This window comes from Mirounga angustirostris, unplaced genomic scaffold (assembly GCF_029215605.1).
Source record: "Mirounga angustirostris isolate CCGP_5_RB_7025 unplaced genomic scaffold, mMirAng1.0.hap1 SCAF_1, whole genome shotgun sequence".
Lineage (NCBI taxonomy): Eukaryota > Metazoa > Chordata > Mammalia > Carnivora > Phocidae > Mirounga > Mirounga angustirostris.
In genome coordinates, this window is record NW_026991709.1 from 105,724,173 (window position 1) to 106,263,888 (window position 539,716).

The following is a 539,716-nucleotide window of genomic DNA, read 5'->3' on the forward strand; positions in this document are numbered from 1 at the left end:
TCATGACCTGAGCCGAAGGCAGACACCTAACCATCTGAGCCACCCAGGCACCCTCCTCTCCTCTATTTTTTGAAGGACTTTATGTAGAACTGATCATATTTTTCCTTAAATTTTTGATGAAATTAACTAGTAGAGCTCTCTGGGTCTAGACTTGGGCTCAGATTAGGACTTCAATTTTTAAAATAGATACTAGGAAGTTAATTTCTTTAATAGATATGAAGCTAAGCAGGTTTTCTATTTCTTTTTGAATCAATGTTGTGTCTTTTAAGAAATTTGTTCAAGTTGTCAAATTTATTGATAAATTTATTGTACTTTTAATATTTATAGAATCTGTAGTGATGTCCTTTCTTTGATTTATAATATTGGTGTCTTCTTTCTTCTTGTCTCTTGATTTTATTGATCTTTTCAAAGAACCAACTTTTGGTTTCATTCATTTTCTCTTTTGTCTGTGTTTATTTTATTGATTTTTGCTCTTATTATTTGTTTCCTTCTGCTTGCTTTGGTTTAAAGTCTCTTCTTTTCGGGGCACCTGGGTGGCTCAGTTGGTTAAGCGACTGCCTTCGGCTCAGGTCATGATCCTGGAGTCCCTGGATCGAGTCCCTGGATCGAGTCCCTGGATCGAGTCCCGCATCGGGCTCCCTGCTCGGCAGGGAGTCTGCTTCTCTCTCTGACCCTCCCCCCTCTCATGTGCTCTCTCTCATTCTCAAATAAATAAATAGAATCTTTAAAAAAAATAAAAAAATAAAGTCTTTTCTTTTCACAGCTTCTTAAGTTGAAAGCTTTGATTCTTGATTTTGGACCTTCTTTTTTAATACAAGATTTTAAGGTATAGCTCTTCTAAGCATGGCTTTTGCTGCACCCCACAAATTTTGCTGCATTGTGCTTTCATTTTCATACTGTTTGAGATGTTTTCTAGTTTTCCTGTTTCTTCGTTGGTACACAGGTATAGAATTGTGTAGTGTAATTTCCAAATATTTAGGGATTTTCCAGATATCTTTCTCTTACTGATTTATAATTCCTTTGTAGTCAGAGAATGTACTCTGAATGATTTCAATTAAGACTTATTAAATGGCCTAGAATATAGTTTATCTTGATGATTGCTTTGTATGCACTTGAAAAGAATGTGTGTTTCGCTATTGTTGGATGGAATAGTCTATAAATGTCAAACAGATCAAATTGGTTGTTGTTCAAATATTCTATGTCCTTATTGATTTTCTATTTGTTCAGTTGATTGTTGGGATAGAAGTATTGAAATCTCTGACTATAATTGTGGATTTGCCTATTTTTCCTTGCAGTTCTATTAGTTCTAACTTCATGTATTTTGAAGCTGTTACTATGTGTGATCAAGGACACTCCTTTCTGGCTGGTCAGAACTCAAATGTTTTTTATGCCTATCTGAGCACTGGACCTTGGCTAAGAGCTCACCAGTCATTATATAAGCTAAATATGCCAGATACTGTGTTTATAAATCAATATAGGCTAGGTTATGCTGTGATAACAAACAACCCCCAAAGCTCAGTGGTTTATAACTTGTAACAAAGGTTTTTTTTGCTTGCCCATGCTACATGCCCACTGCATGTTGACTGTGACTATTCTACATCCTCTTCACTTTGAGACTCAGAGTGATAGAACAGTTTCTGGCTGGAACATTGTTGGTCATTACAGCAGAGGGAAAAGAAAACATGGCAAACTGTGTACTGGCTCTTAAATTTTCTGCCTCAAAGTGTCATATGTCACCTCTATTCATATTTCATTGACTAAATCAAGACTCATGGCCAGGGCTGACATCAGTAGGATTGGAGAATCTAATCCTCCTCCAGGTGGGAGCATCAAATATTTGTGAATAAAGTAGTCTACCACATTGTGTTAAGCATTTAAACACTATCTTCTTTAATCTTCATGGAAGCCTTCTAGAAATAGGTACTATTATTGTCTCCATTTTACAGATGAGGAAACTGAGACTCAAAAAGTAACCTGGCAAAAGTCAAGTAATAATCAAATGGTAGCAGGGAGCCTGGGTGGCTCAGTCAGTTAAGCATCTGACTCTTGGATTCGGTTCAGGTCATTATCTCAGGGTCTTGAAATGGAGCCCCACATTGGGCTCCACGCTCAGCGTGGAGTCTGCTTGATATCATCTTTCTCTCTGTCCCTCTCTCTCAAATAAATAAATCTTAAAAAAAAATCAAATGATAGGGCCTGGATCCAGATTGTCTGACTCCACTGTCTTGCCATAAGACGAGGAAAAGGAGTAAGGGAGTTTGGGAAGAGAGGAAGAGAGAAAGGAAATGAAGGGAGACACTAAAACTATTTGTAAACTACGTCCTATGGATATCTGATCTGGTGATCAGAAAGGGGTTGGAGAAGAGAATGTAGAAAGACAGAAAAGAGAAACTCCTCATAACTCAGTTCTTCCCAGTCCACATGTCATCTGTCCATCCCAAACCACATGACTTTATCTCATGTCATCCCAGGAAGGCCCAGCTCCTGTCTCTCCACATTCCCAAGCCCCAACCCCATGACCTACATTGAGGTTCCCTCAAGTTCCAGCCTATGTTAATTGATTATTCTGTTTATATGATACAAAAAAAAAAAAAAAAGAGTTACTACATAAATTTAGCATTGACCAAAGATATTTCCATCATTTAATCCTGGCTTGTTATAAAAATCCCAACACTTGACAATTTTGTGTTATTGTCTCTGAAAACATGTATGTTAGTGATTTACACAAATTAAATTGCCCTTTGAACCAAAGTCTATATCCAAAGCTTTCTGAAGCAATACTATGAGAATTGGAGGTGGATATAGCTTATTAATACAATGTTAGAATTATATTAAAAAAATAAACTGGAAAATATTAGCACATATTTAAAAGGCTTAAAATCTTTATTATATAAAATGTTTATACAAAAATAGTAGATTCTTACCAGTAAATGAGCTGGGGAAAGAAAGAGACATTTTATTCAAGAAGAAATAACTAGTAAATATATGAAAACTAGTTCAATCTCACTAATATAAAAGAAATGCAAATTTTACAGTTATTGATGGGGCATACAACTTTCTAAATGACACTCCTTGGTCACTTTTTTTTTTCAGCAAAATTATTATAATCTGAAAGTGCTGGTGTTACTTTTTGTTGAGAATCATGTGGTAGCAACATAAAGCAAGCTTATATGGGTTAAAGGTCATAATATTTAAGCCTATATTTTTCTGAAATTGACTCTGAGATTGTCCTAGCATTCTAGTAGGGGACTGCAGCCACTTGATAAACCTCTGATAGAGGATTGTCTGTCTCTGATGGAAAAGGTGGGAGGCCATGTGCAGAGCCCTCAAACCCGTTGGTCACTGAGTGAAATAAAAACCTCTTCACATCTAGGGCCTTGACCTTTATTTAATCCTACTTCCTAGAATGCTCTAAAGAAATAATTCATAAGGGAAAAAAGCTAAATAAATGAAGAATTAGCCACAGTGTTAATTATTGTGGAAAAGATCATAAAATAAATGCCCAACAACTGGGGAATAATTAAAAATATGGTATAGGTATTGAAATTCAAATTACAAAGACTACATAGCTACATGGAACACACTTCTGAGATAGTATTAATTGAAAATGGGAGACTGTACTCATTGCAATTACTCACCAGAGCTAGAAGTGTCAAACGAAAAGTTAGCTCTGCTGAGGTGACAAGATTCTGAGCACAAGTTCTCTCTCACTTATTTAGATTTATTGTGTAATACAGATAGAATATTTATGTAAAAGGAATTCTATTTTTAGAGAAAAATAGAAATAGGACACTGTGACCCTTTTCTACTTGGCTTCTCATTGGAGTCTCTAGGATTTCATTAAAATGCAAAATTCAAAATCATCTTTATTTTTGGTATATCCTGATAAATATATTATAAACATACTCTGAATTTGAATTGGTCATCCTCATGGGAGGATTTATGTGTAGATAAATGTCTCTTATGTTAATCCATTTAGCTCCAAAGACTATATGGGGAATGGGTGCTAATCATATTGTCCACTTGTTAAGTTTTCTTAATCACATGGAAATATGCAGGGTGTTTGTAATGTCAGACAGCACAGGAGAAACTTATATTTCTGTTTTCAATTACAACTACATTTCAGGTGAGGAATCGCTTCATTTAAAATAGTGGGCTTAATCTAAACAAGTACCATGAATACACAATTTTATCTATGTTTCCAGATTTTTGGATACTCTTATAGTGTTGTTTTTTTTTTTTGTCACCACCATATCAAATTTATTATTCTAATGGTACTAATACAGCTGGAGGTGCTCATGGTGACAACACACAAAGTTTCCTGCCTTCTACCTTCTGTCCAAAGAGAAAGGTCTACCCGCTTGTTCCTTCCCCCTTTCTGGGAAAAAAAAATCCACTATGGGCCATTTACCCAAAATAAACCTCTTAGTGCATTAATATTTCTTTTTCTTTCATTTCTTTCTTTTTTTTTTTTTTTTTTTGGACATTTGAGTTTCTGAAATGAAAAAAAAAGTGTTGAGTGTCTCATCCCACTTCCCCACTGGCCAAATAAGTCCCTGCTGTCAGGGCATTTCTGTTGCTTCTGAAATCTTGAAATAAATATCAAAAGAAATGGCATCAAGAGTTCATGTTGAGTGATGGCACTGAGTGTGTCCCAGCACCTGTCAGGTGGAGCATCAGTGTCTGGACAGTCTCAAGGTGTCATGGAGAATGTGAGGGCTTGTTGCTATGGTCAATTGTCAGCCGTGTGCAGGGGCTGTGCTCAGTCCCATCCAGGGTGGTGGGCTGCAGGGGAGGGCTGCCTACAAATTGTCCAGGAAGTTATCCAGGGCTAGGATGCCTTCCTTCAGGCCTTCTCACTTGCGTGTTTTGGCCACCACCTGGCTGGGGTGGCTGCTGTTGTGGAAGGGATCCCTGGGCAGGATCTGCCAGTGGTCAAAAATGCACTGGGGGGAGGTATTACCACCAGTGTTGGACATCAGGTCAGCAGTGAAGGCAAAGGATTCATTCACAGGTGGGTAGGCCTTCACAACAAAGATGGGGGTGCCAGCCACCTGGGACTTGTCAAAGACATGACCCCACTTCCTGTTCAGGACTCCATAGATGCCACCAATTTCACTTGTTGCAGACACTGAGTCTCCACAAGGTAGATAGGCTCCATAAGCCAGGGCTGGGTGGTCAGCCTCTTAGTGTAAAGGCAGCACCGGGCAGTGGGGATGATCGGGCCACTCCCACAGTGGATGGCGTCCTCATGCAGGATCACATCAAAGTGCACGTCATGCATGTTTTCCTCATACAGAGCCTGCTCTTTGGCGGCCCACTGAAAGCCAGCTACCACACTATCCTTGATCTTGTTGAGATACTGTACACCCTTGGTGATGTCAATGAGGACACTGGGGCTGGTGAAATTGGGCCAAAGCACCAGATCTTGCAGGCCTTGGCCATATTCCACTTCTACTTCTTGGCTAGATAGTGGGCCCGCTGCTTGAGCTCCTGGCAGGTGGACACCTCGCCCTTTTCAAGGTCTGGCCATCAGGGAAGGGCCGTGCCTTCATGTACAGCTGGTTGTGCTTGTTGGAGAAATTGGACAGAGTTCTCCAGATAGGCAGAGCGCATTCAACTCCTGACAGTCTCATGGTATGAGACTACGGGGTCAGCTTTCTTGATGGGAATGCATGCATGGTCCTCCTCCAGGTCCTTCAGACAGATCTCCAGGTGCAGCTCCTCAGTGCCTGCAATGGTATCCTCCCTTGATTCCTCAATGACACACTGCACCATAGGGTCTAACTTGGCTAGCTGTTTGAGCCCCTCCACTAGCTTGGGAAGGTCGGCTGGATTCTTGGCCTCCACAGCAACCTGGACAATGGGGTTCAGGCTGAACTTCATCACCTGCATGTTTTGGGCATGCTCAAAGTTGGGGATGGTGCCAGTCTTCACCAGGAACTGTTCCATGCCCACCAGACCCACCATGTTCCCACAAGGCACATCTTCAGTCAGCTCCACGTAACAGCACGTCATCAATATTGTTCTCTGGATGGGCTTCAGGTACATGTCCTCCTTCTTCCCAGAGGTGTAGTTGGGCCCCATGATCCTGACCTTCAGGCCAGTGGACACCAGACCTAAGAACACATGGCCAATGGCATAGTCAACTTTGCTGTCTCCTCTTTCTTGAAATTCATGAATCTCATCAAACACCTTGAAAATAGGGCCTAAGATGAGCTGGCAGGATATCTGTGGTAGTTCTTGCCATCAGGGTTGGTGGTTGACTTGCTGAATTTGCTGTTGGCTGGATCAAAATACAGGTCAGCTCACAGCTTCTTCATCATGTCCTCCACTTTCTTGGCCTGCCTAGCAGGCGCCAGCTGGCCCTTGCCCTTAGCAGCAAATTTGGCCACATACATCTCTACAAACTCCTTCAAGGTGAAGACCCAACTATGGAGTCCAGACCCAAAGCTGACAGTCCTAAGTAGAGGGTCGATTATGATGTTGTCCATGGGCCACTCTCACCCTCCCCGTAGGTGGAAATGATGACAGTGACATTCTCCACAATGTGCTGGAAGGTCTGGTAAGCTCCTCAGGCTCCAGCTGCAGCTCGAGCAGAGCCCGGTCCATCTTATTCATCATCAGCACAGGCTTGCTACGCTCAGCAGTGGCCTGCCACAGCACCGTCTCTCTCTGTCTGCACGCACACACCAGATACACAATCCACCACCACCAAGGCACCGTCAGTGACACAGAGGGCAACAGTCACCTCCGAGGAGAAGTCCACATGCCTGGGGGAGCTGATGAGGTTGATGAGAAAGCCGTAACCATCCTTGTTCTACTTGACATAGTTCAAGTCATTCTCTGAGAGCTCATAGAAGAGGGAGATAGCTATTGACTTGATGGTGATGCAGCGTTCCTGCTCATCCTTCCAGGTGTTGGTGAAGCGGGTCTCCCCAGTACCAGCGGAGACAATGACAATGGCCTTGCACACCAGCGAGTCCATCAGCATGGACTTGCCATGGTCCACGTGGGCAATGATGGACATGTTTCGGATATTGGCCTTCTTCTCCATGATGGCCCCGATCTGGTCTACTGTGAAGTTCGTCATGGTGGTGTATGGCAGTGGATTCTCCCAGGAAGATCCAAGCAAGGTGAGTTGTGCCAAGGATGGTGGTAGCAATGGCAGAAGAGCTCTCGTTGTGTTTTTATTGTACTTTTCAGATTAACAATTGGATCCGTTGCATTATATTTAGAGATGCTTCACCTGAGGAGGGGTTTGGAGGTTGAAGAAAATCATTTAGCATATTATTTGGATAGTAACTAAAATACTGTTTACAAACAAATGTATCTGACTTTTTGACCACCCTGTGGTGTCTTACTGTTAGCTTTGTATCTCACCAATGGGAAAAATAGAAAAACCAGTACAGTCTCCCTAACTAGGGGGATAGGAGAGTGGAGCAAAGGGTGGGGTGGGGGGGGAGGAAAAGGAGCTCAAAGTTTTTGTGGCTGTCTTTGACTGAAGAAAGTTAGGTTTAAAAGAAGGCTTGAAATGAGTGATGGGCTCAGTGATTGATGGGAGGATTGGAGGAGAGTGAACAGGGTTGGGGAAAGAGCAATGTTCCCTCCAACATTTCTGGGAATAGCTTTCTTGGTATTCACACATTGAGGCTGAGACCAAATTGAGGTAGATGAAGCTCTAGAAATGCTCCTCTCTTCTCAGTAACTCTCCTAGCCCTCAGAGGTAACAGCGGAAACTGTGTGTGTGTGTGTGTGTGTGTGTGTGTGTGTGTGTGTGGTGGGGGTGGCAGCAGAAGCAGTGGTATGAGGAAGGAGAGAAAAATCTCAGAGATGATAATGAGGCTGTGGAGTGTGGGAGCACAGAGCAGAAAATATTCTGGTGCTTGAGAGAACAGGAAGGCGTATATATAAATGTGTGTGTATCTCTTTTTAGATCCTTTCATTCAGGAGGCATCTCCCTGGAGACTGAGAAAATGGTAGGAGTCCCCTGGGGTGCTGTCAGCTCCACTTGCTGAACTTATGGAGAAAGAGTGAAATACTAGGTAAAGGAAATGCCTCCAGCCTGCTCCTGGGGAGAGACAGGACTGGGAGGAGTAGGGAGTTGAGAGGGACCCTTGACCTAAATAAGTTAGAGACATTTCCAGATGTGCGTCCCTGCCCACTCTCAACCTCACTCAACCTCACTGCACTAGCACCCTTGCCAGGAAAGAAAATGGCCTTGTCCTCCGGCCCCTATCAGCTCCAGGACAGCTGGAAGAATGTTCCCCACATTCGTGCTCTTACCTTCTTTACTTCGAGCCAAACCCTAAAGCCCCCAGCCTCAAAGCCTTTATATATATATATAATATATATATAATGAATATATTATATATATAATATATATATAATGAATATATTATATATAATATATATATAATGAATATATTATATATATAATATATATATAATGAATATATTATATATATAATATATATATAATGAATATATTATATATATAATATATATAATGAATATATTATATATATAATATATATAATGAATATATTATATATAATATATATAATGAATATATTATATATATAATATATATATAATGAATATATTATATATATATAAAAGCCTCCATCCAAGGCTTTTATTTATTTATACACACACACATACACACACACATATATATCTCCAAGGCTTTTAATATATATATATAATCCAACATTTAAAACTCCAGAAATTTTGCCTAAAAACCTAGATTTCTAGTTTCTGTGGAATAATCAGAACATCTGGCGATCCTAGGCTCAAATTTCTTCATGCCAAGAGCTGGCCCTCCTCTTTAAACAGGACACAGGCTCTCCAGTTTGCCACAGTCTCCACCACTCCTTATGTTATACAGGACCCATATATTATTCACTCCCGTTGCCTTTCCAGCCCCTTTAAGCATTTGTATCTTAGGCCTATTTTAGGAATTCTATGGCTAAAAAATGTAGACCACAGTCTACACATGTGGCCCAACCTCCCACCAGCCACCCCAAAGGGCCCCTAGACTGCAGAAATTATGGGTGCTGCTCTCACCTGAGGCAGTGCTCTCTTGCTTATAAGCTCTTCCAGGTAGCTTAGGAAAGCCCCCCTTACCAGTCATTTTACATAACAGCTGCATGAGCAGAACAGCTGACCCCTCCACTCTCCTAATTTGTGTGCTTACTCCTAGCTATAAGGACCTTGTTTCACACCAGACCTCCTCATTTTGGTTCTCTTTAACTATTTATCACCATGAAATTACCCCAAAACTGTGACCTGTACCTAGCCATCCAAATAACTTGGCACAACAGACTCCTAATCCCCCAACAGCCATTTCACTGGTAGAATATGAAAGAACCACTACCATTACTTAATTCAGCTGTCCCCCAACTAGGCTGCAATGCAGAATCTGCTGTAGAAGTTTCCTGGGTGGTTCCCCCACAGCCTTGGGAATGCTGTTGTACTCTCCGCCCTCATAACTGAGGACTCTGAGGTCAGAGCACTTGGCCATCTGGTCCAAGGTCATGGTGCTGGTGTTGATAACACTTCCTTAACACTTCACAAGGTACCTTATTTCATATGGTCCTCCAATAACCCACAAGGCTGGTGTTATTACAGGATCATCCCAGGTTTACAGAGGAAGGAAAGAAGCTCCAGAGCAAGCAATTTATGTAAGGTCTCATTGTTAATGAACAAACCAAAATTGCATCCAGATTTCTTGAGCCCCAGTCCTGACATCTTTTCACTGCAAAATGAGGGTCCTGAGCACAGGCTGGGGGTTGTTGGGGTTGGGTAGAAAAGAAATCCAAATCAGATTCCACATAGTGTGGCTCCCTATTTCTTGCTGTCCTCTCAAAGATGTGGGTAGTATGCAAAGTTATGCATAGACTTATTGCAAGATTTATGAGTTTTGTAATGATCAATTTAACTTTTTAAACAGATTTAACTTTGAAAGTGTTCAAATATTCAAAATTAGAAAGAATAGCACAATAAATCCCTATTCATCGAATATCGTGATTCAATAATACAATTTTGCCACATTTCATCCAGCCCCTTGTATCACTTTTTTTTTCTTTGAAGTTCTTATATTTAAATATTTGTAAAGCAAATCCCAGACATTATGTCATTTCTTCCCTTCATACTTCAGGATGCATCTCGTAAAAACACCCAATCTTTGTATTTGAAGAAGTGGGACTTTGCGGGCCGAGCCCCCTGGGACTTCCCTATAGCAGGAGCATAGATTCCAGTGAGCGCCACAGATCTGTCCAAGTACGCTGGCAGGTCTATGTTGCACTCTGGCACCAGGTGTGGGTTCTTAATCATCCTGGCTGGCAAACACATTTTGGACTCCATCCAAACTTTCTGACACATTTGGGTGTTGATTTAATCCAGTCCTGGGTTGCCAGCTGCTGCCGGGTCCCACCTTACCCGCATAAAGACCGTTAGAAAAGGAAGTAGGGCAGCAGCCTTAAGACAACTACTCAATTCTTGGTTCAGAGGTAGGACCATAACCAATCCCCTCCCTGCAGTAAGGTACAGGACATAGAGTCCTGCTGCCATAAATATGAGACAATCACAGAGAAAGAAGGAGTCAGTTGGAGTGTCTAGCCCACATCAGGCAGGAAAGAGTAGTCATTATTTTTAGCAACTACTTGTTAAATATTTGCCTAATCAATGCTGGAGTGCCCATAAGCCATACTAAGATGAGAAGTGCTCTAATACCACCTCTGCAGCCAGGAGGAAGGTGTGACAAGAGGGTCCTTTTATAGGTCACTTGGTTGAGGTTGTCCTCCTGCTACTAGCCACAAGCTGTTTCTAGCAATACTACACATAAAAAAGCAAAAGTCAGAGTCATGAAACGTGGAGTGAAACAGGTCCATCTAAAGCTTTAGTCCTAACTGTTAGCATTGCCTCAACGTGCAGACTTCCTTCGTCTGCCTGGCCAGCACCCCTACTTCCCTGCCAGCCCTAACAAGGCATTCTTAGGAAGCTTCAGAATGTCAGCCCACTGAGATTCCTCCCCATTCATTCTGCTGACGCACCATCCAACACAGGCTGGACACAGGAACCACCCTTTGGGTTAAGTTACCCACACTTCTATTTCTGGGAGACCACTGCATATGTGTGTCCTAAAATGCTTTTGGGAAACAGGAATAGCCAAGCTCAAAACATTTTTACAAACACCTACTAGTTTCCACTTTTAATTCGAGTAACAGATACTTGACTACTTAGTAGTTACATGAGGATCTTAGTCCTGGATTCTGCCACCACCATGCTATCTGACACCCATTGACTCACCTAATTAAATTCTTTCCTCACAGGATCACATTCCAGTTTTCATGTGGGTGAACAGGGACTGAGACAATCAGTGCTGTAGTTATTTTTTAATTCAGAGGGATATTGATGTCATCTGATACCAAGATGCATACCCAAAATTGAAATTAAACTGTATGTGGCATCATTTCTAGGTAAATGTGTTTGGCTTTATGATACCTAGAACCACCACTGAAACATTAACTATTCCAGTTGTCTAACTGATTTTTTTTGTATAAAGGATGATTTGACAGGTACTACCTGTTAAATTTTATCTGAATCAGAGTGGAGGCTAGGGTGAGGCTAGATGAGGTGCCTAGGGCAAAAAAATGTAAGGAGGCCTTTACTCTCAGGGTCATGCAACTGTCGAACCTATACTTGCACAATGCTAAGAGTAAAAAACTCTTTAAATTTTGCACCTTACTTTCACTTACTTTGACCTGATCTTAGCTATGCTGTAGACTGGGGCAGGTGGGGGCATAAGTAGTTACTTATAGTGTCTCCCAGTCCAAATCTGGGAGATTCCAATTCAGTACATCTCGGGTGAGGTTCACAAATCATTTTAAATAGCTCCCTCATGTAAATCTTGATTTATAGCCATGTTGGGATCCACAGATGTAGTATTTAGAATACCTCAATTAGAAGGTGACATTTCCTTAAATTCAGCATGATTAGCTCCAAATATAACTATTCTATTCCATTCTGAGTTTCCTCCATGTTTAAAAAGTACTTGAAGATCTGATTTTCTATCGGTTAAGATTGTGTTATGCAGCAAACCAACATAAAACCTTACTGGCAATGGCTTAAACAAATAGGGATTTATTTTTCCCATAACTAGAAGTCTGGAAGTAGGTTACTGCTGGTATTGGTCAACAGTGTGCTAACATCAGGGTCAGTATCTCTGTGACTCTCTTGGGCTTTGCCTCATGCCTCCCAAATGGCAGCTGTAGTTCCAGGGATCACCTACCTTCAAGATGGCAAAGGAGGAAGAAGCAGAAGCACACTACCAGCCTTGTCTGTTCTCTTGTATCAAGAAAGTAAAAACCTGCTCCCTTCCTTTGTGCTGCCTGCAGAGGTGTCAGCCATCTCCTACTCGGCATCATGGCCGTGCTCAGACCTCTGGTGAAGCCCAAGATTGTTAAAAAGAGGACCAAGAAGTTCATTTAACACCAGTCAGACTAATATGTCAAAATTAAGCACAACTGGTAGAAACCCAGAGGCATTGACAATAGGTTGTGCAGAAGATTCAAGGGCCAGATCTTGATGTCCAACACTGGTTACAGGAACAACAAGAAAACAAAGCACGTACTGTCCAGTGGCTTCTGGAAGTTCCTAGTCCACAACGTCAAGGAGCTTGAAGTGCTCCTGATACGCAACAAATCTTACTGTGCAGAGATTGCCCACAGTGCCCCCTCCAAGAACCGCAAAGCCATGTGGAAAGAGCAGCCCAGCGGGCCATCAGTCACCAATCCCAATGCCATGCTGTGCAGCGAAGAAAATGAATAGACAGCTTATATGCTTGTCGTATTTGTGTTAATAAAATCATAAAACTACAAAAAAAAAAAGAAGGAAGTAAGTAAAAGCCTTCTCAGAAACCACCTCTTCCCAGACCTCTATTAGGTCTCACTGGCCGGCACTGGGTCACATGGCAACCTGTTGTTGAAAGGGAGACTGGGAAAGCAGGAACAAAACTAGTCAAAATAGGCTTAGACTAGTATGTCTCAAATTTTAGTAGGCATTGGAATCACTTGGAAGGCTTGTTATAAAGCAGATTGTTGTATGCTCCACCCCGAAAGATTCTGATTCAGTGGGCCTGGATTAGGACCTGAGGATCTGTGTTACTTCAAGTTCCCAGCTGATGCTGATGCTGCTGATTTTAGGAAAACACTTTAAAACAGATTTCCCACCAATGGCTTCCAACCCGGTGGTGGATTAAAAATATCTGGAGAGCACTCTTTAAAGGCACAGTTTCTCTGGGTCCCACTCCTAGATGTTCTTTTTTTTTTTTTTTTTTTTTTTTTGACAGAGAGAGAACATAAGCAGGGGGAGTGGGAGAGGGAGAGGCAGGCTTCCCGCCAAGCAGGGAGCCCGATGCGGGGCTCGATCCCAGGACCCGGGGATCATGACCTGAGCCGTAAGGCAGACACTTAGTGACTGAGCCACCCAGGGGCCCCCTAGATGTTCTGATATAATTTGTTGGTGGGGTCCGGGCATTCCTATTGTCAAAGCTCTACAGGTGATTCTAATGTAGCCAGGCCAGGAACCACTGTTTGGGCCAATCACGATCCCTTATCTGGGACTGTTATTGAAGTTCCATTAGCAAGGAAGAAGGAGGGGAGGGTAAGAGGGTGGGTTCAGATAGTGGTTCCCAAACTTGTCTGCAATTTTGAATTACTTAGGAATTGTCTAAAAACTCCAAAGTTCAGGACATACTCCAGACAATTAAATCACATCTGTGGAGATGGGACATAGGCATCAGTAGACATTGAAGTTCCTCAGGTGATTCCAAATGCAGACAATTTGGGGAACCCCACGGTTAAGAGAAGATTGCCATGAAGGTGATTACAATTGAAAACTGTAAGAGGAGGGTATGGAGGGAGGTTATTCAGATTAGAAAAGAGAAACCTGGAGACTTATTTAATTATAGTTTCCGAGTGTGTGAGAAAATTTCACAAAGAATGCTGTTGTCCATTTGAATTGAAGACTGGCAAGGAGAAAATGGATTTAACTTGGCCAGAGCCCTTGGGTTCAATGCAAAGAAGTATTTCCTAGCTGCAAATTGTTACAATGAAATGTAGTGCGGTAAGAGCAGGGTTGTGCAATCCTGTCATTTAAGAGCTATAAAAATAGTATAGATTCTCATCTGTTTAGTGTTTTAATGTCATTCTTTCTGAAGGTGAAGAGGTGGATGAAATGACCTGTCTAGATGTCTTCTTTGAAAATTTTCTATTTTATTCCTCTTCTCCTCATTTTATATCTCAACTTAAAAGACAGACCTTGCATTAACAATTCAAAGAAAACATAACCTTTGCCCACTATCTGCTTGAATGGATAAAATATCTGACAGCTAGTAATAGTTTGAGATGCCACTAGCTCAAACTGTTTGGATCTCTAAAAGGCTATTTGGAGCTTCTAAATGACAAGCATACTGCCAAATAGAGAGGGCCCTCTGAATTTGAATTGAATAGGTTCTTGGGTTTGAAATATAAATGTTGTGCTCAAGGATGATTCACCATCAGGTCTGAGCCTGGCAACACACACACACAACCAGAATAGCTATTTCCATGCCACATAGCGATAATGCATGTGTTTAAATACAGCTACAATTAAAATGTGTTCTCCTCTGTACATAAAAATGTCACTGGCTATTGTCAGAAGAACATGCCCTCTGAATTGTCTTTTGCAATAGATTTACCCTGATCATACCTAACCTTAATACCAGGAACATGTACTAGTCCAACTGCTGGGGTTTGGGTTCAGAGAAAGGCCATTGATGGAATAAATCCATATTCAATGTATCTTAGGTTGAAGATCCTCAAAATTTAGGAGTGTTGTTCCTGAACATTGCTGCACATTAGAATCACCATGGGAGCTTTTAAATACCTGATGCCCAGGTTCCATTCTATACCAATTAAACCAGAATGATTGGGCAAGGAAGCCAGGCATCGGTAGCTTTTAAGATCCCCAGGTGATTCCCATGTGCAGCAAAGTTTGAGAGCCACTGCCTTAGTCATCTTCACTATGGGATCTAAAAATCTCTTATAGAGAGGATTTCTCATAGGTCTCATGTCAGAAGTAGGAATAGGAATCAGGTAAAATTTCCTCCTTCCTGGGTATGGTGGAGACTAACTGTCCCAAATATTCACCCCTCCTCATTTCTCCATCATAAGAGAACCTCTAATAGTTTGCTGACCACATAGCCACTCAGAAAAAAAGATTACTTTTCCAGCCTCCTTTGTATCAGGGCATGGCATTATGTCTCAATTCTGGGCCAATGGAATTAAGTGGAAATGGTGCATGTATATTCCTGGTCAATCCTTAAAGGAAAAGTGTGTATTTTTTTTATCTTCTACCTTCTTGCTGGTTGGAATGCAGATATAATAGTTGAAGCTCCAACAGCCAATTGGACAATAAGATGATTTTGGAAAAAACTGAAGCCATACAAAACAAAGAAACAAGGTAGAAGGAGCCTGGTTCCCAACACCATAGAGGTTGGTATCAACCCTAGAGTGACCAACTATCTCTGGGCTTCTTAATGGGTAAGAAAAATAAACTTCTATCTTGTTTATGGTAACATTTCTATTAATTGCAGCTGAACTTAAATCTAACAGACTCAGTGTTTCTCAAGTTTTGTAAATATGTGAGACACACCTACAAAGCTAATGAAGCATATTGAAGTAGGTGATTCTGATACCTAAATTTGAAAACAACTATATAGATATCCTGGGAGCTAGAGACGATGCATGGTGAGGGTAAAACTTTGAAAACAATGATTGGTTATATTCATTTTGGAAAAGTAAATCTACTGAATAAAATATCTAGCAGTATGGTGTAGCAGTTAAAGACTTCAGCAGGAGACAGACCTATACTTAAATCCCGGATTTGCCACTTATCAACCACTAGTAACTTAACTTCTCTAAACTGGTCTCCTCATTTATAAAATGGGCCAGTAACAGTACCTGTTGAGGGTGGTATGATGAGAGTTAAAGGAGGTAATCTAAGACAACCCTTTGTATAGTAACTGCCACATAGTAAAAGCTCAGTAAGTGTTGGCTTGAAAAAAAAATGGTGGAAGAATTTATGATCTGACTTTGAATTCCATTTTAGTCCCTGACTAGTTCTACTCTGTCCATTATGGAGGCCACTAACCACATATGTCACCACTTCACACTTACTAGGATGGCTATAATTTTAAAAAGATAATAAGTATTGGCTAGACTGTGGAGAAATTGGAACCTGTAACATTGCTGGTAGGATTGTAAAATGATGTAACCACTTTGGAAATCATTTTGGCAGTTCCTCATAATGTTAAACATAGAGCTGTCACATGACCCAGCAAGTCTCCTGGGTGTATAGCAAGAGAAATGAAAACCTATATCCACACAAAAACTTGTACACAAGTGTTCATAGCATTATTATTCATAGTGGTCAACAAAAGGAAAACGCCCAAATGTTCATCCACTGATGAATAGGTAACCAAACATTCGACACAATGGGATCTTATTTGGCAATGAAAAGGAAGTATTGATACATGCTAAGTTCATCCATCATGGATGAACTTTGAAAACAATATTCTAAGTGAAAGAAGCCAGTCACCAAAAAACAGCATACTGTGTAATTCCATTTATATGAAAATGCCCAGAGTAGACAAATCCATAGAAATAGAAAGTAGATTAGTGGCTGCCTAGGGATGGGGGGGGGGGGGAATGGGAATGACTGCTAATAGGTACAAGGTTTCCTTCTGGGGTGATAAAATGTTCTAAAATTATATGGTGGTGATGGTTGTGCAATTCTGAATATGCTAAAAACCATTGATTGTACACTTTAAATGGTTGAATATTATGGAATATGAATGAAAAACAAAACATGATGCACTCTATCCCCCTCCCCAAAAATTTAAGAAACTAGCTTTGCAGGAAAATATAAAAGGCAACATCATATAATGGAAAGAAAATTGGCTAATAGTCAACACCTAGATTCTAGTCCTGCATTCACTACTTACTACTAACAACAAGGCCTAGGGCAAGTCTCTTTATTTCTATCTTTGGCCTTTTCATTTATTAAAGGATGAGGGTTCCATTTCTAGTATTTGGTGGCAATGATGTTTTTCTTGTTAGCCGGATAGAGTGGCTGTTGCATCAGATTCTCAAGGGGCTTCGTGATCCAACACGTGTAAGAGCTGCTGCTTTTGGCTTCAGCCCTGGACTCTCCTTAGGGGAGAAAATCTGATGAAATACCTACAGGAGATCCCCAGGTCACAAGACCAATGAAACTTCCCTTTCTCAACAGGAATTGCATAGTATATTCCCCAAGGAATCCTGCAAAGAGAGAGGGGATCATGTTCCAACTCAGTTTTGATTGAAGCATTTGGTTCAGGCTATATCCTTCTCTTGCAGACCAAAAGGAGTGTGAGGAAGAGAATTAAAATACTATCTCTGCTCAAAATTATTTTCCTTATACTATATCAAGAACAAAATAAGAAACCTACCAAGTACAGACTCATCTCAAAAATGTTAACATTAATATGGAAGGTGACTGAATTTTTGTTTCAATCCTCTAGTCTCACTGATGTGGGAATCAATGACTAGAGGTTTATATGACTTGTTCACAGTCCCATTATCTAGAGAACTGGGACTAGAACGCTTGTCTGTAGATTCCAATTCTGATGCCTTTTTCTTTGACCTTGTGTAATACATCTTCTCAGGTGAATTTCACGGAGTGAGTGAGGGAAGATCAAGCCTTATATACACCTTAGTTTCATTTAATTTAACAATCATAATGATCAAATTACAAGTGAATGCTAAAGGAATTAAATCTCAGCCTTTATATGAAAGAATTACATCAATAAAATATAAGGCCAGTGTTTCCAAACCCTTGTTGAAAAGTTGGTATGCCTCCTGCCTCAGAACTTGGCCCTCTTCCCTTCTCTAGGCTCACTTTGTTGGTGATCCCATGCTGTCTCACTACTTTATGTACTCCTCTCTCTTCTTCATAACTCATATCTGATCCATCAGGAAATCCTGTTGTTTTGACCTTCAAAATATATCAAGAATCCAACCCCTTCTCCATTTTCATTGCTGCCATACTGATCCAAGCCACCTTTCTCCACTGGATTATTGCCATGGCCTCCCAACCATTCCCTTACTTCGGCTTGCTCTCTTAGATCTGATCTCAATATACCAGGCAAAGCAGTGCTTTAAAATGTAAGTCATATCATGTCAAAACTTTACTCAAAACCCAAAATGACTTCCTATAAAAGCTGAAGTTCCTTGGAGTGGCCTCCAACACCTATATGATCTATCTCTTCTGCTCATTCTGTTCCTGCCATGGTGATCTCCTCTCTATTCCTTGAGCAAGTCAGGTGTGCTTACCTTAGAGCCTTTGCTCTAACTGGTTCTTCTGCTGGCAATACTTTTCTGCAGGGGTAAATACTGATGTGTATGCAAGTTTGTGAAACTTCATCAAGAAATCACAAATACAAAATTAGAAGCAAGTCCTTGAAGGGGCATCTGCAAGTTAGGGATCTTGAAATTTAAGCTACATTAGCTTCATAGTAAATCTACTTCTTTTCTTTCTCAGATGTCTGCTTGGCTAACTTCCTTTCTTCCTTCAGAGTTTTTTTTTCCTAATCTTATCTTCTCAATGAGGCCTGCCATCACTTCTCTGTATAATACTGACACTTGTTCCTCCACTCCTCTACTTTTTAACCCCCATAGCACTTATTATCTCTTAACATACTATATAATTAACTTGTTTATTATATTTACTGCTCCTCCCCCACCACCTTGCTAGAATGTAAGCTCTAGGATCCCAAGTCCCTATAACAGTCTTGACACAGACTCGGTATTCAATAAATATTTGTGGAAGGAATGAATATCAATTTCTTTAATGCCATTTTCAGAGCAATTAGAAAGAAGTAAAACTGTCACTATTTGCAGATGACATGATACTATATATAGAAAAGCCTAAAGAGGGGCGCCTGGGTGGCTCAGTCATTAAGCGCCTGCCTTTGGCTCAGGTCATGATCCCAGGGTCCTGGGATTGAACCCTGCATCGGGCTCCCTACTCAGTGGGAAGCCTGCTTCTCCCTCTCCCAATCCCCCTGCTTTGTATTCCCTCTCTCACTGTGTCTCTCTCTCTGTCAAATAAATAAATAAAATCTTAAAAAAAAAAAGAAAAGCCTAAAGACTCAACCAAAAAACTAGTAAAACCAATAAATGAATTCAGTAAGGTAGCAGAATGCAAAATTAATATACAGAAATGTGTTTCATTTCTATACACTAATAATGAAAAAGAAATTAAAAAAACAGTCCCTTTTACAACTGCATCAAAAAGAAAGTACCTAGGAATAAATTTAATTAAGGAGGTGAAAGACCTGTCCTCTGAAAACTGTTAAGACATTGATGAAAGAAATTGAAGATAATATAAACAAATGGAAAGGTATACCATGGTCATGGTTTGGAAGAATTTATATTGTTAAAATGTCCACACTACCTAAAGCAATTTATAGATTCAGTGTGATCCCCATCAAAATACCAACAACATTTTTCACAAAATTAGAACAAATAATCCTGAAATTTGTATGGAATCACGAAAGACACTGAATAACCAAAGCAATCTTGAGAAAGAAGAACAAAACTGGAAGCATCACAATCCCAGATTTCAAAATATACTACAAAGCTGTAGTAATCAAAACAGTGTGGTACTGGCATAAAACTACACATATTGTTTAATGGAACAGAATAGAAAGCTCAGAAATAAACCCATATGCAAGTGGTCAATTAATCTACAAAAAAGGAGGCAAGAATAGACAATGGGGAAAAGACAATTTCTTCAATAAATGGTGTTGGGAAAACTGGACAGCTGTATGCAAAAAAAAAAAAGAAAAATGGTGTAAAAAATGATCACGTTTTTACACTATACACAACAATAAACTCGAAATGTACTAAAGATCTAAATGTGAGACATGAAGCCATAAAACTCTTAATAGAAAACATAGGCAATAACTCTTGAACATTGACCTTAGCCATATTTTTCTGGAAACGTCTTCTTAGGTGAGGGAAACAAAACTATTGGGACTACATCAAATCTTTGCAGAGCAAAAGAAACCATCAACAAAACAAAAAAGCAGCCTATTGAATAGGAGAAGATATCTACAAATTATATATCTGATAAAGGGTTAATATCCAAAATATATAAAGAACTTATTTAACTCAACACCAAAAAAAACAAATAATCTGATTTAAAAATGGGCAGAGGACCGAATAGTCATTTTTCCAAAGAAAACATAGCTGACGACAGATCCATGAAAAGATGTTCAACATCACTAATCATCAGGGAAATGCAAATCAAAACCACAGAGCTATCACCTCACACTAGCCAGAATGGCTAGCATCAAAAAGACAAGAAATAAGATACGGAGAAAAGGGAACCCTTGTGCATTGTTAGTGGAAATATAAATTGGTTCATCCAATTTATGGATGGGGAAACAGGATGGGGAAAACAGGATGGGGTTTCCTCAAAAAATTAAAAATGGAAATACCGTTAATTCAGTAATTCCACTCATCCAAGAAAACAAAAACACTAATTAAAAAAGATATATTCATGCCTATGTTTATTGCCACATTACTTACAATAGCCAAAATATGGAAGTACCCCAGTGTCTACTGATGGATGAATGGATGGATAAAGAAGATGTGGTGTGTGTGTGTGTGTGTGTGTGTATATTACTCAGGAATAAAACAGAATGAAATCTTGCCATTTGTGACAACATAGATGGACCTAAAGTGTATTATGCTAAGTGAAATAAGCCAGTCAAAGAGAAAGACAAATATCATATGATTTCACTTACACGTGGAATCTAAAAAACAAAACAAATGAACAAATGAAAACAGAAACAGACTCTTAAATACAGAGAACAACTGGTGGGGGGGGGATGGGTGAAATAGGTGAAGGCAATTAAGAGGTAGAAACTTCCGGTTGTAAAATAAGTAAGTCACAGGGATCAAAAGTACAGCATAGGGACTATAGTCAATAATATTGTAATAACATTGTATGGTGACAGATGGTAGCTACATTTATTGTGATGGGCATTATGTAATGTATAGAATTGTTGGATCACTATATTGTACACCTGAAACTAATATAACACTGTATATCCACTAAGCTTCAATTTTTAAAAAATAATTTTAAAACATCAAAGCAATTGGAACTCCTAGACCTGGCATATGCTAAATGCTTAGTCATCATCTTGAAGGTTAAATTAATTTTTAAAAAAGGTTAAATGAGTAAATACTGTTCATCTGGTATCTAGCATGTGCCAAGCTCTTTTTCACATTCCCTTGACAATCCCACTAGGTATCTACTATTATTATTCCCATTTTACAGATGAGAGAACCAAGTTTAAATATATTGCCCTTGCTCACATAGCTCAGAAATAACCAAATGGAATTAAACACAGGTATGTCTGATTCCAAAGACTGTGATCTTTCCATTCTGCTGGTAGCCAGTGCCATTGATTAACCCAGTTTCTTCCTGGCATGGCTGAGAGAAACAGTAGAAAAAAACTGTGTGAATTTGAGATTAATGCAGAGCTCCAAAAAGTATTTGCTGTGGAACCCTGAGTTTCCATTTTCTCATCTGTAAAATGAGTCTCACAGAGCCTACTTTGAAGGAGAGATAAGAGAAGTAAAAAAGGTAGTGTTTAAGAAAGGGGCTTTAATAAGCATTTAATAAATATTCCCTTCAAAGGATTTGAAAGGGCTTATAATTAAACACACATTCATAAATAGCATTTGGAGGAGCGTGTGAGCCAGTTGCTATGGGGAAGCCAGTGGCAGGGCTTTTGTGGAGCCAAGCACACAGAGGCTGAGCTCAAGAGAACAATGTAGGAGTGGGGCAGAGAAGACCTGCAAACCACAACGGAATGAAAGAAACACTTTTCTGAAGTTACATTTTGTCCTTGCCTCCTACAAGCTGGCTTGCTCATATCTTTCAGTAAGACCCTGGAGTGGGTCTTTTTTCAACACTTCACTGAACAAGTGTCACAGGATACCTGGAGTTTCCTGGAATTGAGTCATCTTATACAATTTCAAATATTTAAAGTGCTAAATGAAAAAGAAAACTCTAACTTCTTGTGATATTTCTGCCAAGCTTCTTTGGGAACAACAGATGAGGAAAGCCAATCTGGCAGCATTTAATGTAGGAGAGGTTGAGCCAAAGGCTAGGAGGGTCCATAGGTGAGGAGTGACTGGCTAGTACTCACTAGACTCTAGTGAACTGGGCTGAGGGCCCAGAGCTTGCCTCATGTACCCCTGCAGCCAACCTCTTATGCTGATACTGGCATGGGGCAAGCAGCATTGATTCATGTTATTTTATTTTCTTCTTAAGGCTACCTGGGGACATTCTGGATTTTTTTTTTAAAGGATTTTATTTATTTATTTATTTGACAGAGGGAGAAAGGGAGAGAGAGAGCATGAGCAGAGGGAGGGGCAGAGGGAGAAGCAGGCTCCCTACTCAGCCGGGAGCCCGACTCACGGCTCTATGGCAGACGCTTAACTAACTGAGCCACCAAGGCGCCCCTGCATGTTCTTTAAATAATTTAATCTTATGATTAGATAAATTGGCATCTGTAAAATATTATAAAAGAAAAATTTTAATACTCATAAACCTACAATCTTGATATGGCAACAACTAAAAAGTGTTTTATAAAGCCTGTGCCCATATATCTAATATATGTGACATTCTTGATTTTCTAGCTCCATAATACACAGTTCTGATATTGAGGAAGGTGGGACAGTAAGATAAATAAGACATGTGTCAGGATTAAGTTCAGTTGTGAGGAATAGAGCCCTCAAAAATAGCAGCTTAAACAAGGTAGAACGTTGTCTTTCTTTCACTTAAAAGAAATCTATAGGTCAGTACAGAAGTAGCATGGTGCTCCATGATCCTCAGGGACTAGAACTCCTTACAGCTTTCTCTATTTGCCATCCTTGGGCTGTGGCACTTGATGACTGCTGGAGCTCCCCTCCTGAAGCAACTGGAAAATGAAAGGGAAGTTGAAGGCTTCACCTCTTCCTTTTTAGGAGACTTCCTGTAATTTTCACAGTTGCACCTTTTTTTTTCTGCTTACATCTGATTGGCCAGAACTTAGTCACATGGCTGTACCCAGCTGCAAAGGAGGCAGGGAAATGTAGTCTATTAAGGTTTTGTTATAAGGAACGACCAATATTCACAATCTGCCTCTACTTGCTTTTGACTTTGAAAAACCTCTGATGAACAACTGATTATCTCTGGTGTTCTGAATACTAGATAAGAATGTTTATTTATCATATTTAATTTTCATATAGTCAATAAGATGCCATAGGGTGAGAGTCAATAGCTATCTAAAATCATGAAACAAAATGGGATGCAATAACAACTCAAGATATGGGTTTAAAATCTCATTCATTTTCCAAGGAGTTGCCTCAGCTGACCTATGATGGCAGGTGAGAAAATCCCAGAAAACTATTTAAAATTTTTGTACTGAGGTAGTAATATCTTTGTGTAAATTGTGTAGTAGGAAGTTTTCTTAATCATTAGGTAGTTTAATATATATATATATAATTTTTAGAAGACATTATATGCTTAAGAAATATGATTAAATTCTTAAGTCTGATCTATTAGATGGAAAATTGTTTAAACTTGCAAAGATTTTTTGTGAGATAAGTCTGCATCATTAAGTGTTTGAGAGAATAAGATAAGGTAAACTCATAATTGTGGTTTGAAATGTCTAAAGGAATCTGATTATGTACAAAGTATTTACTGTTTAAAAAATTCTCATTCATTAAATTTATGAATGAGCAGAAGGTGTTCCATTTGATTTATAAAAGATATGATCTAATATGTAGTAGCATAAAATACAATATAAAAATAATATCTGTGTATTGCATTTCATGGCTTAAAAGACATGAGCTTTACAAATGAAAAGCTTTATCATAATGGATATTAATTAAAAAGCAAGTAATTGGGGGTGCCTGGGTGGCGCAGTCAGTTGAGCACCTAACTCTTGGTTTCTGTTCAGATCGTGATCTCAGGGTCGTGATCTCAGGGTGGTGAGATGGAGCCCTGAGTTGTGATCCCTGCTCAGTGGGGAATCTGCTTGAGATTCTCTCTCCCTCTCCCTCTGTCCCTCCCACTTGTGCTCTCTCTCTCTCTCTTTCTCTCAACTAAATAAATAAATCTTTGAGAAAAAAAAAGCAAGTAACTGGGAGTCCTCCTTTCAACATACAGAAGCCCTCTCTGTCATTAAAAAGCCACCAATGGGCATTATTTTCTCCATTTCATAGATGAAGAAATTAAGCCTCAGAGTGGTTAAGTAATTTCCCTTTCCCACAATGAGTCACACAGCTGGGATTCAAACTGAACTTTCCTCACCTTTCCTCAGGTAAGCCTAAATTCTGTTTCTAGAAGGGAGCTCTGGGCTGTCCCAGCCTAGCAGTAGGTAGGAAGCCAAGGGTCAGGTAAATTGTATTTCACTCTGGTTAAAATTGAGGTACCCTGGCTAAATGCCTCTGCAGTGAGAGCTTCAAGGACCCCTCACATGAGTGATAAAAACAAAAGCTGTTGGGACTTCATCAAGATAAAAAGCTTCCGCACAGCAAAGGAAATAGTCAACAAAACAAAGAGGCAATCCACGGAATGGGAGAAGATATTTGCAAATGACGCTACAGATAAAGGGCTGGTATCCAGGATCTATAAAGAACTTCTCAAACTCAACACCCAAAAAGCAAATAATCAAGTAAAAAAATGGGCAGAAGACATGAACAGACACTTCTCCAAAGAAGACATATGAATGGCTAACAGACACAGGAAAAAATGTTCAACATAATTAGCCATCAGGGAAATTCAAATCAAAACCACATTGCGAGGGCGCCTGGGTGGCTCAGTTGGTTAAGCGACTGCCTTCGGCTCAGGTCATGATCCTGGAGTCCCTGGATCGAGTCCCGCATCAGGCTCCCTGCTCGGCAGGGAGTCTGCTTCTCCCTCTGACCCTCCCCCCTCTCATGCTCTCTCTATCTCATTCTCTCAAATAAATAAATAAAATCTTTAAAAAACAAAAAAAAACCAAAAAAAAACCACATTGCGATACCACCTTACACCAGTTAGAATGGCAAAAATTGACAAGGCAAGAAACAACAAATGTTGGAGAGGATGTGGAGAAAGGGGAACCCTCTTACACTGGTGGGGATGCAAGTTGGTACAGTCACTTTGGAAAACAATGTGGAGGTTCCTCAAAAAGTTAAAAATAGAGCTACCCTATGACTCAGCAATTGCACTACTGGGTATTTACCCCAAAGATAGAGATGTAGTAAAAAAAAGGGCCACATGCACCCCAGTGTTCATAGCAGCAATGTCCACAGTAGCCAAACTGTGGAAGGAGCTGAGATGCCTTTCAACAGACAAATGGATAAAGAAGATGTGGTCCATATATACAATGGAATATTACTCAGCCATCAAAAGGGATGAATACCCACCATTTGCATCGACATGAATGGAACTGGAGGGGATTATGCTAAGTGAAATAAGTCAAGCAGAGAAAGACAATTATATGGTTTCACTTTTATGTGGAACATAAGGAATAGCATGGAGGACATTAGGAGAAGGAAGGGGAAAATGAAGGGGGTGGAATTGGAGGGAGAGACGAACCATGAGAGACTATGGACTCCTGGAGACAATCTGAGGGTTTCAGAGGGGAGGGGGATGGAGGATGGGTTAGCCCGGTGATGGGTATTAAGGAGGGCATGTATTACATGGAGCACTGGGTGTTATATGCAAATAATGAATCATGGAACACTACATCAAAAACTAATGATGTACTGTATGGTAACTAACATAACATAATTTAATTAATTAATTAATTAAAAATAAAAAATAAAAAAAGCTATATTTGTGTTTTTAATTAATTTGTTTTAATTGAAAATTTAATATATACACATAATAAACAAGTCCAATAAAAAATTTCAGAAAATACAAAAGAGTCTGTGAAAAGTAAGTTGTTCTGCTTTCCTTACTTCAGAACCCAGTAGTTCCCTAGAGGCAACCACTGTAAATAATTTCTTGTGCATGTTTCCAGAAGTATTCCAAGCATATGCTAGTACATTTGTAGCCAGGTGTATTTACTTCCCCTCTTTAAACTTTTCACTGTATGCTCTCTTCATACTGTTTGCATTTTTTTTTTTAACTAGGTATATATTACTTTTTCAAAAACAAGTAAGTAATTTTGCTCAGTTTTTTCAGTTGGGTGGGAAAGCATCTTTCAAACTCTGTTCCTTGGATCACAAGTTTGTACACTGGTCATGGAGGTTCTCTCAGCACATCTGGAATCACACCATAGCTAACTGAACTGCTCACTGATAATACCAATCCCAGAGCAACAGGTGCTGTGATTGAGGAGATTGTGCCTGGATGTGCCCTCAAGGCAGTTTATCTGTGATTGTTCATCCTTCTCTCCGGTTCCCCGTTCTCTGCACACAGTTGAATTATTGCTGAGGGCTGGGATATCTCTGATTTGCTTCAGGATTTCAGACTTTTCTGAGATGAGTTCCTCTAAGTTCTGTCAAAATAATAGGTGTGCAGTAACTTTGCAACTATGAAACACTGTACCCAGTCTTGATTACCAGGGAGCAGAGAAGTCTCTGTTGAAGAATCAGTGGGAGAATGCTTAGTATTATTTAAACAGTTCAGGAAAATAGCTAATCATAAGAGAATCTTATGCAAGAATGTACAGTTGCCTAGATACTAGCAATAACCAGTGAAGCCAGTGTTTCCCCACACTTTGGGCATTAAAACACTATCTTCACCGTTTTTTGTTTTGTTTTGTTTTGTTTTGTTTTGTTTTGTTTTTGCTATATCCAAGTATACTTCTGCTATTTACTTATTTTTTAATAGAAGCATTTTTATTTAAATTAAATGTATTAAACAATTCCCTACACAGTAGCTAGAGTGATATTTGTAAAATGTCAATCAGATCACATCACCCCTCTGCTCAGAATCTTCCAATAGCTTTCATCTGATTTAGAATATAAACTGTCTACAAGGATCTGTATGACCTGTGCCCTCTAAATGGCCTTATCACCTCCTCTACACTCACCATCACCATCAATTAGCCTCATCCACAATGGCCTCCTTGATATTTCCCCAATATGTCAAGCTCATTCCCATTACAAAGTCTTTGCATTCTCAGGGGGCTCTGCCTAAAATGCTCCTCTTCTAGATATCTCCTTGTTCCACAACCTTAATACATTTATGTCTCAGATATCTATCTCTTCCTCAGAGAGGTCGATCTGACCAACCTACTCAAAATGGCACTTTCTCATCATTATATGCCCCTTACCCAGCTTTACTGTCCTTCTTGGCTTTTATCAACACCCAAAATATTATACAATTATTTATTTAATTATTATCTACCTTCCCCAACTGGAATATAAGCTCTAAGAATTTGGGGCCCTTATTTTTAGTTGGCTGTTGAATTCCCAGAGCCTAGAATAATGCCTGGCATGTAGTAAAGTACTTAATAAGTAATTGTCAAATGGATGGACAGATAAATGAAACAGATTTGATTGACTGGGAATAGACTCTCTTATTTAATAAGGGAGGCTTCACAAATAAATGGGATGGATGGATTAGTCAGTAAAGGTTACAGAGAAAGCTGCCTAGCCTTTTCTTTTTTCAAGTGAATAAAGATACTACCATCCTTTAACTAACTAATGTGCCCAGATGGATCTAAAATGTGGATAATTTGGAGCAAATCCTTAAAAAGAAAACCCTGAAAATGTAGATGATATATTTTTTTTTTGATTTCTCATTGGGAAAGAAATTTTCCACACAGTGAAAAAATAAAAAATAAAAAGATCAATACATTTGAATTCACAAACACTCTTAATTTCATTAGAATAATTACTGTATTAAGCATTTTTTGTTTTTGCACTCCTCAGAGAAATGCAAATTGAAATCACAATAAATTATCATTACACATCTATTACAATGGCTAAAAACCAAAATAAAATAACAGAAACAAAACTGGCAATACAAAGGAGCAGTAAAGATGTGGGACAACTGAAATTTTCATACAGTCTTGGTAGGAATACAAAATGGTAGAGCTATTTTGGAAAATAATCTGGCAGCTTCTTATGAAGTTAAATATACACTTACCATATAATCCAGAGGTTCCACTTTGAGGTATTTACCCAAGAGAGATTAAAATTTATGTTCAAATACTTGTATGTACACGTCCATGGTGGCTTTATTCATTATTGAGAAAAGCTGGAAATAACCCAAATGTGCTTCACATTGATAAACAAAATGTGGGATTCTATATACAATAGAATACTACTCAGCCACAAAAAAGGAACAAAGTATTAACATACACAATAACATGGATGAATTTCTCAAATGCTTTATGCTAACTGGAAGAAGCCAGACTCAAAAGCCTATATTCTGTATAATTTCATTTATATGACATTCTGGAAAAGCAAAAGTATAGGGACAAAAAACAGGCGGTTGCCAGTTGCTGGAGGTGGGAGAAGGGTTAACTACATAAGAGCATGGGGAAACTCTTTGGAAGTGATGGAAATATTCTATATTTGATTGTAATAGTGGTCACCTGACTGCATGTGTTTATGGAAATTCATAGAACTTTACACTAAAAAGGGCAAATTTTACTATATGTAAAATATACCACAGTAAACCTGGCTTTTTTTTAAAAAAGAATAAGATTAAAAGATAAGCAACTGGAAAATATTTTTTAAAAGCATGATAAAGTATATTGTTCGTACATAAATAGTACATAAAATTGATAAGAGAAACACTGGTTGCTAAATAGCAAAGGAAAATTTATTCTAACTAGTAATCAAAATTAAAGCACATCGAGATACCATTTCCTATGTTTATTCTCTTCCTCCGTTGCCTTTTTTGAAAAGTTAATACAGAATCCTGGTAACAGTGTGAAGGGCTATATATGCTCACACAATTTTGGTGAGAGTGTAAATTGTTTCAGATCTTCCTGAGAAGCAGTTTGGCAAATCTCTATCAAGAGATTAAGAAGTGTTCATACTTCCTGTCCCAGTAATTTTACCTCTGTGAATTTATCCTCAGGAAATAAACCAAGTTGTGAGGATAGTTTTATGTGTGAAGATGGTTGGTACAAATTATTTACAACAGTAAAAGTTTGGAACAACCTAAGTGGCTACATTAAGATAATGTTTAAATCCTATTCATCCTTCGGCTCAACTAAAACATTGCCAATTAACGAGGTTTTCTTCATTAATTAGGAATCCTATTCCGCTGTGTGCAATAGAAACCACAGATAGATACCTCAGATAGGTGTCTCTCTTTCTCGTTTATCCAGAGGTCTACCCATGGGGCATCAGTTCCCTGACACCAGCAGGTTCCAAGCTCTTTCTGCCCTTCTGTTTCACCTTCCTCCGTGTGGGGCTTCTCTATTCATGGTAACCTCGTTGTCACAAGATGGCTGACCCACCTCCAGCCATGCATCTGCATTCCAGATAGGGAGAGAAAAAGAAAGCAATAAGGAAAGGAGATATCTATAATGGGAAAGCAGACTTTTTCAGAAATCCAGGAGACTTTCACTTGAATCTCATTGGCCAGTATTATGTCAAATAGCACCGTTTGCAAGAGACAGAGCAAACTGTAGTTCTTTTTGGTTTTGCTGTTGGTGGTCGTGGTGTTGGTGGTTTTTGGGTTCTGGTTTTTGTTGTACATAGTACAATAAGGATATATTAGTAAGGAAAAGAGAACTAGTGGTGCCTGCCCACATCTTTGATTTTACTAGTCAAATTTATTTCCCTGGATTGTGCCAGATACACACTGGGAATTTTTACTATTTTTGTTCCCCCCTTCCTAGCTTCCAGAGGGACTCTAATCCCATAAACATAGTTTTTCTTTAGGCAAAGAACACAAAAGTTTGTCACATTTTGTATTTTCTTAATTACCATCACCTTTTATATTGCTTCTGGGGCCTTTCATGCAGTGTGCACAATGCCTGGAGTCTAAGAGCATTTTCCCCCCCAGGGGCCTGAATATTTGAAACCTGAAAAAATCACATTGGTTTTTAAAAGCACACAAAAAAATGGTGATATCAAAAATCATTAAATATTTAGTTAAATGTCTACAAAATATATAGCCATGTTAAATACATTAATTGCTATATTTAGTATTCACAAAAATGTTATTACATTTGAAATATATTTGCAGGTTATGTTCTTATTTTCCTGCATATGCATAATGATTATACAGAAATCATAGCCAACCAGAAACTAAACAATTTTCTCCTAGCTTTAGCAGACATTACAGTTGCCTCCCCATATCCTTTCCAGCTAGATTATAGCTCCAGCCCTTTCACAGTACCTGTAATTCTAAGTCAGTGATTGAGTTAGGAATAGAGAGGTCAAAGCCATTCAGGTCAATGAAACATGAGTTTGTGTGTGCTAGGGAAGCTCTATGTTCTTTTTAGTGCCAACCTCATTAGAAATGAATGACCTATTTAAGGTTTAAGAATTGTGCAGATCTCATAATCTCACTCCCTAGTTTATTTGAAGGGCACTGAGGCTCATGGATTTAGGAAATGTACTCAAAGTTTGCCATAATAAAATACCACAGACTGGATAGTTTAAACAACAGCAACTTTTGACAGTTTTGGAAGCTGGAAGTCCAAAATCAAAGATGTCAACAAGTTTGGTTTCTTCTGAGGCCTCTGTCCTTGGCTAGCAGATGGCTGCCTTCTTTCTGGGTACTCACATGGTCCTTCTTCCATGCTTGTGTACCTCTGGTGGTGTCTCTCTCTGCATCCAAATGTCCTTGTCTTATAAGGACACCAGTAAGATTGGATTAAGGCCCACCCTAAGGACTTCATTTTAACTTAATCACCTCTTTAAAGGGCCTGTTTCCAAACGCAGTCATGTTTTCAGGTATTGGGGATTAGCGTTTCAACATACGAACTTTAGGGAGGGAGACACAATTTGTCCATAATAGTTGCATTGTACTTTCTTACCACAGTGCTAGAGGTCAGACTAGGACACCACATTTCCTGATTCCCAGCTATGCTTTCTTACCACAACGAAAGGAATATTGGGAATTTCTGTGTAATATCTGTATGGATTATGATGAAAATTTTTAGAAGAAATTAAGGGAGCATTTAGAAGGAGGGGGATGTGAAGGTTCATCAGCAGTAAAGCTGGAAGAAATGTGGAAGCTGCAAAAAGCCTGTCTGAGCTGTCAGTTCTAGAACCCAATTATACAGAAAGGGCATTTTTATTTTATGATCCAGAAAACTGGAACATATCTACACTATCCAGTAATAGAGGATCAATTGGGTAAGTTATGGTGTATCTATCCACTTAGAATAATATGTAGCCTTAAAAATTATGAAGTAAATATGTATTTCTTAACATAAAAAGATAAGCATGACAAAATTTAAAAATTAAAAAAATAGATTACATAACTATATAATCTGGTTTAAAAACATACATATGTGTATACATGTAATTACTGGCAGTATACACATAAAACTATTAGTACTGGATAAGTGGATTATGAAAAATACTTTCTCCTCTTTGATTACTGTTTTCCTAAAAAAAAAAATTAAACCTGGAAAGTTTGTGTATGGAATACTGAGAAAGGCCTCCATATCCAGGGATCAAATGTAGGGATTTTTTTTTCTTTTCCTTTGGCTCATCAAGCCAGCAGCAATCAGCAACAAAGTAGGCAAACTCTGGACAAAACCCTGCAAACCAGCTGCTGCCCTGGTGGATCTCCCTCCATTCGATGCAGAATTCTTAGTTCAGGAGGTAGTGTTCCTGCTTTTCCTTAGGGGCTTGGCATCCTGCCTGCCCCCTCCCTGTGTCGGAAAAGTTACTTTATTTTGTACTTCTCTCCACCGTTTCCAGCCACTGTGGGGGGCAAAGCTCATCTTCCCTTTGCCCATTTTGAAGGCAAAGGCCATGAGCTACATAAACCTGGAGAGCCTCCCCTGGAACTTCACCATGAGTGGTGCACAGCCAACAGATCTCCTAAGCACATGCAGGCCTGGTCCACCTGGCTCCTTCCTCATGCCTAGTGAAATGATTAGTCCCAGTAGCAAGCCCTTTGAGTTGTTTGGAACTATCTTTTCCTTGCCTGCTCTCAACTCTGAACACGTACACTTGCCTCTGTATGTGTATGAACACATGCAGTAGCCTTTTAGTTATCACATGATCAGCACAAAACACAGTACTTACCAAGTGTTACATCCTACCATCCATTCTGGGAGAACGAGCATTAGAGAGGCTCCATGCAGCATGATTTCAGGTACTGGCCAGGCATTTAGAAAAGGGCCTTGTGGGCGCCTGGGTGGCTCAGTTGGTTAAGCGACTGCCTTCGCCTCAGGTCATGATCCTGGAGTCCCTGGATCGAGTCCCGCATCGGGCTCCCTGCTTGGCAGGGAGCCTGCTTCTCCCTCTGACCCTCCCCCCTCTCATGTGCTCTCTCTCTCTCATTCTCTCTGTCTCAAATGAATAAATAAAATCTTTAAAAAAAAAAAAAAAAAGAAAAGGGCCTTGTGCCTGGCTTCTGGTCTGGAGCTTGCTAGAATTATTTAATGACCATTTTCTGCTAACTTTAGCCTCCTGGAATTTCCCTCTTGGAGAGCTGAGGCTAGAAAGCAAGTCCTTAGATTCCCCGTGTGATGGAAGAGTGGTACCAGAGTCAACCTAAGGTTTTATCAGCAATCCGGATCCCCTCCTCCTTCTCAGAGCCTTGGTCTCTAACTCACCAGCACCAAGGAGAAGGGAGAAGTGGCAGGGCACTGGCAAGAAGGTGGTCCACGTAAAAATGATTGTGATTTGGAAACTGGACAGGAGACTTGCTGGTTGTTGTACATTTTTTACCTGCTATTTTAGAATAAAGAAGTAAAAACGTGGCTGGTTTTTTTTTTCTCCAACCTTGGGAAACCAACTGATAAAATAGAGTAATGCCAATGAAACTCTCTCTGAAGCCCCAGTAAGCTTAATACTAATCACAGACTCCAGGAATATTCTATATGATTTTTAGTGCCTTCAGTTGCCATTTTTCCTTGCAAAGAAATGAGATAAATGGAGGCAATGAAACATATTAAGTAAATTCTTGTGTGGGAAAAAGTCTGAGTTCTCATATGCTTTCTGTTAGTTTAGTCTCTTGATTATATTGACTGATAATAGTGTCTTGTTTTCATAAGTGGACAGTGTTACAATTTATTTCTATTGGCAATTAGGAATTACAATGTAAATGCCAGATCAGTAGTATAGAAATTAAGTACAGATTTGCCTTGAGGCAACTTCACTTTTATTGGTCAACAGCATCGTGAGTAGTAAAAAGATTGCTTGAGATATAACTATGTGAGTGGAAGCCATTGATACATGATTCACATGGATTCTTTGTAGGAAAATAAATCTGTTGTCATCCACGGCAAATATTTATTTAATTTTCAGTCTCCTACTGGTGTCTAGGACCTTCACAGAAGGGAGATTATAGAATCAACATAAATATATCCCTCTGTGTAGGATACCGTTCTGTTCACCTCCTAATAACCTCATTGTTGAAAGAGGGATTCCCCACCCTAAATAGTACAAGATGGCCAAACATACCACACCTGATGCAGGACAGATGAGATTGACAGCAGTTATTCGTCATATGTACTCACAGCCTATTGGAGGACATCACACACTGTGCAGGGTCACAAGGGGATTGTACTTGGGAGTTGAGTGAACCAGCAGGAGATGTGGGAGGCAGGCTTTGTAGTAAGAAGAAGGTGGGGTGCTTCCTGGTTCCCATGAGAGAAAGTGATTGGCTTGCTTGAATAATTTCACAGGCTGACAGGAAAGTAAGATACATTAGGTTGAGGTCCAGGTAGAGCGTAGCTGGTCCAGCTATTAGGAGAACCAGCCAAGTGGGGAGCCTTTCTTACCTGGTGGGGGACATACTTGGCAAAAGCAGGAATACTCATGGTTAGGCCTTTGGGGCCCCATGAGGCTCAAAGATGTCCAGGTAGTGCATGGAATTTAGGCCTTACACTATAGGTACAAAAGAAGAGTAAGACATGGTTCCTGACTGCGAAGAGCTTGAATTTTCCAGGCTGAGATAGAAGTGGGGGTCGGAGATGTGGGAGAGTCAGACTATTATAAATGGTTCTGACTAAGTGCAGGAGCACAACTGAGCATGTAGAGGTAATTGGGTACAATAATTGGAACAGACAGACTTCATAAAAACATGGTGTTTGGCTAGAACTTCAGAGGTAGGTAGAATGCACGGTTGCAGGGGGAGTCAAGTAGGGGACATATCAGAAAACGAATGAGGTGGTAAAGTTCTTGGTTATGTTTAAAGAACACCTAATTCCTTTCTTCAACATACACTTTTCGAGGGCCTACTCAGGGCACAGGCCACACAGGGTGTAGGGTAAAAAAGAAGCTCTAAGGACAGCATGGGCCTTGCCTGTTGGGCTGTCTTGTCTGGGTTGGGGGTGAACTATGGGGCAGTGGCATCCCAGGAAGGCACTTGGCTGAGGCCTGCATTCACTGAGGGCCCCAAGTATGGATTTTGGACATAATCTCCTATGAGATAAAAATAACCACACAAATACACCAATGGGAGAAGAAGCTACTCTATTTGTAATTTTAAATGTTGTAAAAACTTAAACTATACTACAATTTTAATACCTTCTCTATCATTTATGTTTTAATATATCAGGACCATTAAAATAAATGGAAGTAGTCCTGGGGTCCCCTACCTTCAGTGAGGCCCTGCTAGCAAGATGGCTCCCTGTGGTCCCCATCCCACCACAATCTGCTGGGTCTTCAGGGCTCACCTCTGGACTCTTTCCTCTTCAGTCCATGCTGAGCATTCCCAGCTCAGTGCCCCCGGAGCAATCTGGGCTTGTTCTCTCCTGTGGAGCAGTTGGTACTTAATGCTCCAGCCAACTGAGCTACTCAGCAAGTACAGGCAGCCACAAACAGAGAAAGAAGCCTCTAAATTACTGAAGGGAGCGCTATGTTCTTTCCAGTACAGGGCAGTCATTTCTGGGTTGTCCAGTACAAGTGTGTACCTCCTAAGATATTTATCGGAGACTTATTTCACCTCTTGTACTTGGCAACCAAAACACATAGATGCATACCAACATGTCCTCAGGTTTGTTCTAATTTTATATCCCAAATACGCTCTGAGAGAGAAGATAAAGATGTGTTCTCTGGCTCCAGGAAATTTATTGTGAACTTAACTTTCTCTTCCTTAATGAATGACTAATGCGCTATGTATTATTTATTTATGATACACCAAATAGTTTAGCTCGTAAGATATAAAGAGAAAGGAAGCTCACCATCTCTTCAGGAATCAACAATGACAACAACAAAAAAACTGTAAAAAAAGAGAGAGAGAGAAGGAAAAAACCTTTCCTGGATACAATTATCTCTGTTAGCAATTAAGTCCAAAAGCTGTAATATAAAATGGCTAAAATTCTTATGGCAAGAAATGAACTTGTCCCAAAATAAATGGATGTACAGATGAGCCCAGAGAGTACAGCCAAATTAAGAGTCAGATTTTGGGGGTGGGGTGGGGTGGATGTGCACAAACATCACATTAGCCATTCTGAGAACTGTTTGCAGATTTTAAAGACAGCTGTGACTACCTTCACAATGACTCCATGGGTGATGATGTTCTAGATCTGGACATCAGGAAATCTCTAAGTATGTATGAAATCAGTTAGAAGGAAGCCATGCTGACCCTAAATGCAATTATGGGTTCAGTTAACACCTTAGTAGGAAAAGAAAATACCCAATGTCTGTTAAAGACTCACTAAAGCATATAATGTCCTGGAACAGGGAATCATTGTACTGTACATTCTTGCAGGAAGTGTAACATTTCAGATGTGTTCTTTCAGACTGGAGGTTATTTGGGAAATGAGTGTATAAGAGTCATAAGACTGAGACAAATCACCACTCACATCCTGAAGAAATTCTAACTTCATCTTTGGACTGTGGTTTTCTTTGGACCCCTGAGTTGCTTTTTGAACCATAATGTATGTGTAAAACCAACCAAAGAGGCTCTCACATGAATCTTGGGGAGGTATAAACGTGAGATTACAAGATGCTAGACACTGAACTAATGTGGGCATTGCTAAAACACTAATTTTAGCCCAGGATCTCTTAGTGTTATTGCTTTGCTCCTGATCGGCTCAGTGAGCATTCAGTCGGGAAGGTTCTCGCATCTTGGCCCACTTTACCAGGCTTGGGAGGTAATATAATTTCTCTGTTTACTCTCACTCATAAAAATGTACTGACTGGGATCTAAGGCAGCTATATGAAAAAGTAATTACATGAACAAATGCACACATAGCTTCATTTTGTCTTACACTCAAGCTGCCTCATCACCTAACTTAGCCACTGTGCACTGTTGCCAGGTCCACCTCAGGGCGGGGACTAAGGGGAGGGGAGTGAGGCACTTACCTTGGGCACAGACTTTACGGGGATGCCAAAAAAATTCAGCAGTCAAGATAAATGGTATATATTTTTTTGATTTTCCCATTTTTTTAAACATTTTTTATTTAAATTCAATTAATTAACATATAATGTATTATTGGTCTCAGAGGTACAGGCCTGTGATTCATCAGTCTTATATAATACCCAGTGCTCATTACATCACATGCTCTACTTACTGTCCATCACCCAGTTACCCCATCCCTCCACGCCCCTCCCCTCAGCAACCCTCAGTTTGTTTCCTAGGATTAAGAGTTTCTTATGATTTGTCTCCCTCTATAGTTTCATCTTGTTTTAAGGATAAATGATATTTTATTTTATTTATTTATTTTTAAAAGATTTTATTTATTTATTTATTTGAGAGAGAGAATGAGAGAGAGAGAGAGAGAGAGCACATGAGACGGGGGAGGGTCAGAGGGAGAAGCAGACTCCCTGCCGAGCAGGGAGCCCGATGCGGGACTCGATTCCGGGACTCCAGGATCATGACCTGAGCCGAAGGCAGTCGCTTAACCAACTGAGCCACCCAGGCGCCCCAGGATAAATGATATTTTAATACAATGTTCTTAAAACCAAAGTGACAAACCATGGCTCACAGGCCAGCTGCCTATTTTTTTAAATTAATTTATTTATTTGAGAGAGAGAGCAGGGGGAGGGGCAGAGGGAGAGGGAGAGAAACAGACTCCCCACTGAGTGAGGAGTCTGACACTGGGCTCGATCTCCTAACCCTGAGATCATGACCTGAGCCAAAATCAAGAGTCAGACGCTTAACCAACTTAGCCACCCAGGCACTCCACCTATTTTTATAAATAGAGTTTTATTGGAACCAGGGCCAGGATTAGGCAAGAAATGAGTGAGACAGGATTATGCAAATGCAGCATCAAATCCTGTCTGTATTTCAATTTTTATTATTTCAAATCATGGATTTTTTTTCCCATTAATCCTGGCTTCTAAAAATTTTGCCATAGATCTAAATTCCAACCTATCTCCCACTCCCATCAATCCTGGCCAAATCATCCTATATTAATAGCATCAGCTGGTGTTTAGTGCACAAAGCTGGCCACACCCCACTGGTGTTTTCTTTCCTCCTTCTTAGAGATGTTTCTGTGTTGTCCTGTTTTTTCCAGCTCACAGTTGGGTTAATCCCACCACAGACTGTCATTTTCTTATTCATATGTATGTAGTTCTTTTTTTCTTTCTTTTTTTTTTAAGATTTATTTATTTGAGAGAGAGAGAGAGTGGAGGAGGGAGGGGCAGAGGGAGAGAATCTCAAGCAGACTCCTCACTGAGCTCAGAGCCCCACGCAGGGCTCGATCTCATGACCCTAAGATCATGACCTACCTGAGCCACCCAGGGAACCCAGTTATTTTTCAACATCCTTTTCTTCCTCTCTTCAAATTACCAGGGTGAATTTTGACTTAGAATATTTAAAAAATAACTCGTTTGGCGCGGGAAGCCTGCTTCTCCCTCTCCTACTGCTTCCCCCTGCTTGTGCTCTCTCACTCTCTCTGTCAAATAAATAAAATCTTAAAAAAAAAATAACTCGTTTGGAAGTGAAAGAAAGCAAAGTAAAAAACCTTCTAGGGCTGGGGAGGGGGGGACTGTCAACAGCGTGACAAGTTCCTTAGCTTTGATGGAGCTGGCTGTCTCCATTTGCAAAGTAGGTGGGTTCCATTGACCGATCTTTAGCTTTTCTTCCAGCTGTACAAATTTTGGGTGAGTGATTATACAACCTGAACTGCTAAAGGTCTTGAGAGTACATGAAGGTTCAGGTAATCTATTTGTAAATTCGGTACTTGTATCTCACATGCGTGTGCACACACACACATGCAAACTCATTTTTTAAATTAGAGTACTACATTGTTGAAATGCATTTGTTTTAAATCCAAGTGTCTTATTTATTTAATGGCCTGTAAATGGCGACTATAGTATGTGTGATAAAAAATTCAGAACCATACCTGAAGAAGCTTACATCAGTAAAGAACCAGACTACTGGGGCGCCTGGGTGGCTCAGTCGGTTAAGCGTCTGCCTTAGGCTCAGGTCGTGATCCCAGGGTCCTGGGATCGAGTCCCGCATCGGGCTCCCTGCTCAGCGGGAAGCCTGCTTCTCCCTCTCCCTCTCCCCCCGCGCTCATGCTCTCTGTCAAATAAATAAAGTGTTTAAAAAAAAAAAGAACCCACACTACTGACAGAGCATTATCCTGTGTATATGTATTTAAAGCACATAAACAGATATACTTTAAAGAGGTTATTTTTATTAAAATTGTTTATTGAGTAAGTGGAGACAGCTCAAAAGAAATATAAAAAATTGAAGGCTTGCAGCTATGATACAGACACACTACAGATCATCTATATTCAATTCAGTTTTTTAAAAAGGCTGATCTTTGTTGGCAATATTTAATTTTAATATGGAAAATTCCTTGAATTTTGACAGCATGCCTGAGAATGTGCAAATTATGCACACTCCCCATGGAAATGACCCTGTGACCCCTGCATTTTATTTAGGTCACTGTGGGCAGCGGTGACCACCTCCTCCTCCTCTATGCAAATGATGTTAAGAGAAGAAAACTGACCGCAGCAACAGGAACTGGGGGTGGGGAAGTAGGAGAAGCTGAGAAGGGCAGAGAGCCAGGAAGGCCTGCCCTGGGGAGCCCACGGTGGTGAGGGCAGCCCCGGAAAAGCCATTTTTAAATCGTCTGCATGCCTAGTGCAACAGGGTGGATCCCCGGAGCGACCGCATCCTTCCCGGACTCCAAGTTGGTGGTGAATGCTTTGTTTTTACAGACAGTGTGCATTCACCAAGTTGATAGAGAATTAGAGTTTTCTCAGATGAGGGCTATTTAAGGTGATCTTATCTCCCCTGCTCTCTGTTTTGCCCCGCTCCAGTTCTCTTTCTACGCAGATGATGCTGACTGAGCTTTCAACACTCCAAAGCAATCACGTCACTTCTTCAAGAGGCCCCGGGGTTCCTGAATAAAGGGCAAGCCCTTAGCTTGACATGCAAGCCAAGCCCTGCTGTAAGCCGGTCCCTGCCTTCGGCTCTGGGTGCAGATCCCACCATGCATTTGGAGCTCCATGGTCTTCTATGTAAGTACTTTTCATTTTTTTATTAAGGTATAATATGCATCAAGTGAACTAATCGCAAGTGTACAACTTTATGATCTGTAGACCTATATATATCCCTATGTAACCACACCTAGATCAAGAAGTAAAACAGTTTCCCCACCCCAGGTTCGGCCTGTTCTTCAGCTTTACATGAACAAAACTATGCAGTATATATTACTTGATGGCTGTCCCCTTTCAGCAAAAATGCCTGTGAAATTCATCCATGTTGTGCATACGTTTAGTTCATTCTTTTCCTTGCAGAGTAGTATTCTGCGGTATGAATGTGTCACTGTTTATCCCTTGTGTTGCTTCTTCTTCAAATTCCTCTCATGGCATTTAGGAGAGTAGAAAGTTTGAGGGAAAAGGCCCATGGAGGCCTAGCCACCGCCGGGGATGTGGTTTCCTGAGGCCTCAGGGGGGATGCGCTCCTGGTGTGGAATCTTACTGTTAGCCCCAGAGCCTCAGCAGCCTATGCTGTGAGATTGTGCAGAGTGCCCCAGAACAGCTACAGCCTCGGGACTTGGTGCGAAAGTCAGCACCCATTCCTTGATTTATAGTAAGAAATTCAACCGTCATATTTTCAGGTGAATACATTTCATACATTTTTTAATCGTTCTGTAATATTTATGTAGCCTTTCTTCCAAGTTCCAGGGAACTATGAATACATTTAAATAATGAGTTGCACCCCAAAGATACAAATGTAGGGATCCGAAGGGGCACCTGCACCCCAAAGTTTATAGCAGCAATGTCCACAATAGCCAAACTATGGAAAGAGCCCAGATGTCCATCAACAGATGAACGGATAAAGAAGATGTGGCATATGTGTGTGTGTGTATACACACACACACACACACACACACACAATGGAATATTATGCAGCCATCAAAAAAATGAAATCTTGCCATTTGCAACGATGTGGATGGAACTAGAGGGTATTATGCTGGCGAAATAAGTCAATCAGAAAGACATGTATCATATGATCTCACTGATATGAGGAATTTGAGAAACAAGACAGAGGATCAGAGGGTAACGAAGGGAAAAATGAAACAAGACCAAACTGGAGAGGGAGACAAACCATAAGAGACTCTTAATCTCAGGAAACAAACTGAGGGTTGCTGGAGTGGTGGGGGGTGGGAGGGATGGGGTGGCTGGATGATGGACACTGGGGAGGGTATGTGCTATGGTGAGCGCTGTGAATTGTGTAAGACTGATGAATCACAGACCTGTGCCTCTGAAACAAATAATACATTATATGTTAAAAAAAAAGAAGAAGATAGCAGAAGGGAAAAATGAAGGGGGTGAAATCGGAGGGGGAGATGAACCATGAGAGACTATGGACTCTGAGAAACAAACTGAGGGTTCTGGGGGAAGGGATGGGTTAGCCTGGTGATGGGTATTAAAGAGGGCACATACTGAATGGAGCACTGGGTGTTATACGCAAACAATGAATCATGGAACACTACATCAAAAACTAATGATGTAATGTATGGTGATTAACATAATAAAATAAAATTATTAAAAAAAATACAGTTGGCAAAGGAGCAGGGGGAAAAAGAGACACAGAAAGAAATTTTGTGTCAGGGAAAGGGATATTTTATGTGCAGGAACAACAGAAGGCAATAAGATGCTGGGTAGTATTTCTCCATCGTTCGAAGAAATGTCATAAAATGTGTTACTCATTAAAGGAGCCAAACACTTTTAGATACCTCATTCATGTGTTATCTTTAAATAAATCTGAAGCTGGTGAAAAAAAATAATGAGTTGCACAATATCTTGGTAAATATACTGTTGGAATTTACAAATGAGGAATTTGGGGCAAATGGAAGAACTAAAGCTAGGCAAGGCAAACATATAAGGGAAAAAACATCAACTTTAATCATATCTCTGCTCTGGTTCTCCTTGTGCCCAGGAGGCAGGGCAGACAAGAGGTTAAGGCTGCAGGCTCCCGGGCCAGAGGGCGTGGGTTCGAATAGTGCCCACTCTGTGACCTTGGGTGAGTTACACTGCCTCTCCGTGCCTCAGCTATGCCACCTAGAAGAATGGGATGATAATAGGAGTTCAATAAGCTGACTGAGGCAGAGTGATCTGAACAATGCTGGCACGTAGCAAGCAATTAAAAAATGTTAAAAAGGCCACCTGTTATTTTTGTCTTGGATTCCGTAGTTACTTTCCTCATTCTCAGAAAATTAGATCACATTTAGGTATTACTAACTACTGAGGCCTCTGTTTGAAGTCGTGATGATGAAATGATCATTTTTAAATACCTGAGAGACAGGTATTTCCAGAGAAGAATCAGGGTTGGCTATACTCAACACATATTCTTTTGGTGGCAACTATAAGGAGATTTAAAAAAAAAAAAAAAAAGATCAAACATTAGTCAAAGCATCCCAAGGTGATTAAAATCTTATGAATAAATATCCCAAGGTTATTAAAATGTTTTAAAGAAATATATTGTGTTAGGGACACTGGTTTATGTATCTGTTCTGCTTTTGCTTTTTACGATACAGTTCTAGAAGAGCTGGGAATCTGAAGCATGCTTAAAGTTGAAGCCTCTTCTGGGATGTTGCTAAGGAAAATCCACAATCCAGGATTGCTAATTAAAATTAATTCTACTTATGTGCATAAATTAAGTCCTAATGAGGTGAGAAACTGTGGTAAAATAATTAAAGATTGAAAATATCTTCCCTGAATAAAAATGAAGCCAGGGAGGCTTTTATACTCTCAATTCTATTGTTTTCTCTTTAACTGCAGTTGAATAAAAAGAAAGCAGCTCTGAGGACAGGGAGATGGAAAATCAAAACAAAATCTTTTATGTAATTAGCTTATACAATCAAGGCAGGGCAAATAGAACACCTGTGAATGATAGAGAATGAAGTCTTTGTAGGCATTGAAAGATAAGGCACTCATGGGCTTTTTAGCTCAAGTCCAGTCCAGAAGTAAGAGACGAGTGCCCAGGAGAGGATTTTTATTCCAAGCCAGAATGACGTGAATATGAAAAGTTAAGGATTATTGTCAGAAGCACCAAATTATGTTATTATATATATCTTACAAAGAGTACTCTTAAAGAATAACTTGTATTTGAGATCTACTCTTTAATGAAAATAAGTATTATAGATAAAATAGTAGAGAGAGAGAGAGAAATATTGAAAAAGAGAGAAAGATCCAGGAAGTCTGAATATTTCCCTGTGTTGGATTTTCAAAAACATGAGCGGCCCAACAGGACTTCCTGGAAAAGGCAAATTCCAGGTTGCTAGTTCTTGGTTAAGATTCCCTGTTAAATGTAATGAGGGGGTGCAGGGGGTCTCCTGGAATCAGAGATCACAGTCTGGGGACCGCCTAACTGAAACCTGCCTGCGACCCCATTTTTGGTGATCAAACCCTAACTCTCAAAAAGACGTTACACTAAATAAATTACAATGTCTGGCTTCTCTCACAAACCCTGACATTCTGGCAACACTGGGGCAGCATTTCTGGCTCCCAACAGTTGGCAGTACCTGAGTAGTGACCACTCCTCTGCAGTTCACCACAGTGCTTTGGGTTGGCTCCTGCCCTGCCCTGGACGTTTCTGAGTCCTCACTCTTGCCAAGGGTATCTATGTTGGTTGGAGGTGTGTTATGGGTGAGGGAAAGGAAGACCTTTGGAAAATCAAGGCAAATATACCTGTGTCTGTTGGGAAGCAAACAGATGGGAATATTGTGGGGTCTCTTTGGGGACCCTGATGGACAGGTCTTTGCTCCACAGGTAAGATGGCACCAATCACTACTCAAGTCACTGTCAGGATATAAATATTTGGATAACTACCTTCAGGCTGAACTTTTACAGAGCAGAGGACCCAGTCTCATTCACCATTGTGTCCCCAGTTTGGCACAGGGTGTGGCAACAAAGTTGGTGCTTAATAAATAGTTACTGAATTAATACAAAGCCAGATGATTGTAATATTCTCCATCCTCTAAATTGGTCAAGTTGAAAAGTGAAAAAGTAAATTGAAAAAGTACTTGCTTTTTTAAAGACAGTAATTCAATTCTCTGTGGATATCATCTCCCCACCATACATGAAAATCTCTCTTCATTCTATTGACTCTTAGGACCCTCAGGAAGTTCACCTCCTACTAACCAGCAAACTAGGTGAAAACATTATTGGGCCACTTCCAGAGTCACTTCTAGTGCTTAAAATGAGCTTCAGAGAAAATGAGCCAAGAGTGTAACAACTGACAACCAGCTGTGCCACAGGTGGGAACATGGGAGATTTGTCACTTGCATAGCTGAGTAATATACAGTGTTTAAATCAGGGCACACTGGCTTCCACAAACTCAATGAATAATTCCTGTGTGAACCAGCTGATTTCACTTTGTTAAAAGGAAACTGTTTTTCAGTGTTCCAACATACCTGGCCAGATTTTCCCCAGGATAATGATGAGCAAATGTTGGCTGTTTATAAACCCTGCTTGTGAACCAGGAATTCCAAACTCAAAAGCCTACAGGGCCAGGCAGGTAATGGACATGAGTGAAACTTGCTGAGACAGTCAAGTGGGACAGCCACTCCTCTACTACAAATAGCTGAAGTGAATGCAAAAATCTAGGTCCAGTGTTGCCAAGTCTTCCCATTTTTCAAGAAAAGTCAGGTATCTGCTCTTATATGGACATTTCCAAATTAGACAACAACAGAAAAGCCAGGCCAGATTGAGCCTAAGCCCTCAGGTTTCTGGAATCTACTGTTTAGACAGATAGAGAATAAAGTTCCCCTTTGAAGGCACCTAAGGCACGTTGATGGTCTGTGGTCTGTGACTAACAGCAGATCTCCTCCTCCACTAACTCAAAGGGCCCTGGGACCCTCTGAAAAAGAAACCTTGGTTTTATTGTTTGTTTTTTCTTGGATTTATTCTTAATGGGGTGCTTTGGAATCTTTACGATAGATAGATGGATAGATAGATGGATGGGTAGATAGATAGATATGTATTTATCTCACAGAGTACTTCTGTGGGAATACATTAGTAATTTCAACTCCCCTAAAGGCAGCTGAAACCATTGTACATATTAGCATGCGTATGCATGTGTGTGTATTTCTTTTACCATAGGTAATTGATATTTGTTTTAAGAATGCTTTTTATTCCTGGGCCCCTGGGTGGCTCAGTTGTTAAGCATCTGCCTTCGGCTCAGGTCATGATCCCAGAGTCCTGGGATCAAGACCCACATCGGGTTCCCTCCTCGGCGGGAAGCCTGCTCTCCCTCTCCCACTCCCGCTGCTTGTGTTCCTGCTCTCGCTATCTCTGTCTCTGTCAAATAAATAAATAAAATCTTTAAAAAAAAAAAAAAAGAATGCTTTTTATTCCAAATTGTGTTTTAGTAGGTTTTTTTTTTTTTTTTTTTTTTTTGGTCTTCATCAAATAACCATGGGACGGAAGTGCATCCCTTGCCCAGAGCTGTTTTGTTTTGAATGCAGGGAAGGAAATGGGAAAACGTTTCAGGCTTTGATCCCTGGACCAGATTACTTTCTGACTCACAATGAGGCCATAGAGAGGACATGTGAATAGAACAAGCACTGAGAACCTGCACTGGCCAAAGCCGAGCAATGGTTTAGGTCCCTCTAGTTTGATTGATTCTGTTTTATAGCAATGATGAAAATAAGGACAATGATAGTACTTTCTTTTGGCCTGTGTCTTATTTTGTGGGGAAAAAAAATGATGACTAAAACTTGAACCAATTCTGATTTTTACATTTTCATTTGTAAAGTGGAGATATTAGTAGCTACCGTACAGGACTTTTGTGAACATTGATAAATTTAACATCTACAAAATACCTACAAGAGTACCCAGTGCATAGAACTGAAGAGGTAGTAGGTAGCATTATTGCTATTACTTTATATTTTCATTTATGCTTTATAACCTTGCCTCTCCGAGTGTGATCTGGCACCAGCAGCGTCAGCATCCCCTGGGTGCTCGTTAAAAATGCAGATCTCAGGGGCACCAGGGTGGCTCAGTAGATTAAGCATCTGCCTTCGGCCCAGGTCATGATCCCAGGGTCATAGGATCGAGCACCCTGTCAGGCTCCCTGCTCGTGGGGAGCCTGCTTCTCCCTCTCCCACTCCCCCTGCTTGTGTTCCCTCTCTCTCTGTGTCTCTCTCTGTCAAATAAATAAATAAAATCTTTTTAAAAAAATGCAGGATCTCAGACACCACTGTACACCTACCTGCTTAGTCCAATTAGGAGTGCTATAACAAATTACCATAGACTGCATGGCTTAAACGGCAAATACTTATTTCTCACAGCTCTGAAGTCTGGAAGCCTGAGCTAGGGTGCCAGCCAGTCATGCTCTTGGTGATGCCGTCTTCCTGGCTTATAGGGCTGTCTTCTTGCTGTGTCCTCACTTGGTGGAAAGAGCACAAGCTCACTCGCTGGCCTCTTCTTATAAGATCACTAATCCCATTCATGAGGCTCCACCCTCAGCACCTCTCAAAGTCCTCACCTCCAAACACTGTTACACTGGGGATTCCATTTCAACATAGGAGTTGGGGGTGGGGTGGGGGGTGGAGACACAAACATTCATATTTATTTGATCAAATCTGCATTTTTAGCAAGATCACATGTGATCTGTGTGCCCAGTCAAACTGAAGGAAGCACAACTTTATAAAATGTACTTTGTATTTCAAACTTTTCATATTTTGAACTTCCTCAAATAGTGTTCTAAAACTTGAATTCTTTTGTACCATCTATATAATATTTGCTGTATCTGTGATCTATCTGTACCATTACTTACTTAATATTTTCTTTGACTAGTCTTCATTTAAAAAAAAGATTTTAGCCTGCTTCTAAACAATGATATAATCTAATATATTTTGAAATAAATAATTAACCGTTAAGTTAAAAATGTCCCTTGTGTATCACTAAAAGCAACCCGGGTATTTCTGGGCAGACACACCACCTTTTGGGCATCAGTCTCCCAAGGGGACTCACTATTTATAAGAAGTTTGTGTTAAGTGATTTAGTAAAGTGAAGACTCTTTTTCCGATATGAATAATACTCCCTGGTTTTTCTATTTTGTCATTTCAAACTGCATGGTGTGACAAACAAGATTTTACCGGTCTGATAGACCACTTTCTAGCATGTATCTAGGCCCTTCTTTCTTTCTTTTTCTTTCTTTTTAAGATTTTATTTATTTATTTGACAGAGAGAGAGAGCATGAGCAGCAGAGGGAGAGGGAGGCGCAGACTCCCCATGGAACAAGGAGTCCAATGTGGGACTCGATCCCAGGACCCTGGGATCATGACCTAAGCTGAAGGCAGACGCTTAACTGACTGAGCCACCCACGCGTCCCTGGGCCCTTCTTTCTTAATTTCAACATCAGTTCAGCCACCACTTCATACCAGGCCTTGTGTTGGCATGGAAGACAAAGTTGAGGACAGCACCCCTTCCCTAGGGTCCTGCCGTTATAAATGTAGTGGAATATGACAAAGGTAATAGTAAAGCAATGCTCAGGATGTTATGCAAGCACAGAGCAAAGCGCCTGGCCCAGCCATGGAGTCCAAGCAGGTCTTCCGGGCAAGAGGTAGAGCCTTAGTTCAAACCCAAAGGATTGGCAAGGGACAGATAGGAGGGCATGCTAAAAAAAAAAAAAAAAAAGATATAGTGTAGGCAAAGCTACAGACCAAGAAACAGTAAGGCAAATCTCTCAAAATCTCAGTTTCTTCATTTGTAGTGTAAAATAGGAAGGGTACTTATTAAGTTATATAGAACAAAAATGCTAAGGTATATGTTTATCTGTGAGAACTATGGATCTGCCTATTCAGAAATAAATACACACAGAGAGAGGTCATGCCAAGTACTAGCTGTAATCCCACTCCTACTGATATACCCAAGGGACATGGAAACATATGTCCACACATATTCATAGCATCACAATTCATAATAGCCAAAAAGTAGAAACAGCCCCAATGTCCGTCAACTGATGAATGGATAAATAAAATGTGACCTATCTCTACAATGCAATATTATTTGGCTATTAAAAGAAATGAAGTATTGATGCATGCCACAACATGTATGAAACTTGAAACCTACTAAGTGAGAGAGGCCAGAAACAAATGGTCACATATTGTATGATTCCATTTACATGAAATGTCCAGAATGGGCAATATATAGTCAATAGATTCTTATAGATCTATAAACCTAGAAAGATAGAAAGTAGGCTCGTGGTTGCTTAGGGCTGGAGGTGGGTGGGTGTGGCAAGTGATTGCTAATGGGTCCTGGCTTTCTTTTTGGGGTGATGAAATGTTCTCAGATTGATTGTGGTGATGGTTGTACAATTTCCTGAATATGCCATAAACCATGGGATTGTACACTTTAAATGTTTGAATGATATGGTATGCGAATTATATCTTAATAAAGCTATTATTTTAAAAAAAATAATAGCTAACCATCTCATAGCATAAACCAGGCCCAGTTCTAAGTGCTCTATATATGTTAACTATTTAATCCTTACACTAGCCAATGAGATAGGTAACATGATGGTCTCCCATCAGACAGGGGAGTGCCAGTAAGTGGTAGGGCTGTGATGTGAACCCAGGAGGCTGGCTCTGGCACACTTTATTTTTATTATTATTATTTTTAAAAGATTTTATTTATTTATTTGACAGAGAGACAGAACCAGAGAGCACAAGCGGAGGGAATGGCAGAGGAGAGGGAGAAGCAGGCTCTGCACTGAGCAGGGAGCCCAACGCAGGGCTCGATCCCAGATCCCTGGGATCATGACCTGAGCCAAAGGCAGATGCTGAACCATCTAAGCCACCTAGGCGCCCCACACCCTCACACTTTAATTTCCACTCTACGCTGCTCTAGTTTGGGAGCCATTCAAAGCTCCAGTTTTCAACTCAGATAAACATGGGTTCTGATCTCGGCCCCATCGCTTACTAGCCAAATGATCCTGGGCAAGTTACTGAAGTTAGTTTCCTCATGTGTTAAATGGAGATAATAGAGCCTACCTCATAGGACTGGTGTCTAGCACAGGGACTATTTGTTGTCAGCTGGGAGGTCCTTCTTTGATGCAGTATTGTCACAGGTTTAAGGACTGAAAAGCACTACACACATCGCAGCAGCAGGCTGACTGATGGCATAGAGACAGGAAGAGTCAGCTTATTATTTCTGCAAGTACGGAATTTTGTTTTCCACATAGAAATGGCCTGGTAAACCAGTGGCCTGGCATTCTACCTATTACATAACATAACTTAAAATTAAAGGTTCAAATGAGGAGAAAAATAGTTGCCACAGGCACTGAACATTTGAAATGTTAGGGATTTGCTTTTTATTGCATGAAAATAAGAAGTGTGGGACAGAGAAAGAAATGTGTCACTTCCCCAGCACTGACCTGCAAGGGCAGAGTGACCTTACACAAGAAGAAAAATGCCAGTAATTTCCAAACTAATTTAATTTTAAATTTCTGGATTTGTTTTTGTTTTTTTTTTTTAATTTCATCTGGTAAAGACATACTTATTCTTGGAAGAAAAAAAAAAGCAACAACATTAGTGATAAATGAAGTTATATAAGCTTTGCTGGCAAATGCACACAGCACAGCGCTACAGAGCTCATTTGCAAGGCAAGGAAGCAAATCAAAGTTCACCACAGCATTCTCAGTGCCCAGAATGTTTCTTTGAGCAGTTTGTGACTGGAATTTGTTTGCTTTCGGGTTGTTTTTTTTGTGTGTGAGGCAGGCGGGTGGGGGGGGGGGGGGGGTCAGTTTGCTACAGTGTGATTCAATCTCTCCTTTCATCTCCTATAACTTTCCTACTAACACGTAAGAAACCACTCCTCACCCAAATTTCGACACTGTGGGAGATGTACCACCATTCTATCCGGTGTTCAGATCATCTTTGACCCCTCCTTTTCTCTCCCATGTGCGATCCATGCATACAGTCAGTAGGCTTCCTGCAAGGTTTATCCAGAGTCTTTTCGCTTCTTTCTGACTCCTTTGCCACTACTCATCCAAACCACCTCCAGCTCCTGCCTGGGCCACTGTGATAGTCTTCTAGTGTTCCCTCCGCCTCCGCTCCGCTCTGCTCCCCATAGTTGGTCCTCCACAGAGGGACCGGAGGGCTCTTTTAAAAATACAGGTGAATCTGCCTAAAACCTACCAAAAGTCAAAATCTAAACATACAGTTGGAATATGAAACGGTGTTCAACATCATTAATCTTCGGGGAAAGTAAAAGTAAAGCTACAATGAGATATGACTATACACCTGCCAGAATGGCTAACATTTTTTTAAAAATTAAAATGTCTGACAATACCCCATATTGCTGAGGGTGTAAAGGAACTAGAACTCTCACACACCACTAGCAGGAGGGAATATATGGTGAGCCCGAGAGACTGTTGGCAATAACTAATAAAGCTCAACATATGCTTACTCTATGACCTAGCAACTTCACTCCTAGGCATGTGCACGGGACGAGTGTCTGTGTCCACTAAAAGATGTTCAAGGGTATTTAGAACAGCTTGATTGATAAGAAACAAAACTGGCAACAAACTAAACGGTCATCAGTAGTACAGTAGATAAACGATGATGTATTTCTATAACAGAATACAAGTAATAAAAAAAAGTGAGGGAACTCCTGGCTCATGCAACAACATAGATGAATCTCTCAGATAAAGCAAATGAAGACCGACCAAAGTTTGGACAGTATGATTCTATGTAGAAGAAGTTCAAGAGAGGGGCGCCTGGGTGGCTCAGTAGGTTAAGCGTCGCCTTTGGCTCGGGTCATGGTCCCAGGGTCCTGGGATCGAGCCCCGCATCGGGCTCCCTGCTCCGTGGGGAGCCTGCTTCTCCCTCTCCCACTCCCCCTGCTTGTGTTCCCTCTCTCGCTGTGTCTCTCTCTGTCAAATAAATAAATAAAATCTTAAAAAAAAAAAAAAAAAGAAGTTCAAGAGTAAGAAAAACAACTTTGCAGTGATAGAAGGCCAGCTAGAGATTAGTGGGACTGTATCTTTGCTAGGGACTGGGGTTGAGGGACTGTGAAGTGGCATGAGGGAAACTTCTGAGGTTTGGAAATGTTCTGTATCTTGAACTGGGTGGTTGTTTCATGAGGGGTGTGTGTGTGTGTGTGTGTGTGTGTGTTGTCAAGTTGTACACTTTCTATGCATCTTACAATGTTATTTTATTTCAGTTTTAAAAAGCCAGTGGCATGCCAGTGCCATAACAACCAAATCTACATGTGATGTCACGGTCTGCCTCCTGCTCTCCTTTCCTCACCTCATCCTTCCTTCCCCCTGTTCTTTAGGCTTTTGTCACACCTACTTTCTTGTTTTTCCTCAACATGCCACTCCCCATCCATGATTCCATTTTATTTTCTTCATACCCCCTGCCATTTGAAATTATTTTATTTGATTACTTATTTATATCCTGCTTTCCTCCCCCAGAATGTCAGCTACATGAGGGTGGGGTCCTTGACTATTTTATTCGCTCTCTATCCCCAGTGCCTATAATAGGGCAAGTGTAGGAACTCAGATATTTGTTATATGAATTCACGATGTGATCTTCAAATATTTGTGGAAAGTTACACTTCTGAGTGTGTGCAATATCTTGATATTCTTTTTTTATCTTTTTTTAAAAGATTTTATTTATTTATTTATTTATTTATTTATTTATTTATTATTATTATTTTTTAAAGATTTTATTTATTTATTTGACAGAGAAAGACACAGCGAGAGAGGGAACACAAGCAGGGGGAGTGGGAGAGGGAGAAGCAGACTCCCTGCCGAGCAGGAAGCCCGATGCGGGACTCGATCCAGGGACTCCAGGATCATGACCTGAGCCGAAGGCAGTCGCTTAACCAACTGAGCCACCCAGGCGCCCCAAAGATTTTATTTATTTATTTGACAGAGAGAGACATAGCAAGAGAGGGGAACACAAGCAGGGGGAGTGGGAGAGGGAGCAGCAGGCTCCCTGCTGAGCAGGGAGCCCAATGTGGTGCTTGATCCCAGGACCCTGGGATCATGACCTGAGCCGAAGGCAGACGCTTAATGACTGAGCCACCCAGACGCCCCAATATCTTGATATTCTTAACAATGTCTCAGATGAAAGACAGCGATTATGGCCATTTTGTAAATACCATATTAACCAATTTATTCATTTATGTACTCTATAAATATGTATTAAATGTTCATTAGAAGCAAGGTTGATTTAGCTAGTATTGTCTGGTGGTGCAATGAGGGATTAGTGAGAGAGAATTAAAAATACAGGAGACAGGAGTAGGAATTGAGGGACTACATCTGAAAGCTGGCCTAGGGGCAGAAGAAGAGCATTGTTTCAAGTGAAGCTGAGAGGAAAATGTGAGTGGGGATAGAGATGAATTTATTGGTGAGGAAGTGAAAATTGTTGATGGCTTCTATATCCCCTGAAGTAAGAGGTGGGGTCATGAGCTGAAAAAGAGAAGGGTAGGAATAGGCAAGGGAGCTTAAGAAACTGCAGTGGTTTCGAGTTCTTCACACTCAGGGCACATGTTGTTCAGCATATAAGCACCTGCTTGCCTCTCCCAGGTGGAGGATTCACAGGACGGTGGGGTGGTAAGGCAAGGAGTGAGGGAGCTGTGGGACTTTATAAGCAGTGTGGGGAGGCAGGAAAGGAGGTGAAAGGCTGTGGAGTTGGGAGGAATTTGGAAAAAGGAAGAGATCGAATGGCTGTCATAACCTCTAGATCAAGATGGATGAGTGATCACCTGGAGAAACTTCTTTCCAAGAACAGACAAAAACATTCTGAGCCAAAATCTAGACAGTAATAACATGGGCATTCATGTAGTGTGGTGAGTCAGGAGGGAAGTTATGTTATTCTAAATGTCTTGTCCAGGAGGAGGCTAGACATATAGTTTAACTATTGACTTTGTTAGGAAAGTATAAACTTAAGTCTGTTAAAGCCCCTAAATGATTAGAAATAGAATATGTAATTTCCAAACTTGTTGAAGAAAAAGAAGGTGAATTAGAAAAACCTGACAATCCAAAAGAAGACAGAAAAGGGAAAAAAAGAAAAACCTTCATAAATTTGCAAATATAAAATGTCAGAGATAAGTTATTAGATTCCTAATCATATTAAATAAATATTTAAACTCACATATTAAAGGATAGGACTGTTAGATTGTTTTTTTAAAATCCAGTTACCCATACTGCTTACAAGTTATGTACCTCAAACAAAATAGCATAGAAAGAGTATAAATAAGGGGATAGGAAAAAATATGTCAGGAAATTAGTACCCAAAAGAAAGCTAGCTTAGCTTGTAATTCGCTTGATATTAGTATTGACTAATATCAGATAAAATGGATGTTAAATTAAAAATATTTCTGGAAACAAAGATTTCATACAGATTATGAAACTATATACCAAGACAGTATGAACACCATAACTTTGTACACCTTTAATAACACAGCTTTTGTGGAAGATACTAGAAATTGGCTCATTCCGTACTATTCCAACCCTCAGTTTATTGTGATAAAGACTAAATTTCCCAGTTTCCTTTGCAGCTAGATTCTCTATGTGACCAGGCTTCTGCCAAGCAGAGATTTAGAAGGTAAAAGTAAATACTGTGATGTGGCAGCCACAAGGTCTCTCAGGTAGGAAGGGTGGTGGAGGTGCTTGGCTTTTATGACGGTTGTTGCAGGGGTTCTCGAAACCTGTTTCTAGCGTTGGAGGGGCTAAGTGGCTATGAAGTTTCTATAGGATATTGGATGTTTCTCCTAATTGTGTTGCTCACAGGCTGATTAATAACCAAGCTTGGCTCCCTAGCCTCTCTGAAATTCTGTAAGGTTCCTTGAACCCTGTAATAAATAAATTTCTGCTTAAATGAGCTGGAGTGTATCCCAATATGATGTGATATGTGTTATGCTAGGAGGAAGCCCCGAACACCATAAGCCCTTTCAGGATTCTAACTCTAATTGGGGGGAAGTATGGAATCCTTGTAGACTTCCTAGAGGAGGTGACAACTGCACTATATGCTGAAGTTGAGTTGGAATTAGCTAGGTAGAGGGCTTAGATGAAGAAGGAGTGGCTCATGCAAAGGGGAGCCCAGGAGATGCAGAGCTCAGTGGAAGTTCAGTGTCCCTAACAGGATGAGACGTACAGAGTCACAAAAACAAAATGGAGGCTGGAGCTGTGTCAGGGGAAATCACAAATGGCCTTGCCTGCCAATTTGTAGACTGTAACAGTTGCTTTTGTCTACTCAGCACGTTGGCGGCTTCTCCTGCAATCTTCCCCATCCCTCTTCCCACGCCAATACACACACATTTCCTTTGGGGAGCAACTTGTTCTCCACTCAGGTGAAGGGATTTGGGTGAGACTACTAATCACATTAGTCCTTCTCCCCAATGACAGGGAAAGCCTTGCTCCAGGTCTGACCATCAAGGTAGACATTCCTATGATCATGGCAATGGGTCTAAGATGAGCCTGTGAGTTAGTCCATACCTGTCAGAGTCCTTCCCAAGGATTTTTAAAATTTAGAACGGGCTCAGAGTTGTAGATTCTAGTGGTCATTATCTGCCCCCCAGAATTTTATTATTTTTTATTTTTTAAGATTTTATGTATTTATTTGACAGAGAGAGAGAGATCACAAGCAGGCAGACCAGCAGGCAGGCAGGCAGAGGGAGAGAAAGAAGCAGGCTCCCTGCTGAGCTCGGAGCCCGATGCAGGGCTTGATCCCAGGATGCCGTGATCATGACCTGAGCTGGAGGCAGACCATTAACTGACTGAGCCACCCAGGAGCCCCCATCATAGCCTTTTAAATAATCAACAGGGTCACCTGGCTAGTTCAGTTGAGAGAACATGTGACTTGTGATCTCAGGGATCATGGGTTTGAGCCCCACATTAAGTGTAGTGATTATATTAAAAAAACTTTTAAAAAAATATCAACAGCAGCTATCATTTATTGAATGCTTACTAACAGGACAGGCACTGTGCAAAGCAGCAAATAATTTTAACCCCCAAAACAACCAATAAAATACATATGATTATCTTCGGTTTAAAGATAAGATTTAGAGAGACCCACTGAACTTACTGAGTTCTCAAAAGCACAAAGGGTGGTTCTCTGGAACTCCATCACTCTATCAGTGAACCAAATGTGTCAAGGGGACTAGTAAAATAAGAGCAACAAAAAAAGAAAAAAAAATTAATACAGTTTGAAATTTGATATTCAAAAATATAAAATCATTAAAGTAGTCATCACAGGGAAACACTTATTCATTAGCCTCTTTCACAACCTATTTTCAGCTGGGTGTTTTATTAACTTTAAGCTACCTTTTGCAGGGGACAGAAGAGCAGATGGCACCCTACTCCCTCATCATTGGTGAGGACCTCTAAGAGCCTCACTCCAGCCCATGGAGCTGGGGTTCAACTCGGAGATGACTCTAAAGCCTCTGCTGAAAACAAAGATTATTGGGACCCAACTTAGAGAGCAATTCAATAAATTAAATCAATAGTGTCAAAAACATTCATATTTCTTAATCTATTAAATTAAATATTGTGACAAATTGCAAAAACATTAATAAATGTGTTAAAGGCAGAGTTCCTTATAATAATAAAAAATTAGAAATTAATACAAATGTTTAACCATATGGGCCTTGTTAAATCAAATATGTAATGCAATCATTGAAAATAATCTTTATGAGGACTTTGAAGTGGGAAACTAATTGTATTATAGCATGTCAAGTGGAGAGAAAACAACACATAAAACTGTAATAGAACTATGGTAGTCATAACTGTAAAAAAGAAAATTTTAAATGTGTAGAAAAAAGATGGAAAAGAAACACACTTAAAAATGTTAACAGAGGGGCGCCTGGGTGGTTCAGTTGGTTAAGCATCTGCCTTTGGCTCAGGTCATGATCCCAGGGTCCTGGGATCGAGCCCCGTGTCGGGCTCCCTGCTTCTCCCTCTCCCTCTCCCCTTGCTTGTGTTTCCTCTCTTGCTGTCTCCCTCTCTCTGTCAAATAAATAAATAAAATCTTTAAAAAAAATGTTAACAGAGACTGGATTTTGGTAAAATGAGTGGTTTTCTCCAATTTCTTATATTTTTTGTAATTAGAATTTTCTCTAATGAGTCTTACTTCTAGAATAGAAATAATCTTAATAATATTTATTTTGAGAGGCGCCTGGGCAGCTCGGTCAGGTAAGTTTTCAATTCTTGATTTCAGCTCAGGTCATGATCTCAGGGTTGTGAGATCGAGCCCTGCATTGGGCTCTATGCTGGGTGTGGAACCTACTTAAGATTCTCTTTCTCCCAACTCATTTTAGACCCAAACACACCTCCAGATTGAAAGTGATGGGGTGGACTGTCAAAAAAAAAAAAAAAGAAAGTGATGGGTGGAGAGCGATTTACCATGCTAATGGACACCAAAAGAAAGGTGGAGCAGCCATCCCTATATCAGACAAACTAGATTTTAAACCAAAGACTATAATAAGAGATGAAGAAGGGCACTATATCATAATAAAGGGGTCTAAAGAAGATCTAACAATTATAAATATTTATGTCCCTAACTTGGGAGCAGCCAAATATATAAATCAAGTAATGACAAAATAAAAGAAACTCATTGATAATAATACAGTAATAGTACCAGACTTTAACACCTCGCTCACAGCAATGGACAGATCATCTAAGCAGAAGATCAACAAGGAAACAAGGGCTTTGAATGACACACTGGACCAGATATACTTAAGAGATATATAACCATGAGAGACTATGGACCTGAGAAACAAACAGGGTTTTAGAGGGGAGGGGGGAGGGAGGATTGGTTAGCCCAGTGATGGGTATTAAGGAGGGCACATACTGCATGGAGCACTGGGTGTTATACGAAAACAATGGATCGTGGATCACTACATCAAAAACTAATGATGTAATGTATGGTGACTAACATAACATAATAAAATTAAAAAAAAAAAAAGAGATATATACACAGCATTTCATCCTAAAGCATCAGAATACACATTCTTTTCAAGTGCACATGGAACATTCTCCAGAATAGGTCACATACTGGGTCACAAATCAGGATTCAACTGGTACAAAAGATTGAGATCATACCATGCATATTTTCAGACCACAATTCTATGAAACTTGAAGTCAACCACAAGGAGAAATTTGGAAGGACCACAAATACATGGAGGTTAAAAAACATCCTAGTAAAGAATGAATGGGTCAACCAGGAAATTAAAGAAGAATTAAAAAATACATGGGAGGAAATGAAAATGAAAACATGAGGGCACCTGAGTGGCTCAGTCAGTTAACCATCTGCCTTCTGCTCAGGTCATAATCCCAGGGTCCTGGGATAGAGTCCCATATGGGGCTTCTTGCTCAGCTTCTCCCTCTCTCTCTTCCCCTCCCCCCACCTGTTCTCTCTCTCTCAGATAAATAAATAAAATCTTAAAAAAAAAAAAAAAAGGGAGCACCTGGGTGGCTCAGTTGGTTAAGCATCTGCCTTTGGCTCAGGTCATGATCCTGGGGTCCTGGGATCAAGCCCCACATTGGGCTCCCTGCTCAGCGGGGAGTCTCTCTCTCTCTTCCTCTGCCCCTCCCCACCGCTCATTTTCTCTCTCTCAAGTAAATAAATAAAATCTTTAAAAATAAATAAATAAAAATTAAAAAAAAAAAGACCACAGCAAATATCATCCTCAACATCCTCAACAAGGGAAAACCTGAGAGCTTTTCCCCTAAGGTCAGGAACATGACAGGGATGTCCACTCTCACCACTGTTGTTCAACATAGTACTAGAAGTCCTAGCCTCAGCAATTACACAACAAAGAGAAATAAAAGACATCCAAATTGGCAAAGAAGAAGTCAAACTTTCATTCTTCACGGACAACATGAAAGAGTCCACCAAAAAAATTGCTAGAACTGATACAGAAATTCAGCAAAGTGGCAGGATATAAAATCAATGCAGAGAAGTCTGTTGCATTTCTATCCACTAACAAAGAAGGAGCAGAAAGAGAAATTAAGGAATTGATCCTGTTCATGATTGCACCCCAAACCATAAGTTAGCTAGGAATAAACCTAACCAAAGAGGTAAGGGATCTATACTCTGAAAATATAGAACACTTATGAAAGAAGTTGTAGAAGACACAAAGAAATGGAAAAACATTCCATGCTCATGGATTGGAAGAAAAAACATTTTTAAAATGTCTATGCTACCCAAAGCAGTCTATACATTCAAAGCTGTCCCTATCAAAATACTACCAGCATTTTTCACAGAGCTGGAACAAAGAATTCTAAAATTTGTATGGAACCAGAAAAGTTCCCAAATAGCCAAAGTAATGTCGAAAAAGAAAACTAAAGCTGGAGGCATCATAATTCCAGACTTCAAGCTCTATTACAAAGCTGTAATCATCAAGATAGTATGATAGTGGTTCAAAAACAGACATATAGGTCAATGGAACAGCATAGAGAACCGAGAAATGGACCCTCAACTCTATGGTCAACTAATCATCAACAGAGCAGGAAAGAATGTCCAACGGAAAAAAGAGAGTCTCTTCAACAAATGGTGTTGGGAAAATTGGACAGCCACAGGCAGCATAATGAAACTGGACCACTTTCTTACACCATACACAAAAATAAACTCAAAATGGATGAAAGACCTAAATGTAAGACAGGAATCCATCAAAATCCTAGAGGAGAACACAGGCAGCAACTTCTTTGACCTCAGTTGCAGCAACTTCTTGTTAGACACATCTCCAAGGGCAAGGGAAACAAAAGCAAAAATGAACTATTGGGACCTCATCAGGATAAAAAGCTTTTGCACAGCAAAGGAAACAATGAACAAAACTAAAAGGCAGAGGAGAAGATATTCACAAATGACATGTCAGATAAAGGGTTAGTATCCAAAATCTATAAAGAACTTATCAAACTCAACACCCAAAAGACAAAAAATCTAGTCAAGAAATGGGCAGAAGACATGAACAGACATTTCTCCAAAGAAGACATACAGATGGCCAACAGACACATGCAAAAATGCTCAAAATGACTCATCATCAGGCAAATGCAAATCAAAACCACAATGAAATATCACCTCACACTGGTTAGAATGGCTAAAATTAACTCAGGAAACAACAGATGTTGGTGAGAATGTAGAGAAAGGGGAGCCTTCTGAGAGTGCTGGTGGGAATGCAAGCTGGTATAGCCACTCTGGAAAACAGTATGGAGGTTCCTCAAAAAGTTGAAAATAGAGCTACCCTACGACCCAGCAATTGCACTACTAGGTATTTATCCAAAGGATATAAAAACAGTGATTCAAAGGGGCACATGCACCCCAATGTTTGTAACAGCAATGTCCACAATAGCCGAAATATGGAAAGACCCCAGATGTCCATCAAAGAAGAATGGATAAAGAAGATGTGGTGTACACACACACACACACACACACACACACGATGGAATATTACTCAGCCATTTGCAATGACATGGATGGAACTAGAGGGTATTATGCTAAGTGAGATAAGCCAATCAGAGAAAAAAACAAATACCATATGATTTCACTCATATGTAGAATATGTAGAATTTAAGAAACAAAACAGATGAATGTCGGGGAAGAGAAGGAAAAATAAAATATAAAAAAACCAGGGAGGCAAACCATAAGAGACTCTTAACTATAAGAAAAAAACTTGAGGACTGCTGGAGGGGAGGTGGGTGGGGGGATGCGGTAATTGGGTGACAGGCATTAAGGAGGACACTTGAAGGAATGAGCACTGGTTATTATATGCACTGATGAATCACCAAATTCTACCCCTAAAACTAATAATACGCTCTCTGTTAACTATATTGAATTTAAATAAAAAATTTTAAAAAAGAAAAGATCAAAAACTAATGATGTAATGTATGGTGATTAACATAACAATAAAATTTTTTTTAAAGTTAAGAAAAAAGAATAAAATGACTCTTCTATGGACTGCAAAAAAAAAAGAAAAGAAAAGAAATAGCATGGAGCAGATAATAGCCTCTCAATTAAAAAAAAAAAAAGAATCTCTCTCCCCTCTCCCTCTTCCTTCCTCCACCAACAGCCCCCCTACCCCTGCTCATGTGCACATGTGCACGTGCTGGCTCTTTTTCTGGAAAAAAAAAGTTTCATTGGAGAAAATATTATTTTAAAAAATAATATTTATTTTTTAAAAAGGTGTAACAGTCTTGGAAAAAGTCTTTATTTAGATAGTAAAAAATACTGAGGGATGAAGAGGCTTCACAGGAAGATATTATAATTGTGATTTCTCAGTGCTTAAGTCAAAGGCTAAGAGGAAACACCCATGGCTTTTCTCTACAAGAGTTTTCCATTACAACCTGATGTCAAATTTTTGCCCCACTGTCAGCTCATGTGACTCAGTATTGGATTCAGGAAGCATGATCATGGTAGACTTATTCAAAGCGTATATACTTAATGAAACATCTGGGTAGGTTACATACATTTCTGGATCACTAACCCCAGAAACATCCAGGTAGGTACAGAACTCTGATGCTTGAAGGAGCTAAATAGACAAAGAAAATACCATCATGGAATAAATCTACAAAGCTCATTATTATAATTTATTAAAACTTACTCCTTTGCTTTGGAAACACTTTCTTCTCTTGGTGTCTATATCACCCAGTGACCTCTCCTGGTTTTCCTCTGGTTATCCCTGACTGTTCCTTCTGTCTCCTTTGAGGCTATTCATTCGGCACTTCTCCAAAATGCACATGCCCACGTGTCTGTTCTAGGCCCTTTGCTCTCTCTCTCTCTCTCTGCACCCTCACCTGAACAGCCTCATCTGCTCTATTGGTGCCTGCTCCCCTCGTGTAGCAGTCATCCTCTGACAGCCCCTAAAAGCTACTACTTAATAACTTAGAAATGGGCTCAATATAAAAGCTCATTAGCCTTCATTTCTTAATAACAGATAATTCTCAGAAATGGTTATCAAGGAACAAATGTCTAAACCAATATGTTATCCTTTGATCGCCTTTTCCACCAATTTCTCTGACCACTGATGTTTCTGTGTTGGGATGAATAGATCACCTCTTACTTTGAATGTGCTTCTTCTGAAGTTATTTCACCATAGCCCAAACAAATCTCAATTTAATGTAGTACTTTAAAAAATTCATCTGAGAGATGCAGAAGTTGAAGAAAGCACCCAGGAGGGGGTACAGCCACTCCATGTCTTCCCAGCTGGCCATGCCTCAGTGAGGGACCAGAAGGACACCTGCTGAGTAGGATGTCCACTCCTGGAATGAATTCATGTATAAATGGATAACACAATAACCCCCGAATTGTCCTTCCCAAACAAGCTCCACCTTTCCTTGTAAGTGGCTTAGGTCATGTTTGATTCTCACTGCTTTGCATTGTCTGAGAACCAAGGCATTTGTGTTTTTATCCCATTAAATATTTGTTCCAAGGCCTGTCAGCCATTCTCCTTCCCCTTTCCCTCCCTCAAAGGTCACTCTTGACTGTAAAGCAATTCTCTCCCAACTGCACAAGCTCAGATAAGTGTTGTTACGTCCCTACCTGCTACCCTTATTGTGCTTGCCCAGGAGGTAGCAGTCATTGCCAACTATTTGCAAGGAGCTGCACTAGGCACTGTGGAGTGCAAGTTAAATGGAACACGAATCTTCAAAAGTAAATCCAATTCTTTTTTTTTTTCTTTTGTAAATCGCAATTCTGTCCCCTTCCTCTGACCTGAGCTCAGCCACTGAACCCAAATACAATTGCTTTGTGGCTAGAGCTCAGAGTCAAAACCAATCAGGGGCTGTTGCTGTTTATGTTGGTCTTTGTTGCAACTTTTATTGCAGACTTTAACTCATCAGTAAAAACTCAGGTGTAAAAAACCTGAATTCAAAATGAGACATTCCAAATGCTCCCCAGCTATCCCAACTTAATATTTTACATATTCTTTGTTAGACCAAATACTCCTTCTGCTCTCTCTTCCCATCTAGGAGCCTCCTTGGGAAGTAACATGACTTAAAGGCACACAAAGCATTACTTTCGCTAGACAATTGCTTTCTGTGGCACTAGTGAAAAAGATCAAGACACCTCCAAGATCATAGTTAGCCTATTATTTGTTTTCTCTTTCACAGCAAATTAAAGAGTTTGATGACCACTATTATTATTCTTCATTATTATCAAACACTGATACTGGTTTTAGCCTTTAGAGCAATTATTTTTTTCTCCAAGTTGCAAACAAAGAAGCGTAGACATTATTCTGCATTCATTAAAAATAGCCTTGCATTTATCCTCCATGAATTTCATACTTAGTGCCTTGTGCAAGCCCCTCATAAATAGTAAATGCACAGAGCCAGTGCCATCCATTCAAGAGCCCCGAGTTCTGAGGAGCAAGGCAGACTGATCAGAGCTGTGAACTAACCCCCTTCCACATCACAGCAGCGCCATCTGCAGCGTGTGGCTGGACCCCCTCCAAGTACTCACCACCTCCTTTAGAACTTTTATGAGCCTGCTTTTTTAAAGCATACTCATTCCATATGCAAAGGCTTGGATACATATGCACACCAACAGCCCGTACGCATGCAAAATGTGCAGATGGGCAAAGGAAAATGAAGCCAGGGGTTTGGCACTAAGACAAATTATTAACCCCGGGAATTCTTAAAAGCCACATAGGGGTCCTATGGAAAAACAGCCTCTCTTAGAACTGATAATTGGAACTTAATTTTAGATTTCAAAAACTGTAGCTTAATAAAAGTGTAAGAACAGCTTTTACAACTTCAGGTTTTTTTGTTTTGTTTTGTTTGGCATTGTTCCCTTGGAAAACAAACATCTGAAATGTTGCAGAATTTCAACCAGCAGCGCCATCACCAGATTTGATCTTTTTCTCCACGGCTTCCTACCACATACGAATGACGTCATTCTGAGCAGATACAGTGCAAGGGAATGATAGAAGAATAGACTTCCTTAAATTAACTAACAGCTGCATGATTCTTTTTAGGACGGGAAGGTGGGTAGAATTTGGGGGCAAGTACTGTGCAATAAATTATAATGCATGTGCAAATATTTAATATGCCCACGATATTTATAAATACAGACTAGATCTTGCAACAGGTTAAGATCATTTATTTCAGACTAGTTTATAGATTTAAAACACAAGATTTTCAGACTATATTTAGGTCTAAGGGTTCCAGAATTAGAGTCAGCATTTCTCTTTTTTTATCTTCCCTTTTTTTATTGAGATATAATTAATATATAATATCATGTGAATTTCAGCTGTACAACATAATGATTTGACAAATGTATACTTGCAAAATGATCACCACGGTAAGTTAACATCCATCAACTCACATAGTTATAAGAACTTTTAAGATCTCCTCTCTCAGCAACTTTCAAATATACAACACAGTATTGTTAACTATTAGAGTCAGCATTTCTAAATGAAGATATATGCAATTTATTCTATTCTCCCCAAAGAATTCACTTGGAATCAACTCAGCCGGCCCACTTAATTTGTGAGGTGCTGGACTGCAATAAGGAGAATCCACCTCCTCCACAACACATCAGCTTGTCCCCTCAAGTCATCTATGAATAGTCATAACTCAAGCAGTCCTTAAACAGAATATTGAGAGCCTTCCACATACCCATGCATTTTTCTGTTTCTATGGCAATGATCAATATTCTTCCTTGGAAGAAATGAGGCATCGGAAGGCAGAGAGGGAGTAGAGGGTGCAGAGGCCAGATGACGCTGCTAGAGGCATGAATGAGGGTGTCAGAGAAAGGAGGTGGCAAGTCAAATTTGACAGTGAATGAGGACAGATGGGGGTAGCTGGAGGGATTGTTAAGTTAGACCAGTGTTTCTCAATCCTGCTTGCACAATGGAATCACCTGGAGAGCTCTAAAAACATTCTGACACCTGGGCCCCACCCCTGCCACTTCTGACTTGTTACGAGGTGCAGCCTGGGCACCGTAAAGTTTTTGCAGCTCCCCATGTGATTCTAATGAATTGCCAGCACTGAGAACAATTGGGATAGAGAAATAATGTCTTTTAAAGATGGCAGCAAGGAGCGCCTGGGTGGCTCAGTCGGTTAAGCCACTGCCTTCGGCTCAGGTCATGATCCCGGGGTCCTGGGATCGAGCCCTGCATCAGGCTCCCCGCTCAGCGGGAAGCCTGCTTCTCCCTCTCCCTCTGCCTGCCTCTCTGCCTACTTGTTCTCTCTCTCTCTCTGTCAAATAAATGAATAAAATCTTTAAAAATAAATAAATAAATAAAGATGGCAGCAAGTTAAGCACCTATACGTGCTGAAGAATGGCGCCATAGAAGAGAAGCCACTGACTCCACATAAGGAGGCAGAGGTGATGATAATTGACATCCCGGGAGGGAGGTGAGGATGGACTCAGCAAGGTAGAAGATGAGCTTAGAAATAAGAAGTACTTCTTTCATTATGGCAAGAGAAAGGGAGAAGCAGAGGGTTGTGGATGGAGTCAGGGTTGAGGTTCTGCTGGCAGGATGGCAAGGGGGCAGGCTTCTCATGAGCCTGTGTTCTCTGTAAATCAGAGGAAAGAGAGTGGGGGTGGCGAGCTTAGCATTTGGAGAATGGAAAGGACTCGGCAATGCTGGGTGCCTAGTTTATTGGAGGAGCTGAACTTACAGTGTCAGCGATATGTCAGGCTGATGGTTCTCAGCAGAACATTAAGAAACGTGAAAAGAGTACTTGCCTCAGCATGAGGTTTACATTCTTCATACCATGTTGTTAGAAGGATTCACAGTTGAGCAGCTCTGGGAAGCACTGGGCGGCGGGGGGGGGGGGGGGCATAGTTGCAAATTAACCAATGAAATCCCTTGTAAAGACATCCTCTAAATCCAAAACAAATCAAACAAAAACTTCCATTGCTATAAAAACATTAACACTAAAGAGACTATTAAATGCATTCTACATATTTTATACATAAATTCTCTATACTCTTACCACTGTTTGCTTCCTAAAAATGTTGCAGGATCGCCGTCCCCATATTTGCAGTGAGATGTTTACAGATGTGTTCCACAGCCTGAGATTCTCCCCATTACCCACAGTCGTCTAGTCCCACACTGACTGCCTTTCTGGTTTTATAATCGACTGACTCGGTATTTGTGAAGGCGCAATCTGAACATTCTGGGAAGTTGTGAGAAAAAGTTGCAAGGAATGGAGGGATTTCCCAGGAAGTAGGAATGTTAGTGCTAAAACCTGGGGTCCCAGGCAATCGGGGAGGGCTGGTCACTCTGCTGCTCTCTCCCTCACAACAATCCCTTACCGTTTTATTGGTGACAAGTGCTTGCTCTCACATGGCCTGAGAGACTAGCAGAGTGCCAGGCTCAAGGTGGGAAGGCAATATGGTGGAAGGAGACACCAGGACTCATTTGATGACCACAGATTCTTCTGTTAGCTTCCTTCTGCTCCATCTGGCTTCTTACTACTGTGGAGTGGAGCACCCTCAAAGGGTTAACTCCTAAGACTCCTGTCCGTTTTTTCTTTGATACCATTGTTCTTTTGACATATATATTCTTGACTTCTTTTTTTGTCTTGGGGCTAGTGGCCTGAGAAGACTTCCTCCCTTCCCAAACCACATTTCTTTTCTCCTTTCATCCTCAGAGAAGATAAACTAAATTATATACATACCTTAAATTATCAGGCCAAAGCACTTTTTTGATTAAAGAACTTTAAACAGGGCCGCCTGGGTGGCTCAGCCTGTTAAGTGTCCACACTCAGCTCAGGTCATGATCCCAGGATCCTGGAATCGAGTTCCACATCGGGTTCCTTGCTCAGTGGGGAGCCTGCTTCTCCCTCTTCCTGCCACTGCCCCTGCTTGTGGTCTCTCTCTCTCTCCCTCTTTCTGACAAATAAATAAAATCTAAAAAAAAAAAAAAAAGAATTTTAAACATCTCAATACAAAAAGGGTGCTTTGCTCTTTAGAAATGAAGACCACCACCTGACCTCTTCTGCCATTTGACAGTAGAAGCCAGGTCTTTATCAGGAAGAAACTCTCCTCTTTCTTCTTTATTCTACATTGTGCTTTGCTTAGAAGCAATTTTAAAATGATCTTCAGATGAAAAGTCACATTCTTAAGGGAGAACAAAAAACACTTTGTACAACAGGCTGAAGAAATGAGTTTTTCTTTGTAGTAAACCACCCATGTTTGTTGATTTGATGAATAAATGAAGACAAAGGAGACTTTTTAATGATTGAAAGGTTTATCCTTGCAACCCCATTATTTTTTCTGCCTTCACTGAAATTTGGCAAGTATGTATATTGTATCACTAGGTGTAAAGCTCTGATCAAGACTATGGAGTGTATCAGGACAAGTAAAGCAAGGCCTTGGCCATAATAATCAGCTATACTCAATTAGGAGAATGTGGTAAGGTGAGGAAAGAAAATTACAGAGCAGAGAGAAGATCAGAACTTACTCCAGAATACCTTTTCCACAACAACGTGGCGAGTCAATCCAATTATAAAATGGAGAGGTATTAAACATTTGTGTGAAGGCTCAGGGAAAAAAAAAATGGAGTGAATAAATTCTGCAGATCTTGTAGATTCTCCTGTAGGATCTACAGATTCCTTTCTAGGGAAAATATGGTGACTCATATTTTGGTTGCTTTTGAAAGTTTTTCCTAGGTTTCATGTAGCCCATCCTCTGCGCAGAGTCACATGCAAAAGAAACATGAATCCGTCTCTGGAAGCCTTGAAGATTCATGCATATCTCTGACGCTGGTGTTTTTAGAGCCAGACCAAATACATGGCACCTTACAGAAAGCATCCCTGAATCCTCCTTGGCCATAGTTCTTTTTTCCTAAAGCTCTGTATTCATGACAGCCCCTAAAAATCTCTGCTACTCACTCTGCTCCCCAGAGTGGTCCTTCTCCAATGCCTCCTTCCCCACCTTGCTCTTTCCCAGCTGTACAAACCTTTCAGGACTCCTGCTCCTAATCCCCGGGTCTGCCAGGTTGCTCTACGATGCTGGAGAACTCCACTTATTCTCATTTCTGTAGAGTCCTCTGGGAAGTGTTGTTCACTCTCTCTGACTGATATGGGGAAAAAGACTATGGAACATTTCTGGCCAACAAAATTCTCTACTTTGTTCTACTTGGCATTCCTTAGTGGCGAGAATTCTCTCTGGGACAGTTTAGGCAGCTGGGGGCAGGTGGGGCTCAAGCCAGAGTGGAAGTGAAATGGAGGTAAGGGGTGAAGGGGGGTTTGTTTTCCCATCAGTCCATCCACTAGTGACAGCTGTGTAAGTTAAAATGTGAACCCCCACATCATCTATGTTAAGATTTGATCTTGGTGACTGGCTACCTAAACAAATCTTGTCTTTGTCCCATGAGGCCAGTGTTACTCATGTTCAAATTAGTTCTTGGCTTCCCACCATCCCCATTCTGACGGTCTTGGGCCTTACAGAATGTTGTCATCTCCCCCTCACCTTAAACCTTGATATAGTTGACCCCGGGGGCAGTTTGTGTGACTGTACTCATAAGGGTGTGCACATGCTTTGGCCCAGTATCTCCACTTCCAGGGCTCTGCCAGAAGAAATAATCAGAGATGCAGATGAGTATTTATACCTAATATAGATTTACTTATAATAGTGAAAAAATAGGTACAACCTAAATGCCTACAAATCAAGAAATGGGTAAAATTTTTTGATAAGTTATGTGATGAAATATGTCTCTATCAAGATGTTAATATCGAAGGATATTTAACAACATAAATTGTTTCTAATTTAGCTTTAACTAAAAATCATGAATGAGGGGCGCCTGTGTGGCTCAGTCGGTTAAGTGTCACCTTCAGCTCAGGTCATGATCCCAGGGTCCTGGGATTGAGCCCCGCATCGGGCTCCCTGCTCAGTGGGAAAGCCTGCTTCTCCCTCTCCCACTCCCCCTTGCTTGTGTTCCCTCTCTCGCTCTGTCTCTCTCTGTCAAATAAATAAATAAAAATCTTTAAAAAAAAAATCATGAATGAAAATTCTACTTGAAGTACAATATCAATTTTGTATGTGCATATATATGTATATATGTGCATGTGTTTCTATACAACACACAAATATAACCACCACACACACAATTTGGTTGCCTCTGGGTAGTAGAAATACAGGTATTATTTATTTATCTTTCTGCATTTTTTCATGAACTTATATTTGTTTTACATCATAAGGGAATAAATATTATTGTAACATAAATGAAAAACTAAAGTGGTTCTTAGCATAGCAACTGATGAAAAAGGAAGCTGGAAGAATGTAAATAGTTAACAATATGGGAATGGTTAAATAAATGAAGGTACATTCATAGGTCTGGCCCCAGGCTCCACTGATGGCCACACCTCCATCCAGCTCCTGGTTCCTGAATATGTAGGAATGTACCTCAGGCCCCAAAGCACTCCCAGACTGCTCCTCTCTGCCCTCTCCTGATCCGGCTGCCTGTGATGATGTGACCATTGACCTCTTTCTTACCTGCTTGGACGTGACTGCTGGCATTTCTTCTTTGTTTGGAGAACCCTACTTCTCCTGCCCTGCATTTCAGCGGAGCGGCCCTCCCGCACTCCATCAGGTGTGGTCCTCAGATACCAACTTTGCCAATCAGCGACTCTATCGCCCAGGGCCGCGGCGGCTGGTTCAGCGGAGACAACCAGAATCCCTGCTGATCATGTTCTTCAGAAGCCACCAGGAAAACTGCTATCTCCTCCTTTGGGATCAAGATCTGTAAAGATATGCCAGAGAGTCTTATGACCAGCTTTCTTTCAAGAAAATCCCCAGATTGTCCATAGTGGAGAGAATGATACCAACACATGAATAGAGAGGAGAGATAACTAATAAATAAGTCCTAAAGACATTGTTTGAGCCTCTGGATGCAGCAGTGACGGAAATTATTTTTGTTTTCCTCAGTTAATAAATTTCTCCCTTTCCTCCCTCCCTTCCTACTTCCCTTATCTCTCTTTAAAAACAAATTTTTTTTTCTGTTGTTAATTTTTTTTTTCTTGAACTTGTTTGAGAAAGGGCTCTGTCACTTGTGACTAAAGAGTTCTGACTCTGTTACCCTACCTTGGATTTGATGACTGGCTTTTGGAAGCAACCACTTGCCTTTTGCATGCCAAGCAAGTCAGGACTCTTTCTAGAGAAACTCTTAGATGGCCTGGCTTTATATAGAACTTTCCCCTCTATTTCTGGATATTTTCTGTCCTTAGTGGCTAGAAATTTCTTTCCTCCCTACCAGTAAGAGTGAGATCAGATATATATCATTTAATATTTTAAAAGCACTAAAAATTGTTTTGAAAGCATTGTTATTGGCATGGAAAGATTCTTGTAATATATGACTTCAATTATTTCAAGTATGTAATAGCTAGTCACAGAAAAATACTGGAAGGAAATATATCAAAATATTAACTTAGTGATTATATCTGAGCAGTAAGATTATAGGTGATTTATACATTACATTTTCTAATTTTATAAATGGATATGCAATTTATTTTGAGATTAGAAAATAACAGGAGTGATTAAAATAAATACATAAATTATAATATATTCATCCAAAGGACTATTTTTAGTCATTAGAAAGAATATTTTGAAAACATTTCAGTGACATTGAAAAATGCTCACAATAGAACAGTTAGAAAGGTGGACAAAACTGTATATAGCCCTGATCGCAACAATTTTAATTATATTAAATTAAATTATATTAATTATAATTAATTATTAATCGTTAATTTAATTATATTAAATCATATTATAATTATATTAAAAGATTTTTTGAATTCTAAAAAAAATTTTTTATATTTTTAAAAGATTTTTATTTTTAAATAATCTTGACAACCAATGTGGGGCTCAAATTTACAACCCTGAGTTCAAGAGTGGAATGATCAAATTGATCCAGTCAGGTGCCCCTCAACTATTTCAATTCTAGATGTGTAAATAGATGCATAGGAAACAACTGAAGAAATCATTTCAACATATTAATAGTTGTTATCTCTGAGTTTTGAAATCATGGTTTTTGGTTTCTTCTCCAACTTTTAGAATCAGAATTCTTTTATAATTATACTAAAATAGGGATGCCTGGCTGGCTCAGTCGGGAGAGCATGCAGCTCTTGATCTCAGGATCATGAGTGCAAGCCCCATGTTGGGTGTGGAGATTACTAAAAAAAAAAAATTAAAAATAAAAACTTAAAAGAATTGCAATAAAATAGTAGAAGGTTACTCTGGTGGAGAAGAGGTTTGAGAAGGCAACTAACTCTTCCTCACTCCTGCCCCTTTGATATTGGAAGCTCTAGACCTTTCCCTCCTTTTCCCAGGTCAAGAGCTGAAGTCCCCCATCTTTGCTGAAGGAAGTAGTGAATGGGAGTCAATTTCTTTTCTGGGCAGAAACTGAGGCCCCGTAAACTTCACAGAGATGATTCTCTCTACATACAGCCAAGTTTCCCCTGCTTTATCTCCCAGTTTAGCTATACAACACACACACATTTATTTACCAGCAATTAAAGCAGAATTTCTCAGAAAGGAAGGAGCTAAATCTGGGAATGTAGCAAAAGAAAAATATTTACATAACGTATCTCAAATGCAAACCACGTTTTACATTGTGCTAAGTACTTTTTGTACATTTTTCTCATTTAATCTTGTCAAAATCCCTGTGGGGGAAAAAAAAATACCATCACTTCCCCCTGATTAATAGATCAGCCAAACAGAGTCTTAGAGAACTTTGAAATAACTTTACCAGTTCACACAGTCAAGAAGTGGTAGAAGTAGAATTTGAAGCAAGGCAGTCGTACTCTAGGGCTTGTGCTGTTAACCAATATGTATATGGCAAACTGTGGTAATATACACCATGATTTTTGTATTAACTCTAATGCTTGCTTAGTTGAGAATTGGTGAAGCCCTTGCAAAGGGTGGTTAGGGAGAAGTTTCCATTCTTTTTCTGTGTTCATTATTAGCTGATTCTGTACCATTTTTTGATGTTCATCTGTAGAAGATTCATAGCTTATATACAACAGAATGAAGATTCCTTTGGATCCAGGATTTTAAAAATAATTGTAGGAAAAGCTCAACTTATCTGTAATTGATTAGCACTCAGACTTTAAATATAGTGTTAAGCAGTTATGTGTGTAGTTTTAGATATTTCTGCTCCTACCAGCTACTGTATAGATCTGTGTAGGCAAAGAAGACAAGGAAGAATATTCTCTACTGTGCTCTCTGTAGAGCTCTAGACATATTTTCTGGTTTCCCCTCACTTTGTTCTGTGTTGCTGGGGTATGGAGCAGTTTAAGGATCACCTCAGGTTTTTGTTTGTTTTTGGTTAGGGAGCAAACATTTAATTTAAGACTTACCTGAATAAGTGATCTCCCTTTTGCCAAAATTGTTGCTAGTGTGGTGCTATATTTGAGGGCTCTGACTGGCGTTACCATGGTTCTACCTTTGACTTTTTCATATCCATATGAGCGGGAAACCTGTTCCAAGGAGCAGGAAGAAGCAGTGGAGTCAGTGCAGAGCCAAAGAAGGAGCTGTCAGAGAAGTTGGGGAAGCAGTGGTGGGGGGAGAAGTAGGGACTCCTCCAGTTGCCTGGAGACTAGAGAAGGGGAATTTCTAGAGGTTCTAGATGTATCTCCAATGGTGCTAAATGTTGAAGACAGGTTAAGTGGTTAAAAACTAACGAGGGGAGCCTGGGTGGCTCAGTTGGTTAAGCATCCAACTCTTGGTTTCAGCTCAGGTCGTGATTTCAGGGTGGTGAGATCGAGCCCCGAGTTGGGCACCATGCTGGGTGTGGAGCCGGCTTAAGATTCTCGCTCTTCTTCTCCCTCTGCTCCTCCCCCTGCTCACATGCATGTTCTCTCATTCTCTCAAATAAATAAAATCTAAAAAACGAAACAAAACAACAACAACAACAACTTAAGGAGGGGATGCCTGGGCGGCTTAGTAGGTTAAGCGTTTGCCTTTGGCTCAGGTCATGATCCCAGGGTCCTGGGATCGAGCCCTGTATCGGGCTCCTTGCTCAGTGGGGAGTCTGCTTCTCCCTCTCTCTCTGCTCCTACCCCCAATCATGCTCTCTCTCTCTTTGTCTCTCTCTCTCGGTCTCTCTCTCCCTCTCTCTCAAATAAATAAAATCTTTAAAAAAAAACAACAACTAAGGAAAGAATGTTGGCTTGGGCAATAGAGTAGGCCATTTCTGGAGCAAATTCAGAAGAGATGTGGAAGTAGAATTCAGGCTGCAATGTGGCTAGGAATGAGTGGGAAGTAAGGACCTGAATGACTCCACGCAGACTCCTTCTTTGGCGGTGAAGGGCAGGTGGGAAGTTTAAGAATGTAATGGAGTTGAGGCAAAGTGTGCATGCACATGAGCATGCAGGAAAGGAGACAGCTGGGCAGGTTTATAAGTTGAGCAGGAAGCAACACATCAAGAGAGAAGGGAGGAGGGAAGAATAATTATCCTTATTGAGAGCTGGCTCTGTTCCAGGCACAGTGCTAGGTGATGGGACCTATGAATGTGCCTTCATATTATTTGTTTCATTTAATGCACACAGCAACCTTGGGAGGAAAATGAGTTTCAGAGAAAGTGAGTAATTTGCCCAAGATCACACAGCTATTATTTTGGCAGATGAAACAGACAGATCTTTCTGACTCAAAAGGCACATAAGTTCTATTCATGAAAGAGGGAAAAGAGGAAAGGATATTTAGTGCAGAGAGGTCATAGAAGAGGTAGCTGGAGTTGGAATAAAAAACATGGGTTAGTAAGACAGAGGGTTACATTTACCCCAGAGGCAAAGGAAGACGGAACCACAAAATACTGTAAAAGGGATGAGAACGTAATTTCATTTTATTTCCTGGGTAAAAATAGCCTCGGTAGCTGGCATATGTATTCAGCTAGGTTCCTAGGAGACCATTGATGATTCCCTTAAGCTTATAGTGACAGAGGCATATCTCCTCTTCTTTTTTATCCCCTTATTGTGTCTGGTTTTGGTCATCCCACAAATGATCTCAAATAGTATCCTCTGCCCTTGAATGACTGTATACTCCTATAGCTCTTCCTTTACCTGGAATTCCCTTCTTTATCTATTTATGAGTATGGAAATGGACACTACTACTTAATTGGCAAACCATATGAAATAAATACTGAGATTGAATAAATTCCAGTCAAGGATTTGGTCTTTCAATTTTTATCTACTAGATTGTTGTTAGTTTACATTGGCTGGGGCATGTGAAATACAAGAATTTTTAAATAAAGACTCCTAAAAGATGAGCAACAAATTACAGCTGAGCTTTTATTTCATCTAAACCATTTTAGTTGAAATTCGTGACCTACTTTATCTCATGATCTGTTGCCATAGTGCTTAGGTTAAATGTGTAACTAAAGAAAATTGATTTCCAGTGCAAATCTTAATTTTTATTGTGCCCTGCAGTGCTGTATGGATGATGTATGTATGAGAAGTCTCACATTTAGAAGATTCCACGGGGAGTTTTGAGAGTCAAAGTATTATGGCCTCTGTCTGTGGATATTAAGATAATATATTTTCTGTAGATGTGTATCATTTAAAAAAAATAAGTGACTTTATGAATATCCTTAGGCACAAAAGAAACGGGATTTTCTGACTGCTTCAGAAGCAGTCTCCAATTTACATGGGTCAATCAGTATTTGCTAAAAAGGAAAACAGTATTTGTCTTGGAAATTATAAACCTCAAGCTCAAAGACAAATGCTTTTCCCTCAAATGTTTTAATGCCTCATTTGATTTAAAAATCTATTCTACAGTCAAGTGAGCATTTAGAGTTCTCAAGACCTTATCTTTGTTGAAAAAAAAAAAAATAATAACCTAGCTGGCAAACGTCTGTCAATGGCAGAGTATGTGTTTGGTGGGTGGGAGAAGAGGCCTGGCCAAGTCTATGGGGCCAACATTCCCTAGCACTCTCTGTAAATGGGCACATTTCTTTCTGAATGGTGAGGCTTTTTTCATTACACCTGTGATATCAGAATTTCCTAAGTGTTGAGAGCAATAAAAGTGCCTTTTGTTATGTTAACGACTTTTGGAAAGCTGCTAGGTAAACCAAGAATGGGGGCTGCTTGCCAGGGGAACCAATCATGATTAGAGGGTTAGACCTTTCAGTCCCACCCCCCTGACCTCCGAGAGGGGAGAGGGGCTGGAAGTTGAATCAATCACCAGTGGCCAATGATTTAATCAATCAAGCCTCTGTAATGGAGCCTGCATAAAAATCCAAAAGGAGGGGGTTTGAAAAGCTTCCAGGTTGGTGAACTGGAACACTTCCATGCGCCAGCCCCAAAGTCCATGGGGACTGAAGCTCCCGTGTTCAGGATCTTGCCCTAGGTATCTCTTCATCGCTTTCCTTTGTATCCTTTACTGTCCTTTGTAATAAACTGGTAAGCTAGTGAGTATACTGGTTTCCTGAGTTCTGTGAGCTGCTCTGGCAGATTAATCAAACCTGAGGAGGGAGTCAGGAAAGCCTCCAATTTATAGCTGGTTTGGCATCTGAAGTGGGAGCAGTCTCGTGGGGCTGAGCCCTTAACCTGGGGGATCTGACACACTAGCTTCAGGTAGGTAGTGTCAGAACTGAGTTCAGGTTGTGGAACACCTTGGTCAGTGTCGGAGGATTAATTGCTTGGTGGTGTGGAAAAACACACACTGCAACACCTTGAACACTTTTTCCTATATTGAATACATTCAAGTCTCTATAAATCTGGGAATTTATGGGGCAGATTAAACCCCAAATGTATTGTGTTTGGCTTACATAATTCACTTATTGCAGTTCTAAAAGGAAAAGCAAACCTATTTCCTTCTACTCTCAACACTTCTGACACCAACATGTGGGTTTTCCACCCTAAGCTGTTCTTTAATTTTCAGTGGACACCAACGGGGTGTCCCAGAGTTTCACTCAATGCTTAGACCTCACAGGTTCAGGGTTCAGTCCCACAAGACTAAAGCCCACATCAGATGCTAATCTCAAATCCCAAATTGTCATCGGTGCTTCTGACCAACTGGCTAAAATCGAGGGTTTCCATAACCCCCTCCTCCGGTTTGATAATTTGTGGCAACAGCTCCCAGAATCAGGAAAGTGCTTTACTTAAGACTAGCCACTGGTGATTTAGTCTCCAGCCCCTCTCTACTCTCTTCTCCCCAGAGGTGGTGGTGGAGTGGGGTTGAAGTTCCAACCCTCTCTAATCCCAAGGTTGGTTCCTAGTGGAACAAGTCCCCCATCCTGCACAAGCCAGTTCATTAACAAACTCAGGTGTGCTTGGCAGGGGCTTATAAAAAAAAACAAAAAAACAAGAGATGCTCCTCTCATTCCTATCACTCAGGCAATTCCAAGGATTTTAGGAGTTCTGTGTCAGGAAGCTGGGTGGAGACCAAGTACGTATTTTTTATTATGTCACAGGTTACTTGTCTGGATCATGTATGCATTTGATTTTGTTCCTTTTGCCTTAAACATTTTGGGGGGAAGAGGTGATAAATTGCTAAGTTATGTTGAACACAATTATTCATCTTTTTCATTTGTATGTAAAATATATTTGTATGTAAAAAATGTTTATATTTATTTCCCTCTATTTCTAACTTGTTTTGTTTTCATTTTTGTTTTTCATTTTTGAAGTGTTTTTGCTTCATTGCAGGTGTTGTTCAGGCTTAGAGAGGGAAATGAGAAAGCCTTGAGGCCCTTTGAGCATCTAATCTCCCTTTCTTTAATTTCTGGCTGCTGGTGAGTTATGGTTTATGGTTTCCACCTCTTAGTTGGCTCTGTTTCTGTGCATCTCTAACAACTGTGTTTCTTTCTGACATCTTATTTTCACACTCTTTGAGACAGACTCCACTGTGAGAGTCCAGGCTTCCTCACTGAGGTTTGCCTATGGGTTTAGTGCAGGATCCTAGCTGTGCAATGTTGTGCCGGCCAGAGCCGCAGTGTGGCAACTGGCACACAAGAAACTACCCTCGGCTGTTTGCTCAAAATTGGGCTTCCGGGGCAGGCACTTAGATCTTGAGACTCTGCTGGTACAGAGGAGACCAGAACCCACGTGTAGTTAAGAGCTCACATCCTAGAGTCTGATTGCCTAGGGTTTATAACTTGACTCCACCAATTACTGGTTGGGGGATCGTAGGTGAGCTACTTTACTAATCTATGCCTCTGTTTCTTCATCTGAGAAATGGGGATAATACATATCTCATAGTGTTGCTGTAAGAATTAAATTAGATGATATATCAAGAGCCTAGCATAGACCTGGATGTATAACAAAGACTCAATAAACTTTGGTTATTATAATCATAATTATGATTGTTATTTGGATATTTCCAAGGCTCTAGCACAGTACCTTTTACATAGTAGCTTCTCAATAAATCTCAGCTGAATGAAGAGATGAACCAATGAATTAATCACATACCAGTGCCTGAAATATGTAGTTTGGCTGAGTAAATCATCTCTCAGATGGGACTTTAAAATATTATATCTAGAAACTAAAAGAAGTGTTTAATCTCTTCTTTCAAAAATCATTTCCATAATGAGATTTGCATTTCAAATGGACTTTGTATAACGAAGAGCTTTTCCTCTCCCCTCCTACCCAAGAGTAGTCCATGATGATTCATTTGTTATTTTTCTTTTCTTTACTTTTTAAAGATTTTATTTATTTGAGAGAGAGAGAGACCAAGCACAAGGCTGGGGGAGGGGCAGAGGGAGAGGGAAGAGCAGACTCCCAGCTGAGCAGGGGGCCCGTTGTGGGACTCCATCCCAGGACCTGGGGATCATGACCTGCGCTGAAGGCAGACACTTACCCGGCTAAGCCACCCAGGCGCCCTCATCTGTTATTTTTATAGGGCCCCAGTAAAAAGCTGTGTTTTTCTTTACTGGCTAGGCAATTTGCAGTGTGTGTCACAAGAAAGGTGTATTAATTTTTACCCTGTTGGATTTTCTTCCACAAAGCCATCAGCAGTGGATGAGAGAAATTTGTTATCCTTGTCCCTGCCAGTAATAAATATTATTTCTTTAAATTCCCCCCCCCCCTTTTTTTCTGCAATCTAGGTATGAAGTGATGGAAATGTTTTTTGGGTTTTTTTTTTAAGATTTTATTTATCTGACAGAGAGAGACACAGCGAGAGAGAGAACACAAGGAGGGGGAGTGGGAGAGGGAGAAGCAGGCTCTCCACTGAGCAGGGAGCCCGATGCGGGGCTGGATCACAGGACCCTGGGATCATGACCTGAGCCGAAGGCAGACGCTTAACGACTGAGCCACCCAGGCGGCCCTGAAGTGATGGAAATGTTAAGCCTTAAATTCACAGATCAGAATCAAGCTGGGATGGACTCAAGTCCATCTGGTTCCTTCACAGAGTTAAACTATATTGAAATAGCCAAAATATATTGCAGTCTTTGCATAGAATCTATTGCCTACCCTTCCTTCTGTTTTTTCAGCACACCTTTTACTCTGCTTGTCTAATGTGCCATGGCCACATATGCCACATATAGATGATCCTTAGATTTTGCGGTTCTTCAAAAGGAACTAGATTGCATTTGGTATAAGAAAACACTGTTCTAGTATTTCTAGTGTGCTATCTTCATGTCTTCATTGTTACCATCACCAAAAAACCTTCTCTGTCGTTAACATCATCGGTTACATATTTCTTTATCTTACCCTATAAAGAATTTAAATTCCTACTATTTTAGATTCTCTTCTGTTTATCTTTAATGTCTTTTTTTTTAGGTTTTATTTATTTGACAGAGAGAGACACAGCGAGAGAGGGAACACAAGCAGGGGGAGTGGGAGAGGGAGAAGCAGGCTTCCCGCTGGGCAGATAGCCTGATGCGGGGCTCTATCCCAGGACCCTGGGATCATGACCTGAGCTGAAGGCAGACGCTTAAAGACTGAGCCACCCAAGCGCCCCTATCTTTATTGTCTTTAGTTTTTATTCTTGGTTTGCAAAGCTACCTCCTTTGATCATTTCAATTTTAATGTTTTTATAATCTACACTCAACATTTCAAACTTTTATCTTTGCTATTTTGTTTAAATACTTTTCTCAGGTATAATTCTTTCATCATTGTTTCTTACTTTTAACTATCTCGATTTTGATCTTACAGTTTTCTGATTTTATCTTTTTATATCCTTGGTTTGTAAAGAGTAAACAAGAAATCTAGGTATAAAGACAGATCCAAAAGGTTTTGCTGATGAATTGGTCACAGATGGAGAGGGAAAGAAAGGCATTAGTGTTGACAACTAGCACTGTAGTCTGAACAAATGGGTAAAAAATGGTGTGATCTACTGTAGAAAAAACTGAGAGGGGAGTATGTTGGAAGAGAAAGTAAGAGTTTCTTCTCTCTCACCACCATTGCAGAATAGAAGAGCATTGTACCATTTTAAAAGGACGTATTGCAGATATTTTTAAATGAATACTTAAGTTTCTGGAAAAGAATCACTAGTCTATTTTTTCTTATTTTGCTGTTATTGATAAAGACTTCTGGCATTTATATGAAAGACCTATTTTAGGAACACTCACTATGGTACCTAGATAGAGAATAGACTGAAAAGTTGCAGACAGGAAGCTCCATAAGAATGGAAACACTGGAAGTCAATTGCAATTTGGATGAAATTAAGATGAAAGCTCTACTAATCTGTTGATAGGGAAGCTGAAGTTTGGAGAAGTTTGCCTGATGCCAATAATGTAGATGAAAGAAGTTTTTGCTATGAATGAAGTGGTTGAGTTTTTTTTTTTTTTAAAGAAAAAGTGATAATGCAATGAGTTAAGAATTATTATATCTAGTTGTTTTAACAGGCATATTCAATTTTCTGAGCTTCAGAGGAGGCCTGTCTAGCCAACATGTTCTTTACTTAGTATTATGCTTTTTTAGCATGGCTATGGAGTCCACATTACTCTAAAGATTGAGTTGAAATAAAGTAATTGTGATTTGTAAATGTATTAGACTCATGTTAAATATTCATCAATTAGACCAGAGCCAAAGTGCCTTCGTTTTCTTGAAAAGGTAGACTGTTATTTTGTTGAAAACAGTCAACGCCCGGGACACTAGCTCGGCTGGGCTCTCGCCCTCAGGGTCTTCATCTGCAAAATAGGGACAACGATGTGCATCTCAAAGGATTTCGAGGATATTTAATGCGATAATGGATGTGTAAAGGAGAAAGGACTTTACACGGGCTTGTTTAGCTATACTTTTCCTCACTTCCTCCTCAAATGCCCCAGTGCTGGGTACACGCAGAGGGTATTAACCGTTCTCTCGTTGAATGACCGACTGCATGACTCGAGGCCAGAACAGCTTCCTATTTTGGAATTCCAACGACTTGGAAAGCGTGACGGCACCTGTGAAGTGGAATGTCAATAAAGTTTTCTTTATTAAAAACAAACAAACAGCATCCACGAAACTACAAATCCCCGCCTTCCTGAAGCCCACTAGCCAAGGGGCTGGCCAGGAACCCGGAAGTCTGGCCGGCTGGCCGAATCACGCCGGGAAACGTACATAGCGGGGGCCAATCCTGGGCAAGCTTGCTCCCGCGCCGCGCCGAGTCCCGCCTCCGCGCGTAGCGCTGACGGGGCGTTAGCGGGTACGGCGGCCGCGGGGGTGGCGCCCCGGCGTTTACCTAGCTCGGCCTTCTAGGCTCGAGGCTCCGTTCCACCATGGCTCCCAAAGGCGGCTCCAAACAGCAGTCCGAGGAGGACTTGCTTCTGCAGGATTTCAGCCGCAACCTCTCGGCCAAGTCCTCCGCGCTCTTCTTCGGGAATGCCTTCATCGTGTCCGCCATCCCCATCTGTGAGCGCCGGGAGCAGGCGGACGGCGGAGGCCGCCGGCGGGCCGGGCTGGGCGGGGACGTGGCAGGGCCCGGCCGACTGGCGGGAGTTGGGGCCGTCGGCCCGCGGCTGTCCCCACCTCGTCCTGAGCACGGGGATAGCACCTAGCTTCTGTGGGCCTCAGAGTGCTCAACGGGGATAGTGGTGGGCGGCATCACAGGAAACTCACTTGTGGCCCCACTCCGGGAGATTGTGATTTCCTAGTTCTGGGATGGCGGCCCCTAATCTGCGAACAATCGGGTTAAGATTTTGTGCTAACACTCACGCATATGTAATCTGCTGTCTGTTTTTTTACCCACAATTGTTTGCCATTACCAGCTTTAAAACTTTATCGTTTCCTTATTTTGGAAAAACTAATGAATTAGGCCAGAGTCAAATTCCCATTAACCCTCGGACTGAATTAGAAGTGTAGCTTTAGGTGAAGCCCTTCACCCTGCTGAACATTGTTTTCCTAATTGGATGAGAGAGGTTGCACCAGTGCCAAGAGCCGGCGCTCTCACTTGTTTAAACTCTTTCATGCTATTAGGACAATTCTAGAATTCTCATTTGGATGGAAGAACTTTGCAGACTTGAGCAAAGTTGTTGTAGCTCAGGTTTCCTGGATTTGAATCTCCTGCCTCACACTGCTGCACGTTTGTTGGGCAGTTAAGTCGAGATTCATTTTCTTTTGGCCTTTTAAAACCTCGCTGGCCGTTGATTTCAGATAGCCACGTCAGCATGTAAACTATGGCTTGGGACTGCACGTGGCTGTGGAACAGCCTGTACTTAGCTTAATAGTACCCTGATGAATGAAACCTGAAGTCTGAATTGATTTTTTTGGTGGGGGGAGCGGGATTCAGAGTTTATTCTCATTTTAGAAGAAGCAGAAATCTCATCTGGACTAGTAATGGGAAGGTTCTGTTTTTCAAGTTTTCTGAGCTGGGGAAGTTTGAGACTGTAACTTTATCACTTCTGAAGATCCTCTTATACTGTGTTAGATTTTCTAACCTGGGCTGTATTTTATAGGCTTAGCTACAATTAATTGAGCATGCCTTTGTAACTGGGTGGTAATGTTTTGTTCCTTTTTGTATCCTCCTCTCCCCCTTCTGTCTCAATTCAGGGTTATATTGGCGAATATGGCATATGGATCTTATTCAGTCTGCTGTTCTCTATAGTGTGATGACCCTAGTAAGCACTTACTTGGTAGCCTTTGCATACAAAAATGTGAAATTTGTTCTCAAACACAAGTAAGTATATTTCTCAAGGGAAAGTATGTATTACATGTTGCACTTTTATATAGAAGGATGTCTTAAAAGACCATTTGTGTGTCTTGTTTTCAATAAGCATCAATTTGATCTGTATATGTATATAGGCATATTAATGCTATAAAGAATTATTAACTAAGTGAAGCAGAGACAGTGCTTCTGACACTTATAGAAGTAGGTTTTGAGGGTGAAATTAGAACAGTTGAGCACTAGCCTTAATCATGGGGTTTATCAGAAAAACAAACCACCAAGTAAATTAACATTGCTGAAGCCAAATGAAATTCTTTCTGGAAAGAACAGTTCTGGTTCTCCATGTACTATTTTTGGACATGAAATAAGTGGTCTTTTTTTTTTTTTTTTTAACTCTGACATTTTTAATGCTAATTACATTTTTTCTTATAAGTATGTAAAAATGTAAAAGATTATTGTATTTCCTCTAAGGTTACACATTATATAAATCCTTTCTAAGTTTGTTGTTTCTATGTTAGGCTCTTTGTGGTGACAGGGAATAGAAACATGTTGAGATGAGGGGCACCTGGGTGGTGCAGTTGGTTAAGTGGCCAACTTTTGGTTTTGGCTCAAGTCATGATATCAGGATCCTGCGAGCCTGTGTCAGGCTCCACATTCAGTGGGAGTCCATTTGGGTATTCTCTCCCTCTGTCCCTTCCCCCGCTCACATGCGCTCTCTCTCTCTCAAATACATAGATCTTTAAAAGAATAAAAGAAACATGGTGAGATGATCTTAGTTAACAGGGATTTATTATATAAAGACCAGAAATGGCCTCAGTGGCTGAAAGTGGCCTCAGCATCTTCTCTGCTGTTGTCTTGGACCCATAGGAGCTCAGGTTTGTGTGACTGCCTTTCTGCTAGACCAGCAGAGTGATCATCTTTATCATCTTTCTGCTTGGCAGCCCTCTTCACCAACTGCCATTCCGGTTTCAGCCTGTCTTGGACTCTCCTGTTCTGGGCTGGCTTTCTTGTGAGGTGTGGCCAACTGTGGGTAGTGAAGCCTTCAGATGTGGGCACCTTGTACGACCCATCCTTTGTGATATCCTCAGAACTCACTCCCTTTGAGACTTGGATGTTTTTTGACTTGTTCTGCATATTATTTTTCATTAACCTTTTTGGAATTAAAATTACGGTTTTTTGCCTTCTCATTTCTACTCTAGGCTTCTTGAGGGCCACTGCCATGTCTTTTGTCCCTCACAACAGTTAACGGTACATTTAGTTGAGTAAAATTTCAGTTACTTACTGACTTGATTTAATAGGTTCTCCCAGAGTGGAATTTTTTTTTAATTATAGTTTCGATTTAATATTAAATACTGCCACTCATATCGAAGCTTCTACAGATTTACAAGATGTGTTAAAGCTCAAAGACCCAGGAAGATGCAGAGTATGGGTAGGTGTTCATAGTAGAGGGAAGTTGGCTTATGTGTTGACAGTCTGGATTCCAGTCTAAGCTCTGCTTTGCTTAAATGTATAGCTTTGGGCACACATTTCATCTTTTGAGACATCACATTTCTGAGCTGTAAAGTGGGGATACTAATGGTACCTCATAGATGGTGAGGATTAAATAAGATAATATGGGTGACATGTTAAGCATAGTGTCCGGCACATAGTGTTTATTTGCAGTGTTGGAGACATTGGGGGTGAGAGAACCCGTAGGAATTTTTTTAAGGTTGCGTGACTTTTAAAAAATGTTTTTCTTTAAGAAATTAAATAAATGGGGGTGCCTGGATGGCTCACTTTGTTAAGTAACTGCCGTCAGCTCAGGTCATGGTCCCGGAATCCTGGGATCAGTCCAGCACGGGCTTCCGGCTCAGCGGGGAACCTGCTTCCCCCTCTGACCCTCTCCCTTCTCATGCTGTTTCTCTCTCTCTCTCTTTCTCAAATAAATAAATACAGTCTTAAAAAGAAATTAAATAGATGGTATTTTTCTTTTTCTGGAAAGGTTCTGAAATATGTTAAAAAAATAATAGGTAAACAGTTGATTTTGTGGGTTATCTCATTTGGCTGAGTGCTGGGCCACTGGAGTAACCTATGTCTTGTTTTAGAGCATTCAGCACTGAGACTTACTTAAGAGCCCTATGAGGGTAGGAGTTGTTGAGTTGTAATAAGCCTGATAGGTTGTTATGGGTCTGTTAGGTGAAGATAGAATTTTAGATCTAGAAGAGAAATTAACTAGTTAATCTGGTTTGGTCTATTCAGGAAGATTTGTCCTGTGAACAGATGATTGACTATTTGTCTTAAAGATACTTGGAGATAGCCAACTCTTTTGAAAATAGTTTATTCCTGTGTCCTACCATTCTGACGGGCTGTGGGGGTGGGTGTATATATGTATATTTTCTTCCCTCTGTTCAGCTCAGAAATGTTTCTGCTGTAAACCACATTCATTTCTTATCAGCTGGCCTTTCTTAGAAAAAAGTGGTCTTATGCTAAGTTCAAGAAACCTTTGCCTGGTCTGCTAGAGAGGTTCAGAAATAAGAGTCTGCCCTTAAGAACAGAACTTTTACATAATAAAATGAATCAGTCGAAGTTGGATCTTTGGGAATTTGTGTTTAATTTGTATCCCAGAAGCTCTTGTGGTTAAAGAAAGGTTGAAAACTATGGACTTGAATGATCTTGGGCTTTCTTTTCAGGAATCTATCCTGATTTCTCCACACCTTTTCTTGGTACACTGACCAAAACTAAATATAGCATAATAATGAGGGATTAATTAATTGAACATAGAGTGAACAGATTTCCACGTTCCATATTTTCTTGCTTTTAATATATCTCAATATTGTGTTGAACATTTTCATAGTGGGACTGTGTAGATAATTGTTAGATTTTGCTTATATCTGTTATTTTTCTTCTATAATTATGGCTAACCAGTCTCTCCTCCTATATTATGAAAAATACACCATGTTGAATTTAAATGTCATGAACTTTGGGAGGCTTTTTATATTTTGTCGTAGGTTAAATTTCATACTCTCTTTCACTAGCAGTCTCATCTGATAAAATTCACCTTATAGATTATCTGATGAAGGTACTTTTTTTTTTTTAATTTGATCACTGAAGATTCTGATCTGGTCTCTTGAATAACACTTTTAGTTTTTCTGGCTGATTCCATACAGTGGTTCATTTAGTTAAAAGTTGTATGGTTGATCCCTGACCTTGTGGTATTACTTATTTTTAGTAAAATTGTTCTTTGAGTGGAGTTAAAGTATTACTTTAATATGTTACAGCTGTTAATTCCCTTTTTATTTTTATTTTTTTATGATTCTGCTTTGTAATTTTTTAAAACATTTAAATTTAATTAATTAACATATAATGTATTCTTGGTTTCAGAGGTACAGGCCTGTGATTCATCAGTCTTATACCCAGTGCTCATTACATCACGTGCCCTCCCCAGTGTCCCTCACCCAGCCACCCCATCCCTTGCCTCCCTCCCCTCCAGCAACCCTCAGTTTGTTTCCTGTGATTAAGAGTCTTATGGTTTGTCTCCCTCTCTGGTTTCGTCTTGTTTTATTTTTTTCTCTCTTCCTGTATGATTCTCTGTTTTGTTTCTTAAATTCCACATATCAGTGAGATCATATGAAACTTGTCTTTCTCTGACTTATTTCATTTAGCATAATAGCCTCTAGTTCCATCTATGTCATTGCAAATGGCAAGATTTCTTTTCCTTTTTTTGATGGCTGTGTAATATTCCATTGTGTATATATAGGCACACCACATCTTCTTTATCCGTTCATCTGTTGATGGACATCTGGGCTCTTTCCATGGTTTGGCTATTGTGGACATTGCTACCATAAACATCGGGGTGCGTGTACCCCTTCAGATCACTACATTTGTATCTTTGGGGTAAATACCCAGTAGTGCAATTGCTGGGTCTTAGGGTAGCTCTGTTTTCAACTTTTTGAGGAACCTCCATACTGTTTTCCAGAATGGCTGCACCAGCTTGCACTCCCACCAACAGTGTAGGCGGGTTCCCCTTTCTCCGCATCCTTGCCAACAATTCCCTTTTTTAAAATAAAGATTTTATTTGCCAGAGAGTGCGCGCATGCATGCGCAACCGTGTACATGTGCAAGCAGGGAGAGCAGCCGGCAGAGGGAGAAGCAGGCTGCCCACTGAGCAGGGAGCCCGATGTGGGACTCGATCCCAGGACCCTAGGATCATGACCCGAGCCGAAGGCAGACGCTTAACCGACTGAGCCACCCAGGTGTCCCTCCCCTTTTGTTTTTTAAGTCTAGTTTACTTTTATTTACTGGAATTGAGATCCTATATCATTTGCCAGTGCCTTATCAAATTTATTTATAGAAACAACTAGGCTAAAACAAAATGGAGTTAAAATGATTTTTAACTAAGTTGTGCTAAAAGCATTTGACTTATTTCCATATTAAATACCTAAACTTTGGAAAATTACCCCTTTTAAGCAGAAGTCAAAGCTTATAACTAATAAACTCCATCTTGGAAGTTCCTGAACTCTTTTTTTGGCTATTACAGTATAATAAACTTGGAATTTTCTGTCAAGATTATTTCTTGAAATGTAAAGTATCATATAGTTGCCAATACAAAATATGAGTACAGAGTGTTTCAGATAGTGTGATATTCATTCGTGGAGCATGCGGAAACTTTTTTCTTTTTTTTTCCCCCCCCAGAGTAGCACAGAAGAGGGAGGATGCTGTTTCCAAAGAAGTGACTCGAAAACTTTCTGAAGCTGATAACAGAAAGATGTCTCGAAAGGAAAAAGATGAAAGGTTGGACTTCTAAAGTGTTAGTGATAATCAAAAAGGGAATACTTTGTAGAAAATTAAGTTTTTGGTTTGTGCCTGGAGAATGTGGATAATGGAATTGCCTGAGGTTAAATGTTGATATTGTAGAAGACAATAACAATCACACTGACATTTTGAGTTTTTACCACCACCAGATGCTTTTCTTTGTGTTATACACAGTTCATTTGTTTCTTTAAAGAGCCCTATGAGGTAGGGCTAATATTTCCAATTTACATCTGAAGAAACGGAGGTACAGAAAGCTTGGGTAACTTGCCCAAGGGCATAGATTCCTGTGCGTTGGTCAATCCACAATAAGAACAATAAGAACTCGGGCAGTATGGCTCGAGAACTTGTTCTCCTTAAATGCTGCACTGGAGTTCAGGAGCCTACGAGCTTTATCCAGTGGTGGCTCTGCCACTTGATAGCTATGCAGCCTTGAGCATATTACCTCACCCCTCTGGGTCTGAAGAGTTTACATTGTGTTGGTGTTAGCATTTTTGGGTGGTGGTATTTCCATTCCGGAGCTTCCCTAAGGACAGCCAGTTCTTGGTTATCTGCGTTGGTTGGGAAAAAGAAAACAACTTGGTTTCTCTCCTGTTGCCCAAATCTCTGCCACATTTGTTAGCCCTTACCCCTCAATTTTTCCTGCCAAGTGCTCTTAAAAGACTTAATAGTGTAATATCTGAGTAGCAGAAGTCTCTGAATGATTGAATAAACCTGTGCTTTAGAGTTGTTACGTGGGTTTAGTACAGTCACGAGTTGAGGTGGTTTTCATAGATCTTAAGTTTTAGTATCTACAAAGTGCTTTGTGAAATGGAATTTTTAACCCACTTTACCTCCAGAAAGACTTTGTGGAGACTTGCCATATTAAAGTGCATATGAAATCAGTACAATTTTGAAAGATCAGAAACCTTTAAAAGTAAGAAAAGCTGGGTAAACAAGAACTCAGAGTTAGTTACAGCAGTTGAGCATTGAACTTAACTCTGAGCTTCCAAGTGTCAGGGGAAGCATCTGAGGTCATACACTTTCATTGTCTGATGAGAAGCAGCATGTAAATCCTTCTGAAAAGAAACTTTCCTGGCACTGAATCTTGGAAGGACTTTATCAAGTAGATCCTTATTTAAGGGACACTGAGTAACTTAATAAACAATGTCTTGTACAGTGGTTTTGAAAAGGCACTAAAACGTTATAAAAATGGTAATCTCCTGTGGATCCTTTATAAAAACTGAAGGATACAATATTTTTTTTTTTTAAGATTTTATTTATTTTTTTAAGTAATCTCTGTACCCAGTGTGGGGCTCAAAGTCAACACCCAGAGATCAAGAGTTGCATGCTCTACCGACTGAGCCAGCCAGGTGCTTCCTGAAGGGTACAATATTAAAATAGTGACAGTGAAGGCAGCTTTAATGAGGTCTGGTTGCATAGCTTCCTGATTGTAAATTTTTTTTTTTTTTTTAAGATTTTATTTATTTATTTGACAGAGACACAGAGAGAGAGCACAAGCAGGGGGAGTGGGAGAGGGAGAAGCAGGCTTCCCGCCGAGCAGGGAGCCCGATGCGGGGCTCGATCCCAGGACTCTGGGATCATGACCTGAGCTGAAGGCAGACGCTTAACGACTGAGCCACCCAGGCGCCCCCTAATTGTAAATTTTTGCATGGTGATAGAGATAGGGAATCTAGGACATTTTTTTAAAAAATCTTTTTACTGGGTGCCTGGGTGGCTCAGTCGTTAAGCATCTGCCTTCGGCTCAGGTCATGATCCCAGGGTCCTGGGATTGACCCTCGCATTGGGCTCCCCACTCTGTGGGAAGCCTGCTTCTCCCTCTCCCCCTGCTTGTGTCTCTCTCTGTCAAATAAATAAATAAAATCTGGGCACCTGGGTGGCTCAGTTGGTTAAGCGACTGCCTTCAGCTCAGGTCATGATCCTGGAGTCCCTGGATCGAGTCCCGTGTCGGGCTCCCTGGCTCAGCGGGGAGTCTGCTTCTCCTTCAGACCCTAACCCCTCTCATGTGCTCTCTCTCATTCTCTCTCAAATAAAGAAATAAAATCTTTAAAAAATAATAATCTTTAAAAAAAATCTTTTTACTAAATTATAGTATTTATTAGAAAAGTGGTTCTTAAATTGGAGTGTACATCACAGTTACCCAGTTTCAAAATGCTTGTTACAGCTCTGTAGGTTTTAGGTGATGAATTGTAGCAGAGATGGCAAATGTGGTCTGGCACATGTTCTTGATTCTGGGATATGTCTCAGGATTTTTCTCAGCATGGTATTCAGGTAGTCACTACTACTGGATCAGAGTTGGAATTGGAAATGAAATATCTTTGCCATTGGCTGAATCAGTATTTCAAAGAATGAAGTGTAGGTTTTGTGAATACATAAAATGTAGAGTGTCAGAAGATTATAAAATTTCTATTCTTATCATCAGAAGTTTGTGCTGTTACCATTTCACAAAAACCACACTGGATAAAGTTGTATCCAGGTGTATACTCATGATTGACTCTGCTGAGATCAGGACTCTCATTAAGATGTAGTATTTACAAAAAAAGAAATCTAGTATTTTTCTCCCTCAAAAGAGTTGCTTCAAGAGATTTCAGAGAAGGCTTAGCAACACCTCTTTGCCTAGATACATGTGGCTCAAAGCTCCCACCTACAGTCATTTGGAATATGTGCCCCATGCGACTTTGAAACTGCTTTGCTCTCCATTCAGGGTTGGAAATTAGCTGAGGAAAATCAGAGAGTCATTAATATTTATCCCAGGGTGTGAGTGTTATTTCTTCTTGACTTACCAATGGTCTGTCATTTAGTATTAATGTGATTATAACAGTTCTTGAGTTTGATCTCAGTCTTTGCCCTGTAGGAAATGCTCCTTGGAAAAATGACTCCTTGGGCGTGAAAAATGACTCCTTGGGCGTGCTCTCCCAAACTAAGTTTCTTACCAGTGAAGCTTTGGCAGAACTATTGCTGATGAGGGCATTTGGGGGTCTTCATTTTTTTCTAAAACCAGGATATCATTGGGCTAGAGAAAATTCTGAAAGCTGTCCAAGATAGTCCTGTGTATACACTGATGTAACACTTGGACATATCGGGAGCTGGAGTAACCTAAAGGATTGAGCCACTTGTTTTATCACAGCTGTTTTGAAGATGGTTCTAATTCAGGCATGACAAGGAGTTAGGAGAAGTGCTTCTATGGAGGTGGGATAATCTAAGCAACCATAATGGAGGCATGCTAATAGCCTGTTTAAGGAACCTGTCTCCACTGGGTCTTGTACCAGTCTTAAAAACAAATACTTGTTCTGAATGTTTTCTAGCATTAAACCATGTTGGGGCTATGCATCTTTTTGAGATGGTGTTTTCTTTCATCAGTGTTAAACTGGTATAATTATTTCCTCCAATTCCAAGTCACATGTTTTTTAAATTTACATTTAAACTTCTCGTACATCAGGAGCTGTTTTTAGTTGATGGCTGCATTTAATGTAGTATCTTTTACTTATCCCAAACTTACAGTAAATAGAAGTTTTATTAAGTTGATGGTATCCATAGAATCAAGGACCTATGGCATTTATATTAGAGAACACAAACTTCTTGTGATGAGGTTAAGTTCATTTCATTTAGCTCCTTTACAGTCAAGCTTGTTGACTTTGGATTAAAACATTTGGTGAGTAAAATGTAGCAATTGCCAATGACATTAGCCATAGTGCTGTCCTTAGAGGATTGGTGGAGGGGATCATCTGGCCCCAGGGTAGTGTATCTTTGGGGAGGACAAAGCATCAGTGGTGATGGCTTTCAACCTTTTTGATAATAATCACAGTAAAGTACTTCGCCTTTCGACCAAATACACTCAGACATGCACACATGCAAACGTTTCACAAAACAATAATTATCCTACTGTGGGTGATACACTCGATATTTTTCTTTTCTTTTTTTAAGATTTTATTTATTTGTCAGAGAGAGAGAGAGTGCAAGCACGTAAGCAGGGGGAGCACCAGGCAGAGGGAGAAGCAGACTCCCCACCGGGCCAGCCAGGAACCCAATGTGGGGCTCGATCCTAGGACCCTGGGATCACGACCTGAGCCAAAGGCAGATGCTTAACTGACTGAGCCACCCAGGCACCCTCAATATTTTTCTATTTAAAAAAATGCTGGTCTCATTCCACTCAGTTACTTTCCCTGAGCGTTGAATCCGCCCAGTTGATTTCACGTCCCGCTAGTGGGTCACAACCTACTCTTCTAAAAACTGCCTTACAAAGTTAATTAATGAAATGGAATAAAGGCTACCTTATTCATAGGCATCCTGGAACTTCCTGCTGCCCGTGTGAAGAGGTAAAAGAAAAGGCTGATAAAGTTTTAGTTAATAAAACATAATGAGTAAAGTGGATTAAATAAAAAGTAAATGGGTTTTACAGAAGTTAAAAAATCCTCCTAATATTGAAGCACATTCTTTGTTTGAATTATGTAAAGGCAGATAAAGATAGTTGCAGACAAGTCTGCTTCTGTGAGCCACGGCTAGGTTTTGTTTTTGGGATTGTCTTCAGGTGTAATATTGAAGGCTGAGATCTGGAGGCTATTGAGAGTCTTAAGCCAGCACAGCCAGGAAAGCTTCATCTGGCTACTGATCATGGAGTTTGTTTTAGGTGAGGACCTAGAGAACGATGTCTCTTTAGGCTGCTGGTGAAGCCAAGCCAATTGCAATTAATCTGTCCCTTCCTCCAAAGCTCTGACTGCCTGGGAAAAAAGGTAATATACCGAGCAGCTATTTTTATCAGTAGAGTAAAATATCTTTTTCAGCAGGAAAAAAGGGCACAGTGCTGATTAAATTTAATGTTAAAAACACATTCTGTCCAGAATACGTAAGGAAAAACTTACCTTATAGTGGACTAGAGCCATGTGGTATTTAAAATATTTTAATACATATTTATAAACTTGATCAATTTGTCTGTCTACAGAATCTTGTGGAAGAAGAACGAAGTTGCTGATTATGAAGCTACAACATTTTCCATCTTCTATAACAACACCCTATTCCTGGTCTTGGTCATTGTTGCTTCCTTCTTTATATTGAAGAACTTCAACCCTACAGTGTATCCTTTTAAATGTTGATTAGCATTTTTTGAAGTCTAGAATCAATAGTTTGTTTCGGTTTTTGATTTATCCCAAGTATTTTACTGTGAAGAAAACTGCCCAGGGAATCAGTTCACTAAATAGCACTGTGACCTCAGGCAAGTTTCTGGACATTTTATTTTATTTTATTTTTTAAAGATTTTATTTGTTTGACAGAGAGAGACACAGCGAGAGAGGGAACACAAGCAGGGGGAGTGGGAGAGGGAGAAGCAGGCTTCCTGCCAAGCAGGGAGCCCGATGCGGGGCTCGATCCCAGGACCCTGGGATCATGACCTGAGCTGAAGGCAGACGCTTAACGACTGAGCCACCCAGGCGCCCCAAGTTTCTGGACATTTTAAATAAGGGCTTTGGGTTTGACTTAAAGTTCTTTGAAGTTTATAACTCCATGATAAATCACTCTTACATATATGATCATGTGTATCTTCCTATTTAAAAATAAGTTCTGAGGATCAAAAGCAACTTGTCTTCTTTGATAGCTCCTGGCATAAGCCCATGTGGCTGCTTTGGAATTGGGTGGATAGCCAGTGTAGTTATTTAGGCAGATTTCATAATATCTTAACAGTGTTTTAAGCTGCTCTTAAATTGAGCTTGTGGGCAAGAATCAGTCTTCTCTTTTTAGGTAATTTTAATTAAAGGTGTTAGGTAGGGATGTGCAGCCATACTTTTAAGTGGAGATTTTATGTAATAAAATAGACTCCTCCAACTTGTGTCTTCTGAGAATACTAGAGTGGTTTGCCCTCAATAGTCCCATTCTGAGGCTGAGAGTAGCTGTGAACTTTCAGAGCCTCCTTGCTTTTACAGGCCAACTGTAGCCAAAACACTGATGGACAGGGGAGACTTATTTTTCCTTTGCTCTTGGCTGGAGGCAGGGAAGCTAAGTTTCTTCTTCCTGTTCATAATCTTGATTAGCTCTTCTCCTTTAGGTTAAATGGAATTCAGATGTCTTCTTTGTGATCATGTGTTCTAGGTTTCTGTCTCAAGTGTTTTCTTTTTAAAATTGGAACACATTTCCTGTGAATGCTCTTCATTCTTTATAGCCTTCTGTCTTGTAAATTGCATTTGCAGACGATGGGACTGCACATCATTGTCATTTTACAGTGTCAGACGGGAAACAGTGCATTTCAAAGAGATGGGCTCTTTTTATTTTGTTGAAGAACTACTTTTGGGCTTTTAATCTTTCCTTAACGTTAAATTTTTACAGGAACTATATTTTATCCATAAGTGCTTCATCAGGCCTCATCGCCCTCCTGTCTACTGGCTCCAAGTAGACCGTGCCGGCTTTGCCCCCTGGCTTTGTATCTACGGGTGGCCTGTGGTATATGGAAACGTAGCAGGGTGGTCAGGGTGAGAGACACACAAGATGTTTTTATAGTCTGCAGTTGGAGGTTTTGAAAAACCCAACAAAATGTAATTCAGTATTTGTTTATTGGCTCTTTTTTGACAGATTGTTGAAATTAAATGAATTGAAAGGGAAACTCAGTGCCAGGACATTTTTTAAAAGGTAAAAAGTGTCTCGCAATGTGCTTAAATCACAAGAGGAGAAAATAACTTGTTTCCTTGATCTGTCAGAGGTCACAGTAACCTGGACTGAGCTGTTATTTATAATAGTAGCAAGAAGTTAATAAGTGGTTCTTTGTGTTCTAACTACAATATTGCAACTTTTGTGAACCATAAATATCAGAATGAAGAATCCTTTCCCCCTGGGGATTGAACAGAAGCCTCATGTTTACAAATCTCTGAATTTGTGATTTGAAATAACTCAAAAACAAGGTCTCCAATTTGGGGAGAGAAACTTGTGGAAAAGTGTTCTTTTGTTTTTTTAACAGAAGCGAGGCAGCCAGGGTAATAACCTAAAATTAGTGGCCAGGCATATGAGAGTTGTCCCGTGGGGTTAAAGCACATACTGTTCATCTGTATAGCCCTGCCTTGGGTGGCCAGGGAGGTCAGCTCAACCCTACCATGTTGGTTTGACCTGACCGAGAGACTGGAATCATTGTTTTCCTTGCCTAGGGTCTCACACCACTAGAGGAATATTCAATAGAGAACCTCCTTCCTGAATATTGATGTGTAAGAGATTAGAATAATGTTTATGATCTTAGTTCCAGAATTCTAAGAACTCTCCGAGGAATTGCAGTGGTTTTAGTGTTTCTATAGCATTTAGTGCAGCCTTTTTCCATCAGGACTTTCATAAATTTGACCTTTTTTTTTTTTTTTTTAAGATTTTATTTGTTTGAGAGAGCACAAGTGGGAGGGGCAGAGGGAGAGAGAATTTCACACAGACTTAGCACTCAGTGCAGGGCCTGACGTGGGACTCGATCCCAGGACCCTGAGATCATGACCTGCGCTGAAGGCAGATGCTTAAGCTGCTGAGCCACCCAGGCGCCCCAAATTTGACCCACAAGTTCCCATTGATTGTGAACAAAATTTCTTCATATTAACCTCTTTAGCCCCTAGAGTTCAGCCAAGAACATTGTCTTGCATTTCTTAATGTGTGCAGAGATAATTATCATTTTTTGGTGCAAAAAGTTGGGGAAGCTTTTTAGCTTGTATTATTTAAAGGGTTATGGAATAGGGGCACCTGGGTGGCTCAGTCATTAAGCATCTGCTTTCAGCTCAGGTCATGATTCCAGGGTCCTGGGATCGACCCTCGCATTGGGCTCCCTGCTCAGTGGGAAGCCTGCTTCTCCCTCTCACACTCCCCCTGCTTGTGTTCCCTCTCTCGCTGTGTCTGTCAAATAAATAAATAAAATCTTTAAAAAAAAAAAAATGGTTATGGAATAACAGTACTTCAAAAGAAATATTCTATTCCTAATTCCTAATCTTAACTTTAATCTTTAGTTTCCACTTCTAAATTTAAGGTGAATGTTGTAAATAATATTTGCTGTTTTGTTTATAACTTTATAGAAAGGTGTTCATCAGTTTATCTTCTATGGGCATGCCCAAGAACTTGGAAACCGGGGCAAGAGCACATTTGTATAGTGGTTTAGTGTCTTTAATTTAGGATTGTATTTACTCATTGTTAGGAGTTTGCAATTTACTTTTCTTTGGTGCATTATTATCCATGTGCCATCATTGGATAATATGGAATGAATGAGGAAGTCACAAGAAGAGTCACTGCAAAATATGTTAATACGTAAGAGGTTTTTCTTACTGTGTTAACTTTTTTTTGTAGATAACTAGTCAGTAGTTTGGTGGCATGGAGTTTGTGTACCAAATGCATTTACTTATTTGACAAACCATTAGGATCTATTTGTTAGCAGAGCTGGGCCTAGTGTTTTTTGGTTTGTTGTTTTTAATTGCTGGTAAAAAAACGCCACTAGATGGCAGTGCCTGTGTTGAAAGGGGGTGGGGGGGCAATTGCCACCATTCTTAACAATACGTGTACCTGAGATGGAGTGGTGAAAAAGGGGCATCAGCTTAATATTCTTCATAGAATGTCCCTTGAATTCATAAACTGAATAATTTGTAGAAAAGCAAATAAGCAAAATTTGATTTTGGTCCTGAATTTTACCTAGAGCACTTTTTGGTTCTGATAATGGTTTCTAACTTTCTATACTGTTGAATTTCTGTGCATACGTTTGTAAGGCATATACTCAGTTTTCATTCAGAATTTACTATACCACTACTTGGGAATTACAGAACTTTTCCCCCAGAACTCTCTCCATCATCGAAAATGGCTATGTGGTACATAGAATTATGATGTGCTGTATCTGGTTTAGTTACTAAAAACCTGTTGAAGAATTTATATCTTAAAAAGACCCCGTATCCAACACCAGTAAAATAAAAAGGGGATCTTTAAAAGTGATTAAATAACCTCCCCCCTTGTGGTAAGTAGAGGCTTAAAGTGTTGGCTCATTTCACATTTTCCTGTTTTTAGTTTCTCCTTTACAGCTTCATAAAAATCTGTTGGTTGTCCTGTTTGGTAAATTATTCTAACTTGGAAAGAATAACTTACAACAAGGTTTGAAGTTCACTGAAATGTGGAGGTTGGATTCCTACTCGAAAATCTTGTGAAAGGTCTTATTAAGTATGATTAAACTTTGTTTTTTAAATTTATGTTTTTCTTAGATATCTTTATGAGAGCCATGTGAATAAGTATGTCATCTTTATTACATTATTTGCCATTACCATTTAAATTTCCCACGCATGTAAATGCGCATTTTTGTAGTTGCTGATCAGATGTCTGCAGCAGTGATGGGCGTAATATGGTTGTGTGACAGAGCAGCGTGTCAGGCCTCTTTGCCAACATATGCCTGCTGTGCTTGTCCTGCCCACTGAACTTCTGGGTTTTCGGTGTGTGTGCCAGTCACTGCTGTTTCTGGAGACATAAAGGATACAGAGACATAGCACTGATCTACAGATCCATCTGTTTGGGCTCAAGGGGATTAGATCCCACCTCTTTGGACTCCCAGGTAGGGGAATGAATTGAAGATTAGGAGGGTTTTTTGAGTGGTTGGTTTAGATTTTCATGGATGTGGTTAGAGACTCACTTCTCATTGGCTTTCATGAGTTTTCATGACATCTCTTTGACCTTTGCCTCTTAACCAATTCTGAATTTGGATTCTTAACCCAAGCTTTTTTAACTTAAAAATTTACCTACAGAATTCATAAAATTCATCCTTAAAACACTGGTCTGGAACACTGAATACTTGGGTTTTAGGCCTGGTTTCCTCATTTGCCAAGGAGTGGTGGCCCTGGCTGATGTGAAGCTGTGACATCTGATGACAGATGGTATACTATTGTTGAGGAGTTCTTCAAGTGGGAAGCCAGGCACACAGCGTCTAGTTTGCATTTCCACTGGCTGAGATTACAGTATGTGGATGACTGCTAACCAGGTTACCCTTTGGAGTGGTATGCTCTCTGCTACAAAATTCTTTCCAGAAAAGAGTATGGGAGTACGTGGAAATTTTTCTTAAGGATATAACGGACATTTTTTTTTTTTTAAAGATTTTATTTATTTGAGAGAATGAGATAGCATGAGAGGGGGGAGGATCAGAGGGCGAAGCAGGCTCCCTGCTGAGGGAGTCCCTGCAGAACTCGATCCCAGGACTCCAGGATCATGACCTGAGCCGAAGGCAGCTTAACCAACTGAGCCACCCAAGCGCCCCATGACATTTCTAATCTAGTATGTTTACCATGGCGGATGATTTGTCTGTTAAAAAACTAGTTCCCGGGCACCTGGGATATATATTCCCTTATAATGAAAGATCAGATAAAAACCTCTACTTGAGATTAAATGCACAAAATGCTTTTATTACTCTAAGCAAATAAGTTAAATCGCAGTTCCAATTATACAACTTCAGCTCATTTATGCATACAGTAGTTCACTGGTTTAATACACAACAACTGAAGGATGATCCATCATTACTCTGGTACTCCTGGGCAAAAAAACCCAAACTGTTTCCTTATTAGAATACAGGTAGTAGTAACAAAAAAGAAAATTTAATGGTATTTCACACTAACAATTTAAGATTTAGAATTTAATCATGAAATACATATTTGGAAATGGTGGCAGAAAATAGCATTTTAAGCTGATAGTCTATTCTTTAAATCTTAAAGTGATTTCTGTATGGGGGTACTTGCTAGCCAGAAAATCGGTATTTTGTACATGCTCAGGTATCCAAATAGAGAAATAGGACTCCCCCCGCCCCCCCACCAGGTTTTCCCTCCTTACAGGTACACACAATATATTGTTAAAGTTTTTTTCAAGTGGAATATTCATGAGGGTAGGTAACCAGTCCGTAGTGGCAAGGTTAGCCCTCAGCTTGTGTGTGCAACAGGGCTAGGTCCCTTTGATCCATGCAGAGAGCTTTCATGCATTTAGTTTAGTGCATATAATGTGGTTATAGAATCAGGAAATATTTTAACATTTGCTTTTTACTAGGCAAGTTAATTCACCCAGCATAAGTTGAACAGTGACAGCATTTTTCACAAAGTCCATGATTCACTTTCATGTTAACTCCTCAAAAACAAGCATCCTATTGTAAAGTCCCAGTGCTAATTAAACAGTAAACAAACATTTGCCTTTATGGGTATTTTACAGGTTTACTTACAAAACTGAGCATGTGTATATTTTTAAAACTCAAATATTTAAACTTGCAGAAGCTGTGCCTACAAGCAGTTAAATATATAAAGCAGGTTTTAATAAAATGTAGTCAAAAATGAACACTGCAATTGTAGATACTACATTTTATTCAAGGCCTAAGCTTCCAAAGCAGTGTAATCCTCCCTTTCATAAATTAGGCATAATGTTTCAAGTTAAAGATTGGGTGTTCATCCTTTCACCATCTCTATGTGTGAATGGACATAATGTTAATAGAATCCTAATGGATACCTCAGGTAAATTACAATACAGGACATTCTTGGGGCCAGGCAACAGTGAATATTTTTAAAAGGTAATGAAAGCAAATACCTTGGAATTTTAGTTTTGTTGAATGACCGGTGAAACAACTCTTGCTAACCTTAATGTGGAACTAGAAACAAACAATGTGAAGTTGTTTCTGCTTATTCTCCCACGACTTCTGAGTTAACGTAGCCTGTTTCCGATGCAATCCACATTGCATCTGTGGATTTTATGCATTTTGGAAAAAATACATCTGTACAGCCTTAAGTTACTAAATGCCTGAAGGTAATCTGTCCTCCCCTCATACACTTCCTGTGGCATAAGCATGAGGTGTACAGAGCAATGCAAGAAGAGGTGACTCCAGTCCAAGATAAGAAAATAGAATGGATTTCCTTGGTTGTGAGTTTTCAGATGTGCTCGTAATTCAGGTGCACAGTGGTAGCGACAGCAGATACCTCAGAATCCGGGAATACTAGAGGTTGAGCAGCAGGCTGCTAAGTGACTCAAAAGGCTGGCTAGTGACCCCATTCTGTACCAGTAGAGACTGCAGTTTGAACCGTGCACATCCCGTGGCTCATGCACTGCCTTATGATCGGTAGTCCTTTTTGCTGTAGGGCTTGTTTCGCAATATGTTATCAATCTCATTTACCACATGTGATGTCATCTTCGGGAGAACCTGAGGAGCAGAAGTACAGAGGATATGGTTAGTACTTGATGGTCATTTGTTCATTGTGTAATATTAAGCAGAGTCGTCTAGACTTGTATACATTTATAATCCACAACTAGATGTAAGCCCGCCACCCAGACTGTAAGCTCCTTGAGGTCAGGGACCTTGTTTTTTTCACCATTGCATCTCCTGTGATAAGAGTGCTTGGCTCATAGTTGGTGCTTAGAAGTATTGCTGAACTGAATAAAGGCATAATGTATAAATGAAGGCTCATAGAAATACAATGAGTCACAGAATTTCAAATTTTCCAACGGCCACATAAAAGTGGAAAGAAACGTGAAATTAACATTTTTATTCCATTTATCTAAAACATTTCAACATGTCAGCACAGAAAATTAAAATGCCCTACATATTTTAAGTACTAAGTCTTTCAAATCCAGTACATTTAACACTTACAGTGCATCTCCATTCTGATAAGCTGGTTTCATGCACTAAAAGGCCATTTGTGGCTAGAGGCTAGGGTTGTGGACAGCACAGGTCTAGAGACTTAAGGAGAGATTCTCTGCCCCTGGTGGTCACAACCCTGGTGAAGGGTGGCCAGGGGTTAACAGGCATCCCTCGTAGCTGGACTGGCTTGGAAAACTGAGCAGTCTGAGATGGAGGGAAGAAAGTGTAGAGGGTGGTGATGGTAGAAATTAGGGGGAAAGGGAAGTTGGGGTCATCAGCATGGAAGGCCTCGAACGCCACTGTTTGGAGTTGGGACTTGATTCTTGGCAGCGGGGAACCTCTCAGGACTTCTGAGCTGGGAGCAACCCCGTCAGACACCTAGAGGTAGCTTGAAGGAGGAGATGGAAAGGGAACCCAGATGTTAGACATTTCTTGCTGCTGGAGCCAGAGATGATAAAAGCAGTAGCTAGTTAGTGGCAGTGGAGTAGAAAAGGAGAGTGGCTGGGAGAGACACTTTGGAGGCCGAGGAGGATTTCAAGACTGAAGGACTGGAAGGATGGCGATGTTGATCGTTGAGCCTGGGAACCACAGGAGGAGTGTGGAGTGCGAGAGGTTTTTGAAGTAGGAGGTGTTGAGATGAAGGTGCCTGGGGGATATCCGCGTCGGCACGGCTTGTAGGGAGCCGGGGGGAGCTGTGGATTGGTGCTGGCAGGAGGGCTGGAGTGGAGGGCTTGCGAGTTGCTTGCCACGGACACGCCTACCCACTGAAGCCTTGGGAGAGGACGAGCTCACCCAAGGCTAGAATTTATCCTGAGAAGGGACATTACACCATAAGGCAAGGGACAAAGGCAGACTTCTTCCTAGGAATAGACTGACCCTGTGTGGAGACTGTGGCAAAAGACAACGATGGTGGCCAGTTTTGAGGTTTCGGCCTTGCCCTTCCTCTGCTGCTGTCGTGTTGGCCGGGGTCTCCACTCCACCTAGTCTCCACTCAAGTGCTAGTCTCAAAAGCCTGAGGGTTTGGCAGAATAGTAGAGCTATGCCGCCTGAGAAACTAGTTCTGGGTAACGGTTTCCTAGCTGGAGCGAAAGCGGGAGAGTTTAATTTCCCACCAGCTTAGGAGTCTCAGAGAATTGAAATGAATATGTTCTTTTAAATGAGACTGCAACAAAGAGAACCAAATCTAGAAAGTAGATTTGTGGGAAGTTTTGTCTAAAATACAGTGGGTTAGCCGTGTGAGGAGAAAAAAATTCTTCATTCATTACGCCAAAGTAAATTTCAGATAGATTTAAACATTAAAAAAAGAAACCATAAAACGACTTGAATAAAACATGAAAAATGTATATATAGTGTTGTAAGACTTAAATTTTTAAGAAGCCATACATCCAGAATTTTACGTGAAGTCGCCCAATTTTTTAATGCTGGCAACTGTTGTAAAACATTTTCATCCACTACAGATTACACAGACATCCCACAGGCTACCAGTCTGGCAACCTTGCTGTTCTACTGACTGGAATAACTGGTGGGCTGAGGACACCAGGGAAGGAGTGGTGAGGGGAGATGAGCCCTGGATGTGAGAAGGGCCTGACCACTGAGAAGCCTGGATTTCTCTGAGCAGGTGATGGGGAGCCTCAGGGTGCGGAGAGAATTGCTTGTCTACTTTTTAGGTTTTTTTAGGGTGGGGGCATGTGCAGGTGATGGCAGGCTTCCTGCAGCTGTGGGGTCTCCTCTCCAGTCTTGCCCACTTAACTGAGGCTCTGATTTCTGTGTCCCTCCAATTGATGCATGTCTTCGGCACGTTCCATCCCTTGGAGCAGCTGACTCTGAAATTTCCTTTTTTTGACAACTGTTGGCACACTTTATCCTGCATCCAGTCCCACCACTGCTGGGTGCCCCTGGCTGCCCAGCCACAACTTGCCTAGGGTGGAATTTTCGGTGCTGGGCTGGCCGGAGGTAGGAGTGGAAAGGGGGAGGGGATGATAAAGCCTCCAAGGTAGCAGCCTCCCAGCTTGGGTAATGGTCCCTTTTCCCTTGACCGTTGGAGCATCTCTTCCCCCCCCATCCTGCTATCAGCCTGAGCCTTGCTAGGGGGCAAATGCTTTGGGAAGATGATGGACTCAGAGTTTTCCTCTGAAATATATATTTTTTAATTTTTTAAAAAATGTTATTTAATTTGCTACCTGGAATACTCCCCCAGCCATGGAGGTTTTTTTTGTTTTTTTAACCATTCCCAGGTAGTAGTAACTCCTCCTGGGATGGCAGTGGTCACTCTGTTAGCATGATAGGAATCCCAGTTTCTCCCTCTTGGCTAAGCCATCAGCAAGTCATGGTGTCTGTGTGCAAAGCCTGTGGAATCCATCCACTTCACCTCCACGGCCACCATCCTCGCTAGCCCCAGCCACCATCTCCTGTCACCTGGGCAACTGCCTTTGCCTTTCTTCATTCCACTTTCTACACAGCAGCCAGCACCATCTTTAAAAGTTCAAATAACAGCATGTCCCTCTTAAAATGCTCCCAAGGATTTGTGGCATGTACAACAAGACTAACCTGTTCAGCGTCCTGTGAAATCTGTCTCCTGCCTGCGTCCACTTCAGTGCACCCACTGCCCCTTGTGTTCACGACACGTTGGCCACATTAGCCTTAGGCTGGCGGTTTCTGGAAAAAGCCAAGTTCCTTCCCCTCTCCAGGCCTCTGCACTGTTCCCCACTGTGTCTGGAATGCTCATGCTTGGGTGTTGCACATTTCTCCTCTTCCCTGAGCTTTAGAATATGCATATCCCAGAGAGGCCTGGGGCAAAAACATCACCTAAAGTAGGCCCACCCCCTTCTCAATTAGTCTCTATCACAGAATCCTCTTCAGTTACTTAATAGTCCTCACATTTTGAAATTATTTCATGTTTATTACGTGCCTCTCCCACTGGAATGTAAACTCTTTGAAGCTCGGACAGTATCATTCTTGTTTCCTATGGTGTCTCCAGTGCCTGGTACGTAGTAGGTGCTCAAAAGATGTGAATGAACTAAGGGACAGATTTCTGAATTCACTCTCAGCCAGCCTGTGAGCTCGTGAGGGCAGAGGCCTGTTTTTTTCCTCAGTACTCTGCCTAGCGTGGTGCCAAACGTCTAATACATAAGAACTATGAATGGAATTGAAATCATTGGATTTTCCATTGTGTACAGACTGTACCTTTATTTCCTCCATTGTCATCCCTCCTTGTCTTTTCCCAGACCATAAGTGAAAATAAGGTAGGGGTGGTTTTCATAAGAGGGAGCATTCCCCACGCAGGGATGGAAGCCCACAGAATCCAGGAGGAGTTGGGGGCCTGCAAGGGGTTCTTTGTGGCAGGGGCAGAGGTGATTACCCTGCTGCAGAGCCCTAAGAAAGTGATGGGGGGAGGGAGGTTGGCACCATTTCTCTCCCAGCATATCCTGGGCTATTTGCCAAAAGGGTTTTAAACATTTCAAAAAGTTCAATGACGTTTGTTGCCATGTCCATGGGTTTCCTTTTGGGAGGGTTCACAAGGCTTGCTTCAGGGACAGGTGGGCGGGGGAGACCGTTCTGTTCCCCTAGGAGCAATAGGAAACTACACATCCATGCCGGTTTTGGTAGGTGGTGGCTGTGGCACGAGTAGTGGGCAGGCTCCTCCTCAGGACCCTCGGGCTGCGAGTGGCACAGGCTCAGGACTGAGGTGTGGCCCTCGGGGGTAGGGGATGGTCACAGTAGCCACCAGCCCCACCGTCTCCACAGATGGAATTCCCAGGAACATCGCAATCCCACTTCCCCTCTCACTGCCCTTACGGGCTCCCCAGAGCACAGCTGCAGGCTCCTACCAGTTCCTGTCCGTGCGGAGGAAAGAGTGGGTGGTTAGTCCTGAATTGGCTGCTAGGGAAGATGTGATCCTGGAAGTCCAAAATAGAATTTTGAGCCTAGTTCCTCTTTCAAATGCGGGAAACATTCATTCCACAGGTATTTGATGGCTGACTAAGGGATATGTAGTTTGCTGGGAACTGGAAAAGCAGTGGCGATGTGAGAAAGACACAGGTCTCTGACCTCAGGGAGCTTCCTGTCCGGCAGGGAAGACGGGTAATTCTATCACACGGTCGTAAATGCTGTGATGGAGGGGGAGGAACACAGGATGCTGTGGGAGCAGAAGGGGGCGGTTGGCACGATGTAGGTTGGCAGATATTTGGGGAAAGAACTAATGAATAAATGATGTACATACATTGTCCTGTGGCTATTACATTTCAAGCAGGTTTTTATGGTAAGTCCTGGGAACCCCGTCGCCCAGTGTCCCATTGCTTGGGTCTTGGAATGCACTATCCCACAACCCATCCTGAAGAATGAGCTTTGAGAACATCGCCTCTTCATAAGAGGACACCCTTGGATCCATGTACACTAAAGGTTCTATTGCTTCTTGTGCCTTTGCCCCCTGCACCCCCATCCTCTCCACCCCCCATCTAGGAACAGGTAGTCTTTGGGAAGCCATGACGCAATGAAGGACAGAGGTGGAGAGAGATGGGACACTGCCTGGGGACATCTTCTGAGGACCATGATACCCCTGGAGTTTGGTGGGAAGGGCCGTAGTACTTGCCTGAATGGCACCGAGGTTTTCAATGAGTTGTTCAGGAGTGGAGGACCCCAGGAGCACGGAACTCACACCTTCATTTCTCAGGCACCATGCTGGGAAGAAAGAACACATGGTCAGGATGTCAAAACACTTCTGCTTATTGATTAGCTTCTAAACACCACCTGTAACCCCCACTGTTGCAACCGAAACTTAGTAACTGGGGGGGGAGGATAGACCATGCTCTCTAGGATTAAAGACCTCAGCAGCAACCCCTATCCTGCAGAGGGTTTAGTAGAATCTGTGCGTTTGAGTTGAGGGCTTGGGGCTCACACACTTTTTGCATGAGGACTTGCCTCAACAGCTGGGGTATCCAGTTGAGCTGTCTACCCCAGGACCATGTTCTTGCTCCTGAAAACACCTGACCCTGCTCCCCGGCAGACGTCTGCATTCCTGTTTCCATCTTGGCCCACAGTCTGTCTTTCTCCATCTTATTCATGCTCTTGTTCCTCATCTGTTTTAGAGTCCTGTAGACCCTGGGTATCTTGTTCTTTGATTCTATCCAACTGTCAAACTCAGGATTTCCCTTTATTCCTAGTCTAAGATTCAACATGCCAGCCTTCAACCCTTTACTTCTCTCCTTCTGCCTCTCTAGCAACCTCCACCCTTAAACCCTCTATCCAGCCCCGTCCCCTCACTCTTGGCAGATGACCTGGCTTCCTACTGTATGTAGAAAATTAAGTCTATCAGGTGGTATATTCCTCAATAACCCACAAGCGCACATCCACACCCTCCAGTTTCAGAAGATGATGTGTCTGGTTTCTGTTCAAGGGCTTAAGTCTGCCCTGGATTGAATTCCTGTTGCCTTTTCTTGGACTTGATTGGTCATTGTTTCTCACTTTCTCTCCTGAATTTTAAATTTCTTACCACTTCCTTTATCAAATTTGTCCCATTCTAAAATTAGCCTACCTAACTTCTAAACGGCTAGTTTAGACTCCCTGAGAGGACTCCTTTGCCCTCTAGTCCCCTTCTTACCGTGTCAGAAGCCAAGTTCCTTAGGAACCTCCTTGTGATTACTGTAGATGTCTGCAACTAGAGGTGTCTGTAGACGCCTAGATGCAATGTCTGCTGGACACCCTGCTAGGTGTCCCATGGGCACTGCACACGGCTTACTACTTACTACTAAGCCTGTCTTTCTTGTGTTCCCAGTCTCATTTTGGGGCCATTACCCAGCAACTTGGCCTTCTAATCCCCAAACCGGGGTGTTATCCTTAGGAACTGTCCTTTTTCTGAGCCTGCATTCCCTTTTAATTGCCACATTTAGTTGATTATTCCTCTTAAATATTTCTGTGATCCAGCATGCATCAGAATCACCTGGAGGGCTCGAAAAACAACAGGGTGCCACCCCTGAGTTTCTCACTGAGAAGGGCTAGAGTGGGGCCCAGGGATCTGCATGTCAAACAAGCTTCCAGGTGCTGCTGATGCTGCTGGTCCAGGGACGATGCTTTTTCTGAAAACAACTTTGTTGGGGTAAAATTCCCCCATTTAATCATTCAATGATTTTTCATAAGTTTATCAAATGTGCAACCATCACCACTTACAGTTAATCCCATTTCTACCCCCAGTCCCAGGAAACCACTCATCTACTTTGTACCCCTATAAATTTTATTACTTCTGGACATTGAATTTAAATGGAATCCTATAACCTGGATCCTTTCTGTCTGACTTCTTTCACTCAGCATGATGTCGGTAAGGTTCACCCATGTTAATAGCATTTATTAGTAAATATTTCTGTTACTGCTGAATAGCAGCATTCTATCATGTGGATGTGGCCCACACTTGGAGAATCACTGCTCTGGTTCCACTGCCCACTGTCCTCATTCAGGACCTCACTGTCTCTCTCCTGCACAGCTGGTTTTCCCACCTCTTGACTGGATTTCCCCCTCCTTTTTCCCCATAATCTGTCACAGGAGTGACAAGAACAGCACATTTCCCAGGTACAAATCCGATCATGTCATGCCTGGTTAAAAGTTCTTCAACATGTATCTCACATAATCATTGTCTTATAAGATGAAGCTCTCATTTCTCATCCTGGCAAACTTACTAGAAAGCCTGCCTCTCCAGCTTCGTGTCTTCTCACTCCCTGCCTTGAACTTTGGGCTTCAGCAGCACTGAACTGTTGGTAAATCCTTTCCATCCCCAAACATCATGCTGTTTTTCTCCTCAAGTCCTCTGTTGAAGTGTACCCTTGGCCTGGAATGTCCCTCTGCCTCAGTAATCCCTCCTCGGTCATTTGAGACACCTCATGGGTACTGTCTTCTCCCACAGCCCTTCCCTGAATCCCAGGCTGGGTTGGGAGCCCCTACACTTTACTTAACTTCCATAATCCTCTGTGTCCTTGTCAGTTTATTACAACACTGTATTAAAGTTATCTATTTTATTTTCTTGTCTTGCCCATCAGGCTGTGAGATAGGTGGTGTTTGCACTTGGATGCTCAGCACCCAGCCTAGTACCTGCACATAGTAGGTGCTTATTACATGTTTGTTGAATAAACACAGGTGTGAATGATTGATGGGTGTCCCCAAGTATTCCTTCTGCCCCGTTTGCTCAGGCCCTGCAACAGATCCTCTTAAGCTGTTACCAGGCTCTGGCCTTTTGAGGCAATCACTAAATCTTTCCACATGGGCAAAATAATACTCTATATAGGCAAAACGGCAAGGGACCCAGGACCTTTTTTTTTTCCCCCTGGCTGCATTGTTTCCTGCTTTGCACTTAGAGAACTCTTTTGGCCTTGGTGTTAAGTATTGAGGTCAAAGCTGGGCACTGGGAAAATTCTTGCCCATAAACTACCCGATGTCAGCAATAGCGAATTTTCTCCATGGGCTGTAGGGCATAGGAGAACCAACTGGGCAGAACTGGCCAGCGTGATAACACATGCAGATGATTCTAGCTTCTAAGCAAGCGTCAGCAACAGCCCCGTCCAGAAAGCCTAGGAGCAAAGTGTGAAGGCTGGCTCCAGTGCAGGTGTGTGACATGGGAGGCAGCCCACACTTGAGTTCAAGCGGTTTGTTTCCTGCCAAAGGATCCTCCCTCCCCCTACTCCCTTCTAGCTGATCAAAGGTAATATGCCTGGAAATAATTTCCCTCTTGGTTTGAGAGTCCTGCGCTTAAAAGTGAAACTACTTGTTTATAAAGAAGGAAAAAAAAATGACAGGCAAGCAAGACATCTGGGGGCACAGAGGGAGGAAAGGGAGAATCAAAGCGTGTTTTAACTTAGACTCAGACTATAACTCTGAGTCTTTCATGCATATCTAACATCCAGTGAAAGTTTAAATCTGGTCAAGATTTCCTCTTGAGAAGGACACTTCTTCTCTTTCAGAGCTAAATTCAAAACTCACTGTCCTGTTACCACCTAAAACTGTATTTTGAACCAACCGTATTTCAAGAAGAGATGTTTCCCTGCTTGTCACGCTGACCACACACCATGGCTAGGAATGGACGGAGTTGTAGTTCCGAGGTGTCTCATTCTTTGCAAACAGAGCTTACTGAGCTTACTGAGCACCTACTCTTTGCTTTATATATATAATTTCCCTTTACTCAACAAATTTGTAAGACCTGTGTTACACGCATTTTATAGATGAGAAAATTGATAGGTTAAATAACTTGCTTATGGTCAAATGGCCAATACTTTTTTCAACAAGCTATAGGGATGCTAATAGTCACATTATTCTTTGACTTTTTTTTTGGAAGGACTAAAACAAGTCCTGTATGTATGTACCTGGGTAAATGATATTCCCCACCCTCTCCCCAGCTACCTCCCGTTTCTGTCTCCAGCTGCAGCCATTCCCTGCCTTCCAACCACAGAAGGATCTTGCATCTAACAATTACTGTGTCACGTTGTTTTGTTTTCATAGAACTTGAGTTTTTTGTGTCCTTATTTCACTGTATTGGAATAGCCCCAGTTCCTGCTGTTTCTTAACCCTTGGGAATTTTTTCTAGAATCTACAACCATTTTAGTCTTTTCTCATAGCTACCCTGTGGATTTTTTTTTTTTTTTTGTAACTTTCAGTTTCTTCATTTGTGAGGTGGAGATAATGATTGCAAATACTCCCTTAACATCTGTAAGGTAGGGCAAGTGACAGCATACGGCTCAAGGGATTGTTCTGATGCTTAAGGAGACCGTGAGCATGAAGCGCTGCTGTGGAGCAAGGGAGCTGAAAGTCTACAGGCTTTGCTGTTCGGTACCTAGCCTCTAAGCTACCTGTGACTATTGGAGATGTGAATTGAAATGTACTGTAGGTATAAAATACATTCTGGATTTTGAAGACTTAGTATGAAAAAAAGAATATAAAATATCTCAATAACTTTTTATAGTCATTGTGTGTTAAAATGATAATGTTTGGGCCATTACTGGGTTAAATAAAATCTGTCATTAAAATGAAGTTCACCTATTTCCTTTTTTTTAGTATGGCCACTAGAAAATTTAAATCTGTGGTTCACATTCTGTTTCTGTTGGACAGCACTGGTACATGTGGTTTTCAGCCATACGAGTGACCATGATGGTTCCTCAACTCCACAGTTAGAGCACTTTTCATGGCCCCTCAGGAAGTTGCAGAGTGAAGCTGCTCCTCTAGGATAGGCTTCCATGGGGGGTAGTAGCCTTGGGCCCCTGGCACCCCCAGCCCTGCATCTGGCCTGTCACCAGCCCCACCTTAGCTTCCACAGGGAGGGAAAATTAAGCCAGAAGAAATGGATGTCACTACACAATTGAGGGCCACTCATGTCAGACACCATGGGGATGTATGTGTTTTCACTTAGTCTCATTTAAACGGCGTTCTAAGGGCTAGAAGAAGGAAATGTTTTAACATGTAGAAAATTCTAGGGAACTTTGAAAACTTTGTTTTAGATAATATTAACCAGGAGCTTATGCTTCAGAGATCAGTCTGCCCCTTACACTAGATACTTTATCATGATAGGGATGTGAAAACTATTTTCTGTGATCTAGCAAAGCCTCCCCCCCCCCCCCGCCCCGGTCATTTTCTTACCAACAGCTAGCTGAGGTAGTGTGCATCCCAGACGCTCAGCAATTGGGGAAAGGTCTTTTAGTTTGTTTTGCTGTTTTCGGCCTTCTTCACTTACAATTCTTTCCTTCAGCCACTGGTAGCACTAGGGAGAAGAAGATCATTTAAATGTCAATGGCTGGTAAGGGTTTGAGGCAAAGATTGTTAAATCGGTAAAATAGGAGGCCCTCATGGTGAATTCCTGAATCTTCTTCCCTAAACTTTGTTTTGTGGTGACCAGATGCCTGTGCTTTTAGGCAAAGAGATGTTCCCCATGGTCTCACTCCTTGTTTATTGGTTCAAGACAGATTGATTTTGACTAATAGTCACCATTCAAATCCATCAACATGCATGGAAGTTACTAAAATCCTGACATACAATTATATATAGTCTGCTAAGTGGAGGAAATGATGTTTCTTATTGCAATAGCCCAACTTTAGAATGTAGCAAAAAAAAAAAAAATACTGACATTTCAGCAAGGTCTGTTAGGTTTCCTTTCTGTTGGACAGCACTGGTACTGCTGGGTGAAGGCTGGGTGCCAAGCTTTCTGTTCAAAGAAAGCCATTATCTTAACATTCTTTTGTAATTATCTTTCTCCCTCTTGCTAGTCTCCTATTTTTTTTTTTTTTTTTAAGATTGTATTTATTTGAGAGAGAGGGAGCACACACGAGCTGGGTGAGGGGCAGGGGGAGAAGCAGACTCCTCGCTGAGCAGGGAGCCCAATGTGGGGCTCGATCCCAGGACCCTGGGATCATGACCTGAGCCAAAGGCAGCCACTTAACCAACTGAGCCACCCAGGTGTCCTGCCAGTCTCCTATTCTTACAGCAGGGTTTTCTTTTTCTTGTTAAGATTTTAATAGAGAGAGAACAAGCACAAGTAGGCAGAGCGGCAGGCAGAGGGAGAGGGAGAAGCAGGCTCCCTGGGAGCCCGCTGCGGGGCTCGATCCCAGGGCTCTGGGATCATGACCTGAGCCGAAGGCAGACGCTTAACACACTGAGCCACCCAGGTGCCCCACAGCAGGGCTTTCTTGTGAGCTCTCTCAGCTCCTTCCTCAAAGCAGACAAGCATAACTAAAAGGTACCCAAGTACATTTTAAAAATTTTGAAGTTGATAAAGACTATCCCAAAAGTGTATTATCTTTTGTATAGTGATTGAAACTTTAAAAGGTAAGGAAACTCAGAACAGGAAACTCTCTGTAAAACCTCTGAGAAGAGACTGACTCTCATTGGTAGCCTATAAAGTGAGCTAACTTCCTAAATAGAAGGAGACAAATCTTTTAGAACTTCTCAATGCCTTGCTTCCCCAAAGGTTCTGCTCTTATTAAGAAATGAGGGACAATAGGATGTTCTCTACAAAACACTAAGCAGCAACATCCAAAAGTAACAAATATTTGTAAGAATGTGTTTTAGTGAAAATAATAGAAAACATCCTCCTGTGTGGCAATGTGGACTTTATCCGCTGTGTTTGCGAAATAGTTGTCACCGCAGACCTTTACCTTCCCAAAGGCAGCCAATCATCACAGACACTCCACCCACATCATTTCAATAAGGCTGCTTGCTTTTGTTTTTTAAGTACTTTTTTCTTCATTCTAAGACAGTATTTCCAAAGAAAAAGGGTAACCACATTACGTTTTATTATGATTTTTGAAATGATTTTGCAGATGTGAAAAAGAGAAAGGGCAAGCTGCCCCAGTTCTGTTTGCTTTCTAGATCTCAAAGGCGTATGGTCTGGCTCCTCACTTGAGAGTTTGCTTAGGGAGATGGCCAAGAGTCTTCCCAGCTTCAGCTCTGGGAAACCTCAGCTTCTTCCAGGACGAACGGTAGCCTGGAGCACCTTTCCAGAGACGACAGCTGGTGCTAGGGGTAATGAGTTGGGCCTTGAGACAATGAACACTGCCATCAGGGCCCTGGAGCCTTCCCTGACCAGACCTGTGTGCTGGGTAGAGAGTGTGCTGGGTCAGAGCGCCCCTGAACTTAACTTCCCCTGTCCTAGTGGAGAAACATTAAAACGTTACCAGCCCTCACTTTAGTTTCATAACACCTTTCAGGGGACCGGTAGCCCTGAGCGTTCTTCAAAGGAAAAAATAAAAGGGTTGAAAACCAATCGCTGAATGATTGCTTTTCATTGTAACTAGGAGCGTTCTTGAAGTTTCAATATATACCACACACATAAGGAATGGTTGTTGTTGTTGTTTTTTTTTTTTTAAAGATTTTATTTATTTGACAGAGAGAGATACACAGCGAGAGAGAGAACACAAGCAGGGGGAGTGGGAGAGGGAGAAGCAGGCTTCCCGCAGAGCAGGGAGCCTGATGCGGGGCTTGATCCCAGGACCCTGGGATCATGACCTGAGCTGAAGGCAGACGCTTAACGACTGAGCCACCCAGGCGCCACCAGGAATGGTTGTTTTATCAATCACTTACAGAACTCCATTTTTGAAACCTTATCATGTGGAGTGCATTTGTACGCTTAGGGTCGAGTTACAAGTTTGTGTGTATGTGTGTGTGCATGTCCACACACGCGCACATACAACATACTGAGAGACAGACTTGTAAAAGTAACAAACATCAGACATTCATTTATTGAGTCACTCTCTCCCTACACTCAACACTATAAATCTTGTTGCTTTAATCATTGGAAAACATAAGCAGGCTAAGGTTTATAAAAAGTAGACACATAGTATTTATACTGCTTTTCCTCATACCAAAGGGAACAAAAGTGTTTTTGGAAATAAATAGCTTTAACTGCTTTGCAAGTGGGAAATGTTAGCATAGAGAGGAGATGAGGCTTAATTAAAATATAAATATGGAAGCGAACCAGTGTTTTTTGTAAGAAGATTGGTGGTGAGTGTGGTTGGGTGCGACAATACACCCAGCTTGTTGGCTGGGCAGTCCTCCACGAGTCAAAGCTGATTTTTTCCCTTCCAACCCTGTTATCCTGCTCACCCCATTGCTGCAGTGACTTGCTCACGTGTTGATCTTTCTTTCTAACTAAATGGAGGAGGGCAGGGACAGGCTTCTTGTTCATCTCAACATCTCCGGTCCTGACACAGTGCTTGCCACAGAGCAGGGCCTCCGCCAGTATGACCGTGAGGGAGGAATCTGAGCAACCAGGGCTCCACAGGGTAAAAAATAGATCTCTTCAATGTTTCCGATGAGCACAGACACCCCCTCCTTATTCCAGTACAACTTTGCGGACAGTCCAGTGTGACTCTGTAGTGCTTGTGGATTCCACACTGTTTCATAATTCACCCCTTCCCATATCTAATAAGTCCCCAAGTTACCCCTTGAAGGTGGGGACTGTCGCCTTCTTCCCTGTATCCTAAGCACTCAACACAGAGCCCAGCACTGACTAGATACTCCGTAAGTATTTGCCAAAGAAAACATGAGCTTTTCTGCACAGTTTAGGGGGCTATTGGTTTTATACAGAAGTCACAAAATTCTCTCATTTTTCCTAAAGCCTATTGATTTGCCATCTCCCAGTGCTGTGACCACTGAACAGGTAATGCTGGGGGTGGGAGCAGTCTGCGGGACTGGCCCTGAAGCCTCCAGTTGGCTGGTTGCTAATAATGGATTGAAACTCAGGCAGCATCTATAAAGCCATGGACAGAGTAAGTCACGTTTCATCTCTGGACTTTGTCTTGGAATAATTTAGCATCCAAGATCACTGACTCTTATAATTTAAACTTCAAAATCTTTGGCTCAAAAGAGCAGCACAGTCTTTTGATATTGAGGTTGAAATCTCTAGGTAAACTGCTGAAGCTAAAAAATTTCCTTCTGAAACTACACCGTGATGTGCAATACTTTTAGTTGCTTAAAGTGAACACCTAGAGTACTCGAACTGCCACTCTTCCCCCACCTTGATTCACCTAAGTTTGCATCGTCCTGTTTTCATTTGACAGAGGGGGTACATATTTTTATGATTTTTCTATAAGGCATTTTGCTAGCAACAAGAAAGAGCTGCCCGTAAATTTTATTGCACTTTTCATTTCTATTTAAAATGTCTATTTAAAAGCCACACACCTGGTCCGTTGATCAGACTTTGTTGATCTTCCGTTATGGCTCATTTCACCCATTCAACAAACATTTACTGAGTACCTGTCATGTGCCAGGCTCTGTGATGAGCTACCTGAGTTTCAGTGTCTGTCCTAGAGACATTCACAAATCACCGTCTGGTAGCTTGAGGATTGTTTTGTAGTTGGGGTGCCTCCCTCAGAAGCCGTGTTTGTACTGCCTCCTTATGGAAAATGCCTCTCCTGATGGTGCATGACAGGAGTGGTCATAGCACTTTACTGTTTGGGTCACTGTCATTGGTCTTACAAGTTGGCACATGACCCAAGTTTGGCCAGTCTTCCCTGGACGGAAGTCATAAGGAAAGCTAGCTCTCTACTCTCTCACATTACATGTCTGTAAGGATGTAAACCTGCAAAGCAGTTTTCCCACTCCTGACCTCATGGAGAGGACCCGTTTGCAGTAGAAGACAACATCCACATTCAGAGAGAAATAGAGGAGATGGAGAGTCCTAACAATGTACAAGTCTATGGTTGGAGTCAACCCTGAGACCATCTCCATTCCATCCTTCCCAGCAAGTATTTATATGTTCCCCTTCTTTGATTAAATTAGTTGAATTAAATTCTTTTGCTTGCAACAGGAGAATTCTAAGACTCTGTAAGAAGTGTTAATGGAATAATAGAGGAAGATGCAAATAATTCAGTTTTATAAAGTGAGGACAGGCTTCATAGAGGTGAAGATAGCCAAGCTTTGTCTTTAGTAATGAGGGCTTCCATCACAAGATGAAAAGAAGGGCATTTCTGGGAGGCAAAGGAGAGTACAGGGCTTTTGGATGAACAATACAGTGATGTAACATGGGGAAAGACAAGAACGGAAAAGTGGGCACAACTTAGATCCCAAGGGTATTTCCTTGAATGCTTTTCTGTGGGTTTTGGGTTTTGTCCTATAAGCAATGACTGGGAAGTGAGTAACAGACTTTAAGCAGGGTTATGATATGGTCAGATTAGTCTCTCAGAAAGATAATTGGTTGCAGTGATGGGTAGTTGACAAAAGGGGGAAAAAAATTAGGGAATGCAGACAGGAGGTTACTGCAGCAAAGCAGGGAAGAAATGATGATGGTCTGAACTGAACAAGGGCTGTGCAGGGATGGGCCATGGTCAGGAAGTGGCCTGGAGGAGTGGGGGCCCCACTAGACAAGAGTGAGGGAGGAGAGGGGGCAGTCTGACATAACCCTTGGCTTCTGACTGGGATGGCCAGATGGAGGGTGGAGGCACGGTTAACCATGAAGGAAGGGTAAGTTCTGGGGGGTGATGACAGATTCCACTAGGCATGACTAATGCCCACGGGAGATGTCTAACAGCCACGTGAGGAAGTGGTAGTGTACAGCTGAGCAGTGAAGACGAGGTGGTGACAAAAGATTTTAGAAGTCACTGTTAGAGCAGCGGACCAGATGCAGCCTTCCAGAAAACCCCCAGGTTGTGTTACTTTCTAAAAGACCCCCACCAGATAGGTATTTTTCACACTGCGTTCTCTTTCAAATACAAGTTCAGTACTTACAACAGCATGAAATGTCAGTGTCTGTTTTATTGGTATAACTTAGACTAGCTAATGTGAAACACCAGCCATTTATTCTGTTTGGGGTAGGGGTAGGTAAAAGCTGCTAACTTATTTATCTTCTTGCCTAGCATTCAATCTTTAATTTTTTGTTTGTTTGTTCCAGTTACTCTATTCAAGTTTCCCCTTTTTTTTAAAGCAATTTTATTTTTCATTTTAAGTTGACTCCATGCCCAGTATGGGGTTCGAACTCACGACTTTGAGACCAAGAGCTGCATCCTCTACTAACTGAGCCAGCCAGGTGCCCCATAAGTGGCATTTCCAAGTGCACATATATTAGTATGGAAAACACTGGGGGCTAATGATTTAGGAAGGCTTGAGAGTCTATGGAGCTCTAAAGAAGCTGCTTTGTGATCAGAAAGAGGCCTTTAACCTGTTGAGAGCCCTTCATGTTTATTGTTAAGGATGTTTCAATAGATGTTGACTTTATCAAAGTCAACAATAGAAATATTTTTGAGTTGCTTTTGGACTTAGCCACCTTCAAGTATTTTGTATCTCCTTATTTTATTATTATTTTTTTACTTTCTCTTTTTGTTAATGCATTTGTGAAATTTTTTTTTTTAGCTGTTTGTAAGCTTTTTCCAAATAATGATGGAGGTCAGCCAATCTTACACTCCAAATACAGTACGGCTACTTCTTCCTCCATTAGAAACCTGGGTTTGCAGGGAGACAAAAATGTCTTTGGGGGAGATAAACAGAGCCAGGAAACCTGAGTTCTAGTATAAACTCTCTCTATTATGAGTTTATGCTCTTGGATTATTATTTGACCTCTTTGTGCTCAGTTTCTACATCTGGAAAGGTTTACCCTCTTATAAGGATAGTCACTACTCAGCACATGTGGAAGTACTTTGAGTTTTTAAAAACATCTCTGACGGGGGCGCCTGGGTGGCTCAGTCAGTTAAGTGTCTGCCTTCAGCTCAGGTCATGATCCCGGGGGTCCTAGGATCGAGTCCCACATCAGGCTCCCTCCTCAGCAGGGAGTCTGCTTCTGCCTCTTCTGTGTGCTTGTGCTTGTGTGCGCATGCATGCTCTCTCACCCTCTCTCAAATAAATAGTCTTAAAAAAAAAGTCTCTGAAAGAATGTAAGGCAACATGCTTAGCTACACCTGATTAAGAGTCATCTGTATCCATTTATCTTTGTGTGGATTAAAGGAGATGAATAAAAATGCTTAGCCCAATGCTTGGCACGGAGTAGATGCTCAGTAAAATCGCAATTTTCAGTGCTTCCCTTTCTTCTTTGCTCTTTTTGCCTTTCGCCGTTCATACCTTCTTCCCTAAGATGCTTTTAGTTTTTCCTTGCTAACTTATTTAAACTGGGTTCAGAACAATGCACAATTTTCAGAAGCAAGACCACAATTAATATTCTAAGATAATTATATTTTGTGATAATGCCAAGCTAGAAATAGGCATGTCACCATGCTTTAGGAGATATTTATATTATTTTAGACAACAAACTAATAGGTCAACTGTAACAAGCAGAAAGAGTGGGAGACCTAGAGCCTTGAGACGGTTCTGATTAGCGAAGCATGCAGTCGTCCCAGCAAGTTGATTACAGGGTTGGTGGTTTGGGCCTAACTTGGGCTGTCCTTCAGCTAACTTTGTGCTTATGGAAGCAAGAGGTTGTGTCAGACTTCTACTTCTTAGGGGCCTCTGCCATGTCTGAATTTTAAAAATGCCAATATTCTCTCTCCCTTGACATTACCATTTATGATTCTAATGTTATTACACATTGTCTCAAGTTTTTAAAAACAGGTTGTTAATGAGGGCTGTCTGGAGTACTCTCAAATAAATTAATCATCAAGATGTTCTGAATGGAAGTTATTTTATGTCAGTGATGTCAAATATCTTTATGCTTCAGAGAAGAATTTAAACTGTAAGACTACGTGGCCAGTTGATCTCTGCGAAAAACACCAGCCTTGAGCCTGGGTGACAGGCTTGCCTGGCTATGTATCTTGCTTCCCGAACCCTCCCTCTTACCCCACACCCCCACACAGTAAACAACATCAATCCACCTCGAGCCCCACTCAGCTACAGTTGGTTTACCCCAATTGTTTTGTCAAGAAAAGTAAAAATAGATCCTCTCATAAAGGAAAGGGATTTTACATTTCATCAATTTCCAGGGAGGGATGAAATGCCTTCTTTAACATAAGAATAAATAACGGTAGGGATTTGAGCCCTATAAACCTAACCAGGGCACTGGGCATTTCCCCCCAGGCCCCAGAGGAGGAGAATTTTCTGTGCGGACAGACATGGCTGCTGACTGATGCCGGCCCGGAGCAGAGGTCTCCTGGGGGCTTGAGGGAGCCTGCCTGAGGACACTGGCCAAGCCGCGCACTGCCTGAGCCAGGAAGCACAGGCTGCTGTGGAGCTGTCCTGTTCAGTCTTCTTCCGTCCCTCTCTCCCATCCCCAGACGCTTTTCTAGAAGTGGGGGAAAATACCTTCAGTGAAGCCCTAGAACTCTCAGGCACTCCATTTCCATATTTTCCTGAGATGATTCCACAGGCAAGTGGAGACCATGTCATTGCTCCAACTCCTACAGAAGAAAAAAACTGAGTAAGTTGCTTGTGCAAAGGGAGATTAAAAGTGTGGGAGTGTTTAAAATAGGACTTGGTTAGTTACAGGAAAACGGCTAGTCAGATAAGTAAGTTAATACCAGCAGATGTCTTTTCATTAATATTTATTTATTTAATATAAAAAACAATTTATTTATTTGAGAGAGAGAGAGAGAAAAGAGAGATCACGAGTGGTGGGGAGGGGCAGAAGGAGAAGCAGGCTCCCCGCTGAGCAGGGACCCTGCTCCATCCCAGGACCCTGGGATCATGACCCGAGCTGAAGACAGACGCTTAACCGACTGAGCCACCCAGGCGCCCCTAAAATTGAGTTATTTATAGGTTGTGCTTCATTTTTATGAATCAATTGAACATGTACTGTCAGTTATACGGAGCGGGCCTTGTTTTCAAGCCAAACAAGCCTAAAAATGTGGCTCACTCTTAATTTGCTGATGTCCAAAATGGATGTTTCTTTTTATACTCAGAGACAAACACTGACTTGCACAGGCGAACGCTCCAGTGTTCCACTCGTCCCCTGAGTGCCTATTTAGAGCTTGGTTCATAGCGGCACCGTGCCTACCGCAGAGGAAACATATAGCCAGTGCCAGCAATTATGAGGGTTACTGCTGTTGGCTTTTGTAATCTTTTTTCTCCTTACTCAGCATTTTCCTGCTCTATTTCTTAGGAACCTCTATTTTTTAGGAAGAAAGTTATCTCTGGACACTGTTGTGATACATGAGGCTGAAAATGTGGCTTATTCATGTTTTTTGTATGTCCAAAATTCTTATGTATATGTTATATACATAAGAATGTATATATACACACACATATACATACACACACATATATGTGTGTGTGTGTATATATATATACACATATACATACATACATTTCTTTCCTTTCTTTGAAATTATTACATCTACCTACACAGACATGTAGTGCTAGGCCTGTCAGGCAGTCTTTTTTTTTTCTAAAAATCATGCTTCATTATCTCCCTCAGACAGACTGTCGCATAACACCACCCCATCCCTCCCACCCCACCCCCCACTCCAGCAACCCTCAGTTTGTTTCCTGCAATTAAGAATTCCTCATATCAGTGAGATCATATGATACATGTCTTTCTCTGTTTGACTTATTTCACTCAACATAATACCTTTCAGTTCCATCCACGTTGTTGCAAATGGCAAGATCTCATTCCTTTTGATGGCTGCATAATATTCCATTGTGTATGTATGTATGTATGTATGTATGTGTATATATATACACATACATACACACACACCACATCTTCTTTATCCATTCATCTGTCGATGGACATCTTGGCTCTTTCCACAGTTTGGCTATTATGGACATTGCTGCTATAAACATTGGGGTGCACGTACCCTTTCGGATCCCTACTTTTGTATCTTTGGGATAAATACCCAGTAGTGCAATTGCTGGGTCATAGGGTAGCTCTATTTTCAACTTTTTGAGGAACCTCCATACTGTTTTCCAGAGTGGCTGCACCAGCTTGCATTCCCACCAACAGTGTAGGAGGCTCCCCTTTCTCCGCATCCCCGAGTCAGGCAGTCTTAAACTCCCCATGTCTAGCTTAGTTCCAGGCACAGAGTAGAAGATATAGATGTATAGATCCATAATTGTCTTTGGAAAGACAGTTATAATCTACTCAAAGACGCATGCTTGGTTAGAGAAGCACCCTACAGAAAAAAATGAGTTTACTCATCGTTTCTACCCTTCTTTCTACACGCATTTTCGAACACCTCCTGAGTACAGCTTGTACACCAGTCACAATTTACAACTGCTTGGATTTCATCAGTAATACCCTACAGACTACCCTGTAGGCACATTTGATTATTCTGTAGTCAGAAATGGATAGTTCTCACAATCTCTCTGTTAGTTAGGAACATTAAGGAAAGCATTTTGGTAACACTTGTTTCTGGATCACTGATACTCCTATTGTTAAAAGTAATCAGTAAATTTGATTGTGAAGATTACCTATTTTATGGTAGAGCTCTGGTAGCTGAACCTCCACTTTCTCTCTCTGAAAAAGATGGTACTCAGCTTGTTCACAGACCGGTGGGATCATATTGAACTGCCTTGCTACAGAATAGGCTTCCTAGGAAGAAATAAGATTGTAACTGAATTTATACTCATGAGAAATAAGGCTGCTCTATGATTCATGTGCATGAGAAAACTTCGTTTCAATGAAATCAGTACAAACCAAGAAACATGTAGGATGGCAAATAATAAGCAAAGTTGTGACCATCAATCTCACTAAGAGAAATATCAAACACAGGAAATCCTTATTATTCTTTGGGAGGGTCTGGATTGAGTAAAGTCCAGGGCAAATTAGTCAACATGAGAACCATAATAGCCCATGACAAATCCATAATTTTTATTCCTAAAGAAATAAAACTCAGACTAACATATACAAATGATGTGTCATTAGTGTGTTATAAACAGTATAGTTATTTAATACAGTTTTTAAAAAAGGAAGCCAGACTATTTTGTTCATGTATCTCATTAGCTGGGAAATTCATTGTATCCTCTTGTCACCGAAGAACATGCAAGAATATGATTCCTGCTAGAGACCTGCACCTTCCCTGTTGTATTCTGAGCTGATGAGATCCAGCCCCCGTATCTATCTCTGGAATGACAGAATTGATCATAGCATTCTAGTGTCATGGTGATTATTAGGAAAATTTGCAAAAGGTCTTATAATTTACACATAGTATCTGAAAAACAATAATAAAGTATTTAACGGCCATTTGAGAACAGAAATGAAATTACCATGATCTCCATAGCACTCCACCGCGAGGTCCCCCAATACATCGCCATTCCTTGGTTTATCACATGTGTCATGGCTCGAACAATTTCTATAGAAGGCCAAACAGTATTTAATTAGTTTCTCTACTTTTCAGAGTTATGTGATCTTTTTTTTTCCCTGCCCAAAGCTTAGAAGTTTAATGCAATTATTTGTCTTATTAATATAATTACTTTGACATTGGTGACTACATAATAGTCTAACATGAAATATTGATAGTTTGGAGGCTGCTGGTACTTTTGGGTAAACTGACTTTCCATTTTCAGTTTGCAGCACTACTACTAAATGATACTAAAGACATAATGACAACTTTAAGTTCTTCCTTTACTTTTATTACTTCATGGTTGCTGCCCTGTAAAAGAACATATGATTAACCTTTCTCAAAGCCTGGGTACCTTACTAAAGTGAGAAGTAAGAGGAAGCATTGATTTTGACTTTGTAGAACGTAAGGTCACTGATGATAGAAGGCCTCTCTTTGTGTGTTGAATTTGCAGAGCTGGGCCTCACACAGGGTGTCTGTGTAATAGAGATGACTCAACAACAATATGTTTAGCAGAAAGATAAACATATTAAATGCTGCACAAACAGCTGAGCCACAGTGGCTCCCAGCCCACAATGGCACACCCTGTCCTTGACCACTTCGAACTAAACTTTATTCTGAGACATCCATGTAATGCACTTCATCAGGGGCTGCTTTATGGCCCCATGGAGTTTGCTCATCAGCTTCTTTCAGCTTGACATCACATTGCCTAAACAGGAGAATGAATCCTTTCCACGGAGAGCTGGAGTTGAGCTAATCCTCTTGGCACCAGCTAGATGTGATACAAAACCAGAGAGCATGGAGAGCCTCAAGTTCAGTGGCGTGAAAAGTCAAAGGCATGGCTGGATTTCTTCCACAAATCAGGTCAAATACCCAAGATGCCGGGTCGTTTGACATTTTCAAGGGGTTGCAGGCCTCAGACTTCTCTGTGTCCTACTAATACCTGTAGGGTACATGTCCTTCAGAAAAATCAAATCCTTGTCTCAAAGTTGAGTTGAGGTGGATGTATTCTTATTTCTCACGAGCAAGCACTATCTAAATTGGTAGGTGACAGGATATAGAGTGAGACAGCCAGGGTTAGGGACTTGGCTTCCTTGCTTACTTGGCTTTTAAATTGCCCTTGGTTTCTTTGTTTGGAAGATAGGAACGCTTTTCCTCACCATTATCTACTCAACAGAGGTAGAATTTGGCTTTTAAGAAAAATATTTTTCTTTCTTGGAGAAAGACTCCCAAATATCAGGCTATTCCTCCGCAACTAAAACTACAAGTTCCTTTTCCCTTAATAAAGCGAATGAGATACAGAAAAGTTCTATGAAACATTTTCCTTTTATCATACAACTGGAAATGAGTGCCTATGGAAGTAGAACATTTCTGGAAGTAGAGAGCCATTATTTAAACCTCTTCCCAGAAGCACTCGCTCTGTTTGGACCCCTCCATGGTCACACCAGCCCCCTTCCCTTCACACCGTGTTTCATTCAGAGCTAAGGAGTCCATTCCATCAGCAGTATTTATTAAGTGTCTGCTGCGCTAGATGCTGGGGTTATTGTGGTCAATCAAACATGCTGGTAACCGCTGGTGAGGTTAACAGAGAATAAATGGAACCCGAGCCCCCCGACCCCCTGCCCTGTCTCTATTCTGCAATCAGTAAGATGAGCACTGGACAGTTGAGTGGCTGGTCGGCACTGAGGCTTTGACAAGAGCAGTTAAGATGAAATGGCGGTTGTGGCTCTTTCTGTACCTTCATTCACTTATTCAACACTCACATACTAAAAACCTAGTATTTGCCAGGGACTATGCCAGTTGCTGGGTTCATCTGTGAGCAAAACAAATACGGAGCTTCTGGGCTCAGGGAGTTGAAAGGGGGAGATGAGGATGTACACAAGGAAGTAATTACAAAATGTGAAGTGTTGTGAAGAAAACAAACAGGGTCTGAGATAAGGAATGAGGTCAAGGAAGATCTCCCTGAGGAGTAATGTTTAGGCATCAAGAATAAAGGAGCCAGCCGTGTGAAGAACAAGGAAAGAGCATTCATTCTAGGCAGATGGAACAGCATGTACAGGACAGGGCTTAGTGAGTTCTGGCAATCAGAAGGCAGCCCATTGTGGCAGGAGATGAGTGAGGAAGGAGGATGGGGGTAGAAGGTACAGTTGGCAGAGGGCAAACCATGTTGTTTGTATGTTATTCAAAGTTTAGTGGGAAGGCAACAAGAGGATGTAGTTTACATTTTATAACACTCTTTCTGACTCAGCCGTAGGGAATCAGTTGGGAGGGGGAGGGCTGGAGGGAGCAGGAAGAACTTTAGGAAGGAATCGTAGTATTCCAGGCAGGAGATGAGAGTGGTGGTAGTAAAGACAGACAGATACGGATGGATTCAAAATGTATTTTGGTAGAATCCACCAGGCTTGAGGATGGACTGAATGTAGCAAGTGAGGAAAAGGAAGGAATCAAGACAATCTCCCAGATATCTGGCCATTTACAGGGTTGAGGAAACTGAGGGAGCAACAGGTTTGGGGAGAAAAATCAAGGGTTCCTCTTTGAATGTGCGACGAATGGAGATGCCTGCAAGATACTAAGGGGGAGATGTTGAGTAGAAAGCAGTGGACGAATGTCATGGTCAGCAACCCAGGCTGGAGATGACATATTTATCACCGATCAGTCTATTAGTTGTCTTGAAATTCACAGCAGCAGATGAGACTATGTAAGGGGAGTCTGCCGAGGACACAGAAAAGGTTCTACAAGCCAGCCCAGGAGTCAGAGAGAGCACATGGCAAGGTTCTGGTTTATCCGTGGCCAGAGGAGCAGGAAGGAAGCCAGGTCATGGGATGTTGCAGAATCAAGAGCAGAGAGTGCTTGGAGAAGGAGCGGTGCCCACAGAGTGGAACACTCTGAGCATTCAGATCAGAGGGTACAACGCAGTGTCCGCTGGCTTTGGCACATGCCAGGGAGGTCCTTGCAGGCCATGAAGAGAGCCGTTTCAGTGTCAGTGGTGCCATGGGACGACAGCCGGGTGCGAGCAGATGGGAGAAGGGGGTGGCCGTGGGGGGGACGGGCTTTAGACACAACCTGAGTAGACTCTTCCCAAGTTTGGAAGTGAATGGAGCAGACAAATGGCGCAGTAGCTGAAGGGGTACTTAGGGCCAAAGGAGAGTTTTATTTTAAAGATGGGAGACATAAAAATAAGCCTGTATGCCATTGGGAGTGATTTAAAAAGAGGGAGTTGGTGATGATCTTGGCTGGAGGCTGGGGCCGGAGGGAGAGGGAGACTCGATCAAGTGAGATGGAGGGTGGGCGGGTACCTGTGAGGTGCAGAGGACTGCATCCAGATGGCAGAACACCGAAAGGTGTGTTGAACTCATCGTGGGAGGACATGGGAGCTCCCGTGTGATGATTCTATTCTTTTTAAAAAAATTTTTTTATTAACATATAATGTGTTATTTGTTTCAGAGGTACAGATCTGTGATTCATCAGTCTTACACAATTCACAACGCTCACCATAGCACATACCCTCCCCGATGTCTATCACCCAGCCACCCCATCCCTCCCACCCCCCACCACTCCAGCAACCCTCAGTTTGTTTCCTGAGATTAAGAGTCTCTTATGGTTTGTCTGCCTCTCTGGTTTCGTCTTGTTTAATAAGCTATCAATCAAGTGAAGAAGAGGTGGGTGTGGTGAGAACGAATGGTTCTGAGTATGGATGAGAGTATGCGAGACCCTCCAATGCCCAAATACTTTAGTTGGTGGTAATTTCTTGCTCCCTGATTGGTTGTGCTTCTGGCTCTGCAGAGAAGGGTTTGGTGGAATGAAGAAAAAAACCCGAGTAGTTCTTATCCTTGGAGGAGGCTGAAGCACTGAATGCAGGGAAAAATGGTGGGAGAAGCAAGGGGCTGCTGTTGGAGATACATGTTGCCACAGATTAAAAATTAGGCTTAATGGATGTTAAATTTGTTGGGTTTTTTTTTACATCAAAGAAAAATCCCCCAAGTTGTTTAGCTCTGTAGCAGGAAGTGAAATGGGCTTTTACACAATTCTACTATTTAAGGACACAAGAGGGCAGCATTGTTGAAAGAAAAAAATCAATGGAGTCTAGCTGGTTTTACTCCTGTCTCATGGAAATGCATTTAAAAAGTATTCTCTTATATATGAAAACAATGGATCGTGGATCACCACATCAAAAACCAATGATGTATTGTATGGTGACTAACATAACATAATAAAATTAAAAAAAAAAAAAAAAGCATCCTCATCAGAGCATCAGAGCATCGATTCCAGGTGGGAAAAGGATGTTAGGAAGATTATTATGCACATTGCATGCACCGGCCTTTGGGCAAAAGACATGCAGACAAACATGATTAAATCAGGTAACCCAGGACTGAATGTGACTCCCTCCGCTTTTCCAAGAAGCCTTAGGACCCGTAGTTCTCAACTGGGACTGCACATTAAAACACCTGGGAGCTTTAAAAACTACGCTATCTGACCTCCACTGAAATTCTATTATAGCAGAATCTCTAGGGCTGAGGCCCCATCATCTGTACTTTAAAAACTCATTCCAGACTTTTCTAGAGTGCAGCCAGGGTTTAGAACTACTGTGCTTGTCTATACCAATTGTCCCCAAGTATGGCCCCTGGGCCAGCAGCATCAGCAGCACCTGGAAACTTGTTAGAAATGTAAATTCTAGGGTCTTACTCTACACCTACTGAATTACAGATTGGTGGGGAGGGGTGTGGGCAGCCTTCCAAGAATTTCTGGTGTGTTTTGAGAACCACTGCTTTATACCATTCCCAAGTAAGCCATTTCAGGCTGTATAAACTTCCTCTTACATTTCCTCTTCTACTCTTTCATCTAAATGCTTCATGCTGTAATTTAACCTTTAATTATTTGTGTTAGTAGATATGCAAACAGTCACTATTGCATGCATGGGTACATGCACGCACACACACATATATACACACACTTTGGTATGAATTGAAATCACCTGAGGAATTTGATGAAAGCAGAGGTCCAGATCCTAGCCTACTCCAATGAGCCTAGGCCTTTGTGTTATTTTCATTGGCTCTAAAATCCCAAAGTTTGAGAAACACTATCTGAACTATTGAAAAACTTCGGTAAATCTTCCCTATGCACTCCTTTCCAGGTTGAAATAATCATTACTCTGTGACCCACAGGCCACAGGAAGCTCTCTCTCATTCTCTGTATCCTTAGCACACAGCCAGCCCTCCATAAATGCTTCAGGTCAATTTCGTTCCTGTTGAGTATGCCATTTCCTCATTTGTAAAGTGAGGGCGATATTGATCCTGTGGAATTCTTCAAAGCTTGACATGAGATGATGTGTGTAGATCAATTTGTGAATCTAAAATTGTAACACAAACTGAGTAATAAGCAAGCAGGATGTGGCCCTGGTTGTTTCTTCCCAAATAGGCTGTTTTTAACATTTTAGTTACAAAAAAGAAAAGTTGACATTCTTCTTTTAGTAATGTAGGTCATCTTTGTTTTCAAATGTGCATTTTATGCTAAAGGACTTCATAAAACATTATTTTGAGTGCAAAAAAATGTGTTGATAAACATGTTTTTTTTAATTGGCCCCCATACAAAGAAGATAGTTGCTAACAAACTGTTTTTCATGGGAAATGTTCCTTTGAGCTTTGAAAGTTGTAAGCAAATAGTTATACTGCATGAACAATAAACCATAAGAACTTCAGATAAAAATATGCAGAAATTAGTATTTTGATCAAAGAAAATGGGCTTAATCCGGCCATAGTGACACAGAATGATAAAAACAAAAGAAACCTTAGAGATAATCCAGTTTCCTGGAAATTCCTGTAACTGTGTTATCATACTTTTATAATATAAAAAAGAAGAAGAAAGAAAATTCCCTATCAAGCAAAGGTGCCACTTTAAAACATGAACATTTACAGCTTAATTCACAAATATTTTTAACCAAATGAAATTGTCATCTATAGAGTTCAGAAATGATTGACTATTGACAATGTCATTCACATGGTTCAACCTAACTGCCAGTGGATCCTTTCTTTTTTCAGAGGAGAGGACCATGGTGGAGGCTGAGGCACTGGTAAAATGTGGGGACTTGGTTTCCTCCAAGGAGTTACAGACACTAAGAAAAAATAGGTCTAAACCTGGACACAGTTTTCCCTCCAAACGAGCTGTTTGTTTATTTAACTTCCATCATTTATTTGCTTATTTAACTTCAGGAACTTGGGTTTATAATGGGGCCTCTTTGTGGCTTAGCAGTTTCTCCTTGCTTTATCCATCCTTTATCCTGGCGGTGGAGAATCCTCTCTCAGCACTCAGCGGAGTGTCTGGAGACTGAGAACTATCCTTTTTCATGGGAATGGAAACTCCTACCTATAAAAGGAGTACGTCACATTTAGCCTTAAGGCTTTGCTGAGCATCTGAGGAAAGCCTGACTTCCTTTGCGTCACAGAGCACACACCAGGATTCGGGAGACCTTGGTTTTTGTCCCATCACTATCACTTCTTTGGGAGCATCCCTCAACCTTGCTGGATCTCAGTTTCTTCAACATGAGTGAGCAGATTGATATTAATTGAGCATATAGGTAATCTTTCTAAAAACGGTTTTGGTGGATAATATTTTACCCCCCATTTCACGGGTGAAGAAGCTGAGGCTCGGCGTCACTTGGGCAAGTTCTCAGCAGATAGCCTATAAGGCCACCTCTGGCTTTGAAGTTCTAGAAGACTTTGTATATTGTGCACTGTGGGAGAAAATGGCTTGGGGACAGAAAAATAACAGGGCATTTACTTAGTCCCACTGTGCATTTGTGAACATGAAATGACTTGTGTGTGGTTATATCCATCCGTCTGCATTTAATACATGATGACTATAGTTGATGATGTATATGAATGACTTGGGAAATGTAAGCTATCTTTTTGCTTCCTTGAAGAAAGACTTCAAATTTGATGACTCTTTGAAAAAAAGAGCCCAAAAAAGGATTGTGTCTGCATCTGACCTGTTGAAGCTCAGAGAAAAAGTGGTCTTCACAAGATAGTTTACAAAGAATAAGCTTTCTGGATTAGGACATAGGCCAAAATGATCAGAACAGACTAGATTCAAGAGACTAGGAAGCAATACGTGGAATGAGCCAAGTCAGTAAAACCTTTCAAATGAAACCTTGTTCAAAACTCTGACCCCAGAATGGAGCTGTAGGTCTCCAAGGACAGTGCATTGTCTTCACCCTACAGCTCAACCTCTCTGCTTTGGTCCACAAACTCTGTGCTTTGCCATGCACTGTATATTCTGGACCCTAGTCACTTTGAACTGAGCCTCTGAGATTGCCCAGATGTGATTTCTGAACCTGATCCTGAAATGTGGAATACGTTTTTGAAAGGGAACACTTTCAGTTTCTCTTTGACCTGAAGTCCGAAGGCCCTAAACAAAAACAGTAGTAAGTACCCCTAAGTTCCAAAGTAAGTTATTGGACCACCTCTGTAGGACTGGGAAAAAGGTTTGGCCATCTTTAGCTTCACCCTCACCTTGAAAGAATAAATGGGTGGAGGTGGAGGTTGAGAGATAATTTAATTGGGTTTGAGTTCTGTGGCATTTCCCTACCTCCCTCTGTGATGCCTCCCTCCCCCTCTACCTTTCACCTCATCGCAAACTGAATAAAACTCCAGAACCAAAAAATCCCATTTGCAGAACGTGCAAATAAGAGCAGCTCCCCGAAGTAAGAGACTGAAATTCCTGTGACTTTTCCTGAACAGACAGACACTGCTGTTCTGGGGACTCTGCTCATTCCTTATCAGCTCCTCCCTACAGAGCGGGGAGGCTATGTGATGCTGTATACTTTTAATTTTATTTCTTCCACCACCAGACATATGCTCTTTAACCCTAGCAAAAGAGCAACTGTTCATTTTACACCTTGGTAAGAATGGCCAAGTGACTTGCTTAAGGCAATGACATAGCTTTCTTATCTTTCAGTAGAGCTCTCTCCTCATTATTTCCCTGTAACTGTCTTTTACCACCACCTCCAATCTTTCCACTATTGCCTGCTGATACTCTCCAAGAAATAATTATGTAGAATATAGATCATAAAATCACACCTCTTCCTTAAATAGAATCTAAATGTGGTCCCACTATTTCCTACTGAAACTAGGTGATTCCAAACTATCAGCTTGTAATATCTATATTTGGTTAATACTATATGGTAGTAAAGAGATGATCTCTGTCCTGATGAAAAAGGCAGCATCTATGATGAGTATAGAGTATAATGCTGTTCTTCTTTTGAAAGGTTTTTTAATTTTTTATTATTTTATTTTTTTAAAATTTTATTTACTGGGGGAGGGCAGGAGAGGGAGAGAGAATCTCAAGCAGACTCCTCACTGAGTGAAGAGCCCAATTCGGGGCCCAATCCGACAACCTGAGATCATGACCTCAGCCAAAATCAGGAGCTGGACGCCTAACTGACTGAGCCACCCAGGTGCCCCATGATTGTTCTTTTTTTTTTTTTTTTTTTTTTTTTAAGATTTTATTTATTTATTTGAGAGAGAGAATGAGACAGAGAGACATGAGAGGGGGAAGGGTCAGAGGGAGAAGCAGACTCCCTGCCGAGCAGGGAGCCCGACGCGGGACTCGATCCAGGGACTCCAGGATCATGACCTGAGCCGAAGGCAGTCGCCCAACCAACTGAGCCACCCAGGCGCCCCCCATGATTGTTCTTATGTATGTCAAATTCTGTAGGATTTGTGAACAGTGGAATGAATTCTGATTCACTTAAAAATATTAAAAATGAGAATAGATAAACCCATTGCCTTAAATTTTGTTTGGAGCAAGGCAACAAATAAACAGACTTAAATAAATCTAAGTAAACTGAAATTTCAGGGTTGTGCAAATTTTCTAGATACCTGACTTATTTATCTTCATCTGTGAAACTAAAAGTTACACCATCAGTGGATTATTGTAGGAAACTGGTCCTGTAAGGTAGCATCCTGGGGTTTCCTTTAACAATGTTACTAGTCAGCCTTAAAAAAGGAGTTTTTATAGTTTGAACATGGGTCTTCTCCCAATATGGGATATCTCTCTGATACCAATGAAGACATTTAAATTAGAAAAAAGATTTTCTTCCTTCTGCCAAAACTTTTAAAGTTTTGCTCTTGTCAATTAAGCCCCACCAATTTTATCATAGAACATGGCTGTCTTATTCTGTTCAGGTTGTTATAACAGAAATACCATAAACATATAACAAACATACCATAGGGGGCTTAAACAACATTCATTTCTCACAGTCTGAGACTGGGAAGGACAGGATCAAGGCTCTGGCAGATTCAGTGTCTGCTGAGATCTCACTTCCTGGTCTGTAGACAGACATCTTTTTGCTGTGCCCTCACAGGTGTGAGGGAGATTGCTAGGGTCTCTTTATCAGGGCACTAATCCCATTCATGAGGACTTCACCCTCATGACCTAATTACCTCCCAAAGGCCCTACCTCCTAACACCATCACACTAGGGATTTGGTTTCAACATATGACTTTTAGGGTGACACAACCTTAGTTTATAGCAAAGGCCAAGATAATTTTGGCTTAGAAAATTCTCAAAGCAAGTGTTACCAGCTTTTCATCACTGTCATAGATGACATACCTATGACATACCTGATTTTGAATAACTGTGTTTTTCCCCCAGTGAATATAGCAGGATGAATGATTTAAAAAATGTATGCAGAATAAGGAAATTAACCTGCCATGTAGATTTATTTGCTAGAACCAACTTATTCTAATTTTAAATAGTTAAGCGAAACCTTTCTTATATATCAGGAATAATTATGGTAGAAGGTAATTCTGGTGTATGACAGTAAAACCTAATCAGCAACACATAGAAAGATAAGACAGATGTTATAGAGACCCCTCATTTAACCATAATATATAAAAGATCTAAAGAATGACTATCTTTGTATTTGTAATCCTTTTGAGCTTTAGGTTGCAGTTTTTCTTACTGAGAAATGAGGATGTAAATAGCTTCTTGGTCTATCAGTTAGGTTTTTGTTTTTTTTTAATGAAGTTATTAAAAACTCAATGGAAAGTTCTTAAATTGTAAAAGAGATTTATCGGCTCTAGTCACTGGAAGTGTAGAGGTCATATATCGTCAGAATTGATTGTTCCAGCAAGTCACTGCGGACCAACTTTTTTCTAACTCTGCCCTCCCCATGCTGGCTTCCTCTGTGGCATTAAGGTGCATCTATGGCAATGTGCTTCCTTGTCCATGCTCACCAGGACCCTTTGGCCTCAGTGTTCTGACTCCCGAGACACTGATTAGGCTGCTTTAGTCACATGAACCAGTGATTCTAGGCAAGGGTAAAAAAGGGACTGATTGGTTTAACATGACCCAGAGCCCACATTGGAAGTGAGGACCAGCAAGGGGAGAGGAAGTGACTTTCCTATGGGTCACTTGGTGGTGTGGGGGCAGGGTCATGGCCCACATGAAAACCTGGGTATCTGAGAAGAGGGAGATGACTGCTCAGCAGACAACCCACGATTTCCACTGTGCTCAGACCGGGTCTGGTTGGGCACATCAACAGAGGGACAGGAAGAAAGCTAACTACTGAGTACTTACTGTGCACTGGGCTCTGTCCTGGGTGCGTTACCAGCATTACTGCATTTAAGTTCTCCTGCAGCCCTATGAGGCGGTATTACTACATTTCTATTTTATAGTTGAAGAAATTGAGAAAATGATGAAAAACTTGGTGAAGCCAGGTTTGCACTTTTTCTCCAGAGCCACTTTCACCCACTGATCCTCATACTCAAACAAAACAAAGTGAAATATCTCCTTCCCTTTGTCCTCCTCCATATTTATGTATTTCATGTCTGTCCTTTTGGTTTTGCTATTTGAAGTGCATAGAGGGTTAAGAACTGTATCAACCGAGGAAATAAGCCTTTAGGCATGTTGAAAGCAAATGTATTATCAAAACACTAAGGAATAGTTTTCCAAATGTTCATTGAGATACTAAAAAGTAAATGTAACTAAACTCTACCCATCCTACATGGCGCCTAAAATTTCTATATTTATTATTAGTGGAATAGTTATTTTTATACCAGGGAGCATCTGCCATTGCATTGCAGATATCTGACTCAAGCCTTGAATTTCTGATCTTTTCAATTGTGGAATGTCATCCTCACTGGCCAGACAGACAGATGTGGAATCCTGACATGTAGCTTCTTATTCTATTATCCTGTCTGGAGCTTTTTATTTATACAACTGCCTGTCTGTGTATCAGCTTCTTGGGACAGGCTTTTAACTTTATTTTTAAAGGAATTCTATCTTGTGGATATAAGACTAAAGCAAGCAACTTGGCAGGGGATTGATAAGAGTAAAAAAAATATTTATCCTAATGAGATTTTCTACTGGCAAATCCAGTTTTTTTTGCTGTAACAGGAAGCAATTTTTATTGCTTCTTTAAAAATGTAGAGCTGGCCTTATTTCCTGGTTCTGCCATGGGAGACAGCTGAAAGAAGATGCTATCTTAATCTTAGTGATATTAAACCTGCTATTCCAACAGCAGATGCAGCTCACTGGCAGCCCCACATCCATGTTGGCTCTGCAGAGCTTATCTATATTTGTCAGGTACCTGGTAACTAACCAAAGGCAACTAACTAAAAGGCAACTTTTAAACTTGATATGGTGGAGTGGAATGGTTTTCTCAGCTTTTCAACAGTGAACTACCTGGTAAAGAAGGAATACTAACTCTGTTCATGTTTGAAATGAGGCACCTGTGGCTCTGTATGTTAAAATATAAGGCAGGCCCAGTGGTGGCTGTGCCACTTTCACTACTAGAACCCTTTAGAAGGAGGCTAGTCTTTCCCCCTGGGTCTGCCCTGGGATGCTCCCATTCTTTTCCTTGTACCTATTTCACTGTCCCACATGTTGTCTGCTTGTATCTGGAGCCCTTAATCTCTTTCTTTGGGACTTTTCCTTCCCATTTTTCACCTTCTTCCCCATTCCCCACCCAAAGATGGCAGTTTCCCCTTATTTTCTTTATTAGAATCTTCTGCTAAGAAAGGATTTACCAAGGTTTTTCATGGAAAGACAATGCTTCTTAAACGTTTCTACCACATGAGCCACTAAAGTGGCTACAAAAGCAAATGTTATTTAGACAGATTTGGCTTTAGCATGAAAATTTATGCAAATGGCTGTCCCACACCTCAATAAAGCATTTGCTTTAAAGCAATAGTAACATTTTTCTTTATGCATCTTTGAGTAAAACTGACACAGAAGGAAAATGTTTCATGTTTACTCTGTGGCTTGTCCAGCTCTAATCACACCGACCCCCCCCCGCCCCCCCCCCCCCCCCCCCGCCAATATCCACCTTTTCCACACAGAGCACACTTCCTTGTGCTTCAGGGGAAAGGCATGCCTAGTTGTAAGGCAAAGAGCAGCAAGAATGGGGACAGTGACTGAAAAGGTGTAATGAATTGTCCCTCTCGGGGTCTGGTCTTTAATTAGACACAAAACCCTAGTTTGACCTAATCCTTTTTGCCGTGAACTTTTGTATATTTCCATGCCACATTTTGTGAGGCTCCCTGACATAAATATAAGGGCCTTTGTCTTCTGAAGTATTAAGAATAACCATTAACAGCAATTTAGCACTTTTAATACACCTGGCCTTGTTCTAAACACTATATATATATATATAAACTCACTTAATCACCAAAACAATCTCACAGAAAAGGTCTATGGTTGTTATTCTTATTTTGCACATGAGAAAACTGGGCCACAAGGAAGGTGAGTAAATTGCTCAAGGATACCCAGCTAGTAAGTGAAAGCAAGCACTCTGGTTCTAGTCTGCTCTTCAACACAGAGAACATTTCAGCATTTTAGAAATTGGCAGACTTGTGCTAGCCGAGTGGACCAGGAAGTCCTGATAGAGTATGACAGGTTACACTAAAGGGATGAGATGCTAACTGCAGAACTCTTTTGGGAGCCGACAGGAGCCATTTTGTTCCCCGGGATCACTCACTTCCTCTGGGGACCTGCCCATTGTATATGTGTGAACGCAGGGTGTTTCTCTGTGACACAGCAACATGGACCATTTCTCTTCCCTACTTGGCCTTCATTGCCTGGCAACTTTTACACATGAACCTCTTTCAATATAAGAAGCTGACAGGATAGAGAACGATGAAGAAAGAGACCATGAGTTCCCGGGGTTGTTCTTCACTCATGAACTACCATCTCCGACATAAGGCAGGAAAAGGTAAGTGCAAAATAGAGGAAGTATCAAGCTGTACACGTGAAAAAGGAGGGGTGGGTAATTCCAACTCAGGGGATCAAGATGTCTTCCTTGGGAACATTTCAGGCTAAGGAAACAATGAGCAGTGCTTCTTGAGGCTAAAAGCAGTGATTTCAAAAATGTTTTGCTTCCCAATCAGTTAAAAAAAAAAAAAAGTATATTGGTTAAAATAAGTACCTGTACCACAAAGCTAGTATGTTATAAAAAAAAATGTGTAATGGCATCCAGATCCTGGCTCAAAATGCTGCGCTCCATTAAAGGACCAGGGCTCCTTGGGAGAAATGGCTGATTACAGGGCTGGGGAAAGCACAGGTGAGCTTGGAACATCTTGTGCTGGGAAAGCAAAAAAGTCCTCCAAAAAAAGAGAAAAAAAAAAAAAGATGGAGACATGCCGTGAGAACACAGAAGACATGTCAAAGATAGTCAGAATGGACATGTTGGGGATAGTTGTGGTAACAAAATAAATAATGATAGTAATGATTTATAAATCATAAAATAAAATCAGAATCTATGAGATCATATTGATGTAAATAATTGAATAAATTAATTGAATAAAGAAATATAAGGGGAGGAGGGAAAGCTCTTCCTTACAGCAGAATGCCAACCAAAAACTGTAGTAGGTATGATAAATATAGAAAATCACCATTTGGCAAACACCATAGTACTTGTTTCAGGTGAGAATCATTGTGGAATACTAAAATTAAGTAGGCAAAAGTGTGATGAAAAACAGTTTCTAAATATTTTCCCTCAAACATACTCATTGGGTATATACCATATATACTTAATGCCATATAATACAGGACATACTAAAGGAAAAAAAGTAACTTTACAGAGGAGAAACCTAGTAGACATCACCTTAACCAAGTAACCAAAGTTAACATTATTAGTAACAGGAAAAATAAACATTATACACCCTTCCCCCCCACTAGGAAGCACCGAAGAGGACACAACATCATTTCTGTGGTATTCTTGACCCAAATGCCTAACATGAATTTAACCACTGGCAAATAATCTGAAGAGCATCAATTGAGGGACATTCTACAAAAGAACTGGCTAATACTTTAAAATGTCAAAATTATGAAAGACAAAGAAAGGCCAAGGAACTGATCCAGCTTAAAGGAGACCAAAGACACATGAAGATGAGCTGCAGTGTGTGATCTTAAAGTAGATATGGAGTAGAAGGGACTATCAGTGAGACAATCAGAGAAATACGAATACAATCTATAGATTATACATTATTGTGTCAATGTTAATTTCTAGATTTTAATAATAGTACAATGGTTATGTAAGATGTTAACACTTGAGGGAATATGGGTGAGGGTTTTATATGAATTTTTGTACTATTTTTACTACTTTTTAATTTTTTACAACTTTTACAAAAATTTTATCTATTTATTTGAGAGAGAGAGAGAGAGCATGAGTCGGGGGGGGGGGAGGGGGAGAGGGAGAGGGAGAAGACGACTCCCCCTGAGCAGGGAGCTCGGCTGGGGGCTGGATCCTAGGGTCCTGGGATCACTACCTGAACTGAAGGCAGATGCCTGACTGAGCCACCCAGGCTCCTCTATTTTTACTTCTTTTTATGTTTGAAATTGTATCAGTGGATAGTTTAAAATAGAAAAAATATATACAATAAATAGAAACTTGAAAAATCATAAAATATAAGAGCAGTGGAAATTATGTTTTCTTCTCATCCTGCCGTGGATCATATAGCACGCCCTGCCTTAGAGGACTCCACGGGAAGGAGTCCGGCTCGGCACAGCTTGTTTAGAAGTGGCGGATCGGTCTCTGGTGCTGGCATGTTTCTGGAGGGATGCAGTGAGAGATGGGTTGGCTTCTGATCCTGGACTCTGGGCTAGGAAAATGTGATTATTTCTAAACCCCAAGGACTGTGCCTGGACTTCGACAGCCACGAGATCATAGGTAATACTGACAACTCAATACCACTAGCATTTTTATCTCATTTGTGTGTGTATGTGTGCAGGTATTGACTGAATCCTCAGTTTTCTCAAAGTAACACATGTGCATCACTTAAAGAGCCAATGCCTAAAGGCTTATAACCAAAAGCAGCAGACCTTCAACTCTTTGCCTCTATACACCACAGAGGTAACCACTTCCAATATATGTTGCTTATTCTAGTATTACTCTCTACGTTTCTCAATAATATTTCTGCATTGCGCCCTTGATCCAGCCTTTTTAGACACTATCTGTTGACCTCCCTTGGAGGTCAGGGTTTTAGCTCCCGCTCATACAGCCTTCTATCTTCACCATCTTCCCAGTCTGTTCACAACTCAGTTTAGGGTTAAGTTCCTATTCCGTGTCTTCATATTAATGACTCCCTATTTAGTGACCACTGCGGAGCAAAATAGTTTACAGTGATCATCTTGCCTTCCTTCTATAACTTCTCCTTTCTTCTTCAGTTGACAGCTTCTTCATTAACAGTTTTATTTGGAGCTTTACTCAATCTTCCCATACGTTGTGCAACTGTCTCTTTCCACATGGTCAAGCTGGTGAGAAACTCAGTTCCGTTTATCTTTTTCCTGGCAGCGCCCCACCTGGAGGCTGCCATCCTCGGGCTGCAGCCCACACTGCGCACGCTCTGTGCCGCTGTCCAGCTGTTGGGCTGGCGCTTCCCTTCCCCTTCACCCTGGAAATTCCCTTCTTCCTCTAATTGGAGTTGGATCCCGCAGCTTCCTCTTTGTGGCTTTATTCTCTCCGTTTGGTGGAGCATATTTCCCAGTAGCTTTTGAGGCGTTGTGTTTGGGAGATAGGAACGTCAAAAGGTTCTTATTTCCTCCACCTTGGTTGGGAGATTTGCCCACCATCTTTTGGCCTCGAATTTTGAAGGCTGGCTCCCTGGCCTTCTAGTTCTCAATTTTGCTGTTGAAAACTCCGAGGCAATCCTTATTCTCAATCCTTCATATGTGTACTCTATCAAGCCTCTGGAATATTTTATTTATTTTTTAAGATTTCATTTATATATTTGAGAGAGAGAACACAAACAGGGGGAGGAATGTCAGGCAGAGGGAGAGGGAGAAGCAGGCTCCCCACCGAGCAGGGAGCCTGATGTGGGACTCAATCCCAGGACTCTGGGATCATGACCTGTGCCAAAGGCAGACACCTAACCTACTGAGCCACCCGGTGCCCCAAGTCTCTGGAACATTTTAGGATGTTTTCCTTTATCTTTTCAGTTGTGAAATTTCATTATGATTTTCCTTTGTGTGGGACTTTATTCATTCATTGTCCTGGGTACTTGGTGGGCACTTTCAATCTGGAGTCTCGTGTTCTTCAAATCCGGAAATTTTCCCGTATTACCTCTTCTCCATTTTATCTGTTCCCTCAAGTTGAATAGATGTTGGACTTCCAGGACAAAACCTGAATTTTGTTATTTTTTCACTTGTATCGTCCATTCCCTGCCCCCTTCTTTCTGGAATATTTCCTCAACTTTAATATCCAACATCTTTATTGACTTTTAAAATGTTAAAGTTTTTTAGCCATTATATTTTCCAATCTCTACATTTTTTAAATTCTAATTCTGTGTTGTTGTTGATCTTTCATTCTGTTCTTCTTCCAGTGATGCAGTATCTTTTCTTACCAAGTATGTTAACTATAGTTCCTTTGGAATTTTCTGTATCTTTGCATTACTCTCTTTTGCATTACTTTCTTCTATTTACTTGAGCTTTTTTTTAAAAAAAAATCGTATTTTGTTTTTCAGAGTCCATCGTCTCATGGTTCATCTCCCCCTCTGATTTCTCCCTTCATTCTTCCTCTCCTGCTATCTTCTTTTTTTCTTAACATTATTTGTTTCAGAGGTACAGATCTGTGATTCAACAGTCTTGTACAATTCACAGCGCTCACCATAGCACATACCCTCCCCAATGTCTATCACCCAGCCACCCCATCCCTCCCACCCCCCACAAAAAAAAAATAAAAATAAAAAAAATTCATATTAGGGGCTCTCTTTGAATGTCAGGTGATTCTTGGGTGTCTGTTCATGGTTACAAATAAAGCACTAAAATTGTGTTCAGTTGGCACTTGTCAACTAGTGCGAGTCCCTGTGGGAACAATGAGTGGACTTGCCACTTTTTCCCACTGGGGTTTTCTCCCACAACAATGTCCATATCTGTTAAGATTTTTTCCTTGAAAAAATATTCTCCAGAGAAATATTCTCTTATATTCTACCTGGGGAAAGTGTAACCTTGCTGTAGTGACCCAGAAGTAAGTGAGAGGAGAGGTATGGGGTCTCACTCCATAATCTTTTTTTTTTCCAGTGTAGCCCCACCTTCCTTTGTGTCCAGTATCTCTTGGACTACAGCCCCTCAACCAGTTTATGTACCTTTTGCTTTCCTTCATTGCCTACAGACCTGGGGACATAGAACGTTCATAGCTCTGTTGTTCTTTTAAACAACTACCTTGTTTACAGTTCCCACCCCACCCCCATCCTCTGTGATGCTGGTGCATCTAATGCTCTAACCATTCTGAGATTGCACAGTGGAGATTGATTTGCTTCTCACCTGTGGGCACTTCCAATAAATCTTCCCTCAGTTCTGCTAAGTTGTTTACAATTCTTCCATCCTTTTTTCCACTTTCATATATAAGGGTCTGGCTTTCCAGTTGTCTTCTACTTTTATCAGAAAGGAAGTTTCTATTTCTGTTGCTTGCCCTGTATGTTATTTATTGGGTGATTTTTTTTTTTTTAAGAGAAAGAGGCAGAAATATTTTACTGTGTGATCTTAAACCAAGAGGTTTCCCTGTTTTCCAAATGAGGAAACTGGGACTCAAAGATTGGGTGGCTTTCACTCACCCACTCCCTATTTCACCAAAGCTGCTTTTGTCAAGGTTACTGATTGTCTTCTCACCATTAACACTGATGGACAATTCCCAGTCCTCATCCGTCTTGACCCATCAGTAGCACTGATACAGTCAATCACATCTTCCTCCTTGATATGTTTTTTTTTTTTTTTAAACTGTTCTTTTTCCCTCCTCCCAGCCTTGAATATTGGAGAGCTCCAGGGCTCAGTCCTTGGTCCTTTCTTTCTATATCCTTTTCCTGCCTTTTCTGTTTTTATTCCCTGTGTGATTTACCAATTTTCAATGCTTTAAATATCTTTAACATGCAGACAACTCCCTCATTTACATCTCCATCCCAGGCCTGTCTCCTGAGTTTCAGATTCAGTGTCCAACTGCACACTCAACATTTCTACTTGGATGTCTAATGAACATCTCAAATTCAAGCCCTCTGGTCTTCCCCCACAAACCAGCTCCACCTATAGTATTCACCATATTAGTTAATGGCAGCTTCTGGTAGCTTCCATCCTTCTGGTGACTCAGGCCTAACACCTTGGAGTCATTCCCCACTCCCCTCTTTCTGTTACACCCACATCCAACCCATCAGGAGCTCTTCTGGCTCTACATTCAGTATTTATTCAAACTCTACACTTCCATAGCTTGCACCTTCATCTGAGCCATCTTATCTCTCAGCTAGATTGCTACAATTATTTCCTTGCATTTCCTTGCTCCTACATGTGCCCCTTTATAATTCACTTTAATTCCAAGACAGAGGGATCCTTTTGAAATGTAAGTCATGTCACTGCTTTGTTCAAAATTCAGAGGGCTGCCAAATGTCTCTGTAATCCCTCTAAACTCTTCTCTACTCTTCCTTCTTCACTCTCTGCAGTCACATTGGTGTCCATGATGTTCCTCAAACACAACAGGCTTCTCCCATCTCAGGGTCTTTGCACCAGAAACAATGTCCTTATCTCCCTCCTAGTTACTCACTTTACCCCTTTGGGTCTTTGCTGGCATATTACCTTCTCAGTGACCACTTTCAACTCCCTGGGCATCCCCACCCTCACTCTTCTGCTCTACCTTTTCCTTTGTTGCCTAACACTTGATCATCTTCTAATCAGTCTACATAACTTAATTTTTTGTTTCATTGTTTATTCCATGTCTCTCCCGTAAAACCAAATGTATCTCACAAGGGTGGGAATCTTTGTCTATTTTGTTCTCTTATATATCCCAGGCATTAAGAACAATGCCTAGTGTATAGCAGGCACTCAATAATATTAACAGAATATAAATAAATGAATGAGCCCAATTTTAGACCTGACTATTTTTAGTATACCATGTTCTTCTCTGGGTCGTTGTGAGTGCTATAAGATGACATTTAAAATGCATCCTGTCAGTTTTTTGAGAAAGGGACTTGCAATATTTGTCTTGTGCTTGGGAAGAGAGTAGGGAAATGGATGGGAGAAAAAAATTTCACCATTTTTTCCTTCCCCAGTTTTCCCTTTTGGTCTCCATATCCCCCTCCACCTTTTTTTTTTGTTTCTGTTAAGCTTTGTGTGAATTTTTATGTAAGTTTGTTCTTTCCTCTTATTAGAAAAAGCACTCATTTCTAGGCAGTAATTAGGTTCATTCCATTACCAAATATATTTCCAGTTTCCATGTTAATGATACAACACTTTCCTTCTTTCTCCAAGTAAAAGAGAGTTCTGCTGATACTAAATTTTTTTTCTTTCCCTTTCTACTGCTTCCCTGTATCCATCCCTTCCATCCACTAGCCATTTAGAAAACAAAAACAAATGTTCTTATATAAGTAAGTTCTGGCTTGACTGTACTAGGGTTTCAAAAGTTGTTTAAAACTATCTCATCTAATTACCACTAATTTTGTATGATTGGATTCATTGAAGCTAGTCACAACACAAGCTCACCTTTCAGAATTTAAAATAGAACAAAACCTAAAATAGGGATGCATTTAGAAAGGATGGATAAATTCCAAACTGCAGAGGCTGAAGTTTAGTAGCTTATAATTTTTCAGGATTTGAACCTTTAACAAATAATTAGTTGCCAAAGTAGAAATGAACTTTCAAAAGTCTTCAGATTCCTGGGGAGATTTTGTGGGGAAGGGCCCTGGTGGGGTATGGGAGGTGTCTGTGCATAAAGGATACATTTTATACAGGTGGCCAGATGCTTTATTTTGTAATTTGTGGAGACCTGAATTTTAAGCACACAAGGTTTTCCTAAGCTTCCTGTTATATTGAACATAATGGTATTTTCTTGTAAAGCAAACAAATTCGTTTTCTGAAACTAAAGAAAGAGTCAATTTTTTTTCATTTTTAATTTAAGTCAGATCGATTTAAATTAGGTAAACATATGTAACTAGTATGTGGAACAAGCATGACTCATGATAATGTAATCACAATCTTCCACTAGCCCTTTACATTCAGTGGGAACGAGTATCCCTTGGCCCCGATGAGAATTCAGGCTGGTCCCACATCATTTAAAATCATAAATACAGCCTCCATAGATCTCAATCAAAACTCCAAACTCAAATACTTTTCCTTTTCCTAGCTGGAACCTGCTTAGAGTAGCAGTCTGCAGGAAGGGGCGGTGAAATGGGACATGGCTGGTCTCTCTATTCCTCTACTTCCTGCTTCTCTTCTGGGCCCTTCTTCTGCCAGATCTGGGTGTTCAGCTCCAGCCCCCATCTCCCACTCCCTGCCCTCCAGGAGGCTGTCCTCCTAGAGGACAGACCCCAAAAGAATCCCACATAGGAAGCATTCACAGATGCCCTCTCTATCACCCCCAGGGAAGGCGCACTCTCCTGCTGTACCACTAGAGAGAACGCGCCCACTTCTCCACATCTAGGTTTGTCAGACATGAGTCAGCTCCCAAGCCACTAGACTCCCTAACTGTAAGACTCATGTTTTAAACAATCTAAGTAGCCTTGTAACTCCTCACCCCTAACCAGGGTTGAAATGAAGGGGCCGTCCTCTCCTTCTGCTGAGGTGGGTTGGTACTCATGGCATAGTTTTCTTCAGATGTGCCCTTCTCACTAGATCCTCTCTCCTCCTCTCACTCAACCTTTATATTCTTGAAGCAAGTGAGGGAGCTCCAGAGTGATGGCAATGAGAGTTGGGGAGGAGAAGGGAAAGCTCCTCTTTACTGAAGAATATCTACTTATAAATGGAGATGGGTGGCAACCCTGTTGTAATAACTGATGCAAGCAGGGATCCTTAGCAGAGGCTAAACTCAGGTTGTGGAGGACCCAGTGATTCATGTGGTCTCAGAGAATTGCACACCCAGGTTACTTATTAGTTACCAAGTCAAAGAAGTACCATCATGGTGGGGAAAGCTGGAAGATACTGTCTCAACCAAGTGATCAACCTTAACCTGACCCATAATGGGATACAGTGACACTCCTGGGTCTTCTGAGGGACACACTGAGAAGAACCCAACATCACCTATGTAATCTTGCCAAAAATGCTTCATCTAATCATGAGAAAAATGATCAGACAATCCAGACTGAGAGACATTTTCGAAAACAATTGGCTTGGAATTTTTTCAAATGTCACTGTTATTAAAGAGGAAAAAAAGTGGAGGAACTGCTTTAGACTAAAAAATATTAAAAAGCCATGAAACTAAATACAGTGTGGGACTCTTAATTAAATCATGGATCCAGGTAGAGGAAGAGAAGATGGCAGCAGAGTAGGAGGACCATAGGCTTGCCTCATCCCATGAATACAACTAGCTAGAGATCATATCGTCCTAAATACCCCAGAAATCTATCTGAAACTCTACAACTAAAGGTAGAGAAGAGGCCACACTCTAGAAGGTAGGAAGTGTGGAGATGCAACTTGGGAGAGAAATGGACTGTAGCTGCTGCAAAGAGGAGGGAGCCGTGGTCACCGATAAGGGTGAACAACAGACCAACACACAGGGGAATGCACAGGGAAAACAAATCCCCATAGCAACTGGCTTGGAAACTGAGAGGGCCCAAATTTTGTGAAGAGGGCTTAAAGCCTGGAGTTTTAAAGGGTGGTGTGGTTGGCTCTGGGAGAGCTTGGAGGACTTTGGGGCTGCTCTTAGAGAAAAGGCAGGGCAAACAGTCCATGGATATACAGCATGAAAACAGTGATCTGAAGAGCAACTGGGGCACACAGAGGGGAGGCTATTTGCTCATCTTGGAGCTGTCCCAGAGAAGCAGTTTCATGGAGAGACCCCTCCAAGAACAAAGGAACTGGCAGGCACCACTTCCCTCCCCTGCCCCTCAGCATAAGCACAGGGCTACCTGTGGAAACCAGGCAGAACTGACAATTGCTACCTACCTTGCTTACACCAAGCCCCACCCCCTGTGCTCTGGAAGAACCACCCTTCCCAGTCACACTTACCTCAGTCCCACCAGTGGGCCCCTACATCAGAACACCATCCCAAACCCCTGCCAACACGTCTCTCAACCCAGGAGTTTTGTGAGACTTCAGTTCCAGTTGCAGCAGCAACATGTCTTATTTCACAAGCAGACCAGAGCACCTAGTTTAACCTAGTTAAAACATGCCACATTCAGACCAGGGACCACACACTGCCCACAAAGGGCAAAGAGAATCTCTGCAGATAACTGGCCTGAAAGATAAAGTGGCCAGGACACAATAGCAGAGCACATGCAGCACACATTGGAGACACTCCCAGAAGCACCAGGACCTGGGGAACAGAGGACACTACACTGCAGAGCACTACAGGACCTCTTCTTCATAAAGCCATTACTCTCAAGAATAGGAGATGTAGTTTACTTACTTAACACACAGAAACAGGCCCAGAGACTTAGACAAGAAGACAGAGGAATTTGTCCCAAATGAAAGAATGGGGCAAGGCCACGGCTGGAGATCTAAGTGAAACAGATATAAGTAACATGCCTGATGGGGAATTTAAAGCAATGATCATAAGGATACTTATTAGAATGGAGAAAAGAGTGGATGACATCAGTGAGAGCATTAACACAGAGATAAAAATAACATAGCAGAGACAAAGGGCTCAATAAACAAAATAAAAAACATGCTTGATGGAATGAACAGTAGGATGGAAGAAGCAGAGGAATGAATTAATCACTTAGAGGACAGAATAATGGAAACTAATCAAGCTGAACAAAAGAGAGAAAAACAGAATTATGCAAAACAATAACAGACTTAGCAAACTCAGTGACTCCATCAAATGTAATAACATTTGCATTACAGGAGTCCTGGAAGAAGAGAGAGAGAAAAGGGGGCAGAGAATTTATTTGAAGAAATGATAGCTGAAAACTTCCCTAATCTGGGGAAGGAAACAGATATCCAGACCCAGGAGGCACAGAGAACTCCCAAGAAAATCAACAAAAGCACATCTATTCCAAGATATCCTGTCATTAAAATGGCAAAACATAGTGATAAAGAAAAAAAATATTAAAGGCAGCAAGACAAAAGAAGACAGTTATATACAAAGGAAACCCCATAAGGCTATCAGTGTATTTTTCAGCAGAAATTTTCCAAGCCAGAAAGGAGTGGCATGATATATTCAAAGTGCCGAATGGGAAAAACCTGCAGCCAAGAATACTCTATCCAGCAAGGCTGTCATTCATAATAGAATGAGAGATAAGGAGTTTCCCAAACAAAAACTAAAAGAGTTCATGACCACTAAACCAGCCCTGCAAGAAATATTAAAGGGGACTCTTGGAGTCAATAGGAAAGACCAAAAATGACAGTATGAAGGTAGGAAACACAAAAGCAGTAGAAGTGAATATTTCTATAAAAAAATCAGTCAAGGAATTCACAAAATAAAAGGATATAAAAAATGACACCATACACCTAAAACATGGGGAGGAGAGAAGAATGGGTTCAAATATAAATAACCATCAACTTAATATTGCTATATGCAGAAGATGTTATATACAAACCTAGTGGTAACCATAAATAAAAAACTACTAATAAATATGGAAAGAATAAAGAGAAAGAAACCCAAATATATCACTAAAGAAAAACCACAAACCATGAAAGATAAGGATCAGAGAAAATCTTCAGAAATGACCACAAAACAATTAATAAAATGGCAATAAATACATATCTATCAATAATTACTTTCAATGCAAATGGACTAAATACTCCACAATCAAAAGATACAGGGTGACAGAATGGATAGAAAAACAAGACCCATCTATTTGCTGCGTATAAGAGACTCATTTTAGACCTAAAGACACCTGCAGGTTGAAAGTGAGAAGATAGAGAAATATTTATTATGCAAATGGGTGTCAAAAGAAAGCAGGAGTAGCAACACTTATATTGGACAAAATAGACTTTAAAACAAAGAAGTTATATAATCATATAACTTTATATAATATATATTATATATATATATATATAACTATATATATATATAACATTATATAATCATAAAGGGGACAGTCCAATAAAAAGATATAACAATCAGAAATGTTTATGCAATCAACATGAGAGTACCCAAATACACAAAACTATTAATAACAAACATAAAGGAACTAATCAATACAAATACAGTAATAACAGAGGAATTTAACATCCCACTTATGTCAATGGACACATCATCTAAACAGAAAATCAACAAGGAAACAATGGCTTTGAATGATACACTGGACCAGATGGATCTAACAGATATATTCAGAACATTCCATCCTAAAACAGCAGAATACACATTCTTTTCAAGTGCATGCAGAACAGTCTGCAGAACAGATCACATATTAGGCCACAAAACAAGCCTCAACAAATTCCAAAAGATCAAAGTCATACCATGCATCGTTTCTGACCACAACCCTATGAAATTAGAATTCAACCACAAGAAAACATCTGCAAAGACCACAAATATATGGAGGTTAAATAACCTGCTACTAAACAATGAATGGGCCAACCAGGAAATCAAAAAAGAAGTTAAAAAGTACATGGAAACAAACGAAAATGAAAACAACAATTCACACACCAAAAGTAGTTCTAAGAGGGAAGTTTATAGCAATACAGGCCCACCTTGAGAAGGAAGAAAAATCTCAAATTAACAATCTAAACTTATGTGTAAAGGAGCTAAAAAAAGAACAATGAATGAAGCCTAAAGCCAGCAGAAGGAAGCAAATAATAAAGAATAGAGCAGAAATAAATGATATAGAAACTAAAAGCAATAGAACAGATCAATGAAACCAGGAGCTGGTTCTTTGAAAACATCAATAGAATTGATAAACCTCTAGCCAGACATATCGAGAAAAAAAGAAGGACCCAAATAAGTAAAACCACAAAGGAGAGAGGAGAAATAACCACAGAAATACAAAGGATTATAACATAATATTATGAAAAACTATATGCCAATAAATTGGACAACCTAGAAGAAAGGGATACATTCCTAGGAACAAAGAACCTTCCAAAACTGAAACAGGAAGAAATAGAACATTTGAACAGACTGATTACCAGCAAAGAAATTGAGTCAGTAATCAAAAAACTCCCAACCAACAATAGTGCAGGACCAGATGGCTTCATAGGTGAATTCTACCAATCACTTAAAGAAGAGTTAATACCTATTCTTGTCAAACTCTTCCAAAAGACAGAAAAGGAAAACTTCCAAATTCATTCTATGAGGCCAGCATTACCCCGATACCAAAACCAGGTAAAGACACATAAAATGAGAACTATAGGCCAATAACTCTGATGAACACAGATTCAAAAATCCTCAAGAAAATATTCGCAAACTGAATTCAACAATACATTAAAAATATCATTTACTATGATCAAGTGGGATTTATTCCTGGGTTGCAAGAGTGGTTCAATATTTGCACATCAATCAACATGATATATCACATCAGTTGGAGAAAGGATAAGAACCATATGATCATTTCAATAGATGCAGAAAAAGCATTTGACAAAGTACAACAAAATAGGTTTAGAGGGAACATACCTAAACATAATAAAGGTCATATATGAAAAACCCACAGCAAAGATCATCCTTAATGCAGAAAAACAGAGCCTTTCTCCTGAAGTCAGGAATAAGACAAAGATGTCCACTCTCACCACATTTATTCAACATAGTACTGGAAGTCCTCGCACAGCAATCAGACTACAAAAAGAAATAAAAGGCATCCAAATCTGCAGTGATCATAAAACTGTCACTATTTGCAGGTGACATGAACTCCATGTAGAGTTCCACAAAAAAATTGCTGGAACTGATAAACAAATTCAATAAAGTCACAGGATACGAAATCAATGTACAGAAATCTGTTGCAAATCTATATACCAATAATGAAGCAGCAGAAAGAGAAATTAAGAAAACTCCATTTACAATTGCACCAGAAATAGTAAGATATCTAGGCATAAATCTAACCAAAGAGATGAAAGACCTGTACTCTGAGAACTATAAAATACCGATGAAAGAAATTGAAGATGACACAAAGAAATGCAAAGACATTCCATGCTCTCGGATTGGAAGAACAAATATTGTTACAGTGTCTAAACTACCCAAAGCCATGTACACATTTAATGGAATCTCTATCAAAACACCAACAGCATTTTTCATATAACTAGAACAAACAATCCTAAAATTTGTACGGAACCACAAAAGACCTCAAATAGCCAAAGCAATCTTGAAAAAGAAAAGCAAAGCTGGAGGCATCACAATTTCAGACTTCAAGTTATATTACAAAGCTGCAGTAATCAAAATAGTAGGGTACTGGCACAAAAATAGACATATAGATCAATGGAACAGAATAGAAAAATCCAGAAATAAACCCACAATTATATGGTCAATTAATCTTCAACAAAGCAGAAAAGAATATCTAATGGGAAAAAGACAGTCTCTTCAACAAATGTGTTAGGAAAACTGGACAACAACATGCAGAAGAATGAAACTGGACCACTTTCTTATACCATACACAAAAATAAATTCAAAATGGACTAAAGACCTAAATATGAGACCTGAAACCATAAAAAATCCTAGAAGGGAACACAGGCAATAACTTCTTTGACATCAGCTATAGCCACATTTTTCCTAGATATGTCACCTTTGGCAAGGGAAACAAAAGCAAAAAAAAATTGGGGGGGTTATATAAAAATAAAAATCTTCTTCACAGTAAAGGAAATAATCAACAAAACTAAAAAGCAACCTATGGAATGGGAGAAGATATTTGCAAATGACATATCCAGTAAGGGGTTAGTATCCAAAATATATAAAGAACTTGTACAATTCAACACCTAAAAAACAAGTAATCCAATTTAAAAATGGGCATAAGACATGAACAGACATTTCCCCAAAGAAGACATCCAGATGCATAAAAAGATGCTCATCATAACTTATCATCAGGGAAAGCAAATCAAAACCACAATGAGATATCACCTCACACCTGTCAGAATGGCTAAAATCAACAAAACAAGAAACAAGTGTTGATGAGGATGTGGAGAAAAAGGGACCCTTATGCACTGTTGGTGCAGCCACTTTGGGAAAGAGTATGGAGGTTTCTTAAAAAGTTAAGAATAGAACTACCTTCAGATTCAGCAATCATATTGCTGGGTGTTTACCCAAAGAATACAAAAACACTAATTCAAAGGGATACATGCATCCCTATGTTTATAGCGGCATTGTTTACAATAACCAAGATGTGGAAGCAGCCCAAGTATCCACTGACTGATGAATGGATAAAGAAAATGTGATATATGTATATAATATATATAATGGGATATTATTCAGTCATAAAAAAGAATGAAATTTTGCCATTTGCAATGACATGGATGGAGCTAGAGAGTATAATGCTAAGTGAAAAAAGTCAGAGAAAGACAAATACCATATGATTTCACTCATATGTGAAATTTAAGAAACAAAACAAATAAGCAAAGGGAAAAAAGAGAGAGAGAGACACACCAAGAAACAGGTTCTTAACTGTAGAGAACAAACTGATGGTTACCAGAGAGGTGTGGGCATGGGTGAAATAGGTGATGGGGATTAAATTAAGAAGCATGATGAACACCAGGTGATTAAAATAGAAACTTAAAAAAGAGGAATAACTAACACATATTGAGCACCTTTATGTACTATCCACTGTGTTTTTGTAATTATTATACCATTTAGTCTGCACTAACACATGCTGATGTTCGTCTTTTCTTCAGTATTAGAGATGAGGACAAGCAGAACCAGAAATTCATATTAACTTTCTTAAAGCACAGGATTTCTATGAGTTACTGTCAGGACAGAGAGCTGTCTATCCATTTTCAAAGTCTTTGCATTGTTCAGTATATCACATTGACCTATGATCTATTTCAGTTCTCTTTTTCAATGTCATATGTACAAGAGGGCTTTGGTCTTAAAATCTTGACTGTAAGAAAAACTGTAATAGGATGTAATAATACTGGAACTGGAAAAATGATTTGGATTTTGCTGATGTAGTAGAAAAAACAGTTTTGATTTTAAAATAAAACATTAATTTGAAAAAACATCATGGATACACTTCCCTCTCAAAAACAAACGACAATAAGAACAACTAAATCCTATAAATGACATTTCAGGAAACAGGAATATGGCTTGCATATTAGATACGGTGGTGTATCAATGGTAAAGTTCTCGAGTGTGCTGATTGTGTTATGGTTGTATAGAAGAATGCCTTGTTCTCAGGAGATAGAAGTATGTATGGGCAAAATGTCATAATGAAAGGGCAAAATAGAGGCAAAATACAGCACAATTTGGCAAATCGAGGTGAAGAATATTGGGTGTTTATTTTTTCAACTTTTCCATAGGTTTTTAATTTCTCAAAATAAAACACGGGGAGAAAAAAGACATGGAATTAGCTCTTGCTCATTTCCTCTGCAAGTATGCAAATAGAGATTTGGCACCTCTCTTTGAAATTTCTTTTCAATCGTGTCTTAGTGTCTGGTTGAAACTTCAATTATTATACCTTGTTATGCATCTGTATTCCTAAAACTGTAAATTTATGTAACAACAACAACCTCAAAATATTTGTACAGGGCATTACAGTGTATGAAACATTTCCATTTATATTACCTCATGTTAGCGTCACAAGAATCCTGGAAATGTCCCGGCAAGGTAATGTTTTCCTTCTTGCCATTTTCCAAGTGAAAAACTGAGAAACAGGAAGTCTGAGCTACTCAACCAAATTCCCGCACCTAAGACCAGCACCATCTTCCTCTGATTGCAGACCCCATATTTTTTCACAACACATATTCAACACCCCAAGGGGGGAGGTGGGTTAACAAAGCCATTTACCCTCTCATTACTTTGGTGTTTTTTTTTCCCCAGAAGTAAGAGAGAGACTGAAGCGTATTTGTTTATCCCCACCGTCTGAGAATGCCAGATTAGCAAGGCCACAAGGGGCTCTGCTCACCCGAATGAAGCAGCATGCAGCCAAACCCTGAGTGAGATGCTGCGAAGTGACCGGCTGCTAAAATCCACCGCCCTACCTGCCTGGGCTGGGGCACTGGCTAATGTTAGTCTCTGAATCCTCCGCATGTGACTATGGATCAGCTGCAGCACAATAAGGAACTTAGGGAGATGAATTCCCCTGAGACTGAGTTGACATCCCCTCAGAATATGGAGGTAATTCTTGTCACAACTCTAGGGAGATGATAAAGCACACAGAAGGAAGTTCACATGAGTCACAAACCCACAGCTCCAGAATACTAAGCAGCTCTGTCTCCACCTGACAGCTGGGGTACGCAGAAGCCATGTCTGTTTTCTCTCAATCTCCCTTTCCCTTTCTTGACTAAAAACAACTTAAGAAAAAAGAAAACCAAAAAGTCACCCTTTCTGAGCTTGGTGAGGGCCACAGATTTGTGGTGAAGAGGTACAACAGGCCTCCAGACATGGCCCACATTCTCTTTTTGTATCTTCCTAATGATAGGGGTTGCATCTCTTCTGCCTTCACTTAAGTCTCAAAGAAAGGGCAAAGAAAGGGAGACAACAGAGGAAGTAGCTAAACTGCATAGAATATAAGCATACTCTTCTTTAGCATCTTCCCTTCTAACCAGGACTTTATGAATGAGGCTGGGAATCTTTGACATCCAAAGAAAGCACAACATATGGTACTAGATGATCACAAATTATTTGGAATATAATTTCTTTAAAGCCAGCTAATCATATATTTTCTGCAGCCTTGGCCCTCTTAATTTCTCAGTATGCTCTAGCAAAGGTAGTTTTTGTAAAGCTCCTGTTCTATGGAACCCAGGTGGAAAAGATAATTTGTTAACTGGGGCTCTGATGCATATCAGATTGATCCACGTTTAGGACCCTTGGGCGGGGGGTGGGGGGGCGGCTCTGTTAACTCTGGACAATTTTTCGACGCCCCTACAAGACTACACATCTGAAGCAGCATGTCACCAACTAAGAGTGGTGACCTCTGTAACATGCCTTTGCAGTGTTACTTAAGGTTATTCAGTCCTGTTCAACAAAGTAAGAGAAATAAGGAGGATAAATGGAACTGGGTAGAGAAACAAGTAGCTTGTGAGACACAGGCAGAATTCACATAATGAATATGGTATGACTCAGGGGATTAGTAACCTCTGAGTCACAGTAGTCATAGATAAAGTAGGAAATGTGTGTGTGTGTGTGCTGAGTATAGAGGTAGAAGGATGGAAAAATGTGATATTCACAATGTCTCCAATGTATAAGACACCAAACATTCAAGGTATACTAAATACACATGAAATATATGAAGACTCAAATAAAGTCTTAAATCAGCCCGATTGGTGAGCCCATTATGGCTTTGAAAATCCTGTGCACAAGAAATGCAGAGTCCATGGCTGTGCATCAGGCTACCTGGTGAGCTACAGCTAATGGCCAGGTGATTTTGTCCTTGAGGCTTTCCAAGAGAGCGAGTGTATGATTGACCCAGGCACCTGCTATCTACTGAACGTCCTTGCCCAAATCTTGAATCTGATCATTATAACCACACCCCCATTGGGAAGGCCAATGTGGCAGAGAGAGAGAAAACAGGCCATACAAACACTGCATGCCCCTAGATTCCGGTCGTTGGGTCCCTCTATCTGCTTATACTCTATCCTAATTGTTTTAATTGCCCCCGTCTCTCCCCTCTTGCTTCTCACTATGCTTTTTACTTGACTTAATCAGCCATGTGATTCATGCATCTTAACTTGTTGTGTGAGCCTTTCTCTTTTGGGATCTCTAGGATTGCCTGGTAGTGGACTTGGAGGCTACTAGGACATCAAGGTCATTCCCCACATGACAAATTTACAGCAGGACCATGCACACGGGAACAACAAAAAAAGATAGCTTTAACTTTTTTAGTAATTACTGTGTACTAAGCAACATTCTATGCATTTTGTACATATCATTCCAAAAAATCTTCATAACTCTATAAAGTAGAAATACTTTCATTTTATAAATAAGGAAACTTATCTGTAAGGATAAGAGTGGTTAAATAAAAAAAAAAGAGTGGTTAAATAATGTGTCTAAAGTGATACAACTGGGAAGAAATAGACAGATGATCTGAATTAGGGTCTGACTCCAAAGTTATACCCTTCCCATTTTGTGGAGGCCAGGCTATTCCCCCCATATCCTTCTCAGACCTCCCTTGGACACCCTATCTAAAATCTACCCCCCCATACTTCCCATCCTCCTCCCAGGACTTATTTTTTCTTCATACTATTATCTAATGTAACTTTCTTACTAACTTATTGTCTGTCTCCCCCACAAGAATGTAATTTCTATAAGGCAGGATGTTTGCCTAATTTATTAACTTCTGCTTCTCCCAGTGAACAGAAAAGTGCTTGAAACATGGTAGATATTCAGTGGATTTCAACTGAATGAATAAGTAGATCCTATTATTGAATTTTTTCTAGATATACTTTTGAAAATAAAATCACAGTCTCAAGATTGCCTTTCAACTGAATTGATGAACCCTGGAAAATCTATGATTACACTAATTGCAAAGGACGTGGAGGATTTCAGAACAAAATTCCAGGGAGAAATGATGGGCTAGAAGAAAATTTCACTGCCAAGACTGTGCCTTGATTTCCACTTGGCCTCACTGAAGACCCTGGTTGCCTTTGCAGCCTGGCCACCTTTATTTTATTTTCATCACATTATAATTTCAGGGCCTTGGATTTCTCCTATGGTAACCTCTGAGAAGAAATTAAGAAAAAGTGGAGTTTTATATGTATATGTGTTACAAGGGACATTCTAGAAAAGGGGCTTGTTTGCTTCACCCTCCTGTGCCCACACTGTTAACTCAGTCAGAAGTCACTTTCTGTGTTGCCTCTATTTTTAGGTGAGGAACCTGAGCCTCAGTGGGGTAGTAACTTGCGCTGGTATACAGTACAGTAAGTGGTAAAGCCAGGATTTGAAGCTGTGCCCCCCATCTAAGATTCCCCCAGTCCACTTTGCAGAAATAACTGTCCCAATGAGGAGGCCCACAGTGAACAGCAACATGAGATTTTCTAAAAAGCCATACTAGAGACCGAAAGAACCCAAAGGGAATCCAACCATCTCCAATGCTGTTTCTTAGAACAGATGAAAGAAATATCTCTTTTTGTTCAATGACTTGTTGTTTTGTAAAGGATAAGACATCAGATGAATAGGTCTAAAGTAGCAGTCCAGTTTTTGGTGAATTTGCAGTTAAAATGCAAATAAAACTGATGTAACAAAATCGGAATGCTCTTTTTTTTTTTTTTTTTTTTGCCACAGAGTTGGTAGGTTTTGGCTCATCTTCTTGGATATGAAAATCATTTTCTCCAAATTAATTTCTTGAAAACTCAGCTGTCCCGGCCTTTCAAACCAGAAGGTTAAATTGATCTGATGGGCATTAGAGACTCTCAGGAGCATCCTGGCCAGGGTCATAAATGAAATGCATTAGATAATTTTAATTTGAAATAGTAATCCTCAGGTTCAGCTGAACTGCCAAAGAATCATCCCTCCATTCATTTCTGCTCATTTAGGTATCAGTCAGATTTCTGGAGAAAGACCTGGCATCTGGAGGCTACTGTTGTTGCTGATGAGGAGAAACAGAATGTAAGAGTGTGTTGGGGATGTTTGCCAGCAACCTGTCCTCAACATCACCCCGAAATATGTTGAACCAGATCAGGTGCCAGAATGTTTGTAGATATTAGGAAACCAAAATAGGTTTTCAAGTAGAGAAAAATAAAGTTGGATCTATTTCACTTTAGAGCTTCACTCCTTCAATTGCTCAACACTTATTCATTCATTCATCCAATCATTCATCCATCCATCTATCCATCTATCCACATAATAAATATTTACTGAGCACCTACTATGTGTCTGTTGCTCTGCTAGACTGGAAATAGAGTTTATAGACCTGCGTATGATCAAATTCAGTTGTCAGTAGCCACATGTGGCTATGAAGCATTTGAAATGTGGCTGATCCAAATTAAGACGTGCTATAAGCATGAAAAGCACAACAGATTTCAAAGACTTAGTGTGAAAATAATCTCATTAATAATTTTTATATTGGGGCACCTGGGTGGCTCAGTTGGTTAAGCAACTGCCTTCGGCTCAGGTCATGATCTCAGGGTCCTGGGATCAAGCCCCGCATTGGGCTCCTTGCTCAGCAGGGAACCTGCTTCTCCCTCTCCCTCTACCTGCTACTCCACCTGCTTGTGCTCTGTCAAGTAAATAAATAAAAAATCTTTAAAAAATAATTTTTATATTAATTACATGTTGAAATAATATTTTTATATATCCGGTTAAATTGAAAATATATATATGTATTTTTTTAAGATTTTTTTTATTTTTAAGTAATCTCTACACCCAATGTGGGCATTGAACTTACAACCCTGAGATCAAAAGTTGCATGCTCTGAGCCAGCCATCACCCCTAAAATATATTTTTACAATTATTTTCATCTGTTTCTTTTTACCTTTTGAAAGTAACTAATAGAAAATTCAAAATACACATATGACTTGCATAATAATTAGTGCTGCTAATGACTATTTGCAGAAGATTTCTGCCTGGTATCATTATGTCTTGGGGGAAAGATTGAGAGTGTCTTTCAGGGAAGATAATAAAATATAAAGGCAGAGGGAATGATCCATTGTGCTTAGGTGACATTTCTAGTTTTTAGGTCATTAAATTTTTGTTCTGAAAACTTTGCTTTGGATCTAAATATCTAGATCCAGTGTTCTGGAATTGAAAAACGGAGAAAATTTGGGATGCTGAAATGTGTGTTACTTTCTGGTATTTTTTTAGCTGTCATTGGATATCCTAGATACCTGAATATCTATGGATTCCTGCTTGCATATGGGGACACCAAACAAGATGGCTTAGCAGGAAGTAAATACTTATGGAATGGGCTGTTTGACATGATGATATTGTGGGAACTAAGTGAAGCTAATTTGATATTGTCTCTCTTATTTTAAAAAGACATCTGGGGGTACCAGGGTGACTCTGTCAGTTAAGCGTCTGCCTTCAGCTCAGGTCATGATCCCAGGGTTCTGGGATCGAGCCCCTCAGGGCTCCCTGCTCAGTGGGGAGTCTGCTTCTCCCTCTACTTGTCCCCCTGCTTGTGCGCTTTCTCTCTCCCTGTCAAATAAATCTTAAAAAATAAGTAAAAAAGACAATCTGTGTTGTTTATGTCTGCATTGACTTGCTAGCAGGAAAAAAAAAATGGAACTGTAATTAGGTTGGGAAAACACCTAATGACTAAGAGAGTCTGTGAGATTAACTAGTTTTGGCAAAAAGCTCTAAATAAAAGTTAGAAGGCTGAATTCCAAATGTTTTTTAAATTAAAATATGATTTCATTAAAAAATCATCATATTCTCAGATCAACACATTGGTGGGATTTCTCTTTTCCTTTTTAAAAAGCTATGCAAACTGGGCACCTGGGTTGCTCAGTCGGTTGAGTGTCTGCCTTCGGCTCAGGTCATGATCCCAGGGTCCTGGGATCGATTCTCATCCCCACTCTGTGGGGAGCCCGCTTCTCCCTCTGCCTGCCGCTCCCCCTGCTTTCTCTCTGTCAAATAAATAAAATCTTAAAAAAAATTAAAAAGCTATGCAAACAAAAACAGTTCCCCTCTTTTTTTCTGTTATTCACAAGTAGTCCATGCTTTGTAGACTCCTGCCCTCTAGTAATGCTCACTCACTCACTCTCTGGAACAATGAGAAGGATATATAGAGAGAAATTAGCCTGACACTTGGGAATGACAGAACACCAAACCAAAAAACCTCTAATACAGGTCCTCAGACACACAAATGCTCTGTGTCTATCCCTTTCGAGGCTGACTTATGTTGGAATGAAGTTTCTTTTTATTTATTTATTTATTTATTTTTAAAGATTTTATTTATTCATTTGAGAGAGAATGAGATAGAGAGAGCATGAGAGGGGGGAGGGTCAGAGGGAGAAGCAGACTCCCTGCTGAGCAGGGAGCCCGATGCGGGACTCAATCCCGGGACTCCAGGATCATGACCTGAGCCGAAGGCAGTCGCTTAACCAACTGAGCCACCCAGGCGCCCTGAAGTTTCTTTTGTATGAGCTCAGGAGAAGATTCTGAAATACACAGTGGGATTTATGGAAATGAGAGAATTAAGAATATGAGTAGCAGAGAGCACAAGGAACTGTCAGTGACTCTGGTAAGAACACAGCAGCGTAAGAAAGAAGAAATGGGATACGGGGCTGATTTTTTTTTTTTTTTCCTTTCTTTCTGGGATTGAAACACACACCATCGATGCCAGATATTGTAGAAGAGACAGATGGTATGGCAGATGCTGTGAAAGAAAAATGACTTCCTACTAGGTGAACCAGAAAAAATAAACAAGAAGGACAGAGGGAAAAGTACAAGAGTTCCCCTCTGTTGTCAGGAACATCGTCCCATGCTGTAAAATGTAATTGCACTGCATAGGCTTGCAGATTGCAAATTAAGCATCTTAACCATGTTCTCCACTGATGGCACATTTGGAATTTACAGCCATTCTTTTGAGAGGGCTCACTTTTTGTCTACTGGTTTTCTAAAGAAGAAGGGAAGACACCAACTAATTGGATATATGATGCCTATATATTATGAAGAAGATGCCACTGCTCATCTTTTTCTGGCTCAGTTGGTTGCCATAGAATATGGAGAAACTGAATGAAACTCATCTTGGTTTATTTTAGAAACATTCCCAATTAACATCCTTTCAAGGTGCAAATCAAATGAATGGGTTGGCATTTTAATAAACTTAAATCAAAGTTTAAAACGTGTCTCAGAAAGCTGCGCTGGGCTCTCTCATTAGGTCCCTGGGGTTTAAACCAGGTGCCTCACCAAAATTATAGCTTAGCATGTGCCGTGGCTCCACGGAGTTGATAGGAATGGTTGAAACCAATAAAAATGATTTTCAAAGGCTAAGGGTCTAATATGAGATACCCAGACACACACACGCAGTACAGTGCCAACATATGTAGATTTAATATATGAAACTTCATCTCTATGCACTTGGCAGCCACAGTTACATCACTTATATTAGACAGGAATGGATGCAGTCGAACCTAAAATTGCCAATGTGAGTTGCTGAAATAAAGAAAAGTATGTGAACGATATTAAGGGTTTTCTGACCATTACAAAAATTAGAAAAGGGGGGGTTGGGGGGCTGGGCAAGTATCCAGTCATGGTTTTGTCACTATATTTGCAGAGGAAATTGAAAACTAATTAAAGACTATAGAGTAACATTGACTAACAAAGAACTACTGTAGGCTTTTGAAGGGTAATTCTGATTATATATAATATTTAGTTTCTTGCTGTTTTTAGAAACACTAATAGCCCTCTGAGGTAGACCCCATTGTACATGTACAACCTTCACTCACACACAACTTATGACTTAGAAACTCATGGCAGAAATGAATCTTAATAACAACATGGAATCCAGAAATAGCTTAGATGCCATATTCTTCCATTTTTTAAAAGATTTTATTTATTTATTTGAGAGAGAGAGAATGAGAGACAGAGAGCATGAGAGGGAGGAGGGTCAGAGGGAGAAGCAGACTCCCTGCTGAGCAGGGAGCCCGATGCGGGACTCGATCCCGGGACTCCAGGATCTTGACCTGAGCCGAAGGCAGTCGCTTAACCAACTGAGCCACCCAGGCGCCCCATATTCTTCCATTTTTAAGGGAGCAAATGCACCCAAGGCCTCCTGGCAATCCCTGTCTAGTTCTCATTTTCTTTTTATTTCCTGTTTCTTCTTCTCTCTATTGCCCAGATCAGTGCTGCCCTCTGCTACAGTAAAGTAGAAGACACAAAAAGCAGAGAATAAGTTTCCAGAGACTAGTATCACACCAGCATCTCCACCAGGCCCACCTTGGAACAAATTAGCATACTAAGTTTGAGGATACACATTTTCTGAAAGCCAGGGAGAAATTACAGGGAAGCGATTTCAATCTGGAACAAGTCCTACTTGAGGAATTTCTTTGGTATGTCCCTGCTAAATCCTCCCAGAGGAATAAGCCTTAGAGCCTGATGGGCCAGCTAGGAGTGGATCCCTTTGGTGGAGGGTGGGGAGAGCCGACTACATTCCAGCATTGAAATGGTGGATGGCCACAGAGCCACAAAATGCCATGTTCCTTGATCTTATCATCAAGTGCAAATTTCTATTGTTTGGCCTCCTTCATTAGACTTCTGAACTTGGACAGTGACTCTTGACAAAATAGCTTGATAAAATTTTCTGCTCTGTGGAATTTTATATGAGAAATGCGGGGAAAATGAACATGTTCTCCAATTCTAGCAAAGGCCGGACAATGCTGCAGTTACAAATTCTATTGGGCAGCAATCTGGTGTTTCGAATGTTGTTGCCGTTGGTTTGTTTAGCACTCTGAAGCTCCCTTCTACTAAACTTCAGCACATCATGTTCACACACAAGACACCATTATCTTATCAAAATCACATAGCTTAGACCCTAACTGAGAACTTCCTCCTTCTAAAGGTATAGAATGCAAATTATAATGTTTTCTGTTTGAGAGATTCCTGAATTACAGCTCTAAAATTAGACATGGGGCAGGATGCGCAAAATGGGCAAAAAAAAAAAAAAAAAAAAAAAAGACCCGGGAAAATCCCAAATGTTTTTCTATCCTGTACATGGTGTAATTGCAAAGGATTCTTTTCCAAAGAGGAAAATAGTGGCACTAGGCACTTGGAAGCAATTTCAGTCTTTCACAGTCCCCACCAAATGGCATTTTATTTGACACTTTTGTTTATCAGATAGTTTTAGCATTCTCTTTCAATGTGTCATTGAGGAGAGTGTGACATCATGTTATCCTTGCAATAAGCACTTCTTACACTAATAAGATGTTTATGACTACTTTATGAAATACCTATTCTTCGCCTTGATAAAAATAGGCATTTTTATGTCATTTCCATGGATAATTCTTATTACGAATTTCCAACACTGATATTGTTCTATGATAAACTCCTGATTTACTCAGAATCAAGAAAGCAGAAGGCTCTAAGAGAAAATTAGATATATAAAAATATATTTTTAACATATCTCTGTAGTTAAGAGATAAATGGCAAGGAAAATAATTTCCATAATATTTTGTCAGAAATGCAACCTATAGAAAAATTCATATATACTTTCCTATGTACAATCATTTGTACTTCTATAACTTCTATAACCCTATAGCAAGAATAAACCTTTATAGAACCTGATTTATTATAAGATCCTGGACCACCTTTTGAATCATCAAGGACAAATTTATCTTCAGTATAATTTTGAATAGTTAATAGAATTTGCCCTATTCTAATTCCTTGAAAATGTGTAACTGTGTGTCATATTATAAGCCTTAAATGACAGAACATTCTTTTTTCCTCTTATCCCCCAGATATCTTTGTTCTTATTCACCTAAGGTAAGTCTAATCCATAAGACTGTAAATCTCAATTAAGTAAAACATGCTAATATGTCCCCCCCAAACTATCTTCTTTCTCAATCATCTTAGGTAGACTCCATAAATAAATGTAAATTGAAGAAAATTTAGTTTTAGGAACATTCTCAAAGTTTCCACAGGAAGATGCCTATTGTCTTCAAACAGTTGTAACAAAAAGGGACTAAAATGTTGCAGCTCCTTGAAAATCAAAACCCAAATTGCAATGAAGAGTCTCATTTTGAAGTAGTCACTCCTATAAACCTCTGCTCATGGTACCACTTAGCACCTGTTACCACAGATTGGAAGCTAATCAGACCTAGTCATTACAAAAGAGGAAGATCATCAAGGGACTTACTCCTAAATAATGATGGCTGGGTTATAAACTCCCCTTCCAATTAATTTTATTCTTTCAGTTGATGAAATTGCAGAAGTGAGATGAACCTGGAAAAAGGGAGCACTGTAACCAGCAGGAGCCACAGTCCCAATGCCTGTGGGCGCTTCAAAAAGGAATGAAGATGCAGGATGCAGAGCTCTGGCCTTGAGGGTAAATGCTGAGATTGAAAGACATTGACTGGAAAGGTGTTCATTTTCCCCATTCAACCAAATCAGTCTGAATGTATTTCATTTCCTACTAGTAGTGAAATGAGTCATCCAGTTAGAATCAATAACTTCATCAAATTTCTTCACTCACCTTCCATGGGGGTGTTGCTGTCCGGTCGGTTTGCAAAGACTACGTCCACATACTCGAGCTGCAGCCTCTGGAGGGAGCCCTTCAGCCCTGGCAACCAAGGCAGGAAAAACCCAAAAAGTACAAATGTAAGCACTATTAGAAATAGTTAAAGTTGGGGGCGCCTGGGTGGCTCAGTCGGTTAGGCGTCTGCCTTCGGCTCAGGTCATGATTCCAGGGTCCTGGGATCAAGCCCCGCATCGGGATCCCTGCTCGGTGGGAAACCTGCTTCTCCCTCTCCCACTCTCCCTGCTTGTGTTCCCTCTCTTGATGTGTCTCTCTCTGTCAAATAAATAAATAAATCTTAAAAAAAAAAAAAAAAGAAATAGTTAAAGTTTAAGAGACTCTTAACCCTAGGAAACAAACTGAGGGTTGCTGGAGGGGAGGTGGACGGGGGGATGGGGTAACTGGGTGAGGGGCATTAAGGAGGGCACGTGATATGATGAGCACTGGGTGTTCTACGCAACTGAAGAATCACTGAACTCTACCTCTGAAACTAATAATACACCATATGTTAATTAATTGAATTTAAATAAAATAAAATAGAAATAGTTCAAGTTTGGTTTCCTTCAAACATTTACTTTAAAAAAAGCACTGTATTAGTTTCAAAAAGACACTGAATACAATGATATATTAACTGGCCCCTAGAACCTTTAAAAAATATATCAAAGGCTGTCTTTGTCCTCAACAAAGAAAAGTCTTATAGGGTGGCACAGTTCAGTTAAGCATGTGACTCATGGTTTCAGCTCAGGTCATGATCTCAAGGATTGCGATCTCAGGGTTGTGAGATTAAGCCTTGCATCAGGCTCTACACTCAGTGTGGAGTCTGCTTAAGACTCTCTCTCTCTCCATCTGCCCCTACCCCCATGCTTTTTTTTTCTTTCTCTCTCTAAAATAGATAAATCTTTAAAAAAAAGTCTTGTAACTTTGTCAATAATTTCAGTACTCCTACCTCACCAGAAAACACATACCCAGTAATGATCTTTCACGGTGACTCATTTGTGGCCGTATCCAGGAGCAAAGTTTAGAATAAAAAGTCGCCCAAGAGTTTAACTTCTTTCTTCTTGAAAAAATGCAAATCACTGTCATGTTATGAATAACTTAACAGGCTTACAGTGGGATGGGATATATTTATTGCACATCAAAAACATTAAAATGGTATGTCAGAAATAAATGATTGCCAAGCCCATCTTAATGTACACATGTGTTGTAACAGGAATAAAAGGATTGGCAAATGAAGGTTTTGCTCAACCTTTTACTGATTGAAACAAAGTTTGAAGAACCTTAAATATAGCTGAGTTCTACCATTTCTATTATTCCCTGTTCTTTGGGGGAAGAAACGAAAACACTAGAAGCTATAAAGACTTAGGTAATATAAAGGAGAGAGAGAACTTAAAAAAAAATCTGGAACCAATAATCTAAGTTTTAGCCCTAACCATTTGGTCACATTCCTAGGAGTACTCAGAAAAAATGATTTAATTTCAGTAAAATTAACACTTCCCTGAAATAGAATGTATTGTATATAATATTATGCAACCAAAAGGATGACAGTTCAAGAACAAATTTATCTCATTTCCATGAGGCACAGCATTTCCTTATCAGCCTATTTAATTCCTCAGGAAGACCGGTGGTTTTTCTCTTTTTATTATAGGCATAAAATTAATTGCATGTTAAATGAGGCTCTTATAAATTTAAATTTGGCTCATTTAAATTTGATTTTTCAAACTGGTATACCAGCCAGCCACAATTACTTTTCTGACAGGAAAATGAAGTGCTTGGATATAGTTCCGGAAATATTTTTCATTCATTGAGAAAGGATTGTTTGTGATAGTAGCTTGTTAAAAGAAGCACTGATGAAGAGATTAGGGCAGAGGGGTGTTACAAGGTCCAATGCTTGCTCTCGAAAAACTGCAGTGACTTTCAGGCCTGGGGTATTGCCAGCTCTCTCGAGGGGCAGCTTGAAATTAAATTAACCTTAAAAAGCACTATGATATGAGCCACTTTTTGGAAGCAAGTATATGTATTGGAGGAAGTAAGGGGAGGACAGAATAACCAAACGAACAAATAATAGGGTATCACAGGTTGGAAAGGTTGGAAATCTGTCCTCTAGCATGCTCTGTGTTTCCACTTGGGTTATTTGAACCCCCCCCCTTTTTTTTTGGTGACTCAGGTCTCTGATCTGCAGTGGAGATAACAATACATACTACCTTCAGGATCACTGCTCCGGGAGAGCAACTAAAACCAGCTGTCAAGCACTTTGTAAGCACAGTAATCTATAGAAATGTGGTGATTATCACAGTGGTGCTAACATCTGGAAAGGTTCAGAATGAGAGGTGCCAAAGACTCAATGCTAAGGATTTTCACTGGACCTCCTGGTTTTGGAGGGAGGCATTTAGTGACAGTTCTGGCCCTTCCTGGCACTGAAAGCAAGTGTCCCCCTTTCTGATAATGGCCCTATCGCTCGGTGTCTCTTCTAAACAGCTCAGCATGGGCAGAGAGTAACTACGAGAAAAAGCTGCAGCTGGCTCGGCCCGTTTGTAGTGCTGTGTGGTCGGCCAGGACTTGAGTCATTCACTCTCCCATGTCCTAAGCATGGGCTAAATCCCAGTATGATGCCCAAACTGTGCTGGGCTCCCGGGGTATAGAGATGCATGGACACCGTATTTATCCCCGAGGAGCAAACAGTGCAGTGAGAGCATGTTGGGCACAGGTCACCGCTCAAGGTAGTAATGTGTACCCGTAAATAATGGCAAGCCCTCCATATGAAGGTCAGTCTTATTGTAAGTGATCATTCCGTGCCTCTCCATTCTTTCTCAGGAAGGCATTTTTTCCCTGGATATTTAGGCTGAGATTCAGGTGTATTCATGCGAGAATATAAGAAATCATGTGTTACGTCACATCAGTGACCCACCTGAACCCCCACGCTGACTCTGAAATGAAGTAGAAGGAGATTGTGCCTCTAAGAGACCCTGTCCCTAACTTTGAAAATCTCAATCACATCAAGCCTTGAAATCCATGGTGGAAATTCTGGGTTTTACTCTCTGTGAGATGGAAAATCACTGGGCAGGGGTGGTGGGGGGGAGGGCTGGGAAGGGAGGAGTTAAACAGGGGAAATTACTTTATCGGATTTCCAATCTGAGCTGGTCACGGGTCTGCTGAGGATGACCTGGAGGAGGCAGGAGTGAAAGCAGGGAGGGTGGCCATTGAGAGGTCACGACAGCAGGGAAAGTGGGCCAAGTTGGGACGAAGTGTTCAAAATCGGGACAAGTTGCATAAGTAGAAATAAGGGGACTGGTAGGTGTGCTGGGTACAGAGTGTGGAGGTCAAGGAATCGAGGATGACTCTCAGATATTTGGCCTGAAAAGTGAAGGGACTCTTAGTAAGACAGGGAAGTCAGGGGGAAAGCAGACTGGTGGGAGCCACAGAAGTCTGAGCCACACGTTAGTCAAGCACACGGAGCTCTTGGCTGGTGGACGGAGCAGCCTGGCATTCAGAGGCGAGGTCTATGTGCAGGCGAGGCAAAGGGTTTGGGATGCAGGGTACTGATTTGGGCCTTGCTGACATTGTCTCAGCATCTTTGGGCCCTGGTTTCCTCATTTATCCAAAGACAAACTAGAGTTAAATGATCTTTATGCTTTAATCTTTCATGTGACTACAAACCAAATCAGGCACTCCTGCCCTTTCCCATTTGGATGCTTTAATCTTATAGAAATAGTTAAATTGTAGCAACATAAAGACATGCTCAACAAAGCCATTCAGGGTTTATCTCCAATGAGCAAATAGTCATGTTGTAGCCCCACTTAGCAAATGTTTGTTGAGCATTGGCTTGGAACCAGGTATTGTTTTAAGTTTAAGTAGACGTGCGAAAAGGCATTAACCTTGGCTGCAGAGGGGCATCCGGGCTGCTAATCATAACCTAAGGTAGGCAAGTGCGCTGCTGCAGTGAATGCACTTGCTAAAGGCACTTTGGACTTCAGCCTGTCCCTCGGCACTAACCCAGTATCTGTGGGCGTGAATATAGGAGAAGCAGGAAAAAAGCTCCCTGTCCTTGAGAAGATGTCTGCAAGCTAATTGGCAATTCCTCAAAAGTCCACAGGATACTAAATGATGTTATGTAAAGAAAATAGCTTTTTTTTTTTTTTTAAAGGAACACATGTGCCAAAGGTTTGGGGGGTGGGAGGGATGGGGTGGCTGGGTGATAAGAAAATAGCTTTCAAGTGACTGTAGTAAAAAGAAATCGAAGTTGATTTTTCTTTTAGGTTCTTAAGATGAACAGGAATTGTATTGTTTATAAGGTAAACTTTAATTCAATGTAAGCCAACTTCACAGGCATCTAAAGAAATACGCCCATTTCAGAAGTTAAGCAGACTGGCATGGTCAGAGATGGTTCAGGTGTTCCGTATTGTCTGTTGAACTGTGTAGAAATAAGGAAATCAGTAGTCTGGAGATTCTGTGAGGGTTCTATTCAAACATGCGGTGTCCACACATTTGCTTTCCTTTCCAGCTTGAAAAAAAAATGTTGCCTTAAATGATGGGCAATTTTTCCGTATATAATTTTCCGCCTTCTTCTTGGCAGACCTCTCAGTCATGACTTAAGACAGGTCTGCTTGTTTTTATAAAACTGTGCTGTGGGACGCCTGGGTGGCTCAGACGGTTAAGCATCTGCCTTCGGCTCAGGTCATGATCCCAGGGTCCTGGGATCGAGCCTCACATGGGGCTCTGTGCTCAGCAGGGAGCCTGCTTCTCCCTCTCCCTCTGCCTGCCTGTCTGCCTACTTGTGATCTCTCTGTCAAATAAATAAATGAAATCTTTAAAAAAAATAAAAAAAAATAAAACTGTGCTGTATTAGAATAAGGTCTGTGGCTACCCCTCCCATGATGAAACATGGTTATCCTGAGTGGGTGATTTCAGTTAAGTATGAACATGGAACACTGGGAAGAAATTGTGGTGAAGCCATCTGTTAAGAAATTTCCTCTTTCATTGAAAAAATCATAAATTAATTTTTTTAAATAAAAGTTCAGAGAAGTTGGGTTTGACATTTGCCATTCATTAAAAAGGTCTAAGCAGCTTCTCAGATTATTTTCCTCTCCTACTCCTCAAATCATGATAATGAGTTTGTGGTTTGAATCACATAACAAAAGTGTCATTCACCTGAAAGACAAATATACACTCAGACACAGCCTTTGCCTATAAAAGCACAGTTTACTTTAGTCTTACAATTTGACTTACCAAACTATTTCTATTCTTACCTGTAAGATACTAAGGAAACTTGATCTGCTAAATTTTAACACTGGCAAAATTGGGACTTAAAGAATGTTTGTGGAATGGCTGAATGAATAGACTTTCAGAGCTTGAAAGGACCTTGGGATTCTAAATGGATACAATAAACCTCCCATTGTGAAATTTCTATCTCCCTCTTGTGAATCCAAGGAGCATGTTGTTCCTAACTGGATCTAACTAAAGGAACTTGGGCTCACTGAAAAGGTCTTTCATATGAATTTTTTGAAAACTGCATTATGTACAAGTCAAGCTCATTTTACACTCTGTAAACCAGCTCAGGTGGCCAAAGTCACCAGCACTCAAGTGGCCTGAACTCTACACGAATTGGACTTCTGTCTATCCTCTAAGAACACTTTCTAAATATAACATGCATAAGAATCTCCAATGTTCAGTAAGGTCACCTTCGTCACAAAACAAGTATCAATGAAACCCAAGGACAATGATTTATAAACCTCTTCAAACTTTATTTTGGGTCTAGAAATCTCATGTCCCCTCCCCTCCCACTTTCTTTCCCTGAAAATTCACTCAATTCCCTAATTTCAGCCTGCCTAGAAATATCCTTTTAGCTGATGCTCTTGGACTCATGAATATCTTTGTCTTTGGCTAAAACTATGAACTACAAAATAAACAGTAACAACATACTAATAAATGATCTCAATTCTTCAGTCCCAGAAGTTTGAAATTTTGTGTTAAAGTTTGAACCTGGGTCAATTTGAATTTCAGTTGAACTGATTTATCCATCCTGAGAGATTAGTTCCTAAGAGAATTCCTTGACTTATTTAAAGGGACAGAGAATTTAAGGTATTTCTGTTAAGTTGTTTGAGGCTTGAAGAAAACTGATTTAAAAGAGAGAATTTTGAAATGACGTGCACACCGGTAAGTATTAAAGCAACGGCGATTCAGTAAAAAGCACAGCAACTTTCTCCATTCTTTCTCTCCTCGATTTTATGTTCTCTGTTGATTGCCATCCTGAACCATTTCTTGAATCTTTTTTAATCAACTAGATTAAAAAGAAAAGAGGGACAAGAACTTTCTAGGCAGCATACTGCTGCCTTGTTTTTCAGCTTGGTACAACAAGCTTACATAGATTATTTCTTTTTGGGGGGGCGGTTATTTCTCATGGTACATCACTCAAATCACACGGGCAAGTGCTAGGGCAGGAATGGTAAGAGTTTTAAGAGGCAGGCTGGGTTTTACTCGTGTTTTACAAATTGGACATGAAGGCCTGAGAAGGGATTTTTTGGGGGTAGGAATTTGGGGTAGCTTTCTCTAGTGCTAGAATGTGCTTATTCATTGTGGTGGCCTTAGAATGTTACTTAGTAAAGGCTGCCCTTATCTAGGGTATGGAGACTAACAGTTGCACTACTAAGAATGATGATGATAATGACAAAAATAACATTTATTAAGTGCTTATTATGTGACAGATACTGTGCTCAACGTGAATTATCTAATTTCAGTCTCTGTATAGTAATGTTGCGAGGTAGGAATATTTATAGCCCATCGTATAATCAAGGAGATGGAGGTTTAGTGAGGTTAAATAACTTGCGCAAAGAGTCCTAGCTCATAAATGACACAGTTGAAACTTGAAGCACCGTTTGTTTGGCTTCAAAGGCCAGTGCTTACAAATATATTAAAAATCAGTTAATGAGAAATACCAAACTCATACAAAAACTTTGGAAACTGACTGATATAATTATCACTGTTAAAAAATTACATATATGTGAAATATTAATATAAATATATTCTCTATGATCTGGCATTTTATTTTAGTTTTAAATTTTTTTAATTTTTAAAAAATAATCTCTATGTCCAGTATGGGGCTCAAACTCACAACCCCAAGATTAAGAGTCATATGCTCTATGGACTGAGCCAGCCAGGTGCCCCTTTTAAAAGTCTCTATTTTGAATTAAATGATTGAACACCAAAATTATTTTTTTTTCCAGTGGAAGTCTAAGATCTTTCCAAGTTTTCTTTATAGGTTAATAAAGATCTCTAACTTCTAAACTGCAATGAATGTCTTCAAATTCAACATTATCTTTTTTCTAAAAGACTTTTATTCATTTATTTGAGAGAGAGTGAGTGAGCATACAAGTGGAGGGAGGTACAGAGGGAGAGGCACAAGTAGACTCTCCCCCCCAACCCCTGCTGAGCAGGGAGCCCAACTGAGGCGCGGTCCCAGGACCCTGAGATCATGACCTGAGCTGAAGTCAGATGTTTAACCAGCTGAGCCACCCAGGCACCTCTCAACATTATCTTTCAGATTAGGTTCTGAAAAAAACTTCACAATGAAATGACAGCCTGGAAGAACATTTTTGCAACACGTGTAACTGACAAAGAGTGAACATTATTAATATACAAAGAGCTCCTGAAAAATTAATAAGATTAAGACAAACAACTCAAAAGAAAAATAGCTTAAGAACATGAAAAGCTGGTTCCCAGAAAAAGCACAAAATTATAAAAAGTAGCTAAAACGCATTACTAAATAAATGTATAACTAAACAAATAAAACCAGCTCATCCATCAGATTGGTATATTCCTTTTTAGAAAATAATTTAAAAAAATATGCATTATTTTTTGACCTAACAATGCTGCTCCAGTATCTATCACATTTACATAAGGATGGCCATTTGTATAATTCTTTATAATACTAAGACCAAGAAATAACCTACAAATCATGTGTATGTCTAAAATTATTTTAATTGCAAAAAAAGTAGATTTTAAGTTAATATGTACAGCTTGATTCCCCTGGTTTCATACTTATGTTTTTGTACTTACAAGTAAATGTGGATAGATAGATAGATAGATAGATAGATAGATAGATAGATAGATAGATAGAACAATTTAACTGTGGGGACTAGTTGGGAAGGACATGCCCCATATTGTCACACTGTGAAATGAGAGAAGATAAGCAAAGGGAGGATTTGTTTATTTTTATTTTTAAAGTGGTGAGATTAGAGTACATTTCATGTTTTTTATTGACTTTGGTATTTCATAAATAAAACTAGTTTTAAAAAGAAGAAAAATCATCTGTCTTAATGATTAATCATGAATCTAAAGTTATAAAAATCTCGGATCTGTTTAGTCCCATTTAACATTTTTCCTTTATTACAATAGGTGCAGGTGCAACATTTTTGTTATATATAAACAAATAAGAAATACATAAAAATTCCTCATAATTCTCATAATCCTCCCAATGAAGTAGAGTAGTACTCTACTACATAATGGTTCTAGAAGACTGTACTATTTCCTGTTTATTTCTAGGCTCTACAAAGTTTTGAGTACCATCACAAAAGCAATAGTCCCATGAATCAGTTACTGAGTGGTAATTTTCTACAATTTTTTAAAATGCATGTGATGCTCTTTAAAAACTATAATAGTCTTGAAAAATTATGTGCCAAAAAAAATGGACAACCTAGATGAAATGGATAAATTCCTAGAAACATATAACCTCACAAAACTGAATCAGGAGGAAATAGACAATTTGAACATACTGATTAATAGCAATGAAATTGAATAAGTAACCAACAAACTCCCCAAAACAAAAGTCCAAGACCAGATGGTTTCATAGGTGAATTCTACCAAACATTTAACTCTTCTGTTACTACCTATTCTTTTCAAACTCTTCCAAAAAACAGAAGAGTAAGGAAAACTTCCAAATTCATTCTATGAGGCCAGCATTACCCTGATACCAAAACCAGAAGACACCACTGAAAAAGAGAACTACAGACCAATATCTCTGATGAACACAGATGCAAAAATCCTCAAGAAAATATTAGCAAACTGAATCCAACAATACATTAAAAAAAAAAAACATTTACTACAATCAAGCAGGATTGATTCCTGGGATGCAAAGGTGGTTCAATATTTGCAAATCAATCAACATGATATATCATATCAACAAGAGAAAGGATAAAAACCATATAATCATTTCAGTAGATGAAGAAAAAGCACTGGACAAAATACAACATCCATTCATGATAAAAACTCTCAACAAAATAGGTTTAGAGGGAATATACCCCCAACATAATAAAGGCCATATATGAAAAACCCAGAACATCCTATTCAATGGTGAAAAACTGAGAGTTTTTCTCCTAAGCTCAGGGACAAGACAAGGATGTTCATTCTTATCACTTTTATTCAACACAATACTGGAAATCCCAGCTACAGCACTCAGACAAGAAAAGGGAATAAAAAGCATCTGAATTGGTAAGGAAGAAGTAAAACTGTCACTATTTGCAGATGACATATGTAGAAAACCCTAAATACTCCACCAAAAAACTACTAGAGTTGAAAAATGAATTCAATAAAGTTTCAAGATACAAAATCAATATACAGAAATCAGCTGCATTTCTATATGATGATGAAGTAGCAGAAAGAGAAATTAAGAAAACAATCCCATTTACAAATACACTAAAAATAATAAAGTATCTAGGAGTCAATTTAACTAAGGAGGTGAAAGACCTGTACTCTGAAAACCATAAAACATTGATGAAAGAAAGTGAAGATGACACAAACAAATGTAAAGATATTCCATGCTCACTGACTGGGAGAAAAATTTTGTTAAAACGTCCATACTACCCAAACAATCAACAGATTCAATGCAATCCCTATCAAAATACCAATGGCATTTTTCACAGAACTAGAACAAATAATCCTAAAACTTGTATGGAACAAAATATCCTTAAATAGCCAAAACAATCTTGAAAAAGGACAAAGCTGGAGGTATCCCAATCCCAGATTTCAAGATATACTACAAAGCTGTAGTAATCAAAACAGTATGGTACTGACACAGAAATAGACACATAGATTGATGGAACAAAATAGCCCAGAAATATACCCACAATTATATGGTCAATTAATCTATGACAAAGAGGGAAAATGCAATGGAAAAAAAAGACAGTCTCTTCAACAAATAGTTTTGGGAAAACTGGACAGCTACATGCGAAGGAACGGAATTGGACTTTCTTACCCCATACACAAAAATAAACTCAAAATGGATTAAAGACCTAAATGTGAGACCTGAAACTCCAAAATTCTTAGAAGAAAACATAAGCAGTAATCTCTTTGACATCAGCCACAGAAACATTTTTCTACATATGTTACCTTTGGCAAAGGAAACAAAAGCAAAAATAAACTATTAGGACTACACCAAAATAAAAAGCTTTTGCACAGTGAAAAACCATCACCAAAACAAAAAGACAAACTATTAAATGGGAGAAGATATTTGCAAATGATATATCCAATAAAGAGTTAATATTCAAAATATATAAAGAACTTATACAACTCGGCACCAAAAAAGATAAATAATCCAATTTAAAAATGGGCAGAAGACATGGACATTTTTCCAAAGAATATATGCAGATGGCCAACAGACACATGAAAAGATGCTCAACATCACTCATCATCAAGGAAATGTAAACTAAAACCACAATGAGATATCACCTCACACCTATGAGAATGGCAAAAATAAAAAACACAAGGAACAAGTGTTAGTGTGGATGTGGACAGAAAGGAACCCTTTCGCACTGTTGGTGGGAATACAAACTGGTGCAGCCACTGTGGAAAACAGTATGGAGGTTCCTCAAAAAATTAAAAATAGAATTACCATATGATCTAGTAATTCCACGCCTGGGTATTCATCCAAAGAATACAGAAATGCTAATTCAAAAAATAAAATGCACCTCTATGTGTATTACAGCATTATTTACAATGGCCACCATATGGAAGCAACCCGAATGTTCCTTCATAGATGAATGGATTAAGAAGAGGTTAGATACACACACACACACACACACGTACGTACGTATATATATCAAATGGAATACTACTCAGCTATAAAGAATGAAATCTCACCATTTGCAACAACATGGATGGATCTAGAAAGTATAATGCTAAGTGAAATAAGTCAGAGAAGGACAAATACCATATGATTTTACTCATATGGGGAATTTAAGAAACAAAACAAAGGAACAAAGAAAAAAGAGACAAACCAAAAAACAGACTCTTAAATACAGAGAACAAACTGGTGACTACCAGAAGAGAGGTGGGTGGGGGGATGGGTGAAACAGGTGAAGGGGATTTTTTTTTTTTTAAGATTTTATTTATTTATTTGACAGAGAGAGAGACACAGCGAGAGAGGGAACACAAGCAGGGAGAGTGGGAGAGGGAGAAGCAGGCTTCCTGCTGAGCAGGGAGCCCGATGCGGGGCTTGATCCCAGGACCCTGGGATCATGACCTGAGCCGAAGGCAGATGCTTAACGACTGAGCCACCCAGGTGCCCCAGGTGAAGGGAATTAAAAGTACACTTATTGTGATGAGCACTGAGCAATGTATGGAAGTGCTGAATCACTATACTGTACATCTGAAATTAATATAATACTGTATGTTAATTGTATTGGAATTAAAAAAATTAAAATTTTAAATAAAACTATGGTAGTCTTAGCATACGTCCACACAAAACTTGTATACAGATATTCATAGCACTATTATTTATAAGTCAAAAAATGAAAACAACCCAAAGGTACATCAACTGATGAATGAATAAACAAGATGTGGTCTATCCACACAATGGAATTTTATTTGGCAGTAAAAAGGAATGATACTGATACATGTTACAACATGGATGAACATTATGCTATGCAAAAAAAGCCAGTCACAAAGTATTACATACTGTACGATCTCATTCATATGAAATATCCAGAGTTGCCCAATTTATAGAGACAAAAGTAGATTAGTGGTTGCTTAGGGCTGTGGAAGAGGGTAGGGAGAAGGTGGGAAGTGACTCCTAGTGGGTACTAGGTTTCTTTTTGGAGTGATGAGAATGTTTTAAAATTGAATTTATGGTGATGATCGTACAACTCTGTTATTATACTCAGAACCAATGAATTGTGTACTTTAAATGGGTAAACTTTTATGGTATGTAAATTATATCTCAATAAAGCTTTTTTAAAAATGTCTTAGGGAAGTGTTTTATTAATGCTAGTACAGCTGTAAATGAGAAGAGTTTTAAAGAATTTGTCCTTTTTCTTTTGTGTTCCCAATTGTCTTCTCCATATCACCACACTCCTACATTAAAACCCAGAGAGATTGTGGTTGATTGTGATCCTCTTTATAGAGAATTTTCCCCCTCCCAGTGGGTTTTGAACCTATTTGGTTGATACGTTTCTTGAATCAGTAGCCCACAAATGAAGATAAAATGGAAGTGCCGTACCTACCTTCAATAATATGTTTTCTTGACAAACCTCTTTCCGTTTCAGCTCTAACAAGAAAAAGAAGCAAATGACTTTGAGTGGGGGTGTGCTTTTTTTTTTTTTAATTGCTGTTTTAAAAGTACAGAGGAATAATCATTCTAGATTGAATTGCTAATTTTATACCCTGTTCTTGGCAAATTCCATGCCACAGGTTGAGGAGAGAAGGCTGGTGAGCAACATACCGAGCCCCTTTTCTTTGGAGACCCCAGGTGATTAATTAACCATGACTCTCCTCACACAATATTAATAACAACTCAGCCACACACACCCCGTCCATATATAATGTGACATATGGCTCAACCATCCCACCTTGATTTTAACTAATCCCAGACTGCCCCCCACCCCCAAAAAAGCCTTGACATAAGTTTGTGAGCTGTTGATAACACTCACTTTTTGACAGAGGAAGCAAATTTGGAAGTGCCTTTTGACTTGCAAAAGAAATTTAACAATTACTTTCTGTTAAAATGTGATATAAGTCTTTCTTACATTAGTATCCTAAGAAGACAAACATTTAACTAGGACTTTTGTCTTTCCAAACCATCCTCAAGCACTGGACAGTTAGAAAGAAATATGGTCCTCAAGTTTTGTTTTGTTTTTTTATTATGTTATGTTAATCACCATGCATTACATCATTAGTTTTTGATGTAGTGTTCCATGATTCATTGTATGCATATAACACCCAGTGCTCCATTCAATACGTGCCCTCTTTAATACCCATCACCAGGCTAACCCCTCCCCCAACCCCCTCCCCTCTAGAACCCTCAGTTTGTTTCTCAGAGTCCATAGTCTCTCATGGTTCGTCTCCCCCTCCGATTTCTCCCCCTTCATTCTTTCCCTCCTGCTATCTTCTTCTTTTTTTTTTTTTTTTAACATATAATGTATTATTTGTTTCAGAGGTACTCAAGTTTTAAAGTCTTCATGAAATGTTTCTTCAACATCACTACCTGTGGCAACCTCTTTTTAAAACATAGTAGTTTACCATTTGCCTTTGGTGATTTTGAATCTTTTATAAAAACATCAGATAATATTGTATGTAGTACTCCGCTACATAATGGTTCTTGAGGATTGTCTTCTTCCCTGTTTATTTCTAAAGTATAGGCAAGGCTTTAAGTACCATCACCAACGCACTGAGCAACAACACCATGAATCAGAGCACAGACAAAGTAAATCTACATTTCTCACAAGCACCATGTTGCTTGATTTTTATATAGGCGATAGTAGGAATAAAAATCTGAATTCCATCTTTCTGTCTTCATAGTCATCATAAAAAGGCTCAAAAATAGGAATAAAATATGAGTGTGTATGTGTAGGGGCTATTTGTATACATATACATTTTGATTTGAAGACTCCTAAGGAACTGTCCTCTGTCTCCAATTTTGTTTTTAACTGTTCCCTCTCAATTATAGGGAGGTAAATAAGGTTTTGTTTTTGTTTTTGTTAAGATTGCATGGAAATATTTGTGATTTCCATGAAAAGGTATGTGGAATAGCTAGCCAGACTTCTAAGTTCTGCTGAATCATGTAAGTACCAGTTCAAACACCAGTAGGCTTATCAGAGGCCAATTCATCCTGTGAAGTTTTGTTTGCATCCCACAACAGACAGAGGACTTCTCTTTCATTTGCCTGCCAGTGAGTGATATGGTAGCTTCCTGTTATTCTCCAAAAGGTGGTCCTTTTGATCAACATTTTCAATGCCTTCTGCAGAAATGATCAGAGACTCACACATGGGGCCAGACAAGATATTTTTATCTTTGCATTCCATGGAAGTCTCTGAGTTTTGGCAGATTCGAATAGTTTTTCTTCTGTGATGCTATGTGCTTGTTTTCTTTTCCTAAAATTTGAACTCTATTTTGGAAATGGTTCTAAGCATGAGGCTGGTATTTGAAAATCTCCATGAATTACTTACTAACAAGTGACCACATGCTTTACACTACATTTCTTTGGGGCATCTTGCTAAAATTGAATCCTAGGCTAATTGCTATTTCCTTCAAGGCAGAAAAAAATAATCTTTTTCCCCAAATCAATTAATTTTAGTACATTAGATGTAAAATGGTTGCCCAAAAGGATAAAAGTATGAAGTACTAGTTGTTTCCTGTCAAGTAGGGAAAAGAAAAGGTATTTAACTTACTTTCCACCCCAGTAGAGTTTGGTTGTTATGACCAAGCTGGACCTCCTGTATGTTAGACAAACAGAGAGAAATATTAAATAAATTGTTGGTTTTTGTAGTCATATTATTATAGCACCAGAAAGAATTTATTGTACCTCCCATTAAAAAAAAAGAACTGGTAAAGAGATAAATTTGTTAATTCATGTCACTGAAATATTGGGACAAAGGGAAGCTGGTGAGTGGGGACGTGAAGTCAGATCCTAGATAAAGAGGTTGAAGGGGATTGACCTGTACCTGGAGGGTCAGGTGGAGGAGGTTGTGGCAGTGAGCAGCTGATGGGGGTTGGCAAAGAGCATGAGCGGTAGGCACGGAGGGGCAGGAATGGTAAGCGAGAGGGTAAGTGAGTGGATTTAAAGGATGAACTGCTTTAGTAGCACTCACTAACGCTTATTTAGCATCTGCCATAATGTTGATTGAGTGTGAGCTTTCCTGGGGCTCAGTCCACCCTCTGCCAAGGACCACGGGCCCTAGCGGCTCTGAGTTATTATGCTTTCCAGCAGGCAGTAACTGACTGCATGGAGATATGAATGATAGAGTAGTCAATCAATAGGAATACATTTTGAGTGTTTTATTAAATGGAAACATTATTTTAGGAAAACAGTCTTAAAATCTGTAACTCAAGGTTTTAACCACTTTACTCCTAAGGGAATAAAAGGTGGAAATCTAGTCAGCAAACTTATTGCCTTCTCCAAACCACACCCAAGGGCAGGAAATGGCAATGGTATCACCATGATGATGGAATAGGAAACGCGTCTTGAGAATTACGGTCACATAATTTACAATCAGGAGGCAGATCTCAGTATAATTTAGTTTCTCCAGGTACATAATTCAATTGAACTGGCCTAGGGGGAAAAAAATCATCTGAGATTCAAAGGTTAAGACTAAACTTTGGGAGTATTTGAAATAAGACATTTATAATTCCATCAGCTGTAGAGCCGATGCCTTGGGGCCCGAGATAGAAGAGCCTCACAAGATTAATGATAACCAAATGAGGAATAAGGGTGACAATTCTGACAGCCTAGCTGCAACAAGAAAAATCTGTAGAAAATGCCAGCAACCCCATCCCACTGAAGTTAATTCCCTGAACAGTGATTGGAATCACTGTAATGGAAGCCCTACAGATATGTGCATCTGGAGATTACACACTGCGGAAGGGCTGATGCACTTTCCAGGTTAATCCATCAACCTCACGATACCCAGTGTAACAGCAATCTGCCACAGGGGAGCCAGGTCTCCTCGAGTAAACCTTTTCACAGCTTCAACCAGACGCCAGATAGAATATCATAAAAAATGAATGCAGTCCTCTCGATTATTCAGAGCGGCTGGGTCCACCAGAGCTGCATATCCTCTCCAAATACTATCATAGACTTTTTTTTCCCCCCCCAAAGTTAGGCTTTCCGGAAAATGTCTGAGCTCCGTCGGTGTGCACACTAACATGTATGTTCAAAGGGCAAGAGTAGCCAGCCAGCAACCTGGCCAATTACCACTGACCGTCGTGGAGGCATCTCCAGCAACTCTTCCGATTGGCTGGAGACTGATAATATGAGCATTCTACACTGATAGAGCACAGCTTTCAAAATACTTTTGCACACATCTCCCTTTATCAGCACGACACTTCATGAACAGTTAGGCCGTCCATTTTACAGATGGGGAAATGGAGACTCAGACAAGTGAAGTAACCTGCCCTGGAAAGCACAGCAGGCAAGGGGTCGTGCTGGGACTAGAAGGTAAATATGCTAGTTGAAACTTCTTGTAGAGACTCTGTGCTATGGTCTATCTTTTCATCAGTCTTGTAGGGGCAGCCATGTACTGATATCAATATTCTGGAGCATGGTGACAGCTTGGGTTTTTATCTGCAAGATGGAAAGCCAGTTTGTAGAAGACGCATGTTAATCTGGTTTCTTGTAGGTGTGTAACAGGCTCTGCAAACCATGGAGAGTGATGGTTAGAGGTTGTCTGGGTGCTAAGGGGAAAGAGCACTGATGGTGCTCCCCTCCTTCCTCAGGTGTCCTCTGTCAGCCCGCACCTTGTTGCGCAGTCCACAGGGCTGTGAGTGGGCTCATCTCCAGGGGCTCTGTTATGGGCTCAACTATGTCCCCTAAAAAGACATGGTCAAGTTCTAACCCCCGGTACCTCAGAATGGGAGCTTATTTGGAAATGGGGTCATTACAGATGTAATTAATTAAATTAAGATGAGGTCATACTAGAGTAGGGTGAGTCCTTAATCCAATATGACCAGTGTCCTTTTTTATTTTTCCAAAGATTTTATTTATTTATTTGACAGAGAGAGAGAGCACAAGTAGGCAGAGTGTGGGGCAGAGGGAGAGGGAGAAGCAGGCTCTCTGCTGAGCAGGGAGCTGGACGTGGGGCTCAATCCCAGGACCCCAGGACCATGACGTGAGCCGAAGGCAGCCGCTTAACCGACTGAGCCACACAGGCGCCCCTGACCAGTGTCTTTGAAGAAGACACATAGACACACACGAGGGGAGAAGGCCATCTGATGGCAGAGGCAAAGGCTGAGTGCAGCCCTGGCTGAGGAATGCCCAAGATTGCCAGCAAAAGCCAAAACCTAGGAAGAGGCAAGGAAGGATTCTACTCAGAGTTTCAGAAAGAGCACGGCTTGGCCCAAACCTTGATTTTGTACTTCTGGCCTCCAGAACTGTGAGAGAATAACTTCTATTGTCTGAAGCCACATAGTTTGCAGCACTTGATTCCAGGAGCCCTAAGGAGTGGTGCAGTCCCTATTTGGGCGGTGATGGATAGTTCTGAGTGGGAACAAAACTCCTGCAAGGTGGAGGACTGGGCAGGGATGTGAATATTTTTCCATATTTAAGGTTGAATATAGTTTTCTCTGAATAACCTTATAATCCCTGGAGTAGGGGAGGAGGAGCAGGGAGAAGGAGAAAGTGGGTCACCAAACTTTATTTGTTCATCTCTCCATAAATTTCTAAAAAGTTTCCATTTCCACTAATACTACAGAGCTCTTGTTTATCTGGCCAACAGCCGATCTTCTACCAGAGCAGAAGAGGATCCCAAACCTGTCCTGTGGTCTTGGCCTGATTCTCTACTCATGCTGGGAAAGGAGGGGCTGTCGTGGTTGACATGCTCAGTGAAGTGGAGGGGGATTGCCTCCCCACCCCCCACAGGTGAGGCATTCCTCTTTACCACTGGTGTTGGCTACAGCCCGCGATGGAATGGGATGTGACCCCCTCAAGGACAGCAGATGAAGCACTTCCTGAATGCCCAGATTAATAGGGCTCCCTGCACACGGCAGAGGTGCTGGCTAATTGCGTTCAGATAAGAGAACTTTGGGGCATTGATCACAAGGACCTCTTTCTTCATCATTTCTTTGCATCCAAAGTTGTCAGTAAAATGAACAGTGAACATAAATACGTGTTTATAGATATTCAGCTTCCTATCAGCTGCCTTCCTTTGCCAAATTACCACAAATGGCAGTGAGGAACCATGAAAATGCCACTTTCTTTTATGCATGACTATCTCATGACCATCCCCTCCTTCTCTGCTAAACCCTGTGGTAATTCATTGCGATCAATGACTCATCAATACTTTTTGAAGCACAAGTAATGAACTTGTTGGTATTTATTTTCAAACCACTATAAATCATCTCTTTACCAAGAATTGCCTTCTTTTTTGAGAGCCTTTTGTTCAGCTGTCATGCAATTTTATTTTCCCTTCTTTGGTACAAAATAATAATAGTCTTTTTAAAGGCAAGTACACGATTCTCGTGAATGCATTACCTCCAGCCTTTCTTCTTGATGATGCTCCCCAGAATCACTTCAGCCCTGGAAGGGAAACAGAAAATGGCTTAGGATACAGTGTCCCAGAAACGCAAGAGTCAATCCAAAACCACGAGAGCCATTCCTTGTTTGAACTCTCAGTGCCTACATGTCCCGAAAATAGAAGCCACTCTTGGCTAGTAGCACAGTTTCCGCTGTTTCTGCTTGTGCCTGCAGAATCCGGCTCCTGGAGCATTCCAGAAGCACCTGCCAAATCCTGACACGCTGGCAGGAGACCACCTATGGTCCTGATATTAAGAAACAACAGAGTCATTTGGCAGTTTGATGTTTTTGAGCCACTCATCCCATATATAAATATCCTACTTGGCAGAATCCAATGGGAGTCAAGGTTTCCCTCCTAGTTACCATGGTCTTTGATTGTGACTAGGGAGGACAATGTGAACTTGCACTGTTTAGACAGAACATACTGACTCCCAGGTGATCTTGCAGGATGAAAAAAAAAAAAACAAAAAAAAAACAGGTGGGGGTTTAGCCATCCCAAAGGCTAGGGCTGCAGATGCAGTGGCCCACATCAAGGTCCTGGGTCCTAGGGACAAGTGTTGCCATAGCAGCAAGCTGCAAGGAGATGTAGAGAAGTGTTCTTCCTGCCCCTAAGGGTGGGTGGTGGAGAGGTATACTGAAGACATTCTCCACTGTCTTCTCCCCTCCACCTACCTGAGCTGGGACCCAAGGTAAGGAGACTAAAACTTTCTTGTAGGTCCCTCCCAGGCCGACTGATGCTGTGAGAAACCACTGGGCTCTCAGAGGCTTTCTGAGTGGGGACATCAGTGGAATTAGCACTTTGTGCATTAGAGTCTTATGGATGCAGAATCGTCACTGACCATTGTCTGTCTTGGCTGAAAGTTCTGTCTTTGTTGGAGTGTCCAGCCTGGCAAGAAATCATGCTGCAGGGCAGCTACGGAGCATGCCCCAGACAGACCCGCAGGGGATGTCACCCCAGCCTCCCCTGCCCGGCCCCCTCTGGCTCTGAGGTCGCCTTTTGCAACCTTGTGTTTCATGGCAGGAACCTAGCTCAGGTGCACGCTGACAGTAAGTAGCCAGGACTGACTATCCTTCATAGTAGGAATACAGACCACCTGAGCAGGATGCAACAGGAGAAGAGAACCGAGAAAGGCTGGGATGTGGGAAGGAGCGAGGCCGTATCAATTTTATTTCCTCTCCTTGGACTCAACAGAAAACATCAGACACATGGGCTCTGAACCTCCCCGCTGGTCCTTAAACATAGCCGTGCCCTTGAGAAGGAGGAGACCCATGTGAGGAAAATGCACTGAGACCAGGCCACCACAAACTGGAGTTTGACTGTGATTCTCACCCGGGAGGGGGCGGTGAGGAGTTAGGTCTGCAGGTGATTAGGCGCCACAGTCCTGTTAGAAAATTGCATTGCTGCTCAAGCACCTGCCAGTTACTTAGTTTCTTTCTGTTCTGGGGGCTCCGTCAGTCTGTCCGTGTGGACAGCAGGTGGCCAAGGTGCTCTGGTTTTGTTTTTGTTTTTGTTTTTTAAAGATTTTATTTATTTATTTGACAGAGAGATACACAGCGAGAGAGGGAACACAAGCAGGGGGAGTGGGAGAGGCAGAAGCAGGCTTCCCGCCGAGCAGGGAGCCCGATGTGGGACTCGATCCCAGGACCCTGGGATCAAGGTGCTCTGGTTTTGTTCCACAATGTGCGTGTTGTGCTGGCGCATGGGAGGCATGGACCTTGAGGCATCCCCAAGGGCACGTTCCCCACACGGTCTGACCAAGCCGTGAGTCCTGTCTCAGAGCCCCACACCCGCTCTGGGGTCCATGAGAAGGTTGGAGCTGGTGTGACTTCTCTAGAAAAGCAGCAAGGCCCTCCTACAGTTCTCTCTGTCCTCTGCCCTCCTATAAAACAGACTACATCTCTTGGCATTTCTGAGGACCCCTCTTTTAATCTGTTCTCCTTGTCATGCTAGATGGAAGGATGGGCCTGCCAATGGGAAAAGCAGTCCCTGGTCCCTGCAGTTTCCCTCGGGGGAGTAAGGAACTATGAGATGTGGTTATGAAACTATGAGGGCGAGCTTCGGAACCACCACGCTGGAATCTGCTCATTTACTTCCTCACTCATGTAGTCAACTAACACTTCTTGATCTGCCCTGCCACCACTCTGGTCCCAGCTACCTGGGCCCCTCAGGTAGCCTGTGGCGATGTTTTCAGTCCATTCCTCATACAGGGACCAGGGGCAGGAAGGGCCAGAGGCGGGCAATAAATACCCCCAACTCTGGGGATGGGGATAGAGAAAGGGCGAAAGGCAGCGCCACCAGAGTGTGTGGGAAGGGCAGACCCTTCCCACCAGCATGTCAGCAATGGTCCGGGCACTCTTGGTACCACAAATGCCACTTGAGGGACACAGACGGGCACTGACTTACTTTCCAGCAGCATAGACTTCGGCAGTATCAAAGAGATTCACTCCACTTTCGTAGGCAATTGTCATCAGCCGTTCAGCAACCTGCAAGAGGATGTGGAGGTCACTCAGAAAAGCCAAATGGTTTCCGAACCCAGGAAGCAAGTTTGTAATCCTCCTCTGGTCTTTAGTCTTTAAGAACACTGAAATCTCACTATAACCACTCCTTGTTTTTATCAGTTGTATTACAGAATGAAAAAAAAGAAGATTCAACCAGCATATATAGGGGAAAAGTATCACCGGGCCCTAAGGGATTTCCTTCAGCGCTGGGACAGGTCAGCCCTCAGGAGCATGGTGAGGGAGGTGGATCGATTTGTGTTTCTCACTCTGCTTGGAAGATCTGGTTTGACGACAGTCTCTGCAGCATCATAATCTCTCTGACAAAGAGGGTCAGTTGTACCACTGGTGACTCCATTTCCCTTCTTCTCCTTTCTCCAAGCCAATAGGTTTTGGCAGCTGGGTGACTCCTGACCTAAAAGCCTGTGCCTTTTTTCCTCGAGGCTCAGTGCACTGTGCTGATGAACCAGAGGTTGGACAGAGCCCTGACTGCTGTCAATCTCATACCACCCGTAGCTCAGCAAAACCCCAGCCACTGTCACAGAGCCACCAGCCAGCAGAGAGGAGGGACGGAGCTTGTGCGCTGGCTCACGGGGATCCCGCTCCCCACCGGTCAGCCTGCAGATACATGCCCCCCGCCCCTTGCCCCTTCCTTTGTGCTGCCAGACCCGAGGGGCAAGTGTGCAGGACTACCAAGAGTACCAGCGTCTCTAGAAACAACAGCTTGAGGGAGCACTTTAGAGGGACAGTGATAAGCAACAGGGGAGAGGACATTTTTTCATTTTGCTGATAGATTTACTGGTCAACTGAAAAATAACACACCTCACAAATAATTAAAATGGATTTTTCCATTACGCCTTTGATTGCGGGCTGAGGTTGCTTCATCAGCATTTCCAAGATAAACTCTTTCCCTGTTGTTTTTAAAATCGGCATATCAAGAAAATTATTAGGCTAACAAAAGGGGGTCCAGGCCAATCCTTTAGAATAATAGCAGTAAAAATGCGATTACTGCTTTTAATTTGCGACCATTATGACATTTATCCTAAGTAGAAATTAAAAGTTAAGTATAGTTTTTCCCATCACGCCTGCCCTATGTTTAAGAAATTACTGTGCTCGCACCGTATGTTTTCCTTGTGTTATGTCACGTCACATACTAGTGGATCCTTATTGGGAAATGTGCATAATATCATCTAGAGAGAAATTTTAAGATAAGATGGAGAATCCTGGATGGAGAGTTGGACTACGTGATCGCTGAAATGTTCCCCAACCATAAAATTTAAACACCTGAATGTGGAATAGTGAAGTCGCTGACCTAAGACGACTGTTTTCTGGCCTTGAGCGTACTGCTCACTGGATAAATGAACTTGGGAGGTCATCTGACCTCTCAGCATTTTTGCTTTTTCATCTGCAAACCGAGGACGATTCCATTCAGGTCCCCCAGGTAGACAGACAGGCTTCCGTGGAAGCGGACCCCGCCCCCCGCCTCCCGCCTCCCGCCCCCCGCCTCCCGCCTCCAACCGCCAGCCTGGCAGGTGGAAAAGTAAGTGGCTTGGGGAAGGTCATGTGACACCTTTGGGCCAATGAGATGCAAGGACAGATTCGCACAGGCCTCTGGGAACCTCTTTCCTTGTTCTTCTTACAAAATTTCTAGAAGCAACACCCTTTCCCTGGAACTGCTGTTCTGAGCAAGGCTTAGAATTCCTGCAGCTAGGGCGCCTGGGTGGCTCAGTCGGTTGAGCGACTGCCTTCGGCTCGGGTCATGATCCCGGAGTCCCGGGATCGAGTCCCGCATCGGGCTCCCTGCTCGGCGGGGAGTCTGCTTCTCCCTCTGACCCTCCTCCCTCTCATGCTGTCTCTCATTCTCTCTCTCTCAAATAAAAATAAATAAAATCTTTAAAAAAGGGCGCCTGGGTGGCTCAGTCGGTTGAGCGACTGCCTTCGGCTCAGGTCACGATCCTGGAGTCCCGGGATCAAGTCCCGCATCGGGCTCCCTGCTCGGCAGGGAGTCTGCTTCTCCCTCTGACCCTCCTCCTTCTTGTGCTCTCTGTCTCTCAAATAAATAAATAAAATCTTTAAAAAAAAAAATTCCACATACGAGGGCGCCTGGGTGGCTCAGTCGGTTGAGCGACTGCCTTCGGCTCAGGTCATGATCCCAGAGTCCCGGGATCGAGTCCCGCATCGGGCTCCCTGCTCGGCGGGGAGTCTGCTTCTCCCTCTGGCCCTCCCCCCTCCCATGTGCTCTCTCTCTCTCATTCTCTCTCTCTCAAATAAATAAATAAAATCTTTAAAAAAAAAAAAAAAAGAATTCCTGCAGCTAGCCTGCTGTCTGAGGATGAGGTCGCTGTACGGAGGAACACAGGGCCACGGGCATCCCTGGGAAACGGAGTGGGGCCACTGATGGGAGTCCACCCTGAAGCCTGCTCCACGTCTGCACTTCTAGTTGGAAAATCTAGCTGGAAAGTCAAGGTAACTTTTCCTGTACTGATCAAGCCAGTGTGACTTGAGTTTATTGTTATGCGCAATTCAAGGAACCCTAGCTACCTTACAGGTAAGAAAATGTAGATAAAACTCTGAAAAGTAAGTGCTAGAAGACAGTGATACAGATATACTTATTGTAGTTAAAAATATTATTCACATGAGTAACATCTGTCTTGGCTCTATGATGAAGCCAAAACATGTGGGCGGCACCTCACAGAGTTATCTCCTGGGGTATTTGGGTCCTTCTGCTGTTACCCCTGTCAAGTGGCTGTTTGGTATATGGTCGGAGTCTCCCAGGAATGGGGACATCACCACCTCCCGAGGCAGCACTGCTGGTTGTGCCACTCAGCACGTCACAGGTGTGGTCATCCTGGGATTCACAGTTTGTACCTGCTTTGTGCTGAGCTCGTCCAAAGCAGAGGGAAGGCAGAGAAAAACTGGGAAGGTGAATTTGTTGCTACTGGCCTGCATTTTTCCCTCATGGAAATGGTCGAGCTCGGGCGATTCAGCTGCTGGGGGTACCGTGGTCTCCCTGTGGCTTCCTTGCCTCCCCCTTGCTGCCATTCTCTCCGCAGGGACCGGGGGGAAAGTCAACAGTAGCTGTTTGTCTGGTCTGCATCTGAGGTGAGAGCCTCTGCAGCCATTCACGACAGCTTTATTGTGCAGTTTTTAGACTCGTGCTTTTGAAATGATGTATTTCAGAGGCCAGCCTTGCACACTGTGACCTGGGCAAGCTGGGCGCGTTGCAGCAGAGAGCAGATACTGTAAAGAGGAGAGCAAACATGAAAGGGGAGATGGTGCCCTTAACAGCTGGCCCTTCTGCTCCTAAAGCGAAGGTGTATTCGTCTTTTTCTCCTCCAGCTACCGTAACAGGCAGTAGAAGGTTATGCATTTGCTAGATACAGTAGATTATTAATTCTAGATCTCCCTCCCGGTCACCTGCTTTGTGTCTGACTTAAGTTTGTGGCCATGGTTTTGATATTTGTAGATTTGCCTCTGTGCCTCCTCCACACACCCTACCTGATACTCATCAGAGGGCCCTGTAATGAACCCTGTGAAGACCCCCCAGATCCTCCTTCAGAACTGTAGGACCTAGTCCCCTAGTTGCTGGGAAATTGCACTTGGCTAAAGACAGTTGCCTCGCCCAAGGTGAGACCCACCCTCCCAGGGCAGCCTCTCTCCGATGACTGGTCATACAAAGGATATAAATACTCAGTCCTTTTGCCCCAATCCTGGACAACTCTGCAGGGCCATCTCAGCTTTGGAGCTCCCCATGGGGTCAGCCGTGGTCATTGTTGAGACTGCACCATGGCCCGATTTTCTAATAACTGTTCTGCACGCTAATCTCCAGCACAGTCTACTTTCCAAGGAATCCCCCATGTGACAAACTCTCTGGTGACCTATGCCCAATACCAGGAACAGGCATTCAGATAGATGAGAATGTGCAGATAAGACTCCTATCCCCAGGATCAATTAAATAACACTGGTGACCTTGGGAGCGGTGAAAAAGACCATCTATTCCCCCGAGCTTCTCCTTAGGAATGATAGTAAGGACTACCTTTATGAAGGGCTTGTTCTGGGCCAGGCATGGGGCTGAGCACTTCATAGGATCATCTCATTAATCTTAATCGTGATCCTGCTGAGTAGGGGCTATCACCTGCATTTTGCTGATGTGGCAACTGTTAGTAAATGTTAGTAAATCTAGTGGCAGAGTGGGCTGGATCCCACTGAGTGTATCCACTCAGACATACTATCCAGACTCCTCAATGGTGTTGCAGGTAAGCAAAAAGAGATTGGAGGGACTTGAGGACTTTGTCCTTGGGGGGTTATTGATGCTCAATGCCTGCATGACTCACTTATGCCATGAAGATATTCCTTAAAGGCAATGATAAGAATATCACTTTGGTAAGCACTGTTTTGAATGAATAAACAAAGATTTAGAGGAATTTTACAGTAAATAAATTATTATAGCTGCCATTATTGGGTGTCTGCTACCTACCAGTGAAAGGGTTGCATAAACATCTCACATGTTAAACATGGTTAACCCTTTCAACAGACCTCCAAGGTAAACTTTATCATCCCATTTCACATCAGAAGAACTGAGGCTCTGAAAGATTGGAACAACTTGCCCAAACCGAGGTGACCAGCTGGGACTGAGAATCCCATGCTAGAAATGAAAAGTCCCTGGAAACTAGGACCAGTTGGTCACTCTAGGTGGAGCCAACACACACACACACACACACACATCCCAGCAATGAAATCTTTCCATAAAGCAACTAAATATTAATGCCAAGTTGGTTTTTCTGTAACAATTGCACCCGCACAAATAATAGATTGACAACCTCATGGGCTGTTAGTAGTCAAAATGTGAAAAATACAGGAAACAGAATAAAACTGAAAATAATCTTTGATTCAATCTTAACCATTTTCCATGATTTATCCTTATAAAATTCCAGGACCCCCAAGAAGACTACTCCCACTGCTCAGCTTTACATTTTCTTTGATCACCAAAATGGAAGCCAAGAGTGACTTACCTCATCTGAAATCTGACCTCCGAATGTCACCCATGTTCCTAGAAAAGAATAAATATTTGCACATTATTCATAATTATTTTTCTAATATTATGGATAATGAAACACGTTTTCTTACAACAGGGCTCCCTCACTAGGTTGTTCACAAAGGTGTCCAGATAAGGGGCACATGGGGTGTCTGGATGATGTCCAGCCTTCCTCCCCTCCTCAGTAAATACTCCGCAGCGGTCTGCATCCCTCCTCACTCAAAGGGCTCATATATGCTAATGGCAGCCCTGTCCTACAAAATGCTTTTTCTTCTGATGTAGGACCATGAATGATCGTGTGCAAGAGTGCGTTCTCCCAAGCCCATTGTGGCTACACATGCATTTTGGTGAAGCCACTAGTTTTGAAGGTACAAGAGAAAAGGTACATGAAGCCACCATTTCTGAACATGAAGGTAAGACCCTGTGTTGTGGTTTTTACCTCCAATAAGGTACTCTGCTTTGTATTCCCTGTGACCTTTCAAAAGGAAGCCTCTCAGGTGTCCTTCCAGTCCCCACTTTCAAGCCCCAGGAGGTGACACTTAGGCACCTCCTCTGTTACAACCTGCTACTCCGGAATGGAAATTTCCATTGGTTTAGAGATGGAGGCAAGAACTGGAGTGAGGGTTGGGAAGGCAGGGGGAGAGATGCACAACCAGCAGCCAAAGATTTGCATTTGTAAAGCAAGAGGGAAGCAGACACTGGCTCTTGCCAGGCCAGTCTATAGTCACTGCAATCATTCATTGCCTCCTTGATCCTTTTTTGCTTGTTTGTTTTTATCCAAATGACATGCCTGGCAATGGCACTGCACCCAGGTGCTAGGGACAGTGACCTAGTCCCTCCCTCCCAGGGGCTCACAGTTTACAATACTACAAAGCCAGACTGAGGCAAACACAAAGCAGTAAGGGAGGGAGAGCTCTACCTAGGCTGGAGGGAGGTGGCCCTCCCGAAAGACTTCTTGGAAGAGGTGACACTTTGGTTGCATTGCAAAGGAGGTAACCTAATGATGAAGGAAGGGACAGGCATTCCAGGTACAGATAGGAGCCCGGACGAGGTAAGAGGGTGGCAAACATCAGCGGGTGCTGACAAGCTGTGGTGGGCCACGGAGAAGAGTGAGGAGATGTGTTGCAGAAAGGCGGGGAGGGGGCGGGGAGGGGGTGCAGGAGAGAGAGCCAGGACGCAATCCATGCTTGTGGCACATACAAAGAAATGTGTTTGGAGTTGTATGTTTTGCGTTTCATAACGGTCATAGTTAGCATTTATGGAACACCTCACAAATGCTGATAGTATGCTGAGAAACGTGTATACTTTTATCTCTAATCATCTTAGCAAACTTACAAGCCAACTGTATTATCCCTCCTTCCAGATGAGGAATCTAATGTCAACCAACCTAATAAGTGAAATACCCAGGATTCCCCAAACAGGCCCGGCTTCAAGAAGGATATCCTTTTCACTGCATCTCACTGCCTCGTTAGAATATTTCCAAATTAGTTATGGCATTTGGATTCCATAATCCCTAGAAACAGGCTGATATAATTGTGCCTTTTCTCTTCTTAGTTTTTCAGGGACTATAACAAAATAGGATACAAATTATTTTACTGTTCCACTCGACATCCCCGGGAGTTACAGATGGGCAGCCCATACTTGCAGACCTGTGTCACCTGGCTAGAACAATGCTGACCCTCTTGGTATTTTAATAAATTTTGAATAAGGTACCATTATTTAAATAATTAGGAAATTTTTCTTTAAAATGTCTGATTTCCAGCTTCTCTTAGCAAGAGAGGGCTGGTGTCCCCCACAAGGTAGACATGCCTTGAATCGGAGGGGCAGTGCCCTCTGGGTAAGGGTTATGCCCTCCCTAGTTAGCGAAAGCCTGCGCATGTTCCTTTGGATTCAACACTGGAATCAAATAGCAGTTGTTAGTTACTGCTGTTTTTCTTATTGTAAAGTTAAGAAAAAGGTGAACTTGTGCATCTCCTAAAAAAGAGAAATGAGTATCAAAAAAAAAAAAAAAGAGAGAGAGAGAGAGAGAAATAGGAGGGCACTTTTGAGGGGTTTGGGGGGTTGGGGGGGAATACTGTCCAAACAAAGAATGTGTGCACAGAAAAATGACAACTTAAGGCACCATAAAAAACCAGCCACGACTGGTGTACAGAAAAGATGGGCATTGAAAAACTTAATGGACTGAAAAAATGGTAGCGTTTGTTTTTGAATGAGAATAAAATAAGCGATCTCCTGTGAAATGTAGTTCTCTATTAAAAAAAAAAAATTGCCTGGGCATCAAAACCTTTTTACAGACAATGCTTTTTATAAGAGTTTCTTTTGAATGCAGCAGAAATTATGTGTCCAGAGCATAAACAAGCATTTGCGACGTTAGGGTAACCAGAAACATTGTAGCTCAGCATGTTAAAAGTACGGTTGAGAACTTTCAGGATAAGTTATTGATAGCACTTTCTCTTGCAGCAAATGAGAACATGGATGTAAATCATAGCAGACCATTAGCTATATTTATTTGTGATGTGGAGAGAATTTTGGAGGGGTCAAAGAACTTTTAGACAAGGAGTCCCTGAAAGGCAAAACATCAGGAAAATGGCTTACTTTGTGATGAGAAAGTTCTCAGACCATTGGATGGAGAACGCACTGTTCCAAATTGTAAGGGCTACTACAGGTTGGCTCTCACAGAGGGTAGGGTTGATGTTGGATTTGTCAAGCAACAGATCTGGAGTGGCATTACTTTGTAGGGGCACTATGCCTAAGTCCATTAATTTCATCACTCATTAGGAATCGCTTTGGGCTAAAAAGCTGAAATGGGACAAGTAATTAGTACCACGAATTAGCTATTCTTCCGTATCTTGGAGCAAAATCAGGTCAGTGTTTGGTTGATAAATTTCCTGGCTTACTTGTGCTGTGATACTGAAGAGATTTCTTTTAACTGTTCATGTCATCAGAGGAAATGGTCTTATCTCCACTTAACAGCAAAGATTGGCTCAAAGTTGCAAGCTTCTTACTGATAATACAACTCATTTACAGCTTTTGAATATTTTTCTATAGGGCATTTGCAAGTATTTGTACAAATGTCTCATTGGCTTCTCTCAGTCCTGACAAATCTGGAAATCTTTGGGAAATTCATTTGTTTAGGAATAATGTGATCCAGTTTCTTATGTTGAAATCAGTTTCCAGAAATGAAAAAAATAGCCTGAAATTCATTCTCCAAAACTAGGCCATTGAATACTGGATTTCAAACTTTATGAAAAGAAACTAGCGTTATGTAGCTTACCTTTCTTAGTTAAAAAAAAAAAAAAAAGGTAAAAATTAAGTAGGCTCCACACCCAATGTGGACCCCAGTGTGTGTGGGGCTTGAACCCTGAGATCAAGACCTGAGCTGAGATCAAGAGTCAGACACTTAACTGAGCCACCCAGGCACGCCAGTTAATTTTTGATAGTACAAATGAAGGGCTATGATTTAAAGTTATTGAACAGTAATACAAAATGGTATTGAAGACTGAATACGATAATGTTGAAAGCTGGGATTATACACACATCTTGGAGGAATCACCTTACTGGTAAGAACCATTTACAAAGATGTGATCCATGTTGGGAAAGCCTTTGTTTAGGGGAAGCTATATTCCAAAATCAATCTGAAAAAAACTACCTCCCACCCCCAGTTTAAGTATTTAACGCTATATTCTGTACCTTACAGTGAAAAAATGCAGAGCCTGAGTGACATTTTGGTTCAGAAGAAATAGATGTCAGGCTTCTGATTTCAAATCAAAGCAGTAATGAATTATGAAAAAAAAAACAACCACCCAGGAAATAATTGCTTTTCTTTTTCAGTTAAAAAATTTTAATATAAATAGAATATGTGTATTATATATATATTTACATTAAGTCACATGCCTACACTAAAACTTAGCAAAAATAAAGAATTTGGTGCCATTTCTGGAACTTTGTTATTCTTACATTCAGCTCACGTTGTTCAGGTCTGCTACCTCCCTGGTCCTTCTGACATTTCCTACTCATTTATCTTACAGTTATTTGCTGATAAACTTTTACATCTTTTACCAGGGAGTAAGCTGTCTGAGGGTTAAGATTTTATTCCTCTTACATCCACAGTCCTAGAATAGAAATAAGTCCTTAGTGGATGGTCGATACATTTTGGTTAAATTGTATTGAATTGCCTTTTTGACTGTTAATCTAAAAAACACTGGGATACTTTCTCACCAAACAAACATGTTTATTTTGACTTACAGAAACGTGAGTAATGCTCCTCAACAGTTCTTCTAGTCCCTAGGTGATTGACGTGTTCCTCCCTGTCCCCAGGGGCCCACCCAGCCAAACCCCCTCCCAGAGAAGGACAAGGGAAGGTCCTTCTCGTTGGCTGCAAGGCCTCCCGTGGGGGTGTGGGGGGGGCAGTGTAGGCATCGTTCCCCAGCCACCCCCAGCGAAGAGCTACCACTTACAAATAGGACACGTACCCTTCTGACGGTGAAAGATGGGGCAGCAGCTTTCCAGACAGGAGAACTTGGCTTGAATGATTTTACTCTTTACCGCACCCCTCCAGAAGATATAAGGTGGTTTGCTAGTTAATAGGATTCTTAAATCCCCTCTGTGACATGTTTCCTAATCATTTTTCTGCCTTTAATGAGAACATGCCTTCTTGAGATCTAGAACGGTGTATGATTATTTCACTGTGAAATCTCCAATTAGTGGGATGTTACTTAGAAGGTAATTTTACTAAACTGACACTTGTTATTTCTAGCCTTTTAAAAGCAGAGTAGAAAGAGAACTTTGAATTGTTATTGTGTCTTCTGATAAAATTCCTTTATACAGCAAGGAACATATGCTTTGAAAATCTGTTTATATCCGGTGCATACAGCTACCATGGCATAGAAAAGTGATTGAAATGTAAAAAAAAGAAAACTGCTTTGCACATGCATGCGTGTGCACGTGTGCACACACACATCCACCCTATCTCAGTTACTTAATTGCCTTATTGGTGGTTTATAGGGTAATTGCTTCTTGTTATTCATTCAGGAAGCATGTTTATCACTTAAGTAACCTCCTTGTTTGAGTACGAAGAGACATTTATTTATTATTAAATTCAATTAGCCAACATATAGTACATCATTAGTTTTTGATATAGTGTTCAACGATTCATCAGTTGCATATAACACCCAGTACTCATCACATCACGTGCCCCCTTTAATACCCATCACCCAGTCACCTCAGCCCCCAACCCCCCTCCCTTCTGTAACCCTCAGTTTGTTTCCTGGAGTCCAGAGTCTCTCATGGTTTGTCTCCCTCTCTGATTTTGAAGAGATATTTAGATATTTGGATGTAATAATGTTTGTTCAAGTAGGCTACCTCCCTGGCCCTTGAACATCTACATCATCATAGCACGGTTATCAAAACCAGGATATTAAAAAAAAAAAAAAAGCAGGATATTAACATTGGTATAGTATTATTAACTACATTGCAGATCCTTTCTGAATTCCAGTGGCTTTTTTCTGTCCCAGCATCCTATACAGGATCCAACGTTGCATTTAGTTATCATGTCTCCTTGGGCTCCTCTGATCTGTGACCATTCCTGAGTCTTCCCCTTGTCTTTCCTGACCTTGACACTTCTGAAGAGTAGCAATCAAGTACATTGTAGAATGTCCCTCAATTTGGGTTTCAGTCATTTTAAGGTTATAGATTTGGTGATATCTTTTTCTATATTGCAGTTTGACCTGCTTATGGTGTGGATTTTTTTTTTAATAACTATCAAGAAGGGAATGTATAAGTGCGGTTGTAATATTTATTATGCCACAGGTAAGTTTTCTATTTCCTTTCATTCAACTAGTATTTATTGAGTACACCATGTGCCAGGCATTGTACTTAAATTATCAGGATACACCAGTGAACAAACCCAAAAATTATTTCTGGAGCAGATTTATGAGGAAAGACAAAATAATAAGAAAAATTAAAAATACAGTACTTATTGATGAATGTTAATATTTTATAAGTCAATAAAATATAAAATACATAGTGCTTACAGACGAGTGTTAAAGAGAGTCATTTTTATAAGGCAAGGATAAGGTATGTGAAATGTAAGGGGGTGAGTGTTGAGATTTTAGATAGGGTAGCCGGAGAAAGTTCACAAAGAAAGTGGCTTTTGAGAAAAGACCCAAAGAAAGTAGAAGAGCTCACAATGCAGCCATCTGGAGGAAGGGTGTTCCAATTTCAGGGTGAACTATGGGGAGGGGGGCGTTGCTTGCATGTTCAAGGTCAATGAGGAGGACCGTGTGGTCAGAGAAGAAAAAGTGAGGTCTGAGGAGCCATAGAGAACTGATCATATGGGGTCATGTCAGTCATACGAAGGACCCTGGACAGGCCAACAAGTTTTGAATCGAGAAGAGACACAGCCTGACACTCTTCGAAATGGAACATCTGTGGAGTGGAGGACACACCTCTGAGGCTGAGTCCGACATGTGAGCCCTAGTTAGGAGGCTGCTGTGATAATCCAGGTGACACAGGACAATGGTTTGGTTGGAGACAGTAGTAGTGAGGATGGTGAGAAGTACCTGAATTTTGGATAGCTTTTGAAGGTGAGCCAATAGGATTTGCTGATTAAAAGGACATGGGGTATGAGAGAAGGTGAAACTTTAAGGACAACACCATGGTCAGAGGAAGGGGAGAATGGAGAACAAATTCAACACATTTCATTATGGATTTAACAATTCTTGTTTTGCAAGTAGAGCACATGTCAACTCTAGGTGGTCAAGGCTGACCAAATGGTCAAAGGGTATTTAATCTAGGGGTGTGCAGAGTTATTAATCTGTTATATCACTGAAAGTTTAAGGTTAGACATTCAAGCCCCAGATCTCATTGAACTTAGACAACTCAAGGGGTAAAACTAATGTATTTACTATCTCATTTGAATAGAATTATTCCTAGAGGGAGGTGGAGCTGGAGGTGGGAGCATCCCCTCAAAATGCGTTGGAAAGCAAGAAACCATGTAAGCCCAGGACCAGTGCTGATTTGGAGGAGGGGGCACCAAGCTGTTGGCCACCACCTGAGATCAGGTCCAGGGCATTACCCTGTGTGCACTTTCCTGCCTGAGCTTCAGGCTGAGCCTTCTGGGAATGGAACCCTTTCTCATGTCCTTGCACCCAATAAATCCTACTTATTCTTCAACACCCAGCCTCTGAATTCAGTGCTGTGGGACACAGTTCTATAACACTTCCTCTGGTGAGTCAGAGTGAGTATTTTAGTGTTTTAGGCCCCGTGCCAACCTCTTGATTTCTAGTTTCCTTACACACAAAATTTGGAACCTCAAGCTTCCTTCATCTCTATGATTTCATGATTCTGTGGTTGGACTTTGAGGGAAGAAGAAGTTACCCCTTCTTTGAACAAACCACTATTATTGTACTAACCATATTCCTTTGTAGCTAGGTAATTTATTTTCTCATTTGACTTCCCCATCAACCATCCCGAGGGCAAGGCCAAGACTAATTTAATTTTTAATCCTAGCCCCTGAAGTGGAGCCTGCACACAGTAGGTCCCTAATAATCATTTGCTGAATCAGTAAATAAATGTTTTCAAACCATGGACATTCCAGCCCTAACAAGAAGGGGTGTCTAACCCAGAACATGTGCAGCATGTCGGTTATTTCCCTCACTCACTACCTCGGATGAGTGGTCTTCAGCTCTGGCTGCACGTTTATACACCCTTGGGAGCTTTAAATGGTAGCTTTTAACAGTCCCTCACCAGACCAGTTAAATCAGAATCTCTGGGGACAGGACCTTGGCATCAGAACTTCTAAAAGATGCTAAGATAATTCCAATTGCAGCCAGGGTTGAGGACCATAGACTCTTCCCATGCTGAGATTTTAGTATCTCCTCCTTTTCTTTATACCTGTGTGGTCGCCACTGATCAACTAAGTACGGATCTATGTCTGTGTGCCTGGAAGATAGCTCAAGGTTCTGTCTTTTTCCAATGGTGCAGACAAAATGTTCTTCCTTGTTCTGGTTTTGCATCTGTTGATGTTTTCCACAGAGCCTGGCCCTTATTTTTGGATCCAAGCTGCAGCCTGGTTTTTCATTTCTGGCTTCTAGTGTATTGCTAATGAGCATCTGGCCCGAGTTAACAAATATGATAACAACTTAGCCTTTTCTTTTTTACTTTGATTACCTCTTCTTGCAAGAACCAGTAATGTCACCCCAGCTCTGGGGAAGGGGGAGGTGAAGGGGGTACTTTCACACCTGCACTTCAATAAAAGAGCTTGAAATAGCAATGAAAGTAGGTAAGGGAGTGATAAAGGCCATGTGGAATAAAAGTGTGCTTTCAGACAGGTAAAGTGCAAGTAGTATTCCCATTTATGGGCAAATCTGGAAAATCTGAAGCATTCCCATATTTTGTAGATGAGGAAGTAGAATGGTAGAGAAGTATCTTTCCACAGTTGGTTAGTTGTGGGGTCTCCAAGGCCACGGTCTCTCCCAGCCCCTTGCTGCTTTCTGGTAATGAGGCCTCCCCCCAGGCCCCACCACTCTGCTCCAGACAAGTGATATGCATAGTGTTTGTTTTTAATGCTTGTAATAATACCCTGCTTTCACAAAACTTCCTATGTGCTTCCCTCTGCCAAATGCCTCCTCCCCTGAACGTTCCTCGTGATAAGCTTTACACCAGTTTCTGCCCCCAAATTGCCTCCTCTGTGAAGAATGGCACATACTTGCCCCCAATCTTCTGAGCCACCTCCATGCTCCCACATTCTCTCAACTCAACCTGGGGACAGGTTTTAACTTGTCTTCCCATAAAATGTCATGCACAGAACCATCCTGGCCTTTAAGCTCTTAAACCCTTATGAACCCTGGAGCCAAGGCTAAGGGCCGGGCAATAATGAGGTGTGCCGGTCTTTGAAGGAATTCTGGGGCACAGTGTACCAGTGGGCAAGGCAGTGGCAAAGGGGAGCCGGTCTTAGATTAGGCCAGGCTTCTTAGATTAGGCCAGGCTGGGGTGGAGCTGGCTGGACCTCCCAGAAAAACCTGTGCAGAGTTGAACCCTGGACCTTCTTCTAATGCCTGTGTGTAGCCTTGAAGTTTTGAGGATTAAATGGCTGGGACTGACATTAGGTTCTTCATGATCCTGATGGAGAATATATAAATATTTGATATTTTCCTTCTTTCTTTGATTTAAAGTTTCATGTACTTCAGTGTCAAGGGATACTGCCAGATCCATTTTATTTTAAAATTTGTTCCAGGGCAAATCTGCCTGGAACCATTTTGTTTTGTTTCCCCATGAAGCTAATCAGTAAAAGTTTAAAGACTAGGACATAGTGATGGAAGTATTGGAGGCAGGGTTGGGGCATGACTTTTAGAAGAGGCAGCTTGGTGTTAAAAAGCCGAACTGTGGGGGTTGACATTACTCAACAGGGACTGTTGTGAACATAACATAGGAATGAAATTTCACAGCTCTCCATCTTGCACTAGGAAACAATGACCCACTCCCCACATTTAGATGTTAGATTTAGTGATACATAGTAAGAAAACAGTATGGAGGTTCCTCAAAAAGTTAAAAATAGAGCTACCCTACAACCTAGCAATTGCACTACTAGGTATTTACCCCAAAGATACAAGTATAGTGATCCAAAGGGGCACCTGCACCCCGATGTTTATAGCAGCAATGTCCACAATAGCCAAACTATGGAAAGAGCCCAGATGTCCTTCAACAGATGAATGGGTAAAGAAGATGTGATACACACCCACCCACCCCCCCACACCCCCCCCACACACAGGAATATTACGCAGCCATCAAAAAATGAAATCTTGCCATTTACAATGACATGGATGGAACTAGAGGGTATTATGCTAAGCAAAATAAATCAGAGAAAGACAAGTATCATATGATCTCACTCATATGTGGAATTTAAGAAACAAAACAGGAGCATAGAGGAAGGGAAGGAAAAATAAAACAAGACGAAATCAGAGAGGAAGACAAACCATAAGAGACTCTTAACCATAGGAAATAAAATGAGGGTTGCTGGAGGGGTGGGGGGTGGGGGAATGGGGTAACTGGGTGATAGACATTAAGGAGGGCATGTGATGTAATGAGCACTGGATATTATATAAGACTGATGAATCACTGACCTCTACCTCAGAAACTAATAATACACCATATGTTAATTAATTGAATTAAAATAAAATTAAAAAAATAAATCCATAGCTTAAGCTCCTTAAATTTCCTTATGTAGATAGGATTCTCAAATTGACTGATTTAGCACCTCGAGCCTATTATGAAAAGTTAGAATAAAGCCAAAAAGATTCTTAGATGAATTTTTTTCTCAGTGTATTTTAATTTTGTGCCCACACTATTGAAATAAATATTACAATTTTTATAACCAGAAGCATTTTTTTAAAAATCATTATTATTTCACTGGGAAATCCACTCATAAACAAGGGTTTCAATAAATTATAGTTCCTACTTCCTGAACATGAAAAAAAGGCAGTGATGGGGCGCCTGGGTGGCTCAGTCATTAAACGTCTGCCTTCAGCTCAGGTCATGGTCCCAGGGTCCTGGGATCGAGCCCCACATTGGGCTCCCTGCTCCGCGGGAAGCCTGCTTCTCCCTCTCCCACTCCCCCTGCTTGTGTTCCCTCTCTCGCTGTCTCTCTCTGTCAAATAAATAAATAAAATCTTTAAAAAAAAAAGGCAGTGTTTATATTTTGTTAGTATTATGTATTAAGTTTCTTGGTTAAAATTCCTCATTCCTCATATTTTTTCATATTGATAATTACATGCTGAAAAGATTTCTTACAGTGAAGTTTCCAGGGCACTTATAACCACCTTATTCATTTTGTTCTTTGGAAGAACTCCTATAAGAGATGTACAGACTAGTTATTGTAGGTGAAATAAAATGGGATACCACGGCTAAATGGAAATTGCTGTTTTGTTTTTATTTTAAACATATTAAAGTATTTTCAATATCTTTTTTTAAAATGGGATCTGCTGTTAAGATTGAAAGTCCTTTTTTCTTTCTTTCTTTCTTTTTTCTGTGAACTCCTAGCACAGGACCTGGAACATAGTATATGCTCAAGTATATATATATTTTGATTTATCTTTTGCCTTTCCACAGAAGTTACTGTGAATGAGAACTCTCTAAAGAACACTGCCATCAAGAAGTCTGAAAGTTGTGGCCTCCTTTATGTTTTCTTTTAGTTCTGAAAATTTCATACCAAATCTTTATCTTTGTGTAGGGATGTATTTTCTTGATGGTTCAGTGAGTTCTTGTCTCCCCAAACAGTAAAAGTTTTGAATAACTCTGGTGTGTCTGCACATAAAAACCACTGGGTACGTTCATAGGAGTATCAGGATATGCTGAGAAATAAATTTTAATTGCATAGCGAGGCAAAGGAACTTAGTGAAAACACGATGAGGGTAATACACTGTAATAGAGAATGAAAAATATTTTCTGACAGTCTTCAAATTTTCCCTGTTGGACTCTGAGCTTAATGATTTTATAGTATTAAATATTGCTAATGAAAGGAGAAAGCAAAATGATGCACATATTTTTTGACTAACAAGTTTTTGAAATGTAGAGAAATTAAAACTGAGGAAATATATAAGGGATAATTTAGGAAAAATCTAAAGATTAAAAAGTCCCCAACCCTAATTTACACTCAAATTAACCCAGCTCCATAGATTTATGGATTTATACATATAAAAATTAGCTTATTTTATCTATGCCTGCTGGTTACCAAGTGTTAATGACCTCAGGTTTTTTTTTTTTCCTTCAACCTGTAACATCCTTTTCCTAATGGAAAATTCATAGCTGTATCAAGTGGATGGGGTATTTTTGCATTTCCCATGGAACTATGCATGGAAGTTTTTTAACTTGAATTAAAATAAAAGAATTTCTAAGTGACAGAGATCTTCCCTTTGCAGAAATTATGCAGAGAAATGTATCATGTTAAAGAAGAAAATGAAGCAATATTAAATCAAAAGCATATTGATATATTTGTAATCTTAGGAGATCCTATTTAATTTCTACTCTACATAGAGTCATTCGCCTTTGAGATGGCATTTTATACACTACTGAAAAAGGAACTAAGATATGGGAGAAGCCTGATCTGGGCCTGGCTGTTCGCAGCCAGGCTTTGGCTTTGGGTGCTGACAGTACAACCACATAGTCCCGATTTTACAGGAATGGGAGGAGATTTCCTAAAACACTGTATGAAAAGTTATCTAGAAATGTAGGCAACCAGAGATATCAAAGAAGGTAAAAGTAATATTTCTGTGTCAACAGTATTTTGGATTATTGTCAAACACAGAAGACAGGCCTTCTTGAGACATTTCCAAAACTACTAACATTTTCAAGACTAGGATCATCTCTGTCTCCCAAGAGACCATATAATACCTGGTACATAGGAGGGGCTTTTAAGTGTTTTATGACTGAATGAATTTAAGAACAGTGGACAGGAAATGATCAGCATAGAAGTAATGTTCAATAAACTTTTTTATTCCCTGCTTATCTTCTTTTCATTAATTCCTTGCTTGGAAACAAATTAATCTACATGACTCCATCTATGGCCTTTGTGAGTTAGTCGTCTGGGTATCCACTAATCACTACCCTGATATGTATATGAAAGAACATTCCAGAAGGGGGCTGGGAGGTTGGCATGGATCTGAGAATCACTGTGGTAGAATAACACCGGCATTTTCCCTCTTAAAGTACTGAGAGTCTCTTTTTACTCCTTCTGCTAGCACTGGGGGCCCTGGTTTCAGGAAATAGGGAGAGTGTCCCCAGAAGAAACTGGTGGGGGAGCAAAAATATCTACTTGGTGACTCTCCATCTTTGATCATTTTGTGATTAGTCAAGAACCTTAGGGACCACTTACTATGAGGGACTAGAACTATCTATTAACTAGGGAAGAATACATAATCATGGTGAAGAATGTGCCACCAAAAGATCTGATGCATACGGTGCCTCATGGTTCCTGAAGGTCAGGCGGAGAAGTCTGCCCACTCTCAACAAGGATAGGGAACTGTCCAGCTTACTTACCAGTGTCACTCCGACACCGAGAACAGAGCTCACTTTTGCAGGTCAACTATCTCTTAGGTCCTGAAATTACTTCTCTTATTTGTCAACAATTCTAAGTGGTAGGTGTTCTCATTTTCTCTCAGTTACACCTGAGATTGAGTGTGTCCATGGAGAAATAGGTTCACCTTGGAGACTTTGCTCATCTCTACAGTGAATGATGATACCCACTCCAGGGTGGCCGGGAGAACTCAATGAGACTGATGACAAAGCCAGCCGGTGCTTTTTTGGGAACTCCGCGTTGTGCCAAGCACTGTGCTACGTACTTTATAGACATTATGTCACTTGAACCTTGTGACCACTCTGTGATTTGAGTTTATTTGCTGGAATATTTGAGACAGGATGTGAGCCCAGGCACTCTGGCTCCACAGCCCACGCTCTTAATTAATTCAACAGCATGTATCAAGTGTCTAATATAGCGCTACAAATACAACAGAGGCTCACTAAGCGTTACTTTCCTTCTTATCTTCCAAAGAGATAATATCTGAAGCACCAGAAGTTCCAAAGAAGGTAAACGACTTTTCCAGAGACCACAGTGAAAGCTAAAGTCAACATTAGAATGTACCAGTTCTAACCATATCCCCATCTTAACAAAGCTTGGGAAAGCTAATTATTTACTTTGGATTATTCGGAAGTGACCCATGGAGAATGGTGAATAGACTAAAACATTCAAAAATGCCACAAAATTCTGAATTTTAATTGGAGACCAAAGCTAAATGAAAAACAAACACCACACCTGGCACTTGCTTCTTGGGCACCAAAAGTGGCAGCCGCCCTGCTCTCTGGCTGCATCTCCTGCACACAGCCTGGGAAGTGGAGTTTCTTGGGTCCTAAAAGCTTCCATGCTAAAGGCAGCCACCTGATGAGCAAAGAACTTGGACATTAAGCTGGGATGGCCTCCTCAACTGTCCAGAAGTAGAGTTTGGAGCTCCTTGTCCAGGCCAGTGATCCTCAACTCTGATCCAATGAATAGGACCACTTGGGAGCTGATGCCCTGCTCCTCCCAAGAGAGGCTGGTTTAGTTGGTCTGAGGAAGAGCCCAGGCACAGATATTTTTTAACAACTCCTATGTGACTATAATGGCTGCCAGAGTAAAAAACTGGTCCAGGCAGCAGCTGGGACATTGTTGGAATGGACTCGATCTCTCTATAAGACCCCAGTATGACATTAAGTGCTGGGCCCAGAGAGTGCAGAACAACTCAACAAAGAAGGCTGAAGGTGGCCTTGATCCCAAACTCGAGACTGTAATGTCCTGCAGGGTTTTTAGCCCTGACCAAATAAAGGGTTACAGGCTATTCTTTCAAGATTCTCTCTTTGGTGCTTTGTCCTTCGTGTTATTAGTACTATTAACCTTGTGCAAAAATCCCAGTGGCAGTAAATGACTGTAGCAAAAATAGCTTAGTGGAAATAAAAAACGGGTGGAATAAAAAAGAGCATCAGCAGTCTTGTTTTCTGGGACAAGATGACAAGGGACACCAATTCTGATGGAGCATGGTGCAAGTGAGACACATCAGTTTGATGGGGTCACGGCGGAATTTCTCCCACTGGTGCCGTGTAGAATGATTAATTCAATATGGAGCTCTAAAAGCTTACCAGAAGCCTAGGCAGAGATGGGCTACTGGGTCATTATACCATTCCTGCATATTTTATTAAGTCTAGACAACTCTTGATTTCCCTCGAATAGGTTTTTATGCCTATGGAACCCATATTCAAACAGAAATAAAAAATTCATTCCAAAGACAAACATAAACACATTTTCAATATTCCGTGTCACTGTTCCCAGCAGAGGTAATTGAGAATCCACTGTCCTCTTCATATGGCTCAGTGGGGCAATTGGAGACCGACGCCACAGCCACTGATCTATGTAACTAAAATGCCAAGACTTTTTTTTTTTTTCAAGATTTTATTTATTTGACAGAGAGAGACACAGCGAGAGAGGGAACACAAGCAGGGGGAGTGGGAGAGGGAGAAGCAGGCTTCCCGCCGAGCAGGGAGCCCGATGCAGGGCTCGATCCCAGGACCCTGGGATCATGACCTGAGCCGAAGGCAGACGCTTAACGACTGAGCCACCCAGGCGCCCCTAAAATGCCAAGACTTCTTAAAGTTACACTGGTATAGGAACTATATACATTTAGCACACCTTGGATATTGTAAACTCCCAAGTATAAACCTCAATTTTAAAAAAAAAATGTATGCATGACAGGCCATGACTATTAGATGAAACAGTAGAAAATGTTGATGGAGTGGCAACCACAAAGGTGCCATGAGATACAGAACTGAACTTGCACACAAGAGAACTTGGGTAGAGGTGTGCCTCATTCATATTCCAAGTATATATAATAAAGATCTGGTGATTAGCCTTTGTGTGCTAGAATTTCTCACTCTTGCAGATCTTATACAGTTACCTTTCCCTACACACTCTGTCCTTAAAGTCTTTACTTTCTTCCAGTCTGATCTGTCTTCAATTCCTTCCTTGACCTGGAAGTTTAGGATGTCTGAATGATGAGATTCAGTATTCAAAAGATTTTCTTACCCTATTCTCAACTCCATTGCCTCCCTGTTCCTTCATTGTGGTTGCCTGGCAGAACCCCCCACCGGGATAAGTCTGTCTGGCTGTTCATCCCCCATAACCAAGATGCTGAGCTGTGCTGAAGATAATCACAGAATACAGAGACAGATGCATTGTAAATTCTCGGTCTATAGTAACGATGCACAGAGTCACCAGTGCTCTGGTTTCTAGTCATTTTTCTCCACTGTTTGGATTTCAGAGATGCCCTACTTTTCTCAACCTCAGGCCCCACTTCCTCTTCCTCCAACATCAGCAGATAATCACACTTCCTGCTTCACAGAGAACATAGAAGAAGACAAACTATAATCCTCTCTACGTCTCACTCCCAAACCCAGCAACCAATACAGATGCAGTTGATGTCCTGCCATTTCCTTGTGGCCTGCAGCTGCCCAGCGACTTCCTCTGGTATGCAGACCCCTCATCTCTTTCACCCTCAGCTGGTGTGTACTCGACACTGGCTCCCGAGTCAAGGGACCATAAACTAAGATCACACCTGTCCTTTCCCCTTCTCTTCCTGTCCCTGTTGAAGAGAGTTCCTTCTATCCAAGACTTGTTTCTCCACAGATCCCCTGGGCCTTAGCCCCTTGCTCCTTCTTAGGGACCTCAGTCCACCGATTATCAGCTCTTGTTACTCTATCTTTTCTTTGCCTGAATTCTACTTTGTTTATTGAATATGAATTTCACATCACCACTTCACTTCCTTTTTGTTCATATTTGTCTGATTTTTATTCACCCATTTCTTTTTTTTTTTTTTTAAAGATTTTATTTATTTATTTGACAGAGAGAGAGACACAGCAAGAGGGAACACAAGCAGGGGGAGTGGGAGAGGGAGAAGCAGGCTTCCCGCGGAGCAGGGAGCCCGATGTGGGGCTCGATCCCAGGACCTGGAATCATGACCTGAGCCTAAGGCAGACGCTTAACGACTGAGCCACCCAGGCACCCCTATTCACCCATTTCTTTATTTTCCATTTCTTTTTGTCCTCTAACATAAAGAACATATCTAGAAACTAGTACTTTTTTAAAATCCCATCTCTAAAACGTGTAATTTGTTATGCTGACACCTATAGTAGGTCATTTTTCTGGTATTTTATTTTTTGCCTTTAAAAACATCTCCTTTTGTATTACCTTTACCCATCTTTTGCTAATCTGATCAAGCCTCATTTACTCACAATCTCCTTATGTATTCTGTACAGGTTCTCTATATATGCACACAGTACGATGAACTGGGCTCACAGTTAGTGAGCAATTAACTGATTGTTACATTTCATCTTCTGTAAAAGCAAGAACATTTGAGTCCTGTGCAGTCTCTCTCCTTGCTTCGATTCCCAGTCCTTTCTAATTTGACCTTGCTGTGACCACTGTGTGACTCCCCATCACAGAACAGATCAATTCCAAGCTTTGTGGCATGGGCTCTGGTATTCTTCCTAATCCTCCCAAAGTCCTCTCTCATCCCCTATAGCTGGAGACAAGCTTTCCCCTATAGCTTTCCCCCTGTCTCTCCCCTATAGCTCCTTCTCCAGGTCATGCTTATTTGGATTCCCATGCTTCTCCTCCTGAATTTATCACTTCATTTAGGAAGTATTTATTGAGGCCCCATCATTTCCCTAGAACCATGCCAAGGTGGTGGGGGCAAAATGGCAAACAATAATATGGTCTCTGTTTCCTGGAGCCCCCAGTGCTCTGGGGCATCTTTTCTCCCCTTTCCCCAGCACAGCGTCAGGCACAGCTTTGTGCGATCTATGAACATGAGAATGAACGAGAAGAGTGCCAGACTCCGTGCTTGACAGGGATGATCAAATCTGTCCCGGTTCCTGGCCCCCTAAGAGCTCACAACCTAAGGCCCAGGTGGTGTCTGAGGCATCAGACCCACAAGCAGGGCCACGGCAGCCAACCACCCCTCCCAGGAAGGTGCTGAAAGGGAGGGGGACTGCTTTGCTTGTCCCGCTTGACCCTGGCAATGCTGTGAGGGGTGACAAAGTCAGACAGAGAGCCACTTCCCGAACTGTCTCAGAACCAGCCCTGTCTCCTCTTTTAGCCAGGTGGGAGTTACAGGTACCAGCTGAGGCTGAGCGGGCTAGGATTTCTGCCCAGTCAGGACCAAGGGAAAGGGAATAGAGCCGCAGGTGGACACTTGGGAGGGGAGGAGAGTGAGTGACTAAGAAGAAAAATGACAAAGTCCCACAGAAAGCTTGTCTCCAGTCACCATGAGCAGGGATCCCCAGCACACCTCATCCTCCTGTTTCCTTCCGCACAGCCTGAAGCGAGCCCCATGGATAGACTGTCAGCTCTAATTCAGCTACTGCTCATTACCTCATCACCCATTTTTTATAATTACATGTTGGGTAGCCTCTTCCTCCTATCTTAATTAGTTGTCAGATATAAAATGAACATTGGCGGTATTTTCTGCTTTGCTTTCGTGGAGGTCCTCCTTTGCGTATTTTCATCACCCAGGTGTTAGGATGAAGCTTTTATTTGTAAATGAGCCTGGGGCTCACTGATCCTTCAACATTTGGGGGGAAAATGTGAAGGAAAGTATATTAAAAAGACAAAGCTACATGTTGCTCCTCCAGAGGAGAGTTTTGGTGATTAGGCAAACTGAGGTTGCAAGAAGTCAATGTGAGCTGAGCCACCAAACTCTGAGCATACCTCACACTGTAGAAAAGGCTGGGGCAATTTTAATTTTCAACCTTGGCCACCAAAGACCTAGAGAAAGCTCAGATAAGCGAAAATAAGGGGCGAAGGGTTTTCAGGCTCCAGGGATATCTTCTTTTCTTAGAGCAGAGGAATGTGGAGCTCTTTAGGCAGGAGCACTTTAAATTTCCTTTGGGAATGTGCATTCTGTGGCTGAGGTAGATTTAAACCCTTCCACAGCTTTAGGGTTGGCTCTTGATTGACTGAATTTCTTCGGTAATTGGTTCAGGGATGGATACACAAGCCAGTCAGAGCCAGTAAGATAGGAGGCTTGGAGCTGCTGCAGCCATATTGTTACTGAGGGCAGGCTGAGAATGAAACCTCCCGCTTGCAGAGTTCATAGTCTGATCCCTGCATCAAGCCAGAAGTATCTACTGTCCATGTGAGTCTAGAAATTTCTGCTTTGGCTTAAGCTGATGTTTTCATTTTGCTTTGGCTGGATTTTCTGTTCGCTTACTCAAGAAGGTTTCGGATTGATTCACACTCAACATCTGTAAAAAGAACTAGGATTTCCTGATTCCAACCAGCTGAGGCCTCTAAGGCATAGGTACGAATCTCCACACACTTCCCCTCCGTGTGTTGACCCATAGCTGGTCACCCCTCAGGCATTCATGCTGCCCTCCCAGAGGTGGCTCCCCATAGCCCTGCACCCTCTTAACCTGAGCACCCCATTTCACAGGAGGACAGCACCCCAACTGATTCCCTTGAGTTTTTAGTCTCATGATTAGAGGAACTCAGCTGTGTTGCTGATTGAAACTCTGAAACTTTCTCAAACTTCCATTTGGGTTTTGACACTGCCTAGGTTTAAGAAAATACTCTGATGAATGTGATCTTTATAAAGTTAGTGTGCGGGGCAAAGCTCAAGGCAACACAATGAACAGACTTGCATGTATACAACGTGTGCCTCAATCGGACTTCTATGAGTCCGGGAGCTATGGGCAGGACTGCGTGACGTCTTTAGGGCAATATTCACAGAAGGGAATGTCGGGAGTTCAGGACTTCATTCGGGGCATCCACGCGAAAACAAAACGTCTGCACTCAGTTGCAGTCTTACTTTGAAATCTCTCCCAGGGAAAGCACTCTGGATCATGGGCCACGAGACGTGGATTCTGGTCTCCATTCTGTCTGTGGAGCTGATTGCTACCCTAACTTGAGAGTGATTCCAGGGAGCCATTCAGCCTCCCACATTTTCTGGTTCTAAAGTAGAGTGAAGGCATTTTCACCCAGCTGCCACCCTGGAGTCATGCTGAACTTGATCACTGCCTGTATCATGACTGTGAGAGGTAGGAGGAGCCTTCCATGCCTGGTTCTCCAGGAGGAAGCTGAGGCTGGGAAGAGGCTGTGGGCATTTGGAGGCTGGAGGCCGATGAGGCAGCGGGAGTCAGGCGGCTGGTGGAGGGCCAGAGGCAGGAGATGTGGGCTCTGCTGTCCCTACCACTGGTCTTGGCCAAGACCTTTCCCCTTTTCCTACCTCTATTTTTCTCATTTGTATAGGGGGTGGTGACTGCAAGGACTAATTCCCCCTCTCCTAAGTGTGAGACCATGTGTATATATAAATGATCCATTCCATCTAATTGCCCACATCTGGGTCTCTGGAGGGCCTTCTCTCCCCTGCTACTTGGCTTCATTTTTGAATCACGGGTAGCAGGTGAGGGCTACTCATCCTTTTACAGCCGTACTGAGGGAGATGAGGGGTGTGTGCATGGGGGTGTTAGAGACCCCTCTGCATTCTCTTCCCCAGCTCTCCCCTGGCCCTGGCTCTGACAACGTGTGGAACATCAGGCATGCTGCTCTCCCAGGCTGGCTGTATCTTAGCTCCTAATGCACTCCAGGAGGGAAGGCAAATGCACACGGCCAGCAGTCACTGGCAATTCAGGGTGCAGCCAGGTCATCAGCAACTCCGAAGGATTTAATTCATGAAAGTAGGAAATGAGGAAGCAGTATTTTAAAACAATATTGTAAAAATACAAATGCCTGTTCAGTTTTAATGTGTATGCGCCATGGGAATTATTCAAGGTAGACGTCCCAGGAAAGGTGACAAGCCTAAAATTCTCGTTTTATGTTTAATATTCATGCAGTATTTAAAATTTTGTGGGTATTTTGGTCTTAAGATAATTCACTCTGTATTATACAGCAAAATTGGTAAACTCTCTAGGGGAAGACATTGTACTTTTTAAATGGTTTCTCAAGTGTCTTAGAGGCACTTTATAAATACTTGTCATGTTGTTAGAATGACAGGTGAAGGGGCTAGTTTACATTGGCCTTGGCAATAAGAATTAGACTCAAGAAGGGTGTCACAAAAATAATATCATGCATGTTAAATATTTAATGTCCTGTTCTCCTAGTGTAAAAATGTTTAGTTCAGTGAGAGCATCTCTAAGGTAGAGGAAGACGAGCCAGGAGTACATTCTGCACATACGCAACACATTAAAAAAGAAGCTCACACGGTTTATTCTTATAACTCATTGCTTTTGCTCTGGAAGCTTCCCTTGATTAGAGAAGGGCATAAGGCAAGACAGGCCCAGGTGGCAGGTGCTGAATGGAAGGGGAAGTGAGCTCAATCTGCTTGCCCCAGGAGCTTTCCACTCCTGAGAAGCCCCAAGGCCAGTCCTCAGCTAGGCAGATTCTCCTCTGAGAGCCTGCCTTAGGTGGAGATGCCTCAGGCCAGCTCCAGGGGCTAGCAGAAGGGGATCCTCGATGCTGGCTCGCCAGCACCTGTTCAGACAAGCAGCCATCTGTTTCCAATGGCTTCTAACCCCGTCACCACCTCAGAATCATCAGGGCAGCCTTTTAAGAACACCTGCATTTTGAGTGGGCCTTGAGAGCTTCTCACTCAAGAGGTCTGGATGGACCCTGGTTACCTGTATTTTTATTTTATTTTTATTTTTTGAAAGATTATTTGTGCTGCCAGAGCTGAGAAGAAACACCTCTTGAGAGACTTAGTTCAGGCTCTCCAAGGTGTTAAATATTTTACTCTAGGACTTCATTCCTTCAAGAATGAAGTGTGAACGGGCTGCCTAAAGAAGGCAGCCCAGGATGGCAGGAAAGGCAGTTTGCACTGCCAAGGAGTTACAGCCTCGAGGCTTATGTCAAACAGGGCCCTGGAGGCATGTGTTTCTTCTTTTCCCTGCTCAATCAAATCCCAAACCCTGTCTGGTAGCACTGTATAAAATGCCCTTCCTGGCCAGAGAAGAGCCTAGACCTCCTTTGGGATAATGGCATTCTATAGGAGCTTCAATATGTGCTCTGCTGAAAAATGAGCACGTGACCACACATCCCTTCATCTGGGTTCCCCCCTCCCCCTATATCGTGTGTCACTTCCTAGAAATATCTGGCTGCTCGGCTTGCCACATGCACCTATGTGATGTTTTAAAAAACTAGGAAATGCTTTTATTAGTCTGGGTTCTCGGGAGAAACAGAATCTTATATTTTTAAATAAAATTCCTTATTATATATCTTTTTATATGTAAATATTTATATATTTTATATTTAATTATAATACATATTTTAAAATAGAATATAAAATCTATATTTATAGACTTGTTATATATAAAAATATACATGTAGGTACTTATATATATAAAGAGATTTATTATAAGGAATCGGCTCACATCATTGTGAAGGCTGAGAAGTCCCAAGATCTGCCATCTGTAAGCTGGAGACCAAGAGAACTGATGTGTAGGTTCAGTCCAAGTCTGAAGGCTTGAGAACTAGAAAAACCCAAGGTTTAAGTTGTAGTCCAAAAGCCAGAAGACGTGAGAGCAGAGAAAAAAAGGATATTTCTGTTCAAATCTAAAAGTAAAAAAAGTCTGATGTTCCAGCTCAAGGCAGAGAGGCAGAAGGACTTCTCTCTTACTCAGAGAGGGTCAGCCTTTTTGTACTATTCCGGCCTTCAACTGATTGAATGAGGACCACCCACCCACATTAGCGAGAACACTACCAGAGTGAACAGTGCAGGGTGAAGTCAGCCTCTTTCAAACATCTATAGGGGAAGCTGCCCACTGTGGTGTGTCACCTCCCATGGCATGAATCAGGCAGGCCTTCTGCTGCTAACGTGAGACCTTGTGGGCTAACTCAGTGTGGGCAGATAGCCCTCTTGACTGCAGGAGGGAGAGCCCAGAGGATACAGCTCCGAGCCCCACTCCAGCCTAGACTCTGAGTCACAGTGTATGCAGTGGACCCCCTGGTCCCTAACCCACTCTGGGGACAATCTGTGATGTTGGACCTCTTTCTGTGTCCTCTCCCCACTCCCCACCTCCCGCCTCCCGCCTCCATTTGGCCTTCACTGTGTCTGCACTGATAAGCTGCTGGAAAAAAACAAAGAACTGGGCTGGCTGGACCCCAGCTATTCATGATTTCTAACTTCAGCTGGATCTTCACTAGGACTCCATGTGCTTTTGGCCATTCCTTAGCCATTGATTCATCTAGCCTGTCATTCAATCAATCAATATTTTTGGGTGCCTACTACTGCTTACAGGACAGTGTGTTCTGCTAAAGGTACAACAGGGGTGGAGAAAAAAAAAAGATGGTTTCTGCTCTCAGGGAGCATACAGCCTGGCACACTCTACCAGGCAGGTGCCCTAAACCTGCCCAAATAGTTCAATCCTCTGTATTTGCATGTGACCTCAATGGTAAGCATGGGTTTGCCGTTGCTAGAAGTTCCTGGGTCTCTATTTTTAGCCAAGAGCTCTCTCCAGCACTCCCCATGCCTGCTAGATCTCTGAAGCCAGAAGTTGACAGGCTCTCTGGTCATCGCCCCCACAACGCTCCTGCTTCTTTGAGCCCTCCTTCCTCTTACTGTTCCTCCTGCATTTCATCCTTCTGCGATGTTAGCTCGTCCACCCTGATGCCCCATCCAGGAACCAAGGCATCCTCCTCTGCTCAGGGAGACTTCTCATTCTGTATCCCCAGGTTGCCAAGTCCTGTTTGTTCTTCCTCCTAAATAATCACCTCCTTCTTGTAGATCTTTAATGCCTCCTGCACTACCTCTTCGTCGTCTGACTCCTAATTCATCTGTGTCCAGTCTCAACCCCTTCCCTCAATCTAGCCTTCATATAGCTGTCAGAAACAAGTCTACTACATTTGATGATGTCCTGCTCCTGATCCAAGTGTTGAAATGGCTTTTCACGAGGTAGAATGGTGTTTTTAAAGACTTTTTTTTTGTTTTTTGTGTGTGTTTTTTGGCAGAAGGATACTTTTATCCATCCCTTCAAAATGGAATAAGAAGCACTAAAAAGAAATCAACTATTAAGCTGTGAAAAGATATAGGGGAACCTTAAACACATATTGTTAAGTGGAAGAAGCCAATCTGACAAGGCTACATGCTGTGTGATTTCTACACTGTATGAAATTCTGGAACTCACAACACTATGAAGATAGTAAAAGAATCAGTGGTTCCCAGGGGTTAGGGGGAGGGAGAGATAAATAGGCAGAGCACAGAGGACTTTCAGGGTAAGGAGATTATCTGTGTGATTCTGTAATGATGACTACATGTCATTACACATTTGTCCAAACCCACAGAACATACGACACCAGGAGATACACATACACCTAATGTAAACCATAGTTTGGGTGATAATGATGTGTCAGTGTAGGACTGTAACAAATGTGCTGCTAGGGTGTGGGATGTCGGTTGTTGGGGAAGCTGTGTGTATGTGGGGTAAGGGAACGATCTCTCCATTCTGCTTAATTTCACAGTGAACCTAAAACTACTCTGAAAGACAAAGTCATTTATTACATATTATATCAAAAATATCTTTATATTAAAAAATTTACTCTAAAAATTTTACATCAAAATTTACATTTAAAATTTTTATATTTACATTTATGTTTAGAAAAAGTTGAGCTCCTTTGATAGAAGCTGTGGCAATAGAAAGAAGAGGGCAGGGTGAGGTGGGTAAGCCCTGAGCCTCACCCCTGAGTGTTCCCTTGGGACCTGGGGACCTCAGGACTTGGAGGAACACCAGAGACCTAGAGGATGCAAGCCAAATGACTTAGCAAGTCAAACAAGGGCTCTCATGATCAGGCTCGGCTTTCCTTCCAGGCGTATTCCTTGAGGTTCACAGACACCTTGTGTTCGCAATATTCTACACATACCCTAGAGTTTCCCCAAGCACCTCCTGTTCCATGTAGTCTCCCAGGCTCACGCTGCTCCCTCTGTCTGGAATCCTTCACCCTCTCTCCATTTGATGACTTCAAGTCTCAACTCAAGCAGCACATTCCCTGTGAAGTTGTCCCAAGTTCTTCAGGAGACTGTCCTCCCACTTGGTTCATCTTGTTTTCTCCATTACGGTATGTGCTAAATGTAGTGTTTGTTTCCACATGCTGAACTCCTACTACTGTGGGAACAATCTGAGAGCAGAATCCTTGCTGCTTTCATCTTGGTATCCCCTGTAACCAGCAAAAGGCCTCACTTTCTAAATGTTTGCTGAGAATGAATGAATGAATGAACAAATGAATAAATGAACACTACTCTTTCTGTCTCAGAAGATGATCCCATATCCCAGTAGATGATTTTCAGTCACTCTTTGGTAGATTTACTTTTTTCCCATAAGTTTCTTTGACTTTGGGGCTTGATAGCAGTGGGCACTTAATCTCCCATCCACCCACCCGCCATTTTGCTAGTTGGCAGAGCCATGTTCCTTCAGAGGTATCTTCAGTGTATCCTCAAGTTATTTCAACTTTCTGTTCCCATGTACACATGCTCTTAGTTACCAAAAGGAAGCTTGGCAGGTCAAGAAGGTCCCAGTCTGTCCTTATCTGGTAGGGCAGAACATCAGGATTGTTAGCTTTAATTATGACCTTTCGAGTATTTCAGTAAAAGACATCTGTAATGGTGTGATTGCTTGGTACATTTATTTATTTTTTTTAAGATTTTATTTATTTGAGAGAGAGAGCATGAGCAGGGCAGAGAGAGGGAGAAGCAGACTCCCCGCTGAGCAGGGAGCCCAATGCGGGGCTCAATCCCAGGACCCCAAGATCACGACCTGAGCAGAAGACAGACGCTTAACCGACTGAGTCACCCAGGTGCCCTGCTTAGTACATTCAATACTTAATCTCCAAAGCCTTAGTTGAACATGGGCTATAACTGAGCTGACAACCTAAGCCCGAAGCGGTAAACCCGGCTCCACCTGGATTTGGTAGCTGGGGTCTGCAGGGCCTGACAGATTATCTAAGGCTGGTGCATTATTCCTTTCTATGATGTTCTTCATCTCCTCTGGCTAACAGAGGCAGCTCAGAAAAGTTCTCAAAAAATGCTTATTCAACCAAGCTTTGTTACCTGTTTTGAATGAAGTCGGTCAACCCCATGAGTTTCTTTGTTTCCTCCTATTTTTCACACAACGTCTTATCACAAGTGTTCAGGTTCTCAGAAAAATGTGAAGCTCAAATCAGGACTTCCTACCCTTGAATCAAAGTTTTGTTTGAAAGTTCACCAAAATACCTACAGAGTGCGTGCGCATGCGCACGCACACACACACACACACACACACAGACACTGGGGTTTTAAAAAACTGCAGTCCTCCCTCTGGAGACTCATTTACATGTGGGACTTAATAGACACCTGATTTTTTTTTTAGTTTTAAGCGCTTTTGCTTGAGTTTTCTATGTACATTTGACTAAATTATTTTTCTGACATAGATACTATGAGATAGTTGATCTATGATTTTTCACTATACTTCCTAATTAATATTTTCTTAGATTACTCTATTTTTTTAAAAAAATTTTTTTAAAGATTTACTTATTTTAGAGAAGAAGAGAGAGCACAAGTGGGAGAGGCAGAGAGAATCTCAAACAGACTCTGTGCTGAGTGCAGAGCCCAATGAGGGCTCCATCTCACGACCCTGAGATCATGGACCTGAGCTGAAACCAAGAGTCAGATGCTTAACCAACTGCATCACTCAGGTGCCCCTAGTCTATTTCTTAGTTTATATTTATAGGTAATTTCTTTCAATAATAAATAGTGAATAATTGTTTACCATAAAGCACATTCTCAAAAAAACTAAGGTCAGATTATCTCTGATAATGAACCTCCAGAGTCTTTCAAATATAAGTAAATGATAACAAGATCAGAGCCATCAATTAAGCAAATGTCCCATTCCCTTAGATTTATGGTGAACAAAGACCACCCTCACCTCCCAAATCATCATTCAGGAGAGTCAGAAAAACTCAGGCATCAATAGCCTTCAATATCTTTGAAATACAGTGAAAGGTGGCACAATTAGTTGCTACTACCTTTAATTCATTTACTACTGTCCCTTCCCTGGTCTCCACACTTTCATTCAATAGGAGCCAAGAAATCCTCCTCCCAGCCCTTCCCCAGTGTCTGCCCACCACTCTGAATCCCACATCAACAGGCCCCCATGTTACAATCACTTAACCACCCCTAGTAATTCTCATGCTTTGAAAATTTTAACTCTGGCTCACTGTCTCTCTCTTCAATATTAGTTTTTCTTTTTTCTTTTTAAGATCTTATTTATTTATATGAGAGAGAGTGTGTGCACGAACTGGGGGAGTGGGGAGAGGGAGAGGGAGAAGCCAACTTCCCACTGAGTGCAGAGCCTGAGATGGGCTGGATCCCAGGACCCTGAGATCATGACCTGAGCTGAAATCAAGAGTCGGCCACTTAACTGACTGAGCCACCCCAGGCACCCCCTCAATATTAGTTTTGTTACACTTTTTAGTGATTTCAGTGACCCCGAAGATCATCCTTCCCTGCACTTTATCTCTCAGTTTCTTGACCTCCACCTCTCAACTTATCTTGTCTTCAACACAACCTCAGCCACCCTCTGCCAATGGACACACCTTAGACTTGTCACTACCCAACACCCAATGCCCCAAACCTCAATTTCAAGCATTTCCCTTTCTAACTACCACTTTCTATCCTTTAATCTTACTGTCTCTACTGCTTTTATTCCAACAATCTTTTGGTCCCTCTGTTTGCACGATTCATCAATCCTACCCATTTTCCACTGTCCCTCCACCTCCTCATTTTACTCATGGATCATTTTCCTGGCTCTAGTGCTCATTTTTCTCTTTGCTCAGTTTAAACTCTGAGGCCCACCATTATAATCACCCCTTTCCCTAAACTCTCAGCTTCTTGGCTTCTCTTTTTCATCATATGCCCTTGGAAAACCCCATCTGCACAGCTGAACATGGCTGCAGGAAAAACACCCAACCATGGAGATGGTCTCACTTTAAATTTATTAGCATGCATCTCAAGCAGATGCATAATGCTCTCTGACCCCTCTGACGCATCCCTCGGTCTATTTACCCTTCTGCTGTCCTGGATATCCTCTTTCTCATCCAACTTTCAACACCTCCTTCCCATCCTCACTAACAGCTGATGACCTTGCTTCTGATTTCCACTGACAATAGAGAAGGAATAGAAGAGAACTTCTATGAGATACCACCACCCAGTCAACCCACCTACCAGCCTCAGAGCCTATGTACTCAGCCTGCTTTCATGTTACTCTCTTCTTGTGTCCTCGAGAAATCATTCTAGGTATTTTTTTTGTCTTCTCCTACATCATTTTTTTTTTTTCCTTCTCAAAAGGACTTCCTCATCAGCATATAGGATATGCTGTCATTTCTTCCATGGGTAAAAGCACTCTCCACCTATCCAGCTGCCCCTCCATTCTCTGCTTCCTTTTATAGAAATTGTCATCAAAAGAGTAGCCGCCAGCTATTCTCTTGAACCCAGTATGCTCTCTTGGACCCACTCTAATCATGCATGAGCTCTCTACCCCCCAAAAATTATCTTTTCAAAGTCATCAATGACCTCCCTCCTGCTACATGATCAATTCTTGACCCTCATCTTGCTTGACCTATGAGCCGCATTTAATAGGGTTGGTCACTTCATCCTCCTATAAATATTTTCTTCACCTAGATTCCAGGCCTCCATGTTCTCCTGCTTCTCTGCCTACCACACTGACTGCTTCTTTTCAGTTTTCTTTATTGGCTCTTGCTCATTTTCCTGATTTCTTAATGTTGGACTTCACAGGTTTCAGACCATGTGCTCCCATGTTTTATCTCTACTCACTCCCATAGTGCTCTCAACCAGTCTTGTGGCTTAAACAGCATCTACATGTTGAGGACTTTCAAGTCCTCATGCACCTCACCAACATCTCTCTTCTGAAGTCGAGATTCATTTACCTATCCATTTACCTATTTGACCTATTTGTCTTGGATATCTAACAGGTATCTGAAACTTAATACATCCAAAAATCAATCTCCTCATCTCCCCCTTCCTAAAGCTCTCCTTCTTCACTCTTCCACATCTCATTTACTGACAACTCCATCATTTCTGCTGTTCAAGCAAAAAACCCCTAGTTATCTTTGCCTCTTCTCTTTTGCTCTCCATTCCACACAGAATCAGAGAACCTGCCAGGCTCTACCTCCAAACCAGAGCCATAATCTGACCACTTCTCATCATGCCTCAGCTATCATCATGGTCTAGACTCTCTCAGGTTACAGGAATAGCTCTCATGGTGTTGAAGGGCCCAAACACCAAGGCTGCTTTTTCCCATATCTGGGGGAAACCCGGAAGCCTTACACCTACCCAAGTCTCCCACTCAGATTTCACCGTTTCAGACTCATCCTCATGCTGTTACCATTGCCATCTCAACTTAGTCTTCTTTAAATATTTACATTTTCTGGGAGGAAATATATATATTTCTTTCTATATAATTTGTATGTGTGTGTGTGTGTGTGTGTGGTGTGTGTATATGTATATACATATACACACACCACACACACACACCACTTTGTCCCGAGAGTATTTAAGGTACATTATACAAGTACATAAAAAGTACATAAAATACACAACAGTATAGAAAAATTCGTGAGTAAATTAGGCAAAGGGAAAATAAGGATAGAAAAAAAACTCAGATGAAGCTATAGGTAAGGTGAGCATACACATGCATACAATGAGGTTCTTCGCATTTGCTACACATGAGTAACACATAAATTTCTTCCTCTAAGGTGTGCTTTAATATCAGATTTATTTCTGCTTGATGGGCCCCATAAGGCATCATGAGCACAGTGGCTCTTTGGGCATAGAGAGGGAGAGGGCTGTGTTGGGCAGGAAAGGCTCAGAAGGAGAAGTGGGCCCATGCTGGTCAGGAAGCCCCTCCTCACCTGAGACTGGGTCTCAACCTGATCCCAGTCACTACCTTGGTGTTCTCCCCAATCTCCCATCTCCCAATCCACCCCCACGTGATACCCCTGGTACTTACCAAGACCCAAGCAAGAAACTCTGAGTCCTGATTTTCCAAGATTCCTAGAATAAAAATAAAGCAGCATATGGTCATGACTTTCTCAGGTGAAACTATACACACTTAAATATGAGAACCATCTCTCACTTTTGACATTGTTCTTGACTAGAGTCGTGGTAGAGACAGAGCTGCAGGTGCAGGTCTGTCGTCTTGGGAAGAGTCTCATCTCCATTTGGGCGCTAGGAGGCTCCAGATGTGCTCAGGCTCAGCACAAGATGAAAATGTCCCCCACGACATTCAGCTTTTCAGCCTTGAATAATCTTTTTTTTTAAGATTTTATTTATTTGAGACAGAGAATGAGAGAGAGAGAGGGGGGAGGGTCAGAGGGAGAAGCAGACTCCCTGCCGAGCAGGGAGCCCGATGCGGGACTCGATCCAGGGACTCCAGGACCATGACCTGAGCTGAAAGCAGTCGCTCAACCAACTGAGCCACCCAGGCGCCCTCAGCCTTGAATAATCTTTACTAATTTGTTTACAAATTTATTTTCTTTCTCTTTCTAGAATGGGAGTTCTTTGGAGGGCAAAATCTGTATCTTATTCATCAACCAGTCATTCCTTATTCATTTATTATTCATCCACAGAGCCTGACACACAGTGGATCCTTAATATTTGTTGGCTGAGTAACTGACTGACTTCTAAAACAGAATATTATTATGGATGGTTGGAGATTATTATAAGAATAAATTCAAAATGATCCTTTAGGCTGTTTAAACTATATTATAGATATCCCTTGACTTAGAGTAAGGTTATGTCCTGAGAAACCCATCCTAGTTGAAAATATCATAAGTTGAAAATGCATTTAATTCATCTAACCACCAAACATCATAGCTTAGCCTAGCCTACCTTAAACATGCTCAGAACACTTATATTAACCTACAATTGGGCAGAATCATCTAACAAAAAGCCTATTTTATAATAAGGTGTTGAATATCTCACGTAATTTATTGACTACTATACTGAAAGTAAAGAAAAAAAATAAAATAAAGAATGGTTGAATGGGTCTAGAGTGGTTGTAAGTGTATTGGCTGTTTACCCTCCTGATGGCGGGGCTGCCTGGGAGCCGTGGCCTCCTGCCCAGCATCATGAGAGAGTATCCTACCATATATTGCTAGCCTGGGAAAAGATTCAAATTCAAAGTTTAAAGTATGGCTTCTACTGAATGCACATGGCTTCCCCACCATCACAAAGTCAAAAGACCTTAGGTCATACTGTTAGAAGTAGGGGACCGTCATATTATTTTTTATAAAAGGCTACATAAAATTGCTACAAGAAGGTCAGATAATCCTTTTGAAATAATTTTTTCCCTCATCAATCCCTTTGCTTTTCACCCATAAAAGCGTATTGAGAAGAGGAAATATATTTCCACTCTTTAAATAGAGAACTAGATGCTCTAGTATACATTGTGTTCTGTGGGGACCCACCCCCACCCCATCTTCCTGCCATCTGCCTCAGAGCTGTCAGAGAAGAGATCAAATTCTTAGAGAGAGAACGCCTCCTAGAATTTTGTGGGTCTAATGTGAGGAGGTGAAGCTTAAATAATCGAAACATGGTAGAAAAGTGCATCCTTTACTCTCTGATGAGATGCTCTTATGAGAACACAATCCCGCCCCCCCCCCCGCCCCCCGCCCCCGCCTCTGCTCCAAGCGAAACAGCACTAACTTTTCCAACTGCCATACAGCTCAGTTCTTCCAGGTGCTTTCTCGATGCTTCCACAGTCTGGTGTCTTTAGAGGTAGTAACTATAGTGCTCTCATTTTTGCATCTGTTTCTTCCCTCTGTTTATTATTCTTGTCTATAAAATGCCACCGAAGCAACACATTGAGTTTCATAGCATCGTCCAAAGTGCATCACATTGCAAAGAGGTGAAAGATGCAGGTTGCTGACCTATTGTTGAAATTAGCCAGGTAAGCTTGGAGAAATCCCTTCCTTCCTCTTGGATTTGATTTCTTCACTAGTGAGATAAGCTACTGTACATGCCTGGGCAATTCATCTAACATCATGTCTGTGGGACTGGAACATGATAATGTATGCTAAGGTGGCACACGGCAGACAAATGCAAAGCATAATTATTCAGGTGCTGACTCTGCTCCCCCTCTCACAGACCTAGTGCTACATTTTCCCATTTGAAGTGGGTTAAGTCCACCTGGAAGGAAACTATTGCATAAAGGAATGTGTGAAAAATATTTTGAACTACCAAAGAGGAGAAAAATAACTGGACTTCTCCCATGAAAATCATTTGCATAAGAAATTTTTCTTTTAGTGGTTTCTCAGAAAACCACAGGATATAAAATCCAAAGATTTCTCTTATAGTGTAAAAGTCTACTGATTCTAAAGGTCAGGAATCTAGAACAAAAGCTATATAGTAAGGAGAAGAAAAAAAAGACTATACCAAAACAAAAACAAAGTAAATATGAAATATAAAATAAATATTAAAAAAGTAAAATATAAAAAGTAAAAAAAATAAGTACCATTGACCCTTGAACAACACAGATTTGAACTACATGCATCCACTATACATGGATTTTTAAAATATAGTACTGTAAATGTATTTTCTCTTCCTTATGATTTTAACATTTTCTTTAGCTTGCTTTATTGTAAGGATACAGTATATAATGCATATAATATACAAAATATGTGCTATGTTATCAGTAAGGCTTCCAACCAACAATAGGCTATTAGTAGTTAAGTTTTCGGGGAATCAAAAGTTATACATGGATTTTCAATTGCATAGGGGGTCTGTGCCCCTGACCCTCATGTTGTTCAAGGGTCAACCATTTATATGTGAATAACAGTCTTCCAGGTAGAGATATTCAATATCGATGCATCAGTAAAGACTTACTGAGAGACTACCATGTTCCAGGCGATGTGCAGGTCATGGGGATACAGAGGGGAACCCATTATGGTTCTCTACCTCCAAGGAGTTTTCTATCCCCTACCTTTTCTTTTTTTCTTTTTTCTTTTTTTTTTTTTTAAGATTTTACTTATTTGACAGAGAGAGAGAGCACAAGCAGGGAGAGCTGCAGAGGGAGAGGGAGAAGCAGGCTTCTGCTTCTGAATACGGGGCTTCATCCCAGGACCCTGGGATCATGACCTGAGCCCAAGGCAGATGTTTAACTGACTGAGCCACCCAGGGGTCTGAGGGGCACAGAAAAGCAACCATGTAATTACAATACAGTGGGGCGTGTCCTCCCCTGGAAGTCTTTGGGGAAAATATGAAGGGGCTATCTCAGACCTGTATTTGTGTCACTATGTAAGTGTCATGGGGAAAAAAATATCTCAGTAAGGATTTTCATGTAATTTTAATCTTTCCATGATTTTGAGAACAATGGGGAGTGCAGAAAACTATGCAGAGCAAGACATTTTTCTAACAAACTCAAATAGGGCAAGGTTATGTCACTGGGTACCTAGCAAGCAATGTCCCAGCACCAAGGTGGGGAGACCTGCCCTATTTTCCTTATGACAGTGACTCAGGAAGATAATGATCACTCTGCTATGGGGTTTGGAAGACCAAACTTGCAAAACTTGAGAATTGTCAGCAAAAATAAACTGCAAAGTAGCAAGTACTAAATGTGGTCCATTTTCTTTTTTCTTTTCTTTTTTTTTTAAAGATTTTATTTATTTATTTGAGAGAGAGAATGAGAGAGAGAGAGAGAACATGAGAGGGGGGAGGGTCAGAGGGCGAAGCAGGCTCCCCGCTGAGCAGGGAGCCCGATGCGGGACTCGATCCTGGGACTCCAGGATCATGACCTGAGCTGAAGGCAGTGGCTTAACCAACTGAGCCACCCAGGCGCCCTGTGGTCCATTTTCTTGCCTCTGATGTTTAAACACTCAGGCCACCTTTTCTGGAATAAAAGCCTGAAGGTTTTACACTATTGAAAAGTTCCATTACAGACAAATATTGATACAGGGATGATAGATCCTTCCTTGAGCCTTGCTATTTTTATTTTAACTCTCTCTAAATATCTTCACCCTCTAGAGGGAATGTATCACCAATAACCAAACTCAGTTGGTTATTTTGTTTTTGGGTTTTTTTTTAAGATTTTATTTATTTATTTGTCAGACGGGGGGAGGGGGGTGAGTCTGGGTGGCTCAGTTGGTTAAGCGACTGCCTTCAGCTCAGGTCATGATCCTGGAGTCCCAAGATCGAGTCCTGCACCAGGCTCCCTGCTCAGCGGGGAGTCTGCTTCTCCCTCTGATCCTCCCCCCACCGCCATGGGCTCTCTCTCTCTCATTCTCTTTCTCTCAAATAAATAAAATCTTTAAAAGAGAGAGAGAGAGAGCCCAAGCAGGGGAAGTGGCAGGCAGAGGGAGAAGCAGGCTCCCCACTGAGCAGGGAGCCTGATGCGGGACTTGATCCCAGGACCCCGGGATCATGACCTGAGCTGAAGGCAGACCCTTAGCTGACTGAGCCACCCAGGCGTCCCTCAGTTGGTTGTTTTTAAAGTGAGAGGCATTTCTGTTATGAACCATATCTGGTCAAGTCCACGCCTTTACTTTGTCCAGGGGTGAGTCTCTGTGAGACTCCTACCATGTAAGACATTCTCAACACATGATGGTGCTTCTCACTCTGCAGATGTAGAAGGGTGGGAGGAACTAGCTCCCTCCAGCTCAGGTTATAGAATTCCAACACAATTTCTGTGATTACCCATGGTGCATCTGCATCCTTCTGCCTCTGTCCATGTCTACACAACACTAAATGGAGATGTGGCAATGGTCCAGCTATTCTGATCCATTTAAGGTCCGCTGGATGATAGATAGATAGATAGACAGACAGACAGACAGACAGAAGTCCAAATACAGGACATATTTGATCTAGTGAGTACAAACTATATCATTAAAAGCTTGTTTGTGTGGTTATAACCCCAAATAATGGCTGAGTTTACATATCATGCTAAGCTATAACAGATGCCTTGGAACCTTCTCCATCCCATGTATGGAATTTTCATCACTACTTCATGATCTTGCATGACTGTGTACAACAAAACAACTTTCTAGAATTTCATTTTGTTTAATTCCTCAGCATTCACACAATTGAGGCTACATAAATTCTGTAAGCACATCAAATTTCTAATTAGATTGAATTCCTCTCCATTTTGATTCAAAATAGTCTCATTGCACTGGTTTACCTATTTTATCTGTGTCAGATATGCCAGAAGGAAGTCTCACTGTGTTCATTTTTAGTATCTGCTCCTGTTCAACTCAAAATAAAAGCTCCCCTTTCCCAGGTGAACCCGGGCTGCTCTGATGCTAATATTAGAAATGAATGACATCAATATGGGGGCACAGGACACTTAGCTTTGTCAGTCAAATTTTGGAAACCCTGAATCTTAAATCAAAGCTTCAGTGAAGAGTTATCTGGAAAAGAGATACAGCTTCTTGAGAACACCAAGGTTGCATGTCTCTCTCTTTTTTTTTCCCTCTGTGGGCAGGATTGTTCCCTCCGTGAATACATGGCAGGATTTATTTTAGGCCAATGGTTAGTTCTATGACAGAGGCATTCAATAGAATTCCTAGGGTCATTTTGTGAAGCATCCATCAGGCTCCTTTTGATTTTAAGGCAATAATGTTGAGAACTGAAATCAAGCATCAGGCCCAGTATCACAAGCCACTGTGAGGTTCCTTTACAAATCACAGATGCTAAAAGCAGAAATCAGGAGCCCAAATGTCTTGTCTTAAATTGTTTGCTCCTGAATAGGTGTGTCTTAGACATTATCCACAGTTGTAAACTCCTCAGAAAAGAGGAGAAGCTAACTGAAACACACACCTTGAACTTGACCAAGAAAGCAGCATACTGCCTGGGACAAGGGGCATGACTAAAATCACGTGAGTTGTTTGACCTGTTTTCATGTGCTCAGGTCATTTTGTCACCTGCTGTCTCATCTGTTGGAATGGTCTTACCGATCCCTCTAAATCATACTCTGCTGTTCTGCGGTGCCTTACCTGGAAATTACTAGTCAAATCTGGGGTATGGATTTTTTTTTAAGGTTTTATTTATTTATTTGAGATAGAGCAAGAGTGAAAGAGAGAGAACACAAGCAGGGGGAGCAGCAGAGGGAGAGAGAGAAGCAGGCTCCCCACTGAGCAGGGAGCCTGATGTGGGGCTCAATCCCAGGACTCCGAGATCATAACCTGAGCTGAAGGCAGACGCTCAACCGACTGAGCCACCCAGGCGCCCTGGATTTTTTTTTTTTTTTTAAAGAAATGTACATTTAACCTTCTTTGAAAAATCCAGAGCCAAAGGCATGTTCATCTGTCAGTCAGCTAGTTTTGATGGTTGCATAAGAACACACATTTTGACAGCCATGAAGGTGACTACAAATGGTAATAACACTTTCTTAGGAGGGCACCATTCATCACTCTTGATAAGTGAATAATGACTCATTTGGAAACCACCAGGCACAAAAATGATGTAGCCATGCATTTTGATAACAGACATTGACAAGTAGTACAATGAAACTTTGTTTCATTCTTACTTTCACTTAAGTAGCAACAAAATAGAATGGGATTCATCAGATTCTTTGATTTAACTGGTTAGGTCATTTGTCAGTTGTAAATTTCAGTTAGATTCTTATTTTCACTGAATATACAAAATCACCTGCTGACCTGCAGATTCTAGAAAAAGTCTAGAGAAGTATGGCAAAAAGAGACCCCTATAATTACTTAATTAGTTCAATAGTGATATACCAAGTTTTAACTATACACCAAGCCTTGTATTAGGGGTGGGGATGGGCTGAGGAGCAAATAGGTGCTGTTCTCATGGAGCTTCCATAACAGAAGGGGAAACAGATATTAAATAGTAAGTTAATTATTTGATTGTAATGCTAAATAAAAGAACACTATGTCCTCAGTATAAAATTGGGATGTTGGAGCAGCTGACCTGATCTGGAAGGTTAGGAAGAGCTTTTCTAGTGAAGGAGCATTTAACCTGAGATCCAAAGGAGGACTAGAAAGAAACTTAAAGAAAAGACCAGGGATTCGCATTCTAAGCAGAGTGAACAACATGTGCAAATGCTCAGAGGCTGGAGGAAGCAAAGGTCATTGAAGAACTAAAAGAAGTAGAGGGCAGTAGAAGAGTAGAGTGCAGAGTGACTCCAGGTGGCTGCTGGGGGTCACAGGAGGAAGATCTAACAGGGTCTGGCAGGTTAGATTATGTTACAGATTTTGGTCTGAATATGAAGGAGTTACGGAAAACCACTGAAAAACTTAAACACAGGAGAGGGGTTAAAGGAAGGCAAGAAGAGGAGCTAAGAGGCTACTTTGTTAACCTGATGAAAAATGACGGTATGGGGCTCCTGGGTGGCTCAGTCGTAAAGCGTCTGCCTTCGGCTCAGGTCATGATCCCAGCATCCTGAGATCGAGCCCCACATCGGGCTCCCTGCTCGGCGGGAAGCCTGCTTCTCCCTCTCCCACTCCCCCTGCTTGTGTTCGCTCTCTTGCTGTGCCTCTCTCTGTCAAATAAATAAATAAAATCTTAAAAAAAAGAAGAAAAGAAAAGAAAAGAAAAATGACGGTAGATTGAATTCTGATTCGGCAGAGATAGGAGAATTGGGGAAGATTCCAGATATTCTTAGCAGGCAAAAATCTAGGGGACCCGGTGTTTGATTGAATATGAGGGTAAAAGAGAAGTAATGGGCCATTCTTGGATTTCTGACTTGGGCAGCTAGGTGAAGAGGGGTGCTTTTCACTGAAGTAGGGTTCATTCAAGAAATAGAGGGGTTTGACTCACCTTTGGGCATTTGGACAAAGAGATATATGCACGAGATATCCAAGCTTGTTGCCTGGAGCTCCGAATAGGGAGAGGGTGTTCTGGTTATGGAAGTTAATAGGTGCCAAGGGCTGGGGCCAGCTGCCAAGGGAGAGAGTGGTTAGAGAAGACGGCCAAGGTCCAGCCTTGAGAAGCTCCATCACTCTAGGTGGCAGAGAGGAAGCATGTGGACAAAGGAGACAAAGGAGGAAGAGTGGCAGAGATGTAGAAAAACAAAGTGTGGGTGTAGGAGCCCAAGGTGGAGCCGGTTTCAGTAGGGCAGGAGTGGCCCACAGTGCAGAAGGCTGCAGAGAGTTCCAGTCCCTGGAGGACCGAGGAATGCCCTTTCCCGTTCAGCCCCAAGGGACAGTTGTGAGCCCGCAGCAGTCATTTCAGTGGCCCTGGGGGTGGGAGTCAGGCTGGCAGCCCCCGCCCCCCACCCTGGGGAGGCGCAGAGTGATGCTGGCTATCTGCCCGTGACCTTGTGCAGGTTACTTAGCCTTTTTTAAGCCTCTTTCCTCTGTCATGTGTACAGATATTAATAGCCTACTACTTTTTTATTTTTGATGATTAAGTGAGAAAATAGAGATGCAGCGCCAGTCCCAGCATGTTTCAGTGTTCAAGAAATGCCAGGTGCTTTCTGCCCTGATTTCCTAGGAGAAGTGGTGCCTCAAACACGGACTCCGGTGGGGTCCTGGTTCTGGTGCTGAAGCTGGTAGGAGGCCACCTCTGTGACTGGCAAGACCCACTTCCCCAACCTTATGAACCTCTTTGTGCTTAGACATTGTGATCAGACACGGCAACCATCCTAAATCTATTATATGCAAATTGTGAGTCATTTCGCAAGAATCATTAGGAAAGTGGGAAGCAGGGGATAAAGATAGGTAAGGGAGACAAAGGAGAAGGTGGCACTTTGTCGGCAAAGGCAGTTTGGAGAAGTCATGTGAATCTGAGGAATTTCCAACGGTTCTTCTGGGATCCCCAGGAGCGGGGAAATGGAGATGGGACAGAAGGTTGTGTGGACGGGGCTACACAAACTTAGGTGTTCTGAACTGGTGGTGGTGGTGGGGGGGTGGATTGAGAAATGTTCACCCAGGTCTAGTTACTGCTTAACTAAAAGTTACTCTGCTTTTACTGTCTCAAGGACCCAAGACATCCAAATAGCTGGAAATCAAGAACTCAGAGTTTCAAATCAGAAGAATCTAGAACCTTTATCTCAAGGGCATATAATTTGGAGGTTCATGAACTTGGAATGGAAAAAATACATTTCTCTTTTTCACTAACTTCTTACTGAAACTGAGCATCTCTTGCAATTATGAATGTAGGCGACAAACCACAGAAGTACAAGTACTCACGTTACCTGTGACTTTGCCCCCAGTAGAAATTACAGGCACATTTATGTCATACCACAGTTGTTTCAGAGAGCTCAAAAAATGATTTGCATTCACCATTTACACTCATCATTCTTGGAAATTGTGGGATTTGATCTGTCCTTAGAGCTGGTTAATATATTAGTAAGGAAATGCATGTTTTACTAGGCTACAGATTTGGATTTTAGATATTTTGAATTGTATTTCAATTTAATTGGAATCCTGTGTATTTTAGTTTATGTACTTAAAAGCTCTTCTTCTGAGGAGTCTGTAGGCTTCACCGGACTGCTGGAGGGGTCTCTGTGTCAAGAATCTTGGATGCAGATAAAAGATAAAGGTTGTTAAAAATGCCTTTGGGCATTCATCTGCCACAAAGTAATGTGAGTTTGTAAGCATCTCTTTCAAACTGGGAGCGAGGACATTCCTGAGAAATATTTGAAAGCAAAATTAAATATGCCAAACCCCACTGCTCCTATTTCAAATGTGTGTAATTTGTTGAAAGTGTTGATGTTTTAGTATCTCTATTTATTTAATTTTAGTAAGTTAAAAAATATTTCTTAGGCTCTTACTGGATTTACTTCCAAATTCAGGCTCGCTGCTTGTGTTATCTCTGCTTGGATATAAATCCTTGACTCTGAGGTCTTGCATTACATGCTTCACCTACCCACCTGCGGAGGTGGGGACTGCTGTGCTGACCCACTGGGGAAGGAGAGAGCGGAGAGGACTTGCCAGCCTTGGGGCTCTGGGGTCTTAGCAAGAAGTGGCTTGTCTCATGCACAATATTTCTTGTATAATAATTTACTTTACTGTGATTCATTCATTCTACCATTTCATATTCCATTTCATGCATTTGTGCTTATTGTAATATACAATGATGTTTCTTCCTAAATCTTCAAGATGGCCTGTTGTCTCAGAGATGTGCCATGTTGGTCCCATGGATTTACTGGGTGCCCCGGGCACTCTCTGCTGCCCGGGTTTAAAAGGCCTGGCTATAAACTATTGCCAGTCATTTACACCTTAGTGTGAAAAAGATTCAAACCTTTTTGCCACATCACTTTGGAGAGATTTAAAGGAACAATCAAGAAATAAAGCACTAAATAACAAGAGAGATGGAAGGGGGAATGAAGGGGGTAGGGAAGGAAGGAAGCCTGATGAAGGAAGCAGACACCCCAAAGGGGAGAACACACTTTGTCCCTTCCAAATTTCATCCGGGATCACATCTCTCCTCATGACAAAGTAGTCATACTTTCTTATGAAAATATCATACACATTCTTGCCATTTTCAAAGCTAAGAAGAGAAAATTGAAATATTTCAAAGTTTTCTTCACCCAGTGGTGATGATTTATTTGCAAAGAAATTCCATGAGATGAAGCAAAGGTAAAGCTATCCCTGGCATCCACTTTGTGAGGAGAGCTATGACTGGTTTCCACTGTAATGAGCTATGCAGCTTTCAAAGGCAAAATGAAACAAAAAAGCATCTGAGGTAGGAGCTGCACAGCTCCACATCTTTGCAATTCCCTTTACTGTGGGTGCTTTTGTGGCTTTCTCAAGAGAAAGCAAAGTCAGCAACATGATGGAGACTGAGGCATGAACCTGACTGAGGGGCATGCTGATGTTTAGATATGCACTTAATCAAAAGTAAATGCTTTCAGCCACAATGCATGAGTTTGCCTTTCACTTTCCTTGACAGAGGAGTGGAAAATTAATGCCTGTTTTCTCTGTATGCTCGCGTCTTTTCCATCTGCTGTCGGGGTGATGCCATACATCACAGGGTATATTATACTCATTCTGTACAAGGTTGTTTCTCCTTCCAGACTGAGATCTGCGAGGGCAGGGACTGCGTCTAATGCATTTGTTACTTCCAGCAGTCAGCAGTAGGCTGCGTGCAGAGTAGGTACTGAGGGCTGCGCATGGTGGGGGCTCTGATGCCATTCATTGCTGGTGCTGGTGGCAGGATGCGTTGTCATGTGTTCGCTGCACTCCTGTCGGCTAGGGAGGTGCTCTGGTTGACTGGGAAACACTGGCCAGCACAGCGCGGTGGCGGGATACAGTACGGAGCACAAGCGCCTCTCCCACCTTCCTATTGCTGAGACCTGGGGAAAGTTACGGAATCTCTCCATGCCCCATCTGTTCCTGGTGATAAGAATAGCAACTACCTCAGAGGGTTGTTGTGAGGATTAAAGCATTTAAGGCAGTGCTTGGCACATGGTAAATGCTCTCGAAGTGCAAGCTGTTATCCCACAGACGCAGGCTTGAATTCGAGCTCTGGTCCTGGGTCTCTGGTTTCACCTCATACAGGTTCCCTCTTCCATACGCCCTCCCGGAGTGGAGGGACACAGTCAATAGTGAGGGCTTTCACTCTTCTTTTAACCAGTGTAGGTGTTAGGACTGCTTCTTCTAATGTCACATGAGGCTGGTGGTTAGGAACTTGCTTGGCAGGATGCATTCTATCCCCACCCATACCTTTCCTCTTCTCCCCCTCCATCTCCGCCTCCAGCTAACCTGTGGTCACTCTTGCAATGGGAGGGCCAAGTCCTGTCCTCTGGTATTTACAGTCACAGAGCCTGGAGCTGGGGCTAAAGGGAGAGTCATGATCAAGGTCCACTTTTTTTTTTTTTTTTTAGATTTATTTATTTATTTATTTGACAGACAGAGAGAAAGAACGCAAGCAGGGGAAGCAGTAGAAGGAGAGGGAGAAGCAGGCTCCCAGCCGAGCAGGGAGCCCAATGCGGGGCTCGATCCTAGGACCCTGGAATCATGACCTGAGCTGAAGGCAGATGGTTAATCATCTGAGCCACCCAGGTGCCCCAAGGTCTACTTCTGTGTTCAGTCTTAATCTTACTCTTTCTTCCACTCAGCCCATCATTTTAAACCACCTCCATCCTAAGTACTCCATAGCCACTACCAGGTCAGATCCTTATGCCTCATGGCTTCCTACCCGCTCTTCGATCACCCTTATCACCTTCTTATTTGTATGCAGTAACTATTGTTCATGTCTTATTACCTTTCCTCAGTTACAAAGTACTTGGTAGAATCCAAGGCTGATTTCTGTTTGACTTCCTCATAATGCTTTGCACCATGAGGTACAAATAAATATTTCATTGACTAAATGAATGTTCAAATGACTAAGGCTAACAAGCCTTTTTTACCTCCTTGATGTGAACTTCCAGAGTTAGATATTATTTTAGTCCTAATTGTTTTGTGTTTAGAGTGACTATTAAGATTCAATTGTCCTATTCAATGTCACAAACATGTTTGTCTCTGGAGAAAAATCCCAAGGAATTTACCAAAAGCCTCCTAGAACTAATAAGTGAATTTAGCAAGTTTGCAGGATATAAGCTCAATGAATAAAAGTCAAGTGTATTCCTAGCAATGAACAATTGGAATTTGGGATTTTTTAAAAAGCAACACTATTTACAATAGCAGCCTAAAAATGAAATACTTATTTACACAACTATTAAAACATGGACAGTATCTATATGCTAAAAATGACAAAACACTGAAGAAATGAAAGAGGACCTAACTAAATGGAGAGATATACCATGTTGATGGATTGCAAGACAATACTGTTAAGATGTCAATTCCTGTCAATTTGATGTCTGAAGTAAATATAAGCCCAATTCAAATCCTAGCAATACATTTCATAGATATCAAGGTGATTCTCAAATATATATGGCAAGGTGAAGAAACTGGAATATGCAAAACAATTTAAAAAGAGCAAAGCTGGGGGTGCCTGGGCAGCTCAGTCAGTTAAGTGTCTGCCTTTGGCTCAGGTCATGATCTCAGGATCCTGGAATCGGGCCCCACATCAGGCTCCCTGCTCAGTAGGGAGTCTGCTTCTCCCTCTGCCCCTCACCTGGCTCATGCTCTCTCTTTCTCTCTCTCTACCCCCCATCAAATAAATAAATAAATAATCTTTAAAAAAATGAAAAGAGCAAAGTTGGAATGACTCACACTATCTGAGTTCAAGATTTAACATAAAGCTATAGTGATCAAAGTGGCGTGGTCTTGCTAAAAGGAAGGAAGCATATATAAATGGAACAGAATAGACAGTAAGTGGAGCGGAATAAACAGGCCAGAAATAGCCCCACCTAAGTATAGGCAACTGATTTTTGACAAAGGCAAACACAATTCAATAAAGAAAGGATAGTCTTTGCAAGAAATCGTGCTGGAACAATTGTCTATATATAAGAAAATGAACAATGATACAAACCTCATGCCTTGTACAAAAATTAAAATGGATCATATAGCTAAATGTAAAACTTAAAACTCCAAAACTTTTAGGAAAAAAAAAAATGAGAAAACCAATGAGACTTTAGTTTTGGCAGAAGTTTTTAGATGTAGTACCAAAAGGAGAATCCATTAAAAAATTGAAAAATTGGGCTTCATAAAAATTTAAAACTCTTGCTCTGTGAAAGAAACCATTAGGAGAATGAAAAGATGAACTGCAGATTGCAAGAAAATCTCTGGAAAAACCCACCAAAAGATGGCCCAAGTCCTGAACAGACTCTTCACCAAGATATTTGGATGGCAAATAAGCACATGAAAAATGCTCACATCATTAGACATTGGAGAAATACAAATTAAAACCATAATGAGATACCACTACACACTTATTAGAATAGATAAGATACAAACAAAATGAAAACAAACACAATGCCAAGTACTGCTGGTGGATGTACTGTTGGTGGAAATGCAAAATGAAATAGCCCTCTTTAGAAAACATCTTGAGAGTTTCTTACAGAGTTAAACATACCCATAACAAACTGTGGAGTATTTACCCAGGTGAACTGAAAATTTAGGTTCAAACAGGTATCGGCGAACGTTCATAGCAGCTTTATTCATAATCACCCAAAACTGGAAGCCACCCAGATGCTTGTCAAGCGATGAATTGATAAACAAACCAGGGTACATTCACACAGTGGAATATTACTCAGCAATAAAAAGAAATGAACTATTGATTCATGATTCATACAATAATATGAATGCATTCTAAGTGCATTTTGCTCCATGAAAGAAGCTAGGTTTCCCTAAGGCTTCCAATGTTACATAAATAGAAGCATAGGCTTCCAATGTTATATAATATGTATAACATGTTACATAAATAGAATATATTTATGTAACATTCTGGAAAAGAGTATAAGGACAGAAAGCAGATGAGTAATTACTAGGGGTTGGAGGTAAGTGGAGAGGTTGACTGCAAAGAGGCGGTCTGAGGAAATTTGGGGGCTTATGGAATTGTCCGGTACGGTACTGTGGTGGCATGACCGCACTTACCAAAACCCATACAACTGTGAAAACACAAAAAGTGAATTTTACTCTATGCAAATTAAAAAAAATCTACCAGGATGTCGGAGGAACCCAAGAGGACACAGCACACTGTGAAAAATGAATCTAACTGTATTACAAATGAATGACAAACCATATACCACCATGCCTCTGGGAACAAAAAAACTGACTTCAATAACTTTGGAAAGTCTTTTGACTGGATACCATAAGGCTAAGAATAAAAGGAACTGTGTACAAACCCTGAACTCTAGTCAGCAAATTTGTTTCTCATAGGGGTAAGAGTAATTTTGAAGCGAGGGTTGACTAATGAGAAATGCAGTGAGTGAACAGTAGACCCGGAAATGAAACAAAAACAGGGGAAAACGGAGGACCCCTGGAAGCCAACATCCCTGTATCATTTAATTTCATTTTATCTGTAAACATCCTCACGTTGCCAGAATATTGGTTTTTGTGTGTTTGCTTGCCTTTTTATTTTCTAATTCAGGAAATATTTACTCAGGAGCTGCTAGGATGCATCAAGAGCTGGTAACCGGCTTTGAGGTTAATGAATGCTCTTTCTCTTCAGAAGAATAACAGATGAGGAATTGGCCTGGTGGCTGCGGAAAGTGAATGCACTTGGCCCACGCACGACTTTACTTTGACTCCTGTTATAAATGGCTAATGATTAGTCAGGCTTGTGTTCTGGTTTCAGTTTATCTTCATTCTTCAACCTCTATGTTGGTCTTTTTATTCTTCTTGATATCTTCATTTATTATGTCTCCAAAGCGGGGAAATTGCATCTCATTTGGGAGTGAGGGCCGTGAAGTGGCTCTGGCAGGAAACTGAGGTTCTTGGGGTGACTCGGAGACCACTCCCTACTGCCATGAGAAGTGCTCTCTGTGCCATTCCTTTTTCATGTTGCTTCCTACACAGGGAAAGCTCTTTTCTACAGACCCGTGAAGGGGAGGAAGGGGGAGAAGACCACCCCCCTCTCGTGAAACTGTAAGGGATCAGAATATATTCTTTAGGACCCTAAGACAAAAATCTTATTGACATCCTCTTGAAAATGGAATCAAAACTACCTTTCCTTGGGCTTGGCTAAAGTTTTACTAATGCAAATAATGTCTAAAAATTGACTTCAGGCATTTTAAATTAATCGCTGGATGGCAGCTACGGAATCCTGTGAAATAACTTGAACTTCTGCTTTCGTGAATTAAGCCATCTTAGGAAATTAAAATAATTAATTTCAGTTGGTTAAACTCAATAGCGGTACTTCATTCAAGTTGACTGACTTACCTGGTTCTAAGCAAGATTTAGAGAACAGGGGTTCAGAGGATAGTGCCGATACCAATGGCAAAGTCACGGGGGATCCGGTGGTTCTTTGATGGGATCCCGAAGATGTCAATTTCCAACTTTAGAATCACCATCATATGACAAGAAGGGAAATCATGACGGAAAGTAAGAGCAGTGGCAGTCGAACAGGTGGTGATTTTCGTGAAAATTCCAATTAAGCCTAATTGTTTGACAATTCAGCGTCGTCAGACAATAGAGTAAAGCTTTGAATCCACTGTGAATCCTCTTGGGTATTTGATATCTATACGCATGTCTTTGACTTTTAAAATGGAAAAGCGCAACTAATTATATTTCATTTCTCACTTACTAGGTAAACCGAAACACACTTTAGTTATGTTCCCCATACCTGAACTCAGCTTCTTAATAATAGCAAATATCTTTAGAGTGTTTGTCACATGCCAACATCATCACTCTAGGTGCTTGTATACGTAATTCAAGCATATCAAGGCATGTAGTCTCTCCAGGTAGACATTCTTGTGCCTGCTTCACCCATGAGGAAGCGGAGGTTGAGTGAGGTTAAACAAGGAGCCGAGGTCCCACAAGTGTAGTGCAGCCGAGCTGGGGCCAAATTCTGTCGGCTGCTGAGCTGTGTGCTCTTCCATGGCCCCTTGCTGCCTTCATCTGGCCCGTCCAAAGGAAATGCCCCAATCATCCCCTATTCCCTAGAGGGCTTAGCAGCCATAGGGCCCCTGCCTGGCTTTGGTCATTTGTGGAGGCCGAGAGAAGAGAAAAAATGAGTTTCTGCAGCTCTTGCTAAGCATCCACACCAGCTCCTAACATCTGTGTGGGATCCCCCAGCCCTTGACCGTGATTTCCCACCATCTCTCTGGGGTGGATGTTCTGGCAGCAGTGGGAGCCGGTGAACCACCACTCAGCTCACTCTTCTCCTGATCAGCCTTCACACACAGACAGCAGGGGAAGAAAACAGGCAGAAGAACGTGTACAACTCACATGGTCTCAAAATGCAACACAACTGGTTTCATCCTGTTTTTTGCTCTTTTGAAAAGAGAAAAGTCATTTGCATGCTTCGCTGCCAGGAGATGGGAGGACTTGTGGAGTGTGGGGATAAGGGCTTGGAAAGGGGAGTGGAAAGGTCAGTTTGGAAGAGCTGATGTTGCCTCGCTTGAAAGAGAAGATTGGACCAAGAGTGATTTTTGGCGTCCCTCAGTCCAGCAAACACTATGGAGCTACTGTGGGCAAGGGGGCTCAAGACATAAACTTGAATGAATCAGATCTCCAAACTGGATTCTTCATTTACCCAGTGGATGTTTATTGAGCACCTACTGTGAAGGCAGACGCAGTTCTAGGGTTGAGTGCTATGGCAGTGAACACAACAGATCAAGTGCCTGACCCCATAAAGCTTACACTCTAGTGGGATGGTCCGTGGTGAACAAGTGGCACAGAAATAACTTCAGTGAATGAGAGGCGCTTTTACAACATGAAGCTGGAGAATGGTATGGGTGAGGTAGGCGGGGGCAGCCTCCGAGAGGGGACCTCTGAGCAGGGACTTGAAGAAGGGGAAGGAGCCAGCCTCTAAAAGATCTCGGGGAAGAGTTCTAGGCAGAGAAAGAAGGAAAGATCCTGAGGTAGGAACAAGCTTAAGGAGCAGAAGGGAGGTGAGGGCAGCAGAGGGGGGTGTGTGTGTGAATGACACAAGATGTACAGGATGGGGTTAGAGAGGGATGAAAGCCAGGACTTATAAGGCTGCTTATAACTGCTCTCTATCCAGGCACAGGAGAGAGAAATGGTCCAAAAATTGCTCTGGGCTGTATACTAAGAGGTATGTTATTGAAATAGAGCTGTTAACAGAGAGCAGACGAACCTACCCTGGAGAACTTTTGGAAGAGGACTGAGGAATTGTGGACCAGGGTAGGGGAGCTCCAACAAGGGGCCGGACCAGGGTCGGGGAGTTCCAACAAGGGGCCGAGCCATGCCTCCCCTCACTGGGGAGATTTTGGTGTTTGGAAGCTAGGGTTGCCTCATTGCACAACTCTGGGGACACATTGTATGCTACGTGCAGAACCCCCTTTTCCCGATGGTACAGTTCAGTGGTCCTGCCGTGGGCTCCCAGCTTCCCCTTTTCATACCTCTTTCCTTTCCAGTATTCTCTCTTGCCCCTCTGGTCCCAAGTATCTTCAGTTCTCAGGCTCTGTCTCCTTTTTTTTTTTTTTAATTTTATTATGTTATGTTAATCACCATTAATGTGATTGATGTAATGATGTAATCACATTACATCATTAGTTTTTGATGTAGTGTTCCATGATTCATTGTTTGCGTATAACACCCAGTGCTGCATTCAATACGTGCCCTCTTTAATACCCATCACCAGGCCCCCCTCCCCTCTAGAACCCTGTTTGTTTCTGAGTCCATAGTCTCTCATGGTTCGTCTCCCCCTCTGATTTCGCTTCCTTCATTTTTCCCTTCCTACTATCTTTTTTTTGTTTTTAACATGTAATGTATTATTTGTTTCAGAAGTACAGGTCTCCTTTCTTTTTATCAAGTTCTGCACTCAGGAAAGTCAGACAACTCAGACCAACTGGATGAAGTACTGCCTGGGGTGCGGGAAGGGGAGCTTAGTACCCTGTGGGTCTCAGGAATTAGGAAGAATGGCTCCTTGCATTTGCATCCATTTGGAATGCTTTTCTCACATATTCTCACTCAAGTCCCAGCCCCCAAATTCCTGCCCAAGGAGACTTCCCCAGGAAGAGCTAGCTACTTCTTTCACCGAGCCTGTGGCTCAACTTTGCCCTTCCCGTGCTACTTATGTGTTGTCTGGATGATCTGTCTCCCCATAGGCTCGTGGACTTGTTGAGGACAGACTCCATGTTTCATGAGTCTGTTCCCAGGCCTTGGCATGATGCCAGGCTCACTGCAACCAACTGACCAAAGAGCCAGGATGGGTCATAAAAGCTGGTGACTTGGATCATAGTAGCTATGGTCTTCACAGGGTTACATTGAATTAAGACTTTTTAGAAAATCTTCCTTCCTTGAGAGTCCTGCATTTACAATTTTTATTTCTCCAATATTATAAATATTGCTGCCTAGATTTCTACCGATTTATGACACTTCTGTTGATAAATTTCCTCTTTTAAAATGCAAATACTCCAAACGGGATTGAGTCCCTTTGTTTATACACATTTATTCTGTCACTGCTCTGTGCTACATCTTGTCCTATCACCCACACCAAAATACTAAGGAGTTTACCAGGAACTGCTTTTCTTCCATATTATGAATCAGAAGTCCCAACTCAAGACCTGATAATCCTACTTTAAGTTTTATTTATTTAAGTAATCTCTACACCCAACGTGGGGCTCAAACTCATGACCCTGAGATCAAGAGTCACATGCTGTTCTGACTGAGCCAGCCAGGTGCCCCCTGATAATCCTACTTTTAGGAACCCATCTAAAAGAAAAATATAGACATCTGCAATTAGGTTTAAGTACAAAAATATTGATTATAGTCATTATGATTATTTTAAAAATATCCAATAAGAGGAGGAGAATCAAATTAAGTTTCATCAATATGATGGATTATTATGTAGCCATTTAAAAATTATATTACATGGGCGCCTGGGTGGCTCAGTCTTTAAGCATCTGCTTTTGGCTCAGGTCATGATCCCGGGGTCCTGGGCTCGAGCCCCGCATTGGGCTCCCTGCTCGGTGGGAGGCCTGCTTCTCCTTCTCTCACTCCCCCTGCTTGTGTTCCCTCTCTTGCTGTCTCTGTCAAATAAATAAATAAAATCTTTAAAAAAAAATAAAAACTATATTTCGAAAAGTTTTATTAACATAAGAAAATGCTTGTGTTACTATGCTAAATGAAAAAAGCAGGATGTACAGTTTGTTGAAATATGATCTTAAAAAATACAAAGAAGAAAGTCTAGAAGAAAATTCACTAAAAGTACAGATAGTGGTGGTTCTTCTAGGTGATAATGATTGGTCTTCCATTTCTGTATATTTATATTGTCTAAACTTTTTGTACTAAGCATTTATTGCTTTTATGATGGAAAAAAGCAGGTGACTGTACTGTAAAAACAGAACCACCTCCCCCTAGTTGCTAAGATCGCCACAGAAAGGGATGGGGACAACTTGATGGGCAAGATGAGGCCAAGTGCGTGTTCAGACAGGCACGGAGGGCCAGGCTGGCAGTCTGGGGGTGCTGGCCCCTGCAAGTGATTACTGGCAGAGTGGCTACCAGGAGATGGGAGGGTATAGAAGACACATTTTAAGGTGGCTCTATCTTGCCAAGGCCAAGCCTAATATAGAATAGTGACTTCTCCATGTTTGGGCAAGTAGAACAAAGGCTCTGGTCCCAGACTGGCTCACAGCGAGTGAGAGCTGCCTCACTGGGTATATTTCCCCACAGGTGTAGTAAGCTTCTAACCTCAGTACGGTTCACTTTGCTTTGGCCATTTTTGCAGCTTAAGACTCATTAGTGTAGTTTATCACCATCCAACAATGTTTATTAACCATTACCAGGAGCTGAACCTCTGAGGCCTAACTAAAGTTTATAGCAGGTCTCCAAAGGCAACAGAAACTCAACCCTGATCCTGACCCAGAACAAATCACCCACCTACAGCTTGGGACTCCCAGTGAGCTCTCTTGAGCTTTGCTCCTGAACCTCAAGTTCAAATCTTTTACGGCCGATACCTTCCTATCTCATTCTCCCCAGACACACTTAGTAACAGCAAAACCACTAAATTGTTTTGTGTGGAGTCATTTCTGACCAATCTCCTCCTCCCCTCTATTATCCAAAAAAAAAAAAAAGATTGCAAGTGAAAGTGGAGACAGGGACACAGGGAGGTGCAGTGTTGTAAGGCTAGAATCAGCAGCCAGGACCTCTGGCTTTAAGGCTGGGGTCCACCCCTCACTAGATGAGGATGTAGCACTAGTCACTTAACCTCCCCAAGCCTAAATGTTTTCCTCTGTTACACAGTGCCTGCCCTAACCTGCTTACAGTAGTTGCAAGGAGCAAACGAGATAAAGTATGTGAAAGGGCTTAGAAAGCTTTAGAGTTCTTTACAAATGTTATTGCCATGATAATGACCGTTGGGATTAATAGTTTTGGGAGTAGCAGCATAAGCCAAAACGAGTGGGGAAAAACATCCATCATTTGCGTGCTCTCAAGAGGAACAAGGGCCTTAGGTTCCATGGGCTGATGGGCAGACTTTGTAGCAAAATCAAACCATTCCCACTGTTAAGAACTCTGCTGAAATGTTCTGTGTAGCCAGTTACACAGGAAAAAAGGATTAAGAAATTATTCTGAACAGAAGTGAAGACAAATATCTTGTGGGGGAAAAATTTTTCTTAGTCTTTGTTCATTGAGATCTGCACTCAAATTCAGGCCAAGAAATTAGAAAGTGATTTCACTTAAACGATACAGGTAATAAATAATGTGTGCTGTGGGGAGACAGGAAAAACAGGATTGAGGAAGAAATTAGGAAGAAAAAACAAAATAGCATATTTAGATTGAACTGAAGCTTCTTTGTGCAAATGCAGATTGTTTTATGAATAGTTCTGAGACTCCTTATTCCATTCTTTTATGCAACAAATATGTGTTCAACATCCCTGGTGTGCAGGGGCTGACAAGGTAGTAAAAAAGAGAGATACAATCCTTGACCTTAGGGTCTTTAAATCCAGTTGGGGAGATAAGTATTACACAAATAATTATGTCATTACATTGTGTTATTACAAAGGAAAAGAATAGGGTATAATGAACACATGTCCTGTATTGTCAAAGGTATGGTGGATCAAGCCCAAAGAATCCCCGTTATAAAACCCCTTAAGAAGTTACTGTGAGACCTTAGACCCCAAAAGGGGTGAATTTATTCTGAGCATTTAAGATGGAGAGCTAGGGCTCCTTAGAGAGTCCTTTGGCCACCTATTCTCGTTAAGCCTTAGTTTCCACATCTATAATGTGGGTATTTCTTAGTTTTGGTCTCTTAGGATTCCTGGGGGGACTTAAAAAGTTATTCATGTAGGAAGCCTAACTCAGTGCCCAACAAACAGTAAGCACTCAATAAGTGTTATAATTATTATATTAGGTATTATCTGATGGACATGAACTTGTGTAACTTGCAAGAGATTTTTCTGGTTGGTTCCTAGAAAGCTTAGAATCAAATCTGTGGCCCACAGGACATCAATTTGTATGTCATTATAGTGTGCATATTCCATCTTGTTCTTGGCTCCAATTGTGGTCACACTTTTTTCCCTTGACCGAAATAATGCATGGTGTGGATGAATGGACAGATGGAGGAATGGAGGATTGGATGGATAAATGAATTAAATCTCTCTCAACTAATTCAAGAAATAGCTCTTTCAGCTAGATAAATAGTGCTCAGGAGTTGGACATTCGCTCCACAATTTCACAGAATAAGGAGAACTATGACTCATACTAATTCATTCCTTGACTTTTATATACACTCAGACATGAGTGAACATATTGATTCCAAGTTAACAATGAATGGATCTAAATGCTACAAACAACAAGATTCACGTAAACAACCAACCCACTAGGTAGGTTTAGAAAATGTTACAGATCAAAATCTGCATGTGCTCCTGCTCTCTTTTGTGTCTTTCTTTCTGTAGATATAGTACCAAAGAAGCTGCCAAGATAACTGCATTATTGAGTTCAGCCAATGGCTACTTATGTTAACAGACTATTGGATACACATACATACAGGGGATCTTTCCTTTAAGAACTCTAGTATACAGCTCTTGCTATATTGCTGTGCATTGTTATTTAGGAAGAACCATTATAACACAGAGCAAAGAATCCTAAATCTGGAAAGGAATCCATGAATTTGGTCCCATTTAACTAGACAGCGTACATCTTGGTTAACCCAGATTGGGTTCTGATTATATCTGCTGCTTGATACACAGTTATTCATGGGAAACCCTCCCCCTTTTTACTTTCAGAAGTGTCCTACTTTGACTGATAAATTAGGTGGTCACCCTAACCTAATTCAGTTGCTAATATGTGACCTTAAGCCTCACACTGGAAGGAAAATAGAATCCTCTTCTGCCAGAGAGAAGAGAAGAGAAGAACTAAGTCAGAAGTACGTGCCTAGGCTCACTGCTTCCCACTTCCCCTGACCTGCCCACTGTGGTTAAGACTCTCCAGAGGGTCAGGAAAGATTAGAGATAACCAGAGAGGTCTGTGGAAATTTCAGACCCCGTACTTGTTCCTTGGGCCCCAGGGTTCCCAACAGAATTCCAAGTCCTGGTGGGATGCTTCACAAGAACCTCATGTAGCCAGCCCAGCAGGACAGCATGGTGGCCTGGAAGTTGGCTAAGCTGCTTCTCACTCACAAAGAAGGAAGAGGGATCCCTGGTAGAAAGTTTATTTTTTCAACCAGAAGAGACAGAATTAGCTTTGAACGGGAGATCCTAAGTGCCCCCCTCCCCTGCCATCAGCAAGAAATGGAGACTTCAGAGAAAAATAAGGTCAGTTATAGGAAACAAAGACTTTTTTTTTTTTCCTCCCCACATCTAAGCAGTAGGGGCAAATGTCATCCCATCTATATTTAGATCCTCAGAGCTCAGCACAAGGCCAGGGACAGGGTAGACCCTCAACAAATGCTCATTAAATGGAGATGCTAACTTCAAATCACAAAAAATGGACAATAAAACCCTGGACTCTGAGTATAATCCTGCAGAAATACAGAAAAGACGTTGTGAAATAATATTCATAGCTATAGTTACCATAATAGGGAGGAGAAAGAAAACAACCAAAGAATTTAGAGAATCATCTCTGTCAACTACTGAGGCTTAGACAGCACTATGTCTCCCCATGGTATCATACTCCAAGCTGCTCTCCAAAATTACAAGGAATTAGCCTGCCTTTACGGCACTTTACATGGGCTACTGCCAGAGGCAAGCTAATAGAATATAGTCTCTATTGATCTTACTCAGATAAGGAAATCCCAGCATTCCAGCCTTTACCATTTTAACAAAGCACATTCTGAATAATTACATATCATTGCTTTGTTTGTTCTGCAAAGGGAGAAAAAAAAAATACTCTAGATTTATCATTACAATAGTGGGTGTTGGAGGAATGTGGATTCAATGATTGAGAACCTATTTCTTTAACTCTGGGCATTTTGAGGATAATTACGTCCAAATTCCCTACAATAAATATTTTCAATGACTATATTGGTAGTCCAAAAGGATAATTTTACAAAGAGAGCTTGTGTGAAATTTGGGAATAAACCCATTTCTTTTCTCTTAGTGAACAGAAAAATATACCCCTTAGATTAACCTGTACATATATTGTTTCTGTATCTAGAGCATTAGATTCTGGTAGTACTTAATATTAGTCTCAAGGGATTATGAAAAACTACGATTATTGCTTTTCATAATATGCTTCCACCCACACTTTTTCTTTTCTTTTTTTTTTAGCCAAAATGCGATTCGCTTTCCCAAATTCTTTTCTAACTAGTGTAAAAAATAAAGTTGAAAATCTTTGGGGAGACTTTGCTCTTCTCTCTTAATAGTGCCTTGCCAAGCAGCCATTCTTTTACAAATGTGGAGAGGGACTGTTCTGGATTAGTTTTAAATTTCATTTGGCTCATTTTGGAGAGAGTACTTTGGAAAACTGGCTATCTGCCTTTGTTGCTGTTCCGCAAAAAATGCAGATTCCACTGGGTGGCGGGGGGCCTTGGTGTAGTGAATCGTCAGCCAAAGGGAAAGTGGACTCTAATTGTTAGATAAAGAGAATGGAAATCTGGACTCAGACTTTCCTGGTGGCTTTTCTGTGGATTAAATGAACGAACTTGACATCAATGGGTCCAAGTAGCCTCATTTCAACGCCAAGATGCATCCCTTAGCTGAGGCACCCTTAACTTAGATTTTACTGCCTCCCCCTAAAAATAGAAAAAGACAATCAAAACCCGATTCAGTGACCCATTAAATACATTTTCAATGTTGAGGGCTGGTCCAATCACGGGACATCAGATGCAGAACTGCTGGTGAAATCCAACTTGCAGCTGGTCCATCCAGGATTTATGTGGTCTGCACATAGACATATGCATAAAGCAGAACTAACATCTAAAAAGTAGCCAATATCTGTAATGGCGAAGAAGAGTTAGCACTGAAGGACGCCTTTTGAATATTGTTTCTGTTTCTGTTCTATTTCAGCTTGAGATTTTCTGTCTATTCACAGCAAGTCCTTTAGTTTGATTCAAGGTGTTTATAGAAAAGTGGTGGTTGAGTCAGAGGTCCTCTGCATCCAGACCTGGGGATTGGGCCGCCTACAAACGAGAATTATATAAGCCCCTTGGGAAGATTTCCTTACTAGGAAACCTGAAAGATCCATAATTTCCTTCTGGGCAGCCATTCCTGGAGGATTTATCGAGTAGCCCTTGGGTATCACTGTGTTGGGTTCTGGGGGTATAGAGGCAGGGAGGCCACCAAGTAGACAAGAATCCATTTGTGACGATGGCAGCACACAACAGAGCTGAGGAGGAGGTGGGATGGGAGCAGAGAAGTGGGTGGGGACCTCTGCTTGGTGCTCTTTAAAGAAGCTTCCCAGGAAGGAAGGAGCTGAGCTAAGACTCGAGGAGGGAGGAGGTGTTCAGCAGGTGAAGAAGTGGGGAAAGGTGTTCCCAGCAGAGATGCACCTAAGCAAGAAGGTACATGGTGTAGTTAACAGATGAACAATGGGTCAAAGTAGAACCGGGGACCTTGAAAGGGCTAGAAAGGTTGATTGGGACTAGGGTGAGAAGGGCTTGAAGGCCATGTTTAATTAATTTGAGCTGTAACCTGTGGGTGACATGGAGCTATTAGTATTTAAGCAAGGATAAAATATCATCCAATTTGCATTTCAGAAAGATACTGACAGCAGTGTGGAGGATGGACTGGAGGAGGCAGTTCGGAGGGAGGGAGATCAATTAGGAGGTGATTTTAGTAGTCTGAAGAAGAAAGCATCAGAATCTAAACTAGAGCAGCTGCCTTCGACTGACAAGAGGTCTGTAAGGGACCTGGAGTGCAGCACCTGTTATCTTTGCAGACCGCAGAGCCCTACAGGCTCACAAAACCATTGCCTATGTCCTTGGTGAATGAGGGGAGCCAACCCAGGAAACATCCCCAGGAGATCTAAGCATTCTTTAGTATTAACATCAAACCTTTGGAATTTTTTCTCCTCCTCCCTGTCATTGATAGGTAACTTATTTTTCCTCCCTAAGGGGCATTGAAAACAAATGAAAAGCTCACATTTGAGAATCGTGTGAATAATTACTTATGGATACATCTTGACTGTCAAGTGCTTAGTACCGTAGCCATCCCAAAGGCCCCCCCTTAATCATGGAAGTGTTGCCTCTGTGGGGTAGAGAGAATAACAACCAATGACGGTAATTGGGCTGGATGTTGGAGGGCGAATGCCTGAAGGAAGAGTTATGGACGAGAAGGTGGTGCAGTGATACGGTATTGCTTCTGAAGTGGATGACTGCAGGCTGTTTTACAACTGACTGAGTTTTATTTTTCTGCTCCTGATGATGGAGAATTTTCCCAGTGATAAGACCTGCCCTCCTCTTAAATTTTACTTTGTGGTCTGCCTTTTCTAGGCAGATTCTTATTCATCAAAAAATGGCTTCCGGCACCATTGGAAGGTTGTGTTCAGTACTCCATGCAGTGTGTGTTTCCATCTCTAGACAATTTGGGCATCTCTTTGGGGCGGTCATGGTCTCATAGGCTGTGTTGGCAGGACTCAGGACACACAGACCTTTCTCTCGATGACTTTGCCATGTCCTGTCATTACCAACGGCTTGCAGTATAACTTAGTTTCTCCAGTGAGAACTCCCTGAAGACACCAACCCTATCTTAGAGTTCTCAGCCTATAATAGGGCTTCAGCACATGTTTGGTGAGAGAGCTCTTATGTGGGCTCCCACAAGATGGCCCAGGTTCTACTGTCACACATGCCCCAGACTATCCCACCACTCCCTACCACACCACCATCTGCATCCCAGCATGAAAAGCAGGATTGCTTCTGCAAAGAATTTTCCCACAGTTTTTGTGGGTGGCCATCCCATACGGCACACCCAACGTGACGGAAACACCAGGCAGACTGTAGGATCCTTGCAAATAAGCAGCCTCCAGGGCCTTCTTATATTTATTAGCAAGAAGGGAAAATGCAGGCTGCTGGTGCACCTTTTACATCCAGGAAAATAATCATGGAAAACTTGAGTGTAAGCTAAATAAGAAATTGTTTACCCAAATGTCCGCCCAGATACCTACAGAGTCAATGCGTATGGGGGAGGGGAGCAATGAAGAAAGAAAGCATGGTGGGCTGGAGACTGATGTAAAGAAGGAACCCAGAATACATGTCTGGATCCCGGCCAGTGTGACTGTTCAGTTGTAAAGCAAATCAGCCCATCACCCAGTGCTATGGGCAGCCATCTCCAAAATGGATGTATGTGCCCCACAAGACAGCCCATTGCCGTTTTCAAGGGCCTACATTCTAGGGAGCTGAACAGACACATATACCAAAACACAAACTCAGGAGTTGTTTTTCTGCAGCTAAACACATACACTCAATGAGCATGGCAATGGTTCTCAAAGATCAGGACAGATTAGGAAAAAGAATTAGAACAGAGATGAAGAACTAAAAGCATCCCTCTTGCAAAGTAATAGGATGGGTCTCTCTCAGAGTTGAGATTGTTATTTGTGTGGGGATGGGATTCTTCACATACCAAAGGAAAGGCATTGTTAATGTCCCTATGAAAGGAAACTAGAAGGAAACACAGGCGTCTCTATATGCGCTGTCAGGAGCCAAGCCATCACAGGTCCCCAGGAGGCGGGGAATGCTCTTGTAAAGGAGAAAAGAAAGGCAATGAAAACTCTGATCTTTCCATTTCTTCACAAAGGCAGCTTGGTTTCCCATGGGAACCGTTCTGAAGCTCTTTCTTCAAGTTGGTCCAAACTACACATGGAGACATTTCAGAAGTTTGCAGAGCAGAGAAATCCATATCGGCACAGCAGGTAGCCAGGTGCTCATAGTAATGGTCTCTTCACAGAGAACTTGTGCCAACCTTTACATATACCACCTCATTTACTCCTTCTAAGTAACAACCGTGAAGTGGTATCTCTCCCACTTTTCAGAGAACACTGAGTCACAGTTTCAGTGACTGACATAAGGTCTCTCAGCTAGCAAAGTTAAAGTGAGAATTCCACCCAACCCCATCTGATTCTGCCATGTCATGCACCTCTCAAAATGCTTTCTAAAATGGCGCCTACCTTCCAATTACCCAGTGTGGTTCCTGGTAGCCAGAGTGTATTACTTCTCTTGCCTCAAGCCACAGTGGCGATTCCTACTCTTAAGCACAATATTTTTACATGTACACATCAATGTATTCTAGTAAATACCACCAGATTAGCAGCCAGCAGTCATCCCAAATGTTTTATGAATCTACCATATGTGTTTGATTGTGTCATTACGTCGCCTGTCCTAATTAAGATGAACGGAATCTGAATTGAAGTAACTGGTTATGCCAGAGCCACTAAAATAGAATCACCGTGAACCTCAGTCTCCAGGCCCAGGGCTGCTTGTATAAACTTCTTGAGTGATTACATGTCTGCTGTCCACCCCCACTTTTAGAATAATTGGCATTGAAAATGTCAAAAAATGAGTATTCCTGTCAAATATATTCCTGGGCAGATAAGGCTTACCCAGAGAACTTGGGGGCAGTAGAAATCCTGTTTTATTAAATTGTGTATTTGCCAGGAAGCTTTAGACCTTTCTACAATGTTCTTTTGGTCCTGTAATCGGTGGGAGGGCCTGAAGTCATGGAAGGCACAGAAAACTAAGTAGAAATATTGAACATTTTATCTGATTGATTGATTGTGCTGTGTTGTGACTGAGCTCTTGGGTAACTGAGGCCACCTCTAAGCAAACCTTGGTGAGAAATATTTGCCTTGCTCCAGCAGGAAAGACACGTGTTAACAACAGAAGAAAAGTGGTTTCCCTCTTTGATATTTATATTTTGTATTTTAATTTTATAGTTTGGTAGGGTTTTTTTTTTCAACAAAATTAAACAAAAGAGAGTTTTGAACTGCTTTTTAGAATTTGCATAGTCCACATGTTGAAAGGGAATCATCTGAGTTAGCTCTTCCTGCCTACAAACAGCAAGATTAGTGCCAGCCATGCATGAAAAATCAAGTAGCGCCAATAAACGTATTAAAATGATTAGAGCTCCCTTGAGAAGAAAAACGAACCAGCCCAGTCCAAACAAGAATGCTCTTCAGCCTTTCAAAATCACCTAAAACAAGGTTTACATAGCCAGATGATTTCACCAGAACCTTCTGGGTTCACTGTATTACCTCTCTCATTACTAATCCTTAGCACACCATCCCTAATCTTCAAAGCACTAATAATTTAGTTTGCTTTGACTGTCCTTTACAGGCACCAGAGCTTGGGCAGGACTGAGTAGGTGTTTTCCAGATGCGGCAGTACGGAACACAATAAAGTATAGAGGGAAGAAGGCTGCTTTTCTTTGGGTGCTTGAGCATTCGACTCTACAGTCATGCAGTTTGTCCTTTCCTGCCTGCCTGCTTCCTAGGTGTCCACGCACACCACTGGTAGTATACGTATGTAAGTCTGCAAAGAGAGAGCTTCCTAAAGTGAAGCACTCCCTTCACTTCGCTGTCTTCACTGCTCTGGGAATGTTTATCTGAAGTCCATAATCTATTGTTTCCTTAGGAGAAAAAGAAAATAATAAAACTTTTAAAACTAACTTCCTTTTGAAAACAGTTGGTTGGAACCAATGTTTTTCACAAATTAAAACTCCTGGTTTTGGGACTGCAAGTCACAACATGGCTGAAAATTTATTAAGTACACAATAAGAAGAATGAGGCATTTGTTTTGATTAATGAAAATCGGACTGTGTCTAGCGAGCATTTTTATCTGGAAAGAATGATCACAACACTCTTAAGATTAAAGAGTGCAAGTCCATTACTTCGGCATTTTGAGCAAAGAAGCTGAAGGAAACGAATTTAGGGAAGTTCTACTTTATATCTGAATGTTATGTGAAGTAGGATGGCAGAATACTAACGATAGCTCGCATGTATAACAGCCCACAAAATCGCCATCTTTGGTTCTTTAAGACTATTTTGATGTTTGCAATGAGCAGCTTTCAATAACACTGGATGATTGACATAAAATTATGATGTTCATTTATATCCTGGGCCATTTTCAAGTTTCATTGAACACCGGAGCGGGAACTCTTACTGTATTCTTTCTTGGACTTGAACAGAATAAAACTGGTAAACAAAAATATGAAGAAACTGGAAAATAATTGGTAGTTACAAGAATGCATGCAGAAACTGTGCTCGGGATCTGGGCTGAGGGGCAGTGTGGTGGGTGAACAGCTTTGCATGAGGCAAATATGTCAAATTCCTCTATGTGATTTGATCTCAAATGTTTTTGTTTTGTTTTGTTTTGTTTTGTTTGTTTCCTCTCTAGCCTCACAGGGCTTGCCTTCACTGTGTCCAGCAGCACCAGGTCAGAAGTTGGCAAATGGTTGTGGAGGCAGTTCCTTGCCTTGCACAAATCAGCCAAAGAAGTTTCTCTTCACCTCTCGTCTGCCCAGAATCAACATTGTGCAATATCCCCGAGGGTTAAAATACCTCCGCAGCTTTTTATTCCTATCTTAGCCCAACTGCCCCCGCCACTTCTGGTCTCTACCTTTGAAAATAGACTTCACCCTTGTGGGCTCATTTTTAGAACATGGTAGAATCAACATTTGTCTCATTCGAGCTCCTTCACTACTGCTGAGCTCCACTCTAGATGCTTCTAGGAGAGAGCGTGAGGCTAATAAAAATGGAGTGTTGATTCCCAATTTTTTCTCTCCCAGCATAAGCCAAATCCTGCCTCCGGAAAACAGCCAACTGTGCATCTGTACAACACTGTCTCATTTGAACCCAGTACATTCGGTGTTCTCACTTAACGTGGGCAGGGTAGGTATTGTTCTTGCCTCACGGATGTCTAATGAACACTCCAGAGGTTAACTGATGCTGCAGAGAAGGAATGGAGGCATGGAGGCTGGCCTCCAATCTGACTCAGGGATTCCTGGACTTGCGCTCTCTCCCTATGCCGTGGTGTGGCTCTTGGCTGGTGAAGGAAAGGTGTTAAAGATCAGAAAAAGCCTTTCCTCTTTAGCATCTTCTTCCTGGTGCTGCTGTGGTAACCACTTTCCACTTGGCAACTTAGGGCAGATTCCAATTCGTGCAGATGAATAGACTAATCGCCTGTCCCTTAACTCAATCAAGCAATTTCCTTTCGAACACCCGGTCTTTAACCCTGCCTAGAATGAGGGAATGGGGGCAGAAAGAAGATCTCAGCACTTAAACTCTGTCACACACCAGCTGTCAGTATTTCATTCAGGGGCATTTACTGAGAACACAGTAGGTAGCCTCTGCCGTAACTCTCCAGGATGGGAAGCTTGAACTTTGCATTGAAAAACGTTGCCCTAGGGCACCTGGGTGGCTCAGTCAGTTAAGCGGCTGCCTTCAGCTCAGGTCATGATCCCAAGGTCCTGGGATCGAGCCCCGTGTCAGGCTCCTTGCTCAGCAGGGAGCCTACTTCTCCCTCTTTCTCTGCCTCTCCCCCTGCTTGTGCTCACTCTCTGTCAAATAAATGAATAAAATCTTTAAAAAAATAAAGAAATAAAAACTCTTTCTCTTTAAAAAAAATAAATAAATAAAAAAGGTTGCCCTGAGGGTAGACAGACCTGGACAATGGCTTGGAATAATTACTGCAGCAAAGCAAATCCAGAGGGAACAGAATGCTGAGGTGGGCAGTGGGGTTGCTGGGGCAATGAGGAAGGGGGTAGAGGCTGCATTAGTGAGAGGAGGGTCCACAGAGGAGGTGGGACCTGGCAGGAAGGTGGGATTTGAGAAGCCACGTAGGGGAGAAGGAGGGCATCCCCGGAGAGAGGGTGAGGCCCCCAAAGTGCAGAAGTGGAGATGAACAGGGTGTGGGATTGCTCCGAGGAATGGGATGTGTCTGAGAGACAAACACACCAGAGAGACCATAAAGTAATGTCTTATTAGAAATAAGTTCAAGTCGTCTTGGCAGATGAACTACTCTGAGGTAAGTAAAGGGCCTGTTGAGAGAACCATCACTAACAGTTGCCACATCTCCACTGGGGGAAAGATCAAAATGTGCCCTACCAAATGTTCTATGCAACCTAAAGCATGCACTTTCACCATCATTCTAGCTTAAGAGTAAATCAACAGCACAGTTTAAGGTAGGTTAATTGGAAAAGAAGCCTGAAAAAAATGAAAAGCCTAAGTATCGCCAAGACATGCACAATCCAATGATAGTCACTCACCACATGCCTTTAGTGACCACTCGAAATGTGACTACTCTAAGATGACAAAATCCATATTAAATTTCAAAGACTTAGTATAAAAAAGGAATATATAACATCTCCTTGAATATTTTTACACAGTTTACATGTTGAAATATTTTTTTTAAAGATTTTATTTATTTGACAGAGAGAGAGAAAGAGTAGGAGCTGAGAGGAGGGGCAGAGGCAGAAGGAGGAGCAGGCTCCCCTATGAGCAAGGAGCCCAACATGGGACTCGATCCCAAGACCCTGGGATCATGACCTGAGCCGAAGGCAGACGCTTAACTGACTGAGCCACTCAGGCAGCCGACATGTTGAAATATTTTTGATACATTGGGTTAAACGAAATATTTTATTAAAATTTTAAAAATAAATAAGTTCAGCCTTGTCCATCCAGATGAGTGTCATCTCCTGCAAAGTAATCTCCTTGGGAGTCTTACCACTAATTCTCATAATCGTGCCTGGTGCATGTTGGTCTTGGGACTCCTCTTCAGGGGGGACCCTCCCACTCCCTTCCATGTCCTTCCAACCCTGACATAACTTTTTGATTATTCCCAATAGTGCTCTAGTTTTTTTTTTTTTTAATCGCCAGATAAAATGAATGAGAACAAAATCTGGTTTTCCTATTCCTTGTTATCCCCTTCCTCTACATCATATGCTCCAATAATTTATCGAGTGTTTGTTAGGTACTAAATATTGTTTTATGCACTTTACAGGTGACATTTAATTAAGCTGTCTTATGAGGCAGAAAATGGCATTATCCCTAATTTACTGAAGTGGTAACAGAGGCTTAGAAGGTTAATTTGCCCAAGTGAGGGTCCCCTGTTGTCTTTCCACTTGTTCCTCTTTTCTCTTTGTACTTGCTTTCTCTCTCCCTGGAATGACCATTCCTCCTTTTCTTTACTGCTAAATTTCTGCTCCTCCTCTAGAGCCCAGACTAAAATGTATACAACCTACTAACCAGCTCCTCTAGGCAGAATCAGTGTGTTGTCTGTCCTCTCTGTGTAGAGAACTTTCTTTCCTGTCTCTGTCACAGTACCTGCCTTTTGCTGTAATTTTTCTGCCCAGATGCTCATCTCCTTGGTGGATTGAGACCTCTCTGTTATTCAGCTCTGTATTCATAGTTCCTTGGGTGGAGTGTCTGGTACCAGTAAAAACTCAAGCCTGACCCCAAAGATGATGCTAATGAAGAGTTTCTTGACAGCGTATTTGGAATAAGTAGGTGGACCATCATAAGTGATTATTTTGAAAGACTTCATTTGGGTACACAGGTTCTAGTTTGCTTTTTTATTTGAGGAAGACAAAAAACCTAATGATAGTGTCGTGAGAGTTGACTAGGTCATTCAGGAAAGCTGTCCCACGGAAGAGGATAAAAAAGTTGGACAGAATAAAAGCACATATGTTTGAGGGCATCAGAGAATAAGTCAGTGTGGAATTTCTGAACCAGGATCTGGGAAAGGCTGGAAACCCAGAGCAATAAGCTTGGACTTGGCAGCTGCTCCCTGCCCTCTCCACCACCCCCCAACCCCCCCCCCCCCGCCCCGGGCTTCCGCGGGTTAGCACAGAAAATGGCTGATAAGCTGCACAGCGCTTCGGACATCCTTCCCGGGCTTCGGGACAAATCAGGAGGCCTAGATGTGCACAAGTGTTTGGTAAACGCTCTCCAATTTGGTTTGGGACCCTGAAGAGCCAAACCCCAGAAAGAAAAGTGAATTGGAAGTAGACTGGTCCTCAAAGAGACAGCAGCTCAGCTTTGCATCCTCCCAAGCCCTGAAACTGGATTAATATGATTTGGCACTTCCCTAAAACCTGCGAAGCATGGAAAACTCTAGGCCTAGATGGCTTCATTAGTGAGTTCTATCAAATATTGCAGGATTTGAGAAACAAGACCCATTGCACATAAACTTCCAGAAAGCAGAAAAGGGGAACATTCCTACTTCATCTTCTGAGACTAACACAACCTTGATATCGGTACTGGACAAAGACATTATGAGAAAGGAAAATTACTGGCCAGTCTCACTCATGAACATGGATGCCATGATCCTAAACAAAATATTAGCAAATTAAGTCCAGCAAAACATGGAAAGGATAATATATCATGACCCAGCTGAGTTTGTATCAGGGATATAAGGATGATTTAACATTTGATGATACAAGAGTAAAATCCTATGATCATTCCAAATAGGCCCACCAAAGATATTTATTTATATTATCATCCATATTGGATTAAGAAAAAAAAAACTTAGCAAACTGGGAATAGAAGGGAACTTCCCTAATCTGATATAGGGCATCTCAAAAATTCTATAGCAAGTATTATACTTATTGTTGAAATATTGAAAGCTTTCCCTTGGAGATTGGGAATAAGGAAATGATTCCTATTATTATGACTATATTCAGTATCATTTTGATGAAATCATACAGTAAGGCTAGAAATAAAAGGTATAAGGATCAGAAATGAGAGAGTGAATGAAACCATGAGCCCAGAGATAGAAGAGTGTCTTTCTGAAACAAGAGACCACTGAATCAGTTTAGTTTGAAACTGTCCTTTTACAATGGGACACAAAATCTAAGTAGAATTAAAAAAAAATTGTTTTGGGGGAGAATTAATCCAATACATGCCTATTGTGTATCTGTCAGATACTGCTCTGGGCCCTGAGGATACAACAAGGGGTAAGGCAAAGGCCTTTTCATTTGGTTGAAGAGACAGAAGATAAACAAGTAATCAGATAAATATACCATAGCATTTCATATAACAATACAGGGCAGGGGGCTATGGCTAGGGCTGCGGCTGGAGAGAGAGATCACTTTTTTTTTTTTTTTTAAAGATTTATTTAAGAGAGAGAGAGAGCATGAGTGGGGAGGAGGAGCAGAGGCAGAGGGAGCAGCAGGCTCCCCACTGAGCAGGGAGTCTGATGTGGGGCTCGATCCCAGGACCCTGAGATTATGACCTGAGCCAAAGGCCAACGCTTAACTGACCGAACCACCCAGGGGCCCCGAGAGAGATCACTTTAGACTGGTGGATGGAAGTTCCTCTCTGAGGGGGTGAATGTGAGCAGTGACCTGAATATGAATTCCTGGTGAATAGCAAAAACATGTCAGTTCTTTTCTCTAAACGAAATAATTTATTCCTTGTGAGAATGGCGGGTACAGGCTTTCATAACAAAACAACTATTGACAAGGTATTTTTATTTCTGGAGATCATAAAGATTCTCCTTTTGACGATCCATAAGTTCTTGGGCACCTGCAAACTACAGAGGCTATATAATAATAATTATATAATTATTATATAATTATATATAATTATATATAATTATAATAATAATTATTATTATTGGTTAATAATAATTACCTTCGTAGTGCTCTTTCTCTTCTTCCTTGTGCTGCTGCCCTCCACTGCCCATTACCCACATCGAAGTCACATGCCTCTTTGAAAAAGATAAATGCTGTGGGGAAGGGGGCTACCATAGTCTCAGGGAGCTCTGGAGTAAAACCGACTTGATTTGTCAATGTCTGAGGCAGGTCTAGAACCCCTTGCCTTTAGGATCATCTTTCCACTTAGGATTTTTTTGCCCCCTAGGTGTTAGGAGGTGCCCAGAATTATTCTTCTCCAGAGGGGAATTCCTCCTCCAGCATCTTGCACAGAGATGTTTAACCCAGAGCTAAGCCATTTCAAAGACAGCTACTCAGGAGAGATGAATAGATGAAGCCCTTCTCTCAAATTAGAGAAGTGCTTTGAGCCAACGTTCCTCTCTTTTCCCAGTTCTAAAATTTCTGAAATTACAAAACAAAGAAATCCTAAAAGATAAAAACAAAATTTCTATCAGCAGGCCAGGGGAACAAATGAGTGCCCCTGTACCATGATACAAACTTATCAAGTTTAAGTTAATCTTCCCTCTAGATGTGATTTTTTTTTTTTTCTTAAAGATTTTATTTATTTGAGAGAGAGAGAGACACACAGCGAGAGAGGGATCAGAAGCAGGGGAGAGGGAGAAGCAGGCTTCCCGCTGAGCAGGGAGCCTGAGGCGGGGCTCGATCCCAGGACCCTGGGATCATGACCTGAGCCGAAGGCAGATGCTTAACTGACTGAGCCACCCAGCGCCCCTAGACGTGATTATTCTAATTCTATAGCTGAGCAAACACGTTCAGAGAGATTAAGTAACTTGTCCAAAGGCACCCCAGTAGAGAATTACAAGATGGAGATTCTACTCTGGGCATTTCAGTTCTAGCCGAATTCCAGCAGCTTCTTCTTGCCCCTCTGCCACACTGCTGTCTTGACCTTCAGAGATTGTGGTCTCAAAATGGCTATCCCCATTTTCCCACTGTATTTATTTTATTTTTTTTAAATTTTATTATGTTAGTCACCATACATCATTAGTTTTTGATGTGGTGATCCATGATCCATTGTTTTCCTATAACACCCAGTGCTCCATGCAGTACATGCCCTCCTTAATACCCATCACCAGGCTCACCCATCCCCCCACCCTCCTCCCCTCTAAAACCCTGTTTGTTTCTCAGAGTCCATAGTCTCTCATGGCTCATCTCTCCCTCCAATTCCCACCCCCCTCATTTTTCCCTTCCTTCTCCTAATGTCCTCCATGCTACCATTGTATTTATTAAGAAAAGGTAAAAATATCCTCTTTCCAAGTCAGAGGATCTCCTCCTCTGCCCCATGAGTATCAAAGGCTGAAGCACACATCTAAATTGGAGGCCTGGCTTAATGGCATACTCCAGCTTTAGACATTTACAGATTGCTCTTGTTCTGGAAAAGCTTGCAACAGGGAAGTGGAGGGAAAGCATTTTCAATCACTGTAGGGCGAATCAACAAAGAAAAATGGAGTTCCTTCGATGCCAAGGGAAAGAGTTCAAATACCCTCTTTTTTTTTTTTCTTTGAATCCAAACTAATCAAATATCCCTTTAGTATAGAAACTTTTCATTTTATAGACATGTTGCTCTGAAAGAGTCATGAGCATGCTGCCTTTCAAAATCTGTAATTTCTTTTTAAGTCAAGAAATGCTTAGACTCCTAAAAATTAGCCTCTTCTCTACACAGCTGACAGCCCAGCATACCCAACCTTCCATTCCTGCGCACCTGCAAATTCAGCCAGTGGACTAGCCCTCAGTCCTGTGGTGGCCAAGGGAGCACTACCAGCAACAGCCTCTACCAGAGACTTCTGATCTTAACTGGATTTGCTTTCTTGGGTTTGGATGGGGAAAAAAAAAACAAAACTAGCATGTGCCCAGTTCTCCACTGTGTCGTGATTGTTACTGTCTTTGCCTCTACTCCATTTGGCAAGTGGCCAGATTTGTCCCAAAGAAGACATGTCTGGGTAGGGCAGGGGTTAACAACCTTTTTACTCTAAATATTTTCAGCTTTGCATGCAGGCCATTAGTCTCTGTTGCAACTCTTCAACTCTGCTGCTGTAGCATGAAAGCAGCCATAAATAATATGCAAAGTATGGGGTGGCTATGTTTCAATAACACTTAATTTACAAAACAGATGGTGGGCTGGATTTGGACCCCCCACCCCCATAATTTGCAAAACACTGGTAGAGAATCATTATTTCCCTAAGCCCACAAATAGGTGGTTCTCAACGTGTGGCCCCGAGACAAGCAGCATCAGCATTACGGGGAAATCTGGTAGGAATAAAAATGATCAAACTTTGGCATGTATCAGGCTTGCTAAACAGAGAACGCTGGGCTCCAATCCCAGTACTTCTGATTCAGTAGGTCTGGGTTGGGGCCTGAGCATTTGCCTTTTTCCCAAGTTCCCAGATGATAAAATGCTGTAGGTCTGGGGCCACACTCCAAGAACCACTGCAAGAAATAGAGGTCTTCCAGAAAAGAAAAGAAAAAGATGTCTTCCTACACATAGGATCTGGGGAGGGGGCATGTGGTCATCAGAATGCAGTGGTATCAGGAGCTAGAGGGGCAGGAGCAGCTGGGAGATTCAGACCTGCCTGTTCTTCTAATCAACTTCCCGCTGGGGAGAGTAGGACAGCCAAGGAAGCTGAAGGAGCCAAGGTCACAGCAAGATGAGGAGCTTCTGAAGCTGGTGCTGCCAGGAAGTGCTGCAGAGAGAAAAGCCGTGGGAGGTGAAGTGTCCCCTTTCCCTGCAGCTGTAGTGGCCTGGCTGATTGCTTTTGCTTGCGTCCAGGCACAGGAGAGAAGTAGGGACCTTGCTGAGCCAAGTGAGGAATACACAGGGAGAATTTGCAAAGACTTAGCTTGCCCAGAGGGAGCTGCGGCACAGCCAGGCCCCTGTCACTTTCTGTGGTATCAGATGGCATACCTTCACGCTGGAACTTACTAGACACACAGTCGTGGGACTGCAGGCTATCATGAAACATCTGGGTAGGGGAGGGAACACCCCATCAGACCAGCTCTAGTCTCTCTTTTTTGCCAAGGAGAACGGAGATTCCTTCCATCATTAAATGCCCCTGATGTGAAAGGACAGACTTATCAAAGCCAGAGGCTGGTGTGTCATGAGCTTGGATCCCGAGCCCTCTACTCTTGTGAGCTTGTCAAGGGATTTGCAGGCCAGCTGGTGAGCAGATGCTGGAGATGGTGAGACCTGGCCCGCATGATGTGAGGCGTGCTGCATGCTCTTGGGCTTCTGCCAGTAAGAATGTGAAGGGGTAGAACGGTTTCCATGGCCACTTGCTCAAATGTGTATTAGGGAATTCACCTTTGCACCACTGGGATGCTGGCTGGGTTGAGCCCCACACTAGAACTGCCCAAAGTACAGCCTGAAGAGAATCAGCTCAAAGTCACAAAGTGTGGGGATAGACAGTGTTGGAAAATCATTAGGATGTCCAGAGCTTCATGTCGGAACCACACGATCTCTGAACCCACTTCTACTCCTGGTTCCTATTGAAGGCCTGCCTCAAATCTCAGCACAAAAACTCCAGATAGAAGGTTGTACCTCCCACACTTTTTGCTGGCTCACAGAGTTCTAGCACTGGTTACCCATGCCTGGATTTCAGTCAGCAGTTACCAGGTGACGGGTAGTACCTCCTTGGGCTTCACGCCCAAATCGACTAGACTTTTCCCAGGCACGGTCAGCAGGGAGCAACACTTTGACCATACATAAGTCACTTACGCCTTTTCCACAAAAACAAAACTCGGTATAAATAGCACTCAAATGTTTTTAAAATTTACAGGTAGAACCTGAATTTAGAGCAAATTAAAAGAAAAATACAACAGATCTGAGGTAAATCTTCTTCACCATTTAATTTTTTCCTGACTTTATTTATTCTTCACTAGGAAAAGTCTCTTTTTTTCACCTATAATGCTTTAGGTTAAAAAAAAAAAAAAAAAACAAAGACTCCATATCTTACATATATCTCCAAGATCTCACCTACTCATTCACTACCTATTTCAGAGTTCAGAGGTGCTTGGTGTCTAAACACTGATTCACCCTACTGGCTTCCAGATGTCCCCGCTTCTTAAATATATCTATATTGTTAGTAGTTAACATCTACAATTTTCTTCCTAAATTGGTGAATCCACATCTATCTAGTAATTTCCCTTTTAATTTTAAAACATATGAAAAATGAGAATTAATCTTAAAAAATCACTGTAATTAAAAAAAAATCACTGTAATGTAACATTAGGAAAATGGTTAAGGATCTCATACTACAGCTCTATGGTGGAATATATGCGGCCATCAAAAATGTTTTAAAATACTAAGTAATGTAGGAACAGCACACAGTGGATCAAAAGGCAGGAGTCTGCATTTTCAGCTGAGAACATGGAGCCATCTTGAACCTCCTGAGTCACTCTCCCTTGCTCCTGGTCTCCATTCCATCCCTGGCCTACTTGGTTTCTAACCTTTAGGCTTGCCTCTCATTCTAGCTCTGTGCTCACCTCCTGGGATTTCATCACAACATTCAGCTCCCCCAGATTCATCCCCTGGCATTTTCTGTCCTGGGCTGCTTCAGTCCCCACTCAGCTCCATGGGCTTCAGACCCCTGGGACCTCAGCTTTGCACCAACCACCCACGTGCCCAGCACACTGACCACATTTGCCCTGGCCCAGTCAACCTCTTAAAACACAAGAACACATAGAAACTTTCATTTTTTTTTTCCCCCTAAGAGAGAGTGCATGTGCAGGTGAGCCGAGGGGAGGGGCAGAGGGAGGGAGAGAGAGAGAATCTTAAGCAGGCTCCACGCTCAGTGTGGCGCCTAACATGGGGCTCAATCTCACAACCCTGAGATCATGACCTGAGCCGAAATCAAGAGTCAGACGCTTAATGGACTGAGCCACCCAGGCGCCCCAAACCTTTCACCTTCAAGAAGAATTTATAGTTTCCTGAAGATTGTAGAGCAGCATGCTGGCTTTCTTAAAAAGAAAAAAAAAAGGCCAGGTTCAGATTCTCCAAGGTCAGCAAACGATGAGACTTGACATGGAAGGGAAGCTGAGCTTTGTGGCCATGAATCTTGTTCTCCAAGATTCATTTTTCCTTTGGGATGTCTCTCATTTGCTCTTAGAATGGTGGTAGCCGCCTTTCATTCGTAGGAAGTCTTAGGGATCCAGGCTCAATTTGGTAAAGGAGTTAATAGATGTCCTCACAGAAGTGAGGTAACTTTAACTAATGCTCTGCTTCTAATGAGTAAATTGGGTCTGATTTGACTCTGATATTGACAGTAATAGTTGAATCATTTGAACCCATTACTTGGAAGCTTGGAGGCTGCAGAAAGGGCCCGGTTATCTTTTTTTTTAAAGATTTTTTATTTATTTATTTGAGAGAGAGAGAATGAGAGACAGAGAGCATGAGAGGGAGAAGCAGACTCCCTGCCGAGCAGGGAGCCGATGTGGGACTCGATCCCGGGACTCCAGGATCATGACCTGAGCCGAAGGCAGTCGCTCAACCAACTGAGCCACCCAGGCGCCCCCGGTCATCTTTTAAGGTCCCTTCTTAGAGGCCTAAGGAAGTGATCAAATCTTTACTGATTTTACAACTGGCAAAACTACTTAAAAAAATTCTAATTCAAATTTAAATTACAATACAAATTCTGTAGAATAAAACAAATACAAAACAAATTCTGTACAAAGACAATACAAATTCTGTAGCATAAAACAAATACACAAAATAGGAAGTGTTCATTTTAATTTATAGATATACTTAATTCGCTCATCATTGTAGGGAAACTGTTGCTTATGAGAATGAATACACCTCTGAAAGATTCTAATATTCTCAAAAATTTAGCATTTACTTTGCTATGCTTATTTTTAAACTATGTAAATTAAACTTTATTTTCTGCTCTTATGTGAAATAATATTCTGTTAAGTTTCCTTCACTATACTTTATTATTTACTTTTTTAAAATTTTATTTATTTATTTGACAGAGAAAGAGAGCACAAGCAGTGGGAGCCACAGAGGGAGAGGGAGAAGCAGGCTCCCCGCTGAGCAGGGAGCCCGATGCAGTTCTCGATCCCCAGGACCTAGGGATCATGACTTGAGCCAAAGGCAGACGCTTAATGAACTGAGCCACCCGGGTGCCCCCACTATACTTTATTTTTACCTTCATTTCCTCTCATGTTAGATAGCTGCATCATTTCTGACTTTTTATCTAATTTCAAAACAATTTTTAAGACATGCTCTTTTGAAAAATGCTTTCAAATAATTTTTATTTAAGACAATATCTGTACCTTCAACTTAGAAGTTTCTCTTTCTCCTCCATTCAGCCAGATCCTTCTTTTGTCTACAGCAGAAGGCAAACTTATTCTTCCTCTGATAAACTCTTTTCTAGAGTAATAAAGGCCTTGACGGCATTGGAGTCCGTTTGGTCCACATGTCACATGGCCTACTGGTCAGACGAGATTCCCCCGGGGAGCTTCTGTCTCATCCTTCGTGTCATTAGCTTCTTCTGGTCACACGTTTCTCAACACTGGCGTCTCCCTCCAAGCACGACTTGGAAAGCCATGAAGGCAGGCTGACTGGCACCTTGGCAGTGGCAAGAAGAGCCAAAGTCTTACAGAAATTAAAGATGTTAAGGCACGATCTACTTCCACGAATCTTACCAAGATGAAATGCATGAGGAGGCTGGGGAGACGAGAAGCCCAGTGCAAACAAGTGGAGGCTTTCTTGTTTCCTTTTCATTCCACAGGGTCAGCGATTGTGAAAGTGTGGCAGGAGGATTGTGGCACCCCACACTTGTTCTTATATATTTTAGCCTTCCAGATCCCCCTACCCTCAGGGCCCATGCTATACAGAATAAAATCTGTGGGATAAATCCATTCATTTGTACAGGTTATCCCATTCCAAGGGAGATTTCCATAGAATGGCATTTTCTGAGGAGCACTGAATTTATTCTAGAGGAAGAAAGCGTAGAACTTCTACTGTGGTTCCTGTGCAGGAGGGAGCATATGAAGCAAGAGGCCTGTCCCAGCATTTCTCAGGCTATATTCCTTGGCACCCAGTGCCCCTGCCTCCCCCACGGGCCATCCCTACCTCAGGAAAGGTCCTCATTTCCCTGCTTCCCTTTCTACTCATGGCATTTAGCATCCTGTGTTCTCATTTGTAAGTATGTCTCCATGGAAGTAGGTTTTCCCGATTGCCCTCTATTTCTCTGTTATGCATTGCTCCAGGAGCAGGTTGTTTCTATACCAACCTCTGGTCTGGGACCCAGAACCTTTTGAGAATGAAAGGAAGGCAATAAAGCTGGAGGCAATCTCTCGCCTTTCTTGTTCCTTTCTTTTCTGTTGGGCTGCAGGAAGGATGGACGTTCGGGCAAACAGTTGACTTCAGAAGTATTTTCTTAAAGTTAAATATAATCTTCTTAGGCACTTTCTAATACCTTGTATAAGCCAGAGGTCAAGCAAATGTTGCATCAGCTGTCACTGTTCAGGATTTCAGCCATTTTCCGACAGGTCCCCATTTCGTTCTTCAATACCTAGTTTTTCATTACCATTTTCAGCAAAAGGTCAGTGCGGTTATTGCAGAACCAAAAGTGTCTGACTTGTAACCCTTTAAGCAGACTCTTCAAACAGGATACAGACCAGTCTCCAGCATTTGATATTTTCTGAAGCAAATTTGGTCGAGGGCTCGTCTATCTTGAAAACCAACCGCCCAAGTCCTAAACACCCTTCAAAAGACATCTTGTCTAGTTGTCAGAACGGGAAAATTCAACGCTGCCCTGATGGTGACAGACTGTGGCATCCCTGCCAACGTCTGGAAACCTGGATGCTGTCAAGTGGCAGAGCTGCGAGGTTTAAAACCAGCTCAGAAGCGAAAAACTCCGTTGGAAACCACCCATCTCTGCCATTGCCTATCAAGCTGGCAAAAGAATCAAGCTGAGAATATTTTTTCTTTTTGGCTGGCATATTGAAATCTGTAAACCTCTTTCTGTAGAACAGAAGCTGTTGAGGGTTTATTTTTTTCCTGACTTGAGCTAGAGCACATGGAAAGAGCTTGCAGTCTAATTTTGCCAACTATCAGAGTGGCGGGGTGGGGGGTGGGGGGTTGGGCAGTGAGCGTTTCTCTTCGTAGTGACGTTTCTGGCCACACTGGTAACTGCCTTCTATCACTGGTACACCGCACCAGAGAGATGAGACATTCTGTAAATGTCTCCGAGGAGCCTATTAGGGAACTCTGCCCTCAGCTTCTCCCTGCCTGTGTGTCTCCTAGGAGGGCATCCACGTAAGAATGCCTGTGTGTGAGAAACGTGAGCCCCAACATGGGGACTGAGGGAATGCTCTTGTTCTCTTGGACACTGGAGGCTTCACCCTCTTCACCACACTGTCCTGGCCCACCTCCCCATCTCCTCAGTATCACTAAGGCCCCCTCAGTGTCAGCCCCGGGGGCTGTTCTCTGAAACTGTTGCATACTTTGGTAGATCTCCTGCTGTTCCTTCAGTCTGAAGTGCTCTTCCCCCTTTTGCTGAAATCTCCACTCTTTAGCCAACCAGCTCAAGTATAACCTCCTCACTGCAAATTCCCCAATCCCCTCACGCAGTATTAAATAGTTCGTTCTCTAAGGTCTAATGGCTTTTCATTTCCGCTCTTCTCAGAAACTGTTTTTTTCTTCCCTGTTATTAGCCGTGGAGGCCAATGTCTCCCTCAGCCGAGTATGCCTCTCGAGGGCAGGGATTGGGTCTGTTTTGTGTGTTTGTATACCTAACATCTTGCATTATTCTGACAGTATTTGACATTGAATACGTTTCAGGAAGGAAGGGAGGGAGAGAGGGATGGAGGGAAGGAGGAAAGAGGGGAGGTTATTTTATCTTTCTCCCTAGATGCCAATCTCTCTAAGGCTGTCTTTTATTTACCTTTGAATTTACACCTCATCCCTGACCTCACTCAGTTTAGCAATGATTTCATATAAGCGCTCTAGGATTTCGTTTGACCTGAAGACGGAGATCTAATCCTGGTTTTCTATGAACTAGTTGTGCTGTTTTGAAGGCTCATAGGCCCTAGTTTTCTTAAATCTAACTCAAAAGGGATTCAAAATATCATTCAGAGCTTCCCAAATGAATGCTAAGTACCAAAAGGAATGCATATCACTTCCCAGAATAAATATTGGCCATGTATAGAATATGTGATTCACAAACCAAATCGAGGCACTCTGAAGGAGAATGGTGGTACTTCTCTATAATCCAAACCAGCTGAGAAACCGAAGCTGCTACACTGTGTTGCCTTGGTTTTCGGTTCTCCTTGCTGGCTGGCATGGAGGAGAAGACTCTGGAGAAAGGACTAAATGTGTTTAGAGACCTCAGCTGATGGGAAGGTGTCAGGAAGCAGAAAGTCATCTTGCTGCAACGTGACTGTTCAGCGGCTGACGTACTTGCAGTGACAACCCCCGTATCTAGAATCACGAGGCATAAAAAAGGAACCTGCTAGAAATGTGACTTGGAGCAACCATATTCTTCCAGGCACTCCAGCTAAAACCTTGGCCTTTGCTATGCTGTGAGGGTTTCGCCCCCTCCAGTTTCACATGTTGACATTCTGATGCCCAATATGATGGTGTTACTAGGTGGGGTCTTTGCTCCGGAGGCTCTCATGACCTAATGAGGGTAATGCCCTTATAAAAGAAATGGCAGAGAGCTCCTTGCCCCCTTCCACCATGTGAGAACACAGCGTGAAGGCTGCGACTCAGGGGAGAGCCCTCACCTGACTGCGCTGGCGCCACGACCTTGGACTTCCAGCCTTCTGTGAAGAAATAAGTGTCCACTGTTTACAAGCTGTCCTGTGTGTGGTTTTTGGTGATGGCAGCCCGAATGCACTAATATGGCATCAACCCTGATTCTTCCCTTCTCACTCCTCCACAGCCAACCCATCGTGGAGTAATTCCCATCTGCTTTACCTTCAAAACCCACCCAGGGCCGAATCGTTTCTCATTACCTCCACATTCTGGGCACGCTCCTACTCTGGACACTTGCACGGGCCATTCCCTCTACCTGGTGCTCTTCCCCAAATGATGGGGGGCGACTCCCTCACTTCCTTCAGCTCATGAGTCACCTTCCCAAGGGTGCCTTCCCTGACTACCCTGTTAAAAACGTTTCCGCACCAACACCCCATCCACCTTCCTTGTCATGCACTTACCACTACCTCACGGAGGACACATTTTCCTCATCTTATTTTATTTTGTTCTCCCCCAGATAAAATGTGAGGCTTATGAGGGCAGGGACTTTTGTTGGATTTCTTTTTTTGCCATATCCCCAGTTCCTGGAACAGGGCTGGCAGGCGTCCTAGGGGCCCAGTAACTGGCAAGTGAATGAATGGCTCGAGGGTAGCTCACAGAACTGACAGGGGGCCATTAGGACCCAGGTTAGAAGAGATGGGCGACCTGGCTTCTCCAAGCAGGCGCGTCACCTGACTCCACAGCACTGCTATGGGACACTCACACAGAGTTCTCAGAGGGGTTAAAACCAATGAGTCAGCAAGGCTCCCTCGAGCCCTTCCTGGTGAGTGACTGGCTAGAAATCCCACAGGAAGCGTGATCCCCACAGGCAGGGGCTCCCCAGCTCTGGGGATTTTCAGCAGAAACTGTCAGAGACAGCCTTTGACTCTGGGATGGCCCCCGACGCTGCTTGAGGTGTTGGGGATGTTCTGTCTTTTCCTCCCTGCCTCCCTCCTTCTGTCCTGGGTCCTCTACTCCTGGCTTTGGTGGAGGCTGGCTTGGCTATCCTGGTTCCTGGGCTGGGAGCCACTTGAAGCACGTGTTCTGAGCATCAACTATCAGCCAGGCACTGTGCTGGGTTCTAGGGACTCCAAAAGGAACCAGTCAAGGACCATGCTCTCTAGGACTCTATGGCTTCCTTTGGGCACATGAGGTGAATGCACACAGAAGAGAAACAGCGGAGCAGGGCCCCTTGCCCCCTGCCCCCCAGGACAGGGATGTCCAAAGAAGGGTTCATGGAGGGGACAGGCTTTAAACTGGCCTGAAGGGCTGAGAGGAGACAGATCAGCCCGAAGGAGCAGGTTTTCTGGAAAACCCAGACACCCATAGTTCAACACCCAAAGGCAAGGGGCAAAATTCTGGCGTGAGTGAGGTCAGGGGGACCTCCTCCCAACTGTGGGCTGGAAGCATTTGCCTTCCTCCTGTGCGGACTCTACTCAGACCTGTGGCTCCCACTCCCACTTCCTCCACCTTATGTTCCGGGATCAGGGCGTGACCTCTTTGGCAGACCCAAACATATATAATCTCCACTTCTAAGCTCTGGGACATTCAGATTCTGAAGACTTTGTAGCCTTTACTTCTCTCCTGAGTGTGTTCCTACAACTTGGTTCCAGAAAATCAATTTTCCTCATAATCTGCTTTGTTTTTTTTATTTCTGAAGTATGTCCTGAAGATAAAGCCTCTCTGCAAGTCCACATGCACATTAATCATCCTTGTTTAGAAAGCCAGCTGAACTGCTCACCAGCATCTCCCTGGAGACTCTCCCATGAATATTTACACTGACAGTGTCTCTCTCCATGCACCACTACCGGGACCAACCACTCCCGCCTGAAGCAAAGTTGAGGTAAGTTATAAAAATAGGGAGACACACCGAGAATAAACCAGCTTTTCTCAGCACTTTCCATGAGCTTAGCTTGTTCTTCTGGAATCTTTACTGGGCCATTCTTAAGTAATGAGCCTGAAGAGCTCTTTTCCCAGACTGGCATGGCCTGGCTTTCTTTGCTTCTCTGTCTCCTACACCTTCAGGTGCTTCCACCTCTGCACGGGACCTCTTTTCGTCTCATGACAGGCATTTCTTTCATTCGCTGTCAATTTGCCTTGTCAACTTTCATTCCCCCTCAATTCTGAGGGGGCAGGAAAAAGGGGAGTTGAGGGCGGAAGTGCTGAGCTCTGTGGAGGCTGTTGCTGCGAGGCAGGTCAGGCCTCCTACCTCACATGCAGAACAGAGACCGCCCGTCTGGACTTCCTCGGGGTTCCCTCCTCAAAAGTAGCCTCACCTCTTTGTTGTTTTGTCTGTGTGTTCTGCTGACCCAGCATCCTTCCCCACTTTTTGGGTAACGGCACCCTGGTTTTCCTCAAGCACTCTTTGACTCTCGGTTCACGTGGCTTAGGAGGGGCTCATCCCACCACTAACTGGCGATGGGCATGTGACCAGCCAACGCCAATCCGTTCTCCTTTCCCTCTAACTGGAAGCATTGGTCAGGAATGGACATGCAACCCCGTTTGGCTAATAAGAATTCGTTCTGAACACTGTATTCAAATGAGAAGAGAATGCCTCCTGAGAGCCTCCATACCTGATGGTGCCAACAGAGAAATACAGAGCTCAGAAAGGCAGTGAGAGTAAGTCCTAATCCTCTTGATCCAGCTGCTCTTAAAACTAGATCCATCCTTAGACATTGCAGTTATTGAGCCAATTAACTTCCCTTATGTGTTTAAGCAGCTTGTTTCATTCTGCAAGTTTGTGATTAATTTCTGTTATTTGCAACAAAACAAGAGTCCTGCCCCTTTCTGGGGAAAATGTGTCCTTCCTTCTACCCACCAGTGTCTTGGATCACATCTCCTCCTATCTGCTTGGGTCCTTACTCTGTTTTCTCCTTCCTCACCTCCAGGTGTTTTCCTCAGGTCTCTCATTCTCTTCAAACACACTTGCCTCAATTGTATCCTTAGCCCTCCCATTGCCCTTGGCTACCCCCAGGTTCTCCCTTATCTTCCCAGCCAAGCTTACTGAGAGTCATCTGATCTCAAGAAGCTTTCCTTCTTTGCCTTGCATTACTTTTCAACCAACAGCTGTCTAGCTTCTTCCCCTGCACTTCATTAAGACTGTGTTCATTAGAACCAGACGTGACCTGCCAACAGTCCTTTCCTGTAACTGACTCTTTGTCTTTAAAAAAAAAAAAAAAAAGATTTTATTTATTTAAGAGAGAGAGAGAGCACGAGTGAGAAACAGAGGCAGAAGCAGACTCCCTGCTGAGCAGGGAGCCCAATGTGGGACTCCATCCCAGGACCCTGGGATCATGACTTGAGCCAAAGGCAGACGCTTAACCGACTGACCCACCCAGGTGCCCCTCATCTTTGTCTTCTTTAACTTCCCATGGAGGTTACAGTGCTGGCCTCCCCGCCTGTTTGTCCTCTTTCCTGATTGTCCTCTGCAGTCTCTGACCTTTGCTTTCTTTTTCTTATCTCTGCTGACCTTACCTCTCCTGTTCCCCTCTTCAAGGTTGGAGTCCAAGGCCTGTCCTCAACTCTCCTCCCCTCTCTCACCACTCTCTCCTCTTGGGTGTGACGTCATCTACTCCAGTGCCTTCTACTATTACTCACACACTGTCTCTACTGCTCAGTTCCATTTGGGCATTTCCAACTGCCTGTGGATACCCTGCAGACGTTACAGGGACCTCAAGCTTACACAGGCCCTCACATAGTAGATGCTCAATAAAGAACTGTTAAAAGAATAAATGAAAGCATCCTCAAAATGTAAGACACTAAATTCAAGGCCTATAGAATTTTCTGCCTAAGCAGCAAAATTATTTCAAGTTTCTGTTCTTTGCATTTGGTTTCCCTACTACCTACTTTTCCTTCAAATATCAATTCAAGTATTACTTCTTCTGGGAAATCTTCTCTGGATAATACATACCTATACATGCACACACATGCAGATACAATATTTTCTTTTGCCCCTGGACCCCCACAACATTTTATTTTGAGAGAGAGAGAGAGGGAGGGAGAAAGCAGGGGGGTGTGGGGGAGTGGACAGGGGCAGAGGGAAAGAGAGACCCTTAAGCAGGCTCCATGCCCACGGGGCTCAATCTCACGACCCTGAGATCAGGACCTGAGCCTAAATCAAGAGTCAGACGCTTAACTGACTGAGCCACCCAGGTGCCCCATCCCTCAACATTTTATAGTTCACTTTAAAAAGGAATATACCATTTATTATTTTGTTTTGATTTGGTTATCCCGTTTCTGTTTGTGTCAGGAGATGATGAGCAGGTTCTGGTCTTGTCTCTGCCCCTCACCAGCCATGTGATGCTGGAAAAGTCATGTGACTTCCGAGGCATCAATTTCCTCACCTAACAAGTGGAGGAAATGACCCAGCCCAGCTTCCATCACGGAGTGGCTGGGAATGAGAGGCTGCATATGGATGAGCTTTGTAAGCTCTGCAGAAAAGGGTGTGGCCTTCTGCAAGGAAGGGAGGGTCAGGAAACTGCATTTTATTCCCTACTCTGCCCCTCAGCAGCTTTGCAACCTAGAGTAGAAATTCAGGTTCTTGAATATGGAAGATAATGCACATGAAATTGCTTTGTGAACTGTGAGGGTCTTAATGCAAGGCATCGCTACCTTAGTACTATTTTGCCTTATCTGACTGACTCTGAACACAAAACTAGGTTGCACTGTATCCGCACAACAGTCCACAGAGGGAGAAGCGAGGGAGACGTACATACTGAATATAATCCTTGTATATCTATATCACAGGAATGATACCGGTTGGACATTTTTAACTTATGTTGCCTATCACTTTTATTGAACACTTACTCTGAACGTCAATCTAAGCACTTAGCCTACATTAAAAAAAAAAAAAATCTAACCTTTACAAACCTTAGAAGTAGTTAATACTCCCACTTTGCACCTAAGGACAGTGAGGCTTAGCACAGTTGAGCAACTGCCATGAAGGGCCGAGCGGGGCATGGGACCCACATCGGTTTTCGCGGGACCAAAGTCTGGGCCGTCCACCACGCACTGCACCACCCGCCTCTAGTAAGAAGGGCAAAGGGCCACCGGCACCCCGAAGCCAGCGACACTAACAGCTTGCCTCTAGGTTTTCTTCCCACTCGACCACAAAGGCTGTTACTTCTGCTGCAGTTTCTCCCACAGAAAGCTTTTGGGCTGGAACTGTCTCGTGCTAGGAATTAAACCTCTATATTGCTCTGCCTTCTAAAAAAAGGGAAGTTTGACAAATAAGCATTGCTATGAACAAGTTGTCATGAACAAATCAAGTTTCCCAAGGCAAATAAAATGTCCTCAGAGTGCGGTTCAAACTCTCAAGCAGCTCAGGAACTCATGGCCAAAATTAGTGAGGGGAGGAGGCCAAGTCAGTCTGTGCTCCTATCTATCCCCTTGTTCCTCTTCCTACTTAAGGGCAGCAAATTCACAACAGAGTCACACAGTCAAGGAGTTTAAGAACAGGACATGTCTCAGAGATAAACTCATCCTACCTCCTCATTTCCTGAGAAAACTGAGGCCCAGAGAGGTTAAGTGAATTTCCTAAGGCCACACAGCTGGCAAGCATGTCATCACTGCCTATCAGGTGGGTGACATATAAGACCCAACCCATCTCATGTCTGCTACAACTCTGTAAGATAGGTTCTGTTATCACCCCCATTTTAGAAGTGAAGAAACTGAGGTATAGAGAGGTTGGGTGGCTTACCCAGTGAAGGCACAGCCAAGAGACAGCCAAGAGACAGCACAGCCAAGACAAATGGCCTGGGATAGACCATTTGTCTCCTCTTGACTGTTTCCTCCTTCTGGTTCTTCAACAACCCACTCCATAGTCACATGGGACACACAGAGCCAGGGAGCCCATTTTGACTGGCCAGTACAGATCAGACAGAAGCCTTTAAGACCTCCTCTTCTGATCAAACCGGAGGCAAGTTACCTTCTTTTTAATTTTGCTCATCAACACCTACCACAGTGGGGACAAGAAAGGCCACATGGACCAGGGCCAATGACCATAAAAGGTCATATTTAGATCTTTGACATTCCTCTTACAGTCTCAGAAAAGATGGACAGAAATTATCTTCATCACATAGCCTAGCAACATAGCTTTATATTTATTTTTTTTATATATTTTTAAAGATTTTTATTTATTTATTTGAGAGAGAATGAGAGAAAGCACATGAGAGGGGGGAGGGTCAGAGGGAGAAGCAGACTCCCTGCTGAGCAGGGAGCCCGATGTGAGACTCGATCCTGGGACTCCAGGATCATGACCTGAGCTGAAGGCAGTCGCTTAACCAACTGAGCCACCCAGGCGCCCATAGCTTTATCTTTAAAACAGTGTTCTTTTTTAATATAAATTCTTCCACTATTCCATGACTGACAATTATTTTATGGTTATATTTTATGTTAACAGGGCAGACATATAGGACATAAACATTTAAAAGCACTCAGCTTTTGTAACCTTTGTTTTGCACTTCTTCCTTTATTTCTTTGCAGTGGGGTCCCCCTTGAACTCTAAGCGGCTTTGATGCTCACTTGCCTGAAGCCTCTCCAAATTCTTCTTCACGGAATATAAAAATGAGATTAAGCTCTCCATTTAAGGATAGGCTGCGACAAGGGAGATTAAATCTGCCCAGATATCATATACCATGGCTCTCAGGAAATTTCCAAGGCTTTTTTGTGGTGTTCTCCCCCCGCCAACAGTAATTGTTTTTCAGCAGATAAAATTGCTTTGTGGATTTGCTCTGTCCTGTTGGGATCAAATAATGAGAGAAGACAGTCTCAGCTGCTTAGTTGCCTTGAAATCTTGTGCTTGGCCTAGAAGCTGAGGCCTGCCTGTGTTTTCCAAATTAGGAAGTTGCTAACTGGTCAGCCGCTGCCCTGTGAAATCCACACAGATTTCACCTTTGTGCTAATGAACACGCAACCCAGGGGCACTTAGTGAAGTCTCGCCATGTGCCTGGCAGGGGCTAACATCTCAGGCCTGCCCTCCAGTAGCTGATGCCGTGGAAGAGAGGTAAGGCTGGAGAGAGAACTGATAGGAGGGGCTCATCAAGTCATGATTTGAGGTCTCTGTAGGCACGGACAGGCATTCACAAACTATTCTTTAGTGTTCTCAGCCTTATCCTGGCACTCCCCAACCCCAAGACAGCCTATGTTCTAGCTATACCAAATCTCTAATTTCTCCCTGAAAAATGGTGCTATTTCTTTTGCCTCGAGTGTCCTTGGATTAGAGAGTCCCTGTTGTCGGAGGGTCTTCCTCCACCTGGCAAACTCCTACTCATCCTTTTAAACCCAGCTCAAAAGCTCCTACTTACTATAACTCACACTTACTGTTTGCTGCATGCCAGGAGTTGTTCTGAGACCCTCACTCATGTTAATTCAGTGGTTTTCAAAGTGTAGCATCCTGTGCCAGCATCAGCATCAGCATCACCTGGGAGCTTGCTAGAAAGGCAAATTCTACAGGCTTATCCTAGACCGACTGGATCAGAAACCGATTCACAGCCATCTGTCTTCACAAGCCCTTCCTGTGATTCTGATGCACACTCACGTGTGAGAACCAGTAGCTTAACTCACTTTATCCTCACAACAGTCTTATGAAATAAATACTTTAATCCTCATTTTACAGCTGAGTCCACTGAGGCACAGAGAGTTTAAATAGCTTACCCAGGGCCATACTCTTAACCACCCAACATCCTACTATTCAGTGTGTTCATCTCTCTGAATTTTTTTTTCCTCTATGAAGAAATTCCTCTGTCCTCTACATTGCTCTCCTCTGTGTTCCCCAGGATATTGTATTCAATCTGTAACCTCTATTTTCACATTCTACTATTGTAATAAATAACTGTAAGTGTGGTTTGCTAGAGACCAGTGAGGTCCTCCAGGACAGGGATGCTACAAGTCATTCATCTTAAACCTTGTGCCTTGCCTGGCATAGATGGTCGATGAATATTTGTTTAATGAAGGGAAAAATGAAACAAAAAAACCACAAGGTTTTATCAACACTTTGGGGCAATAAAATCAGTTTGAAGCCATTTTGAGTATTCTCTAAGGAGCAAAGATTTATAGATGCACCATCCTTGTTTCATTGCCTCCTGGTTGTCAAGGATAGTTTTTGTGAAGAAAATCGGCTTGGGCTCTGTTGATGTTGCATGCAGAGTCAGAATGACCATTATAATTCATTTCAACACCTATTGGCTATGCTGAGTATTTATCATACACAAAATACCGTGAAAACTGAGGGGCAGATTTAATTGGTTCTTACTAAAAGTGATTCACACTGCAATTAATTTAAGCTCCAATTCCCTTGGCTTCTTTATCAAATGGGAAAAATCTCCCCAGAATTCCGCCCACCCACGCCCTGCCCCTTTTCAAATTGTAATTTTTTTTAAAAGATTTTATTTATTTATTTGATAGAGAAACAGAGAAAGAGAGAATGCGAGCAAGCAGGGGGAGCAGCAGGCCGAGGGGGAGGAAGAAGCAGGCTCCCTGCTGAGCAGAGAGCCGGCTGGACATGGGGTTCTGGGGCTTGATCCCAGACCCTGGGATCATGACCTGAGCCAAAGGCAGACATTTAACTGACTGAGACACCCAGGCACCCCCTCAAATTATAATTCTTGTAAGCTGTTGTAGACCCTAGTCTGGGGTATCCTATTTTTCTCTAAATAGATTCACGTCTCAGGAAGTGAAACAACAGTATCAGCATGTGAGACAATCTCCAGAGGAAGGAATGATGTACTGACCTGCTCAGGGTATTTGAGCAGAGAAATAGCTGGGGGATAAGGAACCAATGTTTGTTGAATTTCACATTTGACCTGACCCTCACAGTGATCCTGTGGTGGCCACTGTTGATCCCACCTTGTTCAACTAAGGAAACTCAAGCTCAAAAGATTCCTATTTGCCAAGTTGCAGAGCTGGTAAGTGGCAACGCGGAGATTTGAACCTGAGTCTGCTGCCTTCCAGGCCATGCTGTTCTCTAACCAATATTCTTGACCTCTTGATGGGGATGGTGGGAGAGGCACAATTCACGGAGTGCTTTCTCGCTAAATCCTACCGGTCAGGGACCAACACATTGGCTTCTTTTGTTTCATGTCTCCCTCCCTGTCCAAGGACCTGTTCAGTGCAGCACACCAGTTTCTACCAGATAGGATTTGAATGAATTCCATTCCAGAACCCTCATCCCTCCTAGTGCTCTGTAACACTATAAACATATCCTCCGAGTGCTTCATCTTATAGCCCTGGCACTGGGCTTTGGGTACTGATTGTTTCAGTGCTAAAGAAATATTTTCAGGCAGGATAATACATTTCACAACAATTTACAAATGACTGCCCTTTACAACCAATTCTTAACTTCATGGAGCCTTCTTTAAAAGACCTCTTGTTTTGGTGGCTCTGTTTCTTCTCCCTGACGTGGTCCCATAAGTCTCCTTCCCTGAGGAGCTTCTAGAGTGGAAGGCCCAGACCTGTGGGGTTCAGTACTGACCTCAGAGGAGGATGAGTGCAAGAGGTGATTCAGCTTCATGGTCAAGTACTCCCCCTTTCCTAGGGCCCAATGCAGCTGTACTCACTGTCCTGACACAGGAGGGAGAATCTGAGCCCGAGGCTGGCAAATCAGTCAGAAGCATAAACTGCTCAAAAGGGAATTCAAGGTGGAATCACTACTTTGTCCCTGTTCATGAAAACTTTATTTTGCATAAAATTCAATATATTTTCTTTCTTTCCCAAATGGAAACAACTTTAATGACATCTAGTACAACTTTGGCCTTTCGACCTGACTTTTCTATGAAGCATTTTTATATTTCTAAGGTTAATCTACTACGGTACGATGGAGCAACTTGAGAATTGACAAAAATATTAAGATTGATGTAAGGCAAATGAATGTGAAGGTTTGAACATAAATTATATGTAAGACAAAACTACCTTTTTTTTTCTTAAATCAAATGATAATTGTTAATAGATAAATTCCCTATATCACTAATGCATGACTAAGTGTATAAGGCCCCAGGTCCTCTGTGGATTCTGTTCTCTGAACCTTGTTGGAGAAGCTCTCCCTCTCATTTCGGGGGCTTCTCCTACAGTAAAATGTGAGCTGAAATATGTATCTATGTATGCCGAGGTTTGGTGAAGGAGTTGGGCTAGCAGTTCCTTCCTTTTCCCCTTATTTAATTCTGTTCTACCTCCTTTAAAAAAAAAAAACATATTTGCAAGTTTACAATGCAAGCCATGCACTTCTGTTCCACCTGGAGTTGGAGAGAGAACTTAGATATCCTAGGACCCAGCTATTCGCTCCTGTGCATTTAAGAAAAACAAATACATGCTCACAAAAAAGATATGAACGAGAACATTCATGGTGGCCTGATTACTGAGAACTCCAACTAGAAACAACCCTAATGTCCAACAGATGCATAAACCACGGAATATTCATATAGTGAAATATCAGACCGAAATAAAAACATCAAACTGCTGATATACTCAGTAACATCAATGAGTCTCGAACATGACATGTTCAGTTTCACATACGGGAACTGTAAGAGCAGGGAAAACTCTTCTCTGGTCACCGCAGTCCGAAGGCTGCTGTGGGGAGATGGAAATGTTTTCAGATCTTGACCTGAGTACATACGTGAGAAACAATTGATCAAGTTGTACACTGAGTGTTTGTGCACTTCACCATATAGAAATTATATATCGGTATTAAAGAAAGAAGCACAGAGAGAGCTGCTCTGAGAAAACCCACCCATCGATGCTTTACCAAGAAGGTTGGGGATATGGTCATTCCAGCATTTCCATTGCCAACAGGCAAACTGTGGGCCCCACTGACCGTTGTTTTATATACTGGGCATTGTGTTGGTAGCTTTGGTTTTCCTTTCAATTCTCACTCCAGTCTGGGAGGTATACAGAACAGGTATTTATCATTCCTGGTAGCAAATGTAGATTAATTAGTCTGAGGTCACACTGCAAATAGACATTAGAGTTGGAATGACATCCCAGACATGTGGGGGCCAAAGTGGGTTCTCTGTTCACTCTACTGAGCTGCTTTCCAAGGCAAACTTTATTTGCAAGTAAAGGTAAACAAAGGGTGAACCTCTCTCCAAACACCACCACCAACAAAGGATAAAATTGTTTTTCATCTGAAGACACTCTGGCCCACTTTGGGTAGCTTACGAGGTCCATTTCATGAATAGATGCATTCACTGAGATTTCAAGGGCACAGGAAACTGCTCCCTACCCAGGAAACCCCCTCTGAGGGTTGCCAGATAAAATATAGGACACCCAGTTAATTTTGAATTTCAGACAAACAACGGATAATTTTTTAATATACGTGTGTCTGAAGTTTGCATGGAGCATCACTATACTGAAAAATTATTCGTGAGTTTTCTAAGGTCCACATCAAACTGGGAAATAGTGTTTTTATTTGTGAAATTTGGCATCCTTACCCAGCCCCTATTCCACTTTTTTCATGATACTTGCGAGTTCTAGAGCCTTTCATTTCACAACCAGAATTGGGGTGTAATTGCAAAAAGCCAAGCACACACACAACCTAGAAAGCAGCTTGGATGAGAGCATCGGGGTTTGGGGGTGCAGAAAGGGACCCTGTAGGGAAATTCTGTCACCAAAAATTCTATCTTGTTCATTTTTTGTGCTAAAAGATCTTCAAATCTGAGAAGTGTGGGGGAGGGGAGGTCTCCCATGTTTGTAAATGAATTACAACCGAGTTCCTTTGCATTTCCGGTTTATCTGTCCGTGGTGCTAGAGGCTGGGGGATGGGGGGTGGTTTACACCACAGGCCCCTCTCAAGCCTTCATGACCCTGTTGCTATAGCCATTTCCATTTGGCAGTTTAAGGGAAATAGTCTCCTCAAAATTTCCAGCTACTAAAATAGCACTAGCTACAATTTTTGAATTATCAATTTCTTTCTTTCTTTTTTTTTTTTGGAGTGGGGAGGATTGCTTGTTCATGTTCTCTAGAAACAGCTCCTTCTATAAACAAATACTTTGTGTAAAGGTAGTCAAATAACTCCAAGATCCCACTTACTGGGAAGGGGAATTGTTAAAGGTAGTAATCATTCATGCAAAGGACTTTTACGAACTACGGAAATCTCTGAAATTTTTCCATTTCAATTCAAGAATCGAATCAACCTGCCCAGGTAGTGGATTAGCCACAGTGAGACAACGGACTTTCTCCTTCTTTTGAGGTTTCCTGCAACACCTTGGGGACCAGATCCTTTCCTTCTGCTCACTACATATTTATTCTCAGTAGCTAAATAATAATATTCGTGGGAGTTAGTGGTTTAAATTTAAACACAGTAAGACTTTAAAATGAGACACGCACAGTCCATATACTACACAAGAGGTTACAGTGAGCAAAACAGTTTCCTATTTGAATGTTATTAAGACAAAATTAAGATGCAGAGATACTGGGTTCCCCTTCCAATTGGGTAAGGAGTCCAAATTATAGCTCTGAACACAGGCTCAGGTGGCGATGCGGCAGGCTTTGCTGCAAGCTGGAGTGTTACTCCTGTTAATTTGAGGAATGAGATGCTGGCAACCCTCACTTCCTGATGTGGAGTTCTCCCCCAGATGACCTCAGGAGCTCATGGCTGCTGAGAGCTGGATGTGCCACCATTAGGCCTGCCACCCCAAGGGGGCCATCATGCCCGACTTTATCAACCTCGCAACCCTGGGAGGTCGAAATTCTATGGTCTCTTTTCTTATTATTTAATGCGTGTTTATCGAGCACCTACTGTGCACCGGCCCCTTGTAGGTGCTATGGATACCGCAGTGACCTTGAAGTGGCCCACAGCGTCCCTACTGTTAAGGGGTGCATGTTTCAGCAGAGGAGACAAACAGCAAATCAGTGACTACATGCACAATTCCAGATTTTCTCCCCCTACACCATCTGCTAATATCATCCTTCTGCACTTTCCACTTCTGCTCAATCATTCAAAGTCCACTCTCTTTCCACACTGTCATTGGTGTTAAACACAATAGGAGAGAAGGAGAGAACACAGAGCCTCCAGAGAGAAACAATAGACCATAAATGTTTGTTGTGTTCTGTCTTCAGTATTCAGGAGAATGTCACATTGCATGCATAATGCACATACCCTGCTAGGTGTACATCAGTTCTGATGCTTTTTATCAACTTTTTAGAGGGCCAACAACTTCTTTCTTTTATTAACTTTTATGTCAGAGGGCCAAGTATAGGACAAAAACCGAAGTGTTCAATAGAGAGAAAGGCTGCGGAGAAAACCTTCCCCCCCACCACTCCCAGGGCTGCTAACCAGTGAGCCTACCTGCCAGACCATCCGTGTATTCACCCCTTATGCTTTCCCAGCCTGCACAATTTAATTTCTGCAATTTTCCAAAACTTGTTGGCCTGGGTTATGTCTGGTCTGTATCCGTTTGGATGGGAGGAGATTGCAAACTCTTGGAGGCGGGGACCCTGTCTATTTTCATTCAATTTGGAAAGGGCAAAGCTGGGGCTAAATGCCCTGCAAGATAATGAGCAATTGGGAGTAGAAATTCAAGATGAAAAGGCTCAGGCCCTTCCTGACAAAATGATTTGATTGGCCCTCGTCCAAGGTCCTGCCGAATGGCGGCAGACAGAAGAGCACGCACGATGCGCGGCCCAGCGGGAGCCCAGACTCAAAGGAAAATGAAAAGAAAATATGTGGATCTGAAAGGACGCAATCACTATGATTGCAATTGTGAAAAATGCGGGGGCATGAGAGAGAGCATCAGAGGGGGTGCAAAGCTCTGAGGACTGCTGTCCTGGAAAGGGAGAGTCTGAGGAGAGGAAAATGCCTTCCTTATGTTCCTAACATTTTCTGGGGCCGAGGGAACTTTAGCGGCCTCCCGGTCTCCTTAGGTCAGGAGGAGGAGGAGTCCTATTCTACTCTGCATAGAGCAGAGAAACTCAAGCTGTTGACAGTATGTGCCAGGCACCACACACATGTTCTATCTTTAAGTATCTCAACCCCTTTATAATGTAGGTAGCACTGTTACCACCATCTTCATTTTTCCCACTTTATAACTGGGAAACCAACAGGTTCAGCGAACTGACTGGGGTCCACAGTAATTTACTGGGGTCACACAGAATTTACACCCAGGCCTTGTTAGTCCAAAGCCCTTTTAACTTTCTTACTTCCCAGCCTAGATTTGGGGTGAGCTTCCTGTCTTTGGAACAAAAGCACTAGAAAAACCCTGAATTGCCTCTTCCTTTGCCCAGCTCAGGTCTGGCCCCTCAGGTAACAATGTAATACTTCATTTCTGGAGAAGACACCGTATCTTCAACAGCAATGGACTGTGTTTGATATTTAGCTCTGACTTACCCCTTTCCTGACATCCTGCCCTGCTCCCCTGCCATGATCTCTCTTTTAACACCCTTCCCTGACTGCATTATAAAGGTACTTTTAATGAAAAAGATTTTGAATCTTGCCTCTTTCCCCATTTGGATGGCTAGGTTTGTTTGTGCCGCAGCTTTAACCCACACAGAGGCATTCTGTTTCTGTGATGAGGGCACCAGCTCCGGATTAATTCCTAATATGCATTGTCATGAGCTGATGATCATTGGATATTCATCAAAGGACCCGGTTTCCTGCTCAGCTGAGGCCCGAGGGGAGAATTCCTGACATGAAGAATGGACCGAGCTTAACTAGCACTAAGCACTCTACCCTGGTGTTCAAACACACCTCATTTATCACGCCTACATCTCAATTTCTCGGACAGGGTAGAGGACTGTGCTGGTTCGGACTCTTAAGTGTATAATTCAGCCTGAAGCCAGATGAGCGGAGCAGACTGTTTCTAATACTGTCTTCGGACTGGGGGCGCTGGGCCCCTCTGGCATGCTACCCTGCTGTCTCGCTCAGAATCACAAGAGGTGAGCAGGTAGTGACGAAAGATTTTGAATGCTAAGTATCTGGTGGAACAGAGAGAGAAGGAGAAGTATTCAAATGTCAAATGTGGAAGCAAAGAGCACCTAAGCTACCACACCCCATTTGTAGTCTGTCACATCTGTTTAGCTGCTGAAATGGAAACAGAATCGTGGAGTCTTGCCTTCCAGCATTCTGGTGTGCAGTCTTGGAGCGCATGGGTTAATGGGGAGATTCTGCAGCATTCTAGGTAGCTGCCTGGAAAACATCCCAGCTAGAAGAAATACAGCTGCTGAAGTGTAGACTTCACAGATGTCTTACTGCTTATTCTTGCATTCAGCAATATACTTGATCAGATTTCATTGAACTATTTGTAAATGACTATGATAAAATACTAAATGCAAGCATTTTCGATTAATAATGTCATTGGTTTGGGCTGGACATACAGTCAGAGAAGGAAAAAGGAAAAAAAAAAGGACAAATAAGTAACCACCCAGTACTAAAACCTTGCAGGTTGAATTTGGTAAAGCACAGCCACTTGCCAGACTAGAGCATTTGGATACAGTTTTCAAGGAATTACATATGTTTACCTAATGCATAATAGTGTTATTAATTTTAAATGTGATCTGGAGCTAAATTAACTATTTTTCTGAGACAATGTAATGGTTTCTCTAGTTAACGTAATTAACTTCACATCGGGCATCCAGGCGTTCACACTGGAGTGCCAATTACACAAATTCATTTTCAATGCTCAGGAGGCAATACCCTGACTCTCTACTCACTCGGCCAGAAAATCGGCTCCCACGGACCACATTGGAGACCATTGTGAGAACTGAGCTGGGCTTCTCAGGGTGGACTGCTCCTGTTCCCAGGACTGGTCTTTAATTCCTGGTGAATTTACCAACAGAGGCCCTTCCTATAAATAAGCCATTAAAATTTATGTGCAAGAGTAAAATTCTGAATAGGCGCCAGCAAATGCATAATTAAAAGTAATGGTTCAGAGAATAAATTGTTCCCCTCTTTCATTCAATGATAATAAAGATAACTATAATGCCAACAGAAACAATAATGGGACTTATCGCCGATTGAGTATTAGTTCTGTGCCCCGCACTGTTAAAAGCACTTTACGTGTATTAACTCAAACCTTACACCAGCCCATGAAGAAGATGCTCTTATAAATAAGCTCCAATTTTCAGATGAGGAAACTGAGCTACAGGGAGAAGTTAATTAAGGTCACGTAACCAGGAAGGATTAAAACCCAGGCAATTTGTTTCCAGCAATCTAACTCTTAAAGTCAATGCCTCACTGCCTCAATAAGAACAGGGATATCAAGGTTTAATATGTGATTATATGTTTGACTGAGTCCACATGAATTCATAAATGTCAAGGTTTCCCTTTACATTTCACTGTTTCTTTGTCCTCTTTCCTATCTGCATAGTTGCTTCTGTTTACAACAGTAATCATATGTCAATTTAGAAAATTTAGACAGCATGGAAGAGCACAAATATGGAAGATCACCCATCATCCCAACACAATACACTTTCCCATGTTTTGATAGATAGATAAATAGGTAAGTAGATAGACATATAAAGATATAGACATAGGTGTACATGGAGATAGGGATAGAGATGTAAATAAGGCTCTATAAGAATAATGTCTTTGTCTGTTTTATGTACTGTGGTATGTCAAGTTTCTAGAACGATGCTTGGCTTAGTGTGGGGGTTCCATAACATTTGTTGAATGAATATAAATAACCCACTTCCTTATTCCAAAAATACATACTGAGAACCTCCTCTGTGCTAGCCACTTCTCTGGACAGTGGGGGCTAGAAGCAGTGATAAACAGAAATTCCAGCCCTATGGAGGGTAGTGGGGAGTCGCTAACGATAAACAAGGAAATAAATTACAAATATGCTTGTGTTTCTGTGTATATGTTTGTGTGCACATACATACCCACATAGGCACATCAAGCGATAATAATATCAAATGATAAGCTTCACGAAGAAAAATAAAGCAAGGAGGGGGTGAGGTCGCAATATGAAGTAGGGAGCCAGCAAAGACCTCACTGAGAAGGGGCCATTTGAGATGAGATGTGACACTGATTAAGAGGGGGTCACATGAATGGCAGGGGAGGGACATCAGGAAGATGCCAGTGCAAAGGTGTTAGAGCAGGACTGAGTTTAGTCTGTTGCAGGAACATCCAGGAGGCTGATGTGGCAGAAGCAGAGTGAGCAGAGGTGGGAAGAATGATGAGAGCCAGGACTTACTGGGGAACTGGGGATGTCAGATCATGAAGGGCTTTGTTGGCTTTGGTTTTGACGCTGAATGGATGGGAAGTCACTGGAGGGTTCTGCATGGAGCAGTGGAGCAGGCGAGAAAAAGGAGAGTCAAAAATGATTCTAAAGTTTTGGCTCTTATGACTGGAAGGATGGAGATGGAGAATTAATTGAGACAGGTGGGCAGATGCTGGAGGAAAGGCAGGTTGGGTGGGAGTAGGGGGAGATCAGGAGTTTGGTTCTGGATATATAAAATCTGAGGTCCAAGTACAGATGTCAGGTGGGCAGTTGCACATACAAATCTAGAGTCTGAGGGAGATTTTCAGGCTGGATACAATGATGTGAATATCTAATTACAAAATTTAGAATTAGTTTATGAATACTATGGTAATCTACTATTTTCATATAATAATAGATTATGAACATTCTCTGCTGTGGTTAAAGTTACATATATTTAAAATGAATTCAATCTTATACTTAAGAACAGCCCTAGAAAACCACATTTGTTATCTTGTTTAACCCTCCACACAAACACCACGGTGAAAATATTTTGATGCTCATTTACAAATGAGTAAAATGAGGCTTGAATGGCATAAACTGACTTGCTCAAGGTCACCACCAGCACGTGGGAGGATAGGATACAAATTTGGATTTCCTAGGGCTTTTTCTACCACACTATGTTTGCCTCTAAGGTGACATTCCTATTTTCACTTTTCTCAAACTATGACAAATCTATAGAAAGTTTATTGCAGTTAAATATCCGTTAAGTGTCTCAGGATGTTGGTCAAAAATAGAATCTATAATGACACACTACATATTGCATAACATGGTGCTGTGCATCTTCTATCTAATCCGATCATTTGCAGATGGCATAAATTCACATAATGATGCACACACACCACGGTGATCATTTCCTCACTGTTACATAAGCAGATCGCTCATTGCTCTCCTAGTGTCCTTGCTCATTTTTGTCCTCTTGGATCCTGGCTGAAGGTCACTGACCTTTCTAATCCAGAGACAATAAGAGTCCACTGATCTGAGCTGATGAGCTAGAAGGAAATCATTGCTTATGCACAGGGCTTCACCTGTGCATCACCAATGGCAATGTGTTATGGGAGAGGACCGACAAGGTGTAAGGTCATTACAAATTCTCTTAGAGTCACAGAAGCTTGGCTTCTGATGTCCCTTCTGAGCCATAGCCTGAGGCTTGTGATATCATAGGATGCTGAGAGGGAAAACTGGGCAAAGTAAAAGGAAGAAGTCATGAGTTCATACAGAAAAGTAGATGAGCGACCACTGGCAGAGTTTGTATTTTTCCACCGTGTAGGAGTTTGTATTCATTTTTCAACAGAATGACTCAAATGATCCAATTTGAAAGGAGGTCTGAAGGTAATGTATACTCCTCTTCAAAGTAGGCCTGGGACATTCACAGGAAACAAGCCCAAGATTCATTTATTTCAAAATAAATACCTTCCCCTCCCACCCCCGACCAAATCATGCAAGGAATGTTTCTCTCTTGAGTACTGTAAGATATTCTGCCTTTAAAATACTCTTTTTTTTTATGCCTAGTGATTACAAAGTTCTTTGTTGATAAACTTTAATGAGCTCATAGTCTAAAACAACAGTGATAAGTTCCATGGTTTCTTGAGGACTTTTTATCCACCAGACACCCAGAGGAATGTTTTCAAACAAACTCATTTCATCCTCATTGAAATGGTGTCTCGCTGAAGGGGAACTGAGCCTTCTTTTCTGAGGCCACACAAGTGGAAAGAGGTTGAGCTGGAAGCATAACTCAAAGGGCAGCCCAGGTTCTCTCTTCAAAAAAAAAAAAAAAAGGAAAAAAGCCGAGGAACATGGAGTGTAATCTTTTCCACGGGTATATGCGGTGTTTTCTAATTTGCTTGAAAAAACAGCCTTTTCCAAGGTTCTTCCAAAGAAATTCCAGAGATCCAAGTTGTTGCAAGTCAGTCTGTAGTGTCTGGGAGGTAACATGAGGGAGAGGAATGGAAGGGCATGGTAGGAAGTGAGAACACGGGGAATGGGGCCTCAGCTTCCTCTGGGCTCCCCCTCTTGTCTCCCCCTCTGGTTTCTCTGTTGGCCTTCTCCCAGAAGGAACCAGAATACAATTCCCTCTTTTTCTACCTCTTTCCCATAGAAGGAATGGAACTTTCATCAACCTGGACAGCTGCCGATGGAGGGACAGAAATGACCAACCAAAATTATGTCATGACTTTAGGGGTCTTTGTTTTGTTTTGTTTTTTTGTTGTTGTTGGTTTAAGTGAAGGGATGATGTGGAATATTCAAGAAAAATGCTCAAGCCTCACTTTGCCAAAAATTCTAATCCTTTCAAATAAATCCATCTAAGACTTTTGGGGAAGATGGCAGAGCAGGAGGAACATAAGCTCACCTCCTCCCACAGATACAACTAGATAACACCTACATCAATGTGCATAACCCAGAAAATGCCCTGAAAACTGGCAGAACAGATTCTCCACAGCTAAGTGTAGACAAAAGGCCACGTTGAAGAGAATAGGAAGGGTGGTGATGAGGTCAGGAGCTAAATGGACCTGTGGGACTGTCCATGGGATGGAGGGACTCTGTAAGCTCAGAGAAGGGAGAGAAACAGACCCTCACACCAAAAACCCCAGGCAAAGGGAACCTGCATGGGGAAGATGAATCCCCATAACATTTGACTTTCAAAACCAGAGGGGCAGAATTTTGTGAGTTCTTACAATCAGCAGGGCCTTGCACTTGCAACTTTAAAAAAATCAGCTGGCTCAGCTCTAGAAAAGCTGAAAGGGTGAGAGGACACTGAGCCCCTGGCCCTTAAAAAGACAGCAAAACAAACAGCCCTGGAGCAGTTTGAAAACCACTTGAGGTATATGGGAAGGAGATTTATTTACTAATCTCAGAGTGTGTACTTAGAGGGGCTGGGATCAATGGGAGACTTTTCCAGGAACAAAGAATTTGGTGGTCCCTGTTTCCCTCCCCTGCCCCCCAGCCTAGACACACAGACACCTGTGGATACCAGCACAAGGCCAACACTCACCTAATCTGCTAACAGTGCACCCTACCCCCATGATCTCCTGTGGACATGCCCCCTCCAGCCAGGCCTCCACTCCCACAGGTAACCTGTGCAAACCTTGCTAACACTGCCACCACCCTCCCCCCACATCATTCTACAAACCTGACCCCTCCAATATGCCCTTGGCTGGAGCCCATCCAAAGCAGTGCCAGGAGCCTGGCAGTATGCAAGTAGCCCCAACAAGGCCCAGGACCACTCCAAAGTGACTCCTGCCTGTGGAGAGGGAAAGATAACCACACACACTAGTCTGACTGCAGGCCCCACCCACCAACAAACCTCAGGGGACAGCACAGGGGCAGCACCCTGTGGTTCAGTGCTACTGCATCTCTGGAAAACACCTGGTCTGACTCAACTCAAGCCCAAAGCAGCCCCAGATTGGCCCACTAACAACATAGGAAATAAACCCTGCCTATAACAGGAGACACTGCAGACTACTGGACTGAAGGCAAACATGGCTCAGACACAGCAGTAGGGAACATGCAGCACACATAGGAGACACTTATGAAGCACTGGGTTCTGGCAAACAGAGGACATTGCACTGCAGGGCACTACAGGGCCCCTTCTTTATAAAGCCACTACTTTCAAGAGCAGGAGACATAGCTGACTTTCCTAACACAGATCAACAGACAGAGAGAGACAAAATGAGGAGACAGAGGAATATGTCCCAAATGAAAGCACAGGACAAAATCATAGCAAGAGAGCTAAATGAAACAGAAATAAGCAATATGTCTGTGAAAGAATTTAGAGTAATGGTCATAATGATACTCACTGAATTTGAGAAAAGAGTGGAGGACCTCATTGAGATGCTTAACAGAGAGACAGAATAAATAAAAAAGAACCAATTACAGATGAAGAACTCAATAACCAAAATTTCAAAAAATACAAGAAAGAAAGCAGAAGAATGGATCAGCGATCTAGAGGACAGAGTAATGGAAAGCAATCAAGCTGAACAGAAGAGAGAAAAAAATAAGAATGAAAATAGACTTAAGGAACTCAGTGTCAGCATCAAGCATAATAACAGTCACATTATAAGGATCCCAAAAGGAGAAGAGAGAGAAAAGGGGGCTGAATATTTATTTGAAGAAATAAAAACTGACAACTTCCTGAATCTATGGAACAGAATCCAGATCTAAGAGGCACAGAGAGCCCCCTGACAAAATCAACTCAAGAAGGCCCACACCAAGTCACATAGTAAGTGATTAAAATGGTAAAAAGTAGTAGTAAAGAGAGAATCTTAAAAGTAACAAGAGAAAATAAAAGTTACATACAAGGGAAACCCCATAAGGCTATCAGTGGATATTTCAGCAGAAACTCTGCAGGCCAGAAGGGAGTGGCATGATATATTCAAAGTGCTGAATGGGAAAAATCTGCAGCCAAGAGTACTTTATTCAGTAAGGCTATCATTCAGAATAGAAGAAGAGATAAAGAGTTTCCCAGAAAAGCAAGGTTAAAGAAATTCATGACCACTAAACCAGACCTACAGGAAATGTTAAAAGCACTCTTTGAGTGGAAAGGAAAAACCATAAGTAGGAGTAAGAAAAGTAGGAAGCACAAAAGCGGTAAAATTAAGTATATTTATAAAAATCAATCAAGGGATTCACAAAATAAAGGGATATATAGTATGATACCAGATACCTAAAACACTGGAGAGGGGGAGAGGAGTAAAGAATGAGTTCAAACTTAAGCAACATCAAGTTAATATAGACTGCTCTATGCAGACAATGTTATATACAAACCTAATAGTAACCACAAATCAAAAACCAGTAATATATATGCAAAAAATAGAAAGCAAGGAACCCAAATATATCACTAAAGAAAGCCAGCAAACCATGAGAGAAGAGAGCAAGAGAAGAAAGGAACAGAGAAGAACTACAAAAACAACCATAAAGCAAGTAACAAAATGGCAGTAAATACATACTTATCAGTAATTACTTTGAATGTAGATGGACTAAACACTTCAATCAAAAGACATAGGTTGATGGAATGTATAAAAAACAAGACTCATCTATATGCTGCCTACAAGAGACTCATTTCAGAACTAGGGACATAAGCAGATTGAAAGTGAAGGGATGGAAAAGCATTTATCATGCAAATGGAAGTTAAAAAAAAAAGACAGGGTAGCAATACTTCTATTGGAAAAAATAGACCTTAAGACAAAGACTATAACAAAAGATGAAGACAGTCACTGTAAAATCATAAATGGAACACTCCAACAAGAAGATATAACAATTATAAATATTTATGCAGCCAACATGGGAGCACCCAAATACATAATGCAGCTATTAACAAACATGAAAGAAATAATAGATAGTAACATAATAATATTAGGGAACTTTAACACCTTACATTAATGGACAGGTCATCCAAACAGAAAATCAACAAGGAAAGAGTGGCTTTCAATGATACATTGGTCTAACAGGTATATTAAAAACATTCCATCCTAAAACAGAAGAATACACATTTTTTTCAAGTGCACATGAAACAGTCTCCAGAAGAGATCACATATTAAGCCACAAAACAAGTCTCAAAAATCCAAAAAGATTTAAGTCACACCATGCATCTTTTCCAACCATAATGCTATGAAACTAGAAATTGACCACAAGAAAAAAATCTGGAAAGAACACAGATACATGGAGGTGAAATAACATACTATTAAACAATGAATGGGTCAACCAATAAATCAAAGAGGTAATCAAAAGATACATGGAGATAAATGAAAATGAAAGCATAATGGTCCAAAATCTTTGGGAAGCAGCAAAAGTGGTTCTAAGAGGGAAGTTTATAGCAATACAGGCCTACCTCAAGAAGCAAGAAAATTCTCAAACAACCTAACCTTACACCTAAAGGAGCTAGAAAAAGAAGAACAAACAAAACCCAAAACCAGCAGGAGAAAGTAAATAATAAAGATTAAAGCAAAAACAATATAGATACTAAAAAAACAACAGAACTGGTCAATGAAACCAGGAGCTGGTTCTTTGAAAAGATCAACAAAATTTATTAACCTTTAGCTGGACTCATAAAAAAAAGAGAGAGAGAGAGAGAAGACACAAATAAAATCAGAAAAAGGAGAAATAACAACTGACACAACAGAAACACAAAGGATTATAGAATAATATTATGAAAAATCATACGCCAACAAATTGGACAACCTAAAAAAAATGGATAAATTCCTAGAAACATAGAACCTCCCAAAACTGAATCAGGAAGAAATAAAAAATTTGAACAGACTGATTACCAGCAAAGAAATGGACTCAATAATCAAAAAAATCCCAACAAACCCAAGTTCAGAACCAGATGACTTACAGGTCAATTCTACCAAACATCTAAAGAAGAATTAATACCTCATCTTCTCAAACTATTCCAAAAAAATAGAAGAGAAAGGAAATTTTCCAAATTCATTCTATGAGGCCAGCATTTCCTTGATACCAAAACCAGATAAAGACACTACAAGAAAAGAGAACTACAGACCAATATCTCAGATGAACATAGATGCAAAAATCTTCAAAAAAATATTAGCAAACTGAATCCAACAATACGTTAAAAAAAATCATTCATCATGATCAAGTGGCATTTGTTCCTGGGATACAAGGGTGGTTCAATATTTGCACATAAACAAGATAAAAACCATATGATCATTTCAATAGATGCAGAAAAAGCATTTGACAAAATACAACATCCATTCATGATAAAAAAAAAAAACCCTCAACAAAGTAGGTTTAGAGGGAACATACCTCAAAATATTAAAGGCCATATATAAAAAACCCACAGGTAACCTCACACTCAATGGTAAAAAACTGAGAACTTTTCCCCTAAGATCAGGAACAAGATAAGAATGCCTACTCTCACTGGGTGCCGGGGTGGCTCAGTCAATTGAGCATCCAACTCATGGTTTCCGCTCAGGTCGTGACCTCGCGGTTGTGGGATAGGGCCCCACGTCAGGCTCTGTGCTCAGCACAGAGTCTGCTTCAGATTCTCTCTACCTCTCCCTCTCTCTCTCACTCACTCATTCTCTAATAAAATCTTTAAAAAAAAAAAAAGAAAAGAATGTCTACTCTCACCACTTTTATTCAAGATAATACTGGAAGTTCTAGCCACAGCAATATGACAAGCAAAAAAAAAGGCATCCAGATTGATAAGTAAAAACTGTCACTATTTACAGATTATATGATACAATATATAGAAAACCCTAAAGACTCCACCAAAAAACTACTAGAACTGATAAATGACTTTAGTAAGGTCACAGGATACAAAATCAATATATAGAAATCCATTGCATTCCTATCCACTAATAACGAAGTCTCAGAAAGAGAAATTAAGAAAACAATTCTATTTACAATTGCACCAAAAATAATAAAATACTTAGGCATAAATTTAACCAAGGAGGTGAAATACCTGTACTCTGAAAACCTTAGAACACTGATGGAAGAAATTGAAGATGATACAAACAAATGGAAAGATACTCCATGCTCATGGATTAGAAGAACAAATATTGTTAAAATGTCCATGCCACCCAACGCAATCTACAGGTTTAATGCAATCCCTATCAAAGTACCAACAGCATTTTTCACAGAACTAGAATGAATAATCCTAATATTTATATGGAACCACAAAAGATCCTGAATAGCCAAAGCAGTCTTGAGAAAGAAGAACAAAACTGGAGGTATTACAATCCCAGATTTCAAGATACACTACAAAATTGTAGTATACACATAGATCAATGGAACAGAATAGAGTGCCCAGAAATAAACCCATGATTATAATATGGTCAGTTCATCTTCAGCAAAGCAGGCAAGAATATGCAATGGGAAAAAGACAGTTTCTTCAACAAATGATCCTGGGAAAACTGGACAGCAACATGCAAAACAATCAAACTGGACCACTTTCTTATATCACACACAATAATAAACACAAACTGGTTTAAGGACCTAAATATGAGACCTGAAACCATAAAAATCCTAGAAGAGAACACAGGCAGTAACTTCCCTGACATTTGTTGTAGCAACATTTTTCTAGATATGTCTCCTGAGGCAAGGGAAACAAAAGCAAAAATAAACTATTGGGACTACATCAAAATAAAAAGCTTCCACAGAGCAAAGGAAACAATCAACAGAACTAAAAGACAACCTATTGAATGGGAGAAAATGTTTACAAATGATGTATCATATAAAAGGTTAGTATCCAAATTATATAGAGCTTATACAACTCAACACCAAAAACCAAACAATGCAATTAACAAATGGGCACAAGATATGAACAGGCATTTCTCCAAAGAGAACATCCAGATGGCCAACAGACACATGAAAAGATGCTCAACATCACTCATCAGCAGCGAAATGCATATCAAAACCACAATGAGATACCACCACACACCTGGCAGAATGGCTAGAATCAACAACCCAGGAAACAACAAGCGCTGGCAAGAATGTGGGAAAAAGGAACCCTTTTGCACTGTCGGTTGGAATGCAAACTGGTGCAGCCACTGTGGAAAATTTTGAAGTTCCTCAAAAAATTACAAATAGAATTACCATATGATCCAGTAATTCCACTACTAGGTATTTACCCAAAGAATACAAAAACACTAATTTGAAAAGATATATGCACCTCTATGTTTATTGCAGCATTATTTACAACAGCCAAATGATGGAGGCAGCCCAGGTGTCTGTCAATAGATAAATGGATTAAGAAGAGGTTGTACATATACACAATGGATTATTCTTCAGCCATAGAAAGGAATGGAATCTTGCCATTTGCAACAACATGGATAGATCTAGAGGGTATGATGCTAAGCGATATTAGTCAGAGAATGACAAATACCATATGATTTCACTCATATGTGGAATTTAAGAAACAAAACAAATGAACAAAATAAAATGAACAAACTGAAAAACACACACTTTAGAGAACAACCTGATGGTTACCAAAGGGGAGTTGGGTTGGGGGATGGGTGAACTAGGTGAAAGGGATTAGGAATATACTTATCATGATGAGCACTGAGTAATGTATATAACTGTTGAATCACTATATTATACACCTGAAAGTAGTATAAAACTGTATGTTCACTATACTGGGATTAAAATAAAATAAAATTTTAAAAAATGTTCAAGACCAATTTCACACAACCTTGGTGTCCTTCATTAAAAAAGATACTAGGAGGGTAACAAATATCAAACAAGTAGAGATTATTTGGCAAGGTAAAAAAAATAATAAATCCATCTGTAGGGAGATTCACGGTGGCTCAAAGGATGAAAAGTTTTTTATTCTAAGCCTGTTCCATCTAATATGATAGCTACTAGACACGTGTGGCTATTGTTCACTTGAAATGTAGCTAGTGCAACTGAGAAACTAAATTTTTAATATTAATTTTTATTAATTTAAATTTAAAAATTGGTACTCAATTCAGCTATCTTAAGTATGTCTGGAACAACTTGCAAATGTGAACTTTTTCAAATGTAAATTTTATTAAAATTAAATACAGATTAAAGATTTCTGATAAAAATTTAACATCCAGGAGCACCTGGGTGGCTCATTGGTTAAGCATCTGCCTTCTGCTCGGGTCATGATCCCAGGGTTCTGGGATCCCGCCCCACATCGAGCTCCCTGCTCCGTGGGAGCCTGCTTCTCCCCCTCCCACTCCCCCTGCTTGTGTTCCCTCTCTCATTGTCTCTCTCTCTGACAAATAAAATCTTAAAAAAAAAAAAAATTTAACATCCAAATGGAGTGTTTTTTTTTTAAAAGTAGGCTCCATGCCCAACATGGGACTTGAACTCACAACCCGAGAGCGAGTGTCATGTGCTCTCACTGCGCCAGCAAGCGGCCCCAAACACCCACCAGATTTTGAAGACTCAGTATGAAAAAATAACATAAAATATCTCATTAATAATTTTTATATTCGTTATATATCAAAATAGTAGTATTATGGATAGAGTGGATTAAATAAATTATTCAAATGAATATCATCTACTTCTTTTTACATTTTTTTAACATGGTCTTAGAAAATTTTCAATTACACATGTAGTTTCATTATATTTCTATTGAAGAATATTAGTCTAAAACTTCCTACAATTTATTAAAACATATCAAGTGGTATTGTGAGCATCAAATATGTTTTGGTGATTTTTTTAAAGAAGTTGTATGAATGAGAAAATAGTGAATATCTCGTACTACACACAATGCAGTGACACTAGGTTTGTGAAACATTGCACAGTCATGCAGAAAACAAGAAATGGAATTCTTAAGTTTCTCATAAAAACAATATTTCTCCCGATAGCGCAAATATTATGACTTTCTTTTCTACCTGTCTCTTTTCAAAGTTCCTACTCATTGCACAATGAGCCTCTTCTCATACTGGCCAAAGGATTCGCTGTGGCAACATGCATCTATTCAAGCCTGGTAACAGAATCCAGTCTTCAGAACAAGGGTGTGTGTGTGTGTGTGTGTGTGTGTGTGAGTGTGTGTGTGTGTGTGTGTGAGAGAGAGAGAGAGAGAGAGAGAGAGAGAGACAGACAGACAGACAGACAGATGGATCGACAGACAGGGAGGTGTGAGTACATGCTCATGAAACATTCCTATTTCATGACTTCGGCCATGGAGACTTTGTTTCTTCCACTTTACCATCTCAAATAAAACACCCACCACATCACAACACACCAGAGGCGTTATGCCAACTGAGTGGGCAGTTCAAGGAACTCCCTAGTGCTGTAAATTGGGAAGACAATCCCAGAGGCATTCTTCCTGGGAGCCACGTCAGAAGCCACAATCCCTCTCCTGTAACCTCCTCCTGTGTCTGTAGGATTTCATCATTGCTGGAAAAGCCAGAGAAATGTTGCTCTTTGAGCCCTTCTTTTTTAAGCTGGTAAAAGACATCTCTGCAGAAACTTGTGCAGCCACGGAGGGAAATGTACTCAGAGCCATGTGTGCTTTGTGGGGCCGGTAATGATAAATCCCCAAGTTAATTGCAGATTTGACTTGTGCTGCATTTTGCTGTATTGTTTTCATGGAAGCTCAGAGATGGGGAGCTCTGAGAGTTGCTTAATTTCTACATTTGAAAAACAGGAGCCTCTTGGGTTTACAAAAGGCAGTGAGTGAAAATCAGAAAGCTTGGATTTAATTAGTGCCTGATTGCTGGTGTTACCCAGCCTCTCTGGGACTCTGTTGTCCCATTGGCAACCTGGGCAAATTATCCCTGCCTATGGACAAGGGAATAATAGAAACAACTTTAAATGAGCTCTGAAAGATATTATCATATTTGAAAAAAGAAGGCAGAATTTAATTTTTGTAGTCACCACCTTAACCTTACCTGATGCATTGTGGGAAGGGGTTTTGCTGTGTGAAAAGTGTTCAAGCTCACTTTCACGCCCTTTATATGTGATGTATTAAGACAGGTTTCTATGTTTTTCTCCAGTGAATTCTAACTTGCAGTCACATTTTTTGCAGTATGAAATTCCATGCAGTTGAGAATAACAAAATAATAATGTCTGAGGTTCTAAGGGTTCAAAATCAAATCCCCCAATGTGACTGTAAGTAAATATCAAAAAACATGTGCATTATATGGAATCCTCCTAAATTTTGATCATGGAGACAAATTTACTCCTTGACAAAATTAGCAATAAAATCCTAAGTTTTGAGTCATAGAGTATTTTTATTTTATTTTTGTACTAAAGAAAACGTCACCATCAATTTGCTGCAGTATTTCGATGAACAAGGACTTTTAAGGTAGTCAAAATAGGCAGAGCTAATTGTTTCATAAGGCGGCAAGTGGAGCATTGAACGTGAATGAGGAAGCGGTCTAGGCAGCATGAACACCTCCATTACCTCCATCACTGCCTGTGACCTACCTCTCAGAGGGTTTTCAAGGGCCACTGCATTAATGTTTATGAGACTGAGTTAGAATCGAAGGACGTGGGTCTCATTTCAATGCTAGCAATGTGTATAAATTAAAATAGTAGATTCTTTGGTGATGTATCATGCATTCTGTCGAAAATATTTAGATATTTCCAATCTGCATTCGTTCCTTCAAAAATGATGACATGAGTGTGAATATACTCTCTTAAAAATCTTAAGTTGCACTGCAGGATCCATTTGTATGATATATTATTAATCTTCTAGACTGAAACATGAGTCGTTATAACTCAGGTCTAGCAGACACTGAAATATCAATCGACTTCATCTCAAATGTGTTATCCCAAGGCAGCCAATTAGGGGTGCCTTCAGACTTTCTCTCATCTGACACTATAAATGAATAATAACTGGGCTCATAGGCTAGATTCTTGAATGGAAATCTCTTATTTGGATATTGCATGTGAGCTATATTCTTAAAGTTGCAGGTTTTGCTGGTTGGAAGTCTGATCAAAAACATAGTGAGTCAAGTAGATACATCACAAGTTATAATGCCTTAGTTTCTCTGGAACTAAATAGGGATGCATACTGAGCTGAATATTGGCTATTCAGTTGACTATACTCTACTTGCCTGCCTGGAACCGGTCTTTCTGGGGCATGGATCGGAGGATATGCATAAGCAGGATTGGTAAGGGTATCTCAATTCTCCATCAGAGACGGAAACAGATGTAACTTCTGGCGAAGTTGGAAAACAGGAAGAATGAACTACCTTTATTCTGTCTTTGGGGCTTTATTCTAATGCTCCTTAAATTTCTTCACCTGCCTTCCTAACTGCATCTTTAGGAAAGGGTAATTGATGTGTTTGGGCCAGATGATTTGAGGTGGGAGTGTTTTAAAAGACACAGGGCAACACCTCCATGGTAGGCAGCCTCTATGAGCATCCCCCAGTGATCCGTGCCTCCCAGTGTTCACACTCTGTCATCAATACCCTCCCTTTGAGTGTAGACTGGACCCAGAGACTGGTTCCTAGAAAGCAGAATACAGTGAAGTGATAACTTCTTTCTACCCTTTCTTGCTTGCTCACTCTGACAGAAGCCAGCCTCCATGTCATGATCAGCTCTGTAGACAGGCCCACGTGGCAAGGAAATGAAGGAAGGCCAGCAAGCAGCCATCAAATGTTCAAGCCTGCCAAGAGTAACATGAGTGAGTCTGGAAGGGGATCTTCTGCCAGCCGAGCCTTGAGATGGCTGATGGCTAGGCCTACACCTTGTCTGTCAGCTCCTAAGATGCCCTGAGCCAGAGGACCCACCTAAGCTGCACCTGGATTCTTGATCCCCAGAAACTGTGAGATAATAAATGTGTTTTTAAGTCACTAAATTTTGGAGTAATTTGTTACACAGCAAGACAATTAAGGCAACCTACAACACTTAACCATGATCATGTACTGACTTGACTGTGAGCTTCTTGAGGCTGGGTCTGGGTCTGATTCATCCTTGGATGATTGGAACCTAGCACAGCACCTGGCACATAGCAGGAGCTCAATAAATGTTTGAGAAAAGAAAAAAGGAAGTAAACAGAAAAAGGAGAGAGAAAGGGAGAAAGGATGGGATAAAAGATAGGTGTCCATGAAAGGAAGGAAACTCAAGCTGACAGAAAGCTGAGAATGAACAGCTGACCACCTGAAGAATAGCTACTCAGTTGGCAGATTTTTACCTCACTTCTAATTAGTTTTATATTTGGTGAACGACTTGACGATTGCTTGGAGCAGAGTTCTCCCAGTGGGTCTGTGCTAGAATCATCTGAGGAGCTTTTTGTCAACCATGGGAGTGCAGAATGCCAGATCCACTATCTCGGCACAGGGGGTAGCCAGGCATGCGTGCTGCTCCTGGCTGAGATGCCCACCCCCCCACCCCCGCCCCAGCAGCGCCAAGGCAGTCCACAGCCAGCCTGGAGAACACGCAGCCAGTCCCACTCCCATGGTCTTAGGTGTCTTTGGGGGAATCCCTGAGGCAGGAGCTTGTCAGAATCGTGTAGAGAGCAGAAAGGGGCCAGTTGGATTCTGGTGGGGCTATAGCCTTTCCCTGCCCAGTACCCACCAAAGCCTCTCTCCTGTGGGTGGGGGTTGCTTTTCAGGCTGCCCCCCTTGGGGCCTGGACATCAAGGAGCATTAAGGGAACATGGAACAGATCTGTTGAACATGACCCCGAAGGCAGAAGACCGAGGTATGGATATTACTGGGAGACTTGGTAAAGAGGAGACAGCAGCAATGGAGGGGGTTTTCCTGGGGTTTAGTGGGCTTCCTGCCACTGAAGTATTAGATACAGTAGAAAGGTCCAAGCTGAGGTGAGGACTTGGGGTGAATTCTGTGTGGACAGAATATTATTACATATTCACTGAAGTGTCTTTTCCTTCTATTTCCTGTTACCTCAACCCCCTGCCTTTCCCATGACCCATCCCATTTAAGAAGCTGGAGCTACAGGATTCACTGTGACTGTGACACCACAGAATGCAGATATTCATCTCCAGAGAAGCAGAAAAACTCTGGGCACAAATAAAGCTTTGGAAGAATCTGTGATGAGGCATAGCCCATATCCTCCCAGCCTATGGACAACAATAATCTCTGAAAAGGGAAGAGAGAGACCTAGACATTGATGGGGGTCCCCAAGAGGAGCCCTCAGGAGAAGTGTTATTGGCAGATACTCAGATAGGTCAGGATGATGGGGAGTCTGAGGGCAGAAGTGTAACCCCAGCCCCTTGGCCTCATTCTGGACTTGAACTGGAATGGCTGCTAGGAAGCCTGGACAGATAAGCCTGAGCCACTTCACCGAGCTCCTCGGTGGATGGAGACTCTAGGCCCAGCCCATGCTCTCCCTGACACTGTGCCAGTCCCCCAGAACAGAGGCACAGTCCAGAAGAAAAGCAGGGAGAGACCCTAACTTGCCTGAGATTGCTTCACAACACACATACTGGGATGGGGGACAAAATCAATAGAATGAAGCACAGTTACAGAGAAGTCAAGAATGTCACAGATCTCACACAGCTTAGCTCACAGGGTGACACTCATCCACCTTAGAGCCTTCCATTTATTGGGAGGGCAGATCAGAGAATTTATGGAATGAGGGGAGCTTCTGGCCGTAACCCACTCCCCCGTATCTTTGGCCCCTCCATCTTTGAACAGGCTAGAGGAAATTCTCTGTGCGGGTCCAGAAGTGTGTATTACCAGTGAAACCCTAGATGAGGATTAACAAGGAAAAGGAAACCAGGGGGCCAGTGAACAACAGGACAGTAAGTGCTGAATTAGACATAAAGAGGAATTTAATGAACTGACGTCAGGTGGATGCTGAGAGATGGTGGACTGAGCCCAGTACACCACCCAGCATGACAGAAAGCCTGCATCTGTTCATGCACACCTCGTCCTCAGAATCCCACGCACTCCTGTGACATAGAGCTTTCCTTTGTTATCCCAGAGCTGTCTGCTTAGCCCTGACTCTTCTGTGCAGGAGAATTCTGTTTGCTTTCTTTGCTCACCTTTCCCAACTTACATAGCACAAGATAGCTCCGTGTTGCCAACTAGGAGAATAACAACAGCGTTGTTGTGTCTGCTCTGAGATTTCTCGAGAAACTTCAAAGAGATTTCTTAGGAGAGCTTCCAGATTGGAAAGGAAATGAAAAACCTGAACCATACTAGATGATTTAAAAATTAGGCTGTTCCCCGACACAACCACCTACCCATTTGTGTGATTCCATTCCTTCGCTGAGTGCCTGCTTTGGCACCCCATACGTACGCTCTCAGAACCTTTAACACGCAGTGTTCCAACAGTGGAGTCCCTGTTCTGCTCCCCTCCGCTGGGGGAGGGCAGAGGCTGCATCTGTCAACAGCTCCCCCAGGACCTACCCTGTGCCAAGGACACAGCGCGAATGAGGAATTCTCTCTAAGTCAGCCAGGTCTTACTGAATACTTCAGTAGAATTTGTGGTACAGGATCTCTGGCACTACACACATGTTTTCTTTCCGGGGAATTTTGGTGAATAAAAACCTGTATCTTCATGGGCTTATGTCTTAACTTCTGAAATGCTTTGTTTTTTTATTCTTTGCTCATCCTCAGGAGTCAATGGCTATGAAGTAATTTAGAATTCCAGTTTGTGGTTTTTTTTTTTTTTTCCACTCAATCTCCAAGTAAAATGCTACATAAACAAAAGCCTAAATGTATTGAGAACACTCCTTTCCCAGGAAGAATTTTTTCCCATGAAGAAAGCCGCCTTTCTTAACTGATCTGTTGGATGAATTCACCTTTTTATCTTATTTTAAATTAAAAACAAATGAACTTGCATTCCTGTATGCTCAGAATGAACCAAAGTTTAATTATCCCGACATGGGCATAGTCTACTAAGGCCTTGTAGGACAAAATGATGGCAGACACAGGTAACATTAACATAAAAATAACAAGATAAGCATCCAAATGTTGGCCCATGTCAAACAGAACATTTAGCTCTGCCTTTTGAAATTAGTTCAAAAAAGATAAAATTCCAAGTGATCTCTGCCATAACAAGTTCAGAAATTGTTTAGCTAACTGCAGTAGGGCTTAGTCTATGCAGGGAGTAATAGGGAGACAAAGAAATTATAGAGAAGAGGAAAGAACTCAGTAGGAACTAAAAATAAAGGAAGAAAAGCAGCAGCTGGAAAACGTGGAGTAGAAGTAGTGGGGTAGACGGTCACCAACTCCTTCAATGCCACTATCTCCCTCTTTAGAAGGTACTTGTGACACCAACATCTGTTTAAACAGGGGACTTCGCTCTGACTTCCTGTGCAGTTTGAATGGGGCCCCTCATGGCTTGGTGGTCCATACAGTGCTGGACTAGAGACAGCAAAGGTAATTAAAAGCAATTGGCTGGAACATGACATGAATGCATTACTTCAAGATTTCTCTTTCTGTTTTTCTTCCGCTTGCCACCAGATAATCTCACAAGGACAAATTTGTGCCTCTAGAACAGATTACCATTTCCATTAGTCAATGTAGTATAATGAAATGTTTAAGAGTTCAGGGGCTGTATAACCAAGCACAAGGTACTTGAACTCCCTGTGCCTCAATTTCCTCATCTGTGAAATGGGGAAGTTAGCAGCTACCTCACAGGGTCATTGGGTCCTTATGAGCAGACACGAAGAGCTCAGAACGGCGTCTGACATAGAGTGCTCAATACATGTAGACAGTCATCACCACCATCCTCACCATGCTATCATCAAGATCACCATCATCATCATCCTTATCCTTGTCACCATACTGTGCAAAGGTTGGGGCAGCAAACTCAAATGCTGCCTCTACAGGGCCAGGAAGGTAACAAAAATGAGAAAAGCATCCAGGCATTCCATAGGGAGTAGAGACAACTGTGCCTATTTAGAGAACACATGCTTGTCTAGTATAAATAATACAATTAAAATATTTAAAATCCCTATGCTTGCCTAAATAAAATGGATCTTAAGTCTAGATGCTAGTTTATGCCCACTGGTGTGATATAATCAACAAGACCCTCCACAACATCCTTGTGTTAAACACCAGGATGAAGTCCTTATACGGTTTCTCATCAAGTGCTTCAGTGCAGGCTGACAGCATCATCTAGTAAAAGTTGTTCTGCTTCAGTCCAGAGAAGAGTTTTGGAGGGCTGAGGGGCATAGAAGGACTCTCCATAAAACTAATTTTTAAGCTGAGCTTTTGAAATGAAGAGGCTCATCAAAGATGAATACCATAAAAGGAAGCTCCTTTACTTTCACTCAGTGGAGGCCCCAATCTAACTACATGCCTCATAGGGAATCACATCCATTCCCGTGGATTCCATAACAATATCGAATTTATGTTGATGACTCCCGAAGTTATTTCTTCAGATCAGAGCACTCCTCTGAGCTTCAGACACAAGTGTATAGTTCCTTATAGTTCCACTTGTCATGCAGATTTCTCGACCTCACATGTCCAAAATGCAACTCTGAATTTTTTTCCCTAAAACCTGTTCCTCAGCTCAGTAAGTGACACCATCCTCCTCCTAGTGACTCAGACCAGAAAGCAGGGAAGACTATCTCATGCCCTACTGGCCAGCAAGAAATGTCATTCCATGTCCGATCTAAGTCTCCATTCCAACAGCTGCCCTGAATCCCTGCTGCCACTACCCTAATCTAATCGCTAGTATCTCTTGCCTGGACTGCAGCAATAGTCCCTCGTCTGGTCTGCTTCTCCTCCTGCACCCCTCCAAGCCATTCTCCCAAGCCAACTTCTTTCTCCACTCATGATCTTCACATATACTGTTTCCACTATCTGGATGTTCTTCCTCCCCCTCTTGACTATCTCATTTTTAGACCTCAGCTTAAATGTCACAGCTTCAAAAAGCCCACCCTGAGCACCCTATCTTAAAATAAGTCTCCTCCTGTGACTTTTTCTCTCTGCCCCTTATGTTTTTTTTTCCTGGTAGAGTCTTACTACTCCCTACATTCTTTTATTAATGTATTTGTTTTTGCTTACTTGTACCTTGGGAACAGGGGCCCTGTGTACCCTATTCTGTCTCCCCAGTGTCTAGAACAATGTCTGGCTCCTTGGTAGATAGATGGTCCTGATATGTTTCCTGAATACAAGGAGGAGGAGGAGGAGGAGGATGACGAATGGGAGGAGGAGGAGGAGGTGGAAAAGGAGGAGGAGGAGGAGGAGGAGGATGACGAATGGGAGGAGGAGGAGGAGGTGGAAAAGGAGGAGGAGGAGGAGGAGGAGGAGGAGAAGAATGGACCAGAATCCTCCTGATTCCTCTCTTTCTGGTTTCACTGACACTGCCCTGTTGGATCCATATTGCCCACACTGAGAATTCCCTCTGGAAATCTCACAGAAGCAGCGTGTTAGTTTAAAGTACATGAAGATATAGGAATTGTGAAACAATTTAAAGGTCAAAACTCTGAAGAACTAGAAATTAATGTTTGAAGGAAAAATACTGCTGGGAAATGATGGACAAACTCTCTAAATTAGTTATGTGAATCTGTGAAAGAACTTGAAGGCTTGAAATTTCCAGATTCCTTAAGTGCTGTTTTGACTAATCTTTGCACAGAGGCAATAAAATGCTATTAACAGATACATTTCTGTACATAACGTGCTGTGGATCAGTTTCTTATATGAAACCCCAAATGAGCACCATTCTACTGGCTCTCCAACTCTCTCTGATGAATCAGGTTCTTGGCCCTGACAAATCCATGAGAGACCGAGGCATCTGAGTGTTAGGAGCCTGCAGAGACCTGACCTTCTCCTCCAACAGCAAGCAGGGGTGTCCTAGCCCACTGTGGGGGCTGATTCACAGGGGTTGAAAACCACATTTTGGCTGAGATGATGGGGCTTATGGTCTCATTTCTCCTGGGATAATTTCAGTCCTGCTTTTCTTGTCTCCATTGCTTTCTTTGTCACATTCCAAACACTGGATCACACCTTTTGCCTGGTCCCTGAGGCTAAACGTCTTTTCATTTGTCTTTTAGACTTATTAAAATTTGTGTCACCTTTTTTTAACCTGACTGGTAAGACATTAATAAATACATGTTTCCTGTTTTAGGATTTTCCCCAGGATCTTTACAGATTTATGCCACGTAGACTTGGAATACCTTGTAAGAGATGTACTCTGAAATGAAAATAATATCACCTTGGTTCTTTCTTCTCTCTCACACCTCAGTAGGAGAGCTGGCTTTATTCTATCACTCTGATCACTCTACTCATAAATTTTACGACCGTGGCAGGCTAACAAAACAGAATCAGGTGGGCAAGAGGTCTGAAAATTCATCTGACGAATTAATGTAAAAGGCTGTAATAGGAAAAGAAAAATGTCTCCATAACATGAATCAACTTCTGCCTTTTTCCTAGACTCCTTTACGTTGGACTTCTTCATTTTTGATGGTTGTCAGAGCTAGTACTAGATAACCACTTACTATGAATAAAATAATTTACATATGTTATTTCATTTAATTCTCACACCAGCCCTGACACTTAGCATACCTGGTTTTTTTTAGGGGAAAAAATGGTACTAAGATTTCTTCTGATTATAAAGCATTTAAGAGACGATGTCATGATTGGAGCTTAAATCTTGGCCAACTACAAATGTCGTGCTTTTTCCACTGGGCACGACTCTCCTTAGTGAAGTGTCGCATGTTCCTTACTTGGGAGAGATGATGCTCCCGCTAATTTATTTCTTCACAGACTGTAACATGACCATGGCTTTTCATGGACCACGTATACATTGGCACTTCATATACCATAAATTACATGATTTCCTCTGAGCTTCTCTCCTCCCAGTTCAAAAATAACGAAATGTAGAGCTTAAACTGTAGTTAATTTGCTTTATTTCCCTTCAGGTGTTGGCTAGAAGATCTCTTTGCTAATAGCTACTCCAGACCATATCATTAATCATATAAACATGGAAAAGGTATGTATCAGACCATAACAGGGGCAAATACATCGCTTTTATTTCCGGAAGGGTGAGCATTTAATGTTCATTTAACCGAAGCCTGCACTCCCCCATTTGTTCCTTCAGAACGATGAGATGGCTGCAAACATCCAGCTTAGCAAAAACTGGATTTAATTCAGTTAGCTCTGTGGTGAGATGCCACCCAGGAACACAGCACCAGACAGCCTCATTGATTTATTTTCCTCTCCTTTCTTTCTCTGTCGTTTCTCTTTTCCTTCATTTCTTTCATATACAGGCTGAAGTTGGTAATTACTCTTCTGTTTCTAGTTCAAATTAGGATTGGTAGAGAATATTCCAACACTGAATTTCCCAGTTAGTTGGTAAGGAGTCCTTGACTCAAGCTCTCCCCAAGTGCCCCAACCGCCACATCCCAGCAATGCCCCTCTACCTGCCCCCACTATCCAGCAACTAAACGGCTAAGACCCTGCTCCAGCACTAGGACCAACTTATCAACCCTGCTTCTATTAGAGTTTGTTCTAGCAAAATGTAATAACGCAAACAACTTTTCACATCTCTATTACCTCGGGCCCAGGGATCTCAAATGGAATATTCTCAAACTGAAATATTTTTGTTTTGTAGGCCATAATGTGTTCACAAATCCATAAATCTGTTTTAAATTCAAGTTCCATAATCTCAAATTGCAGAGCTCTTGGGCGCCTGGGTGGCTCAGTTGGTTAAGCGACTGCCTTCGGCTCAGGTCATGATCCTGGAGTCCTGGGATCGAGTCCCGCATCGGGCTCCCTGCTCGGCAGGGAGTCTGCTTCTCCCTCTGACCCTCCTCCCTCTCATGCTCTCTCTCTTTCTCTCTGTCTCAAATAAATAAATAAAATCTTTAAAAAAAATTGCAGAGCTCTTGAGTCTCACTAAACTTGAGTTTTTCTTCATGTTAACACTACATGTGACCAAAGATAGGGTATTTCTTTATTCTCAATTATGTAATAAACTTGGAGAATTAGGGAATGTAATAAAAAAAAGTAAACAAATTAAAGCTCAACTTTAAAACTGGTACATTTATTTTTAAAACCTCAACCCACTTCTTTCTCCCCAAAACAAATATTATTAATGGAGCAATTCATTTTTCCCCTTTGCCACCGGGAAAAGGAGAATTATAGTGCTTTCTGAATCTGATCCACTGCCTGCTGAGCACAGCATGCAATTAAACTACAAATAAATAAAACAAATTATGCCATTTATTTGTTTATACTTCTCATTCTAGAAAAGATTTTAGGCAGCCTATTGTTTACTATAGGGTAGAATGGATAGGAAAATTTGATTTAATTTGTTTGGCCTGTTTAGAAGGTAAGCTCTGGGAAGAAGAGGCCATACTTTTGGGGTACATATATGGGTGCCCAAAAGGTAAGTTTTCCATTTTCACCATGAAGAATTGAGAGTACTGGGGTTACCAGTAAAATAAGGTGAAAAAAGCAAAAAATTCATACCAAAGAAATCTTTTGGTCTACCATTCAATAGTTGTGTAAACTTATAAACTTTATCTATCCTTCAATGACCTATGGGCACCCTTATCTCCCCCTTAATGGACACTGTATGTTTCTGTTTCTTTCTTAAACAGGCATTAGGCATATCGTGTTGGATTCAGGTGTGATTGTCCCTTTGACTCAATGGGATATGGAGGATATGGGACACTCTTCTGGTGGAGGGTGAGGCCTTTGAAGAAATAGAGGGCATTAACACCAATTATCAGAGAAAGAGGCCAGGTTTCAGAACTTGGACAATTAACCTTGGACAGGAGGGGCAGGGAAGTCTCTGTTTCTGGACCTCACCCTCTGGGTCTAGAATTAGTGGTGAACAGAGGGCTAGACCTAGATGTAGACATGATGGGCTCTCAGAGCACAAACTTACCACCTGATCCTATTTAGTTGTATGCTATTCTCTCTGTTTATTTCTATTTTATTTTTTATCTCTTAGCTAGTGTTTCACAAAGTGTCGTCTTTGGTCAGACCAGAATCATCCTAGATGTTAGTAAAACAGAATCTTTGGGGTTACAACCTTGTTATCAGATATTAAATAGGCCCTCCAATTTGAGATTCACTGCCCTGGTCTTTTAAATATTTAAATATTCCCATCTTTTCAGCTATGCCTCTGAGCAGATAATAGGTACACTCGTGGTTATACATGTGGAAAGAATGTTAAGAAGAAGCACCCACCACCTAAGATCTGTGGGCAAATGGTGGGTGGTCAATGGCAGCTAGTGGTAGTTTCCAGAAGGAGAAAGTTGCTCTTGGCAGGGAAGCACAGAACCAGAGCAAGGAAGAATCTGGGCTGAGAAGTCAAGCAGTCCTTCTCTTCGAGGTAGATTTCCCTATCTTTCCAACCTTAGAGCTGAGTTTGATTTTATTAAGGGAAGTGGTCCTTTTATTTACAATCCCATATTATTTGTGGTTCACATAAAGGACCCCTTTAAAAAGTTAATCAGAGAGAAATAAACTCAAGAGGAAATGATACAGGTTTTTCTAACGGGTGTCTCTGGCCAAGACAAGCCCCACTGACAGCACCAAAATGTGAAAAGGAGCTGTGTTCCAAAGTGTTTCTCCAGGCCATTCTAGAAGAGGACTCTGATTACCTATCAAAGAAGAGCAGATGGATTCAAGACCCTGAGGTGCTAGCAAATCATTGAATAGGAAAGTGATCATGTAGTATCTCAGCCAGGGCACTAACTGTTAAAAACATCCAGAGGAAGCTCAACATGTCAAAGCAGATCTTCAGTCTCCAGTAAGAGGCAGGATACATTCTTCCACTTACAAGTTCTTTGTTTTCTTTGACTTCTTAGTATTTATTGGTCTATATATTTAAGTAAATTAGTCATTATGGTGTCACTAAGTAGCCTTTCTGTATAGTCACTAGTGTTTGTTCCTGGGCTTATTAAATTCTCCAATCCTAAAATATATTGGAGCCTAAAACCACCCTGCTTTTGATGCCATCAGAACTAGCTTTGAAGTCAGCCAAGGGGGCCAAGAAGGGAAGGTCTCAGCTGGAGTACGAACCCACTGGGGACTTTCCAGCAAGCTCTGCACTCTCCCATCAGCTGAGGACACTGAAAGGGCCCTGACCTTGGAGGCCAATTCACTGAATGAAGCTTCTCTGTAGCTAGAGAGCCTTGGCGACACTCTTTTCTTCTGAACCCAGGTCTCTGAGGAGTCTTCATGGCATCATCATAAACTCCCACATGGCTGCTCGCCCGCTTACAGGGGAGGATCTCTGACCAGAAGCTGATCTGTTCTAAGGCCTAGGCAACATCCACATAATCTGAAAGCTTGTTAGGAATGCAGAATCTGGGGCCCCTCCCCAGACCTAGTGAATTTTAACAGAATCCTTAGGTTTAAGGATTAAACCTTAATCCTTAAATTTAAGAAAGACAAAGCTGTGGCAGCTAGAGAGCTCCATATTTGGAGCCCATTTTAAGCAGGAAGATTTAAGTTCACAGCCTTCTAGGCTGTGAACAAGACACTGAATGACAGGGTGGGGGGAGGGAGGCGGACACAATTCTTCATAACAATGGGAGTCTGTGCAGATGATGTTGCATGTAAAAGTTTTCTTCCTTCAGGTGTATGTAAATAGCACAAACTCTAATAATTAATGATGTATCTTTAGGAGAAGTAGCTCCTAGCTATGTTATCAGGAGAAATCCTCTTTGTGCTCCCAAGAGGGAGGAGAGCATCTTGAAGAGAAGTGAACCTGGACACTGTCGCCCCCTACTTGCCTCCTGAAGTCCCCCAGGAGGGTCAGTCCATCCCAGGGTTGCTCGGCCCTGGTTGTTCATCAGAAACACCTGGGAGTGCTCAAAAACACCAATACCCTGCCCCCACCTCAGACCAGTTACATGGGAATTTCTGGGTATGAGGCTTTGTGCAGGGGTACTCTTAAAATCTCTTGGGTATGCAAGCCAGGCTACTCAGAATTAAGAAATGAATGGTGTGTCAGAGGGGGTGTGGGAAAGTAGCATTTACAGGTGTTCCTCGGGCAACCGCAGGGGATGAAGGTCCACAGTGTAGGGACAGGAGGAGCTAGGGAGACTTGGGGACAGATGAGGACAGCTAGACACTGGGCTTTATCCATAAGGAGACCCCATGCAAAGAGCTTAATGTCTTTGGGTGCTTTTCCTTGGATTAAGAGGACAGGCGATGCAGCTTACAGTCATCAACTGTTCCAACTGAATATTTTCATTCCTTTTAGGTCTCTTCGAACCTGGAATGGAGTCTACCTTTTGCACCACCTGTGGTGTTGGCGGTATAGAGGGAAAAAAAAAAAAAGAAAGAAAGAAAAAAAGAAATGTAGATGTAAAGTGAAATTTGGCTTCCCCCACATTCACACTTTCTTTGAAATTCATGTGTTTGTGGAAAACAGGGTATTACTGGGGGACTTCGGCCAGGCATGCCAGGTGGTGTCTCTGAGGAAGCTGAGGGTACCAGAGCTCCACTGGGAACATGGGGGTGCAGAGGGGGTCAAGGAGCAGATGCCAGGGATGGCTGTGATGTGGGTGTGGGATAGACCTTTTCCAACATACATTAGGTGGTGTTTGTCAAGTTGATGGCTGTGACCCATTCGTTTGTCATGAAATCTATTTTAAAGGTCACATCCAGTCTTTTTAAGCAGGATAAAATGGCATGGAATAGAATAGAAACTATCAGAGCTCACAGCCCATCCCATATGTAAGGATAATGATTGTTTTTTTAAACTTTGGCGTATAGTATGCACGTATCTCTGTATGTGCTTTGGTTTACAATGGAAAATGTTCCTCTTTCTATGGTTATGGTCAAAGCATTTGAGAACCACTGAATTGCATTTCTTTGCTACCGAATAAAAAATAAATTTTACTGGACACAGTCTGTGGGTATAGCACTCCATGGTGCTATGAGACAGGCCACGGGGAAGATAAGCCACAATCTCAGCCTGACAGAGCTCAGACTGTGGGAACAGGCAGAAGAGGGGCGGAAGTTCCAACAGCAGGTGCACAGATGTCCAGGGGCCTGGGGCAGGCCACAGGACAGACTCAGACAACATCACTGTGGTTAAGATGGTGAGAACTGAGCTTGCCACCACAGCATTTTCTTGGTACTCACCCCAAACTTAGACGTTGTCTGACAGGCTTATGTGCCTGAAAATAACTTGACCCATGGTCTAGACCTGGTTTTTAGAAGTTTCCTTCATTGACAACTTTCTACCAGTTTTCAACCCCAAAACATTTGCCACAAAGGTAGGTATGTTACTCCAAGGGAAACTAACATTACTATCTATTATAAATACGAATCTGTAAGTTGTCACTTTACATGACAAAAGACATTTCTGTATTTCTGGTCAAGTCATCAAGTTTATAAGTGCATTCATGTGATTAAATTTACCGTAAACATAGGCTTCAATGTAGAAATATGCTACCTTTTCCAGACTGGCATACTGCATTAAAGGAGGAAGGTCTCTTTCCATTAATAATTATTTGATAAGACCAAGATTTCTCTAATTATTCACCTTAATTTGGGAGGTGGGGAGTGTGGAGGTGTCAGGGGAGTCCAGTTCTCCCAGGAAGAAACAACGATAACGAAAGTGGAATATCCAGCTCTTACATATGGGGACGATACAACTGTTACCTTGGCAGCAAAGATGGCCGATGAAGAAACAGCAATAAAGGGCTGGGCAGACACCCAAATTATAAAACCCATTTCCTCTCCTCACCCTCTCTGACTTGGCCCATCAGGTGAGATGTTCACAGGCCCATTGAAGATGCAGGTGGTGATTCCACCTGCAAGGTTCCTGAATTGGCTACTTATCTCAGCCTTGTCTGAAGTGGCAGGGAGGACACGCCAGCTGGAAATGGGAAGGAGCTACCTGGAACTCTCAGAAAAGGAGCTTCCCATAGGGAATAGTAGGTTGTAGGGGTTTTCAAATCCCCCAAACTCTGAGAGAGGTGTTGTGTGGTTAACAGAACAGTTTCTCCCCCTTTCAGAGGGAATCCTGAATCATTGCTAAGGACATCAGGGATTTTAATTTTTTAGCTTATCCAGAAGTCCAGTTCCCAATGGATTTTTCCTTTTACTTGAGCTGGACGCTAGTCAAGATGGACTTTTCCACTGGGCCCTAGTGAAAGATATCATGGAGCCGTGCTTACATCTGGGCAACACGATGTGTAGGACTCTTTCGTGAACACCTCAGAAATGCTTCTGCTGCTAATATTGAGAAAGAATGCCTCCCTTAATTTCCCTTTGATACGAACTAGGAGAACATACATCACTCTACCTTCAAAATTGTATTTCCATCCATAATCCTATTTGATGTTTATGACTACTTACAGAGAGAAATTGAACAGATATTATCATCTACCATTACAGATGAGAGAACAGAGACACGGAACCTTGATAGGAGTCTCCCTCATGTCACCAGGTAGCAAAAAAGACCAAATGAATCAGATTATACCGTCTTCCAGCATCGCCTCTTTCTGGGACCCCACACAGAGAGAGGAGAAGCAGTGAGGAACCCAGGAGAGGGGCTCATTATCCTTGGTGGGCTATGAGCTCCCGACCCCTGCCCCAGATCCTGTGGGCAGCAGGGGTGCAAAGGCAAGAAAAGGCACCCACACTGGGGCCAGTCTGCCACCGTTACTGGGATGCTCGGCTGTACACGAGCCGCTGCCTGCCTGAGTAAATTATCGGCCCATGATAGACACAGGTGTTATTGTAACTAAAAGAGGCTGGCCCTTGAGCTGCACTGAAGTAGGTAAAATCGTGCGGAGTGACCACAATAACACAAGCACCGAGCCACAGATGCGAAGTTCAAAGAATGGCTCTACCACTTATTACCGAGGCGGCTTTGGGCAGTCACTTCACCTCTCTGAGCCTCAACTTCTCTTCTGTAAAATGGGATAGTCAACATTCAGGGTCATTGTAAAATCAGAAATTTGCACATACTAGGCACTTGTATAATTGGGGGAGGAGGGAGGGTTATTACTATTATCTTAGGCCGCCACTGGGGCATACTACACTTGAAATAGACCCTGTTGCCACACGCTTTAGTATGAGAAGTCAATTAAATAGTCCTTATGTTCCTAATGTCAAAAAAGATGGCTATGGAATAAATTATTAAATATTTGACAAAACAGAGATACCACGCTTATACTTGGGCTCTAATATTGAGGCCCACATTTTTGCTTTCTTGGGCAAAACTCCACAACCATTTAGTGTAAACCAGCCCCCCTGGGTCATTCACGCCCTTGACCCAGGCCAGGTTCCTTCCAACCTGAGTGCCTCCGTATCCTTCGGCATGTCCCTGTAGGGAATAATTTTCCTCTTCTGGGAATTTCTCCATATTCTGACTAAATCTTCTTAAAGGCATGTGTCAGAAGTGTTGGTGGGGTCTTGGGAGTGTTGCGGTGACCCAGGAGTGCCAGATCCTGTCCTGTAGCATACCGCCCACCCATCCCCGCGACCCTATGAGATGCCAAGGGAGATACCAGCACAGTGCAAGAATGGACTAACATAGGGCGCCTGGGTGGCTCAGTTGGTTAAGCGACTGCCTTCGGCTCAGGTCATGATCCTGGAGTCCCGGGATCGAGTCCCGCATCGGGCTCCCTGCTCAGCGGGGAGCCTGCTTCTCCCTCTGACCCTCCCCCCTCTCATGTGCTCTCTCTCATTCTCTCTGTCTCAAATAAATAAATAAAATCTTTAAAAAAAAAATTAAAAAAAAAAAAGAATGGACTAACATAGCAACGAGCATAATGCCCACACTATGTCTGGCTGCGGGTCCAATGGAAGCCCCAAAGCACAGTCATGGACACTGGCAGCTGGGACACGGACGAGGAAAAAGATCTAAAAGGTCTGTTTTCTCCTCCTCAAGCTTAAACCTGAAATGTATCACACTCTAGGAAGCTTAATGACATGAAAGGAGGTAGAGATGCCAACAAAAGTAACACGACTGGCTTCCCAAGTGAAAGTGGGCCATCACTTTTCAAACCAAAAGGAACAAAAGAGAGTTCTGTGCCCACACGCAAGACCTTTGAACACACAGTGTTCCTGCCCACTAGCAAACCCGCAGACCCGACCCAAATTGTGTGTCCCGGAACTTGACCAATCAGCTTTGTGACTCCCTCCCTGGGTGGCCAGCAGTGAAGGGAGGGGCGCTGAGAGATGGACCCTCTCTGGAGACCAGCGGCACACACGCCAGTACGTGTCACCCAGTGACGTGCGCCATCGTCGCTGGTAGACACACCATCCTCCCGACTGGATTACAGACTTCCTGAGAATAGGATCTGCTGTTAGTTCATACCACACAGTGTTTCAAACAGAGAGATAGACTACACCTCGCTCCCAGGACCCCGAGATCATGACCTGCGCTGAAATCAAGAGTCTGATGCTCAACTGAGCCACCCAGGCGCCCCAAGTCAAACCACTCTTATCGGGCTGACTCCAGTAAGAAATGCTCTACTGTCTTCCGGCAAACAGCTCCAAAGCCATCAACCCTTAGTCTTCAAAACAGCAGCTTCCTCTCTCCACAACCCCCAACTACAGTGCCCTCCATTGATGATTTATTCCCAACTTATCTCATGTATATAGAGTGAAACTTTATTTCTAGAGGAGGAATTTTGACCTCTTGTGGCAGAAGTAGACAATTTGAATAATTTCCGTGCCTCTAAATGCCATGTGACTTATGGTAGATTTAGTGAGGTTGGTGGCAAAGACAAAAAAAAATGAGGCCAGACCCTGTAATTTTTACTGCAGTAGTATTCTCACTGGCTCCTGTGCCCAGTCCTTATACTACCAGTGGCCACAATCACATAACTCTACATTCCTCTGCATGTATCACAAACCTTTTAGTTTTGAAATTGTGGTCCTTGAATAACATCACATGAAACTTGCTTATAGGCCTATCAACTCCCTGGACCCCACAACTGGTTCAGCTCACTGGTTTGCAGAGGTGGGGGTTCTTCCTTCCTTCCCATTCCTTGTCTTTCTCTATCAAGTTAGAGCACTTGTTCAAAAGAGAAAAATTTCCACCAGAAGAGGGCTGAGTTATCATCTTCTCTCCTAGAATTTCCAAAAAGCACCTTTTGGTTTCTCATTGGAAGTTTCAGGACCCATCTGTACAAATAAATTATTCTAGTTTTTTACCACTATAAACCTCAACAACCAAACTTCCTTAATCCTTGCCATCCTGAACAGGTAAAATTCATGGATCATCAGAAGCAAGCTTTAAATTATCTTCAAGTTGCTGACCAGAATTTTAGTTTGTAGATGAGCTTAAAAGAATTTGGGTCCTTTCTCCCCATCAATTATGAAACTAATTCAGTAACATTTTAGCACTATGGTTAGTGATATTGTTAATCTTAAATATACTCTTGATAACAAAAATTAGACAAATAATTCTAGTTCCTTGAATGCCAACAGAGTGGTTCAGCCACTGTGGAAGAAGACAGTATGAAGGTTCCTGAAGAAATTAAAAATAGAACTACCATACGATCCACTAATTCCACTACTGGGTATTTACTCAAAGAAAACAAAAACACTAATTCAAAAAGATATATGCACCCTTATGTTTAATGCATTATTTACAAGAGCCAAGATATGAAAGTAACCTAAGTGTCCATCAGTAGATGAATAAAGAAGAGGTAGTATATATACACAATGGAATATTACTGAGTCATAAAAAATGAAATCTTGCCATTTGCCAACAACATGGATGGATGTACAGGGTATAATAGGTGAAGTAAGTCAAATACCATATGATTTCACTCATATGTGGAATTTAAGAAACAAGACAAACAAAATGAGAAACAAAAAACAGACCCTTAACTATAGAGAACTGATGATTCCCAGGGGGGAGGTAGGTGGGGGATGGGTGAAACAGGTGAAGAGGATTAAGAGTACGCTTATTGTGATGACCACTGAGTAATGTATGGAATTGTTGAATCACTGTATTGTACACCTGAAACTAATGCAATACTGTATGTTGATTATACTGGAATTTTTAAAATGCAAAAAAGTTTTACATGTCCCAAAGCCTAGAAATCCTACCTCAATTATTCCTTACCTGGAGGCCCAGAAAATGTCTGGATATTGATGGGCTAATATTTTATTTTTAACACCTAATTTTGAAAATGTACTATGTACTAGGCAACATGCTAGGGGTAAATAGAGCTGTAGCCCTCAACTTTAGGGAACTCACAATCTAGGGAAAAACAGGCATGGATATGAATAATTTAATACCGTGTGAGGATAATGGACTGTCATGTGATAAGTGTTATAGTCGATGTGTGTATAAAGTGGTGACTCAAAGCCACTCTCCTTGGGCAGAGGCAAAGTAGTGAAAGAGGTAAGCAGGAAAGGTGAGTAAACTTGCAGAGAGGAGGAGAGGGAAGCAGGCACGTGGACTTGAGATATGGAAAGAGTTTTCCAGGTGAAAGAATAAGGGAAAGAGCATCCTGGGATGAAGGGACAGCAAGGGAAATGTCACAGAAGTGTGGAAAAGAACAGTGTGTTTAGGGAATCAATAAGCCCCTCAAGAGAAGGCCCCAGACGCCAGCAAGAATGAGCTCACAGAGACCTCTGTCACACAGAGCCACTGGGGTTTTACCCTTTAAGCAGAGAAGTAATGTGATTGGATTTGTTTCTAGAAGCAGAATGTAGTAATTGAGCAGCAAACTCAAGCATGGACTTGGAGAAGAGCAAGACTGTAGTCAGGGAAATGACCAAGGGTCAGGGGAATCATCAGGAGTCAGGGGAATGATCAGGAGGAAAGTGTATGATCTTAGGGCTGAGGTAAGAAAGTCTGGAAGTTGAGGGAATGCAGATGGAATTCCAGGTTTGGGCTTAGAAGTTCACAATAAATACACGTGATCAGTGAGTTCTGACAGGTGTAGTGGGGAGAGTCCCAGATAAGAGTTGGTGTAGGGGGCGCCTGGGTGGCTCAGATGGTTAAGCGTCTGCCTTCGGCTCAGGTCATGATCCCAGGGTCCTGGGATCGAGTCCCGCATAGGGCTCTCTGCTCCTTGCGAGCCTGCTTCTCCCTCTGCCTCTCTCTCTCTCTCTCTCATGAATAAATAAATAAAATCTTTAAAAAAAAAAAAAAAGAGTTGGTGTAGGAAAAAAGGTGGGTGGGTTGTAAAGAGGCAGCCCAAATGGGAAGCTAGGGACCATGATACCTGACTAGGGTTGACTTCCATTTATATGAAAAGAAAACCAAAGTTAAATGAAAAAAAAAAAATCCAGAGGGAAACCAAGGATTCAACTAATACTTGCCGGGCAGCTTTTAGATGCTGTGCACTGGGACAGGCAACACTATCCCCCTTTCATGGCAGAACCCTCACAATAGCTACCATGTGCTGGAACTGTGGTTCTTAGTTTCACAGATGCAGAAATTGAGCTCAGATAACTTGTCTGAAGTTTCACAATTCACAAGGGCAAAGCGGAGTTTTGTTCCCAGGTTTGTGTAACTCTGAACTCATGTTGCGAGATCCAGAAAAAGGAGAAGGCCCTTCCATGGGTCTTGGCATTGAGACATCCATCATATCATTTCATCAACATATCATGTGTTTGTCAAAAAGCTCAGAGCCAGAGGGGAGAATTTGTGGGTCAGCAAAAGATGCTCATTGATGACGTAGCTGGTCCACTTGACTCTGCATCTCTATTTCTCTGGGCCTGTGTTGCTACAACTGGGGGTGTTCTTTTTTTCCCCCCTAAGATAAAGAAAGGGACACACTCACTACACCAAAATAAATTGCAGAGAGATCAAGGATTTCAATGTAAAAAAAAAAAGAAGAAGAAGAAAAGAAAGAAAGAAAGAAAGAAAAGAAAAAGAAACCTAAAAGACTTTGAAGTAAATTTGGGATTTAAAAAATTACCTCAGAGGACTTTCAAAGCATGACACAAACTCCAAAGTCTGATCATTTGATGACATAAAAACTAAACATTTCTGGAAAAAAAGGCCAACAACCCAACTAAAAAGTGAACACAGAAAGCTGAATAAAAGAAACACAAGTGAATTTTGAATGTGTGAAAAGACGCAGATTAAAACTTCATGTTGATACCATTTTTTACCTATCAGATTAGCAAAGATCAAAAAGGTTGATATTATTATTCATTATTGGGCATGGAAAATAGGCATTCTCAAACGTTGTCAGTAGGAGTGTATTATGAAGCTATCTTTTAACAGAGCAATTTGGCAACATGCATTAAAAGTTTCAATGGACATTACATTTGATCATGCAATTTCACTTCTAGTAATTTCTATGAGCATACTTTACCTGTACCTAAAAATGCATGTATCTTGCTTTTCAGTACAGCTATTGTGTCTGTATGTGTGTGTGTGTGTGTGCACAGAAGAAGACTAGGAACAACTCATTCATTGATAGGACCATCCTATGCCAACTACAGTACAGCTGCCCATAGAATATTCTACTAAAATGAATGAGGTAGATATAGACTGATGCGATCTGATCTCCAAGATAGATTTCCAAGGAAAAAAAGCCAGATGAAGAACAGGGGGCATAGTATATCACTATTTTTTAAGGAGAAAAGGTGTACACACACATATACGTGTATGTATGATGTATATATATATATGTGTGTGCAAACATGCATACTTGTATATTCATAGACTATTATGATGCATGGAAAACGCCTAACAGTCCAAGGTAGAGAAACCAAGAGCAGGTAAGGGAGGGAGATTTACTTGTCACTCTGTACACTTTCCTATTGTTTGAAATTTTTTTCACCGTGTGCACGTATTTCTTTTTCCAGAATAAAAGGAGTAGGGGAAAGAAGGGCAAAGAGAGTAAGAAACGATGTATACAAGGGAGAGAAGTGCAGGAACACTACCCAAACAGATCTTAGCTCTGTTTCCATTTTATCTCAGACTAGCTTCAAGGCTCTTTGAGGCTTTACACTGGGAAGGCCAACCCCACAAACGGTTGGCTAGGGGACCAAGGAAAAGATAAGGATTTTGAGAACTGTTTTACAGGTAGGTTTCTGACCAAACTTGGTTATCTAAACTTAGAAATGAACAATTAATCATAAAATCCAGGGGTGAAACTGGTTTCCCTAGAAGAAGTCAAAAATCATATGCACAACTGTGTTGTTATTTTGCTCAACCTAAGGATAAAGCATTTTTCATAACCAAACACTTCCAAATAATTTCCTTATTACTTTTAAGCTTTACCAAATAGGTTTGTGTCACAATGGCCATATTCTCTGAAAGAACACTCAAGACTCTTGGTGTGACGGTGGTTTGAGCACAGGGTGGAAATCACCGCATTTGCAGGGAGGGAAGAAGTGTACTGTGTGTGGAGGCCTCGACAGCATTTGTGGTGCAGACATTCTTCACTTCAGATGCCAACACATTCTCAGTGGAAAAGCTGTGCTTGTACCAGAATGAACCAGGAGAAATACGGGTTGGAACTAGCCCACACACTAGGGGGCGCACTAACCCATTCCCAACAGACAGTTCCAAGTGAACGCAGTACACAGGTACATGGGTAAATACGAAACAACTGAGCAGATTAAGGGAAAGGGTATAAAAAAAATTGGATGGCTAAACTTGGTGAAAAGTGGTGAAGGAGTGGGATTCTTGTGTGAAAGCTAAAAAGCCTGGCATCAAATTACTTATGCCTGACCTTTTTACTCATATATAAACTTTCATTAGTGTTTCCTCTTTTAAAATATACCATTGAAATAAAGGAATGTCCACAGTCTCTAATTAGGAATCCAAACATAAGAAGCCCAGAAATAACCTTTAAAAAAAAAGCCAATTCATTTTAATATAAAAACTCATCTACTCAAGGCTTATTTTTTAATAAAATTTGTCAAGAGATGTAAGTGATCAGGATGATGCTGGGCTAGAGCACATATTTACATGTGGCGAATTAGAGAGAAGCTATAGGGAAGTCCTATTGCATTCCAGGCTTAGAGCCCTGAGCTCGGGCACCTTCTGAGGGGAGCAGAGTGGGGAGAATTACAGTGTAGACACTCTCCCCTCCCCCCTCTTTTAATGGTTGTCCGACTGATCCCAGTGGGTCTCAGGACAAAAGACCATTAGGAAAAATTCAATTCCTTGCTGCCGAAACTTGGTCCACAGAGAATTCATCAACACTAGGGGTTTCTAGGTGCCTAGATCTCAAGTGCAAGTAAACATTCTAAAACAATTTGGGGATTGGACATAAGGGTGCTTTTATTTTGCCACATTAGGACATTAACAGACATGCAAATGAAATGCCTACCACCATCTGCTATTACCAGGGTTTCATAAATTAAAGAATATCTTTTTATACCACAAAAAGTGAAAGAAAATATCTCAAATTTTGCTTTAAAAATCATGTATATGCTCTCCTTTATATAAATTAGGTATGTTTATATTTAAGAATATTTTAAAAATTTTCTTAAGAAGGAATTAAAAGAGATTCTTTTATTTAAGATTTTATCTATTTATTTAAGAGAGAGCCAGACTGTGTGCAAGGGTGGGAGTGGGGGGCAGGAGAGGCAGAGGGAGCAGGAGAGAATCTCAAGCAGACTCTGTGCTGAGCATAGGAGCTGGAGGCAGGGGGGCTCCATCCCAGGACTCAGAGATCAGGACCTGAGCTGAAATCAGGAGCCAGAAGCTTAACCAACTAAGCCACCCAAGTGCCTCTATAAAGGATTGTTTCTGACTGAATGGTTAGCTTTAAAGAAAGCTTCGCTCTGTTCTAGTCTTTCTCTCCTCCTGCCACATACCATGGAAAGCTTCTTCCTGAGCCAGCCCAGAACTGTGCTGTGATCCACACGACACTAGCCCCATTTCTGCATTTCCTCAGCTTGACCCTGACTCTTCTCCAGCAGCCTCTGAATACCCAGCCCATGGAGGACTGCCTCGCCCATTAGGATACCATCTATGGGACAAAGGAGACTAAGTGTTCAGAAAAGAATCTTGGGAGGGTTGTAAAGAACTGCTCGGAAAATGTTTGCCAAGCCAAGTCAATGGCTTCAAGTCTTCTAGGAGATTTCCAGTGCCTCAGTGTTGACGGTGGACAAGGACATCCTGTCCAGCAGAGCCCTGGGGCCAGAGTCACATCTACACCCATGGGAACGTCTGCCTGGGCAAAGAGGATGGCTCTACTCAGGATAAGGAGGAGGTCCAATCTCCTTGCCCCTTCCTTTAAAGCAGGGCTGTAATAGGAGATGAGGGGCACACTCTAAAGGAGGAACACCAAAATAATAACCTGGAAGCAGGAATGCTAGGGGTTTCACTACAAAGCCTGTAAGGCCTGTAAGCTTTGGGAAGGCCTGTGGGGTAGCCTGGGGGGGACAGAAGTCAGTGAGCTGAGGTTTACCAAAAGCACTGAAGGACCACTAAAGAGCCTCAGGGACCACAGAAGAGGATGCTGTGAGCACTCATTCACTCAGCAGAGATTTTCCTTGTGTCAGGTACAGTCTTAGGGGATCGACGAAAGCATGGTCACTGCTTGGGCAGGCAATGTATTGTGGCTGGTGACGACCGGAAGCAAAACTTCTCAGCTTTCCTTTTGAGCCCATCTTTCTCCAGGAAGGACAATGTTCTTGAATGTCAGCAGAAATGGCTCAAAGTGGAACTGAGACTCAGCAATGGAACCAAGTATAAAACAGTCCTTGTGGCTCTTTAAAAACAAACAAACAAAAAAAAAACAAAAAGAAAGCAAGCAAAGCAAAGAACTCTAGAAGACTTCTGGTCATCACCTATGAGTTCAGACACCCAGACTCTAGGACCTTTCAAGGGTCTAGGAGAAATCACCATGAACAAAAAGTACCTGAAGGGCAGAGACAGGCAAATGCTGCCCTGATTTCTTAAAATGAGAAAAAATGGGCCCTGGAAACTTTACACTGGTAAGTCTGATGCTGATTCAGGACCAGGGATATGCACTTAGCAGCGACAGAGGTGGTAACTCAAAATTAGCCACTAGCATGGATAAGCATACAAAGCTAGTCCTATTTTCTCACTTACTGTTTTACTATGAAAATGTGGCAGATGGGATATGGTTTGCAACAAATCAGGTCTTAAATTTTTCCTGTAACTATCTCAGGGTCTCATTTTCAGAAAACTTAATCTAATTATATTTGGGGAAAATCAATGAAATTTCTAAAGATTTCAAAGTCATTTTGCAATTAAAACTTGGTCTCATTAAGGATTCCTTTCTCTCCCCTTCCCCTGGGGTGGATTATAAGCTCTGGGTTTATGCAAATGCCAGTGTTGAATGAGGAAAGATATTTACCTCTCCACCTTAATATAGCTTGGTCTGTATTCCTTTGAAATGTAGAATAGACTTAAGATAATTAAAGGACAGTTGCCTCTATGTCCACATCTGCTAAGAGTCTCTGGTCTGGTCCTTCTATCATCTTCTATTGGATGGTCTCTGCTGTTCTCCTCTCTGGTGTTCCGTCTGCAAAAGTAAGATGACTTCACCCTTCGATGCTCTTTCTCAGTGAAATTCCCACTTGACTTGGGATGCTGGGAGTGTTAAGCTGCTCTCTCCCTTTCCTTAGGACTACAGAAGGCTCTGTGTGCCCACACTATCCTCCTCTCGTGCCCCTGGTGCACATAGCCTCTCTGCAAAGCAGCTTTCTTCCAGAGCTCCAGCTGGGCAGCAGATCCCTGTTTCCCTCCACTCTTGGATCCCCAAAGGTAACATTCAGTTATCTCCATCCCCTTCCTGACTTGACCTATGACTGTTAGCAGGGGAACTGCCCCCCACCTCCAGCACCTAATTCTCTTCACTTTCTCCTTCCTCTTCCCAGCTCAGAGTATCTGTATTGCATCTACACAAGGGGGAAAGAGGGAAGAGGTAGGAGAATGGGGACTAACTCTGTTTGGTCTCGAGGCATTTTAAATCTTTTTCCCTGCCCTTTGACTTTTTAATCCATGAACAATTTCATTTCTGGTTCCAAAACTCCCTTGAAGTATTGGAGAGCTCAAGCTGACTGGCTGCATGCAAAATGGTCACCAGCAAAAAGAAAGGGCAGCAAAAGTGAATTTGTTTAAACCTCATTCTAACTTCCTATCTGGAAAAGACTCACAGTGGAAAATTTGGATAATACACAAAGGTAGATTCATTCACCATTTAGATACTAGATATTCTAGATATACTAATGTCTAGATTCAAGGTTAGAGAAATGGTATAAATATCAAACACCTTGATTCCAAAAAGGCAGAGACTCACCAGGTGGGCTGTGGAGTCAAGTGGTTTTGTAGCTGACTGAGCAACTTGCTGGAAGCATCTTGAATTATAGATCAGTTTCTCCCTGGGGGAAGACTATTAATGCTGTGCAACACCATTTTGTACTGTATTGCATTCTGTTCAACAACTCCATTAATGGTATTGCTGAGAACAGAAGACATGATTCCTGAATTTGCAGTTGGCCCACAGGTAGGAGAGACAGATTGGCCACAACAATGGGCTGAGACTAACTTGATGAAACTCAATACTAACTACGTCTTCCAGTTACGTTTAATGTAACGTCACAGCTACAAGATAGAGGTGGCCCAGCAAAATAGTAAAGGGGCACCAAATTCATATCCAAGAAGACATAACCATAATAGAAGTATGTGCCGAGAGCGAGACATGACAGTTGGGAAATCTAGTGGATCTGGACTGTGTTAATAGAAGATCAGTGTCCACAGAAGTATTTGTCTCATTGTAGTTTGTCCTAGAAAACTGCATCTTCCTTCAATCCGACCTCCAAGTGGTATAGTTTCCAGCAAACCATAGCACTTCACTGCCTCCACAACAAAGCTCAAACTCTTTTCATGGTGTACCATGCCCTTCATGATCTGCCACAACTATCTGGCCTCACAGATCATTGTTTTTGTCTCCTGCCTGCTATCCTATTCCAAACCTCAGGCAACTCCTTCTACATGCATTTTTTGGGCCTTTGTTACTTTGTGCAGGTCATCCCTGTCTAAATTTTCACCTCTGCTAGGAGGTGTGGGAAAGTGTGGATAGGCAGGGATGCTGACTGTTGGGCCAGAGCTTTGGGGTGGTGGATAGGTGCAGGCAACAGAATCCCATGGAGTCAGCAGCTAGACAGCTTGAGAACCCAGATGAAGTACGAGGCAAAGACAAGAGTTATGCAAAACTGGGGAAGCCTGGTGCTCGGTGGGTGCCAAAAGGAGACATTAAAGCTATGGGAAAGAGGCAAGAATGCAAAGAAAGAGAGGTAAGTGGGCAGAAGGAGAGTCACCATCTGGAATGTCTGCCACCTTTGCTATTTTTTTTTTAATGGAGAGACAGCACAAACACGAGGGGCAGAGGGAGAGGGAGAGAGAATCCCAAGCAGACTCCATGCTGAGTGTAGAGCCTGATGCTGGGGCTTGATCCCAGGAGCCTGAGATCATGACCTGAGCCAAAGCAGAGTCAGATGCTTAACTGACTGTGCCCCCACCTTTGCTATCTTAATCATATCCCCAAACCTTTTTAGTCTTTATCTTCTCCAACTCTCCAGACTCTAAGACAGAGCTGACCACTCCCTTCCCTGTGGCAACTCCATACTTTGAATGTTTTTCTATTAGAATCCAGATTTTCAATTATTTGTTTATATTTCCAGTTCTCACATTAGACTGAACATTTGCTTGATGATAGGGCTGTGATTTACATATGTAACTCCAGGGTCTAGCCCATAGTACTGTATCTGTACCACAGTATCTGGCATACAGCCCACAACCACTATAGACACCCAGACACACATATACATATATATATACACATATATATATATATGTATATACACACACACATACATATATGTATATGCGTTTAATAAATGGTGTTTTCTATCTTGTTAAATCTTGCCTGAAAACCATATTTCTCAAGGTATCGTGCCAATATTAGCATATAAGAGTCATTGTATCCTAATTGGTCTCATTATCAGGGAATCAACTTTTAAAAAATACATTACTGAGTAGAAAATGCTTTTAAATCCATGTTCTGAGTTTGTCATCTCTCCTAAAAGTCATTTGGATCATATGGTGTCATCATGAACACTCATGACTACTTAGCACCTACTTAGGTGAATTGTAAGTCTTCTACCGGGAAGGAAATAAATACTCAATTTTAACACAAAACACTTCCACCGTTCTTCAAATCTTGAATATGTGAGTGGGCTGAATCCATACCATAGAAACATGCTATTTTACTATTGCTGTCACATTTGCCTTTACCATATTTATATATATGTTTAATTTGGTAGAAAAGTATTCTACGTTACTCAGACACAGAAAGGTTCATGGGTCACCATTCTTGTTGATTATTTTTTATCTGCTTTTCAGAGCAGAGTCTGAACTACAACATTATAACCATTCCTTCTACTCTTAATGCTAATAAGATTTCGTCATTCCTTTATTCTATAAATATCAGTTGATATCAATACCCAGTATGTATTAGGCACTATTTGAGGTGCTGGGAATACATCAAGTAACAGAGTTGACAATACCCTGCCCTCAAGGACCTTATGTTCTAGTACGGAGAACAGAAAATAAAATAAAATAAAATAAATAAATAAATAATAAATAATAAAATAAATAAAATAAAATAAAATAAAAATGCAATATTAAACCAAATAGTGACATGCTATAAAGAAAAATAAATGGGGTAAGGAGGATAGAGAATGACAGTGATTACTATTTTAGACAGTCTGTCCAGACAACGTCTCAAAGGGGAGGTAATATTTGAACAGAGAACTGAACGAAGGGAGGGAAGGAGGAAGAGAGTCATGCTAATTTCTGGGATGAGAGCATTCCAGGTGGAGGAAACAGTAAGTGCAAAAGCCCTGAGGCAGGAACATGCTTGGAGTGTTTGAGGAAAGGAAAGACCATATCAATGTTAGCGTGGTGAATGGGGAGATAAGAACTGAGGTTGGAGAAATTGCCAGAGGCCAGATCTTGTAGAGTCAGAGCAGAATTTCAGATTTTATTCTCAGTGTGATGGGAAGTCATTGGAGGCTTGAGCAGCCTGTGACATGATGTGATTTGAATTTTAAAGGGGTCACTCCAGCTGCTGAGAAAGGAGAGCAGCATAAAGCCAGATGCTGCTAGATAGTAAGGAAGATGGCAGGACTGATGAATCCAGTATGCATCAGCTGCTTTCTTCACTTTGTTGTAGAAAGAAGCTCTCTTCAGCAAATCTACCTGCCCAAGTTTCTACCCTCTGGGAGGATTGCCTTTTGGAGCAGCTCCATGATGACAGCAAGTTCTCATCTGCTGGTGTCTTCTCATCCTTTGCACCTCTGGTCTGGGCTTTCCTCAAGGGGCTGACACTTCTCTTGTATTGGCTTGAGTTGATGGAAGCCCCTATTTATCAGGCCCAGAGCTTTTCTGTTAATACAATTTATGAGATCCTGAACTGCCTGACATTTTCCTTCCTAGGAACTCCGTTTATTAAACCAAATCCAAGATGAAAGTGTGTCAGATCTGCTGATTTGCTGCTTTGTGAAAGAAGAGGGGCAGAAAGACCATGTCTGTGGACCTCAGGGCCTTGTCCTCTGCCTGATCTTTCACACATGACTAACTTACGATGTCTGAACAAGGTGCACCTACTGCAAGGCTGGGGTGCCGACCCACATGAGGCAGTATGCACTCTGGGCCGCTGACCAATGCTGGATGAGGCTCTTCCCAAACCATTCACAAATGTGGTCTACAAAGGCGAAGTGGCCAATTCTACTCCCCATAATGGTCAAATAAGCTCCTGTCAGAATGATCCTCCTGAAGATAATAACCATAAACTCTGAAGAAAATATATAAAACAACAACTACCTGAAGGCACTGAAGATCAATCAAAAAAAGATACATTGAGTGTCATGAGAAACAATCTGCCAGTGACCCTGAGTCCCTGTGTGTTCTTTCTGGGTATGCCTAGGACATAAGGCCCTGACTGCTCATAACCTGGGCCATTACTCAGGATTGAATCTGTAGTGAGCAAATGAGGGATTATATAATGTCTCCCTCAGACAAAGAATAGGCTTAACTACTTAACATAAAAGAGTTAGATGCCCCAAACTCAGTGTTCCTGTCCTGTAATGCAACCCACTGTGTGTGCAGGCGTCCGTCTGGGCCCATGAAGTCATCAGTGTGGGACTGGGGGCAAGTAGAAATCAATGCCGGCATATGGATACCAATGATGCTTGCTGTGCCAGGAGTAATAAAGCCCTTCTTTCTGACCCATGAAATAGTGACAGGCTTACTTACTGGCTGGTAAGTAGGGTAAAATAAAATCTCAGACCTTGACAGAAGAGAGTCGACACTTGAAAGAAGGAAACAGCACTAGATAGATTTCCCATTTTCATCACTTCTGGCCTGACAGCAGGTTTCAGTCTATGTCATGTGGAGCGGCTAAGACTCTGCTAGAAAGCTTGCAGTCTTTCTGGGTTAAAGAATCAGAGGGCAAGGTTTGGGGCAACCACACCCACTGGAAAGCAAGAGGGAAATCACAGAAATGAAAGCCAGAGGGAGGAACTATAAATTCTGTCGATTAATTCTGCCCAAACGTCTGGCTGACCTCCGAACCATGCATTTGCAAGGCAGACTCCAGATGGCCCAGGAGAGACTAAACTTTCAGAAATGAGATTGCAGGGCGCCTGGGTGGCTCAGTTAGTTAAGCAACTGCCTTCGGCTCAGGTCATGATCCTGGAGTCCCGGGATCGAGTCCCGCATCGGGCTCCCTGCTCGGCGAGGAGCCTGCTTCTCCCTCTGACACTCCCCCCTCTCATGTACTCTCTCTCATTCTCGCTCTCTCAAATAAATAAATAAATAAATAAATAAATAAATAAATAAAAAAGAAATGAGATTGCAGCTGCTGCCCAGGAGACAGAGTTTGTACTCCGAATTCAATTATGTTAAGTGCCTGCTGTTACAACAGCAATAACTCTTTGGACAAATAGCAGAGCATCCGGAATCTCCCACAGCACAACACTTACAATGACCAGAATATAATCCAAAGTTACTCGACATACAAAGAAACAAGAAAATATGACCCATTCTCAAGATTTAAAAAGACAGGGGCACCTGGGTGGCTCAGTTGGTTAAGCGACTGCCTTCGGCTCAGGTCATGATCCTGGAGTCCCAGGATCGAGTCCCACATCGGGCTCCCTGCTCGGCGGGGAGTCTGCTTCTCCCTCTGACCCTCCCCCCTCTCATGTGCTCCCTCTCTCTCATTCTCTCTCTCTCAAATAAAAATAAATAAAATCTTTAAAAAAGGGCGCCTGGGTGGCTCAGTTGGTTAAGCGACTGCCTTCGGCTCAGGTCATGGTCCTGGAGTCCCGGGATCGAGTCCCACATCGGGCTCCCTGCTCAGTGGAGAGTCTGCTTCTCCCTCTGACCCTCCTCCCTCTCATGCTCTCTGTCTCTCATTCTCTCTCTCGCAAATGAATAAAAAAATTAAAAAAAAAAAAAAAGACTGATTTCCTCAAGTAGGACTATATCATTGAAATAACATATCTTCTGGGCGCCTGGGTGGCCCAGTTGGTTAAGCGACTGCCTTCGGCTCAGGTCATGATCCTGGAGTCCCGGGATCGAGTCCCGCATTGGGCTCCCTGCTCGGCGGGGAGTCTGCTTCTCCCTCTGACCCTCCCCCCTCTCATGCTCTCTCTATCTCATTCTCTCTCTCAAATAAATAAATAAAATCTTAAAAAAAAAAAAAGATTTAAAAAGACAAACAAAAACAAAAAAACAAAGACTGACCCTGAGATGACTTAGACACTGGAATTAGCAGGCAAGGATTCTGAAGCAGCAATTGTATCTCTGCTCGACGGTGGAAAAGAAAACATGCTCATCATGAATAAAAAGGAAACTTCAGTTTGCAAATAGAAGCTGTGCATTTTTTAAAGATGCTAATTCCAGAATTAAGTAATACAATCTATGGGAAAATAATCATTAGAGGTGTTCAACGTGAGAGTGGAAAAAGAAAAAATAATATTGGAGCTACATAAATAGAAATTGCCCAGGGCGCCTGGGTGGCTCAGTCGGTTAAGCGACTGCCTTCAGCTCAGGTCATGATCCTGGAGTCCCGGGATCGAGTCCCACATCGGGCTCCCTGCTCCGCGGGGAGCCTGCTTCTCCCTCTCCCACTCCCCGTTTGTGTTCCCTCTCTCGCTGTGTCTTTCTCTGCCAAATAAATAAATAAAATCTTTAAAAAAAAAAAATAGAAATTGCCCAATTAAAAGAGAAAAACATTTTAAGAAATAATCAGACCCTCAAGGACTTAATAAGGGATAATATTCAAAGGTCTAACATAGATGTAATCGAATGTGAGAGAAAATACAATTTAAAAAGTAATTACTGAAAATTTTCCACATTTGGTGAAGACATTAATTTACAGATTCAAGAAGGTCAGCAAACCCTAAACAGGATAAATATAAAGAAAACCATCCCTAGGCACATTTTATAGTCAAAGTGCTAAAAAGCAAAGATACAGAAAAAAATGTGAATGTGGCCAGACACATGACATATTATCAAGAGGGTGACAATGATTCAAGTCATCTAACTTCTCAAAAGAAACTGTAGAGGCCGGAGACCAGTAGAATAAGCTCTTTAAATCCTTGGGGAGGGGGCGGAATTCAATACAGAATTCTATATCCTGCAAAAACAAAGACAAAATAAAAACATTTTTCAGATAAAAGAAAACAGTTTATCCCCATCAGATCTTTAGTGTAAAAAATGCGAAAGGAGTAGCATTTCAGGTAGAAAGAAAATAATACCAGACAGAAATTTATTAGGAAAAAATGAGTGCTAGAAATGGTAAATATGTAAATAGAAAATATTTTTTTCTCTGAATTTCCTTAAAATCATTGGACTCCATAAAGCAAAAATTATAATATTGTCTTGAGGGGTTAAAGTATATGTAATCTAGATGGTATGGGGTGGCTGTAAATGGACCTATATATTTGCAAAGTTTCTATATCATATATGCATACATATAAATATATATTTAACATATATTATATATGTTAAAATTTAACTCTAAATAGACTATTAAGGAATGTATATTATTCTTCCTAGAGAAACCATTATTAAAGTCATGTAACTAAGAAGACAATAGGTAAACTAAAATGCATTTCTTTAAAAAACACATTTTTTTAAAGATTTATTTATTTGTCAGAGAGAGAACGCGCACGTGCAAGCAGGGGGAGTGGCAGGCAGAAGGAGAAGCAGGCTCCCCACTGAGCAAGGAGCCCAATGTAGGGCTCAATCCCAGGACCCTGGGATCATGAACCAAGCCAAAGGCAGACACTTAACCTACTGAGCCACCCAGGCATCCCTAAAACACACAATTTTAAAATGCCGAAATAGGATAGTAAGGAAGAACAAAGATCAAAAAGCATAGGGACAAATAGAAAACATAATCCAAACATAAATCCAACATTATTAACAATTACATTAAATGTTAATAGACTAAATCAACATCATGAGAACCCCATTCCCTGCTGTTACCACTCTTATGCACAGAAAGCTTGCTGGCACTAGAATGGGCCCCTCCCTACAGGCATTGAGAGGTCCATATTCTTGCCAGTGTTCTGTGACAGAGTATCCATTTCTTCTTGGTGTCAAGGACTCTGCCAGAATGGAGCTAACAGCCATAAGCTGGACCTCTCTGATGCTCTCTCACAGACCTTTTAGCTAGGAGATACTGAGAACACGAGGTTGTTAGCAGGCAGTACTGGAGCTGAAAAGATGTATAGAAATGTCAGGGCAAAGAGAGTTATGAGTTATATGTTATGAATAGGCAGATCCAATCTGCTAGGTGGAAAAAAAAGTCACACAGGAAAGAAGAAATAAAGTCAGAGAGATAGAAGTAGGGAGCAGACACCCAGAGAGTAGCTAAGTCTGACTGGTGGAGAAGCCCCCACCACTGGTGGATGACGCACCAACTCCTGTTTCTGAGGTTTCTAGAGCTGCCTGGTATCCACTTCAGGGGAGAATGGACTATTCTAAGGTTATCTTCCTTGGAGTCCTGTGAGACTGGTCATTCATGGTCTATTACATTATGGGTATCTGAACAGTAAACCTCATCTTACTTGAGGCAAGGCAAGGTGAACTTTGTTTTGTGCAATTAAAAAACCTAATCAAGTCAAAGTTATTAATGAAATTCAGGCTCTGTTGAGTGCTTACCAACTTGAGGAGTTGGCATTATAATTTTAATTTGGTGAAGATACTAATTTACAGATTCAAGAAGGTCAGCAAACTCCAAACAAGATAAATACAAAGAGAATCATCCCTAAGTATATTATAACCAAACTGCTAAAAACCAAAGATAAAGAGAAAAACTTGAATGCAGCCAAAGACACATGACACATCTTAGGCCTTCATGTTATGCTGTAGCCTTTACATTCCTTAATGTAGAAACAGCACTATTTTAAAAAACAAAATTTGCATTTCTTAATATATAAAATTTTTTAGCATGAAACAAGTATTCAAAGGAAACCAAGAGAACTTATTTTTTTATTTAATTTCTAAATCTTTCTGAAATGCATTAAATAATAGTATCCATTTCTTTTTGGTCTATGAGTCACATTTATTTTGAAAGAGACATATGTTTCTCAATAAAGTCTAACAATAAAAATAGTGGCATGTAAATTGCAGTTTATAAATAAGAATGGACACTAACCAGAACTAGACTCATGACTTGCTATAGAGTAATTATCGATGCACAGAAAAACTTAAAAGCCCAGGCACCAGACTGGGCTTGGGTCTTAGATTTTCCACTTATCTACCTAAAAGATGTCAGAATAGCTCCTCTGAGCCTCAGTTGCCTCAGCCGTAAGACAGCAGTAACAGTAGCGACATCATATGGTTTTGTGAGTTTTAAATAGAACAATATGTATAAAGGGCTTCCTATCACATGTGGCACAAAATGAATCCTCAATGAATGAAAATTGTCATCCCTTGCACGGTTGGGCTCACCCAGCAAAAGCAGCTCAGTGCCAGGATGTTAAGGATTGCAGCCTCATTAGCCCTTGCTCGGAGGAGAAAGGGGAGGAGAGAAATGCAGAGAAGGGAGTCTGAAGAAAGTCTAAGTAGGATTGCCTTGGGATCAATAAGAAAACAAACTCCTCTGGCTCTCACTCTCAAGGGCAGGATTACAAAAGGGTCTGGACTAAGCCTCTCAGGGCAGGGACTACTCTTGCTTTTATATTCCAAGTGCAGGGTAGAAACCTTGGCCCAGTAGATGTCAGTTGAATGAATGAATGAATGAATATTACGATGAAGAGCCATTACAAAATGGCTATGGCTGTGAGGGTCTGGGACAAAGTCCCCAAACTAGCAAAGGCCCAGGAAACAGGGGTGGTGGCCTTAGACAGTCAGTACCCACTGGCTCCCACCAGTACCAGTGGGAGAACTCTGTCAGCCTGGTGAGTGCATCCAGTTATCGTCCCAGGCACAAAGTAGGTGCTCAGTAATACCTTCTGAACGATGAATGCATGAGTAAATATGGCATCCTCTGAAAAACCTTTTCACCAAAATCACTAAAATGTCACTGATTCATGGCAAACAGATATGGGCAACATTTGTGGATGTTACAGATGGATAGAAATTATAGAACAGAGTCTTAAATGAAATCGCTTTGTACTTAACCTATTTTGCTTTCTAATTAAAGTGCCTTGCAATATAGATCAATTTGGAAAATACGGCTTGGCCTACCAAAGGCTTGAGGGAGCCAAACGGTTGCCAAGGACAGGATGAACTTGAATTATTTAAATGAAAATACTTGTCTATCCATTCAGCTCAAAAAGATGCTGACACAGCACATCTAGATTTTGGCTTTTATTTTCCTACTAATTCTGACTCACATTTCTGACAAGTCCCTGAAAGCACACCCAATTCTTCATGTATTTTCATAAAACATATGTGTTACCCTAAGAGCAAATGTTAAAAAATGCAAAACAAATTGTTCCAGTTTTTGACAATTGTTCTATAGGAGGTTCCTTGGCTTTACGCAGCAGTAATAATGGATAAGTGAAGGAATTCAAAAGAAAATGCTCGACATGTTTGAAACGCTGTAAAAGTCATGAGAACTTTGTTTCTTTATAATACCTGATACAAAGCCATTTCCATAATGATTATCTTTCTGGTTGTTCTAAAAGCAGCATGAGGTATGAAAAAGACAGCCTTGGGGGTAGAAATGCAAATTCCTGTTATTACGGAAGTATGGAAAGATTGTTTGGGACGAAGTCAAGGTCTGCCTAGGCTGTTATAACAGGAACCAATGTGAAGTTGCCACATGCAATGTTCCTAATGCACTTCTCTGGGTATTTCACAATAAGCCATTACCATGGCAACTTAACCTCCAACCACACAAAAGAAACACCTCAAATTCTTTCTTCAGAATGACACAAATCTCACACAGGATCAAGGGATTGGTTTTAAAAATACTGCTCTAATGCTATTTTTAATGGCTGAAAAATAGATTTAGGAAGGGGGGGTGGTCAGTGTAGACAGAATAAAGATGAACCAAGAACATGGATGACTGTTAAACATTTTTGCAATTTTAAATGACTTGAAGTTCTATTGTAATATATAAATAAATACATATCTGTGTACATTGGTTGGAGGAGGAGTCCGGTGAATGTGTCATTTTCACCCCCAAATACCAATGGAATAGAAGATATTACATTTTTAGGCAATTCCAACCCACTCCAGTCTTTGTCCTTAACATCTGCCATTTTACTTAAAGAATCTTCCTGGCAACCAGTCACTTATATGCATATGGTAATGTGGGGTGGGGGGAAGAACTCATTTCCTATGTGAATCCCAAATCACGAAAAATTAGGGATTTAGGAGTCAAACAGTAGAGGGTAAGTCGGCCAGACAGCCCAGGGACCTGTTGACCAGGGCACAAGGGGTGGCCAGCAAGCAGGCACAGCTAGTGAATGCTGATTCACCCTCTTGGAAAAAGAACAGAAGATATGGGCTTCCTCTGGGCACATCATAGCGTCATCTTTTAATAAAAGGAGAGCTGATAGGTCATAATCCAAGCAGTCTCCCCTACAGCATAATGTCCCCCTCAAATATGTCGGGCCTGACGTGAGTTAAGACAGCAGGCTCAGGATGTAAGAGACTCGGGGCCTCGGAAGCCCTTTGAGTAGTCCAGTAATTCCTGTTCCTGAATGTCTTGTTTCCGGTGGAAATTCCCTTCCAAACCTGCGGTTCTGTTAAATATCAAAGTGTTCTACAGAGGTGGGTGAGAATGCTTGTGTGAAGCTTTAAAGATCAACCTGCAGTCCTAAGTATTTCAGCGTCCTGCCTTACTACACATATTTTGAGTTCAGTCACAGCAAACGTTCATTTAACATATTCAAATTCAATAAAAGGCACGGAGTCAGAGAAGTGAAAGAGAAATAACTCAAGCCGTTCTGTTGGGGATTTCCTTCATCTGAGGACTGTTCTGGGATGAGATAAGGTGGAAGAGTCTGGTGTCCCATCAGCGGGACCCATTCTTCCGTGGCTTACACAGAGCAAGCACTTCACTGGGCTTAAGTGATCCTCAAGTTCACGGCCCTGAACACGGGCTGACATCTTTACCTGATGTTCAACAGTACTGGAGGAAAAAGAAGGCTGGGGGATGGTACGGTGGCCTCCAATGTGGAACGTTCCTGAAGGATTTTCAAGGGTAATTTTGACTACACCTGGCTTTCTCCTTACCTGCTAACTTCGGAACATAATTGACATGTAAGATGTACCGTTTAGGAAATGTCAGAGGACCTTGCCTTTCTGGAACCAGACTTTCTGGTCTCTTTAAAATATTGTTTTCGCTACCTGAAATTTAAAACAAAATTCAAAAACTATCCAGCGAGTTTATCTGCGAGCTGGCTGTTTGGAACTCAGAATGCATTTTGCTATAAAAACAAATGTTATAAATGGTACAAAAGGTATGTGTGTTCCCAGAATAGCCTACATACATCTTTGTTCTGAAATTTATACATTTGCAAAGGAAAAGTAGAAGGAAAAGGGTTAAAAGGGTATAGAGAAGTACAGTATAAAGACTAAGAGCACTCGCGCCAAGCTGTGTCCAAATACCATCACTCGCTAGCTTTTGGCCTTGACCAAGTTAATCTCCCTGTGTCTCAGTTTGCTCATCTATAAAATGGGTCTAAGAGAAAGTTTCCTTCAGAGTCATGTGTGAGGATATAATCAGCCAATATAAGGCATGCTGCACAGAAAAGGGACTATGTGTTTGCTCACATGGTCATTTTCTCTGCTCACACACTACAGCATTTCCAAGACCTGTGCCTCTCCAAACACCTGACATTCCTGAGCGGGGGGAATTCAGAAATCTTAACCAAACTATGCCTAGTACAGAAACATTCACTCGAATGAATATTTGCTTGAACTTGAAAGGAAGAAAAGGAGAGGTGTGTGCTGAAGGGAAGGAAGCTTGGGAAATGCTCCTGCACCCACTTCTTTCCTTGGCCACCCACTGTGCTGACCCTATGCTGCTCCCCTCCAGTCTGGGGTGTCTGCAGCAGGAGGCAGAGGAGGATGCGTTGAGAGGGAGGAGACTTCCTGCAGACTTCCCAAAGCCCACTAGGCAAACCCCGTGGAGGTGTGTTTATAGGGCAGACCCAAAGCAGTAAGGACAGAGGGACAAATGAGAACTCCTCCAGCTACTTTCTGGGGCTTGCCCCTCAGCCCTGCCTCCCCACATGCAGCCGGTCACCACACACAGTCCTGCTGGAATGGCCTCCCACCTTCTAGATCTTCTCCATGATCTCCCAAATGTTCTCCATGGGAAAGTGGCAAAAGATTGCAGGTTGTACCCAGGTGAGAATACCCCAGAATCTTGGGTGGACTCTCACGACTTTCTTGATCTCAAGACCGGCATCCTCCAATAAAACATATTTCGGGGAAGAAAATAGTACTTCCTGACCTCTCTCAGTGCATTAAAGCACATACCAATTGCTTGCACCATCCATCTATCCATCCGTCCCTCCATCCATTCACTGATTCAATAGATCTTTAGTGTTTACCTTTTGGAATTTCAGATAGCACATATTTATAATATGACATTTAGATTTTTTTAAGGGGTTAATCTTAAGTGTAATTGCCATTCTACCTTTGTATGTAAAGTTAGGTTCATGATGAAGCGGTCACTATAAAGTTTTTAATATTCAAAAAAAGAGAAAAATAAACCTTCAGTTTCTTTGTTTTTGTTTAATGGAAATTTCCTGCTCTCAAGGAGCTCCTAGTTTAGATCAGGAAGAGCAAATAGTCAGCCTAGATTAGGTGTAACCTTTGTCCTCAGGTGCTGACAAACCAAAGCTTTGCTTTTCAGCGCAGCTGGGACACAGCAGAGAAGCACACCGTTTACAGAGCATGGCTCCTTGGCCCTCTCTGTGCACAGCCCTGTCTGATGGCCTGGAGACTCCTCAGAGTATCTAGAAAGGGCCTTTGGTGTCCCTGAACCCACTTCTCATTATCTGGAGTAGACCCAGCTCTGCTCCTGCCCTGAGTGAGTATGCTGGTCATGTGTATGTACAGGGATGCTCACGGAGTTGGGGAGAGCCTTTACGATCCCCGTCAAAACTACTTCATCAAAATAGACTGCATACTTACTTAGAAATCTAGAATACATGGTACTAAGAGTTAAGCCATGTTTCTAAGCTTTGTGTTTCCTTCCACTGGATTAAGCACTTGATTACCAGGCTATTTGGAACAATTTAAAAAAAAAACAAACAGATTATGGAATGCCTGGGTGGCTCAGTCGGTTGAGCATCTGACTCTTGATTTCGGCTCAGGTCATGATCTCAGGGTCGTGGGATTGAGCCCTACATCGGGCTTGAAGATTTCTTTCCCTCTGCCCCTCCCCCTGCTCGTTCTCTCTCAAACTTTTTTTTTTTTTTTTAAAGAAGAAACAGGGATTATAAGAATATGCAATAGGAGATGTTGACGGGTAGAACATTTAGCTTTCCTTTCACTAGCATGTGTGTGAGAAATAAACATGTAGGCATAATTCAGTGCTGTGTGAGGGGGTGCCTTTTTCTCCGGGCTCTCAAGCTCTGCTCAGTGAAGTTGTATACTGTTCCCAGAAGTTCTGACCACGCATTCCAAGCATTGTTAAGATGGTAAGATTGTTCTTTGCTGCCCTTTAAACTTAGGTGTGGCCATGTGACTTACAAGGCCAGTGACAAGTGAGCAGAGATGACAGGCATCACTTCTGGACAGAAGCTCTCAGAGCCACTGTGCCACTTGCCACAATTAGTTTGCATGGCCATAGACAGGGTCCCGGAGGTGGCTGCTTGTCAGCTTGGGGCCCCTGGGTAAGGACCCCCAGAGTGAACCCCCAGCTGACCCATGAAGAAATGCATAGCGAGCAAATGCAGTGCGTGCTGAGACTTGGGGCTGTCTGCTCCTGCAGCATAACCCGGACGCTAGGTTCTGACAGACAAAATGTGGGCCGGGGGACCTTCGTTTCACTGCCAGGCCGATCGTGGGGGAACCACTGGAAGGGTTCCTCCCTCATATTTCCAAATTGCTCTATTGCCCCCTTGTAATTTACCTTTTAATCTCAAAGCTCTTGGTGATCCTCTGGCCTCTTATAAAGAAACATAACTTATTTAGCTTTTGTTTTTGCTGTTGTTGATTTTGTATTGGTTTTTGAAGCCTTGGCAAGGTACGGAGGAGGGAGAAAGCTCTAGATGGGGAGTTAGGAGGTGGAGGTTTTTTTTTACTGGTTTACGGACTCTGCCATTAACCAGCTGTGGGACCCCCGAACTGAGCATTACTGTTTTATGACCTCCGTTTCCTGCAAGGAGCATAGACAACTTGGATTAGACCTCAGATGGCAAAGTAGCATCCCATGATGAATGATACCGAGCTCTGAGATAGGTTTTGTTTGGTCCACATAGGGGTGGCTTCCCCTGCCCCCCTTTTCATTAAACCAGGATAACATAAAACTCTATTTGCTGCTTGCTTGCTTTTTCACATACATTCACTCAACAAATATTTGTTGAGTGCTCACTGTGTGCCATTCACGCTTCTAAGCCCTGGATTTATAGTTACACACAGAAGAGGCTAAAAATCCACACCCCCCTGGAATCGACATTCTAGAGGATTCCCAGCTTCTCTTCACTGGAAGATCCAGCAGCACCAGGCCTGTATCTCCACATAGCACGGACTTTTGTGAAGCTGAGGAGCAGTATCTTCAGACTGGGCACTGGGTCCTGTCTCTACAGGCTTGGGGAGGGCCCATCCAGGTGCTTGCTTTCCCCACCTGCACCTGGAGGCGGCTGCGTTTGGATGCTCGGACTAAGTGACCTCTCAGAGTCCTTCGTTCCTAACAGCCATGATTATAAAGTCTATGCCACAGAAAATGAAAACAGTATTTCCAAATGTGTGACAGAAAATCTACATCTGAATACTGCCACAAATTCTATAAGCTGGGCTGTGGGTATACGTAAAACAGAATATAACCTCTGCCCTCTCTTCCTCTTAGCACCACCATCTCTCACTTGGCGGACTCTTGCAGGAAGAAAGAACTACACCCAGCACACTCCACATCTCCTTAGTCTCCATTCTGCTCCCTGCCTCCCTCTGTCACTGCTCTCCTGGCCAGCTTTTTATTCCGGAGGCAAATTAGCTTTGTAAATAACCATGGGTGCATATACCTTAGGTATCCTAAATATTTAACTACCTATCTAAAACTGTAGTTCAGTGGTTGGATGGAAATTAGCGTATCACTTTAACAAGATTCTGGAAAGCCCTCTGTTTGCTGTGCAACATTATTTACTAACTGCACTGTCATTTTCCTTCGCAGTGAATCCAAGAAGGGATGTGGGTGCAGAGTAATGGTTATGTGTTTCAGCTCCAATGGGAACAGGCTTTGTGAAAAATACGTGGGCTGGTAGACACTAAAAAATTATTTGCAAGGTTATTATAAATCATCTGTACTGAAACCATTCTCTTCTCTCCTTTCTTTCCTTGTTCTTTTGCTCTTTCTTTCTTCCCTCTTCCTTAGGTGGGATTGCAGATGAGTCATCTTTTTCAGTAATCTCCTTTTTAAGTAGCAGGGTTAATGGTATCAAGATAGGGAAGAGGGAAGACAGAGCACCAAAGCTATTACCACATGAGTTAATGGATAGATACACACATATATTCCATTACTCAAGTGAAAGACAATTAAAAGGTCATTTTTCTCTATAAAAAATTTCATCTAAAAGCTGAGACATAGTAAGCCAAGTTTCCACCAGAGCAAAATTTTATAACCAAGTTATAAAAGCTTGAAAAATAGTATGACACAATGGAAATCCTGCCACCATCTTACACTGTCAACAGACACAATGTTAAAATGTACACATAAATGTTCCTTTTTAATCCTGTGAACTAGTCCTGTGGATGTGTCTAGAATTATATTTCTAATGTCTGACATACCTATCCCACCTCAAAGCAGATTATTCTAGGTTCCAGATCAAACGAGGTTTTTTTCAATCAAGTTTCTAGAAATATCTCCCTGCAGTTGAAAAACACCACCAAATATTAATGACAACAAAAAATAATTTCAACAACTAGCATTTATTGAGAATTTGTTATGTTCTAGATGGTGTGCTAAGCAGGTTATCCGACTTATCTTGTGTAATCCCCAGCACTACCCTATGACATGGCCCTTCTTATTTTCCATTTGCCCCTCTAGGTCCACTCTCCATCTTCCTCTAGCCTGCACTGCACCGTGGTGCTGAACTTTACAGATGTCATCTTCAGAGTTCCCAGAGTGGGAAGAGAGTAAAGTCTGGGTATTTATTCTCCCAGCTCTGTTCTTTGGGGTCCAGTGTTGGCATTATTTTTCTATTATCAGGGCCCCTCTTCCCTAGGCACCACACTCCGGTCAGCTTCCAGGAACCTCTCCCCTTCCTCATCCCTTCAGACATGGAACTGCTTTGCTATCCCCAGGAAGTTTTACTGTCCTTTGCTGAGTGCTCTTAATTCTGCCTACACTCTTGTCATTAGGTCCTTAGTAAATGCTCTCGATTACCTTGAGTGCACCATCTATTTTCTGGACTCTGAATAATGTAGTACTATCATTTCCCTTTTATAGATTAAAAAAAAAAATGAGGCTTTGATATGTTACGTGACTTAGCCAAGACTGCACAGCTAATCAACTCTAGAGTCAAGATTTAAACTGAGATCTCGGCCTAGGCTCTTACCCAGTCCAGTCCCTGGGGTCTGGAACTGAATCCCCATTGTGTTGGTTTTCCACACAGATTTCAAGAAAAGGATCTGGACTTCCAGCCCAAGAAGAGAGTTGGCTTTACTTCAGCACTGTTGAGCTGGGTCACGGTTTTCTAAAGCCATTTGGCTTCTCTGTGCCTTGGTCTCATCTATAAAATGGGGGAAAGACTTGATTCACTTATTGCTCAGGATTCTTGTAAGATTCAAAGAGAGATAACAGATAGGAAAGCACCTGAAAATGATGTCAGTGCTATGTAAGTGTAAGTTATTTGTCTTGGGGTTATACAATTTATAACAATATTAAGATGTAGATCTCACTCTGTGTGTGCGTGCGCCCGAGCGTGCACGCACACCCACATGTACACATGTGGAATTTAGGTCTTCATTTTGTAGGTTAAAACACCATTGCTCTTCCATGATACGAACTCTTTGTCCACAGTTCAAATTTGCATGTGTTCTATTAGGATCCCACGTTTACACTCAATCATTTTAAAAAGAATTATTGGGGCACCTGGGTGGCTCAGTCTGTTAATTGGCTCAGGTCATGATCCTGGGGTCCAGGGATCAAGTCCCACATTGGGCTCCCTGCTCAGTGGGGAGTCTGCCTCTCCTTTTCCCTCCGCCACTCCCCCTGCTTGTGCTCTCTCTCTCTACTGACATAAGCCTCGCTGTCCTTTGGCCATCATTCTGCTCATTCTCTGCAATTGGGAATATCATTTAATTGTTTGACGCTTCGATTTTTCTACCGACAAAGTGTGTACCAGCTTCCTGCCTCTTGCTCACAAGATCGTTGGAGAATTTTTAGAGACCCAAGAAGACTGCCACAGAAAGATGAAGGGCAATTCTTTGTATCTTGAGCTGGAGTTATCTATGCACTTGTCACATGCTCCTAATCTATGACCAGCTTTTAATTAGACAATAGGCATTGGGCAGTTAATGTCTTTGATGTTCAAGATTCTGACTCAGGGCCACGGAGGCTACTCATCACTGAAGATCATGCTCACACTGCTTTCTAGTTGTGCAAGCATATTGAGGCAAAAATTCAGAATGGTTAAGAGGCTGGCCTCTGGAGTCAGGCAGGTTGGGTAACCTTGGATTGATTTCCTCTCTAAGCCTCAGTTTACTCACCTATAAAATGAAGATCATAGCATCACCTTATAGGGATGTTGAGAGTTTCAAATAGACTAAGTGTAACCACTCAGCAATGTGCCTACACATAGTAAGAACCCAATGGATATTAATGCCCCCTGTATATTGTTGACATAGCATTTCATATATTACCAAATTTACTTACATTTTTGTCTTTTCACCTCTTCCTCCCACTCTGCCCTTTCAGTGCTCTGAACTATGCCTAGTATATAGCAGATGCTCAATAAATGTTGGGTGAGTCAGTCAAGGAAAAACACAAGATGGGGTCCCTGCCCTCCAGAATATTCTATCAATTTGGCAGATAAGACATTCACCCACCAGATAGCTAGTAATTATGCCTGGCAGAAGGTAAGTGGCATGTAAATTGTATATAGAAAGGCAAGAAAGTGAGAACCCTTCTGAACAGATGGAAAAGAAAGGCTTTTTGAAGAAGGGGGCTTGGAGCCTAAATCGTTACCCCTTCGGTCAGGCAATGCTCACAGAGAATGCCATTTGCACACTCTGGCCACTCAAACAGATGTTTCCTCTCCATTTCCCTGTTTTTAGCTTTAGTGGGAAGGGGTTTTAGTTTCTTATTGCTGCTGTAATAAATTACCCCAAACTTACTGTCCGAAACAACATAAACTTACTCTCCTGCATTGCTGGAGGTCAGAAGTCCCAAATCGGTTTCACCAAGCTGAAGTCAAGGTGCAGACAGGGCTGGTCCCCTCTGGAGGCACTAGGAGAGAATCTAACTCCTTGCCTCTTCTGGCTTCTGTGGCTTCTTTCATTCATTGGCTCCCTGCCCTGTCCTCCAGCCCCAAAGCCAGCAGCATAACATTTCTAAAATCTTATCGCCTCTGTCATTGGATTGCCTTCTGCCTGATTCTTCTGTGCCGCTCCCTGGGGAGGATACTTGTGATTACATGTAAGACCGACTCAGATAATCCAGGATAATCTCCCCATCTCAAGTTCCTTAACTTAATCACATCTGCAGTCCTTTTTGCCACGTAAGGTAACATTCACAGGTCCCAGCAATTAGGATTGGAGATCTTTGGGGGCCATGATTCAGCTTACTGCAGTAGCCAATAAGATAGAGGAGAGAGGAAGTACCTTAGCAAACACTTGGATTTTTTTCCAGCCCATCTTAATACTGAATCCAGCAAATGTGTCCGTGAATTAACAAGACACATACCCTTGTCATACTTGTTGACCATTAATCAGAATTTGCTTAACATCTTCTATTGAATTACATTTGAACATATGGATTTGAGCTAATGTTGTTTGTTACTGATGTTGTGGAAGTGGAAAATAGTCTGTATTTCCTAATAAGTAGAAACGTGAAGCAAAAGAGGCCAGTCAGAGGTATTGGGTAGGGTGAGGGGTTAAGGAGACCTGGGGGCAGGGAGAGGAATGGTCACAAAGTGAGTGAAGCCTTCAGGGCTCATTCTGGCTGGAACCAAGCTTGTGGCCATTTCTGTCAGAAAAGGCAGCTGTTGACATTCCCCTTCCCGGAGAGAAATTTCCACAAACCATGCGGAGACAGCCAAATGAGCAGCCATCCTGCATCCTCTGAACTTGCAATAATCATCCTATTTCCTTAGAGTTTGGGTCATCCAAATAAACATAGATCTCTGCTCACTATTTGGAGATATTTTATATTTCCGCAACACACATACTTTGGGGGGATTTTATTTGTTTTAGCATATTAAGTTTCCTTCCTTCTGTTCCTCTCAACAGCTCCCTTTCCATGCTATTTAAGACCTCTGGGAACTGGTCTTCAAGGTAATGATGTAGCCCTATATTCTGTTTAAGTGTAATATCCACATTGTCTACCAGAGGTGATGTTCTACATGTATGTGGTCACAATACCTGTCACCTAGCTTCCTCAACAAAGACATCCACACTGCCCACTGTCACGTAAAACCACCTTAATGCTACAATTGTGCATGTCACTAAGCTCTGCCCATTCTAATAGCATCACGTTTCCATAGTTACTAATGCATTTCAAGGGCGGGGGGGAGCATAGAGCAGTTTAAAATTATAGATAACAGGAGGAAAGTAAGTAGCATAAATAAAATGTGTGACGGGCGGGGGCCTCCAAAGCTGATTACTGCATGTATGAGGACATGGAGCCTTAGCTTCTGAATGGATAACTATAAACCGAGGTTCGGGTCCCCACCTTTTTACCCAGTGAGCACTTAAATGCTTAAGAGGAAGGGACTCAAGGGCACAACTACATTATTTATAGGCAATAAATGGAACCTAATAAAAGTATGGGTTTAACAAGTGGTAGTTGTGCTTCTGAGTCCCTCTGCCCCGCACATGGGGTTGGAAGAACTTCCTAAGGAGTACCTCTTCCTCCTCTCTCTTTCACAGGCCAGTCATCTTCCTAAGGCACCCTTCTTGTCATATTACTCAGTGCAAAAGGATATGCAATGACCACTGGCTATCTTCCTGGCCATACTTCAATTCCTCATCCGGGACCAAGGGACACCTCTGGACCAGGCCAGCTGTGTGTGCGCAGGCTCGTCACACTCTCCGGGGCTGTATTCCCTCCAGGCTGGGCCCCTCACCACCCTGCAAGGCTCACCTGTTCTCCCTACTCCACTCATCCACTACTTAGGCTTCAACAGTAGGATTCAAGCCCCACCTTCTCTTTGAAGCCTTGTTGATAACTCTCTGGTCAGAACTGAACTTCCCCTTCCCTTCCTGCCCACAGCATATACCCACACCTCACCTCATTGGATTTTCAACACCAGTTTTATTTTTCCCACTCACTGTTTCAACTCTACTGCTTGAACCTCCCTTTTCCACCAGGCGATGGCTTCCATTGAGGCAACATTGCTCAATTTCATAACTTTTCAGCCACTTTTCTTAAGATACTCTCTCAGACTGAGCCCTCCTCCTTTTTAAATGTCAACCTCATATCTAATTCATATCTCACTTCTCATCCCACCCCGACCCCACCCTAGTGAAGATACTATTGGCACATGAAAATGGGGGAAGACAGGGCCTCCTGCCCCTCAGACACCTCTCCATCCCTTCCTTGAATGCTCCTTCTGGTGTTGGTCCAGGAAAATGAGGGGAAAAAGAGAGACCAGCATCTCCTTGCTGTTCTGCTTATGTAGAGTTCTGGTCCATTCCAAATCTGGGGCCTAAATGCTGCCCTAGCTTGTTTACTTGGAGCTCAGAAGGTGCAGCCCTTTATGAGATTAGTCTGTCAACCCTCAGCTGATAGCTTCTTACCAACTCCTCTGATGTTTACCCCCTGCAACACCCAGAACTCTATAGTCTCATTTATTTGGCTTCAATTCCCAGAGCCTGCAGACCCAACCGGATCCTGCCTTCACACCTCTTCATACTTCCTCATGCCCTTGCCCCATGTAGCACCCGCCATCTTCTCCTGGACTCTTCCTCCACACACCGGCAAGTTGCGAGTTGCTTGAAAACTGTCAAGATGGCATCCCTCACCATCCTCAGTTTTGGGAATGGTGGACAGTTATGGCGGAATTATGAGTGATTTTCCTAACTCTTGTTTTTGGGGTGGGAGGAGACATACCTCATTCCCTTGTAGGGGGTTGGTGAAAGGAGGAAGAGCACTGCCCTACTCCACAAGCAGACCTCTCAGTGTCTCCCCGCTCAGCCTCTCCCTATTCATTTGGGGGGAGTGGGTAGTAGAGATAGCATCAGGGCTGGTTCTGCTGAAATCCAGCTCTTCGCAAACCCTGCGGGAGGTGGCTGGCCACTGTACTGGGCAGCTGTCTGTACAGAACTAGTCTCATTCCCTAAGCAATGGGAAACATTGCACTAGACACCTGGCTTTCTCTCTAGTTCCTAGAGTTGGGAGGTCCCAGTCTTCTGCCCCTGGTTTCTCTGGCTTATGACCCTTGATAATCAGGTTAACCACAAAGATGGGAGGAAGACTGAAGGCCTGCCATCCTTCTCCTTGCTCCTTTTTGTGAGCACAAGTCAGCTACCTCCTATTTCTTTGATGCTGACGACAAGGATCGGGTGAGTCGGGATCCACAGCTAATAGCATTCAACTTGATATAGTTTTAAAATTCTACTGAGCAATCTATTTTATATTACTTCCATTATTCTCAATCCATGTAAGCAGGTGAATCTTGTCTCCCCAGAAGGTAAACGCTGAGATAATCCTTAAAGAATAGGTATGGCATTCAGTATTTCTTTTGCTTTATGCACAGACTCTACCAGAGTGCTCTGTGCATAATAGACAGGGACTAAATAAAGGTCTGTTGACTTGATGGAGGACAACATGAGTGACAAACCCCAGGAGCCTATACCATGGCAATCTGTGGTGGCTGCCCCCTGCCACATTGAACCAGAGAGGCCAACTCCTCAGTGGTAAAGAGCATGCAGCCTCATTCTGGCCTAAAAAGCTGTATCCATGCGACACTCTAGGTAATTTCCATCCATCAAAAACTCAGACAATCCGGAATGAAAATCCAGATTTTTTGTATCAGGAAAATAAAACATTCATATGATTGAATGCTTGCCTTTTATTTTAAAAAATGATTTATTGTTTGCGAGTCACTATAGGGCCAGAGAGAATTAGGTAAGGCAAGGAAAAAGTAAATTGCCAGCATTCCTGAGGAAATGTTTGCTTTCCAGTTTTGAAATTTGAAGGGGGTTTGATGGGTATTTTTTTCTCTTTGAAAGGGGAAAAAAATAAGGAAAAATAAGGACGGGATCTCTAGCTAAAAGGGAGAAACAACTTTTAGTAAAAATCTGAAAGCTAATGCTAATAAATCTTCAGGATATATGTGCATTCTAATTTTTTACGCTGATACACAGTATATCCTAAATTATAAAGTTCCATCAATTGAAAACGTGCCATCCATTTAATAATAGCTGTTCAGAACAAAGAAACACGACTAGAATAACTCTTGATGTTGATCATAAGACATTTCCTAACATGAACATGATAGAATTAAAATGTTGAAATATTAAGATCAGTGTTGTTTTGGGCCCTTTATTTAATCTTCTTAACAACCTGTAAGACAGATACTGTCACCATCTACATTTTACTGATGAAAAGCTAACCAGCATCAAAGACAGGGTAAGTGGCAGCGCTGGATTCAAACAAGACTAACCACTGCAGTGAACAGCCCAGCTTAGAAGCTCCATATGCAAGAACTTCATCATTAATACCACGGGCTTGTCTACACAAGATCTGACCATTTCCCACCACTTCTATCCCTGTCTCCCCAGTTCAAGCCACCTTCTCCTGACTGCAGCAGCTGATTGGCCCCTTGACTTGCACTTGTACTCTTATGATGAGGTATCTGAGCAATCCCTACAAAGCCTACATCAGATCTTGTCGCTCCTCAGCTCAAAATCCTACAATGGCTCCATCCCACTCAGAATTAAACCAAAGTCCTCACCAGAGCCCACAAGGCCCTCCAGATCTGGCTTCTGGCTGCCTCTCTCCCTCCCTGGCCCATTCCAACCTCATTGGACTCATAACTGTTTTCAGATGCAGCAAGTACACTCAGGGCCTTTGAACTTGCTGTTTCCTCTGTCTGGATTGATCTTCCCCGATACTCAGAAGGCTTGCTCTCTCACCTTCTTCCAGCCTACGATGAAAAGTTATCAGAAAATATCCCTGTCCCTCCTCTTTAATTAGCACTCTCCAGGACTTTCTGTCCCCGGCTTATCTTCACAGCAGGTATCGCCTCCTGATCTGCTAAACATTTTTGTTTGTTTCGCTCTTTTCCTATTCTAAAATATAAGCTTTTTAAAGGCAAAAACTGTTTTGTTCACCCCCTGATCCTCAACACTCAGAACGGTGCCCGGCACAGAATGGGTGCTCAGGAAGTGTTTGAGTGAACCCATTCCTTAGAAATCCTATCAACCTTGATGGTTAAGAATCCATATAAGTAAGCATGATGCTCTGCTAGGATTTATTCTGTACAACCCCTACTCCATTCTGAATAACCATAATTAAATACGAAAAAGCTTTAAGGGCAATAGTTTAATAACGAGACAGATCTGTCCATGAACTCCTACTACATTGTGGTAAGCACAGTGCATGAGAGTTTAGTAATAACGTGGTCAGTCCACAGGCTCCCTGAGATGGCATTGCCGTGGTCAGTCCACAGGCTCCCTGTGGCATTGCTCTGCCTTACTTACGGGTCTGCACTTTCCTTGGCCTCAGTTCAGGATGACTTCAGAGTCCTTAATCCTCTCTTTATACTCAGCTATGCACTACAAAACTCAGCTCCAATTTTAATCATATTCTCTCTTGTTCTAAATCAAAGTGGAGACCATTTAATCATTCTTTTGAGAAATAAGTATGCTGGCAAGAGGAAGTTTTTAACCAAATAAATAATTTCTATTGTTGTGAAGGCAGAACAAAAAGAAATGATGGGAAAATTCAAATTAAAAAGTCTATTTCTGTAAAAATAACTTCTCTTGTACTTAAGACAAATATATGTAGTCTCTGCATGGCTAAGCCTGGGGACTCCTGTCTCTGCAGCATGAAGCATTTATCCTCTTCTTCATCCCTCTTTGGTTGGCTGATTTCCCATCTTGAAATGATGCCTAGATTATCCTTCCTGTTCAACTTGTACACCTTCCAAAATGCACTTGAAGCAGGTAAGAAACCCAGGCCATAAACTCAAGTGTTCAAGAAATAGAGCATATCAAAATTTTTCTATAAATTAATTTTAACTCAGGGAGCCCTCCTGCCAAGCTGACAGGAAATTTAACTTTCAGACAATACTGGCTCTCTCCTTGCCCTCTGATGCTGCTGGGGTTGCAATAGGTCCCAGGGTCTTATGCTGCCAGAGCACCAAGGAATCTCCCCACCATTGCTCATCTGTCCACTTTACCCCCAGAGACAGCCTTTGTCCCAGACTACGTGATAGTTGACTATGCTACTTTTAAGCAACACAGGGAGTTTCAGAGATCTTGGGAGAGGTTGAACCCCTGGCTGGGGATTCAGTCTTTCCCATACCATTCCCTATGAAATCCTATCATATTCTTTGGATGCTATCAGGGACCAAGGCTTATGGGGCCACAGACTTTCCACTGAATCTCCCAACCAGCAGAATCACAGCTTAATCTAGGAAATGCCTTTTCTCTCAAACCTCTCTTCAACGGGCCTGGGCTTTTGAAAACAAAAAAACACACTTTCTGGATATAAGAAAGCATAAGCTACTTGCTTGAACAAAGCAAAAACCGTAGAGATGCAGGGAGAAGCCACATATATTCGTATTTTTAAGTGGTCTCTCCACATCTGCCCCCCGCAACCATACCAGAAGATCCCTCCTCTGTTCATGCATCTCAGAAGAAAATGGCGTAGCTCAGTGTGGGCTGGAGGGACCGGGTCTGGGTTTGTGGTATCAAGTGGTCCTGCTGCCTGGGCACTTGGGGAATTCAGACCCCCCGCTTATTGCAGCCATTGAGAAAAGGCCAGAGTGACCAGATGTACCTCGAGGAGAAAACTCAGCCAGCTCCATTTGCATATCATGTTCCGTTCAAAACCCAAGTCATTGAAGGAGTTTGGGAATTGTTATATCACAAATTTTAATTGACCAATAGTAACCTGTGTTACTTATCAATATAAATAATTTTCTCCCAAAGTATAGTTTGCATGCAGGTAGTCTCTTTTTTGACTTCATCTGTTTACTACCATAAGGAATATAGTTCTATAAACCATCTTGTTTTCAATGCTCCCTTCTTTGTAAGGGATCAAGTGATAACTCAAGAATGACCATCTTACACAGACCCACATTCTAAGCAGAAAAACAATGAAAACAAAAACTCGGGCAGTCCCTGCACAATCCTCCCCCAGGACCCTGCACACAGCTGCACTTTTGTCTTTTGGAACAACACAGTGTATGGCCAGCAGATGCTTCTCAAGGATGCGTGCACACTTTAAGGTCTGGACAAGATAAATGTTACCAGCATCCTTAATTCCTGTCTTAACCGTGCCTTTCTAGTTTTCTTTCCTGTAATCCATGCAATTTGGGGAATCACCTCACATTCTTTTCTGTATGAGGCTGGGTGTAAGTAGATATAACCAGAAACCAGCAAGCATAGGTCAGGCTTTTCGGCAGCCCAGGTCAAAAGCAGACAGGATTCTTGCCACCGAAGGAAAGAAAACTCATCATGACAGTGAAGAGGACAAGTCTGGTAGAGAATGAAGCCTGCACTGGAAGCCAAGAGAGTTATATTATCATACAATCCCATGGATGTCTTTGAAGCTTATGAAAACTGAATCATTCATGCACCCAGTCACCCATCCAACAAGCTTTTATTGCTCACCTACAACACGCCAGACACTGTGCTAGCACAGGAGAGGATTAAAATATGAATGTTCTAAAGCAAAAACAAAACAAAACAAAAAAAGACTTTTAAAAAAGACCTGTTGCAATGATACCAGCATATGCTTTAGGGCTTCATCTATTCTGTCCCTGTGTCAGTGATATTGACAATTTATTATGGATAACAATGGGTATTTTACATTGTATATACATTATCTCCTATAATCTTTCAAACAACCCCATAAAGGATTACCAGGTCCCTCTTACAGACACTAGGGCACAGAGAAGTTAAGCAATTAGCTAGCAAAGACAAGGCTGAGTAAATGAATGTTATAGTACCCTCCACTACAATACCATGAAGCCATTCACTGCTAATATCCATGTTTTTTGTTTGCACCTTAAACACACACACACACACACCCCTTACTGGGCTAAATATGTATGACAAATATTTATCAAAAAAAAATCAACTAGAAAGTATCTGTTTCCTCCTTGAGCCACATATAATTTTACCTACTCATACCTGAAGATGTACTTATTCCCACTCGAGACAGATTTCTAAACTTTCTTTTTTTTTTTTTTTAAAGATTTTATTTATTTATTCATGAGAGACAGAGAGAGAGAGAGAGAGACAGAGGCAGAGGGAGAAGCAGGCTCCCCGCGGAGCAGGGAGCCCGATGCGGGACTCGATCCAGGGACTCCAGGATCATGACCTGAGCCGAAGGCAGTCGCTTAACCAACTGAGCCACCCAGGCGCCCTTGAGACAGATTTCTAATAGCATGATATGCCAAAACAAACAAACAAACAAACAAACAACAACAAAAAAAACCCCCACATAATCTCTGAACTTCCCATCAGCCTGTGGATTCTGGGATCAGCCCTGAGCTCAAGTGGACCGTCTTAGCACCACTATCCTCTGCTCTAGTCCTGTTTCTGCCCTGGCTTTCTGGGCAGAGTAACAATGGAGGGTACCCAGCACCTGGACCATTCCACTGCCTCATGCCAACAAGGGAAAACAGAGCCTTGCACAGAAATGTCACTTGCCAATGTTAGATTTCTTTTTGTTCTGAGTCACCATTAGCATAAATATATGCTGGTCATTATAAGGAAAAATTGGCCAGAAGCTGTCTGAGCTTCAAATTGAAACCAAAATTCTGATAATTTAGACCGCACAACGTATCATTAGGTTTTGTTTTTGTACCTCAGTTGCTGTAACTGAAAAAGGGCATAACACTACCTCCTACCCCCTTTCAAGGTTTTCCTCAAAGATAATAATATTAAGCTCTTTCAATCTCTTGGTTAAAATGTTTACATGAGACAATCAACAAAGATTTTAGTGATATAGGATGTTACTCGGGCATTCTGTTAATGATTAGTATTTGTCTTTGTCAAACCCTGTCCCCAAAACATTTCCACCTCAAAATATCAAGTGATTACATTCTGCTAATATCCTTAGCAGAAATAACCAACAAATAAAACTATAAACATTTTATGAATGTTTTTATCGCTAAAACTAATCATCGTTCAAGGTCAAATACTTTGATCAATGGTCTTATCAGGTGATAGTATTGCCTTCCTGCCAAGGGATGAAGCTGAAGTAGTACACTTACTAAACTCATCACATTTGCTTCATTCGTGGCCATCAATGACCTGGAACCAGGCAGAGTTCATGAGTGAAATAAATATACAGACTTCAGCTTGTTTTATTTTTCTTTTCTTCGGCCAACATTCAGCAATGGTGTCATTGTTCTATTTGTATTAGGAAAATGTCTTCAAGTTCGAATACAGACCGCGTTGGTGATAATCTGGGGGACAGCAAAGATAGGTCAGGATCTTTCCCTTCCTGCTCTCAAGTACCACTAGCGGGGCTTGGTGCTCACTGGTGGCTCTAAATACATGGTCACATCTACAGAAAGGTGGTATCACGGGGTTGAACATGCACGCGGAGTTGCCCAGCCCCGTGAGGGATTCTACAGCAGTACCTTCCCATTCCCATTTTGGAATTACCTCCTCCACCACCGCATTCTAATGTGTGCCTTGCATCCAGCTCTAGAGTTCATGGCGGTAGCACAGTCCACGACCAGCAAGGTCCCAACAGGGTCACTTCCTTCTTACTCAAGCATTGCTTCCCTTGCAGCCTCCAGGAAACACTGTCTGACCATGAGAGACTCAATTAAAATTAAAATGACTGGCCAACCTAATGGCTTCAGGAGATTAATATTTAATAGGAGGGTTCAGAAAAAGAATTTCACCTCCCCAAAAGAAAGTCCTTCTTTCCTCCCCCACAACACTGCTGCGACAACATTCATGAGGCAGGACCAGCATGAGTTTTATGAAAGCGTTAAGTTCTGTTAGAGGGCGCGCACAGAGCCTCACAGGTGCATCCCTTCAGGAGGAAAGACGTGCTGCTACAGCTCCCACCACCCCAGGTGCTAGGATGGACTGAGAGTCATAGCTCACTGCTTAAGAAGTGGATGCACACATATTTTTTTGAGCCATGGTGATTTTAATTACAGCTTGATCTTTATGGCCTTGATTTTTCTATTAATGTCCACCACCAAATCTTCTAATTTGTAATTAGATCTTGAAAGGAAAGAAAAAACGCAAGAAGGGATATTTCCAGTAGGTGCTACCTCGAGGGGCCTAACAAGCAGAGCAGACTTGAGCAATAATGGCCATGCAAATGCCAAGGCCAAGATAAGACTGTTGAAACTTTTTTCACATTGGAGCTATACTCTGTGAATAGGAATTTTTATTCTGATTAAAAACCTAAGCACTAGCCTTACACAGAGAAAATCCCCAGTGCCCTGCATTTTCAATGACCTCATTATTCCTATTGCGGTCTTGCCTCGGTCTTAGATGCTAGAGAAAGCGAGGAGGATGTAATGCCCGATACTGTGGGCTCCTCGAACTCCGCCCTCTCTGACATAACTACTTTGCAGGGCACGTATGGCAGGCTGTGCAACAGCCCCTGAGAGGTGTTCACACCCTAGTTTCTGAAACCCATGAAGAGGCTACCCTAGGTCATAAGGCGGATTTTGCAGAGGTGATTAAGTTCAAGATTTTGCGATGGGAAGATTACCCTGGATTAGCCGGGTGGACCCAGTGTTAATCACAGGAGTCATTACAGGAAGAAGGCAAGGGGATCAAAGTGAGAAAAAAGGAGATGTAAAGACAGAACCAGAAGTGGAAAGATGTGCTTTGGTCACGAAGGAAGGAGCCACAAAGTACAAAATGCAAGGGTCTTCGAGAAGCCGGAGAAGGCAAAGGAATGGATTTCTGCCTTGAAGCCTGCAGAAGGAACACAGCCCTCCTGACACCTTGATTTTAGACTTGACTCCCAGAACTGTGAGGGAATAAATCTCTGTGCAAGTACTAACCCTGTGGTAGTTTGTTGCAGCGGCAATAGGAAAGGACTGTACCATGAAGAGTCTGGCTTTGCTTTCTAAGCATACTTGCTGTTTCCCTTCAGAATCACCTCTCTGTTTGAAACAGGACCACAGAAGGTCCTGCTGAAGCCTGTGGGGAAGAGCTGCTGGAATCTGAAGTCCTCAGGCAAGCATACACTTGCTTTTCTGGGTAAGGAGCGATCCCGTGCTTTCGGGGACTAAGATCGGGCCTCCTGATTTCAGAAGATGGCTTTTGGAGAAACTGTATTTGAGTGAACCTGAAATCTGAAACTTCTTTGCAAATGGAAGAGAAGCCATTGTTGAGAGAGAAGTTGTGCCTCAGACCACAGATTTCCCAACTCCCGCTTTCTCTTAAAGTAGTTCATAGATCTTCTTTTAAAACGGAACAAATATGTTTTGCAGCAATAGGAAAACCCTCTGAAATCAAAGACTTTTTCTGAGCATTTCCAGTCTTTTCAGTAAATGCAAAGACTCCATAATGCGGAGGTGCTTGGGCATGTGGAGATAGGAAATGGCGTAATAGTGAGTCAAAAGGCCTATTTCCATCAAAATGCCTCAGAGGAATTCTTTGCTAGTTCTCAAGTTGAGAGAGGAGTAGCATTCGGTAAAGCCATGTTATTTACACAGTCGATTTTTATAAACCAGCTTGTTGCCGTGGTCTCAGGCCAAAGATTCTAACAACAAAAACCTAGTAACATAAAAACCAAGTTTAAAGTAGAAATTAATTTCAAAGAAATGAAAAAGAGTGTGCTTTATTAGCATATGTTCTTCAGGAAAAAGTACGCTTTTCTTATATAAGAGCTCTGTTCAACCAGATGGGCCTTCTAGTAGATACAAACTCATCATGGAGAACACTGTGCTTGGAATTTCCTGCGGCTGAATCCCTTCAGGGGCACTCTCTTGGAAGATGTTAATTACCAATACAAAAAAACCTTTTCTGCTTAATAACAATAGTCCTGTACAGTTGCCTTGATCTTTAAACCTGCAAGATTTTTTTTAAAAATCTTCTCTGTGAGAGTATATCAAAAGGCATATTAATTATACTATAAGCTGTTAGTTTTTCTATTTGGATACCCAACTACCACTGAAACCTGTATATCAGATTTGCCCTTTTCATACTTAAGTTACCATTGTTACCTTTAGAGCTGATGATCTCATAAGAGTTGCTGTGTATCAGCCTAGTCATCCTCCATGATTCTAATGGGTTAGAATTTTAAAAACTATTTCACAGCAATTTTTTCAAAGACTAGTTCAAAATGCTAAAAATGATTTTTCCCCCTAAAAACAGTAAGCATGGCCATGAAATGCAAACAAAGGGACAGATGTGCTTTGGTCATGAAGGAAGGAGCCACAAAGTACAAAATGCAAAATTCTGTTATTAGGTGACCTTGCTATCCTGCACTGAAAAGTCTAGGCCTTTACTTGGAATTGCATCCAGCTCTGGATGACTTCAAGGAGATGTAGTCATTGTACAGAGGCTGTAAATGAGAGTCGTAATTACGGTAGGGATTCAGAAAATGAAACCTAGGAGGAAAAAACTGGAACCATCCTGAAAATTAGAAGGCTGAGCATTAGTAATGGTTTTCAAGTACAGGGAGATGTACAAAGCAGGAAATTATAGCTAGCTCATTTTCTGTTCAACAGAAGACAGGCCAAGAAGCTTCCAGTGCACCATGAGAGGAGCCGAATCGATTGCAAGAAGGATTTTTGTCATAGTCAATTTTTTTTTTTTTTTTTTTTTTTACTCCTGGATGATTCTAGCGACAGAACAGTCAGGCCAGGGAAGCAGGTGCTGGACAAGGATGGGGAGGAATCTCTTCCCTCCCCAGGTGTCAACAGGAGGCTGGGATCCTCCAGGAGGCCCCTAGGTGCTTCCCCTTGCCTCACCACTGCACCCTTGCTACCCTGCTCCTCATTCTGTCTTCATTTCCCAATCTAACTGGATTGTTAGGGTCCAGACAACAGACAAGAGTTCTCAAAACCCTCACTTTATTGCTTCCTTGGAAGATTTCAGAGCTTAATGAATGATTCTAATTCTTAGAAAGAAGAGCCAAATTTTTTTCATGACTGCCGTGAAAGGAGATTACACAATATTTCTTTAGGGGCCTTTACAAGTAGCTGCCACACAGCACAAATTGGAAAAACAGGACAGATTTCTCATGAGGGCTGGACCAGATGGCCTGTGCGAGGGCTCTCAGAGTCCTCCCTAGTTGCCGATTCCAAGAATCACTGCTGGGCTTCTGTTTTGGTTTCCAATCTGAGTAACCAAAAATCATCCTGCAATGAGGATTTTTAAGCGTATTTTGATTCTGACTCTCAGGAGCGGACTTTCAAAGTAATCTCGAAAAGCATGGCGGAGAGTCCGGTATGTTCAGTACTGAACGTCCAAATGAGCATTTCACATCTGGGGTTGACATGGAGCACCATCCTATCATCTGTGCCCGTGCTTTTTGATCTCTTTCTGAGACACCAGTTCTTTAGAAACTGACACTGAGCACACGACCATCTGGAACTTAATTTTTGTCCAGCTTCAGAACACGTACCACAGGGCTTCTCTGGGGTCCTCACAACTCTATAAGATGAAGAAACTGATCTGGCGCTCTCCATTGCACAGCAGAGCTTTGCTTCTTCTAGAGAGAAGTTTCAACTGCAAACTATGCATATGTATAGAAGAGAATTGTCCTTTCTAGAAGCATTTATATACTGTGCTTCTTTCTATGTTGAAAAATGGGGCATAACCAAGCAGCTGCAGGAAAATCCTGCTCCTGAAGTCAGGAGACCTGAGTTTGGCCTTGACCCTCCCATCAGCTCCTTGAGTAACTCTGATCAAGGAACTGGCCATTCTGTATAAAATAATAGGACTGAACTAGATGGCATCTAAAGTTCCTTCAGTGCTAATACCACTACTAACTCACTTATTTCCAGCAATCACATAGAATTACAAATTCTTAATATTGAAATGGAAATTTTTAAGACTTTTGCCTTGAGCTCTTCAGTCTCTATCACTTTTATTTTCTAGTTCTGAAAAGAGTGGAAAACTTGTGCCAAAATATTTTTTAAACATACAGTGATCAATTTGCAACACTGAATCCTTTTTTATCATGTCTAATGACTATCAGAATGGCTTTGACAGTCCTGTAAAGAAAAGTAGGAGTCGATGCCTGTGGATTCAATTCTTCTCAAGCAGGGGTTTTCGCTCTTAAAGGAAGTTTTGAATTAAAAAAACAAAAAAACAAGAGTTCTATATTTTGATCAGATTCACTAGACCTAAATCCCATTCTGTTCGTGAATTTACTAATGACAGATCATAAATTTGAAGAGATGAATTTGAAAACTCAAAGTCAAATTTATGAATCTGATTTCCCTTTTGAATGTAATGGGATTTTTTCCTCCTCTCAGAACATTTCTCAAATTACTACAAGTTCAAGTATTTGCAGAACTTTTTTTTTTTTTTTTTAAAGAAAGGATTTCTAGAAAACAAATGCACTTCTAAAGAGGTGAGTGGATTGGGGTTAGACACTTCATCTAACAACCCAATTGAAGATTACAGCTGGAAGATGAGCTGTTTCTGGAAACACTTTGGAGAGATTCCTTCACTTGAATGTGCTGCATATGCATGCACGCACACACACACACACACACACACACACATGCACACAGAGCTATAGAACTGGAACAACGTTTGCCTAACAACTTCCGGGAGGCTGCCTCCCCTCCTACCATTTTCTCACCATCCCATGGATGCCAGACTTCTGACTGCTGCCTTGCAGAGGTGGAATAAACTCTATGAGACTGAATCAGCAACTAATTTTCAGGAAGGTTTCTCCACCTCCCCATTCTCACCATTTTGCTTTGAGGAAGAGAGGAAAGCCCACACCCATGGGTGTCAGTGGAAACGACAATGGTATTCTATGTATATAATATATATAATATAATATATTCTATATATAGATATATATCTGGCATTCTAAATAACCAAGCTGCTCTCTTCTCTGGACTGAAATCAAATATTTCTATTTGAAACACAGCCACAGAGCTGGCTCTTCTCTCCGCCCCCCTCAGCCCACCTATTTCCTCCCACTTTTCCCTGTACGCGTGCGTGCACACACACACACACACACACACACTCAGTACCTTTTACGTAATTGGCTGACAAGATTGATCTTTCACTTCAATTGCTTTGATTCAAAATCTGCCCACCATTCGTGGGAGGTAAAGAACGGTAGAGGACACGTGTGCTTTAATAAAGAGGCTGTGAAAGGAATGGCATGGGAAAGGCATCTGGTTTGAGTCTTCCCTGTAGTCTTGATTCTCTGCAGGAAAGTAGAGAATGCTATGAAATTAAATTCTCTTACTTCACATTTACAACCCCTCAATTTTTTTTTTTTTTTTTTTGGAGCTGCCAGGTTAATCCTTTCTTAACAGAACTTTAACCAGACAACCTGTTCAAAAATCAGCAACCTCCATTGCTGATGTTCACCTGATGTCTAAATGGGTTGCCCTGGCCTCCAAGGTGCAATAACCTGACCCCTCTTTACCTCTACAAGATGCTCTCCCTCCCCCCACTTCCCTGCATGAACCCTCTGCCCTGTTCCATTATTTCTCACCAGTGCATGCGTAGTCTCTGGGACATGCTGCCCACCCCTGCTGCAGCCTGCTCTTCTCCTCCTCTCTCTGCTCATATTGATGTTTCTCCTTCCTCAATACCAAGCTTCACTGGCTTTTCTCATGTGACCTCTCCCTGACTCCCATAGCCCCTGCTGAATGAGGTCTCCTCAAACTATAGCAACAATTATTCTTTGTATCACTAACATATGCAGGCTTCTTGTGTAGATAGCTAGTCACACCAAACTGTAAATACTCGAGACAATCTACTCACTTCGGATGCCCAGCATTTAACATAGTGTCCCACAGGTGTAGCCATTCATTGTCTAAGCATTTCTTGAGTCATTATCGTGTGCTAAGTGCCAGGTTAGACCCTGGGGTTACAGTGATGAATAAACTCCAAAACTCAAGCTGCTCACAGACTAATGGGGAAGACACAGATGCAAATAGATAATAGCAATACTATGCAATCAATAATCTCCATAACAGAAATAAGAACCAGTTGTAGTGGAGGCATTAAAGAGCACTTATTTAATGCTATATGGAGTGGAGCCGGGGAAGGTTTCACTGAGAAGGTTATGCTAGAGTTGGGTCTTGGAGGATGCATAGGAGTTTGCCTGACCAAGTGAGGTAGGAGAATTCTAGAGTAGAAGGATGAGAATGGAAAATGATACAGAAGCATAAGAAAACAAGAAGGTTCAGGGTACTATGACAGGTCCTCAAGTAGGTACTTCTGATGAAGCATGTGGTCATCAGAGGAAAGATGAGAACAGAGTGGCGATTAGAAAAACTAATGGAAGCCACACCATGAAGGACCTCAGGTGCCATGTTAGGTAGTTTGGATTGTATTCCCTGAGCTACTGAAAAGCACCGAAGGAATTTGAGGATGATGTTGTAATCTGAAGTTATCTAATTCATGCTAAAAATAAGAATGACAAAAACCTGATTTTTTTAAGCCATTCATCCACCAAAGGACAAACCAAAACATCCCTACCATGGAATACTACTCAGCAATAAAAGGAATGAACTATTGAGACGCACAACAATTCAGATGGGTCTGAAGAGAATTATACTGAGTGAAAAAAAAAAATCCCAAAAGATTACAAACTGTATGATTCCATTTATATAAATTCTCTTGAAATAAGAAAATTATGGAGCTAGATCAGAGTAGTGATTGCCAAAGACTAGGGAATGGAGGCATATATGGATGTGGTTGTAAAGGGGTAGCATGAGGGAGCCTTGCGGTGATGGAATAATTTGGACTCCTCACTGTAGTGGTGGTTACACAAACTTCTACATGTGATAAAATTGCATAGACATATAAACATACACACGTATGATTACATGTGTAACTGGTAAAATCTGAATTCTGAGGATAGTACAAATATCAGTTTACCAGGTTTGATGTTGTGCTATAGTTTAGAAGAGGTTACCACTAGAGAAAATTGGATTAAGGGTACACAAATTTTCTTTTTTTTTTTTTTTTGCAAATTCCTATGAATCTATAATTATTTCAAAAAAATTTTTAAGTGACAAAAATGGTAAAATGTGACTAACCTAAACAACTGGAAAAAAATAACTTTTTAAAGTGGGATTTAAAGATTATTGCTCAACAAATTAATTCTTGTGAAGAATTCTCTTAAGAGTTTCAAAGCCTGTTTTATGTAATATTACAGCACAATGTTTTATTGACATGGATGTATATGTTACAGGTAAGATTTTTCTAGATGAAATTGGGTCCATCAATATTCAAATTGTTCTAGGACTAAAGTAACAATTTTAGAAAGGGGATGGGTAGCTTATCAGTACAAATGTGCTCAATTCTGAATGACATAAGCTCTGAGACCATGTCAAATACTAGGAGTAGGGTCCTTCGAGAAAGTTATTTTAAAAAAGACACCCAACCAACCAAATCAGCAGCAACAACAGAACAAATCTGATTTATCTTCTATTCTCAGTGATTTCGCTTTCTTAGGATGAGAGGTATGTATGAGTCTATATATATCATGTACGGTTACAGAGTATACATCAAACTCTAAAACAGTGTGATGAACTCAGATTAAAAACACACACAAAACTAAAGGAACTCTCATGCATTAACAAAGCACAAGTGTAAAAACTATAAGAAATGAAATAGTCTCATGTTATTTACATACAGGATAGTCCCCAGGATAAACGTTAGGTGGAATCCTGTTCTCTCAGGCTGAAAGTAGCATTTGAAGAGATTTCTCTAGTGGACTTTTTTTCATCCTTAGCCTTGAAACAATAGCTAACTTTATGCAAGATTTTTGCACAATGGCAATGCGAAGGTAACAGTGGCTTTGAGTATTTTATTCTTGCAAAATTCAGATACTTCACACAAGTGTATATTAATTCTTCCTAAAATCCCAAGTTCATGAGCTCCTAATTAACAGATGGTAATCATGGGTTATGATAAGAGTTGGATTTTAAAAATTATAAGGCATTAAATGAGAAGAAGGCATTCTACTCATTTATCAGGGTTATAGTAAATAGGTCCTCAATGGCCAGGTAGCACCTTACCCAGCTGCGTTGGAACCTGAAAGAAGTCCCTGGGTTGGCAAATAGGTGGCCGATCTGGGCACAATTCCTCATGCCCCAAGATGCAACCATAATTCTGGAACCGAAGCAGAGATGGTAGCCTCAGAATGGAGAAGCTGAGGTAGCCCAGGCATGACCATCACCCTCCCCAAATATAGCCTTCCTAAGAATGTCTCCTAATAGAGATTATTTATTTTCCTATTTGTGGTCTGCTTCCCCAACCTGAATGTAAGCCCCAAACCTCGTCTGCTTTCTGCACCTTTGTGAAACCAGTTCTATTAGGGTTCCTCGTACAGAACAGATGCTCAATAAATATTTGTTGACTAAAATTCCTCTTCACTCTATACACTGCTTTTTGACAAAAAAGAAAAGTGAATAGCAGACATTTTCAAATTCTGATGAAAGCTACGAGCCCTCCCCTTAAGAAAAAGATGTACGAAAAAACCTGTTTTTTTTAAATCTCCTAGAGAGTTCATGGATCCCAGATTAAGCTATGCCTATAGAAACCATTTTCAAGGATTAGAAAGGTATTGTAAACACAATTAGCCACTTTTTTATTTTTGCTATTTGTTATAATAACACATATTTTAGTGACATTAAGGTCAAAGAAAAGGATAATTCAGCTAATAAAAATACTTCTATCATATTTTATAAACTGTAGAGCTAGTCCCTTTCTCCCTCCCACCCTCTCTATCTCTCCAACCCTAAGAAAGTCTTAGTATACATTTGGCGTAATCTCATAGTTTCTTTCCTAAAGGCACTCTGAGTGGAATTTGAAGAAGAGAGGGATTAAGTCACACTCGCACATACACAAAACCACCTGCCTGGCATAGGTAAAATGGTTCCGAATACAAGGGGATAGAGAATCTTGTCCTATCCATAAACAACAAATGACTCAAAGAAAACTGAAAAACCACAGATGGCTAACTTGTCAGAAAAGAGCTGTCCTTAGTTGCCAGTAATGAAAGATGCCCAAGTGAATCTTACTTTCACATTGAGCTTTTGTAAAGACAGACAATTATTCTCCAATTGGAGCTGAGCTGTAAATATTACTAGAAAAACCTTAATGGAAATCTCCTGCCTTCGAAAAATCCTCACAAAGCCAAACTCTTCCAACACAATGACGCAGAAGCAACTATGAAACTCTGCCACAAGAAATGAAGGGCGTTACTTTTTATTTCTTCTGGTTTACGAAAAGCTCAAGGTGCTAATACATGGGCAGCCACACTTCAAGCACCTCTGTGATCTGCCTTATCTCTGAGTGGCCCATTCCTAGGGGCCCTGTGACGAAGGCAGCAGCTTGTCTCCCTCGCAGCACCCAACTGCACACAGAGCAGCGCCATGTCCGTGGGGCAGGGGTGGGTGTGCACCACACAAGCAGCAATACGAAAGGCCAATGCACTGGACACTGCAGCCTCAGTTAGCAAACTGTCCCTGTGCAGCCCCACTTGCCACCGTGGAAATACTGGGAAGAGCAGAGTTGCCTGGAGTCGGGCTGCTCACATAGTACTGCAGTTGGGGCAAAAAGCTTTAGGTGCACCCCCCCCCCCCCCCCCCCGCCCACACACGGCTTGCTTTCTTAATGCACAGAAATCTATCAAAACAACAGCAATGAGAAGCTGTCCTATAACTCTACAAAGAAACTTTTGCAAGGGTAACTTTCATAGAAATTGGTTTAAATGCGTCTTTCAGAAACCCCACATGGGAAGTCTTACGGGTGCATTATTTTAATTGCATCAAGTTCCTTCCATTCTAAAACGTGGTTCCTAACAAAGATGAGGAATAGTTAAATGTAAATAATTGACAAAAATCCTATCTGCACACCAGAATAACCAAAGCCTTTGGAAGATGCACCATTAGCTTCTCTCCTCTAGATTTGTAAAGATTTTGAGATGAAAGCACAGTTTAAAGAAATAAAGCCAGGAAGGCTCAGTGCAAAGCAGATAGAATGAGAAGGCAGGAGTCACATAATTGAATAATGAAATTTTCTACTTATCAGATTTAAATCATTCTTTATTAAGGAGAACATCAACTATTACCAGGAAGGTTGCCAACTATGGAAAACAACCTAGAGGAAGAGCAGCTTAAAAATGTATGAGGAAACTCATACTAAAACAATTAACTTTTTCTCCGTATTTCACAAGAAGTTCTCCATTTTATTTCAAGCTGTAATTTAGATTCAAAGACGTCAGTGTTCAATCTAATTTACCTTTATGGGTGTTTCTTCCTGCAACAAAACTTCCTTAAGAGCTTGCATAGAATTTGTTGCCTTGGTCTTTCGAAAGATAAATCAGAATGCAGTACTAGATGGGAAACTAATTTGAATAGTATAATCACAGAAACTACAGTCTGTGCCATAAAATAGGACCAACACATTTGCCGTTGAAAGGCTACCCTGATCTCAATACCAGCTTCTAGCAGTTGTGTTACTCTGCGCAGACTGGAATTCATACAGCCCTTAAGGTGTTCCCAGCACTTCAGAATATACAAAATGGGCTGCATTTAAAAAAAAAAAAAAAGACATACTACACACACAGCACAACCACTTTGGGTTTCCCCTCTCCTAAGGAACTATTTTAGAGACACCAGAGAATTCTAAATTAGGCAACCCACCCGACCCATGGGTAAGTCACTTTCCAAGACCCATGAACTGTCCCCACTGCACCTGTATAGCACACAGAAAGCCCGGGCAGAGAGAATCTGACATCCATACCTATATTTCATGCCAGTCTGCTTTGCGGTGGACTCTTTGAGAGAAATGTGATGCTGAGGGGTGAAGGTCCCCAGGCTGCGCGCGATGATAGCGACCGTGCGGAATTTGGCCCGGGCTGCGTTCACCACATTGGGGGCGGTGGAGCTCTGCTTGCTCAGAAGTCGGTCCTCACCATTCCGGCTCTTCAAATTGTGCTCTGTGCAGGCTATGGAGACTTGCATTGCTTCCCCGGGCAGCGCACGGTCCCTCTCAGAACCCCAGAACACAGGCAGTCACGAGAGGTTGAGCAGTCGGGGGGGTTTCTGCTCGTCTCTTAACCCCTCCTTGCTCTCCCTTCCCGGGGATGCCGTCAGAGGAGTCCTCGCGGCTGACTTCAGCGCCGGGCGAGGGGCAGGTGTGGCTGCGGTGCAGACCAGAGTCCCGGGCACCGAGAGAAGTAAACAGCCAGCCCCGAAGTTGTCACAGCAGCTGGAGTGCGGATCAGGCTCGCAAATCTTCCCGGGCAGTCACCTTGGCTCATTAAACAGCCAAATCCATGCAGTCGGGAGGCTTTTGCAGACGCCTAAAGCTGAGCGTCGCACTGCCTTCACGCAGCCCTGCCCGCGCCGGTCCACCGTGTCTGAATGCGGGCTCGCCTCTGGGCGATGGCTCAAATGCACGCAGGCATACCGCAAGATGCGCCGCCAGCACCCTCTGGACCACAGGCAGGATGCTCAATTGGCGCGGGGAGCCTCCAAGCAGCAGCTAATCGCGAGCTGATCCCCGGGGACCAGCGGTCTCCATCCACTCGGGCTGTCAGCTCCCTCCCCGCCCCACTCCGGGAGGTCTCCAGGGCTCGTCAAGACCCCTCCCCACTCATTTTCAGGTGAAAGCCTGGGTCGCTCAGCCCGCGCTGACGCGGGTTTGCAGCTGCACCGAGGAGCAGGCTGGTAGAGCTCCCAGCCTTTGTGTGCGAATGGTAGGCAAGGATCACTTTCAGCAGACTCCTGCTGTAACAGAGGCTGGAGGGCAGCTCATAAAGGGGGGCTCGGCCCAGACTCACACCAAATCTTGGAGTAGCACAACAGTTGGGACTGGGGGAGGGCAGAGTGGGGGTGCTCCTGCCACAGAACATGCCAGTGAGATAACACGTGAATACTCTGCGACTGGCTTCCTAAGACACTACTTGGAATCCCTGTTATTAGCCTTGTCAGAGTTCATTTCCCCTGTACACGTTATTCCTTAAGATGCTAAGTTTGAAGTTTCCTGAAAAACCACAGTGCAGACTTTTTGGGAGTCAAATCAGCTAACTTTCTGTAAAATCTATTCTGGATCTCAGAGGAGGACCAAGGAGAGGGGAAGAGACAGCAATTCAGCACCACCCAGAAGGGGGCTACACTAGGTGAGCAGCAGGTGCCCGTCACCACCCAGAAGGTCCAGGCCGGGTGTCTGGAACCATGTACACTGCCTGCCAGTCATCTGTGGCCAGCCGGGGATGACAAATACTATGTCCTGCTCAGGGATGGGCAGCAAAACACATCTCTTGACTTTGAATCCAGGTGAGGCAGAAACATCTTGTGGTTCAGTGTCAGGTGCAAAGCAACTGCTCAATAAATGTGATTGAACAAAACTAAGCACCGATTGGTTGATAACATTTGATCTCTCCATTTGAAATGCATGGAAGCCAGACTCCTTTTGTAGATGTACTTACAATAAAATTGTGGCTTCTGCAAAATCAGTTTTCCAAGCAAGCTTGTGCAGCCACTCTGGAAAACAGTATGGAGGTTCCTCAAAAAGTTGAAAATAGAGCTACCCTACAACCCAACAATTGCACTACTGGGTATTTACCCCAAAGATACAAATGTAGTGATCTGAAGGGGCACCTGCACCCCAATGTTTATAGCAGCAATGTCCACAATAGCCAAACTGTGGAAAGAGCCCAGATGTCCATCAACAGATGAACGGATAAAGATGTGGCATGTGTGTGTGTGTGTACACACACACACACACAATGGAATATTATGCAGCCATCAAAAAAATGAAATCTTGCCATTTTCAACAACGTGGATGGAACTAGAGGGTATTATGCTAAGCGAAATAAGTCAATCAGAGAAAGACAAGTATCATGATCTCACTGATATGAGGAATTCTTAATCTCAGGAAACAAACTGAGGGTTGCTGGAGTGGTGGGGGGTGGGAGGAATGGGGTGGCTGGGTGATAGACATTGGGGAAGGTATGTGCTAGGGTGAGCACTGTGAATTGTGTAAGACTGTTGAATCACAGACCTATACCTCTGAAACAAATAATACATTATGTTTAAAAATATATATATCAGGAAGGGGAAAATGAGGGGGGGAAAATGAGGGGGGGAAATCAGAGGGGGAGACGAACCATGAGAAACTATGGACTCAGAAACAAACTGAGGGTTTTAGAGGGGGGGGATGGGGGGGTGGGTTAGTCTGGTGATGGGTATTAAGGTGGGCATGTATTACATGGAGCACTGGATGTTATACTCAAACAATGAATCATGGATCACTACATCAAAAACTAATGATGTATGGGGCACCTGGGTGGCTCAGTCGTTAAGCATCTGCCTTTAGCTCAGGTCATGATCCCAGGGTCCTGGGATCGAGCCTTGCATCAGGCTCCCTGCTAGGCGGGAAGCCTGCTTCTCCCTCTCCCATTGCTTGTGTTCCCTCTCTCGCTGTGTCTCTCTGTCAAATAAAATCTTAAAAAAAAAAAAACAAACTAATGATGTAATGTATGGTGACTAACATAACAAAATAAAATTAAAAAAAAAAATCAGTTTTCCAAACCTGGTTCCCAACAGACATTGCTGTCAAGCAAAAAGGAACAGTGTTTCAATCAACATTATCTGCGAGCACCATCTCTGTACTAGGCAATAGAAACATGGGGGGGAAATGAAGCACTGTCCTTCTCTCCAGGAACTGGCAATCTGTGTGGGAAGGACAAAGCATTCAGTCTTAAAGGGGCTAATGAACAAGTCAGAGGTGCATCGGTGTTCAAATGAGTGGTACAGACACTAAATATGCTAGAGTTAAGCAGGAGTAATTGCAGAAGGCTAGAGAAAGTTCTTGGATTCATTCCCCATATTTCTAGAGTCCCTATCAGATACTGGTCTCTGCTTGTTGCTGGGGTATGAAGTTGGCTTAGACAGAGGCTGGACCACAAGGAGCTCAGGGATGCCCAAACAGCCCTCACCGAGTAGGACTTTGCCCAGGGCATGGATCTGATTAGCAGGAGAGGAGGGAGGTGGTCTTCCCAGGGGTTGGCAAGTGTGGAGAGAACACACATTCTGGCTGTGTCTGTTTTTTTGGGTTTGTTTTTTTTTTTTTTTTTTAAATGTCTGACCACTTCTTCCCAGCTAAGTTTTAAGTAGAATATGTGCTTATTTTGGATTCTACTCCAGAGATGAATCTCAACACTTTATAACCTGCAGATAAGGTTTCAATCACATTGTGGAAGTTCATCTTTTACCCTTCATGACCTTCCCACTCCTGACTTTAGAAAACAAGTATACCACCCACTGTTCAGTGGTTGAGAAATAACTTTCAGATAGGATGAGGATTGTGGAAAGGGACAAATCCTTCTTTTTACCCTTGGCTCCCAGGAGGGAGTTCTTGAAGATATCTGTGTTCCCTGGAATAAATAACAGTGGGCAGAGAGGAAGCAGATCATTAGAACCTTCATGTTTTCACACGAAGCTGGCTCATCAGAGATGATCAATGTGAATCAAGAAAATGAGAAGAGGAAGAAGTGGGAGGAATCCAAAGGAACAGCTGAGAAAAAGAGGAAAATAAAGCAGCCTGGGAGGCAAGACAGCATGGTAATCACCACAGGCCCAGAGGGATCAGGAGCTTCCTCGGGCACTGGCTGAGAGGGAGGAGGTGTGAGAAGGTGGCCAGGGGCTGACGTAAGAGTCCTGCCAATTTCACGGGGCGGGGGGGGCATGGAGGGGGCAGAGATCTGCACACTGTTAGCCAAGATGGCGTCCAGGTTTCCCTGAAAGCATAACCCGAATGAGATCGGGGATGCGGTTATCAGAACACAACCTGCAAGGCAGAGAGCACCTCTGAGTCACCTTTCTATCCCCCACAGGACCTTAAGCAGAGTGCCTTATATAGAGCAGGCCCTCACTGTATGAATAATTGAGAGAAGGAGACAGGAAGCAAAGGAAAGAAGGAGGCAGGAAGGGAGGAAGGGAGGTGTATGGGAAGATGCCAAATTCTTAGATAAACTGGATTCCTTAAAAAGAAGAAAAAAGAAAAGAAAATCCTCCATGGTCTAGTTTCACCCAGGCTGCTTCCTTAAAGGGAGCAAATCATTGCCCCACATTCACATCTGCCCCTCCTGCATACTGACAAGTGTCCGCCGTTAGTCCGCCTCAGAGAGAACCGAAGAATGGAGACCAGAGGCATGTTTTCCAGTGCAAGCCTCTTTCTTGCTGCCCGCAGTGTGCCTTTTCAGATCTGACATCTGCACAGGCTTTGACAGCCGGCCAGGAGCTTGGTGACTTACCCTGCGGTGCTCAGCCTCCCCGGCACTGATGGAGCGGCCGGACTCAGGAGTCCAGGAACCGCCTCATGGTTGACTGTGAGAATGCTCATTCCTAATAAATTTGTGCTAACAGGCCACATGCTAATTAAGGTGGGAAATGAGATAGGAATCCTGTTATTGTCCTCCATTAGGATTGGGAAGGGTTATTATTTCAGACTCAAATAAGACCCACAGATGATGAGATCGGTAGAGATGGAGATATAAATGTAGATAGAGATGTGGTGATGGGTTGAATTGGGTCCCCCCCGCCCCGTATTCATATGTTGAAGTCCTCAATCTCAGTAAGTACCTCAGAATGTGACTGGATTGTGTGTATTACAATAATACAGGGAGAGAGGGTGTTTTCAAGAGGTGACTGAGGTAAAATTAGGTCATTAAGGCACTTAGGCCCTAGTCCAATACGACTGGGATCTTTATAAGAAGAGGAGATGAGTGGGGCGCCTGAGTGGCTCAGTGGGTTGAACGTCTGCCTTCAGCTTTGGTCATGGTCCCGGGATCCTGGGATCGAGCCCCGCGTTGGGCTCCCTGCTCGGTGGCTGACCCGCTTCTCCCTCTCCCTCTGCCTGCCCCCCCCCCCTCTCTCTCTCTCTCTGTCAAATAAGTAAATAAAATCTTAAGGGGAAAAAAAAAAGAGATGAGGACCCTGGAACACATGGAGGGAAGGTCTGCAAAGACCCAGGGAGAAGACAGCCATCTGCAAGCCAAGGAGAGAAGCTGCAGAAGAAATAGACCCTGCTAACTCCCCTCCCTCATCTTGGACTTCTCGTCTCTAGAATCATGAAAATATAAATGTCTATTGTTTCAGCCCCTCAATCTACAGTATTTTGTTACAGCAGCAGTCCTCACACACCAGTACAGGTATAGATATTGTTTTTTAGTTTAATACGTATATTATTGGTCAAGAGAAACTATTGGAATACTCTAAAGAAGATGCCCCTAAAAGTCTTTGTTAGACCACAGTGATACCATTATTGTGCCACTCCACACATCCTGAGCCAATGTTATAAACGTGCTGCAAAGAAGAGCTCCAAATAGAACTCATTTTTTCCTTTCCACAAAGTTGTAAAGGCCTCTACATGGTACCTCTTGATATAAGGAGTGATGGTTTTCAAGGCATTTCTAGTACTTTCTTTTTTTTTTTTTTTTTTTTTTAAGATTTGAGAGAGTGCGCACGTGCACAAACACAGCAGGAGCAGCAGAGGGAGAATCCCAAGCAGCTCCCTGCTGAGTGCGGAGCCCAACACGAGGCTGGATCCCACGACCCTGAGATCATGTCCTGAGCCAAAATCAAGAGTCAGACACCCGATCAACTGAGCCGCCCAGGCGCCCCTCCCTTATTCTTAGTGATCTCCTTATTCTGCCAGTTTTCCCTTTCAAGGGCTTGCTTTGTACTGGTCATGTATAATGAGCAACCTCTGACATGTCATGAGGTGGTGGCAAGAGGCCTGCAGTAGCAGGCAAAGGCCTGGGTTCCAAACCCAGCTCTGTCCCTCTGCCTGTGACCTCAGGTGTCATTATAAATCTCTGTGCCGCCATTCTCACCTGACATATGAGAGGGATACATATAGATTCAGCAGGGTGCTTTTACAGAGAGCTGTGGAGGTTACAAGATCACAGAGAGCCAAACTGTCACTTACTCTGCAATTTCACCTGTGTCTCAGCTGGTCTCGATTCATTACCCAGTAGTTGGAATTCTTTGGCATTAACGTTAAAGGATCGTTGAGCCGTGGTGACAGAGCCAGTTAGAAACAGACTGCAGGTGGCTGAACTTGCACCCTATCTTCTCATGCTCATCATAGAGTCTTCATGGTAACATGGAAGGACTGTGGAGCGCATGGTCAGCTGGGGCTGGGTGTGAATCCCAGCTCCACCGTGCCCCCTTCTTTCCTGAGCGCCACCAAGCAGGACGCTCAACCTCCCTGCGCCTCGGTATCCTCACAAAAAATGGTGCAAGAATATGCCTCTCTGGATGATTGTAGGAATGGCATGAAATAGTACTTGGCCCACAGTAGGCACTTGATAACTGTTAAGCATCCATCTCAATTTATTAAAAGCAGGGCTGTTAGGAAGTCAGTCTCTCAAACAAGCTCCACCAGGGGACCCCAGCAACCACTAATAGCAGTAAGACTTGCACTGCACTTCCTATATCCTCAGAGCTCTCCACAACACTCTATACATATTAACTCATTTAATCTGCACATAATCCCATGGGGAGGTAGTATGTTTTCAACACCATTCTAGAGATAAGGAAACAGGAGACACAGAGAAGTTAAATAACTTGCCCAAGGTGACACAGGCAGGAAGCCGCAGAGCTGGGGTTTTACTCGGGGTAGCCCACCTCCAGAGACTTGGTTCTCAACCACTGCGCATACTGCTCCTCATGCAAGAACCTCCTTGGGAGAAGGGCTTTAAACAGTGCCATTTTATGAATATCATTTTTAAAAAGCCTTATTCTTATTATGAGTGAGGGGAAAGTTCAACATTAAAAGCCTAAAAATTTCAGAACAATTAAATCATCCATGCTTGGTAGCTTTGAGGTATTCCTTCCATCAACCTTTTAAAATATTTCATAATACTTTATTTTTTTTGCTCAGGAAAATATGTTTTTCCCAATTACCTGACACATTTCTGATTAACTCGATTTTTTTTTTTTTTAAAGATTTTATTTATTTGACAGAGCGAGAGAGGGAACACAAGTAAGGGGAGTGGGAGACTGGGATCATGACCCGAGTCGAAGGCAGACGCTTAATGACTGAGCCACCCAGGCGCCTTTAACTCGATTTCTTACAAGTCAAAACAAATGCTTTTTTGCTGAGTCCACTCAGAATTTATGGTTTCTATGCCATCAGAAACCAGAGCTGGGGCAGGGTTGTGGGGGGGGCAGGAAACATTCAATTATGCAGCCAGGCAAAACTGGATTCATTCAAAACAGAAAAGAATCTGCTACTATCTGAAGAATTTTAAACATGCAAGTGTACAGATGGCAAGCCACTTTATGTGCCTATTATTTGTGGTTAAAAGAGAAATTGTTAGGATGAGAGTTTGCCATTTATCAGAAATTCTTAACATCTGGGTTTGGAGAACAATTTATTATATTCTGACAAATTGAACCTGCCATGAAAATAACAATGGGCCTCCATTTGCGTGGGCACAGGTTTTGGAATAACAGAGAAAGTAAAATTGAGAGGCCAAATTGGAAATACTCGAGGCTCTGCTGAATAGAAGAAACTTCCAGATATAGACCCTTATGCTTCCCTGGAGGAAAGTTTCACCAGAGAACCCCCACTAGGAAACTCTGAGGACAAACTCAATACAAATTTTCTCACACCACTGGCCACATGCCCAAATTAAAACATAATTAAGGATAGTTAAGCTTTTCAATTAACACTTGAACTATACCCATAGCCACTGATAAAATATTTCCTTAATTAGAAACTTGTGACATATCAGATGTATCAGCAAGATCTCCATATTTATCCATCACTCTATTTGTTCAAGACAAAGTGCCATAATTCTATAGGAAGCAGATATAGAAAAATAGGAAATTCACAGTTCAGATTCTTTTGTTGAGGCCTCTTCATGGTAGGTAAATTCCCATAAGCTCGCCTAGAACCTGGACATAAAACTGGGGGGAAATGGGGACATGTGGTCAGTTTATTTATTTATCCTTACAAATGTCATTGATTCTTCCTCACTTAGTAACCATTAGTATGATTTCTGCCATTGCCTTATAATAGAACAAGCTGGTCAGAAATATTGGTCAATTTAAGATATCATTAACCATAAGACACATGACTTCATATACCACTAAAACAAAAAACTATGGTCAATTGTTAAGACACAATGCTTTTTTTATCCCTTAAACTTTTTATTTTAAAGTTACCAAAAGAGTCATTTTAGACTTAGTTGGGCTTCTGTGCCCAAAATTTCACTCTTGTATATACATGAAAGGAAAAATATAAGAGAAATTGGTTAAGGTATTCCCCAAATATATTCACATTCAGAATTTGATGCTTCTGGATATTTTAATCATCAACATCCATATCTTTCCACACAGTCATCCTTTGTGTTGGTAATGTGGCAATTTTTAAGACACATGCTCATCAGAACCTGAATAGCCAAAGCAATCTTAAGAAAGAATAAAGCTGGTGGTATCACAATTCCAGATTTCAAGATATACTACAAAGCTATAATAATCAAAACAGTGTGGCACTGGCACAAAAAAATAGATATAAAGGTCAATGGAACAGAATGGAGTCCAGAAGTAAACCCCTGCTCATATGGTCAACCAATCTCTGAAAAACAAGGCAAGAATATGCAATGGGGAAAAAATGGTCTCTTCAACAAATGATGCTGGGAAAACTAGATAGCTACATGCAAAAGAAAGAAACTGGACCATTTTCTTTCACCATACCCAAAATGGATTAAAAACCTAAGCTTGAGGCCTGAAGTCATAAAGTTCCTAAGGGAAAACATAGACAATCTCTTGGACATTGGCTTTAGTGACATCTTTATGGACAGGTCTCCTGAGGCAAGGGAAATGGGAAAATTAAACTATTGGGACTATACCAAAATAAAAAGCTTCTACACAGCAAGGGAAACCATCAACAGAACAAAATGACAACCTACTGAATGGGAGCAGATATTTGTAAATGACATATCCGATAAAGGGTTAGTATCCAGAATATATAAAGTATTTATACAACCCAACACCAAAAAAAAAACAAAAAACCAAAAAACCAAAAATAATCCAATTAAAAATGGGCAGAGGACTTTAATAAACATTTTCCAAAGAAGACATACAGCTGGCCAACAGACATATGAAAAAACGCTCAACATCATTCATCAGGGAAATGCAAATTAAAGGCACAATGAGATCACTTTACACCTGTCAGAAAGGCTAAAATAAAAAACACAAGAAATAAGTGCTGGTGAGGATGTGGAGAAAATGAAACACTCATGCACTATTAGTGGGAATACGAATTTGTGCAGCCACTGTGGAAAACAGTATGGAGATTCCTCAGAAAAATTACAAATAGAATTACCATATGATCCTGTAATTCCACTACTAGGTATTTATCCAAAAAAATGAAAACATGAATTTGAAAATATATATGTACCCCAATGTTTATTGCAGCTCTATTTACAATAGCGAAGATACAGAAGCAACCCAAATGTCCATTGACTGATGAATGGATAAAAAAGAGGTGGTATACATATAAATTGGAATATTACCAAGCCATAAAAAAGAATGAAATCTTGCCATTTGCAACAACATGGATGTACTGTACTTAGAGGGTATAATACTAAGTAAAACAAGTCAGAGAAAGACAAATACCATATGATTTCACTTATACGTGGAATTTAAGAAACAAAACAAATGAACAAATGAAAAAAGAAACAAAAAAGCAGACTCATACAGAGAACAAACTAGTAGTTGTCAGAGGGGAGATGGGTGAAATAAAGGGGATTTAGAGTACACTTATCTTGATGGGCACTAAGAAGTGAATAGAACTGTTGAATCATTACATTGTACACCAATTATACTTAAATTCTCTCTCTCACACACACACACACACACACACACACACACACACACAACTATTATCTCTGGGACTTTTTCCCCCCAAGTTGTTGACGCCCACTCTGAAAGCTGTGATGCACACTTACAGGTATCAACAGCCTCATCATGATGGTCACCTAGCCAGTGGCAATAGGAGATCATGTCACAAATTCACCAAAGGAAACATATGTTTCAGAGAATTGATGAACTATAATGATTTCTAATATTTTAAACTTTTATTTCATGGCTATTTAAATCTAAAATATTATAGAAGGAAGGAGAGGGAAATTTCTCAGCACCACTTTGTGTCAGGCGTTGTGTCAAAAGCTTCTATATCCACTATCTCATTCCAGAGGAAAGGGAGAAAAGAATCTGCCTTTGTTAAACATCTAAATTAATTGGGCTCTCAACTACATCATCTATAGATGGAGTTACAGAACCATTCATCTTCACCCTTGCAAAAGTATGAATCAGACTCCAGAAGGGCTTTCCACATAAAGTCACCCTTGCCCAATGGAGCTGGGAAAAATAAGCAATCTGAAGGGCTTTCTAAAAATACATTAATGGGGGGGGGGCACCTGGGTGGCTCAGTCAGTTACGCGTCTGCCTTCAGCTCAGGTCATGATCTCAGGGTCCTGGGATCGAGCCCCCCATCAGGCTCCCTGCTCAGCGCGAAGTCTGCTTCTCCCTCTCCCACTTGTGTTCTCTCTCTCACTTTCTCTCTCTCAGATAAATAAAATTATTAAAAATACAATAATGGGTTAAAACTTCCTTGTTTCAGTTCAAATGTGTTGGTCTTCTTAGGGTGAGGAAAGCTATTGTCATTCTACCTCATAGCTAATGTATAAAAGATGCACTCTCTCACTTCTTTGTTCCATTCATTTTTTTTTTTTTTTGAAGATTTATTTATTTGACAGAGAGAGACACAGTGAGAGAGGGAACACAAGCAGAGGGAGAAGCAGGCTTCCTGCAGAGCAGGGAGCCCGATGCGGGGCTTGATCCCAGGACCCTGGGATCATGACCTGAGCTGAAGGCAGACGCTTAACGATTAAGCCACACAGGCGCCCATGTTCCATTCATTTTCAAAAGGGAGGTGTTGTAAAGAGCAGATCTTAGATCCTATGAGATTCCTTCTCATTTAAGTCTTTCCTTTTGACAGATCGCAGAAAGTTAATGTAGGAGACTCCTTAGGTTTTCATCACATTTAAAATAAAACTCATCTGGGGGTTATAAGGATCAAGCTCTCACTCTGTACTCTATCAAGTACTATATTGTCTGAAGTTTTTATAATGCACACATATTACTCTTGTAAATAAAATACATTTTTAAAATGTTTCTACCATAACCTTATCACAAATTCATCTAAGAGGAAAGAGGGATACAAGAAAGCATGAAGGGAAAAGTCACGTTGATCCAGGCTTCCAATTTTTAACATTTTTGTCAATATCTTCTTGGTTTGCACATTTTTATTTTCCATGCAGAGTTTCATGGTGGTTGTTGTTATTAATGTTGCTGCTGTTGTTTTATATAATTGAATACTTTTCAATGTGTGTGTCAATTACCTCATGCTATCATTTTGGATTTGTTCCTTTGTCTTTTCATATATTATCTGCCCTTAGGTCAATTATTTGTCATCATTATGCACCGATCACCTTGTTGATAGGCATCTTTCATTGTCTAGTTGGTAAGTTCTATATCCTGATGAAGCAAAGAGGTGAAGGACTCAGCCGCTCCCCATAGGGCTCCCTTCCTGGCTGGGGAGGGTGCAGACATTCATTGATGGCTAGTTGCCTACCCTCTATGTCAGAAGGAGTGATCGAGCTGATACACTCTTTAGAGGAAGAGATACTGGAGGTTGGGGCAGTTAAAGAGACTACGGTAGGGTCAGAAAAGATTTGGACATTAAGGACAGAGAAGAACCCAGGCAAGGAAAGAAAGTAGGTGAGGGAAGCTACGTGGGCAGATGAAATATTTTTTAGCAAAGATGGGGAGGTTGAGGGGCCTCTTCGGGAACAACGAGCAAAGCACTTTGGATGGAACCTTATTTGATAAAAAGGATTTATGTGAGAAATGATGCAAAACAAATATACATAAATTAACTAGAGTCTGCTGAGGACAACCTGGAATAAAAGACTGCCTGCTCAGGGCAGTTGCAGGGAGGTTGAAGGTAGAACACTCATCAAGGATTCAGGTCTGGGGATAGGAGTGTAAGCAATATTTTTGGAAGATCCTTCTGGAAGCCAATAGGGTGGTCCAGTAGGAGACTGCTAGAATCAGCCGGCTGTTAAGGTAAAACTTGCTGTCAAAAGAATGGTACTTCTTCCTGTCAGTTCTAACAGACTATGGAAAAATGTTCACAACACACTGTGTACTCAAAAAACAGTTCACAAAATATGTACAGTATGAGCCTATTTTGATAGAAGCAAAAATTATCTACCTCTGCAGAGAAACCAAAGGATATCCCCCAATATATTGGGTATATTTGAGATACCCAAATATTATCACTAGTTACTTATGCATGGTGGAAGTATGGGTCATGTTTTATTTCCCTAATTTTGATAGCATATTATTTTCTGCTGTAGGTATATATTACTTTTATATTATGGAGCAAAAAAGAAAAGTAATATTCAGAGAAAAAGAAATGATGTTTGAAGCCATCAGAAGCCTATAGGTATACTTATCATGGGCAGAAGACCAAGAGCTTTTTTCTTTTTCTATTTCACAGCACCCAGTACTGTGAGATAAATGGCATGAAGCTCAGTTTACATTTTAACAAGTATCCAGGACGTGACCATTAAGCTATGCTAACTGATGTGGAAAAAAATTTATTAAATCAAATCACTGGTTTGCTGTAGATCTGATACGGATTCCTGCTGGGGAGGCAGGCGAGGAGCAGTCTGATCCTCTAAGGACAGCAGTAATTAAACACTAAAGGAACTTTTGGCAATAACTACGAATTCTACCAACCTAAGCCTGGTTGACCCTCCCTAGAGTTGGCCTCTACTAAGAGGAAGAGAACCTATGTAGGTTCATCATTAATCAAATTAATGTGAGTTGAGCCCCTTAGGGGAAAAGGATAGGTCTCAATCTCTCAGACAGCTGTGCAGACAGGTGCTTTATTAATTCCCATTGGCCGAATAAATGAATTTATACCAAGCTCTGGGATAATGCCAGAACTGAGTGGAAATATGCTATATAGAAATCATATCACTATGCTGAAATTTCAGAGACCTCTCTAATAATTGTGGTTTGTCCCCGGTATTCTGCATTCGCCCTTTGCCCCACCTCCTACTTGGTTTACATAGTTCTATGGTGCTAAAATGAGAGAAGGAAGGAGTAATGCAATATGGCATTTCTGTATAGATGTTAGGAAATATTGGCAAAGGAATAGGAATGAGGAGGGGCCTGGGGAAGAAAAGAATTTTAGCCAAAATCAAACATAGGGAAGTATTTGAAGAGACACACAAAGCTTGAGCCAATCTGCTAACTGAATTCCATGGGGAGGTGGTTGGTCAGTTTTAGGAAAAGATCAGTGTCTTAGTTTCCTCGGGCAGTTGTCACAAATTATCACAAACGTGGTAACTTAAAACAACAGAAATGTATTCTCACAATTCTGGAGGCCAGAACTCTGAAATCAAGGTGTGAGTAGGGCTGGGATCCCTGCAAAAGCTCTGGGGGACAATTTAGTCCTTGCCTCTTTCAGCTTCTGGTGGCTCATCAGCATTCCTTGTGACTTTAACTCTCCATGTGACTTTAGCTCTCCAGTCTGACTCCACCTTCCAATGGCCTTCTCCATGTGTCTTTGTCTTCTCGTCTAAAGACACTTAATCATTGGATTTAGGGCCCACCTAGGTTGATCTCATCCCAAGATCTTTAACTTCATTACATCTGCAAAGATACTTTTTCCAAATAAGGTCACGTTCACAGGTTTCAGGGATTAGGATATGAACATAGGTTATCTGGGGACTACCATTCAACCAACCAGTGTCAGTTTGGGGAAAGTATGTGTTAGATGGGGTGAGGGGGGTGGGTGAGGGGGGTGGGGGTTGGGGAAAAGATGGAGAGAGGAGGCAGTAAGACTGGACTTGTTTTCTGTCCTGACAAGAGTAAAACTGAAGATACAACAAAACAGTCCAAGACTATTTGGAGATGAAAATTCATTCAGAGTACAGGTTTGAGAGCTCCCATCTGAGGGTGGTTTCTTTGATAGGGTGAAAACAAAGAGAAACAAGAAGATCCTCATAGGTCAAATAAGGGCAGGTGGGCTTTCCATTGCCCTACAGTGTCTCTTTGCCCAGAGATAACAGTACTGGATCAGGTACAGAGATCACACATGAAAGGATCCACATAAAAGGATCATCTGTAACCATACCCTTGGTGAGAATGGCTCCATCCACTAAACCAAAGTGCTTCTCTGGAAGAAGCATTAGCCCAGAGGTGGAGAGAGAATGGTACATGGAGTACTTGGGAGGCAGAAATAGCAAAGACACAATACAACAGAAACTAGGAGGCATGCAAGCTATGGAGGAGATAGCAAAGCACTGAGAAAAATAATAACCAACGAATTATGGTTTTATCATTTTCCTGATCAAGAGTAGCCCCAAGTTTTTTTAATAGATGACTTTCTGTTTGGTAAAACCTTGAACTGTCATGTCAGCAGAATGTGGTAGTCATAGCATCATGTGGTGCAGGACTAGAGCAGCTCAAGAATCAGTTGAAACTCGAGTTCCAGACTCAGTATGAGAGCAGAAGATTCAAATCATGGGACTTATGATGATGTCAAGGAGCAGGGAAGAACATTAAATCTAAAAATGACTAGGTACTTCTCAGTAAAAAAGAAGCTTGGAATCCGATGATTGAAGGCATAGTCAAGGGATCAATTCAGCAGAATGGTCTCTGAGGTCAAAGTGGACCAGTCTCTAAAATGGAAGCATAATTCTGAAAAGTATTAAACCAAAATACTTTTTATACCCCATAAATCAAGATTTTAAAAACTTATTACAAATGAAGATTTATGAGAAATGAAAAGTACTTTGATTTAATATTAAAAGACATTAACATTGTATAAATCAATTTTAACACTATGATGAGATAAAATATAAAGATGTATGTGTATATATAATAGTACATATAGTACTGGTATATAGTATAGAACATAATATATGTACATATATGTCTGTGTGTGTATATATATATACACACATAGTAGTACAAAGGGTGGGGGAATGAATGGAACATGGAACTCATACTGGAGCAAAATTTATACATTTTAACAGAATTAAGTTAATTTTATTCTGAAGTAGATTGTGATAAGTATATATTATGATCATTAGAGAAAACAACTCAAAGAAATAGTTTCTCAAATCAACAAAGGAATAAAAACACTTAACAGACAAGAAGGTAATCAACCAAAAAGTAAAAGTTGACTAGAACTGGTAAATAAATTTAGCACGGTCACAGAATATAAGATCAATATACAAAAATCAATTGTATTTTTATACTAGCAATGAACAATCCAAAATTAGTAAAACAAATTTTTTTGCAAAATCAAAGAAAATAAAATATTACAAATAAACTGAAGAAATGCAAGTCTTATAAACTAAATATTACAAAATATTACTGGGAAATTAAAGAAGATCTAAATAACATGAATGTTCACAGATTGGAATAGTTAGCATTGTCGAGATGGCAATTCTCCCCCAAATGGATTTAGAAATTCAATATATACCCTATCAAAATTCAGCAGGATTTTGTAAAACTTGACAAACTGATTCTAAAATTTGTATGAAAATGCAATAAACTTAAATAGCCAAAATAATTTTGAAAAAGAAGAGTTATATGAGAAGACTTACACTATGTGATTCCAAAACTTTCTACAGAGCTATATTAACCAAGAGAGTGTGGTATTGGCAAAGGTTAGGAATATAAATTAATGGAAGAGAATGGAGACTTCAGAAATAAGTTCTTACATTTGTGGTCAATTGGCTTTCAACAGTGGCACCCAACACAATTCAACTGGAAATGATGGTGTTTTCCAAAAAATGTTGCTGGTACAATTGGCTATCCCCATGCAGAGAAACAAAAAAGACCATATACCCTATCTCACATCTTGCACAAAAATCTACTCAGAATGGATCATAGGCTTATATTTAAGAGTTAAGACTCTAAACTGTCTAGAAGAAAACATAGGAGAAATCTTTGTGAACTTGGGTTTGGAAAAGATAGGACACCAAAAGTATAATCCATAAAAGCAAAACAATGGTAAACTGGACTTCTTAAATAAAAAACCATTTTACTTAACAACAGATCATTATGACAAGACATAGACTAGCTTAAATATTCTGCAAATCACATACATGGTAAAGAACCTGTATCCAGAATAAAGATGACTAATATAACTAAATAAAAGGATATATAACCCAACTAAAAAAATGGATGAAAGATTTTGATATTTCACCACTGAAATATGATAGATATGTGAATGGCTAACAAGCACATAAAAATAAGCTCAACCTCAGTAGTCATTAAGGAAATACACAAACACTACAATGAGACACTCCAGCACTCCCACTAAAAACACTATAATTTTTTAAAAATTTAACCAAGAGTTAGTGATGATGTGGAGAAACTCGAACTGAAACCCTCACGCATTGCTGGTAAGAGTGTCAAATTTTCACTATGGAGAATAGTTTGATAGTTTCTTAAAAAGTTAAGTACAAATTTACCATATGACCAAGGAATTCCACCTTTAGATATGAAAATATATGGCTACATAAAGACATGTACATGAATGTTCATAACATCATTCATACCAACCAAACCCAGAAACTTATCCAAATGTCCATCAAATGGAAAGTGGATAAACTGTTATGTATACATTTTTTAAAGGTTTTATTTATTTGACAGAGACACAGTAAGAGAGGGAACACAAGCAGGGGGAGTGGGAGAGGGAGAAGCAGGCTCCCCACTGAGCAGGGCGCCCAACGCGGGACTCAATCCCAGGACTCTGGGATCATGACCTGAGCCGAAGGCAGACGCTTAACGACTGAGCCACCCAGGTGCCCCAAACTGTGTTATATTTATAGAATTCTATTCAATTAAACAAATGAACGACTGATACATGCAACAACGTGAATCAGCCTCAAAAACATTACACTGAATAAAAGAAGCTAGACGAAAAGGCTGTATATTATATAATTCTATGCTGAGGACAGGTCTATAAAGGCACATTTATGGATATAAAACAGATCAGAGGTTACCCGGGTCTGGGAGTGAGAACAGGGATTAACTGCAAATAGGCCCAAGGAAATTTTTTTGTTATAGGAACATTCTAGAACTGAATTTTGATTATTGTACAATTCTATAAATTTACTAAAGTCAATGAGTTATATATTTATTTTGGGTGAATATTATGGTATATAAATTATACCTGATAAATTTGTTAAGACAAAAAAAATAAAGTGTCATGCCATGATGTAGAATAAATACAATACTGGTGGTTAAAAACAAACAAAAACATTACTTTTCTGCGAGAGGTTATTTTTAAGCACCCGAGTTCCCTTTCCAGTCAGAAGCAAAGATTGGAGGTGAGAATGTAGAATTTATGACAAGCCTTAGCAGACGGAGATCAGAGGTCTGGGAAGTCTCTGAAAGGAGTTGCAAGACAGGATCAGAAAGATTTATTTGCTATGGGGTTCTCCAGAAGAGTCTGCTTCATCCATCACAGGGCTGACATACTAGAATCCCTAACCAGGTTGAGGAAGAGTCCAAGGGCATGCCAAAGAAGTTCCACGTTGGACACACACTGGATCCGGGCTAGCGTGGAGGGATGACAGGGCAGCAATGGCCGAGGGGTGCCAGAGACAGGCTCATGCAGTCACCCACAGTATGGAATGAGGCAACAAAGCAGTCAAGGATCATCAGGGTCTCCAGAGCACGTGGGAGGTCACAGAGCACAGACTGGATACTGAGGCAGTGCAAGGTTTGCAGGCAAAGACACTGGAATGTCCCCAAAGCCCAGGCAAGACAGCTTTAAAACACAGCAGGTAGGCAAGGGACAACTCGGAGGAGAGTGACAAGAACCTGGTGAATGGCATGAAGACCACCTCTGATAAGGAGCTATAATTTTGAAAGAACTAAATATTGATCCAAACCCCTCTTTGGGAAATGGATGAGTTACCTTAAAACAGCAAGTTGTAGGCTTTCCCCTGCTTTTAGTGGGACTAGGGACTTTAGAGCCAGATGAGGACAGTCAATAAAAATTCCTTTTTCTGACCACTGATGGACATTTGCAAGATGTAAAAGGCTCCCAGGGAGCTGAAGGTCTACTGCTGTGACCTTTGACCTTAGGCTTCCCAGGCTGACCTGCTGGAAAGCACAACCTTTGTCCCCCAACAGCCAGCCCTTCCAGGTTTAAAGAGGCCTCACCATATCAGATTAGAAAGTTTCTTTGGCTCTCTTGGGGTAGCTCAGGTCTTGTGGGGGGCCTGAGCAGATGGACCAGGTGCCCAGAGATAACAACTGGGGCACTATCTTCTTGTCACTGGACTCTTCTCACTTTGAGCCTTAGTCCAAATCCCTAGCTACAGGAGGCCCTGCCAGGATGCTGAAAGGATTTGATTCTGCAGCAAGCACAATGAGTCAGTAGATCCCAAGAGCGTTCTTTGGTGTATACCCCAGGTGCTCCTAGGTTCATTTACAGATTAACCATTTGTAACTCTTCAAGTGGCATTTTAACGTGAGATATCCTTAAATAAAACCAACCGGAAGCAGTCATTCCATCTCCCTGCTAGTCAGATTGGACAGTCCGTATAAACCGCTGTCGTGTCCCACATCCAGAAGAGGACCTGCCGTTCCACACAGCTAACATCATTATGTAGGCCCAGGGCTCGCTCACTCACTCAACAGCACGGCACATTATTTATAGCAATATGGTTGTTATAAAAGCTTTCATGTGGGGGAAGGGGAGAAAGGATATTTGGATTCCTGATGCTTTTGGCTTGGGGCTTTTTTCTTTTAATTGAGTAGGAGGGAGTTATTTAATGTTACATGTAGGTAAATGAGAAAATATGTCCCTTTCAGGAAATGATTTTAATTTCCTTGTAATCATTCTTAATTATTAACTATCTCCTGAAATTCAAAACGCTGTCATGTGGAGGAGGGAAGCCATTTGGGAATGTTGTTACATTAGGACTGAAACAGGACCAAGGAGAATTGGCAACAGGCAGGCTGGGGACACTGTAAAGGACTCGCTGACAGTGTGGGCTGCTCAACAATATATCAGGCTGCCCACCTAGAGATCTGGTAAGCTTGCTGTCACCGGAGGTATGCAAATTGTGGCCTCAGAACCAGGTGTCTGTACGTGATGGAGAGAACAGTGTATTTACTTCTCTGAATGGTACTTGCATTCCATGGGCTTTTTCAGGCAGTAAGAAACTACATTTTGCTTAGATGACATGGGTTTCTTCTTCTGGCATGCTCAGTATCCCTTCTCCCTTCTGATGATAGCATGCTATGCCTCAAGTGGGATAGACCCCATTCCCCAGGCTCCTGGTGAGGGCACATGACCCAGTCAATGAGAATTCCACTGCCCAGGGCACAGTGATGGACTCAGGATGGTTATGTGACCCCAATCAGTTCAATCATACTCAATCCTGGGACTTTTATTGGAAGAGAAACTCTTTCTTCTGGACTTACAGCTAGTTAAGCATAAAGCTACCTAGGGCTATTTCAAGGAAAGGACCTGCTTGAGAATGAACTGGAAGTGTCATTAGGGAGACATCTTCTCTAGTAGGCCTCTCTCAGCAGGTGGTGTCTGCTCTTTCCTACTCTGGTGCTTTATCCACCATGTTGTCATGACTCAGCTACTTGAGTTGGTAGCTTCTATTGCTTCTAGGACTACAGACTAATTGTAAACCTATTCAAATTCCCCAAGAGAAAGAACCTGACCACACCAACAGTCATCATCCATGTGATACACCCAAGTAAACTATGGCTCTTAAGTTCAACTGCTGTGGATGGCGGTCTTTATGTCAGGGACTGTTATAAACTGAATATTTGGGCCCCCCTTACACTCCAACTTGTATATTAAAGCTTTGGCCACCAATGTGATGGTATTTGGAGGTGGGGCCTTTGGGAGGTAATTAGGTTTAGATGAGGTCATGAGGGTGGAGCTCCCATGATAGGATTAGTGTCCTTATAAGAAAAGAGATCAGAGCTTCAAACTTTTTCTTATGTAATGATATCATGGATCCGGACGCTGTCCTCTGAATGTGGCTCCAGATCCCTTCCCAAACAAGTGTCAATGTTCTTTCCAATTTCAGTTTTCTAGAATCCTTTTTTTTCCAATTCTCTTTCAATTATTTTGTTTGAATTTTTATTAGTGTTGTGATCTTTCCCATGAGGATTGATAAAGGAAGTTGCCAAGCTGAGAATCTCGGGCTTTCTGCTTTTTCCCCTCACCTATCACCAAGCATTTGTCCCATTAAGAACATAGACATGAGTTTTACACAAGGGGAAGGTGATTAAAAACAAATCAACAGAGGCCACGTTTAGGCAACAGGCTTGAACAATGGAAACTCAAGCAAGGTGATAGGGCCCATAGTGACTACTGAGCTGACACAAACAGGCTCATTAAGTGACCCTCCTCGAAATACCCATTAGGCCCTAGCTGACCAATTACAACCAGGCACAGCACCTAAGATTACCAGAAAAGGGAAAATTCCACATATCCCCATACTTCCTCACTCTACCCTGTAACTACAGCCCCTCACCATCTCCTCATGGCAGGCGTCTCTCCATTGCTGGAGTGCCTGCAGCTCCCTTGCAGTGTCTTCAATAAACTTCAATAAACTTTCTCTCTTTTGTTCTACCTTGGGTGCATTCTTACACCACGGTGCCACCAGCCCCACAAAATCCAAATCTGGGACACCTCAGGCTTGTCTGATAGAACATGGTGATTCAGTTGTGTCATGGGTCATTTGAAGAAAGTATAACAGAGATTAGTGATAAGGTGTAACACGAATATCCCTTAAGGGAGGTATATCCCTAAATATAGTGCCTCAGGCCTAGTAACAGCTGGGTCCCTTACCACCCCTGGGCCTGAAGAAATGATCACCAGAACCCAGAGACAGAGTGGGCTGAGTGAGGGCCACCTGACAGAACTTGTGACCCTCAATGGAGCCCATGGGGAAGGAGCTGAGGGAATAAATTCAGCCCCATCCCCAATCTCCTGCCAATTGGCTGAACCCAACTGGAAGCAAGAGGCCCCAGGAACATAGAGCAACCTCCCAGAAGTACAAAGCACAACCGGAAAAGGTAGGGATGGGTATGGAGGAGTAAAGGGAAACTATTCAACACACGTGGGGGGGAAAAAAGTACTTGAGCTACATTTTCCTTTAAGCAGGCAAAAATATTTCAACACATCATAGCCTGCTGGTAAGTCTTATGGCAATAGGCCGATCCAGTGCTGCTTTTGGCGTGAAGGAGAAGACAATGCCCAACCAGACAGGGAGCATCCACCACCCACACTGCTGGGCTAGCTGGCCCAGCCTGAGGGTATCGTGAAATGAGAAACCCCCCTCCATTAAGAACTCTGACACTGGAGGAGAGGACAGTCTTGAGTGGTCTGCTTAAAGTGACACCAGTCATAAAGGCCGGGCACATCATTCTGTTCAGACATTATGTTTAAAAAGTAGGAAGTGAAAAATATTATAGAAAAGGTCAGGTTTCCAGAAGCATTATCTTGCATTTAAGATTAAAACAGGAAGACAATATGTACTGAAAACATAACGTTTTTTAAATTAAAATTAATCCACTAAACCCTAAAGACACAAATTCACTAAAATTTATTCACGCAGCAATCCAACTAAGACTGCTTTTTTTCTACCTTTTTCTAGGGAGAATCTAATACGGGAGAGAAATCACATTAACTCTCCCATTTATTAAGCAAATATTTACTGAACATCTACCACATGCTGGGCACTGATCTGGGTGCTAAGAACAGAAAGAATAGTCTAAGATGAGCTGATTAAGGGAAGGATGGGTCTTGTTTAAGTTCTAACAAGATGGACAAACAGCTAACCACACACAGCAGGATGCAGTGCATGCTAAGGGAAGCTCAGGTGACTTTGGTGGGAGGAAGTGTTAAGCAGAGATTCATTTTAACTGAAGGGAAATCACAGAAGACTGATGGAAGAGGCAATGGTAGCTCTGGGCTTTAAAAAATGAGCAAGATAATGTTAGAGGGCACACAGGAGCCCACTATTAGATATGTCAAGGTCAAGCTTGAACAGAGACACAGATGCATCAAGTATTGGGCAAACGTAGACCAAAGGGGGGGCAGTGTGGGTACAGCTGCATGGGGGGACGACACAGGAGGTCAGGGGGAGCAGGACAGAGGGGTGGGGTCAAACCACGGAGAATATTAGATACCAGCTTACTTAACTCTATTGGGGAGGTAATGAGAACTCTAGTGGGTGCCATATCTGGCTAGGATGAGTGTTACATATACATATTTTTTGTGGGTTTATTTTGAGCACCACGGTCTACAGCAACACTTACTGCCTCTTGTCTGTGCCCAGTTTGTTTCCCTGACAGTAAAATCTGAGGTGCATTCATCCCTTATGTGCCACATTAAATCACTGCAACCAAAATTATATTAATGGCCTCGAACTGTAAATAAGATCTGGCTCACAGCAACCCCCTATAGATAATGGAAATAGTTCAATACAAACCAGACGAAGGAGCTAGAATGAAAGTGGTTTGTTGGAACAAAGTAGCCTATAAATAGTCATACTGGGGCAGATAGGCCGCGTTGCTAAAAGGCCCTCCAACTAATCGGCTGAATGTTCCATAAATCAGTGTGAATACGGGCGGGCAGGGGCGGGGGGGGGGGGGTAGCCTGCGTGTCACCCACACAGCTCGGCAGGGGAAAGAGAGGGAGACTGCTAATTAATCTTCGCATTCTGCCATTGTAACTCACTGCAGTTTCCTTTCCTACTAGGGCAATTGGTATTAAAAAGGACAAAGGAAAAAACCAGTCGGCTTCCTTTATAGGGCTCTATTACCTAACCCCAAAGGCCAAATTGGGAAACGCTTTGGATTTTGATGTTTAAGAAGACTAGAGGATGGATAGGAGGTGTTGAAATCCTACCGCCCATTGCAAAGTTACCTGTGATCTGGAAAAGAAGTCAAAACCCCCAGCCAGCCAGGCTCTTAGCAACTAATGCTTCATCTGCTTTAGCGCTCAGTTACGAAAACAGAGCCGCACGAAAGGTCACATTTTCAGTGGTGAGCCTCTGTAACTAAATATCAAATATTGGGTCGCCCTGTGCAGAGTTCACACTGAGACTTCACCTAAGCCGGGGAAGAACTGCAAACAGTCCTTGAGCAGTGGTTCTGCTCTGCAAACACTGCTCTCCCCGGGACCAGTGGCTCCTGAGCAGTGGCCAAGGCAGCTCTGTGGGTCCTCTCTGCCTGAGTGTGGGTGAGCCAAGTGACAGCCCCATGTGGGCAGCCTCTGCTGCCCCAGGAACTTTCCTGGGGAGTCCAACCACCTGGTAAGGGACCTGCACAATGTTAACGGCCCCAGTGCCTGACCTTGAGGAGACATCAGTCTGTCCCGCTCCAGGCGGACTGCCCTGGGGCCCTGCTTTGGGCGGGTGTTGGAATAAGGTCTTACCTGGCCAGAATATTCCAAATAAATTCTTACATAAACTACATTTAGCCCCTCCTTGCTTTTTATTTTTAATATTTGGGGTTTTTCAGAGTAATACAGCTACCTGTCAAACCTCTTCAAAACGGCTCATTACATAAAAATCACAAGTTTACCAGATGCAAAAGCCACTGTATCCTTACATATCCCTGTTCAGAGGCAGGGAAAAAGGGGATTGTGTCTGCCTTTTGTCTCTTTCTTTAAGAAGCCTCAGTTGCCCCTCACATCTTATGGACGGAATGCATCACATGCCCACACCTAGACCAGTCACAGGACCAGGGGCCCAAGCCTCTATGTTTGACTTAGACCAGCGGTTCAAACTGGAGAGGGTGTTAGAATCACCGAGAAGTCCTGTTAAAACAGATTGCTGCTGGTTCTCTCCCCCCGAATTTGACTCAGTAGGTCTGGAATGGGGTCTAAGAATTTATATTTCCTTTTTTTAAAAGATTTTATTTGAGAGAAGGTGGGGGCTGGAGAGAGAGAGAGAGCACAGGCACATGAGCAGGGGGAGGGGAGGGGGAGGGGGAGAGGGAGAAGCAGACTCCCCGCTAAGCGCAGAGCCTGACCTAGGGGCTCCATCCCAGGCCCCTGAGATCGTGACCTGAACTGAAGGCACATGCTTAACTGACTGAGCCACCCAGGCGACTCCTAAGAAACTGTATTTCTGCTTCTCCCTCTCCCACTCCCCCTGCTTCTGATCCCTCTCTCGCTGTGTCTGTCAAATAAATAAAATCCTTAAAAAAAAAAAAATTATTTCTAACTAGTTCCCAGGTTGAGGTTGATGCCGCGGGTCTACATGAGGAGGGTACTGCTTAGACAAATGAAGTTTTACCCTGCTCCTCCCCTTAAACACATGGCTCTATGGAGGAAAAGCAACCAAGTCAGGTTCTCTCCACAAGGAAAAGAGCATGTTGCTGTTGAATGGCGACGCTCAGTCTTCAGAATTGGAAGCGAGCTGCTAACACCTGAACTTCTTCACAGAGAGGCATCTTTTATGGTCTAGGTTGATTCTGGCTCTTTGCTCCCCTGGTTAATAGCCATCGACTGCTGCTCCCAATAAGCCCAGGGCTGGAACTGAGGGAGAGCTGATGCCAGTGATGGCCAATGGCCCCCAGCACAGGATGGAGCCCAGAGGAGCCTGTGGGGAGGGCACAGTTACCAACAGACCCTAGCAAATAGCATCAGCTCTGCATCTCATTCCAGTTCAGCGTCTTTGGGAAAGTACCTCCACTCTTAGAGATAACAGGATAAAAAAAATAAATCAATGGAGGATCTTAAACTGCTCTTTTAAACTGAAATAAGCCAGACTTCATAAACAAGCTTCTGTGTATGTGTAATAGCACCCAAGTATTTAATCACAGCTATGTTATGAGCTGGGCTAAATGTTACTGCTCTGTGAGAACACAAACCATTCAATAATCTGTTAATTTGACCCTTTCTTGGCCACCCCTCCTAAGATAAGCCTTGCTCCCCGAACAATTTTGATTCTCATTAGTTGAGGGTTTAGGCTGTGCTAGGAAGGAATACCTAGGGTTGTTTAGCAGAATTCAGATATGAAATGACGGATGGGTGAGCCTGTTCTGATAACCCAGTAGGCAGGACATGAAAGCTTATAAAGCTATGTGTATTGGGAAACTATTGACTCTCTTCTGCCCCAAGTCCCCATCTAAGCTCCCACACGAAGATAGGAGTCTTCCCTGAGTACTTTGAGGATTAGGATGGGAAGCATTAGAAGTAATGCATCTTGGGCATTCAGCTTTCCACAGCCACTTTATCTCCAGGGCCCTGGGCATTTTTTCCCCATACATTTGAAGTGAGCCAAGAGGCACTTAAAATCTATTTGCCAATTCTGGAGAAGATCAACTTTAAAGACAGTCTCAGGAACTCCATATATTGAAGGAAGAGAAAATATTTGGTATACCATACTAATACTGTCTTTCAACAAAAGGATATCGGCTGCTTGTAATAAAGAGCTGTCAAAGACAAATCCATTAGCTGTGCCTTTCTCCTGTAAATTCAGGCAGAATTTGAAACACCAAAAGAATCAAAGTGTTGGCTTATCTACTTTACAAAGCATTGCTCTACTTTTCACCCAGCAGGAAAATAAGGGGAAAAAAATATATTGATGAGAGGTAAGAGACACCGCTTTCAGTCCAGTGATTTAGTTCTGGTATGAAGAATATTAAGCATTGTTACATTGCCAGGGGACAGATCCATATGTGTATGGTTCTTTGCCTGGGCACATGCTTCCCTCATAGAAGATGTGGGGGCAATGTCTCAGGCAAGTGTCCTTAGCTGTATGACTCAATGATGCCCGCCAGGGAGGGCCAGTTGCTTCTCACCTGCCATGCCAAGTGTGTAAGGTCTTTCCATTTCTTGGGAGTCATCACAGCCCAGGAAAAAGGCCCAGCTTATCAGCAGTGAAGGGACCAGAATTGTCACCAGAGTGGACCAGGGCAGAGATACCTGGAGTAGTCGAGACCAGGAGTCAAACTTTCTTCTAAAGACCACCACATGAAAAATACAAGCTCTTCGTCTCCAACACCGCTTTGACTGAGAAAGATTGTGACACTCAGCATGGTTTTACCTACAATAGGTCAGGTAAACTTTATAATTTTTTTTTAAAGACAGTTTTAAAAGTATAGTTAGCAACCTAAATTTCAATTTCATAGAATATTTCATCTCAAGGAGCTCCTTGAGATGGGGCTCCTTCTTGCTGTTTGTACATTTATATTTTAGAACATAGGAATGGATTTTCTTTTTCTGTCAATGTAAACCCACCCACTAAATAGGTGGAAATCCCCTTACCGTATCATCCTCTGAGGTCACCTATTCATGGAGAGGACATTCTTTCCAGGCCCAGACCCAGGAATGTGGCCAAAAGGACAAAAACTATCCATTCTCCGGGGAATGCGGACAGCTACTCTCTCCAGAGGCAAACATGTTTCCCTATCTCTGCCAGCATTGTGATATATGCCCAAATATTTTTAATACAATTGCTATATTCTTCAAACATCCTCACTTCCTCCCTCCTTCCCTTCCTCCTTCCCTCTCTTCCAAAGCAAGTAAGACTATAGCAGAACATACCACCTCAACTTAGATATGGCAAATCACAATGCAAATTAGAGGACTCGCCGTCACCCTGACCTAGCCTGCGCTTTAAATAAAAATGTGTGTACTGTAAAATGATAATCACTTACAAGTTGGAAGGAAGAAATTACAAATATCAAAGAAAACATCTGAAAATGCACCAGATTAAGAATGATTTATTCAAATGCATCTGTAAGGCAAAGGTTGAATACTATTTATTTCAAGTAACTGCATTTTAGAGCCGGCAACTCTTTCCTTGTATATCCCCTGTCCACCCCGGAGGTGTGAGCTAGGAAATGAGCCTGGGCTTTAAGGGGGAAACCAGCTTCAGCTCGAAGCAGCCCAGGAAGGCCGTGTGACTTCCTGGGAGTCAGAACAAGGCAGCAAACATGGGTAGGGGGCTGAAGATAGAGCCAGACCATGCAGACTGAAGCCAAGAGGCAGCCATTGGGCCACTAAAAAGAGAGTAGAGAACAGAACACTAGGAAACCAGCCAGGTCAAACCAAGAGAGAACAGAGAAATGTGAACCAAGAAGCAGGGAGGCCCAGGCAATGTCCAGAGCAGCCCACGAGCCTGTGTGGATGGTCCTGCCCGCCACCCCCCATGGCTGCTATGGCCAGTTTCAGAAGCAGTCCTTCCCTTAATGTGGTTTAAAGCCTCTAGTTTACAGATGGGTCACATTTTATGGACACTAGGAGTCTTAGAATTAATCATGCTTCCCACTTTTCTCTGGTCACCAAGAAGCTCAAAGTTTAACTTGTTTTTCTAACACAAATACAGAGAACTTTCTCTTGTAACTTTCTCCATACTAATTTCAGCCCTAGTGTTAATCCTGGTCCTATTCTTATTAGCATCATTCTCTACCCAGAATGCTTCATATACTTCTGCTAATTGTCATAAATATCAGTAATAAGGACAACTAGACAATTGAGCATACGTACTCTCAAGTGACCTGCACTGCACAACTCTGGCTTAAGTCCACTGCTTGGAACTCAGAACATATTTTACCACAAAAATTACATAGACGACTATTTCCCACAAGTCTGTTCCAATGTACATTGTAAAGCACACTCGAGTGTTCTCTTGCTGATTACATCCCTAGCATCCAGCTTTTAACTGGGGCCTAGTAAGTCACTCATTAGTAATCCTAACTCTTCAAGGAGTTAGATATCTAAATTTGAGTTTCTATTTTTCATAAAGATCCCGCTATGAGCACCTTACAACTTCTGAGTTATGCAAAGAATGACGTGAGATAAGGTTAACTCAAGAAAAACCTGTGCAGATCTAAAAAAATATTAAACAGAGAGCACACATTCACAAAACCACTTCTCAATTTCTAGTGGATAACTAATCCTTCAAGGAATATTCTAATTAAATGACATGAGGCATTAACCTGTAGATGGCTTGGGTGTTGAGCAAGGTCTGCTTGTGACAGTCGTCACCCACTCATCCACAGAGTGGTTTAGCTTATCCAGCTGAGAGGGCAGACATGCTCTCATGTCATCCCCTGAGGCCACCCATTCACACACAGGGCACTCCTCCCAGGTCCAGACCCAGGAATGTGGCCAGATAGTCAAAACCACCAAAGGCTCTCCTGGGAGTGCAGGCAGCTAATCTATCCAGGGTTAAAAAGGGAAGAGAGTGGCTTCTCACTGATGCCAACTACCCTCATCCAGATGCCATCCCATACACCCGGGAATGCCACACTTTGCAGATGGGTGCCCCAAAAGTTTGTTGAACAAATAAATGGTATTAGCTGGAACCATGGGATCTGGGAGCAAAGGACCATATGGCACACAATAGAAGGAAAAGGAAAAGAAAGAGGAGGAGAAAATGAAATCCCACATTCCTGAGCAAAAGCTGGCTTTGGGCAAATTTATAAAATAGGCTTTGAGACAGGCCGGACTTGGATCCTGACTCCACCACTTGTAAGCTCTTTGAACATGCTTTTTTCTCTGTGAAAAGGAGAACTGTCCTGATTGTATTCTAGGGCCAACCACCCTGGTGCACTGGATTCCTTCCTCTCCTCCCTTCTCAAAGTATTTGATCTTGCCTCTCTTCTACATTGTCCATTTCTCCCTCCACACTGGATCATTCCTGACAGCATTCAAAGATGCTATAGAACCTGAAGTTTAAAAAAAAAAAAAAAAAAAAAAAAGATCTCCCAAACCCAACATCCCTCCAGTCACCATGTTATTCACTCACATACAATAGATAGAAATCCTCTAAAAGTTACCAGCCTGATCAAAGTCTCCCCTAGCTTCACTCAAACAGCTTTTGTCAAGGTCATTAATGATCTTCATTTTGCTAAATCCAATGGTCCATTTTCAGCTCATTCTACTGCGATCTTACTAAAGTAGATCCCCCAAAGGTGTGTGCTCCCCATTCCATAGATTGGAGCCAGTGCTGAGAGATGCCTGCTGAATTAGAGATTACATTCTCCAGTGACTCTTACCAGCCCCACAGTCACATGTGACCATGGGACTAGTTCTTGCCAATGGACAGGGACCCGATCATATTAGGTCTTACAGAGCCTAGTAAGGAGTTTAGATTTTATTCTAAGATTGATAGGAAGTCATCAGACTGTCTTTAGCAAGGCCTTCTTTCTCCTTGAATCTGCAAAGCTCATTCCTGGACAGATCCTCTGCATTTACCCTTCCTTATTCCCTCTTGCCATAGATCTTTGCATGGCCAGCTACTTCTTATCATCCCAGATCTCTGTCTGAGACCTCCCCACTAACTTCCCCATTCAAAGAGCACACTTTCCATCATCTCTCACTCTAGTTTTCTCCATAGCGTTTGTCATTGCCTGACATTATATTCACTTATTTTCAGACTCCAGAGTACATCAGAATCACCTGGGCACTTGTTAAAAATACCGATTTCTGCCCCCAAGCCCCAGGAACTCAGGAGGTCTGGGAAGGTGCCCAGTAATCTGCATTTAACCAGATGACTGATCCACAGGTAGGTTCCCCAGATATGCACATGAACTCCTGGTCCAGCCAAAAAGGTGCCCTCCACACTCAGCCCCCAGGATACAAATGATACATTTTCAAAGAGGAGGGATCTCTGTTAAGCCGGGGGAGGGGGGAGGGGGGAACGACTTTTAGCACGTGGGACTTCACCTGGCTTAATTAGAGAGAAAGAGCCATCTGGCTGGGCAGCTGGTTTCTCTGGAACATTTCTGAATTATTCCAACTGCACAGATCCTGTCCCTAGAGCCCTGAAGTCCTTGCATAACTTTGAGTATGTCGCTTTACCTCTGTGGGCCTCTGCTGTCACTTTGATAAAATAAGTATGTCGAACTACATATTATCTTTGATCTCTCTCAACCACAGGGAGTCTTAACTATAGGCACTCCTTATATAGTGCTTATACCCTTAATAATATGCGGTAAGAGGCAAATGCTGTGAAACAGAGGGGTTTGTTATAAAAGAGAAACATCATTATAGGCCCCCAGAACTACGTAACAACTCCCCCTGGTACCACAATTGCCAAGTTCTGCACAACTTCCAGGGAGTTCTGAACATTTGACCATAAACATTTCTGTGCTTGCAAATCCTAAGAACCTAGGCGCTTATAATTGTATCATAAAAAGGGTATAGAAGAGAGCCACCCCAAACAGAAAAATTTAAGCAGAAATGCTACATTGCAATTAGTAAACTTGACAAACACTTAAAACTAACTGCAAAACAGAGAGGAATAGGGGATTATTGTTCTGTTGATTACAACTTGACAAATAGTGCAAATTTCGTTAAGGCCTTCAAGGGAAAGAAATTGAGAGGGGGAGAAACGTCTCCTCAGGAAGACAGCATCACGACAACATAGGTGTGGGGACTCAAGGAACTGAGAAATGGCCATGACCTCATTTAATCAGAAAGTATTTGTTGGGCCAAGTACTATGCTGGAAACTAGAGGTATGAAGGTTAGAAAAAAGTCCCTGTCCTCATGGCACTGAGAATTATAAACAGACAATAGCCGTACAGTTAGTGGGGACACAAATGAGGCTGTGTCTACTCTGCTGGGGGAAAAGCCAAGCAGTTCTCCCCCAGCAGCTTCCCTGAACTGGGACTTGGAGGAGTAAGAGTTTGCCAGGCGGCGCCTGGGTGGCTCAGTCAATTAAGCGTGTGCCTTCAGCTCAGGTCATGATCCTGGGATGGAGGCCCACATCAGGCTCCCTGCTCTGTGGGGAGCCTGCTTCTCCCTCTCACTCTGCCTGCCACTTCCCATGCTTGTGCTCTGTCAAATAAATAAAATCTTAAAAAAAAAAAGCTTGCCAGGAGTTTAAAGGGGAAAAATGCCCACCAGGTGCAGAAAATAACACAGGAAGACACTAATCAGGTTATTAGGTTAGTATCTTTCTCTTAGCCATTGAGATCAGCCCTGGATGCTGATTGGCTTGGTGAGTTACTTTGGCCAATAGAATGCAACAGAAGTGATGGATGTCCATTCCAATCTTAGGCCCCATGAGGCTTTGCACATTTTCAGTGCTAACTCAGACTCCAGCAATCCCATGAACAAGCCCAGGCTAGTTTTCTGCAGGATGAGCAACCATGCAAGAAAGTCATCCCAAACCAGAGAGCCCAGACAATCTGCCAACTGACCACAGATACATGTCTGAGTGTAGCCAAGATAAGCCTGACCTGGTCAAGATCAATAGTTTTTCTCCTGGTCAACTACAGACTCATGAGCCACAGAAAGTGGTTGTTGTTTGAAGCTTCTAGATTTTGGAATGCTTTCTTAGGCATCTATACATAAGTTGGAAGGAGCTCCTTCCAACTTGAGCTTACAATTTTATTAAACAGGGTTAAGAAAAAATGAATTGAGTCCTAACTTAATGTAGTCATCAGCCTGTCACAGAATTTCCATCAGTTCTTCGAAGCCATCATCATTTCAGAGTCCTTCCATAATGCAGTTCTCATAACCTAAATCAACATCACAGACAAAAAAAAAAAAAAAAAAAAGACTTCAGAGTAAAAAATTTCTTGTTATCACTTCTGTTCAGCAATGCCCACCACGTTCCTTACCTCTGCTGCCTGTTCCTGATCAAACACAACAAATGAAACCACAGTTCTCTTACTCTTGGCAAACACAACCTCTTGGCAAAGCCCAAGAAGATTAGGAAAAAGTAGTATTCCTTTTTCTCTCCTAAATACATTCTGTAATAAGACTCAATATGTATCAATGACTAAACACAAAATGTTGGGCTTCTTTTACTGCTTAGGTTGAATTAGTTTAGGCGTTGTCTAGTTTTGATTGTCACAGACAGACTCCATTCCTACTTCCAACTTATAGCTTAAATACACACTGGAAATTTTCCATGACTACATTGAATGGAGTTTGAGTGGCCCACTGAGACAACTGAATCATCTGAATGCCAACCACTGAGAGTGATTTTAGGGGATTCATGTACAGCCACATATCCAAACATAGACCCCCATGGTCTCTCTAGTGTCCTATAGGATACTTTTTATCCCTGCAGAAATAATACAATTTTCTTCTTCTAGAGAAGAATGCAAAAATTTGAAAACTATAAATCTCTTGTCTAAGCTTGATTACTATAACTCATTACTAACTCATCAGTTATAATTCAGTATAGACAAGGAGACTACCACAGAGAGAATACAACAGAAACTAAAATTCTGTTCATTCAAGTTTCGTGTTGCAAAATGTTTTTCTCTAGGCAGATATTAAAAAATATATTTATTTTTACAACCTAGTGAGTTAAACAAAGAGCCTTGTTAGCTCACCTGTCAGTCTGTGGGCAAAGTTGCAGGTGTGATTAAGATAAGAACCTTGAGATGAGAGTATCTTGGATTATCCAGATGGGCCCAATATCATCACAGCAGTCTTTATAAGAGGGAGGCAGGAGGATCAAAATGAGAAAAAGGAAATTTGAAGACAAAACCAGAGGTTATAGTGACGCACCTTGAAGACAGAGGAAAGATCCAGGAGCCAACAAGTATAGCTGGCCTCTAGAAGCTGGGAAAGGCAAGGAAATGGATTTCTCCCTGGAGCCAGAAGACACCTTAATTTTAGACTTCTGACCTCTAGAACTGTAAGTGTTGTTTTAAACTGTTGTTGTAATTTATTATAGCACTGATAGGGAATAAATACCTTCAAGACAGCTTAAAGCTTGGGTATGAATGGAACATATGGGAAATTTTCAGAACGACTCCATGTTTGGCCAAGTGAAATCATAAATGGGGAGCCCATGACGGGCAGGTCTGAGAAAGCTACAGCCTCTGTGGGAACTTGAGTCAAGCACTTGGTGGCTTGGGGCCACTCTTGATCAGTGGGGTCAGTAGTTGGGAAGAGAGCCTGGAGCCCACCTGTTTCTATGTCACATCTCTGATCACCAAGGCCTCTGAGCATAATGGCTCCTACTTTACCTCTGCTTTCCACATCTTATGCAAGTTTCCCTCTTAGCCCAAGCTAAGGGAAAGACAGATCTGGAAAAGGTAATTGCCAGTCTTAAATAAGAGCAGTAATGCCAACATGACAAAACACACCCAAGCTTTGGTAGTTTCCCTACAAAGGGCCCAGATAGCTCACCCCTCAGTAAAGCTCAAAGTCAACAAGCCCACACATAGGCTTGGAGCTTCCACTCAAAAGTTTTAATTTGCACTCTTAAAAATAAACAGATATTCAAAGATTATCAGACACCTGGGAAAGCCTTAACTGTGAAAAATAGCCATCAAAACATGACAATATCAAAGCTGAAAAAAAGCAACTAGAAAAGAAATAGAGACTATGCACAGAGAAGAAAATATAACACAACAATGACAATTGAAATCAGTGATTTAAAAAGCTAGGGGCACCTGGATGGCTCATCTGGTTAAGCATCGGACTCTTGATTTTGGCTCAGGTCATGATCTCAGGGTCATGAGTTCGAGTCCTGTGTCAGGCCCCATGCTGGACATGGAGCCTGCTTAAGATTCTCTCTCTCCCTTTTCCTCTGCCTCTCCCCACCCCACTCACACTCTTGTGCACTCGCTCACTCTCCCTCAAAAAAAAAAAAAAGTCTAAGAAAAATATTGCACCCCTGAAATACTATTAAACAGGGTATTTTAAAAAGTGAACATTCAGAACACTAAGAAGAGCTCTCAGAAATTTAAAACATGCTATCTGAAATGAAAAAAACTAATGGAATGACTGAAAGGTAAAGTTGAGGAAGTTTTTCAAGAGATGGAAAGTAAGAGAGAAAATATAAAATTAGTGAACCAGAGCTGCCAGTCCATCATCGGAACAACAGGAGCACCAAAAAGAGAACAGGGAAAATGGGGAGGGGGGGACAAAGTAATTTAAGAACCTTTCCCAGAACTGAGGACATGAGTTTCCAGATTAAAAGAACTGGGCCCACAGAGCACAGTGGATACAAATCAGCTCATACCAGGTGACTTCATCATAAAGTTTCAGAATATGGGCACTAACGAAGGGATTCTATAAGCTTCTAGAGGTTTAGAATTAACATCCACAACAGGCCAAATGCAAGGGCTTATGTATCAGAATTGATTTGTATTTCTTCATGGCAACATTGGAAGGTAGAAGACTACAGAGAAATGTCTTCTAAACCTTGAAGGTAAATTATTTCCAACATAGGACTCTTTATCCAGGTAATCCCTCAATCAGGATGAAAATAGAGACATTTTGAGAAATGCAAGGTTTAAAACATTCACCTCCCAGGCATCATTTCTAAGACACTGGAGGGAATAACCCATGAAAAATAAAACACAGAATACCAAAAAAAGAGAGGAGATCTAACACAGAATCTTGTTGAAGGAACCATCCCTGACAATAGGAAGGTAGATGTTAGAATGTCAATAATGTGGAGACCAGGGAGGCAACCAGCCCCATGGGAGCACATGATTCAGGAGACAGACACTCTCCCCCAAATAGCCTTCTAACCTGACTGTGCTCTGAACAACATGTTCTGCCAAGAAGTAAACCAAGAAGAGGAAATACACTTAGACCAGGAAGCAAGGGGCCAACTCAGGGGCACAGCATATTCCTGGCAGAACTGCACAGGGAGTCCCAGGATGTCATCTTTGGTAAAGATCTTGAGAATGTGCAGTCCACAGGGGATAACAGAGGCCTCCACGGAGGTCTCCAAGAAAAAAATTGGAACTGATTACCTGATGTAACTAATTGTGTAAAATATTGTGTTGAAAAACTATTGGAAGCTGTGGGAGGAATTTACAAAAGGCATGAAGCAAAGTAAGCAGATTTTAAAAGGTGATTATTAGTCTCAGGAAAAAACCAGAAGATGAAAACAATCATAATGAACTATATAGTTGGCCTTCTTGGCCAACTTTCAACTGCTAGCATTTGAACACAGCAGGCTAGAAGTGCTGAGGAATTAATAATCCTTGGGAGCAACCTTCCACAAATGACTGCTGGAGCTGGGGGATAGGAGCTGGTATATAAATACCCCAGCTCCCTCACCCTCCAGGTGGGAGGACACTGAGTGGGGGGTTGTTGTTGTTGTCGTTTTAGAAATTTTATTTATTCTGAGAGAGCAAGCAAGCGAGAGAGCGCAGAGGAACAGAGGAAGAAGCAGACTCCCCGCCGAGCAGGGAGCCCGATGCAGGACTCGATCCCAGGACCCTGGGATCATGACCTGAACCAAAGGCAGATGCTTAACTGACTGAGCCACTCAGGCACCCGAGTGGTGTGTTCTACACCATTTCTCAGAGTGCCCCTCACTGGATTAAGCTCCAATTACCCACAGTCATAAGCACTTGACAACACACCCTTTATTACTTCCTTCCCTTTCATGATCACTTCCTTATTCCCCTATTGGTGTTCCCTGTGCCTCCCTGGTAAACTACTTGTACCAGAATCCTTGTGTCAGAGTTTGCCCTGGAGAACCAAGATAGCACAAATTTCAGGAAATAAAATTTTCACATGCATAATAATGTTAACAAGGGACATAGATTTAATCAAAAATTTGAGTAGAGGGGCGCCTGGGTGGCTCAGTTGGTTAAGCGACTGCCTTCGGCTCAGGTAATGATCCTGGAGTCCCGGGATCGAGTCCCGCATCGGGCTCCCTGCTCAGCAGGGAGTCTGCTTCTCCCTCTGACCCTCCTCCCTCTCATGCTCTCTGTCTCTCATTAAAAAAAAATTTGAGTAGAATTATGTTAGGAGAATAGGAAGGAACAGTTGAAAGAGTCGAAAGTGGTTGTTTCAGGGACCTAGAAGTTAGGGGAATAGAGCAGTTGGGACAAGAAATTGCCTTATATTGACACTTAAATCCTTTAATACCATTTGACTTTTTAATTGTACTATTATTTTTTTAAAGATTTGAGAGCGAGCGTGCGCGCATGAGCGGGGAGGGACAGAGGGAGAGAAGCAGTCTCCCCACTGATCATGGATCCCTACATGGGGCTCCATCCCATGACCCCAGGATCAGAACCTGAGCTCATATCAAGAGTTGGATGCTTAACTGACTGAGCCACCTAGGCACCCTTAACTGTACTATTGTTTTTAATAGCATTACTATTTGCATGTACTTTTTGATATAATTCATATAAGAAAGGAATTAAAGAAGGATAAAAGAGAAATGAAGAAGGAAGTTTAAAAAAGACAAAGATAAGGGACACCAGCTCTCTGAGATATGTCAAGATGTTTTACAACAGAAACTGCCTTTCCTCAGCTGAACTGGAACTCCTTAACCCCAAGGCTTGGGTTAAATCCAAAGTTAGGCAAATATATTTTGGAGAACCATGAAGTCATAAATACATGTCTATTGTAGCAAATATTTTTAAGACAATGAAATATTACTCACTTAAGTTATAAATAAACTCCTTAGTGTGTGGAGCACAGAGGATGTGAAAGATGAGCAAGATAGAGTACTTGCTTTTAGGAGACCTACGTCTTATGGAGGAGACTGATCATGAACAAATTAAAAAACAAGGCACTTGCCAATAATGATAAATGCCATGAAAGAAATAGTGGGCTGTGAATGAGGGCAAGTACAAAGGACTCAGACAAGGCCCTGGGTGTGGCCCCTCTGAGGACTGCAAAAGCCTGGGGAAGAGCATTCCAGAGGCCCTGGCCCAGAGCCAGGGACAGACCTGTGTTTGAGAGGTGGCGACCACCATAGAGGAATGGTGGTCGGGGAAGGAAATCAGCTTGGGAGGGAAGAGGAACAGGACAAGTTTAACTACTGGATAGTTCCACTCAGCACTGACTCCACTAGCTGAGCGCCAAGAAGCCCCCGATAACAGCAACAAAATGTACTTCCAAACGAACATTAAGGAAGTCCAAACTATTGCCTTTAAATTTATCTTTTTATCTTTACATTAAGCTTGAAAGAAAAGACAATAAAAAGTATTTCTCCGATGACTACAAAATAGCCAGGAAAGTAGAATGGCTCCTTTTGTGTATAAAGTCATTGTATATTTCCCATGCAGTATGGTATGTACCTTTGACCTCTAGAGAGAACTGAATGGTAGCTAAAATCCTCCAAGTTTATAATCGTCCCCACACCAATATTTGATAAAAAATAATTTTCTTCTCTCTGAAATGGGAGTAATAACATGCTCTTTCCCCCTCCACCCCGCAAGTGTTAAAACTTAAGGAACTTTAATTTTCTGCCTGCCTCAAGTCAAGGTCTTATGTGACAGGAAAGCAAAAAATCATTGTACATTTTTCACAGTAACCTCATTGTCAGCTAGTTTATAGTCTAAGCATTCATGCATAATTTCATATCTCAACATATTGTTCATTTTTCATAATTTTAGATCACAGACAAGAATGTGCCAGTGAGCCGAATCAATGACACAAAAGGCAATGCCATTTGGAAAAATTACCCGTGTTTTTCCAGCATCAGCTACTGGCAATTGATGACTAACCACAAATTTTCTGCCTAAACAAATCAATCTGGAAGAGGCAAAACTGTAACCAAAAAGGAGTTTATGAAGCTAAAAGGTGATGAATCTAAGGTAATTGTAGAATTGTTTGAATCCTACCAAACCTTCAATCGAGATTGAGACTTAACACTTTTTTCATTTTCCACTACTTGTCGTTTGTTAGGGGCCAAGCAGGGCCTATCAGATTGCCCTGGGCCATCGGGAAGGATGGGATGGTCCTCAGAACTGCCTCCCAGAGCCAGGACTTTGTTTGCCTGACCAGGATCCGCAGCTCACCTTCGCAGCTATGCCTCTGGCCTGCCAGGCTAACAGTCTCATTCACTGGTCCCCTCGCCCAGTCATCTCCTAATTTGTTCTACAAATATCTGTTAACCCCCTCCTCTGGGTTAGGCATGGTTCTAGGAGATGGGAATACACTGGAAGAAGACAGAAAGGGCCCTGGCTCTGACAGCCTCGCCCTGGAGGGAAGAGGGCCAGGAAACAAGCAAACTAATTCTGAAGAAGGTGACAGAGGAGGTAATGTGGCAGAGAATGACTGGAGAATGGGTGCAGACTTAGACTGAATAGTCAGGGAAGGCCCCTCTGAGGAAGTGACATTCGATCAGAGGCATTAAATGGGGAGAAGAAACCGCCACTTAGCAGGAGGAGGTAAAGCATTGCAGGCAGAGCTGGATGCAAAAAATTTCCTGGGTCCAAAAATCATTGTTTCTACAAATTACAAAACAATATGTATAATGTCTGTGTGTGTGTGTGTGTGTGTATTAAATGGAAGGCTGTTCAGGGCACATGGGTGGCTCAGTCGGTTAAGCATCCAACTCTTGGTTTCAGCTCAGGTCATGACCTCAGGATCATGAGACAGAGCCCCACATCAGGATCCAGGCTGGGCATGGAATCTGCTTGAGATTCTTGCTCTCTCCCTCTCCCTCTGCCCCTCCCCACCCCCACTCTTGCACACATGCTTACACACACTCTCTTTCTCTCAAAATAAAAATAAATAAACGGAAGGCCATTCCCCAAAACATCAACAGTCATTTTCTGCATGGTAAAAATATAAGCACCTTTTATGCTTTTACATTTCTTGCGATTTCAAAGTATTCTACAACCTTAATTGCTTAGGTAATAAAAAAGCAACTACTCAGAAAATTTCCATTCTAAGACCAATAAAATATAATTCAGAGAGCAAAGTGAATTTTTATCCATTTAGTAAACCTCACTTAGACTTTTAAAATTCAAAATCTGAGCTAATTAGCTAATCTGAGCTAATTCCAGACACATTGGACTGAAGTTTGTCTTGTTATCATCTATGACAATAAATTATTTAGAAGTAATTTTTAAAAAGTGGCTAGTCCACCGAAGGGCTTAAAACCAATAAACCGTTCAAGCTTGTCTAGGCTCCCTATTCAAATGGCATTTTAATGATAGCCAATGGCTGTCTACCTGCAGTCCTCACAAAGAGCTCAGCTCCCCTGCGCCCTCCCCCGTCCCCAGCTCATCACCTACTCTTGAGAACAATGGCACCGCAATGCCATAAAAATGTTGTCTTTTTGCCAGGTCCTGCTTCAGTCTTTGCCCCAGTTGGCGAACTGGTGAGCACTTCGGCGGTGTTTAGTAAAGGGACTATGTTGGAAGCAACTCCGAAGTCATATATGCCGTATGATAAAGGCTGGAATCCTGAGCTGGTGGAGTAGATGCGTAATTCTGCCGAATAAACCAGTCCTGTTTTCAGGCAGGTCTGGGCAGTAACCAGACGGCAGCGACAGCGCGCGGGAGGGTCTCCCGGAGAGGGTGGGCTGTGGCAGCGGTGGGGGGAGGGCGGGGGGTGCCGGGAGTGGAGGTGAGAGAGAAGGAAGTCTGAAACCATGTTCGTGGAGAGCATTTTAGGTAAGCGCAAACTATCAGGCGTGGTACCAAGGAGAAAGGTGCAGTCTGAGGGCACTTCTGCGTTTTCATCCATCTGGCAATGCCTGCGACACCGCTAAAGGGCTGTGAGGGGCACCAGCCCGTGGGAGGTTCCCACCACAGCCACAGACTTGTGGTCCCCAAACTTGACTCATACTTGTAGTCATCTGCAGGCTTTCTGGGGGGAAAAAAAAAAAAAAAGATTCCTGCACTTTGCTCCCGGAGACTACAGCTCAACCACCCCGGCTTGGAGTTCCAGAATCTGGATTCCTCCAAATCTTCCGCAGGTCACACAACTGGGTTTGGGAGCCTGAGCTTCTGAGGAGCAAAGTTGGCCGGCCCTCAGTTCAGCAACGCGCCCTGACGGGATTCTGCCGAAGCTGAATGGCAGCCAGCACCCAGAGCCTCTGCCCTCCTACTGAATGACAAGGTTTTCCAGCACGAAGAATTTTCTTTTCCTCCTTAGCACATACCACCGTGTAATAGGTTATCTGTTTGAATGAATATTACTATTTCCCATATTCTTTGCCACACACATTAGCGCCACAACAGCAAAGATACTTCTGTTTTGCTCACTCCTGTGCCCAAAATGGTTCCTAAAACAGCGCCTGACAGATTTTAGCACCAAACCATTATTTTTGAATGAATGTAAGAGTTCAACCATGGGCCTTCCAGCTGCTGCAGAGGGTAGGCCATCCTCTAGAAGAGAGGACTCCCCACGGCGTAATAATCCACAAGGCCTCTTAGATCAAGGAAGGGAAGTCAGAAAGCAAGCAAGCCCGGGGAAGAAAAGAAAAAAAAAAAGGAAAAATTGAAAACTTTTTCTCTATAGCTTTTGTGTTTTTCTGAAAAGCAAATAGTTTTACAGGATGATTTTATTTTTAGAATGATGACTCGGGTACCTCAGCATTTATGTTTTACTACCCACCCTTCGTTCTTCCCAGATGGTTTCTAAAACTTTGATAATGGTTAGATTTTATTTTAAAAATTCATAGTTCCAGATTAAAATTCCTGTACACTTGGGAAAAATATTACAGCCTCACTCTGAAAACTCAGCCTTGCATTTCTGCTTCCTGGGGCATGCACAAAGACAGGAAAAAGAATTCTGTGCCGCCTTCCCATATGGCCCTTCTGTCTGTTAACCAGTTATAGAATTTGTTGGTCATGTCCTTACCCTCTTAGCCAAGTCTGAGGTGTAGGAGGAGTGCAGGCCCTGTTGGGAAGTTGGGTTTATTCTTATAGAGAAAGAAAGAAACTCATTGGCTTTCTTACACAAAAGCATCAGGATAGAGGTGAGTAAGAGCCATTTTGAAAAGGTTCAGCTTCCCTGGACGTGGAGATCCAACATGGAAGTCCTACTAAGTATTTCTTTTTTGAAAGGGAAATTTACATTTACCAGAATTCAGAATATTTTTATCTATTTTCAGCTTTCCTTGCATAGGTTCACCACACATCTAAATCAAATCTACGTTTGCACCTAACAGATAGGGGTGACAGTTTTGATGAGCGGAGGGCCTAGGAGGCAAATGATCTATCTAATCTCACAGTTGCAGGTCACTTGTTTACCATTAACTTCTAAGGAAAACCATGGACAGGTTTCTACATGCTGTAACGTCGCATTTATAACTAGACTATGAGCTAGAGATCCTTTCCTTCATTTCTCATGATAGCATTAAGTAAATAGCTATGATCTAATATTTGGAAATCTGGCACTTCCTTCTCCTTCCCACACCCAACACCTTCTCCAGCAACTGACTTTACATTCCCATATTCGTATTCTATCTTAGAGACAAATGCTTCTCTGTTAATTGTAAAAAAAAAAAAAAAAAATCCTTGGTAAGGAATACATCTTTTAAAACCTACAAATGAGTGTTGTGGTCATAAGCTTTCCAGACTTCGGTGAGAGAGGTGCTCCAGAGGACTTTAGAACAGAGCTCTCAATAGGTTACTTCTAAGTATGTAACCCTCTAAAACAAACATGATAATGCTTAGACATTCCCTTAAGTAATTTGCCGAGCTGAATTTTGAATTCAAGAGTTCACTAGGTTTGTCACTGTAATAAGACAGATTGGTAAAGAAAGCAATTTTGAGTGATGAAGTATTTTTAATGTTTTAATTGGTCTCTATTTATATATATCACTACCTCTGTCCATGAAATAACTCCACTCATAGATTACCGAATTATTACCAAATTACCTACTTTGACTATCAAATAAATACAGCAACTTTAGTTTCTTCACAATATTAGTTCTTTGTTGGATTAACAAGATAGTTTGCTCTTAATAAACTAAAAAAAAAAACCAAGTCAACTGATATTAAAAACTACAATGAAAAGGAGAAAAGTGGGCGCCTGGGTGGCTCAGTTGATTAAGCGTCTGCCTTCGGCTCAGGTCATGATCCCGGGGTCCTGGGATCGAGTCCCACATCGGGCTCCAAGCTCAGCGGGGAGCCTGCTTCTCCCTCTGACCCTCCCTCCTCTCATGCTGTTTCTCACTCTCTCTCTCAAATAAATAAATAAAATCTTTAAAAAAAAGAAAAGGAGAAAAGCATATTTTGGAATTTTAAGATTCATAAGGGTACTTCCTAAAGTCAGAAAGGTCTTTAGATTCTGTTAGATCTTGGATTAGCTCTTACATTAAAACCCATATATGATTGTAATACACAGAATTACATGGGGAAAAACAGTAAACAAGAACATTTACTTATAGTAGCAATTGGCAACATGCCAACACTACAGTCTTTTTACTCTTTCACTATTTATATGCCTGTAAGTTATCATCATGAAAACAGAGAGCCAGGAAACAAAACCATATAAAAATGGTTTTCTCAATTATACAATAGTCTTTGGAGTCCAGGTCTACAAAGACCTCTGAATAGCCGTGAAATGCTAGAATATTTGTCTCTAATGTGACATGTTTTTTCTCCCAACTTTTTCCCTTTTTCGTGAGCAGCACCATCGTGCATAGGGTTGCTCATACAAAATCCACAGTCCTCACCCTTGCCCTGTTCTTCCTCATGCCCCCACCCAGTCCATCAGCAAGTATTTTGTACATACCAAATAGATCTTGGAGTCATGCATTTCTTTCTCTCTCTCCTGCCCCTACCTGGCCCATCCTTATCATTTCTATTACAGACTGCAGTGGGGGCCCCACTTTGTTCTTCACCAATCCATTCTCCACCCAGCAGAAAAGTGATCGTTTTTTTATTTATTTTAGAGCAAGAGTGAGAGAGAGATTGAATAGAGGGAGAGAGAATCTCAAGCAGCCTCCATGCTGAACATAGAGCCTGATGCCGGGGCTCGATCTCACCACCCCAAGATCATGACCTGAGCCAAAACCAAGAGTTGGCTGCTTAACCAACTAAGCTACCCAGGTGCCCCGAGAAGGGACCATTTTAAAACAGAAGTCAACTCATGTCACACCCATGTCTTGAAGCCTTCACTTGGAGACATACAGGTAAAGATGGCAGCTTAAAAACATTTCTCTCCCAATCTATAGGAAAGTGATTTTAAAAAGACATAAACCCAAAAAGTAGGGCAAGAAGGAAAGGAAACCACAACAATAAAACGCTGGATGCTCGGAAGCTTGGAAAACATGAGCAGGGACAGGAGTTTTGAGAAAGAGGTCTCCTAAGCTGGTGGGGGAAGGCCAAGAAGCATCCTCATTTACACTGCAGAATCCTAAAAATGGCTCACAAAATGGTGGCACTAGGCACCGTAGGGAGTGGGATGAACACGGTATAAAATAAGGAACATTGTACAAAGCTGTTTAAGAAGTCCCTCCCCTACTCTGACTGGACAGCTGTTCTCTCTCCCACCCAGTCCCAGCAGGAGGCTTATCTCTAGGCGGGATGAAATGTGGAGTCCCTGGATGCGGGAGCACCATGCACAGTTGAGGGCAAGGGTACGAGGGTACAATACAGAAAACGAGGGGAAATGAAATCACATATAATGTATGGTTAGACCTCCCAGCCCTCTTTCTCAGGCCTTCACCCTCCAGAAAGAAACCTGAAAAACTTATGGGGGAATGTGACCAGTCAAGAGGAAAGATCTAAAATCACAAACATCAGAATTCTCCCACAAAAAAAAAAAAAAAAAAACCCAACCAGATCACCTTTGGTGTGATCTCTTTGGAGTTACCAAGCCCGATCCACATGCTGCCAGTTTCCAATCAGCTTTTAGGTCATCCGCTCTTAAGTGTGAGCGGACAACAAAAGCTAACCACCTACATAATGAAAGACTAATAAGAAAGAGACAAATTTTAAAAGAGGGCGGGGAGGGAGGGGGGAGACTATTTGAAGAAACAGAACTATGTAGAGAAGAAACCAGAACAATCTCACTAGCAGCTTTATAGATAGAACAGAAAATGAAGAGAAAGGATTTTTTTTTTTTTAAGGAATTATCTAGAGAACAAAAATGAGCTCTGTAAATTAAAAACAGAATAGGAGAAAATTAAAACTCAAAAATTTTTTTAAAGATCTTGTTTATTTGACAGAGAGAGAGAGAGCATGCACACAAGCAGGGGGAGCGGCAGGCAGAGGGAGAAGCAGGCTTCCCGCTGAACAAGGAGCCCCACGAGGGGCTCAATCCCAGGACCCCAAGGTCATTACCTCAGCCGAAGGCAAACGCTTAACTGACTGAGCCACCCAGGTGCCCCTCAATAAAAATTTTTGATGATAAAATTGAGGGCATCTCCCAGAAAGCTAAAAGGACAAATAGATGATAAATAGGAGAAAAGACAATAGAATGTTAAACAGGTCAGGAGGCCGAACCTTTCAATTACAGGACTTCTAGAAAGAGAGAAGAGAAAACATAACACAGAGGGACAGAAATCAACACTAGAATAATTTTAAAAAACTTACTAGAAAAAAGGATAGGAGAACTCAGAATAAAAGGGCCCACAGCATGCCCAATTAAATGGATAAAAATTGATTCGTACCATGCTACACGCAGTATGAAACCTCAGTTTACTAGGACCAAGGAGTAGACCTTAAAAGCTTCCAGAGAGAAAATAAATAGGAAATAAAAAGGACAAAAAAAAAAAATCAAAATAGCTCTGGATGGTTCAACAGCAACTCTAGAAGGTAGACACAACAGGGCGATGCCTTCAAAATTCTGAAGGCAAAGGATTTCTGACCCAGAAATCCATACTGCCAAATTATCAAGCAAGTGGGAAGATAGAATAAAGATCCATTTGACAGGTGAAATCTCAGTAACTTCATTTCCCATGAACTCTTTTCCAGGAAACTATTGGAAGATCTGCCCCAACAAAAGGAGGGATCCAACCAACAAAGGGAAACACATGGAATGGAAGACATCAGTCCAACAGAGGTGGGAGGGGAGGAATGAGAGCAGGGCTGCAGGCACAGAGGCCGAACCCACAGGAAACAGCTCGGAAGAATCCAGGTGAGCCTTCTTCAAGAAGGTGAACAGATATTTTGAGAGGATATTTCAACAACTGAAGAAGTATTTGAGGTTGAGTAAAGGAAACATACATAGGAAATAATGCTTCATTTAAAAGGCAAGGTAATGACCACCTGGCTCCCTTGGCTCAGTTGGTTAAGCATTGGACCCTTGATTTCGGCTCAGGTCATGATCTCAGGATTGTGGGATCAAGCCCGGCATTGGGCTTCACACTCAGGAATCTGCTTGAGATTTTCTCTCTCTCTCTCTCTGCCCTTCCCCCCAGACTGAAAAATAGTAAATAAACCTTTAAAAAATAAAAAGGGGGTAATTATTAATTTCAAGAAAAGCAAAAGACTGTGTGGGAAAAGAAAATGGGATTACAAGTAATTACAGCTCAGCCACGGATAGTGTTTGCACTGTCTTAACAATGAAGTGTTGGGGCTCCTGGGTGGCTCAGTTGGCAAAGTGTCTGCCTTTGGCTCAGGTCATGATCCCAGGGTCCTGGGATCAGAACCCCACATCAGACTCCGGGCTCGGTGGGAATCTGCTTCTCCCTCAAGCCTTCCATCCCACCCCCGCTCATGCTCCCTCCCTCACTCACTCTTTCTCCCAAATAAATCTTATTTAAAAAAAAAAAAAAAGCCGTAAGTGTTGAGTATTGTTCTAATCAAACTGGAGATAAATCTGTATCAGGAGGATGGGAAAGGTGCACCTGTGTCCAGGGCAGGAGGGAAAGAAAGCTATAATGCCCCCAAATACCACAAACCATAAACACAAGGAAATGCCAACGTCTGTCTAGTAGAAACCCGTCATGCCCCATGGAGATGGGGAAGAGAGAGGCAGAGACAAGACGGCTGTTTTTCCCAGCAGACCTGCAGAACTAAAGTATGTGCACACAATTTTAACCCAGCCTTTTGTGTTAAAGCAAATCTTATGATTACATAAAGATGGCACAATCATAGAAGTCTTACAATCCAGAGAACACGTCTCTGACTTCCTTTACTGAAGGACCACTGCCCAGTTATTCTTGATCTCGTCATCCCATGTGTTTGCTTCACAGCATGAGGTGTGCTTATTTGGATATTGACCTGCTTGTTGTCTAGTTCTCCCTCTCCTATGCAAACAAGTCAAACTCCTGGTCTTTATCACTATATGCCCAATGCCCACTGTGGATTACACATGGTGATCTCTCAATAAATCCTGAGAAATGCAGGAATAAATGGACACACTGCCCTAAATAGGATTAAATGGCAGTGCCACAAAGAATTCTTAAAACCTCATGGAAGGAACCTCCTGAAGCTCGTGCCTAATCTCAAATTTTGCAAGTACCCAGACACAGGCCCCTGATTTCCAGGCCAATGCTTTCCCAGGACACAAGCCTGCCTCCAGAGTCCACTCTCAGACAGATGAACACGTAATTACTACCATATTCCACCAGGTCTGACATTACAAAAATTAAGTATTTATGCTCAATTTTTGGTAAATTGCAAAAAGAAAAAAATCATTCTTCCCCTTTCCCTCACCCGAAGTTCCCTTCTCTAGGCCTACTTAGCAGGGGTACAAAAATCTGTTACAATTTCTCTGTTAACGTGCAAAACATGCTGGTGCTTTCTAGGAGTTGTTTTGTTTTATGCTCTCTGGATGTCAGGCTTACATAATAAGAAACAGGCCTGTGATCTTCTATTTACAAGGTGAATGTTCAGTACAATGCCTGAAACATAATTAAGTCCTCAATAAATATGCATTAAATGTTGAATAGAATGTTTTCCTAGGTTACACCAACTATCACATTTTTGGATATCAGATTGCTCCTACATAAGCAAATAGTGTTAAAAAAAAAACAAAACAAAAAAACTTACTTTTTAAATTATAGCATGCAGGGTTGGCAATATCCTGCCACCCGAACGAAACCCTCTGGGCATAGCCAATACTTACCAACACCCAGATGACAAGGAAACCAGGGATAACCACTGTCAAATGGGATGATCTTTGCTACATGTCTGCTTTCCTCCATGGTCTCGCCTGTGTACCCACCCACGTGTCCCCTTATTTCAGGCCTCCAATGCTTCCTGCTTTCTTCACCCATCTTTCTGGCAAATGAGAGGACGATCTTACATCATTTTGCTCCTCACTGATGATATTTCAAGATGAATAAGTCCTGTCCTTTCCATTAATTCAGCCAACAGAATCCTGCCAGGTCTTTTATCTCTGACCATCGAAAGAAAACTAATCTTGTTCTCCATTAAACAGGGGTTCAAGCCTCGCTTTCAAAGAGGCTGTGTCTGCACTGGGCCCCTGGGAGCCTTCCCCACAGAAGAGGGAAGAGTGGCTGTTGGGTCCAGCCCAGGGCCCTCTCCCTGAACTCCAGGCTGGTGCAGCACCTGCTTGCGTGGCCCTGACTGCCAGAGGCAGCTCTGGTGAGCTGTGGAACTCACTGGTTTAATGAAAGACTCCAACAGAGGGCAAAGTGAAGAGGAGAGAGGTGCTCTCCCCACTTCACACCTCCTGACTTAGCACATGTGCTCTGGTTTCTGGTAGGACAGGACAGAACCCAGAAAAGGCAGGCTAAGGAGAAGAGGGTAGGAACAGCCGATGCTACACGAAGGCCAACCAGGTTTGCTTACAACCACACAGGAGATACTTCTGGAACCTTCCAGAAATTCTGAAGAACATGACAGTGAGGAAGAGGCAACACCATCAAATGTTGCAGTCACGTTCAAAGCACATCACAGGGCAAGGGACAAGAGATGTACGGCTTTCTGTGAATCCCAAGGTTGTAGCCCCCTACCACCTAACCAGCACCAGGGTCTTGTCTCCCATCCCTGTCCCCGGACAACTGTGCAGCACCTGCGGGCAGAGCAGGCGTCTGCCTTCTCTCCAGCTCAGGGACTGCCCAGGGGCTGGAGCTCAAGAAAGATGGAGGAATGGGCTAACGAACGAACAGAGGAACCGAATCAAACCACCGTGGTACGAGAAATTATTATACAAAACCTTAAGGGAGAGGATATTTCTGAGGTTTAACTTCAGTTTATGCAACAAGGAGGTAAGGGTCACACTGCGCCCTCCAGTTCTCTACCCCCTTTTCCAGGTCTCCGGGATGCTGTTGCTCAGTGGGCAGCTCATTCCCATGTCGTTGCTGACTTGGTGTCTTTCAGACCTTGAACCACTGACATGACAGAAGGGCTGGAGGGCAAAGCCATGTCCGAGCAGAAGAGCTCCATTCAAGGAGGTGCTTCCTTACATAAAGCTTGCTGAAAGAGCAGGAATGGCGTCCAGGAAGGGTACTGCTAGGTAGGGGCTAAGAACTTACCCCTGGCCTTGCTAATGGGGCTCTGCTCACATTGCATAAAGAGAAGAATCCTTTGGTGTCAGAGTGACTGGGGTTCATGACAAGCATTTCTATTTACTAACTGCATGTCCAGAAGCAAAGCTCTTTGCTTCTCTGGGTCCCATTTTCCTCCCTTCCTAAAGTTGGGTAATGCCCACCTTCCCTACCTTCCCTAACATTAAATGAAACTAGAATCATATACTAAGTTGCAGGTTAGATATACAAAATATATATAATTCCCATTCTAGGCCAACAGTATTATAAAAAAAGAATTCTTACTGAAATCAGAGAGAGTCTTTTTCCAGTCTCTCAGAATTGTCACACTTTACTGCATCCTTGGTATGGATATATTCCAAGCACCTTTTTTTCCCCTCTAAGTCAAACTTTTAGGGCCTATTAAATATCTGAGAACAATGTTGCCATTTTCCTTGAAATTAGTTATAGTCTTACAAATGGCCAACCATTTCAGCACTAAATCAAAACAGGCTCATATTGGAAAAGAATAAAAGAGACATTTTTCCTTGCATTAAGTGGATTAATGGCCTACGCTTGTTCACACAAAAACCAAATGGATAATTTCTTTTTAACAACATGGTAGCCAAGCGGTACTCTGATTTTGGAAACCATTAAAAATAATACAATAGAATAACCCCAAAGTACTTGATCATCCCTGTAGCTTTTTTAAAGTCTATCGTTGGAACTCATTGTTTATGTGCTCTTATTTCTATACAATCCTCACCAGCCCCAGGCTCTGGGTTGTTCTCTTTTAATAAATGTCCTCTTCTAATAAAAAGCCCTAGGTCAGTGTCACATCGCTCACCATGGTTTGATTTGCCCCACAGTCAAAATACTCTCTTGATCATTGTGCACAGAATTAATCAAGACTGACAAGAAAGACTATTAATGGTGCTTATCGCTTACACAAGAGAAAGGAAGAGTGCCTGGGAGTTAGGGCTTGGCTGCAGGGTGTTTCATGAATCTGGAATGAAAAGATCTCCCCTCCCCCCCAAACAGGGGAGGTTGTTCACAAGCTTTTGGAGATAAGGCTTTCCACATCTGGTCCCAGAGTCCCAGTCACAGGCACCCGGAGGCACAGAACTCCCTGCCAAATGCATAGCTAATGGGACCTTATGACTAGCCTGTTTCAGAGCCAACTTCCAGGGACTTAGCCCCTGGAGAGAGGAGCGTGCATATTAGTTATGGGCTCCCTTTTTATGTCAATAATAAATACCAAAGCATCTCCAGGACTCATGCATTTTTAAAATGAGAAGAGACTCCGTTCTGTAGGTTCTACATCCCCAGCACCTAACTAAGGAAGGAGTTGCTGGTTTTCTTTGTTCGCACCAAACTGTGGTGGAAATTCAGTGACTTTTAAAAAGAACAAAAACCTTTTCAGGATGGATACACTCATTGGGAGAAGTTCTTTTTACTCAAGTCTGCAGAAAGTCATTTTGAAAATGGAAGTCATTGCATATTTTACTCTCGTTTCCTGATGGTCCCTCTCAAAACCCAATGTGACATGAACTTTAAACCACATACGTTTTTCTGTTGCTGTTGTTTTCATGTATTTGGGATAGAGAAGCCAAGGTAATGGTAACAATGTCACCCAAATTAATAGCACGACCTCTGGGTTGCAACTTTTACAAATTCATCAAAACTGGGACCAGTTTTCTTTACCCTGGCTGCCTCTAAGCAATGTCTTTCTACTTTCTCGTAACACAGCAGTCCTTGTGGGATGACTCGCAGGAACGTGGCTGCATCATTACCCTGGGTCGGAAATGTTGTTTTCATGCCTTCTGCAGATGTCAGCTCGCCTGGCCCTGACACACTAATTCCGTCTCTACAGCCTGCATTGCCATGGTCAACAAATGGTTATGATTACGCTATTCTTGTTCTATTCTGGCTGAAAAGAAAATAAGCCCCTGGGCAAATAAACATTGGATCCTCCAGGTTTGTCATGCAAAACCCCAAATCGTTGCTTTTGCTTGTTCGGGGTGCTGATGGAAAGCACTCAGGCTTTGAAGGCAAACACATCTGAGCTTAAACCCTTGCTCGACCACCTTCCAGCTGGGTGACCCCCAGCAATTTTCTCAATTTCTCTGAGAGTCAATCTTCCCATCTGTTGAAACGGGATAACAACACCTAATTTGCTCAGAGGTGAGAAGAATTAAAAGGAGATAATCAGCCAAAAGCCCAGTGTCTGGTGCTAAATAGGCCCTCAGCAAAGGTTACTCTCTCTCCCCTCCCACCCTCTCTCCACACAGAGAGACTACTACTCTGCCCCATTCACGAACAGACTTGACCCTAGATAATCTTCTGAACAGTTTAACCACCTGTTATTCATTCTACTTTTGCCCCCAAATCCAAGAACTAAATACACAAATATAACTGTTTTAAATCTAACCATATCCCCAGTGCCTGAAACTGCTCATGAAACATTTAGACACTCTGAAAACATTTGATGAAGAAATGTACACACAAGTCCCAGGACACCTAAGGTTGCTTAGAAACATGGCGGATCCACATTCATGCTAGCTCTCAGTGGCAGTCCACATCAATCAGTAGTTCTTACCATCAAGGCCCTTTTTTAATCTCCATTCCCCAAACACCCTCTTTCCCAGAGATACTAGAAATTTCTGATTTCGTCAACACCCGATTGGTGCCTCTGATCTCCATGAAGTAGCTGCGGTTACCATCCTGAGTTAATAAATTCCAGCCTAAAACAGCGTTTAATTTCATCACCTTATTGGCTAAACTAAGATATTCAAAATAGTCATTCAACCCCACTAGTACTTCTGAGGACCTCCAAAAGCCAGGAAACCCCAAATTTATAGCCACATCCTGTAAGCAAAGGCTTTTCCAGAACCAGAAGAAAAATCCCGAAATTAGGTTGAACCACATGAAATTATCATTTTTGTAGGTCAAAATGGTCAAATGTCAGCCATTTTTTGTAGTTCAATCTAGTACCTCTCAGAGCACCAGCCAACAAACCATGAGTGCTTTGCTTTCCCACAGAAACGATGTGACCGTGTCACCTCTTTCCTTGAAAAACCTTCCATGGCTGCCAATTCCATTTAAACCCCTTGGCCGGCATCGCAGGTCACTCTCACCCCTAGCCCGGCCTCCCTCCAGATTCCCATCTTCCCTCCTCCCTAAAGCCTGTGCTGCCTCCATGGCTTGTCTCTGAGCCCCAACACGCCCGTGTAGCACTCTCTCACCTCAAGATGCTCCATCCATGAGGAATGTCCTTTCTGCCTCTGTTGCTTCAAAGACTAGTCCTCATACACAGAGGAAAAGGAGAGAGGCTGAAGGAAGCGGCAGACCACTCCAGATTGGGAGGTGGTAGTTTGAAAAAGCAGGGCACTTATCAGGCTTGTCTCGGGCAGACACAAGATGAGTAGATCTCCACACCTGCCCCCACGGCATCCTAGTTTATATCAGGATTTAACTGGGTACAGATGATCTCAACAACACATTACTCAAGGCGATGTCCTTGAATTGGCTCCCACTTGCAAATAATTGGCAGAACGCACATTCCAATAACAGGGCTTGGGGAGGAGCCTCCAGTTGCCCTCCCCAGCTCCAGGGTCAGCCGGAGGTCATGTCCTCTCGATGACCTCCCTCAACAGTCTCCACTTCTTGTCAAATGCTTGGTGGTCTTTCAAGCTGCACTTGAAGAGATAGCACCTCTCCTAAACTTTTACTAGTCCCCCCAACCCTGTCAGAGTTTGCCTGTCACCTCAGTGTTCCCATAACTTTTGCCTGACCTCCGCTTTGGCGTGTACTATAACATGTCTTGTGTTATATGAACTTCTTGGTTCAACTTCCCAATAGACTTTAAGCCCTGTAAAAGGAGAAACTCAATTTATCCATCTGGTGCTCCTCATACAGAACACAGCAGGTGGTCATTAAATGATGATTGACTTGCGTCCTGATTGGGGGCCTCCGACCAACTTTCCACCACTGATGCCTTGCTCAGTATGGAGGCAGGGGCATGGGTTCTGCTTATCCCCACCTCTGCCATTCAGTATCTGATCTACATTCTGCGAGTCACCTAACTTCTCTAGCTTCCCTCTTCTCATCTCAAAAACAGGCTAATAGCTTCCGCTTCTCAGAGTTCATGTAAAGGTTGAATGAAATTATATAGGAAGCATGCTCAGTGTAGTGCCTGTCACAGAGTAAGCACTCAGAAAGAAGAACAAGTACACTTTTATCACTCTTAGCGTAATTATGATTGCCTCTTAAACAATTAACTGATAGGTAATGGGTTTAAAGAGTAGCACCAGAGACAGATAAAGGAGTAGACGTTTTCACAGACTTTCCACCCTAAAAGACTGGGTTTGTAAGATCCCGCTAATGGGGGGCGACAGCCTGATGTGTTTGGTGCAAACACACCAATCCCACCATCCCCAGGTGACAAGAATGAATTTTTCCACCTTTATTTCTCACATCCACTGGGAAGCTATGGCTGCATCTGAGCTTTTAAGAAATTAGAGTCTAGCTTCAATCGAGCTGTGAGTGCTTCTTAAATCATCCCATTCTGCTGCTACTCGACAATACCGCAGGGCTGTTTCCTGAGTCTGTTCAGCCTGCGGTTGGGCCCAGAATTGTTTAGATGGACTCCCTGCCCGGAGGTCACGGCAGCAGGTCGCCACCTACTTTGAGCCAACAAAATCTCTCCATTTTCCAAAACCGGGGCCAATGACAGGAAGCTGGGGAACTTCAGTGTTTAACAAGGTTTCCATGTTTTATCTTGGGTGGGGAGACATAAGGGGTGCTGCTTCTTTCATATTATCAGATTTGCCCCAAACAAAGGCAAACCCATGTGGCAAGAGTGTCCCCACGAGCCCCAGCCTGCAAGGGGGAAAGTGCACCATCTACCATTTCCCCCAGATGCTGTGCAGAGATGTAGGTGTGTAGTCTCCCTCGAAGGGTCTTCTGGTGGTCACACAGGAGGCTTATGGAAAGGCAAGAAGACTGATAGGACTCTAAGCTATTTTATTTGGATAACTAAGAGAATACAGGCCCGGGATTGTGGGACAGCTCCCCCCTTCTACCCCACACTCAGCCAGCCCATCACCAAATCAGACTCATTTTAGATGCTAAGTAGCTTTGAAATCCGGCCCTGATCTCCCTGCTTCCCCACTTACTCCACTAAATCCAGTCTATAAACAGCAGGCAGAGTGTTTTTATCTTAAAACATCACTGTCTGCTTCTTAAAAGCCTCCCTCAGCTCCCCCACTGCCCTGCTGATCCAGTCAGGAGTCTACACTGCCTACCAGGCGCCCACGGCCTGGCCCTTGTCCACCTCTGCTGGGGCCCCTCTCAGCGCCTTCCCTCTTGTCCTCCCTGTGTGACACACTTGCAGAACTTTGCCCTCCCAGACCCTCCCATCCCAGGCCTGCACCCCTGCTGGAGTGCTCACCTCCTCTCTCTGCCTACCCCTCAGATCTCAGCCAGTCACGGCCCTTCCTGACTTGATCAAACTTCTTAGCGATAAACTCTGAGTAACAAGTATCATCTTTTGCCACCCAGTGGTGGGTGCAAATTTCCAGTCGTTTGTCTTACTCTGTCTCCCATTGCATGCCCCCTCGAATGCCCCCATCAGTCCGCTTCTGCTCGCCTGTGGCTATCCCTAACGCTTGGCCTATGCCTGCGTACAGGAGGAGCTCCCCAATCAGCTGTTGATTGCTGAATGCAGGGGAAGCAGCATTTTCTTTTCCATTCATAAAAAAATCCCTACGCCATCTTCCATCGTGCCTGAAACCATCACTAAAACTCTACCCCATTATATATGGAGGATTTTTAAGTCTTCCCGGGAGCTCGATAAAATGAAAGGATCCCCGGGAAAGATTTGAACTGTTTTCTCGGCTCACGGTGGCTCCTCCTCTCCCATGGCCCTGCAGGAGCCTGTGGCCTTCACATCACCCCCTCTCCTAGGTCCCCCTTTCTGGGATACATTGCCGCCGGATCTGGAACTAGGAAGGTACTTGCTTCTCTGCAAGAACATGTTTGAGGGGCCATGGAGTTTCCCTACAAGGTGTCCTCTACCAAAACGTCTGGATCCCTGCAATCAGGAGGGCAAAGCTCCCTGTGCAGCTATATTTAACACCACCACCCTCTCTGGCCTGTTTTCCTTTCCCATTTTGCTCTGAGAGCCCAGCCTCTTCCTCTGAATCCAGCCTGGCCCCTCCCCGGAGCATCTTCTTATGAACGACTCTTGCTGAGCCTGCTACATCTCAGATGAGAAACTCCACCGGGCAGCCTGCCACATGCTTGGACACCATCTGGGATTGTCACATAGACACATACGTATCCCTGCGTTTCCTGGAGTCATTCACTTCCTTTGAGTAATTACCACAGAATTATGAGAAGCATTGAGGTAAGCAAGTCTCTTGGCCATGGGTAAGTAAACAAACTTATTTTTCCATTACTGCATTGTCTATTTTGACCTTCATGGGGGCATAACAGGATAACAAAGAGCAAACTGCCCTTCGTATGCCTTTTTCACCATAGCGCTTAATTGATCACCCCAGCTGTGTGCAGTGGTGTAGCAGCTTGGACTGTGAAGCCTGGGGGTGGGGGGTGGGGATTTCAGAATTGAGTCAATGACATTAGGCCTGAAAGGCATCTATCTGCACCCTCTGATGATTCTTAGAAGAAGTGACTGCTGATTACCCAGAAATCACTATATTGACCATATGTCTAAAAATAATGCATGTTTGCATATTCCAGATATTAATCGTGGCAGATAATTACTCAACAAATCTGAAGGTAATAATTTGCTGGAAAGCATCAGGCACTAAGCAAGCCTTGAAGACAATTTCTAATCAGTAATTCATTTTGTGACTCTTTTCCTCATTTTCCCCCTTTGATTTGTAGTCCTCAGAATAAGGTGTTAAAAAGTACCACTTCAATGCCATCATTTGATTCCTGTCCCTGACTAATCTAGACTATTGTCCTCAGCATGAACAACAGATGCACCCCACTCCACCCCCCTTTTCTTGGTGCCTACACTCACACTGAGGACTGTCTCAGATCTCCCCTTGTTGGAATCAAATACAGACCGACAGCTCATATTTCATTATCATTTACAAAGGAATTTTTTTATTCCTTTTTTATAACCTTTGAAATCTCCACTCTGCATTTGTTAAATCCTGCTTCCTGGACCAAACATTGTAGAAAATCATACTTTGAGGTGCCCGCCCACTCGTTTCTCCACCCCATGTCCTCTGAGCAGATGAAAAATAAAGGGAACTTGAAAATGGAAGAGAAGTTTCCAGAAAGGCATGGTGTAGCTGAGAGAGACTAAACATGAGCTCCAGATGCAGGGCCTGCCCAGGGCCAGTCCACAACCACTCACAGAGGCACTGTGCGGAGTAGAAAAAGCACAAGGTCTGGGATCAGAAAGCATGGCTTTCAGTCCCCGTACTGCAGAATGTACGCCTGCAACTTTAGGACAGTCTCCAGATTCGGTCTGGCGATGGGTGGGGTGCCATTATACTTAGTGTGGCTGCTCCTAGCAGCCTGGCACAAAATGTGATCAGTAACTGCCTTTCAGGTGAGTGGATGAACTAGTGATGTGAGTGTTTCATAAATACTCAGCATTATAGCGTCCTGCTTTCCTTAGTGCAAGCTGGGCAAACAACCTCTGTCTCCTCTAGCCCTAAGACCTCCAAAGGGCACTGACAGAACCTGGGAAGAATTACCCCAATGTTTTAAGCACAAAAGCAATCCCACTCACTGGAGGGCGGGGCGGAGGGGACTGTAATCCAGGACAGCATGAAAATGAGGGATGAAATCTATGCACATCCAAATCTAGGCAGAATTCTGTTCTTGATCCCAAATTCCAGAAAAAGTGATATGTGCACAAAGTATGATGGAGGGACAACTGTACTCTTAGAGCAGGACCAAGTTCTAAAACGAAGTGAGAGAAAGCAGAGGCATTCCTAGTCAGTGTGCCGCCCTCCTGAGTGGCCACCCTCTGCTTGCCAACAGGGGCTCAGCCCGAGCGTCATTGACTTCCAAGTCAATAATCCAATATGACTTGACAGTTGCTTAGTGAGCATTCGTGATGAGTCCAGACCATTGTAGATGTCCTGCAGGGGAAAGGGAAAATCGGCACAATCTACTAATGATTCCTAGTTTTAAAGAAATAACAGCAAGGTAATATTTTTAAGATCTTTTTTAAAGAAACTTTCCCTAATGTGTGAAATATAGAATCCATTAGTGTGAAATTAACTCATTCTGATTTCCATCACCTGCTCTAAGCTACAATTTTTCTTTTTACCATTCTTAAATAAGGTTTACTATGTGATGAATGACATGAACAAGATGCTGGAGGTGCTTAACCTTAACAAGAGAATAAACTCTTTGAAATTAATTTAGCCCAGGCTTACTGACACACCTATAATGAGCATGTTTGTAAGCCTCCCACACAATGTGCTTCCTTATGCCTCTGTGCTGTGATGGAATTTTCCAGATATTTTGTCTTCTATTCACATATGTGGCCTGCTATGGAGTGTTTAGATACCCAGGTTCTAGAAATTTCTGTGTCAGTATGAACTGAAATGCATGCAATCTATGTTTTTTCTAAAATATCAAAACCATCGCACCTATCATTGATATTCAGGAAATATTTACACAATTGTTTTTGTTCTCAAAGACTCTGCTCTTGTACTAAGATTTATTGACATGGGTGTTGGCTTATTAATTAGTATAAGTATTGATATAGGCAGTAGCCCCCTAGGATCCTCTCCCTAAAGGACAGCACTCTCCACTATTCTGGATAAACCCCAAACAAGACAGCCAATAACATAAATGCAGTCTATTTCTTGGCCACAGTACCTTTGCACATGCTATTTGCTCTGTCTAGAATGCCCATCCCATTCCAACTCCAACTCAACTTGTACATATCTTCCAAAATCGTTCCCCAGCTCTTGCCCCTCTTCCCACCAAGCTAACCTGTGTCTTCTCAGTATAACACTAATATCATACAAACCCTGATTATGATATTTGTCAGCTCTAAATGTTATGGTATACAAATGTACTTCTCCACTTGACTGTTTCTTTTTTTAAAAAACCTTGAAAAACATAGAATCTATTCCTCTTTTAGCTGAATACATGAATACTGACTATATGAACAATAATGGATGGTTATCCATGAAGGCAGAGCTGAAGGATCCCTGCCTGTTAAGCATTTTTGTTACACTGTCGTCTTGAAAACTATACACCTGAAATAAATATTCCAGAGCTAATGTTTCTTGTTAAGTCTCATTAGTTATCACTTCTAATTGGTATGAATAGCGAGGTTTCACTCTGAAACTTTTGGCTTGCCTTTTGTATATAGCATGCCCCTAAATAGTGAGAGTGCTGGCTAATTAGTGCCCATTGTGGTAAAAGGGCAGGTGATCAGGACATGAGCTCCTCAGACCGCTGACTGAGGAACAGAATTAACATTTTGTTCTGTTTGCTCACAGCATGGAGTTCAGTTCATCGTCAGCATGGGCAAGCATTTTTCCCCTCCTTATTAACATAAACACTTACAACACACACAGAGTCCAACACAAGAACACCTCTCTCCCTCTGAGTTGTCAGAGACGTTCTTAGCGAAGCGTGTTAATGACTCAGAAGGGGCATTCAAAAATGTAAAAGCTCTTAATGAACATGCTTTCCACTCCCCCTATCCATACCCCTTCTAGTCTCTCAAGACGTTATTTTTAACTCCACATTGCTACAACTGCACTTCAGAGAAAGCCAAGCAGAGACAGGGGTGCAGCCCTGTTCACAGGATGGAAAGCAAGTCCTGGGAAGGAAGCATGGCGTGAAAAAGAAAGAGGACGTGGACAAGGGCAGGCATCAGAGGGGAGTTCAAAACACTTCTCAGAAATTGGAACTCTTACAAAAGTCAAGTAGGACCAGAGGCAACCCTACGGAGTAGGGAATCATGATGATCAACCCCCTTCCCAAACTTGGGGTGCAGGTGGGGACACTCCTGACCCTGACCAAAGAAATGGACAGGATTCAGCATGGTAGTTCTAAGGAAACTGGGAGTTTTGCCAACTGGTATTAGATGAAAATCTTAGCAGCCACTATATATTTTAACCTAAACCAAAACCTCCAAGGCAAACCTGACTATTCCTCTTTACTTTGATATACAGCTCCTAGTCTGTGTTATTTTAGAACTTCAGAACCGAAGGAGTAAATTCCAAAGCCAAAAGAAGCTAGCTAGCTTGGGAATTTCTTTTTATCTTCTGTGGCTTTCCTTGATACCAATTTTAGCCTAATTTCATCCAAGTAAAATTGCTTGATTTGCTCTCATTCCCTCCTTAGGAAGCAGAAATGGTTCTGGTTGTCAAACATTCCTACACTTAGCCTGAATTATCCTGTGAATGGCACCCCTGGGGTTGTGCGATGGGAAGATTTGCTTGAATTAAACCAAGAAAGCCCTCTCTCTAAGCATCTCCCTCCCTGGGTTGACTTTTTAGTCATTTTCACACGGGCACAGCTTACATGGGCTCTATTTTTCCAGCAGTCTGAAAAATAAAAGTATTTCGTGTAGCAGCCTCAATGTGCTATTGTTCATGTTTAATATTTTTATTTCTGAAATAAATATGTATCACCTGAGTGATACTCAAATTACTACTTTACTCAAATTAGTAAAGTCAAACCAGGTTTATTTGCATCGGTGTAGAAGAATTATAGGAGACACTGCAGTACCCACCCAGGATAAACAGCAGAGAGGAGGTGGTGGTGGCCAGAGTCAGGTTACAGGGAACCATTTAAGAAAGCCTGTCATGAGTTTCTTGTCCAAAACTTAAAACCTCTGGTGGAGACATACAGTCAGCCTAAGGTAGAGTCCCCTGCAAGCAAAGAGGCAATACCCAACTTCACTTTCCTCTCCCACTGCGGGGCTTCCCATTGGCCAAACCAGATGGTGAGGGCTCCCATGTAAGCCAAGCAGGTCAGCTTCCTGAGGTAGAAAGCAGAGTGGAGAAGTGAAGAGAATAGATCTGGAGAAGCAAACAGAAGATAACTGGCACAAAATAGAAGCTTTATTTTTTTTAAATGCCAATTTAATACTTTCTTTCACCTAAAATGACTATAAAGTCATAGTTTGAATTTCTTAATTTCCAATCCTTTCCAGGGACAGATAGTGTCAGGTCATGCAAACTTCTTTTAATATTGCCTTTGAGGGGCACCTGGGTGGTTCAGTTGGTTAAGTGTCTGCCTTTGGCTCAGGTAATGATCTCAGGGTCCTGGGATCAAGCCTCTGCATCAGGCTCCCTGCTCAGCGGGGAGTCTGCTTCTTCCTTTCGCTCTGCTCATGCTCTCTCTCCTGTGCTCTCTCTCAAATAAATAAATAAAATCTTAAAAAATATATGGTCTTTGAAAAAAGTGAGTGAAAAATAGGAATTCCTGAGAATTTTCCTTATGTGAGTCCTTCTTTTTTATTGACATGGTTTTGTCCATCTTTTGGCAAAGAAATAAAATGTAAAGGGATTGAAGTTTAAAAATATCACTGCAAAGCTTTGCTATTCACATAGCTAAGCATGAAATACTTAGATAAAACTACAATTCTCCTTCCTTCCCATCTTTTCACATTTATTGAGCAACTGCTATGCCTTTAAGTCCCCTATAATACATTAAGATGCAAAGATAAATGGAAACAAACCAACCTTACCTATGTTGGCTCGATCAAAAAAGACAGCAGATGGGTAGGTAATTCATTTCTGTTTGTTTTTAGATGACAAACAAAGGGTAGTTCAGAAGTTGGTGCTGGCTCCAGCCTTAGGTCTGATTTGGGCCTCGCTGATGTTTCCAAGCTCCTTCTCTCAGATCTTCCTCCTCATAGTGCTTGTTTGGCTCCTCACAAGGTTTTTCTTTGTGGTAGGGGAATGGTGATAAGAATCCAAGCTTCCTACCCTTACACCCACAAACTCAGAAAAGAAGTGATGTCTATGTATCACAGTAAAGTTCTGAGTTCACTCTGATTGGACAGGTTTAAATTACTCTTGAACCAATTACTGGAATCAGAAAAATGTGATATTCTGGTTAAGTCATTGAGAGCCCATCATTTGGTTTGAGTATGGAGACAATCCAACCCCAACAACCTGATAATGCAGGAGGGACAGATCCTCAAGGAACAATCTGATGGCTGTTGGTGAAATGAATGCCAGGGAAGTAACCATCACAAAGTTAAAACATATGCAAGAGTAAGAAGTCTTTTTTATGATTATCTTTTCAAGTGATTTACAAAAATCACATAAATATGTAATTATCAATTGCCTGAGCATTTAAGAGACATCTAACTTCGGTGATATACATTTTGGTTATTTCACTGAAAATTTTGTCTTTTGTCTAAATACCACAGTTTTAAAAACTAAGAAAATCAATTGACATCTGTTTCAAAGTTATCAACTTAGCTGCCCAATTAGCAAGCCCTTATTCCTACTCAAATGGATAGAAGTGGAGAATTTATGGCAATTCTAGACAGAAGGAAGTGTGTGTTCTATATTCCAATAACTTTGAAAATATTTTTAAGATATAATATATGGAAGACCAGATTTTAAAAAGAGTTTATCAGACCCTGACTCATGACCTAAAAAGAAATTCCCCACCTGGAAAGTAAGTGGATGGGACCCTGAGCCAAACTTGGACAAGTGGCTAAAGCTAGAGAAAAGGAAAGGCCATGTAGGAATTAGTAGGAGAGCAAATGTCAGCCCTACACTACCTGGGGGTGGATGACTCCAAATCATGCAGTAAATGAGATGATTGGAAAAAAGACAGAGCTCAGCTAACTTATGAATCCAATAATAATCATAGAAAAGAAACTTGTTTGGATAGATGCAGCTTTAGGCTACATAGCTCAACTCAACAACAGTGGATGTCCCTCTCACAACTTTGTTTTTGCTCTAAATTCTTTCTTTTACCCTTTGCCCACACCTGAACTATTGGAGAAAAACCCAAATAAACTTTTGGGACCTATCTGCAATTCCAGCAATGAGGGAAAAGAGATCCCCCTGAGAGCATGAATAGAAAACAGTCACTGAATATATGCAGAATCACAGAAGTTTAAAGGAAGAAGATCTAAAGAGTGAAAACAAATGTTTTCCTATGAAAGAGGCTTGCTGAAAAGACAGAGAGTAAACTTTAGGAATCTTTATATTTTCAGTAAGATTTTAAAAGGCTTTGTATTTAATTAAGAGAAGGAATCTGGATTAGAAAAATACTTTAAGATAAAAACTAAAATTACTGAATTTAAGGATACCTCACTGGCACCGAGGCTGTTGGGTACCATAGAAAACAAACCATGATTTGAAAACAGTGTCAAAAAACTATCCCAAGAATAAAATTGTGTTTGTTAAGAATTGGAATTCTTAACAGTCTGCCAACTACTTTGAACATGCATTAACATGTTTCATCTTCAAAGTATTAGTTTAAGCAAGTATTATTATTACTATTCACAATTGATAGTTGAGGAAAATGCTCCACATGAAGGTTAAGTATGTTATCTAACAGCAAACACACAATTAGTAATGTGGGCTGGATATGAGTTTGAAACCCAACACTCTTTTCCTCAACAGCCTGTCCTCTGGTTTCACAAGTCAGTTCCTCTAAGTCATCAAGAAATGGATAGTATTTCTATACTATCTAAATTATTCTAGACCAGGAGTCAGCAAACTTTTTCTATAAATGGTCAGAGAGTAAATATTTTCAACTTTGTGGACCACACAGTCTCTGTTACAACCACTCAGCTCTGCCATTGTAGTGAGAAAGCAGCCATAGACACATATTAATGGTTATGAATGCCTCCCAATAAAACTTCATTTACAAAAACAAGTGGTGGGTCACATCTAGCCTGTGGGCCATAGTTTGCCAACCCATATGCTAGAACATATAAAAAATGAGATGATAATCATTTTTTATGAAGCTATCACAGCACTAATACCAAAATGTTTCAAAGATCATGTACAAAATTTTTAAATTATCTCACTTATAGAAATGTGAAGTATAAATACAATTTTTGCAAATTGAAACTGGCAGCAAGACCATTACACAGTGACCAAAAAGAGACTATCCTAGTAGTATAAGGAAGTCTAACTTTTAAAAATCTATTATTATAATAATATAAATAAATAAAATAAATGACACATATTATTAGTTCTTCAGACAGGATTTTCAGAATTCAACATCCATTTCTAACTTAAAAAAAAAAAAACCTTGGTAAAAAAATGAATAACATTATTAACTTAATATGATAAACAATACCTATGCCAAAAAGTGTGGGCATTGTAAAAATGACTTAAATACTAAAGACATCTCCATGAAAATAAAATATGACATAAAGTTAGCCTTTACCAATGCTGTTATTTAATATTATTTTGAAAGTTCTAGCTGTGGTAATATGATCAGAAAAAAAATTATAAAGTAGGAGCCAAAATTATAGTAATTTCCAGGTGATATAATACACAGAATCACAACTTATTGCAGCACAAGCCCAGAAGGAGAAACTTCCATGGGAACCAGTGCCAGGGTAGGAAAACCTAAATTGTAATTAATGAAATGCTAGAGGCTCAGTGTGCACAACTCCGAGAATTAAAGACTCAAGGTGGGACCACTCTTGTGAGGGTAACCTACTTTAGTTAGGTTTTACCTCCAGGAGCTCAACCAAATGCTCACAGTGAAGATCAGAGAAAAAGAGAAAAATACCTTCATGCTTCTGGCAGGAGGAGAGGAAGTAACCATTTTGAAATATGCCAGAGCATTCTGTTCAACAAGAGCTGCCCTCAAAAGAAACTATTTTACCAGAGATTAATCTATTTGATGTTTTATTACAGTATAACTGACCTAGAGGAAGAACTATATCCAACTCCAGCTCCTTCTAGCCACCAAAATGGTAAAGAAAGTCTTTCAGCAGTAAGAAAAGAGAAGAGAAGAGAAGAGAAGAGAAGAGAAGAGAAGAGAAGAGAAGAAACTAGTTCCACACAAAGAAATAACAAGCATCAGAAATAAAAACTACATACATATTTTATAGGTGAATACAAAGATTTTTTTCCCTTGTATTTAAATCTGTTTAAAAGATAATTGGTTAAAATAAAAATAATAGTGCCATATTATGGGTTGTATAATACATGGAAAAGTAAAAAGTAAGAGAACAATTGTACAAAAGCTGGGAGGTAAGAAACAGAAGTATACTTTGTAAGGTTCCTGTACTGTATGTAAAGTTCTGTATTATCACCTGAAGATTGACTGTAATGAATTAAAGATATATACTAAAACCCTAAAGCAATCACTAAAATAACAAAACAAAGAGTTATGCCTAATAAGCCAAAAAAAGGAGGAAAAAATGGAATCATAAAAAAATATTCAATCCAAAAAGCAAAAGGAACATAGAACAGATAAGATAAATAGAAAACAGTCATGATAGATTTAAATTCAAACAATAATCATAATAAATGCAAATGGTCTAAACAACCCAATTAAAAAGTAGAGATACCAAGTTGAATAAAAAAACAAGACCCAGTTGTATGCTGACTAAAGAAATTTACTTTAAAATTTAAAGACACACATCAAAACAAAAAGGATTGAAAAAAACATACCAATCATAATACTAATCTGAAGAAAGGTGGACTAGCTATATTAATATCAGACAAAATAGATTTCAAGGCAAAGAATATTACTAGGGTCATAGAAACTCATTTCATATTGATAAAAGCATCAATTTATCATAAGACATAACAAGTCTAAATATTTATATATTTAATAACAGAGCTTCAAAATGCATGAAGCAAAAACTGATAGAACTATAAAGAAAAATCCACAATTATATTTGGAGAATTTAATACCTCTCTTTTATAATCAATAAAATAAAGACATAGAGAATCTGTAATGATATAGAAGACTTGAATAGTATTAACAACCAACTTGCCATAATTGACATTTATAAAATTTTCTACCTATGGACTTCTGGGGAAGATAGTAGAGTAGGAGAACCCTAAGCTCACCTCATCCCATGGATACAACTACAGATAACAGTCACATCAGTGTAAATAACCGAGAAAATGACCTGAAGACTGGCAGAACAAACTTAACAACTAAATATAGAAAAGAGGCCACATGAAAGAGAGTAGGAAGGGCAGAGAGGCAGTCAGGAGCTAAACCCCAGGGTCTGTCCACCAGAGGGAGGGAACCACAGGTGTGGAGAAGGGAGAGAAACAGACTATTACACTGGGAAGCCCACATGAAGAAGACAAATCGTCATAACATTTGGCTTTGAAAATCAGAGGGGCTGAATTTCATGAGTTCTTACAACCAGCAGGACATAAAACCTGGAACTTTAAAAATCAGCAGGGTCAGCTCTGGAACAGCCCAGAGGGAGATAGGAAACTGAGTCTCTGCCCTTAAAGAGACAGCACAAAAGACAGTCCAGAGAAATACAGCATAGAAGCAGCAGTTTGAAAAACACCTGCCTCAGTTCTGGTGCTGCAAATCCCCTCCCCCAGAAGACCAGCACAAACCTTGCCAACACCATGTCTCAACTGCGCATTTTGAAGGGCCTCAGTACTGGCAGCAACATCAGCTGGTCACCTCTGGTGGAGTATGTACGCACCTTGTTAGAATTGCATGCTCCTCTCATGTGTACTCTGTGGAGTGGCCCTGGCCTGCCCCCATCTCAGGAGTGGCTGTGTGGCCCCTGTGGCAGTGGACCAGTGCCACCTTGTTAAAAGTGCATGCCCTGCCCACTACTTTTAACAGCAAGAGATGTAGCTGACTTTCCTAACACACAGAAACAGGCACTGAGAGTTAGACGAAATGAGAAGACAGAGGAATATGTCCCACATGAAAGACCAGGACAAAATCATAGCAAGAGACCTAAGTAAAATGGAGATAAGTAATATGCCTGATAGAGACTTTAAAGTAGTGATCATGAAGATACACACTGCACTTGAGAAGAGTGAGGACATCAGTGAGACCCCTACCAAAGAGATAAAAAAGAACCATCAGAGATAAAGAACACAATGATTGAAATTAAAAATACACTAGATGGAATAAATAGCAAGCTAAAGAAGCAGAAGAATGAATCAATGACCCAGAGGACAGAGTAATGCAAAGTAATCAAGCTGAGCAAGTGAGGAAAAAAATTAAGCAAAATGAGAATAGATTTAGGGAACTCAGTGACTCTATCAAGCCTAATAAGATTCCCATTATAGGGATCCCAGAAGAAGAAGAGAAAAGGGGGCAGAAATTTATTTGAAGAAATAATAGCTCAAAACTTCCTGAATTGGGGGAAGGAAACAGAAATTCAGATCCAGAGGCACAGATAACCCCCAATAAAATCAACCTAAGGAGGTCCACACCAAAACATGCAGTAATTAAAATGGCAAAAAGTAGGGATAAATAAAAAATTTTAAAGTTTGCAAGAGAAAAGAAGAAAGTTACATACAAAGGAAACCCCTAAGGCTATCAGCAGATTTTTCAGAAGAAACTTTGTAGGCCAGGAGAAACTGGCATGATATATTCAAAGTGCTGAATGGTAAAAATCTGCAGCCAAGAGTACCTTATTCAGCAAGGCTATCATTCAGAATAGAGGAAGAGATAAAAGTTTCCAAGACAAACAAAAGTTAAAGGAATTCGTGACCATTAAACTAGCCCTACAGGAAATGTTAAGGGGGACTCTGAGTGGAAAACAAAAACCACAAGTAAGAGTAAGAAAAATAGGAAACACAAAAGCAGTAAAAATAAGTATACCTGCAAAGATTAGTCAAGGGACTCACAAAATAAAAGGATGTAAGTATGACACATATACATAAAATGTGAGGAGAAAAAGAGTAAAGAATGGCTCAAACTTAAGTGACTATCAAGTTAATATAGACTGCTATATGCAAAAGCTATTATATACAACCTAATGGTAACCACAAATCAAAAACCAGTCATAGATATGCAAAAATTAAAGAGAAAGGAATCCAAGCATATCACTAAAGAAAGCCAACTTATGGTGAGAGAGGAGAGCAAGAGAAGAAAGGAACAGAGATCCACAAAAACAAACACAAATCTAGTAACAAAATGGCAATAAATACATACCTATCAATAACTACTTTAAATGTAAAGGACTAAATGGTCCAATCAAAAGATATACGGTGACAGAATGGATTAAAAAACAAGACCCATCTATATGCTTCCTACAAGAGACTCACTTTAGACTTAAAGACACCTGCAGATTGAAAGTGAGGGGATAGAGAAATATTCATCATGCAAATGGATGTGAAAAGAAAACTAGGGTAGCAATGCTTATATCAGATAAAATCGACTTTAAAACAAAGACTGTAGCAAGAGACAGAAAAGGACACTAGATAATCATAAAGGGAACAATCCAACGAGAAGACATAACAATTGTAAATATTTATGCACCCAACATGGAAGCACCCAAATACATAGAACAGTTAATAACAAATATAAAGGAGCCAATCGATAGTAATACAATAATAGTAGAGGATTTTAACACCCCACTTACATCAATGAACAGATCAACCAAACAGAAAATAAATAAGGAAACACTGGATGACACACTGGATCAGATGGATAAGCAGATATATTCAGAACATTCCATCCTAAACCAGCAAAATACACATTCTTTTCAAGTGCACACAGAATATTCTCCAGAACAGATCACATATTAGGCCACAAAACAAGTCAACAATTTCAAAAAAATCAAAGTTATACCATGCATATTTTCTGATCACAATGAATTGATACTAGAAATCAACCACAAGAAAAAATCTGGAAAGAGCAAAAATACATAGAGGTTAAATAACAAGCTACTAAACAATGAATGGGCCAACCAGTAAATCAAAGAGGAAATCAAAAAATACATGGAGACAAATGAAAATGAAAACACAACAGTTCAGAACCTTTGGGATACAGCAAAGGCAGTTCTAAGAGGGAAGTTTACATCAATATAGGCCTACCTCAAGAAGCAAGAAACATCTCAAACAACCTAACTTACACATAGAGGAGCTAGAAAAAGAACAAACAAAACCCAAATCCAGGAGAAGGAAAGAAATAATAAAGATTAGAGCAGAAATAAATGATATAGAAACTAAGAGAATGATAAAACAGATCAATGAAACCACAAGCTGCTTCTTTGAAAAGAAAAAGAAAAAAAAATTTATAAACCTCTAACTGGACTCATCAAAGAGAAAGAGGGAGAGAGAACTCAAATAAACAAATCAGAAACAAAGAGGAGGAATAAAAACCAACACCAGAGAAATGCAAGGATTGTTAAGAGAATATTATGCAGAATTACATGCCAAAAACTGGACAACCTAGAAGAAATGGATAAATTCCCAGAAATATATCACCTCCCAAAACAGAAGCAGGAAGAAACAGAAAATTTGAACAAATGGATTACCAGTAATGAAATTGAATCAAAAATCAAAAAACTCCCAACAAACAAAAGTCCAGGACCAGGAGCCTTCACAGGTGAATTCTACCAAACATTTAAAGAGGAGTTAATACCCATTCTTCTCAAACTTTTCCAAAAAATATAAGAGGAAGGAAAACTTCTAAACTCATTCTTTGAGGCCAGTGTTACCCTGATACCAAAACCAGATAAAGATGCCACTGAAAAAGAGAACTACAGGCCAATATGTCTGATGAACATAGATGCAAAAATCCTGAAAAAAATATTAGCAAACTGACTCCAATAATACATTAAAAAAAATCATTCACCATGATAAAGTGGAATTTATTCCTAGGTTGCAAAGCAAGGGTGGTTCAATATTCACAAATCAATCAACATGAAACATCACATCAACAAGAGAAAGGACAAAAACCATATGATCATTTTAGTAGATGGAAAAAAAAGCATTTGACAAAGTAAAGTATACATTCATGACAAAAACCCTCAACAAAATAGGTTTAGAGGGAATATACCTCAACATAATAAAGGCCTTATATGAAAAACCCACAGTGAACATCATACATCAAAGCTGAGAGCTTTTCCCCTAAGGTCAGGAATAAGACAAGGATGTCCACTCTCACCACTTCTTTTCAACACAGTACTGGAAGTCCTACCCACAGCAATCAGACAACAAAAATAAATAAAAAGCATCCAAATCAGTAAGGAAGAAATAAAACTTTCACTATTTGTAGATGACATTACACTACATAAAGCAAAATTCAAAGGAACACACATGTCTCTATGTTTATGGCAGCATTGTTTACAATAGCCAACATATGGAAAGAGCCCAAGTGTCCATCAATAGAAGAATGGATAAAGAAGATGTGGCAGGTGTATAAATACTATGAAATATTACTCAGCCATAAAAAAATGAAATCTTGCCATCTGCAACAACATGGATGGAGCTAGAGAGTATAATGCTAAACAAAATAAACCAGTCAGAGAAAGATAAACACCATATGATTTCACTCATATGTGGAATTTAAGAAACAAAACAAATGATGGCAGGGAGAAAGAGAGACAAACCAAAAAAAAGACTCTTAACTATAGAGAACAAACTGATGGTTACCAGAGGGGAGGTGGGTGGAGGAAGGGTGAAATAGGGGATGGGGATTAAGAGTACACTTATCTTGATGAGCACTGAGTAATGTATGGAAGTGTTGAATCACTATATTGTACACCTGAAATGCATATAACACTGTAAGTTAACTACACTGAAATTAAAATTTTAAAAATTAAAAACCTTAAAAAAAATTCTATCTAAAAACAGCAGAACACCCACCCATTCTTTTAAAATGCTGAAGGAACAAGGAATATTTATCAAGATGATCATATTCAAGACTATTAAAAAACATCCCAATAACCTTTTAAAAATTCAAATCATGTAAAATATGTTCTTTAGTCCCATTGGTATTAAATTAGAAATTAATAACAGAGAGATCTCTAGAATATTCTCAAAGACTCGTGCAAGATTGTTAATGGCAACTTGAAATTCCCAAATATCTATCAAAAGGTTAATAAGCAGATTGCAATATATCTATACACTGGAGTACTATTCAGCAATAAAAAGAATGAAGTTGTGGGGGTGCCTGGGTGGCTCAGGCATTGCGTGTCTGGCTTTGGCTCAGGTCATGATCCCGGGCCTAGAGTTGAGCCCTGCGCTGGGCTCCTTGCTCAGTGGAGAGCCTGCTTCTCCCTCTCCCACTCCCCCTGCTGTGCTCTCTCTCTAGCTGTCTCTCTCTCTCTATGTCAAATAAATGAATAAAATCTTAAAAAAAAAATGAAGTTGTGCTATACACATAGATGAATCTCAAAATAATTTTGCTGAGTCAAAAAGGCCAGACCAAAAAAAGAATGTATGCTCTATGATTCCATTTATATAAAGTTTCAGAAAATTCAAACTAATCTAAAGTTACAGAAAGCAGATCAATGATTGCTTGAGGATGGAGAAGGGAGTTATGGAGGAACATTCCAAAGGAATGAAGCTCTAACTGTAAAACTTCAGATATTAGCCATCTGGAGGGGAAGACATTTGGAGAGTCAGGGTTCTTTTCCTTCTCTTCAAATTCAGTCCTGTCTGGGAGGTTTTCCTCAGCTAGCACTTAGAATTGTGCCTTGGGCTCTCTCTGTTCCTGGAGATAGCATTAAATGAGAGAGGAGAAACACAGAAAAATTAGGGAAAACAAAAATGCAGCAAAAGCAAATGTCATGAACAGCTAGTAGTTCTTCATCTAGCTTTATTTCTGTGGGACAAGGAAGATGTTGGCGAGGATGTGGAGAAAGGGGAGCCCTCCTACACTGGTGGTGGGAATGCAAACTGGTGCAGCCACTCTGGAAAACAGTATGGAGGTTCCTCAAGACGCTAAAAATAGAGCTATCCTATGACCCAGCAATTGCACTACTAGGTATTTATCCAAAAGATACAGATGTAGTGAAAAGAAGGGGCACATGCACCCTGATGTTCATAGCAGCAATTTCCACAACAGCCAAACTGTGGAAGGAGCCGAGATATCCTTCAAAAGACAAATGGATAAAGAAGACATGGTTCATATATACAATGGAATATTACTCAGCCATCAGAAAGGATTAATACCCACCATTTGCATCGACAGGGATGGAACTGGAGGAGATTATGCTAAGTGAAATAAGTCAAGCAGAGAAAGACAATTATCATATGGTTTCACTCATATGTAGAACATAAGGAATAGCGTGGAGGACTACAGGGGAAGGGAGGGAAAACTGAATGGGAAGAAATAAGAGAGGGAGACAAACCATGAGAGACTCTGGACACTGGGAAACAAACTGAGGGTTACAGAAGCGAGGGGGTGGGGGGGATGGGGTAACTGGGCAATGGGTATTAAGGAGGGCATGTGTTGTGATGAGCACTGGGTGTTATATACAACTAATGAATCGTTGAATACTACATCAAAAACTAATGATGCACTGTATGTTGGCTAACTGAACATAATAATTTTAAAAAGTGGTTTTTAATTCATTTTCCTTATACCACAATAACTGTAAGAGTCTGGACTCATTTTGTCAACCTCTAATCATGACCTTCCCCACTTACAATAATTGCATTATGTTTCTCTAAATTGCATTCATAATAAATGTGGGGGTTACATATAGGTTTTACTGATAGGAGAAGCCAGTTTGAAGAACAAAAAATGAGAGAGCATTTAATAATACCTCATGCAAGGCAAATGGAATCATCTTCAAATGAAACTCAAGCCCCAATGCAGGAATGGTGCTGCTAGAAAGCAAATTGGCCCTGAGCTGGGAGTTCAGTTTCGTTGCAAAGATTGAATCACTAGGTTCCTGGTGACTGATCACAAAATCATAAGGTGCTGACATTTGAAATCCATGGAACTCATAAGGCTGCTGCAGGGATGGGGCAAACCCTCACTCGACCAGCTGTTGCCATGGGATCTTTTCTCTGTGTTCTCGATTTGATGCTCTGAGGTGCCTCCTCTGTGATCTAACCAGTAGGTATTCATTTCTACAAGTCAATTACGACCGAATCTGTCTTTTCTGCAAATCTCTGGCAAGTGCAGAAATTCTCAAGGTATGAACATCTGCGTCTGCATTCCGGAGGACGCATGCCTTTATATCGCTTCTCTACCATGTGTTTTAATTATTAAAAACCATTTTCAAAGTGCTTTCCTCTTTCCTAGCCACCCCTTACTTGGCCCTGACACAGCTTTGTGATGTCAGCAAGGCCAGTGTAAGTGTTCCCATTTTACAGAGGAGGATTCAGGCTCAGGAAGGTTGAGTGGTTGGCCCTTCATCTCACAACAAGCTGGCAGACACCTAACTGCTCAACAAATGACAGCTATTTACTCTCTTGAATTCACGTTTGTACCTTATAAATGACTGCCTGTATTGAGAAATTAGCTAAATTGATTCTTTCTTCTACGTTTTGAAGCTGCTTATGTTTTTGTGTTGTCATGAGGAACATGTTAATGTCTATAAGTGAAGAATAAAATTATACCTAAAGCTAAGCTTTTCGTGTTTAACAAAGAATAAGAAAAAAAAATCACCACCTATGGGTCCTAGTGGAAGAAAGAGACAGGAAGGCAATTAGAAATAGTTTGCAACCGTACTGAGGACGGAGAGGCAGTGGGAAAGGAGGCAAAAGGAAAAACGACTTTCACTCTAGGAAGTTGCCAGAGAAAACCAGCTAACACAAAGCAGGGGAGATGAGGCTGCAAGCTTCACAGAACTCCCCAGGACTGAAGCTTTTGATGAATGAGTCAACACAGTTCATATACTAATTATAGTTGCACTTCTTTAGTATACTTGTATTATTTTCCTGAAATAAATAAGCATTTTTTTTTAAGATTTTATTTATTTATTTGAGACAGAGAGAATGAGAGACAGAGAGCATGAGAGGGAGGAGGGTCAAAGGGAGAAGCAGACTCCCTGCCGAGCAGGGAGCCCGATGCGGGACTCGATCCAGGGACTCCAGGATCATGACCTGAGCCGAAGGCAGTCGCTTAACCAACTGAGCCACCCAGGCGCCCCAATAAATAATCATTTTTAAATTGTTGTTTTAATAGTTCCTTTTGGTTTATTATTTACTCAAACCTCCTGTCTGTCCAAAGACTTCTTCAATTCAACATGATTATCTAACTCTGGAAGAGATTTGATTGGTGATTTATTTTGTAAAGGAATAAGACTGTGCTCCCCTCTGCCCCAAAAAGAGATCTTAGCATATGTCTTCCGGGTCCACTACAGGTCCCATATTGCCCATCTGTCTGGGAGACAAATGTTTCCTGACTTGTCCCTGAAAGTATAAAGCAGGTGCCATTGTGAATTTTTAACTAACAACTACTAGAAACAATAAGCTTTCCTTTGTCTAAATTTCATGATTGCATCCATTTAACCATACCTTCATTTCTTTTACTAGTGGTTTAAGTAGAAAGATAGAGAAAGGGGAACATAAAAGATAAGAGGGGAAAGAAGCTTTTCATAACTGATCGATACATGAGCACCAGCCCCAGCATCCTTTTAATAAAACACTGGGTTTAGCAATGTGGTGGCACAGCACATACCAACCAAAACAATAACATTCTGTCCTTTGTAGGGGAACACGGAGCTCCTGACCTACCATCTGCTGTTTCTCCCAGCACTGCCAATGGATCACCGCCTTACTCACACAGCCTCTCAAGGGGATGGAGGAAAGCCTGTATCTCTGAGACGGCTGCCTGGCTTTAGCTGGTTGGCTCTCATCATGGGACAGGTCGATTGGACTGCACAGGAATTGCGATAGGTCCTGACTCCTCAGTCTCACAATCCTATCAGCTGAGCTCCCATGAGTCTACCCTACCCAAGGAGTATTACAAGGCCACGGTTCCTGATCAGAAACGGAGGCTGAGAATGTGTCAGTGAAAGAAACAAGATGATCATTCAACATGTACAAAAGTACCACATACGCTTTGGGGGAGCAAGAAAAGTGTATCCTGGGATTTCTCCTGGGGCAGGGCAGGTTTCAGAGCCAAGGGTCACAGTCAACTCCAGCCACAGCTCAGTCAACTCCAGCCACAGCTGTCAGAGGCCCCCACCTGCCAAGCCTTGGCCAGTCTCTGATGCTCCTGAGGACTCATCCACCCCTAGAGGGCAGAGAGGCCTCTGGAGAGAAATGGTCACAACTGTCTGTCTGATAGTCTCCCAAATCACTCAGAAAATAATAAATTAAGTCCACCTGCAGGAAAACAGCTTGGCCTCCAGGGCCTCAGGGTGTAGCACAAGAGAAAAATGCAAAATGGTAATTACAGTTGAGACATCATTAAAGTCTGTTTATACATTTTCAAACATACGTTGTCAAATATTTTTTAAAAAGAAAGTTTCAGAACAGTGTGAAGCATATTATCCCATGAATGCAAATTTTTAAATGTTAATTTAAATTAGTAGAAGCACAGGGAAAAAAATCTGAAAGAATATGCCACAAACTATTTTAAAATTATGACCAAATTATGAAAGACTTTCTAAATTGTACACTTCTGAATAATTTTATCTACAATGAGCATACATTTTTTTGAAAACAGAAGATGAGAATAAATCTTTTAAATCAAGTCAAGCCTTTGAAGAATATTTAATAACATGGAAATTTTTTGTGGAAAAAAATCAGATTATAAAACAATGTATCTAGTATGGTATTGATTTCTTAATATTTGTAAATATTGGTAGTAAAAAAAACACTAAAAGGAAATCCATTAAAATGCAAGAGTAAGTAATTTCTGGGTGAATGAATTGAAGGTAATTTTTATTTTTTATTTTTCTACATTTTCCAATTTTCTAGAATTGAGACATTCATAATCGGGGTCGGGGGGACCCAGTAAGATAAGCCATAAAAAGCAGAGTAAATAACTCTCTGACAACAAACCTATCTAGGGAAATTGGGAAAAGACTTATCTAGGTAGGTGATGCCTATGAGATGCCTGCAGTATTGATAGAAATTCACCAAGGGGATGGGAGCAATTCTTTCTCAGAGGGAACTGTGTGCAAAAGGACATGGAGCAAAAAAGAGAGTGAGTAGCGTAGTCAGGAAATGTCATGTGAGCTTATAAAGTGGGAAGGAGTGAAATTGATAAGAAATTAAACTATAAAGTGGGGCCCAATGAAGGAGCACGGATGCTGTGCTGAAGAATCTGAACTGAATCTGTAAGCCAAGGAAGCCACTGAGGGATTTAAAGTAGGGGAGTGACATGATTTGATTGCCTTTGAATTCACTGGCTTCACTTTGGTTGATGGAGTCAAACACGGAAAGACTGAAGTAAGACAGATAAGGCTTTGCAGTGGTAAGGTATGAAATAATGAGGGTGAAGCTAGATTCAAGAGATTATTAGAAAGTCAAATAGTTAGGCCTTAATGACTTACTGGATGCACGTGGGACAGAGGGCAGGTGAAGGATGAGTCCAGCAGGATGCCGAGGTTGCTGATCTGAGCGATTTTGTACTTCATGGTATTCTTTTCCAAGATATAGGAAGGGAGGGAGTTCAAGATGGAGACTGGGGGTGGGGAGGTAAAGGAATAATCTGTTTCATTAGGGATATGCTGAGTTGAAGTGACTGTGGGCCATCCCAGTGGAAATATCCAATTGGCAGCTACCAAGAACAGTATGGGTCTGGCAGTAAGAAGAGACAGTGGTCAAGAGACAAAGATGTCAGAGTTCTGAGTTATAAGTGGTAGTTCACTTACCAGGGGTGTGGATGAGATAACTCATGGGGGAACATATGAAGGGAAAAGGAAAGCCAGCCCTGGGAGGGGAGGAGGCCTCTGTGAGAGGATCCATGATGAAAGAGAACTCAGTCAAACAGAATTCAAAGAGGGAGTCAAAATCCTGAAATGAGTCAGGAGAGCAATGTCCTAAAAGTCAACAGAGGTGTATGAGGGAGAGAGTTCAAAAGCCAAGCAAAACAAGGCCGGAAATCTTCCTGTTGGCTGTTAGGAAAGGCAAACTCCACATCGTCGAGGGCCGTGCTCCTGGAGTGAAGGAGGGTGGAGGCTGCAGTTCATGGAAATGAGAAGATGGACACAGCTAGGACAGGTGGTGAGGCCCGGCGGAGTAGAGTGCAGGAGGGAGGGTTTCATTTTGTTTTTAGAAAGGGAGACACTTGAACAGGTTTGTGTTCTGAGGGGGCAGAGACAGAGGAAAAGAACGTGGAAGAAAGGAGATCATCGATGGCTCCAGGCCCTGGAGGCACACGCTCCACAGCATGGCCTGGGAGAGGGGGTTGGCTTTGAATAGGAGGGGGAACCCACTGACAGTATGGGGGAATGAGGACAGGAACTGATACAGATAATGCAGTAGATGGAAAGGTTCCATTTTAGGGAGATATTGAGAATGAAAGGCAAGGTCATCATGTAGGAGTCAGAGAGTCAGGCCTAAGAAGGGAGTTGGAAAGAGGAATGAAACATTGAAGTAGCAAGTAAAACTGAACTGGCAGGGTCAAGGAATAGGACCATGAAGCAGCTATCAGGCTCCCACTGAGACTAGTCATTGGAAACTTGAGGCCTGCCAACTGGCAAGATGACATGATTCTTTCCTCCATGATGCTCAGCTGGCAGCCCGTGTACAGAGAAGAGAATATTTAAATATTTCCAAGGCTGAGAATTTAGAACTTGGGATTTGTAAGGCCAGAATTACAGGGTTGGGAAGTCATGAAGGCATTGCAGAGGTGGATCTTGTGTGCTTGGCTGGCTGGGGAAAAAAGAGAAGCCTGGGGCATTGTGGGTAATCAGAGGTAGTGAGGTGGGAAGGTGTTCATGGAGATGTAGGGGCATGGGCTGCTGGTGGGAAAGGGGGCTGTGAAGGGCACATAAGGCACTCGGCTCTGAGGACTGAGAAAGTCTCTTGAGCCATGGAAGAAGTGGCAAAAGTGGGTGGAGTGTCCACAAAGGCCAGTAAAGATAACAATGGGGACTCATTGGGAAGTGGCAGTAAGACCTCTGGCCTAGAGTCTGAAGTCCTGGGTTTCACTTTCATCCCTGCCACTTTCTGTCTGCATGACCTTGAGCTTTACCCCCACACTCCCTGGGTTTTTGTTTCCTCCTGAAAATAGAGATATGAGGCATTGTAAATATTAAATAACATGCATGAGCGCTCCTACCACGTGGCTGGCCTCCATCGATGCTGACTGGGTGTGGAGAATGTCAGGCATGAAAACAGGGGAGCATCATGGCCCAGTGACTTGAGGGAAGGTGGCTCAAAGGATTTGGGAAAGGAGAGAGGAGAAGTGGGCTGGGGAGAGCTTTTGACAGCTTCCCAGTTTTGCTTTGAGCTGACCTTACTTCCGTCAAGTAGTAAAAGCAAAGAGAAGCTGCCCTGAGAGATATTTTGGTTGTGATGGTCTGCAAAAGCTGACAGGTTTATTTCACTTGATTTATGAAGACTGTTTAAAAAACCCATCCAACTTTGTGTTGAGAGACCTATGTTCTTGAACCCACCTCCTCCTGCCCACCCAGGCCCTCACTCCATCAATTACCCCCTCCTGCCTTCATCCCCCATCTTCCTCCACCAGCAACTTCTCTTTGGCCTCCAAACACCCTGCAGCTCTACCCAGTCTCTCTCTACTACCTGAGGAACCACACTGGGGACAAGAACAGAGCTGAACAGAATCTAAGACTCCCTCTGGGTAGAAGAGGGACCTGGAGCTACAACAAACTGGTCCCAGCCTGGTCTGGCAGGGGCAGAATCATACTGGCAGGAAACAAGCTGAGAATGGGAGGTGGGTGCGCAGAGGAGATGGAGCATGAAAACAGAAGAAATAACCATCTTTCTCCCTTACTTGTAATTCCAGTCTTCTCTCTGTACTGGGTAAGCTTTTGGCTGACTTGATTTCTTTGCAGAACAAAACATGAATATATACATAAACATATCACACCCATATAATAACAACAGCTGACACATCCATAGCATTTACTAAGTGCCACGATTTGTTCTATGTTTGTTACATATGCTACCTTCTTTAAAGCACCCAACAATCCCATGAGGTAGGTATTATTATCATCCCTATCGTACAGATGAGGGAAGTGAGGGGCACAAAAGTTAAATAACTTGCTCCAAGACACATACTTTGTTAGGAGTAGAAATGGTGGCCAAACCCAGGAAGTCTGGGTCATTAGCATTTTGTAGAGCATTCACACCTATACTTTTTCTCATCTCAACCTCATAAGAATGTTGAGAGGCCCAGATGGCACATCTAATAATGTTCATTACCACTGAACATATAAGGAAACTGAGTCTGGGAAATAAAGTGGTTGCCTGAGGTCCTAGTTAGGAGATGGCAGAGTTAGGAACCCTGGTTCCCTGCTCCAAATCCCTGCCACGGTGGAGACAGAGATGAGGTGAGAGAAGCTGGGGTCTCAGATGGTGGGGCTCCAATGACTTTGTCTCTATCTTCAACTTCGTCCTCCTTCACTCTGTCCCATGAGACTACCCCTTCTTAAAGCTCTCACCTCCCTGACTTGCTGCCGCCTCCCCTGACCCTCCCCAGGCTCTCTATCCCCGCACTCCACCCCTCATTACAGGCATTGTTCAAGGCCTCATTTACTTTTAGCTCTGCGTACTTCCCAGATGGTCTCATCTCACTTCATGACTCCCAATATTATTTTTAAAGTGTTCTTTAAATTAATTACCACAAAAAAATATCATATTAAAAGCTGAAACTAAAAAAATGTTTTCAATGAAATTTTATTCATTTAGGAAGACATCTATTGGACTTCTTGGGTAGAAAAAGATAAGATCCAGGGAAAATCTGGAAGGAGAGGGCAAGGCATAAGGAGGACCAGACTGATTTTCTTAAGAAAGGGAGGGGTTTTAGAAATGAGTGCAGAGGGTGGAGTGTTCCCAAGGGGAGAAGTAAAGATAAGGGGCATGAACTCATGCTTCAGTGAGTTGGCAGAAATGGCTGAGGGACTTTTTAAAAAGTGGGATGTCTCTAAGTCAATGTTAAGTTATTTGCATATCTGCAATGTAAAGCCCCTCAATTTCCCCTGATGTTCAATAAATTCTACTATCAGTAAAGGACTTATGTGAGCCTGTTTTTATGAACTCTCTTCCCCAAAATAAAGACAATGCTGATTTAGGGGTGCCTGGGTGGCTCAGTCAGTTAAGCATCTGCCTTTGGCTCAGGTCATGATCCCAGGGTCCTGGGATCGAGCCCCACATTGGGCTCCCTGCTCAGTAGAGAGCCTGCTTCTCCCTCTCCCTCTGTTGCTCCCCCTGCTTGTGTGCTCTTTCTCTCTCTCTCTGTCAAATAAATAAATAAAATCTTTAAAAAAAAAAAAAAAGGACAATGCTGATTCAACATCTAGATACATTAGGTACAGTATAGGGGCAATGCCCATGAAATTTTAGACAATCCATGCACTACTTTAATGAATTAAATTCCTAAATTTTCAGATATCTAGTAAAGAGTATTGGACTTGCCATGAGTGAGGAAATAGGGAGCTTAAATTCATCTTGCATGGGCCTTAAGAACATGGAAAGCCTACTTCGCAATAATGTAATCATAAAGTTAATAATTTGCTCATGGTAAACATTTGGAATAATGGCAAAAAGTAAAAAGAAGGAATACAAATTAACTATAATGCCAACCCTCAATACAATCATTTTTTTAACACTTTAGTGTACAACTCTCCAATCTCTTTCCTAATAAAACTTATCACATAATATGCTTACATTACTTTCATATATTTCATACACTTTCATATATTTCAGTTTCTCTCCCAAATTCTAGACCCATCTTTTCAAATTCCTGTCTATTGAACATCTAACTTGATATGTCCTAAATTGCGTTCAGTATCTTCACTCCCAAACAAAATCCCCTCACTCCAACACTCTCTGCCTTTCCTCTTTTATTTAGTTAATGACAAGACCATTCTTTGACTCATCAAAGCTTGCAGCCATCTTTGACTCCCCCTTTCACTCCCCCACCCCCACCCCACAGCCAATGAAGCACAAAGTTTAGTGAGTTAAGCCTCTGTGGTGTTTCTCTGATTCAACTGTTCATAGAACCACCACCTTATGTACCGCCACTTTGACTAGCTTCCTCATTCATACCCTCATCTCTTCATGGCTGAAATTCTGAATAAGCCTCCTAGATGTCCTCCTTGCCTCCCCCATATATTCCTCCTAGCAAAGCCAGCATATGACTGCTTGGCTGATAGTCCACAAGTAGAGCATTATCAAGTCACTCCACTGCTAGAGACTTTCAGCGGCTCTCCATTGCCCACCAATGTAAGCACTGACTTCCCCACCCCCAGCATTCAGGATTCCCCTAAATGCAATTTTTCCCCATCAAGCTAGATTGCTAAATTACTCCCCCAAACATATTTCATATTTTTCCCTTCTAAACTTTGTCCCTTAGACTTTCCTTCTTTCGATAGTTTACTCATCTGTTATAGGCTGAATTGTGTCTTCCCAAAATTCATGCGTTGAAGTTGTAACACCCAGGACCTCAGAATGTGACTGTATTCAGTGATGGGGCCTCTAAAGAGGGGATTAAGGTAAAATGAGGTCATATGGGTAGGCCCTGATCTAATATTACTGATGTCCTTATAGGAAGGGCAATTAAGATTATGATGCTGACCACGTAGGCAACCATCTGTAAGCCAAGGAGAGGGGCCTCAGAAGAAACTGAAGCTTCTGATACCTTGATCTTAAACTTCCAGCCTCCAGGACTGTGAAAAAATGATTTCTGTACTTATTTTCTGTTGTTGTTACTTTGTGGTAGCTGCCCTAGCAAACTTATGCACAACCCTTCAAGGTCTGTCTCTAATTCCAACTTCTCCATTTTCTGTTCTCTCTCCTTGGGACCTATGACACTCTGCGACACTCTGTTATTGCTCATTTGCTTACTTGATCTCCTGTGTGGTGTCCTGGACTCTGCCTTGTCCCCCACAATAGACTATGTTTTATTCATCGCTATAGTCATCACTGGGCCTAACTCAGAGCCTTGCAAATGGCAGATGCTCAAAAAGCCCTTAATGGCTTGTATTAAAAGGAATTTTATTGCAGAATCATCTGTTTAAGTATTCCTATATTCATAAAAGGAATAAAATGAATCATTGTAAGCAGTAGCAAAAATGTCATACATTTTCTACAAACCCTCCAAGTACCAAGCATTTTTCTCTGACCTTGAGTATCCAAGGGAAGAAAGTTATGTGACAAAATAAATGGTTATTTAAAGTTTAGATAGGTACGGGTGTCCCTTTTTACATGATAATGTGCATTATGTCCATGGGTAGCCAGCATAGCACAATAACATAAATCTTGGCTTATGAGTCCGACTCATCTGGCTCCACACCTGGCGATATGAGCATTATCGGAGTAGTTCACCTCCAGCTGGTTCCTTATCTGTAAAGTGAAATGTCTATAATGACTTTATAGGGCTGCCATGAGGACTGAATTAAAAATAAGTCTCAAGAGCCTGGGTTGGAGTCCCAGCATTCCACCATTTATCAGCTAATGACCTCTGACAAGTTACTTAATCCCACGAGGCCTCAGTTTTCTCAGTTATAAAAGGATGGTGGCAAATCATCGTTCTGAGCTAATTCCGTGGCTACCTGAAACAGAAAATATTTAATATCTGTCAGTATAATAAGTCAACTGAAGTGCCTAATGCAGAGACTACCACATGGAGAATATCCAATAAGTAGTATTTTTAGTATTTTTATTATTTTATTATTTTTATTATAATTACTCTCATGAGGGAAAAGTAGTCTTTGTTGTATGCTGTCAATTATACAGTTTCTAAGAGAGGATTCCAGTATTTGAAGCAACCTAATCTTCTCCTGAATGAAAACAGTTTTGAGCTAGAACATTGACAAAACAATATATAATCTTATCACTTTTAATCTATTCTATTGATGGCTTTGCTGTCTGCAGTCACCCCCTCCTCAAGCAGCCAGAACTCTACATCACTGTTATTTTGTGCAAAGATGGAGACATAAAGCTCTTGGAGAAACTGATTCAGCTATAGAACATGTACTTTCTGAGGGAGCCCCAAATGGGCTGCTCCCCCAACCTAAAACACATGCATGTGTCTGGGCCCTTCAGCAGGAAGCCAAAAGAGCAGTCAGCCAGAAAATCTCCAGGGGGTCCAAACCAGGGAATAATACAGGCCATTTAAAAAATGTCTTTTATTTTACAAAAATTTGTTTATATCCTCCTTTCAGGAATGGGGAGAAAAAGCAGAGATGGACCATAACTTTTTTCATTAGTTAGTATTTACATATGGTTTTTGGTATTAGCACAGGACTATAAACTCTCTTCTTAAATACCACTATTTTGAAAACTCTACTGAATCAAGCACATAGTAAAAGCTTAGTAAGTATCCCTTGAATTTCAACTAATCAATAAATTAGTATCTACTTCAATGACTTCAGTAGAGTAAAACCTTAGACAATATTGGTGATACTCAACCAGAGTGGGCCAGCAGGAATTCCTCACATTATCTGGTTAAAATGTTAATGAGAAATAAATTCATCTTTTTTAAAAAGAAAAAAAATTATTTAGTCAAAAAACATTTATTCTGGATCTAAAATATGCCAAGTACATAGGCTTTCAAAAAATAAACTAGATTCTCTATCCTCTCATGATTGAATAGACAAATCCTCTCCCAATTCAATGAACTCTCAAGAAAGAGAATTCTAGAAGTGTTTTGCTCCCTTCCTACCACTTTGATCCATTAAAAAATGGGACAGAATTGTAAGAAGGGGAAAGCTAAGCTTCTGGCCTCTTCCATTGTGCTACACCTCCTCTTCTCCCCACTAGTATTTGGAAGAATAGCCTCTCAACTTTGTGGAGTAGAATCTCTAGAGCAAAACCTCAGAGTCATGGAACACTGGAGCCAGAGGTCCTTTGGTTGACCAGGTAGTTACCTCATCATTCTCAACCCCATTAGGGGCATATCAGCTCAGTTGGGCATAGTTTTCAAAATAGCATTCTCTTGTCCCCCAGATTAGATGTGTTCTGGATGGGTATTGACACATGAAATATGCTGCAGCACTATTCTTAGTTAAGAACTACTGGCATGGCCCAAGATTTTGATATAGTCTATAGGAATGTAAGGAACTTGCTTAAGATCATAGCGGAAGCCCTCATCCAGCTCTCCTTACTCCAAATACCAAGCTTTCTCTAATCCTGGAATCCCAAGATGAGCTCTAGGGAGTCTGATGACCCACCTAACATTGTATGTAAAACTTAGATATGTGTACATACATACCTTTAGCAGGGGAGGAGATCCACGACTCTCAACAGATTCTCAAAAAGATCCACCTCTCAAAATATTTAAGAATCATAGTTTTAAATTTGCATCGGCCATTTCCCAGACAATTCTACAAAATCTCTGGGTAGAGTGAGGCAGGACCAGCTACCTGTGACTGAGAGTTAGAATGCCTACATAATGTGATTTGAAGAATGCACTATAAGCCCCACTCTGTAAGAGCCCCTCGATGTACTCAGAGTTTTTTGCCTGAAATCTTGTACATTAATAGATTTTGCCCTATTCAAGTCAGATGCCTGTGAAGAAACAACATAAATTGTGATCACATGCAATGGAGATGAAGTCATCATATTGCTTCCAAAATGCTGTGGAGGAGCTGCAAGCAGATTTGAAGGATGGGGAGGAGGCAGAGGAACCATAGGGGTCCCATGCACAGAGGAATGGGGACAGCTCTACAGAGAAAAGAGTGTGAAAACAGGAGGCAGGTGGGCCTCAAAAACCCAAAGCACCCCTGTTTTCCTGTAATGACAGTCCTGAAGGGTATAAATCCAAACCTACTGCAAAAGATCAGAAGCCTTATGAGCTCATGATTTGGCAGAGACCACCCTAAGCCCTGTGGCATCTTCCATCAGACAAGTAGTTAAAGTAAGTATGTAAATAAATAAATCAATAAATCAGGTGACAGCTAAAGTTGCCCTGAGGGATTCCACTTGCATTTTGAGGAGGAGTTGGATATCGAGTATCTGGCAGAGTTAGCTAGAAGCAGGCAAGTCTTCTAGAGGTGAGAGCTCATTGACAGATGCTCCCTCACTGGCTGCCCAAACCACGGGGCTTCCCAGTACCTCTTTATACCCCTGCATCAGTGGCTCTGTGCCTTCTGCTCTCCCTGGGCTGCTGTGGAAGGGCTGGTGGAAATGACCATATTTGCTAAATATCAGCTCCTCCAGCCTTTCTGGACCCCACCCACCACAGACATTTAGGGGCATCTGTCACTTTTAAGAAACAGGCCTAAAGAAGGATTTGGCAGATATTGTGGGTTTCTGATTTCCTTTGACTATATGCTGATACTTTGCTTTGATGTCATGCTGATTCTGTATGTTGATACTTTGACTAAATGCGAAATAATCAAGGTGGCAGAGAAGGGCTCATCCCATTTCTTAATGGGTAAAGGAGCAGGCCATTCTCTACTGGAAGAAGAGTATTTTATTTTTTGGGGTGCCATAGATCCTGCTGATGAGTTACCCTCTGACAGCTGTCTGCACAGCCAAAGAGCCCCTCCTGCTGAATTCTCATCAAGGGACTAGCTGTGAAAAACAGCTCCTCCTTATAAGCCCTACATGTAGGACCATCAGCCACATAATGTTTCTAATTCCTGCCTGGAAACAAACCATTAAAAATGAAGATTACTTGAAGGGAGGAAAGATAGAAAACACCAAGAATTGAGTTCCTAAAATATGTTCAGTGAAATGCCAAGACAAGAAGGTTAGACTTGAGCAAAATCTTTGTTCTCAAATGGACAATGTAACAGTTAGGGTTCTCCAGAGAAGGAGAGATTTATGATAAGGAAATGTTTCGTGCAATTATGGAGGCTAGTTCCACTGTCTGTCATCTGCAAGCTGGAGACCCAGGAAAGACAGTGGTGCAGTTCCAGTCCAAATCTGCAAGCCCAAGGACCAGGGGAGCTGATAGTATAAGCCCCAGCCTGAGAACAGAAGACTAATGTCTCTTCTCGGCACTCAGGCAGGCAGCAAATTCTCCCTTTCTCTGCCTTTTTGTTCTATTCAGGCCCTCAACTGATTGCATGCTGTCCACTCACACTGGGGAGGACAATCTGCTTTACTCCGTCTACTGGCTCAAAGGCTAATCTCTGCCAGAAACACATTCATAGACACACCCAGAATAATGTTTAAACAAATGGCTGTGCATCCCTTGGCCCTGTGAAGATGACACATTAAAATTAACCACCACATACAATTTGCTGCACTTCGGTCAGCTACATAGAGTGTTAGCGCTGAATAAGACTTTAGAGTTAATTCTTTAATTAAAAGATGGGGGAAACCAAGGTCCCTAAAGAGACAGGAGACTTGACTCAGGAATTTGACTCAGAGCTGTAAGTAAACCCAGATGGATTATGCCATTTTTGTTTTTTACGGATCACTGCATGATAATTGTTCTTATTACCCATTTCTGGTGTGTTTAACATTTTTAATCGGTTAAAACAAGGAAGGAAGAGCCCCACTTCCAGAGGATGAATTTTTTCTTCCTTTTTTTTTTCTCCTCTTCTTCCTGTTGCTTTGCTATGCCCCCCACCATTCCCATTTCAGAAACACTTTGGCCAACTCATCAGCCATCCTGATAACAGTTCCGTTGCCCCCACAGTGAAGTCAGGGCTGTGCTCCTTAACACACAGCAGATGCACTGTAAGAAAAGTGCTGAGTCATTTTCTACTAAACAGACAGATTTCACCACAGGGTCATAGAACCAGGTCCTCTCCCCTCTTAGAAGTTAACAACAGCAGATTGAAGCATCTGACATTCAGATCTTCCAGGCTTTTCTTTCCCTCCAAAGAAGGAAACTTTGCTAGACAACATTTGTCAGGTGCTCTTGATGAGCCCTACATGTCTCTTCCCAGCAGCAAAATGTTTAGGAACATCAGTGAATAAAACATCCAAATCAATTTCTGAAAGAATCTGCCCATGACATCAAGGGCCTTTATATCCAAAGGCGCTGGTAACGTAGTATGGAGCTAGCTAGGTGAGAACCACTCTATCTTGAAAGGCATCAGATGCCCAAAGTTCTTTCCATGGCTAGTAAAACCCAAGCTCAGAGAGTATTCCCAGCCTCTGATACCACCCTGAGGACTTTCCAGCTCCTACTTCAGTCCTTTGGCTTGGGGTTCTTATCTCCTTGTCTTGTCTTCCTATATGACTTCACAATGACTGCGTCAGTTTACCTGGAAAGGATCCTATCTTCCCTCAGTGACCACTGGCCACTGGCCACTGGCCTAGATATAAGTGATCAACCACATCACCATCCTTAATTCCCTTTTTAAGAATTCCACTTGAATTACATAACAGGAGAATGCTTGAAAATTGTTATGAAACTCTCTCTGCCTGTCACACCCCACCAGAGGGAATTAGAGGGTGTTTGCTCAGAGTATCCGTTTTAATAACAGCTTCTGATGAATACAGATACTAAGAAAAATGCCAGGTTTATGTGTGAATCTACCGGGCATCAAACGCTTATCTTGATCCTAGTTCAAGGATCATTTTCTAATTTTCTTTTAATCCTGTATATACATATTTTTTAAAGTATATGTACTGAATATATTGCCAAGAAAGACAAAACCCAGTCTACTGTGTCCAGGTTGAGCTGATATGTGCTTGAAAAATGTTTGTGATAAGATTTCTTATTAAAGAAACCTTGCCTGGTACATACATTCTCAAATACATTCTACTCCCAGGAATCTCTTAAAACCTGTTCAGATTGAACAATACGAAGACTTCAGAGCAGTCTGTGATTTTTAAGGGAAGCTTTCAAAATGGAATCCACCAATTGGGCACTTTTGTCATTTATTTCCAAAGGAATTTTCAGAAACTGTCCAGAGGGGATAATTGTTGATGTACATAATGATTGCAGGCTCTGTGGTGTTTCAGCTCTCTGGAGGGTATAGGGAACATATAGATAGAGCTCTTGAAATCAACTCTCAGAGCACTAGAGTACATACACATTGGACTCTTCCTTGAGATTAGTTTATTCAAAGCAGAAAATGTTAGGCAAAGATGAAGAACTGTCTTCAGGGAAGACATAGTTCACATTCTTGTCCTTTAGAGGGCCTAATGATATAAAATTGCATAAAATGAGTATTGCCACTAAATGAAAAGTATAAATCTCTTTCCCTCTTGCTAGCCCATTTCCCTCAAGGAGATTCTTTCAAGCATTCTGCTTTATAGTCTGTGCTAATTTTTCTGTAGACAAAGGACCACTGGGGAGAAATTTATATTTAAAATGTGCTCATCTGGATTAGAATTCTTCAAGAAAGCTATCTCTTCAATGACATTTATAGGGAAGAGAAACCAATATAGACCATTTTTAATCTTACAATGATGTTCCTGGAAAGAGTGTCATAGGTCAAAATGATAGAAGTGGAAACTAATTTGTATATGTGTGTGTGTGTGTGTGTGTGTGTTAAATTTCTGATGCTCAGATTCAATAGAAATTGCCTGCCCTAAGCAACATATTTAACCAACTATAAAATTTTACTGTCGTGTAGATCTCGTGAAGGGAAAGACAGCATAATTGGGTGAGCTCAGAAACTCTGAGCAGATAGGCTGCAATAACCTCTGAACCATGACTTAGGAAGTATCCTAGCAGCCATGCTTTGCCCAGTTCACTCCCAGAAAGCATCATGTGCAATTTCTCTCTTCATCCCAGTTTGGAGAAGAGATATAGCTGATCAGAACACACAATATGCTCAGAGCCAAGAGAAATAGGAGGCTGGGGCCTTGCAAAACCAGAGGGAAGCCATTCTTGAGATGAGCAGCCCTCAGCAGTAGAAGGAAAAAGGGCCTCTTTGGGAATGTGATTGATAAGGACATTGCTTAAAATGAACTTTGAAATAAAAATTAGAAATATTCAAATATCCCATGTGGCAAGAACAGCTCAAGAAGGGAAATCCAAACAGAGCAAGAACAGAAACTATTCTTAATTAGCCCCGACTAAGGGTTTTGCCAGTTCCTTCTTGAAAAGGGACAGAACATCATTTGTTTATTGTATAAAACTAGGCTCAAAATCACTGCCTGTGGCTTCCATTATATAGAGTGAGTTCAGCATTTTCAGTTAATTCTTTTGCCATCTTCCTCAGGTCCTAGCACAACCCCTGTAGCTGAAGATATTGAGGTTGAATGAACTTTATTTGTCGCTCGTCTGGTGCACTCAAGATGCTGACTCAGAGTGAATACACTAAGGAAGTATCGTTCCTTACAAAATGTTGCTTTAGGGGCTTATTGATGTCTGGGGGTACTATTAGATACAAATGGATAATGTAAAGATTTAAGTGTATATAAATCAACTTAATGTAGCATAATAATACTATGTTCATATTATATAGTATAAAAATGTTTCACAGAACACTCATTCCTTGCCTTATTTCTACTGGAAGAGAAATGACAAATGAAGGAAGATATTCATCAGTCATGGAATTAAGAAGTATTGTGCAGGCCCTTTGGGCAGGGAATTCTAGAATTCTGTCTGCAGAGAGGATGGTCCAGAAAGGGCTGTGCTGGATGGATCCATCCCTTCGGTCCCAAGGACTGTTTGCCCTTTTGGGGTCAGATTAGGGTCCCAGACTGCCTGGGGCATGCGAATCACGCTGTCCTGCAGGGACAGTCCAGCGCAGTTAGTACCCATGGCCTGGATGACTCCCAAATAGCCTGCCAAACTATAGCACTGCAAATATAAACGGGTTCATAAAAATCCTAGTAAGTCTTTATAAGAAGTTACACAGAAAGCTCAATCTTCTGAGAGAACTTCAATAGGAAGAGAAGCTTAAATGGAATAAAGATCTTGTCATAAAATTATTGACCAAATGATTCACTCCACGCATTCACTCTACCTGTTTCAACTATACATTTAGCTGAAAAGGGTATCTGTGTAATAATGCAGTTACCACAAAAGCTAGGAAATTTTTTGCAAACAGCTAGTAGATGAGATTTGAAAGCCCATTAGCAGATTTAAAACCACATAAGAGGTACAGGGATCTCACTGAATATCATTAATTAGGGTCATTTTTACATATACAATATTATTGCCTACTTATATACATATAATTTTACATTTTTCTAGTACAGTGATAAAACAATCTGTTGACATTATTTATGTTGGGGTTACCTGATACTTTTTAATCTCACTCTGTTATTGCCCCTCTAGTACTACCACACAATTTCTTTAAAGGTCCTTACTTTGGGGCACCTGGGTGGCTCAGTCAGTTAAGCATCTGCCTTCAGTTCAGGTCATGATCCCAGGGTCCTGGGATTGAGCCCCATGTCTGGCTCTCTGCTCTGTGGGGAGCTTGCTTCTCCCTCTCCCTCTGCCCCTTCCCCCACTTGTGTTCTCTCTCTCTTTCTCTCTCATATAAATAAAATTAAAAAAATAAAATAAAATAAAGGTCCTTACATTACTATTTGTTTTCACATGCATCCTCTGCTCAACTTGTCCCCCTACCCCTCACCCCCATCCTCACCCATCAAAGGCCAAGATCTCCAGCACCTCTGAATGTACTAAAAACTGAGTGTGAGCTTCCAGAGACCATGGGACTTCAAGGCAGGATATGTATGCCACCTCCTCTCTACACTGCTCCACACCATAACACTGAGACTTATTCTGATACTGCACTTAAAAATGAAGACCAGCATATGATTTGCAATATTACACTTTTCTCATTTCTTCTGCAGTTTATCTTGGCATATTATCTCTACTTCAAGTGAGGATATTTCCCTCTTTCTCTTATAATATATACACGTTCACTGAACATCTGCATGCGGGAAAAAAATGAGGGCATAAACTCCAGCCAGAAGCTGGCTGATTCCCACACCTCAGTTCCCAAAACCACAACAGGCTTTCTTCTGCACGTGAGCGCCACTGAAGAACCCTTCACACATCTTCCAGGAGCCACTCTGCCATCCAGGGGAGAGGCTCTGTGTGAACACAACAAACAAGTCCCTGGTTCCACAAGATTCAAAATGGTATCCAAAATGAGAATGAATCATTTACATTTGAAAACGAGGAGAGCTCAGAAGTACAAAATGGAATTAAACCATAAAATACACAAGTAGTGTTAGAGATAAATCTAAATAAAAACATAAAATATAACAAAACATCACTTGCTTAGAAGAGGAAAGGTGGATATAACCTAAAAGCTCTGTAAAGGAGATATAAGGTTTGCCAATAGAGAGAACTTCACACTAGATTTGATTAGTAAGGAGTGTTGCCTCCATACATACAACATGAAATCCTGGTGATTGTGAAGATGACTGCCTCTTAAATCTCTCTATTCTGCCCACTTAAGCTCCGCCTCTCCCTTCTCTTGAATCTCTAGGCTGAGCACAGACCAAGACCTTTGGTGCAGGCCTGAGACCTGCACCCACCACTGGCCACATCCAATATCACATGCCTGTGTCCCTCAGTGACCAGCAAACTTGTCAGTCTGCCTGTGCTGACAGTCCAGCTTATGATATAATGCTGTAGTCCCATATCTGCCCTCATGAAAATCTCCTTTCACATTAAAAGGATGTTAGACATCATCCCCAGGAACAGTGGTATAGCTTTCCGATTCTTCCTATGTAAGCATGTGCAATCTCTTTCTATTCAGGATGCAGGCAAAATTCATTTTCCCTTTCACTGGGCTAGCTACAAAGAAAGATGGAATGTCTTAAAAGAGTCAGTGGTATAAAACCAACAGAAAGTTTTAGTGGGAAAGGTACTGCAAATGGAGACTCCAGTCCGAGATCCAACTCCATCACTGGGGATTGTGTGACTCAGATGTGCAACAACATCTTCTTGAACCCAGACAGAGCCCTGAGGAACAAACCCAGCATAATATTTTGTCCCTCAGAAAACCCCATAACTCCTTTACAGGTTTTTTTTGTGTCACATTCACCTTTCTTCTCCCAGGCAAATAAACTCAGACACCAGGCATCTTGCTAGATGCTAGGAAAACAAGATGAATAAGAACATCCAGATTCCCCCTCCAGGTACCTTCAGTTCTAATGAGAGAGATGATCATGTACACAACTAATTACAAACAGAGGCATGTGGGGAGGAACAGAGCCAATGGGACACAGGTGGAAAAATGATCAATTCTTCTAAAGAGAGCCGTCTCATTTGTGACACCTACACCTTCCCTGATGGTACACAGAATGATGTGAGGATCGAATGGGGTATAATATGTGATGGCACTTTGAAAAGCACAACGCTCTCTTCTCTTCTAGGGCACTCATCTTGCTTCCTGTCTCTCTCATCCAGGCACATCCGAGCTGTAGTTTTGGGCACAGCATCAACGGCCAAAGGAAACGTAGGGCAAGCCATACTTCATACTTCACCATTTTCCCAAATTAATTCACTGTATTTAGGTCATTGATTTTGAAAGGCAGCCCCTCCCTGCAGTCAACAGTTGAGAATCGTTTAAATGGGAGGAGGATAATATGCAAGACCCGGCAGGCCCCACGCCCAGCATTGACTTTTGTACATTAGTATGCATCAGCATCCAACTCCTCAGCTGGAAGACAGGATAACAAGTGATGAATCACCTTGTAGATCATAAGCTTGTGTGCACACTAAATGAATCTTTGTACCATGGCATCCATACAACATTTAGCCTTGATTTATAATTCTGTACAAAGTTTGCCATTGCTGCAAAAGGGTAATGAAATAACAAAATAAAGTTGAATTAAAAGTCCTTCTTGGGCGCCTGGGTGGCTCAGTCGGTTAAGCGACTGCCTTCAGCTCAGGTCATGATCCCAGGGTCCTGGGATCGAGTCCCACATCAGGCTCCCTGCTCTGCGGGGAGCCTGCTTCCCCCTCTTCCACTCCCCCTGCTTGTGTTCCCTCTCTCACTGTGTCTCTGTCAAATAAATAAATAAAATCTTTAAAAAAAAAAAAAGTCCTTCTTCATTTAAATGTCTACACCCAGCAAAAATTATGGCTTCATTTGAACTGACACAAATACAGACAAAATTCCTATTTCTCTTTCTTTAATCAGAAGGCGTAGCTGGTGCCAGGAATCTGCTCATTGTGGTAATTTAATCACCAGGACCAAATAATGCTTCTCATCAACTTGAAAAATAACTGGACGTGCAGAATACCATACAGAAAAATGCTCTTTGTCATGTGAGGTACACTCTGACATCTTCTCCACAGCAGAGTTTTATTTACAAGTTACTAAATAAACCCCACTGCCAGGTAGTAATTTCACACTTGATGCTCATTATATCTACACTTTCACCATGAAGTTGACACAGTGGTTGACCAGAGCCTCTACTATTTGACTTGTTCAAGGTAGAGGAACTATGTAGAATTTTTTTAATGCCATAGTTCATTTGAAAACCTGGAAAATAAATCTGTAAAAGTAAAGATTCTTGCCTTGAGTTGATCTTTTAATACAGGGCTATTCTACTGGATAATGGAAATGTTCTATGTCTTCACTGTACAATACAGTAGTGACCAGCCTCATATGGATGTTGAGCACTTGGAATGTGGGTAATACTGATGAGGGAGCAGAAGGCTGGTGAAGACAAAGCATAAACTGACATCCTGCAACCTCTCCCCACCCCCCACTCATGGGTGGGACATGTGAGACATTCTTCCAGGAATCTCCAAACTATCTTAATGTTAATGCCTTGCCGGAGGGGAAAAACAACCTTAACTTGACAATGGCAAGGCCTAGTAGGTCCATGTATTCCGTAGGTCCTCCTTAGCACATGAAAGTTCTCTTGAAATCTCCCTTTTCCTTGCCTCCCCCAACCCCAGAGTATATAATCAGCCACCCCACACAATCCTGGTGCAGCAGCTCTTTCTGCCCACGGGTCCTGTCCCCATGCTTTAATAAAGCACCATTTTGCACCAAAGACGTCTCAAGAATCTTGGTCGATCGCTCTGGACTCCACCCCACTGAACCTCACCTATATTCCAAAACCCCATCAATACTCCTGAGAAACTAAATTCTAATTTAATTTAATGTTAATTACCTTTAACTTAAATAGCCGCGCGTACCTAGTGGCTACCATGTAGGATAGCCTAGTATGAGTCCTGTTTTCAAATGCTATTGAATAAACCACATCTAAACTTAAGTATTAAAAACGGTTTAAGTACCTAAGTGTATTTCTTCTGCAATTTGTTGCTAACTTTAGAGCACTTTAGTTTTGTGAATTATATAATTGACTTTGTAGAATAGTTTTCCTTGTTTTTCTGATCTTATTTCTATCTTAAACAAATGCCAGTGGAGATTTTCGCTTTCTTTGGTTTAGTTTCAAGCAGCTAATCAAATGAAGGAGATGGAGAGTTGTTTTTACTCATTTGGAGCCAACGGAGGAGGCAGACTCCCAGACTCTTCCAAGGTCAAGCTCTTTGGTGGGCTTTTTTTTAATCCAAGGGTAATAGTTACTAAAGATGCCATGGTGCTGGCTGGCAAATGGCCTCACTTTGAGTCACCAGCACAAACAACCTGAAGGAACCTCACAAATACCGTATGTCTATGAGGGATATTAGTGACTACCTTCTTTCTCAAGTAAGAGACTCCATGTCTTAATAACATCTGTGATTCTCTCCAACCTAACATGCCAAAGACTCAGGTGAATGTACAACGAAAAGACATGGTCCTCTCTATACAGTCAAAAGGAAAGAGATTAAAGGCAGCAGCTGATGGGAAACTTTGAGAGCTAGTTTGTCTTATTAGTATCTAGCATAATAATTTACATGTAGCAGGTGGTCAAAATTATTAGTTGACTGGTTGCATAATTAATAGGCTTAGAATTGGAAGAAATAGCAAATTTACCTAATGCACAAAAATAAACGGGTATACTACTATCTGTACTGTGTTCCTTGCTTAAAAACGTCCAGTATAAATACATCCTAAATACTCAGTCGATTCAGTTTGGCCTCAAGCAATGTTTGGAGAGCCACTTTATTATTTCAAGTGATGAAAGTACTTCAGACGTGAGTTTTTCAAAGGCTTCTTTCATGTGCCCAACACTGCAAATCAGGAATCTCATGCACGGTGTTCTAAATATTTGTTCTGAGGTTTTGTGAATTCTTGGAATGCTTTCAATATCTAAATCAAAAGCATGTCATATCAGGGGGCGGAGCAAGATGGCAGAGGAGTAGGAGACCTGGATTTCATCTCCTCTCAGGAATTCAGCTGGATAGGGATCAAACCATTCGGAACACCTACAAACTCAACAGGAGATTGAAGAAAAGAAGAGCAACAACTCTCTCATCAGAAAAGCGACCACTTTCTGGAAGGTAGGACGTGCGGAGAAGTGAATCCGAGGCGATATTCGGGAGGATAGACGGCGGGGGAGGGGCCTCCGTCGGCTGCTTCTGGCAAGTGATAGAACCACGGAGCACAAAATCGGAACTTTTAAAAGTCTGCTCCGCTGCGGGACGTCACTCTGGTGGCTAAGCGGGGGGTGGAACCCTCCGGGACAGTGTGGTCTCAGGACCCTCGGGGTCACAGAAAGACCGGGGGTGCCTGAGGGTGGCAGAGCTCCCAGGTAACGGAGCAGGGAAGCGGGCTGCAGAGGCGGAGCCCAGGCGCGGGCTCTCAGCTCGGGGTGGCCATAAACCGTGATCCGCGGCACAGTCGGGCCCCTGCTCCTCCAGCAGGGACCCAACAAGCGGCAGATCTGGGGAGACTCACCTTCTTCCCCCGGGAGGAGCCGCGCGGGAGTGCACCGCAGGGATCTGCTGGGTTTGGAGACTCCACACGGGGTCGAGTGTCAGAGACAGAAACGTGCGGTCACAGGCCGGGTGAGCACGGAGTGTGGCTGGAGACCGGGGAGACGGGAGTGACTGGCGGCTTTTCTCTGGGGGCTCACTGAGGAGCGGGGCCCCGAGTTCTCGGCTCCTCCGGGGCGGAGATTGGGAGGCCGCCATTTTCACTCTCCGCCTCCAAAGCTGTACGGAAAGCTCGCAGGGAACAAAAGCTCCGGAGAGCAAACCCGAGCAGATTACTTAGCCGGGAGGGGGCAAGGGTGGGGCAATTCTGCCTCCAGCAAAGACATTTGGAAACCATGGCAACAGGCCCCTCCCCCAGAAGATCAGCGAGAACAGCCGGCCAAGACCAAGTTTACCGATCAATGAGAACGGCAGAACTCCAGCGCTAGGGGAATAATGCACATAGAATTCATGGCTTTTTTACCATGATTCTTTAGTCTTTCAAAGTTAATTTTTGTTTAACTGTCTTTTTTTTTTTTTAATTTTTCTTTTTCCCTTTTTCAACCAACATCTTATCAATCCCTTTTTTAAAAAAAAAAATTTATTTTTCATTTTTAGGGTCATATTCTATCCCTTCATAGTAGTTACCCGTATTTTTGGCATATATATATAAGTTGTTCTCTCTTTAAAATTTTGAGATAGTTTCTTCTAACAGATCAAAATATACCCTAAATCTCTAGTGTATGGTTTTTTTCTACTCCCCTGCCTGATCACATTCTCTCCCTTTTTTTTCTTTTTTCTTTTTTTAAATCCTCTTCTTTCTTTTTTCAAACAACTTCTTATCAATTCCTTTTATAAAATTTTTTATAATTTCCATCTTTAAAGTCATATTCCATCCCTTCATCATATCATCCCTTATTTTTGTACATATATAAGTTTTTCTTTCTTTAAAATTTTGGGAGGCACTTTCTTCTAACAGACCAAATACACCCAAAATCTAGTGTGTGGCACTGATCTATATACCAGCCTGATCATATTTGATCACATTCTGTTTTTTGTTTTGTTTTGTTCTGTTTTTGTTTGTTTTTATCTTTATCTTTTTCTTTTACTTTTTTTTTTCCTTTTTCTTTTTTCTCTCTTTCCCTTTCTTTTCCCATTGCTTCCGGTCTTTTCTGATTTGTTTAGAGTATATTTTCTGGAAACGTTGTTACCCTGTTAGCATTTTGTTCTCTCATTAATCTATTCTCCTCTGGACAAAATGACAAGATGGAAAAAATCACCTCAACAAAAAGAACAAGAGGTAGTACCGACTGCCAGGGACCTACTCAATACGGACATTAGTACGATGTCAGATCTAGAGTTCAGAATCATCACTTTAAAGATACTAGCTGGGCTTGAAAAAAGCATGGAAGTTATTAGAGAAACCCTTTCTGGAGAAGTAAAAGAACTAAAATCTAACCAAGTAGAAATCAAAAAGGCTATTAATGAGGTGCAATCAAATATGGGGGTGCTAACTGCTAGCATAAATGAGGCAGAAGAGAGAATCAGTGATATAGAAGACCAAATGATGAGAAAGAAGCTGAGAAAAAGAGAGAGAAACAACTACTGGATCACGAGGGCAGAATTTGAGAGATAAGCGATACCATAAGACGAGACAACATTAGAATAATTGGGATCCCAGAAGAAGAAGAAAGAGAGAGAGGGGCAGAAGGTATAATGGAGCAAATTATAGCAGAGAATTTCCCTAATTTGGGGAAGGAAACAGGCATCAAAATCCAGGAAGCACAGAGAACCCTCTCAAAATCAATAAAAATAGGTCAACACCCCAACATCTAATAGTAAAACTTACGAGTCTCAGAGACAAAGAGAAAATCCTGAAAGCAGCTTGGGAGAAGAGATATGTAACCTACAATGGTAGAAACATTAGATTGGCAACAGACCTATCCACAGAGACCTGGCAGGCCAGAAAGGACTGGCAGGATATATTCAGAGCACTAAATGAGAAAAATATGCAGCCAAGAATACTATATCCAGCTAGGCTGTCATTGAAAATTGAAGGAGAGATAAAAAGCTTCCAGGACAAACAAAAACTAAAGGAATTTGCAAACATGAAACCAGCCCTATAAGAAATCTTGAAAGGGGTCCTCTAAGCAAAGAGAGAGCCTAAAAGCAACATAGACCAGAAAGGAACACAGACAACATACAGTAACAGTCACCTTACAGGCAATACAATGGCACTAAATTCCTATCTTTCAATAGTTACCCTGAATGTAAATGGGCTAAATGCCCCAATCAAAAGACACAGGCTATCAGATTGGATTAAAAAACAAGACCCATCGATATGCTGTCTGCAAGAGACTCATTTTAGAACCAAAGACGCCCCCAGATTTAAAGTGAGGGGGTGGAAAACCATTTACCATGCTAATGGACACCAAAAGAAAGCTGGGGTGGCAATCCTTATATCAGACAAATTAGATTTTAAACCAAAGACTGTAATAAGAGATGAGGAAGGACACTATATCCTACTTAAAGGGTCTATCCAACAAGAAGATCTAACAATTGTAAATATCTATGCCCCTAACATGGGAGCAGCCAATTATATAAGGCAATTAATAACAAAAGCAAAGAAACACATCGACAACAATACAATAATAGTGGGGGACTTTAACACCCCCCTCACTGAAATGGACAGATCATCTAAGCAAAAGATCAACAAGGAAATAAAGACTTTAAATGACACACTGGACCAAATGGACTTCACAGACATATTCAGAACATTCCATCCCAAAGCAACAGAATATACATTCTTCTCTAGTGCCCATGGAACATTCTGCAGAATAGATCACATCCTAGGTCATAAATCAGGTCTCAACCGGTACCAAAAGATTGGGATCATTCCCTGCCTATTTTCAGACCACAATGCTTTGAAACTAGAACTCAATCACAAGAGGAAAGTCGGAAAGAACTCAAATACATGGAGGCTAAAGAGCATCCTACTGAAGAATGAATGGGTCAACCAGGAAATTAAAGAAGAATTAAAAAAATACATGGAAACCAATGAAAATGAAAACACAACTGTTCAAAATCTTTGGGATGCAGCAAAGGCAGTCCTAAGAGGAAAGTATATAGCAATACAAGCCTTTCTCAAGAAACAAGAAAGGTCTCAAGTACACAACCTAATCCTACACCTAAAGGAGCTGGAGAAAGAACAGCAAATGAAGCCTAAACCCAGGAGAAGAGAAATAATAAAGATCAGAGCAGAAATCAATGAAACAGAAACTAAAAGAACAGTAGAACAAATCAACGAAACTAGGAGCTGGTTCTTTGAAAGAATTAACAAGATTGATAAACCCCTGGCCAGACTTATCAAAAAGAAAAGAGAAATGACCCAAATCAACAAAATCATGAATGAAAGAGGAGAGATCACAACCAACACTAAAGAAATACAAACAATTATAAGAACATATTATGAGCAACTCTATGCCAGCAAATTAGATAACCTGGAAGAAATGGATGCATTCCTAGAGATGTAACAACTACCAAAACTGAACCAGGAAGAAATAGAAAACCTGAACAGACCTATAACCACTAAGGAAATTGAAGCAGTCATCAAAAATCTCCCAAAGAACAAAAGCCCAGGGCCAGATGGCTTCCCAGGGGAATTCTACCAAACATTTAAAGAAGAATTAATACCTCTTCTTCTGAAACTCTTCCAAAAAATAGAAATGGAAGGAAAACTTCCAGACTCATTTTATGAGGCCATTACCTTGATCCCAAAACCAGACAAAGACCCCATCAAAAAGGAGAATTACAGACTAATAACCCTGATGAACATGGATGCAAAAATTCTCACCAAAATACTAGCCAATAGGATCCAACAGTACATTAAAAGGATTATTCACCACGACCAAGTGGGATTTATCCCTGGGCTGCAAGGTTGGTTCAACATCCACAAATCAATCAAAGTGATACAATACATTAACAAAAGAAAGAATAAGAATCATATGATCCTCTCAATAGATGCAGAAAAAGCATTTGACAAAGTACAGCATCCTTTCTTGATCAAAACTCTTCAGAGTATAGGCATAGAGGGTACATATCAATATCATAAAAGCCATCTATGAGAAACCTACAGCGAATATCATTCTCAATGGGGGAAAACTGAGAGCTTTCCCCCTAAGGTCAGGAACGCAGCAGGGATGTCCACTATCACCACTGCTATTCAACATAGTATTAGAAGTCCTAGCCACAGCAATCAGACAACAAAAAGAAATCAAAGGCATCCAAATCGGCAAAGAAGAAGTCAAACTCTCACTCTTTGCAGATGATATGATACTTTATGTGGAAAACCCCAAAGACTCCACCCCAAAACTGCTAGAACTCATACAGGAATTCAGTAAAGTGGCAGGATATAAAATCAATGCACAGAAGTCAGTGGCATTCCTATACACCAACAAGACAGAAGAAAGAGAAATTAAGGAGTTGATCCCATTTACAATTGCACCCAAAACCATAAGATACCTAGGCATAAATCTAACCAAAGAGGCAAAGGATCTGTACTCAGAAAACTATAAAATACTCATGAAAGAAATTGAGGAAGACACAAAGAAATGGAAAAACGTTCCATGCTCATGGATTGGAAGAACAAATATTGTGAAGATGTCAATGCTACCTAGAGCAATCTACACATTCAATGCAATCCCCATCAAAATACCATCCACTTTTTTCAAAGAAATGGAACAAATAATCCTAAAATTTGTAGGGAACCAGAAAAGACCCTGAATAGCCAGAGGAATGTTGAAAAAGAAAAGCAAAGCTGGTGGCATCACAATTCCGGACTTCCAGCTCTATTACAAAGCTGTCATCATCAAGACAGTATGGTACTGGCACAAAAACAGACACATAGATCAATGGAACAGAATAGAGAGCACAGAAATGGAACCTCAACTCTATGGTCAAGTAATCTTCGACAAAGCAGGAAAGAATATCCAATGGAAAAAAGTCTCTTCAACAAATGGTATTGGGAAAATTGGATAGCCACATGCAGAAGAATGAAACTGGACCATTTCCCTACACCACACACAAAAATAGACTCCAAATGGTTGAAAGACCTCAATGTGAGACAGGAGTCCATCAAAATCCTAAAGGAGAACACAGGCAGCAACCTCTTCGACCTCAGCCGCAGCAACTTCTTCCTAGAAACATCGCCAAAGGCAAGGGAAGCAAGGGCAAAAATGATCTATTGGGACTTCATCAAGATAAAAAGCTTTTGCAAAGCAAAGGAAATAGTCAACAAAACCAAAAGACAACTGACAGAATGGGAGAAGATATTTGCAAATGACATATCAGATAAAGGGCTAGTATCCAAAATCTATAAAGAACTCATCAAACTCAACACCCAAAGAACAAAGAATCCAATCAAGAAATGGGCAGAAGACATGAACAGACATTTTTCCAAAGAAGACATCCAAATGGCCAACAGACACATGAAAAAGAGCTCAATATCGCTCGACATCAGGGAAATCCAAATCAAAACCTCAATGAGATACCACCTCACACCAGTCAGAATGGCTAAAATTAACAAGTCAGGAAACGACAGATGTTGGTGGGGATGCGGAGAAAGGGGAACCCTCCTACACTGTTGGTGGGAATGCAAGCTGGTGCAGCCACTCTGGAAAAGTGTGGAGGTTTGGAGGTTCCTCAAAAAGTTGAAAATAGAGCTACCATATGATCCAGCAATTGCACTACTGGGTATTTACCCCAAAGATACAAAAGTAGGGATCCAAAAGGGTACGTGCACCCTGATGTTTATAGCAGCAATGTCCACAATAGCCAAACTGTGGAAAGAGCCAAGATGTCCATCGACAGATGAATGGATAAAGAAGAAGTGGTATATATATATATATATACAATGGAATATTATGCAGCCATCAAAAGGAATGAGATCTTGCCATTTGCGAAGTGGATGGAACTGGAGGGTATTATGCTGAGCGAAATAAGTCAAACAGAGAAAGACATGTATCATATGACCTCACTGATATGAAGAATTCTTAATCTCAGGAAACAAACGAGGGTTGCTGGAGTGGGGGGTGGGGTGGGAGGGATGGGGTGACTGGGTGATAGACACTGGGGAGGGTATGTGCTCTGGTAAGCGCTGTGAGTTGTGCAAGACTGTTGAATCTCAGATCTGTACTTCTGAAACAAATAATGCAATATATGTTAAGAAAAAAAAAAGAAGAAGAAGATAGCAGGAGGGGAAGAATGAAGGGGGCGGAAATCGGAGAGGTAGACGAACCATGAGAGATGATGGACTCTGAAAAACAAACTGAGGGTTCTCTAGGGGAGGGGGTGTGGGAGGATGGGTTAGCCTGGTGATGGGTATTGAGGAGGGCACGTTCTGCATGGAGCACTGGGTGTTATGCACAAACAATGAATCATGGAACACTATATCTAAAACTAATGATGTAATGTATGGGGATTAACATAATAAAAAAAGTAATAAAAATTGAAAAAAAAAAAAGCATGTCATATCTAAGAAAATTAGGTGAGTAGTTTGATTTTTTTTTAACATAGGCAGCCAAAGCACACAGTTATTTTAACAGATGAAAGTTGAAACACCTTACTGATAATTCACTCATTTTCATCTGGGCTCACATATATAGATATTTTGTAGATATTTAAGTCAAAGACCAATCATCGTAGGAAAAGTGTGAAGCACTGATATTTTACTTATGAGGCCAGCCTTCACAGATTATGCTGAAACCCATATGTGGGTAGAACTCAAACATTTTCAAAATGTAGAGATGACTATTTATATTCAAAAAGAAACTATTAACAAAACTGCAATACTAGCTAGATCTAAAATCAGCATGAAATGTAGTGGAGTGGGGGGAGAACCTCCCTCTGACCAGAGGCCAGCACACCCATGTTAGGAGGTTGGAAGTCAGATAACTACACTCTTTCTCTTGATATCAGCCCTGAGAGCAGGGCGGGGAGCGGTTGAGGTGTGTGTGAACAAACTAGTCCATGTTTCAGTTTGGTCATCAATAAAAGGGCCATTAAAACTAATGTGAGGCAAGAAAGACAAAACAGAGTAAAGGTCACTCTTCCATGGGATTTTTCAGATGAAAACATAAATGTGTCAAAGGCATAAAGAAATTGTGTAAGTCACCTATTCAGTAAGACTTAGAACCAGCATTCAATTCATATCTGTCTCCAAAACTTGTTTTTATAACCATCACCTCCGGACCTTCAGATATCCTAGTCCCTTTACATTAAATGCTCTACCAGTCTTAGACTGATCATTGAACTCATTCACCCTACAAACCCTGCACATGAATCACCAACTCTTCAAAGTCATCCCTGACTCTCAAAGTAGCATTTATCACTTGCTTTACTACATTATGGCTATGTCTTAACATTGCATGAATCCTGCCAAACTCTAATTATCTGGTTGATCTTGTTCTTTCCACTACTGGACTGCTCTCGGAGTTGCTTAAAGGCAGGAACCATGTGTTTCCTGTTGTGAGCTCAGTGATTGACATACTGCCCAGGGCACAGCTGGTGCTCAGTCAATCTTTGTTGATTTGAACAATTCTATTATGAAAAGAGTAAATTGGTAAATCAAAATCTTTGGTTAAATTCTTAACTAGAGGGGCTCCTGGGTGGCTCAGTCGGTTAAGTGTCTACCTTTGGCTCAGGTCATGATCCTGTGGTCCTGGGATCGAGCCCCACGTTGGGCTCCTGGCTCACAGGGAGCGTGCCTCTCCCTCTCCTCCCCACTCATGCTCTCTCTCACTATCTCTCTCAAATAAATAAAATCTTTTAAAAAAAAAAGAAAAATCATCTTAAAAAATTCTTAACCAGAACTTAGCAAACCATCTATGTGACTGTTAGCAGATTGTTTAACCTCCTAGGCCTTAGAAAACTTATTTGTAAAATTACTCAAGGGAAAGGGGGAGATATTAAATGATCTCTAATATCTCCCCAGATTCCAAAATCCTATGCACTTACTCTTTGCATACAGAGTGTGTGGAGGGAGAACTACTATAATCAGACACAAAATGAAACATGGCATTTGTATAATTGCACTTACTGCATAGCTGATGGAACTTAACTATATTTATTATGGCAATGAGGAGGCTAACCACCTTATAAATAAACCACTTTATGAGTTTTTAATGTGTCCCTTATTAAAAATACATCACTTTCCATGCCAAATTAAATAGCATTTAAAGCCAGTGTTTCCCTTCTTACCTTTAGTTAAATGAGATTTCTGCTTATTTTAGTCATGTGATTAAGTAGCATAAGCTACTCGGGATGTAGACTAATAGAGGAAAATATCCTCTACATGTGAAAATTCAGAGGATTTTAGAGCAAGAGAAGAACTAAGAATCAAATCCAAAGCCCAAGGAATGGAGGAGACAGCACACCATTGGTTAATAGTAGAGTAGCCTTATTCCCAATTTTCAGATGATTGACCAACTGCAATCTTACTACCATGAGTTCATTGCCATGCTAGCTTATGATATGTCCATCCCCTCCAGATGTGATCATTAGAGAGTCTGTTCAACATATATAGGTTGCCTCCCCATAACCTACTCCCCTTTTCTCACATCAAGAGTATTCTGCTTCTTCCTTCTCAGCCAGGTAACTTAGGAGGGGTTGAGCACCAAGCTACAGAAGTCAATCAGCATCTCCCATTGCCCAGATGTGGTCAGTGGTCCAGAAGTGGAAAGGACACCCAATCAAAACAAGGGACTCAATAAGAAGATGGAAATTCTAGGAGAAGAAAGCTCCTTCTTTCTTTCTTCCTTCTGGAAGTGAATGAGTTTTGTCAGCCACCTTGAAAATGAGAAAAGAGCTTGAAGCTGCTTCAGACCCATCATATGGAGCTGACAGCGGTGTCGTTGCGAGAAAGAGTCACAGATGCAGATAGAGACCAGGTCCTGTCCACAGTGGTTGAACCTTAAATCTACCCTTTCCTGAAGTTTTCCCTACCTCTGGATTTTTTTAGTTATGTGCACCAGCCAGTTTTCTTTATTACTTAAGTTGGTTTGTTTTTCTGTTGCTTGAAATATATATACATACATACATAAATATATATGTATAAACTATATTATATATATATATCTGGTAGAGATGGTCTATACTATTCAAGGTTATCTATAAAATGGAAGCATTTTGATAGAATGCATTTCAATTTTTTACCTACATAAAGGCCCCAATTTTTTTTTCAGGTTAAATTCAGAACAAGGGTCTTTTTCTGTAAACTTCACTACAAATCAGACTGATTAATTCCAGTACTTGTTTTGGATCTGAGGTATCTCAAAAAAAAAGAAAAGAACTTCAAAAGCATTTATCTTAAATTCTTAAAATCTAATTTTAATTTCAATTTTCCTCCCTTTTATAATAGTAACACAAACACATTTGGAAATTGGGAATAGAGGAAGGGAAAAAAATTGTCCACATTCCTTCCACTTAAAAATAACTACTGCTAATATTTGGTTGTTTTTCCTTCTACTCTTTATGCAATGCTTTTAAAAACTACATTTGGGTCCATTATGATTGTTAGTATAATATCTATTTGTCCTGATTTAAAAAGTGAACTTGAGATCAATATGAAAGATTTAAAAGATGTGAAACATTCCACATACACATATACCCTCCATCCAAGTAGAATTACTGAATAAAACATAACAAAATAAGTGTATATGCAAGTTTAAAACCGAGAAAGGGAAATCTCCAGATGCCGAAATGAAGGGAGCACCAAAGTCAGAGGGTTAGGGCATGATGTCTCCCTACCCTCCCTCTGGAGGCAGAGAAGCTCTGATTCATGAGGCAAGCATGGATAACTGAGCATCATTCTGAATAATCTGGCTTTATAAATATCATCAGTAGAAAATCCTTCTACATTCTGGCCACAAGTTGGGCTAATTTACATTTTCAACTACGGTTTTTTGTATTTTTCCCCATGTTCCTAGTAGGAGGAAATCCAGAGATGCTGCTCAGTTGATGGTAGTCAGAGTTCTGTTAACTAGGAGTTCAGAATTAACTTTTAAATTTTTCCTACATATGCACATGGGTCTTTGCTTTCTTCTATTAAGTAGATCTCTGTGTATAAAGTAAAATCTGTATCTCTCTGCTCTTGCTAAGGTTAATAGTGACCTCCATGTTCCTAACTCCAGTGGTCTATTCTTCATCCTCATCCTGTTTGACCCATCAGCTGTATTTAACATAGTTCATTCCCCTGCCTCTTCAGTTAGCCCCTGACACCACACCCTCTCCCGTGGTCCTCCTACCTTTCTGAGTGCTCACCCTCAGTCTCTTTTGCTGTCTCCTCCTCATCTCCCCCACCTCCTAGCATTGGAGAGCCTGGTGTGCTAGTCTCATGGCTTGATACTCTCAGGCTAGATGGATGATTCCAAAACTTATATCTTTATATCCTGAATATAAATCTCTAGCCCAGAACTCTCCTATGAACTCCAGACTCTTGTCTACTTGACATTTTCCCTTTGTTGTTTAATAAGCATTTTGATGTCTCATGTCCACAAGCTAAGCTCCTACTCCTCTTCCCATAAGATCTGCTCCCCTGAAATCTTACTCATCTCACTTAAGGACAACGTAAGTGTCCCAATTTCCCAAGCCAAGAAACTTGAAGTCATCTTTGTATTATATCCTTTTATCACACATTACACCCAATTTGTAATGCTCTTAACTCTACTCTTATTTCCACCCTGGTTCAAGCTATTTTTACCTCTTGTCTGGACCATTACAATAACTTGCTAATCAGTAACCCTGCTTCTAACTTTCAGTCTATTCTCCAACTTAGCTGTTTGAGTGATCCTGTTATTCATTCCATGACGATCCTGTTAAGAAATAAATCACGTAACTCTCCTGCTTAATACTCTCCAAAATCTTCTATGTCACTGGGACTAGAAGCCAACATCTTTTATTTTTTTTTATTTTAATTCCAATATAATTAACATGCAGTGTTATATTAGTTCCAGGTGTACAATACAGTGATCCAGTGATTCCATGTATCATCATGCTCATCACACCAAGTGTACTCCTTAATCCCCATCACCTATTTTACACATCTCCCCAGATCCCTCCCCTCTGGTAACCATCACTTTGTTCTGTATAATTAAGAGTCTCTTTCTTGGTTCGTCTTTCTCTCTTTCTTATCCTTTGCTCACGTGTTTTGTTTCTTAAATTCCATATATGAGTGAAATCATATGGTATTTGTCTTTCTCTGACTGACTTATTTCACTTAGCATTATATTCTCTAGCTCCATCCATGTTGTTGCTGATGGCAAGATTTCATTCTTTTTTATGGCTGAATAGTATTCCATTATATATATATACACACACACACACACACACACACACACACCACTTCTTCTTTATCCATTCATCTATTGATGGACAAATTGGGCTGCTTCCATAATTTGGCTATTGTAAATAATGCTGCAATAAACATAGGAGTGCTGTATTGTTTTGAATTCATGTCTTTATATTTTGGGGGTGACTACCCAGTAGTTCAATTACTGGATTAGAGGGTAGTTCTATTTTTAACATTTTGAGGAATCTCTGTGCCATTTTTCACAGTGGCTGCACGAGTTTTAGAAGCCTACATCTTTTAAATGACCTACAAAGACCAGCATGACTTGGCTTCTGTGCAGTAAAGTATTAAGCATGAGCAAAGGAAGCATTGGCCCTTTGCTCCTGGCTCCTGGGAGGTAACCACTAAGCCCTTGGAATGTTCTACCCAACAGGAGTGTCTTTGTTTGACTGGAAGCCTTGGGCCATTCCTGATGGTCTATGATAAAATATGTGGTTTGTAGTGGGGACCTTGAGCCACTGGGAATCAGCTCATCCTCCACATGGGCTGAACACCAAGGTCAACCATGCAGGTGGTCAGTCTGTCTATATGGCCAATCTCCAGTGAAAAGTCTGGACATCAAGTCTTGGAGAAGCTGCCCTGGCTGACAATATTCTGTGCATATTGTCACACATTGTTGCTGGCGGGGGGAGTGCTTTCCATACAACTCCATTGGGAGAAGACAACCAGAAGCTCTTCCTGGTTCTCCTGGACTCCACTCTAGGCCCCTTTCCTCACTGCTGATTTTAATCTGTATCTTTTTGCAGCCATAAACTATAACTGTAAATATAATCCTTTACTGAGTTCTGTAAGTCTTTCTAGTGAAGCATATATATACCTGCACTCTAGGCCTTTCTTTACACATGCTGTGCCCTCTGTCTAGAGCACTTTTCCTCCCAGAAACCCAGGTGATTGTCCTTTTCACCTCCTTCAAATACGATCTTCTCAGGGAGGCCTTCCCTGCCTACATCGTTTAAAACTGTAGCTGTCTACTGACACATATACTCATCCTCCCTCCTGCTTTGTGTTTCTACAGAGAACTTACCCTTCCTGTAATGTTATAGTTTATTGTCTACCTCATCCCATCTAGAATGAAATCTTTAAGAAAACAGGGAACTTACTGTTTTGTTCTGTTTTGTTCATTGCTGTGTCTCCTGGAATAGGGTATAACACAGATGAGCACTCAGGAATAGCTCTTGAATAAAAGAATGAATCGGTGTATGTTGGGGAGGAAATAAGGTAAATAGTTCAACCAAAAATAAACACAGCACCCAAAACAGCAAGGACCAATTAGTGGTCATAGAAAATAACTTCATAAAAAGAGTACCACCGATGAATTATAAAATATGGATTAGTAGATTTGGCTGCATGAGCCTGATTTTCCATTTTCTAAGAGACTGTTTTGGATCACCCAACATTCTAAAGGGGTCATGAGACATAAGAGGGAAAAATATTTACCCACACAGGACATCCAGAAACCAAGAACTGGTGAATATGGAGTCAAAAATGGAAGGTCCTTAGAAAACGGTTGTGAGGAAGGAACCGGAAGAAGATAGCTGGAATCCATCCACTCTCACGGAGTCTCACCCAGGCTCCCTCAGGCAATTAAACCCCTTGAATGGAAAAGTGTGACCCTACTGTTGCTATTGCCCAGTCCCAATAACACTAAGTAGAACAGGTCAGGGTATTTCCCAAGATGTAAAGTATGACCAGAATCAAGTGAGAAACCCCACAATGACTCAGTGACCTAATGATACCACCAACGTACCATCCTCCAACTGCTAATTTCCAGCTGAAGAGTTCCTTAGTTATAGGCCAGGTTGTTCCTGGGAAAGTCTGATTTATACCAAGAATAAGAAGGTCTAATCAGAACTCAGAATCATCCATAATTACTGAGGAGAGAGAGAGAATCCATTAGTGTATTTAGGATGACGGGTCATCTAGGAATCCCAGCAGGATGGCTGACCCTGCAGACTTGTCTCCCATCTTTTGGGAGATGACACCTGGGTGTTATAATGAGATGATGCGCCTCTTGCAAGGAGATGGAAACCGAAAATGATCAGGAAAAGAGTAAGCCAAAAAGGGCTAGCTGATGGGCTTGATGGACAAGGGGAAGAACTCGTGGTGGGAAGGGGTGAAAAAGGAGAAGCCCATGGCTCCATAATGTTGGCACATAAGCACCCCATCTAGGAGAAATAAGGAATATGCCCAGAGTGAAGGCCATGAGTGTTTTGTCTGATCTCTGTAACTCAGGACCCCACTGTGATAGGGCTGGACAGTGACATCACAGAGAACTTCCTGGAAGAAAGTACAGTGAAGACTTCATGAATGCAGTGAGGTAAATAAATGAATGAAAAGTGATGGGTGTCTGAGGAGAAATAAAAATAAAGTGGGCTTATGACATTGTATGATAGGCAACTTCAAAGTATCTTAAAATCTAACCTACTTCTTACGAGAACAACATTGTCCCCAAGTACCACTATCTCCAATGAGGACATTGTGACAATTTTAGTAAAAAGAGAAAGGTGGGAAGTAAGTGGCAAGGAGACTACGGGTGGAAAGTCTGGTGGAGCAATTCCTTGTGTCTGATCATCCAGCCGATTGCCTGCCAGTAAAGAATGAAGGCTTATGTGTGATTATCCTGCTTAATAATTCATTTACTCAGCAAATGTTTACTGAGCTCTCCACTAGAGACTAGATTCTAGGGATGCGGCAATTAACCATACAGATAAGATCCCTGTCCTCCTGGAGTTCACACTCCAGTGGGAGAGACAGACAATACAGAAATAAACAGATTGGAGTGCTAAGAGGGAAAACAGACACAGAGGAAGTAGGCACTAATTCGAGGAGTCTTAGAAAGAAGTCACAGTGAGGATTAAGCTTTTGGGAAATTATGCATAGAGGTGCCAGTCATACACAATGGTCATCTCAGGAGCGGTGACAGCTCCTTTTGAAAGCCCTCCCAGCTTCCAAATGCACGTGTTGTCACCGCGCGCCGAATTATAGAGTGCTGTAAAATTCCAAAAGCAGTTACAAACCCTTCCAACGCTAACGCAGAGCCGAGCTCCCTAATGAGCTATACATTCTACACCCACGCTCTTCAATTGTCAGAACTTCTAAAACATTCTGCCTTTCCAAATTAAAAGGAGTATCACGAGGGGGAAAACAGACTAAAGACAACTGGGTCAAAACTCCTTGTCTGAAGATACTCCATCTACCCCACTGGGAACCTGTGTTTCCCTGGCTGCTGGGCGGCTCAGCTGCCTCCACCTCTCCCACAGTGGGCTCACTGGGACCTCCAGTCAGACTCCACACCACTGCTCTGGAGCCTGTTTGTAAAAGGCCTCTCCCTTTGCTGCCGCGCCAGGCTTTTGGGCTGTCTCCGGGCTCATTTCCTTGGTACCTGATTTGGGGGCTGCGCATTCTGCGGTAACTGCGCATGCTCGATCCTCCCAGCCCTCTCACTCTGCGCGTGCGTGCTCAGAGGGCCTTGCTCCCCTTGCCCGTAGCCCAGCGCCCCGCTACCAGCGCCCCGCTACCAGCGCCCCGCTACCAGCGCCCCGCTACCGGCACGTGCCCCTCCACGGGTGCGTGGAGCTGAAGAACACAGATGGCGGAATTTGTGTAGGTCCATAAGGTTAGTATGTCTTTGGGATCCCCCTCAGCTTTGGACCTCAAGTTCAAGACAAAAATGCTGTGGCCCTTGCTGGGCAGCTGTGGAGGACACAGTCTTTGACCCAGAATCCGCAGCAGTAAGCCGGGGACTGCGGGACACACCACCTCCCAAGCGAAGCAGACACTGCAAATAGTCACGGCCCTTCTCCCACTGACCTCCTCCCTGCGCTAAATTTAATTCCAGCCCGAACTGTTCCAGACTGAAGGAAACTAAAAAGACATGACGACTAAATACCATATGTGATCCGAAACTGGATCTAGTACTAGTGGAGTTAAAAAAAAAAAAAAAATGCTATAAAGGGCATCATTGTGTCAGCTCATGAAACTGGAACACAGACCGCCTATCAGGTAGAAGTATCATACCACGTAAATTTGGTACATTTGGCCTATCAGGTAAAAGTATCATACCATATAAAGGGTAAAGAGCTATAACATATGTAACTTACCTTCAAATTCACTCTATTTTTCTCTTGGAAAAATAAATTAGGACGTGGGGGCGAGGAGTGCAAGGAGCAAGCATGTAAGAACACGAGCAAAGGTTAAGGCAAATGGGGCAAAATGTTAACAATATGTTAAAAAATAAAGTGCCTAAAAAGTTCTTTGTATTATTCTTACAGGTTTCCTGTAAGATGAAATTATTTTCAAATTAAAAGTCTTGTTTTGCTTAATAATCTGGTTTTAAGAAGGAGGTAGATTGTCTAAAAAATAGCTTCTGGACTCCCATGATTAGAGGTTCATTTCTTTGGCTGTGACATATTTGCAGACCACGCCAAGTTCTCTACATCAACTGGGACAGCTTTGCTTTCTTCTGTTTGAAAAAAAAAAAGTGTTTGTTTGCTTCATAATTGTTTAAAACACACAGACCGAGAACATATCTTCACCTGGACATTGGCATATATCACACAATATATAATTGAAATCTTAGGGAGCATCAGTTAATAACTAGCTATGGAGAGGCAGAGGAATCACTAGAAAGAAGCTAAAGCAATAGGTATGGAAAGGTGCCCCATATAAGTGAAAATGAGCCCTGAATACAGAGGAAGGAGGGCACCATCATTCCTCCACCTCTTAATGTGGTGCCGAGCCAGACCTGTGGGGTGATCGTTCTAAGAACTACTGTGGCTTCTAAGCTAGCCTTCTCCCCGACAATCCTGACAACACTCTCCTTCCGAGTTCCCTACTTCTGCTCCCTCTCAGCTGTGCAACAAGGTGCTTGCCCCTAAGATGGGGCAAAAGACATCAACAGAACATTCTCTAAAGCAAGGCCATTGGGGTGAGATATCTGCCTTTCTTTTCTCCACCAGCCACCTGCCGCCCCGGGGGTCTGTGGTGTGGTTCAGAATCCCCTGTGTTTGGAAACTCCCAGACACAGAAATTTCCTCTATCAAATATCTAACATATAGGTTATAATAACACATGCCTGCTGTAGATCAGGGCTTCTCAAAATCCTGAGAATACGCTGGCCATAAACTATTTTTTTCTCGCTATAGGAAATTTCCCATGTGATATCAAAAGAGACGCTTCTTAATTTTCACAATCAAGGAAAATATACAGATTAGAATTTAAGTTCTGGTCTAGGACTGTCTGGATAAAGTTTAAAAGATTTCTGCTAGCTGCCATTCAGGAGCCTAAGGGCTTCATTTTCTTTATGAAATAGCGCATCCTAGTGGCATTCTCAGGCACTGCAGGGAAATGCAGAAGTCATGTTTTTGGTTTTTTGGTTTTTTTCCTTGCGTGAAAACATATTTGACCTACAGGAAAACCAGGTCTCAACGCTTATTTTTTTCTCATATGGAACTGCCGTCAACAATTCCTATATGAGAAAACGTGGGTTCATAGAACCCAGTGTTGTTCTCGAGCCCTGAATTTCAAATGATTTCATTCGGCTGCATAAACAAAGCACCTTTTCCCCTGGAAAAACACAAGTGGTAATTTCAAAACAGAATGAAAATAATATTTCCAATCCAAGGGGCACTGATCTCGCACATTTGCTTAAATTTTCAAGCCTTTTCGATCTAAACTGCCACTTTTAGAACATACTTATTTTAGAACTTCTGTTACATTCAAAAGGAAATGAACATTCTGCTCCATTCTGAATAGGCCCCTTTCACGAAACCTTCTAGGCCCTTCACCAGCACACTCTTCAGATTTCAAGTAATCACATGGGTTCTGAGTCTGAACCATCTCAGTGACACTGATGTTCCTCCAGAAATGTTGATGCCAGAGAGCCAGTCAGAGGGCTCAGAGCAAATTAGCACAGGCCTCGAGACTGACCAAAATTAGGCCAGTCTAAAATAAATCATGTAGGCTTTTTTTTTTTTAATGTAGAAAATACAAATCCTGCACATGTAGCTTTTTTTTTTTTTTAGGATTTTGATTTTCACGGTCATGGCCATAGCCACTTTTCAAGCAGGTCTGAGTGTACCAAGCACTCCGTGAAAAAAGTAGGTCACGGGAATGCATTGCAAAGGGATTTTGTTTGGGGGTGGGGGTAGCTGGAAGGATGACAGTGAGTTCAATTTGGGGATAAAAATAATTTTCAATTTCCATGCTGTATTATGGAAATTATGAAAAGGAGAAAGGGCAAGAAGGGGATAGTCCTTCCTGAGTACCCACTATTTGTGCCTTTGCATGAACAGTATTACCCTGTGAGGAAGGATTTATTTTCATTTTATGGGTAAGGCAGCCAGGGATCAGAGAAAGAGGGAGGAAAGAAGGTGGTCTTCAAATCCTGCAGCTGGGACACCACCTTCTCACCCTGACAGAACCTAGGGAAATGTCTTCAGAATGAAAATAGCTCCTACTTATCCTTAGAATTTCCATTTAGAGACCAGTGAAAACTGTATCAGTTAATGAATGCTCCCAGATGCTTTGCCCAACATCTTGGAGAAAGCAGTCGGGTGAGTGAGGTTTATCTCTGGCTTTCCTGCCCTCTTCTTCTGTTCCTTCCCTCCTACATCCCTGCGCATCAGCTGGTAGTTCCATGCCTGTGTCCTGACACCCAAGCTTTCCTCTTGATCTGGTCTAGAAACTTCTTTTCTACCCTCTCTGTTTTCAGGTCAGACCTGCCCGACATCTTGTTTCCTCCTTGGTGGGCTGCCTATCAGCGTAGATTACGTACTTCTGTTTTAACAGAACTGAGGTCTCTAACTGGAGAAAATCTCAGACACTGTGGCAAGCTGATGGGAGAGGTACTGTAAGCTGGTGGGAGTGTTTGCCTTTTAATTGTATTCTGGTTCACATATTTCTGTTCTGGACACAATACTAGGCATGGAAATACACGGATTGATAAAAGATTATTTTTATCTTCGTATACACCATTTGGAGAGTAATTTATTACAATGCTTCATGAGGCTATTTTGATTCAATAGGAGGGCATGTGTAGGGTGAAAAGAAAAAAAAAATTTTCTCAATAGATCCTAAGGACCGATTCCAGATTTATAAAAGCAAGTGATGAAAGGAGAATGGTATGTTCAGAGTTGTGCAAAATTCAATTTGTAGGTGTTTATTTTCTGCCCCTCTCTTTTTTAGATACATTGTGACACATATTTCCTTTCAAACTCTGCAAGATGACTAAATGATGGGTTTATAGGACTATCTGGGAAGGAAGCTGGAGCAAGAGAATGTCAGTCTCCCTCTCTGGCAGGCAGGGAGCTAAGCGCATTTGCGACTTCATTTAATTCTTACAGTGTCGTGGGAGTACTTAAACTGGGCCCATTTTACTGAGGGAACTGAGGATTAGCAAGGTTAGGTAACATATTCTGTCTAAGACACAGAAGCAAGTATGGAGTTAGAGCACTACTAGTGGGGGGGGGGAAGGGAAGTCCCTACTTCTTTGCTCTTTACTGTCTTTCTGCTCCCCAACTTCTGAATGGATGTACCCCAATCAAGCAATACACAGTACTGAGCACTATCTAAATGCAAAGCATGGGAGGACTGCAAAATATCATAAGCTCTAGTCCTTATCCTCAAGGTAACAACAACATAATTTTGAGAATAAGACACACACACATACACACACACCCCCCCCCCACACACAATTAACATTCCAAACCTATGTGGAGCAAAAACAGGTCATACTGTATGAGAGAAGACTGTGAGTTGGATTTGCCGAGGCAAGGACATGTATAAAAATATTCTAGCTAGGGAAAGTTATGATAAGTGGAGACCCAGTGGTCCAGGACAGGGGTGGAAGGTCAGTGTGCAGAACAATAAGACCGAAGCAGGTTGCAGAGCAGAGCAAAAAGGCAAGCGCCCAGAAAAGTGGACCAGAGCAGGACGGTGAATGCGACTGGAACTGCAGCATGCCCAGGAGGCAGTGAGCATACGCACATGGGTATGCGAGCGCAGGTGTGGATGGGCATGCGGTGGGTTGGGAATTGGGGGGCTGAGAATAAATATGGAGAGTATAGAGAAAGCACTGGACTGGGTGCCAAGGAACAAGGTTTCTTGTCCCGGCTTTGTTGCTGGCTGGATCTGCAACTTCAGTGTAGTCACCCGATATTGTAGCCTCAATTCTCTTCAGCTGGAAGATCAGAAATTGGAGATTATCTCCAAGGTCTGCCACATATCAGTAATTCTGAGACTTTCCCCTGCCTCTCCTTTTCTTCTGTTATTGCTCCTTCTCCACCTTCGGCTCCAGAATATTGGAAATGTTCTCTTTGGTTTGCAAATAGCATAACTTTTTTTTTTAATTTGAGAAGCAGTTGCTTCGTTCCATGAACCTGGACAAGCTCTGTTATTGTAAAATAATAGTAAAATCTGCGTCATCATTATTGGGGAATTTTTAAAGTGCAAATAATCCCAAACTCACGTTTCTACTAAACCAATGGCCTTTCTTCTACTAGCCACCTACTTGCTTTTGCTGAATTATTTGATGCAATGCCATCCATTTGTATCAGGGGCTCCATAGTGAAGAGCTCTAGGAGCCTCACTGCTGTGTTTACTGTAAGGATATTTTTGAGGATGTTATTAATTACGTAATGAAGAACCATGAGAGAAACTTCTCTCCGGTCTCCAGATTACAAAGAGATGTGCCAACACTGAGCAACTGGCCTACCCCTACCTACCTCAAGGACTCCCTGATTGTTGTAAAGAGCTCCATCCACTCTTCACAATTTGGTGCTCCTGGAAAACACAGGGCCAAATCCGATCCAAGCACATGGCTTGGAAATGGCATGCTCACTCCCCCTCCCCTGGGGGAACATATCCCCTTCCTGCTCTTAATCTTCCTTGAACTCATTTCTTCTTCTTTTTTATTTTTATCTTTCTGAATCACATGCATTTGGGAATCTTAAGTACCTCTGGAAATAAAGAGGTTTAAAAATAAACACAAACAAATCAATAAATAACCTATGCAACTGATAGCTTTGTGCTCTAGACCAGGGATCAGCAAACTATGGCCTATGGGCCAAATCAGCCTGCCACTTACCTTTGTATGGTCCTCAAGTTAAGATTAGCTTGTACATTTTTTAATGGTTTGGGAGGAAAAAAAGGAAGAAGATTTATGATATGTGAAACATATAAAACTCAGTGTCATAACTCAGTGTCCATAAATAAAGTTTTATTAGAATACAACCACACCCCCTCATTTGCTTATTGTCAATGGCTGCTTTCACCCTCCAACAACACAGTTCAGTAGTTACGACAAAGGTGGATGTGGACTGTGAGCCTAAAATATTTACTATTTGGCCTTTTACAGGAAAAGTTTGCTGACCCCTGGATTAGACCTTCATTTTACATCTGTTTGAGTTCTTCCTGGCTAATTATAAAATTGCTTCAAAGCTGGGTGTTTGCTGCATCCCTACTCGTCTAGATATTTTTTGTGTTTTGTCCATAACACGAACTCTCAGTGGACTTTAACCTCGACCTAAGCTCAGGCTTACTATTTGGCTCAGATTTCAATGCTGTGTAATAGAGACAATTAACTTTCAGCCTCTTAGAAATGACTAAAGGACCCTCTTGGGTAACTAGTTTATAGACACTAATAAAACAAATCCACAAAAACCTTCTATTTTTGCAGAAAATTCTAAGCCAACAGAAGGATCTACACAGCAACTTGGCACTTTTTGCACCACGTTCAAACAATTTCCTCCAGTTTCTTTTCAGTTGATACATGTGTTTGCATATTTACTGATTTTTTTCCTCTCCTGGTCACCCTCAGTGAGAAATAAAACCAAGTCTCCATGGAAACACAACAGAATGCTCTCTCACAGATGATCGAGGGACCCAAGCAGCTGGTATTGGGCTGAAGGCTGCAATGGCATCTGACCAAATTAGGAAGAGAAAACAGCTTACCGGCTCTTCCAGACCTCTCAGAATTCTAAAGCTCAGCATGAAAACCTACACAGATTGTGAATTACTGCTGATTTTTTTTATTCCTTCTTTTCCTTCTAAGAGATACTCTGTCCTATCATAAGATATTCTTATATTCTTGTAAGATATTCTACTTACCCATTTGTACATTTCTGCTTTAGGGACTTTCATCCCCTGCCCCTAGAATGAATGACAGAGTCTATAGAATAAGCAGGAAGGGAACCCACATTTAGTGAGCACTTACTGTGTGTTAGGCACTTACATGTCACAGCCAGCTTAACGTCACATGGTTTGTGGACCAAAAGAGCTGGGATTTGAACTCTGTTCTGATTAACTCCAAAGCCCATTCTCTTTCCACTATACATGAAATAAGACCCTTCAAAAAGAAGAAAATAGGGGTGCCTGGGTGGCTCAGTCATTGGACATCTGCCTTCAGCTCGGGTCATGGTCCTGGGGTCCTGGGATCAAGCCCTGCGTTGGGCTGCCTGCTTGGCAGGAAGCCTGCTTCTCCCTCCCCTACTCCCCCTGCTTGTGTTCCTGCTCTTGTTATCTGCTATCTCTCTCTCTGTCAAATAAATAACTAGAATCTTTTTAAAAAAGAAGAAGAAAATAGAAAAGACAGGTTGAACAAGGTATTTTGACATAGCCATAGTTAGGGGGATGGGGGATGGAAACAAAGGTAAGGAAGTAAGAATATGAAATTCACCTTCCCACCTAACACCAACTATGTTTATAAGAAGTCATGGTCAACCTAGGAATAACCTAACCAAAGAGGTAAAGGATCTGTACTCTAAAAACTACAGAACACTTATGAAAGAAATTGAGGAAGACACAAAGAAATGGAAAATATTCCATGCTCATGGATTGGAAGAATAAATATTGTGAAAATGTCTATGGTACCCAGAGCAATCTACACATTCAATGCAATCCCCATCAAAATACCATCAACATTTTTCACAGAGCTGGAACAAATAATCCTAAAATTTATATGGAACCAGAAAAGACCCCAAATAGCCAGAGGAATGCTGAAAAAGAAAACCAAAGTTGGGCATCACAATGCTGGACTTCAAGCTCTATTACAAAGCTGTAATCATCAAGACAGTATGGTCCTGGCACAAAAACAGACACATAGATCAATGGAACAGAAAAGAGAACCCATAAATGGACCCTCAACTCTATGGCCAACTAATCTTCAACAAAGCAGGAAAGAATATCCAATGGAAAACAATCTCTTCAACACATGGTGTTGGGAAAATGGGACAGCCACAGGCAGAAGAATGAAACTGGACCATTTTCTTACACCATACACAAAGATACACTCAAAATGGATGAAAGACCTAAATGTGAGACTGGAACCTATCAAAATCCTAAAGGAGAACACAGGCAGCAACCTCTTCGACCTCAGCCACAAATTCTTGCTAGACACGTCTGTAAAGGTAAGAGAAACAAAGACAAAAATGAACTATTGGGACATCATCAAGATAAAAACTTCTGCACAGCAAAGAAAACAGTCAACAAAACTAAAAGACAACCTATGGAATAGAAGATATTTGCAAATGACAAATCAGATAAAGGGCTAGTATCCAAGATCTATAAAGAACTTATCAAATTCAACACCCAAAAAACAATAATCCAGTCAAGAAATGGGCAAAAGACATGAACAGACATTTTTCCAAAGAAGATATACAAATGGCCAACAGACATATGAAAAAATGCTCTACATCACTTGGCATCAGGGAAATACAAATCAAAACCACAATAAGATACCACTTCACACCAGTCAGAATGGCTAAAATTAGCAAGTCAGGAAACAACAGACATTGGCAAGGATGTGGAGAAAGGGGAACACTCTTACACTGTTGGTGGGACTGCAAGCTGGTACAGCCACTCTGGAAAACAGTATGGAGGTTCCTTAAGAAGTTAAAAATAGAGCTACCCTATGACCTAGCAATTGCACTACTAGGTATTTATCTCAAAGATATAAATGTAATGATCTGACGGGGCACCTGCACCTCAGTGTTTATAGCAACAATGTCCACAATAGCCAAACTGTAGAAAGAGCCGAGATGTCCATCGACAGATGAATGGATAAAGAAGATGTGGTATATACACACAATGAAATATTACTCAGCCATCAGAAAGGATGAATACTTACCATTTACATCAATGTGGATGGAACTGGAAGGTATTATGCTGAGCAAAATAAGTCAATCAGAGAAAAACGATTATCATATGGTTTCACTCATATGTGGAATATAAGGAACAGCACAAAGGATCATAGGGGAAGGTCGGGAAAATTGAATGGGAAGTCATCAGAGAGGGAGACAAGCCATGAAAGACTCTAGACTCTGGGAAACCAGCTGAGGGTTGGTTGCCAGAGGGGAGGTGGGTGGAAGGATGGGGTAACTGGGTGGTGGGCATTAAGGAGGACACGTGATGTGATGAGCACGGGGTATTATATGCAACTGATGAATTACTGAATTCAACATCTGAAACTAATTATGTACTATATGTTGGCTAATTGAATTTAATTTTAAAAAAAAGAAAGATGCTTTCTACACACACACACATCAAAAAAAAAAAAAAGAAGTCACAGTCAATATGATTTCACTCATATGTGGAATTTAAGAAACAAAACAAACAAACAAAGGGAAAAAATGTAAGAGACAAACCAAGAAACAGACTCTTAACTATAGAGAACAAACCGATGGTTATCAGAGAGAAGGGAAGGGGGGGGTTGGGTGAAATAGGTGATGGGGGTTAAGGAGTGTACGTGTTGTGATGGGCACTGGTGATGTATGGAATTGCTGAATCACTATGTTGTACACCTGAAACTAATATAACACTGCATGTTAACTATCCTGGAACTAAAGTAAAAAACTTAAAAAGAAAAAAATAAGTCATGGTCAAAAGCCAAGTTGGGGGGAACTGAGAGAACCTGTATTCTCTTCCCTAAAAATCCCTCCCTAATGTTCAAAGGATGATGTTTTAAATGAGGATGATTAATAAGGGTCTCAGAAGAATAGACAAATTACTATGGAAATCTGGAGAAAGGAAACATGCTTCAAGTTGGAGGGAGGGGTAAGGGAGGAAGGTAATGGAGGAAGGGGGGCAGAGCACAGCAAGCTCATCATAATTTAAAGCTTTGGTGATGTCCTGGGGCCAATTCTCCATTTAACTGCACTTGTCTCTCCTCAAAGTCTGATCTGGAAACAGCAATCTTCCCACTTCTTACTAGTATGATCCAGTGGCACCTACCCTTGCCCAAGAGCCTGCCCCCATGACAGGACCTAGCATCCTCAAGGCCACAGAGCCTTGCTCTTCAAGGCATGATGAAGAGTCCCCTTGGAGCTGTATTCTCAAGCCACAGGAATATAGGATTGGCAGGGCTGCCTCGGAAGCCAGACCGGGGGATGCCTGCTCACCTCAAGCAGATGGCCTCCAGGCCTCCAACTCCAACAAGGATATCTTTGCTTTTACCTATTTGAGGAGGAGTAAATCCTCTGCTTCAAAACTGTTTGAAAAACACTGTCCTAGAACATATCTTCTTCTGAACCTTGGCACACATCGCCAGAGGTCTAATTGATATTCAAAACCAGGACTTTTGAGAGAAAGAGGCATGCCCTCTGGAGGTCTATACAAGAGTTCATGGTAATACCACCCATCCAGTGACAAAGATGCAGAGACAGATTTTTTTTTTTTTAATGAAACAGTTCACCCTCAGCTAACCTCTATTCAGACATCACCGCCCCACGACTGAGGGCCAGGGAGAGCATAAAGAAGAGAATGAGAGAATGTGAAGAGGCAGAGGGAGAAGGCAGCTCCTTCTTGTGGAAGACAGATTCAGGAAGGGTGGGTGAGGAACACCCAGTGTATATTCCCCATAAACCTAGAAGAGCTCATTCCTCTTCTGCCTTCTGAACCCTTAGCTGCATAGAGTCTGTGAGAAATACATTGCTCTCCACAGAAAGAAGCCATTTCCTTGCAAATTGCTTTATTAATCAATTTAGCTGATAAACTAGAGCAGTAGCTACTCACTAACATAGACCTTTGGATTATAAAAAAAATGAAATCACTGGGGACATCATGTCCATGCAAACACAATCAATCTCACTCTGTGAAGTACGAGTTTGGACTGGAGCTGGGACAACTGCTCTTTACCAATGCTAAGTGATTTTTTTCCATTTTCAGCACCCTTGTCCTTCTGAACGGCTTTTGCTCACTCTCCTGATACTTAAAACTCTAAGCATTTGTCAAGGAAACACGCAGGTGCCACTGGCTAATTTAGCTAAGCACAGGCATATCTTATAGAGGTTTGAACAATAACTGCTCAGACCAAGAATGATACTTCCCATTGCAGAGCAATTTATAAAAATTACACATCCAACCCCGTGCCAGGGGAAAACTTCTCCCTTTTGTTAATCTTTCACAGAATAAATGATGGTATTGGAAGTTTGGAGAACAAGCAGTAATTTATCTTGGGCTGCAATGATTAAAAAAAAAAGGGGGGGGGGCATCATTTCAAGAAGAACTTGCTCAGTTTCGTGAACTGCTTTATTAACCATTAGCACAAACCACAGGATTCAGGTTTAGAGGAAAACAAGAGCCTTGAAGCCCAGGCAGCATTTCAAAAAAATCCTACTCTTACTTTATCAACTCCCTTAAGAAGAATAGAGCCCCCTTTCTTCATTATGACCTGCTAAGTCACCTGCCTACACCAAGCCAAAGATATTTCTACTGACAGCACATGGCTAGGAGCTTCCACAGGTGAGCTGGACTACCTTCTATGTAACCTTTTGCACAAAGAGAACGTAGACAATATAAAGCTCAAAAAACTGAGGCAGCCCAAGAAGAGGGCTCCCTGCATGCATTTTTCTGTTCCTTTTTCTAGATAGTGTTGGCTCTGTCATTTCCATCCTTCTTTCTCTAAGAACAACAACCCCAGACTTCAGTGCAGCGCCCTGGTCGGATGACATCGTGAGCCGCAATTACCTGTAAGCCATGCCTGTCTCTGCTCTCGTCGTTTCCTGCAATGAGATTCCATGGACACGTAAGAACTTCTCCAGAAACTTCCGTTCCGCTGCTCCACTGGGCCTCGCTGGCCAGCAGGCTACCTGAGGGGGAGGCTTGGCCACTGCTAGGTGCCGTCTACATTTCAGAGCCAATTCACTGGATTTGGGTAGACCCAGCTTGGAGCTGGGGATATCTGCACAGGCAGGTTTATACAGATGCATGTTTCAAAAACCCAAGGAAGCAGAGCTAATTTCACAGTACTTAGCTCTGAGACTGGCTGTATCTTGCTATGGTTAACTTAGGTTATCTGGCTTTGGCACGTCCCTAAAAGGGATCAGCTCATTTTCCTTAGATGCCCCTTCTTATTTTTGTGTGTGTGAGCAGACTCTTGAGTCCTGGCAGAGCTGCTGGTTACATGTCTCTGCTGAAGCCTTTGCAAAAAAAGAAAAAGAAAAAGACCCTGACAAAGTCCAATCACTTTTCTTGGCCCTGTAAAGTTCCCAAAGTCAAACTTAAGCAACTATGTTATTGGCCCTGGGGAAAAAATATGGGCACTCTTTCCCATGTCTTTCTATTTAGGTAAAAGGAAATATTTTGGTGGGATACAAGCCAAATGTTCTGTTCTCATAAGGATCATAAGGCCTTGCAGATGATTCATGAGTGTGTACTGAGACCTTTCTAAATTATCAAGTATTTCATAATCAAATAATTTATTATACTAGTAACATGATTTATTTGGGTAGAAGGTCCATTAACCTTGTTCTTTTCAAGATGTTGCTATCAAGTGATAGGAAATATCAATAAGACGGTTGTAAAAAGCAAAGGGCCGACACAAATATGCCCAGCTGACTTTTGACAGGTGTAAGAGCAATTCAATAGAAGAAGGATAAGCTTTTCAACAAATGGTACTGGAGGAATTGGACATCTATAAGCAAAAACAAACAAAAACAAATGAACCCTTCACTTAAACTTCATATTTATATCAAAAAAAAAATCAAAATGTATCACAGCCTTAAATATAAAACTATAAAACTTCCAGGACAAATCATAGGAGAAAATCTTCAGGACCTAGGGATAAGTGAAGAGTTCTTAGACCTGACACCAAAAACACAATCCATAAAAGGAAAAATTAGTAAATTGGATATCATCAACATTCAAAAATTTTTCCTCCATGAAGGACCCTGTAAAGAGGATAAAAATCTTTTTTTTTTTTAATTTAAAGAAGTCATAAACAACATTTATTACGTTGGTATATCATACAGACTAGGAGGAAATATTTGGACATATCCAACAAAGGGCTTCTATCTAGAACATATAGAGAACTCTCTAAACTCAACAATAAAAACATAAATACTCCAATTAGCTGGTGGACAAAAGATAGTAACAGACACTTCACTGAAGAAAACATACAAATGGCAAATAAGCCCATGAAAATATGTTCAACATCATTAGCCATTAGGAAGATGCGAATTAAACCCATGACATATTACTACACACCTATCAGATTAGCTAAATAAAAATGCCAGTAACCCCACATGCTGGCAAGGAACCAGAGACACTGGATCGCTCACACATCACTGGTGGAAATGTACATTGGAAAAGAGTACGGCAGTTCCTTATAAAAACCAAACATACCAAACCTACCATATGACACAGCAACTGTACTCTTGGATATTTCCCCCAGAGAAATGAAATCTATGTTCACACCAAAAAACCATACACAGATGTTTGTAACGGGTTTATTCATAATTGCCAAAACCTGGAAACAACCCACTTTTGCTACAATGGGTAAATAGTTAAACGGTGGTATATCCACACTATGGAACACTATTCAGCAATAAAAAGGAATGAACTATTGATACCAGCAACAACTGGAATGGATCTCAAGGGAATTATGCTGAGTGGAAAAAAGCCAAATTACACATGTCAAATAGGACTCGCTTGCTCTCCTTTTTCCCCAACACATCACGGACACTCCTTCCCAGCTTCCCAATCTTTCTGTCAGGCCATCATTCTTTATCTTGTTTTCTAATTGCTTAATATATGTCTTATCTTGCCAACTTTTCAATAAAGTCTTTAAGAGAAAAAAAAAAAAGTCATCATATGTACAATTGCATTTATATCACATCTTGACTTGACAGAATTATAGAGATGGATCACCAATTTGTGGTTGCCAGGGGTTAGAGAAGAGGAAAGAGAGGGAGGTGGCTCTGTCTATAAAAGGGTAGATGAGGGATTCTCGTGCTGGAATTGTTATGTGTCTTGACTATGGTGGTGACCACACCACTCTACATGTGTGATAAAATGGCATAGAACTAACACACAGACACACTCACACACAAAGGAATGCGTGCAAAACCAGTGAAATCTGAATAAGGTCAGGGACTTGTATCATCATCAATTTCTTAATTATGATACTGAACTATAGTTATGCAAGATATCATTATTGGGAGTCACTGGGTAAAGGGATTTATCTGTATTCCTTACAACTGCATGTGAATCAATAATTATCTCAAAATAAAAAGTCAAAAAAAAAGGCAGTCTCCTCATATAAGGGTCCCTCCACTTTGTGACTACAGCTGCAATTCTCCTCCAACTATGACTCTTAGACATGAATGGTCCATCCAGTCCAACAAGCTTCCTACTGCCACCTCACCCATCACCATAGCTTTGCTCATATTACCTCCCCCCTCCCATGTCCTATAAAAGCTCACCTCCTCTAGGAATTCTTCCCTGGCCTCCTAGTTCCTTGTATATGATCATTCCTTGAAATTCCTCTTGCAATTCATGTCTAAAGCACTCACTTGACACTTCTAAACTGTTTCCAAATATTTGCACAAACGATGATCTCTGCCATATTTTTGTACCACCTTTACCATTACTTATTTATTATTTAGAATTAACCTGCTTTTTTTTTTTTACCTAAATGAATATATTTAGTGTTATGAGTTGAACGTCTGTGCCCCCGCCCCCAAATTCATATGTTGAAATCTAATCTCCAGTGTGTTGGTAGTTGGAGGTGAGGCCTTTGGGAGATAATTAGATCATGAGAGTAGATCCCTCATGAATGGGATTAGTACCTTTTTTTTTCATTATGTTATGTTAATCAACATACATTACATCATTAGTTTTTGATGTAGTGTTCCATGATTCATTGTTTGCATATAACACCCAGTGTTCCATTCAATACATGCCTTCTTTAATACCCATCACCAGGCTAACCCATCCCCCCAGCCCCCTCCCCTCTAGAACCCTCAGTTTGTTTCTCAGAGTCCATAGTCTCTCATGGTTCGTCTCCCCCTCCGATTTCCCCCCCTTCATTTTTCCCTTCCTGCTACCTTCTTTTTTTTTTTTTTAACATATAATGTATTATTTTTTCAGAGGTACAGGTCTGTGATTCATCAGTCTTACACAATTCACAGCACTCACCATAGCACATACCCTCCCCAATGTCTATCACCTAGCCACCCCATCCCTCTCACCCCCCACCACTCCAGCAGAATTCTTTTTTTTTTTAAAGATTTTATTTATTTATTTGAGAGAGAGTGAATGAGAGACAGAGAGCACAAGAGGGAAGAGGGTCAGAGGGAGAAGCAGACCCCCTGCTAAGCAGGGAGCCCGATGCGGGACTCGATCCCGGGACTCCAGGATCATGACCTGAGCCGAAGGCAGTCGCTTAACCAACTGAGCCACGCAGGCACCCTCCAGCAGAATTCTTAATCTCAGGAAACAAACTGAGGGATTAGTACCTTTTTAAAAACATTTTTATTTATTTATTTGAGAGAGAGAGAACAGGCACAAGCAGGGGGAACGACAGGGAGGGGAGAAGCAAGGAGCCCGATGTGGGGCTTGATCCCAGCACGCTGGGATCATGACCTAAGCCAAAGGCAGACGCTTAACTGACTGAGTCATCCAGGCACCCAATCTTTCCATTTTCAACCCAGCATCCAAAGCTGAGTCTCTAGGGAGAAAGAAGAGCTTATAGAGAGAGGGCCAGAAAAATCAGAAGGACCAAACAACAAGAGAGAGTCAAGGAGAAACAGGCACTCCCAAGTAAAGTTGTACCTAATGTTCCACCACATACACGAGCCACTAGTTACATCTGATTTTGTGAGCCATAGAAGTTGCCACCAAAGAAGAAGCAGAGGTGAACTAGAAAAGCAGTCATGGAAAATGAGACATTAGCCCTCTTCAACACATCACTCTCTTTTTCTGCCCTCTGAATATGGAGCCAGGCCCAGGAGAGGAGCGAGGGCTGAGCAAGCGAAGATTTGTCTGAAACTGGTCTCTTCATTAAGTTCTAGAAGCTGATCACTCATAAAAGGTCCCAGCTTGAAGGAGGGGAGTAAAAATTATATATATATATATATTTTTTTTAAGATTATATATATATAGAATATATATTATATATTTTATATATTTATAATATATATAGAGAGAGAATATATATATATTATATATTTTAAGATTTTATTTTTTTAAGTAATCTCTACACCGAACATGGGGCTCGAACTTATAACCCCAAGATCAAGAGTCACATGCACCACTGACAGAGCTAGCTAGGCACCCCAAGTAGAAACTATATTTATAAGCAAATTATTGGCCCCTTTGGCTGTCAATGCAAATTAAGATGGGTATTCAATTAAATGTACAAGACTCTAAGAAATGCCTCTGAGCAGCAGAGAGGGGCAGTAATGTCTGCTTCGCTCTCTTTCTGTGTCTCAGGAATGATTGTCATATACTGTTCAGAATCTTTAAGTATTACGCCATCCCAGTGTGGGAAAAAGTGACAATGCCATCTGAGGAGAGAGGTGTTTCTGGTCACGTTCTGCTGATGGGGTGCTGAGATTCAGAAATCACAAACAGAAACTCGCATAGCTCTAGGTGGTGAGTGGGCTTTACCCACACCTGCTCAGGATTCATACATAACTGTGTGACGTTGGGCAGGGCTTGACCTCTCCGTCCCCTTAGTTTTCTACTGGCTCAGACTGAAGTTATCTCTAAGATTCTTCTAGGTCTGGTGCTCTGTGAGTTTTAAAAACTACTTGGGCCAGACATTCTCAGAGGTGAGGACCCTTCCTGTGTTGACTGGAGAGGCTTGGATTCAGTGAATTATTAGCCAGTTCTCTGAGATGCCAGGCCCAGGAGCTTGCTGCTATTATTCTTGGAACAGACCAATCACATTTATAGCCTACTTTTAAATTTTTCTTGGCTAGAGAGATGACCTGTTAAACACTCCATCTTGGATTTATGGGCACATCACAGTTGTCTAAAAATTGTCTTGGCCTATAATTGAAAACTGAGGCCAGAGCTGGTAGGCGTGGGAGAACAAGACTGTGTTTCCCCTTCACCTCCTTTTAGGCTAAAATTTTCCTAGGAATAGAAAACAACAGCTCCAGTGGGCTGGGGGTGGAATGGAGAGCACATGTGACAGTGCGTGGGATGACAGCAGGAGACAAATGGAAGCCCTGTCAAGCTAGCCTCAGCTCTGAAGGCACTGCCTCCCCTCAGTCCCAGCCTCCTTTACCTCTTTTCCTTAGCCCCGCTGCTTGCATATCATGTACTTTTGCATTATAACATCAAACAACCCCTCCTCAGTGTACAATCATATTTCTAATACATATAGAGGCATACACATTATAGCCTTGCTTTAGAAAAAATGAAGCATACTTATAGGTGACCAGATCGACAGGTCTCTTCCTTGGCCTGTGAAGGGCTCATGGGCAGGACTGGCCCTTGGGATTTCACTGGAATCCTGCGTTTATCCCACACTGACCACACACCCACACAAAGAAAGCATCTTTGAGTAGAGTTTTGGCATTTGCACCAAAAGCTCCTCTCATCACTTTGGGTGTGACTAACTTGTTCCTTCCACAAAAGGTCCCAAAAGATGCCAAAATGAGGCCTTTGGTCTGAGTCTACTGCAAAGGAAATGGTCAGTGGGACCCCAAAGTACAAAAGTGCGCTCTGTGGCCAGAAATATCTAGATAGATGGCTGTTGGGGGCACAGAGTACCTTGGAAAAGAGGTAGGTGAGGAGGAAGGAAGGTGCGAGATGGGGCCTTGTTTCTATCATACAGGCTTTGCACTCTCTTTTTAAGTAATGTCAGCCATGAAAGGTTTGAAATCAGGGTAGTATTGTGGTCACGAGCTGTTGAGTCATCACCGAAGAAATGTTTCCAGGATGCTAAGAACATGTTCCTCCGTTATCCCAGTCTGCACTGGCCTGGCTTAGAAGAATTTCCATGGAGTGAGGGTGGTATATAGTGGAAAGAGCATGAATTATAAAATCAGAAAGTCTTGGGCTCGAATCCTACCCCTGCCACACGCTAGTGGATTGACCATGGGCACTTTCTGAGTCCCAGTTAATTCCTCTGGAAAATACGCCTCACCATATTACCTCGTAAGGTTGTTGTGAGGATCAAAGGAAATATGGCGTTTGGTGTACCTGGCACAGAAGAAACGTCCCAAGACATGGTGGTTATTATTGTATCTGCCGCATTATGCAACTCCAGGGACAGCCGCGGACATTGTAGTCTGCGCGGATAGTGCCCCCTAGTGTTGCCCAGCGGGCAGAGCTCTACGTGGCTGACCTACAGAGAGATGCAGCGAGCGAGAGTTTTCAGGGGACTTAGTGCTATAGGTTGCAGGACTGCAAAATGATGGGATGGCTTTAAATACGACTTCCTCTTTTCTAAAGAGAAGTGAAGGATTATTTAATAAAGTTGCTTTGTTCTTCATCTAGTAAGAAGTCCCTCCATCTCTCCTTAAGCGTTGACTCAGAAAGCAGATTTTCATGTTGCAAAGACTCCCACACCTCCGCGGTCACCGCTCCATGTGCTCTCCCGTGGGCTCACCCATCTTCTAACACACATACTTTTGGGGTCTGGAACTTGTCAGAGACAAGGCTGGGAGGCTGGGACACAGCCATAAAATCTCAGCTATAAAAGCCAGGCCTAAAAATGTACAGGTTCAGTTTTGTGATACAATGTACCCGCTGTGAAGTCTTACTGGGATGATTCCGTCTGAACCAATCTACCTCTTCATCATCCTCTCCGAGGCACTTAACAAAAATCTAAAAAAAAAAATCTAGGATTCTAACCAGAGCTCTGAGAAGTCTTAGAAATCAACTGGGTCGATTCTCTTGTTTTACAAATAAGGAAAGAAACATCCACATAAATTAGAAAACATTTGGAATCAGTTATTGTAAGAACTGGAATAAAGTGCAAGTTTCCAGAAGCCTGGGCTGGGAAGTCAGACAGACGGGTTTAAATCTTTGCCCGACAATATGCTACTGTGTGATGTGATTGTCTCCGAGTTTTTAGTTTCCTCTTCAGAAAAATGCGGGAAAGAGTACCACCTCTGCAGAGGTAAGTAAGCTAAATCAACTTATATGTTTTAAATCCCTAAGTAGACCACACTGCCTCGTGAAATGTCATTTCACCATGTAATAACTGTAAATGTGCAATCATTGACCAAAGTTCCAAGGCAGTATAGTTGAAAAAATGATCCACTGAAAAGCCCTCGGTGTGTTTCTGCTGTGGAAGACAAACGAATAGCTTCACTTTGCTTACTTTATTTGTGATAGTATGGTCCGTCTGCTGGGAAATTTATAAAATCTAGAGTACCAGTGTCCCATCAACATTTTGAAAAATTGTGTTCTACGTGGCTTGCTTTTCTAAAATCCCTAAGGATTATTCCAAGATAAACTTCAACGTGAAACAATTTCAGCATTTGGCATTTTCCCAAACAGATTCAAATGCTAGCTCAAATAAAGTAACAACTGCATCTTTTAGAGGTCACCTTTTTAGCAATCTTGCTAGATAAAACACAACCAAGAATAAACAAATAAGACATCACAAAGCCCATGTCCCAAAACTCCTGGGAGAGTACCTCAATTCATAAACCATTTACTCTTTCTTGGTCATAATTCAAGCAAGACAGAGCCTCTTATTTCCCACTCCTCAGCAGAGTAAAGGCAGAAAATTAGATGAAAAAGCTATTAGAGGCAGGCATACTGACAGCAATAAGAAAAATTTACAGCAAGGTGAGGATACACAAAAAGCAATGGAGGGGGGAAATACAGAAGACAAAATTTAAAAATAAAATAGCAAAATGAAGCCTCTAATTTTCAAGGCAAATAGTTCTATATTCCTTAATAGTCCCTGAGAACATTTTAACATAACACAAGAGCTGACATTTATTAAGATAAACTGGAGTTGTCAAGTTGTTTCTTCAGGTTTAAAAAGTTAAAATAAAGCCTTGACACTTAAATTAGAAAGTTTCAGGTACCGGGAAAATCGCTTGAGTGAAAATTTCCATTCTCTGACAATGTCAGATGAACAAGACCTAATTGTGACTAATTTCTGCATTTAGAAATATTGTCTTGCCCATTCTCACGAGCTTTTTTCCATCCCTAGCAACTTGGTGGTTTAGCTGATGACTAGCCTAAGAAGAGATCAACTTTGTTCTTGAGCCACAGACCACACATCACTTTCAACTTGCCTCCTTGCTGGCTTGCGGTCCCACGAGTTCACGCACATCCTTATAAAAGTCCACTTGAAATGGTGCATTTCATGTTTATTTCTTCCTAACATTTCTCTCTCCCTTGTCTCCCCACCTCCTGGCAGAACTAATCACTCCTTTATTTCCATAGCACTTCATTCCCCCTTCTCAGATCACACCAATAAAACTGTCCTGTGCTCTTTCTTGTCTTCCCTGAAAGGACTCTATGATTATTCAGGATAAGGACTCAACCTTATGTACCCCCCACATCCCCAGAATTGAACATAATAGATGATCAAGCTCTTGAATGAATTTCTGTTTCATTTTTTAGTTTGACTGTCAGAAATTCTTTCAATACTACATATATAGTTATAAAAGAATATCCTTGAGGGCGCCTGGGTGGCTCAGTTGGTTAAGTGACTGCCTTCGGCTCAGGTCATGATCCCGGAGTCTTGGGATCGAGTCCCACATCGGGCTCCCGGCTCAGCGGGGAGCCTGCTTCTCCCTCTGACCCTATCCCCTCTCATGCTGTTTCTCTCTCTCTCTCTCTCAAATAAATAAATAAAATCTTTAAAAAAAAAAAAAGAATATCCTTGAATTCTGAATATTGACTTCGTTGGAAATTCATTTAACTGAAAATACTTTAAAAACACATTTCAACTTGATACTTCTTTGCCATTTCTTTTGGATAAATGACCATCTGGATTTTCTAAAGTATTATAAACAGATTTAAGCATTTAATATTTTGCTCAACAAGAAACTGGTGTTTGGATAGTCACATCATTCAAATTACTAAGCTTGGAGACAGAAAGAGCTGATCTTTCAAATGCATCCCACTTACGGAATTGTTTATCCTATCACCTCCTTAGAACCAGAGGTGATTAAATAATTCAACAGCCCTTTTGGACAGTTTGTTTCCTACTAATGCTCATTGCTATAATCAAATTCCATATGAAGATTAAGCTACAAAATACACTTTGGGCTTTGATTTTTTTAAGTGATCTTAAATGGGAGATACTTATAATAAAGAAAAATGTCTTGAATACAAGCCCAAATTCTCTTAACCAATTTTTCCTCCAATTCCTCACCATTCCACACAAAAATGGACATATATCTTGTTTGAGCCAGGGAAGAAATGTCAGCACACCATAAATGATAGGCCATTTTCTTTAATCATATTACATTCAAAACCATGTCGTATCCTGCTGCTGGGAACAGAGTGACTGGCTTGTCCGTCATCAAGAATCCCATAGGTGCCTTCTAGAAAAACATGAGTGATAATGACATTGTTTGAATGAGCAGACTGTCATGGAAGCTCTTCTTAAAAACACACACCTGACCAGTTCTGAAATAACAGACTACATTAATGAGCTCTCTTGGCTCTCAACAAGTGCTCTCTGAGTTTTGTCTCCATGGGCCTGGTCCCGCCTCATGAGATAGCAGCGCATGTCTGTGGCTGTTACCATGGGAAGGGATGACCTGCTGACTCCAGCAACCTCATCTCACAACCGAGTGGGGGAGGAATAAAACATGAGCTGCAGGGAGGCTCCTGGCTCATCCATCTCTAAGTGATTCTCAGGGCAATAAGAAAAGCTCTGAGAGGTTCAAAAGGAGAGCGGAGCACTCATGGATTGACGTAAGCAAGGCTGTGTTCCAAGTCCCTGCCAAGCTGTTATCAGATCACCATCTACAGGTTTCTGAGGGACATTAGCCTTCTCAGGAAAACAGGAAAGTAAGTTCCAAGAAGAGAAGCCAAAAGAGATGGACCCACCAGGTGGCTCTTGTCAGGTGCTGGTGAGATAGGCTTGGTGCATCAGGCTTGGAACAAAGAGAATGACATTGAGGGTAAAGGAACGCCTTCATCTCTCCCTGTTCTAGGAAACAGACTCTGCGTTAGCACGTCCTCTGCTCTGACCATGGCTTTGTGGCAGAGTCTGGCCAGCTGTTCACCATACCTATGTCTCCCTTCCTAGGCATGCATTTGGACTACATTTCCCCACCTCTCTTGCTGTTCAGAATGGTCATGTGACTGAGTTCCTGTCAATGTCACTGCTGCCTGTGGGTGCCACTTACAGGCCTGGCCCGTGAAGTGCCCTTCACATGAGCCTCCACACTCTCTCCTCTCTATTGGATCAGTGTCCGTTCTCAGCCACTGGCCATCTTAGAACACAAAAGTGAAGATGACAGAACTTTCATCAGCCTGGGTCTCACTGATTGGACATTCCTACTCTTGACTGGACTCTCATGAGTAAGAAATAAGCTTTCTTAGGTCAAGTCCCTGAAGTTTCATGATTTAGCAGCAAGAGTGACCTTTAATAAAATCAATGGACTTTATTTAGTGAAGGGTATTCATTTACAACCTAACCATAATAAGCATTCAAGAACTCTTCCTGGATTGGGAACCAGAATCAGATATCTGGTTGGGAGCCCAGTTTAATTTCCTGGTGACTGAAGAAATGTTTGGCAAGTTTCAGTTTGCAATTAGGTTGCAATGTGTGTACCAATGCACACAAAACTCCCCATTTCTCTTGCCTTGGAATGGAGATTTTTCTCCCAAACTGGAAGACTTGACACTTAATGACATTTCGTGTAGTTTGAGGAGTTGTTGGGGGGAAGGCAGCATTGCTTCAGTTGTCATCTCTAGACAGATGTGAGCAAGTGCCTCTCAAAACTATGCCGGGTCCTCCTCCCACAAAGCAGAAGCACCTCACACAACAGCGAAAATCTCTGGCAGCACATTAGCACATGCCATTTAGTGACAACCACGAGCTAAAACTGGAGAGGCCAAGGCAGCGGTGGCTGTGGACCATCTGCATCCTCTCAGAGCTCGCGTGAGAGGGAGAGGGCCAAAGACTCTGAAATGTAGTTACATTCATCGAACAGAGGATGCCATGTGGGGGCTTCCAGAGCCTCTGCTCTTAACCAGCTCTTTTGATGGAAATAATTTCCAGGGAGAGAAGTCTGAATAAATATTGAACTTCACAGTCCACTCTACGATGCAGCCATTTGCTCTCCATCTGAGTGACTCTTTCCCCATCCAAGCTGCTTCCCAGCCTCCCTCTGCCTTTTGCTAGATACATGCAGGGCCAAATTCAAGACCTCAAACAAGGAGGGGAAGCTGTGACTCCCACACCCTGCATCAGGGAACCTTATACTGCGATGGAAAGTGAAAGGTAAAATTACGCAAGTGACATCTTGGTTGTGATCTATAATCAATCCAAACCAAGGAAAGGGAGTGTTCTGTGGGGTTAAGGGGTGACATCTGCAGGCCGACCACCCAGATTCAAGTACTGGCTCTATCACTTCTTTGCATTTGACCTAGGGCAGGATTTTTTGTCAACCTGGGCTTTCTCCCATGAAGTGGAGCTAGCAAAAATAGCCACCTCACAGGTTATTGGGAGGGATTAAATTGAATAGTCTAAGGGAAGTACCCAGTAGATCATAAGGACTCAGTAAGCACTTGCTGATTTTAGAAAAACAAGGCAGGTGTCCTGGTCTTTGTCAACGTACTCAAGAAACCCCATCCAGGGTCTGGGAAAGACGTATGGCTGTATTTACCCCATATGTTTGCTAGAAAAGCAGGTGAGAGGAAATCATTTCCTCAAGCCATGTTCTAGACTGAATTAGAGCCAATGTGTCAGAAAGAAGATAATAAAATAATACAATAGCAAACATATAGGTAGTGGTTTATAACATACCGTTTTCACATATATACTTTCATCTCATCTTTAACATCCTAGCCGATAACGTAAATGCTTTTATTTTCACCGTACAGATGGAGAAATTAAAGCTCAGAGAGGAGACATGATGTGCTGAAATTCACGCAACTGGCCCACAACACAGCCAGAATTTAAACCTAGGCCTTTCTAACCTAGAGACAAGGGGCCGATCCACTGTGGAGGGAGAGAGGACATGTCAGATAGATATTAATCCTTGGTTAATCAGAAAGGATTTTAAGCGAGGGCGTAAATGAAAATCTTAGAAGAGCAGAGTTCTAAGCGAAGCAAGGAGGGAAGCAGCATGTCAAGGTCGTTGTCTTAGAGTTGGCGTGTTTTCCCAGGCTAGGGAGCTCACAGAAGGAATCTGGCAAAAAGAGGAGTGTGGGGGCAAAAATAACAGATGAAGGCTAATGGCCTCCAAAGGGGAGGGTGGGAATAATAGCATTTGCTGCAGGGCCCTCTCTGTCCTCACCCCTGTGCTGAAACTTTTATAGATATTCTCCCACTTAATCCTCCCAAGTCTGTGAATGTGCAGTATTGTCATTCCCATTTACAAGGGAGGAGACTGAGGTCAAGGTCACGTAGATAGTGTGTAGTGGAATCAGGACTCAGGACTGACATCAGAGCTTATATTTGCCTGCCCCAGTTTAGGTAGGCCCTGAGGCTCACAGAGAAGGCAAGGTACACAACGTCTCTCATTGGTTAATACCGAAGTGCACGATAAGCTGTGGGGCAAATGTAAAAAAAAAAATAGTAAATTAAGCTGTATATTATAAAATTAAGTGTATAAAATGAAATTAAGCTGTATAAAATGATATTAAGCTGTATAAAATGATATTAAGCTGTAAAAATGAAATTAAGCTGTAGGACTAAGGCTAAATTTTAAAATCACCACATGACGTTACCCCAACCCATGAGAAGCAGAATCTTCAGTACACAGAGAAAGAACTAGAAAGGCTGACCTTAGACAGGGAGTAGACTAGCAATGGCTCGAACAGCTAACCTGGAATGTATGTGAGCATATCCAGCAAAGAGACAATCCAGGGAATATTTTACCCCCTTAATGAGAAAAGAAGAAACAATAACCATAACAGACAGCAAGAGAATACTCTTCCTCACTGAGGGATGTAGGTTATAACAAGTCCATGGGGCTGTTGTATGAATTCAATGGGATGACTATAAAAAGCCCTGGGCAGGGCGCCTGGGTGGCTCAGATGGTCGAGCGTCTGCCTTCGGCTCAGGTCATGATCCCAGTGTCCTGGGATTGAGTCCCACATCGGGCTCTCTGCTCCTTGGGAGCCTGCTTCTCCCTCTGCCTCTCTCTCTGTCTCTGTCTCTCATGAATAAATAAATAAAATCTTTAGGAAAAAAAAAAAAGCCCTGGGCAGAAGAAGTGATGTGTTAGAGATGCTTGATGCATGTGAAGGAGATGAAATAAATAGTCCTGTGTGTCCCACCTTCAGAATGCTTGTCAGATCCAGGTTCCACCTCGAACTCAGATTCAGTGAATATTTTCCTTTCAACTGACTCATTTATTTTAAAACCTAGCCTTGTCCTCTGCCATAATGGCCATGAGTTCATAGGTTAGAGGTCTAAGTTACACATTTCTTCCCAATACTCATGAAAATAAATATAAAACCATCAGCACAGAAGATAATGTATGTGAAGACATTTCATTAACAGGGACATTACAAATTGAAGGTGTTTGTGTGACTCTGTCTCCTTCTATTGAAGAAAATTTTAGGGGCACCTGGTGGGCTCAGTCAGTAGAGCATGTGACTCTTGATCTCAGGGTTGTGAGTTTGAGCCCCATGTCAGGTGCAAAGATTATTTAAAAATAAAATCTTCTTTTAAAAAAGGAAAACCTTTTAAAAGATTTTATTTAGGGGCACCTGGGTGGCTCAGTTGGTTGAGCAACTGCCTTCAGCCCATGTCATGATCCCGGGGTCCTGGGATCGAGTCCCACATCAGGCTCCCTGCTTGGCCAGAAGCCTGCTTCTCCCTCTCCCACTCCCTCTGCTTGTGTTGCCTCTCATGCTGTCTCTCTCTCTCTGTCAATTAAATAAATAAATAAAATATTTTTTTTAAAAAAGATTTTATTTATTTGACAGAGAGAAAAAGAGAGCAAACAGAGCAGGGGGAACAGCAGAAGGAGAAGGAGAAGCAGACTCCCTGCTGAGCAGGGAGCCTGATGCAGGGCTCCATCCCAGGATCCTGGGATGATGACCTGAGCCAAAGGCAGACGCTTAACTGACTGAGCCACCCAGGTGCCCTAAAAAAAAGAAAACTTTAAAAAAATCAAACATACCTAGCAGTGGTCAACCAATTACTAAAACAATTCACTTTAAAAGTTGGAGAATGGGGCCGCCTGGGTGGCTCAGTTGTTAAGCATCTGCCTTCAGCTCGGTCATGATCCCAGGGTCCTGGGATCGAGCCAAGCATCGGGCTCCCTACTCAGTGGGAAGCCTGCTTCTCCCTCTCCCACTCCCCCTGCTTGTGTTCCCTTTCTTGCTGTGTCTCTCTCTGTCAAATAAATAAAATCTTAAAAAAAAAAAAAACTGGAGAATGTTGTCCTGCTCCTACAACTTCAGAACAAAGCATCAACACGTTTCTTTTTCCTTCCAAGCACAATCCCTGTGTAGGTCAGTGAGTGGGAAATCAAACTCTATCCCTGTACTCTGGATTATGATATCATTAAACCATGTAGGCTCAGAGCTGAAAAGAGCCCGAGAGATCAACTTGTCTAGTCTTCTCATATTACAGAGAAGACTTTGAGTTTTGGAGAATTTTAAAACCTTACTATGATCACAAGGCAAAATGGGATTCGAATCATGAGTGCAAGCCTCTCAACCAAACACCCCAGTCATTATGTGAGCCCACCCCCAGGAATGGTGGAGGAACCAGAGCTGCTGTGCTCTCTCTAACCCACTGACATCCAGTTAGGGAAGAACCATGTGGGCAAATTAGAAGACCAAGACATAGACTCTGCCTTCGGCGTGTCCACAGTCCTTCAGAATGGACGGAACACATGCGAACATGACCCAGTTAACAGGAATATCAAACTGAGAAATTGCCTGCATTTTCCTAAAGTAACCTAAAAAGTAGTCACAGGGAAGCAGACTAAAGCAAGCCCCTAGGTATTGGGCTACTACTGTGGAGGATGTCTATTTCCAACTCACCCCCATGGGGGTACAGCTGCAAAGGGCACTGACGGCCTCCTGGTCCTTAAGTCAAAGGACATCAACATCACCTTTAGAAACCATGGCAATCCCACCCTTCCCCTAGGGCTGCTGCTGGGATGCCAGGCACTTCCTCTAATTAATCTAACGCCTGCCCTGTTGAGGTTCACCCTCTCACTCACCTAGTCATTCAAGAGTCTAAGATTTGCACCAACATACAAAACAACAGAACAAAGAGCTAGGAAGCAATCTTTCTAGCTCTTTGTCCAAAATCATAGTTAAACTCTACAAAAACATCTTCATGTTCTAACATCTCTGGAAAGATACATCTAGGTGACTTCTCATATAAACATTCTAAGATTTATAACCTTAAAGAAAACATGCTGCTCGAAGAAATATGTATCATCCTTTAGAAAAGAGCTTTTTCTTTAATAACAAAAGAATCTAATCAATAGTATTTTCTAAGAAAACAAAATACTGGTTTAAAAATTTAGTTATTCTGGGGCACCTGGGTGGCTCAGATGGTTAAGCATCTGCAGCTCAGGTCATGATCCCGGGGTCCTGGGATCGAGCCCATCGGGCTCCCTGCTCCCCGGGAAGCCTGCTTCTCCCCCTCCCACTCCCCCTGCTTGTGTTCCCTCTCTAGCTGTGTCTATCTCTGTCAAATAAATAAATAAAATCTTTAAAAAAAAATTTAGTTATTCCTGGGGCACCTGGGTGGCACAATCAGTTAAGTGTCTGACTCTTGGTTTCAGCTCAGGTCATGATCTCAGGGTTGTAAGATCGAGCCCCACATTGGGCTCCACACTCAGCACGGAGTCTGCTTGAGATTCTCTCTCTCCCTTTGTCCCTTCCCCTGCACTCTCTCTTTCTTTCTCTATACATAAATAAATCTTTTTTAAAAATGTAGTTATTCCATTGTAGCTCATTTCCATCTCACTATATTCTGTTCCTGATACCATTTTACTGTTACTGTCTACTGTGTTCTAGATCGGGGGGGGGGGGGGAACAGGGGGACCAAAAGTGATTGAATGTCCAGTCTTTACCAGATGTTTTAGATAATTTCATGGAATCCTCACAACAGTCTTCTCAAGCAGGTATTCTTGTACCCATTTACAGAATCAGAGTAGAGTTAGTACACTCCAGAAAGGGGAGGCATCTCTAATAATAGGTCCAGTAATCACTTCATGATAAAAACAAGGGCGTGGAGCATGTGACAGCGGCTCTGGTAAGGACTTTCATATAACAGTGCACTTACTATGTGCCAGACCCCATGTGCTTTCCTTATTTAACTCATTTTATCTCCTCTATAGCATTGGTGTTCTCATTATCCACCTTTAACAGCCGGAGAAACTAAGTCACACAGCTTGTCAGTGGCAGAGCCAATGCTTGAACCTAGCAGCCTGGTTCCTGGACTATGGCCTTAACCCCCAAGCCAACTGCCTCTGTCAGATGGGCCCTGCGCAGAGCCTCTGGTCGGTCGGTGACACTGCTGGAATGCAGCCTGCAAACCACGGGACTCCAGAGGCATGTTCTTCATCATTGGGCTCCATCAACACTTCCCTTTGCCAAAGCTAACACCTGCATTTAGTGCCCTTGACTCTGTCTTCTTCCTCTTTGGGGACTTGGATTCATTACTTGTTTTACACAATTTCTCTCCCCACTAGAACCTTCCCTTCTGCCAAAAAAACATCTACAGGTCGGCTTTCTGCAGCAAACTCCTCCCTGGACCCTGCTTCAGACTTCAACTATCATCCTCTGGTCTCTATAGCCTCTTCTTGAGAGTAGCCTGCATGCACTACCTCTCCTCCATGCCTAGTCTCTGTCTGATTCTCAAGTTTCTGCAAATGGTCTCCTATCCCTCCATTCTCCTGGCCACACTCCCAGCTCCAGCCTGCAAGAACCTTTCCGGGGCACTTGTGGGTGTCTCATGAACAGAAGCAGCTCTCCATTTCCATTTCACACTCTAGCTCACACTCTTCCCTCCACATGGATTGCCTTCCCTAGCCCGACCGCATCTTGCTCAAGTCCTGCTCATCTTCCACGTCCAGATCCAAGCACTCCAGCTGGAGTCACTCACTCCCTCCTCTGAGCTTTATGACCTTCTTTTTTATAGCACTTCTTATTTAAGTACAAGTCTTATGTCCCCGAGGCTGTACCTAACTTCCTGTGGTAACTACCCTGATCTCAGGCTTGATTCTCAACTCCAGATCTTCCTGCATAAACTCAAGCCAGAGGTTGCTAAGCTCTTGGATCACCTGCTGCCCTGTTAGAGGGAAGAGCATCCACCAAAACTCACCTTGGAGAACTACCTGTCCTTGCAGAGAACCGCATCTGATCCTCTGGAAGTAGGCCGAAGTAAATGATGTCTAGGAAGTCAAGGAGTTTTGATAGCAAAAAGAGAAAATATTAGAAATGTGGCTCAGTGTAACTCTCTGCTTAAGAAGAAACAGTTATTAAGCTGGTAGAAGTCACTATTGAAATGCTTTAGCTAACTGTTCATTTGTGTGTTGACTTGCCCCATGAAATGTTCCCAGTCATTTCAATTTAATAGGTTCAGTCAGCTATGGTTTGGAATGTTAAAACTGTATTAAGAAGTATTTAAGAGCTCTTTGTATTCTATCCCCAAGTCATGCTTCCCCAGGAGGTTGTGACTGTATGAATCCCCAAAAAGCCTCTATTAAGAGCACACATGGTATCTCATAAGTATTAATTGAGCACAACAGGACCCTCAGCTGTCAGGTGCTAGGTGAAGTGCACATGTTTACCGGATATTTTAAGTCACCCCATCCTTAATTACCTTCATAAGCTTTCAACACCATGCACAATATGGAGTCACATCTCAACTCTTATTTTAGAGAATTCAAAACCAAAATACATTACTCTTACATTATCTCATTTAATTTTTACCGATAGTCCTTTATAATGCTATTAGTCCTCTTTTGCAGTCAAAGAAATTGAGACTCAAAAAAGTTAAGTAATTTACCCAACAATTTGTTTAACTATAAAATTCAGTGCTATATGATGAGGATTAAAGAGTGCACTTGTCATGATGAGCACTGAATAAAGTATAGAAGTGTTGAATCACTGTATCATACACTTGAAATTAATATAACACCATACTGGAATATTAAAAACTTAATTAAAAAAACCTCAATGCTGGGGCGCCTGGGTGGCTCAGTCGTTAAGTGTCTGCCTTCGGCTCGGGTCATGATCCCAGGGTCCTGGGATCAAGCCCCACATCGGGCTCCCTGCTCGGCCAGGAGCCTGCTTCTCCCTCTCCCACTCCCCCTGCTTGTGTTCCCTCTCTAGCTGTCTCTCTCTCTGTCAAATAAATAAAATAAAATCTTTAAAAAAATAAAAATAAAAATAAAAAAACCTCAATGCTATAGATTCCATATAAACACTATGTATACAGAGAAAGCAATGAGATAGGTATCCTCGAATATTGCCAGTGGGAGAGCACCCTGAGAAAATATTTCCAGAAAGCAACTGCTCGACATACATTAAGAATAAAAATGTATGTGTGTGTGTATATATGTATTTGTAATATTATATATATAATATCCACCCACTAGTGACACTTCTAGGAATAGAGCCTAAGAAAATAACCAGAGATATGATTTTTTTAAATCTGTATAAAGATATTTATTATAGTATTATTTACAATAATGATAAATAGTAAGCAAAATAAGAATAGCAAAACAATAATATAATAAGATACAGTCCTTAGAAATTTTTAAGTTGTCTTTAAGATAATAAAATGGACTGGCATAATATTAAGTGAAAAAAAGGGGGCGCCTGGGTGGCTCAGTTGGTTAAGCAACTGCCTTCGGCTCAGGTCATGATCCTGGAGTCCCGGGATCGAGTCCCACATCAGGCTCCCTGCTCGGCGGGGAGTCTGCTTCTCCCTCTGATCCTCCCCCTCTCATGCTTTCTGTCTCCCATTCTCTCTCAGATAAATAAATAAAATCTTTAAAAAAAAAAAAAAAGAAAAGAAAAAAGGTAGAAAACAGAATATATAATATGATTCCAACTCAAAAGGCTGGGGAAACGCACACCAATTATTAGCAATAGTTGCCTTTCTTTTTTAGATGTTTTTGTTTTCAAAATTTTTTACCAAATTTAGACAATACTTTGTAATCTGAAAAAAAACCCTGTTATTTAAAGACAACAAAGAGGGACACCTGGGCGGCTCAGTCATTAAGCGTCTGCCTTCGGCTCAGGTCATGATCCCAGGGTCCTGGGATCGAGCCCTGCATCAGCTCCCTGCTCAATGTGGAACCTGCTTCTCCCTCTCCCTCTGCCTCTGCCCACCATTTGTGCTTTCACTCTCTCTCTCAAATAATAATTAATTAATTAATTAATTAATTAATTAATTAATTAAAAAATCATATGCACAGTTGCACAGGAACTTAAAGCCACCTTTTTGCCTCCAACATCAGGACGCTAGTGCAGGCACCACTCTCTCTCACTATGCAGAGGAATGGGCCATCATATAAAACACACCAGCCATCACAGTGTGATTAGTCAACTCTGTAAAATGGCCAAGTACTATGAAGCAAATGATATTAGATTGTTTCATATGTAGTCCTATGTAGACACAGCCCCAGAAAGGGGGGTCAGAACCATTTCCCACAAGACGAATGTGCATTCTCTGCCCTGCTTCCTGCAATTTCATTTCTTAAATATACCAGGACTGCTGGACCCCTCTCAATCTCTAATGCTTTCTTCTAATCATTTAATAATACCCTTTTTTAAAATATAGGTTATCACTGAATCTGAGGATAAGACAATCCTCAAGTCTCTCATGAACTAGAATTAACCTGCTGTAAAATATTTTCACTCCATCCTCTCAGAAAGGAAATGGGAGTTAGAGCCCTCTAGCACTTCCCTATTGATGGCCATTAACTAACAACCCATAAAATGCTTGCCCATAGCAAACGTGTAAAATCTTCAAGGACTCTTCAATGTATTTCACATTCTGTCCTATAAGTAAGGTTTCACAGATGAATACATTTGTTGTTATCTGAATCATATTTGTATTCTACATACAGATCTCTAATCTTGGACTATGTTTTTCATTTATAAATAAAAGAAAAAAAAAGGCGGCTTGGCGGAGTGCACATTCTACTACCTACATTACACTTTGAGAGGATTATATCATTGGTCATTGTTATCATCCCAGTGATCTCAAGGACTCAACTGAGGTAGGTAGTTCCAACCTTGCGGTATAAAAAGGAAAGGAGTTGACGATTAGAAAAATTGTCTTTTTCTGAAATATGCACATATAAAGCTCCGAAGTCAATCTAATTTCTAAATAGACTCAGTTCCAACTGCACACACTAGTTTCCTCCTAGAAACAATCATGTTGCAAAAAGAAAGGGGGAGGGGACATTTTTAGTTTTTGATGATGTAGGATAGACATGATTTTCACTGTTCTTTAACATCTCCCTAAGCAAAGGACACCCAAAGTTACTGCAAATCAATGATCAATAACACTGCCCCACAGATTACCATGGAAACCATTAATTCTGGGTCATCTCTTCTGACTACAGGACAAATTGTTATTGTTTGAGTAAAGTAAAAAAGAGGAGATATTTGTTTTTCCCAGAAGTTGCTGGCTAAACATGGTTACCTTAATTAATATTCCCCCTGACCTGATAAATGTTACTCCACCATCAGATAATAGAGTAGGAATTTTATGATCACAAAACAGAACATAAAACAGGATCATACAATTCCTGTGTACAACTCCTTTAAGAAAAAGCTTGTGGTCAAGAGAAAGTAAAAGAATGTGTTACGGAAGGAAATTATTATCAGGGTTTTCCTTTGCCACTTAACTCTCTTTCCAGAAGCTCGTTAATGATAGCTTTAAGATTTATAGATATGAAGTATGTTCCCAACACTGACAGATCATTCAAGCTTTCTTTGACTTGAGACTATTCTCCTTGGGTCCTTCCTCCATGTACCCCAAATGTAGGCACAACAGCTTACAAGAGTTTCAGATAAATCACTCTGGCCATAAATAGTAAATGTATTTCACAGAACATTTCTAGAAACCTTATCTTGTTCTACTTTTTAAATGTTGATTTTTAAAATAGTGACTTAGATTTGGAAATATCTATTTTATTCCTGCCTTGAAAAGGGAATGGAAAAAGGGAAGTTCAGGCATTTTGAAGTTTGTAGTCCACCAACTTGTTAGTCTACAGGCATCAATGGCTAAATAAATTGATTCAATTGCTAAATTAATTTTTCTATGGTATCCTTTTGGAATTAGAGATATAAAAATGGGGACAGCTCAGAGCACACTGGGATGCTTTGATAAATAGAATGTATTCAGTGATCTCTATGCTACCACGCAGTCTCTACAAATAAAGTATTCTATACTTGGACCATTTCGTCGCAACCGTTTTTTATTTCTAGTTAATGTTTATTACCATTTAATGAAAATAGTTATTTTGGGTTTTATTTTCACAATAATTTTCCTTGCAAAATTATCTTTCATTCCTAAGAGATTTTTTTGTTGTTGTTAACAATTATAGGGAATAAGCACTCTTAAAGTTCAGGACTCGGAACGCTGTTACTCAGTACCTTTTGCCTTATAACACTGAGATTTGTGAACTCTTTCTGCTCTGCATTATTTGAAGCTGAGTGTGAGAAAAGAACATAAATTAAATCTCTAGAGCTTTGTCTTGCACTTACCTATTTTCTTTTAAATGTGCGATTTTCTCCTGATACTGTCTTCCTTACTCAGATAAGGGGCTCACACCCCCACTGCCAGACTAAGCTCTCATTCAACAAATGCACACCACTCAGCTGTCCACTCTTCAAACAGGCAAAACACATTTCCCTCCTGCACGCCTAAGTTCTCAAGGTAAAGGAAGCGCAAGAAAAACAGATGGCCAAGTCTTTTTTTTGTTGCTGTTTTGGAAAGGGGCCTTTCCTGCAATCTTCTAACTCTTCTGATTTTCACTTAAGACAAATCTGAATGCCACGCTCCTTGTACCTGTCAGGTCTTGAGAGCCTACAGCCTCCTTCGCGGGAGAGGGGCGGGGGGAGTTCTGAATCCCATCCCGGGAGCATTATTTGCCATTTTCACCAGGTTGCTGCTCTTTGGGGTTACACCTTCTGAGTTGTCAGTCATCCACAAAACAATGAGAGCTGCTGAGATGGCCACAGCGCGGGCAAAGCGAGCACCTCGCCGGGGCTCTGGCAGAGCCGGCGCTGCGGGGGGCGGAGGCTTACCTGTGGGGCACGCGGGGGGTGCCGGCGCTCGTGCGCTCGCCCGAAAGCTCGTACAGTTTGAGGTACCAGTTCATCTCCACCTCGCGCACCAGAGCCAGTTGCCGCGCCCTGAGCCGGCTTTGCCCCGAGGGGCTGAGGCTGCTGTCTTTCCCATTTTCAGGGGCTTTCTTGGGAGATTTGTCTTTGCCCCCTATGGGAAGCCCAGACTGTTTCCTTAACTTGGTGTGCTCTTCGGCTGTCTGCCTCCCCGCCGCCCCGGAGCGCGCGGCCAGCATCCTGGCGGTTTGTGTCTGTCTATCAGGGGAGACTCTAAGTCACTGTCATCCAAGTAATTTGAATTGATTTTTCTGCTCCTGTCTCCCTCATCTTCCCTGTCCTCCCCCCACCCCCTTAACCTTATCCTGCCGCAGAGCTGTAATTGAGCCAGGTCTGTGGCTGGGGAGGAAAGGTTATCTCTAACCTTCCTGAGGAAGCACTAAGGGGGTCACCTCCTGTGATATCTTCCAACATGGGAATTAAAAAAAAAAAAAAAAAAAACCCTAACAATTTTGGAATGCTGAAGTACGTGGTGCTATTTCTTCTTGGAAGCTTGGATATATTTTTTAAAAATGACATCTAGAGGTTCGTTAGCCATTCTTAATTAGAGTCCCTTTAGAGTTTTAGGAGTTTAATGTGAATTTCCTCAAATAAGTTTAACAATATCAATGCGGTGTGTGTGGGGGGGGATCATTCCTTTTGTGTAAGCCTTAAAATAATGTTTAACTTATTTCATAATCCTCTGGGAGAGGGAGACTTTTTGAATGTCAGTGAGCCATGTAACATACATCAAACACTCTTTCATTCCGAAAGAAGAATGTTACCCCGCCATGACTGCTTCAGTAACTGACCCTCTCAGAACCTCTGAAGGATAGAAGGCCTTAGAAGCGCTTTACAATTGAGGAGACCGAGGCTGAAGTTGGAGTGACAAAACTATTAGACTGAAAGAAAGTGGTAAGAACCTGTGTGTGCAGATGTGGATGTGGGGGATGTCTGTGCCCAGGGCCGGTGAACACCAGCCCTGAAGAAGGAAAGGAAGTTCGGTTAATGGCCCTTGTGCTTAAGCCCCATGGGACTGACCCACACATGCCCACCGATCTGTCCTAACTCAAGGGATGATGATGTCGGTGCCCACGTAGGTGTCTACCACAAAGTGGTTTGATGACCCACTAAACCCAGGCATCCGCCAACCGACATCAGCTCCTCCTCTAGCAACTGCCGCAGTGTCGGCTGCATGTGAAGAACTTGAGAAAGTTTGTGAATTTCTCTATCCATGTAAGACCATAAATTAAAAAACAGAGAGGGATAGTGAAATTTTATAGCCTCTGAGAATGACAGGAGAGAACGCAGGAAAGACAAGGTTCTTCTTAAAAAGTTAACTCTTCTGGAAATCATATAGATGGCTTTGAGGACCCCTATGGCTGCTAATTAATCAAAGCCAAGAATGAGGGGACAGCAAATCACACCACGCAGACTCTCCCGTATTTATGTAAAAGCTGTTTAGAGTCGTTAGGATTAGAACTCTGACCACAAAGCAATGTGTCACCTGAAACATGGAGCAAAGGGCAAGGGGGCAGCTGCCAGCAAGTCCCAGGGTCGGCTCCACCCGACACGGAGGAGGCTGAGGAACGCGGAGCACCAGCAGCAGCAGCCTCCGCAATTCCTCTCCCTGCTCCTCATCCCTTGAGTTATCAAAGAGCTCTAAGGACAACAGTATCCACAGCAACAGACTTCTCCTAGTGTGGACTCTGAGGACGGTCTCCCTAGTTTGATATTGTTGGTCATGTGTCCACAGGAGGCTCTGGAGTAGAACTGGGGAGGGGAGCTATGTTCATCCAGCCAAAGGGGTCTCACAGCTCCCCTGGCTTGCCTTTCTTAGGAGGCAGTGCTGTTGTGTTTAGGAGCTCTGCTCTAAAGTCAGACCGCTTGGGTTTGAATCCTAACTCCAGCACTTACCAGCAATATGATCTCAGGCAAATTACTTAACCTCACTATGTTTTACTTTCCTCATCTATAAAGAGGAATAATTATCTACTTGTGGCAGTTTTAAAACATAGCCCTCATTCTTTGTTATGGTTGAAGAGTACTTCATTGTCTATACACACCACAATTTCTTTATCCATTCATCCATCAATGGACACTTAGGTTGTTCCCATATCTTGGCTATTTTAAATAATGCTGCGATGAACATATCTTTTCAAGTTCATGTTTTTGTTTTCTTTGAATTAATACCCAGAAGTGGAATTACTAGGTCATATGATAGTTCTACTTTTAATATTTTTTAGGACGTAAACTAAATGTCCACCAATGGATGAATGGATAAAGAAATTGTGCTTACACACACACACAGACACATACACAAAAGGATACTATTCAGCTATAAAGAAAGAAAGAAAGCTTGTAATTTGTGACAACATGGATGGATGTTGAGAGCATTATGCTAAGTGAAATAAGTCAGACAGAGAAAGACAAATACCATATGATCTCTCTTATATGTGGAACCTAAAGAAGAAGAAGAAGAAGAAGAAGAAGAAGAAGAAGAAGAAGAAGAAGAAGAAGAAGAAGAAGAAGAAGAAGAAGGTGGTGAAGAAGAAGAAGGAGAAGGAGAAAAGAAAAGAAAAGAAAGCTCACAGATACAGAGATCAGATTGGTGGTTGCCAGGGGTAGGGTGTTGGGGTGAGAGAAATAATTTTTTTTAAATGCAATCTCACTATATTTTTTTAACCAGTGTGTGTGTATATATCTATATCTATATAAATCTTGGATTCATTCTTTTATTGAGTCATTATAATTTTTGAATTTCTACCTAGGAGGTCCCCAACAGAGGCTAAGCACTATACAATACTGAAGGAGAATGAACAAGGCTGAACCTTACAGTATTGAGCTAGGGAAAATTCACATGCTAATTAAAAAAAAGAAGAAGCCAGGTAACTTAAGGAGGGATACTACAGTACAATAGTAAGTGTATACCATAGTGATTTCCCCAGTCCTTCCCCCAAAAGGCCTTTCTCAAGTAAAATATTCTGAAGCATGGTAACATAGAAGTTTTTGAGGGAGAGAGGGAGGGAGAAAAGAAGGAAGGAAGGAAGGAAGGAAGGAAGGAAGGAAGTAGGGCTAAGTCAGGAAGGGAAAATCACACCCAGCCTGGGCACAGGCTAAAGCTGGTCTTCCACAGGCACTCAGGAAAGGAAGAGGATGGAACTCCAGGGGTGCAAAAGGAAAAAAAAAATAACAAAATAAAATAAAAAGACAAAAAGGAGATAAACCTTGGATAGAATGAAGAAAAAAGTCTTGACTGAGGAAAAAAAAAAGGCACATGAAACAGTATTAGAAACAAAATGCTACAGAAATAGCAGTATTTAAAATTAATAAGAAAAATAAATGCATGGCTCTCAAATTCTTTGACACCTCTTTCCTTGACAGGTGGGATCTCTTTTCCTTCCCCTGACTCTGGGTGGGCTTGTGACTGCTTTGATCAGTAAAATATAGTGGAAGTGATGCTACATCAGAAAGGTTATACGGCTCTCACCCACCACCACTGGGATGTTCATCTCAGGGAAAGCAGCTGCCTTGTAAGGAATCTGACTGCCTTGAGATCGGTCTCACCGCCATCATGGCGCCATCTCACTCTCATCATGGCAATGAGAGTCACACAGAGGTGCTCTGATCAGTAGCGCCCACTGAGCTCCCAGACAACAGCCAACATCAACTACCGACTCGGTGAGCAAGCCAACTTGAGCACACAGTCGGTCCTTCAGGTGACTGCAGTCCCAGCCAACACCTGACTGCAACTGTATAGCACACCCCACATGAGAACGGCCCACCCAAGCCCTTCCCAAATTCCTAGCCCTCAAAATTGTGAGATAAATAAAATGATTGCTTTATTACCACCATTAAGTTTGGGGTTATTTATTGTGCAGTAATAGTAACCAGGACATTACTCATACCCTTATGATAAATATTTCGCAAAATATGTGTGAAATACTTAGAACTGTGTCTGGCATATATTAACATTTAATAAGTATTAATACTTATTCTCCAGGTTAGATACTATTACAGCACTAGGATTCAAACTTTCTGCTTAGGTTTCCCTTTTAAATTTTTGAAAAACTATCATCCTAAACATTTTTGTCATCATAAAGTTAAATAAGTGGCCAAGGATGCCATGTCCAGCATACTGTAAGTATGGCAGTTTTAAAAATAAAGTGGTTACATCACTATCTCAAATGTATCCAATGGAATTTAAATCCCATGGCTATTTGATATCTATCATCATCCTTTTAAAAAATTCATGAACACACTCTTCTTCAGCAGTTGGAAATTCTACGTTCTTCCTTTTTTTCCCTGAACTTGTTTTTCTAGTCCATTTTCTCACCCAGAATTTTATTCTGATATAAAATATTTGTATACTTGAAAATATTTTACAGATGACCCTATCAAATAATTCTCTGGAAGAAAAATGTGAATACAAATAAAAATATTAAATTTTTTATTTTTTATATCCATAAGACTCTAAGTGTTATAAAATGTCCTAGGGATTGAGTTATCATGACAATTATTGTTGGACATAATTGATCAAAATTAGATTTCTAAATTTTGAAAAAATTATTGCTTAACATGAGAAGTAAAATTTTATTGAAAACATATCTTTTAATGACACAGATGGGGTTGAATTTTTTTTTTTTTTCTGAATTAGGTCATGTATCCATAGAGTAATATTCTTCATTGGTAGAATGAGATAAGATTCAGTATCAAGTCTATTCTCTCTTTTTTTTTTTTCATTTTTAAAGACATGTTCTGAGAACTTTGGTCATATAAATAAGTTAATGGAAATGAAAGCGGTTTTTTAAATTAGAGTAAAAATTATTCAGTTCATTAAATGTCTTCTTGGGTATATACAAAAAATCACAATGAGGTGTCCTTTAACAATGATATGTTAATGATCCATCCAGCAGCATCTCTGAGATGGAGAGCTTACAGAAGAAGATGACCGGAAATGATACACACAGATTTATGTATGAAGAGGATCACTCTAGCTACTTTGCTAGAACAGACTGTAGGGAGTTGGGGAAGCAGACAGGGCGATTAGGAGCTTGTTGCAATGAGATGAGATGACGGCAGTGTTGACGGGGTGAATACACTGAGTGAATAGTGGCAGTTATAAAGTCATAAGACTCTGTGTACATATTTTGAAGATGAGAAGGACAGAATTTCCTGGTGGGCTGGTGGCAGGAAAGCAGTATAAAAGAGTGATGGGAGGGTCACCTGGGTGGCTCAGTCCGTTAAGCCTCCAACTCTTGATTTCAGTTCAGGGTTCAGGTCGTGATTTCAGAGTCATGAGATAAAGCCCCATGTTGGGTTCCCCACTCAGCAGGGAGTCTGCTTGAGATTCTCTCTGTCCCTCTGTCCCCCCCAATAAATAAACAAATCCTAAAAAAAAAAAAAAAGAATGATGGGAAGAATTTTGTTTTGAGCCCCTTGCTTAGACTGAGCAGATGCAGGAGAATAGAGTTTGCTGGGCGTAAGTGGGCATATTTTTTGTATTTACTCACATGTTCACCTTTTTTTATGCCCTTGGTTTCTTCCTGAAGATCCAGGTTTCCATTTATTTTCATTTCTGACAGTCAGAACTTCCCTGAACAGTTCTTCTAGGTCTGCTACCGAGAAATTCTCTTTTATCTGAAAATACCTTATTTCACCTTCCTTCTTAAAAGGTATTCACCCTGAGTTTTTTCATCTTCCATCACTTTAAAAATGTTCTTGCCTTGTTTGCTGGCCTCTGTATTTCCTGATGAGAAGTCAGTGGTCAAGTCATTTTCCCTTGTCTGCAGGGTGTTGGATTTTGCTAGCCATTTTCCATATTTTCTCTTTCCCTTTGGTTCTGATCAGTGTGACTGTATGTGCTCCAGTTTCCTTTGTCCTTATACTGCATGGGTTTGCTGAGCTTCTTGCATCTATAAACTTCTGTTTTTCACCAAATTTAAGATTGTTTTGCCCATTGTTTCTACAGAGTCTCTCTCCCCTTCTCTGGAGCAGCAATAACACGTGTATTAGACCTTTTGAAATTGTTCGTCGTGTCCCTGAGGTTCTGTGCATTTTTTTCACTCCTGTTCCCCTCTTCTTTGGATTGGATGGTTTAATCGATAACTCCTTAAGCTCACTTTTTCATTTCTATGCTAAGTGCATCCTGTAACCCTTTAATTTCAGATAATATATTATCCAATTCTAAAATTTTCATTTGGGTATTTTCTATATGACTCTGATGAGATTTCTTAACTTTTCATTTACGGCCAGCTTATTGTCCCTTACCTCACTGAGCATAGTTCTAAGCGCTGACTTAAAAATACTTATCTGGTAAGTGTGTAAGACTTGAATCACAGACCTGTACCTATGAAACAAATAATACATTATATGTTTTAAAAAGAAGAAGAAGAAGATAGTAGGAAGGGAAAAATGAAGGGGGAGAATTCGGAGGGGGAGACGAACCATGAGAGACTATGGACTCTGAGAAACAAACTGAGGGTTCTAGAAGGGAGGGGGGTGGGGGAATGGGTTAGCCCGGTGATGGGTATTAAGGAGGGCACGTACTGAATGGAGCACTGGGTGTTATACGCAAACAATGAATCATGGAACACTACATCAAAAACTAATGATGTAATGTATGGTGACTAACATGACATAATAAAAAAATACTTATTTGGTCTTTCTTTCCCTAATCATTCTAAAGTTTTAGCCAGTCTACACACACACATGACAGGTAAGTTTCCCAAAACAGAAAAACAAACAAACAGAGGGAGGGGCAAGAGAAACCTGCTCTAATTGTATCTCTCTCTTGCTCAAAGCCCTTCAGTATTTTCCTTATGCTAGAAAATAAACTTGAAACTCATCAAATTGATTTTAAAGGCCAATCACCATCTATCTCCAGTCCGCTTTTTCAATGTCATGTGTAGTTGCTTCGCTGCACAAAGGATGTGTTCCGACTAGATTGTTTCCCACCCCACCCCGCCCCAGTTCCCCTAAAGTGTCTGTTGCTTCACACCACCACATTTGCATCACTCCTTTCCCTTTCTCCCTATCAGTAAAGCTTTCTGCCCACCCATTTCCCAATTTCCGCATTGACATTCCAGGCAGTCATAAAGCCTCCTCTGACCCCTACAGCCTGCAGGGAGAGCTTCCTTTCCTATTCTTTTCATCCCTATCAGCTGAACTAGTGGGGGCACACTGTTATGACAACTTTACTACTGACTTGGGCAATCCGCTCCCTTTACTCTAGGTCCTGCCCCCTTTCACCTGCTCTTAGTCCCACTCCTTTGCACCTTTGAGGTCCCACTCTTCAGGCACACCTTCAGCATTCTTCCAACCATCTTTCCCCTTCACCATTGACATGGGTTCTTGAAGAACCATGACAGGGCCAGGGACCTTTAAAAAGGTTTTGTTTTGCTTTATTTCTAGAAAATTCCATTTAATATTTCTAGAAAATCACATTTAAATAATAAGAGAGAAAGCTTAAAACGTCGTCCGGAAGAGGGGAGGCATATTTGATTGCATAAGTATCCTTTTCCTCCTCTTTCCTCCTCTCCCTTCCCTCAGGCCAAAAACAAACGTGAGGCCTGATGATGGAAGTATTGGAGTAGACTTGATTAGGGTTGAGGTGCCGGCCCTACTTGCTCTGTGTGCAAGAAGACACCTGAGCGGGAGGGAAGCAATGACTGAGGGAGGCATTTGGCCGTGGGGGCCTGGAGGGGTGCCTTCCCCAGTCCTATGAGACTGGGACACTTTGGGCAGTAAAGAGAGTATTGTTAATAACAATCACATAGAAACAAGAGGCAAACATGGCAATGTCCCTCCGAACAGGATGTATAACCATCCCACACATACCCCCAGCATGATGTAGAACAGCAATCTCAAGGTTTCTGTAGCAGTGGTCCCTCCCACATAAGGCACGCAGACATGACTGACAGAAGCCAGCAGCCAGGAGAGCTGGGGTCAAGACAGGGAAATGCAGAGTGCCCTGCCATGGACCCCGTTGTGAGGGAAGGAGTCTCACCGCAGGGGACCTGAAGAGCAGGCCTGTCAGGATGAGGACGAGGATGAGGATGGGACAGGCACCAGACACTCCTCCCATGGTCAAGATAAGATGTAAGGGCCCTAGAAACTTAGGTTACCCCAAGAAGGGAGGTAAGGAGACAATCTGAACTCCACTGAGCGGCCATCCAAAAGTGGTTATTTATCTTGAATTGGCAGCATTTTTGCTCTGCTCTCAATGGAAATGAAGATTTTGTGAGCTAGACACTGAGGAATGAGTGATGTGTCTGTATTCTTGCCACGGATTTTAAAATTTTAAATTGCTCTCAATTCTCTCTCTTTTTTTAAATTTTATTTTATTATGTTATGTTAGTCATCATACAGTACATCATTAGTCTTTGATGTCAATTCTCATCCTAAGACGAGCCATCTTTTTATTGTTTCAGTGTCCTCTTTGTCCTCTGAACTTGGGAGAACTGGATCAAACCCACCAGGCCATTCCCAGAGAAGTGAAACACATGCATCAGCACACAGGCAGGTCCGCACACATAGGCTGGGATGGGCAGGGCACAGAGGAACGCGCGGGAGGGTGCTAACCACCAAGTCTCAGCAAGAAGAACTTTGAACCAGAGCCTTTTCCAAATGAGCACCACTACTTCCCGTCAAGAATAACAATGACAGGGGCGCCTGGGTGGCTCAGCCATTAAGCGTCTGCCTTTGGCTCAGGTCATGATCCCTGGGTCCTGGGATCGAGCCCTGCATCAGGCTCCCTGCTCAGCAGGAAGCCTGCTTCTCCCTCTCCCACTCCCCCTGCTTGTGTTCCCTCTCCGGCTGTGTCTCTCTCTCTGTCAAATAAATAAATAAATAAATCTTTAAAAAAAAAAAAAGAATAACAACGACATTTATCACAACAACCAATACCAACCAATCTAGTGACAGATTTGAATCGTTGTCCCGTATCTTTTCATCACAGTCTCCACCCTTAGAGGAGGAGATGCAGTCCCGGAAAGGTCGCATGACTGTGTGACTCGCTCTACCCTCAGCACCTTCGAAAGACTCAAAGCCAGATGCTGTGTGTCATCAGTAACGCGGATTCAATCCAGGACCAAACTCTCTGTGCACTGAACCTCTTAAGAGGTCCATTCCTGTCACTCTCGCTTTATGATATTAATAAGCACACACTGGCTGTTTGCTCACTGAAGTTTTGGGGTTTTTCTTCATCTGCCTGTTGCAGGGTTGGTTTCTTCCTTTCTGTTAAATTGCTAATCATGAATTAGTGTTGGTCATCTTTATTACCTTTCAAATACTTAACACCAGATAGGGAGTCACTTTGTACTCCTACAGCATTTCTGCTGCTTTAATATGCTACACATTTCTTTTAGGACATCATCATTGAAAGAAAATATAGTTCCTTTTTATAGATCTGAGAACATTGCTATTTATAAAGTGCAGAGCAACTCTGTGAAAATAAAGTATTTGGCAAACACAGAAAACACATCGAAGCCATCAGTGAAAAGTGTGCTAAAGGCTATACCATCTCTGCAATCACTGCTTTAAGGAAATTTCAAGGAAAAAAAAGGCTATTCCGTATGAGCCTTTACCAGCCTCCACAGGATCTAGAGATGTAGGAATCACCTACATTTTCTCCATTTCCTTCCCATTAAAGGAGAAGAAGGACTGAGCATACTCCCAAAAAGGAAAAATAGAGAGCAAAATGGGAGGTAATTATTTTCTTGTTTTTAAAAGTAGGCAAGATCTGATAATGGTTAGGTGACCAGAATCAATGACATTCTGTGATCTTACAGGAAACATTTGAGTGTTAGACCAAAGTAACCTGTTTCAGCCATTGCCCAGTATTGCTGTAATTTACTCAAACTTGTTTCTTTCAAACTTGAAAGATGACCCCACACACAGAAAGGGGCTTCCAGCTCATAAAAACTATTTGGAGAGCCCAGTATTTAAGTCACTCCTCCCTTGTTGGAGTATTGCTGCTGTGATGATTTTTTTTTTCTTTTAGTTTCAGGGGTAGAATTTAGAGATTCATCAGTTGCATATAACACCCAGGGCTCATTCCATCAAGTAGCCTCCTTAATGCATATCACCCAGTTACCCCATCCTCCCACCCACCTCCCCTCCAGCAACCCTCAGTTTGTTCCCTAAAGTTAAGAGTCTCTTCTGGTTTGTCTCCCTTTCTGATTTCATCTTATGTTATTTTTCCTTCCCTTCCCCTGTGGTCCTCTGTTTTGGTTGAGTTCCTGTTTAGGTCTCCTTGCCTTGATTCCCATCCTGGGGGCTGACCACAATTCAGTCACTCACAATAGAAACAACACACCAGGATTCTTAGTATTTGGTTTGGTATGAATGCAAGTAATCCTTCAACCCTACATTGGAAACGCAAATAATTCACACCCTTCATAGACGGATACTGCCTCACTACCCAGTAGAAAAAGTTACTCCATTTCTACCATTCTGGACCCTCAGGAAGACCATTTGTGTAAGATTAAACTCAATGAAATATTTTGAAGAAGGCCCTCACTGATATTTCCCATTTGTGATGATCGCATTGCTTCAAGTCAAGGGAGCCTCATTAATAAAATCCACAAATATTCCGAATATGAAAGTAAGTGGCAGAAGTAAAACAAGACATTTATGTAAGGATGTGGTTGTCGAATGAAAAGAGAGCATGAGAGATCACTTAAGTCTGGAAAAGCGAAAGTCATTTAACGAGTTTTCACCTGAGACCGAGGTGGCAAATCCAAGCTATGGGGAAGTTGTTCAACCTCTCCGAGTTCCAGTATCCCCATTGGCACAAGAAGGAAATACAGATTACGACATTTATATGAATATTACAGACAGTAAATATACAGCACCCGGGGCATAGTAAGTGTTCAATAAAACTATGGACATTATGACAGCTTGTCATTTATTGTTATATTATTTACATTCTAACACCTAGAGTGTTTTTAAAATGTTTCAGAGCATACATGTTTTATTTGACTGTAATAAATACACATGGAAGAGTTGGGCCCAATACTTTTTGGGGCCCAATTTTTCTCAGTGTCCAAAAGCTGATTTATACTATTATTGCCCAGTATGCAGGAAGTTCAAGGCATGTCAGCAGGAGCTCTTTCTTCCACAATGTCTGGACCTAATTTAGGAACTGGTCTACACAGGCTAGTTCAGGGAGGGGAGACTGAAAACAAAGAAGTTCCCCTACAAATATCTGAGGTGCCTGAAGAGGGCTAAGATGCTCTGGCTAGCTAGGACATGAATCAGGAGAATGCAGAGGACAGGACCAGTGGGGTAGCAGACCTGGCCACACCAACATCGAAGTGACAGGTGTTCTGACCATCTGCAGGGCTGCAGATGTCCAGGGCTACTCAAAGCACTTCCATCATCCCTATAAGGGATCTTGAAAAAGGCTAAGGGACACTGTGAAACTTTCATTGCTATAAGAGATGGTGACTCCTTTTCTTTTTTCCTACTCATGTGATCAATGCTCCGAGAGGCTTTTGCTACTCAAAATATGGTCCAAGGATCAGCAGTATGGGCAGCACCTGAGAACTTAGAAATGCAGAATTACTCCAGACCTCCTGACTCAGGACCTGCATTTTAATAAGATCCCCCAAGTGATTCAAATGCATATTGAATTTTGATAAGCACTAACTTGTACATATCAGGGGACTGTGTGTATGAAGAGGTCGAACAGGGTGGAGAATGCATACATTTTGAGTAGTACAGAAGAAACAGAGAACTGGAGAGGTTTAAGAACGTTTCTATGATCACGCACACCTGTCTGATTCTAAAATCCATGCTCTTTGATTATTGAGCAGCTGTTCTTTAAACATGAGTTGGATTTCTGTTAAAGAATATGCTTTCTATACAACTTCCTTCTGATAAATGGGAGGATTAATGCAGATGTTCCCAGGTGGAGGTAGAGGGAAGATAAAGATTAAATTCAAGGCAAAGCAACTAATCTCTCATAAAGCACCACAGACTCTGCCATCTATAAGTGAAAACCATGTGTGAGTGTACTTTGCCTCAGACCCTGAGACCCACTCCAGGCTTTGAGTTCCTCTCTTGGCCATAGTTTTTGCTTCCTGCCTCACAGAACCTGATCCATGCCTCCCCATGTCCTGATGCCCAGTGCTGACCATAGCTCTGAAGTACATACACATTTTCTCAAGGATTTCTTTTGTGAGTTATAGCTGAGAAGTAAGTGTGCAGTGCTGGCATTAACAATGTTTGACAAACTTTTCAGACTCATAACCTGTTTTCTTTCTTAAACATAATTTTTTAGGGAAAAAGAGAAACAACTAAATTCCTACTAAAGATAAAAAGCCAGATTCAGCAAAGGATGGTGTGATCCTTTAAACAGAGAGGTCACCCATTAAGGGCTAGAGGCCATCCTCAGAAAATGGGAGGTAAGGCTGTGGAGATGGCAGACAATCTTTTTCAGAAGATTGCTGTGATGTGGAAGACAAAAATATGGTGGCTAAAGAGAAGGAGGTGTTGAGGGGGCATTTTAAAGATGGGAAAGCCTTGGGGCACCTGGGTGGTTCAGTCAGTTAAGAGTCAGACTGTTGGTTTCAGCTCAGGTCATGATGTCGGGGTCATGAGACTGAGCCCTGAGGCGGGCTCCACATTGAGCGTGGAGTCTGCTTGAGATTCTCTCTCTCCCTTTCCCTCAGCCCCTCCCCCACTGCCCACACACTCGCTCGCTCTCTCTCTCTTTCTCTCTCCCAAATAAATAAATAAAAATAAAAAGAAGATGGGAAAGCCTTGAGCAACTTTGACTGCTGCCAGGAAGGAGAACCCAGTGTGAGGGATAGGCTAGAGATTATAGAGAGAAACAACAGACAGAACAAGGTCCCCAGGAAGATGGGGTCATGGAATCCAGAGCACAAGTAGACAAACTGGTCTCAGGCAGGGGCTGGATAATCTGTTAGTATAACAGGAGAAATGGTGGGAAGAGGATGGAAGCAGATACAGGAAGGTTTTAGGCTCAATGGAAGAAGGTGAGGAGGTTCCCTTCTGGTGGCCTCTGTTCTCTCTGTGAAGTAAGAGTGAAGGGTTCACTGCTGGGGATGAAGGAGTCATTGGAGAGGTCATGTGTTTGAGGAGAGTAAATGTACATAGTCACTCTTCAGCAGGAAACAGCACACTCAAAGGGTTGAACTAAAGAGAATTAATTATGGGGCGGGTGCCTGGGTGGCTCAAGTCATGATCCCAGGGTCCTGAGATCGAGTCCCACATCGGGCTCCCGGCTCAGCGGGGAGCCTGCTTCTCCCTCTGACCCTCTCCCCTCTCATGCTGTTTCTCTCTCGCTCGCTCTCTAAAAAATAAATAAATAAAATCTTTAAAAAAAAAAGAGAGAATTAATTATGGGGCAAGTCAGATAGATGTGGGCTGGGTCAGGGGAACAAATAAGGGAGGGTGAGGCACCCAGGAACTAGCAACAATGGGCAAGAAAAGGGAAGGGAGCCCTTGAGAGTGGGAGCCATGAAAGGGGAATTAATTGCCCAACAGAGACATTAGTCAGACCCATGGTGAGGCCAAGTGGAAGCAGGGAAACAGGGAAACAGAGAACCCAACTTTTCTGTTCTCTTTCCCTCTGGTTCTTCTACTGGTGCCTCCCTTGACAAAACCCAACATGAAGCCAGAGGGCTAAGAGCCAGATGATGTTGTTTGTTAAGGTCAGACAATCAGTGCACAGAAAAGACATAGGTGGAGAATCTATCCACAGGAGAAACAGCAAATAACCAGCCAGTGGAGAATGTTTGAAATGGTCACTGTGCAGGATGGATGAAACTGCTGTCTAGGAATAGGGCCTACCTGAGGTTGGGAGCCATGAATTTATCATGGCCCTTATCAGTGCAGGCCTGTGATTATCTCCTGGAGGGCTCAGCAGTCCAGGCATAAGCACAGAGAAATGGGATGGCTTGGTTGACCCAGAGTTGGGGTTTTTCAGGCAGGCGGGGAGCACAATGGGAGTGAGGGAATCGGCACTGGAAAGACATGTGATAGATAATGATGTGTAAGATGCATGAAAATGCTGATAGAAAGAGGAGATCAAGTTCTTGGAGGCCAACCCAGGGGTATACTGCTATGTTTTTCAGTGGTCTCTGAAGCGTCAGTGCATCTCTGGGTGGACAAGAGGTTGAAACCAATACTGGGACTTCCATTCAGCTCACTGGGGATCTCATGGGTATCTTTCTGGGTTGTGTTTCTTTTTGCCTGGCACACCCTTTTTTGTTGGTAAACAGCAACTCCTCTCTTCCACATAGGTATCACTGGACTGCAAAAATCACAAGGCCCACCTGGCCCCTGTTCATATTGGAGGCCACATCATTTAAGCCTATGTATTCTGGGGACTGTGGTATCCTATTGACATGCTACCCTGTGCACATCCAAGGAATGAGCACATACTCTAACAAAATCCAATCAGAGCCCTTCTATAGGATTTGAAATATGGACATGGTGAGGAGAGCAGGTCTCTTTCTATTGGATTATAAGCCTAAGCTTGCCAGGGTCCAACTTGGCTCTCGTAGGGATAGTCTATCAGAAGCAGGAGGAAAACTAAAAGGCCAACATTCAAAACAACAGACAAGAAGAGCTGAAAGATGTAGAGGAAAAGCCCTGACGGCACCATTTGAGCCCCTTGTCCAGCCATGCGTGGATCTATCTTTTGGACTTCCTCCTCTCATAAGATAATAAATCCTCTTTTGTGCATTAGCTGGTCTTTACTGGACTTCACCTGGTTTTTACTGGCTTTTTGCTGCTTTTCACCAAAAAAGTGCTGAGTAATATAACAGTCTCTACATGGCAGAAATGCCTAGCTTGGCCCTGGAATTTGTTGATTATTCAGAAATCCAAGCAGGTTTGGGCTAAACCTCCCTGGACTCTTCTAATTGCCTGCAGGGTTCAGGCTATTTTCCATCCTGAGGCCCCTCCGCTTTTCAGCTTTCCCCGGCTTAGCTCAGGGTCATTGTGATGCATAGGCCAGCCACCACCTGTGGTTATGCCACCTTTCACCTTGGAACTGGTTCCGTCCAGTGTTGGCGCAGCTTGTCAGTGAATGATAACGTGAGGAATCACCGACTCATAGACTCTTCAGGCCCCATGCAACAGTAGTGTGTGTTGAGCTGGCCAAGCCCCTTAATTTTACAGATGGGTAAACTGATACCAAGAGAGTCTAAGAGACTTTCCCGTGGTTGCCTAATTATAAAGCAGCGGAGGAGGCAAAGGAAAGGACCTAATGTTTATTGAACTGTATTGAGTGCTTCCCGCAGGTCACACTCCATGAGCTTTATGTTCGCTCCTTTGTGCTCCAAGCCATCCTGCAACGTGGATTTATGAGTTCCATTTTCCAAATTAGGACACTGAGGGTTATAGGTCTTCAGTAACTTGCCAAGGACAAGTTAATGACTGGGCTGGTCTTTCTGGCCCAAGGCCTCCCAGTCTCTTTTAAACTCCACAGGGCCAGTTCCCTGTCGCGAAGATAGAATAAAAATCTGAAGAAGAGTTATAATATTGCCTTACGTTGGAAACTTCTCGCCTCGTCTGGAGTATATAGGAAGTTGGCCTTTCCCGTGGTCTTTCCACCATAAAATATTTCTAATTGTGACCTTTGGGGAAAATCTTAGCATACAACGTGGCCGTAAGGAACAAAACGTGTTACAAAAACTCTGGGCTTCCAAATAGTTTTTTCCATAATTATAATGGAATGGGAAGAAAGGAAAATAGAAGACTCTTCCACTGTCAAAATAAAATGTCGCTGACTTTGGCCAAAGCAGTTATTCCTGGAATGTCTAATTATTAAGCCAGAGGCTATTATCGAAGAGTCAAGCACTTCATTCTCTTCATTCCGACAAGAAGCCCTTAGGAAGCTCAATTCAGCAACAGAGGAAAAACTCCTTCTGAGGACTGGGCAAAATTCAGTTTTATCTGAAAGAAAATCCTGCCATCTCCTTGGCAAGATCTGCATAGCATGCACAGTGTATAAAACAGAATGACTCAAAGGACCCCCATTTCCTCTTGGGGCCTCGAGAGCTCCTCCTAGACCCAGGCCTGCCCCAACTCAACTTTAAAGATTTTTTTATTATTATTTGTTTATTTGACAGAGAGAGAGAGTACAAGAAGGCAGAGTAGCAGGCAGAGGGAGAGGGAGAAGCAGGCTCCCCGCTGAGCAAGGAGCCTGAGGCGGGGCTCAATCCCAGGACCCTGGGATCATGACCCAAGCCGAAGGCAGTTGCTTAACCATCTGAGCCACCCAGGCATCCCCCAACTCAACTTTAAAGGGCATGCCGACGACAGGGCTCACCATTCCTCTGACTCCAACCCTGGATTCTTAAATGTTGCCGTTTCTAGGATTATTATTTATATTTAGCATTTATTGAACACTGACCATGTGCTGTGTTATGCTAAGCACTTGACATGCATTTTCCCCTTTAAATACCACAACAACTTTATAATCTCTATTTTGTAAATGAGGAAATGGAGGCTTGAAAAGGTAGAGTAACTTGCTTAAAAGAAAACTTCCTGGTAAATCAGAGTGAAGCTCTTAGGTTTAGGTCCCTTGAGAGAGAAGAGAAGGGAAGGAAAGAAGCCAAGCTTTTTAGCATCTACTATGTAACCAATACCATGCTAGAGACACTGTTTCTTGTCTCTCTCTTCCTCACAGTAAGCCTGGTTTATAAAAACCACACAACTTTCTGTAAGAGTTCAGGGAGAGATTAAGTTACCAGGGCATAGCTAGTAGATAAGTGATTATTGCACAGATCACCTGTTCTGAAGATCCCTTGCTGCATACACTGTTAGTGTGTAGTTGACTTAAATCCTGGCTCTGTGATGTAAGCCTTAGGATCTTGGGCAAGTCCCTGAGCCCTGATAATCCCATTAAGTACACTAAGTTGACGAAGATAACGTGGGAATCCTTACTACATTCCAGTTTTCCACACATACAATTCTCTCCTCTAGTTTCTGCAGCACCTGGCTGGCACCTCTGTCTGAGCCCTCCCCGCTCATCAATGCTCCTAGCGGCTTCTGTGGAGGCATTGGGGGGTGACAAGACTGTATTGCTAGCCCCAGGGGACTACATATTTTATAGGACCCACATCTTGGAGTGAACTTGACACTAACCTGCTATTTAGTAAATGTTGATTGCTGCTTTCAATCATAGGGACTAGAGATGTCTTTGCAAAGTCCTGAATCCCTTAAGAGGTCATTTGACCTGCTGGTCATCTTTGGGTGACTTTAGCCTCTGATATTCAGAAATCCTGACCATGGAGCTCTTGGGTGGCTTGGTCAGTTAAAGCATCTGCCTTTGGCTCAGGTCATGATCTCAGTGTCCTGGGATGGAGCCCCAGCTCAGCAGGGAGTCTGCTTTTCCCTCTCCCTCTTCCTCTGCCCCTCCCCCTGCTCATGCTCACTCTCTCTCTAATAAATAAATAAAATCTTAAAAAAAGAAAGAAAGAAAGAAAGAAACTTTGGCCACAAACATATCCCCTCTTTAAAATCCAAGCTGCCAAAGCAAAGACCCCACTCAAATATCCATTACAATTTTCCTTTGAAAAGCTACCTCCTCCAGCAAACATTGATTAGATCTTAGTTTTTGACATCTCATCTTCATCGAAAATTTGGGAAAATACATAAAGAAAGGCACACTCATACCCACTCCTGTGGCATGCTGCCATAATAAGAGTTAGGTGGTCCCAGAGCTAAAGATTTGCCTTTCTGACCCTCAAGCCAAGTAAACATGGCCTACCACGTGTCAAGTTCCTGTGACCCACACAGATGAAAAAGCCACTGCACTGATGGAGCTGTGATCAACAGAGCAGGTCAGTCAGGTAGGGCATTTGCAGAGGACCATTTCAGAGCGTGATGTCCGAGTCGATGTCACTGTGAACGCCTAGTGTTTGGAGGAGGAAATTTAGACCTGCATTGCTCTTGAGCTAGGCATTTTAGCAATATCACAGAATGGAAGAATGAAAGTTCTTGAAGGATGAAAAAGAATTTAACACAGTTCACTCACAAGACATACAGCTTCACACTAGTTCTCAAAGTGTGGTTCTCTGAGAAGAAGCATTAACATCCCCTGGAAACTTGCTAGAGATTTTAAATTCTCAGGCCTCAGAATTCGTATGTCAGCACCATTCTGGTAGCCCAGTGTCATGTCTTCCTACAAGAGGAATACCATGCTAGCCAACAGAAGCTATCTGCTCACCAGGATACATTTCTAGAACCAGGGCCCTGCCACAAAGCCCTGAAACAACCCTGTTGTCATGAGTCCAGAAGCTCCTGAACATCTAGTCAACCCCATGCACGGGGAGGTGGGGGTACATTGAGTCAGAGAGCATCCTGAAGGGGAGAGAGGGAGACCAGGGCCTATGCCAGACCTGGTCCAGGCTCAGAGCACCCTCCTCAGATGGCACCACAGGCCTTAACTGGAACTACCCTCACTGCAAAGTCCCTTAGATATTTCAAAGCACAGAAGCCCTTGAGACTATGGGGGCAGAGGAGAGAGGAGCAGTGGATGGCATAGGGAGCCCCGCTCATCCAGGTCTTAGGACAGAAGGCTATGGGCTCCTGTCTCCACCGCCAGCCTCCACTTCCTGATTAGAACCAGTCTCTACTGCTGCTAGGCCAGTCTCCGTCACCTCCACAGAACCCAGCCTCATATTTCTCGTGTAAGAAGAGCTCAGTAAGGTTTGTTAATTGCTCCACACATAACTCTTACTGTTGTTTTTAACTAAAGGGGAAAACATGCTATTTGTGGCCTAAACGAACCACCTCCACTCACTGTGGGAAGCTTGTTTGAGCCACAAGGCAATCCCAGCAAGCCAGCAGCACACCGGAAGCCAGGGCGTTACTAATCAGGTCTTTCTGACTCCAAACACCTGCTCTTTCCACTATATCCTGTTGCTTTGGGACCACAGAAGTTACTGAGAACTGAACTTGGGAAAGTTGGGTTAGGAGCCCAGATAGGGTATAGGAGGAGCCCAAAAGTTCTCTGGTGAGAGTTTCTAAAACAAAAAGTTCTACAACCAAACTATAGCTACAGCGGTAGGTCTCCTCTCGCCTCATTTAGACTGCAGTGGTTTTAGAACAAATCATTTGACACTCCTCCGACAGAAGGTGGAGTCCGATTCCCCGCACCTGAATGTGAGCTGGCTTTAACAATTCATTTCTAATAACTCAAATGTAGCAAGAGAGACTTACTGTCTTCCAAGGGTAGGTTAGAGAAGGCAATACAGCTCCTTCCTGGGTATCTCTCTCTCACTCTCTCTCTTCGTGTCTTGCAAGCCCTCCACCAACATCTGGCTGCCCTGAAGCTACTTTCCTGAAGAGATCACATGGAAATAGTGAGACATGGCCATGGCGGCAGTTTGAGTCTCCTCAGCATCCCAGACATGTGAGCAGGCAGCATTCAGGTAATTCCGTGCCTCTGCCTTCCATCCACCAAGGCTGACATCAAATGGATTAGATACAGACTGCCCCAGCCCAGCTCTGGCCAAGTTACAGACTTATAAGGAAAATGCTGTTGTTGTTTTAAGCCACTGCTTTTAAATGGTTTGTTTCTACAAAAGTACATAACTAGAGCACAGTGCAAGCCAAAGGGGGTAAATGGTACCTGTGGAAAAGTAGAGGAAAACTGGTAAATGTTAGCACTTCGAGGGGGTGGTTTTCAACATCTATAAGTGACTTATTGTTGCCCTTTTACCCCAGTAAAGGGTCTGGACAATTATACAAAAATCCTCCGTGCTATAGCGATACAAAGATGCCAATAAAGTAAGGCAAGTGTTGAGTACCTATTGGACTTGCCTAAGAAATTTGAATATTTTATTCTAAATGAGATTTTCATATTCAGATCAAAATTACTGCGAAATCAATTCAGGATAGTTTTCCCTCAAAGACTTCTCTTTTGCTGGTATTTTACAGATTTTTGGATTGGAGGAAAATTTTACTTTGTGGTCTATTTAAGGATATCCCTGTTGATGTTTGCTTGTTCTACTTAAGAGAATTCATTGATTTTACACCCTGGGGTATTTTCTGATATACCCAGGGCCCAGGCTGTTGAATCTCATGTGGCTTCTGCTCTCTACCCAAAATTGCCCTGCTGATGCCCCTTTTAGATGAGTAGCTCCCAATTTTGGTTTCCACCCTGAACTCTCCTAAATCATTCGACCACTCTGCCCTGTTTTTTAAAGTCTTCTCTCACTGTTATGCCCATTCAAGCCTCCTAGTCCTTGGCCTGGTGCAAAGCTCTGGGCCTCTGTCCTTTTTTTATCATGATCATGCTCTTGTCCCAACTCCCCCTCATTTCTTTCGTGGGTAATGATAATCATCTCCTACCTGGTCTTCTTATCTAAAATCCAAGACTTCTTATCTAAAATCCAGGCACCGTATTAATATCCAACACATCTTTCTAAAACAACAATTTCAAGCCACCAATGCCTCCAGAGTCAAGACCAAGCACATAAGAGCATAAGGCCATTCATGCTCTAGCCATTGTCCTCTCAAACCTCATCACACACCCTTTCCTCTCTCCATAGCATTTTTTCCAATAATACCACCCAATATATCATTTCCTAAACACACCATATTGTTTTAGGCTCCTTTGTGTTTAGAAATACTGCTCTCTCTTTTCCCTACCCTTCTCATGACACAACCACATGTGGAACTCCTGTTTATCCTCCGAATGCCTTGCACCTGTCACCTCTTGTGAGAAGCCTTCCCTGACCCCTCCCTCTCTTCCTAATCAGGAAGTGGAAGTTTGCTCTCTCCTCTGCCTTGCACATGCTTTTATTGTTGAACAGGCCACAGTGACGGGGTCCAGGTATTTACATGTCAGCCTCCCTGCTAGACCTTGAACTCCTTGGGAGAGACTGTCCTGCTTATCATTGTGCCTCCGAGCCTAGCACAGAGTCATCTGCACCAAAAGGACTCAATAAATGGGTTGTTTTTGTTTTTGTTTTCCAATTAAGTAGGACAGAATAAAATGCACAACAATTTAGGGGTAGATTCCCAAATAATAGACCAAGTGCCCTTGAGAAAAGAGCCTCTGGCAGCTAGCTAGGCACACCTAAACTTATGAAGTTTATATCACAATAACAAAATTTAAACTTGAGCAACAGCACTGTGGTGAGTGATTGAGCTGATTCGGACAGAGATGAGGGGAATGGGGAGCTACATGAACATAAACCATTTTGAGAGTAAGTTTTGTTAGGATAACAGCTCATGTAATTCTGGTTGGAGTTAACAAGACTTATGAACTGTAAGAGCCAGAGAGTCATCTCTATCTTGTCCTTAGCTCCGGTCTGATCTTTTCTTAGATTAATAGTTCTAAGTTTAATCTTCACACTTTAATAAAAACATAAACACGTTGAATTGGATCCAAAGAACAAAAATTAAAATTATTAAGATTTAGAAAATAGGAATGATAGGAAAACAGTAAAGATGTTCAAGAATCAATTTCACTTGTAGGAATTAACCCCAAGAAATTAAGGATTTGCACAAAATGTTTACTACAATAGAGTTTGTAAGAACATTTTTTTTTAAATCATGAAAAAAAATTGAAAACAACCTAAGTGACCAAACTAGGAAATCAGATAATTAAATATCCATGTATTTGATAGCCAAGATATGGAAATACAAACATGGGGTTATATTTAATGATATAGTTATTGAAATAATTAGTTATTATATATATATAGTAAAATTCCATTTTATAAATTTACATATCAACAGAAAAAGTCTGAAAGAAAATACAGCAAAACATTGGCAATCATTATCTCTGTGACTTTGAATTTAGATTTTTTTTTTCATTTTGCTTATCTGTATATTCTGTTTTCTAAAATCACCATGTGCTACTATATATAATTTTTTCGATTAAAGTAAAATAGTAGTAGAAATTAGCTTGATTTAGCACCAGATGTAATTAGGAATCCTCTATAAGCCTGGCTTCCCAGGAACATAAAAGAAACATATGGGTAAATTAGACATAAGGCCAAAGGTAGGCTGGGATAAAGACATGGAAATTCTACAATTCCAGGTTGAGTTTAATCTTTATTCTGTAAGCAATATGGAACATGGAATTTTTTGATTCAGAGAGCAACTTGAACAAAATTGTTATTTAGAAAAATATTTCATAGGTGGAATTTGGAGAAAGATTAAACTGAGTCTCGAAGAAAGACCTATCAAGGAATCAGAAAAAACTACATAGAAAGTAATTCTTTTAATCCTGAGCATCTAAAGCTGAAAGACATTAAAAGATCACAAAACCTGAAAACAGAGCAAAGGAAATGAGAAGCATATTTTTTAAATCTCTTCATTGATATTTAATATAATTCTTGACTAATTTATCCTTTGCCTTTTTCCAAAAAGCCGGCTTGTTTTATCCCTTTAATGTATTCATAGTCATTTATAATTTCAGATAAGCTCTCTTGGTTCATTCCAAATTGGGTTTTAGTGAAAAAGAACTGAATGGACTCCTGATGTGACTTCTCACTGACGCCATGATCTCCACTCCAGGCTGGAAACTTGGTACAATGATGCATCTTTCTGTATAACCACTAACCTCAAAGGGCATGTTATTAATTAAAGGATGTAAGACTAGCCTGCATCCTGAGTATTTAAGAAGAGAGACAGGTGTTCAAGTAGAAGAGCCTGCCCCTTCGTAAGAACTGTGGGAAAATGGACTCGATAGAGAAGTAATTGCTTGGTATTCTGTTGGAAAGCCATTTTACACTGATATTCTGTGAGCAAGTGACTTACCCACCATCCAACGATATAATGAGGACAGACTGATTTAAAACTTTACATAAGCCTCAATTCATTTCCTCTTTATTTTTTCTGGGAAGAGAGAAGCCTACAGACCCATGCAGATTTCTAAGCTTTGATTGTGAATACCATCCAGCTCCCTTTACACAAGCCAGGCAGATGTTTTGGGGAAATGGATCTAAACATCTGGATTTAAATAGAGGCATTTTCTTAAATGACAGCAATGGGCCCACCCAACATATGTCATCAAAGTGTTGGTCTCCAACTGAGATGTCAGAGAGAAGATCTGAGAATCATTACTCCAAATGATGGGGCGAAGTGCCTTAAGAGACATTATCAAATACATTCTAGAAAGTCTGCAGTGCTGGGCAGATTGCAGAGCTTGTGGTGGCTCATATGATTCAGAAGCTACTTTTTTTGAAGCTACTTCTTAACAGACAGAACCACAATGAGGACAGCAGGGTGGCCCAGCTCTGTAGAGTGAGGGGCACCATTACATAGACTCAAATGTTTTGTGCAAAGTTTTTTTAAACATTTTTAAAAATTTTATTTCCAGCTTTATTGAGCTATAATTGACAAAGAAAAATTGTATATATATATATATTTTTTTTTAAAGATTTTACTTATTTATTTGACAGAGAGAGAGATAGCGAGAGCAGGAACACAAGCAGGGGGAATGGGAGAGGGAGAAGCAGGCTTCTTGCTGAGCAGGGAGCCCGATGTGGGACTCGATCCCAGGACCCTGGGATCATGACCTGAGCCGAAGGCAGACGCTTAACGACTGAGCCACCCAGGCGCCCGAAAAATTGTATATATTTAAGCTGTGATGTTTTGATATAAGAATACATTGTGAAATGATTACTACAATCAAGCTAATTAACACATCTATCACCTTACATACTTATATTTATGTGTACATGTGGTGAGAACACTTATGATCTACTCAACGCACATTTCAGTTACATAATACAGTATTGTTAACAAAAGTCACCATGATGTACATGCTGTACATGATGAGGTTCATAACAGGCTCCTCGTGTCATGATTTCTGATGGGCAGTCCTCCTTTAAGACACATTGAAAGGCACAGAGTTCTGTACCTACCCAGTGCTGCCTCCTTTACAAACTTCACATCCTTTTTACAAACTGCAAATCTTTTCCACAAACTGCATCCCCACTCCTGCTTAGAAGCTCCCAATTTTGGTTTTTCTTCCATTCTTCAGGCCTGGAGAAATTGTGGAAGCCAATTCTTTTCTCAGGCCCATCCTCCTGAGCATCTGTTGGCTGGAGCTTGTCAGTAGTGCCTCTCGGAGCCCCCTGGGTCCCATGTGATGCACACTCTAATTCATGGGTCCAGTATGCACAGCAGAGACACTGGCATTGATCCTCCCGAGGACACATCCTCAGGCTTGACCACCTACTTCTGAGCTCACCATCTAGGCTGGGTCTAACACAGATCCCCACCACCTCCTTTAGGTCTGCAAGGTCCAGGGGCACTCAGACTGTGAGGCTAATCCTCTAAGGTCTTATAAGGGTCTATGCATAGACAAATTAAAACAAGTATACCATCTTAGAATTTATGCCCAGAGCCCTCCCTCTGCCTGTCTTCTGTGCTGATCAGTTCTCCATTGCTTTCACTTCTATTCACCCAGCCTTCTCCAACTCTGCTCTGTGTTGCAGGAGGCTGACACCTGCAAATGACATTTCTCAGACTCCCTTCCTACTGATTTCTTTCTATGTTCAGCCAATGAGGGCCTGAGGTGGGGGAAAGATGTTGGGACAAAAGAAAAGGAGAAGCCAGGATGTTCCTCTCCCTCTCTACTTTAAGCAACATCTCCAGCATTTGCTTCATCTCCAGGATTCCAGCTTCTACCAGACAGTCCCTAACTCTTTATTTTCAGGCCCCACTGAGCAGGCCCTAGCTTGGCTCCAGCACCCATCAAGTAACATTGCCTCCTGGGCTTTAGTACTTTCTCCATTTTCCACTTGAGCCTAAGGGCGGTATTGCTAATCTCTGGGCTGCCTGTCTATCGTTTGGCCATACAGCTTTTCCAAAACCTTTATAACCACTTCCCCACACTAAATTCCCTCTACTGAACTACCCAATGAGGACTCAGTTTTCCTGGCTAGAAGCTGACTGATCAATGTACTATCCCACTGGTCTGGTGACAGAGTGGGAGGGGAGAGAGGGAAGAAAGAGTAGAAATGCTGAGCAGCCATTGTGTGGGAGGGGACTGGAGTGGCCTCAGGAGGGATGCCTGGTGCCATACGGAGCCAGTGGCTCCAGTGTGGGACTCCAAGCTCATTTTGTGACCACCTCTGGCATCTATACATCTTTTCCATTTTGAGGAACTCAGCTAAGAGGCTTAGAGGTTCTAGATTCTCCATTGCCCCAGGTGAACAGCTAACATTTGACCTGCCTGCCTCTTCAGGGTTAGGTCACTCCTGGTCTCCAAGTCTGAGAGACTCCAAGTCCAGATACATCCTGTGGTTTCCTCTTGCAAGGGAGGAAAAACGTTTCCCTCTAACTCTTAGGTTCAGTGGCTGGGGAGCCTCCTAATTCAACTGACAGAAGACAGATTAACAAGAGAAAAACGGAGTTTATTAACAAGTACAGCACATATACATGCAGGAGAAACTCAGTGATGAGTAACTCAAAGAGATGGTTAGAACTTGGGCTTATATAGCATCTTAACAAAGAACAAGAAGTTTGTAGAGAAGTGACAAGACAAAGGAAAGGGCATTCAGGCTTCTAGGGGCAACACACTGTGAGAAGAGAAATACATGGAGGGAAACAAATGGAAGATAAGTGTTAATTAAGCCTGGAAGTTTTGTTCGGTAGAGTTCCCTCAATGCCATCTCTGGACTGTTAAGGGTCCAGAGTTGTCTCTAGTGATTAAGAGTCTATATTATTCCTGTCTTCTGTCCATTTCTTGATTGGATTATTTGTTCTTTGGGTGTTGGGTTTGATAAGTTCTTTATAGATTTTGTATACTAGCCTTTTATCTGATATGTCATTTGCAAATATCTTCTCCCATTCTGTTGGTTGTCTTTTGGTTTTGTTGACTGTTTCCTTCTAATGATGTAATGTATGGTGATTAACATAACATAATAAAATAAAAATTTTAAAAAAAAGAGTCTATATCTGATTTTAGGCAAACGGTAGGAAGAGCATAGAACTTTTTCTTGGCATCTGTTGTTTCTCAATTGTCTTCAGCTCAAAAGAATCCTTATGCCAAAGTGGCATACTTGGGGTGACATATTCTGATCCCCCATACTCTTCTTATGGTTCTCTGTTGCCTCCATTTCCCCCTGCTCCCCTCACTCCATTAACTGCGATGAAAGGGAGATTGTCAGGATCCTCAGATCAATACTACAGCTGGAAAACAATTAAGAGAATCCCCACCAGTGGCTGCCACCTGCACTGGCAGGTCCAGTCCATTAAAACATGTTCCATGGACCTTCTCCATTGCCTAACAAAGAATTTCTCTAATGTCATCATTATTCAGACAACTTCATCCTGTCTCTTCTAGGTGACAAGAATGCTGCTGTGCTTCCTACCACCCCAGGAATTTGCTTTAAACCAGCCCAAGGAAGGCATTACAAAGAATGGATTTGGGTCTTAAATATGTGACCTCTTGCAGATGGAGTCTTTTTAAAAATATATATATTTTATTTATTTGAGAGAGAGACAGAGAAAGCATGAGCAGGGGAGGGGCAGAGGGAGAGGGAAAAACAGACTCCCCACTGAGCAGGGAACCCCAATGCGGGGCTCCATCTCAGGACCCCAAGATCATGACCTGAGCCAAAGGCAGATGCTTAACCAACTGAGCCACCGAGATGCCCTGCAGATGGAGTCTTAAAAGTTCTCCATAACCCATAACCCACATGTAGTCTGTCTCTGAGACATTTCATTCTTGTAATATTTTCTTAGTATGTTCTACCCTCCATGGACACCATCTCTGAGCTCCCCACACCCATGAAATCTTTGTTTTTTATTACCTGGTAGGATCCAGCACAGGCCACGCTGCTTGTCCTACTGTCAGTTCCAGGCCAACTGGCCAGGCTCCTAGTAAAGTCTACCAGATCCAGTGCTGTTTGAGCCAATTGGCCAACTTTGCCATATCCCTCTGGGGGCTAACAGAGAATTCAGGGCACATACCTCCCTTCCAAAGGCTGGCCTCCTGGCATCTCCCCCTGGAATTATCTGCAGAAACCCGTCCCAGTCTGGTGCCTTACCCAGCCAGGTGAAGTCCCCCACTTGCTGGCTGAAACACTGCCACAATCTTGCTGAAACTCTAGTCTCAAGACTACAGCTGTTTTCCTTTCATTCCTCTCCTCTTGAAGGGTATTCAGAACCCCTTTGTCATTCATGATGTATCCAGCGGTATATTCAACACCCCCTCCTAAGAGTTTGGATACCATTATGACCATTCCTTTTGATTCAGACACAGCTGGACACCACAGCACAGTTCAACATTTCTAACACTGACCCAGGCAAAAGTAATCAGGTATTTTCTCCTTAAGGGGGTGAGTATCTGCGAAGCCCCTGAAGAGGGGCAATGGAAGAAAATTCCACATAGCCATATAAGCAAAGCAACAGGGTAAACACATGCATGTTCATGAAGTTTCAATTTTACTCAAAGACTTGAAGAAACAAAGTGAGGCATCTGATGATTTAAAATAATTGTATCAAAATTAATATGGATATTAAGAGTAGAAAAATATTCACATGTATTTTTAAGACAAAATGAGAGAATTAAAAAATATGTCAATAGCCTGCTTCGGACTAGGTCCTTCATTCCCTTAGAGGTGTGCATTCCTTCTTCTCCACCCATAGGGGTTCAGGGATTGAGGTAGTAAGAACTCTCAGGGGGTCCATGCCCTCTCTCACTCTGGAGGATTTTCCAAACATGGACTTCCTCGAACCTTAAGAAATATTTCACACCACTTACTGCACTAAAACTTATGGGGGGAAAAGGGCCTTGGATAAATGGCTCAGAAAACCTCTCCCCAAGAAGAACTTTTGCTTCTTTCTCTCTAAGAGGAAACAAAGAATTTCCAAGAGGAAACCACAGGGTGTGGATATAGGGGAAAGGAGCCTCCTAGCTTTCTTCTACTTGAGGTCTGACTAAAAAAGCCAAAACAATGTTCAAGGTTGAAAATGGACCCAGCTGATCAAGAAGGGGGTACAGTTGTGGGTCTGCACTGTTGACATTTTGAGCCAGTCGATTCTTTGCTGTGAGGAAGTGCTCTATGCTCTTTCGGATATTTTAATAGCGTCCCTGGACTCTCTACCCATCAAATCCCAATAGCAATACTCAGCTGTCACAATCAAAAATGTCTCCAAATATTGCCAATGTGCCCAGGGTTGAGAACCACTGAGTGAGGCTAAGGAAAGTGAAGCTTAGCTAATCACAAAACATTTCCTTTCTTAGAGTATCCTCTGTGTTACATATATCACCACGGGTTCAGGGAGGCCATAGTAGATAGGGCAAGAAGCTGCTTACTCCTTAAATCTTATCAGTCCCTTAGATATTCTCCACTAATAAATCACATCATCTCCCAGTTCCTTGGCATATCTATGAATTGAGAATGCTCAGGAATGTGCTAAGATCAGCTCTTATCAAATGACCAGAGTCAACAGTGTGCATCTCCTCCTCGTGCCAAATTCGGTGACCTCACGTTACTACCTTCAAATTGGCCACAGTGAGAGGATTTACATCATAGAAATCAGCAAATGTTACGAATCTGGACCTTTGTTTTCAGAGAGCCAGTTTATCAGTATACCATGGAGGAAATAGTCTCTAAAGGCCCCTCTAGGCCTGAGACTCTTCAATATGACGAACTATAATACAAAAATAGATTAAAAGTCTAGAATGGGTGAAACCATTATCTGGACACTAGTTTTACTGCATCGACAGCCAAATAAACATGTAATTTGAAAATGTGCAACCTAAAAATTTTTTTCTATAGTCCTTTTTTTCTCTCTCCTTGCTAGATAGGATTCTTGGAGGTTACTAAAATAGAGATGATCTGCTTTAAAATTAGGTGGAAAAGAAAGACACAACTTTGACCCAGAAGAATGTGACACTTTGGATTGTGAAAGGAGAATAAATAACATTTTCTGGGATCAGCCTCTGTCCCGGGAGGTCTTTAGGTTATTAAATATAACTACTTGAACAAATAGTCCTTCTCCTCCAGGGAGAACTTGGTTCTTGTTCTGCTACTCCCAGGACAAGCTGCGCAAACCCAATTACTCAAATAGTCTGCACCAGATTAAAACCTTCTCCTGACTCCTCAGTCAGGCCTCTGCTAAAATCACTCAGGACAGCCTTACCTATTTGGAACACGAAGCCAAACAAAGGAAGCCCTGTGCTCAATTTCCTCATCTAAAAGAACACTTGCCTATCTGCTGGAAGTACTCCACTGTGCTGGGCTGTCTTCAGTTTCAAGTACTCCTTACTCCTAACAGCCTTCTGTTGGGACACTTCCTTCAACTAGCCCGCCTTCAGCCAGTCTCCTTTGGGCTACACATGTTCCCCAAATGAGCTCTAAAGTCATAGATTAGTAGGCCCAGAAAGGGTCTCAGGCATATTTTCATTTTTTTTTCTTTAAAGATTTTATTTATTTATTTGACAGAGAGAGAGAGCACAGCAGGGGGAGCGGCAGGCAGAGGGAGAAGGAGAAGCAGGCTCCCCACTGAGCAGGAGGCCTGACACAGGGCTCGATCCCAGGACCCTGGATCATGACCTGAGCCGAAGGCAGACGCTTAACCGACTGAGCCACTCAGGTGTCAGGCATATTTTCCTCCAATCTTTCTTTTATAGGGGAGGCCCTGAGAAAGATGGTCACTTGCCCAAAGTGACAACAAAGCCCAGACCAAGGCAGAACTAGAACTTGGCAGGCCAAGTTCCGGTCCAGGGTGGTTTGTACTGAAATTCTGCCTCCTCTCTTCTGCTGTCTCCCGGATGGGGGGAGGAGAAGGGACTTTCTCCAGGGGGAGAAAGGAGACAGCAACGTTATTACCTATACTCTAGAGTAGTCGCAGTTTTCAGAAATCTCTAAACCCATGAGAATGTCAAGGTCCCCCCAGGTGCTCAACTACAGACAGAGATTTCACTGAATTTAATTTGTGATGCAACTTTTCTTTTTAATTGATTGAGTCATTTTTAAATCTTTTTGTTTGTTTTTGTTTTTGTTTTGACAGAGAGAGAGCACACCCACAAGCAGGGCTGGGGTGGGGAGGGGCAGAAGGAAAGAGAGAATCTTAAGCAGGCTCCATCCCCAGCCCAGAGCCCAAATTGGGGCTCCATCTCACCATCCTGTGATCATGATCTGAGCCGAAATCAAGTTGGATACTTAATCGACTGAGACACCCAGGCTGCCCTAAAATCTTTCTGATGCATCCCCTAAATAATAACTGAGTTACAAAGCCACAAAGAGGAGAGAATTTATTTAAAAAATGTTGGTGGCCTCCTTTTAGAAATAATTCAGGGACAAGTAAATAAAAAGCCTTATTTCATCCACCTAATTGGATAAATCTCTCAATAGATCCTTCCATGACGCCAGTAACAAAAAACAATCTTCCATTTAATTTTTCAATGTGAAAAATAGTTTCTAAACAATACAGACCTTAAGAAATCATTTTAGCTTCAATCTAGCTTTAAAAAGAAAAAATGTTACATTACTTCATGGTTTTGCAAATTCTTCTTAGAACACAGTCATAAATTAAAAGAATAGATTTTCATGGGTAATACAAACATTTTAAAGGAAGAATAGTGGGCCTATGTGTTCATTTCTTTATTACCTGACTTGCATGTGGATGATTCCCATTGTCTGCATGGGATAAGCTACTTCATTTTTTTTTAAAGATTTTATTTATTTATTTAATTGACAGAGAGAGAGGGACAACATGAGAGGGAACACAAACAGGGGGAGTGGGAGAAGGAGAAGCAGGCTTCTGGCCAAGCAGGGAGCCCGATGCGGGGCTCGATCCCAGGACCCTGGGATCATGACCTGAGCCAAAGGCAGTCGTTTAACCAACTGAGCCACTCAGGCGCTCCTAAGCTACTTCATTTTTATATCACATATAGAATTGCCAAATTACAAGGCTAAACAGCATGTGCATCCAAGTCTCTCACCTTGCAGATGAGAGAAGTGAGACACAGGGAGGTCCTGGGGCACACCCAAGGTCAAAGAGCTAATTAGCCTCAGAGTCAGAAACAGAGCCCACATCTCCTGACTCCCCAGAATGTATGCTATCATTCTCACAGTTTATAAAGCCTCTTTTATTACCAGTTTCCATGAGTTTTCATTAGACATATGAAAATTATAATGGTATTATTTCTAACAAATGTTTTCTCCTCGTAGTTACACATTCAATGTATACATGTGTAACATCAGAATATATATACTTTGTCAATGACTGTCCCCGTGGGTCCTTAAAAGATCACGATTATTGTAGGGGAGGGGGGAAAGAGTCCAGGTGTAGGACTCAGATGGGATGCAGTGTTCGAGCCCCAATTCTGTTGTGTATAAGATAGTAAAGTTGGTTAAGTTGTTTGATCTCCATAAGACTTTGAGACTCATCTAAAAATGGAACAATTAATGCCTACTTTAGTAACATTAATGCAAAGACCCTAAGATAGTATCTGGTTTTGGAGGCGCTGAGGAGAGAATTTCTTTTGACATTTGAAATCTACCGTATTTCCGGGCTGTCTAAATTTATTAATTCATTCATTCATAACATACTTATTAGGCACCTTCTGTAACTAAACATTGTTCTAGATGCTGGAGATAAAAATAGTGAACCAGATGGACCATACCCTGGGGGCACCAGCCAGGATCTCTGAGGGGACACACAAGGAAGCTGGTTTTACATGTGTTAGAAACAGTGCAAAATGGACTCAGCTGCTACTAAGGGAATCACAGCTGCAAGAGTAAAGAAACTGCTGGGATGATGCTCTCCAAATCAGAAGGCAAGCAGAAAGCAAGTCCTTCTCCCGCCTCCGACCTCCAGGCTCCCTCTAGTGCCCCCTACCGACAGAGTCTTGCAGAGCGCCAGCTAGCAAAGCAGAAATGGGGTTTGCAGCCCGGACATGACAAAGCAAAGATCAAGGGTAGGTTTAGATCTTAAAGACAGTGTTTGAATAACTGACACAGATACATCGTGAGGAAGCTGATCAGTTGTCTTCCTTTAATCACAGGGTAAGGTGACTGGGCCTCGGTCTTTCTCTGCAAACTTGAACACTTGCCATCTACTGCTTAGAATTCTAAACCTCAGGGCGCCTGTGTGGCTCAGTCGTTAAGCAGCTGCCTTCGGCTCAGGTCATGATCCCAGAGTCCTGGGATCGAGCCCCGCATCGGGCTCCCTGCTCGACGGGGAGCCTGCTTCTCCCTCTCCCTCTGTCTGCTGCTCTGCCTACTTGTGCTCTCTCTCTCTGTGTTAAACAAAATAAAATAAAAATCTTTAAAAAAAAAAAAAGAATTCTAAACCTCAGGTTGTGAAACCAGTTACTCAAAACAGTGCACACCTGTGTGATTTCTTTTATTTCTTCCAAAGAAACATCTCTCTATGAATTCGTTTATTTCAAAGTATTTTAATATTGCAATAAATTTAATCAAATGACATGTGGAAAAGGGGGAGGAAAGTGAAGAATTCAGAAGGTAAGAGAGACCTACAGGGAAGGAACTGGAAAAGAAATTTGGTTAAATGACAACCGAGAAAAACTTTGGCAGGAGAACTGAAGTCCCCATGGAGAATTATGGAGAATTTTTCTTCAGTTTTACCAAGTGGTGCAAACACTAGTCTAATCCATCCCCCTACAAAATCTACGATAAAATTTGCATCCCTCACAAGTGTTTGTGAACTTGGACTTTGGTGGTGGTAGTAGTAGTAGTAATATATACATTGGCACAAAAGACAAAAAGGATACAAGAGCACGTTGTAATAATTATGTCATCCTTACGTCCCTATCTCCCGACTGATAAAGAATAAGTATGATGGCAGATGTATTGGGGCTTATTTTCAGAAAACAAAATCCATCTAATTGACACAAGGAGAATCAGTCTAGATATTATGTGCTGTACCAGATCCACTAAGAGAGTGAACAAAATGGATCCTAGGCTGAGTTTCCAGGAACACCTACTAAAACTTCAATCTAGAATTAGGCCCACCAATGGAGCAGCTGCCTCACAGAGTCAGCAAGTCACTAACTGCTTAATGCCCCACATTGGTCACAACCTACACCAGACTGTGACGGCCAGACCATGGCACCTCTGCTGAAATCGCTGCAGAAAAACCAAATGTGCGCTCCTCTGTGCTCATCAGCAGAGGTGGTGAAGAGTAGGCTCTAAAAGCAGTATTCCACTTTTCCTTCTACATAATAAATTTCAAATTGAACTGCAACTGCAAGAGAATCTATGCAATGTAGCCTTTAGCCCACTTTTGGAAAAGATTGGAATGGGAGTTGAGTCGAGCCTCTCCACAGGACTGCCTCAGTAGAATTCCTCTACACGAGAGAAAAACATATAAAAGTCTCTAGAAATAAAAATCATATGGTACTAGCAAAATTTTAGAAAAGTGGGGCAAAGGACAAAAATCAGAATCCAAAAAGACACTCATTGATATGTGAACATTTGCTGATATGAACATATTTAGTAAAAGATAAATATGGCATTTCAAAGTGATGGAGAAAATATAAGCTGCTCAATTAACTGGGTATTGGAACACCTGGTTAACCATTTACACAACTATAAAGCTACATCCTTCAGACACCACACAGAAAGAAAAAATTCAGATGCATTAAAGAGCTAAGTGTTAGAGAGTATAACTATAGAAGTGTAAGAATCAATTATAAAATAATATCTGTATTGTCTTGGAATGGAAAATCTCTCTTAAGCGCGCTACAAACTCAGAAATCATAAAAGGGAAAAAAGCCTGACACGTTTTGACTCCATAACATTTAAAACTTCTATATCCCAAAGCCCACCATATTAAATTAAGATGAGCAATATCCTGGGAGAAAAAAATTATGACGTACACAAGATTAATAACCAGAATGTGTCAGAAGTACGTACAAATCAGAGAAGCTAAACAAGTGAAGGAAAAATTTACCAAGGATATATGCAGGGAATTCTCAAAGAAACACAAATAGTCAATAAATATGTTAAAAGACATTCAACTTCACTAGTAAGCAGGGAATGCAAATTTTAAAAATGATACACCATGTCCATCTATACAGTAACAATAATTCAAAAGATTAAAAATATTTATATCGAGAATGCCTACTCTTACTACTCTATTGAACATTGTTCTGGAGGGTCGAGCCTGTGTGAAACAGCAAAAATGATGAAACAAAAGAAGATTGGAAATGAGGAAATAAAACTGTCTGCAAGGCAAGTCCCAAAGATTTACAAAAATGCTGACAGAATTATAAGTGGGTTTAACAAAGCTGCAAAATGCAAGGTCAGTATACAAAAGTCAATTGCATCTCTGTAAGTTAGCAATGAAAAACTGAAAATTGAAATCTTAAATAAAAAGTTGCCATTTAAAATAGCATCAAAAATTACAAAGTACTTAAGGATAAGTCTACCAATACATGTGTACAATTTGTATGCGAAAACTACAAAACAATGATAAGAGAGATCAAAAAAGACCTAAATAAATAGATGTTCTGTTTTCATAGATGGGAAGACTTGGTATTGTCAAACTATTAATTCTTCCCAATATGATCTATCAATTCAATGCAATCCCAATAAAAATTTCAGCCTGTTTATGGAAATTGACTAGTAGACTATTTATATTTATATAGAAAAGTAAAGGACTTGGAATAGCCAAAATAATTTTGGAGAAACAAAGTTAGAGGATTCACACTACCTGATTTCAAGACATCCTACAAAACTACAAGAATCAAGAGAGTATGATATTGGCATAACAAAAGACATATAGATTCAGAGAACAGAAGAAAGTCCAGAAATGAACTTATACATATATGGCCAATTGTTTTTTTGACAAAGGTACCAGAGTAATACAATGGAGAAAGGACAGTCTTTTCAATAAATGGTGCTGGAACAATGGGTTCTCCATGTGTGAAAATATAAGCCTTAACATACACCTTATAAAAAAAATTAACTCAAAATGGATCATACACCTAAATGTAAAACTAAAACCATAAAACTTCTGTAAGAAAACATAGAAAAAAATTATTTGCAATCTTGGGTTAGACAAAGATTTCTTAGGTATTACACAAAAATCACAAGCTGTATAAGAAAAAAAAACCAATAAACTGGACTTCAACAAAATTAAGAACTAGTGTTCTTTGAAAAACATTACTAAAGTAAAAGAAAAGACAAACTACAGACTGGAAATAAATATTCACTAAACACACATGTGATAAAAGACTTGTATCCAAAATATATAAAGAGCTCTTTCAATTCAATAATTTAAAAAAGTCAATTTTTTAACATCATTAAACTAAACATCATTAAAACATCTAAACATTATTCAAAATTAGAGAAGCACAAATTAAAGCCACAATGAGATCCTACTACATACCTACTAGAAAAGCTAAGATTTTTTTTAAAAAGAAAAAGAGGGGCACCTGGGTGGCTCAGTCAGTTAAGCGTCCAACTCTTGATTTTGGCTCAAGGTCATGATCTCAGGGTCATGATGTCAAGCTCCATGTCAGGTTCCATGCTCAGCGTGGAGTCTGCTTGAGATTCTCTTTCTCCTTCTCCCTCTGCCCCTCCCCCCGTTCACACACTCTCTCTCTCTCAAATAAATAAATAAAATTAAAATCTTTAAAAAAATTAAAAATAATAAAAGAAAAATAGGAAAAGAAAAAGAAAGAAAGAAACCTGACAAACCCAGTGCTACTTCTGATGTGGAATAATTGGTACTCTCAAACATTGCTGGTGGTAATGCAAAATGGTACAGCCATTTTGGAAAACATTTTCTTTCTTTCTTTTTTTAAAGATTTTATTTATTTATTTATTTATTTATTTGAGAGAGAATATGAGAAAGAGAGTGAACATGAGATGGGGGCGGGGGGGGAGGGTAGGGCAGAAAGAGAGAGAGAAGCAGACTCCCCGCTGAGCAGGGAGCCAGAATTGGGGCTCAATCCCAGGACCCCGAGATCATGACCTGAGCCGAAGGCAGACACTTAACCAACTGAGCCACCAGGCGCCCGGAAAATATTTTCATATTTCTTTTAAAGTTAACCATACATGAATACTACCCAGAGACCCTACTTCTAGATATTTAATTAAGAGAAATGAAAATATATGTCCACAGAAAGAACTATATGTGAATGGCTATAGTAGCTTTGTTCATAATTGTCAAAAAACTAGAAACAACCTAAATGGTCAGCAGGCAAATGGATAAACAAATTATTGTATATCCATACAATGTAATGCTATCTAGTAATAAAAGACTGAACTACTGATAAACAACACAAATGAATCTCAAAAGCATTATGCTAAGTGAAAGAAGCCATTACATAGTGTAATTTACATCACATTCTAGAAAAGGCAAAACTATAGATGGCATCAATGGCTGCCAAAGGCTGAGGGTTGGGGGGAAGAGATTGACTACAAAGGGACATGAAGAAACTGCTGGGAGTGAGCTGTGGTCTTGGTTACACGATTTTGTATGCCTTTGACAAAGACCATCAATGCACACCTAAAAAGGGTTGAGTTTACTACCTATAAATTAGACTTCTGTAAACCTGACCTAAAAAAATCCATAGGGGGCGCCTGGGTGGCTCAGTTGGTTAGGTGTCTGCCTTGGGCTCAGGTCACGATCTCGGGGTCCTGGGATCGAGCCCCGCATCGGGCTCCCCGCTCAGCTCACTCTACCAGTGAAATGGCCACTCGCCATCAATGGGCAAACAGAGGCACACTTTTTCACCACCCCTGTACTTTCTGTGGGAGTCCTGGGTAGATAAACTTGTCAGCTGGCACAGTTTTATATCATAGGTCCGAAGACTTTCTGAAGGGTCAGCTAGTTTCAGCAGTTCCCTCAGTATCGTGGTTACACTGACCCAAAACACCAGCCTCCATTTCAGCAGGCACTTGATACTGTATAGTGATAGGGACAGTGACATTATTAAGTGATCAGGCTTCTAAATCTGAGAAACATCACATGGCCCCACATCACCCTGCTTTTAAAATGCAACATTAATGTGTTAAGGTCAATACAAGGTATCCATTTACTGACCTTTAAACTGAAGTCTAAAAGGAGGTTACAGTTTGGAAATAAATTGAGAATAATTGTTTTTTATGGATATTTTACTTCCTTTGAAGTAGCAAATAATGCAAAAAGATCATTAAAAAGGTCCCTCTTACTTTTTTTCATGCTCCAAGGCTTAGAAACATTTTCAGTTTGTGTCATAATGGGTGGCATTAAAATACAGGCAAGAAATATGACAGACATTTTCTGTGACCACCATTGGAGTTCATGGTGAGCCATCCATAAATGATTCACCCCATCTTCTCTGCAGAATTACCATATGTTATCCCTATGTTGTCCAGTCCAGCAGGCAAATACAGGAACAAAATACTGATATGGGACAACAGCACCGAATATCCATTTTTACTTATTAAACCACAAAAATTATTTGAGCCCCTGTCACGTGCCAGTGCTGAATGGGAACATTTCTTCCCTACTCCTGACTCCTTTTGTATTGAGGAAGTTCAACTAGAGTAACATCCTTGGCATCTCTCCACTACTTACTCACTCCTGAGAGGAAATAGTGACATGGCTGAGCTTAGACACCTTATCTATCATTTTCTTTGGAAGTGAGATGCCCCTAGGGTGTGGGAATTTTTCCTTGTTTTCCCATGACCCCAGTCTTATCTAGGGAGTTCCTCATTCGGGGGGTGGGGAGGGGGTTGCCTCAGTCCTGCATTGCCATTGACTAGAGGGGTCAGTCCACTTAATTTTGAGGATCAGATTTAGGAAACCCGCTTGACTCACAATAAGTTCATCCTCAATTCCGTGTTTATCCTAATAAAGATGGCATTTGGCCTCCCATTTGCTACTGTTTTAACTTACATTTTAATTTGTTATAAAACCAGAAAGGAGGATATAATTTGTTTGGTGCATTCTCGATGACTGCAACATTTCATGAACTGGGAAATGAAAATGCTCACACTAAAATTTAAGCAAAAGTATGGAATCAGGGAGGGCAATATACTCATGCAGAGAGGCTTTTGATAGAGTCAGGAAATTATGGTTGTGAGCCTGAACTTAAGAGGGTAGGCAAGGGATTTTTATCTGAGTGCTTTAAAGAAGTTTATATTAAGGGGCACCTGGGTGGCTCAGTCGGTTAAGCGTCTGCCTTCAGCTCAGGTCAGGATCCCAGGGTCCTGGGATGGAGCCCCGCATCGGGCTCCCTGCTCCACGGGAAGCTGGCTTCTCCCTCTCCCACTCCCCCTGCTTGTATTCCCTCTCTTATTGTCTCTCTCTGTCAAATAAATAAATAAAATCTTTAAAAAAAAAAAAAAGGAGTTTATATTAACCCCACGCTAGCTGCTGTGGCCCAGGCCAGCGGATGGAAGGCTCTAAACTGGCAGGATGCCCTGCTGACCTTGGCGGCTGACTATTGTGTATGGTGGCTTTGTCCCCAGGCTAAAGACTGTTTCTCCAGAGGCAAGTCATCTCAGATTCTGCAACGGGGTTTTTAAGTACCCTTTAGCATGGCATTTAGTACAGAGCAGGGCCATGTTTGAGAAAGGGTTCATACAGCCACAAGAACAAACTACAATAGAATACAATCTGATGCCAGTGATGCTTAGGAATTTAAAAATGAACAAAAACTTATAATGTGTAGTTCCGTCCGTATCTTGATTACACCGACACATGGAACGCTAGCTTCCCAGTGTAGCAGCCACCCAAGTAATATTCCTAAGGCATTTATTGAGCATCTATCCTGAGTCAGACACTCTACCGAGACCAAGAAATACAGAGGTTAGCAGTCCGGGTGTGGAGGTGTGCTACCACTGTGTGTGTGGAGTGCTACAAAGCACTGAGAAGTTCCCTGATCCCGACTTAGAGGAGAGAGCCTGCTCAGGAAGCTCCCCCAGAGAAGTGATATGTTACCTGAAGCTTCATGGGCTGGAGAAAGATAGCTGGCAAAAGAAGAGACAGAGAAGGAAGGAGTATTTGGAAAGAAGGAGTCACCTTTCCTCAGAGGGGGTGAATTCAGGAAGTGTAAATAATCTAGCTAGAGGGAAGGGAAGTCCCGAAAGGTCAAGGAAGAAAGAGTTTCAGAAGACAGAAATAAATGGGGAACAAGAACATAATGGTGAAGGATTTTAGCCAGAAAGTGATGGAATTAAATACACATTTTAGAGGGCTCTTGCTGCAGAGAGAAACAGGGTAAGAGGGACAAAAAGTGCTCAGGCCACAAGTGTGTGATGGATGGGGTGAATAAAGAGGAAAGCACTGATCTGAGAGTCATAATGAGTTTGCCACTGACAGGAATTGGTGGATAATTGTACTGTATGTGGGACTTAGAAGGGGGATGGAGGAGGCAGTTGAAGGAAAAGAAAATGATCCCCAAGTTTCTGATTTCAGGAACTCTGTGGCCCAGAAGTGCCACTGACTCTCAAAGGAATTAGAACAGGGCGCACTGCCCCCACTGGAGTCTTAAATGCTCAGGGCATAGGGTGGGGACTAAGTGGACATCGGAGCCAACTAGCTAATAATAATATTACTATTAGTGAACAGTTCATAAAGTAACTTGTAGAACTAGCTGCTATAATCTGAATGTTTGTGACCCTCTCAAACTTCATAGGTTGAAATCCTAATCCCCAAGGTGATGGTACCAGGAGATGGGCCTTTGGGAGGTGATTAACTCATTAGGGATTAGTGCCTTTATAAAAGTGGCCCCAGAGAGATCCCTTCCACCAGGTAGAAGCAGACCTTCACCAGATACCGAATCTGCCAGTGCCATGATCCTGGGACTTCCCAGCCTCCAGAACTAGGAGAAAGAAATGGTTTTTGTTTATAAGCCACCCAGCCTGTGGCATTTTGTACAGTACCCTGACCAAACTAAGACACCAACAGTTATTGAGTGTTTACCATATGCCAGGCTTTATGCTTTGAGAAATAAAATAACTTACCTCGGATTAAACAGCAAGAAAGTGTACTATTGGTCCCAAGCCATTGTTACTCTAAACTCTTTGCTTTTAGTCATTTTGCTCTTCCATGTCCAACCAGTTCTGAGACTAGGGCACTAAAGTAAATCATGGTGTCTTTGTCTTCCCCAAGCAAGGCCTTCACTGACGAGGCTGGCTACTCTGTCAGTCTGATTAACACTGTGGGAAGACTTACTATGAAACTGAAGTTGATAGAGAAGACGAAAACAAAAACCTAAAAACAACTAATAAGAAAGTAGTAATTTGTACTTGGCCTGAGAAACCCTTATGCTTGACCTGTAAATCAATAGACTCCAGCCCAAAAAAGTAGGGCACCATGGAGAGAAGATTCAAAGAGAAAGGTAGAAATCAAGTTTGGTGTCTTGGGGGAAGAGGAAAAAAGGCATCTGCTTGTTAGGCTGTAATTCTAAATTCTTTGTGTATCATCAGATGTATAAGTAACACAAAGAGATGATGTCACACATCATTTATACTAAGCGATGGTTCCATGTTGGCCCCCTTGTCTTAAGAAAACAGGAACGTCTGCATCTACTTTCATTCTCCTAATATCACCTAGAATACGGCTCTCTTCCCCAGCACACATGTGAAAGAATGACTATACAAAATAAAGAAGGAAAGGAGAAAACGTATGTGTTTACTCAGAGATATGTCAACTTTAAAATGGGAAAGAAGAAACAGGAAATTTTTCGTTCATGTTTTTCAATTACTAGGGAGCTCTGGCATCCAGTCTGAGAAAATAATTTTCTACCCAGGTGGCTTTATCAGCTCAAATGATTCCCTTATTAATTAGAATTTCAAAAGGCAGTAAAAGCCAGTACAAAATAATGGGATTATTTGGGGAATTGATGCTAAGTGCTTAAATTGTAGCCTTCTAATGTGTCCCCCTTTTCTTTTGAATATGCACTTTAAAGTGCAACTGTCAAATGTCTAAATTATATCAGGAAACTGGATGTGACAGCGTCCAACTAACCACAAATTGTTGGGAGCTCTGCTCTTAGTCCAAGCCATCATGATCTCTTGCCCAGATGACAGTAATCACTCCTAAATAGGTCTCCCGGCTCTCAAACATATCCCCCTACAGTCTTCTCCCCACAAAGCAGCCCATTCATTTTCATTGCTGCATAATATCCCTCTGTGTGAGTATATCTTGATTTATTTATCCATTCTACTGTTGATGGGCAATTGGGTGGTTTCTTGCTTGGGTAATCACAACTACCCAATTTATCTTTTTGGTAAGCATACAGATGTCGTTTCATGTATACTCCTGGGAATGAATTTGCTGGGTCATAGGGTATGTATATATTCAGTTTCAGTAGATGTTGCAGATAGCTTTCTAAAGTGGTAATTAACATTGTGTTTTTGTTTTGCTCTACCCTTCTCCTTATTCCATTCAGCCTTTTACATATCTTGTTTTCCCCTTACATTTTTCTTTCAATGTTTAACAATAAATAAAAATTTTTAAAAATTATTCTGAAAAAGTAAAAATTCTTCATAAATGAGGCTATTCAAAACAATATGTTCCAAACTCCAAAGGCATTTCCATGAGGCACTCCAAAGTATTCTGAGTGATGGTGCATTGTTGGGAAAATGGGCAACCACATACCACATCATTTTGTAGCAAACACATGAAACAGCCCTGGAATGTTTATTGATACAATCAGTCATATGACAGTGATATCTATGAGGAATTTGGGAAAATTTTTTCCATTGCTTCACCCCATTAGCAAAACTCACTATGATCATTATCCTAAAGTATCTAAAACCTCCGTTGTCCAAGAGGTTATATATATATATATAATACGTATTAGATATATATCTAATATCTATCTATATTTATATTTATTATTTATTATTATTATTTATAATCTCAAGATAGAATTATTAACAATTTATGTGAAAAATCTTTGTGAAATTTACTCATTTCCATTTTGAGAGGTTAGTTACACATTTCTCCTGATAGTTTTGGAAAAACAATTCAGATACATCTAATACGTATTATACATATATATATATATCTCAAGATGACACAGGTTTAAGTCAGATTTACTTTGATTATATGGATTTGAACATTTTCTTTCTTTGCCCCTGCTGTCCTTGTCCTGACCAGTTTGGCTCTTACTTCCAGTGTTTCCTCCTCAGTGGAGGCTTTGTCCTTGAGAGGGACTCTTGTTTCATAGTTTCAAGAGTTCCTAGGTTCCAGACCCCAGACTAGCCACCATCAGACCTTCCCATGGTCTGTTTACATTCATCCATGAATTAGAGCCTGCAAAGTACTCTTCCAGCTTGCACTAAAGATGGCATCTTAAAGCAAAATGAACTTGGATCACTGTATGAGTCAGGGTACCAGCAGGAAACGCTGATACACTCAGAAGAGAAGAGAGTTTAAAGTACAAAACAAACAAACATAGGGTGAAAAGAAAAGAGAGAGAAGAAAAACCAAGAAACAGATTTTTAACTCCAGAGAACAAACTGATGATTACCAGAGGGGAGGTGGGTGGGGAGATGAGTTAAACAGGTGATGGGGATTAAGGAGGGCATGCGTGCTGAGCACCAGGTGTTGTATGGATGTGTCGAATCATTAAATTGTACCCCTGAAACTAATATTACACTGTATGTTAACTAGCTGGAATTTAAATAAAATTTTAAAAGAAAAAAAATAAAGGACTATTGACATGAGTGGGCAAAGTTAAAGGATCTAACAAAGGATGGGTGAACCTCCCCCGGGACTAGGAACAATGGAAAGTTGTTCTTACACTGAGGTCTGAAAGAAAAAGGGGCTAAATCAGCAAAGTGACACCTGGTGAGAATTGTAGTCTTAGAGAGGGGCCACAGAAGAAGAACGAGCCATGGCTGAAACAGCAAAGACCCTGACCTCTCCTCCCCTCATTGTCTCCCATTGGTGCCTCTCACTGGCAAAAACTCGCTGGAAGCCACAGGACAAGGGAATTTATGTGATGCAGACTACAGGAACAGAGCAGAGTGGGGAAGGCAGCGCATGGGTGTGGTGGGACAAATACACATGATCCAGCAGCATCCCTGAATCATCGCCTGGAAGGGGGCTGTCCAGGAAAGCAGTCTGACCAATAACACAGACATTAGTCTCAGTATGTGTAAAGTATTAACCCGTGAAACCACTAAGATTTAGGGGTTGTTGGCGGTACAGTTAACCTACCCTAACTACTGTATCTGGCGTATTTACATTTTCACATTATGTCTTTTGTATCTGAATTGTTTTTCC

At 41.7% G+C, this 539,716-nt stretch overlaps 2 protein-coding genes, 1 long non-coding RNA gene and 1 pseudogene across 5 annotated transcripts; 2 read left to right on the forward strand and 2 right to left on the reverse strand.

Annotated features, from left to right (window-relative positions):
• Positions 1–4,779: 4,779 nt before the first annotated feature.
• On the reverse strand, positions 4,780–7,130 carry LOC123862909 (elongation factor 2-like; annotated as a pseudogene).
• Positions 7,131–79,117: 71,987 nt separating this feature from the next.
• Positions 79,118–106,940, forward strand: SSR3 (signal sequence receptor subunit 3). Of its 2 annotated transcripts, none has more exons than XM_045903494.3 (5): positions 79,118–79,329; positions 80,467–80,593; positions 85,253–85,351; positions 90,309–90,440; positions 106,625–106,940. In XM_045903494.3, the coding sequence occupies exons 1-5, from the start codon at positions 79,197–79,199 to the stop codon at positions 106,626–106,628; spliced, it is 495 nt and encodes a 164-aa protein (XP_045759450.1). In that variant the 5' UTR covers positions 79,118–79,196; the 3' UTR covers positions 106,629–106,940. The 2 variants fall into 2 exon arrangements, with proteins under 2 accessions (XP_045759450.1, XP_045759449.1); XM_045903493.3 differs by lacking the exon at positions 106,625–106,940 and adding an exon at positions 91,682–94,536 and having other exon boundaries at positions 79,119–79,329.
• Positions 95,704–474,305, reverse strand: KCNAB1 (potassium voltage-gated channel subfamily A regulatory beta subunit 1). Of its 2 annotated transcripts, XM_045903492.2 has the most exons (14): positions 473,801–474,302; positions 213,770–213,813; positions 184,185–184,222; positions 179,081–179,160; positions 176,635–176,679; positions 172,838–172,882; positions 170,675–170,718; positions 158,145–158,231; positions 118,521–118,606; positions 117,726–117,846; positions 115,620–115,714; positions 107,544–107,664; positions 102,526–102,614; positions 95,704–97,499 (listed from the first exon to the last, which is right to left on the reverse strand). In XM_045903492.2, exons 1-14 carry the CDS (start codon positions 474,040–474,042, stop codon positions 97,410–97,412), a joined length of 1,227 nt encoding a protein of 408 aa, XP_045759448.1. In that variant the 5' UTR covers positions 474,043–474,302; the 3' UTR covers positions 95,704–97,409. The 2 variants fall into 2 exon arrangements, with proteins under 2 accessions (XP_045759448.1, XP_064442047.1); XM_064585977.1 differs by lacking the exon at positions 158,145–158,231 and having other exon boundaries at positions 473,801–474,305.
• LOC135363828 (uncharacterized) lies at positions 129,173–134,189 on the forward strand. The gene is made up of 2 exons (XR_010409972.1): positions 129,173–131,803; positions 132,769–134,189. It is a non-coding gene; the product is annotated as an uncharacterized LOC135363828 (long non-coding RNA).
• Positions 474,306–539,716: the final 65,411 nt, after the last annotated feature.

What these genes read in the sequence shown, in the direction of transcription:
- SSR3 (XM_045903493.3), top strand. Translation starts at nt 79,197, where the DNA reads ATGGCTCCCAAAGGCGGCTCCAAACAGCAGTCCGAGGAGGACTTGCTT. An exon ending in CGTGTCCGCCATCCCCATCT is followed by an intron (nt 79,330 to 80,466) that starts GTGAGCGCCGGG and finishes GTCTCAATTCAG; the next exon opens with GGTTATATTGGCGAATATGG. An exon ending in AAATTTGTTCTCAAACACAA is followed by an intron (nt 80,594 to 85,252) that starts GTAAGTATATTT and finishes TTCCCCCCCCAG; the next exon opens with AGTAGCACAGAAGAGGGAGG.
- KCNAB1 (XM_045903492.2), bottom strand. Translation starts at nt 474,042, where the DNA reads ATGCATCTGTATAAACCTGCCTGTGCAGATATCCCCAGCTCCAAGCTG. An exon ending in GAAGTCTATGCTGCTGGAAA is followed by an intron (nt 176,680 to 179,080) that starts GTAAGTCAGTGC and finishes TTTCCCTTCCAG; the next exon opens with GGCTGAAGTGATTCTGGGGA. An exon ending in GTTCTAGGGCTTCACTGAAG is followed by an intron (nt 107,665 to 115,619) that starts GTATTTTCCCCC and finishes TCTTCTCCCTAG; the next exon opens with TGCTACCAGTGGCTGAAGGA.